General features: G+C 31.3%; 1 protein-coding gene and 1 non-coding gene across 2 annotated transcripts; both read left to right on the top strand.

Moving 5' to 3' along the window:
* The first annotated feature begins 110,423 nt into the window (after positions 1 to 110,423).
* LOC142330377 (uncharacterized) lies at positions 110,424 to 572,825 on the top strand. Its single transcript, XM_075375602.1, has 5 exons — positions 110,424 to 110,646; positions 340,620 to 340,737; positions 427,271 to 427,395; positions 561,844 to 562,022; positions 572,007 to 572,825. The coding sequence occupies exons 1-5, from the start codon at positions 110,424 to 110,426 to the stop codon at positions 572,823 to 572,825; spliced, it is 1,464 nt and encodes a 487-aa protein (XP_075231717.1).
* TRNAE-CUC (transfer RNA glutamic acid (anticodon CUC)) lies at positions 309,772 to 309,843 on the top strand. The gene has a single exon. It is a non-coding gene; the product is annotated as a tRNA-Glu (tRNA).
* Positions 572,826 to 576,716: the final 3,891 nt, after the last annotated feature.

Raw genomic sequence — 576,716 nt, 5'->3', positions numbered from 1 at the left:
TTTGATTTTCAAAAAATAATATTACTCTTTCTTGGTTTAAACGTCCTTTAAATTAAAAGAAAATTCACTACACACAGTGTTAAGAGACAACGTATTTTTTGTTTATATTCAATAACCGCGAAAACTACTAAATCAATGATTACAAAATTTTAATTGTAGCTTATTACTTATTACCACTGTTAAAACTTCACTTATCTCACTGCTATATAAATCATAAATAAAAAAAACTTGTAAATAAATAACCTATAACTTTTCTTACTAAATTAAATATTGTTGTCTATATCCATCATCTATGTAAATGTCGGCTACTTCAGAGAGTTTTTATGCGATTTTCTATAAAAGATGTTTGTATTATTATCGTAATATACGTAAAAACTAATTAGCTTGGTAATAAAATTAAAAGAAATAACTATTTGGTTATTTAACAAAGTTTTGACTGTTTGAGGAATATTGAATTTCGAAATCCAACTTCGTAGAAATTTATTAAGTGTTTTACTAAATTTAATATCATTGTCTAATTTGACGATGAACGGTGAGAACACATCCTGACGAAAATAAAGTAGCAAGTAGTTCCACTAGGGTATGCCATACAAATAATTGGTATAGATTCAAATTTAATTTGGAATTAATATTTCATAACGCCTAAGTCAATCAGTTCACAAATATAGGAAGAAGGACATCCTAGGCTACTAGAATTTATAATCGTAGGCAACGTAAATTTAGGTCAGTTCCCAAAAATTTGGAAGAGCAACTTGTACGCCCGGCTAAAATTCCACTTCAAGAAAGATGTAGGTCTGAAATCAGTTTTTGATTATCATCCAGAAATTTATTATCTAATTTTTAATGGTATGTAAATAGGTAACATGATTAAAATATGTGGAACAACGTCAAAAAATGGAACGATGAAACTCATGAACTTTGCTTTCCTGGGGGACAAGTAGTTTTTGATCGACTTCCAATATCCTGCTGATTTTATTTTATTCGGTTAGTTTTGAGTAGCTATAACGCTTCGATTAACAGCCAAAGCATAATTGCTAAAAAACTATTTAAAAGTTTTGTAATTCTATACGCATATAGCGCAGGCGAAGCTGTGACGGGAGATGCTAGTACAATGTATTTTATAAAGCTCCTTTCCTTCTTTTTGTAAAAAAAAATATGACCCGAGGAAAAGGATGAAATTGCCTATACTGCTAGTTTATTAAGTTATCTAATTTATTATTAGTGTGCTTATAATGCAAAAATAAAATAATAAATATTTTATTAAGCGAAATAGTAACATATTCTTCGGCTTGTCATTAAAAAGGACTTCAATTAGTCTCTTCCAAGATTAAATTACCATCTATAAAGAAGGATGATATATTAATAGATTTTGAATATTTATAATATGACATAAAACATTCTTTGTTTTCATACCGGTATATTTTATTCCGTGAAACATAAAGTAAATTTACCCTTATAATAGCTTTCATTAAGAGTAAATATAATCTTAATTTGATATGGCTCTATTATAGATGGAAATATTCCTTCAGAATTTTCCTTACTTCTTCAGTTAACCGCTTCCTCGGGGTCCCCTTAAAAAAAGATTTTTTCATTTCATAAATATTTAGAAAGAAGTTATTTCTATTCCTTATATTTGATAAAGTAGATATAACCTAAGTGGATGACAAAATATTATTTATAATATTATATTATAATTTTTGTACCTCGTTTGATTTAATTATGTTATGAACATGAATAACATCTTGGGAAATTATACTTAAATATAACTTGTTTAATTTAATCTATATATAACTTTAAAGTATTCAAATACATATTCCTCCAGTTAATTTTAACATTATTTTCATAGTAATAGCTAAGTCTGAGTTTAATCTACAATTAATTGTAGATTAACAAAAGTATACTCGTATAAATACATTTAAAATATTTTTTCTTCTTTTTTTTATAAGCTCAAATGCTGTCTTATGGTCCTTTTTTTTTGATGCCCAGATTGGGGGTAGTCAATAGCAATTATTTTTAGGATTTTTTGTAATTACTTTCCCGTATAGATAACGCTGTAATACAGTTATATTATTGGACAACGGTCCAATAATATAACTGTATTACAGCGCTATCATAAATAAATATACGATAATAATATAATAACCGAATTGTGGTGAGATTACGTCTATGCTTGGGGCACTGATGCTATTAAATTTTCAAATTAAAAGGCCAGGGTATCAGGCTGTAGAGAAAGGTCACCACCCTAAGTATATCGATATTTCGCCTAATTAAGGTCATATTTTTCTTATACACATTTGTTAACACTTAAAAAATAACAAACAATATTTGCGAAAAAAAAGTTTTGCAAAATCGCATCTCCCATCAAAAAATATTCTCTAACTAAATAGGCTTTCTGCGTCAATATTACCCGTTTTAACCACAGGGAGCACTAGCGTAGCATGACGTACAGCTGTTGAAGTCGTCTGCTATGTTTTGATATCACTGATGACCGGTAGAATTTAAAAAATGAATAATATTTAAATGTAAATAAATAAATACTTCTCCGGGTAAGGATCGAACTTGACCAACCGGTTGAATCGGTATGTGGTACATTAAACCTTGGGGATACACCTTTCTGCGACCGTATAAGAAAAATTTGTTCTATGTAAGTAGTAAAGTTACATTAGTTTAGTTAGTGCCGACCGTCGCGATTAAAATACTGTATACCCGCGCGCGCTTTAGTTAGAATGATTAAATTAAATTGACAAAAAAATATTATATTTATATAAAATGATAAATATTTTAAATTAAGTTGCGTGGTAAGTCATGAATCAGAAAAAACCGACAGTTGTACTACTTTCCCGAAAAGCGACTTTAGAGCTTGACGGGAAAGCCTAACAACTGTGTTGTCAGATTTTTTTTCAAACTGGTGTAAATTCAATTGATGTTAAAAATAGTATCTTATTTAAATTTTTCTTCAGTTTTTTGTAATTACAAATTTTGGAGAAGATAAATTTAGGTAATTAAAAGAAAATTTGACTAATAAAATATGAGTTTTTAAGTTTAATTGACTAAGATGCAACGCATGACAATAGTCGTATTAAATTTTGAATAATATTTATATATATATGTTTTACGTTAATAATGAAAACATTAATTTTTTTCTTTCTTTCTAGTATTTTAATACTATTACTAGTTGCAGAGGCGACTATTCTTCTAAATAGAATTTAGAATTCACGGTTTGACCTGTTAGTACAGTTTGATCAGTTGCGCGCGCACTTTCGCAACGTTTTCATCGTAAACAGCTGTTGACGACCTCCCACTTCGTTTGTTGTCATCCAACGACTCTCTACCGTCTTTAAATCGCTTTCAACAAGTGCATGTTGTTGTATAAGATGCGGCTTCATCACCAAATGCTTACTGTATCATAGAATAAGTTTCAACGAAAGGTTTTTGAAGTAGAACACAAAATTTTATTGCTCTTCTCTGTTCCATGTCGTGAGCTCGCACAAGGTCACATGAACACAACATATGCGGCCGAATATAACTCGAAACTGGAGAGACGAAACGTGATGAAATTTTGTACAGACACATGTCAGACACCGTACTACGTAGTTCCTTGGTTGTTCAAAAGATAGCGCTACTTGTATATGCTACAGAAATTTAGTTCGGGAACTTTTCAGACATAATGTGTATTTTCTATGAATGTAGTATACAACTAGTGTACATTATTAAGGTAATTGTATTGTATAATCATATACATTGTCCCCCTGTATCTGGGGGAATATTAAATATAATTATTATTATTACATTATGATTTTAAAAAAAAATCTTGCATTATAATATTGTAAATTGCAAATATTATTCATTGCAGTCTCCGTTTTAGGGTAACATAAACTGTTGTTTAATTGTATTATTATTTTATTACATTGTATTTTTTTTACTGTACCGATATGTATTTTATATATTAGAAGAGGTTTCAATATTTATATCCATTACTCAATATTATGTATGAATGTAGTATAAGATTGGTATACTAAATGGGTGATTGTATTACATATTCGCATACATTGTGGCATGTATATAACGCATTATGATATTTTATATTGTACAGGGATGATTGTATAATTATGTATATATTACAGTATCATTTTGGCGTAGAACAGCCGTTCTTTAATAGGATTGTGTTATATTATTACTTTTATTACGTTGTATTATTGTATTTTGAATATTGTTTTGAGGTTATATATTGTACTTTTGTTGCTGAATACTATGTATGAATGTGGTGTACGAATGTGTGTACGGGCCATCTCCCCCTACCTCATGGAATGCTTATTAGCTGTGCCACGAAGGTGGATAGCCAGGGGTGAAGGTTTAGTCGGTAGTGTGCAGGTTTTTCTTGAAACCTAGCGGGATCTATTAGCGACCCCGATACTGCTTCCGCGTCTGTAAAATGGATTCCCCACCACTATAAAAAAAAAATAAATAAATAAATGCAGAGTGAAAAAATAAATCATATATACGATTATAAATAAATAATCGATAGTATTTTCAGGGTCGGTTTCTTTTTATCGAGAATAGTTGTGTTTTAAGATCTGCTATGATATTGAATGAATGAATTACAGTAGTAAAATTTATTTTATAATAATTATTATTACTGTTTTTATTTATGGTTTATAAACATTTAAGAAAAAATCCTATGATTTTTTTCTACGGGCAGATGTTCAATCATGTAAGCGTGTTCTTTATTTTTGCTCTTATTTGTTGGTGTTGCTTCTTCTTACTTATTCTTTATAAACATTTAAAAAAAAAAAAAATCGTATTTTTTTATCATGAAAGTATGTTCTCAGCTAAGAGGAACGGACAAGGTGGCCTCCGTAGCGCGAGTGGTATCGTCTCGGCCTTTCATTAGGTGGTCCCATGTTCAATTCCGGTCAGACATGGCATTTTTCATATGCTACAAAAATTGCCATCCATCTCATCTTCTGAAACAATACCTGAACGTTGGTCCTGGAGGTTAAAAACAGGGGGACGGACACACATACACAAGAACAAATACACATACAAATGCACTTTAGTAGGGTAGGATGAATAATAATAGCGTTTTTATGAGTATTAACCAGATTTTAAGTAGATTTAAATTTATTTAAATTTGTATTTTAATTGTAATTGTATGTTCAGTGAAAGATGGTATTTTATAATAATAAAAACTTAATGCGAAAACTAATCAAATTATTAATAATTAAAAAAATATATTTGAGCGACAGAAAAATAATTAAAAAATTGTTCAGAAAACGTCCCTAAAAATAAAGGATGAACAGCTTGAGTGATTTGACCCAGGAAGAAGAGTCAAATACGGATGCTACCTTTCTCAAACCTTTTCTTTTTATTTAACAACATGTGAAATTTATGACCGATAAAACTTTAGATTGTTTACATCTAAAACTTGTTTACATCAAAAATTAATTTAAATGTCAGGAAAAGATTTTTGAAAGTATATATTTGGAGTGTCGCTTTATATGGAAGTGAAACTTGGACGATCAGAGTATCTGAGAAGAAAAGAATAGAAGCTTTTGAAATGCGGTGATATAGGAGAATGTTAAAAGTCAGACGGGTGGATAAAGTGACAAATGAAGAGGTATTGCGGCAAACAGATGAAGAAAGAAGCATTTGGAAAAATATAGTTAAAAGAAGAGACTGACTTATAAGCCACATACTAAGGCGTCCTGGAATAGTCGCTTTAATATTGGAAGGACAGGTAGAAGGAAAAAAATTGTGTAGGCAGGCCAGGTTTGGAATACGTAAAACAAATTGTTAGGGATGTAGGATGTAGGGGGTATACTGAAATGAAACGACTAGCACTAGATAGGGAATCTTGGAGAGCTGCATGAAACCAGTCAAATGACTGAAGAAAAAAAAACTTTAGAATGAGATGCGCAGATCGGCCTTGGAAGATGGATAGTAAATATAGAGGAAATCAGATAATTTTAGGATATTAAGCCCAGCATATCAGTGAATGATTTCAAAATTCGAAGATGTTATGTCTCCGTGTAATTTTAAAGGTACAACAATAGTAGATAATAATGGTAGATTCCATTTAAAACTAAAAAATATTCAAATATTATTTATTAATTTATTTTTGCGTAAGGTACACGGGAGCAGCTACGATATTATATGTTCGATTACTAAGTATAAACCTGGGGTTTATAACTTTAATAATATCAGTGTTACAAAGGTACCATTGTTATATCGCATAAGGGATGTTATGCAAATGTTTATCTAGTACTGTTTGACATACTTTGATTAAGTAGAACTGTAGGGAATGGCCTTTCTCTAATCGATATTTATAATATACCGACTAGCAAAGCAAGTAAACTAAATTACTTCGCATTGAAAAAAGGCAATGTTTTATAATCATTTTCAAAAAATATCGCATAAAATTTTGAAAAGTTGTATTTATCTTATTCTTTTAAAATAGTAGAAATTTTTTTCACAATCAAACCGTTTTCGAGAAATTATATGTCAAATCCAAGCTTATTTCTAATTTATAAAAAAACACATAACCTAGTACAAGAATAATGTAATTTTCGTTGTTTATAATACTCATTTACGGTTTTTATTACTTATTGTTGTATTTTCCATTATAGTTTTGAAAAAAATATTCTTGTTTACACACTGAAAAAGATTTTTAATTTAAAACACTGAGAATAGAACACTCGGTATTCGTGCCTGTCATACGACAGTAGTAGGTTTTGCATTTGATATAAGCTAGTTTATTATTTTAAACACGATTCTTTTCATAAATCTAATACTTTCATTTGCGACGAGTCTCAGTATTTTATAAAAATCTCTACATATGCGCTTACTTTTACTAGACTTTTATAGACTCCGGAACATGGACATTTACATTCACTTAAATTTTTAATTTTTATAAGATTATTTTATTAAAATATCTACGTTAATTTTTTACTATATTATTATGATGCAAATTATTAAACTGCAAAGACATAATAAATGAAACATATCAAATTGGAGCTGACTTGTATATACATAATTCGATTACGATGCAAACTCCTAAGAATTCAACTAAAAAACCTGCTTGCTTTCAGTGATTAAAGCCGCTTAACGGAAAAATTTTTTTATAATTTTTTGTTTAAGATGCAATTGCTATTGTTATTTCATATAATCTATGTATTAACCTTCAGTTTATACTCGTATAAGTAGAAATTAAAATACGTATTACAATTAAGAAAAGTCTTCAGTTCTACCGTAAACTCACAAAAATTTTACGGCGGTAATCATGAATGCATTTTAGCTAAATGTTTTCTTTTAAATGTAATATAAAGTCTGGTGGTTTTCTGCAGTTATAGCTGCAAAAAATAAATAAAAATAAAAATAAATTAATAAAAAATAAATAAATAATCCGGTAAAACGGTTTTCTGATTTAGCCATTTTATATTCATGAAGAATTCACGAATATTAATCTACCGGTTATATTAAATTAAAGCTAGATTTTAATCTTGCTCGTTTTTAATGTAACCAAAACCGGGTATAAATGTAACAGAAAAATCCGGTTACTAAATGACTATTTTATTTTAACAGCTGTATTGTTTAATGGATATGGAAATATTGAAATAAAATTATTGAATATTGATATTTTTATTTATAAACAGAACACTTATTTTTAGTACAATGATTCAGACAGATTATGTCATATGCGGAATCAATAATATCTGTGATATTTGACGCGACTGCAGGGAGAGAATAAAAGAAATTGGAAGTGATGTTCTATCGTCTGGCTGTCAAACAAATATATTTGAAGATGAAAGAAAAGGAAGAAAAGATCAAGAAGGTGAGATAGATTGAGAAAAATTGATGTAATACCGATCGTACGTTTTTCTTTTTAAAGTTTCCGGAAAAAAGTTACAGTTGCTTTTTATTTAAAAACCAAAATTTTAAAACAGGCATAATTTTTTTTTTTATTTAAAAATATTTTACCTGTACAAAATAAATGAAAATTATATTAATGTAATTTAATATTTAAAAAAATTATATTACGGTTGAGTTTTAATTTATTAAAGTAATTTATTCTTAAAACTCGTATTGTAGGGGTACAATAAAAATTAAATCACGAGATGTTTATTTTTCTTTCTGTAGTTTGTCCGTAGGTAAAAAAATAATTTTTTAAGTCGTGTAAGATATCAAATTATAAGAATGCCAGATATAAGTTCCTTATATCTAAGTTAAGGGAAAAGTTACTAAAATAAAGCAAAAAAAGATGTGAAGATGTTACTTCCAAAAATATTGGATTTTGTAGACTAATTTTACTTAAAATAAATTTATTTCTAATTAAAATACTATTAAATGATTAATTTATATATTAACTGAAAAACTTGTTCTTAGGTATACGATATGGACTTCTAACCGGTTAAATAGTGGAAAGAATGATGGAGATCCGACCTAGTACCTTGCTAATTAAAGAAAAAGATGCTTTCTCTCCGCCTCGGTAGTCAGCTTATAATTTATAATAAATATATGATATTATTTAGTAAAATATAGATAAATGGAAGATAAAATAGCTATTTAAAAAAATGATCAAGTGTAAAAAAGTATGCCTTTATTAAATCAAGCTTTAATAATTATTATTCATACTTAGTCGATTAAAAAAAAAATTCATTAAGTAAATAATAGTTTAAAAAATATATTACTAGCCGGCCCGTCTGGCCAGAACCTAGACACTCAGGGATCTACTCTAGGGCCGCAGAGCTCACATAGCTAACCATTCCCGTATTGCAGGAGGACAGCTCCTTGGACACCTTCGGAAGCCATCCCCATTTACTCAGAGGGCTCCGCCTTCTGGATACCGGCACTCTTTGTTATCCTCAGATTGTAAGAATGATACTGATAAATAACGATTAAAGTATTCAGATTTTATAGAAACCTGAAAAAGAAACCAGATTACAACACAGAATAAAATTAGATATGTTACCTAACGTACACACAACTTTGACGACGAAAAAATTCATAACTTATTTTTTGACGTGGAGGCAGAAATGTAACAATGAAGTAAAAGAATTAATCCTTTTTTACCTAAATAAATGTCTTTAATTTACAACTTCACCCTACTTGGGAGGCGAAGAAATAATGAGTATTTTTTTAATACTTTAACCTTCAAAGGAGCCAGGGCCTCGGTCTGTAGGCTGAAACCTTCCGTGATATAATACGAATATATCCTCGAAATTTGAAAGCAATCGATCGGTTGGTTCTTCGAGATTTTTCAAAGATAAAATATATCTAAAAACTTTTTAAATTATGCCAAGATCGCACTTATCGCAATTTAGTTGCGATTGATCGAGTAATTTTTTTGTTTATCCCGAAGAAATAAAAACCCTCTTCGTCTATATAATAGTATAGATTAATTTTAATCGTCGAATATGATCGGTCACAAAATGAATGGTTCTTTATTGCTAATCATATCCGTTAATTTTTTTTTTCTGTTTTGTGTAATGTATCTAATTCACCAAAAAAACTTATAAAGAAGCTTGTATTTGGGTTTATGAAAATAAAAGTTTGTCGCGAATGAAAAGTTCCCGACTGCGATTTGAACCCGGGATCTCCGAATGAGATTCTACCGCTCTATCTCGGAGAACGGCAAAATATTACTTATTTATTAAATACTTTAATACAAAAATTAGATTCATTATTAGTTGTATCAAAATCCTTTATCTCTAGCTATTACTAACAATTTGTCGTTGAAAATATTTTTTGAAGACACTAACGCACATCCCAAAACAAAATAAAACAGTTTTTTTGCCTACTTTTCGAAGAAATGTACGGTATTATTTTCGATTGCTGGTATGAGTGTGGAAGAGAATGAATTTTCTTTACATTTAGAGATATGAGTACGAAAATACCATTCGTTTAAAATATTATTTCCTTACATATTTGTATATAAAAAGAAATCCCTGTAAACATGGAACAACTGAAAATAATAAAATTTAGATCGTGAAAAAAAAGGGCCCTCGAAGAGAATTAATATCGAAAATAATGCGTGTAAAAATTTAAAAATAATAAAGTCAAGTATATTAAAATGAATACATATTCAAATTTTCAAATCATCGTTCTCCACACCTAGAATCATTTTACACCACTATTATTTCTAATTTTTTCTATCCTTCGAAAAGTTTCTAATCAATATAACAGCACCCACCATAACAATTCAATTATTTAATAAATCCACTTTCACATTTCTTAAGTTATAACTTAAGTTCTTAAGTTATAACTCCCATACAGGATTTTCTCAAGACTCAAGAGTTACAATCAAAAAATTGTAATCTATCAAGAATAATTCAGGTAATTTGCTTTTTGCTTTCATTGCTATTATAACAGTAGTATATATATTATTATATAAGTATACGAGTATATCCATATTTTTTTTTTTTGGTCTCAATAACAATTATAAGTTTCTTGACAAAAGCACGTGGTAAGAGGGTCCTTAAGGAACCCTCAAAATAAATAATACACAGTAGAAAAGTCCAATATGAAATTTCAAACTCAGTCATAAATTACAATAGATTAATTTCAGCACCATATAGTCCACAAGAACAAGCGTTAATAATAAAAATAAAAATAAAAAAGCAAAACAAGAGTAAAAAGAATGAGAAGTAACAAAGAAATTAAATACGACACCACTAAACATGATGGTATTAATTCCAAACTTTTACGCAAATCCTAAGTCGAGTTCATGGACACGTCTCAATCGTCGGACGTCCATGATGTTATCGAGTTGATTAATTGCAAAGTGGTTTACATGATTTTCAAGTCTCTGTAGGTATTTGACACTGCACTGCCGTGCAATCTCACGAACCGACGGGAGCTCCAGATAATCGTAAAATTCATCATTCTGCATAAACCATGACGCTTCGGCAATCACCCTCGCTATTTTTTTCTGGAATCGTTGTGTCAAACAACGATATGTGATAACAACGAAATGTGATTTCCACATTACTAGTATTAGCTGTTCTGTACAATTCTACACCGTACCTCCAGATTGGACGCAGGATAGCCTTAAATTAAGATCTTGTTAGAATACGTGAGGCGCCTGAGTTCCTACGTAGCAGCCAATGAAGTTGCGTTCCAATGAAGTACCTTGCGTTCAGCTGTTTCCTCTTCATCCTCACGTGACGCTTCCGAATCAAACACTGATCCAGGTGAAGTCCCAGGTACCACACGGTCTACGTTTGCGGGATCAAGACACCATCGAAGAACACACCGTGACAGTCACTCCACCGCATGGCAAATATGACGTGCTTCAACTCACCTTGATTAACCTTAACCCTCCACTTTTTCTGCCACGCGCAGACACGGTCTAACACCACTTGTAGGTCCTGCGAGGCTAGGCCAGGGTCTTCGTGAACGGCCAGGATAGCAGTGTCATCCAGGGCCGGAATATCTGCAGCGAATATGGAATAAAATACAGGGGCCAGCACAGAGCCCTTGGAGACACCCGACCCAATCTTAAAGAAGCTTGAAAACTCGTCATTACCTTTCATACCTTATTAAAGGCCTGTTGGATCTCTAAGAACGCTGCCGAGCAGAATTTCCTTTCCTCCTCCAGAGGATTATTCAATTGCGGTATGGCCACACCTGAACTCAAACTGGTGGTTCGGAATTATTCCCTTACTCTCCAATACCGGTCGAAGTCTGTGCAGTAGTAGCTTCTCAAAAAATTTAGATAAGACCGGCAGTAGGCTAATTGGTTTATAAGAAGAAACTTCCCGTGTAGACTTCCCTGGTTTTAAAATGTTCACTTCCTGCGGCATCTTCCATTCCGCTGGGAAGTAAGACATCCGCAGAACAGCGTTAAAAAGATTCCTAATATACTCGATATCATAAAGGAGTAGCATGACAAGCATTTTGATCGTCACAAATCAATGTCCGAGGCCTTCCTTGGTTGACTAGTTTCACTACTTCCCTTATAGAGATCGATTTAATCGTGAAGCCGATTGCCATCGGTTTCTAAAGGAAGTCGTTAACATCCACATCACCGGGGTTCTCTTCATCGTGGGGTCGGAACGTTACCTCTAGCTGTGAAGCAAATAGATCGGCCTTCTCCTTGTCAGTCCTCGCCTATGTTTTAGTACGCCTTTGTAGGGCGAGGAGTGTTATGGTTCCTTCCTTAAGGAGTATCCGTCCCCATCCAGGTAAGAAGATTTCCTATGTACTCCTTGAATTTCTCATCCCTGATAGTCCTCAACAACCTCTTCAGCCTCCGCGCCGTCCTAATAATAAGAGTCCTGTCTTCTGGCCTACTGAAACGCTGCCAATTCCGACGATGACGCCGCTTCGTGACAATTAGTTCTGTCACTTCACTCGGATAGTTATTATCTCTGGTTGAGTGCAAATCTTCAGGTGTAGATCTCCATCCCTCCTGCATGACCAAATCTAGAAATATTTTTCAAAAATCACAAACTGAAGGTAAATTAAAAGAAGTAACTTATCGAATAAGTAAATTTGTTTGGAAAATTATACTGAATTTAATTGTATAAAAAAAAATTAAATTGCAAATAAAATTAATAATTAGCTGTTAATAATTAAAATATTAATTTTATATTCATTAATGGACCGAGCAGGGACAGATTTTATAAAGCATTATTTCTCAACAGAAGGAATACATTTATTTGTTACATTATCTTTCAGATTGTCATAATTTATGTAATGCACTTTTAATCTCAAGAGTGACAAGCATTCTGTTTTACGGTTACAGATAGTGAAATATGACAAATATTATATAAAATAAAACGGGAGTATAAAACATGTTTCCATACTTGAATGAGACATGTACGAGTATATTATACATTTATCCCATAGATAAAGTTTCACAAATTTATTTTTATGGATTATATGTTCCATTTTTTCTTATGGTTTTGACACACACATATATATATGTACACATTACTAATCAGAATTGCTTTCTTTTTCAGTAATGGTGTTCATTATACATTCAGTCACCTAACCTGTTACTTATATGACGCTCTATCACTTGTATTTTCGAGGGGTGCATGTTTTACAAAATACCTAATGAAGTATACCATGAGTTGCATGTTATTCTTGAGAAAGCCAGATTATGTCACGTAACATACAAAAGTATGAAAGTGCAAAAAGTACGGCTGCAAAAACATAATTTGACTGAAAAATACAAATAATAGTTAACTTTATCTATAATTTTATTTATTCATGAAATAAATCCCTTTCAGAACAATAAGTTTTATTTTATGAGTCTCAAGCCTCTTATGATCATGAATAATAAATAATCACTACTTAAATTTTTACTCATATCAGTCTAGTTATTTCAGTGAAATCTATGTTGAACCGTTTTTTTCTTTAATATCTATTATATAACCCTTTTGTAAATAAAAAATCTTAAATTTATATTTAAGGGTGGGTTTTATTAATTATATTTTAATATGTTTGAAGTGTAGATGAAAATTAAATGTACGTGAAAATGAAAATAAAAAAAAGAAATGTAGGTTCTAGCTACAATATTATTTTGTTTTCATCGAAAAGATTAATTACTGCTTTTGAAAGATAGGAGTATGAGGGTTTTTGTAACATTTTTCTTTGTACTAATTTTTAACGATGAAACTGTCAGATTAATTACCCTTTTATTTTAATTTTTCTTTTTTTTTAAGTTAATGAAGGTTAATTTTTACATCTTGCATGTACGGGCATATTTTTTTTATGATTACTTTTTTTTAATAAAGATGGTCTAGAAAGAAAAAAATTATTTAGAAATATACGTTTTGTACAAGAGGGTTATCATATAATATTAGTTCTTTATATCTCCACCAGAGTATTCAATATTGGAAAATGCGCGGGCGCAAAGTTAGATATCTCTTTACCTTGTAGTTACTGTTAGATGATCAGTTGCCGTCTCTCGGCCGATCTGAACGGATATTAATAGTTAATTGTAATTAATTGAAAGTAATTTCGTATTTCATCTTATTTTAATATTTTATTAATTATATATTATAATATTGTGATTCAATCGAAGGAAAATATATACTTGTTCTAATCAAAAAAATCGGTAATTATATAAAAATTTATTAATATAATTTTTATTTTATGTAATTAAATATTTCGTAGTCTATGGTAGAAATACTTATACTTTTAAGTTTATAAAGAACTACTCATCAACAAGTGATGAAACAGAAGACTTATGAAAACGTTTTTTTTCATTCATATATAAAATTATAATGAAATGCAATCTAAATAGTAATCTTCAGTTAATAGAAAAAAATTGTAATTTATTTATTTCTTACTGACTTCAGTGAACAAAATTAAAATTCTGGGTTCGATTCCTAGGGATTTAAAATTTGTCGGTGATATAAAAATCTATTTCTACATGATCCGTAGTTAATACGATTGAAAACAACCTTTAAACTTAATTTAAAAAAGAAAAATTGAATAAAAATACATAATTTAGACCTTATTAGTTTATTATAAACCTGTAGGATAGAGATTTAATGTAAACTTTTTTTATAAAGAAATTTTCTAATTAAAAGAAGTGAGTTAATATAATTCTTTATTTTTAAAACGCCAAGGAATTACATGAAGGATTTTTAAATAAATAAAAAAGTCATTTAGATAATTATTTTACTCAAATATTGGTTTAATTTTCAAATTGTTTAACACATTTTTTTATATAACTAGATTGTTTTTTAAGGCACATCTACAAATATAAATTTATTTATACCTGTGTATAAGGATATATGGTAAGTTATAAATAATCTCAATTTTTATAATAATCGTATCAAATTTGACAAAGATTTCTTTTCCTTGTACAATTCATCAGTTTTTATCTTTCAAATATTTATATTACTCGATTATTAATTAAATATTCCTAACCTTATTTTGCTTTGTATTAGTTTAACTTTAATGTTTAACTTTCTTCAACATTGAGTTACATTATGAAGTACTTTACCTATAGCCATCTTATAATAAAAGTTTTTAGTGTGCATGTTTAAATTTTTTTATTTCTTAAAATAAATTATTTCTACTTAAAAAAACAACAAAACAATCAATATCTGACTGGTTAATTACTTTACTTCAATTTTTTTGTTAAAATTAAATTGTATTAAAATTACTTTTCTCTAATAATTAAAATATTTCAGGTAATAAAATTTTAATAAATTATTATTAAATTTATAGGTTTAATAATTGTTTTATTATTTTTTTTTATTTATTGTTGTATCAACAATTAATGTCGCTATCGATTTATCAGTGTAATGTAACTGTACCAGTAAACGTGTAGTCTTGAAGAAACTCAGGCCGATCATTCCTGATACTTAATTGAAACCGAACTAACAAAAAACATCGTTATCCATGATTGAACCGATCGTTATCCACGATCTACTATTCAAATCTAAATAGAAGCAACTATCTTTATTAGAATTTGAATCTGAGAACTCTCGACTTCGAAATCAGATGATTTACGTCAAGTTTACCACTACACCAATTTAGCGGGTTTCTTAATATTTAATTAATATAATAAATTAATAATGTTATGTAAATTAAATTAAATTAAATAAAAAAACAGTTAAAATCAATGGATGATTAATATTGTTTCTTATGCTTTATGAAGTCGAGATTACAAACTAGGGAAAATTTAACATAATTATTTCAAAAATAAATATTAATAAAAGGTTTGCGATTCACATAAGTTTATATTTTACCTTATAGACAACATTATTGAGCGTTTTCAAAAAAAAATTAAGTATTTTTATTAACCTAACCTCGTTTGGAATTATATCCATTTGGAATTATAAAATTGAACTTATTGAATAATCGACGAATCTAACGAAAATCTTAATGAAATTGACGAATCTAATTATATACTTCAAATAAGAATAATAATTACTTATGAATAATATTCTATCATTATCTATAATATGTAATTTTAAATTACCGTACGCCTTGTTTGCACTCGTGAATATCATGAATTATATCGGATAATATTTTTATATAAAATTACTTTAAAAAAACACTGAAGATAAATTTAAAGAAATACTTAAAAGGAAATTCTTCGGAAATTTTTTTCTTAATTTAAAGGAACAAAAAGCACAAACGATTTGAACCTTAGAACTTTCGACTTCGAAATCAGCTGATTTACGATGACAGGTTTACCATTAGACCAACCTAGTGAGTTAAAAAATTCTTTTTTTTTTAAACATTAGTAAAAATGTGTAATACTCGAATTATTTAGTTTTTGTAAAGTCCCTTTATGTCTATTATTCAACTTAGAAAATCCTACAATGAGAAATCATGATTGTTGTATTTCTACTAATAATTTTTTTTATAAGTACCATAATTATCATAATCACTATTATAGAATTGATTACCGGTTACGCTAAGCCGTGCCAGTACCAAGAACTGAAAAGAGAAATATTAAGAAAATAATACATTTGTCAATAAAAAGTTTTTAGATATAAGGTTTAAGAAAATTAAATCATATTACTACTACTACTATTACTATTATCATTTATTTATTTTTTAATAAAGTAACATTCACTCAAGAAAAGTATGATGAAGAAGATAGCGTACTTTGAAAGACCATAGAAAAAACCCCATTTTTTTATTTTTATTTTTTTATTATTCAATTTTTTTTTTTGTAACGATGAATTAATAATTAATTCGCCATAGAAGCATTTAGAACGTTTACGCGGGAATATAAAAATTAAATTTTTTAGCGTAAGAAAAAATGCCATGCCTGACCGGGATTCGAATCTGGGATCCCCCGATGAAAGATCGAGACGCTACCACTTCACTACAGAGATAGGAAAATTTTTGTATCGAATCCAATAAAAGCAAATTTCTGTTAATCCGTTAAAAACGTGAAAAATTGGGGAAATAAGCCCCAGCCAACAGAATTCTTCTATCTATATATAAATATGGAATACATTTTTAAATGATATTTGAAAATGTTAGGCCAAACCAAACTCATTTTTTATATATTCGGGAATGTGTGGATGCTGGTTTATATTTAGTTACAGTCCGAGCATTGCCTGTAATAATATATATAGGCTAACCACAGTAAACCTATTTCAGGGAACCTGGTCATTTGCGATTGGAATAGACCTATCGCTGACTAGTATGTACAATAAATGCAATATTTATGACACGATAAAATTAGGTTTAATTAAAAAGTAAAATTAACTTCAATTTGAATTTAACAAAACTTTATTTTGTTTTGAATTTTTACTAATACTTTATTTTAATATTATTTAACATAAATAAAAGATAGAATAGTTCAGTTCAAACCACGTTTATTTTTTAACGTTTGTTCAATTCAACTCTAATTCAAATTTATAAATTGAACTGATTTTTATGATCCTTTTTGTTATATTTCTATAATAGTTTCCTTCGTAATTTCTGTTGTAATTTTTTCCCTGATAATTAAGTGAGAAATTTTTAATGAAAAATTATATTTTTTATTAAGATGATTTTTTCAACTATATCTTGTACACCTTTTACAACCTTGTCAAAAAAAAAAAATATATATATATATTAAATAAAAATACTTTTGAAGAATGAAACTAAAATATACCAAAGCAATTTTAAATAAAATTACAGAAAAAAAAATCGTCGATTATATACATTTCAACTTCTAAATCGGCTCCAAATTGAGGATATCAGTTATTGCCAACTGAATAATCTTAATTTTCAATAACTGGACTATATAACTTGGCATCTCTGAAACAAGGAATTGAAAAAAACATTTGTTATTCCTAATAATAGGAATGGAAGTCCATAATTTAGAATGAATATTACGCTTCTTAATTTTTTATTTATTTTAATATTTGTACCTCAGTAATGTATACAATTTATGTATATTTTTTTACGCATATATATTTTAATGAGAAAGAGAAGGTGAATGGAATGATAGGTAACAAAATTACAGACCCTTCTGATTCTCAAGAAAAAATCTAAACCAAATCATTAATACAATGAAAATAAAGTTTACGGGCTGAGTTACTAACTTGTATCTCCTTAATATATGAGATATTAACATTTTAGTAAAATATATTACGTGATATTAATATCACCCATCCTGACCACCGTAGGGGAAGTCACCCGCCTAGTAACGATCCCACCACCCCCTCCATTCGAAGTCCAGATGGGCTTTACCGCCGGAGGTCGTCTTTTAGATCCTGTAAACTTGCTAACACAACACAGTCATCAGTTTGACCGCTGTCAGGATACCGCTGATGCAAATACCTCGGCAGACACTTCCATCACTGTATTTCCACAATCTACTATCGCCTCTTATCAAATTCACCGATTCGCGGAAGCGCAATCCCCGCACCTTCCTCTAACTTGGAAAGTTTCACACAAAAACTGTTTTTATAACTAACTTCCACTAGATTATTCGCTCAGATCATTACTTGATAAATTAAGTATTTAAACACCAAAAATTCTCATAGAAATAAAACAAGTCTTGATGGCAACATCGTTCTTTTCCTGTTCCTACGGAACCACCGTAAGGTATTACATATATGGAGGAAGAATTAGGATAATATGTATGAGTGTAAATGAAGTGTAGTCTTGTACAGTCTCAGGACGAAAATTCCTGAGATGTGTGATTAATTGAAACCCAACCGCAAAAGAATAACCGGTATACACGATCTAGTATTCAAATCCCTATAAAAGTACGAGTAACTGCCCTTACTAGGATTTGAATCTCGACTTCAAAGTCAGCCGATTTACGATGACGAGTTCACCACTAGACCAACCCGGTGGGTTTATTGATCTCAACAACGACAATTTTGTTCTACAATTCAATTTACTCAAAGTAATCTTGATTTATTTAAAAACACGAAAGTGATTCATAAATTTAATAAGCCTGTAAAAGAAACATATCCAATTTTTCTCTGCTCTGTTCCGCTTTCGGAATCTTAGTTACCTAACTCCTTTCTGTTTTATTTAGGGTGATAATAAATGAACTTTATAGCATGCGAAAAAATGGCAAATCTGATCGCAATTTGAATCAAGAACCTCGGTTGAGTATCAGGGACGCTAACACACCATTACGGCGGTTCGCGAGTTTAAGTAATTTAAAATATTTTAAAACCTACGTATATATATATATATATATATATACTCCTGAAGAATTTAAAACGAATCAGTTCTTAGTTTTAATGACATTTATCAGTTTTGTGATTTAAAAATCTATAAATGAGAAGGGCTCTAAATTAACACTGTTATAATAATTACTTTGGCGAATCTACTTACAAAACTATGTGTAGGTTTTCTATTTTTCCGAATAGCCCGTGTATGTAATATTTTACATGAATATTTCGTGATGGAAATTTGTAGACAAAACATTTCGTCTGTCAATCTTAAATCCTTCCAGTTATTATTTATAAGATTTCTTATAAATCTTGTAGTCTTTTTAAGACTCTTACCTCTATAAACGATTTCATTTAATAACGAATAATCATCATAAGAATTGTATTATTTCTGTAAATGTTATATTATTACATATAAATGAAATCGATCGACCGGTAAGAGTTTTGTAATAAATTTTTCTATTTTTTACTTATATGGAACGTTTAAACATTGTTTATCTATTGTCTATTACATATATTTAACGTGTATTTTTTTAAACAAAATTCTAAATTAATAAAAAATTTTAATTAAAATTTGTTAAAAATAGTTTTATTTATTTTACAGAAATTTTTGTTTTTTGAGCGGAAGAAATATCTGCGGGACTCTTACCGTACGGTTTACAATTTCATTCTAATTCTTTTGAATATCACTGCGTTTTGTTAGATTATTCTTTTATTTTTATTTATTTTTTTTTATGAATTACTGATTGTTATCTTATAGATTTATTATTAAAATAAATTGTCTTTCTAGAACAACAAATATACATTTTTTGATTGAATCTGACGGCCAATATATTTTGTTGATAGTCATATCATTCACTTCATACCGTATTTTTCTTTTTTAATTAAACTAGTGTTCACGAATCAAAGCGTTCACCTTCACGAATCAAAGATCTGTTTTGTAATATTGCACTTATTACTGTGTAAGTGTAACCCTCGATTTTTATCATATTGGACGCATTTTTTTATACTATTACTAAATGAACTCTTTTATTTTTCTTTCGGTTAGTTCAAATAGTACTAATTGTATAATACAAATTTTACCGATTGAATTGATTCTGTTTTATTTATTTCTTTTTTAACGAAACTGGTGTAAGCTCTTGTAACCTAATACTTTTATTTTTTTTTTAAAGAAATGATGAGAATTAAAAAAAAAGTGTTTCATCTTCAGTACTTTCATTTACGTAAGAGCATTTACTATAAAAACAAATTATAGTATAATCTTTTTTTTAAGTTATTATTTCAAGTACACTCTCAAGTTTTTGTACGCTACCTAATAAACCTAGTATTTTAAGCTAGTAGTATTTTCTATCAAATACTACTAGCGGTGCGATTCGTAAAGAAACCTTTAAAAAAATAAAAATGAGATATTCGAGTCCCGTGGTTCATCAAATGAGGAAAATACGTTGTCTAACAAAATTGACGCTTTTTTTTTAAAGTATTCTTTATTACAAATCTAATTGAACTGAAATATAATGTTTTCGTGCTTATTTTTTAATTTTTCCCCATGTTCATTTCACTTTTAGGTTAGATCATGTTTAGAACTGTAAACATAGTCGCTGACTTTCCCGTGCCGTCCAGTTCTGCGGACTATTAGCAGCGAAGTTCTAATGAAAATCGTGATATATTCATTCCACGATTTAAAAAAAAAATATTTGAGAAATTTCAAAAACATACTTGTTATATTTAAAAAACAAATCCTTTACTGAAAATAGTTAATCTAAATTGCTTAATTTCAAAAAGTTTATTATTCATATATTTTTACAGCCATAAATGTGAGTATGTATTTTTTTCGTAGTTTTTTTTTTATACACTTAATTAAAATTCTCTCATAAGGTTCCGTATCATATTATGTTTTATAAACTTTAAGATTTTCATTTTATATTCCTGCAGAACTGTTTTAATTTGTATCTTATAATTAAAATTGTAAATTTCATTCATTATTAATCCGTTTATCAATTTTAAAGGAACGTTTTTTCCGTTTATCCGTATAATCATTTTTCTCAGATGGAAAAATTAAAATTGTTTAAATAAAACTTATAATTATACTATAATTCGTAATAATTAATTATCAAATAAAAAAAAAATGTATATTTCATTAATACAAGCACTTAGATTATCAGTTTTATTGAATATAAACCACTGAAAACTGTACGATAAATAATTTATTCATTTAAACCTTCTTTCTTTACCTGTTTAGCCTCCGGTAACTACCGTTCAGATAATACTTCAGAGGATGAATGAGAATGATATGTATGAGTGTAAATGAAGTGTTGTCTTGTACATTCTCAGTTCGACCGTTCCTGAGATGTGTGGTTAATTGAAACCCGACCACCAAAGATCACCGGTATCCGCGATCTAGTATTCAAATCCGTGTAAAAATAACTGGCTTTACTATATTTAACTGGCTTTATTCATTTAAACCTATATCTGTGTTTCATACTGTAATTTTAAATCAGTCGTAAAGGTTTTTATATAAATTACGTATAAAATTATATAGGTCATTTTCTAAGGAATAATTGATACATATAAATGTTTGGTCTTCATTTGAAAATTGTCATCAAAATTGTTTCATACTTGATTTTTTCTGGAGTCTGAAACTTTTACTTATTTTTTATTAATTTTTAACCGTAATTAAGACTTATCTGATTATAGAAGTTATTTCAAAATTTTTTTAACAGATTTCAAAAAAGAAAGCGAGTTGTAATTTGACTTGAAGGTAATTTTTTATTTATGTTTAAATTTTAATTCCACTAAATTAATCGATTTTGTAACTTCTTTTTTTATTTTATTTTACGATCCTACTTACAGGTAGACATCTATATACTATGAAAGATTAATTTTGCAACGTATGAAAAAATTCCAAGCCTAACTGAGAATCGAACGCAAAACCTTGTGGAGGAAAGGCAGAAATGCTACCACACCACCCACAGATATCGACAGATTTTGGAATTATTTTCTGATATTAGTGGGGGTCACTCAAAACATCTTCTCGAAAAAAAATCATAGAATGATTATTTAAATGTATAATTTTCAAGGTCATTGAATAACTTGAAGATTTTTTATCCTAATAATTATTTAGTTGTAGAGTTTTATGACTTAATTGTAAGTAGTCTGAATTTAACATGTATTTTAAATATTTTTATGCGAAATTTATAAAATATTATTTTTTAAAATTGGTAATTAAAAATCTATTCTCGCCATTTCAGAAGCCACTCCTTTCCTCACTATGAGTCGTATAGTTATCTTTATTTTTCTGTACATATTATTAATCTCTACCAAGATCCTACTTTCTTGTATCTTGAATTAATGGACTTTTTTTATAGATGCGCTGATTATTTTGTAGATCTACTCTTATAGTAACTAAAAATAAATTCTTTTTAATAAAAAAAAAACTTAAGAAAAGACTTCAAAAAATATAAATATATTAAAAAATAATACTATTAATTTTTTTTTTAAATTTCAACTTTTTGAAATGGATGCCAATAAGGGTATTTTAAAATACCCTTATTGGGTAAAATAATAAAATTTTAGAAAAAATTAATTTCTATTATACATTTTGCTTATTTTGCAGCATAGCTCTCTAACGAAGGAAAATATTCAGTCAAAAAAAAGAAAAGTTTTTGAGGAAGTGGGGAAAAAAAAATTCAAAACCCCTAAAAATCGTGTTTGTAACTTGGTTAAAAATTTACTTCACTTATTGTTAGTTAATAAAAAATTGCAATAATAAAAAATTTCAATCAGTATAGGGTATGGGTTTTTTTTTGCATTTTTGGACGTTTCATGACCTAGGAACCCCGAAAAAAAGGAGGGAGATAATGTTTCTACATAAACACGTTTACGTATGTTGGCATGTTAAAAGCTTAATAACTTTTGATTAGATAACCAATTCTGATTACATTTTGTACAGAAACTAGTGTGCGAGTATATGGAGACATTCGTTGGTAAAATCTTGGGGTCAATATTTGTAGGGTGGTAGTAAGATAGTTATTTTGGATCAATTTTTTCAAAATTTTGCAAATGTTTCACCGCTTTATATTAAGCTCAGTACGTGTTTGCATGCTTATATTACCATTTTTTTTTTTTTTAATTTGCTACAATCCTCTTTCGCAAGAATAGAAAAAAATCAATTATATTTTTTATTGCATATTTTTTAAACCGAATATTTATTGTCTTCCTAGTCATAGTAATAGTGCAAGTAACAAAAAAAATCTTTGGAGACAATAAATAGAGTGGGAGAGTCGATCTATATTTAATTTTTTTTTGAATCTTTTAAGCTGTTTTTAGTTTAACTTTTAATAAAACTGTTACATTAAAATTTCATCGTAATTAACATGCTACTTCAAAAAAAGAAATATTAAGTAACTTTTTACTGGTTAATAAAAATGTATGATTAGCTTTTCTTATTTTCTTCCATTTAACATAGTACATGAAGAAAAATAAAAAATACTGATTTTTGAATTTTATAAACTTTGTTTTGTTTGTTTAAACATATAATGATAATTTTACTATAAAATCATGTCATAAATTACCCCCCCCCCCCTCCAACTACCACAAAGAAATAAATCTTAGGTTACTCTTTATTACATTCTATCATTATTATTATTCTATTTTATTTATATATATCATTATATGAAAATAAATAATCAATGTCAGGAAAGTATTATAATTTTGTTGTCAGCTTTTAAATTAAACTTTTTACTAGTTTTATTTCTTAAAAAGTTTTATTATATTATAATTAAAATAAGTTTGGAATTTGAAGTATTTTTTTATTAGCAATTTTACAATCTTACTTCTTTAAAATATGCTATTTGATGTAATAATATACTTTAAATGTAGCTGTAATCATTTCACAGTATTTTGTCATCATACATGATGTTTTTTTTTTTAATTTAATATCATTTAAATTTAACATTTGTAATCCATTAATTTTGACTCAACTGTCTACCCTTTAAAAAATCTTATTAGGTAATATCGTATGGAAAATTCAAAATTCGAAAAATGTTTGTTTGTAATTTGATTAAAAATTTACTTGTCATATTGTTAGCAATCAAAATATATGATCCCCATTTATTTATATTTTTCAACTTTTAGAGGTACTAACGTTTTTATACTATCCAGTAACTTTGTATCTAAGTATATATATATATATATATACTTAGATTTTCATTCATATATAAATATATATTCGAATATCTATATAATAGAAAACATATACGAATAGAATATATAAATAAGGTAGATGTGAAGGGCGTTTATATTTTATAATTTTTAGATTTAAAAATTGTAATTTTAAAAACGAAATATATTTATTTAAATTTTAAAAATTACCCTGTTTTTGGTTTTTAAATTAACATTTTATGATAGAATGTATTGAGATCCTGATATCACATGATTTCATTTGTAAGTTTTGTTATAAAAAAGTATTCTGGAAAAAAATTTAATTTAATTTTAATGATAAAGTAGACTAACTCAAAAAAGAAAACATTTATGGTAATAAGGCTGATAAAAATATTTAATTTTATTAATGGAAAAGAATTAAATTTTGTGCTCTATACATATTCCGAAAGTGTTTAAAACTACCGTTGGCAGATTTCTTCGTTGAAATGTTTATTTCACGTAATGCAATGATTAAAATGAATTCTCGTCAAGGATTTTACAATTTCTGTTTTATAAAAACTTAGTAAACTTTTTAATATAATCTGGTAAATTAAGATATATTTTGTTTACAGATTTTATGTAAAATATGGAAATAGTAATGTCAGAATATTGTAAAAAGCTTTTAAAATGTTGTGCTGAAAGTTAAAGTTTTTAGGAGCTTTTGTTGTTATCTATACAATTTTTCTCGTACAACTATACTACATCACGCAGTCTCAAGGACAGCGACACCATTAAAACTCAAGTACTGTACCAATCAAGAAAAGTTTGAATGAAATGTTCAGTTAAGAGTAATAAAGCGGTGTTTGTACAGAATTCAGTCGGTAATTTAGTACACTTTATGTTTGTAATCATATCCAGATTAAAAAAATTTCTTCATTTTATCTTACAACGAAAATTATGTTTTCCTCTCAGTTATCCATTTATCATAGACAGTATTTATTATTTCCTTCTGTAAAATCATCCGCTAGCAAAACTAAGAAGATAGTACTGATTAAATACAATATTTTATATTAACATTCATATTAATAATTATTGAATCTACATAAATTTATGTCATGCAATTTTATTTTATTTATTTACAAACTATCCGGTTCTTATAGTTCATAGTGAAAAAGGAACTGACCACGTCATAGATATTGGAAAACTACATATTAACAATTTTTAAAATAACAGTTACAAAAGCTGGGCATCACTTTTCAAATTCTATTATTTTAAGCTCTGTTTGTATATTTATGATAAAATAATTCCTTTTTATTAAAAAACAATAACCAGAATTATGAAATATGTATTTTTTACATTTTTACGTAAAAATATTTATTTCTAATTTTATGACTTTTTTCTAATTTTAAAATTTGGGACTCTCCTATCTGGTGAGGGATATTAAGATAATAATTTTAGTGCCTTTATTATTTAAAAATATAACGAGTGCGTCGGGCGTCGGTGCATGGAAAAACGACGGAGCGAAGCTTCTTACACAATATTATTAGTGATGCAAAATAGCTTATACGCAATATACAAAAATTATAAAATTTTTTATTAATAAGAAATGTGAACAATGATAGCCGCGAATAACAACGAGAGAGAGAGAGAGAGATTGGGAGAACGAATGAATGAATATTAAAGAAACTTTTTTGGTGATTTGTGATCTTTATAAAAAACTCAATTTTTATAGGGAAACGTTTTTGCGGATCCCAGTAAATATTTGAAATTTTATTTCGGCCAAAACACCAACATTCTTTCCTCTGGAACTGCCTACAATGTTTGAAGAAAACTTGGTCAACGGGTTCCAAATTTATAAGATCAAATACAAGCCAACTTACAAACAAATGTACTTAAAACGTAAAAACGCCGTTCTGACGAAAATAAACTTTTTGAACTTGGGAGCATTGGAATAAACCTTTTTCGCAGATTTACAATTTTTTTAAATACGTTATTGTTTTTGTTAAAAACTGTTTTAATATCTCATGAGGCACAAAACTTAAAACCAATTGTTTTAGATTTTTTTTTTTCATACATTTATATACTTTCCCGTTATAACTGCCACAGAGCATGTATTTTTGTAGCCGGGAAAGTAAAAGTAACGCTAATAAGAATTATTTTCCAAGTATGATTAATCAAATCAGTTAAATGAAGTTTTCAACTTCTTAAAATAGTGTTGTTTCTTTTTTTTTTACTTGATATTGCCACAGAAACTTGAAGCTTGAGCGTGGGATATGGAAATGGAATGTTATAGCGCGTGAAAAATGCCATGACTGACCGGGATTCGAATTCGGGATCTTCGGGTAAATAACCGAGATATGCTACTACTCCAGGGAGATCGGTGGAGTGGTAAATTATTAGTCGAGAATAAAAGCCGGGATCTGTTTAGCAGGCACACCAGCTTTCATATATGCTATCAAAAAGATTTATATTTTAAAATATTTTTTAATACATTACATCTCCATTGATCGTTAATATCAAATCTAACAGAATAAATTTATATAATAGAAAAGATATGTTTTGTTAACGATAATTGTTGAACTTTTGTACAAAAATTCATTTAGCCAATTTTTTTTAATTTTTCTTAATTTACTGGGCTTAAATGACGTATTTACACATTAATTACTTTAAAAAAATGTCTGTCAGCCTGTGTTGAGAAAACTATTCTTATTAAAATTTAATGAGTTTTGTTTTTTCTTTCGATAACAAATCATAACACAACGAAGTCTGCATTAACATGATTGGAATGTTAGCTTGAGCGCAGTCGTTTGTAATTAAGCTCTGTGCTTTGACATAATAACGTTCAAGCTTTTAATCGTTTTCTCTGCGCTATGACAGACGTTCAACACATGTTCAGTGAAACGACAATTTCTTTGCAGAGTAACTACCAAGTATCTCAATACCTGAACTTCAGCAATGTTATTACCTTCTATATATATATCCACTGGTTCCAACACCTGCCTTATCCTTTACCTCATCGATTGTTTTGGCCTGAATGAGTACTGCCAAGTCGTCAGCGTAAGCCAAAAGCTGAACCCCTTCAGGGTATGTCTGCTGGTGGACTCCATCAAAGGCCAAGACCCATAACAATGGACCGAGCACTGAGCCTTGTGGCACACCACCGCACATGCTAAAAAATACCTCTTCTTCTTGTGCACTGACTGCACACCTTCGATCTTTGAGATATCTCTGTCTCCGCAAGTATGGACTAATTCCTTTCTCTACCATTTATATGTTTCCATGTGATGGATCCAAACGCATTCTTCACATCGAGAGAAACAAGTAGAGGAATACTTCTCGTCCGCCTAGTGCCGCTTCTAGCTTCATCATCCCAGTTCACTACTCTGTTGATAGCATGTACGGTGGATCTACCTCTCCAAAAACCATATTGATTTGCACTAATTCCAGCAACCTCCTAAGAGGTATGTATATGTTTCTGTGTGGGAATTGTTTTACGAATAATTTATGTTAAATAGTTTTTTGTAAATCAAGAAAATTACATGAAAAAATTAATTGAAATAAATTGTAAATTGTAAATTAAAAAAAAAAGAAGTAAAATACAGATTAATAGATAATAAACAATTTAACTTGAATTAAAAAAATAGATAAATTAATTTAACGTAATTATTTAAAAAAAAAAGTATTTTGAATAATGGAATATTGATATTCCATACAAATTATTTTAAGTTTTTATGAATAAGATTAGAAAAAAATTGGATTTTTCAGATTATTTTAAAATAACAGTTTGTTACGTTAATTTGGTTTAATAACGATCGATCCTAATATGCAGATTTTTCTAGTACAGAGTTTAATATTCTATTCATTTATATTCGGTTCATAAAAATTAATTGGAAGTAATGTTACATCTCATTAGTTTTAGATCGCAATCTAATTTTCTGTTATAGATTAAAAGAAAAATAAACAGATACTTTATGTTGAAAATATAGAATAAAAAAATGAAAACAGAGAAAAATTTTGTAAAAAATAAACGAATAATAAATATAGTTAAATACTCGGTAACCGAACTAGAATTATGAAATATTTTTCCGAGATTTATATTTTCACCGAAAATAACTAGCACAGAAACTAAACTAAGAGTTATTTTGCGTTAACCTAATATGTTATATAAATTCATATTTTATACATATATATCTACACTATTTTATATTATAGACAAACTTATCAGAAACGCGAACGAATTATTTTTATTATGAAAGATATACAGTACAATTAGAAAAAAATTGGCGTACTACTAACTTCAAAAAAAAAAGATAAAACCTTTCACAAACTGTTCGTTACCCTTCTTGTAAGAAGTAGTGAAAACTCCCACCAAATTGAGTCACGGATTAGCAAGGAGGAATGGAAATCATTTAAAACTTGCTTGTTTTTAGTACAGTTGAACTTCTATTACAACGAAATCGAAAATACCGGAAAAAATTCGTTAAATAGAGGTTTTTATCCACGAAGACCGACTGACTTAATCTCAGGAAAATTACTGATGAACCGTATGTATGCACTGAACAATAGAGGAAGCATTTGTTAATTTTTTCTAAGAATTCTATTTGTTATGTCTACGTACTGTAGATAAATATCTCATTTAGATAAATGAATAAAAGTTTGCACAGTAATTTTAGAGCTCTGCATTAGTTAATGCTTTTTGGGAAATTTCGCTATTTTAAAGTATAGCCAGACAGTAACTGCAGAAAAGTGTTTAAATCTTTTATTAGAATTTTATTGTTAACGAGTTATAAGATAATGTTGGAAATTTTTGCTTTACCAGTTCAATAAAAATAACCTGTCATTCTTGACTCAAGAATACTTTGTGTTTGTATACAGGTACAATTTATGTACGGAAATCAAAAGAACTACCTTAAACTCAAAGAGATGTCCAAAATTTAATGTCATTAGTTTAAAAAAAAATTTCGTAAAAATTATTATATGTTACTTCATACTGTATTATTTTAATATGCAGTCACCGTTTCGTTATATAGATGTATCGATACATTAAGTAAAGGTAAATTTATACGTACTTTTAATAAAATGTCACGGTGCAGCAAAAATTTGTAAAATCGAGGTTTTCGTACAATCAAGGTTCGTTATATAGAGAGAGTCGACTGTATTTTTTAAATATCATAAAAACTATGCATTTTCCCACAAACACTACTGCGTACCTAAAAATAAAATTACACATTTTTTTTTTCTTAAATCAACCGTTGTGGAGGTATGGAGTGGATTAAAGTCAACGGTTCTGAAAATATGGAGGAAATAAACATTCATTCAATATCCATGTGCTGTTAGTCTCTTACTACTGTTAGAAGAACATGTTATGTTCTTCTTTTGGATTCTAGAACACTACACTATCCACTCACAGACGATTGCCATACCATACCGAAACATAGTGCACCAATACGCCCGCAGTAGACCGACTAATCGATAAATTTAAAATTGTACATGTGTGTACTCTTTCTATATGTGACCATTGCAGTGACTCATCACTTATACTATACCCATAACGAGAAAGGAACTACTAAGCGATACCAGTCGCATCGTAGACCTAATTACGGCGAGTCTAATAGCTCACCAACTCTATGATATAGCTCTACGAGCATGTTAGTGTGCGGGAATTATAGCCACATACGTCAGAGAAGTGAACCATTTATAGACCAATTAACGAATCGTAAGAACCGTCAATTTGACCTAGAAATACATCCACTCAAATCTGCATAAATCACATCGAGCTTCCACCATGACGACGGGAACATGTTATCACATTCGACCGTCCCCAAGTGTCACAGAATGCAATTTACTTATTCTAAAAGGATCAATCTTATAAAAGCATAGAGTAAGATATGGAATTTTACCTACGAAGGACGGAACAGAACAGAACATGGAAGTGGTTAGAAAACAAAAAAGGAACGGGTTGAAAGTTATATCAGTGCTACACTCATACCAATCGAAATTATGTTTTACGCAACATACAAATTCAGACCTGCATCCAAATAATTCGACCGATTAAGATCACCTAACAAGGGGTACGTAACCTTATTCCGCCGCGCAGGAGCCGGGGACAAATCCTTCACCACCACCCGGTCCCATCATCGAGTCACCGGCAGCATTTCCAAGTCACAAGCAGGACCGCCGCCGGTGGAACGAAACCACGTCCCCGGTCGCTCGGGCTACAATACTCGATATGGAATTTTACCTAAGTAGGACGGAACAGAACAGAACACGGAAGTGGAAAAATTGAAATAACATATAAATTGAAAAAAATAATAATACATATAAATCAGCAAAAGCGATTTTACGCGGCAAAAAGTCTACTACTAGAAAACCTTGAATATCAGATGATATATTGGATTGATGAATGGACGCTGAAAATGTGAGAATGCTACTGATGATGAAAGTAAAAGGAACTCTCGACAATTAAGAAATAATATAAACAGGAAGTGCAAACTAGTGAAAGAAGAGCGGATTAAAGAAAATTTTTCACATGTCGAATGGAAAATAAATGAACATTGGCAAAATAGGCGGAACATATAGCATAATTAAGGAAAGCTTTTTGTTACATAATTTAAAATCTAATAATATGTTGATTGTTTAAGCAGAGTTTGATATAAAACGTTACCTACGTTGACGGGGTGACTCGTCTGTCTTATTATTCAAATATAGATAAAAAAAACTTGAGTAACATTCTTTTACATCTTAGTAATACGTTACTACAATATGTTTTACTTCCTTTCATTACTACCGTGATTTTTCCGTTTTGACCGCATTTATTGCTTACAATTTCGAAGCCATTGGTTCAGACGTATTTAATCAAGCTTTTTATAAAGGCTTGTGGTACTGATATTTATTTTTTAGTATCAAAATATTTAATCGTAATATTAGTTAAATGTTTTCGATCCTAAATTACTTCTTGCAATAAATTTTGAAAATGCCCGTAGTACATTTATCAATATATTGCTTAAATAAAATTTCAGCGTCTGGTTGGTTAGTTGATAAATCTTTACAACTATAACTAAAAACCTCTTCTGTTACGCAAAGAAAAATTGGTAAAAATTTGATTGTGATTGATCGACTGGTATTTTTTATTTATCCCGAACAAAAAAAAAACCCCCTGGAACCCATGAGGTTGGTGTAATGGTAAATTCGTCATCGTAAATCAGCTGATTTCGGAATTGAGGTTCTTAGGTTCAAATTCGGATTTGCGTAGTAGATCGTGTGTACCGGTGTTCTTTGGTGGTTGTGTTTCAATTCACCACACGTCTCAAGAGTAGTCGATCTGAACTTGTTCAAGACTATAAATTCACCGGTACAGTCACATTACACTGATAAGTCGCTGATGACTAATTGTTGATCGTCTATATAAAAAAAACCCTCTTCTTCTTTACATAATAGTAGAGATTTTATTTAACGTAAATTTAATTCTATTATTTTTGTAATATTATTCGTTCGATTGATTCGAATCATCAACTGAAACCCAGCTCACACAGTGACAGAACTCTAAGTACGCAGTTCATTAATTCAATTAATTAAAGTGTGTGCTTTAACCGGCAAATCTGTACTACTACATATTTTTTCGAGAATAATATATAAGATAAAACTCGACTATAAGCAGTCATTACTGAATTTATAATTTAAACAATTAAAATATTACTGTTAATTAATCGTGATTAGCGAGCGAAGCTTGCGTAGGTTGTGTTTGGTTAGATTTTGTTGGTTTCGTATATTGACTAATGGTACGTATATAATTATAACCTAGCCAAACATAGCCTACTCTCGCTTCGCTCACTAATCTCATCTATTAAATATACATATTACTTATGTTTTTTCAATATATTTACTAAAATCTCCAACATCGAAGGCGACATATTAACCGGTAATAATCCGTAATCACTGTATTAATCAAATTTACCGTAATATATTCATTAGATGAAAAAGGCGCATTGACAAACAGATATGAGCACATATAGGCACTTAATATTTATTTAAACATTACAATAATGAAAAACATTACCGTACAAAAATCGCCATCATCGAAATATTAAAAATTAACTTCATGTAAAAACAAAAGAGTCAAAATTATGAAATATATAAAACAAAGACGTTAAAATAAAACGAACAAACGTTTGCAAAAAACCTTAACAGTAAATCTTGCTGGTACTATAATAAAAAAAAGCGATCGTGTCTTAGGAAAGGATCCGCAGAAATTAAAAATACTCAGATGTAAGTAAAGATTGCTGAATGATCGTATGACGTAAGGTCTGAAATGTTGTCTGGTTTGTCAGAAAAATTAACAGTTTAATATTATGTCCAGTTTACTGTAAAAATATTCTTATTTTCCTTTATTCCTCTTTTACTTTTTCTTCTTCTTCTATACTTTATCCAATATCCTGCGTTTAGTGATAAATTATAACCGTCCACGGCATTTTACCCCCTGTTCTATTTCAGTGTAATTGAAATTACATCGATCAAATTATACGAAGAAGAAAACGAAATGTAGAAATTTTTCTTGATTATTTTATTAAAACAATTTTAGAATATTAATTCATACATCAGATTAAAGCAAAGGTAAAAGAATATGAATTATATTTATTACTAGTGTCATTATTTACTTTTAAATTACATTTTCCGTAATTTTTTTCGACATATTTTCTGATTCCCATTACCACCAATCTAGTATATACACCGACTCGCATTTTACAAATAGAAATTTTTAATTATATTATCAACATTTTTCCTTTATAGTCTCAATAAAAATTTTCGCAGATCTCGATTTATAGTTCAATTTTTGCATACCTACAGTTTTTACCTTAAATGAGAAATTTCATATTTCTTATGTTTTATAATATATCGTTAAAAAAGTCAGACAAAAAGCTAAAAAATATTTTGTATATATAATTAAAATATTTACCACGTGTAAAGTCAAAAACCCTTTACAAAGCGGAACGCTAAAGGCCAGTCTGTTCGAGAATAAGAAAAGGTATTAACAAACGTGAACGAAGTCGACCATGAAACTGTTATAATTAATCCTATTTGGAGCATGTATAATGCACACCAACAATTCACAAGCTTAGAAGATTATTCCTTACTAATGTTTTTCTACTATTCTCAAAACCGTGCAGTGCAAACAACGTGTGCGATAGTTATTAATTTCTAATTATTATTTTAATTAATTATTTAAAAATATATGCTCAGCCAATTAAAAGTATTTATACATCTATTAAATAGTTTGTAATTTTTAAATATTTATAAATTAAAAATTAATACTTACATACACATTCGAAGAAGTTGTTTTATGGAGGCGAAACGTTTTTTTTTTTGTACCATTCAGCTGATCGAATACATTTTGTTGGAACAATTTTTTACCGTTAAGACTATTCTTATAATTTACATCACTTTGCATGAAAAAAACCTTTTCATTTTTCTTGTTCATCAATATGTATAAAATAAACAAAATTCATCAAAACCAAAAGGAAGTAGACATGAGGCATGGAGATCTTAGTTGACATTTTTATAAGTCCATTTTGATTAATCTACTGGACACCGTTTGTGAAATTTAAATATTTGTAACTTTACGAGGGACATTCTGAATAAGTCACATCTCTTAAAAACCCCACATCCCAATAAATAAACCCGGTCTATCTTAAATTGAATTATCTTCCAAGAATTTAATCGGAATTCTCTGTAAGAAATCAAAGTACTAGACTTTGGAAAGCTTTGGCAGTAAGAAAAAATTACCGGTGAGATTGTCACACGTAAGACAACACAAAGCATTAATCGAAAAGATATATTAGAAATGGGTTATGTGAATTTTCTCTACCCAAGTGAAAATGTTGAAAACTGCCGACTACATTTTCTTGTGAAACTCGATTCATTAGTAAGCAGAAAATTAATGAGGAAATTATAATTGAGAAAAGATTTTTTAAAATAACAATAGGTTTTTGCGTTTATTACGATCTAGCATCTATATTGCATTCGCGTTATTTGGAGTAGAAAATTGTTTCTCAAATAATGGTAGTCCCACAGGTGTTTATAGTAGGACATGATTGTACAGAATGGAGGTTTTCTTCTTCAATAATTTTATTTCATCTGTTGAACTACTAGGATAACAGTAGTATCGGAATATTTGTTACTTTAAGAGATCTCTACACCTTAAAATGTTTTACAATTTGAAATTCTTCGATCTGGATGTTATTCACTGTATTCTCAAACTGCAGCCTATTATTTAATTTACCATAAATTAACCGCAAAGTCTTCTTCCCTCAAAATCTGTAGAAATTCCTTATTATTAACAAGAAAGAAGAACGAAGATTGGTCTGAAATAAGTAGCACGATTTTCGTATAGTGTAGTCAAAAGATGATTTTAAAATATTTTTTTAATTTATACGAGTAAGAAAGATTCATATATTTACCGCATATCTTAGTAATATGATCTCTCTTCTGTAACGCAGTGGCATTATCCCGGCTTCTGACATTAGACTAGTCGCCGGACTTGTACGGAAAGCACCTGTGGCATATCCTTCTTCCGCTGTTATGTACTACGTCTAACTTCCGTAAATGCGACCTTCTAGCGGATGAATATACAATACATCCGTAGTTGAGTTTCGATTGAACTAATGATTTATTCAGCCTCATAGTGTTTCTCTATCTGAGTCCCATTTGATATTGGATAAACATTTAATAATTTTTAGGGCTTTTTTGCATCTATCACTCAAGTCCTGTATATGTAATCCCCATGTAAGGGATTTCTCTAGTAGTAAACCTAAAAAAACGCGCATTATCCTTGTATTCTATTGGATTGTCGTCGATAGTCAAAACAGGACTTCCGTGTGGAATTATCTTCTTACAGAAGTGTATACAACGCATTTTCTCTGGTGAAAATTTGAAACCATTATTACTTGCAACTTAGTTAAAAGCGTGTGTAGCACATTGCAAGTTGTACTTCACCTTAGCTGTCGTATTGCTGGCATGTACAATTGCCAGATCATCGATGATGATGTCTATGTCGATGATCTAAAAAGTGTCTACTTTTGCTGATTTCTGCTGGAATAGCTAATATCAGTTTATTAATGGTCATAGTGAAAAAGGTACCGCTCAACGGCGAATTTTTTGGTTTGCCATTTTTCAGCCTTTTTCTGATGAGTATCCGTTGTTAACACGTACTTGAAAAATACTGTCGTTCGGATAGTAATATCGACAGATTGCCGCGAATGCCCCATTAATGTAATTCCATAAATGGGGCATTCTAATTTATGTAATGCCCCATTTAAGACTATTCCATAACGCCATGACATATAGACTTCCTTCTGCAGGTCAAAAAGAATGCGATACAATGTTTTCTTGTGATGAAGCTGTGTTGTATTTTATTGTATAAATTAATAATTTGGTCATTAGTTGAGTGATATTGCCTGAAACCTGCTTGATGTGAGATTTTCTTTTTCTAAAATCCAAACGAGTCGATTATTTATCATTTAAAATAATGGTAAATTATTTTTTATACTGCTATTTAACTCTAATACAATTTTCATTTTTAATTCGGGTTTAGATTTTAAGAAACTAATACTAAAATTATAGAATAATTTAAAGTGAAATATACAGAGCTATGAAGAATTTAATAAACTTTCACGACATGTTCTAGTAGTGAAAATAAAGAAAACATTTCACATGTATATATATATACATGTGTATATATATTTGAAACACTTCGTTTGCGAGTGACGGATGGCGAAAGATTTCACCCTGATTTCTTTGCCATCAGTAAAATAAAACCAGGCTGTAATTCTTCGATCTAATAAGGGATTAATTTTGTATAAACGATGTAGAAAATACCAAACATGTATTATAATAAAAGTCCTTATAGAAATGAAATGAAGAATGCCTTTTAGATAGCCCTTTGAACGAAGGACTCCTTTTAAAAAGGCTATAATTTTAACAGGAAAAGTTATGTTCGGTTAAAAATTTGAACAATCATAAAAAATTAATTAGTTAATTTTTATTGATAAATGAACCTCTATTTCTAAAATTACTCAAGAACACGAGTTTTCAATACTGTTACATTTTTTCTCTATTTTTAAATTACCACAGGAAACGAATTAGTTTTAGAAATCTTCTGTAGTGATAAGAATAGTAATTCTTAGTATAATTGCGTTGTTAAATTATCAAGAACGTTAGGATAGTACCTAAAGCTTAGTTCTGATTGCGGTTTTCTTATCCCGGAATAGAACAAAATCTCTTCTTAATGGAACTACAGGTGAAGTTACATAAATAAAGAAGAAGCAAATACTCTTGGGTTTAGCAAACAGCTTTTAGATAGAAGAAATAAAGAAAATTTTCTTTTCTTTTATTACAAAGCAAATATTTTTTAGTTTGTTGATAGAATTACATCTTAAATTAATTAATATTTTAACTACTTTAATACAAAATCGGTTTATTAAAATAATTTTTAAAAAAATATTTTGTCAATCTGTTAAATATTTGCCAATCAACCTCTTTCAATCAAAAAAAATGAAAAGAAAAAAATAATCTGTAAGAATTTTAATTTTTACATTTCCTTTACTTTTCCCGTCATTTTCAATAATATCCCTTCTGTAGTAAGGCTAACCGTCGGGGTACAACCCCACTCCAGGGCTAACCTGCTCTGGAGGTCCGGTCCAGTACTCCGGTGGAACCGGCTGTCTTGGCAGAGAGCGGATGCGCAGTCTACGCTCTGACTCCAGGCCCCTACACACTGAAGTTTTTAGGGCTCCCATGCGCCGACATACTTGGGCATCGGAATGGCCTCGGTTACATCTGCAGTCACTTCAACCGTAGCCGCCTCATCGCCAGCTCTAAAAGTGGTGTGAATCTATTTCCTTAATCGTTACATTTTTCCATATCTGCAGGTGGCCAAAAATTCATTCCTTGTATTACGGCCTCTAGGTGGATTTAGGACGAAAAAAGTTCCATCTCCGAGGGAAAAAACTCAGAGCCCCGTTAGCCAGCACTACGAATAGTACATATGTACAGCTGTTTCCGCCCTGGACGTGGAACGCAGATGTTATGTTCCGGACGTGGGGATTATCTACCACAGGGCCATATATGTTATTAATTAAGAAATGAATATAAACTACAAAATAAAGGAAAACTATGAGGTTTACGTGATAATATTTTTTTATTGTAGTAATTTCAACTCTTATTATTGTGTAATCTGAAGTCTCAAACATTTATACTGAAATTTTACTAAAAAAAAATAATCGAGTGAATTTTATTTCTACATTCGTTTTTGCAATTCTAATCTTAAAAATTTTGTTTTATTTTCTTTCGCTTTTTCAAATTAAAAGAAATTAAACATCTTAAATTTGGTTACATATTCAACAAATCTTAATCTCTTATTATACATTAGAGATAAAATGAAGATATTCCACTCTTTTTGATTTTGATTTTTAAATATTGATTTTTTTGAAATTTTAAAATAATCTTATCGAAACAATAATCACAGGATTAATGTAATCACATGTTAAAGGCGATCTACTCAAGTATCCAGAATCTATAAACGATACGTTTAAATTCAGAAACATGCTAATTTTCCCGTAATTTCTGGTTATTGTTAAAAGATATGTATTTTAAGACAGCTAAGGAAAATATGATTTATTTTATATTTACTTCAGCCAATAAGTTTATTATGAATCTTATAGACAAGAAAGATATTCCTTGAACGGTTCACTCAACACCAATGAAACAGAATCAAATTTATACCCGTAAAAACAAAAAACGTTTGTGGGTAGTTTCTGATGAACGGCTTACACATCTAAACACGCACAACTTAAATTAAAATATTTATCATTTTATTTAAATATGATATATTTTATTAAATTCTAAATAAATCGCGCGTATTTGTTTAAAGTTGTTTATGTAAATTATTAAATAAAACGCGCGCTCATACTGTATTTTATTCGCGGGGGTATGGTGAAAGCGGCGGCGGTCGGCAATAACTAAAATAATGTAATTTCAACTTGCATAGAACAAATTTTCCCCTGAACGGTCGGCAGACTGCTGTAGCCGCGACCAAATATGTCCCGCGATAAAATATGACCTTAGGCGAAATTTCTAGATACTGAGGGTGACCTTACTCTACACCTTCACTCCCTTGACCTTTTAATTTGAAAATTTAACGGCATCAGTATCCATTTACAAAAGTAATCTGACCAAGTTTGGTCAAAATCAGTCTAGTAGTTCTGAAGATATAAGGTGATTAAGAGGCCATCACCAAACACACACGTACATTCGAACATTAATATCCGGAAAATTTCCATCCGGGTTTTTGGGTTTCTTAGGTGTCAAAACATCAAGTTCCGGTGAAAACCTCGTATGCCCAGATCGGACCGATTATAATAATTTCGCTGCTACAGATCTAGCTATAGCATCTATTACGGGAAAGTAAAAGACAATTTACCCTCAGAATAATCACAGTATGAGATAATGACACTACTCGTTTGTAACAAAAGTCTCTTTTCCGACAGTTATCCAGGCCTATCTTGCTGTTAATCCTTCGTGAGTTTGGGAAAGCTCTACTCAGATATCAGAAGCAAATTACTGATTTGCAATTTTGACTAATATAAATGAATGCTGAAAAAAACGTTTTTTTCCTTAAGTTAAAGATCGATCCAAGAAATACTAAAAAAAAAAACAAATTCGCCAATAACAGAAATTGTGTGGCATGTAAAGGTATCCGACCAAATTATAACCCATTGTGCGAGAATATAAATAAAAGTTAAAGAAAATGGCTAATAAATTTGGATGTGTAACAACAAATTTGTAGGTTGACATATGAATTTAAAAATGACTTAGTTGACTGAAGAAAGAATAATTTTATTTTTATACTCAAATTTATTTATTATAAAATGTTGCATTAAGAAAATAGTTGATATATACAAATGTTAAATCTGTGGAATAACCAAAAATTTTGCTCAAAACATTTTAGAGTAGGTTTGATTTCAACTATTAAAAGTTTTTAGTAAACTAACTTAATTTTCTTCCTTAGATTTCTTGTGGTTTCTTTTTCTTTTCTCCCGATCTTCTTTCATTCTTTCCGTTTGATTGGTATTTCTTTCTTCCAACCGTTTCCCTTTAATTTAATTTTTTCCTACTTCCTCGTTTCAAACTCAACTTCGTGCATTTTTCTCTGAATAGCTTTCCGTCTTTCATTTCCTTTTCTTGGATCCCTAGATTTTGTAATTCTTTCTTCATTTGTTGTAGCTATCCGTGGTTGCTCTTTTTTCCCAGAGCTTAATGAATATTTGTGTGCTTAATCTCTGTTTACCCGTTCTGTACACATGTCTTAGGAATCTCAATCTTCTTCATTGGATATCCTTTATTCCTTCATACATTTTTTGCTGGATTTCATTCTGTATCCTTCTGTTGTTTTCTTGGAGCCTAGAACTGTTTTAAGCGTTATTTTTTCTATTTTATTTAACGTTTACTGGTCGGGAAGGTATAGCTTTTCACTTCCATATAGTACCACTGGTTTTTCCAGTGTGGTCTTATGTCTGAGTTTCGCCCTCATTGAGAGATTATTTTTATTATATAGATATCTTTGGTCAGGAAATGCAATTTATCCAATGCGTTTTTTCTCTCTTCTATTGCCGCTCTATTCAACTGTTGTATTTTATTATTTTCTCCAGATATTTGAAACTAAACTCCACTTTAAGATTTCCGTATTCTGGACTAATTTTTTTTTTTGGGGGTGGTTTTTGATGCTGGGCGTTATTTTGACCTTACTAAGGATATCTATAGTCTACTTACTCAGCCATCTGTTTTAAATCCTCTAGCTGTTTAATCGCTTCTTTCTTAGTTTCTGCTAGTAAAGCCAGGTCACCTGGGTTTGGGTCCTGCTCTTTGTTATTCCCTATCCTTATTCCTTTTTTGTTCTTTTCTCAAAAATGAATTCATTTAGAACAAGATTGTTAATAGAACCTAATTTAATATAAAATTTGTAAATTTTAAAGGAAATCAAAAATTTAAAATTATGAGCGATTTAAAAAAAAAATATTTTTGTAAGTTTGTTTTTATTTTTTTCATTAAGTAGCCTTTAGAACGGGCATTCTGTTGCAAAAATAACGCCTATTCTGCTACTTTTCTCTAATAAAATACTGATATAAAAGATGTAAAAAAAGGTAAATAAAAAAGAAACAAATAAGCCTGCACCTATTTATACTTATACATTAATGCATATGTATAAATAAATGTTTTTAGCTTCCGAAGCAACCTATTTTTAATTAAAAAAAGACTTCTTTATTTTTTTATTTAATTTATATACGAGTATTAATTAAAATATATGAAAAGTAAAAATTGAATTTTCCTGTATTTTTCAAATATTTTTTCTTATCAGTTGTTTTATTTTTTCACCTGATATTTTTTATTTTGTAATCATATTTTCACATTTACTTCTAAATTATATTATCTTTTTTTATATATTTCATTCACTTTATTATTGCTTTTTTCCTTGCAAGTTTAATTTTCTTCCACTTTATTCGCTTATACAAAGTTATTTAATACTACAACTGCTTTATGATTTTTTTTTAAATATAAATTATTGTACTACATAATATCTCACAGCGTAATATTTCTTGTGATAAAACATGAGTTAAAATGTATTTATCATAAGGAATGGCCTATAATGTTCCTTTCTATCTGTTGTATGACCCATATAGAACCGCATCGTGACTATGTACCACAGAGCAGCTGTCTCTTTCTTCCTCGTACACTCCGTCAAATTCTCTCCCTTCTTCTCTATCAACCCTCAAACTTTATTAATAGTGCATCTCTCTAACTCTACCGCATCTCTTCTCCACAAAAACCCCAACTACGGGGACTACAGAGTCCCGAAGGCAAAGTAAATAACGTTGCAGTGATATAATGACTTTCATACCATCTATAAATGAAATATATTATTTAATGTTACAGCCGCGTAAAATAATCTAGTAACTTATTAAAAATCTTTTTATAATTAATTTGAAAAAAAATAAAATTTTTAAATATATATTTTTCCTTTTTTTAATTATAATTCACCGTATATGAGAATAATTAAATTAAATTCATAGAGATATATTTGAATTCATATTACTGATATTTTTACTCTCCTTAGACTGTCTCTTGAGAAATCAAAGGAAAATTAATTAAAAAATATGAAAGAAATATTTTTAAAAATCATTTTCTCAGCATAATGTAAAAAAGTAACTATAAATAATACTAAGAGAACTGAATTTATAAAGAACCGAATTAATCTTATGATTTATAAAGAACTGAATTTATCTTCTTTTTAACTAATTATTATTTTTTTAATAGCAGTTTATTCGTTCACGGATTATTAAAAGAGAGATATTTTTAATCTTGCATTTTTCTTATAATTTTTTTTAAGTATTTGATTAAATACCATAATAGTTTATTAAAAAAATCAGAATTACAGAAACTCATCAAGCGATATCTAACATAAAAATAAAGTGTATATATATATATATATATATGTATATATATATATAGTTAAACGGTAGCATCATCTAAATTGACTTTTGAAATCAATAGAGTTTGAATTAGGAACATTTTTACTTTGGTTTATTTATAAAATCACAATAATGTATAATGTGTTCCTTGCATTTTCCGATTATTAAAATGAACTCCTCAAAACATATTATTTCATGTACTAAAACAGTTTTTTCTAAATAGTAAAAAAACTTAATTCACTAAAATTGTTCAATCGCTTTGGAAAAAATAATTAGAGAATAAAATACGAAAATCAATATCTTCCAGAGTTACAACTACTTGAAGTTCTAATGGACGGGTAGACCTGAAACATTTAAAATTATCACGTCAAAAATGCTTCACGACAATGTCAGTCGTTTTATATACAAGGTTAAGCATGAAAGGGCATAGGGTGGTTATGCGTCATGTATCAACAACACTCCACGCGCCAAAGGAATAGATGTGCGGATAACTGGCTCGAGTGACAATGATTTTCATATTTGTAATAGTAATAATATAATGATAAAAATAATACTGACTTCGTTAATAGGCTGGATATTTCTGGTCCTACCTACGTTGAACGAGTTAAGATGAGTTGTTTCTATGGTCAGCAACTAGTGATAACTAGTGATAACAATTTTACAATTTTCACAATTTTTATGGGCTCATGCATATCGTAGACCATATGCTACAACGATTTGAACGAAAGATTGGAATTATGACGGACAGGATGTTCGGACATTTCCGAACTTAAAATTTAACATTTTAATGTTCTCTAATAGGTTTTTATTTTTAGGAAAAGGAGCTCAACACATGAATTCTACAGTTTAATTTTTGTCGTTTTAAGCTACTTAGATTAAAAAAATTTAAACTTTTGTATGTGTTTGTGTGTGTGTATATATATATACATATATATATATATATATATATATATATATATATATATATATTATGCTACCATAAAAAGCATACAGCTTCTTATATTAGATTCATTTTTGTAAAACGAGTATATTAGGAAATATTTCATCTAAAATCATTTAGTGCGATAACTTATGAATTAGCGGAAGTAAATAAATTAAATTTTGTAAAGAAGTTTCGTAAGAAACAGGAAGACATTGAATGACTGCTGTAATTCAAAGGGAGTAGAAGTACAAAAGATCTTACGCAGGATTTTTTTTTAGGTCACAAAAAATAATATTTTTGGAACTGTTATTAGTAATATTTAAAAATAATTTTTAATGTATTTTTTTATACAGAAAAGTTAACTTTAAAAATTTGGTTTAAAGTTAACTTTTATTTATTTACTAGCTATACCCGCCACGCTTCGCTGTGGCACATTGTGGTTGCATGGATGAGAAATGAGAAACAAAACAAAGCATACGTTTCATAGAAGTTTAATTTTGCAATACTTGTGGATATACAATATTTTTTTTTGTTTTTCCACTGTCTGCGTAGATATAAAGGCTATCTGGTTTGCCGACTCGGGAACGCGCAACATACAGTTGCCCATGTGAGAAGCAATCCGCATCTAAATCTAAACCACACGATTCTAAAGATTGACCTTGAGCTTTATTGATTGTGATTGCAAATGCCAATCGAATTGGGACTTGCAATCTTTTAAATTAAAATAGCGTATCGGTCGGGATTATGAGTATTCGAGGAATGAGGTCATCTTCACCTTTGAAAGGCCCCGTTAAAATCGTTGCTTCCACTGCGTTATTCATCAATTTCTTAACTGCAAGTCGCGTGCCGTTGCAGAGTTTTGGCTGATTAATATTCCGCAACAGGATAATTGGCATTTTTTGATCGAACCGTTGCTAGAATCAATCTAATGAGGAATGTTTTCCCAGTTCCTCCTGGCGCATCCAAAAAGAAGGTCCCCCCAACTCCGTCATCGTTCATTTATCATTTGCATTATGCGACCATAAATGCCTTTCTGTTCACGCATTAATTTGGGAATGTTTGATTAGACATATGACGGAAGATCACTAATGTTATAACTCTGTTCACGGCATAAATGCACATCAAATGAAACAATCGCAGCTCGGGTGGGTGCTGGCATTCCCGATTGACTAAGAACTTTATTTGCAATAGCTAAGCACTTGTTTTCAATATTTATCAATGCTTCGTTGTAAATGCCTTCTGTAAATTCCATGGTCATATTGGTATTTTCTAGGCGTACTCTATGCAAAATATCCTCAGCCATATGCGATCGATATCTTTCCCATAGCTCTGTGGGAGATGAAGGGAAGCAAGCGGTCAATATAATTGCGAATAATGCGCGAATTTGGATTGGATGTGCAGTGTTGCACGCGTCATTAATACATATATCCCACTGTTGGTCGTTTTCTAATAAATTCAGAGCTTGGTGAAAGGCGCAGCTCAATCACGACACGATCACACAAAAGTATCTCAATTAAAGTGAATATTTAATTCAGATTCTATAATAATCTGAATCAGATGCAAGTGGATACGTTTTTTTTTTTTGTTAATAAACAATGTAATTGGGAACAGGTATTGTTTCACATGTGCCTGCGGTTGTCGTTAGCTAGTATGGCGGGTGTTCCCCTCGCTTCCGGCAGATGGCGCGGTCACTGGTACACAGCTGACCGTTAAAAAAACTGTTTTCTCGCGGTCGCGAGTATGTGACTGAAAAATAGATAAAAACAATCTTTGATGCGTGTTATATATCGTGCTAAAATTTGAGCTCAATCGGTGCTGAAAATTTTGAGTTTTTGAAGCGAACACAAACGAACTTAACATTTTTAAATATAAAGAAGATTTGTGGGCTGTAAAAAAAGCCCTTAAGTCGTGCGAAAAAACACATCATTTTAAATGCTTACAAAAGCAGAGTAATGCTTACAAATTACAGAATAATCAAACGGCGTTGATTTCAGATGTTAATAAACTGCTAACGTAAGTAGAAGTTGTGCTGCTTCGGTGTACAACGTAATTTTCGAGTATGAATCTGCTAATGAATTACGGTCTCCAAAGAAAACAAAACCCCGCAGGTCAATTGAGAAAAAGGTGAGATTTTGATAAAAACGTGATTCGTAAAAAAATTACACGAATTTGAATTATTTAGAAATAGTTTAGCGGTGTATTATGTCCTTTGGAAAAGAATTCGGTTATTGTCTTCGACAACGCTTCTTATCATTAAACGAAAAGAATTCCAGCCGTGTTATAGAAAAACAATATCAAAATGTGGCTTAGTTCAAAAGGAATAATTTTTGAAGAGGTTTAAGTTCAATCATTGTTTAATCATTGCAAAGGGTTTTGCGTATTAAAAGTAATTATAGTCCGTATAAAATTGGTTTGACACACAACGCCATATTGGTAAGTCGTGTTTTTATTCGGCTCCTAACGAATATGTTTGCCGGCCTCCGTGACGCGAGTGGTAACGTCTCCGACTTTAATCCGGTGGTTCCGAGTTGGAATCCCGGTCAGGCATGGCATTTTCATACGCTATAAATCATTCATATGATCATCTGAAGCAATGCATAACGGTGGTTTCGGAGGTTAGAAAAAACAAAAAAAAAACGAATACTTAGTTGTGTGGTTTCAGTGTTACTATTTGTGAATTTTGTTCTTTGCTTTTACATAGCAAAGAACGCTAAATGATCAAAAAACGATTGTTTCGTCATATATATGTTTAAAAATATCCTAAAAAAGGATTTTTTGGTCATTATGTAGGGATATTATTTTCTGTGTATTTGGTTATTTCGATTATTTTTGTTTGCATAGTCTTAAGTCTATCTGGGCTATAAGAAAGTTGGGTGTTTTAATTTATTTACTATAAGTCATCCTTCTTGGTGGCTTTTCATTTTGTTTTGGTTTTTTTTTTTTAATAAAATACAGATATTTTAGCTGTTAAATAGAATTCAAAGAAATTTGTGATTTTGTTTACATTGGCAACGGCCATACGGGCTCTTTGTGATTGGTCGTTGTGTTTGATGCAATCAGATCAATGCAAGATGCGGATCAATGCGGCGTTATACGCGGCGCTGGTTTGGGCTGATGCAATCAGGATACAAAGAAACAAGGATAAACTGCGAAAAATGCACAGAACGGCATTGTTGGGAGTGGAGGCAGGGTATCGTACTCTGTCATATGAAGCTATATGTGTACTTGCGTCGGTCCCGCCGATAAAACTTCAGATCAAGAGCAGGAAAGCGAGAGCGGAAGGGTGTAGAGCTGAGACCAAGGCGATGACCCGACAGTGGTGGAAGGAAGTATGGGCAGAGACTAACTGCGGCTTTTACCAGAAGGTTAATAAGTGATTTGGACGCATGGCTGGATCGCCAACATGGCGAGGTGAACTTTTACATAACACAGATGATTCGGTTCATGGATGTTTTGGTTACTATTTAAAAAGATTCGGCAAGAGAGACACACCCAACTGCGACTACTGCCAGGAGGTGGACGACGCAGAGCATACGATGTTCGAATGCCGAAGATAGGCACAATACAGACAATTCATAGCAGTCAATAACCTGAACGCGAATAACATAGTAGAGTGGTCGCTAAGGAGGGAGCAGAACTGGAACGTTTTTAACAATTTCGCCGGTACGGTTCTTCGCACTAAGGAAGAGGAGGCGCGACGAAGGAATCGTTAGGGTCAATCGTTAATAGGGATAGGTGGACAGCCCCGTCTCTGTATGCCCTGGCGTGCAGGTTTCGGCGAGGGGACGGGGACTCCGGGGAGATTTCGCGGGGATAAAATTAAAAGACCTAGACCCGGCCGGCGTGGCTGGTTTTGGGGGTGCGCGCGCTCCTTGTGCTGGTCGCGCTGATTTGAGGCAAATGGCATAAAGGCCGAGACCCGGTTTCTGTCGGCGGGGGTGGGGAACGGCATAGCCGGGCTTTGCCCTCGTCGGCGGGAATTCGAGGCAGGCAAGCAAAGATCTAGTACCGGGGCGGTTGACCTGCCGTGCCGGGTGTAAAACCGGTGGGCGGGAAGACCGCCTTAGAGTCAAAAGACACGTCTCTGGGCCGAGTATACTTAATTGGATGTCCGGCCCAGGGATGTAGGGGGAAAAAAAAAGAAAAAGAAAAAGATCAATGCAAGATGACAGCGGCCATCTTGCATTGATCTGATTGGTTTTCCTTTGTTTACAATTCCATCTGATTTATTAGCCTCTTATTTATTAAAAAACTGTACAAATTAAAAACAGATAGATAGATTTATTAAAACATAGATGAAAACACTCTTTGATGCGGGTTATATATCGTGCTAAAATTTGAGCTCAATCGGTGCAGAACATTTTGAGTTTTTGAAGCCGTACACAAACGAACTTAAAATTTTTATATATATATTTATTATAGATTATTTATTATATTAATTTTCCTAATTCTACGTCATTTTAAGTTGTAATTTTTATAATAATTAAAATTACTTTTCAATTTATGGGGCTCTATCAAGGTTGAAAGAACTGTGTATCCTTATTAGAGGGATGAAACGTAAAAATGAATACTGTATACTTTCTTTAATCAGCGAATTAATTTTTTCCCTTAAATGAAAGGTGATTAAAATGGGAACAGCTATGAATATTTAGCAGGAGTAATAAACCCTCAACTTTAGAAAAAGATTTCTATAAATTCTTTTAACATATAGATGAGTATAATTTTCCCCTTATGTATTTTTTAAAAATTCTTTTATTATAAATTATCACACTATTTGCTAGGAAAATAATTTCTAACTTTTACTATAGAGATAATTTTTTAAATTATAAAAATAATGATTCTTTACTAAAATAGTTCAAATAATTTTAATTTTCGATTTGTTAAACTATGTTTTATAATATCTTAAGGCAGAATACGTTAGGAAAGGATTATAGCAATTCTAAGTTTTATAATTTTCTTTATACGATTACTTTGTATATCAAAGGACGGTCAATTTTATTAGTTTATAAGTTTGGTTTAATAAGTTTAAATTTGATCAAAGATCTGTTTGTTCAAGCTAGATTTATTTATTTACCACCACCATTAATTAGTTAATGAAATTGCTTTAACTTTCTGTTAAATTAGGTTGAAAAAATACCTTAGGGTAATATTAATCTTCTATCTTCTTGGATGAGGTGTATTAAAACGTTTCGAAGGTAGGAACATACGTGGTTACTAGTTTTTAGTTTGTGTGATCATTTAGTATTGAATTATGTATATATACCGGTACATATATATACCGGTGTATGTATATGCATACCGGTACATATATATACTCGCTTCCCGTTACAGCTTCCCTCGCTTTATACGGATACTTGCATTAACAGTCGCGGTCAGGGGATGTTTGGCCGGTTATGTTTTCCCGTCTAGCCACGGATCCCACTGTTACCATTAAACACATGTTCATGAGAATAATAACCTATATAAATAAAAATTTAAATGTTCGTTTGTTCAAAATCTTAAATCTCCAAAAGTTCTTCACCGATTGCATTGAAATTTTGACACAACGTTGCATTCGAATACGCGCGGGTTTTTATATACCTAAACTGTCTCACCTCTGACAGGTAAAAACATACTTTTTTTAAAAACAGCGCTGTCTGTTGATTGGACGTAAAAACAACACACGCTATACTAAATATTTTACGATTCCATTTCAGTGTTTCTGATATGTGTGTCCGCTATAAACTAAAAAACGACTGAACCGATTTACGCGCGGGGAAAAAGAGAGAAAGGGAAAAATCGGAAAACGTAAAAGGAAAGAGGGGGAAAGTAAAAACGGAAAGTAAAAAAAGGAAATGGAAAGAGAAAAAAGAAAAGGGAAAAGGGAAAAGAGGAAAAGGGAAAGGCAAGTGGAAATTGGTAAAAGGAATGGGGAAAACGGGGAAAGGAAAAGTGAATATGGTAAAATAAAAATGGGAAAAAGGAAAATTGTGCAAAGGAAAACGTAAAGGGAGAAAAGATAAAGGGAAAAAGGGAAAGGTTAAATTTTTTGAAGTTCTGTATTTCATTTAGTTAATGTTTTATCAAACTTTCAATTGTGTTCATTTAATCTCTCTCTCTCTCTCTTTCTCTCTCTCTCTCTCTCTCTCTATATATATATATATATATATATATATATATATATATCATTTTATAATTTTATATACGGTATTTTATAAAATGTTCAATAATTTTTCAATATAATATTAAAAAAAATGAATTTTATCTAATTATTTTTGACTAACCAAGAGAGACTGAAACTCATTACATTATTATAACCTGATATATTATAGAGACTTTTTTCTTATTTCTTAGGTTTAAAGTGCTGTGCTTTCAAAATATAATAAAAACGCACATCGGATCGCATTAACAAAAAAAACAAAAAAAATAAAACAGCAGAAATTTGCCATCAAATATGAAACCAGAAGCTGCGGTAGTTGAGTTATACTGATCAATTTATTTTCGTTGGAGCTACTGAAATGAACCGCTAGTCTAATGTACAGTAATTACTCTTTATCGATTTAATTAAAGCTGGGTTTACATTAATTAAGTGTAGTTAAACTGAATTAACGAAGCGTTCATTTCTGTTTCAACAGTTGTTTTTTAAGTAGTATTTTTCACTTTAAAATGAATGGTAATTTATAAACTACCTGCTTTTAAATTAAGTTGCATAATTATACAAAACAACAAATCTTAGTAGTGTTGATTTAAGACTTGATTTAATTACCATTATTTCTTCAGCGGTTGTTATTTTTGATTTTTAAATACTCGTTAATTTATGTACTTAATTCTTTTTAATTCATTCTTTGATGTTTTAGTCAGTTACTCTTTACTATTATTATTCGGGATTTTATAAAATATATAACAATATAAATGGTTAAATTACATTACATTGATACATAATTTTGAAATAATAAATTATTAAATAACTCGTATATTTAAATAGGAAAAACAAGAAATTACACAAAAATCATTTACTAAATAATTAATTCGATTAAAAACGAGATGCCAATTTTGATTGTTAAATAATCACCATCAGTAGATAACGAAGGATGAGTTGATAATAATTAAATAATTGTAGAAAATCTAATTATAAATCAATAATAACTAATTAACAAGTCTACAATACTTACAAAACAGTATAAACCGAAAATTTCTATTACTATTTATAAAAAAAAAAAAATAGAAACAATATTGGTATAAAGTTTGTTTCCCTCTTAAATGTTTAAAGAACTATTACTGTACATAAGCGTTACAAAAGGAGAAGTCTATTCGTGAAAAGTTACATCGAAATAAAAGGTTTTTTCGAATAGCGGTTTTCAATATTGTTATCGTAAAAAATTGCTTGGCTTTCAATAAATGTAGATACTCACATTTTTTCATAATTTCAGATATCAACAGAGGGAAGAAAGGAATGACAAAAAAATATTTTACAGTAAAACAGGTTGAGATTTTTCCTGTTTATTAAATAGAAGTACATTTGCTTCACATTATATCAAACAGGGTCAAATTTGGATAAATTTTACTGTATTTTACACTTTCATGTAGTGAATTCAATCTCTTCAGTCAGTAAAGATTACTATCAATTTAAAAGGAAATTCATGAAGGGGTTGGTGGTACTATGAACGACTTTTGTAAGGTCCTTCATAGTACAAAAAAAGGTCAGAAAGATAAAAAAAGTAAAAACCGAATAAAAACAAAAAGCGAATCAAATTCATATTGCGGTATTACTAAACAAAAATTAGATAATTAGAAAACTCAGTTGGTACGTAGAGGGGATGGATTGCTGGATCTACAGGGAGGTACAAAGAACATCAATGCAAACGCGTACACATGAGTTTACAATATAGTGTTTATAAAGGTGCGTTCTACACAAAAACTTTGTTTCACATGATAACGACCTAAAAACTTAACATATGTATCACTGAAATGATTGTAGAAACATTTATAGAAAAGTCAAAATTGATGGTGAGGAATGTGTGTACAGTTATGATGCAGAAAATAGAGCACATCATTGTTGAGATAAAAAAATCATGACCTCAAGCAAAAATTATTGCATCAGTCACTCCAAGTCCGATATCATGTTACCTTATTTCTTTGTTCAATGATACAACGGCAAAAAAAGTCTCATTTATAAGTAATGCAGAGTGTGATGTAGGCGATAAGATAGAAATTAATGGGAGTGTAGTTTACCTGATCATGTGCTCTTCTTAATTAATAAATTTTTTGCCATATTACTCCACAATTGTTATTCATCAACCCTCCCACTCGACATAATTTGCTTCTGCAAATTTTTCTTTTAGACTAAGATCAATCTCGAATGCCTGGCATTTCAAATAAAATCTTAAAGATTAAAGAATATCGCTACGAAAACTATGTTTTATATCAGTAAGAAATTACAGGAAAAAATTTCTGGGAGAAGTTTATTAATATTACAAGGAAGTACTTTGAAGACATAAGCCAAAATATTTTAATTATTAAATAAATTTTTTTTTTTTAAATAAAGTTTGGTTTTTGTTTTCAGAGCCACAATCAGAGTAAAAGCAATACAGAGATAGAAACAGAGAAAGTTTTGGGAACGTGTAAATGTAGTATATATGTTGAGATTAATGGGTTATTTTAGAATAGAGAGGAGAATAGCGTTAAATCAGGTTAAATGACAAATGGCCTAAAAAAAGGATGTTTAACATGTTTATAAAAACTTGTGAATAAATACAACAAAAATATTTTGTTTTTTAAATTAGCATATCTTCATTTGTTTTAACAGCTAAAAACAAAAATTCTAAAAAAATTACTGTGATTAACAAAATTTATGAAGATAAAACTAAATTGTATGGTGAGATTAATAACCGTACTGGATTCCATTAGGGTGAGCCATTCCATTAGGTGGGATACTTTTTTTTCAATCGCTTCACACCAGAAAAGTTGCTTTTCGCCTAGCTAAGCAAAATGAAAAAAAGGTTTTTCAAATTTAAAAGTATCTTCCTTTCGCGCATCGCACTCAAAATTTTTAAATATGGCGAAATATTGAAAATTTTTTATACGAGTAATTACTTAACTCGCTACTGTTGAAATTCTGGAGGTTCTAATACGCAGTTTAGGTTACGAAACCTGTGAAATTGAAAACCTGTATTCAAAATATTTATTGTTTGCGCAAAAAACTAAAAAAACACAGATTTTCAATCGCAACTCGATTACAAGAATTTGATTGGCTTTATCAAAATGACAGTTTATTGAAATCGTGTACTCACAAAAATTTGTAATATTTTGCAAGTGCAGGCCACGACAATAGAACAGTTACACGCTGCTACATCGAAAAACACAGCAGATTCACGTTTGAAGTGGTATATATTTTTTTGAATACGGTTTTGTTTATATCGCCGTGGTATGATTCTTTATTTTGTTGTACCTAACATGATTCTTATTAATCAGCTGTACTATTCTCCACTCGGATTCCGCAGGAATAGAAACTTTTTCATACAAATACTAATTTTACTAACCACTGTTGAGGCAATTTCATAAAAACTCGCCTTTTTTTTTTTGTAGCGAACCGACATTTCAAATCGTTCTTCAAAGCAGCACGTTAAGATATCTTCGTAATTTCGACCCCTTATTCGGAAAAAATCTCTTGGATTAAAGAATATGGAGCATTTAAAATCTTTTTTGTAATGATTTTCTTAGAGTTAGCCATTTTTACCTCAATTCTCCAATCAGAAAGCAGATGAAATTCACGTCCAAGAAATTCACTCTTGGTGAATTCACCGATTGTTGGTGATTGATTGAGAAACAAAACAAGTTGGTGAATTGACGGAGGAACGTCAATACGTTAACGTCAATAGCAACGTGAATGAGTTTCCGGTGTGAAATGAAGAGCCCATTAAAACTGTAAAAAGAAGTCGGTGTGTAGATGAAATAAGAAGTACATACCTGTGTACTGGCATTGTAAATTTTCAAAATCATACTGTTTATATTATTTATACTGTAAATAATAATAATTATTATTACTAATACTGGTATCTGTGAACTGGTCATTTTAAAATGTATATCGTACAATTTAGTCATGTACTCGTTTATTATTTGAATATATAAACAAATTTTATACGTAAAAACAATTAAGTTACTTTTCTTTATGAACATAAAATTTTACAAAAAAATAATATCGTTTTTTTCTAAGTACATTTCTTACAAAATAATGTTATGTAATTATGATAATGTTATATATATAATGCATTCATCATTAGTTGCAGTATCTCCAAGGAATACAATTAATTTCGGGTTAGATTCAATGTTTCAACTCCTGAACACTTGACTTTACAAAACGCTCGTAGACATTAAATTTATGTTGAAAGATCAAGTTGTCTGCTTGGTTCCGTAGGAGATAAATGATTATTCAAACAATTTCTGCAGTCTTGAATACTTATATGGTGTGATTTGTAGCTATATTTTGTTAAAAAAATTCTGCTGAATGAGAAGCCAGTATAAGAAATGAAATGGTAACCGACTAGTGAACAGTATCTTAACTCTATCCTTCTAAACCGTTGGCCCAATATTTCTTGAGCAACATAATTGAAAGTTTGATAAAACGTTAACAAAATGAACATTACGGAACTTCACAAAATTTAACCTTTCCCTTTCACCCTTTTCCCGTTCCCACCTTTGCTTTTTCCCTTTTCCTTTTTCCTTTTCCACCTTTCGATATTTCCTTTCCCATTTTCAGTTTTACCATATTCCCTTTCTCTTTTCCGTTTACCCTTTCCTTTTCCCCCGCTTTCCCCTTTTACACCCTTTTCCTTTCCTTCTCCCACTTCTCTTTCCCTTATTTCCTTTCTCCCCTCCTCTTTCTTCTATACCTTTTTTCTTTTTTCTCTTTACCCCTTTCCATTTCCTTTTCCCCGTTTTCCCTTTTTTTCTTTTTTTAATTTTTCCCTTCTTCCTTTTACCTTTTCCGATTTTTCCTTTTCTCCCTTTTTCCCTCAGCATAAATCGGTCTAGTAGTTTTTTAGTCTATAGCGGACATATATATCAGAAACAGTGAATCGTAAAACAAACATTCAATCGTAACATATTTATTATAGCGTATGTTACTTTTACTTCTAACAGATAGCGCTGTTTTAAGCAAAAAAAACTTATTTTTACCTGTAACAGGTGTGACATCTTCGGTATATAAATAGTAGGTATATATTATATACACGCGCGTATTTGAGTGCAACGTTGTGTCAAAATTTCAAAGCAATCGGTGAAGAACTTTCGGAGATTTAAGATTTTGAACAAACGAACATTTACATTTTTATTTATATAGATAGATGATAATTTATTTAACTTTTTTATATTTTTTTTAAATTTAAAAATATTAAGATGAAATTATTTAAGTAGATTTACAAACGGTTGTAAATGATAAATACTTTATGTTACTAAAATATCTTTGTTAATTATTAAACTTTTTTAACTTAGTAGTATGACATTCCTGAGGTTTCTGGTTCGGAACCTCGATATTGTTGCATCTTTTATTTGCATTTTGATCAAACATGTACCAGAATGTCTAATTAATTAGATGAATATTATACAATTTTACACGATTGAAAGTATCAAGGAAAGCTTAATGTATAGCAGAATGTATCTAAAATTACATAGCTAAGAAAAAAATATGATAATATACTTGAAAATATATATAAATATTGCAACGAAACGTATAGTGCAGTAAAAGATACGGGCTAATATAACGAACTCTGCTTTTACTTTATTCAGCATTCACATCGTGGTGATGGCCTTAGGGGATTGATAGCAGAAAAAATTAATGTCCTGTCACTAAAAGAAATACAGAGGATTTACTATTTTAAACAAGTATAAAAAGAACATGGTATTTTATTTACTCTTATATTTCCCAATTCTATCACAAAAATAAAATGAAATGAGTATCGAACGTGACAGATCACTGTGCATTTTTTTACATTTTAGTCAGAAATTTTTTCTCTTTCAAACCGTGAAATACGGAAAATGTAATCCTAAAAATGAGTATGAATGACATAGGCTACAATTCTTTCAGAACTATTACTAGTGACAAATAGTATACTAAAAAAAACATGGTTAAATATTGCAATAGCCTGGAGGAAACTTACCAGAATTTCTTGCCTTGTTTTTTCCCGTTATATTTTTTTTAAATGTTTATATAATACATTATTGATAAACAGAGATCTTATGTTTTATTTTCTTATAGTAATAGCTATTTTCTTATGTTGGTCTCTGAAGTAGTTTGGTAGCGTCTACGCCTTTCGAGGTTCGAATACGAGTTATTTTTTTTAATTTTTCGATTTCTAGAAAACACATCTCTAATAACCGTTAGCATAAAGTTGCTAAAGAATAAATAATTAAATGTAAAATATTATAAAATAACTTTTATTACTTCCTTGTACGAAGTAAAGGAAGTATTGTGATCGCGAAAAATTTCGGTTTTCATTAGTAAAACCATTATAATTAACTTACGCGGCCTTCTTAAAAATAGGGGGCGTTGTCTAAACGCTATATAAAGATTAACGCGTCAACGTGTGATAAAAAAATGAAGCTGCGAAAGGAAAACCAGTACTCAACATAGAAACTCTAGTAATCTTTGCAGAAAAGGTAATAGTAAAAATTATTTTAATATCGACATTTTGATCGGAAGATACATGTTAATACTGCAAAGTCGAGTCGTGTGACGTTTACAGTGAGGAGGATGGTTTGCCCACGAGTCTGCCTAAATGGAATTCACACCCCTAAAATTCGGCCAACATACGACACCTAGGACTTCGTTTGGACCGCCGCCTAACATAGAAAGAATTTAATATTTAATTTAAACAATTAAATATCAATTAAAAATACAATTAATATCAGAGGAAACAATTAAATATCAAGCTTAGACGGTGGAACTGGTTATTAGGAAGAAGGTCTCTGCTATCGTTATAAATAACTGTTGTTGTACAAGGCTTTATAACGCGAATATGAGTCTACGGGATAGGACTTTGAGTTACGGCAAGCGATAGCAGTAAGAACATCATCCAAAGATTCGAAAACAAAGTCCTTAGGAACATATCACAAGCACTACGGTTTGCGAGGAGTTCAAGGAGATTCACGATTACCTAGGGAAGTCATATATTCGTGAAGAAATTACCGGGTAAGTTCAAAGTTTGCACTTAAGCTTAACGCGCACGAAAACCAATCTTTTGGATAACAGTGAAGACGTGAGATGCTTGAAGAGGCAGCACGTATAGGATCTAGAGACTACTGTGCGTTGAATATCATCCTTTTCTTACTGAAATTTTGCCGATACTATTAATGAATTATTTTAATTTAGTAATATGAATTCTATCGTTTTGCTCCTTATGAATTATGATTTGTTTAAGTTTCGACTTTTGTTTCATATATGTGACCGGTGTTAATTTCTTAAATGTCCTTTATTACAATATTACTGCGTACAAGAAAGTCGTGTGGTGTCCCCATCAGATTTTTTTTCTCTAATTTTCCTATAAATATAATGTCCTCCTTTCGTACCGTCGGTAAGAAATTATAAAAAAAAAATAATTCTACTTTTTAATTGTTTAAGAACTAATAATTTATCTGCCATTTAAATATTAAAGATAAAGATGGTTGATTTAATAAGGAAATTTTTTAAAGAATTTTCTATTTCGGCTATCGATAAACGTAACAAACTTTGTCTTATAATTTAGAGTGTTTCGGCTCATGGTAATTATATAAATAAATAGAAAAATTAAAAAAATTTATTTATTTTATAAACTTCGGTAAAATAAAAAAAAATTTCACTTTCTTTGTTAACGAAGCGATTTTTAATCCAATGTAATAAGGTCATTAAGCTACGCGTATTAAAATGACTAATTTAGAAAAAAAAAGTATGTATATATTTAAAATATATTAAAATAAATAATAATATATACATTAATAATATATTTATTACAATTTAAAACACATTTTTTTTTTTTTAATAAACAAATTTACTAAAACGTAATTAAATAAAATTTACGTGAATACCAAGAGTGTTTTACCGTATAACCAATTTTTATGCTGGATTTATGTCATAAGTTCGAAGCTTGTACACAGGAATATCGTGGAAGAAACTTTTTGTGTAAAAAACGTCACTACTAAATGGTATTCAATTCTAGGACCTTTCGAATGAAACTGAGAAATTTGGCAATGTTAAATATTTACTGGAATAAATCGCAAAACAAATAAATACATGCGTACATACAAATCTTTCTAACAAAAACATGTATTTGTTTTTTTGGAAAAAGAAACTTCAAAAGTCGAGAAATAATAAAATCTGTGAGGAAAAAATTGTTTTATAAGCCATACTTTCACACTATTTTTTAGCTCAAAACAATCAGAAAAGTAATAAATTATTTTTTTTGTCTTCAGTGATTTGACTGGTTTGATGCAGCTCTCCAAGATTCACTATCTAGTGCCAGTCGTTTCATTTCAGTATACCCTCTACATCCTACATCTCTAACAATTTGTTTTAGATATTCCAAACGTGGACTGCCTACACAATTTTTCCCTTCTACCTGTCCCTCCAATATTAAAGCGACTATTCCAGTATGTGCCCTATAAGTCTGTCTCTTCTTTTAACTATATTTTTCCAAATGCTTCTTTCTTCATCTATTTGCCGGAATACCTCTTCATTTGTCACTTTATCCACCCGTCTGATTTTTAACATTCTCCTATAGCACCGCATTTCAAAAGCTTCTAATCTTTTCTTCTCAGATACTCCGATCGTCCAAGTTTCACTTCCATATAACAAAATTCTTCTACCTCCATAATCTTTTCTCCTCCTATTTTCACATTCAGCGGTCCATCTTTGTTATTTCTACTACATTTCATTACTTTTGTTTTGTTCTTGTTTATTTTCACGCGATAGTTCTTGCGTAGGACTTCATCTATGCCGTTCATTGTTTCTTCTAAATCCTTTTTACTCTCGGCTAGAATTACTATTATCATCGGCAAATCGTAGCATCTTTATCTTTTCACCTTGTACTGTTACTCCGAATCTAAATTGTTCTTTAACATCATTTACTGCTAGATCCATGTAAAGATTAAAAAGTATCGGAGATAGGGAACATCCTTGTCGGACTCCCTTTCTTATAACGGCTTCTTTCTTATGTTCTTCGATTGTTACTGTTGCTGTTTGGTTCCTGTACATGTTAGCAATTTTTCTTCTATCTCTGTATTTGAACTCTAATTTTTTTAAAATGCTGAACATTTTATTCTAGTCTACGTTATCGAATGCCTTTTCTAGGTCTATAAACGCCAAGTATGTCGGTTTGTTTTTCTTTAATCTTCCTTCTACTATTAATCTGAGGCCTAAAATTGCTTCCCTTGTCCCTATACTTTTCCTGAATCCCAATTGATCTTCTCCTAACACTTCCTCCACTTTCCTCTCAATTCTTCTGTATAGAATTCTAGTTAAGATTTTTGATGCATGACTAGTTAAACTAACTTCTCTGTATTCTTCACATTTATCTGCCCCTGCTTTCTTTAGTATCATTACTATAATAGTAATAAATTATTATTTTTTTTATTTAAATTGATAAGGAAAACTTTTATATTTTATGAATAACTTTACCTCTTGATGTTTATTATGCTGGTAAATGGTATATTCTTATGCTACCGATAAAAAAAAGTTTCCCTCCACGGAACTGTTGTATTTCTTAACGATTAAAAAAAAATAATGCCATTTTTTAATAGAAAAAGTTCTATTATTCAGATAAAAAAGTGCTACAATCTTGAGCGAAGATTTAATCAAAAATCATGAAAGAAAGTTGGTATTTAAGGTATTAAGATGTTTTTAAAATAAATCAACTATCCGAATTTTTAAAAAGCTTTTATGAGCATATGAAAAGGGAAATATAAAATAATGCTGAGATGGACTTAATTAAAATTCAACTTGTGGATTTTATCGAAAAATAATACCATCGAACATAACCAATGGAAATAATAATAACAATGGTATAACTAAAGCATTTTTTAATCGACCTGAAAATTGTGTATTACTTTTCTATAAACGAGGAATTAAATCCAATCTCAGAGGTATGTACGACAAGTTTCAGCGTTATAGTATTTCATTTTTATTTAATTTAAAATAATCCCACATATCCTCGGGTGATACGTTCCACCTATTGTGGATAGCAGCGAATCCTGTTTACCTACCTACAAAATATTCATATACCTCATGAAAGTCGTTTTCAGTTTAAAAACACATATGTACAACAAAAATGTATTGAATGAATTGTTTATTTCTGGAATTTTTATTTAATATTTTAAAAGTGATGTAAACAGCAATATGGAAATTTTTCAACATTTATTCATTACTTTACAAAGGGAATATAAATTAGTTTTTATTATTTAATTTTGTGAAAATACTAAACGAGCAATACTGCTATTCGTAAATAAAAGTTTAATCAAAATTTTGAGTCTATAAATAACACTCTTTTCATAGAATTAATTTTACGTAATAAATATAGCAATAATCATTTCTAAACTATATTTAGAAATTTTACATACTGTGATTCAATTTTGTAAATAATAATTTATGAAAATATTTCTCTGTTTTTTCTCTCAAATATAGCATATATATATATATATATTTTTTTTTTCTATAAAAATATACACTTAGTGAGAAGTGGTTTTTGTATATCAATTTTACTTCAACCAACGCGTAAAATTATGAAAATGGATATTTACTTTTTAAATGGTTATTCGCTTGCATCATTAAAGCGTATAGTATTCAGTTTACCTGAAAAATAACTGTTTATATACAAAACAATGTTTTCACCTTAGATTTGTTTAGAACATAGAAGAATCAATACTATTCAGTCTTTTTAGCGGATTTCCAAAGTATTAGTAGAAATCGCTGCTGCGCCCGGTTTTTTATAGTGAGTCGGAGGAAGGGGAATCGACTTTTCCTTACGTTTAGGAGTCCCTGAGCAGGATTCTGCAATGTTTATATGTATAAATCTTTTCGTCTGTCCAACCAGACGCTAATCTTAACCGATATTAATGTAAGTTAATGAGGTAATCTTAATCTACTTGGAATAGAGCCTTATTGATTAGTGAATCGGTTCAAAGGAACCGGTGTTACAGCCAAATAACGGGAATTAGGTTTATTTTCGTGGTTTTTTTTCGTTCTACTGGGCGCTATTTTTAACCGATTTCGATGAAACTTGTTAGGATGATGTAAGCCAAGCAGAAGTAGAAGCCTATACAAGCAAATCGGTTCACGGGAATCGTAGTTCCGTTTCAGAAAAACCGAAACAAAGACCTGTGGTTTTGGGTACGTTTTCAAAGGTTTGTACGTTGTTACTTGAAGAGTGACATCTTAAAAAGTCAAAATTAGATTTTTGCGAGCACGTGCTCGCAAGCGCGAGCAAGTTTCGCTGTAATATTTTTGTTTCCAAAAATCCAAATTATGATTTGGTATAAAGGGAAGAGGTTGGAGTCCAAAAAATCAGTTTTGAAATTTTAATCATTTTGGGCCAGTTTTAACCCCTTTTTTTATGAGTACGGCTGAAAAATTACATAAATTATGGGTAACAGTATCAAAGTGGGCTGTTAGCAAGTACTTTAAGGAATTGATGCTGTCACTACTCAGAAACTATATGAAAAGTAGTAAGCAAAAAAATACAAATATACAAGTTTAATCCGTTTACTGGAACAGTACACAGTACTACACAGTAATATAAAAGAAAATATATACAAATATAAAATGAAGTACAAAAACACACCGAAAGCTAGCTAAAACGTTGAAAGCAAAATTAACTTTAAAAAGGATAACAGCAGAGCAATATACTTTTTTCTTAACTAAAACCAGAATCCCGATCTTCTGACGCACTTACTGCGACAGAGTATTTTAGGCCTGCACCTATTACTTTTGAAAAAAGCAAAACGTTTTGCTTTTTTGTTAGATTTGTTAATAAGAAATGACTGTAGGTTTACAATCTACATTTTCTCAGGAATATGAACTGTGAAATATTTTTTATGAGCGATACATAATTTTTTGCTGATACAATATAGATCAGCAAAATATATTGTGGTCTCAAGCTTGTTAACTGGTTACCACACATTGGGTGGAAGGAGGTAAGGAAGATGGATGACTGGAGAGATGGTGAAAGATTACAAGTCAGGGGTTTGAACTGAAAGTTGAGTTCACTAAGGGAACTAGGAATAAATTCCGTTATTCCGAACAAATGTTTTAGTGGTATGTTGTTTATTTAGTTGCTTCAATATTATAACACATTTACACACAATTGGCTCTATAAAGTGTAGAACTAGGCGCGGGGTTCGTGCTTCCGCGAACTCGGTTAGCTAGTTCAGAGGGCAACAAAGTAGGACAGTCAAGGTGTCCGAAAGAAGCTTACAGCGAAGGAAAAAGCTGAGTTATACATAACTGACGTAAATGTCTACCGAGCCATTTACATCGGTGGCATCCCAACGAGGCCTGGTTTATTAATATGAGACGTAAAAATTTAGAGGTCAAATGACGACTCCCATTAAAGTCCATCATGGCTATGATGGGGGGGGGGGTGTCTTCCCCTACAGGATTGCGATGGTGAAAGATTTCGCCCTGATTTCTGGGCTTTGATAAAATTAAGCAAGACTATAATTCTTTGTACCCAAATTAAGGGCTAAATTCAGTGTTTTGTATGAAATATGAACTTATAAATTGAAAAAATAGGTCTTTTTTGTTTCTTGATTGATGAAATGCACAACAGAAACTCGAAACTTGTGCGTAAGAAAATGAAATTTAGTTTTTGTAGCGTATGAAAAATGCCGTATCTAACCGGGATTCGAACCCGGGAACTCCGGATAAAAGACCAAGACGCTATTACTCGCCCCACGGATAGAACTGTATTTGTAGTCTTTGTTAAAAATCTGTAGTAAGTATAAAAGATTGGAGTTAAAAAGATACTATTTATATTGGGCATAAAATACCATTGTTAAACGAGTAATAAAATTTGTAAAATATTTTATTTTGAGTAAAATCGTGTGAATAGATCCCACATAAACTAAATAAAGAGGTAAGAAATGTGGCTGATTTTTAACTAGGTATTAAACGAAACAAATAATCGCTGATGATTCAAATTCTTCTTGAATCACCTCCTGTATAAATACAGATGATATCACATAACACTGAAACCGTTCGGATGTTTAGATTTATATCGTTATTTTCAATCAAATCTTAGAATTCTTCATATATCCCATTGAATTAGTTTTATGCGTAGTTTTTCATATATTCCACATACTTTTTCTAAATTACTCGTAAATTACATGAGTAAAACAAAAAATATAAAAACATTAAAATGCTGTAAAAAACTAAAATTTTCCCCCAATTAGTGGTTCAGGAAATATTTATAAAAATATTCATTTTTATATTAGTCTGTAATAAAGGATATAATTAATACATAATAATTATTTGATATTAAATTTCATTCTAAAAATAAAATTTATAGAATATTATGAATTCAATAGAAATCTAAATTTTTTTTTTTTAAATCTATCAAAATTTAATTTCAAAATCTCATTAATGTAGAATTTTTTTTAATTTTTGATTAAAGATTATTATTTTATTTAAATAAGTTAGTAATGTTTTTAAAAAAAAATTATTTATTAATTGAATTTATAAAAGATTGGAAGTACAAATTTTAACGGATACGAAACAGAATTACTTGGTTGAATATGAAATTAGATGAACCGAGAATAAAAGGAAATTATAGGTCGTATCTTGTACATTTCTGTAAGCGGGTTGAAAGTTTAACATAGCAATTCAAATACTGCACATGAATTGTCGTTCATTCTCCAGAGTCCGTAGAATCACTTGTAAAGCATTATATATAATACTAAAGTGCATTCTATTTTATAAAATTTATATTATTTTTTAATTATAAATTAGCTATTACATTTTTTTTTTACTATTTCTAAGAATATTATCTCAGGGGTTATGCTAATATTATGAGATTATTAACTTTAAATGCAATATAAAATGTAATCTTAATGGTTATTAAGAATGATTGTTTAATTAAGAAGCAATTAATTTCTCATTATTTAATAGTTATTTATGACTGAAGGGGTAAAAATGAAATAATTATATTAAGAAAATGAATTTAAATGTGGCAAATCTCACTAGACACTAATATACTCGTAGTAGTAGTAGTAGTAATAGTAGTAGCAGCAGCAATAGTAGTAGTAGTAATAGTGGGAAAAAGGGGAGTAAGCACAAATTCAGGGTCATTCGTCAACACCGGGTGAGGTGCGGTATGTGTGAAACTATAGTTTATAAGTTTGTAGGGTTAATTAAATTTTTATAATCACAATGTTAACAAAAAGCATAACGCTTTCTCAGAGATTACACCTTCACGATTTAATTTAATTTATAAATAATTCTTTCAGAACTGTCAGAACATTATAACAACAGTTTGGTATGCAATATCCTTTTTCTTGGTAGGCACTATGTCTTGGTAGAGACTTTTACCTATGTTAGATAACCTATTTGTATTGTTATAAACTACAATGCACTACTGGTGCATTCTTATTACATGCCCTAGTTATGATAGATCTTGCGTTAGGCAGCTATGTTGGATTACACTACACACCATACAAATCTGAGGTTTGGTGAAAATTTAAGTTAGCTAAGTTTAAGTTAATGCAACCTTGTTTGCATTACCTTGTTTTAGATATTTTAGGAACAATTTTATGTAAACCAGTTAAAATTGTGAAGAATGACCCATTCTTGTATATTAGTAAAATACTTCTCCAGTTTTGGATAAAGGTTAACAAGTTTTTCAAGATATTATGGATGGGATAGATCTCTACTACTTGAGACTACTTGAGAAAGAGACCGTTGAAGAATTAAATTATTTTTTTTCCATTTTATTATTATGACTTACTCTTAATTTCAAAAAGTAGAATTAATCTTTTTGTTTCAAAATCTAAAAAAGACATGTGGATAATTAAAGAAGATAAGATTTTGGCTGATAAACAATGTTTCAGAAAAGGCTTCGTGATGTTTGTTCATTTCTGCGAAAAATTTTGGAACAATTTTCAATACTTATTTATAAAAAAGAAGATAAGAGGCAGTAACTTCAACGGGTGAAAGCATAATGGAAAGACCCACCGGGTTAGTATTGCGGTGAACTCGTCATCGCAAATCAGCTGATTTCGAAGTCGAGAGTTCTAAGCTACATATCCTAGTAAAAACGTATTTACTGATTACTGTATAAAAGCAGTAAAACTTGTGTTTTACTTTTATTTGAGTACTAATCGTGGATCCGGTACTTTGATGGTTGGGTTTTAATTAAATATACATCTCATCAATGAGACTGTACAAGACGACATACACCTCGTTTGCATTTACACATATCATCCTCTGAAGTAATACCTTGCGGTGATAGCCAGTGCGTATGAAATACTAGCAGTGGCTATGTTAGTTGAGCCGTAGCATCGTACACCGACGTCCCTTAAACAGTCGAGATTCAAAAAATCCCGTTGAGTATTCTGAAGAGTATTTGCAAGCCTAAATGTACTAAATATATATCGTTTAGTATAATCTGAATGGCCAATATTTGCTATCATTGTTCAAATATTTTTACCTTCACCCTTTAAAAAGGTAGAATGTCAGAAAATCTTGAAATTTGTCTAGATATTCCCTTGAAGATTACAGACCACTTTTTTTTTTTTTTGTCTTCAATCATTTGACTGGTTTGATGCAGCTCTCCAAGGTTCCCTATCTAGTGCCAGTCGTTTCATTTCAGTATACTCTCTACATCCTACATCCCTAAGAATTTGTTTTACATATTCCAAACGTGGCCTGCCTACACAATTTTTTCCTTCTACCTGTCCTTCCAATATTAAAGCGACTATTCCAGGATGCCTTAGTATGTGGCCTATAAGTCTGTCTCTTCTTTTAACTATATTTTTCCAAACGCTTCTTTCTTCATCTATTTGCCGCAATACCTCTTCGTTTGTCACTTTATCCACCCATCTGATTTTTAACATTCTCCTATAGCACCGCATTTCAAAAGCTTCTAATCTTTTCTTCTCAGATAATCCGATCGTCCAAGTTTCACTTCCATATAAAGCGACACTCCAAACATACACTTTCAAAAATCTTTTCCTGACGTTTAAATTAATTTTTGTTGTAAAAAAATTATATTTCTTACTGAAGGCTCGTTTACCTTGTGCTATTCGGCATTTTATATCGCTCCTGCTTCGTACAGACCACAAAAATCAAATTTATATCTACATTTGTTACCGAAATTACAAAAAAAAAAATAGTATATTTATTATTACTCCATTTTACCCCTTTTCACTCGGAATTTCAAAAAAATCATTTCTTAGTATGCTTTATACAGTAAGAAATATATGTATACAAATTTTCATCAATTTATCATCAGTAACTTTTTTTCCCAGCTACTAAGAGGGCATGGGGAGTTCGAAGGATACCTGAGTCGATTTGAAAAGCGTGCTACCTCTGCCTGCAGGTATTGCGAGTTACCAGATACACCCGAGCATTCCATCTATAAATGTTACAGATGAGATGGTGTGAGACAGTAGCTTGGATTAGTCTGGCTTACTCCGGAGAGGACCATAGAATACATGTCCTGGGATGTTGTTGAGAAGCTTGCTTCAAGAATACTGATGACAAAAACCCGTGATGCTTGGAAGTAGGATCGTGAATAGCTGTGGCTTCATGACGTGTGTGGATGTGGCCGGTGAAGATTAGCCTCTTATGGAGTCGCCGTCCGTCCGGGCTTGCTTGGGTGGTCGGTGGCGAAGAAGTGTGGGGACATTGGAGTCTTCCTGCTAAGTAGCGAATTTTTGAGGTTGCATTTAGATTTACACCGGTGGGTCATTCTGCAATGGCTGTTCTTACTGCAGTAGGTAAATCAAATTACAGTAAATCCAACCGGCTGATCTACCATGCTGGAAGGGGGGGAGGGCCGTTTGAGTTAAAGGACGCGCCCCTTCGTAGTGAAATACTTTGCTGTTGGTTCCGCGCAGTGTAGGAAAAAATTATAGAAACCATTGATGATAGTAGTTCGGATATTTAGTAGTTCTGGAGTATTTTTTTTTTTTTTTAACTGATTGAGTGTAAATTTTATTAAAACTTTTTTCATTTTGGAAAGCTTTTCCACATTGTACTGAATCGATCCACATGTTTTCATTTCATTTAACGAACCGTTTTAATTCAGTAAAATTTTCATCGATATTAATATCTTAGCGTACACAATAATACGCTATGTAAAGGAATAATTAATAAGAACAACATTGGAGTATTTCTATAAGAAATATTATTAATACAGCTATTTATATTCTTGTAATGAAGAATAACGATTTAAAAAAAAAATGTTCGTATGATATGATTTATTTATTTGTCATTGTTAACACTTTATTTCTATTCAAATTCAAGGATAAAAGCCCACTATAATTCGGAAAAAATTAATTTGAAATTCATCGATCTCCTTGTGTACTGTAATACCGTAGTACAGTACCATTAATCATATTTTTAAAAAATCATTTATTGTTCGTTTCCTTTTTAAATAATGTATCAATTTATTATTGTTATTATCATCTTTTTTTTCTTTTACACATTATTATTTCTACATTTAATCATACTTTTCATAATAATAATAATAATAAAAAAAAAAACACTGCTTCCCTATTTTATACAGAATTTAATGTTTCGCTTCATTCATAATGTATATTTTCCAGTTTTTCTCAGCATAACAAAACAAATTACTTGTTTCATTTTTATTTATGACACTTATTTTATAAGAAGAAATACAATTCTTAAAAATCTCTTTCCCCTGTCGGCCTAACATTTATTTTGTTTTTACAGACCGACTTTATTTATTTACTTATCTTCCCTTTACTGATTTTTTTTATTATTATTTTTACACGTTCTTAATATTAAATAATAAATAAATAAATATTTTACACGACTTTCTTTAATATTAAATAGTTTTTCTTTTAAAACATTATTTTATAAGAAAATGTTCGTTAATACTTTGTCTAACTTACTCGTTTGTAATAATATACTGCTTGTTGTTTACATATGTAAAATAACATGTCGTGAGTAATCCATAATTAGCGCCCAGCAAAAAATTACTGAAGATAAATTGATATGTAAAGACCTTCTTACGGTGTAATGGCAATGTAAAAAGGATTTTTTTTTAAATTCAGAGTGTAAGTTTTTTAAGTTTTTTAAGGGTTAAAATGTAATAACAATGAAATTTAGTATCTTTATTTTTTCTTCTAGGTAACGAATGAAGATATCAACTTTATTTTTAGTGTGTAATCTTCGTGTAATATCCAAAAACATATTATGATATTTTCTGACCTTGAAAAGGATGAAGAAAGGTAAAACAATTTTGAATAGTGATTGCAAATTTCCCCCATTTCCGACAATAATGAATGATATAGTCAGGTAGATTTAGGCTTGCAAATACTTTTCACATAAATATCTAAAAACGACATTCATTTTTTTTGTAATTTCGATTTTTTAAGAATGTGACAGTGTTCAGAGCGGCGGCTCAACCACACATCCATTGTTACTGTATGTTCGATGCGACTGGCTTCGCCAGTTTCCGGATACTTGACAAAAATCAAAGAATAAAAAAATTGTCCGCGACGGGAAACGCAATTTTCCAGCAAGATACAGAACGGGAGAAACAACGATGAAGATGCTGATATACATATATTTTCAAGCAATTTAATTTTCTTATTAAAATACTAGCATAATATGACCAAATTGTTCTACTAATATAATAAAACATATATATTAAGAAAGGATAAATTTTAAGAGTTTGGTTGTAATAATTTGTATGTATATATATATATATATATATATATATATATATATAAAACGGCTCTAATGGTTGTACGCAACTAATTATAGTATTAATCTGTAAATATTACAACAATGGATTTTTTTTGTAGCGGCCTAAGGTAATGGATAAACTCTTATTTTCAGTGATGTAGGGAATTTAACCCGGTATAACTCTATTGATCCCTTAAGTTTGTTTCTTTGCTAACACTTATTGTGGATTGCTAAAAAACAAAACATATTCTCGTCGGGCGAGGATATAAAGAGTAACATTACTTTACGTATAAAATCATTTCAGGCACAAAGGACTTCAACAAGCCTTTTACTTGCTAAAAGGAAAATCTACTAGAAGCCGCTCTTTTCATCAAATCATACACAGCTGGACTGTAAGTTCTAACTTATACAATACGGGTCAAATCGATATTTGCCTACTGCGGAAATGGAAAGAACGTATAGAGAATAAGGTAAATGGTAAAAGAAAACAAGATAAGGACGTCTTCCGACTGAAAAACTACTCCATATGGCAAATAACTACATCCAACGGACGATCAAATCTTTTCCAGGTAACTGGAGCCTAAGGAAATTTTAACTATAATGGAAATTATAACTGACATTATAGTCTTTCAGTTGACTTGTTTAAATGTACATACAACTAAAAAGTTTAGTTTCGTCTAAAATTTAAACAGCGCCAGAGGTCAATTGAGCTTCTTAAGAAAACATTTCTTCCGCCAACAGAACTAACTGATGTTTGAAAGCATTCAAACGGGTATTATTAAAAGTTCAGGCAGTCACTATGGCAGGATACAATATATATATATATATATATTGTAAATTAATAATGTAGAATTTCATTCTATCTTCCAAGAATTTCGATTCTTATTTTTTTCTCGAAATATGTAAAACATTTTATTTTGACATTTTTTTAGGAAGCGTTTGTATTCTCATGTTTGTGAGAATATTAAAGTATACAGATATTCATTAAAGAAAATAAATATTGGAGTGTAAAGAATATTTTTCTGAACATTTTGGTGTTTTTATATTTAACATAGGCTTAAGGAGTGAGTAGATGTAGAATTTAATATTTTTTGATAGAAATATAACATTAAACGCTGGCCGTATTGATAACAGGGAGTTGGCTTGGGAACGCTGTCTTCTTCATCTTGTGTGTGTTCGTATGAGGTTGCGTTAGTTGCTGGGCCTACTGCTATTGGTGCAGAGCGAATCAAATGGTGCGCAGGACGGCTGCGCGCAGCCGACTCTCTCCCGGACCTCTCCTAGTCGTTATTTCCCGAAGTCCGTTGTAACATACTTTTAAATAATCTGTTAAATAAAGAATCCTTTTTTTACTGTTAAATATTAACTCTTTTTTCTTATTGATAAGTTTGAATAACAATTATATAAATAATTAATTTAAATATTAATAATAATCGTTATCTTTGATTTAAATTTAATAATAAACTGTAAATATTTATTATACAGTTGTTAATTCAATTTTTCCCCGCTAGATGGTAACGCTTCATTCAAAATAAAAATGTGAGCACATGTAACAAACAAACCAACGCACCATGCTTTTTTATACAATTATTATAAATTAACACATTTCATAAAATACTCTTAATAATTTATTATTTCATTTAAATATAACCAGTTATTAATGAAAATGGTTTAGTAATATTTTCCCGAATAAACATTCTTATTGTTGTACATTAAGGTTACGTAAGTCTTTAAAGGATTACTTTTATGTTTTAACGTTTTTTTTAAGGTCACGTGGATATTATTTGTCGCTGATCAAATCATTACTCACATATTATATTAATCGTAATTTATATCGTTTTGACAGTGGTTCCTTTTCAGAATCTGTTTCAATTAAAGTTACATTTTTTTTTATTTAATTTTTTTTTTTTTAATCTGTAGATGCCACAAATTAATCTTGTTAACAAGATTGATCTTTTTATGGTTTTAATAAATTTCTATCGGGATCCTACAAACGATAAGTTAATATAATTTATTTATCTCGTGTTTAGGAGGTTTTATGACATTTTTTCAATTATTAAAAAATTAGTTTTTCCGCAATTTTGTGCTCTTATACTTGATTTACAATATTTATATGAATATATATTATATATACTATTATATATATACTATTATTATATAATTTATATTTATTTGTATATTTTATGCTTTTCAGTAAAACTTACATTAGAGCGTTTGAACCTACTTGATAGCCTACATCGTTATTGCGTAATGATTAGTACAAAATTTTTATTTTTGCGACCATTATGAAGTGAACCCGACGGCCGATCGAGGCCTTTCGTTTAACAATAATAATAATGATAATAATAATAATTATTATTATTATTCAAAAGTATTATAAAACAACCGTAAATTTAAAGATATGGTGTTTAATACACGTACTACAAGGTGATATTTTTTGAATTCATTTTGACAAAATTTTATTTGTATCCCTCAAATTATATTGAAAATATCCGTATGCAAATATATATATATTTTAATGTAATCCTACGCCTAAGTATAATATAGGTGTGTCTATGTGAATTTCTCCAGTATTCAAAGTCTGAGTTATATATGTATAGGCATTTTAATAAAGCAAAACTTTCTGTTACTAAATAAAAAAGTACGATTTTTTTTGGCTATATTCCATGTAGCGAAGTACTTTTCTGGTTATATCTTCCTTTTCAATGGAGCTCATAATTTACATTTTTACGCAACTCTTAAATTTAAGAGCTGAGGATGCAAATATCATCCTTTTGTACAGTAAGAAGTTACTCTTTCCTACTCAATATATATACTCGTTCATATGCAAGTGTGTTTGTATGTGTGTCTTGGTGTTTTCGTATCTTGCATGTGTGTGTATATATATATATATATATATATATATATATATATATATATATAAGCTACGTATATACGTGAACACATTACACACTTTCCATTAATGCAGAACTCTGTGTATTATATCATGGTAACATTTTACATTAACATCATCTTCTCCATTAAACATTTTTATCGGTCTTCCCCTTTCCACGTTTTCATATTTCACATTATGCTCTTTATTTATGAAGTCAAAATAGTACGTACATACACACACACACACACACACACACAAATTAAGGACCAAAAATGTTTTGCTTACTTTCAAAAATGCAGAATTTTTTCATAAAAATTTATAGATATTTAAAAATAAATTTTATCAGTTAAATGTTACTGCTACAAGTACATTACTGTTTTTAACAATTTAATATTGGAAAATTAAGTAATAGAAAGCAGTTCAATTATATAAACATTAGCTTTAAAGAATTAAATTAGCTTTGAAGAATAGATTTACTCTTTTGATTTTAATGTCATAAGGGACGAAACTAAATTTTGAATATTACATTACACGATTTGGTCTATCTAAGTTATTTAATCCTCCGTAAATATGGGGTGTTTCGTTTTATAAAAAAAAGCTGATAATATTTTTTATTAACGATGGGATATTGAATATTACATTAATGACGTATGATTCCCAGAAAATTTATGAAGGTTCAATTCTTTGTCCCCTAAATAAGGAATTTCTGCAATTTCCTATTTGAAAATATTCAAATAAATTTAGTATATCGCTTTGAATAAATATTAATAATAATAAATTTACGAGCGGGTTATCGATCGATCGTTTTACAGTTTTGATATCATTTACGAGTATATTACATATTCCTCTGATTAGCTTCCTTTTGCAAATTTCATCCTCTGTACAACTCTTTTTTTTTATGAGTTATGTAAACCTTGACGTCTTAATATACGACCCACAATCCGGTAACAAAAACCATAATCATAACTCACCAAGATCTAACAAGATTTTGCCACAATATTTTCTCTTTTCCTATTTTTCTTTAAATATTTTAATATTTCAAAGGAATACCTTCCTGTAAGGTAAATACTATATTTCTTTTGTATTTTTACCTACCGTGTTTTGTTCCTGTAAAATACACTGCTTCATACACATAAATTCAATTTTTTTTCAAATTTCAATGATCTGTATTTAATATTCCCAGATATCTTTTCTGTACGAAAATTTATTATTTGTGTCCATTTGCTTTTGATATTTATCTTATTTAATAAAACTTTTTTAATTCTAAAACTTCGTACAAACAATGTTTTCCTAATTTAATTGTTAATATTTCTTCTTTTTGTCATCTTTCATTATGTTATGTATTTTTATTAGTTTCTAAATTAAATTTCTCTCGCACCAATGAACACGAGCAATTTAATATTTTTCATAACTCATTTTTAATTTTCTACGGAAGAAAAATGACATCAGTGAAATTTAACTCCATTGTATTTTTGGTTTCTTTGTTTTTTTTTTAATTTTTACTTTGATCTCAAATTTCTCCGTCAATTCCACGGATGGACTGAAATCTTTTAATTTTCTATACAATAATTTATTTCTCTTTTCTACTTTACAATTTCCTATTACATATACACAAAAATAGCATTTTTATCTTTGTATATTTCAAACTGATCTTCCTTAAAATTTTAAACATTTTATTTACAAATAAAATTTAGTAATAATAAAAAAGATCTTTTACAAAGTAAATAAATATGATAAAAGTGCATCAAAGAAATTAGAAAGAAAAAATGAATGTAATTAAAAGTTGTGCTATTCTTTCTTTAAAAAAAAAAAAAAAAAACAATAAAACAGAAATACTAAATTTTGCATCATTTACATATACTCTCAAAGAAGAGGTAAAAAAATTGAACAACTTTGAAGTAAAAATACCATTGTACTAATATTGAATTGTTTTTCTCTTTGTTTAAACATTAATCTGCTCTATTCTATTTAGAATAGAGCAGTTCTTAATGTAATAGATTCAGCTCGTTTCTGTTTATTAAAATTTTACGTTTTTTTATACCTGTCTGATTTATTAAATTTTTACGTTCCTTGACAGCTTTCAAATTATTATTCTAAATGTGTTTTTCTTCATTTTCTATTGATAGATCCAAAAATAGCAATGGTAAAACAAAATATATATTTCAATTAGAGAATTGGAATATATTTTTTCTTTTGCTATGGCAGGCGGCCGAACGTTTATACTGTGTGAATATATAGTAAGTTAATACAATAAAAAAGGACAACTTTATTTTTTGAGTAACACCTATGTATGAATGTATTCTATTTAATGTAATTAAACTCGCATTTAATTACTATATGTATTATGTATTATACGAATAATTATAATTTGTATTTGATTTATTCCATTTTGTAAAGTTATTCAGGTTGTACAAATATACGTTATTATTATTATTATACTGACCTTACACTTTCAGAGAGGTAGCATCTCTGCCTTTCATCTAGAACTTCTTGGGTTCATATCCCAGTTTATCACTCTCTACGAAAAATCTCATTGTTGACTGTGGCTGATTGGTCAATTTGTAATTGTTTAAAAAAATAAATAATTATTGATTGTGTAAGTAAGGAATTTAATTTTTCATTTAAGACAAATTCCATTTATCTGAAACAAAATTTAATTAGTACTTTATTTTTATCTCAAATCATATTTTTAAACAGTTTTCCAGATAAAAACCATAAGAAAATTTCATTACAATAAGCAAGTGTAAAGAAGTTTCCTTGAAACTAATACATTCTATTAAAATCAATAATAAATGAAATACAGCATTTGTAATAAAGTCAACACAACTAAGTATTAGAATCCATAAAAATTTCAGTAATACGAATAAAACCACGATGTAAAAAAAAAGTAACATAAGAATAAATGACACCAGACACAAACAATCCTAAAAATTTACAAAATTCTCCTCAAGAATAGAAGCCTCTTTCCTATTATTACTATTAGGTTTCTAGGTCTAAAACATATTGCCGCTTTAACCGTTTATCATCTTCGTCATTTTCCAAGAAGTTAACAGCTGAATGTTCCACGTGGTTGTTTTATTTCGTACTTGGTTACAGATTAATTGACTTCATCGTGAACATACGGTAACCGTAATTACTCATGGAATTCTGCTTTTCTAAGGATCATGGCGGCTGCGTTGTGAATCTCGTAAATTTTTCTGGAAAAGGTGAATAATCTCTGTAGGGCTGGTATTTCCCGTACACCAAAGTTCGATTCCTTATGTAAATATTGATTTTATGATCATTTTGTACAATAGTAGCTTACATCTACTTAAATTTGATACCTATCTGCTTCCTTTTTTCTTTAATATGAACCTTCCACGTTAGACGACGGTCAAGGTAAATACCTAAATACCGCAAAATTTCACTCTTTGAATGTAACTCCCAGTTAAATGGATTTCTGGGCAGTCACCTATTTCATTGAGAAAGTTATAGGAGTCGACTTCGCTTGATTCATGTATATTTTCCATTTCCTCGACCACTCGGCTATAAGGTCTAATACCGGCTCCAACCTAGCTGAGGCTTGAGTTGGATCATCATCGACGGTCATGATTGCCGTGTCATCGAAAATGATCCAATAGTGATATCGTCCGTAATAAGAATGTTCGCAGTGAAAACGGAGAAAAGGAAAGGCCACATGAATGAATCCTGGGGAACACCCGAGGTGGTATGGCAGACCAGGTAGCCACTCACACCTTATCGAACCTTTACTGGGTATCTAGAAAAGCAGCAAAACAAAATGTTCTCTCCTTTAAGCATTTGTGACAACACGAATGATCATGTGTATCCATTGAACGGTAGAATGACCACTGCAGAACCCGAAACGGAAGGTAGAAATAATTTGTCCCTGCTCTAAAACTGGGCAAAATCTTTGAAGGAATATCTTTTCTAATACCTTGGACATAATAGGCAACAGGTTTATTGGCTAGCTCACCTTATGAGCTGACTTTCCCGGCCTAGAGACCATCACTATTTCGAGTACGTTCCATTCTGGCGGGAAGTACGTTGTTCGAAAGATAACATTAAACAGATTAGTCATACAAATTGCTGACCGAAGAATGCATCTCTCCCGAGATGCTTCTTCGTTCAAATCAGGTCTATTATCTCCCACGGATAGTCCGTTTCATCTTGCCCCTCATACTTGTCTTCAGGTGTTGAGCGCCAGGTTGTCTCCTGCAACACCGAAGTCAGGTGTTACATAGTCTATATCAGCCAAACATTTCAACTCGATGGGTACGACCAGTTCATCCTCGATCCAGCTCCTGTAAGATTCTCAAACTGTCCTGTTATTGTGTAGAATCGGGTTTCTTTTTCTTAAATATCACCGTGCTTATAGTGTGTAGGACCGGCGAATGATCAGACGTTGAGTCATAGCTAACCCCCATAGAAATGTTTACAGACGATACACCGGAAGTAACATAAAAGTCTAAATAGATCCAGTAACTTATTCAAATTTTATGGCCAATTTGTCGGTTGTAATCTGGAGATCACATCGAGCTGCATGTCCATAATGGAACCCATTAAAGCTTTTTCTCCTTGTTAAAGTCGTGATTTCCAAGGAACATATCTAGCATTGCAGTCCCCACCTTTAATGAAACGCGGGAGCATTTTTTTCGAAACTTTCAGAGAATCATTCATACGAGAATTAAAAGAATCTGTCATAGATCGCGAAATTGAGACAATATACAACTGTAATAAGATCGGTAATCTTATGCGGTACTGAAATCGTACTGACCTCAAAAATTGCTCAAGATCAAAAAAGATTACTGTGGAAAATCCGTTTTCCAAATGTAACAGAGGAAGAACACAGATTGAAATCTAAATCAAGAGACTAGAAACAAGAAAAAGGTTAAATTTCTTGAGGCTTATGATCAGGATCGACCCAAACTAATTAAATAAACAAATATTTGACAAACTGTGGAACATAAAAAGCAAATCAAACCCCCTGAAACTGATGGAGAGACCTATAATGATAGGCTTGAAAGAAGGAGTTTGTGCAATAAAGATGATTTCGAAGAATAATTTACTGTATAAAATTTCTTGTGGCAGAAAAGAGAACAAGTAGAAAGTAGACAAATTAACAAAAAAAGACATGTCGAATGTTTTGTTTTGTAATATTGAAAATTTGTTTTGTTTAATACCTAGTTAAAATTAGCCAAATTTTGATGTTTGTTGTTTTTTATAAACTTTGACCATTTTATATAGAAATCAAGTTTATTAAAGAATTCTGCACTTATTTAAGAAATTTAGTTTACATAAAAAAATAAGATAGATGTTTTCGAACCCAATTCTCTCTTATTGTCTTTTAAACAAAATTAAGGGGATTAAGGCGTAAAGTTAGTGGTTTTACGTAAAACCACTTATTTTAATTTTACCCCTTAATCTTTGTCCCAAGAATTACAATCTGGCTTAATTTTAACTAATACGCATAAATGAGGGCGAAATCAGCTGACAGTCGCTAAAATAGAGTTTCCGAATCGACGTTTATACAAACTCTTTTCTTTATTCTCATCAGTAGAGGTTGTCCTGAACGTTTATTACAATCTTTGTGAATCACTCTGTATATAATAATCAGAAATTTTACAATAAATACCACTTAAAAAAATTCTAATTAGAAATTCTAGGTAAAACTACAAAGTTCATATAATAAGAGATTACTTAAATAACAAGAAATACATTGATGAACCTTGCACGCGCATACACGGGTTAATCTTTTGTAATATGCTCATGCTTTTCTTCTGTTATAATTTCACATTACAACTGACATTCCTATCTGTTTGCGGTTAAGCTTTCAGCTCGTTTACAATTATGTTGCGTAGGGGTTTTAGTAAAGTACTTAATGCCCATTTCACCGTTTTAGTTCGGCAAATGAAGGTTGTGTATTATACTTAAACATACCACAAAATGAATACAATTCCCCATAAAACTCGTATTACATAATTAACTTAAACAGTACAATTGTTTATTTATGTAAATTCCGATTAATTATTCTATCTCAATGATTTACTAGGTTTTCAAGCATTCTATTCCATATTAATTTTAAAAGGTTAATAATTAAATTAATATAAATTCATTAATTTATTACTTTTTTTATTTTATTTTAAATTATAAATTATGAGTTAGGATCGGAAATATTGAATTAAAATTTATTTATTTATTTTTTTTTTTTGAAAGAGTTTACATAACAAAATAAATATTTCCCAGTATTATATAATTCTCCTGCTGATATTTTTCAAATCAATTTAAAAAAGTAAAGTCAATTCAGATAAAATGGTTAAATATACCGATTAAACATAAAGAAATCGTGTAATTTTTTATTATTTGTAACTGAAATAATATTAAATGTTACCTTTTGGATCCATAATTATTCTTTTAATCCCAGAAATGAGATAACTGTAGACTTTTTTTCACTTTTAGAAGAAGTAGGTTTTCCGTTGTGTAATCTAGTCATTCCTTTATACTGTTGGCAATTTCCTTTCATAATTTCTCACCAGCATTTTCTGTACAACAAAGCGTTAGAATATTTTCCTTCAGTTCTATTTATGTCTGAAAAATTTTCCCTGGGAATTCAATGAAAACAACAAAATTTATACTGCCATAACCTTTTCTGTTTGGAGAATTTCCAATAATAAATTTAAATATATTGTTTAAAATGAAATTGTGGACTAGCTGAAATTATAGGTTTAAATTATACTAACATTCGTGGTGAAGTGGTAGCATCTGTGCTTTTCATCCAGAAAATTCTTGGTTCAGATAATGAAATCAGATTTGTTATTCATATCGTACAGCATTTTATGCATAAAAAAAGAGTAATGTAATCAGACCAATTTGGTTTCAGGAAAAGTATAGGAACAAGGGAAGCAATTTTAGGCCTCAGATTAATAGTAGAAGGAAGATTAAAGAAAAACAAACCGACATACTTGGCGTTTATAGACCTAGAAAAGGCATTCGATAACGTAGACTGGAATAAAATGTTCAGCATTTTAAAAAAGTTAGGGTTCAAATACAGAGATAGAAGAACAATTGCTAACATGTACAGGAACCAAACAGCAACAGTAATAATCGAAGAACATAAGAAAGAAGCCGTTATAAGAAAGGGAGTCCGACGAGGATGTTCCCTATCTCCGATACTTTTTAATCTTTACATGGATCTAACAGTAAATGATGTTAAAGAACAATTTAGATTCGGAGTAACAGTACAAGGTGAAAAGATAAAGATGCTACGATTTGCCGATGATATAGTAATTCTAGCCGAGAGTAAAAAGGATTTAGAAGAAACAATGAACGGCATAGATGAAGTCCTACGCAAGAACTATCGCATGAAAATAAACAAGAAGAAAACAAAAGTAATGAAATGTAGTAGAAATAACAAAGACGAACCACTGAATGTGAAAATAGGAGGAGAAAAGATTATGGAGATAGAAGAATTTTGTTATTTGGGAAGTAGAATTACTAAAGATGGACGAAGCAGGAGCGATATAAAATGCCGAATAGCACAAGCTAAACGAGCCTTCAGTAAGAAATATAATTTGTTTACATCAAAAATTAATTTAAATGTCAGGAAAAGATTTTTGAAAGTGTGTGTTTGGAGTGTCGCTTTATATGGAAGTGAAACTTGGACGATCAGAGTATCTGAGAAGAAAAGATTAGAAGCTTTTGAAATGCGGTGTTATAGGAGAATGTTAAAAATCAGACGGGTGGATAAAGTGACAAATGAAGAGGTAATGCGGCAAATAGATGAAGAAAGAAGCATTTGGAAAAATATAGTTAAAAGAAGAGACAGACTTATAGGCCACATACTAAGGCATCCTGGAATAGTCGCTTTAATATTGGAAGGACAGGTAGAAGGGAAAAATTCTATAGGCAGGCCACGTTTGGTATATGTAAAACAAATTGTTAGGGATATAGGATGTAGAGGGTATACTGAAATGAAACGACTAGCACTAAATAGGAAATCTTGGAGAGTTGCATCAAACCAGTCAAATGACTGAAGACAAAAAAAAAGTAATCAGGCGTTAGCCTGTTTTTGTACGAGTAAATAAATAAATTCTAACCTAAAATTTATTTATTATTTCTAACATTCTGCATGCGAAGAAGTCTTTCTAAAAAAACAAAACAAAAACTCTTGGATCGTTGCTTCTGACATATTTATTTTATTATTTGTTAGTTTAACATTTTTAGCTTATTATGGAATACCTAATAAGTACCATGCATAATAAAAAGTTTTTTATTTCCTGTTTAGCATTATATCTTCCCACTGATTGTTTTCAATATCTTAGCATTATATCTTCCGTTAAGAATATTCAATAATAGTTCAAGGTCACCGCTCTTTTATTCACTAGAACATTACCTGAACAGTCGTTAACTCAAGGAATGAAACTTTTATTGAAAACACCTAGATTATATATTAGAGAGGAATTTTTGTTTTGTTTTTTAGAAGGAATTTCTTCCCAACCAGGATGTTAAAACTAATAAAACTCTGGAAAAGATCTAATGTGGACACCATATGACTTCCTTGTACGCCTATTAAATTAAATATACACATATTTTTTTTTTTAAATGAAAAGTTCGTAAAAGGTTGTTTCATTAACAACTTATTTTTTCATATATTTTTATTTGATTGTTATTATTGAATTATTATTTATTGTAAAAACGTTTTTACAACGAGAGATTAATAAATATTAATAAATCAGTATATTTAAATTAAAAATAAAGTTAAAAAATAAAAGGAAAAGAAGTCTGATTCGTACCGATGTGCCTTCTTCTTATAAGATCTAAATATTTCATTAATTATGATCTTATTTAGCTATAAATCTAGAACCAATGAAAATAAGTTCCACTTATGATACATCGTTGAAGAGCTTATTGACATCGCGCCAATAAGGGCTTATTACTGCAGTTAAGAAACAGTCAAAAATTCAAATATTTTTTTTTTTATTTTGGGCTTTTGTTGGACACTTTTGGTTCAGTCGATTGCTATCAAAAGGGCAGTTGCACAACTAGATGTTACAACAGTTCTAAATCCAAAGTTTCAACATCTTACGGCTAATCGTTTTTGAGTTATTCGAGGTACGTACATACACACATATGTACAGACGTCACGCCAAAACTAGTCAATATGGCTTCAGGGATGGTCAAAATGGATGTTTCCGTTGAAATCTAAAAACCGAAATTTTTTGCCATCACAATACTTCCTTTACTTCGTACTAGGAAGTAAAAAGAGTTAACCTCAATCTTGATTTTACCTATTCTTAAGCGTGTAAATTTATTTATTTATTGAAATAATAGGTAAGTAATTTTAATTATTAAATTAAATAATAGGTAAAACTAAATAATTTCTGATAGTAGGATTTTCTCCCCTGATAGCTGTTATACTAATTCAAAAAATTGTTAAAGTATAATTAAGTTTTTATTTTAATTAAAATGTGTTTATTATCCTCATAATGAACAGTAATGAATGATTATTGAAACTTTATTAACACTCGCACGTTGACTACTACACCCAAAGCAGCAGTACTTAACTACACTGATGCAAAAATATACCGCGTTGTTTTTGATCAATCTTAACTTTTCTATAAAAAACTTAAACTCTGTACAATTATAATGAAAAAAGGGAAATATATTTGGGCCTCACAGCATTTCATTGATTGAGGACACAAATTGGTGTATCAAAAAAAAAAAGAAGATAAATTCAGGGAATAAGAAATAAATGGGGGGCCTCATAATTACAATATTTTATAATATTTTTTTATTTATCATTTTCTAATAACATAATTCAAAATGAAATTCGACGTGGAAAAAATAAAATATTTCTAATGAAAGTAACAGTTTTTAAAAATATATAAAAGAATTTATTTACACTATTTACAAGTTTTTTATGTATAATTATTTCGATGTAATAGTGATTTAGAAAAAAAACCCAATCCGGGCATATGTGCATAGTAACATTCCCGACACTGGATCTTAATTTTATCAAATTAAGTTTATTTTGTAAAAATCAGCTTTTCATTTAAAACAATATGTAAAATTTATCATTTTTGGGAAATAGCTTAGTAATTTTTTAATGAAGCAATGGAAACAAAGATAAATCTGTTCTATTATTACAGTACAAGATTTTTATCTTAAAAATGTTACGCAATAAAAACCCTTAGCGGTTGGAAATCACTATTATTTTTGTTTTACCTTGTTTCTCTACACTCCTGGATTGGATTCACCGTGAAGCATAGCGTAGGGATTGTCTACTGTAACCGATCGTTTCAGTGCCTGCCTCTAACCCCTAGGGCAAGGCATCCAGGTCCGACTGTTCGTTCCTGAGCTTCATCCTAGGGGCCGAGACTCGGTCTTGATGCCTTGCCTCCAATGTGAGTATCCCAACGAAGGGGGCCCACACCGAGTCGAAGTCATTCAACGCCTCTAACCAGCTCCCAGGAGGAGGCTCCAGCCGGCTCTCAGTCTTAACAGCTCGAGGGTGACGGAGTAGTCGTGTCTTATCGTCGCCGCCCATCCCGGCAAATCCGAATGAACGACGACTCCACAGGAGGCTGTCCATCATTTCCTCGCTACCTAGTCGTCAGTACCTTTGTGCTGTAATATCGTTGTTATACATTCTGACACGCCCTGAATCTGTCGACTCCAGATAGCATTGTCGGTACTATCGCGTCTACATCGACGGGTCCAGTTAGTTGTTCGTAGATCCCTCTTTCGACCATCCACCGTCGATCTCTGAACACAACATGTTCAGGGGAGTTATAGTCTCGGCAATATAGGCACTCGGAAGTAATAGCCCTTCTCCTCCCGAAAAGATATGACCTGAAGACGCCGTGCCCGTTAAGAACTGGGTTAGCCAGAAATTGAGTTGGCCAAATTTGCGGTCAATCCATGGAAAAAGTGGTCAATCCAGTGGTAAATAGTAATTTTCATGGAAATTATTATTAACTGTGATATCAACACGAATCTTGTAGCTTAACTGTACATATAACTAAAACCCAACCGGTTTTCATAACAGTTCACCTGTTAATGAAAATTCGTAATTGTTGAAAGCGTTCAGGTTAATATTTAAATCATAATTATTACTTTTAATTTACGAATATAACATGTAACATTTTTAAACGAATTTAAAAATAAAAAAAAGAAGAGTTCAAGCCTTTATTTTTACCAAAATTATCAAGCAAGCATACTCCTGATTGAAGTTTTACATTTGAAAAGATTTTTCTCTCGCTCAATGGTAGTAAAATTGAAATTTATTTAACAAAAACATGAGTTAGTTAAAAATAAGTAATTATGTTAAAGTTTAAAACAGAATAATGCAAATAATACTATTAACCTTTTTAGACGCATTTCGCTGTGATAATTTTTTCATAAAAGTTAGTGAAGAAATCTATTCATTCAACATAACTAATCCATCGAATTTTGACTAAAACATATTATCAGTATTTTCTACAAGAATCGCAGATATTTAAACGGAAATAGCTGTGAAACATTAAACCTGTGGTCACTAAGCCTTTTTTTATAACGTCATACTATTTATTCTTTAACAGTTTGAATTATTCATTAGTACGAGTATAAACAATTTTACTTGTAAAATGATAAGATGTAAAGGAATGTTTTTCAAATAAATTTTTTTTTGGAATTCCAAAGTTTGAAAATATTTTAATGTGCCCAGAAATCTGAATATTTTGTGTTAGGATTTATCATACAGGTAGGATTTAAGATAACTTTGCACGTCTGCTTATTCTCACACGACGTACTTCCGACAAATATTTGTTTCTAATTTTAAAATTAAAATAAAGTTGTTTTATTTTAGTAGCAATCAGTATATTACCAAGTGAGTCTTAATCTTTCATAGTCTAAGTGGCATCTACGTTCAATATAATAGTGTTATTTTACATTAAAGGACAATTGTGCGTGCTTAGAATAAAGGTTATTTGTGCCAAACTATCCTCATTTACTATGGTTTCTCATTTTTCCACAAAATTAACTTTTAACAAATATTAAGCTTTCTAGAAAGCAACAATTGGATCTACTGACATATTATTCTATAATTTGTAAGTATTATTAGTTATTTATGGAATAATAAATAAATATCACGCATAAAGAACAATAAAATTCCAACGACATTGGTATTTTATACATGTACAGCCAACGAATGAGATTTTTATCTAACATCAACAACATATTAACATAAATAATAAATTTAACTAAAATAACAGTTTTATCCTGAAGCTTGATTAGAAAGAATTCAATAACTATTACTTTCCTGTCATCATAGATCTAGAGATTTGCTGAAAGAATGAAAGTAAGTAGTCAGTCAAAAATGGGGTATGGATTTTTTTTTAATTTTTCAACGTTTCATGACTCATGGGCTCCAAAAAACAAAAAAAAATGGAGGGGTAATGTTCGTACGTATATTCATATGTAAGGGTGTTGGTGTGTTTGAAGCTTAATAACTTTTGACAGAATAAACAGTTTTTGATGAAATTTTGTACAGTGTATATAAGGCAATTTTTTGAGTCAATATCTTCAGGGAGTGCGGTAAATAGTTTTTGGGCTCAATTTTCTCAAAATTTTTCAAACATAGCTCACTTTATATTAAGTTCAGTATATGCGCGCACGTTTATCTTACTATTTAAAACAATCTTGCGTCAAAATTGAAAAAAAAAATCTTTTATTTATTGCATATTTTGTTAACCGAATATTTTTTAATGTTTTCTTAGGCTTAATAGTAGTGCAACTAAAAAAAAAAAAAATACTTCGGAGTAATATTGGGGTTAGGAAAGCCAATCAAAGTCTAAAAAAATATAATTTTTGAATTTTTTAAAACGGTTTTTGGTTTATTTTCATATATAATTATTTTCCCTTTTTATAAGAATAAATAAGAAATGCCAGGAAAGTATTTTTTTGTTAGCTCTTTTTTTATTCGGTTTATAAAACTTTTAAATGAAAAATTCATTAATTTGTTTGCTAATTTAAAGTTTTGCTTAGGTCTGGGGAAGGTAACTGTTCCTTTGTGATCTGAAAATAAATATACTCCAGATACCTTCGGTTTATTGGGCTGAAAGCTGAGTGCGAGTTGTTCATCTTCGTTTATCGTACGTTCTATCTGAGGATGGCTTTGAAAGTACTTACGGTTCACTTCATAGAGCACTTTTTACGTTGTTGATAAACTCTACATCGTTTGTAACTAACGGGATGACTTTTGTTACGGTAAACACGCTTAGCAGCTACTTGTTGTGTTTTATTGCTATAATTTGTTGCCCTAAAACTCCTCCACACTAAACGGACCTGTAACTCTGGTTACATTGATAATGTCACCAAAACGCCAACACTATAAGTTTTCAAGTTTTTCCCCTACTCTGATACGGTATCTCAAATTTAAATAGGTGATAATAAATATATTTTTATTATTAAATTTTGGTTTAAATTAATATAAATCAAATGTAATCGCTCATTCGAAGATATATGAACAATATTCGCTAAACTTAAAGTGTATAATTTTAAATTCCGTTTTAATTTTATATATTCCCGTAGCGATGAATTCATCTCAATACAACCCTGTTTGTTGATCTGTTGTACGTGTAATTTTTTATCTTAAACGTATCTTAAACGTATTCAATTTTTACCCATTTCCCCCTTTCCCCTTTCCATTTCATTCCCAGATGTCTCTCCCGTTGTTTCCCTTTCCCCTTTCATCTTTTCCCTCTTCCTTTTCCTTTTTTCTCCTTTCCACTTTCCATTTTCTTTTCCCCGTTTTCTCCTTTTTTCCATTTTCCCCTTCTTCTTTTTTCAGATTTTTCCTTTTTTTCCCGGCGCGTAAATCAGTCCAGCAGTTTTTTAGTCTACAGCGGACACTCAAATCGGAAACTATAAAATGGAATCGTAAAATATTTAGTATAGCATTTGTTGTTTTTACATCCAAAAGATAGCGCTGTTTTTCAAAAAAAGAATGTTTTATCTGTCACAGGTGTGACATCTCAGGTATATAAAAACACGCGCGTATTCGAATGCAACTTTGTGTCAAAATTTCAAAGCAATCGGCGAAGAACTTTCGGAGATTTTAAGATTTTGAACAAACGAACATTTACATTTTTATTTATATAGATTAACCGCTTGCCGTCTATAATTAATTGTGTTTAAATATAATCGAATTTAAGTACATTAAATATATGTTGTTATGTAAAATGCTAATGTGTTTTTTCTTTCAGAAATGTTTGCAGAACCTTTTTTACAAACGATTGTTTTATTTACGTTCTGTTCAAAAAAAACTATAAAATGTATGGATTTGAATGGTTCGTTTTTTAATTTTATCTTAGAATTTCCTCTGATGATCTCATATGTACAAAGTTTCTTTCGTTAAATTCTACTAGAAACTAAAAAAAAAAATTATATGGTCTAGCTACGTAATATAAAGATAACTGTATCGTATCATCAAGCTTATAAACCTCTACTACATACTGTATAATGTACATGAGTAAAAACCGTAGATCGAAAGCTTGAACTTGTTTTTATAGAAAAATGCCTTCGGTTAAATTAATTTAATACCCGGTTGGGAAGCGACTGCATCTTTCGGTATTTCTTTTTTTAACCTCCGGCACTAAGGTTTCATTCAACGATCAAACAGCATCAACGGTATTCTACAGACCGATTCGATAATCTCTTGTATAATAAACTAATGAGAACTCGCTCCGCAGTTTCATTTGAAAACTTTTGTGAATCATTGAGAAACGATTAGAATGTTTGTAAATTAATAAATAATTAGACTGTTGAGAAAAAATTCCCTCAACTCCAACATAATCTAGATGTAAGAAATCATGCAGTGTTATTTTCATCAACCCTTATTTCTATATAAAATTTCCATCCAAACTCTTTCTCTTTCTTTAATTAACATGGAATTACCCTTTGTATAGCTCTATTTATAACTTAGAAATTAATCCCTTAATTCCAAAGTGTTTCATACTATACCGATGATAATTCCATTATATTTCTTCCCTGAATTCCTAATTGTTCGTCTTTATTAAGTAGAAGATATCTCGGCCTTTTTTGTTTTTTGTCATAAAAATTCTTTTCTTAAGAATAACATTTATTGTAGCTGTACTTTCCCTTCTAGATAGCGCTATAGCAGAGCTGTAGCTCTAGAAAGGAAAGTATTGTAATCGGTCCAATTTGGACAAATGCGGTTTTCACCGGATTTTGACGTTTTGACTCGCTAAACAACTAAAACAACTGGATGGAAATATTCCGGGTACTAATATTCGAATATATGTTCGGCGTTTGCCTCTAAATCACCTTATATCTCCAGAAATACTGAATCTATTTTGACAATACTTGGTCAGATTACGCCTATATATGGGAAATTGATGTCATTAAATTTTCAACATAAAAGGTCAAGGGAATAAGGCTGTGAAACAAGGTCATCCTCACTATCTCGAGATTTCTCCTGATTAAGGACGTATTTTTCTTAGGCACATTTGTTAACAATTAAAAAACAACAATATTTGCCAAAGCCTTTTGCAAAATCGCACCCCCACCGCAATAAATGCTCTAAACTAGTGTCTAAGTGGGCAGACTGCGTTAATAGTACCCCTTGTCACCACAAAAAGCAGTAGTATTGCAGTCCGCCATCTTTGAATTTCCTTTTTCTCTGTGGGAAATTCCTTTTTCCCTCATCCTCTTGAGATGGAAATTTGAAATCCCACATTGTTGCCAACCAAATTATTTTGTATAATTTCAATATTAATTATTTATTTTAAAGGTAATTATTTATTTAATATTTCAAAGGTAAGTAGAATACAGCTGTTGTAGTCGGCTCTTATCTCCATCTTTCTCTTTTTCTGTTTAGCCTTCGGAACCGCTGTAAGGTATTACTTCAGAGGATGATATGTATGAATGTAAATAAAGTGTAGTCTTGTACAGGTCTCAGTGTAGTTTCAGGTCGACCATTCCTGAGATGTGTATGGTTAATCGAAACCCAAACACCAAAGAACAACGGTATTCACGATCTAGTATTTAAATCCGTGTAAAAGTAACTGCCTTTACTAGTATTTAAACCGTAGAACTCTCGACTTCGAAATTGGTTGATTTGCGATGACGAGTAGTCATTTTGTAGTCGTCTGCTATGTTGTGACGTCACAGGTGAGCGTAAAATTAAACAAATTAATAATATTTAAAATAAGTAACTCGGTCTGGCCGGGTCTCAAACTCGATTGTTCCGTTTGACTCGGTACCTGGTGTATTAAGCCTCGCGGCTACACCGGTATGCTGATTGTTCAAGTGAATTCGTTCTATGTAAGTTGTGATATTACATTATTTTAGTTAGTGCCGACCGTCGCCGCTAGTACCGTCTTACCCGCGTGAAGTAAAAATGGTTTGCGCACGCGCTTTAGTTAGCATTGTTCAATTAAATAAACGAAAAAATATTATATTTAATTACAATGATAAATATTTTTAATTAAGTTGTGTGTGTATGTGTGAATTCTAAGCTTCTTTTCATTCGAGATTACATAATATTTATTATATTTTGAAGCTACTTCTTCAAAATGTAAAGGGTTTTAATTTTTGAATTTGAAAAAAGAAAACGTATCTTGTTTACGGTTATTAATTTTAATTTGACACCGATTTAAAATCAGAATCGATAATTAAAATACGGGAAATTGAAGTTACTTTTTTATTGGTTATTTTTTCTTAAAAGTGTAATTACTAATTTTGCGATACTTTTCTTAAAATGCATTGATTTAATTTAAATTTATTTTCAGTTAGTTTTTCAAATTAATTAATATATACTTAATGGCGATTACATTTTATTAATACAATTTTTATTAAAGTTTAAGGAATTATTTTAATCCGTAATTTTTGTATGAAGCTCTATAGTATAATATGTTTATATTTTAATACCACCTTTTCAAGCTTTTTATCCGATACCCGCTTCTTAAGTTTTAAATAAGATCGACGTTTTAATTTTTAAAAAGTGCTGTTTACTATCTTTCATTTTATTCTCTCCAATTAATTTTAACATACTATGTACCGCTCACGAGATATAGTCCAATCATTTAATTAATATTTCATAGAAATCGGTTCAACCATTTAAGAGTTACGGATACCACCTTAAAAAACAAAACCTTTTCATGGTAAAAACTTTTTTATGTTATTAAATAAAATTATAAAAATGTAAAACGGGTAATTCAAGTCTTTCTTTTTAAGAATAATTTTTTATAGAGTAGCTTTAATTAAAGTCAAATAATTAGTAAATTAATTTTTATTTTTAATGATAATGACAACCTTTATATTAAACGCTGTAAACTTTGTTTTGAAATTAAGGCGATTTCTTTGCATGAATTTATCGTAAGAGGTCTTACATTGATTTACTTCACAAAAGATGTAGTAGTGGACAATATTCAGTATTCTCTAAAACTATTCGGCAACAATCTACCATAGGATTTGGGGAATTAATAGATTTGCAGTGAGACTTAGTATAACTACAGTGAGAGTTAACCAATGATGTATCTTTAGTTAATTCTAATTGTACCCATCGGAGGCTACTTCGGTACTTAACTTTACGAATTAAGAGAAACAAATATAGGGTAACAAACCGCAAATTACTGTAAACTAAAACCGCATTACCCAATGTTTCACTGTAAGTCTTTGTTGCAAAATATTTGAACTGGAAATTTCACTTAATTTTTTTACAACCGATCATAACGAAACTGTAATATAAAATAGTAATTATTAATGAATTTTATACCGAATTTCTGCTTCATATTCTTGCGAAGATTAAACTTTTCTCGCAAAAAGTTTCTGTTTAAAGAGTTATACTAATAAATTTCATTTTCTATACATACACTTTGTAGATTAAGTATATTAAAGAAAACCAATTCTTGAAAGAAATTCTGTAAATGAATTAAACAATGGAAAATTTTTTTCATATTTAAAATAATTATTGGATTTTTTTTCTAACTGTATGATATCTGTTAAAAGAAAAAACAAAAACAATAGTTCTTTGTTAACCGTTCTTTATAAATACTAACCGCTGATCGTAACTGAAGATACCAGTGCAAAAAGGGGGGAAACTTCATTTTTTGTCAAAGCAAATTTTCTTTCTTGCAACTTATATACATAAAGAAAGAAATTCATACCGTTGACACAAAAATAAAAGGCGCAACATTCTTTGTAAGTGAAAAAAAGAACATTCAGGAAATATTCCTTCTACATTTTATTTACTACAAAACGGAGTTCAACTCCTGGTGCTTCTTCGTTTTAACAAACATTAATCGTTCGGATGAAATAGCTCAATTTGAAATTCTGCTTGTTCATTATTGCCGTTGTTAGTTTTATAACGTAATATTACCTTAAGATCGTTAATTGTTAAATATTTATCCGGTTATAATTTATTCGAAGTGCTGAAAAATGTTTTTAACGTAATAGATTCTCTTAAAAATCTATTGTTTAGGATATGATAGTCAGGTTTTTTAAAAAGGCATTCATAAACCAAAATAATTATTTAAAACCATTACTTATAAAATGGTTTCTTAAATTACTGCAATGTAGGTGAATGAATTTTTCAAATAACGTCAGGCCGTTATTGAATATTAAATCTATTATTCGTTGATGATGTTGATTGGGCTGAAGAAGCGGTCATAATTTTCACGGGTATTTTTATTTTTTTTATACCCTGTTTAACGGAAAAGAAAATTGTGCGTAAAAAAAATTTATGAAAATTTACAAGTATATATGCCGTATACGTGCGAATAGGAAATCTTAAAACTAAAACATTGAATATTGAGTTACGCAGTCCATTACTGAAGGAAAACCCCAGTTGCTCTCTCTATTCGTGCTACGTACCGTTCTAAAAATATTGTATTAAAGTGAGGCAGAGATTTATCGCCTCTATTTCTTTATACCTTGCCTACCGAGTCAGAAATATAACAACTAATATAAAACATACATTTGGTCATCACGGAATGAAGTTTTCTACGAGGTCCGAATCAAGCAAAGCTGTCGTAGGTAACAGGAGATTTCCAGAATATCAAATCAATCAATTACAATATAAAACCTGACTTAGTGGTAAGACTATTAATGAAGTTACAGTCTAAACGCCGTTTCACTGAAATATTTAAGCCTATGATTTGCTGGGTTGACTTTATATTATTTCATTTTGTTGTTAAACTAAGTTGCGTTTCTTGTGTTTTTATTCCGAATTCAGTGTTGTCTGTTTTGTTGCAGAGGAATTTATTCTTGGCGTTCTTTATAATGCTATATTTTTGGAAAGAAACCTTTCCCATTTTATCACTACTAGTTCAATACGTAAACGTAGATAATGTTTGACGTATTCATTTTACGAGTCATTATAATAAAAAAGATCTTATTAAACTCTGATCTTATTAAAGTCTGAAATGAAATATTAAATGTACATGAAAAAAATTGTAAATAATCCTCAAAATTTGCATAATTATATTCAACAATATAGCTAGCTATAAATTTCTGGCAATATTTGTATTATGTACATGGGCTTAGTAAGGTTAAAAATATTTCCTGATCAGCATTCCAAAAAGATTTCGTCGTGCAGGGAAAGGCATAGCTTAGTTTTTGTGTTGAAACTAACACATTTAAATTTTCTCTCTGCTACATCTTTAAGGTGGAAAAAAATCTTAATATAGTTTATCGTAATCGATGAATTGACTTTCATATAGAAAAAAATAATATCCCTAACCGCTAAATAGTAGCTTAGTAGTTACTTGTATGGTAAACTATGTTTCCTTTACACCCCATTACAATTTATCTATTAAATAGAGACTAGCGATAGATTAGTAGGATAAATAGATATTAGTAATGAAATACGTGTTCGGATTTCATTCCAGAAATCGCCATTTCTAACCCATTGCATATGTTATACAATGGGTTAGAAATGGCGTACTGACTTTGTTTTCTCTAATTATTGATATTGATAAAATTAATAAAGCTGACCGTAAAATTATAATCCTTTACTGGGATTTTTATTTATTCGTATATAGCGGAAAAATAAAAAAATACATGAAAATAAACGAAAACGTTCTTTGAATTAAAAAAATATGGATTTCTTAAACTTTGATCAACTCTCTCACCCTCAATATTGTCCCCAAAGTATATTTTTGTGTGTCATTTGCATAACTAATGTGCCTAGGAATAGATAAAAAATTTGGATTAGAAAAGTGTGCTAAATAAAAGGAAAGTTTTTTCGATTATTGAGGGAGAAATTTTGGGCAAACGTTTTAAAAAAAATACTTAGATAAACATGTGAACTTAATATTATGTGAGCTGAGCTTAATATAAATTGATGTTATGTTAACAAAATTTTGAGAAAATTGACCCTCAAAAAAACCCTCATACTCTGGAGTTATTGATACCAAAACTTTAACAACTAATCGCCACACATACCTGAGTCTGTACAAAATTTCATCAAAATCGGTTAATCTAGTTAAACGTTATTAAGCTTTAAACACCCCAACACACGTGCATACGAACGTACGAACATTACTAGCTCCCGCTTTATTTATTTTTTTTGTTTCTTTTGGGTCCGTAGGTCATGAAATTTTGAGAAATGCCAAAAAAAACCATACTCCATTTTTTTACTGATTACTACTTCCTTCTTACAGCATAGCTGTAGAACTGTGATGCCAAGAAATTAAAAACAAAAAAGGAAATTATTTTTATAATTTTCAACTCTTAAGGCGAAAATATTATTTTATTTCTAATTTTCTTGGATAAAAATAATTAATAGAATAATTAATAATAGAATGTAATATATTATTTCAATAAAGTGACCCTACTGATTTTAATTAGAAATTAGTAAAAGAATTTTTTTTTTAATTTTAAATGATTTTATTATATTGATTAATTCGTATGGAATCTATTTATTGAAATTATAAAATTGGCTTCTATATTCAGTAGTATCATAATTGGTTTCGTGTACATGAATGTTTCAAATTTATAATTCACTAACGTTGATTATAATTGACATTTTAATAGGCTATACCGTTTAAAACATTAAGCTAAATACGTAATTGATAAGGGCAAAATTGAAAGCTTGGCTTATTTTATCCAGTAACTATTTTAGAATAATTTTGCATTAAATTATTAAATAACTTAAAGCAATTACCTGTTGTAATTTTGTTTTACTGTTAAAAGGTAGAGGTGTTGTTATAATTACAATTAACATTTGTTCCTTTTTTGTATTGCTGAAATAATTTTTTTTTACTCGTTAGATAGATAAATAATAATTACATTGAATATAATATAATATATAAATAATTTTTACGATATAAAAAAATTAATCGTACAATAAAATACAGTGAAACATCGGTAATTTATAAAAAAGTGTTTTCGAAATATGATTTTTATGTAATTCTATTGTACTTAATACGAGTTACAGCTTAATAATCTTAACTAAGCTTCTGTATTCCAAATAATCTAAGAATCTAAAATAGCAATATTACATTAATTCTCACAGTAGAAATCTGGTACAATTGTTCATAGTATACTTGGATGCCAACCCGTGCGTTAAAAAACCTGTAATGGTCGAGGAATCGTATATTTATTTTCCGGAAAGGAAAAATTTTAAATTATGACAAAATAAACCGTGATAAATTTAAACTAAACACAAACCCGTTGGTCAGTAATGTTCCGCTTCCACCTGGGTAAAAATCCCCTTAAAAAATTACTTGTCATAATAGGATTAAATTAACATTTTCTTGGTAAGGTTTACATTTATATTTTCTTGTGCTGATATATTAATGATAAAAATATATCGCTTCCTTTCACCATTTACGCATGGTGAAAGGAAGGTATAGAGTTTTTCTTTCGGCAGGAACTTAGATATAATTAAATATAAATATTTTTGCGGAGAGTTAAAGTAAACAGTCGTTACAACGGAATCTGGCTAACAATTGATCTGTTGTTGTCATTTCTCTTCTCAGTGCACCTACGGAAAGTAGGTTGAAGAAACGAAGGGCAAAAATAATTTATCTTCATCGCTTTCTGAAAATTTTTTGTATTTCCGTTGAACTTCACCTAGATAGCTTCTTAATAAATTTCTTACTTTTGCGCTAACCGTACCATGTCGCTTCCCTAATTTGAGCGACCATTAGTAAAATAAACTGTCTCACCTCAGCATAAGAGTGTATTTACTTTTATTGTTCGTATTTTTATAAAATTTTCACTATTATACTTTTACTTTCCTGCTATCGTAGCTCTATAGCTATCTCTGAAGAAGGAAACTATGGTAATGAGTCAAATAATAAGCTATAGTTGTTTTCATACCTCGACGTTTCATGATCCAGACCCCAAAATACAAAATATAAAATGTGGAAGGTAATGTTCGAACGTATGTATAGTGCATACAATGAAAATAAAAGCTTGTGGTGGAGAAGGCTGAGACTGTACATTACTACTGAACCTGAAAACATTTACAACCATCTAATAGAACAAAAATAATAAAATCTACGTATTTTATTTACGCACGTTTAGTTACCCTTTTCATGTTTTATTACGTTGTTATAATTTATTATACGTAATTAGTACTAATAATTCAAGAAATGAAGATTGTAAAAAAAAATTTTAATTTAGGTGTCTTTTTAAACTAAAAAATATGTTTAGTGCTCGAAAGTATATTGGATCAAAAGTTTCCTATTATTATCAGTTTTAGACCACTCAAACCCTAACTGTTATAGGATAGCTGCTGTTCTTCAACCTTTATATTGAATACATTTTTTTTAGTTCTTCACGTAATTTTTTACTGCAGCAACTTCCTTATGTTTTGTGTGAAATTCGTTAACTGTACACCTTACAACGTTGTGATCAAAACTGTCTAATCCACTAACCGGTTTTGAACGTTGTTTATACCTTTTTGGTGTGTTGAATGATTACGACTGCGATTTAGATTTAAGAAGATCCTACTTTTATTTACGGAGTTTATGAACTTGTGATCTTGAAATCCCACAGACTGCAGCTCCAGCTGTTCTTTCTTTAAATTTTTGAATGCGTATTAAATGTTTGTCATCTATTTATCTAACTTTATAGCTGCTTTCTTTATAAAATCGTACATATTAACTATTTCACGAGATTTACTATGGAACTTTATATTTTCTTCATAAACAACGCGTACAATAAATATTATCTTAAATCTATTCAGGGCTTCCTCCCACCAACACTCAAAAAAAAATATCACCTGCCACACTAACCGCTCACCATCACTTTATTCGTATAATATGGGTCTTCATTCTATAACTTGCTTGATGGAAGGAGTGTATTATTCATTTATTAATGAAAGTATTAACAACTTTTGTTTTTGTACTGTGTACAGAAAGAAATTTTTGTAAGTTCGCTAAATATTTTTAAAGAATTATTATCTAAAATTCAACAAAATAATAATAAATTTTAATTGTGAAAAAGAATCTTTGCTATTTATGAAAATTCTTTAACATACTATATTGTAGAATTACTCGGTTTCTGAATGAGCCTAATGTTACGAGAAAAGGGAATTATAACAATGCCCTGCAGAGCAACTGTCAACCTCGGGCAAGCAAACTTTTATGCAAAATGCATATTTTCTTTTCTAAGTTATGTTTATTTTAATAATTTTATTTATATATTTTTGTAATGTTATTACACTTTTTTTTAGGATTGATTATGTGGATTTGAACTGTACCACAAGCGTCTTTTAATTCACCGTATATACGTGTAAAAATAATAAAAATTATTAATTGTGTAATATAAGCTTAATTGCACTCAACTTAAATTTTATCGTACGATTATAAAAAAGATATCATTAAAACCACCTGAACTCTTTAGATAATGATTTTTAATTAGAATTCACAAAAATCAACTATAATAATATCCAAATATTATAGATAACAATAAATTTTGTTTAAACACAACCTAGCTCAAATAGTTATTTGGGTAGAAAACAGTATCTTTGTTATTAGATTATAACTAAAACCAAGTGTATATAGACCGCAGGTATATCTGTCTACCTAATTAAGAACATATATAAGTTACTGAACCGTAAATAACATTTCAGAATAGGGAGAAGTGATTTTAGATTCAGAACCAACCTTTACCATCCGTATTAAGTTTGTAGCATATCCTTTAAATGCTACGAATGTAACTCGCCTGAATTTGGCAACCACGATTCCGCAAATGTAAATGAAATCTGTGCAAATTTAATAAATTAGCTATACGGATACCTTTTACTCATTAACAGTAATGAAGCAGTTTATACTATTTTCTATATACAGTAGTATTATATACTATAAAATTAATTGAGGGGGGACATATTCGTGGGCAAGATGTAAAATAAGTGATTGTATAAAGAAGTTATTTATCGATTTATGAAGGTTTACTCGTTACCGAATCATTTTTTTAATTATTTTAAATATACGAGGTCTGTAAATAAAGTAATGAAGACTAGTTTTTTTTTGAGAGCCAAGATGGCAACATTGTAAAGTTACTAGTAAACATATGGTTACATGAACACCTAATTCATATTAGGTATAATATTTTAGTCTATTTTTGCCACGTGAGACGTAAACAAACTTTTCGTGAAACTAGTTTTTGTTGTGCGTTTTAAAAATCAGGGATAATAATTATGAGCAACGTTGTGCGATCAAGTTTTGTGTTAAACTCGGTAAGAATGCTACTAAAATTTTTTCAAAATTGAAAAGGGAAAATGGCGATGATGATCTGTCACGAGCTCAAGTTTTTAGATAGTTTAAAGCATTTTCAGATGGCCGAGAATCGATTGTGGACAATCCATGTCTGGGAAATCGTTAACGTACGTCAAAAAGTGACGACATTGTTGAGCGAATCAGAGACTTGATACGGTACGACCGGCGATTAACTGTCAGAATTATTGCAGAACAATTGAATTTGAACTGCGGAAAAAAATTCTTGAAAGACTGTGAAAAAGAGTTGCCTGCGTGAGACCAGCCGTCAAAGATAACTGGATGCTGCATCATGACAATGCACTCACAATTACACAATTAATGAGTTTTTGGCAAAGAAAAATATTCCTGTTGTTCCTCAACCACCTTATTCACCTGACTTGAATCTCTGAGACTTTTTCCTGTTCCCGACTTTAAAAAAAACATCTCAAAAGACGTCATTTTGTGGCAGTAGAAAACATAAAAAAAAATGTAACCAACCACCTGAAGGATATTCCGGTTTCTGAGATCTGCATATGAAGAGTGGGAAAACCGTTTGTAGTGTTTCATGGCTTCCCAAGGGAACTATTTCGAAGGTGAGTCCATGTATAACTGGATTGTAAATAAAATTATTTTCTGAACCGGTCTCATTACTTTATTTACAGATCTCGAAAGTACATGTATATATGTTTATTCAAAAAAGAATAAATGTGGGCTGAGTAAAATTTTCGTACGTTTTAAAAGTTAGCTAATGTACAGTAAACAAAATTCACGGGGGATTAAAATTAAATTTTTAGGCTTGCAAAATTTTTAAGCCTATTTCGTACTAGTAACCGGAAAGGATAATTTGAAAAATTTCGAAAACTATGTTTTTTACTTCCTTGTATGAAGTAAAGGAAGTATCGCGAAAACTTTCGGTTTTCCGATTTCAACGGAAATTCCATTTTGACCATCCCTGAATCCATTTTGACTAGTTTCGGCCTGACGACTGTACGTAAGTATGTTGCATAACGATTAGCCGTAGGATGTTGAAATTTTTGAATTAGGACTGTTTTAACATCTAGTTGTGCACCTCCCCTTTTGATTGTAATCGACTGAATCAAAAGTGGCCAATAAAGCCCAAAAACCTAAAACAAATTTAGATTTTGGACTTTTTCATAACTGCAGTAATAAGTCCTCATTGAGAGCTTTTCAACTATATCATAAGTGGTACTTAGTTTTTGGTTCCACAGTTATAGCTAAATAAAATTTTAATTAATGAAATATTTGGATCCTAGGGAAAGAGTTATTTAACTCTTTTTTTTTAAATTTAAATATATAGATTTATTAACCTCTCACTGTAAAAACATTTTTACGATAAATAACAATTCAATAATAACGAAACAAAAGAAAAATGAAAAAATATCAGAAGTTATTAAGGAAATAAAATTTTATGTACTTTTCGTTTTAAATGAATATGTATATGTAATTTAATAGGCGTACAAGTAAATCATGTGGTGTCCGCAGATGTTTTTTTTTTTTTTTGATAAGATATTTTCATATATATTTCATTTAAGTTTATTTTTGGTAATTAAGTAATTTAGTATTTAGTAATTAAGTCTATTCTAAGTAATATTTCTGACTTTAAAAAAGAGGTTTTCAAGTACATTCACATGCCCTTTTATGCATATTCCAATCTCACAATCCCCAAATTAACTAATTTCAATGACCTTTCCATTTCATATTCTCATACGTAAGCTTCGCCCTTATATGGTTGAATTATTCATCCAAAAAACCTTTTTTTACGTTTTATTAAGAAAGTTCTTCTAGTGATTTTGCAGAAATTTGTTTCCAAATAACTCGAGAAGAGTTTTTAAATTAAAACTTACATCTAAACAGAATCGATTTTGAAATATATTTCTGTGCTTTTTTTTCAACATCAGTATTGTAGTGGATTGTTGTAATAGTTTTATTTACAGAATAATTCCCGAAGAATATAAAATATTTTCGGAACATTTACTACTGGTAAAAATAAAGAAGAAAATTCACATTACCACAGGTTTACAAACGCTTGAAAAGTTATGAAATAAATTATTTCTCACAAATTTAGAAAATAATTAGTTTTTAATTACCTTTGATGTGTAATAAACACATAAAGATGTGTAATAAACTTCTCTTACTTTTGTATTTTATATCTGTGAACTTTATTCATACCATTTTACTCAGAATCAAGTTTTCTACAACATTTGTTTAACCCAAAGACAAAATAGTATGTTTTATGTCATCAATCTTTGTTGTTTACCTCAGATTTCTCAAAACTACTAAAAGTAAGTTCTGAAAGCTTTTATTTTCAATTTTTCAGATTAGGTTTCGTATAAAACCACTAAATTTACACCACCGGCCTTTCTTTCTTTTCTTGTTTAGCCTCCGGGAATTACCTTTCAGGTATTACTTCAGAGGATGAATGAGGATGAAATGTATGAGTGTAAATGAAATATAATCTTGTACAGTCTCAGTCTGACTTAATTTTATCGAAGGCACAGAAATCAAGACGAAATCTTTCGCCAGCAGACACTTGATAACGAAGCGTATCCGAATCTATGTTTATATGAACTTTCTTCTTTATTTTCACTAGTTGAGCACGTTCTGAAAATCTGTTTCACTCTTCGTTAATCACTATGAATACATCAAAATTTTATATTCATGTACTTAGAAATTCATCTGAAAATTCAAGAAAATAAGTCGTAAAACTTAAGGTAAAATAATAAAAAATCTCTACATGATTTTTAATACTCTTTTTATCTTATTAAAATTGTTTTCTGTTTTTGAATTTCTTGCAAACGCCTTGATTTTTTTTTTTATGCTATTACAGTTTTTTTATCCAATTCATATTTTAAATAAAATTTAAACTTAAAAATTAAGTAGACAAAAACAACCGCATTATAAAATCAAAAATAATTATTTTTAATTTCTTATTTCATTTTCAACTATTTTAGAATCAGCACCAAATTAAGGATTAGTTAGTCGTGGTTGTATATTTGTAATTTGGTATCAGCTTAAAAAAAATCGAAATCAAAGAAATAGGAAATTGTATTTTACTATTTGGTGTAATTGCTTTTAATGCCAGTAAGTTTTTAAAGTTATTTTATTTTCTTCTTATTAATATACAATAAAATAATCACGTATATTTTCCTCAAAATATAAAACTTTTTCCCTTTTTCCAAAGATAAAATTGAATAAATTAAAAAATTCTTCTTCTCAAATCAAACTCCATCAAAATCACTCATAAAGTCGACTTTTTTTTTTTATTTTACATCAAAACTGTAAGAAGTAAGTTAGTTCATTAGTTACCACGTAGAAGTAGAATATTCGCATAATTAGAAAAATTAAATAAAGAAGTTTGTCGTATTTTAGATGCTTTTATAAATTTATCTTTAATTACCTAGATAATATACGTTTCTATTTATCTTACATTAAAAAAAATGTAATAATTGATGAAATAAGAAATTTGTAATATTTTTATGAAAAAGATAATTTTTATTATACGAACTAATTGTTTAAACAAAGATAGACATTGCTGCTAAAAGTAGTTTAGTTTATTTCAGAGGTTAATAACTTAAGATTTTAAACAAAGGGGTTTTCAAACAATTATTACAATTATAGCTTTAAAAATAGTAACTGAACGGGTATAAATTAGAGAAAAACAAATAATAAAGTAATTTTAAAGTATAAGACTTTTATATTTTTTGTTCAGATCTCGTTACATACTTTAAAGCATAAAAGATGTTTTAAATCGGTGTATTATTTCATTTCAAGTGACAACCATAAGGATACTTATACTCAAAAAGCCGACTTAAAAAGGTACATATGCAAGAAAACGTGTTGATTTTCACTTTAGTGTTTTTTAATTTTTAACAAAATTCATATTTAAAAAGTTTTCAATTTTATCTTTATTTTAAAGGCTTACAACAAACTGTCTGTATGAGAAATCCGCTTGAATGAAATGCAAACGAGAGAAACCGTTATATCAATGAAAAATAAGATTGCAGAGAAACGAGGTAAATAGGCTGCCATCAATTGTATGAAATATCCATTAGAATTCAGGGAAATTTATTTATAAACTGAATTTTTGGATTGTTATTGAGTTTTCTGCAAACATGATATTTTAAACATTATAATGATTTAACGGTATACAACGTTACGTATTAATAATCTAGTACGAAACGTGAAAGACGAAATTATAAAAAAATTAATTTAAAAATCCATGGTCTGTATAGATTTTTAAATAATTTTTAATAAAAAAGTTTTTATGAGACCACAATAGGTTAAGTAAGTTCAAAGAAAAAAATCTCAATTATGGTTTGTTTGCTGAAGAGTACGAATTGATTAATTATTCATAAAAAACATACATATATACATATTTAAAAAGGAACCTAATTTCAAAGAAAAAAAAAGAGATCAAAAATTTGAAGTCTTAATTATTTATACTTTCTTATCCTTACCACACTAAAAAAACTCATTTTTTTAAATGAATGACTAAAACTGAGATTAAAAAATAAATTATAAATGAATTCACATTTAAGAAACACATGGCAAATAAACTACTTTATCATGTTAAAGTCCATTAAGTCTTTTCACACCACAATGATCCCTTAGGATGTTAAAAAGAGGCTTTACCAGTCCGTTGGGAGCAGTGTTGTCTTTTAAACAGAAACAGCCTCTGCTAAAAGATTTCCGGAATTTTTAAAAATGAGGGATTTATTATTTTTTTAAGTTTCTAAGATTTTCTCTAATTGTACAACTAAATACGAAATATTTAAAGTTAAAATTAAAATGTACTTGTTAAATTATTTAATAAAGCTGAAATAAAAATTTATCAAACTATAAATTTTCGATTTTCCATTTAATAATTTTATTGATGTCAGAGTATAAAACTAAACAACAATATTATTTTTATTGTTAAAGAAAAGTGTTTTTAGATCATTTTTATTCGAAACTGTTATTTTCATTATGAATAATGCATAAAGTATTACACTTTATATACGTTATTGAGTAGATAAATGTATATCGTGTTATTTTAACTGTCTTGCGTTTCAAGAATTTATACTAAAACGTTTTAAAACGATGCGTCTTTTATAATGTTCACATTACATAGACTCTAAAATGAAATACATTATATCTATGCGAAAAAGGCAGTAGGGGTGGTGGTATATATTGATATACTGATAGCAGTGGGTTGAAGTTTAGGGTGCGGAATGCGTGTTATTGCCAACCCAATACAACCCAGAGTATAATATTCATGAGATCGATTGTATAGAAAGGGTTTTAGGGAGGCTGTTAGATGGATTCTTCCCCTCCTCATCCTACTTCAAGATCCAAAACGACGGGGTGGAATGCCGATGTAATTGGTAGAGAAAGTGGCATGCTATAGAAACAAAGTGTTTTGCTATTTTTCGATAGACTCTACTTTCAAGCTATTTTGTTGTGAGCTCTTTGATATCGTTTTCGAAGTTAATCGATAGTATTAAAGAAGGATATTTTATTTTAAACGATTATAATTTTATTTTATTAATTATTAAAACAGTAATATCTATAGTTTATATATTTTCACATTAATATATTTGGTTTGTTTATCAATTAGAACTCAGATAGGCTCTTAGCCACTTTTTACCCCGCCTCCCAGAGCCGGACCCATATTTAAGTATAAACGCAGCTCTAGGAGGTGCCTTCGCCTCATGCCGCCCGGGTAGCAACATTAGGCCCGGCTATGTCGTTCCCAACGGCACTGGTCTTCCACTGCCTGTCTCTAGTAAAGGATCCCCACGGGGATCCTCCAGCGGGACAACGGAATTGACTTTCCCCCTGTAGCTCCTTAAGGAGTCCCCGTCCATCATCGATAGTGAGACGCCGGAGCATACCACCCCTGCTGGACGACGCTGTCTCATTCCGGAACCACCAACACAGGTCCATTGCCCGCCCCAGCGATTATCGGTGAATTGTAAGTACTTCATTTTGTGAAAACACACCACTCGCCCTCCTGAATCCACCATACCACGTATCACGCATAAAGCGGGCTCTTTGCAATCAGTCCGCCGGTGTCCCGTTTCCCGCAGTTGAAGCAGAGCTGCGATCCCCGATCAGTTAGCAGAGAAGTGCCCTGTGGCCCAGCACCTGTCCTCGTGCTCCCGGATGACCGCGTTACATTGAACCCACCCTATCTTTATTCGCTCTTCTGCCAAACGCTTAGCCGCGGGATACGTAGTTATAACCGTGAGATTCTTGGTTTCACCTTAGGCTGGACGGATGGACGTTATTCTGAAGCCATCGGTCACTCCAATCACTGTCGACAAGGTGTCGTGAATTTCTTGATCGGACGTATCCATGTCAATATCCTTGACATGCACCACGGTTCACATAGTACCCCTAGACTTTATGTCCACCTGCAGGCCCGATGCTTGAACACGCAGGGCCGCAGTTAGCTCCTCTGCTTTGTTGGCTCCCTTAACCCGCATACACAGTTCCTCCGAAGCGCCTCTCCCACTTCCTCCTGTGTCACCAGCCTCTTAACAGCCTTAAGGAGATCTACATACGTTATACCTATCGCCCTCACTCTAATAACACCGCTATCTCCGACAGCCGGGGTGGATCTTGAGACTCCCAGTGCTTTACGGCTGGTGATCTTAGCTTCCGCGTGAGGGTTGTAAACTCGAACCAGTTCCTCCCGTTCGCGATGTATGTAAGCCAGTACATTCTTGACTTGATGTCCTAGTCTACCACCAGGTAGCACAAAGACAGCCGAGGACGAGTCCACACTTATCCTCCTTTTCGCAACGAGAATCGCAATCAACATCTCCTCATCGGCGTCCACAGATTGTTAAAAAACAGTTAACCTGCTCTTTTTAGAAGCGGGAGCATCTCTGTTCACCATGAACTCGTCTCTAACGACATCTGCCGGTTTCACTTCCCTAAAGCGCGAGGATACCTCAGCCGAACTCAGGTCACCGGTCAAATCGTGGGAACTGGACCACCTCCCCCGCGCCGTAAGTGAGCTCTTTGAGCTGTGTAACGGACCTGGTAGCCTCAGCGGGACTTCTCCTAACCACTATTCTCATAATTCATCAGTCAATGACTCTTTGATTACGTTCTTGAGGTTGTGACGTAATCTCTCCGGTTAGAGGTCACGTTGCCGGGTCCTCTCAACAATGTCTTCTTGGCCTTATTCGCCAGATCAGCTACCTCCCTCCAAGCATTGCGTAGGTCTTCTACCCGCGTTGCAGTCAGGTTCCTGGCACTGCGTATTTATTTCTACTTTCGTGTTCACATTCTGGGAGACTAGGAATTCTAAGCGTGTAATATAATATAACACATCAAGCAGTTCATCGACAAACTCCTCCCTATGGCACCGCATCACGCGCTTCTCTTCCCGTTATCCTTCCCCTTTCTCCTTCATTTGAATCACATCGTTCTGTGACACTGTTGGCCCGCAACTTATTCTTTTCACCTTCCCCCGGTGGCCGGGGGGGGGGAGCCGCAGCTGCCGCTTCGCCACACGTCCTCACTGGACATTTTCGACAGCGGTGGGAAATCCCTCCCTAATCCGCCAGCATCCCCAATGTCTTCACTGATGCAAAGACGTGGTAGCTGACGATCATCGTAGCCTACTTAATTTATCCAAAAATTTGTCCTCTTTCCGCTTGACCTCCAAGCGGAAAGACAAATTTACGTCCTTCCGAGGTAAGCGTCCCGATCTCCACCTACGTGACACTCTTTTTCCAGTCGGGGCGGAAAATCCATCACGAAGGGTTGGGCTTACCCTGCGTCCATCCGGGATTAGAGGTAACAGTAAACAGTAAAAATGACGGCAAAAATCAAAAAGTCAAAATGTAAACAAAGAATGATCGGGAACTTGGCTACGAAGTAAATCACCTGTAGCAACCACCTTAGCAACAGTACGAAGTTTATTATTCTGTAATATAAATATAAATTCGCACTGAATGGTATAAGAAAGGTAACTTACCATCCAGAACGCACTACAAATACTCGAAATGATATGAAAACACAAAAGAGTCTTAAAAATTAAAAAAATTAAAATAAATTTTTCCACTAAAACTAATTGTTTACAGTTATTGTAAACAAACAAAAAAGCCCGACACCACAACCAAATGTCAATAATTCACAATTAAATATTCCGAAGGAGAATCGCTAAAATAAGCAGTTCCCCGACCAGAATTCATAGTATCACAGTAAAAATCCGAGGATATAACAAAAACGCGGATAAAGCTAAAAATAATACAAAAGTTCAAATTCTTGATTACTAGGCAGCCGTTATTTACAGCACCCAAACAACAGATAATCCAAATAAATAAAGCTGACACATATAACTTCCGATAAACAAAAGAAAAGTCTACACTAGTCTTTTAATAAAATAATAAAAGTCTTTATTAATTACAAAAAGGAAAAGAACGATTAAAATGTCTACGACGATATTTTATACTAGAGCCTGCGCAGCCAAGATGGCCGCCTAACAGGCTAAGTCCCTAAACATATTAATAAACAAAAAAATAAACAACACAGAACTCACAATAACGTCGAAAACAACTAATCAAAACGAATACAATAACGAACCAAACAAAAGAAACACAAAAGTAAATGTTACAAGGGAATCTCGATCCAGGAGCGTGTAACACAACCACACGCTGTCGCAGTCAAAGACCAACTCGCTCTATTTTTGTTTTTCATTTTTTCGTTATTTATTTCCTTGTACAAAGTAAAGAAGTATTGTGATCGCGAAAAATTTCGGTTTTCAGATTTCAACGGAAATATCCATTTTGACTATCCCTAAATCCATTTTGACTAGTTTCGGCGTGATGTCTGTACGTACGTACGTATGTATGTATGTACGTACGTATGTATCTCGAATCACTCAAGAACCATTAGCCGTAGGATGTTGAAATTTTACATTTAGGACTGCTGTAACATCTACTTGCGCACCTCCCGGTTTGATTGCAATCGACAGAACCAGAAATGTCCAAAAAGCCCGAAATCCAAAAAAAATTTTAGACTTTTTCTTAACTGCAGTTATAAGCCCTCACTGAAATCTTTTCAACGATATATCATAAGTGGTATTTATTTTCGTCGGTTCCAGGGTTATAGCCAAATAAAACTTTGATTAATAACATATTTTGATTTTGGGAGAAGGCACATCGGTTCGATCAGAATTCATCTTCTTTTTTTAACTTTTTTTTAATTTGAATATATTGATTTATTAATAATTATTAAGTGTAAAAAAACTTTTACGATGAATTCAATAATAACTAAAAAACAAAAAAGTATGAAAAAATAACAGAAATTTTTAATGATATAAAATTTTATATACTTTTCATTTTGTGTAAATGTAATTTAATAGGCCTACAAGGAAGTCATATTTTGTCCACATCAGATTTCTAAACAAAATTTTGCTAAAATTAATTTGTTAGTAATATGAAAAAAAAAACTTTTTTTATTAGAAATGCTTCAATCGCCGTTTAACTTGGAGGGATCCTGTGAAAGAGTAAAGGAGGTTGCTTGACATTAACTTTAAAAGAATGTACTAAATACTGGGTAAAGAATCTCAACTTTCTTTATCCTAAAAAATTCTGCTTTTCAAGGCTTTTTTAAAGCCGGTATGGACTTACGAAATTGAACTGTAGGCACAACAACAGCAATGTAGAAATCATTCAAAGGTTGCAAAATAAAATATGGAACATAACGGAGGTTCGTCAGGAATTCTGAGATCCACGATTACGTAAGCATTCCATACACGTTTAAAATGAACGCCTAGTTTCGATATATATGCCCAGGTTGAAAAACATGATAATTATCTATCTGTGAATTTACTTGACAACAGTGAAGACGTTAGGTTTAAAAAACTCCATTTGTTTGATGGATCGTTAAGATAATTCGGTTTATTGGAGATAACACTTCCTATAATTATTTTTGTTTTATTTTCGGTTATATAAATTTATTGATGCTTACGTTTATTATTTATCTATGGTTATCTAAAAGATAATATTTCATTTATTGATGTTATATCTGAAGTTTTCTATTTACATACCCTTCCTACCTACGGGAGCCACCGGGAATCACAGTCAGATATTACTTCAAAGGAAGAATGAGTGTTAGTGAAATGTAGTCTTGTAAAGTCTCATGTCAACCATTTCTGAGATGTTTGGTTAATTGCAACCCAACCACCAAAGAACACCAGTATCCACGATCTAGTATTCAAATTCGTATAAAGCCTTTACTAGGACTTGAACGCTGGAACTCTCTACTTCCAAATCAGCTGATTTGGGAAGATCCGTTCACCATTTGACCAACCCGGTGGGTTCAAGTGATAGTCTGTCATACTACTTACAAAAAAAAAAGTTTTATACCACTTTAACTTTTTCTAAACCTTAACTGGACAGAATTTGTACACCACTGTTTCCATGTCTTAATCTTCAAAAACAAATAGAAAAACATTTAAAATTTGCTAAAAAAGAAAATAATAATAATTCCTATCGATTAGATGTGTCCATAACATTCACGAACGATTTTAACCGATCGTCGATTGACGTCAACCAGCTATAATTACAGTTGTATATTACTGCGAAAGTAAATAAAATCAAATAATAAAAAGATAAATGTTAAAAACTGGTAATAATTATTTTTCTGTAACATTCACGTAATTCAAATAGAACTAAAAAGTAAAACTTCTCTTGTAATAAATAATCTTTGATAAACTTTATTTTGAAATGGTAAAATACCATAAGGTATAAACTCCACAATAATAAGATATAAAGTACCACAATAATCTTAGGGTATCAAAACAAGTTTAAAAAAAATTAATATTTCAATATTTTGAGCTAGTTGAATAAAATAAAATGGTTTAAAGAATTTTTTGTTTAATTTTCCCTCTACACTTGTGATTATGTTTAACAATTAATCTATTCTAATAAGGCATTTAGACATTATGAGGCCTCATTATCATGGAAAAATACAAACATTAAAAAAAAGAATTTTTAATCTGTATTTAAAAAAAAAGTGCAGCAATTTTTTGAATTAATGGAATACTGCTGATTTTTATACAGTTAATAATCTGATAAGTTTTTAAAAAAGTCTTTTTAATTATTTATTTTGAAATAAAAATATTTTGTAGTTTGTAAAAATGGAAAGCTTAACTGGTACCATCAAGATCAAAACAACACAAAACATCTAATTTATGTTTTTTTATCTTAATATAAACCCATTTAAAGAAACTAATAAAATAAAAATAAAGTCATCTATTAGAAATTAAAACGTTGAAAAATAATTCTTTAATCTAGTAGGGTAATAGAAAGAGTTTTTGTAACACATTTCAAAGTTTTTCCAATATTATTTTTAGAATTATGATTTTATAAGTAAAACAAAATCTTTTAAAACAAATAATATTAAAAAAAAAATATTATATATATATATATATATATATATATATATATATAATAAATTCCTGTAATACTCCACCTACATCAGATTTTGTGATACTGTGTTGCACTCAGTCGTTCCTCAGATGTAAATAAGAATGTAAGTCGTCAACAACACACACATATACAGTATTTAAACGTGAAGAGTTTCAATGATGTTTGACCCTAGGGACCTCAATACGAAAATTCTGAAGGGAGTAACAGTTATTTATAGAAACTCGAGTACTTCCTTAAGTTAAGTTGAAATTAAGAACTTCAACGGCTGATAAATTATTTCATTTAATTTTATTATCGATATAATCATTAATACAAAAATTTATATTAATAATTGTATCGATAATATCGATACATTATTATTATTATCAATATAAAACATTAATCGTTATAATTTATAACAATTTTAAATTAAACAGTATAAAAATAACAATTTAGTGTGCTAACAGTATTTAACACTTTATATTAAAACAGTTTAAAGTTTCTGTATAAATATTGTACAGCGTTGCACGAGTAAATATAAAGTTGTGGTAAAAGTGTCTGTCTAGTATAGAATACTGCAGAAGTGAACAAGTAAGGGTTAGTTTAAATTTTGACGCAAAATATTCGTATTCTACCAGATGTGTAGAGGCCTGTGACATAATGAGCTAATATTAGTTTAACAAGTTTGCTGACTGTAATTGCTCTGGGTATAACAAAATTATTCTACGTACGAATGAGCAATGTTTCTGTTCGTGTTGTATGTATACTATAGGGTGTGTTTATGTGTTTGAGTTTGTTCATCACTTATATTAAATAAACTTCCGTGAACGTGTTTGCTAACGTACTTGTCGACATGATGATGAATTTTTTCTTTATTTTTATTTTTGCAATTTACGTATCACCCCATTAAGTAATTTCTTTTTTGTTTTTGTATTCGTTTACTGTTACGTACATTTCTTTACATCGTTATTTAGAAGAGTTATAATAATAAAAGTAATATTTTTCCCTACTGAATGGAGGCATTACAAATGTGTTGTTTCTTACAGAAAGAAAAACATTAATTTAGATTGTTACCTTATACCATATTCTCTAGTCTTTATTACGGCCGACTACATTTAAAGAAGCTGAAGTACAAACGGCTTCCATTAAACCTGCTTTCCCTGAAAAATATTATGTTCATTAAACAGCCAGAAAGCACGATGAACAGAATAAATATGTTAAATATAGAACAAAATATCACATGTATTTTGCCGAGTCAGATAAGATGATATTCAATGGTATATTCAGTTCAGGGAAGAAGGCATTGAGTACTCTATACATGGCATGGGATGTTTGTTATTCTACGGATTTGCTACGCTATTTCTCTGTGCGATTTGTTTCTGATAAAAGTTCGCCTTAAGGTAACCGCATTAAAAATGAACAATATTATTAATTAATAATATTTTTTTGCTGGTTAAAGGAGATTCGTCGAATGAGATCGAATTCAGGGCAGCCCAGATCTCAAGATACTCCAGTTTTTTTTCTTGTTTAACTTCCAGGACCACCGGTAGATATTGCTTCAGAGGATACATGAATGATTTGTAGTGTGTGTGAAAAATGCCATACCTGACTGGGATTCGAACCCGGGACCTCCGGATTAAAGGCCGAGACACTACCACTAGCGCCACGGAGGCAAGCCAAGGTACTCCAGTTTGCAACATTCGATGGTGTTTAAGAGCACCTTCGGTGTTAAGAGGAAGGTGCGGAGATCGTGCTTCTACGAATCGATTAATTTGATAGGTGCGTATTGTAAGTTATGTTAGGTGTTCGTGATTGGAGGGGGTCATACGAAGGCGATAGCAGGTTGTGTAAATACACTGATGGAAATGTCTGCAGAGTCATTTGTATCGGTGGTATCCTAATAGAGGCCAAACTGATGACTGTGTCGTGTTATCTAGTTTAGAGGGTTTAAAAAACGACCTGTACGGTAAAGCCCATCACGGCTATGAACGAGAAGGGGGTGGTATGGTGACCGGGATCGTCACAAGACGGTGTCTTCCCCTACGGGGGTTAGGATGATTATGTTACTTTAATTGATGATGATGATTATATCTTTAACTGTAAAATCTAAAATAAATAAATTAAATTAGCAGGTAAATGAAATTTATAAAAATCAGTTTGTTGCTCATGCCTATTGATATATAAAATATGATTAACATTTTTACTATAATCTATTCATATTTGTTATCAGACTGTCCGTGTAGATTTTTGAAACGATGTTTAATTAAAACTTAAGTATCAATAGACCTAACTGTACTATTATTTTACCAATTTGTTTTTTTTACTAATCTTTGATACATATTAGACTAAATTTATCCAGATAAGCATATTGTTGGATGAGTTGTAAATCTTCTATAATGACTATATCTTATATTACAGTATAATATTTCGTATAATAATATTTTGAATCGCTAGGTAGATCATTTTACCTAGAAGAAGATAGGTACGAGAACGTAAAAATTATAGTAAAAAAAAACTGGATTTTATTATTATATTTATGTATTAAAATCAAATAAACTGTTCTTAAGTTATTATGAACATGTTCAGGGAACATTTTATTGAGACACATTTCATAGGTAAATGATAGATGACAAATTTCGTTGTAAGTTCTAATTTATAATTTAAATCAGGGGTAATTATTTTAATTAATAAACTTTAGACTTTAATAGAACTAAAATTATGTCTGTAAATTGGTATGATTCGTTTTAATTTCAGATTAATTTATTGTTTCAAAAAATGAAAGCAAAACAGGTTGTACAATAATGGCTTTATTTATTTTAATTTCATTTCATACTCAAAATGTGTTATTTTTTTCTGCTTGTATTAATATATTTACCAATGAGGTCATCTTTTCTATATGATAATCATACATTTTTTTGAATTTATTCGATCAAGATGTATTTTACAAAAAAAAAGTATTAGGACAACTTTTAAATTCATTCTCATTTTACTCAAAATGCATTTTAGTAAAGTACTTTAAACGGTAAAAATTAAAGTAACTACAACGTTCTTTAACTTTTACGTGTACTTTGTTTCCAAAAAAACTATTAAATCAAATCCTCCCTTCACTCTTCAGGGAGGTTATTTTGTTTAAACGTTGTAGATGAATTTTGCATTTACATTTTTTTAAATAAACAACGAAATTTACAAACAAATTTTTTTTTTACGAAATTTCTCTGAGATTTTTCATACCGATAACAAATACGATCTCAAATAACGTCTCGAGAATCATGTGGCAGTTTATTGCAAAAAGGGAATTTAAATATTTTTTCAGAGTACCAAAACTCTCTTTTTTATTAACTAAATACTTTAGCTACCGGTTACCATCACAGTAGTAGAATAACAATGATGCTCAACGTTAGGTACCACACTCTTGACTGTATTATTTACGTAATATTCCCTTCTATATTGTAGAAATAAGAGAGATTAAATTAGATTTTTAGATAAATTAGACTTTCCGTCCCTTCAAGGTGAACGTAATTTCAGAGTTAAAAATCTGCATCTACAATAGAATTAATTATTTAGACGACTTTAATTTCCTAATTATTCAGATCAGTTTTATTACTGCTTATCATAAACCACATTTTCGTCAATTATAATATCAAAAAATCAATTTTAATTTTAGAAAAAGCCGTAAATAAGCTGGATTTAACCAATAAACATAAACTAGTGATTAACCGATAGGATTATAAAATAATTAATTTTTGTTTGTTTCTTTTTGTTTTCAGGAAATGCATAAAGGAAAACGGGAATAAAGTTTTAACGAGGTACCACAAAAAGGGGACCGAGTCAAAACGGGGTAAAATAGGAATGTGTTGCAGTAGCTCCAGTGGCTCTCTCTCCCGTTTGGGTGTTTTCTTCGGTTTGGTATCATTTGTAACATTACTTACAGCTTTTGTTAGCAACGTTTGGCTATTTACACGTGAGCCTGTTCATCTACCTGCTCCACAAAATCATATATCAACAACAATAACATTCAAAATTGGACTTTGGCGTGTTTGTCCTAGTCTTAAAAGACCGAACAGTTCATTCCGTAAGTAATTTTTCAATGTTTCTTTTATAAATAAGGTGTTAATAATTAAAATGATTTTTATTTAAATATGTATATAATAAAATTTGAAATCAGAAACGTAGCACTAGAAATATGATTTATTCTACAGCGTACTGTATTTACTTAAAATGTTAAAAAAATGAAATGCTTAGATGGGACTTGTTCACTCAGAAGCCATTAAAGTAGTAAGTAAACAAAATGTTGGTCATTTAACCAACCCTCTTTTACTTTAAGAAACACTTTAATCACTCTTCCCTTGACTTTTATAAGATTTTTTCATCTATTATTATCCTTGGTATTCAAAAGCCTTACTTAAAAATTTGTAACATTTTTATGTAAAACAGCAAGTTAATTTAATTTTGTTTTTTTCTATGTAAGAGTTTTCCATTACAAAATACAAAAAATTAATGATGAAAAAGCATTCTTAGATTTCATTAATCTTTTAAAATTTTCCTATTTTATAGTCAGGAATAGACTTTTCATTAAACAAAAATCCATTTCAACAAGTCGGAAGGCGGACGTAGATTTACCGACGCTAAGTAGGGGATTAAAAATATTCCCACCTTAAAGTTAAGAAAAACTTCAAATTTACTCAATACGACAATGGTTGCACGTGAAAAAATATTTCACATGTTTAGCATACGACAAACCCCGTCTTCTTACAATTCCAGCAATATTTTTATCATCCCTTGCCGTAAGAGTTGGTCATATGAAAAATTGCTTCAGACAAAAGTTTTAGATAATGTTTAGAGAATTACGACCACTTTCAACCGATTCCTTACTGAGCCTGTTAAGGGAGGTATATTTTTTGTCTTCAAAACTTCATTTTTCCCATCCCCTGGGCCAATGGTTGGTGATATCAAAAACCTTAACGTAGATAAGTTTTAGGCCCTTATCCAAAGAATAGTAGGAACTTTAAACGAATTCGATATTTTACATAATAAGAAAGTTATAGCGATATTTTGTTTTTTCGGAAAAAGTCCTCCCAATTTCCACCCCCCTGGTCTGATTTTGCTCATTAACGAACTCGACCAAGATTTTGGCTCGTTATATTATATGTATCAATTTAAAAGTAGTTTGCGCAAATTTACGACAGTAATTGTCCACCACAAGAAAGTGAAATTATATATGTGTATACATAAACGTTTAAACTGACGGTGGTTTTGAGGTCTGAGGGATGTGAAATGCGAAGATGTGTTGAAATTTTTCGACACATGATATTTGTTGGGAAACAAATGAATCCCACTTTAGTTCAATTGTATATACACTTTACTGAAAACATCTTAACTTAATTGAATTCTAACTTAGTTGAACTGAATTTTGTATTGTATTAACTATTTTAACCTCATTATGTATTATGTTCACTATGTGAATTCCACATCTGAACTTGGGCTTCATCTGTACATGTTATTTCATCAATTGACCGCAGAACAGCACTCAACAACACAACAGTACTCATTACAATAGGTAGTAGCTTTCTTATGAAATATACCTAAAATTCAGGTAGTACTATATCTCTCAACTTAATGAAAAAAGTTGCATATCGTTTATGAATATTAATTATAAATACAGAATAAATATTTCTTTATATATTTACGGAGATTAAAGATTAAAGAAAAACAAATCAACATACTTGGCGTTTATAGACCTAGAAAAGGCATTCGATAACGTAGACTGGAATAAAATGTTCAGCATTTTAAAAAAATTAGGGTTCAAATACAGAGATAGAAGAACAATTGCTAACACGTACAGGAACCAAACAGCAACAGTAACGATTGAAGAACATAAGAAGGAAGCCGTAATAAGAAAGGGAGTCCGACAAGGATGTTCCCTATCTCCGTTACTTTTAATCTTTACATGGATCTAGCAATAATGATGTTAAAGAACAATTTAGATTCGGAGTAACAGTACAAGGTGAAAAGATAAAGATGCTACGATTTGCTGATGATATAGTAATTCTAGCCGAGAGTACAAAGGATTTAGAAGAAACAATGAACGGCATAGATGAAGTCCTACGCAAGAACTATCGCGTGAAAATAAACAAGAACAAAACAAAAGTAATGAAATGTAGTAGAAATAACAAAGATGGACCGCTGAATGTGAAAATAGGAGGAGAAAAGATTATGGAGGTAGAAGAATTTTGTTATTTGGGAAGTAGAATTACTAAAGATGGACGAAGCAGGAGCGATATAAAATGCCGAATAGCACAAGCTAAACGAGCCTTCAGTAAGAAATATAATTTGTTTACATCAAAAATTAATTTAAATGTCAGGAAAAGATTTTTGAAAGTGTATGTTTGGAGTGTCGCTTTATATGGAAGTGAAACTTGGACGATCGGAGTATCTGAGAAGAAAAGATTAGAAGCATTTGAAATGCGGTGCTATAGGATAATGTTAAAAACCAGATGGGTGGATAAAGTGACAAATGAAGAGGTAATGCGGCAAATAGATGAAGAAAGAAGCATTTGGAAAAATATAGTTAAAAGAAGAGACAGACTTATAGGCCACATACTAAGGCATCCTTGAATAGTCGCTTTGATATTGGAAGGACAGGTAGAAGGGAAAAATAGTGTAGGAAGGCCACGTTTGGAGTATGTAAAACAAATTGTTGGGGATGTAGGATGTAGAGGGTATACTGAAATGAAACGACTAGCACTAGATAGGGAATCTTGGAGAGCTGCATCAAACCAGTCAAATGACTGAACACAAAAAAAAAGAAAAATATTTACGGAAGCAGTATTAATATTTTATCTTTTCATATTTTTTTTTATCTTTATTTATTTATTTATTTTATTTTGTTATATATTACGAAACTACATTTAGACAGCTCGATTTGTCAGGAAATAGTAAATATTGTACTTATGGATCAACCATAACTGTCGCGTTAGTCAGGCTACATGACATTTATTGGATTCCTCGAAGTTTAAGTTATTTCATAAGTCCCATAAATTTAATGATTTTTTTATAATTGTTTTACTTTTTAATATAACATGATCATTGCAGGATAATATGCATACAGACACTGTAAATGTGTCGTAAGATAAAACAGTTGTAGTTACAAATCTTTTGTCTCATTTGACCCCCGTGAAAAAAAAATAATAAAATGTCAGAAATAAAGTCCCCCCCGCTTTTTTTTTTTTTTAAATTCTCATTATCGTCTAGAGTGATACTGTATACTGCTGGATTTTCAATCTTGATTTTACGTAAAAAATATTGATATATTAAGGACGGATCCTTGATTTTAGAGGTCTATAAGTTTATTTATTGAAGTAAATATTTAATTCAATAAGTTCCCACTTTTGTGCAGTGTTATTCAACAAGGCTAAAATTTGTAGTTTACTTAAAACAAATTTGGGTACCATGATCATCTCTTGTCCGATAGGTTTGAAAATTAGAATTAAGTTTGGTTGTATTTAACTAAATATTTATCCAATTTTTTTTTTTTTTTATTTTGTTGGTGTATGAATATACATGAATATAAGGTAAAATCGTTAAGAAGTAAAATTAAATATCCTACTCCTAAATTGACTTTAAAATTTGTAATTTTAAATCGCTTAGCAGTTATTTTCATTGTACTACAGCTTAGTTTTCTAACAGTAAAATCCACTATACGGATAGTAAAGAAATCAAACATTGTGAAAAGTATTCCTCATCCTCTTTTATTTTAGTCCAAAATTTAATGCCAAATCAAAAAAAAAGAGAAAATATAACTTTGAGAATACAATTTTGAAATCTATATGAATAAACATCGAATAATATTACTAAACACCCGTAATCCATTTGGTGTATATAAAATATTAATAAAAACAAAAATAAATTTACTATATCAAACATATATAAATTAACAAAAGCTGAAGCGCTTTATGTGTTCCGCTATTATCAGGGGGAATGATAAAAAATTAAAAATTATTTATGTTTTGTCGAACGTTTTATCTGTTTCCATCAAGCTATTAGACGTATACATTATTCAGTTTTAACATAAAACATAACATAAAAAAATAAAAATATACACAAAAACCGAATTCATAAATACACTCTATATATAATTATATTAAAAACTACTATTTTACCATTTCCTAATTAACTTTCAAGTCATTAAACTGGTGTAAATTAAGTATTGTGAAGTAAAATAAATTAGTTTTCAGATTTCAACGGAAATTTCCATTTTGACCATCCCTGAATCCACTTTGACTAGTTTAAGCGTAACGTATGTACGTATCTCGCGTAACTCAAAAATTATTAGCCGTAGGATGTTGAAATTTTGGGTTTACGATTGTTGTACATGTCTAGTTGTGCACCTCTCCTTTTAATTGTAATCGAAAACCAAAAGTGTAAAAAATCCCAAAATCCAAACAAAATTTTGAGTTTTGACTTTTTCTTAACTGCACTAAATAAGTCCCTATTTGAGAGCTTTTCAACGATATATCATAAGTGGTACTTATTTTTATCGGTTCCAAAGTTACAGCTAATTAATGAAATATTTGGATCTTACGAGGGGAAGGCTGAATGTAATAAAATGTTACGTTCTTTTCATTTAAATAATGTGTATATATAATTTAATAGGCGTACAAAGAAAGTCATTTGATATCATTAGATTTTTTTGATTTAGTTTTAATTTAATTTTATTTTTTATTATTTAAAATATTTGTAATCCGACAATTAAGCTGCACATATATTCATTGCACAATTATATTAAAAATTTTTATTTAATTTTTTTACAGCTTCTAAACAGTAAATTAATTTTGAAAAAAGAAACGAAAAATTCTAGTATATATGTATGTGCTAACGTATCTAAATATGTGTTGCACTGATTTTGGCTTTATATCTCGAGTTTGATATAATTCTTTAAGAGGCTGGTGGCATGTCGCGAAGAAAATAATATCGATTTTCTTCAGAAATATTTAAAAAAAGTCTTTATTAAAGCGATTTTATTATGTACTTTGCATGTACATATATATGCAAAAAAGATTTTTCAAAATATCAACCACCATCTTAAAATTGAAATATATGCGCTTAAATATTTCCCTTTGGTTTAAATATTCAAAAATCTTTTGAAAGTTATATTCATAAACTATAGAGCTATCAAGAAATATCTACTGTATTTTAAAATTATACACCTAAAATACAAAACAAAATTTGCAGTAAAAAAGATGTGAAAAGTATTTATTTTACGATTTGATCGCCGTTGCCGGAAATTTTGTTTTGATATCTATATAATTTATTAAAATTATATAAATTATTTTCGAGATATCAGATAATAAGTTTCGTTAATTCTTTTTTCGGTAGGCCTGTAACGTAACTTTTCGTAGAGTGCACTGTTTATAAGTTGAATTAATTATTAAAATTCTATCTATAAGTTACTAATTATTATTTGTTTTTATTTTATCTCTTTCATAATACTAAAACAATTAAGTTAAAGCCTATAATTATGTAACTTACTCAATCTCCTCGGAGTAGTCGTTCATCGATCTCCCCCTGGGGACGCCTTCCGGTCATCCGGATTCGGATAGTAGAGTGCCTGGGGATCATGTAGAGGCTGTACATACCATATGGCTTAAATCCGGCCCCTGCATGATAAGAGGGCAGGTTTGTTAGCGGGTAAGAGCCCCACACTGCCGTCAGTACGGGCCTGTCGGCGGCTGGCAGAGCTTTTTCCTCCCCCAACGGGGGAAAAAAAAAAACTTTATCGGTTTGTTTTTATTTTTGTATAGAGATACAGATGAATGGAAAAATTTATCTAAACGAAAATTGTTGAATTAATGTGTTGTGACAATATACAGTAATTTACTCGATTGGAATCTTACCTATAATGTTTAAAATCACGAGATGTCTTAAGAATTATCTGAACAACTTTGATATTGAGTAAATTATTTATTTATTAAGATACAAAAACGGGTAGTAAGAATTTGTACACTAAAACTGAAAGTTTAGTTTTTACCTGTAATCAAAGACATTCAATTTGTGACCCATAAGTAATTCGCTAATCATTCAACCGCTTCATCAATCAGTCTTGTGCTATGATCGTTGTAACATATCCATATATTTGAGTTCGAATGCGGGATCAATATTCACTACCCGAGTTTTGTATACATTATCCTTGATGAAACCCTACACCAAAAAATCACATGGAGTTATATCCGGTGATCGAGGTGACCAAGCAATCGGTCAATCACGTCAATCCAGCGTTTTGAGAATGTATTGTTGAGGGATTCACCCGCTAATAAACTTCAATATGGCGGCGTTCCATCTTGTTGGAATATGGTTTCGAGTTGTAAATCTTCAACCTGAGAGTAAAGAAACTAAAGAAACCCTTCTAACAATTCCAAATAGATGTTCGAGTTAACTGCCGTTTCCGCCAAGAAAAAAAGGTCCAATCACACTATCGTGAAGCAGTCCGCACCAAACATTAATTTTTACGTTATCTCTAATACGGTCAAGTGTAACAGGTGGGTTCTCTGATATCCATATTCAAACGTACTGTGTGTTCACTTTTCCAGACATGTGAAATTTAGCCTCGTTTGAGAACATAACTGTTTTAAGGTAATAATCATCATTTTAAATTCTTTCATTTCCACAGCAAATCTTTTCTAGCAGTGTGATCTTGTGGTGTAATATGCTACAATATTTGTAATTTATAAGGAGCAATTTTAATTGTACCTTCAAAACATTGGGATTGGTTGATTGCGGAAGATTTAACTCGTGCACTGCTCTAAGATTTGACATCCTCTGGCTGTGAACAAAAGACTAACGAATGATCCTTATTTTTTTCATCTGATATTCAAGGCCTGCCTAGTCCCTTCTTATGTTAAAAACTGTCAGTTTCTTTAAATTTATCATACCGTGAACGAATACTTGTTCTAAAGGGTGACTTTACGGAGTTCTAAAATTGTGTCGAATTTGTGTGTCTGATTTTGTTTCAATAAACCACTCTACGCTTTGTGTTTTAATCTGTGGATTAATGGCGACGACATATGCGTTTACGTATGCAATTACAGCGCTGTTTAGTATTTGTCGAGGGAGACTATGATTTACCTGTTAAAGAGAAACCGACATTCATTTCTAGGATTATTACTTATTTTCTAATAAGCCATCGGAATTGTTCAGATAATTCTCAGACACTCGATATATTTACCGTTAGTTGGCCTGCATGAAGCGAAATTGATTTTTGTTATTTATTAGTATTTCTTATTTTAATGTACTTCACCCCCAGAAAATAAAATAATATGACAAAAATAAAAATCTTTCCGTTTTTTAAGAATATTTTTTTTTCTCTGAATGTATTTTAATAATAGATTTCAACAAACGAAAATATAATTTGATTTAACATGTTTTTGCATTTAGATTGAGAAATAACTCTTAATTTTTGATACAAAAATTTCATGACATATCAGCTTAGAATATACTGTAATTTAGCTTAATAAATATTTTAAAAAATCAAATTTCAAAGAATAGTTAAAGAATTATTTCGGAAACCTTAATCCAAGTTCTTTCCATTATCTTTCTGAAATGGCTTTGTTATTTACTCAGTGGGGAAATAGTTTAATCTACGATTCCAACGGAAACTAGAATTAAGGCAAATATATTTTGTAATAGTTTTCATAAAATTATTTGTTTGACATTTTAATAAAGGGTTTACTTTTCGGTGATGGATACCAATTAGTATATTATCCGGGAAGAACGAGTAATTTTAATTTTTTTATAAAATCCCACAGTATTTGTCTTATTTATTCTAGTATTAGTCAAGACTATTTATTTATTTATTACTTTTCTTATGTTACGTTTTGTATATTAAGATAATTAGGTTTAGTTAGTTCTATTACTGAGGACTGTATAGTGGATAAAATTTTGAAAAACACGCAAAATATACAAAGGAGATAGTTGAGGATGTAGAATAAAATAAATATTTCAGGGTATGAAGTATTGCCCAGGAAAAAAAGGGTTAAGAATAGCATTAAACAACCTCCAAATAACTGACGAATAAAAATTAGATTATAGATCTGATATCTAGTTGTTAAATTCAAATTTCCTTTAAAAGCTATATTCATTCTCAAACTAGTCATTCGTAATATTCTTCCAGTAATTGAACACAAATTATCAAAGTACATTTTATAATGTTATTCAAATTTCAGTACAATTAGTTACATTTTTAATGGATTTTTGATATTAATCTTTGTTTTTTTACTTCCTTGTACGAAATAATGGAAGTTTTGTGATCGCCAAACATTTCGGTTTTCAGATTTCAACGGAAATATCCATTTGACCATCTCTGAATCCATTTTGACTAGTTTCGGCGTGATGTCCAGGCGTACGTACGTATATGTACGTATGTATCTCGCATAACTCAAAATAATTAGCCGTAGGATGTTGAAATTTTGGATGTAGAACTGTTGTAACATCTAGTTCTGCACTTCCGTTTCTGATTCCAATCGACTGGACCAAAAGTGTCCAAAAAAGTCCAAAATCCAAAAACAATTTGGGTATTGGACGTTTTCTTAACTGCAGTAATAAGCCCTTATTGAGAGCTTTTCAACGCTGTATCAAAAGTGGTACTTATTTTCATTATTTTCAGTTTTAGCCAAATAAAATTTTAATTAATGAAATATTTGGATCTTACAAGGAGAAGGGACATCGATTTGAATTAGACTTCATCTCCTTTTTTTTTAATTTAAATATATTGATTTATTAATAATTATTACCTCTGATTGTAAAAAAAAGTTTTACAATAAATAATAATTCAATAACAATTGAAAAAGTAAAAAATTAGAAGTTATTAATTAAATAAAATTTTATGTACTTTTCATTTAAAAAATGTGTATATGTAATTTAATAGGTGTACAAGGAAGTCATCTGATGTTCACATCAGATTTTGTTACTTTGTAAGGATTTAATTAACGATGCTGTCACAGGAATCTCAACCTGTGACTGAAGAAGAATAATGTAAAACAGTGGTTTACAGGTATTTTATTAAAAATCATACCACAAAATAAGAGAAAACTGTAATAATAAATATAATATTTTGCACACACCTTTGTAAGTTTTAGGCAATTAATGTACTGATACAGATTTAGAGTTCAATAACAAGTTAAATTAAATGGATATTTAAGTTAAAAATTATACTGTGTTAGAAAAATTAAATGAAAATAAGAGTTACCCAAAACATGAAAGATGAATTATAGCCGATTATTAGATTGTTTTATGAAAAGAGGATGCGAGTAACACAAGTAGTTACTATGGGCTTTATTACCAAAAGCGGGCGTGCGTAATTAGATTTGTCTTCAGAATCCCTTATAGACCTACTTGACTCGGTCTTTGAATTATCAACCTTAGCGTGCTCTTATCTTGCTATATGCTTTATATAGGGTTCTCTCTCTCTCTCGCTCACTCTCACTCTCTCTCTCTCTCTCTCTCTCTCTCTCTCGGTATATATATTATTTTGCTAATAAAAGATAATTATACAGATGCTAATTATATCTGTAATATTTTCTATATGAAAAATTTTACGTTTTAATAATTGATGTAACAAAAATATTCATTGTAGTATTTTTATGGGTATTCTTATCTTATTTTTTCATAAAAAAAGTTTTATTTAAATCCATTTTCAGCTTATTAACCGTAATATAAAAAAAATAAAAAGTTAAAAAAGTTAGCGGACTACAAATTGAAATTATGAATTATTTTCCATGAAGAATGTTTAAAATTTATTATCAATTTCATTACATTTTATCATTATATATTTTTTTCTTTTATGTATTTTATTACATTTTTATCCTTTAATTTTGTTTTCCGAGATTAATAAACCATAAAATATTATTTCACAACAGGATGTAACAGTCAGTCATCTTGCAGAATTTTTTTTACTACAAACTCGAAGCTTATCCGTGGAAATATGGAATCCAAATTTTGTAGCATATGAAGTAGCTTACTAGAATTATAAAATAATTACATTTTAAAATTAAATATAAAAATTTTATAAATTATTCGTTTTAACTGTATAATAAATAAAAAAATTAATAGTTTTCAGTAGTTTTTACGAATGTATGTATGTACAAAAAGGGATGGAATTTAGATTTTTTAAAAATAAGAAAACTATTACTTTGTTGTAACGGTCGATCTTGATAAAATATCGAAAATAACTAATAATGAAATGTTTTCGAACTTTCTAGCGGCTGTTACATTCTGTATTACATTGAAAACTTAGAACTAAATTGTTGAAACTTCCTTAATTTGTCTTTCTCAAAACAAAAACAGTAAAGTAAACAGTCGAGGTATTAATAAAATATTAAACTTTAATGAATTGTAAAGAAAACTTTTCACTTAAAGTATATTTCATAAAAAACTGCTGTTTAAAAATTTTTCTTTAAATAATATATTCCAGTTTTTATTAACGAATTTTATCGTACTGTTTACTTATTAAAATTACTTAATTATTATAAAACTATAAAGTTTTGATTACACACACAAGTTGATATAATTTTATACAAATGTAAATATAATTGTTTTTTCGATTTGTTTAATAAGTTTTCATTGAAAAAATCTTTTTAATTTTTTCACGTAGTGATAAAGAAAGATTAAACTGATTTCTATATTCTCTTCAAATATAAAAAAAACATATAACATAAAACAGAATAAACATAAGTGTTTTATTACAAAAAATAACTTTTCCGGAATTATTATTTTTTAAATAGTATATTACATTCTTCAATAATCATTCAAGCGGTTATTTTCAATAAATATGTTTTTCATTATATAATGAAAAACATATTTATTTAAGACAGAGAAAAAAATTCAATTTAAAATAAAAATTACAAAAAGTTTTCAATTATTTTTATTTTTTGGTATATTAAATTTTTCTTTTTTCTCATTAAATCAATTAAAAACTCATCTCATTAACAAAATATTGATGTAGTGAGAAAGAAGTTTACGTTTTTATTATTCCCTCTTAAAAGAAAGAATAATAAATTCTGGTACGAGTGAAATAAGAAAATACCAAAACTAATCGTGAAAAATATATCCAGGCAATAACAGAGAGTAACCGTAAATCAACTTGCCAAGTAAAATCATTCTGTATTCATCGAAACGTAAAATTAGCTAATGTTACATATTTCAGTTACAAATTATTTAAAAAAATATATAAAAGTTGTAGTCTTTTATACTCAACCTTTTTAACTTGCCATTAGATGAATTAAATGAAAATATTGTAAAAAGAATATTTAGTTGGAAGCTTTATAATATATAAGTTTATCTAATATATAAATGCGAAATTTGTTTGCAACAGCATCACGCCAGAACCAACCGATGGATCGCTTTCAAATTTTCAGGATATTATCCAGGGAAGGTTTTAAGCCATAGATTTAGGTCCTAGCCCCTTCTAGGTGAAGTTATGAATTAAAAATATTTATTAAAGAAAGAAAAATTATCATTTTACATCGTTATATTTCCGTCAACATGGGATTAGAAATATAATGAAGGAAAATGAGAATTCTTTTTTCTGTAATAGAATATCTGTAAAATATTTAAAATTCTCACAACCATGCGGATAACGAACGCATTGGGGGTCTAGACGGTTTCAGATGGTATCTGGCTAGGCGGTCGGGTGAGCGAAGCAAGCCCTAACCAGCTAGTGATATATATAAAATCGAAATAAGTAGGTCCTTTTTTTATTTCTTTACACCGAAACCCCTACTTAACCGGTTTCGGTTAGTTTTGAATCCACTATTTTGATTAGCGTTTTTTACAATTATGAACAGTAACACAATGAGTAATATTTTTATAAAGATGCGTGGGTATTCGATCCTGTTATCTTGAAAAATATTTTACTTTCCCGGCGAATATAGATAGAATACCTGCAAAAATATTAAGAAGTATGGTGATCATGTAAAAAATTAGGTGTGGAATTTATTGGAAAACATTATCTTTTAGTATTTACCTAGTTCATCTAATAAAAAAAAACATATGTACGTATTTTCCCACTGCTGTTTGGCCTTATATCTCAGGATTGATGAAACCGATTTTTTATCATCAGCCTATTAACGTCCCATTGTTGTGGATAATCTTTAAAAAGTAATAAATAGAATTAGAAATTTTAAAAAACCCACGACGAAAAAACCTTAAAAAACGTGAAATAATTAAGTAACTGTATTTTTATCCTATAATCCTCTGTGACATTGTGATACTGTTTTTAAGACAAAAAAAAATTAAGATTTTGGTTGACCGTCATGCGTGACCCGTAGGCTTTATAAGCTTTAGTTATTATCACAGTTATTTAAGTATAATCATCGTAGTTATTTAATCATAATTGTGATTATAAGATAAAAATACAGTTATTTAATTATTTAACCTTTTTTTTGAAGGCTTTATACATTTTTAATTTTATCTTAAAATTTAGCTCAAATATTTTTATTTATCATACGTTGTTCTTATTCATTTTTTCAAATGTCTTTAAGGGAGTGGGGAGATATCACGTTAAACCAATTTCGATTTTCTTCAGAGATATTTTAAAGAAAGCTTAATTAAAACAAATTTGTTACTTACAATGCTCGTAATAAATATTTTTAAAAAAATGTTTTTCAATCAATCCTCTCCTCTTAAAATTAAAATATATGTTTTTTATCTACCATCCTTCCATCTAAATATTCCTCAAAGATTTTTTTGAAATTTTCGTACGTCACTTCCACATGTTTACAATTGATACTAGAAACGTTTATTTTAACCAGAAATGTTTACAACTTTTTAAAATTTTATAGACCCCAGATTTAGAACACGAAAAATCTTTGAAAGTTTTCTTTTTCTTATTTTAGTCTCCATTGAAGAGGAGGTGTTTGATTGAGAGAAAACTTTACTTAAAATTTTCCTTAAAATTCATTCCCCATTTCTAAAAAACATATATTTTGGTTTTTCGTTTTTTTTTAGTTTTAACTCTTTAATTAATATACCCAGCAACATTCGTGATATCTTGTGTAATGATGGCGGGATTTTGGAACGGATGTTTCTCTTTTTACATGGCACTGGGTTACTGCAAAGGATTTAATATGCTCATATATGTTTTTCTGTAAAGAGAGTTTTTTTAATTATTTTAACCTTTATTTTCGATTTGATTTTTTAGTTCTATGTGTATAAATTTTCTGTCCGGGGAGGGGATTTTTGCACAACCCATCGGAGTTGGGTAAGTTTTCATTCTTTCTTTATTCTATTATTTTAGCTTTTATATTATATCAACTTTGTCTGTGGTATTAGTTTTGGGTTTTGTTTTGCTTTCTTGGCTTGTTTTAGTAAATTTTTATTATACGGTTAATATTACGTTTACATCCTGTATGGTTTATCATTTTGAAGTTATTTTACCCTTTTAATAATAACTACCGGGCGATGATAACGCCCAGGCGTTTTTCGCCCACAAACAAAAAAAACAAAAAAAACTCTTTAATTTGTATTATTAATAGCCAGGAATGTCTTGCAATATTTTACCAGATTTTTTGTAATAAAATTTTGTAGATGAATGTGCAGTTAGCAAGAAATATCAATTTTTTCTTTTTTTTGACCGAGTGTATTTTTACTTTTATATTTTGTTATAACGATAGTTTAGAATTTTTAGAAACATTTTATCGGTAAATTTTTGTTTTTATTCGTCATGTAACATTATTGCTAATAAAAATATCGCCTTTTTACTTCTCACCTACTTTATAATTTTTTAATATTCCTATAGCTAAGTATTAAGTCATGTATCTAAGTATTATTGTAACTAAGTAAATGTTATTAAATATTTATAGAATATATACTACACTAAAAAAAATAAAGCGTTTCATTCAAATTTAATTCCTTTAACTCTAAATTAAGAACATACCATCTTCAAAATTTGAATAAATTTGTTCGTTCGCGAACGATTATTAATCTGTTGGCGTATAGTTTAATTTCTCGTATAAATACATGTGTAAGCCATAATCGACCGTATGATACAAAAATAAAATACTTTTAAAGTCTTATACAAGACATTAGTGATCATCCAGTAAAGGCATATTATTCAATATGCCTTTACTAAAAGGTGTATAAAAAGACGTATTAAAGATGTTTATTCAAAGGCGTATTACACTGATCAATAAGAGGCATTCGATAACAGTATTACTAAGGAAAAACTATTTTCACAGCATTTACTTTACTTTAAATATCAGTATACCAAGCTCACATAAATTTAGCTCATTAAATTCTCTTACGGCTCTCATTTGATAACTTCAGACTGTTTAATAAAGGGAACATTATTAATTTCAGAGAAATCAAATTTGATGAACTCTTAGTTTCTTTGTATTAAAAACAAAAAAAAATTAATGTTTCTTTTTTATCTTGAAAATGTAATGTATTACTAAAATCTTCTCGGTAGGAGAAATAGTTCTAAACATGTACATTTGAAATAAGCAAGTTATTCATTTACGATAAATTATTCTTATCTTCAAATGTAAAAAATCTTAATTACGATATTAAGTTTATTTTAAAAATAAAATAGTTTTAATAACAGCTGTACTGTTTTGAAGTCGCGTCATTTATTTATGGTTTCTTTTTAATAAAAAAAAAGGCTATAGATGAAATTACTGTTTTCGTAACATTAATTACCTAATAATATTTACTTGTTATAATATTTGTAATTTACTTACAAAATATATTGCATTCCATAAACTAGTTTAATATTGATATATGAAGTAAAATGTTATAAATTAATTACAATATTGATGTTTCATCATCAATAAATTGCTAAATATCTTTATTAACATGTAAGTCAATTAACAACGTTAAAATTGATTGGAAAATAGGGTTGGAATTGATACAGTACTCATTTTACAAGTAAACTAAATTTAGCGGGTTACGAAAGTTAAATATCATCAAGTCTAATTTAATTTATTAATTAATGCAGTTACGCAGTTTATTAACGTTAAAAGTTCCACAAATTTTAGTATTTTCTTTATTTTTTCCACGTGTTTATTAACTAATCTTGCTTAGATTTCACTTCCTATTCTACCTTCAACGTAAATAAAAATATTTCTAAAATAAAGTCCCTACAATAAAATACAGAAAAAAAGGAAAACCACACAAACACATTGAAAAAAACGTAAAACATATGGGAATTGCTCAATTAAACACCCTAAAAAATGAATATCTTAATTGCCAAAAAAACAATAAATAATAAATCTAGAACATAAAACGAAGATAATTAAAAATAGCATAAATTAATAAACGATACAGAACAAGGTATTAAAGAACCCAAACAAAAGATCCTTTTTTTTTTGTTCCGGACCGACTTGATGGTATTACGCCACCCAGGGGAGTGTCCGTTACTCTAATTAGCCCTCCCCACCTACCGGCAATATACCGGCATGGCAGGTCGGGCTAACCGGTGGCTCTTTTGAGGTTTATTTCATTTTTGTCCTTTATGGCACCACACCGTACCTCAATGCCGTGGTGCGGCCCATGGATCATTTGATATTTTTTATTCCTACCAAACACACCCAAGGAGTCCTCAGCAGATCATTGAAACTAGCACACCTCAGCATGCTGGCTCTCACTGCTGAGGCTGTCCACCCCGCCTAAAAAACTAGTACCCCGTATTTCTTTCATCTGTATTCTTTTGCTTTAAAACTGTTCTGATGTAATCAGCAACCTTTTTCCATTTTACCTTACTATCAAGCACACAGTCGACTGTTTCCTTCGGCGTTTTCCCTCTAATACCTGCATACTGCCTTAACTCCTGCCATTTGTGGCACCTCAAAATGGTATGCTCAACATCATCTTGTTCTACACAGTACATACACATAGGCTGATCTCTTTTGGCAATTTTATGAAGATATGCGTTGAAACAACCGTGCTCTGTTAAAAACATAATAATCCATTTCACCGTGACGCCTACTTGTCCATATTAATATGTCAGGTATTAATAATCTAGTCCGATTAGCTACCCCTGCATCCAGCCATCTTTGCTGCCATAAGTTATATATCTCTTCTTTTACTTGATTGTCTGTTCTGCCTAAGTATTTCTCAACTCTGTATTTAGCGATAAGATCTATAGGGAAAACTCCAGAAAGGACACGGAGGGCTTCATAAGAGACCGTTCTGTAGGCCGATACAACTCCTAAGACTACCCCTCTATGTATCTTCTTCATTCTATCTCTATTCCTTCCAATATTGAATGCTGACCACCGTGCTGGAACGGCATACAACATTGCAGAAGTCACTGTCGACGCAAGAAGTCTTCTCTTCGAAGCCCTTGCTGCTCTCTTGTTTGACATTAACGCATTCAAACTTATCATTCTTTCTGCACTATCACATATTTTTAAAACATGTTCTGTAAAACGACAGTTCTTCTGCAATGTGACTCCCAAATATTTTAGCATCTGTACTTCCTCTATTCTGTGACCATCGATGTGTATATCGCTCTAGTACCCTACGTCCGGTGAACTTAACATATTTACACTTATTCACAGATAATTGTAACCCTCTTGTACGCAACCATCTCGCTACTATTTCTAGTGACAGGTTTGTCCTATCTTTAACTTCTTCCATTGTTTTACCTTGTACGAGCACAGCTAAATCATCAGCATAAGCAATAAGCTGTACCCCTTCTGGATACCTTAAACTAAGTACGCCATCAAAGACCAGAACCCATAGTAACGGGCCCAGAACTGAACCTTGTGGCACACCGCCTAACATATTGAAGTGTACTTTATCTTCTTGTGTACTAATCTTACACCTTCTTTCATTGAGATATTCCTCAATTTGTCTCCGCAGGTACGAGCTGATTCTCTTCTCTTCCACGGCCATATTTATTTGTCTCCATGCTATTGTACCGAATGCATTCTTCACGTCAAGTGATACGATTAATGGAATCTGTCTAGTTCGCCAAGTACCTCTTCTAGACTCCTCGGCCCAAAACAAAAGATCCTAATTCTCTTAAAGTTGAAAAAGTAATATTTCATTAAATCATTTTCAACGCACGCAGCAAATCCAGATAAATTTATGGATCAATTTTATGGTGTCTATGTTTTACAAAATCTTTCATACCATAGGTTGGTACGTTGTTTTTTTTTTTTAAATTCACAAATGTTTGATTCTTACTTAGATGCTTCTGGCTTCAGAAAAAAAAATTAATTCAGGTTTAAAATTGTAGTAATTATTATAGCTCGACAATCTGTTCCTATATTATTGTAATAATTTCTAGTTGGATACCAGATAAAAAATTCATTACAGTTAGTTTCCAGATGAATGCGGAAAAGCTGTTTCACAGTAAATGTTTATTTGCAACAGCGATTTTTATAATTTACAGATGTCATTTCGTTATGGATCTCTACCAATGTGTAGGATACCGTGATATTGATCTAAGAAACAGTTTTTTTGTAGATGTTATCAATTCCACAAGTTTACAAAATAAATTTCTGATAGTTTATTATGAATCAGAAAAAAATATGTTTTCAACAGTATTCAACAAACTGTTAGTGGCCGATGAAACCTAACAATATTTTTGTCGTTCTCAGCGATTTCAGATCCTCTGAATCAAAACATTAAAATTCTAACTATAAGACTTTGTATTTATACAATTTCCTGTGCGCACAGGAAATATATTATATATTTGGGCCTCTATTTATTGATAAAAATGACGTTTAAACGGATGAAATTTTCTTTTGTTTTATCTAAAAAATTGTTTAATCCATGACCATAAAAATTATTTATACAGCTTGTATGTTAGGTTTTATAATTTTTTCTAATAGCTTATTTTTTTAAAGCACTGATCTGAATATTATTTTTCTTTTAATTGCGCCGTTACTAGAGTGAGAACAGTTATAAAACGTTATCAGAAATCGATTATCTAATGAATCGAAGACCAGTTCATATAATGCATTCTTTCCCATAGACATTAGTATATTAATTTTGCTGTTAAATATTATCTTTTTTAGTATATTTTACATATGTGACCCATGTAAACTTACTGAGATACATGCCAATCAGAGTGCTTACATACTAATCAGAGTGCTTTCTTTGAGATTAATGATGTTCATTGTACCGATAATTTCTGTGGTGAATATTGTGAACATTGTAGGGATAAATATTAGTCGTGTTTTATAAGGATTCACATGTTGATAAACAATGTATTTAGCTCTGTAAGAAAGGTTTTGGGAAACCACTTCACTCCTCACTTTCTAAAGTAAATCCCTAGCTGTAATGGTTGTTACTCTTGAGAATTGACATACTATTTTTTTGTGAAAAATATAATTCTCACATTAAGTAATCTACAACCTATATATATACATATATATGTATTAAAGGGTTAGGGACTAATGAATACCTTATCCTCTCCTTAAACAATTATACTAATATTTTTATTTTTTTTTAAGTTTGTGCTTACAAACTTATCAGTTTGAAGTATTTATTACTTTTTTCAGATCGAGTATTTGGAAATAGCTTTCAATCAATTTTGATATTTACTATTTTATTCAAAAAGATAATATGAGCTACTTTTGATTTAGCTAATGATAATATGCAATACGATCTTTATAATACTTTGATGTAAAGTACCTTACCACAGGATTTAATGTGCACTAATATTTACAAAATTTTACTGATTTGGCAAATTATTCTGGAAGAATTTTAATTACATTTCTTTGTGCAACAAAACAATTAATCAAATAACTTCGCAGTAATAATAATAATAATAATAATAATAATAATAATGCCCTGAGGTAGGTAATCCCCACGTCCGGAACACAACATCTACGTTCCACGTCCAGGGCGGTAACAGCCGTACTTATGTAAAATACATATAGCTGGCTAACGGGGCTCCGAGTAAATTCCTCGGATATGCTTTTCTTTTGACCTGTTTCCACCTTCAGGTCCCCTCATGGATTGGATTTTTTGGCTACCTGCAGGATATGAACAATTTATGGATTAGGAAGTGGACATATACCAAACTTAGAGCTGGCGATGTGGCGGCCACGGTCGAAGTTATTTGCAGGTGTAACGGAGACCTTTTGTTGTCCACATGCCCCCCGCGATGGCAAGCATGTAGTTAAGGTGCCCATGTTGTTCGGAGCATGGGAGCCCTGAAAGCCTCGGTGTGTAAGGGCCTGGAGTCAGTGCAGAGACTGCGCATCCGCTCTCTGCCAGGACATATGCCGGTTCCACCGGAGTACCGGAACGGACCTCCAGGGTTGGTAGCCCTGGAGTGGGGGTGTACCCCGGCGGCTAGCCTTACTACAGAAGGGATTTATTGTTCATGCAAATTGAACAATTAAACGTGGCAGAGGGTTCACGCAAACACCCTCGTTTAGAACCAGCCGTTTCGCCTGAGGCAAAACGGAGAAAAAGTGTGGAAACTAGATAGAGATTGAGGCTAGAAAAAGCTTACAAAAAGCATTTTTCAAGAGCAATAATGCACCGAAACCTAAATATTTGGTTATTACCAAGGAGGATGGAAATTTTTCGAAGGTGAGTCCTTTTCTCATCGCTGGGGAGATAACCAAATGCGCTGGTGGCCCTGTAAAAGAAATAAGGAAGACCTTCATGGGACTTCATGTTGAGACTGTAAATGATGTCCAGTCTCAAAAGATTTTAGGGCTTAAAAAGATTGGAGAACTGGCTGTGCATGTTGATCCCCACGGTACGCTCAACACCTCAAGAGGTGTGGTCGTCTGTCGGGACCTTCTAAATTGTACGGAACAAGAAATTGTTGAGGAGTTGTCAACGCAGGGAGTCATAGAGTGTCGCCGATTGAACATGAGGAGGAATGGCGAGGTCCTACCTTCAGCCTCTCATGTTCTCACATTTAACCGGCCTACCTTGCCGGAGAAGATTAGAGCGGGGATACATCGATTGGATGTGCGGGCATTTATCCCGCAACCAATGCGATGCTTCAAGTGCCAACGTTTTGGCCACACCGCCATCAAATGTGAGAGAACGCAAATATGCGTGTGCGGCGAAGAGGTGCATGAGGGAGAGCCGTGTAAAGAGCCCCCTACATGCATCAATTGCAAGGGACAGCATTCATGTAGATCCAGGAATTGTCCTGTCTACAAAGAAGAAGTAGCTGTGCAGGAAGTTAAAACTCTGCAGAAAGTCAGCCACATCGAAGCCAAAAAGTTTGTTAACGCCCGCAAACCCAGAGCTACAACATCTTATGCTCAAGCTGCGGCTACTCTTCCTGCTCCTGCTCCAATTGCTGTAGATGAAAGTCAGCTCATCAGTAAACTTGCTCCGAACTTGGCTAACATGATTGAAAGAATTATTGACAATAAAATGAAATCTTTCAATATTAAAGATCCAATAAAGCCAAAGATATTAGTACAGCCTCCTCCCGAAGATAAAACAGCGAAATCTGCTCTCGCGCTGAAGAAAACGGACGCCAAAGCAGAATGCCAAGTCCGTCTTAGTGAGATTCTTGATGACAAGAAAACGATAATACCTACAGAGACTGTTATGGAGGCTCCCAAGCCTCCTGCAACTGTAGTGGCCTCTAAGCCTCAGAGGCCACAAAAAATCACACAGGGGGGGCGAGTGACCCCCTCCCACAGGCGGTGACCGGTGCTATCCCCGTGTCGGGGAGTGGCCAGGTTGCCGCCTCTCAATCGGCGCCTGAAACCGGCGCCGATCCATGTCCGTCGTCGTCGGCGGCTTCGGTGGTCTCCGACACGGAGACCGGAAGCCTTACAGGCGACGACCTTCTCCGCGAGCATGCTGCTGTTCGCAACATGGAGAAGAAACGAAAAAAAGGATGGCCGAAAGGTAAACCCAGACAATAATTTAATTAAAAATTAGTGAGTCGATAGTACAGTGGAACATCATTGGATGTTTTTCAAACATCCATGAGCTCCAACGCTTGGTACATGATGTAGACCCGATCTGTATATGTCTGCAAGAGACACATTTCCGCCGAAATGAAAATTTTAAATTAAAAGGATTCAATATATTTCGGCGAGATCAACCGCCAAATATAAGAGTTAGAGGTGGAGTAGCTATATTAACATCGACTAGAGCTACCACCGAAGCGGTTGTTCTAAACACAAACCTACAAGCGGTCGCCGTTAGAATGAAGCGTCCGCTCCAGGTCACTGTCTGCAGCATATACTTGCCGTATTTTGATTGGAATAAGGATGACATAGCAAGACTAATTTCCGAGCTTCCCCCACCTGTTTTACTGGTGGGTGACTTTAATGCTCATAATTCTCTTTGGGGATCAGATCGAGTAGATCCCCGTGGAAGAGAACTGGAAGGGTTCCTGATGAATTCAGAACTTATTATTTTAAACGACGGATCAGGAACCTTTTTCAATGCCAGAGATGGATCGACGTCCTGTATAGATCTTGCACTTATAAGCAGATCGATAGCACCAAGGTACAGCTTCCATGTCATAGATGATCTGCATGGAAGCGATCATTTCCCGGTGCAAATTGTAACTGATGTTACAAGAACAATATATCCCATCCCTAAAAGATGGTTATTTGAGAAGGCAGACTGGACGAGCTTCACAGCTAGAACGATACTCCCAGAAACAACTGGAGTTATCGGAGACGATGTCGACGCCATAACAAATGCAATAATTGAATCTGCATCGAGATATATTCCCAAAACATCTGGGAAACTTACGAAAAAACCCGTTCCATGGTGGAACGATGAAATAAGTGAAGCTATAAAAAGAAAGAAAAGGGCGTATAACGCCTTTAAGAAGCGTCCTAGTATAGAAAATCTTGTTGCCTTTAAGAAATACAGGGCGTATGCAAAACGTCTTATGATAGATTCGAAAAAACGATCCTGGCAGCAATACGTGTCATCCATCGACAAAACTACTACTGCATCAGATGTTTGGAGGAAAGTGAAGGCGATTTGTGGGCGTAATGATTTTGCTCCCATAACTAGCCTTCAAGATGAAGATGAAATAAAAGACACTCCATATGAAATTGCAGAGCTGTTATCCAATCATTTCGAAAAGGCCAGCAAAACGGCCAACTACGAGGAAGGTTTTCGAACCAAAAAAGAAGAACTCGAAGGTCTACTAAATTTTAGAACTGAGTATAATTACTCATATAATGTACCATTTAAAATGGAAGAATTCGCGAAAGCGTTGGAAAAAGCAGGTAACACAGCTGCTGGTCCGGATGAAATCCACTATAATATGATCAGGCAGCTGAATACCACTGCAAAGTGTAGATTATTAGAACTTTATAATAAAATATGGCGGGATGGAACGTACCCGCAGCAGTGGAAAAAAGCTCATGTTGTTCCAGTACCAAAGAAAAATAAAAATTTAACAGACCCCAATAGCTACCGTCCTATTTCTTTGACGTGTGCTATGGGGAAAATATTGGAAAAAATGATTAATAATCGACTCGTCTGGGTTTTGGAAAAAGAAAACCTGATATCACCGTATCAAGCAGGTTTTCGACAATACCATTCTACCACTGATCAAATGATCAGCTTAGAGGACATTATATATAACAGCTTTATTACAAGGAAACATTGTGTTGGAGTCTTCTTTGATCTTCAGAAGGCTTTCGATATGACCTGGCGTCATGGTATAATGCTCCAGTTACATGAATGGGGCATTCGTGGCAATCTGCCTATACACCTCAGCAACTACATGAATGACCGTACCTTCCAAGTACGCGTCAAAAATTAATATTCATGTGAAAGAATATTGGAAAATGGCAAGGTACCGCTCAACGGCGAACGCCGTTGAGCGGTACCTTGTTTACCATTGCCATTAATAAATTGATATTAGCCATTCCAGTAGAAATCAGCAAAAGCGTCTATGTTGATGATCTGGCAATCGTATATGCCAGCAACAAGACTGCTATGGTGAGGTACAAATTGCAACGAGCGATCAATGCTATAAATGAAGTTGCAAGGAATAACGGATTCCAATTCTCACCAGAAAAAACGTGCTGTGTACACTTTTGTAGGAAGAGAATTCCTCATCAAAGTCCGGCGTTGACAATTGATGATAATCCAATACAATATAAAGACAGCGTAAAGTATTTAGGACTAGTATTGGATAAATCCCTTACATGGGGATTACATATACAGGACTTGAGTGATAGATGCAAAAGAGCCCTAAACATTATAAAATGTTTATCGAACTTAAATTGGGGCTCAGAAAAAGAGACATTATTGAGACTGTATAAAGCATTGGTTCAATTTAAACTAGACTACGGATGTATCGTATATTCATCCGCTAGAAAGTCGCACTTAAGAAAGTTAGACGTAGTTCATGATAGCGGAATCAGATATGCAACAGGTGCTTTCCGCACAAGTCCGGCGGCTAGTCTGATGTCTGAAGCCGGAATAATGCCACTACATTATAGAAGAGACATCCTCTTGTTAAGATATGCAGCAAATATATGGGCTTTCCCTGCTCATATAAATAATAAATTGTTTACGATTCATCCCATGGCTGTATTATACAAACGTCGTGCTACCTATTCCGGACCAGCCGAAATTAGGTACCGCGAATTAAGAAGAAAATATGAAATTGCTATACCAGAGACTCTAGCAATTTCTACTAGAGAAATACCGCCATGGCTCTTGCCAGCGGTAAATACAAGTTTGGATCTCTATCAAGGAGAAATAAAAAAAAAACCAGCAGTGATCATCCAGCAGGAATTTTTAGCAACCGTCAGTAGTTACGAAGAACATATTAGAATTTATACTGACGGTTCTAAAACCGAACATGGTGTTGGATGCTCGATATATGTAAATGAAGAAGCCCACTTTTGGAGACTGCCAGATGTGGCCAGTGTCTACACGGCAGAACTCACTGCAATTCAGCAAGCTCTTCGCTACACTGAACACTATTGCGAAGAGAGAGTGCTAATATGTTCCGAATCATTAAGTGCACTCGTCGCAATTCGGAACAAGAACATTAAGGATGTCCTAATTGCAAACATCCTGTCCATTTTATACGTACTAAAACAACGAGGACAGCGATGCGTTTTTGTATGGACTCCGGGGCATGCTGGTATTACAGGTAATGAAATCGCAGACGAAGCTGCCAGAAAGGCAACAGTCTGCGATGATTTGGATGCATTTCCTGTAAGAGTGGCAGATGTTAAAAACCGTCTAACAAACATAGTAAAAAACAAGTGGATAATGGAAATGAAAATATAGTTGCATTTTTACACGCCAGTGGACTTCTTAAAAGTCTATAAAATGGAAGTTTAAAGCTGTGGTAAGATATACTCTAAGCGGTAGTTTTATATATACATATAAGGGAGTCTCGAAGCGTGGCACGTATAGTGACGGGAGGTAGCCCTCTTGCCTAGGCCATTTTGGCTCACCTGCATTCAAGAGCAGTGAGTCGGGGTGTGTCCGATGATGGCATGGGGGACCCTCAAGGGTGGATTGAGGGCGCGAGGCTATGGGTGTACGCCGTGCATGCCTATGGCCTGATATAAGAAGGATTCAACTGCCACGGCACCCTGGCACGACTGATATACTGCTCAACGGCGGTTCTGGTCGCCCCGAGGGTGCTTAAACAAACTATAAATGAGACTTCGTAGAAGAAAGAAAGAAAGATATGGTATTGATAAGATTAATTTTAATTTTAATTTCATGGTCTTTTGAGAACCTATCTCAAATTTTAATATTGGGGCCCTTTACACCCCGTAAGTGTTTGTGATTGTCCTTGTCTTTTATGTTTTAATGTTTATTGTGAAGTTTGTGTTTTTTAAATAAAATGTAAGGGCCCTTTACACCCTTACATATGACGATCCTGATGGAGATAATAATTTCTTTTAAAGAATGTGACGAGGGCTAATGACCTTAGCAGTCGATGCCCGTAAAAATTCAGATAATAAAAAATAATAATAATAATAACAACAACAACGCATAATGAGGTGAAATTTTATCTTATCCAGTTTCTCAAGGAGGGTACAGCTACTTCTGCAAGTACCTCCAGAGTTAGTACCTCCCATCAGTGCTGATACAGCAAGAGCGAAGATGCACGTTACACCTTTTTTGGCTGTGTCCATTATCCCCACAGCGAAGAGCCCTCTATTTGTCATTGGGGGAGGTCTATCCTGATAACACTGTTCGGTAACGTTGATGGATATGGAGGCTTGGAACTTGGTAACGGCTTATGTCAAATGATTCCCGAGACGGATCCCTAAATGGCTAGGAAGTTAGTACGAACAGGAGGGTTGTTCTTACGCAACAGACAGCAGAACCCCGGACTGAAATAATGCGAAAGAGGGTGAAAGAAGTTTATAGCGGGTAAGAATCCCACACGACCAGGCATTACCACCCAAGCCTCGTGCCTTTAGAAAATTTCTCTTTTCCCAAAATAATTTTTTTTTTTAAATTCCAACCTTTAAACTGGGTAAGAGATAAATTTTAGGTTTTCAATACATTTAACACGGTTGCCAGTTTTTCCAAGTTTTATAATATAAAATAATCTATTTTTGCAATTTCATTGATATTGAGATACTAGCAGCTTTATGCAAGAGAAAAAAAATTTATTAATAAAGATGGTGACGATGAAATGTGGAATTGCATTTATTGACGAGATGATGTAACTATCAGTTACTGTTTCATTCTACGTATTTCTTCGATTCTCTTGTTTCTTATATCTTTGTTTAGATTAAATAAATTTTCATTAATGGTAATGATTTTTCTGAGGATTATTTCATAATCATGTGAAGAAAAAACTGCTATGACTGAAAACTTGCTTGAGCCAATTGAATTACGATGTAAATTTTTAATTTTTTTTTCATAATTAACCAGTATGTAGTCTTTGATGATCTGATAATTGAATTAACCTTGGAGTTATATATGGAGATTATATTATTTACTTTTTTATATAAAATTATAATATATTGTATTTTAATAATATATTTCAGTTGTTTGTTCCGTAGTAGTTGAACAACAATTTATCTTTAGTCCTTTCCGGCGATTTTTTTTTTTTTTTTTTTTAATATATTATAAAGTATGTAAGGGAATTTTAAACGCTATAATAATAACAATAAAAATTCGTTTAGGTTTTCATCCTAAGGAAGATCCTTTTTTTCAAAAATATCCATCTCATATACAAAATGTAGAGTATATTTTCTCTTTTTTTCTCTCCTTTGTAAAATGCTAAAGTCGGATCGAGGATAAAAAATATTTTATACATTTCTAGTAACAGCCTGAATATTCCTAGTGGTTTCTTATTGTGGTTAGTCATAGGCTATGCAAGTACGACCAAGGCCCAATGTTATGCTTCTCATCCATTTATTATTAGACCTTATTTCTGGAAACGTTTTTATTTATCCTACGCTTTTACATTCTTCCTTTAAGCTCATATTATTTTACTGAAATATTTTGATTAGTTTATTACAGAAAAATAAATAGTTAAAATATAATCTTATTACTGAATAAATGAAATAAAAATTATAAAATATAAACCAAATGGATAGAAATTATTAACACAATATTTTTTTGTTTTATACTAAGGAGAATTTATATTTATTTGAAGTACTATTTGTAAATGAAACTAATATAGAATCATATCAGTTATTGTTTTCTTTAAACTTACAAACATGTCATTAAATAAACCATCATCATTTAAAATAATATATATTTTATTTATTTAATGTTTGTATAAAAAAAAGTTGCATCTTATCAGTATATTAATTAATTAAAAATTTATCATTTATAGTTTTTTGTTTTGTTTTTCTCCAATCTAGTACTTTCGCAAAAGTCTATGCTTCCTTAGAACAATTTTCTCAACAAAATACTAGAAATACAGTTCTAAGAACTACGTTTTCCAATTTTTCAAGTTAGATTTCATAAAACAAAACACTAACTTTACGGCATAATTTGGGTTTCACGAATTACGGTCTGGTTAATTTTACTGAAGTCGCAGAAATAAGGCCGAAATCTTTCGCCAGCTGACTCTCACCGTGGAAGTGTTTACGTACCTACTATTATTTGATCTTTCTTCTTTATTTTACCAAAGAACATGACCTGTAAGTTTATTACAGTCTTCATGAATCACTCTGTGTACATTTTAAAATTATTTTACTATATATGAACTAGCTAATTATTTAATCTAAATTCAAAATTAACAAAATATGTGCTGTACTAATAAAGACAAGAACATATTTACTTTTTTAATTATGGATAGTATTAAATTAATTAATAGCAATGAAAATGTATTAAAGCGATGTACATAACGATAGAATTTAGATTTCATTAAGTATATTAAATTATTTTGTTTTCATATCTTATACGCGTATAATAAATACACTTCATTTATAGGGACAGACTCCTTTGTTTCTTAAAATAAAATCTAGATCCTAAAACCAAAGTCATATATAGAATAATGTTCATCAAAGAAAAAGGATATTAGACAGCCTAGGTAATAAAATACATGGCTTAGCTTATCGAATTAGTTGGAAAATAGGAATACATGTTTCCCCTTGAAAATAACAGAGATAATTTCATTAAATCTTGTTTAATTGGTTCCAAGGGAGTCGAAATATTGCTTGGATTTGAATAATTTGGATGTTCGTTATTCCTCCTTGCTTCTACTTTATAATTTATATTTATTTTTCCCTGTCAGCCGAAATAACTTATTATCCTTTAACTTCCCAAGTGAAATAAATCAGCTAAAATAGGCTTCTTTATTTTATGAAAAAAAAAATTGAACTTTAATTCATCTTTACGCTGTAAATCATATTGTAAAAAAAAAGAAATTCTCATTTCAATTACAAACAGAACACAGTTAGTTTGTATTGTATAATATATATTTGATGTGAAAATCTATAAAATAAATAAGAGAGAAATATCAATAATTAAAAAACACGACTGACAATAAAAACATTGTTCTTTAATATAGGATAATTAAGGATCGTGTGGGTGACTTGTATATAGTATAATTTTCAAATTTTAAAAATTTATTTGAATACATACATATATACATATTATATAGCTTGTGAAACTCCCGGTAATGTAACTATTCCAACACGGAGTCATACATCTGAATCGGTTTAGCCGGTGAGTTGGTATAGTGAAAAAACATAATACGAGGGTTATTTTTGTTTCAAGGTCCGATCGGTCACGAAATTAAAACCACAGTGAGAATAAAACATTTTCTATTTGTAATAAGTACTTACATAGTTACGCTATTTCTCTAGATAGTCGCCAATCCGATTTAGATATTTGTCGTAGCGTGGTACCAACTTTCCAATACCATCATCATAGAACGGAGCCGCCTGTATTTTCAACCATGTTTCTACACGGTCTGCAGCTCGATGTCTGTGCCAAAATGTTGTCCTAGCCAGCGTTTCATCCTCCGCTTATTCTTATTCAAATAAGAATAAGCGGAGAGGAATGTTACAATCCTCGGCGCACACTGCAGCTGTAACAAAGAAGCTCCTGCAGCGTTTTCGTTGGGAAGTGTTTGATCACTCACCGTACAGCACGGATTTGGTTCCATCCGATTTTCACCTCTTTGCTCACATGAAACGTTGGCTAGAAGGACAACATTTTGGCACAGACATCAAGTTGCAGACCGCGTAGAAACATGGCTGAAAACAGGTGACTCCATTCTATTACGAGGGTGTTGGAAAGTTGGTACCACCCTACAATTTGGAAAATAACAATTTGTTATTTCTAACGAGTACTTACATAATTACGCGTACAAATCTGTTATTTCTTTTTCTTTTCACTTTTACTTTTTCAGTATCGACATACTTGAACGTTACCAAATAAAAACACTGCGGAAAATGCACAACATACTCTAGTACATAAGTAATAGCCTTATATATAATGATGTTGTTGCGTACCGTTTGGCAAGAAATCTCTCTGGTCAGCCTACGGTTACCAAAATCGTTTGGATCTGCACCCAGATTATTTGGCGGTCAATTTATTAGATAACACGATCAGTGATTTTTCAAGATTGCTGAGGAACAATATTCTTGATTTGCCTTATCGTTTCAATTAAGTGACTTTATTGTCTGGCTGTACGGAGTGCTCTTCTACTTCATTATTAAGTCACAAGCCGGTGGGTCTGTGGCGACTTAATATTAGTTCAAATACATCTTATTTACTTATTGTTCAATTATCTTGCTGAACACACTGTGAAGTCTCTGTGTCGTTATAATAAAATAAATAACTTTTTTAATAAATTATTTTTCAAGTACAATGAATATATGCAATTTTCTAGACATTTTCTAAAGGTTTATTTTAATATTAAACGCACTGATTAGAGCAAATGAAAAAAAATTGAAATTTTTATTTTATTTCAACTGAAAACTATACTTTCTGAAATACTATTGATACTTTATTCCGTTAAAAAGTAATAAATTGGTTTACTTATTCTTTAAAGGGATATATATTTAATAAAGATTTTTTTGGGTAATTTTCAAGAAAAAATTCTATAATTTAAATTCTATTCAAAACTAATAGTATTATTATAAGGTTGATTTGTTTCAATATATTTCTTAACTGCTGTAAATAAATAAATTTAAAATGAATTATTTTACTCCTTAGCAGTTAATTCTGGAACGAAAACCTCTTTTTATAATTCAAAAGAGTAAAAAAATAAAAACAATAACTTGTAAAAAAGCTAATTATCTAATTACTGTACATAACTTTTAACAATGCGACAATCTTTTTCCGAAAAATATACTCAATAGTTAAATAATATAAAAAATGTTGTAAATTAATAAAATATAGATCTTTAGCTAAATTTTCCTAATGGATTTGCTAATTTGTTGAGAACTAGGATGTGAAGCTAAACTTTATATAAAAAAAATTATTAAGTATATGTTTCATAATATAATCCCACAAATACAACTACCGATTATGAATAAACAGTAGTTTTTATATAATTATTAGTACTAAATTTTACCCACAAAATATTATAAACTGAACATTACAAAAAATACAAATTATACTTGAATTTAAAGTTTTAGTATTAATTTAAAAGAAAAATTGAAATTATTGTTTAACAAATAAATGTATGTCGGTGTAAGCCTCCCTCGCAGGACGAAGAAAGTTTGAACTTCAGCCAGATCAATTATATTTTCACTTCTACGGATTCTCATGACTGCCTAACAGCACCGTCTTATTGTCGGGTTGTAATTGATAACGCATCTTGTGACCCTGCAGTCTAAAGGTGAAACAAGCAACAGGTACACTCAATAGATGAATAAGGAACGTAACTTCCTCCTGGCTTCCAATCGATAAGCTTTGTTAAATATAGGAGACTTTCACAACTTTATACAAATTAATCGATCAAAAAATTAATTTATTTTGAAAACAATTTGAAGTTAGAATTTGAAAATTTTCCTTTAAGTATTACACAACCGAAATTAGGATAAAATAAGGAACCTTTTAACGCTGATTTTTATAAATCTATTCCTTTGTCAGCTGGTACTAAAATAATTTGTATTCTTTATTCAAGAAATAAATAAAGGTTTTCTGGATATTAGAAAAATAGTACAAGTCAATAAAGCTCTGATAATGTTTAATTTAATTTTTAAATAGTTTTACTATGAATAAACTTTATAAAAACCATCAACCTAATTGGTATAACCTAATGGTAGCAAATAAAAATTTACTCACCTACATAAATAAAAAAGTAAATATTCGTTTGTTCAAAATCTTAAATCTCCAAAAGTTCTTCACCGATTGCTTTGAAATTTTACATAACATTGCATTCGAATACGCGCGTGATTTTATATACCTACTATTATATAGATGTCACACTTGTGACAAGTAAAAACATGCTCTTTTAAAAAAAAAAAACAGCGTTATCGTTGTACGTAAAAGCAACACGCGCTATACTAAATATTTACGATTCCATTTCAGTGTTTCCGATATGTATGTCTGCTATATACTAAAAAAACTACTGGACCGATTTACGCGCGAGGAAAAATAGGAAAAGGGAAAATCGAAAAAGGTAAAAGGGAATATGTAAAAATTAAAATGGGGAAAACGAAACTGTGGAAGGGAAATACGGAAAGCTTAAATTTTGTAAAGTTCCGTAATGTTAATTTTGTTAATGTTTTATCAAACTTTCAATTGTGTTCATTTAATCTACATATGTACTCAAATCTAGCAATAGCAAAGCATTGTCGGATCTGCTAGTTTAATAAATAAATAAAAAAGTAAATACATTCATAAAATACGACAAAATGTTCGTTCCTCTTCTACTGTTTAGTAGTAATACTGATTTAGTAAATGAATTTTAAATATCAGTAAAACAGAAGGAACTAAAATTGAAGCTCTGTTAAGTCACAAAAATTGGAATCAGCATACAGTTATGTGCGTGTCATATTTTTCAGTAACCAGTCTATTCGCTGGATATTTCTTATTAAAATCAAAATCCTACATTGGTCAACATATTTTAGATTAAAAAAGTAAAAGAAAAAAATAATTAATATTTTTTTTTTTTTTTTAATGAAAGCTATAATTTCTTTACAAATATTTACCAATATAGCACGTTGATGATTCAATGACGTATGCAAAACGAAGTTTTCTGCATGGGAAGCGCTGTACATTTATTGAAATAATCTTTTCTAGGTAGTGTTATTTATTTAGATTTTTAGTTTTTTTTTTTCAACTTAGACAGTGTTTCTGATTTATCTGTCGAAGTTTTAGTCTAGAAATTCCTTAATCCTTTTTTTGCAAATTAACCGTTAAAAAAAATTCTATATCATGTGGTTCTTTCTGGTAATAATAAATATAAAAACCATACTCATTTCGAGGAATCTTTATATACTTCTCCTAATCTTTCATTACCTATTATTTTCTGTTTGGGGAGCAGAAAAAGTTGTTGCATAGATTATGTTCAGAAAATCTATAACTGAAAGTTATATTTCTAATAACGTTTCCGTTACCGTATAAACGCCATAAAATACCTTTGGAAGTATTACATAAATAGTGACGTATTCAATAACAAATTCATTTGATTTGTCGAATATTATGCGAAACATGGGAAATACGTTTAACATATAATGAATTTCTTTAGGATTTTCTACCTCTTTTAACAAGCAAAACGGTACATATACACTTGCTACGAAGGAAATCTTATCGTAACGAATACTTGCGGTAATTACAAATTTTATTAGTTAAATTAAGTAATATTAAACACAATTTTTTAATTATTTTATATTAGCCGACTCCGGGCTGAATAGATGGCGCCTCGGCATTTCGTGCGGAGGTCCCGGGATCGATCCCTTTCAGGCAAGGAATTTTTTCAAACGATTCCAATTTCCACCGGGCTAATGACTAGATCTATTGATGACCGCTTTTTCAATAACAAACTTATATTAAAAGAAATATTAAAACAAACAAAAAGAAAATATTTGTAATTTATTTCATTTTCAAGATTCTGTATGTACTTTATACTTACTAGATGATGAGGAAGATAAGGCATTTAAATAATGATACTAGGTAAGTGCTAAAATAAACGCAAGTAATATCTTTTTGTATATTCTCACAACGGGGTGGTTTGTAAATTCACGCTTGAAAATAATGAATAGTTCATTACCGGTACGACTATTTACATTTAAGATGAGTACTTTATAATATTGGTCACATAAAATTGGAGATCTCTCGCTATAAAAAAGTGAGCTTTTGAAAAAAAAAGTTTTACTTTTAAAACTTCTTTAGGATATTTTACAATAAACTCTTGAGTATGTTCTCCTAACTTATACTTCTGAAAATAAAGCCGATAATAGAGTTAAATGTTAAAAACAGAAAAAAATTATATGGCTATTTTTTTTTATTTTTAAATTTTTGTAGTGCGAAAATTATTCGCAAGTATTATAATAGTCAACATTACAAAATAATATGTTAAAACTTTCATCAAAATCGTAGAAAATCTCTTTGAGCAATATTTTTTTTTTAAATTATTTAATATTATATCTATCATCAAAATTTAATAATTTCTAATTCAGATTAGAATAGTTTTTGAAATATTCATTGTTGTAACGAGTAAATCTAAAACGATCGATGAAGCCACTAGAATGTGCAATATTAAAGAACCGACTACTCCGTTCACTTATATTTGAGTTAAAGTTAGTTTTTTCATCTTTGACACTTATTACTTCGATGTAATCGTAGTGTTGCAATTCCACCTTATTTCATTCTTGTAGGTTTATTAGTTTTAATTAAAATTAAAGTTATCGCGAATATAATCAAAAATAATTCTTTTATATCTAAATTGTATTAATTTTATATATAGTCTTTTGCATAAATTTGTATTTTTCACTGGAAGTGAATGTAATAATTTTTAATTATAATGTACATAAATTTTAAACTAAGTGTGTGTTGCTGTATTTGTGATCTGTGGTCTATTTCTATTGATTCACAAATGCTTCCAATCAATATAGTGGATTTGTATTTTGATTGTTTCTTTGTGTAAAGCTTCTATGTCGTGTTTATCAAAATTAGTGTACTGTGTACGTTTAAAGTTGTTTACATACCTCTGGTGAATCATTAGTTTTTGTTCAGAGAACCTGTTTTGCGTTTTGTTTCACTGTTTGTTTTTAAACAAATTTGTTTTTTTGTTTTTAACTATTAGGAGCAACTATTTTAAAAATATTTTTTAATAAAAAATTGTTATAAAAGGTTCAGGAAATGGCTCTATATACGTATATACGGGATAAATTAAACGTATATAAATATGTACTCGTATAAATTAAGCGATCAGGAAATTGCTTGTATCTAAATGTTGATATATTTAAATATCAAATATATATATAGATGTATATTTATATATCTAAATGTCGATATAAAAATATATCAACGTTTAGAAAATATACCTAGGGATTATTCAGTTTATGTAACCCAAAATTTTTAGATTTATATTTCGTTTTTCTTTAATCTATTCTTTTTTCTAAAAAGACAAAGTAATTACTCTTGTTATTTCGTAGGCATAATATTGAATCCAAATTTGATAGGCATTTGATACACATAATTATTTAAAAGCAGTCCATCAAGGAAAAAATATTAATCAAATTTTTTAAATAGTGTCAAATTAAAAATTTTAAAGCTAAATTTCTTAAAAATAAAGTATTTAAAAATAAAATAAAAATTAACTTCTATTGCTTAAAGATATGATACCGCATATAATATGATAGATCAAAATGTTTTTATAATATGAAAATTATTATTCAACCTATCGTATTCTGTGCTTAATTGAAGCAGTTTTCTTAAGCTGTAATGCTTGTAAAGTTACTGAATTACAAGATACACTGTAGCTTTCTCTGATAGTAATGATGTTTACCATTAAGACAGTCTCCGTGGTAAACAAAACGAAAGTTTCTATTAAATAAATGAATATCTTCATCACTTCTATAGGGTTTCGCATCATGATATACGTATCTATATTTCAATCGATGATAAACCAAAGGGAAATTACTTTATAACCTTAGATATCCTAGTAAACCTGGAATGAGATGATTTTTATGATTTGAAAATAGCTTTAAATTTTTCTTAAGTAACTTGTAATTCATGTTAGATCAACTATTATAATTTTAGTGTATATTGATAATATTTTCTGAAATAAAATATTAATTGTTTTTCATTTTCAGATATTTTTCTAAGAGAAAATAATATTTTTTCAATTTGAATTTCTTTGTTTTACGCTGGGTAAACTGGTATAAAGATCATTCATAAAATAGGTGCGAAATTTGTATTATTATCTAAGTGAATAAAGTATTAATTATTTTTTCTACTAAGACACTACATTTCTGAATCTATTTTATTGGCCGCCTTTCCCCTTCGGTATGAGATGTTCTGTCATTCCTGTAAATTAAAAATATATATTTAACAGTCAGTATAATGTGTTAAACGTATTTGGTTTTATTAATTATTTTTGGTTATGTTTATATGTTAGTCAGCGAATACTCAAGCATAATGGTTACTAATTTTCAACGAACGAACAGTTCGTTGTTGAATTCAATATATCATTTGTACGAATACTTTTTGTCACGGATTTTGATTTTGATTTCGGTTTCGAATTGAGCATCGTTAGAGGATTACAAAAATAAAATACACGAATGGTCGTGATCAGCCATCGGATTCGTTTAAAAATAACCGTCAAAATTAAATTGTTTTTAATAATCATAACGCGTTAAAGGTTTAAGCTATCAAATTGGTTCAAACACACTAATATAAGGTTTACTAAAATGCATAAAATACATAAATATAAAACTGGTAAATCAAATGTAAGACCTCAAAATGACGGAAAACTAACTTTTTAATTATTAAAAAGTGTGCCATAAAACCCCGAAACACAAGATAAATAAATTATCTTAACTTAGCGTATGTAGGACCACAATAACGATCTGTTAAAACCATAATAAAATCACTTGCGCTACCTGCAAATTTTTAAAACAATTTTTTAAATTTAAAATTAGAAAAATTTGTAATTTTTTTAATGTTTACAGATACTGAAAAGAAACCAGCGACATACAAAGACTATAGATTATGATTAACATAATATGTGAGTACTGATTTGATGGGGCACTAAATAATGATCAAGTGACTTAAGGGAAATTTAAAAATTAAAAATAATCCTTTAAAGTATCTTAATATACAATAATGACATTGTTCAGCTAATTATATTATAATGACATAAATATTAAATATTATATATAATATTTGCTTATATTACACATATACTCAGATACATACGTATAAATAGCAACTGCATTAAATGAAACAATAATACTCAAATATACTATAAAAGCATGTTATATTTAATAATCTGAGTTAAGTTGAAAACGCAGATAATAACTTTGTTAGAAATGAATTAATGATAATTGAGAATACGGCAATAAAATGTTTCTTCCGGAACGTCTTAACTAGACGGCTTTATATTGAGTTTTCTGTAACTTCTAGCAGTTATATCGATAATTACTTTATATTGAATTTTCTATATGTTCTTTTAGTAATTAGGAAGTTATATCGAATAGCCTACAAATCACCCTTTTACTAGCTTAATTTTTATTTGAGAATGGTGCTTAGAGACGAATTATATATTTTTTTATTATTGTTTACATTTTAACAAAATTAATTCTATATGAAAACCTTTTTTTTAAATAATAATAATTTATCAAAATATTATATTTTAGTCAAATTTATTATTTTTTATAAATAAAAAATTAATTTAACTAATTATTTTGTTTAATTTGTTACTTGTAAAACAAACAAAAATTTAAGTTCAACATGTAAGTCAAGTAGTAATCCATCTGCTCTCTTGCTTTAATTGAGTAAAAGAATGATTCTTTAATCTAATTGACCACAGGATAACATGTTCATCCCCTACCCTCCTTTTCGCTAACAACACTAACTTTTATTTCTCTCTCTCTTTTCAAAAACAACTAACTATACATCGTGTTCGTTGTAGGTCGTCTCGTAGAAAAAAAGGAACGGGTTAGGGTTAACTTCCACCATTTTAACCCCTTTAACGTTGAGTGGTTCAATACACTAATGGACCATACCAAAATACAATTTTATACCATTAAATGTACTATCCAGTAAAACATCTTTTTTCATTACTTTTATACAATTTATTCGTTCGTATTAGAAATGTTATATTTCTACATTGTTAAATATAAAATATTTTAAAGTAATTTTGTTTTTAATTTATTAATTTTTAAACATATAATATTTGGTTATTCTTTACTTTTCATAAAATTTTATTTCGCTATTTATTCGATTAAATTAAATATGTTGCTAATAAATAATTTTTTTTTAATTTTCTAACGATTATACCATATTTGGTCGATGTTAGTCGCTGTAATTTTAATTTCTAGTATTTTCCCTTTTTACTACTCGATTATCTCAAATCCTACAACCTGCTAATACAAAATTTTGTTAATCTTTTGTGGCATTTCCAGCCGGAAACAACTTTAAGATATTATTTCAGCCAGTAACTTATTATTTTATTATTCGGTAGTAGATGGTGAACTGTCCCTTGATTTTGAAGTCACTTCATACTTACGTAAGAAATAATTCAATGAATCTCTAAATTATGTTTAACATCTTTTTTATTGTAATAAGTATAATCTCCTACACGTACATTTCACTCCACGAATGATAAATTTAAACTAAAACAGCATAAGAAATTAATAATAAGTAAAATAAATAAATGTCAACCGGTGACTGAATTGTAACAACTTCATATATTAAGGAGTAAGAAGAAGGAAGTTCATTTAATTAATAAAGAAGAAATGATTTGAATCTGAACAGTAGATATTGAAAGTGTTGTACAATAGATAATATATATTTTATTGGTAAAAAATATTCAAAGGAAATTTAAAAGATTTAGTTCTGCTGTAATTGAAAAATCAAACATTAATGAACTAAACTTATAACTTTTTGAATTAAATTATTTTCAGAATTTAATAAAATTTTGAAATTCCTTTTTTGAAATTGGCGGCGCTAAATGAATATTTTTGTTATTTTCTACGGTATAACAGTCAATTTTTGTTTGAATTTTCGCAGAAGTAATTGATTATATCGATATTCAAATAGCTTGTTTTGTCCTCCATCTATGAATTCTATTATTTCACATCGGTTTGGTAAATGACATAGGTAGTTTTTGGTGGAATGGCGATTAAATTGTCGGCCGATAATTCAGTAGGATCTTTTAAAACTTTTTTTCAGGTTGTTTGTCCTTAATTTTAGAATTCTTTTATTCAGTCTCGATATGTGTCAATCAAAATTTATCCAAAGACATTTAATGGTAGCTCTTAATAAAAGTACTGTATATTTTTAATTATTATAACGTAATATAAGACTAGCATTTGAATTCTTTCCATTTTTTTTTAATTTTCTGTAATATCTCTTCCTATATGATAAAAGTAATTTACTTCCTGTTTCGATCGATGTTTATATAATTTAGAAAAAAATCGGTCGTAATATGCAGTTTTCCAAGGAATATTCTTTGAGTAATTTCACTGATTAAAATTCACGTAAACATTGGTCCAGAAACGCTTTGTTTTCCAGCCAAAATCGAAAAAATTGATCCTGATTTTTCCTCTTGGGGTAATATATACCTAAATTCCTGGGAAAAATTATTAGCAAAATATGTGGCCTGATATTTACTATTTTTTTTTTTTTTAATTTCGAGTAGATTTACCTTCATTAAATTGCAAACGAATAGCAAATAAGTAAAAATTAAGTTTTAGAGAATTTAATTCTAAGTACACTGTTAAATAAAATCAACCGAAAACAAATAAATATTTTAAAAAATTAACTTTTATTTGAAACAGAACGCACCAAAAAATTGCAGAAAAATGCTGTTTTATAAACCAAATAAAAATACTATTTTTAATTATTAAAGCCCACTGGTCCGGTCTGATAGTTAACTCATCGTCCGTCACAAATCATTTGCTTAAGTGATGATTTTTGAAGGCGAATGTTTTGAGGTTCGTTCCTAGTAAACGTTAGTTATTTATACGGATTTGAATACTTTGCAATATATACCCGTGTACTTCGACGGTTGTTTTTTGCGTAGGAAAGGAAAAAGCTCTGCCAGCTGCCGCCAGGCCCGCTCTGACGGCAAATGCGGGGGTCTTACTCGCTAAAAAACCTCCCCGTCTGGCCCCATCATATGGGGCCAGACATAATCCACATGATATGAACGCAGCCCCTGCGGAATCACCCGAGTGCTCTTGTCACCGAATTAGAATAGCCAGAACGACGTCCTAAGGGGATCATCGGTGAATGACGAATCCTACGCGACTTACTTCGATGGTTGGGGTTCAATTAACTACACATTTCAGAAACGGTTGACCTGAGTCTGTACAAGACTATACCTCGTTTACGTATCATCTTCATCTCATTGTTTATTGTTCATTAATTGAACAATTTGCAGCGTACATGATGGAAAATAATATAAATAAAAATATTTATAAATATGTAAATAAAACAGTAATTTTCTTTGTTAATCTGTATTATCATACATTTTTAACACCGATACAACTTTATTTAAATAAAGTTGTAGTTTTCCAGTAACCAACTGCTACGTTGAGTTATAAAAAAAACAACATTAAACAAGCATAAATAATCATATTCTTATTATGCAATTTTATGTCTTTTGTTTTATTTAAACTTTTCCAAGTCGGCGCAAATTTAAAACAACTACCGATGAGTTACAAACGTTTAACTTGACACCGAATTCAAAAAGTTAAATTAGAAAAACATTTAAAAATTATGTTTTTTATATTGTGTATTAATTATTACTATTTAATTTCTAAAAAAATATTTTTAATCGCTTTTTACAAATGTTATTTTTTTTACATTATTTTGTTTTATTTTTATTAAATTATACATAAGTATTTTAAAATACAGGCCATATAAAAACAGACCTACCACAACAATGCCGGCCATATAAAAATTAAGTGAAATAACTAGCTGTTCAGCCAGGTATCGCTTCGCTCTACTCTTCAGGGCGTAAAAGGAAATTCAGTTTTTGAAAACAGATTTACTTACATATTCGTGTAAACATACATAACTTTAATTATAAAATTCACAAACATGTTACAAAATAATTGTAACTGTTTTCCAGACAACCTATGAGGGGCGGCTAAATGTAGGTTTTTTTGTAGTCTTGAACATTTTTTCAAGACGCCATTCATTTTTGCCTGCCTCACATTAACTGCGTATCACAAAAAATTACTGTAATTAAAAGAGTTTTACTATCTTTTCCCCGGTACTTTAATTATTCATTTCGATTTCTTATTTCTATTTCATAATTTTAACGTTAGCCTTTGTAAATTTCGGAAAAATAACGGATAACCGAATGATCCAACGTACATCTTTTTCTATGTAAACGTTAGCACCCGATATGGTAAAAACTTAATCGTTTGAATTTTTTAAATTGGTCATACCGTCTCGTAACTTAATTTCGGAATAAGTTAATGTCCGGATAACCGGAACACCGGATAATCGAGAGTATACAAGAAAAAGATGAAAGCCACCCTTTCAATAAATAGAAACTTTTAGCCGAATTATATTTTTTTGTATACCTATGGGGTCCTTAATCTTGCATTTCAAAGAAATCGACTCCTTTTTATATACATATATTGTAGTGATTATTTTTTTTATAAAAAGATTGTTTAGTAGCAAGTATGACAATCTACGAAGAACTCTACTGACAATACTATCTTCAACTCTATGTAAAAAATGAAATCAAAACACATTCTGTCAAGCTTAAATTTTCGTTCGATTATTTCCTACTACGAGAAGAAGTACTTTCATGTACTACTACTTTTGAAGTAGTAGTAACTTCATGTACTTTCATACATGAAGTTTCTTTTATTTCAATATTTCTACACAGAACTCTGTGCCTAAACATATTTGTGTTGAGCTAATGCTTTTGGAAACCATTTATATATTAAATATCAACAAAAGAGATGCGATGAACAAAACGTATCGCATTTTATTTTTTGACAGTATTCTTTAAAGGTAAGGCCAAACTCTACGAAGTGATTCTACTTAATATACGGAAGAAAAGATGTCCAGTGACCATAGATCCGAAAACGCACTTTTTTCTGTCTGTCCGCCATTTTGTGTTAAAAAAAAATACTTTGGATGAACGGTTGGAGATAATACAATAAAATTTTGTACTTTATTTTAAATTAACATTTTTTAATAGGGGAAAAAAGCGATACTCATCGTTGACAAACTTCAAAATGGCGGTAGTTTCTATTTTTCAATCTTAAATATCTTGGGAATTATTAGATTTATCAAATGTGTTGTATTATAAAAATTATGAAGAAAAATATGCGTTTTCGGACCCGTGTTCACCGGACATATTTTCTTCAATATGTTAAGATGTGATCACTTCAAAGAGTTTGGGCTCACCTTTAAAGGACACTCTGTATAGTATTCTTAATAGTGTTTCATATCTTAGTGAATGCATCCTGTAGAAATCTTTGTAGGGTAAAAACAAAAAATTTCGTATAACAATGGGATCCCTATAGAAAAAAGCAATCAACCAAGTAACCCCCTTCGTTAATCGGTTTATTTTCAATCGAAAACACACGGGACTTTGACCGTACTTGACCGATCTTAGATTTTATTCGGCCAAGTATACACCTAATCACCGCCAGACAAGTACTAATAAATCGGGATTTTTCTGCTAGTGATCGGTACATTCCGGTGTCTACATTTTGGTTATAATTCATTATTATATGTTGAAAAATAACCAAATAAATAAAAAATATATATCATTAATATATATATATATATATATATATATATATATATATCGTTTAAAGAAATAAATATACATTACAAGTATAAATAATAAGTACAAGTAATAATATAAATATGTATAATATAATAATAATATAAATATAATATATGTAATAATATAACAAGTATAACACCTGACCACCACGAGAATCGGGATTTTCCGCTAGTGAACGGTACATTCTGTTTCAAATCGATTTTTGCGTAAATATTATTTTGACTGTCTGAATGAAAACTGACTATACATAATTACACCATAAATAAGACAAAAAAATGCTCAAGTTACAGTATTTATATAGACAATAAAATACTTTCTAAAATCTCCATTAGAAAGAAACTACAACGGAACTCTCAAAGGAGCAATATCCATAAAATAAAAAATATCATCGAATTCGGTATTTGCTGAAGAATAAGACGTAAATAAATTATTTAAAAAATCAACAAGATTTTTGTTTCTTGAAGTCGTTAAAAAAGTAGAGAAGACTTAATTAAATATATAAAGAATTAAGAAAGCTGTGAGCTGTAATACAAATTTAAAGAATTTTATTCTCTTCACCGAACATTATTGTCTTGACAAATGTGTTTTTATGCCTAAGCAAACATAGTATCCTGCCTCTTAAGTAAATCTTTAAGGTAGTTTTTATTTCGTTACTTTTAAACGTATATCAGTAACTGTATTCTAAAAGATAAGTTCTCAGCTTTTAATAGGTGCTATAAAATCCTTCTAAATTAGCGTTTTATTTTTATTTATTTAATACTAGTTATATATAAAGGGTGATTTAATATCAATTAAATTCCTTTCGTTTCTTATTTTCTTTAAAACCTAAGAAGTTTTTATCACTAATATGTTATAACGCTAAAATAATTGCAATAACTTCTACTCAATATATATACCTTTTCTTGAAACCATAAATTATATATCTTTATTATAACATTAAAAAGTTATAACATTTTTCTTTTCGTACAAAATAATAACAATGTATAAGCACTTTTAAATTATGTGATGGGGTTTAAAACTAAAGAAAAAACCCTAATATTTTCTGCAGGATTATAAAAGTTTTATGTCCACAATATAATGGTTACATACTTTTATGGATTAAATTAATGAAATTTTATTAATTAAATTTGTTTATATCTATATATATATATATATACATATATAAAAATTGTTTATACTTTAATAATCACCATATAGATATACATATAAAAAATAATAAGATTGATCTCACCTTCAAGTGTTAACATTTTTTTCTTATTCGAGAAGCCTTTTCCGACCCGCTGGATCCATCATTAGTTGTCAAAATAACATAATTAATAAAACATTAATAAAACAAGGTATTTGGTCACTAAGGTAAAACTAATTAAAATCGTAATCAGATTTTAAAAATAGATGTCAATGTACAGCTGTTATAGTCAACTTAAATAGATCGTAGTTTTCAAAATATGTATGATGGTTTACTAAATTGAAGTTCGTATATTTATAAATGTAATATTTTTCTAAATTCTTTCGTTTATTCTTAACGTTACAAACTTGTAATATCTAAAGATTATCTGCAAAGCTTGTAATTTTGTATCTATTCGAAATCAAGTGATCCGCCATCTTTGAAAAACATTCCTTCTTATTCTTGAATTCCCTCTGATGTTCTAAGAATCATATCTTGAACGATCTATCAATTTTCCAACATATGTGGCGTCACAGTCTATGCACCTAATACTATACGAGGTCTGTAAATAAAGTAATGAGACTGGTTCAGAAAAATTTTTTATTTACAGCCTAATTAGAGGTGGACTCTATCATCTCAGTTTCAGAGGTGGACTCTGTCATCTTCGAAATAGTTCCCTTGGAAAGCCCCGAAACACTTTATAAGATTTTCACACTTTTCATAGCAGTGACAGAACTCAGAAATTTGGATATCTTTCAGATGGTCGGTTATATATTTTTTTTTAATGTTTTCTACTGTTCCAAAATGGTGTCGTTTGAGGTGTTTTTTAATCTCGGGAACAGGAAAAAGTCGAAAGGACTCAAGTCAGATGAATAAGATGGTTGAGGAACTACAGCAATGTTTTTCTTTGCCAAAAACTCTTATCAATTGAGTGTACAGTATGACAAGGTGCATTTTTATAATGCAGCATCCATTTGTGTTTGATGGCTGGTCTCACGTGGGCAACTCATTTCCGCAGTCTTTCAAGAATTTTTCGGTAAACTTATTGATTTACAATTTGTCCTGTAGGCAAAACTTCCTTATTGACAATGCCATTATTATGGAAGAAACAAATTAGCGTGGTTTTGATTTGCTCATTTTTACTTTTTTGGGACGTGGTGAGTTTGAAGTGTGCCACTTCTTGCTCTGGCGTTTTGTTTCTGGGTCGTACTCAAATACCCAAGATTTATCATCAGTAATAACAATTTTTTTAGAAAATCAGGATCAGTTTCAATTCTCCCTAGAAGATCGTGGCACATTTCCACCCTGTTCTTTTTCTGATCAGCAATGAGGATTTTGGGACAATTTTACACAAATTGTTTCATGTCCAATTCGTTCGTAAAAATGTGATGGACTGTGATATGGTTGAAATTCAATTGTTCTGCAATCATTCTGACAGTTAATCGCCGGTCGTACCGTATCAAGTCTCTGATTTTTTTTTTCCCCTACTCTCCCCAACCGGATATCCATTTAAGTATAGTCAGTCGGGGAGAGTGTCCTTCTACTCAAAGGGGGCGTCCCGCACCCACCGGCTTTACATCCGGCACGGCAGGTTGGCCCCCCCGGTCTTGGATCTTTTGTTTTATTTTTTGCCTGCCTCTAATTCCCCGCGTTAGGGCCAAGGCCCGGCGATGCCGTCCACCAGCCCCTCCGCAGGGAACCGGGTCTCGGTCTTTACGCCTATGCCTCTAACCGACGGTACCCACCCCACAAAGCGCCTAGACGCCCGCAGGGAGAAACTACCGCCGGCCGGGACTCGGTCTTTTCTTTTATTCCCATCTCCCCTGGAGTTCTCCCCCTTCGCAGGAACCCACATACCAGGGCATACGGGCCCTCCACGGAGAGACTGTCCACCCTTCCCTACTTAACTTAATCACAGTCTACCGCCCTCTTCTTCCTTAGTTCTCAGTTCTCATTTCGCTGTTATAATGACCTTCAGTCTGAGTGGTCTGATTACTTGTCTCCGCTTTCTCTTCACACAGTCTTTGTAAGTCTTCATATATTTCTTTAAGTTCCCTTTCATGGGCTTTGATTGCCGTTTGACTCCCCTTGCCAGTCATGCGTCTCAGTTGTATGATTGCATTACCTAATTTGTTGGTAATTTCCTCAAGAGTAGGAGGGGTTTCTTCCTCCTCCGAAGAACCCGCTCTAGGTCTTTTGGCTGCTCTGCCCTCGGTTTCTTTACATTTATTCTTTTCCTGGGTGCTCACCGTAGTATCCATACCTTCAGTGTCCACTGTGCCATTCTCTCTCCTTCCAGTTGCTCCCTTCAAGGGTCCAGCCCCTTGTGAGGCTGTATCCTCAGATGGGAGGGAGCTACGACGTCGCATGTCTCGAAATTGTACTTAGGGGACAATTCCGCATCCGTTGATACCAAAAAAAATAAAATATTTATATATATATATAAATGATAGCTTGATAAACTAAGCTACAACAGTCTATCTTATCAAGAGATAACAACAACCGAAATTAATTCCAATATCAAAAGTTTATCACTTGAAGAATAATAAACAATATTATCAGTCGATGCCAGTTACAATTGTCTATGCCATCCACTACAGATAAGCTACACCCTAAACAACTCAAGGTACACCACTACTAACTCACACTAACCACTGCGACCAGCAGTCAACTATGAACATTATTGCCAATAGCAATAAGGCTACTCAGATAAAAAAATTCAATAAAAAGGTCAGTCCGCAACCAAAAATCACCAAATTATATTAAAACACTTCCGAAAATTTTCCACCGTCGATTCCCAATTCCAAAAATCAGATATAAAGCCGTTGATCCGAAAAAAAAACAGTATAAGGCAGAGCGCACAACAATACGTCCGACCGCAACACAAGCTTCCACTCGACATCAAGTCTCTGATTTGCTCAACATTATCCTCACTTTTTGACGGGTCTTCCAGAGCGTTGCTCGTCCATAACTGACTCCTGGCCATCTGAAAATGCTTTAAACCACCTAAAAACTTCGGACTCGAGGCAGAGCGTCATCTCCATACGCCCTTTTCAATTTTTAAAACGTTTTACTAGCATTCTCACTGAGTTTAACACAAAACTTGACTGTACAACGTTGCTCATAATTAGTATCACTCATTTTTATAGCGTACAACAAAAACTCGTTTTACGAAAGTTGACGAGTTTTTCCTTCATTCGTCTCACAAAATTATTAGCAGCACTTTACCCATAATTATCTTTTTACCTTTTATGCTTTTATTTGTAAAGAGCAGACCCGGTAATGCTTCGTTATTACTCCATTTGAGTATATGTATAGATTAAATGAACACAATTGAAAGTTTCATAAAACATTAACAAAATGAACATTAAGGAAATTTACAAAATTTAAACTTTCCATTTTACCCTTTCTCCCTTTTCCCCTTTTCACCATGTTCATTTCCCATATTCCCATATTTTACCATATTCCCTTTCCCACATCTTTCTCTTTCCCATATTTTCCCCTTTTCCTTCTCCTTCCATTTCCTTCCCCTGTTCGCCTTCCCTTACTTCTCTTTTCCCTTCCTCTTTCCCGCATTTCCCCTTTATTTTAATCCTTTCCGTTTCCTTTTCCCGTTTCCATCTTTTTTTTATTTTTCCCCTTCTTCCCTTTTATCTTTTTTTGATTTTTCCCTTTTCCAATTTTTCCCTTTCTCCCTGCTTCCCCGCGCGTAAATCAGTCAAGTAGTTTTATAGTCTACAGTGGACACATATATTGGAAATGTTAAAATGGAATCGTAAAATATTTAGTATAGCGTGTGTTGCTTTTACGTCCAACAGATAGCTGTGTTTTACAAAAATAAAATATGTTTTTACCTGTCAGGTGTGACATCTTAAGTATATAAAAAGTAGTTATTAAAAAACACGCGCGTAATCAAATGCAAAATTGTATCAAAATTTCAAAGCAATCGGTGAAGAACTTTCGGAGATTTAAGATTTTGAACAAACGAACAGTTACATTTTTTTTTTTTTAACACTTAAGGCCGCAAAAGACCACTTTAGTTAGAATAATTCAAGTCTTTTTTCCGATCTTTTGGCCTTTAAGTTCTTAGCTTTTACTTTCTCCCAATATTTAGTCATTCTTAATGATCTTGCTTTACCATCCTCTTCTGAATAAACCTTTTTTGTATAATTAAAAGTTCTTACTTTAAAGTTGGTATTCGGATCTTTAATAACAAATTTTAATTTTTCGGATTTATTAAGTAAATCTTCGTAAGTCAAATTTTATTATTAAATGGCTTCTTAATTTATTTGATCCATAATGACCGATTTTTTAAAGACCAAAATCGATCGATAATTCTCTTAGTAATCCTGCGGTAATCTTAACAAGTGTGCGCAGAAAGAAATTCGCTTCTTTTTCATAGTATTAATTAAGGATTCCAAGTTTTCGTACAGAAATTTATTAGGCAATATTCTGTACTGATTTTCGTGTTTGTATTATTTGTTTATGCAGATTCTAAGAATCCTGCGTTCAACTTTAAGCAAAGGTTCAGTCCTATTTTTCTGATTTAATCTAAATAAAGTCTCGCTTGCGTAAGTAATTAGTGGTTTAACCACAGTTTTGTAACGTCTAATTTTAGTGTTAATCGAGAGCGATTTTTTGTTGTAAGTATTTTTGGTTACTTGTAGCACTTTAAATAATTCATTAAGTCTTTCAGTCCAATTTTGTTTTTAGTTACATTTACAAGTAATGATCTCTCCAAGATATTTAAATTTTCTACAAGTTCTACTTTGTTTCCATTAATATTCACAGAATTAATAACTAAAGGATCTATAGCCATCATTTTAGTCTATTCGTAAGAAATTTTAAGTCCAATTTTATTCGCAAGTTCTTCTATACTTGTTATTTGTATTCTGGCTTCTGCGATACTATTAGCTAATAAAGCTAAGTCGTCGGCAAATCCTAGGGAATTTAAATTTAAGTTCTCTCTTTTGTATCCTACGTAAATATTTGTTGGATTAATTTTAAACCATTCGCGTATCAGAAATTCTAGTGCACAATTAAATAATAAAGGTGAAAGTCCGTCGCCTTGTCTCAGTCCGGTTTCAAAATCTAAACTTCAGTTTAGATTTTGTGTTTGTCACTGTTAAACCGATCATATTTACCAATTTAGGATCCGATCCGAGATTTCTCAGAATTTTTAACATCGAAGACCTGTGTATGCAATCGTACGCTTTTTTGAAATCAATAAAAGAAATAATCATCTGTTTTTGCTTTCTATTATAAATATCTATAAGTAATTTATATTTTTATTTATATAGATTATTTTTGTTTAACAGAAAGTTATCTCGGTTTTATATTTTATTTCTTTCTATATTTTTTACTAACAGAAAGTTGAATTTATAACATTTGGAGTTTTTTTTTCTTAACTAGTTTTGAACAAGCTTTCTGTTGTATAGTACTTAATACATACAAGTACTCCTGTAAAGAAAGTTTTGTATAACACCTGTTTGCACTTCTCAGGTATTTTCTTGTCCCATTAACTCTTACACTTTATATTATTATAAATTTGTATACGCATGACTACGTCACGTTCAGTTTTAAAGATGCTAAAAAAATACGTTGTGTAAATTTTATTTATTTTATATATATATAAAATGTTTAAATTGTGAATCTCTATCTCTCTCTCTCTCTCTCTCTCTCTCTATATATATATATATATATATATATATATATATATATATATATTTCTCTTTTTAGGAGATAAGTAAAAAGATAAAATGCATTATTCAAATAAACAATTTTTATGAAAAATATTTAATGCCTAATTTAACATAAAATAATATCATAAATAGCGTGAAGTTTTATTTCATAAACATACTGAATTTTTATCACGAAGAATGTATATCACATTATAAAAATGTATTTAATAATATTAGATTTATTATATTTTTAGCCTTCTTATATGAATAAAATGACAGTAAATCTATACTCATTAATTTGTATACACATAGATAACTTATATATATATATATATATATATATATATATATATATATAATTACAAATAATAATTAATTAAATGTCGTCATAGTATGGCTGTTCACATGGTGGTTTAAGAGTCATTGATTTCTATTAGTTTTCTGATTTCTAGGTTCTGGTAAAACCTAGGTATCATTATTTTTAAACAAGTAGTCAAACGTGATTTTATTTCGTTGCGCCTATTAAATATTAGTTAATTTACATCTTTCACTAATCTTTCCACTATATTACTTTCATTATTACGTTATTACTTTCTCGGTAAATATAACTAGAATAGTAGTTTTATTAAAGCGGAAAGGTGAATGAGGTATAGCGTTTTTTTGCAAACCATCACGTTTTAGAGTCCAACTAGTTCATCTAAACTAAAAAAGTCCCTTTTGGCATGCCGGAAGATGGAGGTAGATTTCACCGGTGTTAAGTAGGTGATAAAATAATTTCCGCTTTAAAGTTAAGAAAAACTTCAACTTTACTCAATACGACAGTGGTTACATGTGAAAAATGTTTCACATGTATAGCATACAACAAGCCCCATCTTCTTAGAATTCCAGCAATATTTTGGTCATCCTTTTCCGTAAGGGTTGGTCATATCAAAAATTGTTTCAGACAAAAGTTTTAGGTAATATTTAGAAGACTAAGGACTACTTTAAATTGATTCAATACTGTACCTATTAAGGGAGGCATGATTGTTTTGTCGTCAAAACCCATTTTGTTCACCCCCTGGGCCAATTGTTGGTGATATTTAAAACTTTATTTAGAAAGGTTTTAGGCTCTTATCCAAAGAATAGTAGGAACTTTAACGAATTCAATATTTTAATTAATAAGAAAGTTATAGCGATATTTTATCCAGTTCGTAAAAGCACCCACATGATCTGATTTTGCCCACTAACAAATTCGACCGAGATTTTGGGTCGTTATATTTTATGTATCAATTTGAAAGTGATTTTCGTAAAATTACGGCAGTTATCGTGTCTACAAGAAAGTGAAATATATATATATATATATATATATGTGTGTGTGTGTGTGTGTAAACTTTTGAACTGACGGGGTTTTTGGGGTATGGGGGATGTAAAACGCGAAGATATGTCGAAATTTTCCGGAAGTCGAATCATGGTACCCATTAAAATAGGTAGCTAGGTTTCTTATGTCCGTAAGTACATGCGTCGCACTACTTTTAGCTTTATGTAGTATCACGGGCTGACCAAACCGTGTTTCTTAAAATTTGGCTCAATTATTTGTATATTTGGGTAATTGATCGTAGTATTTTTTTTCGAAACTCGTAAAGATGTGGAGGTATCGCGAATAAACTATTTTGGTTTTTCTTCATTGTTATTTTAGAGAAAGCTTCATTAAACCATATCTGTTACTTACAATGCGTATACAAATAATTCTAAAATTTTTTTTTCAAAAAATCAATCCCCACCTCTTAAAATTTGAATACATCTTTTTTGTTCTAACTCCCTTCGGTTGAAATATTTTTCAAATATTTTTTGAAAGTTTATACTTCCTTAAATTGTCACAGTATAAAATCCGAATATATAAAAAGAAAGAACTTTTTCTTATCAAAAAAATATAATAAGTAACTTTATAATTAGATAAGCAGAAAACCTGAATGCACGATATAGAGGTAAAGTTAAGATATTTTAAAGTTAAAGTTAACAGCGTTATAAGCTCTATATAATTGTAGCTTTATATATAGAGCTTATACATAAAGCTACTTCATATATAAGTTTGTGGTGGTTTCAGAAATTTCCACAGATTTTTTTAGATTATAAAGCCCGGACTAAAATGCAGGTTGTTTTTGAAAATCCTCTTTTTCTTATTTTATAATTTAATGAAGGGGTTGTTAGACTTAGAGAAAACTTTATTTAAGAAAATTTGTTTAAACTTATCTATAGAAGAATATTTTTAGAAACCTTTTCTTGTAATTTCCGCACTTCTAATAAATATATATGATGTTTTTTTTTTTTTTTTTTTTTTTTTTTTTGTATCTTTCCGCATCAATTATAAAATTAAAGTAGCTTTGACAATTATATTATATTCCGACCCAAAATGAGAAGGACTTTTTTAATTGCTTTCATAAAAATTATACTTCATTTTTTTCAATATTTTTAAACAATTCTCTTTAAATTAATACTGTTTGTTAGGAATCACATCTTTATAAATAAATTTTAATTAAATTTTTCCCAAAAATAAGTAATCCCCTAAAATCAAAATTTTTTATTTGAGATTTAGGAATCTTTATGCTTAAATCTTATTTTGGTAAACATGACTTAGGCGAGAAAGTGACACAATATTTTTCCAGCTTTTCCATTTACTATTCCTACGCCTATATCTGATGTATGTATTCTCAATGGGATGATTTTTCAGTATTCTTATAACTGTTCTATATTATCCATCAGAAAAATAAAAACAATTGTTTAACTTGTGGTAACAGTGTCTTTATTATTTATAACTTGTTCGGGAAGCAGAAGAACGATGTAATATTGTGCTTCAAGTACCCACTAATCACACAGTAGGTTTGCCTTTGTAAATTTCCTTATTTTTTAAAATATATGAGAAATGGATGTACTGTCGCATAAGTTTTTGACTAGTGATATCACTGGATTTCATCCTGTATCACAAAAGTTCACATGAAGAAGATTTATGCAAACGTGGCAATCGTCCTAGGCTCGATCAAATATGCTGAACACAAGTGGAAAATTTGCGGCCATCAAAAAGTCATCCTTGTACTCGTAGGTATGCAACTGAGGTCCACTAAATACTGCTGCTTCTTATTTATGTGAAACAGTAGGGACATTATATTGCAGCAGACTGGCCTGTAAGAAATCTTAACTCTAGGGAGAAAAATGTAATTTCCGAGCCTCTCGTGGACCCAAAAAATGTTCTTCTCCCACCCCTTCATATAAAGCTGGGTTTGATAAAACTTTTTGTCAAAAGTATGAACCGAGAAGGACAGGCTTTTAAGTACTTAAGAGACAAATTTCCTACATTATGTGATGCAAAAGTGAACGAAGATATTTTTGTCGAGCTACAAATTCGACAACTTGTAAAAGATCCTGCGTTTGACCGAATTTTGGAAGGAAAAGAAAAGGAAACTTGGAATTCTCAAAGGGAGACATTCATAGATTTTTAGGCGACAAAATAGATGAAAACTACAGTTGATTGGTGACACTACTTCTCCAGAAATATCATCAACTCGGATGCAACATGTCCCTTAAAATCCATTTTATCCACTCACACCAGAACTTTTTTCCTCCTAGTTGTCAAGTTGTCAGTGATGAACAAGGAGTAAGATTCCATCAGGATATTTCTGTAACGGGACAAAGATATCAGAGCCGTTGGAATGAAATGCTTGACGATTACTGCCGGTCTGTATGTAGGGATGCTCCGGATCTCACTTACAAGAGAAAATGCAAAAGACAACGATCTCATGAAGCCGCTACGTGATTCTCTTCAGACCTCCAACTACCAGATATTCTTCCATCGATTAAGAACTCTTAGAATGTAATTGTCTTTAAAAAAATGTCAAACGATCTTTCTATGTTGTCGGTTTATGAAATTAAAATGTATCGTTTTCTCTTAATCCGTTAAAATAAAATACCCCCACCTATTGTATATCACAGAAACTTGAGCTAATAAAAATTTTTCTTTGTCACGAGTCAAGATTTGACTCGTGAAGCGAAGGAAATATTAAAAAAAGAATTTTTTGTTTAGCAGTGATTACCATTCTTTCCTTCTGGCAGCTTACTCTACAGATATGATGCTAGGAAAGTAAAAGTAGCTCAATTTTTATTCGAACATTTGCGAGCCTTCTAGTTGTCGGTCATCCTCTTTCCGTTTTTAGTCTCTCTTCATACTCTTATATGATAGTTTAGCCTTTTGGTTTTCTAGTACCCTTTATTTTTTCATGTATCGATACTAATTTAGTATTTTCCATTCTATTGTTCTAGGTACAGTTTCTACAACTAGTTTTATTCTATTCATATTATTTCTTTGATTACTTTTATCTCCGGTCTAATCTTTCCTAGTACCCTTTTCAATAGACATACTTCTTCTTTAGAATTCACAAAAAATAAACTTAAATTTTCTTATAATTGTTTTTAATTTTCAGAAGTATTCTACTTATTTTGTGTTTAATTAAGATGTTAAATTAAATATAAAAATTTATGAGTTTTTAAACAGGCTTATCTATGAGAAACTAGGTAAGACCATTGTTTCATTTAATATACTGGTAAATTAAAAAATATTCTCATTTCAGACTTTAAAGCACAAACGAAATATAAACATAAATTGTTATTAATATTATTATTACTATTATGATTGTTTAATTTAAAACAAGGTAAAGTTCTCACAAACAGGATTTTAGTTTGACAAGGGTTCAAAGGGGTCAGTTGTATGAGGAGAAGGTTCCGAACTACCCACACTTCAGTTAGATGGAGCTGCAACAAGAGAGAACACTATACCGTTACAAAGGATGATAATTGGTATAGACAACGGCCATCGGCAGCTCTGCGGTCAACTAACCCTCACCTGTATAACCCTTTTAACTGTCCCCTCTTGTTCTACAACATTCTGTACATCATCCCTAACCAAACCTACCCTTACACATTATTTTATAACAATTCAAGTAATGGAAATTCTATCACACATATGTGGAAAATGTGAAATAAAAAAACATAACGTCGAGATATATTAAAGGTTTAGAACAATAAAAATTGTAACTAAATCTGCTTCGGTTGCAATCCAGTTTCTTTTTTTTTCTGTTTAAGGACAATTGAATAAAATAAAGGAAAATTTTATTTTATATAGTGCTGTCTTGTAAATAAATATTAATGGAATACAAAATATTTTTAAAATATTTTCACAGTACAGTTGTAAACTATGATAAGTAAACGTAAAAAATACTACTTCACAAATTTTATTTGTACTAATAGAAATTTGTACTAGGAAAAACAAAATTTGTACAAATATTAGGAGGAAAAATATTTTTATCGATCACATAAAATTTTATACCTAGTTATTTTACGTATTGAATATTTTATATATTTATTGTTAAAACGATTTAAACAACGGCAGTAAGTTTTAAAACTGCTTGCTTGCACATTGTTTTTTTTTTGTTTAACCTCCGGGTCCGCAGTTAAACATTACTGCAGAGGATGAGATGAATTATTTGTAGCGTGTGTGAAAAATGTCATGCCTGACCGGGATTCGAATCAGGAACCTCCGGGTGAAAGGCCGAGACGCTACCACTCGCGCCACGGAGGCCGGAAATGTGCATTTTATGAATACATTTTATTGTACTTTTACTCCAAAGAAACCCGTAGCTGGGTGCAGGAATCACATCCAGAAAGGCTAACAAGACATCAAGCCTATTCATTTTTTAGATAAAGATATTCTGTAATTCATTCTGTAATTTATTATTATTTATCCTCAGCACATAATTAATAAAAAAATTGATTTTTATTATAATTTTCTTCCACTTTTAATTACCATATTCTTTTTTACATGTGATAAAGAAATAATTTATATTGTTAAAAATTAAATAAAAATTTCTGTATAGTCATAGTTTTTTTTTATGCGAGGTAGTAATAATGATGCTTTCAACAAAAATTATAATTTTTTTTTTTAAATGTAAGGTTAAATATTTTGGTCTTCAGATTACCTGACTTATTTCCTCTGAACTGCTCTCTCTGGGACCCCTAAAATCATATTTATACGAATAATGTGTAACATAAAAGAAAAATTACTTTTTAGAATTTTTATTGCATTGCAATTAATAAAAAAACAACCTTTTTGAAATAAAAAAAGCCACGAAAAACATTTTTTGTCGGGTAAAATGTAGTATTCCCTGTGGTGGAGAAGATTTTCAGCACTTTATTTAATTATTTATAAGTTGGTTTTATTGTAACTGTTTGTATTTGTTATTTTTCTAAAATATTCAAATCATTGGTTTTATACAATAACAAATTTTGTTTCGTTTAATACCTAATTAAAATCTGCCAAATTTTAATACAACTTATTTTTTTAATAAACTTTAAAATTCCTAGGTTTATATTTAATTTCTGTAACTTTATTCATACCATTTTACTCAAAATCAAATTCTCTACTAGCCTCTTTTAAAACATCTGTTTGTTTGTTACCGTTGTAACAAAGTTATTTTACGTCAAACATAAAATTTCGACTCCAATCATTTGTCTTTTACCCTAGATTTCTCGGTAACTACTAAAAATGCGAGTTTGAGTATTTTTTTTTTCAAATTTTCAGGTCCGATTTCACATAAAAATCATTAAATTTACTATCTCTTTAATTAGGTTCCCTAGAATTACATTCTGGCTTAATTTTACTGAATGCGTTAAAATGCGGGGAAAATCTTTCGCTAGTCTACAGTCACTAACGAAACATTTCCAAATCTATCTTTATATGAATTTTCTTCTTTAATTCCACCAACATCTCCTTAAAGTTTTTTACTTTCTTCTTGAATCACTTTATATAAAGTGATGTGGATTATGTAGTTATTATGGTTGAAACAGAATAAAGAATCGGAATGCCGCTCTGATTTAACATGATATTAGTACATAATTTTAATGATGACGAAATTTAACGATTTAAAAGATTATTGCTTCCCATAGAAAAAATATCGTCTGGAAAATTTTTGAGGTAACCTTGTGATCGGAAAAATGCATCTTACCAAGAGCGGTAGGTATCTGCATTTCATCGCGAAACTTCTGAATTTGAATCCCGATCAGACTTAATATATTTTTTCATACGTAGAAAAATTATCCAAAAAAAGAAAGTATTATTGTAATTGTGCATAAGATTGTTGTTACCGGGAAGAGAGATACAGTATGGGAGTGTAAAACAACATCGGATAGAGTGATCACAGTTATTTTAAAATTAAATTATTTGAGCATTTTGATATTGTGTCATTTATATTAACGTGATATTGATGTTAAAAAAAATTATATTATTTCCTAAATGTTTGTCTCGTTCAAAATAATAAAAACAAATACACTTATAATTTAGCCTATATAGTTTTTTTGTTTAATTATATAGTTTTTAAATATGCTCAAATATGAAAACAAGAAAAAACAATTACAATTATAAAATTTACAAATAAAAAATGGTTATAAAGAAAAGAAAGGTTAAATACCTATTCGGACAAGATAATTTTTTTTAATAAATACTCGTATTTCATTAGGAAATCAAATTCAAAAAAAAAAAATTAAGAAGTGTGGAAAGTAGGAGGGAATTTTAAGATTAATAACACCATCGATTTTTCCAAAATTAAATGTTAAAATTAACAGTCAATTTAAATATAAAAAATAAAATAAAATTTTGTAAAACTAAATCAAACAAATTAAAAAAGATTTTATAATAAGAGGATGTAATAAAATAACATCATATATTTAATTAATAACTGAATAATTTTTTTTAACAATAATTTAATAAATAGGTTTAATGTAAGCAATACAAACAATGTAATTTCATTTTGCACAGTTTCAGTTACTGGTATCCAAAATTATTAATTATGTGCATCCCATAATCACCACTGTAATTAAATTCTGCTTGTCTAATCTCTGCTAAACTATCCAAATCCAACTCAAATTCTACTTAACAAAGATAGGTTTTGTCTGTATATCAACTTCGCGTGTACTTAGTAGTGAAAAAAAATTTGTTCTCTTTCTAACAAAAAATGTATTCTCATTTTTTTCTATATATTGCTCAAGACGCGGATTTAAAGAAGTCAACTTTTTTTATTATTAAATAAATTGAAAAGTGCTTAGTTTTTACAGTTATTAAACATGAAATTAAATAAATTGTTAAACTTATGTTGCCGGTTAATATGTTTCTATTAATTTTAGCATAATCTCTGTGTTAGTGTATTTCATATATTTATATATTATCTCTTAATAGATAATTTATTTGTGCAAAGTTATTCTTTTTCATGATATAGCCACATAAGCTTGAAGATTGTGCGTGGGATATGGAAATGGAATTTTGTAGCGAGTGAAAAATGCTATGCATGACTGGGATTCAAACCCGGGACCACCGGATGAAAAGCCAAGACGCTACCACTTCGCTATGGAGATCGGTAAGATAAGATAAATTCTTATTAGATAAGAAAAAACAAACCTTAATATCAAATTGATATATACTGTACTAAGTTTTAAGCGGTATTTTATTACATGCAACATTTCTGAAAATTTAGCTTTTTCACACATTATACATTATTAAACAAATAATAATAGTAATAATAATACCGGCCTCCGTGGTGCGAATGGTAGCGTCTCGACCTTTCATCTGGAGTTCCCGGGGTCGAATCCCGGTCAGGCGTAGCATTTTCACACGCTACAAAAATTTCCATTCATTTCATTCTCTGAAGTAATACCTAACGGTGATCCCGGAGGTAAAAAAAATAAAATAAAAAAACCGCGTGAGTATTTTTTGTAGTCCCACCCCTCCTGGGGTGGGACTACCTACATAAAATTGATAAATGAGAGTAATCGACATGTATGTTTTGTGAGGAGGAAGACTGTGTGGAACACACAGTCTACAGATGTCGACGATGGGACGCACTGCGGAATAAGGCTGGAATTGGTCAGTGTTCACCAGACGATCTGGTGGACTTCATGTAAAACAGTGAAGGTCAATGGAGGAGAGTAGATGCATACGCTAAGGAAATGCAAAAACGCAAAGATCAAGAGGAGCGGCGCGTGGGCTATTAGCGTAGGGTAGGGAGGATAGCCCCAGAGGCGAGGGCTGGCACGCCTAGGTGTGACAGCACCAATGAGCCTCTGGGGACTCCAGGGGATGGTAGGCGCAGTAAAAGAGAAAACACCCGGCGCTGTATTTTGGGCAGATATGTCCGGACATGGCGTCAAGAAAGGGCATAAAGATCAAAAGAGTTGACCGGTAAACCGACCTACCATGCCGGATATACAGCCGGTAGATGGGAAGACTCATTAGAGTAACCAGACACTCCTTCAGGTGGAGTTATACCTACCAGTTTGGTCCGACCTGGAGCAGCAGAGAAAAAAAAAGTAGGGGTTGGAGGCACAGGTGTCCTACTTTCGATGATTGGACGGGGACTCCAAAGTAAAGTAAGACCATAGTTCCGGTGGGGGATCCCTCTGGGGTTCCCCATTAGAGGCGTGGTGTCAAGATCGGAGTCCCGATACGGGAATTCCCTTGGATCACCTAATTAGAAGCATGGCGAATGATTAAAGACCGAGTCCCGGCTACCTGGGAGGGGAACCTTAATTCCTTCTGAGGTAGTTTGAGGCGATGGGATTGTTTGGATACAGTTTTCAGTCTCCTTCAAGACCATTCATTCATTCTCTGCCCTCCATATTGCTTATTTATTGTGATACTTATCATGAAACGGTAAAAGGTGTCGTTTAGAAAGGATAAATAATCCAATCAAGTGTTATTCCTTCCATATCCTGATGGTATAATCACGTCTTATAATTTAATTATTTTATAGTTTTATTTGCAGCTAATCTCTATATTTACAAATTCTTCTCTAATCACCATCTCCGATAACTTCTGGTTGCTGAGGTTTATTATCAAATAGTAACTTTTGAAATGTTGATGTATTACTTTAAACTATTAAACATTTAGTTAGCTTGATAAAGAATGAAATAAAGAGAATTATATACGAATTGGAGAATAAAAAAATTTGTTACAGATTCTTATAAAAAAAAATTGGCAAGCCTTATTGTTAAATGAATTTATTTCTAGAAATAAATAAAGAAAAAAACAGTAAAAAAGAAAACGTTTTGAATATATTATACACATAATAAGACCGCTTGGATGTAAGTTGTATTTTGAGACTAATAGAATAGAATAGAAAGGAATGAAAAAACCAACTACACCAAAAAAACATAAAGACAGCCATGTTTTGTGTATAAATAGTTTTAACTTTTGAATACTCTCTTATGAAATTTTCTATTGTATTGACCACAAGTAAATTTATAATATTGGGTATAACAAGGCCAGAATTAAATTTTGTTAAAAAGAATGTATATATATTACCGTAAATTTGATTAATCCGGTGATTATGCATTATTACCGGTGAATTTGATGAATCGCCTCCAATGTTGGAGAATTTAATAAATATATAGCAATTTATTAAATAAACCGGTCATTTTACATATTCTTTATATTAACATATTTTACATATTAAAAAAACAACTCGAATATAAGCAGTAATTACTGAATTTATTATTTAATTAATCAAACCATTACTGTAGCGAGCGAAGCAAGCGTAGATTATTTTTGGTTAATCATAACCTTTCTTTTAAAAGAGGTGGGGAATCCTATTTACGGACGCCTAAGCAGTGTCGGGCTGGCTAACAGGTGCCGCAAGATGTTATTAATATGCGTATGTAAACCTGCGCACTACCGACTAAACCGCCCTCCACCTGGCTACACCCTTCCTGGAACCGCTAGCGAAGCATTCCTTCTGGAAGAAGAGTTACACGCCCACTCACACACTCATACGTCATAATGCAATCGCATCATAATAGGAACATCAACAAAAACAGATCGATCACAGCAAACAAGATACATCACCGTACATCAAGATACAGAAAACAGATTATGAAACTACATACAAAGAAAAAAGTCACACAATATATACATATACACGGGAAGAAAAACTCAAGAAAACAACAATATAAACATCATATTAAAAAAATCATCAAAACCAATACAGCAAGAACATAAAATTACGCCTAAAAAGAGACATTCATTAATATTACACGATCAGTGCAACAATACAACACTAAAAATGCATACATCGGACAACAAAAAAATCTGCAGCCAAACATCTAATCCTCACGGAATGCAGTAAATACAAAATACTACATACTACAATAAGGCCCCAAAAATCAGGGAATTAGCTCAAACGGTTAATCATAACCTAACCAAACAAAACATACGCTCGCTAGGTTTATGATCGCATAAAACCTAGTGACTGTGGTAATTAGGCTTAATCGTCAGATTAATAAAATTTATCATAAGGTATATATATTTACAGAAAAAATATCGTTTATTAGAAATTTCAGGCTTTTTTTTTGGGGGGGGGGGCGTAATCTAAGTGAGGCCCACTGAATAACCAATATTTCTATATCTGATAATTTACAGGATACGAGAGTCACTGATACTTCTCATTGTCACTTTTTCTAATTAAATTTTTTGACCTTTAATTATTGTTATAATAGTTCTGATAAATAAATAGGATTAGTAATTGAATAGAACAGGATAAAACTATGTCGTAATACAGTGGTTTGGAGTAAAATCCATCTGTTCGAAAGGATTAATAAACCTTTGACTGAGTAACCGTTTTTGATTTTTGCATTTAAAATCATGTTACTTATCACTGTGAATATTTCATCAATATTCATAACGTATAAAAATGATACTGCCGTATTGCCTGTCGTCATAACGACATCGATTAGGAATAGTCGTTATCCCTAGCGACCAATATCCGGACTACTTAAAGTTTAAATTTCTTAAACATTTTTTTGCCAAAGAATAAGAACATTACTTAACTGTTATCCCAACTTTAAATTTTTGTCATTGGAGGAGGTTTTCTCTCCGATTTGTTATATATATATATATATATATATATATATGTGCTGTCTTTATCTTTCTTGATGAGATAGCTTTTATCTATCCAATCTGTAAAAGATACGTCCATGAAGTCGAGATAGGTAGTCCGGATTTAAGGCTGAAATGATTTAAATATTTTTTAATTAATATTTTTTTCTATTAGGATTCTCTAAAATCTTAATATAAATCGTAAATTATTCTATGATTTTTTTCATTCTTATACTAAAAAAGTTTAGTTTAAAATAATTTTTTTGTATTACCTCGTAAGTATTGTTTATTGTCAAGTTATGTAGTATATGATTTTTTAATTCATTGTAGAAAGTGCAAAGAAGTATTGTAATCTCGAAAAATTTCGGTTTTCAGATTTCAACGGAAATATACATTTTTACCATCCCTGAATCCATTTTGACCAATTTCGGGGTGACGACTGTACGTACTTACGTATGTATTTCGCTTAACTCAAAAACGATTAGCCGTAGGATGTTGAAATTTTGGATTTAGAACTTTTGTAACATCTAGTTGTGTACCTCCCCTTTTGATTGCAATCGACTGGACCAAAAGTCTCCAAAAAAGCCCAAAATCACCAAAAATTTGGATTTTGGACTTTTTCCTAACTGCAGTAATAAGCCCTCATCGAAAGCTTTTTAACAATATATAGTACCACATAAGTGGTACTTATTTTCATTGTGTCCAGAGTTATAGCCAAATAAAATTTTAATTAATGAAATATTTGGATCTTACAAGGAGGAAGGCACAACGGTTCGAATCAGACTTCTTCTCCTTTTTTAAGCTTTTTTTTTTAATTTAAATATATTTATTTATTAATAATTTTTAACATCTGATTGTAAAAAAATTTACGATGAATAATAATTCAATAATAACCAAAAAAATAATAGAAATTATTAATGAAATAATATTTTATGTACTTTCCATTTTAAAAAAAATGTGTGCATGTGTACATGTAATTTAATAGGCGTACAAGAAAGTCATGTGGTGTCACATAAGATTTTTGGTTTGTTTTACTTATTTTTTATATATATAATTTTTCCATATCGTCTTCTACGATAATTGTTAAACAATCTAAACGACCTTCTACGCTTAGACTTAAGTAAAGTTTTTCGTTAAAGGTTTTTTAGTGTAATCATTTTTTCCTACAAAATTTTAATTACTGCAAATATTGTGATCTTTTTACTTTTGTTTCAAACTTTGATTTATAATCCACGATAATGAAGCTGTTATAAACGCGAACAGAATTATAAATTTTTTAATTAAATTTTAATCAGAACATATAACGAGATTTTAGTTTTTCCTTACCTTACAGAGTTTCTGTTACATTGCGACAAAGTTATTAAATATACTACATACAATGTAGCGGAGCAGAGAATGTATGTATATAGTTTAAGGACATCTCTAAAACCATATTAAGGGTTAGCTATAGAGAGTAGGATTTATGAGGTAATAGTGTGGCAATTTCATTTTTGTGAACTCCAAAAGCGCTAGAATTGAGATCAGGTGAGATTGGGTTCGGCAATTGTATGTTCTTCTCACGTACGCCATTTTCTACAATGTTCTTCTTCTTTTCCTTCTTCCTATTTTTCTCCTCCTCCAGACCCAACGATTTCTCCCTCATCCCTATTCTTTTTATTTCTTAGCAGTAATAATAGAAGAAAGAACGAATAACTTCTCCTTGGGGACCTTCATGTCGCTTAGACCGTACTTACAAATGGAAAAATAATGGGATAAATATTCCCTCGTGGGATTTTTTTTTCTCGGTTAGAAATGGTAAGAACGTTTGCGCGCTATTGTTTTGCCAAGTATAAATCACTGAATGGAACCAAACTGTTCCCTTTATCCAACTACCGTTTTTGAGCTCGCAACTCTAATGAGAAGCAGGAACTTCGTCATTATTTTGTCTCATTCTGTTTTTATTATGACCTTATTTACACTTCTACATCGTTTAAATTAAAATGTGAAACAATTTGCATTTTTATTGTTAATATTTCCATCTTCCACTACATATATTTGCTCTCACCTACATACGTATGCAAGCATATAATATACATACATACATATATAAATATATATATATACAAATATTACGTTTCCTGTGTGAATATATGTATATATATATATATATATTCACATAGAACGTAAATAAATTTCATTATTGTGTTAGGTGATCAAAGAGTTTACCGACATTTTGAAGAATAGTATACGGTATTACTTTCAGTCACATGATGGAACTGGGGTGTTCCAAAACACTCCGTAAAGAGACTGAATTTTCTTTAAGTTGTGGGATATGAGGAGTACGAAAACACCATTTATGTAAATTGGGGTTTCTTTAAATTTAAATTTATTATAGGCCTTTGCGTAAAATTTTGTAGTTCGTAAATCTCCAACATTCCAAATCTTCAAATTCCATCAGTAGTATATCTGAAGTTGTGAATCGGAAAATTGGTTGAGTCGTTCTTGAGTTACGCTTAATTTAAGATCGTAAAATTTGAGAGAGGCAAATGAACTTTAATGTTTCTTTATTTATAATATTTATTATTAGCATTATTAAACCAAATTAAATTAACGGAACGTCGGTTTTCTTGCGCAGAATTAAAACTATTGGAAAAGTAAGAAACATAAATATTTACAACCTTTTCTTTTTACCTCTTACTTTGTATATTTTACTAATAATCTGTTCCAATTTTTTTCTACATATTTCTTCAACCGTCTTTGTCTGAAAAATTGGTATTAATTCGTTAAATATTCTTAAAAGATTACGTGGTAATTTGCATTTAATTGACTGCATAATTTAAAAATTTTCAATCAATTTTCTGCTGACTAAAATGTTTTGTTATAGATACAGTTATGTATATCAGTAAAGAAATGAATAAGTTTCTGTAACAATATTAGAATATATACGTAAAACATACTGTAATTTGTACTATAATAAAAATGACTTTCTTTCTATTTAATTAGTGTTTTATTAATTATTTCTAATTTACAAATGATTATTATTTTCTTTTAGGTAGATTTCTTAAGAAAGCTACCTACTGTAATGGGTATCATGATATGATTCCGGAAAATTTCACATATCTTCGCATTTTACATCCTTCAGACCCCAAAACTACCATCAGTTACTATACCTGCCATAATTTTCCGGCAATCAATTTCAAATTGATACATAAAATATAACGACCCAAAATCTCGGTTGAGTTCGTTAAGGGGCAAAACCGGACCATGGGGGTGGAAATGGGGGATTTTTAGAAAAGAAATACCGCTATAACTTTCTTATTAAGTAAAATATCGAATTCATTTAAAGTTCCTACTATTCTTTGAATAAGGGCCTAAAACATATCTACGTAAAGTTTTTGAATATCATCAACCATTGGCCCAGGGGGTGTGGAAAAAATGGAATTTCGAAGACAAAAAAAATTCTGTCACCCTCACCTCAATAGGCGCAGTATCGAATCGGTTTAAAGTGGTCGTTAGTTCTCTAAAAATTATCTAAAACTTCTCAAATAATTTTTGATATGATCAACCCTTACGACAAGGGATGATCAAAATATTGCTGCAATCGTAAGATAGGGCTTGTCGTATGCTAAACACGTGAAACTTTTATTCACTTGCAACCATTGTCGTATTGAGTAAATTTGAAGTTTTTCTTAACTTTAAGGTGGAAATCTTTTTTATCCTCTACTTTTTTTTCCCCCCTACTCCCTCGGGCCGGTTATCCATTTACGTATACGCAGCCCGAGGAAGTGTCCTTTTACTCAAAGGAGGCCTCCCCACCCACCGACTGTATGTCCGGCACGGTAGGTCAGCCCCCCCGGTCGGATCTTTTCTTTTTGTTTTCTCTACATTGCCTGCCTCAAATCCCCAGGGCAGGAACCGAGTCCGACTATGCCGTCCCCAGCCCCAGCCCCGGGAACCGGGTCTCGGTCTTTTGGTGTTGCCTGCCTCTAACCCCGCAGAAGGTAGGCTATGTCGACTATGTCGACCTGACTATGTCGTTCCCAACCACCAACTACGAAGCCGGGTCTCGGTCTTTACATTCCCAGGCCGATCTCGTAACGCCTACTCGCGGTCGTAGGTTTCATAAAGAGACAATACTCATGAATATCCTAGTTCTACAATTACTTCAGTCTTTATTAGTACCCCATACGTCTTTCAGTAACATTTTTCTTTTTTAAAACTAAAAAGGAGAATTTTTCAAAATTATTCCAATTTTGTCTAGAACTCAATATGAAGCCGATTAGTTCCTCGGGTGTGAGATTCTGTATTCCCGTGCGAAACCTATGTGTTGTCCATTTATCGCATTCAAATATTGTATGCTCAGCTGTGTCATCGCGTTCACAGTACCGACAACGTGGAGAGCTTCTTTTGCCAAAGAATAAATATTGCTCGAAATTACCATGTCCAGAGAACATCTGAGAGACATAGTAGCTGACCTTGCCGTGCTTTCGTTTGACCCATTGGCTAATGTCTGAGATCAACCTTTTTGTCCACATAGCCCCCTCATGTTGACTCCATCTACGCTGCCGTGCCTGCATAACCACTTCAGAAGCATCATCCCGTTCCATGCCCTGAAAGCGAAGCCAGCGTTCCAAGACCTGGAGTTCTATGGGTTTTGTGGACGCCAGAACGCACGCCTTCTCATAAGATATTGTGCGGTATCCGAACATCACCCCAACTAGAGCCTGTCTATGTAGACTCCTCAATCGTTTAGCATTCCTTTGCGTGAATATGGCTCTATACCAAACAGGTGCAGCATACAATAAAGCCGAGGTGCATGCGGAGACTAAAACCCTACGTTTAGATGATCTTGGGGCATCTCGGCCAGTTAATAGCCTTATGAGGGCTTGTAGTAATCCATCGACTCTCTCGCATATATATACTATATGAGCACTAAAACTCAAGGTTTTATCAATTATCACTCCCAGATATTTAGCCTGATTGACACGTTCAAGCTATGTTCCCCTATCTTAAGTTCAAGATCTCGCAGCCGTCTCCTTCCCGCCAACATAATATATTGACTTTTATCTACTGAAAGTGTTAATCCTTTGTCGGTTAGCCAGTTATTTACGATCTCTAGAGTATCATTGCTCCTTTGTTCGAGGACATCTTCTGATCTCGCAGAGGTGAGTATCGCTAAATCATCAGCATAGGCCACTATTTCCGTCTCTTCAGGTAGCTGTAGTCGTAATACATCGTCAATGACCAGTAGCCAAAGTAACGGTCCCAGTACTGACCCCTGGGGGACACCACCATGAACTTGGTATCGTATGTCACCATCAAGCGTGCTAACTGTCCATCTTTCAGACAGGTATTCGGAGATCTGTCTCCTAATGTAAGGGCTTATTCGCCTTCTGACTAAAGCCGCCATGATGGAGTCCCACTGGACGGTCCCAAAAGCATTTCTAATGTCGAGCATAACCAGTAAAGGAATCTTCCTGGTGCGCCATGTTCCAGCCTTGACTGTTATAGCCCAGCTAGTTATCTTTTCAATCGCCTGAAGCGTCGATTTGCCACGCCTGAACCCATACCGGTTGTTATGAATACCCCCGCCTGTCTCTAACTCAAACAGTAACCTTTCTGCGATCAATCTCTCAGCCACTTTCCCTATATTGTTTATCAGGCTCAACGGGCGGTAACCAACTACTTCTGCATTAGCAGTCTTCTTGGGCAAGAACACAGTGCGTGACTCCCTCCAACAATTAGGGAAGGTCCTGTTCTGCAAGCAATAACTTGCCACATCTGTCATTTCCCAAGGGGCTTTCATCATAAGTCCCTTGAGGATCGCAGCAGGAATACAGTCTAGATACCGCCAAGGTGACTTCATATTGTGTGAATCGACCTGCATCGCATTCAACCAGCTCCGATAGACCCGATTCGGCCACCGGAAAAAGTGTTCTCAATTGTATACCAGCAGACTCAGCTGTAAGGACAGGCAAACGTCTACCCAGTCTTCCCATGACGATCTGAAAAGGACGTCCCCACGGGTCCGAGTCCAGCTCCAAGCATAATTCCTTCCAACGTGCTCTCTTGCTAGATTTTATTAGGTAATTTAGTAGCCGCCTGGCATCAGCAAACATATTTACAGCATGCTCATGCACAGCACCGCCTCTTCTACGGAGTCTAAATTTTCTCCTTCGCCAGTACTGCAAAATCCGTCTTTGTCCGCAATCTCCGCAGTCCACCAGTAAGCGGGTTGATACCCCCTGATATTTTGGGGAATCCTCGCCATCTCTGTGACTATTAATTCCTGCAGAACAAAAGGCGTAACCTCTCTGCCATCCATGAGCTTGCGGGCAACTTTGTCAACCACTACTTCTACCTGTCTTTTAGTCAATCTCAGCGGCTTTGATGTTCTCCCGATCACCGGTCGTATACCGTCAAAAGAAAATAACGTGGCAAAGTGATCACTACCAGTTTCTGACCTCAAAACTCTCCATCGATAGAGCGAAGGATCCCAACTATTGTCAACCAATGTCAGGTCTAATACAGATCTATGACCTCTGGCTTCAAATGTATAAGAGTCGTCATTTAGACAGATCATATCAGTCGCCATCATCATTTCTGTAAAGATTTGCCCTCTTCTGTTAGAATAACTGCTACCAGCAATCGTGGCCTTGCAGTTAATATCACCCATAACCACGGCTCTTTTCGGTGACTGTAAGATGACCCGTTGTATTTCGTCAATGTAACGTTCATACTCAGCAATTCCAATATTAGGACTCCCGTATCCAGCCACAAGGACAAAATTCGGCAAAATAATCGCTAAAATCCCCTCTCCTCTGTGATGCAACTGCCATCCGATCCTATTACTGATGTTTGTTATAGCGACATCACCAACAGCATCAGCCAGCCAGTCATGACGAGCAGCAGTACCCAAGTTCGGCTCAGTAGTAATCACGATGTCAACATTCAATTCCCTGGCGGTCTCTCCGACTAAATCATGGGACAGAATACTCCTATTGGCATTGGACAATATTATACTAATAATTTCTGGCTTTGCCGCACTTTACGCCTCCGGTGCGATGGTCAGTCCCATTACAATCGAGGCATTTGGACGCCGCTTTACAATCACGTATAAAGTGGCCTGTACCCCCACAGTTGTAGCACAAAGCCGACCTATCAGGACCTCTGCACTCAAAACTGGTGTGTCCCAGCGCCCAACACCTCCGCCTCCGCTACCTCCGCCTTCCGGCGTGCCGAAAGGGGTTTTTTGTACTATAATTTTAAGTTATATTTAAAATTACTTTCTTTATATTTAATTAGTTCTTTATTAATCTTTTCTAATTTACAAAGTAATTATTATTATTATTTTCTTTATTTAAGCCTTTTAGTCACTAGAGAAAAAATTTCTCCTGTTACTGCATTCCCTCTGAATGTAAATTTAATTTGGTTAATACAAATTTTATAATATCATTTTATAGCTTTTGAAACTTAAAAAAAAATCTAACCTTCTTAAAATATTTATAATTAAGTGATTCACGATTACCTAGACAACATCGACAAACAATTTTTAAATGTAATATTCCCTTAAACACAGTCTCATTTAGCATACCGTTTTTTTGTAATTAGTAGCCATTAAGCCTTCTTTACGAGCAGTTGTTTAATTATTAAATGTTGTACAAAACCTCGGTTCGTAATATCGTAATGAATCTATTACGTTGCGGCTTATTTGCTTACAACAGGCAATGTTAGCTGGCAGATATATTCGTTGTAATTTTTGCATATTCATTAGATTAAATCTAAGTAAATACAATATTTACGTATACAGTAATCGCCTGCTGTACATAGTTTATTTTAATTTTATCATGGATATTTTTTGAATAATTTAACTTAAAATGTATTTTCATATCTACTTTTTTTTTAAATCTATATTCACATTTAAATCAAGATTTAAAACTTTACCGTGTTTTCTGCTTCTATGAAAAATATAAAAATCTGATATGAACACCACATTACTTCCTTGTACGCCTATTGCATTACATATATTTTTTATTACATTTTTCTGTTATTGAATTATTATGTATTGTAAAACTTTTAATACAATCAGAGGTTAATGATTAATAATAAATCAATATATTTAAATTAAAAAAAGGAGATGAAAACTGATTCGAACCGTTGTTCCTTCTCCCTTGTAAGATCCAAATATTTCATTAATTAAAAATTTATTTGGCTATAACTCTGAAACCATTGAAAATAAATACCACTTATGATAATATATCGTTGAAAAGCTCTCAATGAAGGCTTATTACTGCAGTTAGGAAAAAGTCCAAAATCCAAATTTGTTTGGATTTTGGGTTTTTTGGACACTTTTGATCCAGTCGATTGCAAACAAAAGGGGAGGTGCACAACTAATGTTACAACAGTCCTAAATCCAAAATTTCAACATCCTACGACTAATTTTTTTTTTAGCTGTGTGAGATTCATATGTAACCTACGGACATCATGCCGAAACTAGTCAAAATGTATTCAGAGAAGGTCAAAATGGATATTTCCGTTAAAATCTGAAATTTTTCGGGATTACAGTACTTCCTTGTACTTAAAAACCATTGTATCAGATTAATAAGAATATTTTCAATTCAATATACGTTATTATTTTTCAAAAATTATTATTATACTCATAATTTTTAATCTATTTTTTGCGTAATTTTTTTTATATAACGTTTTGTTGGGTGTTTAAAGAAACTGAGTTTAGTACTGTTATATTTATTTAATTTTATTCCTCTTTTGTAGCCATTAAATATTGGATTAATTTCACAGCTAAATAATTATATTTAATGAGATTACACCATAGTTTTATGCTTTGTCTCCTTTTGAATTAGAATATATCTTATATAATATAATATTATTACAAAAGGATCCAAAGATTAATTAAATAAAAGTCAAAAGGTTAATTAATAATCTTTTGTCCGTTCTTTACCTATACAATATTCATCTTGTAATACATAACTAATTATATTCCTTTTATAAAAATTATTTTTTTATACTAGTCTTTGAAGCTAACAATCTTATTCTTTATTACGTTTTAAACGGTTGTTATTTGTGATTAAAATGTATAATTCATTAAAGAGTAATATTTAAAGCAACGGTTTTGAGAGATTTTATGTTACTTTTCTAATTTTATTTATTTCTTTTTTGTTTTCTATCTTAAAAAAACTTTATTTACCAATTTATAAAATATTTTTATAATAATACCAAGTTTTTCTCACTAAACGCGTTAAAATTATTTAGAAATATATTATTTAAAATGCTACGTCTTGGAAACCGTTTTTCCACTATCCAAGACGTCTGATATTTGGGTAACAATACATGAATTTAACTCAATACGTTTTAGTAGGGCACGTGTCGGTGCGATGTAACTGGTATGAAAACAGTTTTTTTGATTTATAGTTTTGCACCAACAAATTGATTAAATAGTTTTACCGAGTGAACAGTAATAGTAACAAATTATAATTCTGAAATAAAATTTCGAATGTAATTAAAGATAGATTCAAAATTTTTCGTTATAGATTTTTGGTGAAGGTAAAGCCGTTATGATGAAAACGGAGGAGTTGAGTATAATGGTTAATTATTGGGATTGTTCCTTATATATCCGTGAACTGTCTGTGTATGTGCGTGTTGAACGCACGCTTATGTACTATAAATGCTTAATTGGTGAAGCGATTGATGAATAAATCAAAAAATCAAAGTTATATAGTAGTAACTCTAAAGTTATATAGTAGTAGTTATATTATAAAGTAGTAGTTATATTATAAAGTTATATAGTAGTAGTAGTAACTTTGCTATTTGGTTTGACTAAAAATTTTAAACCATTTTAATTTTAAACACTTTATAATAATAATAACAGTAACCATAAATCCTTCAGCGTCAGAGACTGAAGGATTTGCACTAGCCGTACAAGGTAAAGTAGTAGCCACGAAAAACTACAGAAAATATATTATGAAAGAGAACATAGAAACAGATACGTGCAGGAAATGCCTACAATTCAAAGAAACTATCAGATATATAACAGGAGGTTGTAAAATACTCGCTGGAACGGACTACACTGAAAGACACAACACAGCAGGGAAAATAATTCACCAAGAACTTGCAATTGTATGTCACAACACATATGCCGTACTACAAGTACACAGCTGAAAATATACTAGAGAACGCAAACTAAAAATTATACTAGACAGATCGATACTCACACAGAAAACAATTATATGCCAAAGATCAGATATTAATCAAGATTAATAAACGTATGAATCAAGAAATCAGAACATATGTACATAATAGATTTTGTTATACCGAATAACGATTTAATATTAGAAGAAAGAGAGAAAATAGAAAAATATGCTCCTCATATAATAGAGCTGAAAGAAATTTGTTAATAGAACATGATAGCAATATTAGCCATCGTAATATCAGTCACAGCCGTAACAGCAAAAACACTGACACGATACCAGAAGATGTTAGATCTCCCAATCGTATTTACCAAAATTCAGAAAGTCATATTTCCAAAAAGAACTGCAATAGTCAGGAAGTTCGTATAATAGAAGAACATGTGATTGGTACATTCCCGTTACATGATCTGAATTACCAGAACGGTGAGAAACCTCAAGATAATAATAATTTATTTATGTAAAAGTATGTCATTCAATATTAAAATAAAATTAAATGTATCCTTCGAGGTAGATATTCCCATAAATACATTTTTCTTATCACAAAAAGGAAATACTTCGTACTAATATAATCTCAAAAACACCCCAAATTTGAGACATGAGCTATAAAAGATCCCTCCTAAAAATCTATTACGGATGAAGGTTTCAAAATCAAACTATCTCTGTAGACTCCAATTACTGAGCAAAATTTGAGGTTCCGAACTACAATCCAACTTGAAAAACCAAAATATTGAATTTTAAAACTGCAATACCACGACTATCTGATAATACCTTTAATAAAACTTAACAAATAAATACCAAATCGCTAATAAATTTTAAAAAACTATAACTTCGTTGAAGAAAATTTATTTAATTTTTTCTAGTTTTAATTTAATGAAAATTAGTTTTAAATGTAAGATTTTAATCGTATGATTAGATTCATTGAAAAATTCATTGAGTTTGTTTACAATTTTACTTATGTTTGATTTAATATAGATATGGATAGAATAATAAACTAATTACTAAGCTTCGTGTAAGAGAAAATAACAAATATAATAGAGGAATTCTCAACTACTTTTAGTAGTATATCCTTAAGCCTTGACGACAGAAGTCTACGGTTATACCGTGTTGTTTTTAGTGTAATTTTATTGCCACCTGCACGAAAGTTTATGTAGGCTATACTTCATAAGTGCTAATAGCGTTGCGACAATAACATGGTAATTTTACATAATCCTGTAAAATAAATAAATGTCATAACATACGTAAATTCTAATTGTATCTTGTGTATTTATATATGATTTGATGAATTTTATAAACTATTTAGTGACTTGAATAACTCAGGACACACTAAAAACATAGAAAAAAGTAAAATCTGGAATTTCAAAATCGAGTTACTTTTATGTTTTTTTTTAATTTTTGGGTTTTTTGTAATGACCATGGGTATATATTTTCTCCCTGTCATCGAGTAAGCAAGTATAACTAAAAAGTGTTATAAGAATTTGAAAATATGAAATGAATAAGAAAGGTTGGATCTTCTGAAATTATTTTTAACCAGTTAAGTTAAGCCAAATAGCTAAAAAAAAAACTCTGTCGCGGTGAGTGCGTCAGAAGACGGATTTCCGGTTTTAGTTAACTTTTGAAACGTACCGAAAACCTTGTATTTTGCCGTTAACTCCAGTTCCTTCGGGCCGAATCGCTAGAAAATCAATAAGATTCTATTTCTATTCGGGTTATATTATTTTACAAGTCTCTTCAAAATTGGTCAAGATTTTCATCTGGTAGAGCGAACTAAAATGCCTTATACATACATATACATATGTATATAAACATTGCAGAATCGTGTTCAGGAAATTGCAAAAAATAAAGAAAAATTGATCCCTCTCACCCTCCACAAAATCTTATAAAATCTGACGGAGTATAATAGCAGTATTTACAAATTCTTTGGAAATCTACCAAAAAAATATTTATTGTATTATTGTTTGAATATTTTAATTTCTCGGTTAGAATATCAAAAATGAAAAAAAAAATTTTAATGGCATATAATTAAAAATTTAATTTAGCATATATTATAATTTAAAAAAAAAATAAAACCTATAACAGTATAATTAAAAGTATTTTTTATGTTTCACTAGTGCTACATTGATACATTGATACATGATACCAAAGAAAGCAGGAGCAGATAAATGTGAAGAATACGGAACAATTAGTTTAACTAGTCATGCATCAAAAATCTTAACTAGAATTCTACACAGAAGAATTGAGAGGAGAGTGGAGGAAGTGTTAGGAGAAGACCAATTTGGTTTCAGGAAAAGTATAGGGACAAGGGAAGCAATTTTAGGCCTCAGATTAACAGTAGAAGGAAGATTAAAGAAAAACAAACCGACATACTTGGCGTTTATAGACCTAGAAAAGGCATTCGATAACGTAGACTGGAATAAAATGTTCAGCATTTTAAAAAGTTAGGGTTCAAATACAGATATAGAAGAACATTGCTAACATGTACAGGAACCAAACAGCAACAATAACAATTGAAGAACATAAGAAAGAAGCCGTAATAAGAAAGGGAGTCCGACAAGGATGTTCCCTATCTCCGTTACTTTTTAACCTTTACATGGAACTAGCAGTTAATGATGTTAAAGAACAATTTAGATTCGGAGTAACAGTACAAGGTGAAAAGATAAAGATGCTACGATTTGCCGATGATATAGTAATTCTAGCCGAGAGTAAAAAGGATTTAGAAGAAACAATGAACGGCATAGATGAAGTCCTACGCAAGAACTATCGCGTGAAAATAAACAAGAACAAAACAAAAGTAATGAAATGTATTAGAAATAGCAAAGATGGACCACTGAATGTGAAAATAGGAGGAGAAAAGATTACGGTGGTAGAAGAATTTTGTTATTTGGGAGGTAGAATTACTAAAGATGGACGAAGCAGGAGCGATATAAAATGCCGAATAGCACAAGCTAAACGAGCCTTCAGTAAGAAATATAATTTGTTTACATCAAAAATTAATTTAAATGTCAGGAAAAGATTTTTGAAAGTGTATGTTTGGAGTGTCGCTTTATATGGAAGTGAAACTTGGACGATCGGAGTATCTGAGAAGAAAAGATTAGAAGCTTTTGAAATGCGGTGCTATAGGAGAATGTTAAAAATCAGACGGGTGGATAAAGTGACAAATGATGAGGTATTGCCGCAAATAGATGAAGAAAGAAGCATTTGGAAAAATATAGTTAAAAGAAGGGACAGACTTATAGGCCACATACTAAGGCATCCTGGAATAGTCGCTTTAATATTGGAAGGACAGGTAGAAGGAAAAAATTGTGTAGGCAGGCCACGTTTGGAATATGTAAAACAAATTGTTAGGGATGTAGGATGTAGAGGGTATACTGAAATGAATCGACTGGCACTAGATAGGGAATCTTGGAGAGCTGCATCAAACCAGTCAAATGACTGAAGACAAAAAAAAAAGTGCTACATTGACTTTGTATGGATCAGTTGATAAGTATCAGACCAGTCTTATCTCTTAAAATAATTTATTCTTAAAAAATAAAAGAAAACTTTAAAAAATGCACCCAGTAGAACGAAAAAAGCTAAACATTTACCCCAAAACCCCGTTTCATGTCTCTAACTATGGTTCCTTTGACCCGATTCGCTTGAAAATCAATAGGATTCTATTTATACTAGGGTTACATGACCCCATCAAGTTTCTTAAAACTCGATTAAAATTTGCGTCCTGTAAAGCGGACGAAAAAATCTTAAACATACATACAGAAATATGTATATTTGTACAAGAATGGCTGGATGAAGTAACAACTTCCAAATCTTTGGACATCCGCTAAAAATAGATTTAGTTTACACTTTGTCGTGGTAAGTGACATCTTACTGCTTTGCCTAATTAAAAAAAGTAAAAAAAATTCATGTTTGAGCCTTTTTTTTTTTGGGCCCTTTACTGTTTTGGTCATTAACCCCTGTTTGAGTCTTGCTTTAAATATAATGGATTTTTTCTTTAGGTTTTTTCATAAAATAATAATGTGTTAATTAATTAAGTTTGTTCTTTGTAGACAGAAGATTACTATAAACATTAATGCTGGCTGAATTTTTTAATTATTTTAGTAATTTTATCTTTAAAAACATAGGAAACTGGAGTGTCATAATAATTTTATTAGATTTTATTCCACGAAAATAAAATATAAAAGTAAAAAAGGCGTTGTTATAATATGAAATAAAATCTAAAGAAAAATAGACTTCATATCGTGGTTTTTATTGACTCATATATTTACAGGTGGTTCATTTTTTAGTCAAACACTCGTAAATGTGTACAGTTTAATCTTTTTTAGCCGATATATTATTTTTATTATTTTATTATAATTTAAATTTTTATAATAAAACGTTTTGATCGAACTTATTGTATGGTAAAATATATTAACTACAGTATTTTAATTTATATTTTTTATTTTTATATTGTTTTTATTATTACTTTATTATTATAATATTATTTTTATATACATATTTTTTTTTAATGTAGTGACTTAATTATCCTATCAATATTGTAAACTTCATTGTTTCAAAGTTACAATGTTCACTTTACAACTTCAATGTTTTTAAATTGTAATTTCTAAATTTATGTTTTGTAGAAAAATTCGTAATCCCCTTATATCTCAGGCAAATTTATGGAAATTAAAACACTCCGCGACCTCTGTGACAAGTAGTAGTAGCGTCTCGGCTTATTATCCTGAAGGTCTGGTAACTAGTATTAGTATTATATTAGTTTGATACCACACAACATTTCAATTCATTATTCCCACGAAAAAAACTGCTAGCTTATATCGTGATTTATTAAAAAAAATTAAAAAAATACATGTATCGGCCGGGAATTGAACCCGGGTCGCCCGCGTGGCAGGCGAGCATTCTACCACTGAACCAATGATGCTTACGATAATGAAGATTCTTTATTAAATATAAAACATAACATTAAGTCAAGAGTTATCGTTAATCGTTCGTAATTTTCACTTTAATAAACGTGACCAAACATATACGTAAAGAAGACAATACAACTACTTTAAAGATACCAATTCTTCTGTTCTTTATCTTACATCTACGAATAAAAAGGTTTTTTTATTCATCAAAATAAAATTTACATATAAATGTTATATTTAAATAGCAATTGCAACTTGTACATAAAGCATTGTGTTGTATGGATAACACTACATCTATCTTAGTCAAGAGTAGCTTGCTTTTGGAAAATAAGTACCCCATGTCTAAATTGCCTAAAACAAGAACATTGTTTTTCGAATTTTCGTTGAGGGGGGAGAACAATAAAATTAGTATTTTATAAGAATTATATTTAATTTCAGATAAATCAAATTCTACTTTAAAATAATTTTAAACCTAGAATTTTGAAAAGGACAAACCCATATTTTTTTGAAAATTAACCGTTTAATTTTTCATGAAAACAAAATTATTTAAATATTTAAATAAAAAAACATATTTAAAAACAATCTATCAAATTTATTCTAAATGAAATAAAAACGGGTAATATTCGATTACGAATCTTAATTGAGTATGTTTAGTACTTTCTTTCTATATATCTAAATAACATTTGATTGACAGCTTGGAAATTAAATATTTTCCAAATAATTTATTGTAAATAAAATTACACTTCTTTTATGTGACTATTCACATTCCCTACGTTTAAAAACGTCCAATATATTTCAAATTATTATCATTTTAATACCGTTTCTATTGTTTTTGATAAAACATTCATTTGTTTGTTAAATAAATAAAACATTATTCTCTACACACACACACACCCGCGCGCGCGCGCGCGCGCGTGTCTTTATAAGGGAGATAAAGGTGTGTGTTTTTAAAAGGAAGATAATAGCTTAATATTTTTTTAAAATTTTTTAGTGTAATAATATTTTACTTTAATGAGTAAAAAATCCATTAATGAAATTATAGTTATAGTTTAGTCTTCTAAATCAAGGTTTGTAAAACTTACTTAAATTAAATTGAGAACAATTATATCAAACTGTATTATAAGAATTTGATAAGATGCACGTTTGAAATTTAACAATACAATAACACCTGAATTAATAAAATACTACAAAAAAAAATTATTTTTATTACCAGAGTACATTCTGACCCCATGAGGAAAGACACCCTCCATTTGACGGTTTCAGTCGCCACACTACCAGAGGTTTACATCAATCTATAAATAACAATTTCTGATCTTTCATAAATATAAAAGAATAGGTTGTAAGTCATTCATAATCAACGCCTAGCAAGAACTATTGAAGTATAAATTGATAAAAAATTTTATGCCAGCTCCTCTTACAGTTTAAATGCATAACAAGAAGGATTTTTTGAAATTCCAAGTTTAAAGAGTTAAATGGCTTAACATTAAGTTTTATGATTATGTTAATAATTCCTCTGTAATAAATGAAGATATCTACTTGATTTTTGGTTGTGTAATTTTCATTTAAATATCTAAAAAGTAATTTCTAGATTTTTCGAAATTCGAGCTTCAAAGAGATGAAGAAAAGTAAAAAATTTGAACAATGATTGCAAATTTTTCTTTTTTTAATATAGACTCCGGATTTAAAATGCAGAATATCTTTTTTAAAACTTTTAACCTGTATTGAAGAGGGTGTTTGATTTAGATAAAACTTTACTTAACAAAATTTGTTAAGCTTAAGCTTAACCTATAAATGAATATTTTTAGAAAACTTTTCTTAAAATTTATTCCCTACTTCTAATAAATATATATTCTTTTTTTTTTTACTCAACTAAATTTTTATTAATTTTTTTCTTCATAATTTAAAGGGTTAATAAAATTAAAGTAGCTTTGCTACATATATTATATTCCAGATCCAAAATGATAAGCAATTTTTTTCATTACTTTCATAAAAATTATGCTTTGTTTTTTCAATATTTTTAAATAACTTTCTTTTAAATTATTTTTTTTTAATATGAATCACTTCTTCAAAAATAAGTTTTTCTTGAATTTTCCCCACAGAGTATACAACCCCTAAAATAAATTTTTTTTACTTGCAATTTGGGAATTTTAATGCTTAAATCTTACATTGTTATTCTTGACTTGATCGGCTATGTCAGTCAGTTCATGAATTTTTATGAACTCAATTCAGTCATTTTTATTTCTTGGTAATTTACAAATTTCAAACACTAAATTTTAGTTTTTTTTTAATTTTAATTCTTTTTTGGATTTAAATTTTTATCGCTTTATACCAAAATTTACCGACTCATTAAATATTTCAAAATTAATTAATTTTGGTTGTTTTGTTACGTACCCAAACAATCTCATTTGTTTATTTGTAAAATGTTTTCATAGATTTTTATCATCTTTTACATTTCTTAAAACTTTTACATTTTGAATTTTATCAAGCAACTTAATCTTCAACATCATCCTTAATTTCAGATTTCAAATGGTTTTATTCTTTTTCTTTTTTCTTTTTTTCTTTTACCAATAGTTTGCTACTATAAAGCACTAAAGCTTCACAAAAATAATTTTATAATCCTTAGGTATATGTATTTGATATTATCAGATGTCTTTGTCATGCAAATTTTCGTTGATCCGGTATAATTTTGATCTCTAAATAATAATTACTTCAACTTATAAGAAATATTTTGCATTCAGAATAATATTTAATTCCTCATTATCCTGATTTATGAACTATTTATCATCACTTAATTGGTTTAACAATTAAATAATTAATTTACTCTTATTTACAAAATAAATATAAACGTATTATAAAAATTAAAAAAAAATACGTAATGCATCGTAAAATTTAAAAAAAGTTAATTAAACAATACCGTTTATGTGAATATTCGTTGGAAAGCAATAAACAAGTTTTTAATTTTCATAAAACAAACAGTTTTCTTAATCCTATGAAAGGAGATTTGGATCTGAGGAAAACTTAATTATTTTTACCCATGACGGAACGGAGACGGTATATGCGTTTCGGGTAAGAGGTTTGTGCGTGTACGCGTGCGCGTATAATGTGTGTTACCATTTTCCTCAAAAACTACCGGACCAATTTTTTGCATTACATAGGTATCGCCTCAGAGCAGGTTCTTAGATTACTTTTACGGTTATACGCCGCTAGGGGGCGCTGCAGTAGATATGTTTCCTCAAAACGGTTTTTGAATGTTTCTAAGTCTTTCTAATTAATATTTTAATATTTAATTATATTCTTTAATTATCCAATTTAATTTCGTCTTGAGAGGTTTTAAAATGTTTAATGTTATTTACATATAAAAAAAAAAAAAAAAACATTGCACAGCTTTTTGAAGTACTTTTATAATCATTGCTTGTTCACAAAACTTCAGTCAGCCTAACCGTAATATTTTCTACTTTCATTATTTTAAAATAGACATTTTTTTATTGTTTTGGTAAGTACATTGGTCTTTATTATAAGACCTATATGTATTCTATGTTCTCTTTAGTATACTACTGATTTAGTGTGTATATGCTAGGTAGTACAATCGAAAAGGTTGTTACTATCTGACATGGATTACAAATCGCTCTTGAAATTGGCAAAGCTATTCTCAATGTTATCAAGCACTCCATTCCAGAATTTCTGAGTAAAATAAGTACTAAAATAAATTTCCATTGCCTTTTTCACTACGCTTATCCTACTGCTGCATTTTGGCACGTCAAGCTCACCGATATGCAGAGGAAGTTCATTCATACATCGGTACGTTTGCTCTGTATAGCGAACATCAGTTTTAGAGAAAACAAGTTTTTCTTAATTTGCTGTACGAGTGTTATAACCATGAGAAATACTGGAACAACCGCAGTATAAAGAAACAAATTAATATATCTCTTTTATTAAGAAACAATGCGTTATATACATTACGTCTACTCGGCAGGGTACATACCTATAACGAAAGGTAATATCAAAAAACTTTTAGAATAATCGTACGGAGAAGGTCAACATCATTTGCATATTTTAAAATCCTATGTGTTACACAGGATTGTGTAATACACAAAACTGACCTCAAACAGATGGACAGATTTTTATTTATATTTAAACAATAATAATATAATTCAACAGAAGGTAGACAAAAACTAATAAATGTGAAACAAATAAAACCAAAATGTGGCTGTGAATTACAGTGCCAGTGCTTTTGCAAGACATAACAATGAGAGATATAGTCTCTTGTTGAGTAGTAGAGACTGTATATAGTATATAGTATAGTGAATGGTGGCAAAGCCGTGATTTTCCACGGAAACTGGGATATTGGTAGGTTAATTTCATGAAACCTAACCAAAAATTAGGAATTTATCGCACCACCTTCCAAGTTTATTCACACAATAGCAGAAAGACCATCGTGCAGCGTGGTCTGTCAAAAATTTTTGAACGATCAAATAAATGATTGGTTTGCTTGGAATTTTTCCCGCCACCCTTAGGTCGCCCTAAAACATAAGACCGAATGTCTGTGCCACAAACGGCAACTAAGCCTCGAACGTTTTAAACCTTTCAACGTAGTCGAAAGTTTTGCGACTAGTATCCTAAATAGCTCCTAGAACTTACCTAACAGCATGAGCGGACTAAGCGCAGTGCTATACACCGGCTTACTGGTCCCAACTGCTCACTGTCATGTTATTTGCTAAAGTGGATAGGCGCACCCGTCAACTATTAAAAATATGTACGACGTCCATAAATTAAAATTTATTTCGTTCGTGGTAGTCAGCTACCATGTTCAAATGATGATGATGATGAAACCTTGTCGAAGATAATAACCGGCGATGAAATATGGATGTATGGGTATTATGTGGAAAAAACCTCAGTCATCGCGTTGTGTCGGAAAGTCGTCACTAAGACTAAAAAAGCACGCATATATAATTCACAGATACAAATGTAATGTTAATGGTTTATTTTTTATTTTTCCTTTTATTACCACATCACATTTTCATCAGTATTTTTTGACTATAACAATAGATTATTCACTATGATTTTCTACCTACAAGAGCAGATAGGCAGCCGTTACTTCTTACAGGAAATCTCTCCGAAAATGTTACGAAGAAGAGATCAGAACTTTTGCAAAAACTCATTTTCCTTCACCTACAATTCCAGACAATCACACAATATCACTTACAATTCCGGAATATTTTGAAAAAAATTCGCTTAGCGTCGTCCGTTACCCGTTGTTCATTACACGAGGTGAAAGTTTTTCCCTTGCCATCTGCTGTGTCTAGTATACTAGGCATTATTGTATTAGTCCGTTGTGTTTTCATTTAATTTAAAAATTTGTCATGTTATTAATAATCTGATAATGTCATCTAAATAGATAGTACAACAAACCACGGTCGTCACTGCCGCCTAAGCCAGCCGACAGTTGATAAAGACAGGGGAAAACCTTCAGTTCACTTAAGGTACTCACTCTATCTAGCCGCTGCTGATTTTGTTTTAATTTCAAAAATTATAATTGCCGTAAAAACACAGCGATTTGACACAATAGAGTTCTAAAGAAAATTTTTTGAAAGTCTTGAAACTATTTCAAAAAGTGCGTTTCAGAGTTGGAACGTTAGGAAAAGTACGTACAATGGAAAGGTGAGTAACCCACCGGGTTGGTCTAGTGGTTAACGCGTCTTCCCAAATCAGCTAATTTGGAAGTCGAGAGTTCCAGTGTTCAAGTCCTAGTAAAGGCAGTTATTTTTACATGGATTTGATTACTAGATCGTGGATACCGGTGTTCTTTGGTGGTCGGGTTTCAATTAACCACACATCTCAGGAATGTTCGAACTGAGACTCTACAAGACTACACTTCATTTACACTCATACATATCCTCCTCATTCATTCTCTGAAGTATTCCTGACCACCAAAAAACACCGATATTCACACGAACTAGTATTCAAATCCGTGTAAAAATAACTAACTTTTCTAGGACTTGAACGCTGGAACTCTCGACTTCCAAATCAGCTGATTTGGGAAGACGTATTCACCGCTAGACCAACCTGATGGGTTATAGGTCAGCAGCTGCTTCAATTTAATTCTTCTTTCCCGTCTAGATAGCGCTATAGCACTACAAGAATAATTGTTGTAATCGGTCCAATTTTGGCATACACGTATGCGGTTTTCACCAAATCTTGATATTTTGAACCTAAGAAACCCAAAAAACCGGATGGAAATTTTCCGTATGTTAATGTTCGTTCGTATGTACGTGTGTTCGTTGTGGGTCTCTAAATTACCTTACATCTCCAAACCTATTGGACCAAACCTATTTTGACCAAACTTAGTCAAATTATTTCTATGTATAGGGCATCGATCGATTCCATTAAATTTTCAAACTAAAAGATCAAAGGGATGAGGCTGCACAGCAAAGTCACACTCAGCATCTCGAGATTTCGCCGAATTAAGGTCATATGTTTCTTACTCACATTTGTTAACAATTAAAATACAATATATATTTGCAAAAAAGGTTTTGCCTAATCTCACCTCTACCCCAAAAAAATCCTGTCAACCACTGCTATTTTATCACGTCACAGGTGAGTAGTAGATTTAAATAAATCTATAATATTTAACGTGTAAAAACGTAACTCGATCTGGCTGGGTCTCGAACGCTATCGGTCGGTTGACTCGGTACCTGGTACGTTAAGCCTCGAGGCTACAGTCTGCCAACCATACAAACGAAATTTGTTCTATTTATGTTGTAAAATTACATTAATTAGTATCGACCGTCGCCGCTAGTACCGCCACACTCGCGCGAGTTAAATGCGGTATGCGCGGGCGCTTTAGTTAGAATAATTTAATTAAGTAATCGAAAAAATATTACATTTAAATAAAAATATAAATATTTCAAATTAAGTTGTGTATGTATGTGTGCGTAAGCCGTTTATCAGACACAACCCACAGTTTTAAGTTTCCCAGAACGCGGCTTTAGCCCCGTAACGGGAAAGTCTTATAAGCTTTTTTTTTCTAAATTTATCTTTTATACGTTGTAAATTTTCATTTATAATTGTTTCATCACCGGTAGAAGGTATCATTGAGCCCGTTTATTGTTAAAATATAAATTATTCAGGCCGGAAATAAAACTTTTGTACCATCCGCACGAAAAGCAAGCGTTAACTTTCTACACAGATATAAAATATACGATTTGAATTCGGAAATATAAATTTCTAATAAACCTTTTAATAGAGTTTTATGAAAAAAGAGGAGGGCGTAGCTAACGGTTAAAATGAATATATTTCTATAATTCCTTACTTATTTTGTATTTTAAGTAGATTTTTTTTTTAAATCAGTGAAAACAGTGATTTTTTAATAATATAATAATGAAAATATGTTATTTTGTTGTTTTCATCCGCTGAATAATGTAATAAATGATACAAAGTGGAATGGTGAAATCGATTTTATTAGTAATAGTAATTTGTGAACTGGAATGTACTCATTTTCAAATTGAAAAATCATCAGCATTTGAATACTATTATATCAACAGCAAATAATTTCCGAACATAAATATGAAAATAATTTGATGCTAGATTAAAATGGTTACAAATTTAAACGTCCAGTTACCTGGAAGTGTTAATAATGCCAGGATTTGATAATATTTGTCAATATTTGACTAATTTAAAAGTATTTTCTGTTTGTTTGGAGACGATTTTTAAAAGTATTTTTTATTTATTGTCGCATGAACAATTAAATTCATTAGCGATTCATCAATATCTATGTTAATGTACCGGTAAACAGATAGTTTTCATAGATTCAGGACGACCAATCCTCAGACGTGTGGTTAATTGAAACCTAACCGCCAATGAACACCGGCATCCACAATCTAATATTGAAATCCGAATAAAAGCACCGACCTTTTTTAGGATTTGAAAATTAGATCTCTCGACTTCGAAATCAACTGATTACAATGACGAGTTTTACCATTTGATCAAGCCGGTGGGTTTGTATTTATTTAATTTATTTTTACATGCTTATATCACTAGTATTACATATTTTTAAATGAACTTGCTGAATTTCTTTATTTACTTTCAATCAGCTGCTACATAATAACGGGCCATCAACAAATTCAAATACTTGGAGCCTTTTTAGCCATCTAATATCCTCGCTGTTGTCTAGCAAATTCAAAGCTAGATGATCAATATGCTTATCCAACCTGGACACACACCTTGAAATCAGACATCCAACTTCCTCTCGAACGGAATACCTACGAAATCGTGGATTTCAGCATTTCCTGGAAACCACGGCGCGTGGGTTATGTTCCGTAGAAGCTTGTTCTGAAACCGTTGAATAACCTCCAAGATGCTGTTACTGGCCGTTCCCCAGAGTTCAATCCCCTACGTCCATATCGGTTTCATGAAATCCTTGTAAAGCAGAACCTTGTTGGACAAAGAAAGTTATGATTTCTTAGCCAACACCCGGTACATCTTCTTAAGCTTAATTTCAAGCAACTTCCTCTTCTTTCTAACAAGATCCCCCTCCACGTCAAGGCGATCAAGGTAAAAGTCCAGGTACTTTGCTGAACTGACTTGAGATATCCTGAGACCGTTTAACCGAAATGCAGATCTTCCCTTCTCATCGTGAATGTCACGTGGCTGGACTTCGCCGGATTAATCTTTATCCTCCATGTTAGCAACCAAACACTGATGGCATCCATTGCAGATTGCAATTTCTCCGAGGCAGAAGCCGGACTATCATCAACCGCCAAGATCACCGTGTCAACCGCGTACGACGCAACCATGACATTGGCTGGAGTAGACAAATCAGAAATGTAAATCAGGAACAGAATCGGCCCCAAAACTGAGCCCTGCGAAACCCTCGAATTGTTATTGAAAAACGCAGATATCTCTTGACTGTATTTAACGCGTGACCGTCTATGTAGCTGTGTAGAATTAAAAAGTACGTTTATGGTAGGCACGATTTCGATTTGAAAAGAAAACTTGATATCCAAACCTTGTCAAATGCTTGTTCTATATCCAAAAAGGCTGCCGAACAATACTGTTTCTATTCCAGACACCTGACGATAACATCAGTAATTTTATAGGCTTGTTCCACCGTCGAGTGACCACTCCTAAAACTGAATTGATGGTCGTGTATCACTCCTTCACTTTTCAACACACAATCTGCGCAGGAACAGCTTCTCAAAGATCTTGGGTAATACTGGTAGCAGACTTATAGGCCTACACGAAGACACCTCCTGCAAAGGCTTCGCGACCATCGTTATTTGCAACACCTTCTATTCCGAAAGTGGGTTGTCCTAAGGATCGCATTAAATAGATCTCGGATATAAGAAACAGCCTGAGACTGTAGTGAAGATATCATCTATGCGTAATGCAGTCAAACCCTGGAGCCTTCCGTACGCACCCCATCCTCTTCATCTCTTGTGCTATATCCACAAGAGAGGGCCTCAAAGGGAGGCAGAAAGGAACTGAGCTAATTAAGAACTCACTAACTTCCTCCTCGATACCACCGTGTATCTCATGCGGTCGAAACACCTTCCCAAAGTGTTCAGCGAACAAATCTCCTTTTGGCTGTTGTCACAGGTCCACCCATCTCTTCAACGGTGGGAAAGAGAATGGTGGCCGCTTGAATTTCCTTGTTACCCTCTACAAAGAATGATCGTCTCTCCTCAGAGGAGATAAGACTCGTTAAACGACTAATTCTTGTGTATACGCAGTAGTAGTTTCAATCCACGGGCCATCTGTTTATCGCCGTTCTGTCCCCAGGCCTCCTGAACTGCTGCCATCTCCTTCTAAACGTTCTATTTTTTCTAGCCAAGTCCATAACCTCCCTGAGATAGTCCGTAGCTCGTTGTATTCCATCCACCTCCAACGGAGTAGAGCCCCACGCCGCCTCCTGCATGACCGCGGTTAAACACCTGGAGCTACGTCAACGTCATCAGCGCTCGTCTGCAACATACCGAAAGGTAGCTTGTCCTCAATCAAAATCCTATACGACTCCCAGTCCGTTCGAATGTTGTGAAAGAACAGTGATCCTTTCTTTCCTCGCGATCGTCAGAAGAACAGGCGAGTGATATATGTATATAGCACTAATCGGCGGTGTACTCCTATCTACTTTTTGGCAATCGGCGGTCCTGTGTCTCCCTGCACACTTAATACGATATGACATCATGAAATTATTATTAGTGTGACCGTACTGTTACTTCATACACTTCAGCAACCCTGAAGTTCACTTTGGTGTTTCAAACCAAAACAACAGTTTTCTACGTACTTTATCCCGAAAACCTTCTTATTATTATCCTGAGATTCTAGATTTACGAAAAAAGACGCCAACGGCTGCTTCGTTACTCGGTGGCATGCGTTTACGATGCTCCGGGCCTTGTGCCCCTGACTCTAAATCTTCTGCTATATAGCTGCAAGTGGAATCGAATTGTAAAGATTCTTAAGCACCACCGGAAACGCCCTCTTATCACCCCTCGTGAAGGTGCGCCCTATTCGGTTATTTTCATGAACTCGAATAATTTTTCTGTAGCTCACAATACCCTTTGACAGCAGCCGAAGTTTACTGTTTACTGTTTATTATTCTGACGGTGCGTTCCGCCTTGTTTAATACCGATTCCAAAAACTCATACACCTTCGTGATATCTTAAATACTATCGGAGACGGCTTAACCTCTTCATTTTGTAGAACAGCTCAGTTTTTCTACACCGACAGACCATCAAATCTATTCGAGAGAGATATGTCAATCCTAGGAGTCGTGTCAGGTACCGGCAACGTGCGTAAAACCAGCACCGTTTGCCATGGCTGAGAGACTGGAATCGAGTCCGTAATATTAGAGTCATTGCTATTATCCGAAGAACCACTCATATTTTCAACGATCTCACCCGTTGTTACTTTCCTCCGCGATTACTTCCGTGGATATCAGTTGGAGTAATTGAATGAGCCACGTTTTCTATTCACCTGCGTGTTGTTGTTTACCGTTCGCTGAGTGGTTCCTATGCCTGGTAGCTGGAAAGTGGTACATAGCAACACCGCGACCGCTAGGTTATGTACCCTTCCCTAGGCCTATAACTAAATAAAAACAAAATCTTAATATCTAACGGAAATTATATTTAAAAAGCAATTACCACTGCAAACATGACACAATTTTTACGATTCACTTTGTAGTTTATAAATTCTCTTAAAAATACGAATATAACTTTTAATTATAACCAATAAATATATCACAGGAAACAGCTGATATACTCAAAAACATAATTTTTAATAATTATTTACTAATTTTGGGTATTTTAAATGCAGCTCTATTAAAGTATTCCAGCGATTTTCTTTAATCGTTCCAGGTAAAGGACAGAACAACTGATTTTAATCCTAGGAGTACCTCATAAATCAATATGTTTTTTTTTTAATAAAAAAAATTCTGTCGAATGAATTTAATTCGCTTTTATGATAATACGTAATTATTTTAGTGGTAATTAAAATAACATTAATGATTACCATATTTTAATTTTGCCATTATAAAAAATTCAGGAATAGTTTAGTTTTAAGTACTCTATTTTGAGAGTAACTAAATGATTAATGGAGGTTAAAAAGTTAGTCGAATATTAAGTTTTAGTAGTTTACTAACATAAAGTTTATTTAGGCTACACCTGCGGCCAATTTATCATAATTTAATGTTTTAGTAACTTGTGGTTTTCTATGTTTTATCGTTAAATTTAATTATTGCATATTGTATTTATGTTTAAAAACTTGAATTTTATTTATTTATTATTTTTTTATTTGATTACGGTGTACATATAAATGTTATATCTTTATAATTATAAAACGTATACAAAACTTTTTTTTTTTAAATAAATGTTATGTATGGTAGCAATATCTTGAAGATAAGCGTTAAAATCCTGTTTGATAAATTTATATTTAAAAAACATAGGTAGTACTGAAGAAGTGTATTACTTCCATAATAATTATAATTCAACTTAAAATTTTAAGTTGAATTATAATTGAGCCCTCCAGAAAATTATTATATTCTATCAAGTATATATCCTATTCAAAATGCCATTTTCACGTATTTTAGTGATTCTTTTTCTTATTCTCTTTGTAGATTAGGCCAAACCGGTCTGTTCCGGCGTTCTCTTCGTCCTCTTATTTATAATACCAAATTAGTAGCGACAAAAAATACGGAGGTGTTTTCTAAAATTATTGAAACCTTTGTTTTTATTTGTTTGATGATACCACTAATTTGGGAGTAGCATAGTTCCTCCCGATAATTTATAATCATTTAAACGGGTTTTTCTAGAACAGTTCTTCAAAACTTATAAAATGCTCATTTCAGCTGTTCAGATTCGATACTCGTCTTTTCTATTTGTTATCTATATTTTGTAACATTAACTTATCAAATTTTGATCTCTTCTGTTTTTTTTTTGTTTTAGATTTTAAATTTCTATGGATAATTTCATGGAGCATGATAAATTTTCTTAATTTATTACCATTGTGATCTCGATCAAAAGAGATGTCACAATCCAAATATTTAAATCTGTTTACCTGCCATGTAAACAGATTTACTTACTGTTTACTCCAGGTAAACAGAATTATTTTATGTAAAATAATTTTAGAACTACTAGCCGTTTGACGTTTGACTTTAAATACCGTGATTTGGAATCAACATACTGAAGTCTAGATTGACTGAATTGCTCTCTACAATTTCTTCTCGCTGTGTAGTATGAGCATTGTGTCATCTGCATACAAAAGGGAGGTTAGTGTGTTTTTAGAATTTTTCCCACAATTTTATCGATCTTCTTGAACAGAAATATGCGAATCATACTAAAATAATGTATTTTTTAAATAACTAATATACATCATTATTTCTAATGACATAAAAAAAATATCAGAATGTTCTTAATTCTACATTACTTATTTTTTCCACGTTCGACTTTATTTTTACTCTTTTTTTAATTAGAAGACACTTGTCATATGTTTAATTACGTGTTATAAGAATCTAATTGTATGTATAGTATATTATATCAAATGTATATTTTGTGTTTGTAATAATTTTATTTTTTTTATAATTTTATAATTTTCTTTGTATCCCTGAGGTAATTTATAAACTATTTTTATAATATATAGTAAGAATCAGTGTAGAGACAAGAAGAATAAATTTGGAGGTGACATGATACTTTTAGAAGTTGACGTACACGATATTCAACAAAATTATTTCAAAATTTATTAAAAGATACAAACAAAAGAAATGGAAATGGCTTTTAAAAAAATTAAAGTGAAGAGCGTAAGAGACGATCAACAAAGATTTCCACAAAAATTAGAAGAATTGAACAACTAAAACAGTACAGAAATATAACTACTTTTTTTTTTTGTTTTCAGTCATTTGACTGGTTTGATGCAGCTCTCCAAGATTCCCTATCTAGTGCTAGTCGTTTCATTCCAATATACACATACTACATCCTACATCCCTAACAATTTATTTTACATATTCCAAACGTGGCCTGCCAACACAATTTTGTCCTTCTACCTGTCCTTCCAATATTAAAGCGACTATTCCAGGATGCCTTAATATGTGGCCTATAAGTCTGTCCCTACTTTTAACTATATTTTTCCAAATGCTTCTTTCTTCATCTATTTGCCGCAATACCTCTTCATTTGTCACTTTATCCACCCATCTGATTTTTAACATTCTCCTATAGCACCGCATTTCAAAAGCTTCTAATCTTTTCTTCTCAGATACTCCGATCGTCCAAGTTTCACTTCCATATAAAGCGACACTCCAAACATACACTTTCGAAAATCTTTTCCTGACATTTAAATTAATTTTTGATGTAAACAAATTATATTTCTTACTGAAGGCTCGTTTCGCTTGTGCTATTCGACATTTTATATCGCTCCTGCTTCGTCCATCTTTAGTAATTCTACTTCCCAAATAACAAAATTCTTCTACCTCCATAATCTTTTCTCCTCCTATTTTCACATTCAGCGGTCCATCTTTGTTATTTCTACTACATTTCATTACTTTTGTTTTGTTCTTGTTTATTTTCACGCGATAGTTCTTGCGTACGACTTCATCTATGCCGTTCATTGTTTCTTCTAAATCCTTTTTATTCTCGGCTAGAATTACTATATCATCAGCAGATCGTAGCATCTTTATCTTTTCACCTTGTACTGTTACTCCGAATCTAAATTGTTCTTTAATATCATTAACTGCTAGATCCATGTAAAGATTAAAAAGTAACGGAGATAGGGAACATCCTTGTCGGACTCCCTTTCTTATTACGGCTTCTTTCGTATGTTCTTCAATTGTTACTGTTGCTGTTTGGTTCCTGTACATGTTAGCAATTGTTCTTCTATCTCTGTATTTGAACCCTAACTTTTTTAAATGCTGAACATTTTATTCCAGTCTACGTTATCGAATGCGTTTTCTAGGTCTATAAACGCCAAGTATGTCGGTTTGTTTTTCTTTAATCTTCCTTCTACTAAGGCCTAAAATTGCTACTACATATAACTACTATGTTAATAAAAGAAGAAAAAAGTGAAAGTTAAATAAAATCAAGAATAACAATAAATAACGAAGTATTTTCCAAAAAAAAAATCTACACGTAGAAAGAAATTAAGACTTAAAAATTTTTTTTTTGAAATGTTAAACGTGAAGTATAATTTTATATTGGATGTCAAATAAAGATACTAAAAAAAATAGAAAATAAAGGCTAGGAGTTTGAAATGTGAGCACGAAGGAGATCGGAGAAGATTTAATGGGCAGACAAAAGTGAGAAATAAAAATATAATAAAGATAGTTCAGAAAATTCACATCAGGAAAGGTTGGGACATATTATGAAAGAAAAAAGATTGATAAAATCAATTCTAGAAGAATCAGTATAAGTTGTAGAAACAAAATAAATAAATAAAAATTATAAGAATATAAAGGGAAATAAGGGGTAGCAGGATCTTAAAATTTAGCTGGAAATAGAATGGAAACGGTAATGGGGTTAAGGGACCAATTTCCATTTTTTTTTTGCTTTGTTACTTCACATAGGGGCCGGATCTGCTTTAATATGAACACAGCCCAAAGGGAAACTTCAAGGGGGAATTCTTCACACTTGCACTTTTTTCACCATCGTCGGACGGATAATCTTCACCAATATCGCGAACACCGTGTGCACATCCGTTCGATTCGTGTTATGTTATCTGCGGAAAGCAAGTCGAATTTCCACAAGCATGAACCGCAGGAACCTATCATTCATGGACACCTATGTTCTGCGATGTACTTCTTCCCGTAACGTACACGCTCACAGGTATGTTTTGAAATACTCGTAATCGATAAGGAACCGGTCAACTCGTACTCCAATTCCCCCTGGTAGGGGTCCAGGCATCTCTGGAGGTCCGGAATCATCTACCCCTTTTGTCGACTGATCGAAGCGAGAGACATGCCTCAGAGTAACGGTCGGTTTAAATAATTGTTTTTCTTTTCCAATACATAAGATTAACTTTGATCATTCGTATGTATGTGTACAGATAGATACGCATATACATATGTGTTTGTGTGATGAGTCTACGTAGATTAATAAATTGGGATTTGCTGGACAAAAAATAATCATGAATTATATATATATATATATTTACTATTAAATTTAAAATCGGTATCTCTAAGATTATGTTACTGCTGGATAAGATGGACGATTTATTTTCTGTTTCATGGTAGATATTGATCAACAGGTTAATTTTTAATTTATTGGCTGTAATATAATGTAGTATATATTTTAACAAGAGAGGAAACATCTTTTTATTTTTTACCAAATGTGGATCAGTAGTTCTGAATGTATAAAATTAAATGAAAGGAAAAATTTTAATTTTATGTTATTATATACAAATAAATAAAAAAAAAAAAAAATATATATATATATATATATAAAACAACATAAAATTAAGTATTATATGTATACAGTCAAACCTCTCTAAGTCGAATCTTATGGGACCAATATTTTTTTTTTGATTTAGAGAGTTTTCTATTACGGAGGTAAAGTAATGAAACTCAAAATTTGTAAGAAAAATTTCAGAATTTAATAAAAATTTATGTTAAATCAATAATATAATGTACTATAGTATTAAATTACGTTAGAAAAGAAAAAAAATGTCTATAGTATTATGTAAAAATTAAAAAAAGAAATACAGTTTGATAGTGTTAATTATTTCTTAAAAAAACACTAGCATTTACACCGCTAACTTTATAGAACGCCATTTCCATTTCTTTTTTGAAATTTTCCTGACTACCCGTTGTTCGCTTTAAATTCTTTACGCCCAACGCCTCTGCAAACATCTGTGCTTTTTTTACGATTGGACCCTCTAAACCGACAGTATTATCTCTACATTTTTTGAACCGTTTCATCACGCATTCATTAATAACGGTGAATTCTATCTCTCAATCTTTTTCTTCCACATTCGAAGAATATTCTTGTGAAAGGATCGAATTTTCATTTTTTTAGATTGCCGATAAAGTACTTGACGGAATTCCAAATTCGTGAGCGAATTTTGTAATCTCTTTTATAATCTCTATTTTATCACGGATAGATAATGCTTTATGATTCCGCTGTACGTTCATTATAAAACGCGGCTATTAAAAACGTACAGTAGGCCTACATATCAAAGTTTAAACACAAAAAGGAGCGAGAAGATAAAAAAATGTATGTAACCGAATCGTAAATTTTTAATTAAAATAAAACTTTAATTCCGTGAGAAAAAACTAGTGCTATCAGTAAAATGTAAATTGTAAAATACAACTAGTAACAAAAATTTTAAAGGTAACTACGTAAAATCAAAACGCATACTGTAGTAAAATCTGACTCATACGTTATGCATAGTATGCTGTAAGGAATAAGACCGGATATTACTCATCATACAGAGGCACCTTGCACGTAGCTTTGTTATCGACTACTCCAGCGACCGGCGACGGAAATAAACAAGTCGGAAGTTGATTAACATTAGGCATACAGTACCAGACAAAATTCAGTCTACACACTATTAAACTGAATTTTCTACTATCTATGCTTCTTTGGAAATCGTGCACAGTATGTAAATTCTTTATTGAAAACGTTTAAATAACATTTTTATCAAAGAAATAATATGTATATCAAGACCTCAAAATTTTCGAATAAAGAAGGTGATTTAATTAGATTTAAAGAGAATTTTTCAAAGGGACAAAGTAAATATTCGATTTAGGGAGTTATTGAAATAAAGGTGGTTCGATTTAGGAAGGTTTGATTGTATAACATAAATTATATTTAAATATAAAAATTTTCATTATTTAATAATTTTAAATTGTTGCTAAATGTAAGAGAAATATTTATTATTATGTTTTTTGAAAAATATTTATATAATAATTTTAACACTGAGGTAATTTAATTCGAATCATTGTTTTAATTTCATCTTAACTATATTTTCACATTTAACTACATTAAACAAAAACGATTTCTAAGAAGTAATTATATCTAACAGTATATCACTGACGACCAGTGTGTTTACTTGTATGTAGACGGCTTTTATGTTAACGTACGTGCCTTGCAATAGTCTTACATGTAGCATGTTCCGAGCGTTTCCGACAATTACCGACAGTTACCGATTAACACAGAAGTACTTCCATCGCTGCCAGTGGAAGATCTATACTGTTATTTATGTGTGTTGTGTCTTTTGTGTGTGTAAACGTAAATGTACAGTTACATGTGTGGATTCTAATTACTGTAAGTTCTACTAATTTTTCATTTTCTTATTTAATGTTTTAATTAATAAGTACAGAAAATTATTAAATTTAATATTGCTTAATTTTATTTATTGTGTTAACTACGTACGCCATTACTATTTTAAAAACATGTAAGACATAATTAAAACATTTAACTGGTTTTGTCTACAGAATTGATGAGCAACCATTAACAGATTTGAGTTTACATATGTATCCCGTTTGCAATAATACACAATCATTCTCTTATTTGTTTAAACGTTAATTAAAATAACTATAATTACAATTATTAAGATCGTGGATAGCGGTGCGATGTTGTTTGGTGATTGGGTTTCAATTATCCACACATCTTCGACTTTAGATTATACAAGACTACAGTTCATTACATTCATACATATCCTCATTCGTTCTCTGAAGTAATACCTTAAACTGGTTACGGAGGCTAAACAGAAAAAGAAAGAAGTAGAATTATTTAATTATTCTTTAGTATAATGTAAACTAGCCGGTCATTCCCGTCTAGCTAGAGAGTTCCGCCTCGTGGATTCCTACGTTTTCGTTATTTTCGTGGTTGTGAGAATAATACTGATAAATAACGATTAAAGCCTGAAAAACTCTCAATCCTCAAACGTTTCCCTCATTCGTGATTAGAAGCACTGTTACTCCCCCGTACTTGTTCCCTAAGAAAGCTAGGGCCTTGATCTATGGCTTAATACCTTCCCTTAAAAATATATATCCTAAAAATTTAAAAGCAATTGCTCTATTGAATCTCAACTGATGTTCCCTTTCATACCCACCGCGATTATTTTGAAAAATATCAAGTTTGGTGTAAAGTGCAGACTGGTGTGATCAGGTGATTATTGGTATTCTGTTAGAATATAAAATAAATACGCTAATACGGATTAGCGTTTTACATACTCGCGCGCGCACATACACATACACACACATATTTCTTTTTATAGTGTACATTTAATTACTTTTAGATTTCATTAGGAGAAATTTTTTTATAATAATGTTTATTTGAAAGCTATTACAATACAAGTAAAAAATAGGGTTTTGATGTATAAATAGTATTTAAAAACTAAAAGATTTCTAAGAAAAGCGTGATTACAAACAACAAAAAAACAAATAATAAAATTAAATGTACTTAATATTTTCGTTGAATCTATTCACAAAAATGTTATAAATTTACGAATTATTATAATGGGACCTTTCATAAATAGTTTAACATAAAATTAAAAAGTATTGTGTGCAAGATTTAATTAAAATTTTGATTAATTTGATTTCGATTGATTTTGGAATGATCAGTAGAAAATATCGTATACGTTTAAACATAGTAAATATAGTCAATGTAATTAATTTGATACTATCTTTTTTAATTATATTTCAACAAAATAACCATATTTCATTCAACAAGAAGGTGCTTTATTTCTTCTTGCATACCCAGATAAATTTGGATGCATAGGACAACAATGGGAAAAACTTTTACTAGAAATCACTTTTCCACATTATTTTTTAGTTTTGTGCTTTTATAAAGTCATCAAAAGTAGAAAAATGCCAAAAAGGGACAAATTATGTTTGGTTTTGTATGTATGTGTTTTTTTTTTCTTTCTTATACTGATATGATATATGTAAATATGATATATATGATATATATATATATCTGTACTTGGGAGGCATAAGACACCATGTGCCAAACATGAAATTTTTCAGGACAACTAATCAAAGTTTGTTTATTTCTTCTTCTCTTGTTAGTGTTCTCAAATTAATTTTTTCCACCACTATGATTATGTTTTTAGATTATTACAATACTACATTTTAACATACGAAACAATTTTTTACCTCAACCATTTTCTTTAATTAAAAAATTGTACATATTTTTTTATGTCTCTAAGGAAAAGTTACTAATTTTTCTTTATTCTTGATACTTTCTCCAGGAAAAATAAAAATGCAGCAAGTTTAACATTTTAAAACATCTATTTATTTGACTTACGGTATATAAAATGAAACATTAGTATATTAAAAAAAGTTTATACTTAAAGTTAACACATAAAAAGTTATACTTTAAAGTTGTACTTAAATCTTACATTTTAAGTGTAACATAAGTATTTATTTGACCTAGGGTATCTAAAATTAATTATAAGTACAAGTATATTAGTCACAAAAAGTGTAAGAGATAACAGACCTACATGATAGCACAGTTTTAGGAAGTTACCAAGCAAACATAAAACGTAAATTAGAATAGTAATATTGTTTGGCCTTTCAGTAAAAACATACTATTACAACAATAAAAAAAATAACTAACTATTGCTCAATATTCTTGAATCAGTCATGTAATCTCATTATAACCTACTGTAGAAATTGAAATAGTGAACAAAATTAAAAAAAATTAAAATTATAAGATATCTTCCTCAACTTCACTTCGCAGGGTAGTTGCTACTTGTATTTTCATGATTCAGGTTTCTGTAGAATGTATGATATTCTGATGGTATAAAAGGTAACAGTGACATAATATCATTAAACTTATTAGTAGAAATGGGTTTTGAATAATTAGGATGTTTTCTAAAGCGGATGGTAATTCAATATTCTTTGGTCTTTTTTTCTCCTAAGATTTAATTTTGTGATTGCTTTCATTGAATGATGTTTTGAAATACAAAATACCTATGTCTTCCTTCCGAACTTGCAAATGAACACTCTGTGAAAGTAATACTGGTTGTTTATTTTTATTATATTTCTGCATACAAGAGGTGTGTCCTTATTTTGTAAAGCGATTTGAAGTCCTTAAAATATGAAAATTCCATATTAAGTACTGTAAATGAACTGCAAAATATCCATATAAACTGCTGCCAATCCCATGGTGTTGAAATCGTCATAGATTTAAGTTTTTTTTATTATCTTTCAATAATGCCACACACAGTGTCAGCCTCTTTTTGGGTATGCCCCTTAAGTAAAAATATTTGATTTATGCTTTTAATCTGTGGGTATTTACTTAAAATTAAAAGAAAAACATCAGTACAGCTAAATTCTTCTTCTGCCCATAACAGCGGTCAGACCATGTGGTTATATCTTCAACTGATAAACATGGAATGACAGTCAGCCCATCTTTTCCTCCTTTGGTCTCATCCCACATTGTACAGTAAGAGGATCCATCAGAACAATCATATGCTGTATAATTCAGAGTCAAAAGTTTTCATTTGTAGAAATTAAACTTGTTAGTTAATAGTGGTGTCAGAAGACACTTCTGATTGCATGTGAATACCCTATGTTTTATTATTTTTCTTTAGACTGTGTTGTGTCCTCTATTTAAATTATACCTCAATTTTGATTCCTGAAGATGTAAAGTGTGTTCTTCCTGAATTTTGATTTTCTCTTACTCAAATTGCATTTCATGCGATGTGAGAATGCAGCACATATGTCTGTCTCGGGTGTTTTGAAATATAACTTGAACCTAGTTTTAAATACATGACGATAAGTCAACTCAGATGCTATAAGTTGGGACGATACATTTTTATCAAAACAGAATTCCAATTTGACATTTTAGCAAATGTAAGTTCTGGTCCCAGTTAATTTTTACCAGTACTCTCTCTGGTGTAGTGGCTTTAGTGGTGTAAGCTGGAAGAGATGAAATGTGATTGACCACATGTTCAACTACCTCCTCTGGAGTTTTATTCCAGAGGAATAGTTTACCTCCTCATTGGGCTACGCCCATTGGGGTATGTTTACCTCTCATGTCTGATATGACAAACTCTCTTTGGTGGATATTTTTAACAGTATTGACAACAATGGTGTTCGAAATTGCCAGAGTATTCAAAAACATTACACTACACACCCTTACTTTTCTATTACTTATTTTAAAATTGTAAAATATTGAATTTTCTTTTGGTTTAATAGTCTACTTTCCTTGAATGAGCAGTATGTCTGCTTTCTATACATTTAGTTCATGCATAGAAAGCAGATATACTGCCTTCTTATGTCATTAGATTTTTCCCCATCCCAGTATGAACTAAAAATTTGTTCCCAATCATTTTGAGTTATTTTTAAACCGCATTGCATCCTGCATGTGCATGCAGGTTTGATAATCCTGGCCACTACTTGCTTTCCTTTCTTGCTGATGTACTCTTTTCCTCCTGCATAACTTTGTTTACGTTTAGTGTTTAGCCATTGATCACAGTGTCAGTGTGGAGTTTTGGTTTTTACCCTCCTATTAGATTTATTATTACTATCGATGCTATCATCTGCAACATTCACCGTGTCTGCAGGTATAGAGTTCAGGTTATACATTACCTCATTGTCTGAATCGCTAAGGGAAATTTCACAAGCAGAAGATACATAATTTTCATCGACATCAGTATCATCATAAACATCACCATAATCATTGCTTAAAATCAAATAACTTTTTAATACTTCTAAATTTGATTGGTCATTACCAGTATAGCTGCAACTAGCCTTAGTTACATATAAAACTTCTACTATTTGACTAGGCCCACAATTAATTTCAAATTCATCACATTTAGATCCTGTGGAAGAAATAAAATTTAATAGAAAAATGACTTGGTAAAGCAAAATGATCATTTAGTTTTTAAATCTGACATAAATCAGACTGCTATATCACATTAAAAAATTATTTTTAAAATAAAAAATTAGGCATTTCAGGGGAATGCTATAACCATTTTAAAGTAACCGGATGTGTTAATAAATTTTCGGATTCTAAAATTTGTTCAATTCCCAGACCTTTTGAGTTTCAGAAAAATACTATATTAAATGCTCTCATAAAAAAGGTTTGATTCCCCTAACAGGCGAGTTAACAGTTTCAAATTGTTTAAAGTATATTCTTAATATTCAAAAATATAACAATTTTTACATATTATTGCTGCATGCTAGGAGTGTTTTATTAGGAAAAATTCATATCACATATATCAATTTTTTTTAATATTAAAAGGAGCATAATACATCAAAATAATATAACCATCGTTAAAAAAGGCAATTTTGTCATATTGGTGGTTGTCGGAAACAAAGAAATGTTAAAGACTGAAAGTTCTGTGATGCAAAGTAAAAATTAGCTGTTATTTATTTATATTTATTATGCTTTTACGGCCAACATGGGACCACTTAAGTCAATTTTAGTTGGATCTTTTCTGAGAAAAGCGTGTTATTTTACTCTTTCGAGCTGCCCAGTATTTCTTCATCCGTTCAGATCTTGCTTTCTTTTCTTCATCCGTAAACACCCTCTTCGTTGTATTTTGTCGTTTGTCTGTCTTTTGTTTAAATCTAATGCTTTTATCTTTTAGCTTTGTAATTTTTCCAGTTTTATTCTGTAGGTCAGTCAGGGAAATTCCCAATTCTTTCATATCTTCTCTAATTTCTTTGATCCATCCTACTTCTAGCTTTTGGAACCAGAGCTTTTCAATGATATTTCTTGACAGTCTTGTTTGCGGTGTCCTTATGAGATGACCGAAGAAAGAGATTCTTTTTTTCCGCATAGTATCAGTAACAGGCTCTATTTCTCGATACACCACCTCATTTGGCACGATCCACCATTGGCCTTCTTTTTGGTGTTTTTTATTGATACACGTTCTGACAATTCTCCTCTCTATTTTCAGAATTTTTTCAATTCGGTTTTTCTGAGTGATTTTGAAAAGGGTCTCGCTTCCGTAGGTGACTTCTGGCTGTACTACAGTTTTATAATGTTTAAGTTTTGTTTTAGCAGAAAGGCATTTTTTGTTATATGTTGACCAAGTTAATTTTTGGGATTTAATCATTTTATTTGTCCTGTTTTGCCATGTCACTTTTTCATTTAAGTTATAAGTTATTATTTCCCCTAGATATTTAAATTGTTTTACTATTTTAATTTTCTGATTGTTTACCGTAATGCGCTCTATTACCAGAGGATCTATGGCCATTAGTTCAGTTTTTTCGAAAGAGATATGAAGCCCTATCTTTTGTGCTAGGTTTTGAAGGCTCATGATTTGTGTTTTGGCTTCTTGAATATTATTTGCTAAAAGAGCGAGGTCATCTGCAAATCCTAGGCAATTTAGTGTGATGGAGTTTTTCTTAGTACCCATTTTTATATTTTTGGGATTTATTTCATACCATTTTCTCATGACAAATTCAAGGGCGCAGTTAAAAAGGAGTGGTGAGAGGCCGTCTCCTTGCCTCAATCCAGTTTTTATGTAGAAGGGTTGAGAGAGTTCACCTCTGAATTTCACTCTGGACTGGGTATTGGTTAAAGTTAATTTTATCAAAAATTAGCTGTATTATGTAAAAAAAAAAAAGAAAAGAAGATAGACTTAATCTTGAGAATCTGTATACATTACATTATCACAAGCAAATAAAAATACATCAATAATATTTTAAAGCTTTACACACGTAGGCTACAATATGAAAATATCATATATTATTCAGCTAATTGTATATGATACATGGCTGCATCCATCTACAATTTGTTTCATATTGAGACATAATGATGTATATACACTAGTGAAAAATTACAGGCATTGCATGTTCATCTGCCCTTACTGAAATTATATTATCTAAAACTCGTTGATAAATTCAAAAGACCTCCCTCCAAATATTATACTGGGTTATTTAGATAAAAATTTGAACTAGGTAGCATTTTTTGTAATTGACAATGTTTGATTAAAATATATTAGTTTAATTTTAAAAACAGTATCAGTTGTAATGCGATTGCTAAGTGGCATGGAGGTCTTTTGATTGTTGTCATAACCAGAAAATAATAGATTTCACTTACCTTCACTTTCAGTTGTTTCCAGAAGTAATTAATACATTCATAATGTTTTCTTCCCAAGATTTTTGAACATTGATATTTTCTAGATAATAAATATTTGAAATAATATTATTAACACAATGAACAAAATATTCTCTAATAACTCATAACCATAGCACAAATTTACATTAACAATTTTATGAAGTTGTTTACAAATGACTGACAGAAACAGTACATCATGTCCAGTGGTTACAGAACAATCCATGAGAGTTCATTTGAGGCAGACAACAGCATGTGGAGATAGTTTTACCAGCATAAATAACTTTTGAGAGGCATAAAATTCTATGTCCAAATGGTGTTGTATGCCTCTCAGGAAGAAAGCACATGATCTTTTTCAATAATGTCAACACTTAGAATGTAGTGTCGTCTCCCTCTAAAAAGGGAAACACAGTAGGTATAAATAGTGTAAAAATCTCATTTTCACTAAAATTGACATGGAGTATCCCTCCCAGGTTCAGATATATATATATATATATATATATATATATATATATATATATATATATATCTATATATATATCATTATAATATATATAATCATTAATATATATAATAATCATTATATATAATAATCATTATATATATATAATCATAATCATTATATATATATATATATATATATATATATATATAATGATTACTATTAAAATTTTTAAATGATGTCTCAACAAGGATAGATTGATAAAGGTCAGAAGTCATACCTCGGTTCATTTTCCAGTAAAATTTAGCAATGCTGTTTATTTTTGTATTTGTAGTTAATATTTCACTAATGTCTATTTGAAAATTAATTAAGAAAAAGCTGTGAAAATATGATTAAAACGAAGAATAAGATGATCTACATCCAATTGACAATTTATAAGTACTTTTGAATTGTTTGCATATCATTGGCATGTATGACATACTGGATTGTTATAATTTCATTTTAAATAGCCTGATATTTTAATATATATAATAAACTTATTCAAAATTTGGTGCTTACCTATTAACGCTACCGCAGCTACAGCTTTATTCAAAAACAAAGTAGTCAATCGGATTTTGGTGGAAAATGGGCCGATATAGAGTTTAACATAAATAAATAAATACTTATTTTATAAATATAATTTAACCAAACTTAACCTACACTAGCTTCGCTCGCTAACCTTGACTAAGTAACACCGTAATTTTTTGAGTATTTATTTAATAAATTCAGTAATTATTGCAATTATTTATTATTTAAATAATCAAATTATTTTATTCTATTTGCAATAATTACCGAATTTATTAAATAAATACTCAAAAAATTACGGTGTTAATTAGTCAAGGTTAGCGAGCGTAGGTTAAGTTTGGTTAAATTATATTTATAAAATAAATAAATATAAATAACCATTTATATTCTGTTTTGAATCTGTTTCGGCCCATTTTCCACCGAAATCCGATTGACTACTTTGTTTTTAAATAAAGCTGTAGCTGCGGTGGCCTTAATACGTAAGTACCCAAAATGTAATATAAATTGGGAAAACTTTTATTTACAATCTATCCGCTGCCTTTAAACTCTTAGAGTTAAAGTATGAACAATAAAAAACATATATTTTAAGTCAGAACTCATAAAAACATCCACAACTAACTAACCGTAAAAGTCATCTTCAGAAGATTTGGCTGTTGCTGATGCCCAAAACCGTTGTAAAGCTGTCCTATTGCTATTAGTAGGGGGTGGGTTTATGATTTATAATCAGGATTGAGTCGATGAAATATGAATTCGGCCAGATGGCCAACAAAATGTTGCGTGCTTTCGTTTACCATATCTAGGTACATTTGCCAAAACTTCTCACGCCGTTCTTTCTATCATTTTCGTATGACCCACAATATACAGATCGACAAACTTTACCGAGTGGTTTACTCTTTTGAATTGCAAATTTTCGAATTGCAAAGAATTTTTTTTTTGTCTTCAGTCATTTGACTGGTTTGATGCAGCTCTCCATGATTCCCTATCTAGTGCTAGTCGTTTCATTTCAGTATACCCTCTACATCCTACATCCCTAACAATTTGTTTTACATATTCCAAACGTGGTTATATATATATATATATATATATATTATATTATATTATATTTAGGCCTATTATATTTTAGTACTTGTATTTTTATTTAAATGTTTGTTGTAAGGTATATTCCTTAATTTGTTCTGTACGCAAGTTTCTGGAAAATCAACTAATGAATTTCCCTTAAATTTCTCTCTTTGTTTATTCATTTTCATAATTTTCCACGCTATTTTCTTAACTTTCTACTTTCATTCTTCCTTGCAAAAAGCTCATTGTTTATTTTATACTCCTTGTACTTTTATTCTTAAATGATTTTTGTAAAATCTCCTTGCTATCTCTCACCTCATTTATGAAAGTAAATTTACTTTTTAACTGTATTACCTATGTATTTTATTAAAAATTAACCTTACATTTTTTTCCTTTTTACTATAAATCGTTTTTTCAATTACAATTATTGAGTTTTTGGTATATATCTTTTATTTAATTAATTTTTGTGTGATTTTTTATTATTTTTAATGAATATATAAAAACACTAATTTAAGGGATATATTTATTACTAAAATTCTTAAAATTTAGAAACAGACGTGACTACCATTTTGAAGTTTATAAATAAAATATCTTTATATACTCATATCTATGAATTTCGAATTAATAATTTTATTTTAATATCTGTCTATTTTGAGGTATGATTTTCTGAAGCAAAATAAAAAAAAAATCAGACCAGCCAGTGTTTTTAATTTATTATTTTTCACTGGTGTGTTATTTAAAATTTACTTTAATATAAAGGAGGGAAAAGCCGAAATTCTGTTGTCTACGTCACTAAAACAATATACGAATTATTTTATTTGAACTTTAAAATATTTTCAGTATTTTATATTTTTATTTTAATTAGTATTTTATACAGTACATTCGGAAAGTTCTGTGCGCTGGAATTACGGAAATGCAATGACGAAACTTTCTTAATTATTACTATTATTTTTATTTCATTATTTTATAGAAACTGATATTACAATAACTGGGTAAGTTTATAAAAGATATCGAAAATGACCTCCTCCAATATCAGTACAACTGTACTTGTTTCAGTTTGTTTTCATACACTTCAACCAGCTGGTGTACTGAAATGTCTCGTATGAATGCCGTTATTGGGGTTTTTATTAGATTTATATTTAATTTTTACTACTTACATATTTTATATAAATAAAAAAAATATTATATTATTCAATTCTGTGTAAATATTATATATTATATTGCATATTGATATTAATTTATATTTAATTAACATTTAAGTTTGTTGTTTAATTTTAATAATAATTAGATTGCTACATTTCCTTATAAATTTAGAATGAATTAAACTAAAATATTCTTCTGTTAAAACATATTAATTATAAATAACTTGACAAATGTTGCTTTGATTGACAAGGTAATTGTTTTAAAATACGGTTACAAATATGCTATTCTATTAAAATACACTTTAAATAATTTGCACATTTTACCATTGTAAATAATTTGAAAAAGAATAAAATCTTTTTTCTAATGAAGATCACAAAAAAAAATGTCGAATTTTATATAACAGGAACAATTTTTTTTTTTGTAATTTGAATACAATTTGATCAGAATTTTTCATAGTGAAATATTTTATAGTAGACGGATACAGAAAGTAAACGTTTGAATTAAATGATCTACCTTAAATAAAATTAAAACGAATATTTGAAACCAAATTGAAAAATATAAAATCATAAAAAAGCCTCAAAATATAATTAAATAAAAAGGGTAATTAAAAAATTAAACAACTGAAATTATCATCTTTGAAATTCCTGTTAAATTTATTACAAATTATATAATAATGTTAAGTATGAAATATAGGCATATTTATTTAATCTGTTTGTGATGTAATTTTTTTATTTTTAACGGGTTTTTGGTTTTAAAACCTTCAAAAATATTATTTTCTTAAAAAAAATAAAATCTGAAGAAACAATAAAATTTATTTTTACAGCCTTCGATGAAAAGATAATATTGTAACTTCATTCTAACGTAGTAAATAAAAATGTATGTGAAAAGAAGCGTTTAAAATTTCATCACAAAATGTTTCTCGATTTTTAAAGAAAAGTAGAAAATCGTTCTTAAATTCTGAAAAGAATTTCATGTAAAAGATAGGAAATTTCCTTGTCGTCTGTTTACCGTAAATAACTTTATAAATTATTTATTCTGAACGTGAATATATATATATATATATATATATATATATATATATATATATATAAACAGCTTATTTGTGCTACTTGTAAAAAAAAAGAGGAATTTCACTTTCTCTTTAGCTATGTATTGTTGTAAAAACACCTTACAAAACTTATTGGTTTACATACTATTTATTTAAAGTTTTCGATGATGCCTCTATCCCTTGATCTTTTTTATTGATGAAAACCCATTCTCCTTATATCATTTCATTTAATATTTTTTATTCCTTTACTGGCCTTTAGTTTTAATTATTTGAATTTATTTCTTTCATCTAATTATGTCAAAGTTTTTAAATTTTAATATTAGAAAAAAATTTTTTTTTGTGGAAGATTAATAACTTTTATTATTATTTTAATATTTTAATTTTTTTTTTTTGTCTTCAGTCATTTGACTGGTTTGATGCAGCTCTCCAAGATTCCCTATCTAATGCTAGTCGTTTCATTTCAGTATACCCTCTACATCCTACATCCCTAACAATTTGTTTTACATATTCCAAACGTGGCCTGCCTACACAATTTTTTCCGTTCAGTAGTATATAGAACAGGATTATAGTAGTAGCACATATATTATAGTTCTGAAATTTGAAGTCAGCCGGACAATATTAGTATATATAGATTGATTCAGGAAGAAAGGGAAATAATTTGTAAACTGATACGATAAGGAAAAAGGTTCACACAAAAATTTGTCAGAAAATATTTTGTTATCGAGTTACGTCTAGCAAAAAATTTCGCCGGAATTTTAGCTCCCTAGAAGAAATGAAGTCATACTGAGATTTTTAAGGCGATATAGAAGGGGTAAACTGATGCTTTTTTTCTATGTTTTTGACCTGAAAAGTCAAATAAAGAGCTCAGAGCTGAATGTCTCGTATTTTTCATGATATCCAACGTATAACAGAAAACGTTGGCGACGAATACGCATTAATTTGTTATTTAACAAACCTTTTATACTTCAACCAAAATAAACGTGTTTTTCGACACCGAATTTTTATATTTAACGTTGGATGTCATGAAAATTACGGGAGGTATTGTTCTGGGATTTATTTCTATTCTGTTTTTAGGTCAAAAGTATACGAAACCATAAAATTACTCTTTATGCAACGCCTTAAAAATTTCATTATGTCCTCATATTACCGAGGAAATTTCATGTTTCTATGAAATTTTTCTTCAAGCTTTAAAATCAGTTCTCAAATTATATCCTTTACTCCTGAATCATTCTATATATATATTTTTTTTTAAATTCCATCCGTACGAACGGCGTTTCTATTCAATTTTTTCTGCATTTTATTAAAACTATCAAGATTTTTAAGAAGAAAATTCTAGCACTTTAATATCTACACATATATTTATGTAAAGAAATAAGTAATTCATTGATAAAAATTATGTTTACATAAAATACTGCATTTTTACACAATTATTTTGCTTTTATTTTCTTACATACATTATTATAAACCTGGATACGTGTTTGATATTAGAACGTAAAAACATACCTTTTAGAAAAATCTAAATCTTCTGCTGGAACATCTAATAAATTTGATTTTAAACGATTTAATACTAATGTTTTGGGTCACAAATTATTAAAAATATTTTAAAAAAAGTTTTTTTTATATAATTTCTATTAATTTGGGTCAAGGTTAATTTGACAAATTAAATTTTTTTGGCGTCTGAAAATGTCTTTTATTTAGCGCTAACAGATCATAGATGACTGAATATTTTGAGTCATATGAATACACAATTAACTACGAGTTTTTCAATATAAAAACAAATTGAAAACTATCAAAAATGAACAAATAATTGTAATAGAATTAAAAAGCTAAGGTAAGTAATATTTACATAATTAATAGAAGAATTTAATCGGTTACCAAACAGTATTAAGTTCCTATTATGATGTATATATGTTAGTTCAAGTTGAATGAGAAATTAATTGCTATTTTAATTACTACGAGGGAAAACTCATCTACTGAATAATATTGTTTTTCCATTGAAAACCGTTGTAGTTGCTATCGTGGAAGTAACCTATTCAATAGTTAAGTTAGTTATTATAAACGATTTGTTGGTAATTAAAACCGGTAAAATAGAAACATAGTGTACTGTATAGTTATTTATTTTTATTTTTACTTTCCCGGCAATAGCTATAGATACTACAACTGCAGCTATAAGGGAAGTACGATGATCGTTTAAAATTTTTGGTGTGCGATTTTTTGCAAAAACGTTTCATGACCCTCTAACCTAAACCATAAAAAACCAATGGAAAATTCAAAAAGAATATACCACCGGATTACCTATGTATAAAAAACTGAAATTTGACTCAAATATTATATATACTGTGCATTGATTCCATTAAATTTTGAATTTAGTCAAACAAATGATTGGGACTTTTACAGCGTTTTTGAAATTCCAACTTTTTGTGGAGGCATCTTAAGAATTTAAATTTCGGTATATTGCATGTAATGTTCAGTAGTATATAGAACAGGATTATAGTAGTAGCACATATATTACAGTACTGAAATTTGAAGTCAGCCGGACAGAAATGAAAATATAATTAATAAACTTTAACAAAATTTTTAAACCAAAAAATTCTAAAATATTACTCCAAATGATATTACGTATTGAATTTTACTTTCCTGGCATCATAGCTCTAGAGCTATGCTGCAAGAATCCACACCCCAAAAATAAGGTGTGGATTTTTCGGGTCGTTTCATGACCCAGGGACCCTAAAAAAATAAAAAAGTGAAGGTAATGTTTGTACGTACATTATGTACGAATATTGGTGTGTTTAAAAGTTTAATAACTTTTGAATGGATTAATTGATTTTGATGAAATTTTTTATGTATACTCAAAACATTAGAGAATTTGTTAGTAAAATTTTGGGGTCAAATTTCAGGAAGCGTTTGGGATCAATTTTCTCAAACTTTTGCCTACTTAATCCCACTTTATATTAAACTTAGTTCATGCGTGTATGCTTATCTTACCATTTTTTTTTTAATTGTACCTTCAAATTTCCCCTTCCCCAATTATCAAAAAACTCTCTTTTTACTAATTGCATATTTTTTTACCGCATTTTTTAAATTTCTTCCTAGGGATTGTAGTAGTGAAAGCAACCAAAAAAATATATATATACTTTGGTACAATATTGGGTGGTGGGAAGGCGATCAAAGTTTAAAAATATCGATTTTTTTTTTTAATTTAAAAACTTTTTTGGGTTTATTAAATTTTTTGATTGTATTAAAGTTTAATAACTATTTAGTAATAATATTGCAATAAGATCTTATCATAATCTACCGCACGTAGAAAAATCAAATGTAGAAAAATCAAAAACATTTCTTAGAAGGTGATTTTGGAGGGGAAGCAAAAATAAAATTAAAAATACGAATTTTTGGAATTTTAAAACATTTTGGATTTATTTTAAAAAAATTATGATAATTTCATATAAACATTATACATTACTTCACAAATAAAGAAATCTTAGATAATTTTTCCACGTAAGAATAAATAACCAATGCAGCAAAGTATTATGTATATATATTTTTAATATTCTTTAATCTGTTCAAATACCGGTTAAAAGTTCCAAGTAAATGCTTTCCGTTCCTTTGAAGAATTTTTAATTTTAATTGCAAACATACATTTTTTTCTTTTTTAAATAATCATAATTGCCCGGTAATAAAAAGGTGTAAAATATTGCAATCTACAAATGTTGGTATTACAATAAAATCAAAATAGTTTTTCAATAAAATTTATTTAATTTTCCCCAAATGTTTAGATATGAATCGGTTTTAATTTTTAATAATGTAGATGATTTGAAATTACGTGTGATTTTTTTAGGAATATCTATTTTAATACATAATAACAAATATTTAACACGATTATAAAAATATAACCTATGTGTTACAACGAACTAAAGAATTTATTAAAATAATGGAAAATTCCTGTAAAGCAGTAAAGAGCTGTATAATCTATTAAATAAATTATTTGTACCGTGTACTAATTTTCTTTAGTACGTTACGTATGAGCATATCTGTTCAAAAGAGGTCTGTACTCAATGACCTAGCTACAACAGTCAGCTGTGGTTTATTGGTTTACGCTGGCATTTCAGTTAACCATATAGGGGCGTGGGAAACCGCAATTGTAACCTCACAGTATTTTCAGCTCAACGATTCAAAGTAATATCTATGTTGAATCGCAATAAAATGTATAAAACGGCTCTGTAATAAAAGGTTTTAAGTTATCTATATATGTTCGTTAACGTTAAAATTCTTTTGGAAAAAAGAAACGTATCGCTTTCGTCGTTTTATTTTGCTGTAAAAAATAAACAAATAAATAACGAGTGTAATTGAATATTGAGAATAAAATGTGGAAAAATATATATAATTTATTAGTTAAATTAGTACATAATTAGTAAATTAATACTCATAAAAAGAGTATTATTTTTAAACTTAATTTAAAATGAATTTCAAAAAGCAATTTTAATCTGGATATAAATTGCCACCATCTGTACTACCACCAAAGCATGTGCATCAATGGGGCAGGCATTTTTTTACTAGAATTCGTTTTAATTGGTTTTTTATACTCCTTATTGTTCTCAGTATTCTTCTTTTTCATAAATTTCCTCATTCCTTGACCAAATTGATTTTTATCAGATTTTCTGACAGAACTCAAACGCTTAAAAAAATATTTTTATTTTTTTCTGAACGTTCACATTTACGCTCTTTACTGGTCTTTCCCTTAAATTTAACTTTCTATTAAAATTGTAATCAAAATTTTGTGTTTATCACAACAGTAATCGCAGTCTCTATATGTGGTATAAACTGAAACTTATGTCTTTTACAGTCATAGTTCTTGTGTATTCTAACTGTTTATCTACTAAACTGTCTCAAGTTAAGAAGTATTAAGCACAAAGTTAATATTATCGATTGATAACTTATTTTTTTTTATTTCCATAACCAATCTCAGTACAACAAAAATAATATACTTATTTACCGTTCATTCTATTTTATTCATTTTTTAAAAAGGGAACGTTATAATAATAAAAATAAATATAATTATTATTTTGCAGTGTACGTTGTTGAATCGTACAACAGGGTGAAGATAAATTCAGATAATACACCTATGTTGAATTCTAATATTCTAAACAGATCCAGGAACTTTTCATTTACTTTTTCTTTATTCTCTACTCTACAAATTCCTTCACTCACTTGTTCCGGAATATCTCTTGATAGATGATAAGAAAAGTTGACAACACAGTTGCGGGACTTTCCGGGAAAGTCCTACAACTGTGGGTTGTTTCTGATGTATGGCATACACAGACAACTTAATTGAAAATATTTATCATTTTATTTAAGTATAATATTTTTTCGTTTATTTAATTCGATGATTTTAAATAAAACGCGCGCGAAGCGTATTTAATTCATGTAGATATAGCGGTACTAGCAGCTACGCTCGGCACTAACTAAACTAATGTAATTTCACGACTTACAAGAAATGTAGCTTGTACGGTCGGCATACTGGTGTAGCTGCGAGACTCAACGCACCAGATACCGAGTCAACCGGGCGATCGAGTTTCAAGACCAACCCAGATCGAGTTTACTTTTTTAAACATTAAATATTATTCATTTATTTAATTCTACCACTCACCTGTGACGTCACAACATAGTAGCAGCTTAGAGCACTTTTTTACGGCGGGGATGCGATTGTGCCAAAGTTTTTTTTTTTGCAGATATTGTTATTTTTAATTTTAAACAAATGTACTAAGAAAAATATGATCTTAATTTGGCGAAATCTCGAGATACTGAGGTGACCTTGTTTTACAGCCTCAACCTCTTGACCTTTTAAGTTGAAAATTTAATGGCATCAATTTCCCATATATAAAGTAATCTTTTAAAGTTTGGTGAAAATCGGTGGAGTAGTTTTGGAGAGATAAAAAGGTGATTTAGAGGCAAGTACCAAACACACACACGCACATAAAAAGATTAACATCCGGAAAATTTTTTGGGTTCCTTAGATGTCAAAACGTCAATATCCAGTGAAAACCGCATATTCCCAAATTGGATCGATTGCGATACTTTCCCTTCTAGGGCTGTAGCACTGCTATAACGCTATCTAGGTGGGAAAGTAAAAAAATGAGGAAAAATTAAAAAAGCCTCCTTAACTTATTTCTTATATTGCAACACTAAAATTAGATAAATTTTATCTACAAGCTGATCACAATATTTTTAATCATATCAATAAAAATGTCATATTTTACATTGTATTTGAAGATACAATAATAAATAAATATAAATGTTACATAAGTATAATTATTGCTGTAAAATAGAAGAAAATCTAATTACAATTGTAATGCATACATAAATATCTAAATTATATTACTATTATTATTCTACTGTTGTATAGTTTTAGTTCAGTTAATTAAAACTACAATTTCATTAGATCTACGTATTTTGCTACAAAATGAATTGTGGGAAATTTACTGGTCAATGAGAAACATTAATTCTCTGAAAAGCTTTTGCAAGATAAAAGGGGTAACGTAGTAGCTATGACTAGAAACTCTTAAATAATAAAATGATACAGTTCGATTAATTTCAGTAGTATAAACTCTTATATGCGTGAATATAAATATATTCACATATAGATATTTATGTATAACTATATAATTCAATTAAGTGCTAATAGTGTTAGGTGTTTATATTACGAAATCTAAATTCTGTTTCTATTGCTCTATACATTTGGATTCCGTTATAATCTAACGTCGTAGTAATAGCTTATTATTCGTAATATAAACTTATTTTATTAATTTAAAACAATATTTTTAGAATTTTCATTTAACCCTAGTTCTTCCAGTTTTCTTTTTAAATTTATTTGAATTTTTGTGAATACGGTTTATTATTAACTTCTATGTATAGAATTATTTATTTTAAGTTAATAAATGTATCATCTATTGTTATTAGTTAATTGTTTGGATTACAAAATAAATTATAAAAATTAAAAATAACTTTGAAATATGTTTAATTAAATAGGTTGTTCAAAAAAAGTATATCGGTGTTTTTAATTTGTTATTTTAATATCTCTTAAATGAAGTGTACATTAAAGATTTAAGTCTACAATCAAAGAACAGTTTTAATTTCGAGCATGGTCGTAGATCGATCGCCTTTTACCCGCTTGACATCGCCACTAGCAAAGATGGCAACTTCTTAAGAAAGAGCCTTTTACGTTCTCTAATGCTAAATATGAATCTGTAGTAACAGTTTAACTTGCGTTCCTTAGAAAGTTTAATTTTGATCATCCAAGTGACATCAACATTCTTTGACGGCATAATCGGTTTGAAATGACCGGTTGTCTATGTAAAGGGAGGAGTACGGAACGACTAAGTCGTCTGAAGAAAATACCAAACGAATCGGGAGTCCTTTTTCCATAGTCTTAAAAGATCATTAGAAAGGCTAGCCGCAAACTAGCATTACTGTAAGCGACAGAGTGGAATGTTTAAAAGAAACGCTTTTATATACGTTCAAAGAGTTTACAAATGTTTGCGGCTTTGAAGCTTACCGACAAAGATGCCGTCTTCGTTATCGAAATTTTTTAACACGAAGAAGATGAGTTTTTTGAGCCTATTTTTTAATATGATCTTTAATATGCTTTTTTTAATATAGTGACGCGTCAATATTTCATCTCGAAGGAAACGTTAACATTAACAAACATAATATCCAATCTAGAGATTCAAAAAATCTCCATTAAATTTTATAATGTTAAATGTACTTACAAAATTAAATGTTTCCTGTGCAATATCCCGACGATAAGTATACGGGCTTTTCTTTTTAGTTGAAACAAGGGTAACAGGAGTTATTTATTTTGATATGCTGAATGCACGGCTCTTTTCTCAACTGCAAGATAGACCAAAAACTTTAATTTGTAACAAGACGGTGCACCTACTCAGGGACTGGTGAAATGAGGTTTTTCTCGACAGCTGAGTCGGTCTACCTCTGAATCTGATGATGGTCTCAAGGTCAACTGATTACACCCCATGTGATTTTTTTTTCTTGGAGTTTTATGTAGGAGCTTGTATATGTGTATCCAGTACCTACTACTAATCTACCAGATTTGAGGCCCAGAATTTAAGCAGTTGTCGCTTACATTACTCCAGTCGGACAAACTCTCCTATCGGTTGAACTCTCCTATCCCTGTACCCAAAAAAACAAATGTTGTTATACGGTTCTAATTAACAATACATCTTAACCTAGCAATCCAGGGATGTAACAAACAATATACTCACTGCATGAATAAGGGATACAGCTGGGTTAAGGCCTTAATTCAGCAAAACGGTTGATTTTCTAAATGACCCGAAATAATCAAGGATAAATAACACAATTTTTCTGACTTTTCCTATTTGCTATTGACGTTTATTGTTTTGGTTAATCACTCGCTAGCATTATTATTTTTTTTTTTTTTGTTTTCTTAACCAGAACTTCACTACTCTTATTCAAAATAACGATGTCAAAGGTGAAGGAAAATCCAGTAATTTGATTGATCGGTAAAAATTATTTCTTGTATAAATTACATTTCCACTTATCAACAATTTAAAAAGATACAACTATTAGATAATAGTCGCAAACATATTACATGACGTTACTGTCTTATTGACGAACGAATTAATTTTATTCTTGACGACTGACTATTACAAACATAACTGTTTAATTTTAAAAACGATTATCGATTTGAATTTAAATTAACTTCCATGAAAATCCCTGAACATAGAGTAACAGCTACGAAAGTACTAGGATTTACAATTTTTTAAATTGTTGGTAAGTGGAAATTTATTTTATACAGCTGTATTAATACCGACGGTGCCAAACGGTTAGTAAATTAAATCTAAAAAATTATTACGTTTAAAAGTTGAGCAAACAATTTTGCTATTTTATATTTTACGCCACATTATGTATAATTTTATTTTTAAATATACATATTCATCAATTTTAAATGTTAATAAATTTAAAAAAAAATTTTTGTATAAATTAAAATTTGATTTTTTAATTTGAAATTTTAAATCTTAGGTTTTTTCTTATTCCGTACGTGTTTTAATGATTCATTTGTTTGCATTGTATATTGACTGATAATAAATCGTATTAAAAAGAACAAATATTATATTTGTTTATTTATTTGAAGATGAAATCTATGTCTACACAACTCTAAAAAAAAAAGTAGTGCTTTCTTATGGAAGAATGAGTATAGTAGCAAATAAAAAAGAAAAAAATATTCTGAGTGAAAATCAGAGTAAGAAAAAGAAAGTGTAATATAAAGGAGAGAGAGAGAGAGAGAGAGAAAGAGCGAGCGAGTGGGTGAATGAGATGAAAATAAAAAATAAGAAAAAATGTTGAAGAGTGCGATAGTGTGAAGCAATATACGTGAAGAGAGTTGAGAAACCATCTAGCATCGTGTCTGTTCAAGTACATTCCAAAGAGTAAGCGTGAATTCCTCTCGAGATGATTCTTTATTTCCTTCTTCACCTTCTTTTTTGTTCACTATTCTTCTTTCTATAACCAATTTTAGAGGTGTCAACAAACTACGATAACAATTATAAACTAATATCTTACACAGATTTTTTTAATTTGTATAATTTAATGAAAAAAACTGTACAAAAAAGAAAGAATTATATATTTAACTGCTAGATAAATACGGGTATTATTTGTTATATTATTTTATTTATATTAAGCCAAATATTATGAAATCGGTAATTAAAAATTAGCTATTACGTTTCGAAAGCTTATAAAATTGTTATTATAAAATATTGTTTGTTTTAATATAAATTAATTTTTATTAAAAAACCCAAGTGTAACTGATATAATTAACAGATATAACTTCATTTGTTATTTTTTTATTAAAATTGCTAATTTTTCATCAGTTGTTTGTGATCGGTTCACATCCATTAAGGCGTTTTCTAATATCATAGTTATTTACTAAATGAAAAAGATGTTGCATTTATCCAAATGACTGCAAATTTTCACAGTAAAATTGTTCTATAGTGTATTCTTCAGCGAAGGTAAAATACGATTAAATAGCCTTTTTGTATATAATGAAGTCGGATTCTATTTTTAAATATATCATGTTAATTTGTCAATTTTATATTTAACTATACGTGAAAATAAATAATAATAATTATTTATATAGTAAAAAAACAGGCTTATGCCCGCTTACAATTATTTATGGATGATACTGAATTTTGTACCGTGTGAATAATGTCATGGTTGACCGGGATTCGAATCGGGTACCTTTGCATAAAAGACCGAGACGATACCACTCCGCCATGGAGTTCGGCATAATAACAATATTTATTTTTACTTGAAAAAAATGTATAATTAAATATACTTTTCTAAGGTTTCATTTCTGTTTCGATAATGTTATATCTATGACTAATTACGTTATATTATTTCCTAAAAGTTTGAATCGTAATAATTCGCTTCATACAAAGGTAAAAAACCGCAGGAAGCTTTTTATTCTCCATTCGCTCTTGACATAGGAAATTTCATTTTACAATTGAAATTTGTTTTGGATGAAAATATTACTTTTGACTACTTTGTAATTAAACATGACTATGGCTGTATGAAACACGTGAAAAAAGTTTTAAATGTGTGATTATTGACTACCATTAACTTGTAATATTTTCTGATAGTCCTTACGAAATTTGGAATTTTTGGTTTTCCAGTCGTCAATAATTTTTTAAGTAGTTACTGTAATAAAAATTTCTATCTAAGTAGATTTAAAAAAAATGACATTACAAATTTTTAACCTTTGTGTTAAAGCGAGTTACTGCGGTTAAAAATCATTGGTAAAAATATAGTACGATGATATCTGAGGTCCAGTGAAGGACGTATAGGAAAGCTGAAAGTCAATCGAATTAAACCCAAGATTTTACGTTCGAAAAGGCACGTTCTTTATTAAATTTCTACAATATGCCGGCCTCCTGTAGCGAGTTCTAGATCAGTTAAGAGATTACGTGATTAAAAATTGATTTAGTTTATATATACGCTTACAGCTGCATATGTAGCTTTAAAAATGTTAAGATTTAATTTTTTATTCATATAAAATTCGTTTAAATAAGGGACTCATTTTTTTAACGTAGGTGTCTTTAATTACATCGTTAAAAATAGTTTTACTATAATCCAAGTATTATTGTAGCTGAGTGGGAAGTAATTAACGTTAAACTGATGAGATATTTGTTGAGAACTGAATAAAATATTTTTTGAGGAGTTTTTCGTAGTAATGGTATTCATTGTAGTACGGTTTTATATACTTTTATTAATTTCATTTATTTTTTTTTCTGTTATCCGTTTTTAATGTTTTAGTTTAAGTTTTTTATTTTTATTTTTTTGTATTTCATATTTTTATTTGTTTTAATTTATTTTTTACATTTCTATTGTATGTTTTGCATTTTTTCCGAGCTATGATAACGTACAATCGTTTTTCGCCCCTAAAAAATATATAAAGATAAAAAAAAGTTTAAATTTGGTTTATAAATATATTTTTACTATTTGAAATGAAATAAATACTCGTACATAATAGAATGAAAAATGGCATTACTACCCGCATTTACCGAATTTTACCTTTAATTATATCACTAGGGATAAAATTTGAAGAAGGGTTACATCTCCCTTGTGCAATTACTGAAGCAGTAGACAGAATAAAACTACGTTTAAAATTGATGGCTAAGATACCCTATTGATCTGCATGCTGTTTTATTGAAACAGTTTTCCCTGCCACGCTCACCCATGTGAATTGGAATGTAGGTTGAATTTTAGCAAGAAAAGTATCCATATAACCAACCACAAATGATTATATATATATATATATATATATATATATATATATATATATATATATAAATATAATATAATACACTGGATGATATTATAGTATGGAAACGGCTTCATATTTCGAAACTGATAAATACTAAAATATAGAATCAGTGGGGAAATTATTACTTTATGGTATATTTAAAATTTTTGTCCGACATCTTGGATCCACCATATTGCATAAACTTTCTATTTTAAATACACTAGGAAGGTAAACATGTAACATATGATTTTAATGTAAACTTTTACGAGAAAAACGTTGGTGAAAACCTTTTTTCGATAAATGCCTTAGGTTTTGAGTTATAAACACTCAAATCTCCAAAACGGGAAAATTCATGGGAGTAATAAAACGAGGTAAAACTCTCCGTTGTAACATTTTTATTTCGTATTACCTTCCGAAATATATCCAATAAATGTTAATATTTCAATTAATGGTCAAAATACAAGAAATAATGCGCAATAACTAATAATTTGCAACTCTGTTATAATTTAAATGGTAGGTTAATACATTTTTTTTTTTTTTTGTCTAAAAGCAATATTTACAATCGTTTACACTATTACAGAACCATAAGTAAATATGATCGAATACAATCACACGTAGCGAGGCTTCCATCGAAGCTCTTCAAAAATGATTTATTGATATTCCTGTACAGAATATTTAATGTAAGTACACGCATAAAATTAGATCAGAGAACAATGCCATTGGTAGTTCAACACAAAACAAAAACAATCAGAAGAATTCATAAGCGAGAGAAAACAATAAAAATAAAAAAAATTATAATTAATAATGAAAGAATAGTCACTAAAATTGAACAAATTGAAATAATGAGTTGATGGGTAACATTCAGTTGATGGACCTCCAACTCGAATATCAAGGTTCAAAACGTGGAGTCATTTTTGCGTTCTAACACCTTTACCTTTTCTCTAGAAGGTTAATAGTTAAATCGATCGCGTGGTTCCTTAGCTACAATTTATATTTTGTACCAAATCGCTGTATTTATTCACGAACATACGGTAAATGGTAGATATACTGTTTCTTATAATCAAGGCATCTCTGTGACACTCCTCAATAATTTTTTTTGGAATCGTTGTATAATCTCGACGTTGCCATTGCTTCCTCTAGCCCAAAGCTGGATCGCATAGTTAAAAACCGATTTCAGAATCGTCGGTACAATAATTGTAATAAGAAATTTTGAAAAATAAAATTTAAATATTTTTTAAATGTATTACAAATTTAGAGAAGTAAATCAGCTGATAATTTACTATAATGCAAGTTATTGTCTTCTCATTTTGTCTATTAAATAATTTATAATCGAAAACAAATAGATTGTCTTAAATTACTTAATAGAAGCCAAAATGTGAAGAATTGTTAATTAAATTTTGTAATTAAAGTAAATAATATCAGTTGATCTAGGCTATTAATTTATAATACTGTTGCAAATTATTAGTTATCGTACATTATTATTATTTGTTATTATCAGACCCGGGAATGCTTCGCTATTGCTAGATTTGAAAATATATATATATATGTAGATTAAATGAACACAATTGAAAGTTTGATAAAACATTAACAAAATTAACATAAAGGAACTTTACAAATTTTAACCTTTCCATTTTAACCTTTCTCCCTTTTCCCTTTCCCTTTTCATTTTTCTCCTTTTCCCATTTACATTTTTCTCATTATTCCATTTTCACATTTTCCCTTTCCTCCTCCTTTCCATTTTCCACCCCCCATTCCTTTTTCCGTTTCTCCTTCCTCTTTCCCCATTTACCCTTTTCTTTTTTCTACTTTCCCCTAAGCACTTCCTTTTCCTGTTTACATTTTCCCCTTTTTCTTTTTTCATTTTCCCCTTCTTTCCTTTTACGTTTTCCGATTTTTCCCTTTCTCTCTTTCCCCGCGCGTAAATCGGTTCAGTCGTTTTTTAGTTTATAGCGGACACACACATCAGAAACATTGAAATGGAATCGTAAAACATTTTTTATAGCGTGTAATGTTTTTACGTCCAACAGATAGCGCTGTTTTTAAAAAAAGCATGTTTTTACCTGTCACAGGTGTGACATCTTAGGTATATAAATACACCGGCTTTTTCGAATGCAGTTGTGTCAAAATTTCAAAGCAATCTGTGAAAAACTTTTGGATATTTAAGATTTTGAACAAACGAACATTTCCTTTTTTATTTATATAGATTGCGAAGGCTGTTATTACTAGTATTTGGGCAATTAATTCCAATATTAACTATTTAAAGTTTGTTATTAGATGTAATTCTGATGGTTATACGAAATAAAAAATTACTACGGGGAGTTTTACCTTGTATTAATATTACTACCGGATTTAAAATTTTTCCGATTTTACAACGTTGATTGCTTATTACTCAAAAACTAAGGTATTTATAAAAAAACGGTTTTCGCCATCGTTTTTCTCATAAAGGTTTACATTAAATGATGAATCAGATGTCCATTATCTTCCTATAAAAAAAAAAAGGTTTGATCAATACGGTGTATCCAAGATGGCGGACAGAAATTTCAAACAATCATAAAGTAACAATTTTGTAACTATGTAGATCCGCTTTTGTTTCTAGTTCCTGGTATACCTCAGTTTTTAAATATGAAGCTGTTTCCATATTTCCATTCTTTATTATCATTCTGCGTATAAACGATAAGTGAATAAAAAAAATGTTTTAATATGCATTTAAATTGAAAAATTACAACTGGATAAGAAAAAAAAAGTTATTCGATTGAGTTATATGATTAAACAATATCTATACTGTTAAAAAAATCTTATGCAATAAAAGGTAGAAAACACGCGCAAGAAAGGTTTCCTTTTTCACCCTCTTCATTTCAGCATTCATGCGATGTTAACCTTTAAAATAAACGCACAGGAAACATCCTTTTTCCTTTTCCGTCCATTGACTTTCATTATAGAATCCAGTAATTTGTATAAATATATATATATACGGACTTTCGTCAACATACCCAATGCATATTGTATTGAGTGTGCTGAAAAAAGATTGATATAATACTTCGAAAGGAAATAACTTAAATTTGAGAGAAAGTCAACTTTTCCTACAAATCCAAATACATCATGGAATACAAAAATATACATATAAAGACATATATACAAAGGCGCGCGCGCACACACCCACACACATACACCTACTTACTATTTTCTCATTCTCTCCCAAGAATGTAACTTAGTTTTTTTCACGAGTCATTAGAGATCACAGTTATACTGTATAGTTTTCCAAATCTTATCTGCACTCCGCACTCCTTTGTCATTACTCTTTACGTTTTATATAATACTGGTGTGAGTTAATCCATTATTTTCTTATTAGTTACATAAAAAAAAAATATTTTCTCAACCGATTACAATGAAATTTTAAAGATTACTGTTAATGAAATGTTATCTATGTCTTATCTTTACAGATAAATAAATTCCATGAACAAACAAAAAATAATTTTAATTTTCCATTTTTTAACTTCCATTTTTTAAAGTAATTTAGTAATATATTTAGACAGATCAAATCAAAGAATAAAATAGCAACAATGTTTTTTACTTCCTTGTACCGTACAAGGAAGTATTATAATTTCGAAAAATTTCGGTTTTCAGATTTCAACGGAAATATCCATTTTGTGTAGTTTCGGCGTGACGTTTGTACGTACGTATGTAAATGTACTTTAATTTGGATGTTGGATTTTTCTTAACTGCAGTAATAAGCCCTCTTGGAGAATTTTCAACGATATGTCATAAGTCGTACTTATTTTCATTGGTTCCAGAGTTATAGCCAAGTAATAAAACTTTAATTAATGAAATATTTGTTCTTAGGGGAGGAACAGCGATTCGAATCAGACTTCATCTCCTTTTTGTTTACTTTTTTTTAAATTTAAATATATTGATTTATTAATAACCTCTCATTGTAAAAAAAATGCCTGTCATCTGGAGGTGCCGGGTTTGAATCTCGCTCAAGCATGGCATTTTCACACGCTACAAAAATTGTCATTCATCTGATCCTCTGAAGTAATACCTAACGGTGGTCCCGGAAGTTAAAAAAAGAGGAAGTCATGTAGGGTCAACAGATTTTTCTTTGATTTTTACTTTAGCAGCTATAACGGGAAAGTATATAGATCTGTAAAAAAGAATCTAAAAAAATTTACATTTTTTGAGCTTTTTGCCTGAAGGAGATTTTTTTTTTGAAAATTAATAAAAAATAATTTAAATAATTAGAAATAATCTGTAAAAAAAAAAAACATTTATTCCAATGCTTCCAAATTCATGGCATTCGTTTGTGCGTATGTACTTAACGTTTCTCTGTTGGCCTGTATGTGATTTTTTAAGTGTGACTCCACTGACCGATTTTTTTTAGACTTGGTAGACAGATATACTCGTACTTCAGGGGGAAAAAATATTAAAGATTTGATAAAAATTGGAAAAAGAGTTGGAAGTGATTTACCCGAAATAAAATTTCAACTATTTGCCGGGGCATTTTAGAAAAAATATGTTCTTACAAAAGTTGAACTTTTTTTTAAAGTTCACAAATTATCAAGAAATATTTAATATTCACCTCCTTCCCCAATAAATGACATTATATATTTATTTTGTTTTTAGCTACATCTTGCTTCAGAAAATGAGATAATGGAAGTTATTTGTTCTACAATTTAACAATAATCGGTCTTCAAACCATTATAAATTTTTTTTTTAATATCCCACTCCAACGGTCTGTTGAAACAAAAAAAAATTATTTTTAATAAACTGTTTTAAGATTATGTTAGATTTAAATCCATTTCGCAAGTTACTCATTGTATATAAATTGTAAAAATTTTAATTTTTTGATAGCTCTTACTCTTTAGTATTTCTTGCCAAAATAATTAGCCAAAAATTTTCTACCCCTTACTAGGAAATTGAAACTTAACCTATTTAGAATTATGTTTGTACCTTTATATTTTTTTTAAAATTTGGTAATATTTTTTTAAATTTATTATCACCACTTAGGAAGTATTTTCTATAAATCTTTTAAATCTGAAATGTTTTCACTCCCGGAAAAATGGCTAATTTAATTTTCAGAAGTTAAAAGGATCAAAATTAAATGAATAAATGTAGAAAAAAAATAAATAAGATTTAAAATAAGACTCCGTTGACTCAGTTTTTATTAAAAAATTAAATCAAATGGAGACTCTATTACTAACTTAAAAAGAAGAATGATATCTCCGTTACTTGAGCTTATACTATTTGAAAACTTGAATTGTACATGGACGAAGAGAAAATAAATAATTTTGAAGAAATGACAAAACTGAGCAAATCCTTAGATGAATTACAAGAGTTGATACGAGTAGGTATCAAGCATAGGATAAAACTGACTGACATATCAACAAATTTTGTTGTCATTTTGTTTTCACTTGCTGTACTTTTAGTCATAGTATAAAGAACAAGAACACAAAACTATAATCCATTCGTTCAACTTAAATTCAGAAGTATAGAAATAATCAGATATTGTATTTATTTAATTATCATAAAATTTTAATTAAATATTTTTACATAAAAATGTGGGCAAACTTTGGTTGTTGTTTTTTAATAAAAATAAATTATATTAAATGTCATAAGATACAATCAAAGCTTAAAATGATTTAACTGAAAAATTACAAAACTTGATCGGCGTGACCGGAATCTTTTGTTTTTTACGATTAATTCACCATATAAGCTTCCATGAAATGGAAAATTTTAGCCTATGAAAGATTCCATGCCTAATCGAGATTTGAATCGGGGATCTCCGGCTTAAAGACCGAGACACTACCACTCCGCCACTGAGATCGGCTTTTTCATAGTCGATTTTTTCTCGAGTTAATTCTCTGTACCCGTTTGACAAGATAAAACTGTAATTTATTTCTTGAGGATAATATTTGAAATAATGATTTAAAAAATATATTGTTTAATTTCAAACGGGTATTTTCCCCTTTATAACCGTATTACTGTTAATTAAATTATAAGGGTACATTTTAAGTGTACTGTTTTAGAAAATGTAAACTATAAAATCATACTTGGAACGGATTTCCAAAGAAAACAGTTTCATAATTTTGAACGGAATATCCACTTTTAAAGGAAAATTTTTATTTTGCTAAACTTTTTTTAAAGAAAAAGACTTAAAATTATATGTATATTAATCCACTTTCACTTCAAAATTTTTCGGAATTTTAATATGGCGGAAACAAATTGGCCTAATTTATTTATCAAGAATGAGTCATATTAACTAATGATTACAATTTAGCAATAATTAAAACAACTCGTTTGGAGTAGTATTTTACCTACTTTTCGAAGAAAAAAGGGTATTACGATTGCATGGTACTAGGGGGGATGAAAATTAATTTTCTTTACGTTTTATGGTACGAGGCGTACGAAAGTACCACTCACTTAAATTGTGATTTCCTTATATATATATATATATATATATATATACAGGTTATCATAAAAGAATGGTGCGGTTTTGAACATGATTTAAATTAAAACAGAATTACTTACAGTTTATGTTTTTTTATTTTTCAAATTTGTCATCTCAAACATTTTTTTACATAATTAATAAATTTCATTATATGAGCCCTTAGTCGCTCGACAAATGTCCAAACGACACTCGACTTCTCTCCAAACATCAGTTAACATTTATTCGTTAATGGTTGTCATCGCTTCATTAATCCTGTTTTTTAAGCGGTTTAGGTCGCGAATTTTTTGTGTATAAACAACGCTTTTGATGTACCCCCACAAGAAAAAATCGCAAGGTGTCAGGTCTGGACTCCTTGGAGGCCAAAGTATGGGTCCTTGCCGGCCTATCCATTGATCTCCAAATTTTTCGTTCAAAGCGTCCGTGACCGATGCATTGAAGTGCGGGAGAGCTCCATCTTGTTGGAAATGAAGTCGATAAATGTTTTCGAGTTCATCCGGCTGAGGAAAGCAATAATCGGTTAACATGTCAAGATACACAACTTTATTAATTGTTTTTCCAGCAAAGAAGAAAGGCCCTATTACACGGTTTTCATCACACCACACCAAACATTAACTTTAGGCGAATCGCGTTGTTTATCAATAATTGCGTGTGGGTTTTCAGAGCCTCATATTCGTGAATTGTGTTGTTAACACATCCATTCACATGGAATGTAGCTTCGTCTGTAAAAATTACCATCTAAAAACGATTCGTTTTCACTTATTCTGTCCAACATTTCAACAGCGAAATTGTAACATTTTACACCATCATCGGGTTTCAATTCCTGGAGTATCTGGATTTTATAAGCGTGTAATTTCAGTTTTTTATGTAAAACTTTGCGAACTATTGATTTTGGAATACCTTATTCGACGCTTCGACGGGGGATGGACTTCTCAGGACTTCTAATTGCCGATCGTCTAATTAGTTCAACCGTTTCGTCTGGTACACTTGGTTTGCCGGTTGATTTCTGTTTCTTAACTGATCCAGTTTCTTCGAATCGTTTGAACCAACGTGTTATGTTATTTTTGTGCGGTGGATCTCCTCCGAATTCACGTCGAAACGCACGTTGAACTAAAATTACGGATTTTAATTCGGCCATCAATAAAACACACTTTGCTTTGTCTTTATCCGAGAACATAGTAACTCACTAAACTCACCGCAACAATACAAGAACTGACGTTGTGGTTACAACTGCTGATAAACAAACTTTTGGGTTGGAGGCTTTCAGGGATACCAATATAACATCTAGAAATTTCACTACAAACTTCCTATGAATTACTAAAACCGCACCATTCTTTTATGATAACCCTGTATATATATATATATATATATATATATATAGATTAGTTGAGATTTTCTTCTTGAGTTAAGTCAATTTAATATCGAAAAAAAAGCGGGGCAAATTAGAAGCAATAGTTCGTTATGAAGCTACAAGCTGGAACATTGTCCTTCATTTGTATGCGGTTTTTTTTGTTAGCAATGTCGTTATTGTGATTTAATTAATTTTTTGTTTTATTTATTATTATTATTATTATTATTTGTTATTTATTTTTTGTTGTGTAACTATTTTTTTTTTTTTTTATCAAAGGTTTGTAAAATTTGTTATTAGATTGAGCTGATACTTTTTCAAAAGGAAACAAATTAAAATAGCAAAAAGTTTCTTTTTTTTTAACTAATCTTTTAATTACTTGAGATTTAAATGTTGAATTAATTTTTTTTTCATTCTATTAATCAAATAGAAAACGCTTCACTGTTACTTTGTATAGCATAATTCCTGAACGGGAAAATTTACAATGCAAATTTTAACACGTATTTATTTTATCTTGCAGGATGAGTTAACTTTGTATAAATTATTAAAATTACATAGATTTCTGAGAAATTACTTTCATTAAAATGTTTCTTGTAATTCGTAAAAGTTCTTAAAATATTCTCGAATAGTTTTTTATTATACATTTAAAATGGTAAAAGTTGAATATGTTTTTTTTTAAATTTAATTTAAAACAAATGTATTTCTATGTTTGAAGTTTCTTGAAACAAAATCATATTTTATAAAAGGGGAAAGGAATTGAGTGCAACGATCAGTTAAGTGCAAAGTTTAAGTGAGAAACGTTTAAATTTTAAGTCAATCTTTTTCTTTAATTGGAATTGCAGTTATATTATTCATTTCTAATCTTCAGTTTTTTTATTACAAATACAACTTTTGTCGTATGTGGTAGATATTTAAGTTTGTTAATTATAATTAATTAATTCTAATTGTTTATCTTTTTCTTTTTTATCTCTAACAATAAATAATTTCTTTATATATATTTTGTTTTTAATAAAACTTTTTGAGGGGTTTCTTTATGGTAGTTTTGTCTTTGTACTATTATTTTTATTAAATGTCAGCAAAAAGATAAACTTTTCTTCTCGTATTATCACTTATATTAACCTCTTAAAAACATCCGTTCTTCTGCCATTATCATTTTGCTATTATAAATCGACAATCTTCTTATCTGTAGTACAGTCGAGTAGTTTTAAATCGACGTAGTGAATTTTTGAACAACATTTTTATGATAAGGTCGCATTAAAAAAAAATATTTATCTATGTTTACGAGCTGGTTTTATTTTTTGAAAAAATATATAAATATTTAAATTTATAAATCGCTTCCTACAGCTGTAATGATCTCATTTATAAATTTAATAATATTTCTAAAGATTTTAAGTTTTATGAAATAATTTTTATTTCCTAAGTTTAGTTTTAATAATGTATTTGTTTGAATGTAAAACTTTTACTCTAATGTAACCTAAAAGTGTTTAAAATATATATCACTTCTTATAGTTTAAGTATGTGTAGGTTGCAGCTTAAGTTAATGTGAACTTCAGTGAATGCATGTGTGTGTGTATGCTTGCGGGCGTGTGTGAATTCACCCGCGCGTGTGTATATGAACATTTATGAGGTTTTATAAGTTGTTTACGACGTCGTTTTATTTCATGTTACAAGTTTATAGGATTTCCTGCATCGTTAAAAGAGATAAACTTTCAATACACTTTAATGGAATTTATGAAGAAAAATATCGCTTCTTTAAAAACAAAAAAAAAGATGTACTGAAAGTTTTAAACTTTAAATAGTCAGTATAAAAATCAAAAGAGATATTTTTTTTAGCGCATATATTTTTTAGAGATATATTTTTAGCGCGCGCGCACACACACACACACACACACACACACACACACACACACACACACACACACACACACACACACACACACACACACATGCATACACACACCTGTGCGTGTGTGATCAAGATATACTTGTGAATATAAATTTTCAAGAGTTCGAAGTTCATGCATATTCTCTTTTCTGAGTCAAAAAATAATTTGATTTTCATTTTTGAAAATTCGCTCAATTTTGATTAATTATATAGATAAATATATTGATTTATTAATATTATTAAACTCTCATTGTAAAAAAATCTTTACGTTGAATAATATGTCAGTAACAATAATAAAAATTTTAAAAAAGTCAGAAAAAATATCGGATTTTTTTTTTTACCACATCAGATTTTGTTAAAAATTACAGAATAATGTCACTTTTTTTTGAGGATTTTGAGGTCACAGTGGACTACTTTAATCAACTCTGGTTCATCTTTTATTTTTATTTTTTTATTGCTTCCCAACACTTCTTCATTCTGTCAGATCTTACTTTTCTGAGTACTGCTGAACAAATCCTTGTTGTTTTCTTTTCATTAGTTTTAAATCTGGAGTTTTCTTCTTTTAGTATTTTTATATTGTCAGTTTTGTTTCGTAAATCTTCTATTGTGATTTCTAGTTAATTTCGGTTATCCAGGTCGGTGTTTTGGGCATTTTCCAGTATTTCTCGACTAGTTTTTTGACAACCCTGTTCGGTTCTGTTCGTATTATGTGTCCAAAGAAGGAGATTCTTTTCTTTCTAAAGTAGTTTAGAGCTGGTTCTACGTCTTTATGTACTTCTTGGTTTGTTACGAGTCTCCATACTCCTCATCAGTAAGTCTTTTTATTGATGCATCTTCTTAGAATTTTTCTTTCAATTCTTTGCATCTTTGCTGAGTAGGAAATGTTGGATTTTAGTTTGAAGAATGTTTCGCTTCCATATGATATCATAGGTCTGATTACAGTGTTGTAATGTCTAAGTTTGGTATTTATCGTATATTGTTTTGGTGGTATTTTGTGCATAATTGAGTTTTTGTAATCTTTCTTTCCAGTATTTTACTTGAGGTTATGTGTGATATTTTCTTCTAAATATTTAAATCTTTCAACTAGCTCGAATTTATATCCGTCTATGATTACGTGGTTCAATACAAGGGGATTTATGGCCATTATTCTAGTCTTTTCATGATATTCTTAGGCTTATTTTCCCTGCTAGTTCTTCGAATGAAGTTACTTGGATATTAGCTTTTCCGTTGTTTTTGGCTAGAAACGCTAGGTCATCTACAAATCCTAGACAGTTTACTTTGATATGGTTTACATGTTTCTTTTCTTCAATTGTTACGTGTGATGGGTCTTTTTTGTACCACTCTCATTACATATTCTAGGCTGTAGTTGAAGAGCAGAGAGGATAGTTTATCTCCTTGTCTTAAACCAAGTTTTGATAAGGAATGGTTCTAATATTTCTCCTCGGTTAAGTTCTATCAATTTTACTAGTTTCGGGTGTAATCCTAGGTTTCTTAGTATTTTCAGCATTGATGGTCTTTGAATACTGTCTCAGGCTTTTTGGAAATCTATGAATTATATTACTAGTTGTCTTAGTTTCTTCTTGTGTACATCCATTATTAATTTGAGAGTGATTATTTGCTCAGGACAGCTTCTCCACGATCTAAATCCGTCCTGGTATTCTCCCAGTTCATTTTCAAGTTGATCTTTTATTTTATTCAGTATTATTCTTAAGAGTATTTTATATGTGCAATCTAATAGGGAAATTACTCTGTAGTTTTCGGGGTTGGTTTTGTCCCCTTTCTTATATAGTGGTTGTATGAGTGCATTAGTCCAGTGTTTAGGTAATTTTTCTTCTTTTCAGATTTTTTTGGAGATTTTTCTAGAAGTGACTGTTTAGTCTCCTTGGAGGAGTATTTCCAAAGTTCTATCACTGTCTTTCTTCTCCGATTGTTTTCATTTCTTTTAATGCTTGGTTTAGTTCTTTTAGTGTAGGTGGGTTTATTTGGTTTCGGTTTGATTTGATAAGTATGTTTGTGTCAATTTGGAAGAGTTCTGTGGGTTATTCATAATTTAGTAGTTTTTTGAACGGTTCAGCTAATATTTCTGCGTTTTGTTTATTATTGTGTGAAGGTATCTTCATATTTTAGGATTAGAGTTGGTGGTTCATATTTTTGTATTTGTGTTTTAAACGTTCTATAATATTCCCTTGTATTATTTTTGTCGTTTTCAGTTTCGATTCGTTTTGTTTCGATTTCACTCTTTTTGGAATTGTCTTTTGGTGTACCTTATTGTTTTGTGGGTTTCTTTTCTTTGTTTTGTTAGATGCAAGTGAGACTTTTCTGACCGGTCACATTGGTGTTTGATTCAACTTTAGTGCCTTTTCTCAACTGCGATATCACAATCTTTATTCCACCATAGGTGCGTCCACCTTATATAACGTCACTTTTAATACATAGATGATTACCATCTTAGCTGGAGTACAAGATTGTTTAATTTTAGTGGGGTTCAAATGAACATTTTTTTTTGCAGTTGCGTGTACAGCTACATTCACTTTAGACGATCGAACACAAATTAATGAATATGACAGTTATGGTCAAACATGAAGCCAAAACGGAAACGGAACAATTAAAATTAATATTTCCTGTTCGATATATCAAAGCACCATCGTTTACTGCTGGAATGAATAGCATGTATTTCAGTGTAAAAACGTTGAAATATAAGGGGGTCTATATTTATTCTTTACTGTACGAAACCTGTTTATTCAATTACTTATCTTTGCCGTTAGTAATTTACTTACAGAGATTTACGTAATTATTCTCTCTATTTTTTTTTATTTTTATTTAATTTTGTGATTTAAATTTTTCATGCGAACATTTTTGTACCTCTTGCAAAATCCATTTCTGTAGCGGATAGATTTTGTGTCTGCAAATGAAATCTAGACTATTTCATTGTAGTTTTTTATTAACAAAAGTAAAGCTAATTTTGTATATTAAACTTGAATTTAGGCAATAAGAACAGTACTAATTAAAAGAAAAAAAAACTGATTCTACAAGTATCGTCACGAGATCGTTAAAATATGTTTAGATTTGATTGTGAAGGAATATTTTAAATACTTAAATTTTTAGCTGTTCTCGCATTCTAATAAACTACATTTTTTATTTTATTCTGTTACCTTTTTGGGATACTACAAATCATTCAGATTAAAATCCACTTTCTTTTTTAGAATGGGGAATATTAATCAACGTTTGTGCTGTTTATCGCTATAAAATTTATAGTATTTGAAACTATGTTCAAATCTTTAACATTCTTCGACACCGAATTTAACTGTTTTACGTTGGATATCATGAAAACTTAAGGTACAGTTTCAGGATCAATTTCAGGTTTTATTCGACTTTTTCAGGACAAAAAACAGAAGAAACCATGTACTTCACCCCTTATGTAACACCTTAAAAATTTCAGTATGACCTCATTTCACCGGTAAAACTGAAATACGAAGAAAGTTTTTGCTAGTCGTAACTCGATAACAAAACTTTTCGGGAATATGTTCTAAGAATTTTTTCCTTACTTCAAACTCTAGAATCAGTTTCCAAATTATTTCCCTTTCCTCCTGAATCATCCTGATATATTCAAGGTAACATTGCTCGTTGCATTAATTATGATTCTGGATAAACTAACATATCTTTAAAGCATCTTCAAGTGTCTGTTGCTCCATTTTCAGTTACCTCTTACGACAGCAAAAAAGGTCAACGCAGGTCATTATATAAACATTTATACAAGTCATTTATACAAAAAAGGTCATTATACAAACGTCTCCCTCGTAAAGTGATTATAATCTTTTTTTTCAGTTTCTATTACTAATTGTTTGTTCATTTATCAATGTTTTGTCTGTAACCAAAAAACTGTTATTTAATATTTAAATCACTTCTATTTTAATTATTGATAGAGTTAATTAAATTTGTTAAATATTTACTGTTACCCCAGTAGACAATACGATTGATTAACAGCTACTATATTAAAAAAATCATAAATAAGAAACAGGAAGATTCAGAAGATAAGAATCAACAGAAAAATAGAACTAATTCAAAAACAATTCGCTGAAGTCAAAGAAAATTGAAGTCTTCATTCAAGAGGAAGTTAACCAAAACTTAATAAACACAAAAATTTTACGAATAAGAAACAAAGAAAGATAATTTAAAAATAAAAAATAATAAAAGTATTTATAAAAAGTAGATTAACTTTATAAGAATATTAATAATTATAACAAGAAGAAAAATGGTTGAACCGTAACGATATGGTGGCGTTTGAATAGTAGTGACGTGGGGTGGAGGCCCCCATCTCATTTTTTTCTCTTTGAGAGGAACTTTCTTTTAGACAAAGGAAATATTTCTCTGCTTAAATTTGTTGATATATTTATAAAAGATGAAGGAAACGAATTCTTTCAGTTAAAAAAAAAATAATTCGTTCAATCTAAAGAATCAATCTTGTTTTTTAAATTAAAAAGTAAATTCAGATTTGATAAAATTGATCTATATATACATGTTATATTTAATTGTGTAATGCAAAATTGTGTGCCGTCTCCTGACTCATTTGTTGTGGAAAAAACATTGCGATTATAGAAATGGAGAATCTTGTTGAATACAAACACATGATGAATACGAAGTAAAAATGTATGCATGCATCATCATTATTACTACGAGTCGCGAGATGCGGTATCTTTTTTTATGGCAAAGAGAATAAAGGCTGGAATATAACCTTTTAAATTGACATAATGTAAATTTTTATTCAAATGGTATTGAATTTTTTACTTAATGAAGAGAAGAAATCTCTGTGGTGTTTATTACAAATTATTTTTCACTTATTTCGATAAATATTTTATATTGACTTAATTTATCATATACTTACCGATAGTTGTAAATTAATGAAAACGTTAATAGAAAAATGAATTTCGATTATTAAAATTATAAACTTTAATGTGTAAAAATAAATATATATAATTAATACGTTTTTGTAAATTTTAAAATAATTATTTTTATATTACAATTTTTTTTTAACCACCGGGACCACCGTTAGGTATTGCTTCAGAGGACGAGATGAATGACAAGTAGCGTGTAAAAATGCCATGCCTGACCGGGGGATTCGAACCCGGGACCTCCGGAAAAAAGACCGAGCCGCTATCATTCCGTCACAGACATCGGCGGATATTGATTTCGTATTTTTAGTGGTTTTTTTTAAATTGATAATTGCAAATAGTAGTGATTTAAAGATAGTCAAGGTACATAAGAATTTTTCAAGAAAATCTGGTATATCCTGTTTATGCAGATTGGTTCTAGTCCTTTATAAATTACAAGAACCTTCTTTCACTTTTTCCGGTTGCTTTGATACGAAATCAGAATTAACCCCATTGGGGGCAAGATCCTAGAAGCAATTATTATGTTTATGACGCAAACCGACTGACCGAAACGTTTCTCTACGAAACTAAGAGAATGTTATATCGATGTTATCCTGATAGCAGGTAGCATAAGTGCAAAACCTGTAACTGGATCCAAGGCTATTTTTAATGATCATCCGCTAATAATCTTTGAAATATCTGGTTTACTTATTTCTTTATCTTAGGTGAGCGTAACGAATCGGGACTCTTTTTCCACAAAGTATTATGCGCTAAGGTTGAAAATAAAGAAAGTTTGTTGAGTATGACCGATAGCTGCAACGGGCTGGTATAGATCTTGGTGTTCAAGCTTCAGGTGAACGAGTTAGCAACCTCGATCTCGCACCTGTCATTTTTCTTAGCCTTCGCATTCTCGGTAGGGTGATTTGGACCTTTAATTAAAAAAAGAAGTAATGAAAAACCAGATCTATCTTCCAAAACAATAACAGAGGAAGTGAAGGTTACTCTGTATTTTCAAAACGTTCCGGGCGTAATGATACCGCCCATAAGCTAATTTGTACGTAATTTTAATAAAATATAATTACTTTATAATAAAATAAAGAACAATAATAATAATTTAATCAAATTTTAAAGGTATTTCATACTACCTATTTATTCGAATTCAGATGATGGAAATTTGTTTATTTCTGATATATTAACATTGCTCTATACAACATCACATTGATAACATTTATGTTGGAGATTTAATTCAGCTTTGACAAAATACAAGAAAATAATGGTAATATAGTATGCCAAGAATGGATAAATCTGGAGTAGGAACATATAATGTTTTTTTTTTTTTTTGTCTTCAGTCATTTGTCTGGTTTGATGCAGCTCTCCAAGATTCCCTATCTAGTGCTAGTCGTTTCATTTCAGTATACCCTCTACATCCTACATCCCCAACAATTTGTTTTACATACTCCAAACGTGGCCTGCCTACACAATTTTTCCCTTCTACCTGTCCTTCCAATATTAAAGCGACTATTCCAGGATGTGGCCTATAAGTCTGTCTCTTTTTTTAACTATATTTTTCCAAATGCTTCTTTCTTCATCTATTTGCCGCAATACCTCTTCATTTGTCGCTTTATCCACCCGTCTGATTTTAAACATTCTCCTATAGCACCGCATTTCAAAAGCTTCTAATCTTTTCTTCTCAGATACTCCGATCGTCCAAGTTTCACTTCCATATAAAGCGACACTCCAAACATACACTTTCAAAAATCTTTTCCTGACATTTAAATTAATTTTTGATGTAAACAAATTATATTTCTTACTGAAGGCTCGTTTAGCTTGTGCTATTCGGCATTTTATATCGCTCCTGCTTCGTCCATCTTTAGTAATTTTACTTCCCAAATAACAAAATTCATCAACCTCCATTACCTTTTCTCCTCCTACTTTCACATTCAGCGATCGATCTTTGTTATTTCTACTACATTTGATTACTTTTGTTTTGTTCTTGTTTATTTTCATGCGATAGTTCTTGCGTAGGACTTCATCTATGCCGTTCATTGTTTCTTCTAAATCCTTTTTACTCTCGGCTAGAATTACTATATCATCAGCAAATCGTAGCATCTTTATCTTTTCACCTTGTACTGTTACTCCGAAACTAAATTGTTCTTTAACATCATTAACTGCTAGTTCCATGTAACGATTAAAAAGTAACGGAGATAGGGAACATCCTTGTCGGACTCCCTTTCTTATTAGGGCTTCTTTCTTATGTTCTTCAATTGTTATTGTTGCTGTTTGGTTCCTGTACATGTTAGCAATTGTTCTTCTATCTCTGTATTTGAACCCTAATTTTTTTAAAATGCTGAACATTTTATTCCAGTCTACGTTATCGAAAGCCTTTTCTAGGTCTATAAACGCCAAGTATGTTGGTTTGTTTTTCTTTAATCTTCCTTCTACTATTAATCTGAGGCCTAAAATTGCTTCCCTTGTCCCTATACTTTTCCTGAAACCAAATTGGTTTTCTCATAACACTTCCTCCACTCTCCTCTCAATTCTTCTGTATAAAATTCTAGTTAAGATTTTTGATGTATGACTAGTTAAACTAATTGTTCTGTATTCTTCACATTTATCTGCCCCTGCTTTGTTTGGTATCATAACTATAACACTTTTTTTGAAGTCTGATGGAAATTCCCCATTTTCATAAATATTACACACCAGTTTGTATAATCTATCGATCGCTTCCTCACCTGCACTGCGCAGTAATTCTACAGTTATTCTGTCTATTCAAGGAGCCTTTCTGCCATTTAAATCTTTTAATGCTCTCTTAAATTCAGATCTCAGTATTGTTTCTCCCATTTCATCCTCCTCAACTTCCTCTTCTTCCTCTATAACACCATTTTCTAATTCATTTCCTCCGTATAACTCTTCAATATATTCCACCCATCTATCGACTTTACCTTTCGTATTATATATTGGTGTACCATCTTTGTTTAACACATTATTACATTTTAATTTATGTACCCCAAAGTTTTCCTTAACTTTCCTGTATGCTCCGTCTATTTTACCAATGTTCATTTCTCTTTCCACTTCTGAACACTTTTCTTTAATCCACTCTTCTTTCGACAGTTTGCACTTCCTGTTTATAGCATTTCTTAATTGCCGATAGTTCCTTTTACTTTCTTCATCACTAGCATTCTTATATTTTCTACGTTCATCCATCAGCTGCAATATATCGTCTGAAACCCAAGGTTTTCTACCGGTTCTCTTTATTCCGCCTAAGTTTGCTTCTGCTGATTTAAGAATTTCCTTTTTAACATTCTCCCATTCTTCTTCTACATTTTCTACCTTATCTTTTTTACTCAGACCTCTTGCAATGTCCTCCTCAAAAATCTTCTTTACCTCCTCTTCCTCAAGCTTCTCTAAATTCCACCGATTCATCTGAAACCTTTTCTTCAGGTTTTTAAACCCCAATCTACATTTCATTATCACCAAATTATGGTCGCTATCAATGTCTGCTCCAGGGTAAGTTTTGCAGTCAACGAGTTGATTTCTAAATCTTTGCTTAACCATGATATAATCTATCTGATACCTTGCAGTATCGCCTGGCTTTTTCCAAGTGTATATTCTTCTATTATGATTTTTAAATTGGGTGTTGGCAATTACTAAATTATACTTCGTGCAAAATTCTATAAGTCGGTCCCCTCTTTCATTCCTTTTGCCCAGCCCGTATTCACCCACTATATTTCCTTCCTTGCCTTTTCCAATGCTTGCATTCCAATCTCCAACTATTATTAAATTTTCATCTCCTTTTACGTGTTTAATTGCTTCATCAATCTCTTCGTATACACACTCTACCTCATCATCATAATGGGCGCTTGTAGGCATATAGACGTTAACAATCGTTGTCGGTTTAGGTTTTGATTTTATCCTTATTACAATGATTCTATCGCTATGCGTTTTGAAATACTCCACTCTCCTCCCTATCTTCTTGTTCATCACGAAACCTACTCCTGCCTGCCCATTATTTGACGCTGAGTTAATTACTCTAAAATCACCTGACCACAAGTCGCTTTCCTCTTCCCACCGAACCTCACTAATTCCTACTATATCCACATTTGTCCTACCCATTTCCCTTTTTAAATTTTCTAGCCTACCAACCTTTTTCAAGCTTGTAACATTCCACGCTCCGACTCGTAGAATGTTATTTTTTAATTTTCTGGTGACCCCTTCCTTAGTAGTCCCCACCCGGAGATCCGAACGGGGGACTATTTTACCTCCGGAATATTTTACCAAGGAAGGCGCCTCCATTATTGCTATGTGAAAATGCAGAGAGCCACATTTTCTTGGAAAAAATGCAGCTGTAGTTTTCCATTGCTTTCAGCTGCGCAGTACTCAGAGGACTGAGTGATGTTGATACGGCCGTTTAAGTCGTCCTGACTCACGCCCCTAACAACTACTGAAAGAGCTGCTGCCCTCTTTCACGAATCATTCCTTAGTCTGGCTCTCAACAGATACCTCTCCGATATGGTTGCACCTTCGGTACAGCTACTCTGTATCCCTGAGCACTCAAGCCCCCTCACCAACGGCAAGGTCTCATGATTCATAGAGGAGGCATATAATGTTAGGAATAATAAATTGTAGGAATGGATAAATGATTAATGAATTATATTTATTTTAGCTAATATAACTCACGAAAGAAATAGCTTGTCTTTAAAGAATTACAATTTAAAATTGCTTGATGGGAAAAATTCAGTTTTATACCCTATTATTAATAATCATTTTTTTCTGTGATCGTGTTAATTTAAATTTATTTCAAATAAAACTTCGGAACTTTTGCTTAATTATTATTCTTTTTTCCGGTAATGAGATTTTAATAGGAGTTAATTTATTTATATGAGTATACAAAAAATAAACGAAGTATATTTCAATAACGATTTTTATATATATTTTCAAGTATTTTAAAAATACTTCAATTTAATATAAATACAATATCATTATTTCCTTTTTTAATTTTTTTTTCACAGTAAAAACAGGATATTTTTGCACTAAAACATTCATTTTAATAATATTGTTTTCACAGAAATACTTAAGGATTTTCAATGGTTCAGGTAAAAATCAAAAATTAAATTTCGTTGTTTTGAAAACGTTGTTTTTTTATTCACAGACAATATATAATTTTATAATGAAGAAATACCGTTCAACAAAACTATATAAAATAAAAACGATTGTATCAGTGAGTGAGATATATGTCATTTCAGTAGTTTGATATTCATCGATTTCTTTTATCTAACCTCCATAAAAAGGGTGAAAGAGTATTCAGACCCTATTCCGACACTATCAATTTATTTTATTTAAGTTTATATAGTTTTATAATTTCAATGTACAACGGGATGGAAAATAAACTGAGTAAGAAATACAATTTCCTTTAAAAATTCATAGAATCTAGTTCATCTAGAAAAGAAAAAAGTACAGTTTCTTCACTTAAGTGTAAAATGTAGTACCAATTTTGTATAGTTTTTTGTCGCTACGTAACGATGTGAATTGACTGGACTCGTATTCAAGTCGGAACAGGCCGAAAGCTAAAGTTATATATTTAAAAATGTTTAAATTGGCCATATAAAATGTTTATTTTTATTTTTAATAAAAAATTATTTTACGCAACAAGATTTTTAAACTTTAATGTAATTTTTATTATATTTTTTGTTTTTTTTAATTCCTTATAATTAATTAAGAAACCATTAAAAAAAAACCAACATAATAAAGTCTGTTAAGTGTGTAATAAAATCTGTAATATGTACATTAGAGAATACGTAGTAAAAAGTAAGGGCAAAATATTTGTGCTAACAAATATCATTTAAATATATCGTGTGTTTGAAAATTATTATCGAGGTTTTAATGCTAGTACATAATATTTGTTAAGTTTCACGTACATTTGTTAATTATATGTGAAATGAAAGAACAACTCAAACAGTTTTAGCTGTGCGCAAGTTCTAAGTCTACAGATTGTGGTTTGCGTGCTAGCTTCCCAAGTGAAATGATGCACGAGACGATGAAGACTTTCTTTATCGTGTCGTATTCAATGACGAATCAACATTCATATTAATGGAAAAATAAATACTCATAATGTCCATATCTGGGAATCAGAAAATTCTCATGAAATATTGTAGTGTGAACGGGACTCCCCAACACTGAACGTTCTTTGTACCGTATCCCGACGGAGAATTTACGGGCTGTTCTTTTTCTCGGAAACAAATGTGTCTGGAATTAACTACCTTGATATGCTACAATTATGGCTCTTTCTTCAACTGCAATACGAATCACAAAAGTTTATTTGGCAACAAGATGGTGCTCCTCCTCTCACTAGCATAACGCTGTACGTGACCGGTTGAATGAAATTCTCACTGACCGCTGGATTGGTCGCCGGGCATCATATTACAAGACTTGTTTACGCCACATTTTCCCGATCTGACCCCGTGCGATTCTTTCCTTTGGGATTTATAAAGAATCAAGTGTATGTGCCACTGATTGACCTACCCGACTTGAGACCCAGGATTGAAGCAGCTGTCACATTAATTACTCCAAACTTGCTGATTAAAGTATGGGATGAAATCTCCTATTGGCTAGATGCGTGCCATGTGACGGATGGTGTTCACATTGTATACTTATAAGAAAGACTGTTTGAGTAGCTCTTTCATTCATGTATAATTTATCAATATAAGAGGAAACGGACTGTGGAACCTGTAGATATAGACCGATGGTTTCTCAAATGGCGCTGAGAAAGGCACCGGGGATTGACCAACTTGACGCGGATGTTTTCTATCATCTGCTGCCTGTCATAAGAGAGACGCTTGGCAGACTGTTCCCGGGATGCCTAAAGTGGGGTTGCTTTCCGACTTGTTGGAAGGTGGCTTTGGTGAGGGTGCTCTTAAAAACAGGAAAGGATCCTAGTGAGGTCAGCAGTTATCGACCCATCAGCCTCTTGCCGGTAATCGGCAAGTTGCTTGAAAGGCTGGTTGTGGAACGGCTCTGAGAAAGCATCGATATGAACTCATTTCTAATTCGAGGTCAGTATGGCTTCATGAAAGGGGCACAGAGAATTGCATCTTAAATGCTCTTGCCAAGGTGGAAAACGCCGACTGTAAATATGTTTTGGCAGTTTTTATTGACATAGAGGCCTTCCTTGTGTTGGAGTTCTGTCCTCTATGAGTTGGAACGCCGCAATGTTCCTGCAGGCCGTAGAACGTGACTAATTGTCGGATCGCACGGCTAATTTTAAGAATGCACACCTAGTTGAGGAAAAATCCGTCACCAGGGAAAGCCCGCAGGGCTCTGTTCTCGATCCCTTGATGTGGAACCTAGAATTCGACGGATTTTTAGGACTAACATTTCCGGAAGGGGTCACGGCCCAAGCTTTCGCCGATGACTGTTTCCTGTCAGTTCGTGGTAATTCACGACCGCAGCTAGAAGACGGAGCGCAGTCGGCTTTGTTAACCGCAGAGGGCTGGATGGACATTAAAAATTTAAGGATTTCTGTGCCCAAGGCGAAGTTTATGCTTTTCAAGAATGCGGACAAATTATCATACAGTCGTAACCCCCGTATTAAGTAAAAAGGCTGCGTAATCAGTCGAATTCGAGTGCATAAGTACCTAGGTGTTTCTGTGTGTGTTAGCCGTCTCTGTGATGCACAAGCTAAGGAGGATTGCTCGAAAGGATTACGGACTGTCGGGGCGTCATTTGTGCATGGTGTACCGAGATGTCTTCGAAAGTATGACCTCTTACGCGGCGTTCGTCTCGGCGCATAGGTTAGAATGAAATCGAGCACTTATTCATAATTTAAGAAGTGCCCGGCGCAAAGACAATTGTATGCACTGGTGTTTTTAAAACAACCTCCTACGAGGCTATCACTATGTAGGGAAAGGCTCTCCCAAAAATCGATTTAAAGGTGAACGTTCCGGCGGCCATGTGGAAATCGCGAAGAGGCCGAGGTATTTGGGATGCGATTTCGAGCCGAGCGTTTAGCGGAGCGGAACGGTGATCTCAATGCACCGGTTATAAATTTCAAACAATTGCCCATCTCCCGCCTGCGGAGGAGGCTTTACAGCCTCGCAATGGAAGCATGACAGCATGAATGGCACACCACGGGGAAGGTCCTTGTATAGATTTATACAGGATCTTTGGGGGAAGGTATGCCTCTCCTTCGTTTTTAAGCGCAACGGGAACCCGATTGATCTCCAACCGTGTAAATTTAAACCAATATTTGTTTCAGTTCCACCTGGCAGCTGATGAGCTGTGCGTCTGCGGGCAGGTCCAATCGAACGAATACATGATGTTCGATTGCCCTGCTCTTAGAGGGGGCCAGAAGTCAGGCCACCCTGGAACTTAGAGGTCAAGGGGAAAATTGGCCACTAACAAGCGCCGAGTCAATGTGGCGAGAGCCGCATTGTCGTACCATGTGGGAGGGAGTTCCTTGATGCGGTTGCTTTGTTCAACCGACATCAGTAGCCTACCTAAGAGAAAAGACTCCCTTAGGGTATTATAGGAAGCTAACCGAGAGATATGGCTGGCTACCAGCCAGATTAAGACTCCGCGCGCGCGCGCAAGCGCTTTAATGGTGGACAGGTACTTGCTGGTATTGAGCGGCCTAGGCGTGGCAGCGAGTTGCTGTCTTTGACGAGATAAATTAATTATTGATAGTCTAATTATTTATCGATACGTTTTAGCAGTTGTTGGGGTTCGCCTACCCATTTTAGTGATGTATGACAAGTGAGCGGTGGGACACGCAAGCGAGTGATGTTTGGTACCACGCTTATTCCGCTCACGCTTTTAGGTTAGCTCTAGGAGCCGGTTAGGACACTAGTCGCTAAACTTCAGTAGCCGTTTGTGGCACAGACATTCGGTCTTATAAAGGGCACCACCCCATTCGGTCAATCTTGAATATACGAGGAAGTAAATCGAATAAATATTACGTAACTTTAAAACCCCAATATTAATTTTAATTTAAATTAAAAATTTTAATTTTTAAATGGAAATTATATATTTAAATATTCTTTTAATTTTTTCTTAATTATAACGAAGAATTAGATAAGTTTTCTTTATAAAATACAGTGTAATAATACGAAAAATTATTGATATTATTCGAATAGTGATATCACTTTTACTACAGGTAATATTTTTTGACTTTAAAATATCATCGTATATATATACTTAAAACTGAAATGTTCTGTTATTATTATAAGTTAATTTATATTATTGCCTTACTAATGGCAATATAATACGTCTTCTTGTAGTCTTTTAGGTAAAAATAATATTATTTTAAGTTATAAATGTGTCAGATACTATATGTAGAGCGAAAAGTTATATCAGATCTTACGAGTTTTATTACTAATATTAGTGCAATTTTCAGTAGATGAAAAAAAAAGAACTGAAATTGTTCTGACCTCAATCCGAGTCCAGATTACTATATTACAGTTTATATTAAATGGTTTCCTTCAAATGGACATTTTTATTGCCTTACTTTTCTTCAATATTGGTTCAGAAACCGCCAACTTACAACATGATTCTAATTTTCTGTTTTTTGTCTGTTTGTACTTCTGCAATTCTTTTTACCTTTATTTTTATAACGAAACTAAAACGATCGAAAAAGTATTTGAAACTGATTTTATATTATAAAAAGTAAAGAATTATGAGAAAACATCTCCTATTAACGTTACGTTTTAGTATCCAGGGTCCTGGTGTCATTGTAACCTTCCTTCTGAGTTATGTTAGCAATATCCGTCAGGAAGCAGTTTAAATGCGCTATGGGGTCCCTTAATTTCTCTCTTGGTACTGACATTACTCCTAGACACTTTAAATGAAATATTTAACGTATTACGACGTGACTATATTTTTAATTGATAAAATATTCTCATTCCATGAATAATTTTAAAATATCCGGTATAAAATTATGTTAAATAAGTACCGTTAAGACTAAAATTAATATTTCTTTAATGTATTTTTAAAATCATCTAATATATTAATGATTGTTAATATATATATATATATATATATATATATATATATATATAAAAAAATAATATTATACTATTTTATGTATATCTAGAAGTAATTAAGTAATATTTTGTGAATAGTATTTTAATATATTTAAATACTTATTTTATTTTTTATGTGAGAAATTGAGGCGTTAAATTATTAATCTACCGGGAGTATTACGTACAAGTAAATCGTCAATATTAGAGACAGATAGAGAGAGCTTTAATGTTTCCTGTGAGATTACTTGATTAGTGTCTGTGTTGTTCAAAGGGTTGCCTATTAATTAGCTCACCAGTCGGACTCCTCCAGTTTTATGTGTATAACGATAAAATATCATTATTATTTTTGTATATCTGTCGGACGCCAATTATACGCCAATCTTCCGGACGTTCAAGTATCCTGTTTGCTGTATGGTGTAGACAGATTTTTATAGAATTAATAGACTAGTTAAAAAAACAAAAAAAAATTATTCAAGTAAAAGGTTTACTTCAACAGGACATGCAATTTTATCGATGTTTATTTTTACAAACTTTTTTAATTGTTTTTTTTTTCAATTCGTATAGCACAAAACATATGTAAATTTAGGCTTATTTTAAACTAATTATACGATTAAAACTAACTTCCGAAAAGATTTATGAAAATACATTAATCGGTCAGTATGAACTACGATAATTATTTTGCTGTGCATTTAGAATAAGTCAAAACAAATGAAATCATTACGGCATTTATGGCTTTGTACGTTTAATAATTTTACGCAGGATAGGTTGCGTAATTTTCATGATGATATCAGAAAACTTTACTTACTGGGATATTTTAAACCTACACCGTTAAACTTTTATAAATTTACTGATCTTAAGAAATTAACTCTAATGCTGCCGAAATACATGTCGATATCGTTAGGGTTTGTTAACATCATGTACGTAAAAAAAACGAAAATGATTTGTAATATCGGTGTCAGAAAAAGTAAAAATCTTAGAGAAATTTAAAAAATGGTATTTCGGGTAAATCATTAGCAGACGAATATGGCGTAAGAACAAAATATTTCAGGTATTAAAAAAATGGACACAATTACTGAGTTATGTATTGCTACTCGAAAAAAAGAACACAAAGGGTTTCCTTGAATTCAATGAAGGATGCATCAAACGAAGTAGATCGAATTTTTTTGGTGGTTTGTTCAAAAACGATCCCTTGGTGAGTTTTCCATTTATCCGGATTTCTGATTATCTGGATTCAGCCTTGTAAAAACAATCCGAATAATCGACCTTCCGTTGTATCTGCTTCGTTACTCCCAAAAGTCTTAGAAAATTAAGGAATCAACATAAGATAACATTACTATTTTGAATCGTTCTGCACGCTTATAATTCCGATATAATCTGCGCTAAATTTGAAATTTATAACTCGATTTATTTAATCTGGTTGAAGTTCCCAATCGACGATTTATATCGAATTTTTAAAGTCATCAATAAAATAATGTAACTGCAAGGAATAAGATATTCACTTTGAATTTTTTTATACTTACACTTTACGTTTTGTACCCAAAACACATTTAGCAAGTTGAAGGCATTGCCTTCTTATCTATCTACTTACCCCGATATTTTTTTTTTGTTGAAATACTGTCGAATAGAACGTTGAAGTAAGGAGAAATGTAGACAAATGGCTGAAATGTCTGAAAAGCAATAGTAGAAACAACAGCAGTTTAGAATTTCCTTCCCTTAATAATAATTTATTTTCTGACCGAACCTGGAACTGACAGTAGGTGTATTACTTAAGCAGGAGCTGTCGCGTCATTGCAACATCAACTTTATTCACACCTTTTCTGCAAGTAGTGTACCATTTTAACCCCGCCTACTTTCATTACTCTTCTTTTTTGTTTGACTGATTACAGAAATTGTTAATCTGTACCCTATACAACAACCCCTCTAATTACTTCTGAACTCATCTCTTTCTCTTCAATAAGTAAAACCCGTGTCCAGTCCCCGTATCGAGTAAGATTCTACTGAACATAAAGGGATGTGATTTAATGCAACCAATAACTTTGAGTTCAACAAATAATCAACCTGTACTTAAGCGCAATAAAAATCTCTAAAAAATGTACAAGTAGGAAAGGGTCTCACAATATACTTTTATAAAACTAATGCAGATTTTACACGCAAACATGCAAATTATAAAATTTATAGCGCAGCTAAACCACACTATCCGCTCACAGACCATCGACACACCATACCGAAACATAGTGCACCAATACGCCCGCAGTAGACCGACTAATCGATAAATTTCAAATTGTACATGTGTGTACTCTTTCTATATGTGACCATTGCAGTGACTCATCACTTATACTATACCCATAACGAGAAAGGAACTACTAAGCGATACCAGTCGCATCGTAGACCTAATTACGGCAAGTCCTTCAACGACCCACCAACTCTATGATATAGCTCTACGAGCATGTTAGTGTGCGGAAATTGTAGCCACATACGTCAGAGAAGTGAACCATTTATAGACCAAATAACGAATCGTAAGAAACGACAATTTGACCTATAAATACATCCACTCAAATCTGCGTAAATCACATCCAGCTTCCACCATGACGACAGGAACATGTTACCACATTCGACCGTCCCCAAGTGTCACAGAATGCAATTTACTTATCCTAAAAGGATCAATCTTATAAAAGCATATAGTAAGATATGAAATGTTACCTACGTAGGAGGAAACAGAATATGGCAGTGGTAAAATTATATGAACATGTAAATTGGATTATAATAATACAACATATAAATCAGCAAAAGTGAAATTAGGCGGAACAATGAAAACTGGAAGCAAACCTTGGATATCAAGGGGATATATTTTAGGTGATGTATGAACGTAGAGAAAATAAGAATCCTAGTAATGAAGAAAGTAAAAGAAACTAACGATAATTAAGGAATGTATAAACAGTAAGTGCAGACTACCCAAAAATGTGTGGATTAAAGAAGAGTGTTCAGAAGTGGAAAGAGAAATGATCATTAGTAAAATAGACGGATCATACAGGAAAGTTAACGAATCTTTTTTGGTACAAAAATTAAAATCGAATAACGTGTTAAACAAAGACAGCACATCGACTTATAATTCGAAAGGAATGGTCGGAGGTTGGTTAGAATACATTTAATAGTTACACAGAGGTAATGAATTAGGAAATGGTGTTATAGAGGAAGAAGAAGAAGAAGTCAAAAGACGATGAAATGGAAGAAACAATACTGAGCTCTATTTTAAAGAGCACTAAAAGATTTCAGTGGAAGGAAGGCTCCTGGAATAGACGGAATATCTGTAGAATTACCGCGCAATGCAGGTGAGGAAGGGATAGATAGGTTATACAAGATATGAAATATTACCTACTTATGATGAAGGGGGACCGTATCACATTATTTGAAATGCGTTTTATGAAAAACACCGTAAGTAAATTCGGTTTATAACTTACTAATAAATTACTACAAGGTGTTGTACTTAGTTTCATTACGATCGTTATTTTCTGTTTTTGCAACATTTATTGCTTACAATAAAGAAATTTTATTATAATAAATAAATGTGATAATTGCAAATTTCAGTTATATAAAGAACATTCAACATTTTTTTACAAAATGTCTGCGGTGAAGAGTTGTGGTGAATTGGCCAGTTGCTTTCTCCTTTAAAAGCGTAAAAATGATTACAGATATGCTTGCAGATAAAAATTATTAATTTTGTCATTAATTTTAAAAACTACATAAAGCATAAACTATTGTAATTGATGTATACTTAGCTGTTTTTCGTTTTGTAGTGCTGAAATTTACGTTACCGTAATGAATCGAAAAACTCATAATATAATAAAATTAATGTAAATAATTTTTAGAAGTGATTATAATCGTTTCTTCCATAAATAATTTTGTTTTTATTAATATTTACATTCAGTAAAGCTTAAAAATTCTTTACTACGAATATTCTTTTATTATATTTTTGTAGTAGGAAACCTCACACAAAACCGGGTCCATCGCAGACTGAATATTTAAACAAAATATACGTTACTAAGATACTATATTAATACAATAAAATTTATGAATAGTTTTTTTTTTATGTTTTACTATTCAGTTAATTTTGCAAACTGTTGGCGCAAGATCAGGGATATACGGGAGAAGACGCATCAATTCCCGACCAACCTCGAATAATTTTCCATGAGTTGCCAAAGATGAGTGAGGTCTTGAATCGTATTGGTGGAACACGATTCTTTTGCGATTTACCAATTCTGACCGTTTTCTTCGACTGTTTCCTCCAGTTTTATTAGTGTTCGACATTTGAATTGATCGTTTGGTTCCTTGAAACCAACTCAAATTATATAACCCACCGGGTTTGTCTAGTGGTTAACGCACGCGTCTTCCCAAATCAGCTGATTTGGAAAGTCGAGAGTTACATCGTTCAAGTCCTAGTAAAGCCAGTTATTTTTACACGGATTTGAATACTAGATCGTGGATACCGGTGTTCTTTGGTGGTTTTTTTTCTCTACTCCCCTGGGACGGACCGACTTGATGGTACTACGCCGCCCAGAGGAGTGTCCGTTACTCTAATAGGCCCTCCCCGCCTACCGGCTATATACCGGCATGGCAGGTCAGGTCCTCTATGGAACCACATCATACCTACAAGTCGTGATGTGACCCCCGGATCTTTTATAATACTCTCTTGTCCCTACAGCACACCCCAAGGAGTCCTCAGCGGATCATTGAAACCAGCACACCTAAGCATGCTGGCTCTCACCGCTGAGGCTGTCCACCCGACCTAACATACTAGAAACCCATACTTCTTTCATCTTCATTCTTCTGTTTTAGTACTGTCTTTATATAATCAGCGACCTTCCTCCAGTTCTCCTTACTGCTGAGCATGAAATCCATTGTCTCCTTCGGCGTTTTTCCAAGAATACCCGCGTCGTGTCTTAGTCTTATCCATTTATTACATACTAAATACGTATGCTCAGAATCATCGTCCTGTTCGCAGTACATGCACGTGGGTTCATTCCTTCCTCCCACCTTATGGAGATAACCATTGAAACACCCATGTCCCGTCAGGAACTGGGTGATCCAATAGTCAGTTTCTCCATGCCGCCTGTTAATTCTGGAATTAAGGTTCTTGTCCATCCAGCCACTCCAGTCTCTGCCCATCTATCCTGCCAGATTCTATGTATGTTTTCCCTGACTTCATTTTCTGCTCTCCCTAAAATCCTGTCAGTTCTATATCTGGCGATAAGGTCAATCGGTAACATTCCCGAGAGCACACAGAGGGCCTCGTAAGAAACAGTTCTATAGGCAGATACTACTCCCAGTAGTATCCCTCTGTGTGCGTGTGCTCTCTTCAACCTGTCTCTATTTCTGCTAATAGTGAGAGCACAACTCCATGCCGGCACGACATACATCATTGTTGACACTACGGTTGTCGCTAAAACTCTTCTTTTTGATGCCCGAGGAGCGCTCTGCTTTGACAAAATTATATTTAGGCATTTAGTCAGTTTCTCCGTACTCTGACAGACACTTAGTACCTGCTCAGTAAATCTGCAGTTTTTCTGTAAGATGACTCCAACATATTTTAATACTGTTACTTCCTCAATATTATAGTCTCCAATTCGTATATCTATTGGCTGCAATACACGTTTTCCAGTGAATTTAATGTATTTACATTTTTCAATCGAAAGCTGCAATCCCCTATCAATGAGCCATCTACCGACAGTCTCTAATGCAGCGTTTGCCTTGTTTTTAACTTCATCGATCGTTCTGGCCTGCACAAGGATTGCCAGATCATCTGCGTATGCTATAATTTGTACACCCTCAGGAAATATTAGCCGAAGCACACCATCAAAGGCAATGACCCATAAAAGTGGTCGAAGGACTGAGCCCTGCGGTACTCCGGCGTTCATACTAAAGGATATCTCTTGCTCTTGCGCCTTGACTATACAGCTGCGACTTTTGAGGTATTCCTCTACTTGCCTTCTCAAGTACGGGCTAATTCCCTTTTCAACCATGGCCGCATTAATATGTTTCCATGGAATCGACCCGAAACCATTCTTCACGTCTAAAGAGACAAGCAAAGGAATGTTTCTTGTCCGCCAAGTACCTCTTCTAGTTTCGTTAGCCCAACTAATCACCTTACTAAGTTCCTGAACTGTTGACCTGCCTTTCCAAAAACCAAACTGATTAGCACTTATTTTCGCACCATCTTCCACCTCCTGCACTATGCGGCCAGCCAACATTTTTTCAACCACTTTTCCCATCGTGTTGAGGAGGCTCAACGGTCTATATGTCAATTGTCCTGTATCATTTGTGCCTTTAGGCAAAATATAACTTTTGCCTCCTTCCAACACTCCGGGAAAGTCTTGTGAATCAGGCTGTAGCTGGCCACCTCGAGTATCTCCCAAGGTGCTTTCTTGATGAGATTCTTAATTAATGCAGCTGGTATTTGGTCCGGTACGGGGCTTTTCTCAGTCGCCAGCACATTGCAATTCGCATAAGGCAAATCTTCTGCTATCGCATTCAGTGGGGTTGCGCTCCTCAACAATTATATGCGGGAAAAGACTAGATACTTGTGTTTCAGCCCAATCCTTGGAGTATCGGAAGCCTTCTGCCAAACCTCTTTGTAACTATTTTAAAAGCCATGCCCCATGGGTCACTGTCTAGTTCAGCACACAACCTGGACCAGTGTATTCTCTTCTCTTTCTTTATAGCTTTATTGAGAGCTCTTCTAGCCTCTTTATAGTTGCTAACTGCCTCCTGATATCTCGAGTCACCCGCGGGTCTGAGCCTTTGCATTACACGTGTCCTGGTTCGTAGCGTCTGTCTAAGGAGCGCTATTTCACTTGTCCACCAATAGACCGTGTGTTTCCTGAGGCCATTGCGCGATTCTCTATCCATCTCTTGCATAATAATATTGGTCAAAGTATCTGGCGTAAGATGTTCAGCCGCCTCTAGTCTTGTAGCCACTCTATTGGTAATTACTTCTATTCGGTACGCAGAAAATCTAATCGACGAGGGTTGTTCATTCGTCTTAAAACTGATCTCGTTCAATGATATCATCGTGGCATAATGGTCGCTAGCTGTATCATGTGGTATCACCTCCCAATGCCACTGCTGACGCCTCCATCTATTGTCAATTATGGTGAGGTCCAGGATAGAGGTATGTCCCCTGGCCTCGAATGTAGGCGTCTCATCATTAACGCAATGGCAGCCAACGGTCTCCATCAAGTCTGTTAATAATTTACCTCTCTTATTCGTACATCGACCGCCAGCCGCCACTAGCCTACTGTTGAAATCTCCTACCATGATGATCTTCTTATCCGTGTTACTAATTAGCTCTTGTATCGTATCAAGGGTGCTAGTGAATTCACTAAGAGCCACATTGGAAGATATATATACGCCAATTATCAATGTTTTGGACGTTTCTAGCGCCACTGTGCCTTTGCTTCTAAAATTTAATCTACTTACCACTCTATTACTGACATCTTTAATCACTACGTCACCCTCAGTGTCTGCATACCAACCAGACCTAGCTGCCTCATAAATATTTGGCTCGGTAATAACCAATATGTCAACTTTCTGCTGTACAACCAATCTAGATACCATGCTGTGTGATAGCGTGCTCCTGTTTACATTTGCTTGTAATACTCTAATCATTTTTATTAATATCGCATTGCCATGCACCAGTCCTATGCTCATGGCTGTTACACGTCAGACATTTCTTGGCCTCCTGACAATTCGCAATAACGTGGCCTTTGCCCCCGCAATTAAAACACAATTCAGATCTGTCAGGACCTTTACAATCCTGACGACTGTGACCCGTACCCCAGCAGCTGTAACATTTTTCACCATCTTCTCGTATGAATGCTCGGCAGTTCACCCAGCCGATACGTAAACGCTGCTCCACCATCCTACAGGCTGCCCTATAGGATGTGATCACCGTAACATTCCTGGTCTCCGCGAATCCGGGTCTTATTGAAGAGATCCTGACATCTTCCGTATCACCAACTGTTGCCGTTATAGCCGCTAAGATTTCTTCTTCAGTGGTGTCTCCTTCGACGTCTCTAATATGTACAATAGTGCGACGCCCGGCTCTTGTTTTAAGATCCACTTTTAGGTCAGCAACTTTATTTTTTAGAATACTCGTAAATTCTTCAGCGCTTTTGGAACCCTGTATTCTTACCAGTACCTCCTCATTTCTTCCTTTTTTCAGTGAAATTACATATTTAGCATCATCTTTTGCAACCGCCGTCTTCATGGCACCCAGAAGCTCAGCGTATGTTTTGCCCGCAGCTTTGACGACTAACGTTGTACTATCCTTCACAGGAGGAGTTGACTTCTTAATACGCATTTGCCCAGGCCTAACCTGAGAGTCTGCACCGTCCGTATCTAGAGTCAGAACTTTAATAGCTTCTTCTCTTTCCCTATAGAGGTACGACAATATCTTTTTAGTGTAATTTCCTATACTATTGTTCGGCAGTATATATGCTAATTCATTAGTATTTCCTTTAATTCTGCTCAGAGCTTTCAGTATAGTAAGCATAGTGTTCTTCTCTTCCACGCTAGAGTCGTAGAAAATTTTATACTTCCTCCGCTTCACTTCTGTCTCCTCTCCGAAGACAGTTTGCTCATCCCTCATAATATCTCCCGCCTTATATTTGGGGCTCCTTGTGTTGTCATCTTCACTCACGCGGATTCTGCAAACATCTCTCAGGCTACAAGTATCTCCTACTCCAGCGGGCAATTCAGAAACCATACTCAATTTAGCCCTAAGCACGTTCGGCCATCTCTTATGTAGTAACTCAATAAGTTCTTCATCTTCCAGCTCTTTTGTGAGTATTTGTTCTATATCATCATCTCTATAGGTGGACATCGTCTGTGTGGCCTGCGTGATTAAAGTCACAGGCGCCGACAGCTCGGTCAAAGAATTTAAGCCTTCATAAATCTTCTTGAGTTCCATTTCATGGGTGCCTATATACTTAGGCAAGCCGGGTCCTTAATTTTGCTTAAGTGCCGCCATCGTGAGTCCTAGTTGGTGAACCAGACTACCCGATGTCTCTGGCAAAGGATCCTCTTCATCTGTGGACCCTTGCCGCGCCCTCTTTTTTCCCTTAACGTCAGTTTTCTTAACGTGAGGTAACTTTTGTGCACTAGTGCTTTGCGTGGCTGTAGCTTCCAGCGGGAATCCCCGTCTTCTCATGATGTGTCACTGAGTGATTAATAAAAAAATAAAAAAAAATTAACAGTTACTACAGTAATTAATAAAATTAATTTCAAACAGCGCTTGTCAGTCTAAGCTATATAGTTCCCTATCCACAATTGCAATTGATAACAGCTGTAACAATACTATAAAGATAATTCCCCGAGCAGTAAACAAATTAATCCCGATATTAAATTACCCCGATATTTGCATTAGAATATCAAAACGTTCATAAATATAGATCTTTGATTATTCCCATAACAGCATACAATGTTTTGTATACAATATATATTTGTTTTACAATACATGATATTGTTAATTCATTTTTAATGTCGAACGTAAGAAAGCTTGTTTAATGTTAAGAAAAAAATTAATATCAAGTATAAAACTGTTTTTTATTAAGAGCTGATATTCATAATCGATACATACATGATAAAATATGTTATTTAGTAATCAGATAGGGTTTTCAGCAATCATGAAAAGATTCTTAATGTAAATGAGGAGCCCCGTGCAATAAAGATGAGCTCCACAAAACAAACTTTAAAAGAAAAATTAGTTTTAAATATTAAGCAACAATAGAATACCAAAGGCGAACAGGTTTTATTCTGGGTTTATCAAAGATGATCTCCATTAGTGAAAATAATAATTATCTTTATTCCACAAAATAAAAAGATTACGAGTGAAAATAAAATTATTTAGTTAGAAATTATTAATACATAACCTTAATAGACATACAACCAAAGAGTATAAAATAATAAAAGTAAACAACTCTTACATAATCGTTTGGAACTAGGTACCCCCTTACTAATAACTACATTAAAGGTTACAATCCAATTATTTTCAGTGAGTAAAATAATAAACTAATCATTTATTGAATAATGGTCAAGTGTGGATTTCCAATTTGGATTTCAAAATTAATTACACGATACAAGTCTTGCAGTACTAAAATTTCAGCTAGTGTCAAGATTATAAATACATACATGCAGATTAAATAATTCAGAACCGTAAATACAATACCAGAATACAGTGTTAAAATTGAAAATAAATTAATCGTAGATAAAATTGAAAGAAAAATAATGATAACAAAAATAAAGTTAATAAAAATATGATACTTTAAGGTCATCGATTCCACCCAGAATCCACAGGCCAATCAATTAAAAAACCCCTCTACATCTTCAGTTGACAACAACCAATTATAAAGTGATAGTGAAAACCTTTTAGAGTCTTCTATGGATTTAAGTTCCCTTAGTAACTGATTAAATACTTTTAGACCTAAGTATGAATAAACAGGTTTAAATAACTCATTTCTTGGCCTAGGAGGAACTACTCTATGTTTGCCGCAAAGGCCTCGTAACCAAAATATCAAGGATTCCATCCTGTTTACAGCCTTCATAATACGTCATTAATATTCTATACGACGCAGTGGCAAGATCTTAAGGCTTCTTAATAATGGAAAGGATTCACGTCGTCTACTTTTACTCAATATTATACGTACTACATGCTTCAGAGCAATATACACAGATCTAAAAACACTGAAGTAAGCTCTACCCAATATATCACCCCATACTTTAAACTTCTCTACAAAACATAACACAGCGATTTAAAAACTCTAATAGGTTAATATTTTTTAAAAAAATAATATAATTTATTTATACAAACACGTAATTGTTTTTTGACATAAGTAATATGAACATTTCAGGCTAGTCTACTGTTCAAAGTAATGCCCAAGAATTTCACAGATGTAGCATGGAAAATGTCCTCACATGAACAACCAGTATTCACCTTACATCCCAACGAATAATATTTAATACTTCCAACATTTTCTGCCATACTTTGGAAAATTGATGTTCATGTTATTTGTCTTATTTACATTTAATGAAATTACATTCATCACAAGCAACCATCTTATGATCCTCAGATCAGTCCCATGTCATTTTTTATTCCAGACCGAGAGGATGACACGTAACGAAAAGCTGTATCATCTGCAAAGGTGGTCATATGCTTTTGATAGGAGCCTTGACATAAATCACTAATATATACAAGAGCACTGACCCAAGTACAGATACTTGGGGAACCCCATAAATTACTTGGACCCCTCATCTCGATTTCCCCCTCCTCACGAGGGGAGAAGATCCCGCCTCGTGTCAGATCGCTACACCACCCCCTCCGTTCCTAGCCAGTAGTGGCTTTAACGGAGGACATCTTCTCGCCTTCAAACTGATTGCACACCACAGCGTTCAGTTCAGGCTGTTGTAGATGCCCCGAGGGTTATCTCATCGGTAAATTCACCTCGATAGAAGATTTTAGATTTATGCCTTTTTAAGAAGACAACTGACACCTAAAGCTACCACGTCGCCCTCAGGAACTAAGCTAGAAACATAACCGCGGAAGACTCCGCGCCTAATTCTAACAATTAATGAGCCAACTTCGTGAATGTCTCAAATTCGAAGCAATATAACAAAAACTTCCCCACTAAAGTATTGATCGCAACGAAATTTAGACCTATTTCACTTAATAATCCAGCTATATTAACTTGGACCCCTCACTAAAAATATTATTGACTCTTAAGTTGTTGATATCTACCACTCAATTACGATTTAAATGGACGCGCCTCTAATTCCAGCCGCCCAAAGCTTTTCCAATAACTTCTTCCTTCAATTACATCAAATGCCTTTCTAAAATCCAGGAATAAACCTGCTGTCCTGCTGCCATCGTCTAAGCCCAAACTGATTCCCACTAAAAAAATTTATTTTTTCTAAATAGTTTACTAACCGTTTTTTTCTTCAAATAATTTTAAAAGGACTGTCAACAACGCAACACGTCTTTAGTTACCTAAAATTTTCCTACCATTACTTTTAAAAGTGGGCACTACTATAGCTTTTTTCATTTGAGAAGGGAATACTCCTGATTCCATACTTAAATTAAATGTATAGACCAAAGGATGACATACTATATCCGCCACATTTTTTATTGTATTTACTGCCTACCCATATATTCCAGCCGATTTCTTATTTTTCATAGATCTTATGATCTTATCAGTTAGATAAAAAAACGTAGAATTCTTAGGAGAGTGCTCCCTAAAAAATTTATTGAAGTCACTTCCGCCAGAATCATTTACTTTGTCTTGCTCCGCTTTAATTTTGTGTGATATTTCTAGAAAATACTTATTAAAACACTGTGCATTCAAAAAATTATGACTTACAATACACCCCCTCATCAGATATTATATCGCTTATATCCTTACATTTATCAAGCTTACTGACTACATTCCACTGGGACTTGAATCCTTTCAACTATCTAGCATTTCATTAAAATACGTCTGTTTAGACTTTTTTAACTGCTCACCTAAAAATTTAGTGTATTTAATATAATATTGAAGCAACCTATTATTCCCAGGTTCATTCCTCACCTTCCTATAAAGAATATTCCTTTTTTTCTATTTTTCTAATTAAGTTAACATTTATCCAAGGTTTCAAAATTTTATATTTATTAGATCTATGATAAAAAGTAGTCGCCTTAGAAACAATTAGAAAGATTAAGTGTAAAAAAAAATCATATGCAGCGTCAAATTTGTATACTATATAAATTATTCCAGTCTGTATTCTGCAACCCACCGGATTCATCTAGTGGTAAACGCGTCTTCCCAGATCAGCCGATTTGGAAGTCAAGAGTTTCAGCGTTCAAGTTCTAGTAAAGGCAGTTACTTTTATTCGGATTTGAATATCAGATCGTGGATACCGGTGTTGTTTGGTGGTTGGGTTTTCAATTAACCACACATCTCAGAACGGTCCAACTGAAACTGAACAAGACTAAACTTCATTTACACTCATACATATCATTCTCATTTACCCTCTGAAGTTAATACCTGACAGTAATTTCCGGAGGCTAAACAGGAAAAAGAAAGAAAAGCCTTTGTATTACCGCAATGGAACTTGCACTGCACGTACTTCAATTGTATGAACTGTTAAATAATATTTTGCTCACCCTTCAAACCTGACTTGAAGAAGCCTAAGATAAAATGTCAAAATCTTTATGTAAAAATCGTAAATGTTTTTTTTTTTGTCTTCAGTCATTTGACTGGTTTGACGCAGCTCTCCAAGATTCCCTATCTAGAGCTAGTCGTTTCATTTCAATATACCCTCTACATACTACATCCCTAACAATTTGTTTTACATATTCCAAACGTGGCCTGCCTACACAATTTTTTCGTTCTACCTGTCCTTCCAATATTAAAGCGACTATTCCAGGATGCGTTAGTATGTGGCCTATAAGTCTGTATCTTCTTTTAACTACATTTTTCCAAATGCTTCTTTCTTCATCTATTTGCCGCAATACCTCTTCATTTGTCACTTTATCCACCCATCTGATTTTTAACATTCTCCTATAGCACCGAATTTCAAAAGCTTCTAATCTTTTCTTCTCAGATACTCTGGATACTCTCAGATCGTCCAAGTTTCACTTTCATATAAAGCGACATATACTCGAAACATATACTTTCAAAAATCTTTTCCTGACATTTAAATTAATTTTTGATGTAAACAAATTATATTTCCTACTTAAGGCTCTTTTCGCTTGTGCTATTCGGCATTTTATATCGCTCCTGCTTCGTCCATCTTTAGTAATTCTACTTCCCAAATAACAAAATTCTTCTACCTCCTCCTATTTTCACATTCAGTGGTCCATCTTTGTTATTTCTAATACGTTTCATTACTTTTGTTTTGTTCTTGTTTATATTCATGCGATAGTTCTTGCGTAGCACTTCATCTTACCGTTCATTGTTTCTTCTAAATCCTTTTTACTCTCGGCTAGAATTACTATATCATCAGCAAATCGTAGCATCTTTATCTTTTCACCTTGTACTGTTACTCCGAATCTAAATTGTTCTTTAACATCGTTAACTGCTAGCTCCATGTAAAGATTAAAAATTAACGGAGATAGGGAACATCCTTGTCGGACTCCCTTTCTTATTACGGCTTCTTTCTTATGTTCTTCAATTGTTACTGTTGCTGTTTGGTTCCTGTACATGTTAGCAATTGTTCTTCTATCTCTGTATTTGAACACTAATTTTTTAAAAATGCTGAACATTTTATTCCAGTCTACGTTATCGAATGCCTTTTCTAGGTCTATAAACGCCAAGTATGTCGGTTTGTTTTTCTTTAATCTTCCTTCTACTATTAATCTGAGGCCTAAAATTGCTTCCCTTGTCCCTATACTTTACCTGAAACAAAAATGGTCTTCTCCTAACACTTCCTCCACTCTCCTCTCAATTCTTCTGTATAGAATTCTAGTTAAGATTTTTGATGCATGACTAGTTAAATGTATATTTCGTTAATAAAGAAATGGAAATTCCCTTGCGTCGAGATTATTTGGTTGTTATTTTAACTTTTTTTATGAATTGCAGTATTTAAAAAAAATACAAATTCTCGTTATAACTAAGTTTATGATGCGTCGAACCTTGTTAAAACAGGTAAATTGATCATTAATGAGATAGAAAGCTAAACAAATCCCGGAAACTTGGTCGTTACAAATAATTCGTTACAAGCGAGTTCGTTATTTGCGGGTTCTACTGTATTACATGTTGAAAACAATTGTAAAATATTGCTTATGACAGTTATCAATAATTTTATAAACATTATATATATATATATATATATATATATATATATATATATATATATATATATCACATTAGTAGACCTCTAATCACGAGTGACAATAGAGTAGATGTCGCTGTCAACAAGTTTATCATTGTGATTGACAACGAGAGATTAATACAGTATCTTCAAACTTTGAGGCAGATTGAATAATCCAAATTTAATCTCACAAGCCGATACACGTACATATTCGTCGACAACATAAGTAAAGTTGCCTGTAGGGGGTCCTCCCGTAATATGTAATGCAGTGTTTGTGCTGTCATTGCCACTCTCAAACGAACGTGATAGGAAATCCTAATTTTCACAACACTATGATATACCAAACATAAATTTATACTCTTCAAATGTCTGTAGAAAGCAACAGATTAAACCGGATTAATTTATAATATTATTAATAATGCAATTATCCTATTGAAATTCCATTTTGGAATTTATTTTTTGGATAATTAAGATAAAATAACATTTGTCCTTTTTTTTACAAAACTTTATTTTAATTTTCTAGTTGTTTAATTGTAATCACTACTAGTCAAACTTTTTTTTTTTTGTAGTTCATAAATTAAAATTATCTTTGTTCACATTCAAAGGTGTTTACTTATAATCTTTTAATTAAACATTTTGAATAACGATAAGAAAAATGTAACTTTATTCTACCGATAAAAAAATTAAGTCGCAAATTGTCTAAGACCTATTTAAATTCCTTAGTTATTAGCATGGAATCAAAGATTAAATTTTCTCGGAAAATGTTTGCTAACTACCAGAAAATAGAGGGTGGCATAGGATTTGGATACACGCCACGCATTATTTAATTAGTAAACTACACGACGTCTGTGGTCAAGGAAAAGTTTATTACTACCACAATCTTATTAACTGACACCGGAATGTGATCTTCTCCTACTTTGGGACAATATGCAAGAGTTTTCTCAAACTTGGCTGAAATCCAAAGAAAGCCTCTCACGGGGCTATTTATTATAAATTTAATAATAAGAATTTAAAATGTTATTACAGAATAAAATTAAAATTTGGCAAACAAAAGACTACCACTTGAAGCAAATTGTCAGTTTTGGATATCGTGTATAGAAGCAAATGGGTAAACTCTTATATGTATGTAACTTGTCTTATATTTTCTTGTTTTTTTGTATCTAAATAAGTGAATATTTTATTAAATCAAATTATAAGGTGTTATGGAGAATTCTTTCGTAGTATTTTATTTGTACACCTTGATTGGAGATGAAGAAATTCCAGCTTTATTTTTTCTAATTATTTAAAAACTATTCAACTGTGTAATTTTTTTTTTGTAAAATAAATCTATTTTCATTTAAATAGATTGAAGGAAAGATCTGTTAAATATATCGCATCGGTAAACCACAATAATAATAGCTACGGAACATAATGATTAGGCCCTTTATAGTACGCCAAAGAACTGTGTTGAATAACGTGAAAGAGCATCGAGTGGTTTTATAGAAGACGGAATATGTTTATAGTACGAGCCTTTACATGCAATTCTTTAATTTACAATGATTCAACTGCGTCCATAAATCTTGCAACCCTAATTAAAATCATTTAACGATAAGTCGACATAAGTCGGGTGACCCATACAATAATTCCACTGTTAATTTCATATGCTTCTATATATATATATATATATATATATATATAAAATACAAAAGAAATATCTTGAGAAAGGACTTGAATCGATAAGATGTAGCTGCTATCGATCCAATTTCGACTATCGATTCAGTATGAGAGTAGATCAGGTGGCTGTTAAGCGGATTTTAATACATCTTGTGTAAATTTCCCTTCTAAAATTTATATGTACGCTAATCATTTGATTTAATTATAAATAAATAACAGATATCATTTATAATAATGGAAATTAATTCTCCAGATTATAATAAAGAATAAAACTGCATATAAATATCTCTTTGTTTGCTAAAAAAAATTAAAAACAACAAAAACTGGCGGACTTACAAAGTAATTTTCCTATGAGTAAAAGTTACTCAAGTAATGAATGAAGATATTTTGAGGCATTCTCAACGGAGACTCAAGTTTGAGGTCCGATAACGCTTGATAACATATCTGTCGGTCACATTCCGATCAACAGAATAAAAAAAAAAAAATTAGCCCGGTTCATAAAGTAGAACGCCCTGATGACCGGAAATAGGTTTTCAGCACAATTCTTTTAATATATAATAAAATGTAATAATTATATCAGATTTTAATGATTTAAATACGTCAAACGATAAAATAGATTAAATTAGAGCCAAATATATTCTATTTATATTATTTAAGAATTAACTACTTAAATAAGTGAAACGAGAATACAAATAATTTCTGGTAGATTTTATTACCATCAAATAAAAGATAAAATTATAAAAATGATTAAAAATAACTCACCGGGTCGGTCTAGTGGTAAAACTTATTGTCGTAGATCAGCTGATTTCGAAGTCGAAAGTTCTACGGTTCAAATCCAGATAAAGATTTTGCCTTTATTTGGACTTGAATATTAGATCGTCTATACCGTTGTCCTTGGTGGTTGGGTTTCAATTAACGATACGTCTCAGGAATGGTCGGCCTGAGTCTGTTCAAAACTATACGTTAGCGGTATAGTTACATTGATAAGACGCCAACGACATTAATTTTTGATACGACTCTAAATAAAAATATTTAAAACAATCAATAAAAAAATAATAAAACTTAGAAATATTTATGTAATAGAAAACAAAAAAATTTTTAGTAAATTTAGTGTTTTCTTGATAAAATTGTAATTTGAGAGCTCAGTTTTGTAAGCTGAGAGCTTTTGTTCACTTTTTAAGATGTTCCAGAATAAAATCTTACAGTTTAGGTATAATAATTATTATAAATATTCGTAATTATTAAAAAAAATTGTCTGTTATTAATGCGCTTCAAATATACAGAGTGTCCTTTAAAGGTGAGGCCAAACTCTAGGAAGTGATTCTATTTAACATACTGAAAAAAATATGTCAAGTGAGCATAGGTCCGAAAACACATATTTTTCTGTCTGCTATTTTACGGTTTTTAAGAAAAAAATTATTTTACAAGAACTGTTGGAGATAACGAAATAAAATTTTGTGCTTTATGTTAAACTAAATTTTTAATAGGAACAAAAATGTCACTCTTCACTGACAAATTTAAAAACGGTGGTCGTTTCAATTTTTCAATCTTAAATATCTTAGGGATTAGATTTATCAAATTGTGTCGCATTATAAAAATTATGAAGCATTTTTTTGTGAACAAAACGAGACCTTATTCGTAAAAATCCGACGAAAAAGAACAGAATTATTGCAAAACGTAGGCCTAAACCGATGTGACGGCTATTTAATTTTTTTTACATCGTCTCTCACTCGGTAACTAAAGCAAATTTTACCAAGTGATAGCATCTCGGCCTTCATCTGGAGGTCACGGATTCGAATCCCGGTCAGGGATGGCTTTTCACAGACGCTACAATCATTCATTTCATCTTCTGAAGAATGTCTAACTGTGGAACCGGAGGAAAAAAAAAAATCTGGTTAAAGTTGCCAAAATTAGCAATTTTAATCAGAAACCACGATAATAAATCACAATAATAAAAAAAATATGACTGCGATTTTCGATTTGGGCCTACTTTTGGCAATAATTCTGTTGTTTTTAGTAGGATTTTTACGAATAAGATGTCATTTTGTTCACAAAAAAATGCTTCGTAATTTTTGTAATATAACACAATTTGATAAATCTAATAATTCCTAAGATATTTAAGATTGAGTAATTGAAACTACCTACCGCCATTTTGAAATTTGTCAACGAAGAATATCGTTATTTTTTTTTCTATTAAAAATTGTTAGTTTAAAATAAAGTATAAAATTTTATTGCGTTACCTCTAATCGTTCTTGAAAAATTGTTTTTTTCTTTAAAAAAAAACAAAATGGCGGACAGACAGAAAAATATGCGTTTTCGGACTTATGTTCACTGAACATTTTTTCTTCAGTTTGTTAAGTAGAATCAGTTCTTAAAGTTTGGCCTCACCTTTAATGGACACTGTTTATTTTTTTTATTTGATCCTTATGATGAAGAAATTTCACTTTTCAGTTAAATTTATCTCCTAACATATATACATAAAATTTCATTAATACATAAAATCTTTGTTTAATTAACATTACCCGTCATATGAATACTCATTTTTACTTTCTTGGCACCATAGGTGTAGAGAACTATGCAGCAAGAAGGAATCGGTCAACGATTGGGTTTTTTCCATTCTCAACGTTTCATGGCCCGTGAACCCCCCAAAAAACACATTAAAAAAATGGGGTGTAATGGTCGTACGTATGTATATGCGTTGACATGTTTCAAAGCTTTATGACTTTTGAATGGATAAACCGATACGATACATTAAAAAAACTCATATAAATATGTATCCTTTTAAACCTTGTATATCGTGAAAAATATTTCCAGGTGAGAGGGTTTTTTTGGTGGTCAATTTTCTAAAAATTTTGCAAACATAACCCCACTTTATATTAAGCGCAGTACGTGAGTGCGTGCTTATCTTGTCATTTCCTTTTTAAATTTTGCCCCAAAATTTCCCATTACCCAAAATACACGAACGATTTGTAGCATATTTTGTAACATAATTTTTTTTACTGTCTCCTACGCAAAGTAGTAATCAAAAAAAAATTAGGGCAATATTTTGGGTGGGAGGAGCCGATCAAAATTTAATAATATAATTTTTTTGAATTTTTCAAAAATTTTCATAGTTTATTTAAACTTTTAATATTATTAAAACTTTTAAATTTAATTAAAATTTATAAGATTTTAATTTATTTAAGTTTTTATAACTTTTTTGATTTCTTTTTAACTTATGATAATTTTACAATAAAACTTCATCATAAATTATCACCATTCCAAAAAAAGAAATCTTAGGCGACTTTTTCTTGTATAATTCTCTTTTCACTATATAAAAATAAATAACCGATGCCAGGAAAGTATTACAACTTTGTTGTCAGATTTTCTGACTGTTGTAGAATTTTGTGGTATTGTATATTATATCGTATATTATTTGATATATACAATACTTGCAAAATTCTTCTAATGTGCGCACTAATTTCCTTGCAGGCTGACGAGTGGTGAGACTACGAATAAAAATTATATGACAATATGTATATTTTTAATAGCAATGATAGAAAGGATGTTATAAAATTAAAAAATATCGTTATATCAACTGATATGAAGGAAGTTGCTCAACCTTCTTATAAAACGCACCGTTTAACTGAAAATAATAAGAAATGCCTTTCTATTATTTGGCTTTTTTGATAGTAAACAGAGTACAATAATCTTTATTTTTAAATAAACAGGAAATACGAGTATATTAGAAACATTAGAAATAAAAATTAATCTATAAATTTCTTTTAATCCTGTTTTTTTCTTATTGTTATTTCGGCGATAGGATTAAATGTTGGTTGGAACTTCAAAAAAAGCGTAGGAAGATAAAAAGTAATTTCATTTTTTAAATTAAAAAGGTTTCTTTCATCGGTAGTATGACTGACTTTTTACTTTTTTTGAAATTTTTATTTAATTACATAATATAATACTCTAAACCTACACATTTTAGATAATAATATTATCTGTTTTCTCTGTAATAGATATTTTTTTTATTTAATTTTAACTTGATTTATTAAAAGACCTGGTGAGCTGCTGGTTTTTTAATAAAATACAGTTACAACTGTTTGTATCACTTTTTTTTGAAGTTAAATATAAAGACGTAGTTAAACGCTTCTTGTTAAAACTCTTTTAATATTATTTAATAACAGTGTTCGCAAAAAAAAAAATTTTGAAATTTATTATATTTAAAATAATTTTTGCCTGAATTTAGACTACCTAAATGCGGGTAAGTTTCACTTGGTATTGCATTATCTGGGTTTATATTTCGATATATGGTTAAAACTGTAAAAATAAGCCGGTTTTCCGCTTTTAACAATTGATACAGATTTAAACAATTTACTGATTTTGACTTTGCTAATTGAAATCAATTATGTCCTCTACATCCTTTACATTTATTTTGATAAGTTTGATGCTGTTGTAGATAATTATTTAACGAATGTTTTAAGAAAACCTATTCACGTTTATTCACAAATATAATATTTTAATGCGCTGATCTACGGTTTAAAGAAAAATTATCAGATCTCTTAATTTAATAAATATACTTTCAGCATAATAGATTTTATTCCATTCTCTGAAATGTAATATGATGGTTAAACTCTCTGTAATTAAACACCAACAAAAGCAGTGTCTCACTTTTCCTGCCACGAATTCAACATTTCCTGTTTTACCACTCCCAATTAATATACTGTTCTGAAATATTTTCATTGTAAATACCCTTTCAAAACGGTATTCAAATCAATCGGAGCATATCCTCGCTAAATGTACAGCACATCATTATACGGTTTGACTTTTGAAACGAAATAATATTTAGCTTTTGCGTACGAAGTAAAATGCTAATACGAGTTGCAAAATTCACTCTGAAGGCCTATACGGGTACAATAATGAGGGCTCACAAACGTTTTAATATAATGAAGGTTTTGTTTTTAACAAACTAATTAAAATCCTATTAAACCTATTAAAATTCTTAAAAATTCCAGTTTTAATTCAGCAGTCTTAAGAAAACTATCTGTAAATAGATTTACAAAATTTTGTTAAAATACTTTTGTCGTTGAACATATTTTGATTATAAAATTTAACTTACGGATGTCTCAATTGAGATTATGATGAAAAAACGCCCCGTTTCTTTATATCCTTGTCGTCTCATTTTCACAAAATTATTTAACTTCCTATAAAGAATCGCTCTTAATTATAATTTCTACGCAGAAATAATTAAAAAACCTATCTAATGTAATATTACATTATAATACCCGTCGAATATTTATATCTAATAATCGCTAAATGCCACAATGATTCGCAACAATAAATATTCTGTTATTATTGTTAATAATCTTTTTGATATTGAAGTTATATTTCGCTGTCGTATATTTATTTCCAGAATTCAGGTTTGTTTTACTGTTGGCATGATTGCTTGAAATGTTTTGCAATCATTAATCAGATGACACTACATGAATTCAGTAAAGTAATTGTCCAGATAGTATTTGAGGAGTCCTGCAATGCTTTTTATCGTACCATTTTGCAAATCTGTCTGATGATGTAGAAAATTGTGTTAGTTGGTCACGACCAAATAATCAAACCCGGTTACTTTAATTTTGTTTGTAAACACCGATTAAAACAATTTCCCTTCTTAAGGATTTTCTAATCCTTTTACCAGGTGAAAAACTTGATCTTGATAATTTTTCCCCTGCTCACGACTTTTCTTTCCTGTCACACGGCGGTACTATAAAACTAGGATACGTATTTTTTCAATTCTTTTACACAGCCTTTCACATATTCAGTTCGTGATGTCCAAATCTAAATAAATCAGACCGCAGCAACAAATATCAACTTTGAATGAGTGAACTAATTACGAGCTTACATTGAAATTTTTAGAGCAACAAGAATGTTTTTTTGGTCATGTTAAGGCTAATTTCACGTGCGTTTCTTTAAATATATCTAAATGAAAGTTTCCCCGAACGAGTATGCTGTAACTCGTTATCATATCTTTTATATTGTGTTACGTAACTGATCGATGATAAAGCATTTAGAAAGTAAATATAAACGTACTGTCAAAAAAGCAATGTAATAGATAAATGGCTATTAAATCAGGAGAGCTGGAGAAAAATATGAAATTTAATCCTGGTGCTTCGCAAATGTGCAAGCAATGTCTTAAAAATGCTGCAGGTGATAACTTAACGTCGGTGAAACATTTACGTTTATGAATTTTGATAAACTTTTATTAACGATTATTTCAGACAAATAAAAGCTGAAACAAATTTGTAATTCTCTCTGGCATCAGTTATTTATTCTTATATTGTGGAAAAATACATAAAAAGGTACGTGAAAAAAAGTTACCTTAAATTTACTTTTTGGATGGGGATAATTTACGATGACGTTTTATTGTAAAACTATCATTAATTGTTTAAATAAACAAAATAGTTTTAAAAATTCAAAAAATCAGAACTAATATTTTTGCGCTCACCCACCTCCGAAAACACATTCCAAGAATATTTTTTAAATTTTTCTCCATTTACTATGTTAAATGGAAGAAAGTAAAATGTACAACCGATACAAAATTACCTAAGATTTTTTTTTTTTTGTGGTGTGGGTAAATTATGATGAAATTTTATTGTAATATTGTTGTTAAAAGTTTATTATTTAAACATTTGATAATATTTGAAGTTTAAATAAACTAAAAAATTTTAAAGGATGTAACAATTCAATATTTTTAAACTTTGTTCGGCTCCTCCAAAACCAATATTGCCACAAAATATTTTTTTTGTGGCAATATTTTTACTACCAAGGAAGACATTAAAAAGATAGATTTTTTACTTTTTGGAAAAGGGGAAATTTCGGAGAAAATTTTTAAAAAATGTTTAGATTAAGCATACACGCAGCATGCGTGCATGCTTATCTTGGCAAGCTTAATCTTAATCTTATCTTTTTTAAACTTAATAAAGATAAGCTCTTAATCTTATCTTTTTTAAACTTAATAAAGATTAGGGTTATGTTTGCAAAATTTGGAGATAATTGACCCCTATAAAACCCCACCTCACCATCTGGAAATATTATACCCAAATTTTCCCCAACAATTTGCTAAATATAGACCAGCCTCTGCAAAAAATTTCATACATAGTCGGTTTATCTAGTCATAAATTATTAAGTTTCAAACACGCCAATAGACGTACATACTTATGCACGAACATTACCCCCTTTTTTCTTTTTTTGGGGTTCTTGGGTCATGAAACGTCAATAAATGCAAAAGCAAAAATGCATAACTTATTTTTTGATTGATTACCGTGCTTTCCTTCTTGCATCATAGCTTTAGATGTTTGATGCCAGAAACGTAAAAATGATTATCGGTTACGGATGTTTTTGTAATTCATATAAGCGTGTGTGTTTTTTTAATTTCTATACGTGTGTAATTAATGTTTAAAGTCCATTATTACTTTTCAAATATTTGTTGTTAATGAAACTGTCTTGTTACATTTGTTAACATTATTAAGTACATTGCAGATGACATCAAAAATTTATATCCTTGGGACTTTTATTCTGTAAAACAGAAATAAGGCGTTATAAATTATATTTATGATAATTTCAGATAAAAAATGTAAACTATTTTTTATGAAAATTTTTACTTTTTTCTTTTCTCTTCTTTAAATATTTTACACGTGAAAAAAATGTATAAAGAAAAAGTTACATTGGACTCCGTAGTGCATAATTATGACACTAGAATACCACAGAGAGCTGTTTAATACTCGGTGCTTTGCTAACGACCCTCTAATTAGAGGAGCTCTGTTATTTACTTATTTTTTTCCCTTTTTCATTTATTCTTCCACATATTATTGGGGTTAAAAGATGCGGTAGTATAAAATATCTTTTAACATTTTGAATAAAAAATTAATGATTTTTTTTACCTAATTTTTTACATTTTAGTACAAATATATTATTTATTAAAAATTATATCTAATTATTTATAGTATTATTGTATAATTTTATTTATTAATCTTCTTTATTTTTTTACCGACTTTTCATAGAAAAAATTGATATTACTTTAGGTCGCACGGAAGGATTGAAGAGTAAAATTTAATTTTCTCTACTTTTTGAGGTTTTGCAGAATTTTTCCGAACGTAGTGCGTTCTGAAAGTTGCTGTGCACTGGAATTATGAAGGTGTATTGATGAAATTTTCTTAGTAAATAATTTGAATTTTATTTCATAATTTTATAGACACGGATATTACAATAACTGGAATAGTTTATAAAAGGTGCTGAAAATGACCTCAATACAATACTGCCCAGTACACCAATACAATCAGTACAACATCAATACGATACAATCACAATCATCAATACAATAGTGCCCGCGTTTCAATTTGTATTCAAACACTATAACCAGCTGATGTACAGGAATGTCTCGAACGTAAGCATTTATTGAGGTTTTTAGTTCATCAGTCGTCTGTGGTCTGTTGCGTTATTCTGCTTGTTTCTCTGCCTCCATAAATAGTAATCTGGGAGAGCGAGATCGGGTGATCGTGTAGACCACAAACCCCTCGAAAAGATTCGTTCACCAAAGACATTTCGTAAAAAGGTCATTGACATGTTAGCTGGTGGCGCCATCTTGTTGGAATCATCCTGTGATTGATTTCCACTTCTGTTACCCGAGTAATAAAGTTTGTTAAAACTAACAAACGATCACTAACTAATAACGATCACTATTAACTGTATTTTCAAAAAAGAATGGACTCACAATACGCGTTCTATTCGCACAACCCAGACTCCAATTTTTGCTTCGTGTAAAGATTGTTCGTATAATTTAGCGGGGTTAGTTGTCAACCAAAGTCATGTATTTTGTAAATTAACATACCCTCCCAGATAAAACCACGCTTCATCTGTAAAAATCGTAATTTCGAGAATACCTTCGAAAGTTTGGTCAATAAACGTTTAAACCGTTACCAATAATTCAGTCTTTTGGCATGATCTGTAGGTTTCAGTTCTTGAACACACATTACTTTGTAGGGCAAAAGTCTCAGTTCTTTTCTTACAGCTTTATGTACGACAGCAAGTCTGGTACCTTGCTGCTGGGCTACGTATTGACTTTGATGAACATTCGGCCATAGCATTTGAAATATCAAGCAGCTTATGTTCGTTTAGTTTAGATGGTCTTCTACTTCGATCAGCATCCTCAACAGAGCCTATTGTCAAAACTTTTTCGATAAGAGTTTGAACTGCACTGCGGTAAGGAACAGGAATATTTGAAAATCTTTCAGAAAACTTGTGCGTCACTAAATCAGAATACTTGTCATCTTAACGAAAAACATTGTCAACGAGAAAAATGCGTTCACTTACCAAAAGAACCGTTACATATCTCTCAATTATTGATTCTGATAAACGAAACATCACGAAACGAAGCATGTTCAATCACAACTCAGTAACGACGTGTTGATTTACTACTAAGCAACGCCTAACGAACTCGCTTCCCTATTTTTACTATTTTGCCTCTGGGAATTACCGTCAGGTATAACTTCAGAGGATGAATGAGGATGATATGTATGAATGTAAGTGAAGTGTATTCTTGTACAGTCTCAGTTCGACCATTCCTGAGATGTGTATTTAATTTAAAACCCACCACCAAAGAACACCGGTATCCACGATCTAGAATTCAAATCCGTGTAAAAATAACTGCCTTTACTAGGACATAAACGCTGGAATAGTCGACTTCCAAATCAGCTGATTTGCCAAGACGCGTTCACCACTAGATCAAACCCGGTGGGTTAAACGCACCCACAGGGCACCAACCTCATGCCCAAAGAATACACCACGTAATTTTGAGGTATATTGCATAGCGACTATCCGAAAGCACTAAACCATTCACGTCGAAAACCATTCACTAAACCATTCACGTGGCTCAAAACACAGGCGGCTCCGTTCTATGACGAAGGTATCAGAAAGTTGGTACCACGCTACGACAAGTGTCTAAATCGGAGTGGCGACTATGTAGAGAAATAACGTAACTATATCAGTACTTGTTACAAATAAAAAAAATTTTATTTTCACTGTCGTTTTAATATCGTGACCGATCGGACCTTGAAAAAAAATAACCCTCCTAATTCTTATCATCACCGGGCAAAAAAGTTTCAACCAATTGTATTCTTTGTTTTTTAACCAATCATAGGTGAGACTAATTATTATCATTATCAGGCACTAAATTCCAACCAATCGAATTCGTTGTTTTTTAACCAATCATAAGGTGAGAGTTATTCTTATCATTATCAGGCATGATATTCCAACCAATCGAATTCTTTGTTTATTAACCAATCATAAGGTGAGAGTAATTCTTATCATTATCAGACATAAAATTCCAACCAATCGTATTCTTTGTTTTTTAACTAATCATAAGGTGAGAAAACGAGGGTTACTTTTTTCAAGGTCCGATCGGTCACGAAATTAAAACGACAGTGAAAATATTTTTTTTTTTATTTGTAACAAGTATAGTTACGCTATTTCCTCTACATAGTCGCCACTCCGATTTAGACATTTGTCGTAGGGTGGTACAAAATTGTCCATACCCTCGTCATATAATGGAGCCACCTGTGTTTTCAGCCACGTTTCTACGCTGGTCTACAACTCGATGTCTGTGCCAAAATGTTATCCTCCTAGCCAACGTTTCATGTGTGCAAAAGGTGAAAATCGGATACAGGAGCTTCTGTGTTACAGCTGTAGTGTGCGGCCGTGTATTATCATGGAGAAAGACAATGCCTGATGGCAACATTCCTATTTGAACAAGGATAACCGGAGGATGAAACACTGGCTAGGAGGACAACATTTTGGCACAGACATCGAGTTGCAGACCAGCGTAGAAACATGGCTGAAAACACAGGCGGCTCCGTTCTATGACGAGGGTATTGGAAAGTTGGTACCACGCTACGACAAATGTCTAAATCGGGGTGGTGACTATGTAGAGAAATACCGTAAGTATGTATGTACTTGTTACAAATAAAAACGTTTTTACTTTGTCTGTGGTTTTAATTTCGTGAGAGATCGGACCTTGAGAAAAAATCGTACTTGGTTAATTTCTTTGAATTTAAGATATGCTGCAGTAGTGTATCTGAAGTTGTATTCTGAAAATTTGATGAAAACTGGTAAAAGTCGTTTTTGAGTTACGATCAATTTAAGAAAAGTCTCATGTAGGTACCACATGATTTCCTTGTACGCCTATTAAATTACATATACACTTTTTTTTTTTAAATACAAAGTACATAAAATTTTATTTCATTAATAACTAATGATATTTTTTCACATTACTATTATTGAATTAATATTTATCGTAAAAATGTTTTTACAATCATAGGTTAAATCATGTTGCCACTATTCAATCTGATTTTTGTCTCACAAGTACCAATAGGTGTACTTAATGCAGTTTTTATCCTGTTTTCAAATATGTATTCCGAATTTCTCAATCACCCACAGGTTTTTTGTTATTATCATTTTTTTAAATATTTTAAAACATTTTTTCATCCATTTGTCCATTGTCAAGTAAAAAATGCCCTAGAGCATTGTAGATATGATGGAACCAAATCAGCTAACTCAAGGGGTAACGTTTCTACTGTTATGCAGGTTCAGATGATTGTAGACATATACAAACTTGTATGTTTGTAGCACACATTCATCAGAACGATGCCAGTTGTGGGATAGTAGTGAACCAGTAAACATGTCATTGTGAAAGCTTTGCGTTTCTGAATTATTGTGTATTACATATTTCCAATTTTATTTATTTTAATTAGTTGTTAGTTACAAAATGCCTAGAGTTTCATTCTAACTATTTTTGTTGTGTATTTAGTGAAGTGACTCTCAAGTCCCAAAGGCGAAACCTTACTTCATTAATATAAAAGTGTTATGAACTTTATGGTTCTGCAGCTGGTCTGCAGCTTGGTTACACAAAGTACTGTTAGGTTTTATGTGAATGGAGTAGGAAACGCGAATCACTCATTCCTGAACAGAAAAATGTGAAATATGACCCATTATGTAATCCTGAAAATGTGTATCTACCTCCCAAACTATTCATTCATAAACAAAAAAGTCCTTGGATAATTTAATGATAAGGCGAACGGTATTGTGATTACGGATTATATCGGACTGAGATCGAAGTTTTACACGTCCGTACCGCTAATGTTAAGGTAATGAAAAAGAAAGGTGTCAAGAAGAACGTGTTAAAAAATGAAATCATATTCACCGATTACAGAGCCTGCTTGAATGATGCTAACCTTGAACTTCACAGGTCCATGCATCTCCTTAAATCAAGAAAACACTACCCCATCCCAACCCCGCAGGGGGAAGACACCCACCTCGTGACGTTACCGGTCGCCACACCACCCCCTCCGTTCAAAGCCCAGAGGGGCTTTAGACCCTCTAACTGATTACTTCTCACAGTCATCAGGCAGGTCTCGGTCGGGATGCCACCGATGTAAATGCCTCGCAGACATTTGCATCAGTAAAATATAAATCAGATTTCGCCTTCACATAGGCCTAAAACAGACATTTCCACATCTAACCTATCATGATTCCCTCAAACTAACTGACCGAAATCGCGGAAGCGCAAACCTCGAACCTATTCCATATTTGACAAATTCGTGACTGTGAATGCCTCAGAAAACCAACGAGTTCAGTTAAATCAGTGTTACACTCATACCAATCAAAATTATGTCTTACGCCACATAGAAATTCAGACCTAAATCCAAATAAGTCGACCAATTAAGGTCACCTAACAAGGGGAACGTAACGTCATTCCGGTACACGCAGGAGCCTGGGACAAACCCCGCATCGCCACCCGGTCCAATCATAGTGTCTCGTGTGGCATTACCAAGTCACGATGAAGACCGTTACCGGCGGAGGGAAGCCACGCCCACGGGTTACCATACCCCGGAGGCGCGACCACCTCCACCAGCAGGAGCCCTAAATCGAATCACAAACAGTACCAATATAACCGTGGCACGATGCCAATGCTCCTACCTCCAACCAATCCAATGCCTAAGCCAGAACCCTAGCCATCCGGGATCTTACCACAATCGAGTACCTCGCTTAAACTCCCTCTGCAGACCTACACACCGAAAGGGTTTGAAGAAAAAAAGCTACTACAGACCACTCCTCGTGGATCATCCAGTTAGGACGGAGATCTAGGAAGAAATGTATTCTCTCAAGTTTCCTAACAGCTCGTGAACGTTAAAACATTACGTCAACACTATAGTGACGAACAAGCGATTTGTGGTGAACTACGAATACAAAAGACTGGTTATATATAATGTGATCATTTTAGCGTGGGGCCATCGCAATACACCCTTAGACTTCGTACGGCTGTTTTCCCTGTGAATGTTGTATATATTTTTTATGACTTTATATAGATATTTCTAATTTTTTTTTTTGTCTTCAGTCATTTGACTGGTTTGATGCAGCTCTCCAAGATTCCCTACCTAGTGCTAGTCGTTTCATTTCAGTATACCCTCTACATCCTACATCCCTAACAATTTGTTTTACATATTCCAAACGTGGCCTGCCTACACAATTTTTCCCTTCTACCTGTCCTTCCAATATTAAAGCGACTATTCCAGGATGCCTTAGTATGTGGCCTATAAGTCTGTCTGTTCTTTTAACTATATTTTTCCAAATGCTTCTTTCATCTATTTGCCGGAATACCTCTTCATTTGTCACTTTATCCACCCATCTGATTTTTAACATTCTCCTATAGCACCGCATTTCAAAAGCTTCTGATCTTTTCTTCTCAGATACTCCGATCGTCCAAGTTTCACTTCCATATAAAGCGACATATACTCGAAACATATACTTTCAAAAATCGTTTCCTGACATTTAAATTAATTTTTGATGTAAACAAATTATATTTCTTACTGAAGGCTCGTTTACCTTGTGCTATTCGGCATTTTATATCGCTCCTGCTTCGTCCATCTTTAGTAATTGTACTTCCCAAATAACAAAATTCTTCTACCTCCATAATCTTTTCTCCTCCTATTTTCACATTCAGCGGTCCATCTTTGTTATTTCTACTACATTTCATTACTTTTGTTTTGTTCTTGTTTATTTTCACGCGATAGTTCTTGCGTAGGACTTCATCTATGCCGTTCATTGTTTCTTCTAAATCCTTTTTACTCTCGGCTAGAATTACTATATCGTCAGCAAATCGTAGCATCTTTATCTTTTCACCTTGTACTGTTACTCCGAATCTAAATTGTTCTTTAACATCATTAACTGCTAGTTCCATGTAAAGATTAAAAAGTAACGGAGACAGGGAACATCCTTGTCTGACTCCCTTTTTAATTATTCATTACATTGAAATTATTCATTTCTAATTATAGAAATGAATATACCTATTAATTATATAGATATGAACTTTAAAAACTGGAAATAGTCTTTTTGTAATTGTTTGTGGTCTGTTGCTATTAGAGTTTTTGATATTCTCAACTTACCAGTTAAATAAATTAATTTGGATGAATAACACCTTTTCAATGGTTAAGATGTAAATATTTGTCATTTCCTTTAATTCTGTTGTCAACTAGTTTGTTTTTATGTAAATGATAAAAGTAATAAATATTCATATTTTATAGACAATATTATTAAATTTAGTTAATCACATAACTGTGTCTATATTTAAGTAGACAATGATCTATCTAGACAACGATATAAATGATTGAAACCCAACCACCAAAGAACACCGGTATCCACGAACATGGATTTGAATACTAGATCGTGGATACCGGTGTTCTTTGGTAGTTGGGTTTCAATTAACCACACATCTCAGGAACGGTCGAACTGAGACTGTACAAGACTAACACTTCATTTACACTCATACATATCATCTTCATTCATCCTCTGAAGAATTATCTAAACGGTAGTTACCGGAGGTTAAACAGGAAAAAGAAAGAAAGGATGACAATGATATAAAATTTACTAAAATAAGTTCCAGGTTATTTATTTATACTTTTTTTAAATTTATTTTTCATTTATACTGTAAAGAGGTTGGTGAGGTTGAAACAGTCACAAACATTCCGGAGATTATAAGCAAGGTACAAATTTCTTAATGATCTGTTCGGTAGTTTTTGCGGTAATCGGGAACAAACAAAAATGACGTCTCTTTATACAGTAGTGAGATATCAAACACTAGCCCATTTACCATTCTACAATATTAAATATAAAAATAAATGTTAATTATCTTTTATACGTCTATGTATTCAACAAATCTTTTCGTTTTAAAAATCATACACTTAAATTATATGGAAAAAAATTACAGCGAAATCTCCAGAGAGATTTCTCTACAAAATAGAATGTAAACATTGAGATCGGTTCGTTTGGCAAAGAGTAAGACTGTAGAGTGTATTTAAAGAAATACATACAAATAGAGTTAAAAACCATCTCCTTTTTTGAAGTAGGTAAAAAATAAACACTTATTCATTTTTTTTTTTTAATTTATTTACCTTTAACTTGGTAATTAAGAGTAAAAAATTACGTGTTACCTTAATTTACGTCAGTGTGAGTTTGTTAATTGCTTGAAAATTTTACTCGAGAGGAATCATTTGCTCTTATTCATTTAAAAAAACCCTAGGGAAAACGTTTAGATTTAAAAAAAAGTGGATAAAATTATTCCGAACCGTACAAGCTTATTTTTTTTTTTAAATAGAATGGCTTCACTCACCGACGGGTTTTGTTTACAATTTCTTTGTTTACAATTCCCACTGCTTTTTAATATAAAAATTCTCTATAGATATAAAGAAAAAATTAATTATTAACCTCTGGATTTAATTCTATTGTTAGAAACCTAATGAGATTGCGTTAACTTTTTTAATAGTGCATTCTTTGTGGATAAAACTTGATTTAATTTTATCCATTTACGACAAGTAATTTTTTATATTATGTTCATATATTTTTTATTTTCCCTTTAACTCTATTGTAAATTTAGTGATTTTCATGAAATAAGTATCAAACTATTCGTCTGTGTTACTCAAGTATTAAAGAGATAAACAATTTTAAAAAGAACAATGTGGTAGAAGGTAAACTATTTTTCCTCTAAGCTAAAAATTAAAATTGTTTATCACTTATCTAATAGGGAGTAAAATAAAAAAAAGCCTTGAGAAAAAGAAAAAAAATCGTATTGTAGAATTCCGTAACAATTCGCAAAGATAATAAAAAAAGTAAAAAAATCTATAAATATATAAAAGGTGGAATTAGTAGGTGTGTCCGCTATAGATTAAAAAACTACTGGACCGATTTACGCGCGGTTTATTGAAAAATGGTCCACCTTGTTCGGAGAAGGTTTAAAATTGTTGAAATCCTCGATGAGATTAGTAGAAAGAAAGTTAAAGGTGTTTTGAACTGATTACTGTGTTTAGAGTGTAGTTTGGATTAAATCCGATAGATAACGCTGTTGTGTTGACAATTGAATTTATTTACATTCTGACTTTTTATAAAGTGAAAGGTTAAATTTTTTGAAGTTCCGTAACGTTCAATTTTTTAATGTTTCATTAAATTTTCAATTGTGTTCATTTAATCTATATATAATCAAATGTAACAATAGCGAAACATTGCCAGATAAGCTATTAATTAATAAAAATATGAATATTACCTCGGTAGATCAGTAGGTAGCGTCTTGGTATCTCGTGCAGAGGTTCGAATCCCGGTATGGTGTCTTTTCTTATGCCGGGCTAATGACTATAGGTGTTGATAACACCAAATCTTTCATAAAACAGAAAAAAAATTAATATTTAATAATTCCTTAATATGTAAAAACAACCTCTTAGTTCTACATAAAATATAAGCGTAAAAAATTTTTATTTTGTAAGAACAAAAATGAGATCAAATATGTAATAAAACTTTAAAAAAAAATTACTTATTTTTTGACGTCACCTGCTATTACATTGTTAGAATTTTTATATTTTTCTACATACGCTATACGTGAAATAAAATAAGACGTCTTATTAAAAAGTTTATTAAAATTACATGAAGAATCAAGTATAGTGGAAACAATAAAAAAATGCAGCCTTCCACCAGAAAAGGATAGTATTTTGGATGATTGACTCGAGCAAAAAAAAAAAAAAATGTTTGTTCTAAAGTGTAGGTCCCGGAATTGTTTTAAGACGAATTATGATGATGTAAAATTAGATTCTATATTTTATTTGATCTGATAATCATAAAAAAAGGTTCTCAGAACGATACCTCTTATTTTATTGTTATTGAGAAAATCACATAAACTTAAAAAGAAAACAAATCAGAAATACAATTTTTTTTAGGTATGACTTAAAATAACTTTATGAAAAATAGGTAATAAATAAATGCTTAAAAATTGTTCAGAAATAAAGTTATTTAATAAATTTTGAAGAGTTATTTTTTAAAATAAATAAATACCAAATAAAATAAAATAAGTCAGTTGCAAAAATCTGACTTAAAGCAAAATGAGTTAGAAATTAAGATCGATTTTCTTTTTATAACTAAAAAAAAATAAAAAATTTTCAACATTCAAGGTAACAAAAACTGAACTTATTTACCATAGAGATCCTGTTAAAAATAAAATACATTAAATTTTATTAGCTTATATATGAGTTAATTATGTTGGTATTATTTACATTTGTTATAACGTAAGATTTATAAAAATGTATTCGGCAATTTAGATATGATTTGATAAAAAAGGAAATAAATTCTCAACTGTTTTCTAGAACATCATTTACACTGGTATTTTTACTTCCTTATACAAAGTACATTAAACTATCATAATCGCTAAAAATTTCGGTTTTCAAATGTCCACGGAAATATCCATTTTGACCATCCCTGAATTCACTTTGTCTAGTTTCGGCGTGACGTCTGTATATACGTACGAGTATGTATGTACGTATGTATCTCGCATAAGTCAAAAACAATTAGCCGTAGGATATTGAAATTTTGGAATTAGGTCTGTTGTAACATATAGTTGTGTACCTCCTCTTTTGATTGCAATCGACTGGACCAAAAGTGTCCAAAAAAGCCTAAAATTAAAAAAAATAGGATATTTGACTTTTTTTTAACTGCAATAGTAAGTCCTTGATGAGAGCTTTTCAACGATGTATGATAAATGGTAATTATTTTCATTGGTTCCAGAGTTATAGCCCAATAAAACTTTAATTAATGAGATATTTTGATCTTATAAGGGGAAGGCACATCGGTTCGAATCCGACTTAATTTCCTTTTTTTTTAATGATTCAATAATAATAAAAAAAAATGTATGAAAAACATATGTAATAAAAAATTTAAATATGTTAAAAATACATGTAATCTAATAGGCGTACAAGGAAGTCATGTGGTGTCCACATTATATTTTAGTTTTTTAAATATTATATATTTTATATATTAACAAAAAAAAATGTTATTCAATATTTTTGAAATTATATATAGCGTGGTTAAGGAAGAATATAACAAAGTTTCATGTATTTCTGTGCGTATATCTAACAATGCCAAATAAATTTTCCAACGAAGAATACGCCGACATCCTTTTTGTTAACGGGTACTGCAATGAAAACATGAGCTGCACATTCTGCATATTGTATTTCCGAACTGGATTCTTCGACATAGAACTTTGCTTCGGTAAAATATCGAAATGGTACTTAAATGGTACATAGTCACCAAACTTAAGTTAGTAGTGCTTAAATACTACTTGTTCTTATGTTTGTATTTAGATTCTCTGGACTTTATTGAAAACACTTTACTTAGAATTAAATTCTCTAAAAGGTTTTTTTTTTAGACTTTTATTGTTTATAAACCATTTAGCAAAGTTATTTTACTGCAAACATAAAATAGGGTGTTTTTGACTCCAATCTTTTATCTTTTACTTAAGATTTCTCGAAAAATATTAAAAATACAGTTTTGGTGCCTATTTTTTAATTTTTAAGGTCGGAGTGTATTTAAACCGCTAAATTTACTTCTTAATTTGGGTCCCAAGAATTACCAAAGCTGACTGGTTTAAATTTACCAAAGGAGCAAAAATCAGGACGAAATCTTTTGCCACCCGACACTCTCCGAGAAGCGTATACGAACCCCATGTTTATATGAATTTTGTTTTTAATTTTCACTAGTAGAAATTTTATCCTGAATTGTTTTTATATTCTTCATGATTACTCTGCACATATTTTAATTGATATTAATAAAATTTACGAATACATTTTTATTTATAATTTATTTTCCCCATCGAGAAAATAAATTTTTACTACCTCTGCGTAGAAAATAACTTGATACGGGATTCTATTCAACAGAAAAATTCAGAAATGAGGTAAGAGAATACTTTCTCGCTTTTGATGTTTGTTCCTCAAAATAGAAAAAATAAAATAAAAAAGAAACCGTAAATGTATGTATAAACAGAAAATCATAAAAAAAACTTTTATATCGTTGATCAATCCTAAAAAGAAAGTTTTTACAAACAGTATTTTAGTTAAGTTAGTTTATAAAACTTATGCTTGTTTAGAAATTCTCTTTTTGAATTCTCTTGACAGAATATAAAATTCTACTAGTGGTATATATAAATTTCAAGAAAATTTGATTCCTACTTGACGTGTTATTTCCCTTGTGTGGTGATCATATTTTTATATTTCTTTTTATGTTTTCGCTTGAAAATTTTTCATTATTTTAAGAAAATTTTTACATCGCGTACCTTCTTACATATGTTATTATTATATCTAGTATGCACACCGATAAACTTTTACATGCATACCCGTATATTCACTCGTTCGTGCTTATATTATTCATATTTATCTCTGTAATGGATAAACCATGTATGGACTTATAACTCGAAAACAATACATTAGTTTTATAAAGTTTTTTGGCTTTTAAGAAGGGAATACGATATTATTATTTTTTGTTCTTTTAGAAACAAATTTGCAGGGTCATTTCAAATTAAATTAAAAAAAAAATTAAATACATATTCTATTTGTTAGATTATTGTTTTACGATAAAATAATTTTACTTTTTTTAGTATTTAATTTTCTATGACTTATTGAAAAGAAAATTAAGTAACTATATTGAGTAGTGAAATCAATTTGGATATATATGCGTTCTTATATGTACGTATAAGTTTAAATGTATTTATAAACGTTTATGAGTGCGTAAGCTAACAAACAATTTAAATAAGAAATCACTGTTCGTTAATAATAAATAAATATCTCGTGGATTAAGTACTATAACCGTTAATATATATATATATATATATTTTTTTTTGTTTTTTTAATTCATAACAAATTTTAAATTAATCAGTTGAAATAAACTTATATGAAATACAAATTACAGGACTGTCTATATAATGAACTTCATTACTGTCAGAGAAAGCAAGTGTGATGTGACTAGTACCTCTGTGATTTTCATCCATTTTACATGCATCATAACCATAAGGAAGACTCGTATAAATATTTAAAAAAAAGATTAGTTCACCCATTTTTGTCAGTAAACAGTACATATATAAAAAAAAAAATAAATAAAAGATTTAATTCGTTGTTGATTAGAAAGTAAGTAAATTCCAACAATGAATTAATTTTTATTGTATTTGATTTGTTAATTTTAACAATATCTAACAATATTTTATTTATTTATTTATCTCTAAAGATATAAAACAGAATTGAATGAAAATTCTATTTTTTTCACACTTTTTCTTCCTCTAACCTTAGCTTCACTTTTGATTTCTTCTCTTTATAATTTCCTTCGTTATTAAATTCAGTTACGTCTTTATCTTCTGTTTTTTCTCCATTTGTCTTTCCTTTAATTTCTTTAAATTCAACTTCCTCCTCTATAAATAAAAAGGTGAATACATTTTACATTGGAATTAGCTATATACAATCTACGATCAATATTACGAGCCGCCGTACCACAATAACAATTGTAAAATTTGCTATGACAGTAACAAACTTGTTACAATACTTTCATCTTTGCAATAATTAATTTCTGAAAGATTTTGTTTTGTAATTTAATTTCACTCTCATCCTATCAATGATAACTTAAATTTCTGTGTACACTTTCTTCTGCAGTATATAAAAAAAGCTTACATTTTTTTTAAGGCAATAACGATTGCTGACTGAAATAATGGTTTTTTTTTTAAACATAACTACTAAACCTTTGCTCATGTAAACGACCAATGGAAAAAGATAAGCTATGAATATAATTCTCCTACACGTAAAATATTTTTTATTCATTTCCCGGCGAGTGTAAAATTGGATTAGTTTTTTAAAGTTCTTAATTTCTACTTTTTTTTAAATGTGGGAAATGAAATCGGGTAAAGAAACTAGTTAAGGTTTAAAGAAACTAGTAATTGTCTGTTTTTTCGTATTATATGTAATATACATTTCTTCTTTGTTTGTATTAATTAAACACGTGTACATTAGTAATTTTTACTTTTCCAGCTAAAACGATATATGTTGCAATATGTAACAGTTATAACGGGAAGTTTATAAATCGGTAAAAAAAAAGAATCTAAAAAATTTGTCTTTTGTAATTTTTGTGCTTTAAACAGACATTCAAAAAATTCAAACAAAAAATAAATAGATATAAATAAATTGTAAAAAATCTGCGAAAAATCTCTTATTCCAATGCTGTTAAATCAAAAAATATTTGAGATACGGACATCTGGGCGTATGTATGTTCCATACGTACGTAGTATGTATATCGGCCTGTATTTGGTATTATAACTGTGGATCCTGTTGACCGATCTTTTTCAAACTTTGTAGACAGGTACTATCTTTGGGACAAGAATATATTAAAGTTTTGTAAAAATTTGAAAAAGAGATAGGGGTGTTTTATAAAAATAAAATTTCAAATCATTACTGGCGCATTTTGGCAAAAAAAATTTATTGAATAATTTGAACTTTTTTTTATTAAATTACAAATTAGCAAAAAAATGTATCAATGGTCATCGCCCAAAAGAAATTATTGTATATATTTTTCTTTTTTTAGTTATATGTTACTTCAGAAAAGGAGTTACTGGGAGTTGTTTGCATCTATATTTTTTATATCAATAGCCTTCAATCACATTAAAAAACTTTTACCCATCCACTCCAATGGTCTGTGTCAACAAAAATATATTTTTAATTATTATTTTTTTTAATTTATATTAAATTTAATGCATTTTGCAAGTTAACCATTGCTTTTAAAATGCAAAAATCGTAAGTTTTATAGCTCTTAATTTTAATATTTCTTGAGAAAAACTATTCAAAATTTTCACTCCCATCATCGAAAATTACAGCTTTTTTACTTGGAATTGCTATTGTATTTTAGGTAGATTTCATAAGAAAGCTACCTATTATAATCAGTACCATGATTTGACTTCCGGAAAATTTCGACATCTTCACGTTTCACACCCATCCCCCAGACACCAAAACCACCGTCAGCTCAAAAGTTTATATATAAATTTATAGATTTATCTATATATTTAACTTTCTTATGGTCACAATAACTGCCGTAATTTTGCGCCAATCAATTTCAAATATTTCCTTAAAAATAACTCGTCCCAAAATCTCAGTCGAGTTCGTTACGGCCAAAATCGGACCATGGGAGTGGAAATGGGGGAGGGATTTTACGAAAAAATAAAATAAGCTTTTCTGTGTTATTAAGTAAAATATCGAATTCGTTTAAAGTTCCTACTATTCTTTAGATAAGGGCCTAAAACGTATGTAAGTAAAATGTTTTGTATCGCTAATCATTGGCTCAATGCGTTGGAAAAAATGGGGTTTTGAAGACAAAAAAAAGATCGTACCTCCCTTAATAGGCACAGTATAGAATCGGTTTAAAGTGATCGTTAGTCCTCTAAACATTATCTAAAACGTTTGTCTGAAACAACTTTTTATATGACCAACCTTACGGCAAGGGATGACCAAAACAAAAAACAAGATATCACTATAACTTTCTTATTAAGTAAAATATCGAATTCGTACTATTCTAAAGTTTAAAGTTCGTACTATTCTTTAGATATGGGCCTAAAACTTATGTAAGTAAAATGTTTTGTATCACTAACCATTGGATAGGAAAAAAGGGGTTTCGAAGAAAAAAAGAATCATACATCCCTTAATAGAACCATTATCGAATCGGTTTAAGGTGGTCGTTAGTCCTCCAAATATTACCTAAAACTTTTGTCTGAAACAATTTTTGATATGACCAACCATTACGGCAAGGGATGACCAAAATATTGCTGGAATTATAAGAAGATTCAAAAAAACTTTTTTTTGACGTTTTTCTTAACTTAAAGATAGAAATCTTTTTTATCCCCCACTTAGCACCGGTGAAATCTACCTCCGCCTTCCGACGTGCAGAAAGGGATATTTTTTTTATTTTTAAACAATTTTAAATAAAGTCCATTTCCTTTAAACGTTAATCACCAGTTGGGGATTACAATTTCTTTTCGCAATTTCAAATTTTTAATGATCAAAAGGTATTTTTGTGAACATAAATTCATTAAAATAATTTAATACCTCTCCCCTGATAGGAGAGCTCCGAAATTAAAAAAAAATTCGAAAAACCTTTCTTTTTAGATTTCTACTCTAAATGAATTGCATAATTTCAGTGCAATTCATTGCAGGTATTTTTTTATAAGCACTTTATTCCATCTACTTTCCTTCGAACTAACATATCAAAACATTCAAAATATATATATTTACAACATAAATAATATCTCTATAACGATTGAGTTTCATGCATATGCAAATGCATAGAATTAGTAACCAGGAATATCAGAGAACTACAGTAGAATTTCCGGATATTGTAAGATGAATCAAAATACATGTGCCTGGAGGTAAACGAGGGAAAGATTAAGTATATGAGGATGACAGGAACGAGGATGGGTCAACGGTATGTTGAAGTACGAATCGATGCCGTAACTTTGAGAGGGATTTGTATTTTACATATCTTGATGCAGAACTCACCTGGGACATCAAAATGTCCCAAAATATTAAAAAACGAATAATACTGCATAATAAAGCATATTTTGCAAGTACGAAGTGTTAAAAATTTAAATAGGTCTCCCGTAACATTAAAATGAGAATGTATAAATCACGACCCGTGGTAATTTATCGTAACAAGGCATGGACGCTGAATGCAGTAGACATAAAATTACTGATAGTCTTTAAAAGGAAATTAAGGAGAATAAATGGTCTTATCAAAGAGGATTGAACATAAAGATAATGAAGAAATAGAAACTACATAAAAAAAAAAAATGTGCAAGCTGTATGAAATGCAGTACAATTTGTTGGTTGGCATTAACAAAAAATGCTAGAATATCGACAATAGACACAAATCTTGGATGAAGAAATGAAGGTATCAAGAAGAAGAAGTAGACCCGGAACTCGATGGGTGAAGGATATGATAGAGGATTTGAGGAGCAATGGGTGTTGTGAAGTGGTGGGAGCGGACGCAGATTAGAGACGAATTGTAGGTGGCCAGAATCTACGTCAGACTGTAAATCCGTAAATTAAATAAATGTTTTCATTTATAAACATAATTGCCTGGAAATGTGTATTAAATTATCATAAAGTATGCTGCAAGTTGTATACAGATATGCTATAAATATATTTTGCAGTTACGTAAACATAATAACAAGGAAAATTTTTTATTTTTAAAAGCTTTTTTTTACATATTTACAAACATATAAAATTATATTATTTATGTTTTGTGGAAAACCTTACTTTTTATCTTATTTTATCGCCAAAGAATTGTCAACATCCACTTATCTTTTTACAGTTTAATATATTTCTTTCTATTCATTTATCTATCTTACTTTGTTATTTACCTAATTTTACTACGTTACTTATTAGATTTAATTTTAATTTGAAATATCTTCTTTAAACAAGTTTTCCACTTTTAATGTTTTCCTTTCTTCAGTTATCTCTTCTATAATTGTAAATGAAAAATTCATCTACTTAATTATAACATTTCCTTATGTTAATATCTTTTTCATCAGAAATTAAAAAAAAAATCTGCTGTAGTTTTATCTTACTGTAATTTATTTTCAAACTAAAGGAAACGCTCTCCTTTCTACAGAATTATATTAATATTCTATAAATCCTTCATTTATTTTAGTTTTAGTCAAATAATTACGATTTTATTCTTTATTTTCTTATTTAATTTTTTGAATTTATTTTTGTTTCTTCTGAGTAATCCTATATTATATTTCATTTCCTTTTTGTACTGTACTTATTACATTTAAACTGTAGCTGCTTTAATAAGTAAGTAAATAAATAAGACTGCTTATTTCTGTGGGTATTAATGCTATTTTATGGGAAATTTAAATTTCATATTCCATTTTGTATCAAATGAATTTTTTATCAAGATAAACAAATTTTTTGGTGGCTTTTTTAAATCAAGAGTATTTTTTAAGAAGGCTTATTTTCGCTTTAAGCTTTACCTCTATATTAAATAAAAATTAAAAAAATATTTTTTTTTCGTGTTACAAGCAATTTTCTTCATATTTCATTACATATTTCAGAACACTGTTGTATTAGATTGATTACTTGTCTTAATGAGTAATATCATGTTCCTTGTATGTAATTATTCAAAAAGCAATAATTATATAGCAAGAAATTGTTCTTAGATATCAAAGAAGCGTTAGTAATTTAACTCTTCAATTTAATACTAAACTAAATTAATTATAAAATTATCATGTTCAGTCTTGTAATATTATATATTAAGTCTTTTGTGAAATGATACTCACTTATAATCTTCGATTATACGTAATAGGTGGAAATTTATAGAACATATAATTAGTGTAGTAATGACATAACTGCTATTATATATTAAATATCTGTTGCCACTTCAAATATATATGTATATATATATATTTTTTTTTTTTTATTTAGGACCACCGTTGGGTATATTACTTTAGAGTATGAGGTGAATGCTTTGTAGCGTGTGTGAATACCATGCCTGACCGGGATTCGAACCCGGGACCACCGGATGAAAGGCCGAGACGCTACCACTCGCGCCACGAAGGCCGGTCCCACTACAAACATTAGATATTTTTATCCACACGCAATATTTATGCTAATTGCATGAAGAAATTTGCTTAAAATATAATTAAATTAAAAAAATTTAGGATTTTTTTACTTTATTCCCTAATCACTTTAACGAAAAGCCAATAATTTTTATAAAAAAAAATTTAAAACCAATTTTTTAATAAATTATTAAAAAATAATTTATTAAATCAACGCCTGCCAAAGACAGTAAAAGTCTTCAATAAATGTTATTAATTTTTCAATAACTTATTAAGTTATTCGATGAGAGAAAACATTTCTTTCATTGTCCTACCCAAATTTGAGTTTTTTAACGAAATATTTTCCGGTTGTAGTAATTTTTACTCGACTACTCAAAAAGAAATGTAACATATTTAGAGTGTATGTATGCATGTTTGTTCCATTGCAGCTGCTCAACGGATGAACCGATTTATATGTATGACCCCGCGTTGGAATCCTTACCTTACCGGGAGTGTCGTAACTATATTAAAAAAAACAAAAAAAAAACTGTCAAATCTGTAACTGATAAACATGGTGGTATTCTTTTTAACGTGTTTTATCATATTTCTATTTCTGTTTAAATTCTTTACGTTTTTTTTTTTTTATGAACTGAAGATGATTTTATACAAGAATTTCTCTGGTTCCATTGTGGAGGCCGCTCTAGGTAATATTGGGGATAAGAAAGACTGCCATGTAAGCATTAACATCGACAAACTTTCAGGGTTTCTTCGATAGTAACTTAACATCTTCCTCTAAAATGAACGTACAGATCAAAATTTTTTTTTTTAATTATGAATGTTTTACAGTGAATAGAAAAAAATATTCAGTACCAAACATGCTAATTAATTAATTCATGGACCACTTAATATAAAAATAGGACGAGAAAAGACTACGGAGGTAGAAGAACTTTGTTATTTTGGAAGTAGAATTAAAAATGCCGGACGAAACAGGTGTGGTATAAAATGCAGAACAGCACAGGTGAAACGAGCTTTCAGTCAGAAATATAATTTTCTTGCATAAAAAATTAATTTAAACATAAGGAACTTATTAATGAAAGTGTTTGGAGCGTAGCTTTATATGGAAGTGAAACATGGACGATCGGAGTACTTGAGAAGAAAATTAGAAGCTTTTGAAATGCGTTGCTGTAGGAGAATGTTAAAAATTAGATGGATGGATATAGTGACAAATGAAGAGGAGTTGCGGAAAATCGAGAAGAAAGAAGCATTTGGAAAATATAGTTTAAAGAAGAGACAGAGTTATAAACAACATCTTAAGGCATCCTTGAATAGTCGCTTTGATATTGGAGGGACAGGTAGATGGGAAAAATTGTGCAGACAGGCAAATGCATTATGTAAAACAAATTTTTAGGTATGTAGGATGTACGCGGAGGTATACCGAAATGAAACGACTGGCACTAAATAGTGATTGTTGGAGAGTGCATCAAACCAGTCAGATGACTGAAAACAAAAAAATTAAAAATATAAGCGTAAATATGAAACACCATATTTTTTTTTGTAAAAATTATGTCCGTCAGTAACGTTAGGAGTACATCTTAACTGCTAGAACTATGTTTTATACTCGTATATCCTATGTTAGTAATTAATTATATTAAAGAGCAACATTTGTCGGCAATGTTTTTTTTTTTTGGCAGTTGTGATTTTTAATAATTTCTTATTAATTGTTAGTAACAATCTTAACGGTTATATTTAATTATTAAGTAAAAAATATTACGTACATTAATAAAAGGCGTTTTTTTTTAATTTTATTTTTATTAAATTCGATTTATTTATTTTTTCGTTAAGTACACACACACACACACTCACACACACATACGCGCGTGTATTTTATTTCACAGATAAAATTATATTTTTAATAGAAATATGTATTATTAATTTGACTACTTTGTCCAAATATTTTTCATTATAAAAATTATTCATTTATCGATACAATTTAAAGAACATTGAATGCAGTAAAATGTTTTGTTTTTTTAGATCATGACGTTATATTATAAAAAATCGATTAATTAAATTATGTAAAAGCTTTATGTTAAAAATACTATAAATATACACTCTTATATGGTTTCTTAGACTTGACAAAATAATTTTATTTTTTAAGCAAAATTTAATTTTATTAATAATAAAATTTTTCCCTACACAAGTTTGCCAGACTGGACGTAGAACGATAAAATAAAAATTATCCAAAAAAAAACTGTTGGCAATACAAATCGTTTTTTTTCTTCATATGTTCAATTAGTATATTAATTCCTACGCTATAATATATACTCAAATTCTCTATATATAAAATCTCCTTATAAAGGCAAAGGCTATCCAATTTCGATTTCAGCTTTTCTCTTTATAGATGTTTGTTAAAATGACTCGTGAAATACGTAATGTCCAATCTCTCTTTAATTTAACAGGTATGTTTTCATGCTGTTTGGGTCAGCAGTAAATCTTTTCAGATTGGGAAAGTTAGTTCTCTCTTTATTCACAGCTCGGAAAGAGCATTTTAAAAGTTATTCTGTGCACAGTTATTTTCTTTTTATTCACATTTCTCAAACTTTATTCTTCTCTCTCTTTGTGTGTCTCTCAAACACATCTCTCTCACACAAACTCTACCTACCTCTCTAAATATCTCAATTTTATTCTTTAATCTTAATATTCAAGCAGTACTCATTATTCTTCGTCAGTTCCACCTGTCAAAAATTTTAAAACGTTTTTCTTTCGGTTTACCCGTCATAGTTCCACACGATTGAATTTACGTAGACCATATATTGCATTATTTGGTTAAATTTATATTTATTTTAAGCCATTTATTTTTATTGATTTAAAAGCTATAAATAAGATCTTGGTTAATTATATTTATTTTATATAAACTTAAAATAATTTTTAACGTATTCTCAGCTCACAATATTATAATTTGAAAACTGGAGCTCTGATCATAAATAACACATTCTTTAACATAATTTCCTATTTCTTGTAGACAGAAAATGGGTTCTTATCGTTTAATTATCCATTGGTATTTTCAGAAACTATAGATATACAAATGATGGGTCCAAGAAGTACTGCTGGAAGTAGGGGATAATTTTTCACAAGAGTTGTATATTTACACTATTTTAACTCTACGTACGAAAGATACTCTAAAGTAAAGACCGCTGGGAAATTTCTCTCCTTAAATTTGGTGAACCTGTATCGTTCATGGCCAGATTAGTAATGTACACATTGCATTGTCGTCTGTAAGTTGTCGTGTTGCAGTATCTTTGATTACGTGTGAGTTATTACGTTATGAAATGAATAGGAAAATCGATGACTGTGAAATACGTAGTCATACGTTTTTTAAACCGTCAAAACGTCTGCTGAAATTCATAGGCAGCTAGTTTCTGTGTACGGTGATAGTGTAATGAATGAAAAAAATAACTGTAAGAATGGTGTGAAAGGTTTATAAAAAACAGAATTAACGTGCATAATGAAGAACGTTCCGGGAGACCCTCGATAATCACCGAGGACTTGTTGAAACGCGTCGATGATGAGTCAGAAAAGATCATCACTCGATGATTTCAGACCTGGCCCTTCTATTTCCTGATGTTTCAAGAGCTGTTATCGGTAGCATTCTTCATGACCATTTAGGCTTCAGAAAGGTTTGTGAACGCTGGCTGCCGCACATCTAAACGGAACGTCAGAAAAAAATCCAAATGGGATCTGCTTTGGAAGTTTTAATGCGCTACATAGAAAAAGGCGATGAGTTCCGTAATTCAATTATTACCGGCGATGAAACAAGCCAGAATTAAAACGGCAATCGAGTGAATGGCGTCATCCTCAATCACTAATCTGCCCAACAAAGGTCAAGCCATAGCCATTTGGACGCAAACTGATGACCACAGTCTTTTTGGATCGGTTTGGCATACTCTCTCTCTTTTTTCCTGTTTAGCCTCCGGTAACTACCGTTTAGATAATTCTTCAGAGGATGAATGAGGATGATGATGTATATGTATGAGTGTAAATGAAGTGTGGTCTTGTACATTCTCAGTTCGACCGTTCCTGAGATGTGTGGTTAATTGAAACCCAACCGCCAAAGAACACCGGTATCCACGATCTAGTATTCAAATCTGTGTAAAAATAACTGGCTTTACTAGGACTTGAACGCTGTAACTCTCGTCTTCCAAATCAGCTGATTTGGGAAGACGCGTTACCCACTAGACCAACCCGGTGGGTCTGGTTTGGCATACTGCTGATCGATTTCGTGCCACGTGGAACGACTGTAAATGCAGAAGCCTACTGCGAACTACGTAAGTTACGGCCCGCCATTCAACATCGACACGGGGCGGCTGATCGACGGCATCGTCTGCTGCACGATGATGCACGTCCACGTGTTGCGGGTCCGACACGTGATTTGCTGAGAACATTTAGATGGGAAATTTACGGTCACCCACCATATAGTCCGGACTTAGCTCCTTCTGATTACCATTTTTTTTTTGGGAAATTGAAAAAAGTTTTGAGGGGTAAGCAATTCGCGGGTGACGATGAACTTAAAAATGCTGTTAATCAGTGGATAAATGGACTGGCGGCAGAAGAATTCGACGAGAGTAAATTGAAGCTGGTGTATCGCTACGACAAATGTCTTAATTCATGTGGCGATTGTATAGTGAAGTACTGTTAGGTATATAATTTAAGAGAAATAAAAAATTTTTAAAGTTTTCAGAATAATTTTTTTTTACAATAAACGGTCTTTACTTTAGGGATAACCTCTCGTATGAGCTTCGTTAGTAGACTTCAGCTCTTTGTAATTTGTCATCAGTGGAACATCTAGGTTTATATTTAGAATGCTTTTTCATCTTTTGCTATATTTTTTGGCTTGAAATTTCTTTAAGTTGAACAATTATTAAGTAATAACTTTACATTTAATTTTTTTCTTCAATAATTTATTAAAACAACTTAGTTAATCAACTTATAGTAATTTATCATTTAACTATTTTAAAATTTTAAGTTAGTTATTGAAGTAAAAAAAGCTTAATACCTTTGTAAATAATATTTATGCTGAAATTATTGATAAAAGATAATTGTTTTTAATTGTTTTATGCATCCTTATTGTAATATTTTTATTGTATCATTTCAAAACCAAGTTGAAGGAAAAATTAATTATTATATATATATATATATATATATATATATATATATATATATTTTTTTTTTTACTTCATATAATATTAATATCAGTAAAATTTGGACACTAACATCATCGTACTTAAATTTGTGCTATGTTTTATTTTTATTTTTATGAACGAATTTCACTTGAGTATACTCAAAAAAAATTCAACGAAAATTGTTTCAGCGTTAAAGAGCTGCAACAGTATCTTCAAAGAGTATTCCTTCCTTTGATCGTTTCAACAAGAGCGCTTGACTTTTTCCCCTAAAAACTACTAACATTACTTTTTATTGAGATAAAATTTTAAAGATTGTAATGTTTTAAAAGATTTCTCAAGTATGTATATCTTTTTTTTTTTTTAAAGAAACAGGAATATTTCACAAACTTATCATTTTTATCAGACTTCTCATAAAAATGTTTGTACATTTATATTAAGTCGGAAAGTTCTTTGATGTAAAGATAATAGTTAAAGTACAGATTTTATTTTTCATGCATAATTTAAAATCCATTCTCATTTAATTTAGAAGGATCTACGTAAAGCTATATCTAAAATATTAGTTTTTTTTTCATTTCATTACTGTAGAATTCTCATTAATACTATTTATAACACTTGTATCCAAATTTAATTTAAATATTCATATCTTTGAAACATTACTTTTTTTTATAACTGAACATTTTTACATGAAGTTAATTTAAGAGAAAATTCTATAACGTAAACCTTTTTTATTAGTATTTACAAAAAGGTATCAGAACTGACTAGTTATTTATATAAATTAATTTACGTCTTTTAAATAACATGTTTTTCATATTTCATACGAAAAAACCAAAATTATGGTGAGAGACCCATAAACAATAATGACATAGAACTCGTAGAAAACTTTATATGTTTGGGGGAAAACATCACGCACAACCTCCAAGAAAATCCAAACTGGAATGAAAGAATAAATAAACTCATCAAAGCCACAATAAAAACACAAAACATCTATAACAAAAAATGCTTGTCCGTAAACACAAAAATAAGACATTATAACTCAGTTATCCAACCAGAAATACTTTACGGATGCGAAACCATATTTGGACCGTACTAGACAAGGTTTACCGACAAACGGGAAAAGATTGATAGACAGATTCTACAATGATGCGTCGGGAAAAACATTAAAAAAGACGGAATTTGGAGAATTTTCCAAACGAAGAGATTTACAAAACGATCATTCCGATAACTAATAAATTTAGAAAGAAGAGAATTTCCTTTCTAGGAGATATTTTCAGAACGGAAGACACCAGACTTATCAGACGGATAATCGAACTTTTCTGAAATAAGAAAAGCAGACCGAACCGGTTATACGAAGTACAGAAAGACATGGAGGAATTAGACATAACCCGTAAAAACCTAAAAACGGAAACCGGAAACTATGAGAAATTAAAAAATAAAGAAACAAGATTCCTATCAAAACCCAAGAAAACAAAAAGCCGGGTGACCTCTGAACAAGAAGATCTGAAAACCTTAGAAATTACTAGCAAAAAAGAAAAGCTGAAAAACAACAAATCAGCAAAAAAAGAAAGAACTTGCCAAAAAAATGAACTAAAGTGATCCATTATGGTCTTAAAAGTAAAAAAAAAAAAAAGAAGCTTTTTTATTAGTATTTACAAAAAGGTATCAAAATTGTCTAGTTATTTATATAAATTAATTTACGTGTTATTATTAATTAGAGTAGCATCCCCGACGCGGCTTCGCAGGCGTAATATGGATACTTGCGTTTCCCGTCGCGGTCAGAGAATATTTACCCGACAGGTCTCGCTTCACTCGCCTTTTCCGTCTTGCAGGGGATTCAGTTTATAACAACTATCAGTATATTGTAATTTCCTCAAAGCAAAACTTTGTTCAGTACACGATCCACTAATTGGTTTTTAGATTTCTCGTTGCGGATTTGCTCGCGAAGTTCATAATCAGAATTACAAACATAAATTGTCATTACAATGTTACCAAATACCATCAAGATTGATTCAATAGCAATAAAATAAAATGGAAAAATGCAAAAAAAAAAATTTATATTAAAATAAAGAAGCGGTAAACAATTTACCCGTTGAAATATTAAAGTTAAATAACCCAAAAACAATTTTTAGATATTTATCTTAAGAGTATATGCTAGCTCAAATCTTGTGATTATTGTTATCTCGTTTAGTATAGTCGAAAATAGAGAAAATTTACAATCATTGTTTGATTTTTTTTACTTTTTTCACCCTTCCAAGGTCGAATTTCAAAAATCTAGTAATTGGTTTTTAGATGTTTTTTTTTTGTCTTCAGTCATTTGACTGGTTTGATGCAGCTCTCCAAGATTCCCTATCTAGTGCTAGTCGTTTCATTTCAGTATACCCTCTACATCCTACATCCCCAACAATTTGTTTTACATACTCCAAACGTGGCCTGCCTACACAATTTTTCCCTTCTACCTGTCCTTCCAATATTAAAGCGACTATTCCAGGATGCCTTAGTATGTGGCCTATAAGTCTGTCTCTTCTTTTAACTATATTTTTCCAAATGCTTCTTTCTTCATCTATTTGCCGCAATACCTCTTTATTTGTCGCTTTATCCACCCATCTGATTTTTAACATTCTCCTATAGCACCGCATTTCAAAAGCTTCTAATCTTTTCTTCGCAGATACTCCGATCGTCCAAGTTTCACCTCCATATAAAGCGACACTCCAAACATACACATTCGAAAATCTTTTCCTGACATTTAAATTAATTTTTGATGTAAACAAATTATATTTCTTACTGAAGGCTCGTTTAGCTTGTGCTATTCGGCATTTTATATCGCTCCTGCTTTCTTCCATCTTTAGTAATTCTACTTCCCAAATAACAAAATTCTTCTACCTCCATAATCTTTTCTCCTCCTATTTTCACATTCAGTGGTCCATCTTTGTTATTTCTAATACGTTTCATTACTTTTGTTTTGTTCTTGTTTATATTCACGCGATAGTTTTTGCGTAGGACTTCATCTATGCCGTTCATTGTTTCTTCTAAATCCTTTTTACTCTCGGCTAGAAATACTATACCATCAGCAAATCGTAGCATCTTTATCTTTTCACCTTGTACTGTTACTCCGAATCTAAATTGTTCTTTAACATCAATAACTGCTAGTTCCATGTAAAGATTGAAAAGTAACGGAGATAGGAACATCCTTGTCGGACTCCCTTTCTTATTACGGCTTCTTTCTTATGTTCTTCAATTGTTACTGTTGCTGTTTGGTTCCTGTACATGTTAGCAATTGTTCTTCTTTCTTTGTATTTGAAACCTAATTTTTTTAAAATGCTGAACATTTTATTCCAGTCTACGTTATCGAATGCCTTTTCTTGGTCTATAAAAGCCAAGTATGTCGGTTTGTTTTTCTTTAATCTTTCTTCTACTATTAATCTGAGGCCTAAAATTGCTTCCCTTGTCCCTATACTTTTCCTGAAACCAAATTGGTCTTCTTCTAACACTTCTTCCACTCTCCTCCCAATTCTTCTGTATAGAATTCTAGTTAAGATTTTTGATGCATGACTAGTTAAACTAATTGTTCTGTATTCTTCACATTTATCTGCACCTGATTTCTTTGGTATCATGACTATAATTTAGATGTTTACATGAAGACTATACTTATTAATAATAAAGCTGATACGTTTATTTGCTGCATAGAAATTCAAAGAATAATCGTATTTAAAAAAAAAAAAACATTCTAAATCTATTTTAACCCTATAAAATCGGAGTTTCACAAAATATAGAAATTGGTTTTCAGATATTCATATGAAGATAACACACTCCAAAAATCAAGTTTATATCTTCATTTCTTACCGAGAAATTAAAAAAAAAGTATATTTCTAAAAATCCATTCTTATTGTGCACTTAAATTGTAAGAACAATGTGTATAAAAAACTTTCATCAATTTATTTTCTATAGTTTTTGCTGGGCTTTGATTGTGAATGACTCACGATATTTTCGTTTATATATTTGTAACTGGTGGATCCGGTAATGTTTCGCTATTACTAAATTTGAGTATGTGATTTAAAAGAATTTTGTATTATATTTGACAAATGATATTGCGAAAATAATAAAATATACAATATCAATTCAATATTAATTGTATTTCAATTAAATAAATCAAAATTATTGCAATGCTCTGGGACATACGATGTTTTGATGATTCCATTTGGGGCATATATAAATAAATCGCTAGGTTTTCGTACACGGACAGTGATGAATAATCTGTATTTATTAAGAAACCCCAAGTAGCCCAACGTATAACTAACCATGAAAAAACATGGATTTTACGAATTTATCTACTTGCAACGATCGGCCTTATAATAAATTTATAATTATTGCAAAACCAGTTTAATTGCAAATTGCAATCGTTTAAATTAGTTGCAATCTATATTCAATTTCAGAATTATAGTGAAATTCAATACCGATCAAGTGTTACTAACTAATACAACTGATCATTTTCACGTTGTTTTGATGATCCTATAGCATGTAATTGAAATATATCTATCTATTTCATTTCGTTGTGCTGTTTCTTCTTCTGTTTTGTTTCTTCTTTATTCTCTCATTCTATTGGCTAAAATTGTGTGTGAACCAATATTTTGTCGTTTTTGACGCATTGTTATTTTTAAATTATAAAAATTTTATCTTCTATATAAATATTACGTTTTTTTTAACATTTTTTTACCTTACGAAAACGGACAATATTACGAAGACAATAAATTGTACAGTATTAATTCGCAATTAAATTTCTTTCTTTCTTCGGCGATTCAAAATATATTGAGCTCGATTGAAAAAAATGGTCTGTGTTTTTAAATTTTAAATGAATCTCTTTCAATAGGTCTACAACATATGGAACGAATAACATGTAGACAAACCCGGAAATAATAATCCTATATTGTGAAATTTTCAGAGAAATTGGTTAAGTAGTTTTTGAATTATTAGGGACATACAAAATGAAGATAGTATTTTATTTATATAGATTACCACCCGAATAAAATGAATGTTGCAATGATGCGTCTGTTTGTCAACCTCATAATTTTTAACACTGATTTCTCTTTAACTAGTATATTATATGATTCTACATTATTATAACATGTGTTGGTACTAAAGTATGTTGTGTGTTAAATTATGATTCGTTACTTTTTTTTTACTCTCAAGTTTTGTTTCTAAAGGTTTACGTAAATGATATATAAAATAAAGTAGCTGTAGGGTGATCTATGCCTGAAGTTTTTTTGAATTAAGTAGGATGTTACTTGTTAACCCACCGGGTTGGTCTAGTGGTGAACGCGTCTTCCCAAATCAACTGATTTGGAAGTCGAGAGTTCCAGCGTTCAAGTCCTAGTAAAGTCAGTTATTTTTACACGGATTTGAATACTAGATCGTGGATACCGTTGTTCTTTGGCGGTTGGGTTTCAATTAACCACACATCTCAAGTAATGGTCGACCTGAAACTGTACAAGACTACACTTCATTTACACTCATACATATCATCCTCAGTCATCCTCTGAAGTATTTTATCCGAACGGTAATTCCCGGAGGCTAACAGGAAAAAGAAAGAAAGGATGTTACTTGTAGAGGGCGGACTAATGAATAATCTGTATTAACAAACCCGGCACCATGCCGATATTTGTTTTCCCGTTGACTTCCCTACTGTAATAATGAATGTGTTATTATGTAATCTTACTTTACGTTATAGCAAAAAAACTTTATTCTTTATTTTCTTCAAAAAATTTACAAATAGGCTGAATTCATAAAAATCTATTCGGATAAGATTGCCATTTTTAACCGTGTACGATCACTTATAAATGAACTGTCCACTGGCGACAAGGTGTTTATTTTTACCCTTATGAATATTTTTTACGTTCGAGTTAATGAAGATGTAGCGATAGGTTTTCTAAAATATCATAAAACCAACCGGCAAAATGATAGTTGTAGTAACGGGCAAAATACCGTATTACATAAAATAGACGATATTGTTTAGCGGTACAATAAAAGAACATGTTAGAATGTAAATATGTCTAAACTATAGCATGTGGTTTTAAACTTCCAAACTCTCATTTGTTACTGTAGTCTGGTTGCAGTACTTTTGGGCTTTCAAACTGATGTCTGCATTGTAGTATAAATGAAATTTATCTATATTCCTTTCTACGACTGTCGATCGAGTTACATGCAAAACCGGGCAAGAGGCAAAATTGTTGGAGAAGCGGAAATTGTTGAGACAAAAGTATGTGTTGTCAATATACTCACATAAATCATGCTAGCCGCATCTCTCCTCAGCAAACTCCTCGGCTCAAAGGAGAACGTAGGAAAAGGAATAAGTGTTGTTAAACCTGTCTCAAACGGATCATTTACAGTATTTTTTGAAGTTTATTAAAAAAAATATTTATGAAGGTAATACTTTGAATTCGAATTCTTGGCGCTTACATTTAACAACAGATCTCGAACACGAGGAATATTTTTTTAATTTCAAAAGAACCACGTCTAACTTGATCGACTTCACACAAACGAGTGGCCGTAGGGATATATAAAATTCATCATGGAACAGTTTACCATTGTCTGGAATCCTTCTTCTGCGATTTTATGTAATCCCTTAATACTTCCGATAAAAACCAGTTCTAAATAAAGGAGTATTGACTGCTGCCGACAATAGGTGTATGAATGCGTGAACCGCATAACGTGACATCATCACTATTTCATGTAATGAAATAGTTAATAATATTTCATGTAAATAAATAGCAATTTGCTACAAATAATAGTCAATTTGTTTTTAACCTTTAGTATTGTTACTAGTAAAAAAATCGGGGAGCCTCCGTTTTTCTTAAGTACCGAATAATCTCTTCATTCATAAAGTAATGTTTTGCCTTCAATTATATTACATTTTATTATAAACGAATAGTTCAGTAACAATAAAAATTAATTTATCGTTGACTACAGATCACGTATGGCCGTACCTATCGTGAACTGCATTATTGTAACCCGGAATGAAATTTTACTTACGTTATTTATTAAGACAAAAAAGCGCTCCGTTATGGAAGAAAATTACAAAACGCGCACGCGCGCACACACACATTATTATTATTATTAGTTGGGAAGAACATTTAATAACAATTTTAAGGAAATAAGCGTTTAAAAAGAATTATAACTATAACATGAAATTTTGTCTCATAGACGTTTCGGAAGACATCAATATTTTTCTAAAATATATATATATATCACAAAATGAACATTAAAAAACTTCTATGAGCATAAGAATTTTTAACGATTTTTACTTGTAAAGTCGTTCGGTAGAATGACGCCGGCGAGAATTTATCCACACCGAAAGACTTATTTAATCTGACCAACCTCGCAAATCGACATTTCAACATTTTTAAAATTGTTTAAAATAAAAAAAAAATAAAACTAATTTTGATGAAATAAAGCATCGCAGAAAGAGATGTTTTAAATGAACATAGGTTGTTTTCGATAAATATGTGATAATATTCGTAATTTCACGTTTTTTAATTTGAAAATGTGAAATTTTTGTCCTGACTGATTTTTTTCTCCTAAGCCGTTTACTAATCGCGCCGCTAGATATCAGTATTGATAGTACTAGCTAGGGTATAGAAACTTGATAATGTACTTCCCGAAATAATAAAATTTAAAAGAAAATATACTACAGCTTGTTTTAATAGTAAATGTAAGTACCGAAGATGAAACAATTTTTTTCAAGTCCCATCACTTTGTTAAACAAAAATAAAAGTATTAGTTTACAAAAGATTATACTAGTTTTATTAAAAAATAAATAAATAAAATAGAAATAAATTGGTAAAATTTGATTCTACAGTTAGAACTATTGGTGGCGCTGGGGTCGTGATATTTCCAAAAGTTATATTTACGGTCCGATTTAGCTCACACTCAGAATATATATTAGCTACGTGAAAATACATATTTTTGCAAAAAAATGGACCCGCTAGGTGACGCTGGGGTCGTAATATTTCGAAAAATTGTATTTGGTTGTATTTGGCTGATTTGGTTCATATTCAGAATATATATTAGTTATTAATATTGTTATTAGTTATAATTTATTGATCTTGAGGAATAAAATTCCCTATTTTATTTATTTTTTAAGATTTAGTTGAATGTAATTTCAAACTGTTATATATTGAAATATTCAATTGTATTATTATTTATTTAAGAAATATGCTTAATTACTGTTTGAAATACTAATTACAGATTATGTTTTTCATGAGTTTTTTAATTACTTTATTATACAGTTGTTGAATACTGTTAATATTATATCAAAAATGAATTTAAATACAATTTCTACTAATCGTAAAAATCAATAATCTAATTATATCCATGTATGTAACTTATTTGTAATTTCTAATTATATTATTGCCTGTATAAATTTCATTTGCAATGTTAAACTAAAAAAAAAAAAAATCATATGATTTTTGGCGGGCAGTTATGTTAACACTTTGGTTTCGTTTCATGTTCTTTAAATTTTATTAATAAGGGATTTTAATTTCTATTTAAAGAAGTACTTTTCAATTTTATACGTCCTTCGGACAGCTGCACACAGCTCCGGGCGGGTGCACTCGGCCGCCTCCACGCTAAAAGCAAAACTTTACTTTACGCTGGCTCTGATCAGAATATTCAGTCTTCTGCCAGCCGTCAATAACTTAAGATGTGTTAATAATATATTATTGGATTATTGGTGTATAATGTTATTACAAGTTCAAATATTATAATTAAATTAATGTACAATATAAAATAATAAAGACTATTATTTTTTTAATTGAACCGGCAAAACAAAAATTTAGAATGATTAAACCTAACCTAGGTACTAAACCAAGGCGGCAATTAATTATAAATGTTATACGAGTAACCTCTCTTTTGTGGGCAGTTACGCATGTAAAAATTTGAAGATTGGTTGAGTCGCTCTTTAGTTACGATCAGTTTAAAGTCGAAAAAATATTGACTGTGTAGTGGTGTATTTTTCATACGCGCTTATACATGAGTCACATTAGTGAATGAGTTAAAAGTTTTTTTTTTTTATTATTTTATTGTAGTGGTTTTTAACAGTAACTATTTTTATGGATCAAATTTTTTTTATATAATGTTAGATGAGAATGACTTAATGATGTACATTTTTTTACAAAAGAAAACAAAAAAAAAATGATGATAATAACGAAAAGTTGGTCTTGTCCAAGACTTTTTTTTTATAAGTATCAATTTTGAAATATTTGTAAAAAAGAAGAATTTCCATATATTGAATTTGAATTTATTTAAACTACTCGTAAATGATTATTTTGAATAGCGTAATTCAGTTTGATTTTTATTAAAGATTTTCAAACCTGATATTGCTTTAGAACAATGTTAATGTTAATGTGTGTGTGTGTGTGTGTGTGTGTGTGTGTGTGTGTGTGTGTGTGTGTGTGTGTGTGTGTGTGTGTGTGTGTGTGTGTGTATGTGTGTATGTGTATGTGCGTTTATGTGTGTGAGTGAGAGAGTGGGGCATGTATTTATTCTGCTTACAGAATAAATACATGCCCCATTTTTTATTAATCTTTTTCATATAATAATTTAAAAAAATTAATCATAATTTTTCAATTGTCGTTAAGTTTTACTTATTTTAAGTTGGTACTAAACTGCCTTTTTTAATTTTAATTCCGTTATTTTTATCGCATTATGTTTTTAGCTGTATACTCTTTTCTATTTATTTTCTTACGTTACATTTGTTGTTTTTCTTAAATTGCAGCCCTAGGGATTTTAATAAAAGCTGCTTTAATTTTCCTTCAATAATCGTACTACAATGACTGTCGGAAAATCATTAAAAAATAATTCATTTTGTACCATTTATCAGTGGAAAGTGCTCGTAAGACTTTCCCGAACGAACATTCTTATTATTATTAATTTTATCTCAATTATTAATTATTTTCTAACAATGTTATTCTCTTTAGCTTTTATTTAACTCAGACTATTAAGTAGTCGGATTTGAATACTAGATCGTGGATACCGGTGTTCTTTGGTGGTTGGGTTTTAATTAACCACACATCTCAGGAATGATCGAACTGAGCATGTACAAGACTTACACTTCATTTACACTCGTACATATCATCCTCATTCATCCTCTGAAGTATTATCTAAACGGTAGTTACCGGGAGGCTAAACAGGAAAAAGAAAAGACTATTAAGTAGTATATTTGAGATTTATTGTGTGATTTATCGCAATTGATAATTATAGATTTTATATGTATGTATGTATGTGTAGTATATTTGAATATTTGTTTTATTTAACACTTCAATTTCCGTATAATAGGAATTTTATATATATGAATAGAATATTTAAAAAAATTTCTCTAATTTTAAATTAATTTTTTTTTTTTTAAATCTGCTGATGGTGTTAATGTGTGGTTTGTTATGGTTTTAACAAATCTCTCTTGGAGGGGGGTCCTACATACGTTAATAAAATTTATTGATCCTTGTTTTATGGCATAGTTAATTTTTTCATTTATTAAAAAGCCAGCCCCGCCATCTGAAGTTCTTAACACTTGATTTACAAAATTTATATTTATAATTTAGAAACCTTACATCAGTACTTTTGAAACAGCTTGACAGCTTACACCGTTATTGAGTAATGATTATTATAAAATTTTAATTTTGGTCACCATTTTGAGGTGAACCCGACGGCCGATCGCAGCCATTTTTATAAACCTCTGAAGATGTTTAATCTGAATCCGAGATAAAAAGGATTCAAACACATACATATTCAATAAAAAACTGTTCATTCATTGAAAATAACAGTTACTGTACTATTTGACTTTAAATAAAACTGATTTTTAACTTTCAATACTATAACATACAATTAGAGAAGTTATTAAAATTAAAAATAACCTTATATTTATATTCCAGAAAAGTAAAAGATTCGATATTTTATTAATTACTTAAATAATATTAATCAAAAGTAAAATTTAATTATTTTAAAAATTATTTGACATTTAAAAAAATGTTTCTTCAAAAAATTTGATTTCATAAGTTTTTATGAAATTAAATTTTGTACATGGATAGTCGTTTATTCTATTTATAAACATAAATATATATTTTTGGAATCTTATGTAGTTAATTTGATTTAACTGTTAGGAAAAAATCTCATTAAAAATTGATTAATTTAGGAGTAACTCATTACGCACTTAAGTATAAGAAAATAATGAAGGTTATGTTTTGTATTTAATAAGTTATTTTTGAACTTGGGGGTATATTCCGGTATGGTCTAGTGGCTAGGATACCTGGCTCTCACCCAGGAGGCTCGGGTTCGATTCCCGGTACCGGAAATTTTTTTTTTACATGTACTTTTTTTTTTAATTTTATAAATGTTATTGTTCAACAAAATATCTTTTAATACATTAAACATATAATATGTAATTCTTAATAATAGTTTTAATAATAAAACATTACTAATTATAAAGGAATAATAATTTGAAGAATTTATTCCTTTAAATTATTATTATCCTTTTTATTAAGCTTCAACGATCATCATGATGAGATATTCTGCCCAGTGGCAGAATCTTGACACCACTGACGGCTCCAGGCGTCGCAGGCCAGCACTTTGGTATCATTGAAATTTTCGTTCTTTATGTCATCTATCATCTTCAGTCTTCTTCCTTTTCTCCTTTCCCCATTCACAGTACCCACAGACACGGTTGTTAATATACCTTTTTCTCTTAATTTATACGACCAATCCAGATGCTCATTCTGCTTTAAATTGTTCCCAACAGTGTTCTTTCTTCCTTTGATTTTCAATAGGTTCTCGTTACTAACTCTTTTTACCCACTTAATCCTCTCCATTCTCCTCTATACTTACATTTCCATAGTTTGGATCTTCAAGGTGGAATTTCAACAAATTTATAAATTAGATTTTAGATATTCACATGAAGATTACACCACGAAAAATCGAGTTACCAAAGATTCCACCAAAAATCAACACCTAGGAATTAAAAAAAGGTAGTAAAGTTCACTCTTATTCCATTTTAACCCTTTATCTCAGAATTTCTTAGGGTGCACTTCCACCGTAAGAGGATTGAGAGAGAGAGAGAGAAATCAATAATTATGGACTTTAATTCTATCTATTTTTTATTTTAATTATGATCAGAGTTTTCGCACAGTTTCCCCAGATCCTTCCAGGCAAGTACTTTGAGAGTTCCTATTTTAATCAATAGAGTAGCTTTACAGCTATTCCTGATTCGTTCTGATAATAATAATTGTATTATAATTTATAATTATTATGTATTATTATACACCTATAAAAATAAAAGATTCAATTATTTATTTAATCATTTTATCGTAGAAGACCTTTCCTTTTTTCCTGTTTACCTTCCAGGAATTACCATTCAGGTATTACTTCAGAGGATGATATGTATGAGTGTAAATGAAGTGTAGTCTTGTACAGTCTCAGTTCGACCTTTCCTGATATGTGTGGTTAATTGAAACCCAACCACCTAAGCCTTCAGTCAGAAAAATATAATTTTTTTACATCAAAAATTAATTTAAATGTCAGGAAAAGATTTTCGAATGTGTATGTTTGGAATGTCGCTTTATATGGAGGTGAAACTTGGACGATCGAAGTACTTGAGAAGAAAAGATTAGAAGCTTTTGAAATGTGCTGCTACAGGAGAATGTTAAAAATCAGCTGGGTGGATAAAGTGACAAATGAATAGGTGTTGCGGCAAATAGATGAAGAAAGAAGCATTTGAAAAAATATAGGTAAAAGAAGAAACAGACTTATAGGCCACATATTAAGGCATCCTGGAATAGTCGCTTTAATATTGGAGGGACAGGTAGAAGAAAAAAATTGTGTTGGCAGGTAACGTTTGGAATTTGTAAAACAAATTCTTAGGGATATAGGATGTAGAGGGTATACCGAAACGAAACGACTAGCACTAGATAGGGAATCTTGGAGAGCTGCATAAAACCAGTCAAATGACTGAAGACAAAAAAAAAAGTATATTAATGTATGAAAGTTATCTTTCATGACTTCAGTATCCAACTGTTAGCTGTCAGAACGTGATTATTGTTGGCATAACATATATATTTACAATACACGTGCAAATAGTTGTAAATATATGATTAGAATTGTGTGTTCCATAGTAAAATACCTGAAATTCATGTTACGCTGAAATATATTTGAATAATAAACGTTGTTAAATCTTGACTGTCATATACAACATTTTATCTAGCTAATGAAAACAAGAGTGAACGGTACGGAATATTCACGGCTTTATGTTATCGGTTAGAGTTTAATTCGCGCTTGTCTGCATAGTTCTACAAGTGTGATAAGTCGCACTCATTATATAACATCGATTATGCAATTATGGTTTTATGCAACTATACCACAAATCATATACACATACGTATATTCAATTCATTTCAATACTCGTATTCAGCTTGTACTGCAACAGATTACGTACATTAAACTCTATCTGCCGTTTCAAATCCATGTAAATTCAAACCATTCATAACAGAGATAATATCATTAATCTAATCACACGGCGTTTAATTATTCTAAAAATGTCAATATTTAATTGTTTATGAATTTATTTTTATTATAACGCGCTTATGGATTATCTGAAAACAATTTAAATAAAAATTTAAATAATAAACGGAGTAAAGGGAAAATATATGAATCCGCCAAAATTTTAAGTATCAGAATTTTACAAAATGTGACATTTAAATACCATCTTAGTCCTTAGAACACAAAAAAATTGTACAAATTTCTGAAAGATATATTTTATACGTACGTGTTTATGATATGATTCGATACATTTACGGTTTAATTATATCAGTAATTCATTTTATTTAAACTTAATGCGCTAAAATCTTTTATTAATCGTACCTTTATTAACGAAATATGTTTTACATACATTATTATTATATTGTAAATTCGGCCAAGTTACACGCATACTTAAATAAGGAAGATTAGGTACGTAAAATCATTTATGAAAATGTCATGCATGACAGGAATCGAAAATGGAACTAACTCAGAAGGGTGCTAAGCAAACTGTTGACCTGTTAGTAGGTACAAGTAAGCTTAAATTGTTACGCTGTACAATGTTTAGGCTACATAAAATGTTGCCTCATCCGTGACTACATTTGTGTGTCTTTCAAAGCGCATTTTTTTTTAATTTTCCGAAAACCAAAGATAAGTAATTATTATAAAAAATAAATTTTACTTATCAAAGTTTAGAAAGCGCAAGGTGAGGGTGGTTTACTGGACTGGTAAGGAATGTCAACAGAAACAAACACATACAACAAAGTGACTCTATTGCTGAAGATCATCCTCTCCAATGCTACTACCAACAATACTTGAGATGCCCATGTAGATTTATTGTACATCTGTTTATTGAATTTTTTTATATTTTTACGAAGTAAAATGTTGCTGTTATACTGTTATTATTAGCAAAATTTACAGTCTAATAGGATATAATGAGAGGAAATTTCTACCTGTTATCAAACAGAATAACTGAAAATTTCAGTCGTTTCAAAGTATTTTGAAATAGTTACGTTATTACGTTATTGTGAATAACTTCATCAAAAAGACTGATAGAATGCTTCAATTAAATATCATAAAATTCTTTTTTGAACCCAGATTATACCTATTGAAAATAATTGATCCATCGTTAACATTGAAAAAAAATTTAGACAAGTAACTTTGAAAATAAGATTATATGAGCACATTAAAGTATATTAGCGTTGAAAAATAATGATAAATGAGTATTTTTGTGGATATGGAGATTATTCGAATACTAAATAAACGATAAATGTTAGAAAATAAATTTTCAACAATGTTAGAAATAATATCCAGTAGAATTAATTTAAAAAAACTTTTTGCTTTTGAAAATTATATGTTTAAGCTTTCCCCAACAATTTTATTTTATTATTACTCTTTTTTAGAATATGAATACTTATTTACTCATCAAAAGAGAGAAGAGAGTGAACATCAGTCAAAAATTTGAAAAAAAATTTGAAACTCGCTTTTTAAATACAGTATAAAAAATTACTTTTCTTGGTTATAACAATTTCGATTGAAATTAGTCATAAAATGACAGAAAATTGTGTTTTACTTAAAAGAAAATCTCTATTCCTTTTCTTTTTTTTAAATTCTGTACAATCTTCCTGATAATCTTACCGACGGTGAAGTTTTTCTTTCATGGTGAACCGTTAGGTAAGATATAGTATAACAAAAAAAAAAAATAAATAAATAACAAGAATTCTAGAAATGAAAATTATTTCTAACGTTATAAGATTTTAAAAGGAACTTTTAAAAACTCTGGCAGACTTCAATGTACAGACAAACTTCAGTTATATTAATATTTATTAACCTTATACGTAAAATTTATACATCATGACAGACATCATTATCGTATGAATAGGAAGGTAAAGTGGTTTAAACTGTATTAAATCTAGATTTTCACTATCGACTTGTACTGTCTGAAACGTCATTCTATAATTTTATAGTTGGTATGTATATATGTATGTATTATTATTATTATTATTATTTAAATCTTAAAAACATTCTGTGTAAAGATTCGAAAGTATCTATGTAAATACTCGAAAATATAAAATAATCCAATTTTTTCAAAATTTTACATTTTGGCTAATTATCTTTCATATTTCTGATTATGATTGAATCGAAACGCTCTTTTATTTTTTTTTGTAATTTTCTCTTGTCTATTTTGTACGAGAAATATTGGTAATTTTAATGTACTTTCCATTTTTTTCATTTATTATTCTTACTGTAAAGAAAAAACACGGAATAACTAAACTTCCGTTAGCTTAAGCTTATTGTGCTACATGAGGTTTTCCTGCTTAAGTTTAGTTAATATTATTTTAAAAATATGTTTTTAAATTATGAGAAATAAAAAAAAACAAATGAGAAATTTAGCGCGTGAAATTAAAAAAAAAAAACTTAGCTAATATTCACCAAAATTTTATTAATTTCATTTAATTTTGTTTCAGTCGAGAATTTAGGATGAAACTCAAAATAATATTACTTGTATTTTTTACTGTAGCGTTGAATAAATAGCAAGCAATATAGTATGTCGTAGTTTCTAAAAAATGTTTTGAAATATTAAAAAGAAATGGTAATAACATAAATATTGTGTTAACGTGAGTTTTGAAAGAGCGAATTAAATATGTATCATAAAAAATATTAATACATGAACCGAAATATTTTTCCTTAATTGTATTCTATACATCAGAAATGACTGTGTAGGGTCTTGGCAAATTAAAATTTTTTTTTTCAATTTTTATCAATTCTTCATGTATTATTTTAAAGCAAATAATTTGACACCTTATTTACAAAAATTAGTGCAGCCGTAATTATCGAAAGACAATAGTGAAGGCTTATACTTTAAAAAAATACTATTGTCTAAAATCATATATTTTCTTTTTACAATAATGAGTATTTTTATTGGAATGTAATAAATGACAATTTCATTGATATGCTGGAACGAAATTAATATTAACCTTATAATATAAAATAAAAAATCACAACACCTATCGTCTTTTAGCAAATGTTTTACCGACTTCTCTCCAAGACAAACCGAGAAGCAGTAGTATACACAGATGGATCAAAAGAAAATGATACCGTTGGGTGTGCATCTGTTGTTAATGACAGAACTTATGTGTTTGGTCTTTCTTTCTTTCTTTCTTTCTTTTTCCTGTTTAGCCTCCGGTAACTACCGTTTAGATAATTCTTCAGTGGATGAATGAGAATGATTTGTATGAGTGTAAATGAAGTGTTAGTCTTGTACATTCTCAGTTCGACCGTTCCTGAGATGTGTGGTTAATTGAAACCCAACCACCAAAGAACACCGGTATCCACGATCTAGTATTCAGACCCGTTGTGTTTGGTCTATCTAATATTATGTGTCCTCACTGCTGAATTGTACGCCATCAATAAGACTTTTAATATCGTCAACCCAAATTACCGTCATATCTTTATCTACAGCGACTCGTGCAGTGCTCTACAAGCTTTAGAAGAGTTGTTTTCTAAATATCCTATCGTCACCGAGATCTATAATTCAACCGCCGATTTCATTAATGCAACACACAATTGAGTTTCTGTTGGATCCCTAGCCACGTGGGAATTCCGGGTAACGTACGTGTAGATTCCGCTGCTAAAGGCGAATGTAGTTCGCCTAACCATCTTTAACCATCCTTCATCTCTCGTAATACGAAATCTGACTTTATTAATTACGTAAAAAAACACACTATTCATCCAAACTGACAAGGTGACTAGACTGCTACATTAGATAGTAAACTCCGACATGTTAAAGATACTGTGTTGCCATGCGAGTATTCATGCAGAAAAGTTCTCCAAGAAGAAATGGTCCTCTGCCGATTGTGGTTAGGATATATGAGAGCAACCCACGGGAATCTAATTTCAATAGAAAATGCACCACGATGCATACGATGTGATTATCGTTTGACTGTGCACCACATCCTTGTGGATTGCATACGTTATGCGACATTACGTAGCAAATTCATATTACCAAAGACAATTCGCCATTTGCTAGGTAATGGATTATCGAGAAAATTCATATTTTCTTGTAAGGGAAGATCCCTGTACAAGTTTATACGGGATCTGAGGGAATGGTATGCTTCGAGTCGTTTTTAAGGGCAACGGGTGCCCTTAAAAACATGTGCTCACCAAAGATGTTAATTTGAACCAATATCTGTTTCATTTCCTCCTGGCAGCTGATGAGCTGTACGTCTTCGGGGAGGTCCAGTCAAATGAACACCTGTTGTTTGACTGCCCTACTCTTGGGGGGACCAGAGACCAGGCCACCCTGGAACTTAGAGGTCAAGGGGAAAATTAGCCACTCAAAAGCGATGAGTCAATGTGGCGAAAGCCGCATTGTCGGACCGTGTGGTAGTTCCTTGATGCGGTTGCTTTGTTCAACCGACTACAGTAGTTTACTTAAGGTAAAGACTCCTATCGCACTGCTGTGGGAAGCTAACCTAGAGATGGATGGCTGACCACCAGCTAATTAAGGTTCCAAGCGCTTTAATATGATGGAAAGGTACTTGCTGGCATTCAGCGATCTAGGCGTGGCAGCGTATTGCTATCTAGACGAAGTAAATTTTAATTTATGGATTTCATATATATCTTTAGTAGTTTTTGGGGGGCGCCTACCCATTTTTGTAACCCATTTTTTAGGACCTTTACACTCCTTTCGGACTTCGTTAAATTTTATTTATGTATAGTTAAATTTTACATTTTTTTGTTTACGTTTATTTTGAATTTTATGATTACGACTGTGATATTAATTTTAGGAGATAAAATAGTTCCAAGTATTTTTCTACGTAACTTTTTAGTCTTTAGAATAGTTTTAGTATTTTTTGTTTTTTTCTTATATTTTTATTCTGGGCGATGATAACACGAGAGTTTTTTTGCCTCTTCAAAAAAAAAAAATCGTAATTAGTAATTTATATATGATGAAAACAAATAATTTTTAGATCTGTATAGGTTTTTCACTCGTACACTGTTTATCTCTATTCAGTACATTCATAACAATAATTAGTTATTGTTAGAAGGATAGATTTTAGTTACGTAGTGGAATGACAGGGTAAGATAAACTTTCTCACAGAGAAGAATAAATGTGTTTCATCGCTCATCTATTAAGTTCCTTGTAATTTTAGGTACAATAATAACTGAATATTATGATTTATACTTTGTCTCTAACTATTTCAGTATACTTCAGTTCCTTAAATGTTCGTGAGTTACTAAACTTTCTCTTTTCCAAGTACTGTTTTCACTCAATTTTAGCTCGTTTCATTGAATTTAATATAAGTACACCGGTTCTTTTCACATTAGATCTCTGAGTAAGAGTTTTAGTATTTATATTCATTTTGATTTTAGGTATTTAAGTAATCTCATCCTCAATGTTCTAAATATATTATAACAATATTTTTTTGAAAATGATGTACGGAAAACACTACTCAGTGATAAAGATTTTTTCAATTACCTATAAATGTGGGCTAATTTCGCTACAGTACTTTAGTTTCGTAATAATCCAAAATTTGACTGTTATAAAGGAAAGGGGCTGGTGTCTAAAAAGTCAGTTTTGAAGTTTTATTATTTTGAGTCAATTTAAAACTTTTCTTTTTTATGAGAATGACTCCAAAATTACACAATATGAGTAACAATATCAGAGTGGGTTGTTAGAAAGAAGCATTGTTAAGCAATTGATGCAGTCACAATTCAACAACTATGTGAAATGGAGAAAGAAAAAAACACAAATACATACAGTTTAATGTATTTATTGGAACAATACCCAGTTCTTCGCAGTTTTATAAAAGAACACATGATGCTACATAACATGAATTAAAAAAATTAATAAATAAATAAAAAACCGAAAGAAATATTATTTTCAAAAATCATACAGCAGTGCAACATTCTTTCTTAACTTAAACCGGAAATACAGGATTTACTGCGACAGAGTTTTTTTATTATTATTTTTTATCATAAAAACCTCTTTTTCATTACCGATTAAACCATGTTATTTTATTATATTTTCACGGATTAGAGGACGATGATAACTTTTAAATAGTTACTTCCGTTAATTTTATAATTAATTTAAAATTTTCGGTATGATTTTAAGTAAACTTCATTGATGTAAACCATACATCATTACGAAAAATGTGTGGGAGACGTAGGTTGGTGCATACATATATACATACTAAGTGTCCCAGGTGGTGTTGACTAAATTTAAGGGACTAATTCTGGACACCAAAATTAACAAGTACTTTCATGTCGACATCACGAATGTGTGACATCATAAATTATTGTCTCGCTTTATTTTTCTTTTGTCCACTATTTTGAGTTTTTATAATAAAACTTTATATTTTAAGAACAGATTGAATGGTTTCCATGAAATTTATCTAACTAACAAAAACTACCATAATATAATAAATACTTTGAAAATTTTATTATGGCAGTGATTTAAATTTATTAATCATTAATAGCTGCGTAAATATAAGTTTTTATCGAATTATCTTTCATTAAATAAAATTTTAAGCCTTTTATTGTGAACTAAAAGACACTTGAGTTATTCAAATCGGTTGATAAACAGCTGAGAAATGACTGAAAGTTTTTTAGTCAGACGATTTTATGCAAGGAGTACAGGACGAAAAGTAATTAGATGATATAAATTTTGCGATCCACTTTAACAGCTTCAACCATATATAAGCTGTTTATTATATACATCATATATCATATATATATCATAATCATATATAACCGATTTGAACAAATTACATGTTTTTTTTTGTTCATATTACAAGACATAACATTTTATATAATTGAACATAATTCCGTAGAAATAATATTTTTAGAGCTATTAATAATTAACAAATTTAAATTTCCATCACTTTGGCACTTACAAATTTATTTATTTTGTAGAAGATGTTTTTTAGTTTTTTCTTTTCTTAAAAAAAAGCAACAAAAAACAAAGAATAATGAAATCAGGTAGGCACTTGTTCACTTGAACGGTTGTTGTTAATATTTTGATGCCGTGAATCAGTCAAATAAGTTTGGCCAACTATTCCTGGGGCATCTTATTATTTAAATCTCATCTATCAAACATATTCAAATGACACATGATTTTTCTTCTTCTTTTGTTGACAATCCTACTAGGATTGATTTGCAGATGATCTCCGGGTAATCTATTTTCAGAAAAGCTCTTTAATTCTCTACAGATACCCAGATCCCATGAATTTCATAATCTGTTCGATATACTTGAGCCTCGGTCTTCCTCAAGACCATTCTTCGGCTTCTATTACCCCTTTTAATATCGTTTTAGACAACCCATCTTAATAAATGACCAACCCTATTAGCCCTTCTTTATTTTAACATGATCAACAGGCAAAGATTATCAATTCCAATCATCCTTAATACTTTCTCATTAGTTGCTTTGTATTGAACTTAACTGAGAAACAAATCGACCGATCTTCGTCAAAGTTTTACATGCAGAACTTCAGATAAACTACCTCAGCATATCTAAATTTCATTGAAATTAATTTAATAGTTTTGGAGATTTTCTAACTAAAAAATTTTCAATTATTTTTTGAGAAAATTGAGCGTAACACAAGAACGACTCGACCAAACTCATCAAATTCTCACATGCACAACTTCAGATATAATAGTTACGTCACATCAAATTTCAATTAATTGATTTAAACGTTTTGGAGATTTTCAAGCCACATATTTTATACATAGGCCTATATATATATATATATATATATATATATATATATATATATATATATATAAGGAAATTATATTATTTTTAAGTCGATGTTTTGAGGAGTATTTTCATACTCCTCATACCTCAAAATTTAAAAAAAATTCAATTTCACCCCCCAATTCGAAAGTAATACTGTATTTTTCTACAGAATTTTTGTAAAAGATAATCATCAAAATCAGTCTATCTACAAAAAAGAAAGGGTTAAGAATAAAAAAATACGATATTTCAAAACCTTTTTCTAAGAAAGAATAGTTTTTTCATTTTTTGTTCGAAGAGAGATGAGATTGCTATTTTATTTATTTAATTCTGGACAAGATAAACAATTTATTCTAAATAGTATCTTTACTTGGCTGCATAATTAATATGTATTAAACAAATCTTGAAAATTATTTGCAAATTGTTTTATTTTCATAAATAAATAAATTAGGTTATAATATAGGTATATGAAACGATTTATGAATTTTAGCAGCTAAAATATAATTAGTCCTAAATTGATATGAAAAATTAAATTATTCTCAACACTAAATTACACGTAATAATAATTTATTTAGGTCTTTTATAACATGATCTTTGTCTATATAAAACAAAATTCAAGCATAGATTACTTATAAAATATTTAATAGAATTTATGACTGTAAATCTTTTTCATTAAAACAATATTCCGTGTTTATATTTAGAGATTAATTTCTGTAATCTGAGTGTGTGTGTGTGTGTTTTATTTACGAAAATGAGTTATAGCATATAAGAACAGAAGAGGGCAAGAGATAGAAAGTTGAGATTCTAGTGTATTTTGGGAACAATAAATTTACTTGCTAAATATTGCGACAGTTCATGCGGGAATGAATCGTCAGATAGCTGTGTATCAGAGGGTGTTTGTACGTGTAAGTGTAAGCTAAGGGTTGTTTTCTACGCTGAGTATACTGCAATAAACCCATATAAAATGAGAAGAGAGTACATTTAAACAAAGACAGAATGAAAAGGCGATATGAGTAATTCAATTTACTACCGCATAAGTCATTACCTTCTGAATAGCATCAAATCCTTTATACGAACAATCTTAAATTAAGTTATCGAGATATGAATTCGTTGGTTGTCTAACCTTTATATTATTCTACAATATGATTTATTTATGTCTATCTGTTGAGTGTGTTAACGATATAACGGTCTTTTGTATAATTTAATAATTTTCATTGTTTACTTCACGGTGTAGAACAAACGTATTGAAACATTTTTAACAACAACCAAAGGGACACAACTAACACAGATTTTGTCACTTTTGAATTATACAATTGATAACTAATTCCTTTTTTTTATAATTTATAAAAGTTTACTATGCTTAACATTGGTGTTACAATTTGTCAAAAAATACATAAATTTATAAAATGAAACCGCTTGTATATCATAAATATTTTTCAAAAATTTTGTCAAAACACTATGTTAATTATTCCCTACAGATTAGAGACCGTTCATTGTTTCTGAATTTGAAGTTTTACATTATATGCTAGAATATTTTCTAATTATAATAATGCGTGTAAAGAATATTAAATACAAATTGTAAAATCAGAGTCGTTATCTCTAAGATTAATGATGTTCATTATTGTGGTGAGCAAGTGAAGCCGTGTAAATTTTAATATTATTGAAATTTTGGTGTCGTTTTTATTTTTAAATGCAGTTTCGCGTATTCAGTAAGTTTTACATACTAATTTTTACGAGTATTTGTGTCTTGATTAGGAAGACGAAGAACGTTTTCCGTAAACTACAATTTTAAGGATTCCATCTTTTTTTTGGTTGAAAATCCTATTACTTATTAGGAAAATTCTATTTTTTTCCCTTTTTGAAGTTGAAAATAAATTCCTTTTTCACATTTAAAACTCACCCACCGACACACAAGTATATGGGCGCATACAACATTAAATAAAATTAAGGGTTTATGAAATTTGAGCTGGAATTTGTAATAATCCACTGGAGCGAGAATTTTGCACCCAATAATCAATCCAGAATGTAACTCCGACTTGCTACCAGCTATTATGTGTTATTTTATGAATTTTGTGCGCAAAAAGAACATATCTAAAGAGATTTCTTGCATATTAATCCCGCCAGAGCAGTACGATTTATTATTAACGTTGTTACCTCGATTTCACATAACTGTTTGTTAAATGAATTATAATTGTAAAATAAGTAAACTCACGGGCAGTTGTTTATCATTTCGCACTTTCTTGACATTTCAATTACGTATCAAAAAGAAAATCGAGCTAAATTCCTTTTAATAAGCCCTAAAAATTGAAACAGAATGTTATAAAATTGAAAGAGAGGGAAACCATTAACATATTCAGGGTAATTCAAAAGAAAAGGGAAGTAAGTAATTTGAAACTGATTTTACACCTTGAAATAAGGGAAAAAGTTGATAGAAATTTATGTCCCAAAATGCTTTGTTATCGAGTTACGGCTAGCGAAAAACTGTGCTCGAACTTCAATTCCCTCATTAAAATGAGGTCATATTGAAATTTTTACGGCGTTATATAAGGAGTAAACTTCATGGTTTCTTATGTTTATTGACCTGAAAAAAATTGAATAAAATAAGTCCCAAAACTGTGATTTTATGATATCAAACGTAAAACAGAAAAATTCGGTGACGATAAACACGTTTTTTTAAGGTGTGAAGTACAATAGCTTTAATAAATGACAAATATATGCGTAAATTTTATTATAAAATTGTTAAAAGGTTAATTCTAAGAAAATCGATGCGATGAATTTTAAGAAAAATAAAAAAAAATCAACTTTTATTGTTAAAAACTTAACAGGAAAACTTAAACGAAAAATTTATGAATTTATAAAAAATTATAAATAGCTGGTTTTAGTTCAATAAATTTAGACCTTTGAAAAATGAGGTTGGCAATACTAACTTTATGCTTCGAAATTAATTTGAATACTACTCATTGTTGTCATAGAATTGTGGTTACGTGTTAATAATAAACGTTAGGCGATTTAGTCGTTTTTGATGTAACTTTGATTGTATTTTAATTGTTTTTGAGAATTAAGTTATTTAGTGATTTTGTGTTTGTTTTACTCTAAACTGTACATTTTTCCAAATGAATCTGAATTTAAAGAAGTGAAATTTCGTTTTTAATTCTTTTTTTTTTAAATTTCAATGGGTTAACAATAATTACCACTTAATTTCGTCGAAACTATTTTTGTATGATGTTACATTTACTCGTAGTGGTATAAACAAGACGCGGAATTCACGTCGGTAATCTGAAGAAAACCGTCATGCTGTAGTCGAATGAAATCTTCAGCAGCGATTTTCAGTAAACGTTTGGTATGGCATGATCGACAACCAATTAATAGGCCCTTTCACGTTAGAACAACTTGTCACGGGAAGAAATTATCTGGAATTTTTAAACGGTAAATTTGTTTCAGTGCTTGACAATTTTTCATTGGTGAAACAAATTGAAATGTACAACCAACTTGATGGAGTACTAATACGTTTCCGAACGAAGTAAGAAAATTCTTAGGGGAAAAATTTACTGGTAAATGAATTGGAGATAGAAGGCCGGTAAATTGATCACCTAGATCACGGGACCTTATTCGCATAGATTAGTACCGTTTAAGGGAATGGATGAAATGTGAGGTATACAAGCAAAACGTAGCTTGCATTCTCAGTGCTGCTGCCTTCATAATGATCACGAAGGTATCATTAAGTTGGTGATAGAAATATAACGAAACGAGTTGAAAAGTGCACTGATGTCAATGGTGGAATTTTCGAAAATTAATTTTAAATCAATACTGTTATTTTTAAAGTTAATTAAAAGCATTTTAATTTTTCGAAAGTCTAAATTTATTGAAGTACAAAAAACGTTTTTAATTTTTTACAAATCCATAACACTTTTCTATTAAGTTTTCTTCTGTTTTGCTTTTAGTAATAAAAATTGATTTTTTTATTGTTTTTCATAGAGTTTATTACATCAATTTTCTCAGAATTAATTCCTTCAAAATTTTGAAAAAAATTTAAACTTTATTAATCATTTAGCAATGTTACTGATTACGTACCCTAAAAATAAAGTTAATATCTTCATTTATTTTTACCAAGAAATTAAAAAAATAGCCGGATTTCAAGAAAAATTTAAAAAACCCATTTTAATTTTTTTAACTTTTCGGAATTTCAGAATACCTAAAAACCGGTTTTAGAATTTACATGAAGATTAAACACAACAAAAATTAAATTGATATCTTCATTTGTTACTGAGAAATTAAAAAATAGTAAATTTCATTGTGATTCCATTTTAACCTTTTAAATTCAGAATTTAAAAAAATCCTCTTAGAGGATTCAAAATAATTTACACCGAAAGAACATATATACAAATTTTCATCAATTTATCTTCAATAGTTTTTGCGCTACAGCACTAACGGCGTTGATTATGAATCAGTCAAAACATGTTTTATATATATATACATATATAAAAATAACCTAAATATATAGAACGGAAGAATTTTTTTTTAGAATAAAAGACTCGCAAAATAGGGAGGATATCACTATTGCTTCAAACTGTTCACATTAAGAGCAATAGAAAAGAAGTTATTTTACGTCGTTTATTATAATACTTTTTTTTATTAAAATAGATGTATTTTAAAAAAATTACATTGTTTCTTATTAATTTTCTTTTATATTTTAGTAATAATTTAGACGTCATAATAAATTATTATATTAACAAAAGAAAATAGGGTGAGCCGTTGCGTTAATGAGGCAAAAGGGAAAGAGTAAGAGGAAATACGGAATGCGGGTAGGAGTACGAAGCGGAGAGAGACATGAGGTGAAGGTATAGTAGCTGGAATGGTTAGATCAAAAGCTTTCTGGAATAAATTACGCTTCAGGGACTGAAACGGTAGTGTCCTTTTTACCTTCAATTAAAGGGAATGAGAGAAAGTTTTTAGAGAACCTGATAGAGACGGTCCATAAAGGGTTTCAGTTTTCGTAGACTATTTAATGATATTTTCCGCAGTATGACTTTTGTGAGCGATTTTAATTTTGAACTGTAAAGGAAATATTAATAGTACTTATTTAATGCAGCCCTAATCAATATTTACTTTATTTAGATTAATTTATCTTTCTTTTTTTTTTTGTTTATTCATTTTCGCACCAGACATATATTTATTTTCCTATTTTTTTTCTTTTGAATATACATTAACACCCATCATATTTACATACATATTTTTTGAAAAAAAAAAAATATATATATATATATATTGGTTCATAATTAATTAAGCATTTTATGGTTCAGATAAGGATTGAATGCATATACACACGCCTCTATAGAAATATAAATATTGAAGATTCTAATTAAATGAACTGAATAAATATAATTTACGATATAAATGATATTAATGGACATTATTTGAGGACACTTAATTTGATCACATTAAACAGACACGCAGAAAATATTGTTCATTTCTAAAAAATTAACATCCTAATTATTCAGCTATAAAATAATATAGTGGGTCTGTTAATCTTTTTAAGGTAGATTTCATAAGAAAGCTTCTTATTGTAATGGGTTCCATGATTCGACTTCCGGAAAATTTAGACATATCCTTCAGGTTTCACATACCTCAGACCCCAAAACCCGTCAGTTCAAAAGTTAATATATATATATTTCACTTTCTTGTGGACACGATAACTGCCGTAATTTTCCGCCAATCACTTTCAAATTTGTACATTAAATATAACGACCCAAAATCTCAGTCAAGTTCGTTAATGGGCAAAATCGGACGATGGGGGTATTAACGGGAGGGGGGTTATCTAAAAACAAAATATTGCTATTCAAAGTTCCTACTATTATTTGGATAAGGGCCTAAAACTTATCTAAGTAAAGTTTTTTGATATCACCAACCATTGGCCCAGAGCGTGGAAAAAATGGGCTGTTAAAAGGTGGTCTATTAAGGGAGATATGATATTTTTTGAAGACAAAAAATATCATACAATATCGAATCGGGTTGAAGTGATCATCAGTCCTCTAAACGTTACCTAAAACTTTTGTCTGAAACAATTTTTGATTTGACCAACCCTTACGGCAAGGGATGACCAAAATATTGCTGGAATTGTAAGATGAGGCTTGTCGTATACTAAACATGTGAAACTTTTTTTCACATGCAACCATTGTCGTATTGAGTAAATTTGAAGTTTTTCTCAACTTTAAGGTGGAAATCTTTTTTATCCCCTACCTAACACCGGTAAAATCTACGTCCGCCTTCCGATGTGCAGAAAGGGATTTTTTTTAATTTTTATTTTAAGTAAATCGGTGGATAAATCTTTTAAAAACTTGGAGTAGAGTTAGAACAATTTCGAGAAATTATGACGGTTCTCCGTCTACATACAATTACTTAATCACTGTTTTTTACTACTGTTACTAGTAACAAGCAAATAATTGTGAAAAAATTTATTCGATTCTTAAAAAAAATTTTGTAAAAATTGTAAATTGTACTTAACTCATTGTAACCCACAAAAATAAAATTGTACATTGTAATTTATAGGAGATGTGGGCTCCATAATGATTGTTCTTTGGCACCCCTTCACCAGTCGTTGTAACCAAATTAAATACCGGCCTCCGTGGCGCGAGTGGTAGCGTCTCGGCGTTTCATGCCGGAGGTCCCCGGATCGAATCCCGGTCAGGCATGGCATTTTCACACACTCTACAAATCATTCATCTCGCCCTGTGAAGCAATACCTAACGGTGGTCCCGCAGGTTAAACAAACAGACAAAAAATTAAATTATCAGCTACTCATAAAAAATTTCGTAAAACTCGGATAATCTTTCTCAAGATATGAAACAAAACTGTAAATGACAAAAAAATAAAAATAAAAAGCCCAGAATTAAATCATAATAATAAATATAAAATTGTAATAACAATAGTTTTATTTTGTTCTTTTACAAAATTACGTTGTAACTTAATAACGATTCTTGCAAACAAAAAATAAAACATCCTTATGTAGACAAGCAAAATTAACACAGCTATATGGATAGGTACATGTTTAATAATATATATATATATATATATATATATATATAGTATTGTAATAATAATAATGAAAATTACTTAACATCTTGATATATTATAACTTTTAGATCGTAACTAAATACTTCCAAGGAAATCATATGGGATATCTTCTTCATAACTTAACAGATGTGAAAATTAGAATTATGAAAAAATTGAAATGTTTACGCAGTGTAATAATACACTTATAATGATAAAAATGCGCTTGTAATAATATACCACTTTTCAAAAAGATAGAAAAAAAGCAGAAAAAATTGTGATGTAAAATTATTCATGGTGTGGAGTATGATGATTTGGAATTCTGAATATTTATTTAGTTATTCATTTTAATGTAATTGACTTTATTATACGTACCTTATTTAAAATTACTTTACTTATAGATAATTAATTATCTATTTATCCTTATAATACTGTTAATTCTTCCATATATGTTTATTTATGAAAAAAACTTTCGATGTAATCCTCTTTGAGTACCTAATTTTTTTTTAATGCCGGTTTAAGCTTTGTTATTATTCTTAGTTGTTACATGACATCAGAGATTTTATTGAAATTTCGAGATGCGATAAAAAGATAAAATCTACGGAAAATCTCTCAGTTTGGTTTGGGCGGTTTAATTCTGTAAGTTAGCATGATATAAGCAGTGCAATGTAATTTTGTTGGTGTTGGCTCCATTTTATACCGGATGTCCTTAAAAAGTGATGCCAAACTCCAGGAAGTTATTCTACTTAACATACTGAAGAAAAGATGTCCAATGAACTTTAGATGTCCAATTAAAGGTCCGAAAACGCATATTTTTTTGTCTGTCCGATATTTCGTGTTTTTTAAGAAAAATATTATTTTTCAAGAACGGTTGTAGATAACGCAATAAAATTTTGTACTTTATTTTAAACCAACATTTTTTATTAAGAAAAAACGATACTCTTCGTCGATAATTTCAAAATGACGATCATTTCAATTTTTCAATCTTAAATTTCTCAGGAATTATTAGATTTATCATATTGTGCGGTATTATAAAAATTAAGAAGCATCTTTTTTTAACAAAATGACACTTTAGTCGTAAAAGTCCGACAACAATAACAGAATTATTGCAGAAAATAGGTCTCAACCGATATGGCGGCCATTTTGTTTTTGTTATTATCGTGGCTCACTTGATAACTAAATCAAATTTTCTGATCAAGTATCAATTACGAAGATATATGAATTACAATAAAAAATCAATGTCCTACTTTTTTTTTATTTTACCAATCGGTGTTTATTGTATACACTATCACTACTCGGCTATATTACCTTGAAATACGTATATCTGTTGTTTCCTCCGTGATATTTTCTTTTTTAATTTAAATGCTTTCACACGTAATTGATAAAGAAGCAGAATATATTTCTTTCGATAATCGTATCTTGATCAGGCCATGATAAATGCATTAAAATATTCTTACAATAAATGCGGGATAGATAGATTTGGGCTTTTTCCCTCACTAGTTACATCACTGCCATCATCATCATCATCATCATGTCATCTAACACCCTCTCCGTTAAATTTAGCTCATAGACGGGGATAAAGATACCACTACATTATTGTGTGGATTATTAAATAATTTTCACCGGTCAAGTATATTAAACTTTCATCATCGTCAGCCTATAAACGCCCCACTGTTGGGTACAGACCTACTAATCATTATAAAGTAATAAATAAAAAATTAAATTAAAATTTTTAAAAAACCCAAGATGAAAAAACGTAAAATAATTAAATAACTGTGTTTTTACCTTATAATCTTCTTTGATATTGTGATGTTGATTTAAGAGAATAAAATTTAAGATTTTGATTGACCGTCGTGCGTGACCCGTAAGCTACATATATAAGCTTTTTTTTTCCTGTTTAGTCTCCGGGAGTCATCTTCATGTATTACTTCAGAGGATGATATGTATGAGTGAAAGTGAAGTATAGTATTGTACAGTCTCAGGTCGACCGTTTCTGAGATGTGTGGTTAATTGAAATCCAACCCAAGCATAGATAAGCTTTAGTTATCATCGTAGTCATGCACGACGGTTAATCAAAATATTAAATTTTATTGTCTTAAAAACAATATCGCATTGTCACAGAGAATTATAAGGTAAAAATACAGTTATTTAATTATTTCACTTTTTTAAAGGTTTTTTGGTCGTGGTTTTTTTTTCATTTTTTATTTTATTTTTTTGTTTGGATTTTGCGACATTATGGGGTTAATTATCTAGTTTAAGATTATCGAACCAGGTAATCGGTATACAAAAATTTGTGTAAATTTATAATTATAGTAGAACTTTTGAGAGGAATTGCAACACATTTTTACTTTCTCAGTTGTAGTTCTAATGTTGCGGTTTCATAGATATACGAATCAGCGTTGACATTTAAATATGTTCTTAGTCCTTACAACACAAAAAAATTGTATAAATTTCTGAAAGATATATTTTATACGTACGTGTTTGCCTTATATGTTGATTTACATCATCGGAATTCGACAAAATTTTCAAAAATTTTATATATATGGCGATGATGTCAAAAATATAAAAAATATTTATAATTCACATATTCTTATCTTTTTTTGCTTTACAAATTAAATGTTCGCATTATATTTTGTAATAAATTTCAAATTGCTTAATAATTAGATTCCAGCCAAATTCATGTTATAAATCAATTAAAAATTTTATTAACTATTTGAAGTTAATATACAGTCAAAATACATATTAAAAAATATGTATCTTTTTTTCTTTATTTAACCTTAGGGTCCACCGTTAGGTATTGCTTCAGAGGACGAGATGAATGATTTATAGCGTGTGTGAAAATGCTATGCCTGACCGGGTTCGAACCCGGGACCTCCGGATGAAAGCCCGAGACGCTACCACACGCGCCACGGAGGCCGGAAAAAAATATGTATCTATCTTAATAATAATTATGAACGATCATAAGTTGAATATCTTTTAATGAAATTATCTCTTTTCCTATACTGAAAAAATGTAATTTATTTTTAAAGTGTTTTTTCTAAAGTTGTAATTTCTTTCTTTAAATTTTGTTGGTAATTTATGAAAGAAGAAAATAAAAGAATTTAAGAAAAATCGATATTGACAAAATAATTAACTGAAACAAAAGAGCAGTATTACAAAAGGTAATTAATTATAAGAAAGATTAAACTTTTTTTTTTTTTTAATTTTAAATAAATTTTATTACAGAAGACTATCGGCTTATAAAGAACAGAACAAAATAATGTATGCACATAAATTTAAGAATAGCTTTTTGACTTTAAAGTTACTTAAACCAATTACGTATTATTTTATACCTAACTTCTTAAATTTATTTTATCATAAAGACTTCTGGATACATTTACAATTAGAATGAAGATATTCATTGTACCTGTGTATTTGCACACTTTTTTTGTTAATTCAAATACAAGAAAGAATAATTATAAATTATTGGTGTTTTGTATTAACGAGATTTTTAACATTAGATTAAACCTGTACATTTTATTTTGATCGGTTTTTTTTAAATTTCTACCAGAGCCTAATAATGCTACTATTCTCAAAACCTGATAATTTTTTTGTATTTATCTGTATTAAGGACCATCCGATGACTTGTCACAAGCTATATCGTCTCCATTAAAAAAAAAGTTGTCAACCCTTGAAAATCTAGAAAACATTTAAGGGCGAAATTTTGTGTTGGTAATTTAAAAATAATTTTCACAGTTTTACCCGCAGATTGTGATTATTTAAAATGGTTTAAGAAGTAATATCACTCAATTTTATAATTATTTTTGTTGACTGAAATTAAAAAAGTACTACCGCAAATGGTTTTATTACACTCCTACCGATCGAAGGAAAAAAAATTTTAATTTTTTTTCACCAAAATTTATTATTTTTGTCGGGTTGTCAAATAATGTAATTAAATGCTACCATTGATATTTTTAATTTTTAGTTGAGGTTGGTGTAGCGGAGTAAAATATTTTTAAAATGATTCCCCCCGAGAATAGTATACATTCCTCCAATCAGCTTCTCGGCCTCTGGCCCCGTGCTGTAAAACTTGTGTTCTGCAACCGGTTGCAATTTGATTCTGCAGGTACAGCGTTCTACGTTCTCGTCGTCGGGGTTGACAACGATCAGCAGCGGTTAGTCAACCTACGTTGCTGTGAGAAGTTTAACCGAGCGGCGGCGTAGTGTGTTGCAGGAGTGCTGCTGTCGGCCAAATAAGGACGTTTCCTTTGAATACAACGTGTCCCCGTTTTCGTAGTTGGTGAGGCCAGGATTTTTTCAGATCCTCTGGCAGGTTCGAGAAGCGGTTCTCCGCTCCAACCTAGCCGGTGGTAGGAGTGTTTCATTCTTCGACTCCTCGATTGGGCTGCCGAACAGACGGTCCGTCGGGGTATAAGAGGTTTGACGCTCACCAGGACTTGTGATAGGTGATAGTTTCAAACAAACTGTGGTTGTAGTGTCTGGCACCACAGTTGGTGTATTGCTAGATTCTGCGATGGAGCAATCCGGGGGAGGTTGCATGGATGACTTGGTCGGTTTGGCCAAGGACCTGGTCTCCGGTGACCCCTTCTTGCCGAGGAGGTCACTCGGCAGGTCGCCGCCGAGGCCCCGGTCCTCCGATAAGGAGGTCACGGAAGCCCCTCGGATAGTGGAGCATCCGAGTGCTGCGGCATTGCAGGAAATCCTGCCTGAAACCGCGGTTCCGAGCTGTCCGGTGAAGGCGAAAGCCGGGCCCGTCCAGCGAGGACCAGGCAAAGAGGGGGGCGCCAAGTCAGAAGTGCGGCGCCCTACGAAGTCTGGGAAGGAGGTAAGCGGAGGCGCTACATCCGTTCCTGCGCCCAAGGCACCGGAGGTTAAGCCTGTCGAAAGGCGGGAGGCCTCGGGGGCTGGAAGTGTGGGGCGGATTGAGGAGATGAGGGCTGAGTGGGCCAAGATCTCCTCAAAAAAGGAATCTAGAGTCGCGGTGGAGTTGCGCCACTTAGTCGACTCTTATTTGAGTGAATGTACGTTGTTGGTGACCGGGCTGGCGTTGAAGTGTGAAGGCCTCCAGGGTGCAAACCTTGCGCTGGATTCAGTCGTCAGTCGACTATCCGGCAAGGTGGACCAGGTTGTGGAAGGAGTCCGAAGTTTCAAGCCGGTAACGGGTGAGGCTTTGGGCGAGCTCCACAAATCAATTAAGAGAGTGGAGGAGAAGGTAAAGAAGCCTGTCTCCTTCGCCTCCGTAACAGCCGCGCCTGCGCCTAAGCGGGTAGGTCCGCCGCCGCCAGCACAGGCGCCGGCCAAAATTAAGCGGGCCACTGTAAAGGTGGTCCCTATCAAACCTGGTCAGGGGGCTTCGTCGGCAATGACGGAGCTAACCCTAAAGAAGATCCTGGACCCGAGGAAGGAAAAGTTCCAGATTTCCCGGGTCACGAAAACCAGAGATCATGGTGTAGTTCTGGAGGTTGTAAATGAGCGGCAGGCGAAACAACTGCTGGAGGCAGAAGTTCTGGTAAAGAACGGGCTGAAGGCTCAGCTGTTAGCCGAGCGGAGGCCTCAGATATTGGTTTATGATATGCCAAGGGCAACGCGGGTAGAGGAGCCTGAAATCCTCACAGCAATCCACGGTCAAAATCCAATGTTGGATATGACCGTCGAGGACTTCCTTAGGGAAACTAAGGTGATCAGGCAGCTGGGGAGAAAGGAATCCCTGAAGAGTCACTGGGTACTCGAGACCTCGCCGAAGATCCGGCAGGTTTTAGTGGCCAGTGGAAGATTGTTTTTTGGGTGGACGGCCTGTAGAGTTGTCGACCATGTTCAAGTAGCCCGATGCTTTAAGTGTCAGGGATTTGGGCACACCGCTCTCCGTTGCCGAGCGCAAAAGGAGATGTGTGGCCACTGTGCCGCTCCGGGGCACAGGGCAACCAACTGCCCTGCCAAATCGTCGCCACCCAAGTGCGCCGCCTGCTGCCAGGTGAAAGGCAGCAATGCCGGACACAGGGTAGGGGGTCGGCTGTGTAAGGCGTACGATATAGCACGGGCTCGAGCTGTTAACAACACAGCTTATGGCGACGCTTGAACGGTCAGAAGCCCTTGGGGACATCTTTCACTTCGAACGCATACGCCTGGGGCAGATTAATCTGCATCATTCCCGGGCAGCCACGTCCGAGGCCATGAGGCTCCTTGAGGAGTACAACCTTGAGGTCCTCTTGGTCCAGGAGCCGTACGCAGTCGCGGATAGGGTGGTCGGCTTCCACGGGGTGAAAGTTATTCATTCTCGTGGGGGACGGCCGCTCTCTGCGATTGTGGTTGGCTCTGACGATTTGGGTGTGTTCTGGATGCCCCAGTGGTCAGATGAGCAATTCACCGTCGTGCGGATCACGAGGGGTACGCTCGATGTTGTACTCGTGTCGGGATACTTCCAGCTTGGATGGAGTATCGATGACTTGCTGGCGAAGTTGGGCGGGATTCTGGACAGTCTCCCGGGCACCAGAGTGCTGGTTGCCCTGGATGCTAACGCCAAATCTACCGCCTGGGGTTCACCACTCACAGACCCCAGAGGCGCTGGTCTCGAACAGTTCGCAGAAGCCAGGAACCTCTACCTGATTAATGATGCGGAGCAACCACCAACTTTCTCCAGCGAACTGGGAGAGAGTTATATAGACGTCACCTTGGTGACGGGTGGTTTGCTTCGAAGGATAGGTAGTTGGACTGTCTGGCCCGAGGCCAGTGTGAGCGATCATAGGCTTATAACCTATGAAATCGCTTACGGAGGCGGTCCAAGGGCACCAAATCCAGGTCGCTACAACCTAAGGGGCCTGGATCGACACAGGCTTAGGCGGGTGTGCGATGCTGCATTGCAGGGGTTGCGGTGGAGCATGGAGTCGAGGGAGGAGGTGGAATTGATGGCGGAGCTAATCGGCCGGGCCATCAAGACTGGTTGCGACGTGGTCCTACGGCGGCCTAGGCCAATGGACGGACCCGTCACAAGCAGCCAGTCCGCTGATCTTAGCGTGCCTGGAGCCGTCATGACCCCATTTTCCGGGGGGTCGTCTGTGGAAGGCAGACGGAGGCCCGGCAAGAAATGGTGGTCCTCTGACCTTAGTGTGCTGCGCGCAAGAGTGAGGTCCGCTCGGGCAAGATACCAGCGTTGCCCCCTAACGGGGATCACTGTCAACGACGTGCGCGCTGAGCGTCTGCGGGCCTTCCGGCGCGCCCGTAACGAATATGTTCACGCCATCAAGGAAGCCAAACTCAAGTTTTGGAAAGACTCCATGCGGGAATTGCAGCGCGATCCCTGGCAGCTCGCGAAGGCTTGTTACCGACCGAAGCCATTGCACGTGTTGTCCAGTGTCCGGTGCGGGTTAGGTGGTCGTGACCACACATTAACATCTGTGGCGACTTACCGGGCGTTCCTGGATACTCTGTTTCCAGATGCTCCGGAGGGGGAAGCGGAAATCGGCGTTAGGGCGGGTGAAACACCATTCCCTGGCGTTCGGACCGTGGAACCCGAAGATATAGACCGAGTGGTTTCTCGAATGGCACTAGGGAAGGCACCGGGGATTGACCAACTTGACCCGGATATTTTCCATCATTTATTGCCTGTCATAAGAGAGCCACTGGGCAGACTGTTCACGGGATGCCTAAACTGGGGCTGCTTTCCGGCTTGCTGGAAGGTGGCTTTGGTGAGGGTAATCCTGAAACCTGGAAAGGATCCTGGTGAGGTCGGCAGTTATCGACCCATCAGCCTCTCTTGCCGGTTCTCGGCAAGTTGCTGGAAAGGCTGGTTGTGGAACGGCTCGAGGAGTGCATCGATATGAGCTGTATTCTAAATCGAGGCCAATATGGCTTCATGAAAGGGGTTGGCACCGAGGATTGCATCTTAAATGCTCTTACCGAGGTGGAAAGCGCCGACTGCAAATATGTTTTGGCTATTTTTATTGATATAGAGGCAGCATTTCCTTCTCTGTGTTGGAGTTCTGTCCTCTATGCTTTGGAACGCCGCGATGTTCCCGAAGCCATACAGGCCGTGGTACGAGACTATTTGTCTAACCGTACGGCCCTGTTTAAAGATGCGCACCTAGTTGTGGAAAAATCCGTCACCAGGGGAAGCCCGCAGGGTTCCGTTCTCGGTCCCCTGCTGTGGAACCTGGTGTTCGATGGATTTCTGGGGTTGACATTCCCAGAAGGAGTCACGGCCCAGGCTTTCGCCGATGACTGTCTCCTTTTAGTTCGTGGAAATTCACGACCACAGCTGGAAAGTAGAGCGCAGGCGGCCTTGTCAACCGCCGAAGGCTGGATGGACATGCAAAATTTAAAGATTTCTGTGCCCAAGACGAAGTTTATGCTTCTAAAGGGCGCAGACAAATTATCATGCAGTCGAAACCCCCACATTAAGTATAAAGGCTGTGTAATCAGCCGAGTAAGGGTTCATAAGTACCTAGGTGTTTTGTTTGATGATAAGTTGCTTTTTAGCAACCACATTAGACAAGTTGCGGCGGACGCCGTCTCTGTGATGCACAAACTTAGAAGGATTGCTCGGAAAGACTACGGGCTTTCTGGTCGCCAAATGTACTTAGTGTACCGAGGTGTCTTCGAGTCTATGATTGCATACGCGGCGCCAGTTTGGGCGCATAGGTTGGATAGAAATAGAGCACTGCTTCTAAATTTAAGGAGTGCCCAGCGCAGAGCCTTAATTGTATGCACTGGTGTTTTTAAAACAACCTCCTACGAGGCTACTACCGTATTGGGAAAGGCTCTCCCAATCGATTTAGTGGTGAAAGTTCGAGCAGCCATGTGGAAGTTGCGAAGAGGTCGGGAAACTGAGGTATTTGGGATACGGTTTCGGGCCGGGCTAGAACCGGAACGGAACGGTGATCACAATGCACCGGGTCTAAATTTCGAACAGTTGCCCATTTCCCGCCTGCGGAAGAGGCTTTGGGGCCTCGCGATGGAGGCATGGCAGCATGAATGGCACACCACGCCTAAGGGAAGATCTTTGTATAGATTTATACAGGATCTGGGGGGATGGTATGCCTCAGGTTCATTTTTAAGGGCGGCGGGTGCCCAAGTGCTCACCAACCACGTGAATTTGATGCAATATCTGTTCAGGTTTCGCCTAGCGGCTGATGAGTTGTGCGTCTGCGGGGAGGTCCAGTCGAACGAACACCTAATGTTCGACTGCCCTGCTCTTGGGGGGGCCAGAGACCGGGCCACCCTGGAACTTAGAGGTCAGGGGGAAAACTGGCCGCTCATAAACGGCGAGTCAATGTGGCGTGAGCCGCATTGTCGGACCGTGTGGGAGTTCCTCGATGAGGTTGCGATGTTCAACCGTCATCGGTAATTTAATTAATTTTAATGGGGAATTATTGATTCCTGTAGCGTGTCGGTGAAAACCTTCCCGGAAACAATGGCTGCCATCAGCCAATAAAGCTCCAAGCGCTTAAATGGTGGACAGACACTAGCTGGCAAACAGCGACCGAGGCGTGGCGGCTTAAATTGCCGTCTTTTTAACTTATAACTTTTTTAGTTTTAAATTGTAACAAGGGGTGCGCCTCCCCGATTTAGTTTTAGTGTGACAAGTGAGCGGTAGGGACACATAGGCGGGTGCTGTATGGCGCCCAGCTTAACCGCTCACGCATGATAGGAGCTCATTAGGAGCAATTAGGAAACGAGGTCGCAAATCTGTTTCGAGGCACAGTAGCCGTTTATTGGCACAGTACATTTGGTCTATGCTCTAGGGCGACCGAATGGGGTGGTGGCGGGAGAAATGCTAGCTAACCAAATTCCTCCAATCAGAAATACGATGAAACTGATAGCTGTTGAGTAATAAATGTGGTAGTTTTTCAAATGATCACACAGTATATTTTCCAATAAAGCATCCATTAACAAATCTTCACATTTCAAACATACAAAAACTTGTATGTTTATTGATACTTTCCAGAGTATTTCAATATATATTCTTACGCGGTAATTTATAATAATTTCTATAAGCTAGGAGTAAAATACTTTAATGCCTAATAAGAAAATGATAATGCAGACAGTTTTGGTTGTACAGGCTGATTGATTTAGTGTTACCGGCGCTTTCTGAGCTCATTCATCTGGCGAAAATTATGAAAATGGTTCATATAAACATGGGTCTTAAAACGGTCTGTTAGGGAGTTACGGTTAGCGAAAGATTTTGTCCTTGATTCCTGAGAAAAAAATGAAATAACCCATACTGAAATTACTCAAATTAAAGAGTAAATTTGATGGTTTTTTTATGGTTTTTGACCTGACAAATTGATTAAAACCATACCTCCAATTATTTGTATAATATCCGACGTAAAACAGAAAAATTTGTTATCTAAAAATACGTTTTCTACGTTTGTAATACAATAACATTGTTAAATTATAATAAAACATTGTTAAATTATTTGTGGTTAGTTCATTATAAAAAAAAAATTAAAATAGTTCATCATTTATAGTTTGGCTGCATGATTGGTGCGTAAGATAGGCTCCTATTATAATTTTTACTTTGACTAAAGGTAACTGAAAAACCTTAATTTCGTGATATTACGGTTTGGTATGAATCGACCCGATTACATCACCGATTATTATTTTGTCTATTCAGTATATCTCAAAATTCTATTAAAAAGAAAGTTTCACTCTCATTTCCACCAGAAATTTAACCTGTACTTTACAGGGAAGCCTGCTAATTTTCAAGGCTCCAAACAAATTTTTGTTTGAAAATAGTGATAAGGTAGTAGAAATTATAAAAGAAAACAAGAATATTGCAAACTTTTGAAGTACTACAATCCACTCTGCGCATGTTATACCAGATAGCATGTGCGCACGTTTGAGTAAAGATATAAAAAGCTGAACTTTTGGGATAAAGTTGTAAGGTTAAAATTTATTACATAAACGTGCAAAAATCTCATTTCGTATTCATGAAAAATTAGTTTCTCAAAACTTTGCTAAAAAAACTGATATTGTGTTTTTTTTTTAGCAATCTTAATATTAAAATTATGGAAATCTTGTAAAGCTAAGTAGTTGATAAGATTCATCAAATAGGGAATAATTAAACATTGTGTAAAGAAAAAAAAAACAGTTGTGATTTTCTGTATATAAGGAAAAAATTTCCAAATAAAGAAAAAATAAGAAAGGAGTATTTATTAGTTTTCAAATACGGCCGAAAATTAAATAATTAACTCTCTCCTGACTGGAGAGTAATTAAAGGTACATAAAATGGTTTTATATTTATCAAAAAATTAAAAAAATTATTAAGATATTTTGGGTATATTTATTCATTTATTCAGAGTAAGGGCATGTAAATCTACTCTAAGGGTTGAGAACCTAGCTGTGAATATCGGTGCTCATTCCCGGGTTGCGGATACGGGAAGTGCTGCCAAATACGGTATTGGTTGGAACTACAGATATTCTAAGCGTTAACGACTGAGACGTGGTGCAGTTTTAACAAGGGGGATGGACAGTCCACGTATAAAATTCCATAATTTAAATAAAACACTGTTATATGGCGAGTAGTGGCCGCCAGTAAATAAACCCACAGATCCCTCACGCGTAACAGGAAGACTAGTCAAAGCAACGTTAACGCGCAGGAATTCAAAGTAAGGCAACGGAAAACCACCTCCATTGTTTCCCAAGAGAACCGTACTGTGGTCCGCAACATTCATTAGTGGATTCTCATACAAAGAAGAATGGTATGTATTATGTAGCTTTTTTTTTGTTTAACCTCCGGTACCACCGTTAGGTATTATTTCAGAGGATGAAATGAATGATTTGTAGCGTGTGTGAAAATGCCATGCCTGACCGGGATTCGAACCCGGGTCCTCAGGATGAAAGGACGAGATGCTACCATTCGCGCCATGGAGGCCGGCTATATAATTATGTAGCTAAAAATAATTATTTTCTTACATTCGGCATTTCTTTCTAAAAAATCGTGGTGGTGATTGTTTTTAACAAAATATTTCGATGATTGAAAACTATTCAAAATAAATCAAACGTTAATTACACTAAATACAAAAAAAAAAATTATATAAGTATTATACTTAGATTATTCTACTAAGACTTTTAGAAATAAATTTAATTTATTTATGATATTTTTTCTTGCTTGTTTCGTTAAGTTTTGTTATATGCACATTGTTTTATATATTTGTTTTATTAAATAATAACGTCGATCGATTTGGAAATTGTTTCATTTCTTATTGCAAAAGATAATCTAAACAGTCCTTAATTTTATTGAACTCAAATTTTGTTTACGTATAAAAAGCACGCATTTTATTTCATTTTTCCCAGTAATCTCCACTTTTAATCCTTTCAGTCAGCTACCTTAAGAACCGTTTTAAATTTACTTATTAACTTTTTGGGGAAATAAAAACTGGGATTATAATTATCTGTTTAGCTTTATTTTTAAGCTATTATATTTGTATAAATATAACTACTTAAACTGAAAATCGTGCTGGGTTTATTGCGTATATCAATTTCTGATCTAGTTAATGAGATAAAGTAGAAGTTACATTTCAGTACTAGTTAACTTAGGACCGGTTAACTCAAACTTTACCTTATAACTGTTAGGTAAGCTGTAGGAGCTATTTGGGGTACCGGTCGCTAAACTGTTTCGAGGCTCAGTAGCAATTTGTGGCGCAGACATTCGATCTTATGCTTTAGGGCGACCGAATGTTGTGCTGGCGGGAGAAATGCCAAGCAATCCGATCTAGTTATAACTGGTTAGTCTGTTGCTGAGCACGATTACCTCTCAGGTTACGGTTAGGTTAAATCACGATGTCAACAACTTCAGCTTTCATTTGTTAAGTTAATGAGTAATGTTTTTTTTTTTAATAATTGTATCATCGCTGTAAAAAAGCAATCCAAACCGGACTCCCGCATCAAGAAAAAGATTTCTTTTCAGAATTCATAATAAGCTGATACAATAGTATTATCTTAGTTGGAGATTATATTCAAAAGTGAAAAAAATTACCGTTTTAGCTTCAGAGTAATTTTTGTCTCTTAATTATTGAATGAAACTTGTACATGTCCATTTAGATTTTATACTACTGGTCTTTTATCCACCCTCAAAAAAAGAGTCGGTTTAATCAATAAATAGCGAGGGGAAGGGATACTCTCGTATTATTTGGATAAACAGTAACCTTTATTATTATCAGTTTCTTTTTTTTTTTTGTAAAGAATGATAACTCTAAACAACAATATAATTAAATATTAGTTCCGTTTCACTTTTTGTTCAGAACAGTATTTTTATTAAACTATACATTCGTTTGTATTTTTATGTTTTTTTCCCTCTTGTTTACTAATTTTAGAATTATCTGTGTAACTAAAAATTCATTTGTTTATCCGAGTTTCTGAAAATTTTTGTAACATTTATTATTTGTTGTATTCTCTTGATATCCAGTTGTGTATTTCTACATTTCCCAGCGGGAAATTCGTTAATATTTTGCATAAAAATGTTCTGTATTATTTTGTAAATAAAAGATTAAATAAACTTTACAGGATAAACATTTATTTTAAACAGATTTTATCAGTTTGTGGTGTGCGGTTTGTGATTATATCAGTTTAAAAAAAAACACAGATTAGGGTGGATATATTTTTATTAGCGTTGATTGATTTTTACTTCAAGTAGATTTATAAAATACACATTTTTACCTCGTCTATTTATGTTTTTTATACTAAAATGTACATGCTATAACTCAAACATAACCGTAGTTGGCTTAACCAGACAAATTTAAAACGACTAATCCGATTGTTTTTATATCCGTTTTTTTTTTCAGATATGCCATCTCCTGCATGTTCCTTAATCAAATACTCGACTTGGGATGAAGTAAAACATTCTGATTTAGGTGTTTGGACTCCTTTGGAATTTACACCGACATTTATTTCAAGAATGAGGTAAGTTTAGAAATTTATTTAGTATCATTTATTTTAGTTTACTATTAGTTCTAGCTTTGTTTTAATGTTGTTTATTCGAATGGATTAAAACGGTGGTACCAAAATATATTTTCAAAATAGGTAACAAATGTTATAAAAAATTTAGTTATGTGTACGGCTTACATATATATAAATTTATTTATCTATAACAGAAAAATGAGAATGCATATAACCTGAATTATATTTTGAGGGGTCAAGTGTGTACTTTTAAACTTGAAGGTGGAAAGTAATTTATCTGATTCATGATAAACTGCTTGCTCATTCATAAAATTAGCGATATTTTCACTTTTTCTTTCTCTCTTCCTATTTATGATAAAATTAAAATTCCATTTTAAAAATTATTCCTTTTTATTAATATTAATTTCTTCAACACTGTAAACAAATATTAATACCAAAATAAATAATTTAAAAAAAATAAGAATTAAAAACTACAAAAATTTATTTCAATCTCGCCTAGCTGTATTATTTATATATATTTTTTTTGAAATAATATTACGGGATTAAAAATATAATTAAATGGGATTTTTAAAATTTATTTCTAATAACTGCGCCTACTATATATTATATACAATTATTTCAGCGCCTGCTCTAATATATATATATATATATATATATATTAAATAAAGGCACATATTTTTTTTTTTCAATAAAAATCAAACTTTTTTTTGTCTTCAGTCATTTGACTGGTTTGATGCAGCTCTCCAAGATTCCCTATCTAGTGCTAGAGTCATTTCATTTCGGTACACCCCCTTACATCCTTATTCCCTAAAAATTTGTTTTACATATTCCAAACGTTGCCTGCCTACATAATTTTCATTTGAAGCCGAGTTAATTATTCTAAAATCACCCGACCAAAAGTCGTTTTCCTCTTCCCACCGAACCTCACTAATTCCTACTGCATCTACATTTATCCTATCCATTTCCCTCTTTAAATTTTCTAACCTACCAACCTTTTTTAAGCTTCTAACAATCCACGCTCCGACTTGTAGAATGTTCTTTTTTAATTTTCTGGTGACCCCTTCCTTAGTAGTCCCCACCCGGAGATCCGAACGGGGGACTAGTTTACCTCCGGAATATTTTACCGAGGAAGGCGCCTCCATCATTGCTATATGAAAATGCAGAGAGCTACATTTTCTTGGAAAAAAAAGCAGCTGTAGTTTTCCATTGCTTTCAGCTGCGCAGTACTCAGAGGACTGAGTGATGTTGATATGGCCGTTTATGTCGTCCTGACCTACGCCCTTAACAACTATTAAAAGAGCTACTGCCCTCTTTCAGGAATCATTCCTTAGTCTGGCTCTCAAAAGATACCTCTCCGATATGGTTGCACCTTCGGTCCAGCTACTCTGTATCACTGAGCACTCAAGCCCCCTCACCAACGGTAAGGTCTCATGATTCATAGAGGGGAAAAAATCAAACATATTATTTAAATTTTAATAAAAGCATATATTTCTAAAGAAACATGTAACATAACGTAATATTGATAATCAAGCCGTACAAAACTAGAAATTAATTAAGAAATATCTGTACTTAGCCACAAATTGTTAACCATATAATTTTTTACATTTTTAAATGCTATTAAAAACGTGTATTATTGCACAAACAATCAAAATACCATTATTTAAAAAATAAAACAAGGTTAACATCAACTACGCTAAAATCACAGAAAACGTTTTTTCTCACTTTCAGTTCTGCAAACATTTTTATTACAACTTTTAAATTTACTTGATCAGAAATTTCATGCTCAATTACCAAAATGGCCAATCCATTATGACAATTTTTTGTAGTAGTCGAACGTAAAAAGTTCTTAATTAATTTTAACTTTCGCCACTTTCTACAGTTATTGGTATCGTTAGCAATATTCTTAAAGCAATAGTAAGGTTTGGGAAAAAATTTAACTTTATAATTAAAGTCAGTACATTTCTTAGGCTTTCTTTTTTGCTCAAAAGCGAAGATTCTGCTGAAATTTCCTCTGCTAATTTTACCCAATTTACGACAACAGAATCACCGTCAGTTAAAATACATTCTAAATTCTTACAATATTTTAGTAACATTTCTTTGGACATGGTATTTAAATCGTATATATTTTATAAGAATTGAAAATAGTTACTATGAATACTAAGTTGTTCAAATCCAGCGTCGAGTGCATTCAGTGCTTGATATTTTGTAAAATAAATAAAAAATCTATTTTATCTTTTTCTTTTGGATCTTCGGTGGGTTCATTTCGTGCTTCGTATGAGAAGTTCCTTTTTCTTCTTACGCGGTGTCGTGTTATTGTTGATCCAAAATTAGCCTCCACGTCAATTTCGGTAGCAAGTTCTTTTCCATCAATAATAGTTTCATCGACGGACGAATCCGATCGAAAATTCTTGAAAAATATTTTGCAGTTTTGTAAAAGATCAAGTGCAAAGGCTAGATCAAAATCTTTATTGGATTAATGGAATTTAGTATTTTAATTAGCTATTATTTAGTGTTAATTAGTTATTTGACTAATTAACACAAAAACTTAAATTATTTAATACAATTTAATAAACCTGAGGGCTCGTTTCTTATTAAATGTTCAATTTGTTGGTTTTCGTAAATGCTTAGCAAGGCGTCGTATACCTTTCTCACCAAATGGAATCTCAAAGGCTTTAAAGCCTCTATCCTATTCTCCCATAGTGTCACTCAATAGTTTCAAAGTTAAACGTTTAATAATTTCGTTTATTCTAAATGTAAAGTATAAATTCTAGATTCCTAAAATCAATTTTTAATTCATTCATTGTATTGAATTCCATTAGTTTACATTATTTTTTTTTCACTTCATTTTTTTTCGTTAAAAAATATTATATTAAAATATATTAGATTATAACCGACGGGAGTTTTAGTTTAGGTTTGCAAAATATTATTACGACTTATTTGTTCGTATTTTTTTTTTTTTAATACCAACTGTTTTTAATGCCAAATAATCTACCAGTTCAGTTCGGGTGAATCCAGACTATTGGTCCACTGGTTTTCAGGCCTGATTCAGGTTTTCCATCAAAAATTAGGGGGAAGTCTATAGGGAAATTTTGATTGAAATCGGGGGATCTAAAAAGAGGATTGAAATTTAAAAATTGCATATTTAACGCTGAAAATACGTATAAGAATGTTTGTAACAGGGCTACAGTTTTTTCTATTCAGTCAACTTGAGAAAGAGAAAGCTGAGTGAGAGTGAAGTAAAAAAAGGGAGAGGTGATAGATAGGTAGATAAAAATAGGCCCGTCTGAATTGGTAAAAGACTCCATTGCTCATCCACTTGATTACTATAATTAGACAAATTGTTTTAGGAAAATATGAACATTTTTTCAGTTACGGTTCAATGAAATGAATGTCCAGATCAAAGAAGGGTTATACGAGAATGTAATATTCGTATAATCCTATTATAAATTTAAATTTAAGTATCTTATTTATTTTAAATGCTGTAATTCAGTATGGTAAACGCACGCTTTGAAGTAATAACTTTTTAACTTTTATGTGCTGAGAAAGAATAACAGATATATTTTAAGGAATGTTACCGTCAAGCTATCATTATTTATAGGCTGGAGCAAGACAGTCAATCGATGATGCTTTTAATTAAAATTCAGAAATAATTAACTTATTGATTAACGGGAATTACAGCAATAAAAAATAAATATCTTGTACTAATATAAAGATCATTTGAAGGATTAATAACGAAAAAAAGAGAGAAACGTTTTAATAGTAAGGACATATCCGGGGTCTTTTCTAGGGGGGGGGGGGGATTACTCATTTTTTCATAAACATGTTGAATTATTGTAAGATTAATTTTTCAAAATATTAATTAACGTCTGAGTAACTTTTAGATCATTCTATATTTTAAGAACATTATTCAGGTGCATATTTCATTACAGTATTAAATTATGTACTTTTATTTATATCTATGATTTTTAAACATTTTGTATTATATTTTCATAATAAAATGATATAATACTTAATTTGTTTTCATAAAAGTGAATAAATTGTTTGGTATAACAAAAAGTCTATTATTAAATAGATTTCCGGACAATAAAAAAAGCTATGCTTAACAGTTAACCCAAATTTTAAAGCGTGTGCTTTAGAAGTCGTAAAGTTAAAAGAACATTGAAGAAAAAATATGACGCAGTTGGGTTTGACGTTTGTATTTATGCTATATATACCTAGGGATTCGTAGTCCAGTACTTTTTATTCACTCATATTATTAGCGTATATAAATCAGTAAGATATCTATTTTCTTTTTATTACACAGATATATATTATATTTAAAAATTAAAATTTAATTATATATTTTTTTTTACATATTTAGATGATATTTTCATCTTCATTCATGTATTTGTTTCTTTAACTCGTTACAGGGCAATAACTATTTACATTTACGTAGTTTTTATGTCCCTACCATCTCTCATACGGCTTCAATTATTTTTTATTTAATATTCCAGATGCTTATTTTCCTTACTTTAAAAACAAAAATCAAAGCATCATCTTATACATTATCATTTTTTTTGTTGAGTGAATTGAAATCGTTGAAATCAGATTTTTGTTTTCAAATATTTTTTGGTAATTTAACCAGTCCACCTTATTATCCTCATTGCATCTTGTATACAAATATTTTTGGTACTTATTGGTTATACGGGACCCCTATTGAAATCCAATTGTTTTTTTTACGTTTTACTTGTTCTAGTAAATTTGCATCATTTATCTATTAAATTATTATTTATGACATGAATTTAGAAGTATAAGGTAATAATTATACATAATCTTTGTCCGCAACTCGACACGATAAAACTTATGTACGTAAAAATTATTGTATATAATTTTTATTTTTAACGTTAATCAGACGAAATTAGCGAGCGTATGTTAGGTTTGATTAGATTATTTTGATTCTGTATAAGGATTAATCGCGCAAGTATATCAGCATAACCTTTCTTTTTCTTTTTCCTGTTTAGCCTCCGGTAATTAACTTTCTGATAATGCTTCTGAGGATGATATGTAAGAATGTAAATGAAGTGTAGTGTAGTACAGTCTCAGTTCGATCATCTCTTAGATGTATGGTTTATTGAAACTCAACCGCAAAAGAATACCGGTGTCCACGATCTAATATTCAAATCCGTATAAAAATAACTGACTTTACTAGGATTTTAACCTTAGAACTCTCGACTTCCAAATCAGCTGATTTAGGAAGACGCGTTCGCTACTAGACCAACCCGGTGGGTTATCGACATAACATAAGTAAACATAACCTACGCTCGGTAATCTCTTCTAAATAATGATAAATACACAAATTATATATATTTTACCTATTTAGGTGGCCACTAGTCATGAATTTCGTATAAGAATGCCTCAAAAATACGCAGTAGAAATCTCTTATAACCGATAAGTACACAAAATCTTTTTACCGATTTCGTAAAAAAATTATTAGAAGTTATCAAGAAGGCTTTGTTTAATATTACGGGAGGAATCTATGAGAAAAATAGAGGATTTGGGAGGTCCTAAAAGAAATTTACAAACAATATTGGTGTTTAAATATCTACTACTGTTTTGTTGAATTTCTACCTGTGATGACGCAAGCATATGAAACATTAATACAATTATGTTAATTGATATATTAGGTTCAAATCCTAGTAAAAGTTAATTGCTTCTATATAGATTTGAATACTTGACAGTGAATACCGGTGTACTTTGGTGGTTGGGCTTCAGTTAACCATACATCTCATTAATGGTCGACCTGAATCTGTACAAGACTACACCTTATTTACATGTCTTACATATCATTCTCATCTCAGTCGCTTACTGAACAGATACTTATTGCGTATTTGCTTATTGCTATTCACTAATTCAACAAATTGCAACATGCAGATCAGGAAAAAATACGTGTATTAGGTTATAATTTTTATTTATTTTTTTCATTTAATCCTTAGTTAAGAAGGGATGTTTAAAGCTGGTAAAATGGATTCGGATGTCTAGGAGAAGCAGCATGAGTATCTATCATTTCCTGGAAAGGTTTTAGCAAAAGATACAAAAAATATACGAGTAGATACGCAGAAATGTCTTCTAAAAGAAGGAAGAAACAAATAAGTGAATTATTAAATTGAAAAAAATTTAAAAAAACGAAATAAGAATAGTAATCGATAAGGAAGCATTTAACAGAAAGAAACAGTCATTACTCGGAAACAGGGAGTTGAAGAAGTGTACGGAGGTGAAACATGAATACTAAAAAAATGGAAGGTATTTGAAATGTAAGTTTTGAGAAGGTTGGAAAAAATTAAAATTTAAAGACAAAGTGAAAATTAAAGAAGTAATGGTTGTAGTTAACAAGAAATGTAACCTTAATCAGAAATGTTCAAAATAGAAAAGATAATTAACTAGGACATACCGTGATAAAAGATGAATTGATTAAAACGGAAAGATCGTTTGAAGGTGCAATAAAAGGGCCGGACAAAAGTCAAGATTACGGTTGATCTGAAACCAAGCGGAAGCTATCAAGAACTTGAAGTTTTAATTGGGAGGAGAATGGAGTCGGACATGGTGCAAAGGAACTACCTCAGGGCAGGTTACCGTTAGATGATGAAGAATAAATTAAAACTTCTTTCATGGATGTGAGTATATTAGATTTTTTTTTAACCTGAAAAGATTCTGTTTTCATAAACCAAATATATCATAAAGCTCGCTATTACCGAATAATATATTTTTAGTAAACCATCTTTTTTTTCAACATTGTATAAATTATAGTGCACGAAAATTAGGTTAGGTTAGGTTAAAATCATAAGGTTTACAATTATCTGAAATCGGTAAACGGTTTTAGAAAATATTCTTGTTCTAAATGAAATTCATGAATTAACATAGATACAATTGTAGTATTAAAAATGTTACAAGTAGTTACAGAAAATATTATATTGAAAATTAAAAAGAAAGATGGACGAAAAGGTGAATATCCGGATATAAATCAGAAATATTTTGCTAATAAATATATATATAATAAATAAAATAATAAATAATTCTGAAAATTTTGTCGTTTTATTTACTACGAATTAAAATTATCTATTTTTATATTCCTTTAAAAAAAGAAATTCACTTGTTTTTGTATGAAGCTCAAAATTATCCAACATTTGAAGCTAACTTAATACTGCAATCATACCTTATTGGAATAATGAAATCCTTTAAATAAAAATAATCTTTATTTCAAATTTTGTCCTGTAAAGTTATTTTAACTAATAATACTAATAATAAAAAGTAGCGTCTTGGCATTTCGTGCAGAGGTTCCGGGTTCGAATTCCAGTCAGGCATAGCATATTTTCATATAATTCCAATTTCCACCGGGTTAATGACCATAGCTGTTGATTTCTGCTATTTCATAACAAAAACATAATAACGAAGCGTATAAGGGGAAAAAAGGCAACTTCAAAAGTTCAAAAACTTTTCTAACACTCCCGTCTGTTGCCTATGTGTTGTATTTTATGTGTTAGCAGTTGTATAAGGAAATAGATATGTTAGTCACAAAAATATGGAGCGATTCAAAAATGACATCACAAAATTTAAAAGCATATAAAAATTTATTGAGATAACCTACAGATTCTGTTTAGGTCTCATTTCATAAAAAAACACATGAACTTTGTCCCCAATGGAAGCCAGTATGGCTTCCATTTGGTGACAAACTTATGTCTTAATGGAACTTAATGGAAGCCATACTGGCTTCCATTTGGAGTGCATCATACATCCCATCTGAAGTCGATTTCATTCCAAACTGTAACCAGCAAGTCGGGCGTTACTTCTGCAGCTGTAGCGTTAATTCGAAGTCTTAGCTCAACAAAATCAGCAGGCAAAGACGGAACATTTTCAACGCCGTTCAAATACATTGCTACATCAACCAGAAGCCGAAAAAGAATATTTTTTGCTACCCTGTAGTGTATCATCGAAAATGGTTGTAGTAATTTAAAAATATAGTATTTCAAAACTGTTAGAGATAATCAAGAGTGTTCTTTAAAAAAAAACTTCACAAATCAAAAAGTTTTTTATTACCTTAAAATGTTTCAATATGAGTCCCTTTGGTCGCTCTGCAAACATCTAGTCAATAATTGACTTCCTCTCAGGTCCTCTGGATCATCGCAGGCGTAATTGTGGCAATAGCAGCGGTGATCCGTTGTCTTAAATGTTGTACATCCCTAATTTTTCACTGTAGACAATGCTTTTAAGTATCCCAATAGAAAAAGTAATAGGGCTGGTCATATCTGGGATTCTCGCAGATCAAAGCACAGGACTGGCCCTATCAATCCAACGATTAGGAGGGAATCTTTCATTGAGAGCGCGTCGAACGTCTATGCTAAAATATGGGGGCGAATTGGTAAAACAATTCAGCAACATTACGTTCTTGTTCAATTTGGTTACGTGAGGGAAAACGTACAGTTGTTGCATATCTAAATAAACATTCCTTCTGATAGTAAGCTGATGAAAAAATGATAGGCCAATCACACGTTCGGACATCAAATCGCGTCAAACGTAATTTTTTGGGGTATCTCCGACACACTCATTAATTTCATTGGGTTGTTGAGATCCCCATATCCTAATGTTATGCCTAATCACCGCTATTATTGCTAAAAGTTACACCTGCGATGATTCAGCAGACCTGATTAGAAGTCGCGGCTGGATGTTTGCAGAGCGACCAATGGAGCTTATGTTGAAACATTTTAAGGTATGCTAAAAAACTTTTTGAGTTGGTGAATTTTTAAAACAAATACTCGTTTAATTATCTCTAGTACGATTTTTTAACCTGCTGCAACCTTTTTCCATGACTCTCTCTCTCTCTCTATATATATATATATAAATATACATATATATATAATATATATATATATATATATATATATATATATATATATATATTTTATTTTTTTTTTTTATTAATTTTAATAATTAAAGAATCATTTATTGTTTCATATTTTTTTTATTATATATTATTATTCCTAATGTGTGCTAATTCATTGCAATTTGCTAAACTAGTTAAAAATAAGCAACCCCCTCCCATGACTCAATTAGATGAGAATAATATGTATGAGGTGTAGTTAGGCTGACCATTCCTGAGACGTGTAGTTAATTGAACCTCAACCACCAGACTACACCGGGTTCCATTGTCTAGTATTCAAATTCATATAAAAGTAACAAAATTTTACTAGGATTTGAACCTCGGAATGTACGACTTCGAAAATCAACTGATTTGCGACGAGTTTTACCACTAGACCAGCCCGGAGGGTTTTCATATTTTGTGTGTTCATATATTTTAATTAAAAACATTCATATTAATGTAATGTCAACATAAAGAAAATATAGTGAGGAAATTATAAAACATATTTATATATATATATACACATTAATTATTCAGCTTTTTGTGTTACGTTAAATATAAATTGTTATTACAAATGGTTTGTTGCATGTAACAACGAAAACGTAATAATGTCTACATTATCTTCCGGTTATGGTTTGCGGGTGTAATTTATATAACACAAGCAAATATTTTACTTTTCTATCTTGATTATCTGTTAATTACACCATTATACTCTAAACTGTTGAATTTATATATACGTATAACGATAATGACTAAATGTATAAACCATTCATATATAGCCTGCACACTTAATTTGTAATTATACATTATAATAATTCAGTTAAATACATATTTTTATGATATGTTTATAAAGATTATATTTTTTTTTTTTTTTAACTGAATTTTTTTTTACGGGCATCGACTGCTAAGGTCATTAGCCCTCGTCACTTCTTTAAAAGAAATTATTATCTCCATCAGGATCGTCATATGTAAGGGTGTAAAGGGCCCTTACATTTTATTTAAAAACACAAACTTCACAATAAACATTAAAACATGAAAGACAAGGACAATCACAAACACTTACGGGGTGTAAAGGGCCCCAATATTAAAATATGAGATAGGTTCTCAAAAGACCATGAACTTAAAATTAAAATTAAACTAATCATACCATATCTTTCTTTCTTCTACGAAGTCTCATTTATAGTTTGCTTAAGCACCCTCGGGGCGACCAGAACCGCCGTTAAGCAGTATGGCATGGGGGACCCTTGAGGGTCCCCCATGCCATCATAGGACACACCCCGACTCACTGCTCTTGAATGCAGGTGAGCCAAAATGGCCTAGGCAAGAGGGCTACCTCCCGTCACTATACGTGCCACGCTTCGAGACTCCCTTATATGTATATATAAAACTACCGCTTAGAGTATCTTTTACCACAGCTTTAAACTTCCATTTTATAGACTTTTAAGAAGTCCACTGGCGTGTAAAAATGCAACTATATTTTCTTCATTTCAATTATCCACTTGTTTTTTACTATGTTTGTTAGACGGTTTTTAACATCTGCCACTCTTACAGGAAATGCATCCAAATCATCGCAGACTGTTGCCTTTCTGGCAGCTTCGTCTGCGATTTCATTACCTGTAATACCAGCATGCCCCGGAGTCCATACAAAAACGCATCGCTGTCCTCGTTGTTTTAGTACGTATAAAATGGACAGGATGTTTGCAATTAGGACATCCTTAATGTTCTTGTTCCGAATTGCGACGAGTGCACTTAATGAATCGGAACATATTAGCACTCTCTCTTCGCAATAGTGTTCAGTGTAGCGAAGAGCTTGCTGAATTGCAGTGAGTTCTGCCGTGTAGACACTGGCCACATCTGGCAGTCTCCAAGAGTGGGCTTCTTCATTTACATATATCGAGCATCCAACACCATGTTCGGTTTTAGAACCGTCAGTATAAATTCTAATATGTTTTTCGTAACTACTGACGGTTGCTAAAAATTCCTGCTGGATGATCACTGCTGGTTTCTTTTTTATTTCTCCTTGAGAGAGATCTAAACTTGTATTTACCGCTGGCAAGAGCCATGGCGGTATTTCTCTAGTAGAAATTGCTAGTGTCTCTGGTATAGCAATTTCATATTTTCTTCTTAATTCGTGGTACCTAATTCCGGTTGGTCTGGAATAGGTAGCACGATGTTCATATACTGCAGCCATAGGATGATTCGTAAACAATTTATTATTTATATGAGCGGGGAAAGCCCATACATTTGCTGCATATCTTAACAAAAGGATCTCTCTTCTATAATGTAGTGGCATTATTCCGGCTTCAGACATTAGACTAGCCGCCGGACTTGTGCGGAAAGCGCCTGTTGCATATCTTATTCCGCTATTATGAACTACGTCTAACTTTCTTAAGTGCGACTTTCTAGCGGATGAATATACGATACATCCGTAGTCTAGTTTAGATTGAACCAATGCTTTATACAATCTCAATAATGTCTCTTTGTCTGAGCCCCAATTTAAATTCGATAAACATTTTATAATGTTTAGGGCTCTTTTGCATCTATCACTCAAGTCCTGTATATGTAATCCCCATGTAAGGGATTTATCCAATACTAAAATTTAGTAGACCTTCGAGTTCTTCTTTTTTGGTTCGAAAACCTTCCTCGTAGTTGGCCGTTCTGCTGGCCTTTTCGAAGTGATTGGATAACAGCTCTGCAATTTCATATGGAGTGTCTTTTATTTCATCTTCATCTTGAAGGCTAGTTATGGGAGCAAAATCATTACGCCCACAAATCGCCTTCACTTTCCTCCAAACATCTGATGCAGTAGTAGTTTTGTCGACGGATGACACGTATTGCTGCCAGGATCGTTCTTTCGAGTCTATCATAAGACGTTTGCATACGCCCTGTATTTCTTAAAGGCAACAAGATTTTCTATACTAGGACGCTTCTTAAAGGCGTTATACGCCCTTTTCTTTGTTTTTATAGCTTTACTTATTTCATCGTTCCACCATGGAACGGGTTTTTTCGTAAGTTTCCCAGATGTTTTGGGAATATATCTCGATGCCGATTCAATTATTGCATTTGTTATGGCGTCGACATCGTCTCCGATAACTCCAGTTGTTTCTGGGAGTATCGTTCTAGCTGTGAAGCTCGTCCAGTCTGCCTTCTCAAATAACCATCTTTTAGGGATGGGATATATTGTTCTTGTAACATCAGTTACAATTTGCACCGGGAAATGATCGCTTCCATGCAGATCATCTATGACATGGAAGCTGTACCTTGGTGCTATCGATCCGCTTATAAGTGCAAGATCTATACAGGACGTCGATCCATCTCTGGCATTGAAAAAGGTTCCTGATCCGTCGTTTAAAATAATAAGTTCTGAATTCATCAGGAACCCTTCAAGTTCTCTTCCACGGGGATCTACTCGATCTGATCCCCAAAGAGAATTATGAGCATTAAAGTCACCCACCAGTAAAACAGGTGGGGGAAGCTCGGAAATTAGTCTTGCTATGTCATCCTTATTCCAATCAAAATACGGCAAGTATATGCTGCAGACAGTGACCTGGAGCGGACGCTTCATTCTAACGGCGACCGCTTGTAGGTTTGTGTTTAGAACAACTGCTTCGGTGGTAGCTCTAGTCGATGTTAATATTGCTACTCCACCTCTAACTCTTACATTTGGCGGTTGATCTCGCCGAAATATATTGAATCCTTTTAATTTAAAATTTTCATTTCGGCGGAAATGCGTTTCTTGCAGACATATACAAATCGGGTCTACGTCATGTACTAAGCGTTGGAGCTCATGGATGTTTGAAAAACATCCATTGATGTTCCATTGTTCCATTATCGACTCGCTAATTTTTAATTAAATTATTGTCTGGGTTTTCCTTTCGGCCATCCCTTTTTCCTTTTCTTCTCCATCCTACGAACAGCATCGTGTTCGCGGAGAAGGTCGTCGCCTGTAAGGCTTCCGGTCTCCGTATCGGAGACCACCGAAGCCGCCGACGACGACGGGCATGGATCGGCGCCGGTTTCAGGCGCCGATTGAGAGGCGGCAACCTGGCCGCTCCCCAACACGGGGGTCGCACCGGTCACCGCCTGTGGGAGGGGGGACACTCGCCCCCCCTGTGTGATTTTTTGTGGCCTCTGAGGCTTTGAGGCCACTTCAGTTACAGGAGGCTTGGGAGCCTCCATAACAGTCTCTGTAGGTATCACCTTTTTCTTTTCATCAAGAATCTCGCTGAGACGGACTTGACATTCTGGTTTGGTGTCCGTTTTCTTTTCTGGAGGAGCAACTTTCACTTTTATCGACTTATCTTCAGCAGGCTGTACCACTATCTTTGGCTTAACAAATTCTTTATTGCCAAAAGGTTTCATCTTGTTTTCGATGATCCTCTCAATCATGTTAGCCAAAGTAGGCGCAAGTTTATTTATAATTTGAGCCTCATCTACAGCAATCGGAGCAGGAGCAGGAACAGTAGCCGCAGCCTGAGCATAAGATGTTGTTGCTCTTGGTTTGCGGGCGTTAACAATCTTTTTGGCTTCGATGTAGCTGACTTTCTGCAGGGTTTTAACTTCCTGCACAGCTACTTCTTCTTTGTAGACAGGACAATTCCTGGATCTACATGAATGCTGTCCCTTGCAATTGATGCATGTAGGGGGCTCTTTACACGGCTCTCCCTCATGCACCTCTTCGCCGCACACGCATATTTGCGTTCTCTCACATTTGATAGCGGTGTGGCCAAAACGTTGGCACTTGAAGCATCGCATAGGTTGCGGGATAAATGCCCGCACATCCAATCGATGTATCCCCGCTCTAATCTTCTCCGGCAAGGTAGGCCGGTTAAATGTGAGAACATGAGAGGCTGAAGGTAGGACTTCGCCATTCCTCCTCATGTTCAATCGGCGACACTCAATTACTCCCTGTGATGACAACTCCTCAACAATTTCTTGCTCCGTGCAATTTAGAAGATCCCGACAGACGACCACACCTCTTGATGTGTTGAGCGTACTGTGGGGATCGACATGTACAGCCAGTTCTCCAATCTTTTTAAGCCCCAAAATCTTTTGAGACTTCATTTACAGTCTCAACATGAAGTCCCATGAAGGTCTTCCTTATTTCTTTTACAGGTCCACCAGCGCATTTGGTTATCTCCCGACCGATGAGAAAAGGACTCACCCTCGAGAAATTTCCATCTTCCTTTGTAATGACCAAATATTTGGGTTTCGGTACATTACTACTTTTAAAAAAAGCTTTTTGTAAGCTTTTTCTAGCCTCAATCTCAATCCTTTTAGTTTCCACACTTTTTCTCCGTTTTGCTTCAGGCGAAACGGCCGGTTCTAAACGAGGGTGTTTGCGTGAACCCTCTGCCACGTTTAGTTGTTCAGTTTCCATGAACAAATAATCCCTTCTGTAGTAAGGCTAGCCGCCGGGGTACACCCCTACTCCAGGGCTACCAACCCTGGAGGTCCGTTCCGGTACTCCGGTGGAACCGGCATATGTCCTGGCAGAGAGCGGATGCGCAGTCTCTGCACTGACTCCAGGCCCCTACACACCGAAGCTTTCAGGGCTCCCATGCTCCGAACATGGGCACCTTAACTACATGCTTGCCATCGCGGGGGGGCATGTGGACGACGAAAGGTCTCCGTTACACCTGCAAATAACTTTGACCGTGGCCGCCACATCGCCAGCTCTAAGTTTGGTATATGTCCACATCCTAATCAACAAATTGTTCATATCCTGCAGGTAGCCGAAAAATCCAATCCATGAGGGGACCTGAAGGTGGAAACAGGTCAAAAGAAAAGCATATCCGAGGAATTTACTCGGATCCCCGTTAGCCAGCTATATGTATTGTACATAAGTACGGCTGTTACCGCCCTGGACGTGGAACGTAGATGTTGTGTTCCGGACGTGGGGATTAGCTACCTCAGGGCAAGATTATATTTTATAGTGCACTGAAAAGTTGCATTAGTATTTTATAAATCAATAAATACTACTCAATAATATTATAATACTCTTTTCGTTATTAGTACTATTATTTTAACGTTAGGTTTGAATATCAATTCTGAAAGAATATGTATACAGATGGTTTTTACATGTATCTTGTGATATCGTTATTAATTGTTAAAAAAGAAACAAATAATTTAAGCTGTATTTAATCATTTTATTATTGTTCTTCTAGTACAGCTAATTATCTGATAATATTAAATAACTAGTCTTAAAAATAAGAATATTTACTCTGAGTATATTAAAAAAGCTGGTATATTACATGACTTTCGGGCTATTAACAATAAAAATCAAAAGTTGAAGTAAAAAAAAAAAAAACAAGAAATAGAATATATATTTTTGGAGAGAATAATAAGTTTAAAAAAAAAATTCTTCTAAAAATACTCATTTATAAGCTTAACAAATTTACTTGTAATATTTTTCTCTAAATCAAATCCCACCTACATACAATAAAAGCTAAAATAAGAAAGAGAAAAATATTCAAAAAAGATTTCTACATTTTAGTTCTTTAATTAAAAAAAAAATGTAGGAATCTCTTGGTAGCTCTATATATGAAGTATAAAGTTCAAGAAATTTTTGAAAAAATATTTAAACCGAAGGGAGATAGAGCACAAGAACAAAAAAAATATATTTTAATTTTAAGAAGTGGGGTTGATTTTTTTATTTGTTGCTAACAAATTTGCTTTTTATAAAATTTTATCTAAAATGCTTCTGAAAGAAATCGAAATTTTGTCTTTTTCACGATAAAAACAAAAAGAAAAATTAACGAATTTTGAAAAAATATCACGATCAATTCTCCATTTATAGAGATATTTCAGCCAAATTTGAAGAAAATCTGTTTGGTCAGTCCTGAGATAGAAGGTTAAAAGCAATGGGACGTATTTTTTTTTTTGGTCTAAATGTAGTTGGACTCTAAAAGCTAAAGATTTGCAAAATACCCGGTAACCCATTTTTGATATGATCATCATATTTTCCCCTTTAATGATCTAGTAATTAAACTAACTAACTAGTATATTTTAACTAGTATATTCGCCGGAATAGTAACATAAAAAAAATATATAAGTATTATTTTTTACTCCCTCTTAAAAAAATTTTTGATGCGTAAATTTTTTAAACATATCTTGCAAAAGAAATATTCTTGTACTTTAAAACAAAATTATTCTGATTACTTTTTCTACGACAAAAAAACTGTTTTTATAATATAAATAACTATGTACATTGCTGTTTTACCGACTAACAAACAGAGATTGATGGGAAATGAGTAAAAAGTATGTAATTTTGTCTTGTCAACACATCCGTTATATAGTCTGTAAGCAAATATTTACTCCATTTTTGGTTTGTTATTGTTATAAAAAAATGATGACGAATATTTATTGAACGACCACAGAAAAATTGGACAAGTATGTTCTTAGGCCCGAACATATACAGTATATTTGTTACCGCCAACCGGCCCAAATATGGTAAATAATAAACGGTAGAATGTGCAGAAAGTAGATACTGAAACTGTAGAATGTATAGATGTACATAGAAAGTAGAATGGAATTACAAAAATTTAATTAAAATAAATATTAGTGTAATATTAGATATAATACATACTATTAGTGATGTATATATTATTAATATACAGTAAAAAAATCTATACAGTTTGAAATATTTCAGTTATTCCGCAAGAAGTAACTTGTAATGGTAGAATCATTAAAAATACAATTTTATTGTAAAATATGAAATAAAAATGTAAAATTAAATTTCGAAACTCCTTGGGATACTGTAAGTAAAGTCCACGTACGTGCGTACTTATCTTCTTTTCTTTTTTATTTACGAACAGATCATCAAAGGGGATCACACAAATATCACTTTCTGATTCTTTTTCCCTAAAATTTCTTCATTGTTTAATTTTTTTACCTTTGTTTCTTCTTCAGTTCACTTCTACTTGAGATATTTTTGTGCTGCTCCACAGGTATTTTTAGATTGTATAACTTTCTAAATTCATTTCTATTTGAAAAATTAAATTCATCTCATTATGAAATCCGTTCACTAATATTTATAAAATGTCATCCAACAACATAAAGTACTTTAAACTGGAAAACTGATGTTGTACAAAAATTAAATTCTGCAAAAATTATCTGTAAATTTTATAAATTTGTACTAAATAGTATTACAAATAAGAAAATGTTTTTAAAGTTTTAACAAAAGATCAATCTACAAAATTCTTTTCATTTCCTATGTAGAAACCAAACTATGAATAAAAACCAGCAAGCTAGCTTTTTCTTTAATTATTGAGTGATTGTCTCGGTTGATTTCATAAAGGCCAATGATACCTTCCTCCAAAGTAACAAAAAGTTATTCATCCAGAGATTTTTTTAAACTACTTTTTAGTTGTTTCCATTTTCATAATCATCTCCCAAAAGAGGATAGATTTCAATGTAATAAATTCCAGATAGTAATTCTAAGAGACTGATGCAAACCGTTAAACTTTATATATATTAATATATAAATATTGTTCTTAACCTAGATTTTAATTTAATGAGGTCACTTTTTAATGTAACCTCAAAATTTCCAAGAATAGATCGTAAGCTAATTTTTTTTTAAATTATAAATTATATTTGAAGTGATTGAGAATATTTATTTTGTTTAATTTTTATTTTATTTGATCGACTTGATATTATCATATTTTCTGAAAGAACCGTAATTAATAAGTATTCTTGTAATTAAGAATTTAGCAAAAATTATTTACAAATTAAAACTTAACGTAGAAAAAAACTGGTAGAAATATTATCATTGTTTTGACATAATCTCCTGATCATGTGTATAGTAGCCTAGAACTAGAATCAAAGAACAAAAGGATAGTTTTAGTTATTTTTATACTTTAAATTTTTCTCTTTTTAATTAAAAAAAAAAAAGTTAATCAGTCCAGCCAAATTACACTTAAAAAAAATTTACCTGGTCTTTTATAAGTGGAAATGGTAAAGGGGCTTAAACTTAAAAAAATAAATGCACGAGCGGTGGTGTTGGAGGGATGATTTGGTGGTCGGGAGTGGAAAAAAATGACCGATACAAAAGTTTTAGATCCTGTAGAAATATACAACTTTTGTTGAGGTCACTTTCTAACATAACCTCAAAATTTCCAAGAAAAATGCGAAAAATCATATTTTTTCCGTTTTTTATTTTCCATTTCCGCAAAAATAATTTAATTTTGACGAAACTTTGTATACCTTTTTGTTACTTAAATAACCAAAAATTTTAATGACGTCAAATTTCACCGGAAATCGCAATAATACCATTTTTCACCCCTTTTCAACCCCCCAAATCAACTCTCCACCGCCCCCGCTGACGCATTTATTTTTTTACGTTTATTATAAGCCCCTTTACCATTTCCACTTATAAAAGTCCAGGTAACAATTTTTTCCCCTCTAAATGATTTATTTCCATCGATCTAGATGTTAAAATCCGAAAATAAAACATAATCCGAGTACGGTCGATTTTTGTTAAATTATGTTACATTCTCAGTTATGAACACTTAATCAAAGATTAAATATTTTTTTCCATTACAAATATGCAAACTATATGATTAAAAGCAAAAATGTATGGTTATTGAAGGATTCTCTATCCTTAAATAGATATAGCTACTTCACACTATTAAACTACATATTTGCAATTAATATTTTACTTTCCAGCTAATATAGCTAGAATAGCAGCTATATTAAAGAGGCAAGTATGATGTTCATTTAAAATTGGGGTATCGGATTTTCGCAAATCATTACGTTTTAAAATCCTACCAGTTCATCTAGACAAAAAAAAAATCATATATTACGTATGTCGCATTGTTTTGGCCTTGTATCTCAGTATTAAAGAAAACTATAATAAAGCAAATTTTTTACCTACAATGTATACATAAATTATGTAAAAAACCTTTTTTCAAAACAACCCCCATATCTTAAAATTGAAATATATTAAATAAATTAAAATATAGCCCCATACATCTCAGGATTACCTAACCTATTTTCTTCAGATACGGCTCAAATATTTCTACATATAGAACATGGAGCATATTAATTATTTTCTTCAGAATTCCTTAAGGGAGGGGGATATCGAAAAAAAATTTCGTTTTCTGTCGGTTACATTTTAGAGAAAACTTATTTAAAATTTGTTACCTATAATACATATATAGATTAGCCAAAAAGATTTTTTTTTAAAAATCAAATCTCACCTCTTTAAAGGCTCTAACTCCTTGTTAGAAACCTTTCATTTTTTGGTTCTAAATCTTAATTTTTGTTATTAATAGCCGGGAATTTTTTTTTGTCTTCAGTCATTTGACTGGTTTCATGAAGCTCTCCAAGATTCCCTATCTACTGCTAGTCGTTTCATTTCAGTATACCCTCTACATCCTACATCCCTAACAATTTGTTTTACATATTCCAATGCCTACACAATTTTTCCCTTCTACCTGTCCTTCCAATATTAAAGCGACTATAAGTCTGTCTCTTCTTTTAACTATATTTTTCCAAACGCTTCTTTCTTCATCTATTTGTCGCAATACCTCTTCATTTGTCACTTTATCCACCCATCTGATTTTTAACATTCTCCTATAGCACCGCATTTCAAAAGCTTCTAATCTTTTCTTCTCATATACTCTGATGGTCCAAGTTTCACTTCCATATAGAGCGCCACTCCAAACACTTTCAAAAATCTTTTCCTGACATTTAAATTAATTTAATTTAGCATTCAAATCCATATAAAAGCAGCAGCCTTTACTAGGAGTCGAACCTTAGAATTCTCGACATCGAAAATCAGCTGTAAACCCTAGACTTCGAAAATTTGTTGTAATATGCTGTAATAGTGTATCTGAATTTCTTCATGAGAAAATTCGATGAAAATTGGTTGAATTGTTCTTCAATTACGCTCAATTTAAGGTCGACAACAGACAAATTAACTTCTATTTAGGTTATATTGACTTTGTATGTTGTATTCTTCAAACGCGCTTTATGCAGTTAGTCACAGTGGTGAGCGAGTTTAAAATTGATGCTTGTGTAGGGTCTACTCGTTATTTTTAATTATTTCATAAAATTCTAATAATTTAATTTTCTTACAAACAGAATTTATTTTAATATTAAATTTTAAAAAATATATACTTTTTTTAATTTTCACTTTGAATTTATGGTTTGTATATTTCTTGCGCAAAAAATTATACAGAAATAGTTAAAGAAAAATCGGTTTTCTTTCGCAGAATTTGCGTAAGATTTTTTTTAATTTTAGGATTGAAAATAGGGATGTTAGAGAAAGACAAAAATCATTTTATACTAAATAAAGAGACATAAAACGAAATACTTATGGTAATTTTTACGAGTGTTAACTCGAGGAAAATTCGTGATCTTTTTAAAACTTACTGAACTAATAATAGAAACTTGGTGACAAGGTAACTGGTAATTATAGACAATTATTTTTTTATCTGAAATTAGGTTAATTTTTAATTTAAAAAGAAAAATTTTATTTTAAATATTTGTGTTTCAGATCACTCCTCAATTTAATCAAAGTTGGATTGATTGAAATTAATTTATATTAATTAATTTAATGTACATTATTTATTTATACAGTTCCTTCTACCTGTCCTTCCAATATTAAAGCGACTATTCCAGGATGCCTTAGTATGTGGCCTATAAGTCTGTCTCTTCTTTTAACTATATTTTTCCAAATGCTTCTTTCTTCATCTATTCCTCTTCATCTAGCCGGGAATATCATGCAATAATTTTCCAGCTTTTATATATATAGTAGTAGTAGTAATAATAATAATGTAAAGATTAATTTTTGGTAGCAAATGATTATAACAGAGAATTTTTGCATGAATTAATAAAATTTACATAGATTTATATGTTAACAACTTCAGTATATTTTGATAAAATATATAATCCAATTAACTTATTTAATAAATGTGTTTCATTTATTTATTTAAACGTATACCCGTTTGTATAATTAATCATTTTTCAAATAAAATAACAGACGAATACGATATTATAAATTAAAGAGAAAAGTTAGAAATAATAAGTATTACTGAAAGAAGTATGTTATTATTAAACTAACATTACCCTCACATATAAATAATTCTCATATAACCTTTTAAAAATTATTGTTTTGTAAAAACCTAATTGATGCGTGTTACGTTTTGATATAGAATACAAATAATTAAGATAAAATTATGTTCATATAATAAGAGAGTTGGAAAATGTATTTTAGGAAGGATAAATAGGTGAGAGAAAGATAGAGATAATTGTAGTGAATGAAAGAGGAAGAAGCCTGCGTATGAGTTGACGTATAGTTCATTTTATACCACAATTAGGCGCTAACGCTGTTCATACCAAGTGAGAAGAGTGCACTCCATTATGTCAGCATATTACACACTGTTCTATACTAGTTGTCAACAATGTCAGTACTACAATTTACACATATCGCATTAGTACAGACAAATAACTATCTTTGCTTGTCAGTCAAATTAAATTATATTCCTTATTTAATTATAAATATTGTCAAAGTTATTTATGTAATTCATTAATTTTTTATCGGTTAGTAATTAATTTCTATTTTTTTTTATACATTACAATATAATTTTGAATGATTTCAATTACGATGATTTAAATATCATTTCTTTTTACCTAAAGCAGGTCCCTTGCGCTAACTTATCTCAATTGTACTTTATTTCCAATTTTCTCGTAAACTTTGAGATCCTAATTCCTCCCGTTTCCTTTTAGGTCGTCTACAATATTTACTCTATCGAGACAATTTTTGGAGGAAATGTTACTAATTCTTTTAACGTTGGACTGTGTTATTAAATCCTTCTGCTTTTAAAGCGAACCCGAAAAAATTAGCTTTTCTATCCTGAATAATTCTATTTTTATTATCTTCGTTTTCTTAATTTCCTAATTCTTTTCATCATCACCATTTAATCTTCTTCATACCTACATTTCAAATGTTTCTTTGTTTCCTTTTTTTCTTATTACTCGTATATGAGAAATAATTTAAAGAAAGTTTCATTTAGCAAAGATCTAGAGCTTGTATTATTTTGATTTAAATTACATAACTGGAGACAATGTGAAGCAAACAAGAAAGAACAACAAAAAAGCGAATAAAAACATTTTCTTCTAGTTGATAAAAATTCGAAGTATAATTAACATTTACGTGACAACGAGAAACTCCTATAACTGTAGGTTGTTTCTATTGCATGGCCTACACACACATACAAATACAACTTTATTTAAAATATTTATCGTTTCATTTAAATATATCTTTTCGTTTATTTAATTCAATGATTCTAAATAAAGCGCGCTCACATACCGTATTTAATTTGCGCGGGTGTGGCGGTACTACGGTGACGGTCTTCGCTAACTAAACTAATGTGATTTCACAACTTACATAGAACGCATTTCACTTGTACGGTCGGCAGACCGGTGTAGTCGCGAAGCTTAACGCACGAGGTACCGAGTCAACCGGACGATCGAGTTAGAGACCCAGCTAGACCGAGTAACTTTTTTTACACTTAGAATATTATTCATTTATTTAATTCTACCCTGTGACGTCACAACATAGTACATGACTGCGACAGATGTACGTCAGTGCTACCAAACTTTGAAATATTAATAAATTAAATTAAATAAATAATTAATATTTAACGTGTAAAAAATGATTTGGTTGGCAATCCTGTAAAAATTCAAATTTCCCGGTCCAAGAGGACGAGGGAAAAGGAAATTTCCTTAGAAAAAATAAGGAAATTCCAAGATGACAGACTGTGACATTCCTTGTGGTGGACAGGGTGTTCTATTGGCACAGTATGCCCACTTAGCCACTTCTGTAGAGAATTTTTTGGGGTGGGGGTGCGATTTTTCAAAACATATTTTTTGCAAATATTGTTATTTTTTAATCGTTAACAAACATGTTTAAAAAATATATGACCTTAGGCAAAATCACTGAGGGGGTTACCTTGCTCGCTCTACACCCTCATCTCCTTGCCTTTTAAGTCGAAAATTTTATCAATGCACCATATATAGAAGTAGTCTGTTCAAATTTGGTCAAAATCGGTCCAGTAGTTTTGGAGATATAAGGTGATTTAGAGGCCAACACCGAAGGCGCATACGTACATACGAACATTAACATTCGTAAAATATTCATCCCGTTTTGGGTTTTCTTTGTTCGTTAGCTGTCAAAACGTCAAGATCCCGTGAAATCCGCTTAGATCTATAGCTGTGCTATAACGCTGTCTAGACGGGTAAGAAAAAGTATAACAAGTTGATTGTTATTAAAAATAACTAATTTCGTTACGAAGTTGTAAAAAAAACTTTATCGTAATAATCGTAAACAATGTCATTAGTATTGTTATTATTCACTAACGTGTATTACACGTATTAATTATTTTACTGATATAAATAAATGGAAGAGACATTTTTGGTAGAGGCGAATCAAAATTGTAATATCTTGCACGATAATTTTTGTTTCATGATTAGTGAAAAGTAACTTCATATTTTTAAATCTGTAAATGTTTGAAATGTACACGGATATTTTAGTGAGTTTTATATCGCTTTAAAATTTCATATATACCATTTATTTACGTTTTAGTCGTACGCTATTCTAGGAAGTTATTTTTTGTAGAAGATATCCTCAGTCTGGTTAAATTTTATGAAAGGTACTTGCATACCACGATGATTATTTATAGGCGTTTAAATACATTATTTGGAATAAAAAGCATTTCTTTCATTAAAGGCCATCATTGTTTTCGGTAATCACCATAAGAGTCACTTTGGCTAACGATTCAAAGGAGTGTCGTCTTATGCAAGTCATTACTCCCTTCCATTTTGCCGTGATTGTTAGGAATTGGCCGTTGTTCACTTTAAAGAACGTTGGATATTTCTATAGGCCGGTTCATTTTTGTTAGGGTACAAACTAATCATTTTATCATAAAGTTTTATCGCATCTTAATTGCCACTTTTATAAAATTCATTTTTTCTCTAAATGTAACAGCCCTTAAAAGCCGCATCTAAAACCTATTCCGAGTACCGAAGAGCTTTTTATTTCATACTCAAAACTGATATCTTGGTTTTTACGAGTCCAGACTATGTAATTGGAAGATTCACATTAACGTTCTTGAAACCTAAAAATGGTTTTACTTAAAATCAAAAGGATTTATACGGAAATTTATTAATTGACTAAATATTATTTTACATTCATTAAAATGTTAACATTTTGTACGAACTTGTTTTAAATGATTTATTTATTTTTATGTTTGTCTTAAAAGATAAAGATGCTACGATTTGCTGATGATATAGTAATTCTAGCCGAGAGTAAAAAGGATTTAGAAGAAACAATGAACGGCATAGATGAAGTCCTACGCAAGAACTATCGCGTGAAAATAAACAAGAACAAACCAAAAGTAATGAAACGTAGTAGAAATAACAAAGATGGACCGCCGAACGTGAAAATAGGAGGAAAATATTATGGAGGTAGAAGAATTTTGTTATTTGGGAAGTAGAATTACTAAAGATGGACGAAGCAGGAGCGATATAAAATGCCGAATAGCACAAGCTAAACGAGTCTTCAGTAAGAAATATAATTTGTTTACATCAAAAATTAATTTAAACGTCAGGAAAAGATTTTTGAAAGTGTATGTTTGGAGTGTCGCTTTATATGGAAGTGAAACTTGGACGATCGGAGTGTCTGAGAAGAAAAGATTAGAAGCTTTTGAAATGCGGTGCTATAGGAGAATGTTAAAAATCAGATGGGTGGATAAAGTGACAAATGAAGAGGTATTGCGGCAAATAGATGAAGAAAGAATCATTTGGAAAAATATTGTTAAAAGAAGATACAGACTTATAGGCCACATACTTAGGCATCCTGGAATAGTCGCTTTGATATTGGAAGGACAGGTAGAAGGGAAAAATTGTGTAGGCAGGCCACGTTTGGAATATGTAAAATAAATTGTTAGGGATGTAGAATGTAGAGGGTATACTGAAATGAAACGACTAGCACTAGATAGGGAATCTTGGAGAGCTGCATCAAACCAGTCAAATGAATGAAGTCAAAAAAAAAAAATGTTTGTCTTGTTTCAGTGTACTTTATTCATACCATTTCTACTTAAAATAAAATTTTGTCTAAGTTTTCTTTAAATTTTTCTTTTTATGAACATTTAACATAGTTATAGTACATAAAACATAAAATAGTGGGTTGTTCGATCAAAATTTTTGTCTTTTACCTTTAATTTCTCAAAAAATACTGAAAATTCAATTTTGAGACCTAGTGTTTCAGTTTTAAAGTCAGATTTCATTTAAAACATCTAAATTTACCTCTTAATTTGGGTCCCAAAAAATTAGAGGCTGGATTAATTTTACCTAAGGCGAAGAAATCAGGGCGAAATCTTTTCGCCAGCCGACACTCGCTTATGAAGTGTTTCCAAATTTATGTTTTCATGAAATTTCTTCTTTATTTTTACCAGTAGAACAATTCTTGAACTTTGTTATATTCTGTGTGGATTACCTGTATCTATATTATATTAATATTAATAAAAAACATTACTATACTTCAAATATTTGTAAAAAAATATGTTTTTCGAAATTTACGAAGAAATGAAATAGCTGTAGCAAGGGATTCACATGAATAACTATTAATGTACAAGAGAATACGTATTAACGTGGGGTATTCCACGTTATTGAGTATTTAACCGCACATTAGTTAATTGTGTCATATTACTCGCTGAACGGCTGGCTAATTATATAAATCGTAAACATTGACTGAAACAATAGATTCCGCATGTTCGTTGAGTATAAAACTGATAACCAAATAAATAATTCTAATTATTTGCTTTCGTAAGTACTAAGCACCTTTTTCCTAAAATACTCAAGTAAGTAGATCGTAGGATTAATTAAAAGTACTATCATTTAATAAACGTGAGACAGAATGAATGTATTAATCGTTGTTATTTCACATGTTTCTTCGTAAATAATATACGTAATCTTTTTAGTAAATATTAGGAGGCTTTATGCGTATATACTTTTCTGTTTTTATGTGGAGAATAATATACAGCTTTATAATAATTTTTACATTAACCAAAAAATCCGTCACGGGTAGATATATATATTCTACAGATTTAATGTATTTTGCTCCATTTTTTATATAGTTACATATATAATGCAGAGTAGTCCAAAAGTCGCAGTATAGCCTATTATTTCTGAAGTTGTAAAGAAAATGAAACGTTTGGTTACACCAACATAAATTAGGTACGAGGGCCCACCTTTGGGGTAAAACACAACAGTGGCAATTGTTGTCTTTTTGAAATCCGCTATTTTGAATCGCCGTCCATTTATTCAATTTATTTAAATGGAAGGGGGTCATGTGACGGGTCAAAACAGATTGAAATTTTACCACGAATTCATTAAGAGTTATGGGAAATCTGATTGCAGAAATTAATTCCTGGTAAAATTTCAATCCGTTTTGATACGTCACATGACCTCCTTCCTATTTAAATAAATTAAACAAATGGTCGACGATTCAAAATAGCGGATTCAACATATACCGGCGAAGGTGTGTATGTAAAAAATATAAGCAAATATTTCGTTTTTGCATCGACGTATTTGGTATGCGTTGACATTCACGGGAGAATAATTACATTCTCTAATTTGGGTCATTCATGGTAACATATATATTATATGTAAATTTTAATACACAATACCATTTTTGCTTATAATTTTCTATTCCCCAGTCGCTTCTAGGTTTACTTACGAAAATACTTGTGTTAATCGTCTTAAATAAAATAAAATATTAAAAATATGGCAGAATTATTTTTATAAGAAACTAGCTGACCCGGCTATGCTTTGCCATTGCTAAATTTGAGTGTATATATATATATATATTAAATGAACAGAAATGAAAGTTTGATAAAACTAAACATTACGGAACTTCAAAAAATATAACCTTTTCTTTTTCCCTTCTTCCCTTCTTCCCATCTTCCCTTTATCCCTTTCTCTCTGTTTCCCTTTTTCCATTTTTCGCAAAATTATTAATTTTCACTTAACTAACATATATTCTGAATATGAGCAAAATCGGACCATAAATACAATTTTTCGAAATATCTCCACTTCAGCGCCACCTAGCGAGTCCAAACTAATTCAGAAACCTTCGTGGGCGGCGCACAACAAGTACCGAAGTTTCATCGCAATCGGATGAATGGTATAGGAACGCAAGCGGGGCAAACAGACGTTCATTTTATATATTTTTATGTATATAATTGTTATAATTTTTTGTTCTGTTTTGGAATCTCATGTAAATAAAAGAAATGTAAAATTTAAAACATATGCATTTAACAACCTTTTATATTGTACGAACAATAAATATATTTTTACGAAGATATAATATAAATATTTTTAAAAATTAGACTTTGAAAAACCATTTAAAATTTGAAGTAGAAACAGAGTTTTCAGTAAATTTAAAATGACATGTCATAAGGTACTTTGTATGTTGACTTTGTAACTTTTTATTATATTTTTATATTTAATTTTTTCTTTTTTTCTAAAAAAAGTAGTTAAATAATTTTCAAGTCTTTTTTTTTTTTTAATTTTACTCTCTAAAACTCTTAAGTTCAATTATATCTCACCAGTTACTTTTATCTTGTTATAGGCTAATTTTTTTTGTATATACTTCTGAGGTTATCTGCAGCCGGTAGTTAGAAAAAATTATGCAATCATGATAAATTAAAAAGACGCCGAATCGTCATTTTTGTATTTTCAAAGAACAATTTCTGAAATTTTTTTAGAATTTATAATAAATAAATGAATTATTTTTTACTTCACTGCAGGCTAATAAAAATTTATTTCTTAATTTTTCTTTTACTAAAAGAAAATTAAAACTAATTAAAATATATATACCACTATTTTATTATTTATTAAGGTAACTTTTCTTGTTGTTTACTTAATTAAATTGAAAGTTGTTAAGCTTTTGAAAATTTTATCATGAGAGAAAATTTACAGTCAACTAAACTTTACGGGTTACGTCATGAATTTTCCATACCTTCACTCATGTACATGGACAAGTACAGTTTAATTATATGTACTTTACAATTAATTACACGTGTTAATGTTTAGTTTATATACATATAAAGAGATGGTTTGTAGGAGTATTTAATTATGGTGCTTATTTGTAAACAGAAACATGAAAGCAAGTATGCCTGTGTGTGTGTGTGTGTTCCGCGTGCGCGCGCTTACACAAACTTTATGCGTATTGGTGTTCCTACTGGGTATTTAGCTATCACTTTATAAATGACTGCTTTTCAATTATCACACTCACATGTACGTAAATAATAAATTAATTCGTTTTATGAATAGTGTAAAAAGAGAAAAAAAGGAATAATAACTACAAAAGTAAATTTATTTAATTTTCAAACAGTTGACAAAATGTAATTAAAATATATAATTTTTTTTATTTAAATAACTGGAAAAAATTGGTTTAGCAAATTTCTTTTATATAATGTTTGTTTATGTGTATATCCAATAAAATAGTTGATTATTATCTAATTTTTTTCCGAGTCCAATTTTAAGCGAACTCTAGCTTGTGGAATTGTTAGAAAGTTTTTCTATGTATTGTAATTAACCAATAAGAACTTTAGGGGAATTTGGATAAATTTTACAAAACACAAGATTATACTCTTTAAAGTTAATTACAGATTATATTTTTTAGAAAAAATACTCAACTTGAAAAAATAACAAGTTTTAGTTTTTTTTTCGCTGCCTTCTTATCTTGTTTTACTGTTATTGATCATGTTGTGTGCCATAATAAACAATTAATATGAAACAGTAATCAATATCAATTGCAAAAATTGCATAGCCATTCTCACGATTAACAAGCGTGTGGGCTAAATAAGTCAGGAGGTACTTTTCAACCCTCCTAGATATAAATTATCATGCATATGAATTTTCATGTATTTTTTCTCTTATCTTTTTTTTATAGGCTTCAGTATTAAGTAAACAAAATCCTCACTTTCATACTTAAACAAAAAAATTTCAAAAAGTATAAAATAATAATTATTCTTATTGTTCACTAAATTTTTTCTCGATGAGTAGATGCTATTCCCTTTGGTATCAAACATGTTTTATATTTTATTACTTTAGACGTCGCGTCGTCGGTTTAATGTTGCTGAGTAAGAGTAATATCGTTCACGACCGTATGTTAGATGTAATTATAAAAACAATTCCTTTCGGCACGCCAGAAGTGGGAGGTAGATTTCACCGGTGCTAAGTAGGGGATAAAAAAGATTTCCACCTTAACGTTAAGAAAACTTCAAATTTACTCAATACGACAATGTTTGCACGAGAAAAAAAGTTTCACATGATTAGTATAAGACAAGCTCCACCTTCTTACATTTCCAGCAATATATTGGTCGTATCAAATCTAATATCTTGCCGTAACGGTTAGTCATATCAAAAATTGTTTCAGACAAAAGTTTTAGGGAATGTATAGAGGACTAACGATCACTTTAATCCTATTCGAGATTGTGCCTATTAAGGGAAATATGATTTTTTTTTGTTTTTAAAACCCCATTTTTTCCACCCTCTGGGCCAATGGTTTGTGATATTAAAGACTTTACTTGAATAAGTTTTAGGCCCTTATCCAAAGAATAGTAAGAATTTTAAATGAATTCCATATTTTACTTAATAAGAAAGTTATAGCGATATATTTTTTTTCGAAAAAGCTCCCCCATTTCCACCCCCATAGTCCGATTTTGGCCGTTAACAAACTCGACTAAGATTTTTGGACGAGTTACTTTTAAGGAACTATTTGAAAGTGATTGGAGCAAAATTACGATAATTATCGTGTCCAAAATAAAGTGAAATAAATATATATAAACTTTGAACTGACGGTGGTCTTGGGGTCTGGGGGATGCGAAGTCATGTAGAAATTTTCCCGAAGTCAAATCATGGTACCCATTAAATAGGCAGCTTTCTTATAAAATCTACCTAATAGAGAGTAAATTTACATCCTGAATTTATTATAAAATCAAAGAGGATATGTGATGTAAATATTAGCAAATTATTAAGAATAATTCTAAATTGAACGTAGGTATGGCTGTAAAATTTGAATGTACCCTGTTTCTGTCTTATGGATCTACATATATAAAAGAACATGACCTGAATGACTAACTGATCCATCAATGCCCAGCAAACACCACTGAAGATAAATTGATGAAAATTTGAATACGTGTTCTTCTTACGTTTTAAGTGCACACTAAGAAATGATTTTTTGAAATTCCGAGTTTAAAGGATTAAGATGAAGTAGCAATAAAATTAATTTTTTTCTTTTTTTTAAATTTCTCTGTAACAAATGAAAATATCAACTTTTTTGCTGTGCCTAATCTTCATGTGAATTTCTAAGAACAAATTTCTAGATTTTTTGAAATTGAATTTTGTAAGAGATGAATTTCTTCACGCCTTTCATTGCAAAATTGAACAACTCTTGTAAATTTTTCTCATTTCCCACTATTTTAATCGAGATGTTCACTAGATTGGAGCTTGTAAATACTCTGCATGTAAATATCTAAAAACATTATTCCGGTTTTTTTTAATTTCAATTTGAGGGTGCGACGTTGTTGTTGTATGTACGACGCGACTGGGTGCATCTCTCTCGGGTAACTCAACTAAAAAACATAAAGTAATTAAAAAAAAGAAAAGAGATACGAAGTTCAGTCATTTCCTAGTGATGTTTATCGGGTAAAAATAAGAACCGGGCAGATTGCATTTTACCCATACGAAGTACGGGTAACCAGTTATAACTAATATTTTTAAGATGGAAGCAGCCTGTTTTGAAACTCACATTCTTTTAAGTTAAACTGACTTAAGTTAAGGCCTGTACTGATCAAACTGCTGCCGGGAAGAAATTATAATACACTGTTAGTTTTTATATATTGAACAGGCTTTAATTTTTATTTATTATTATTCTTGCAAGCATGAGCTTAATGAACACAGGGGAGTCGAAGGATCAGAGCCTCCTGGATAGACGCGAAGAATGAGTGAAGTGAGCCGGCTAAACACCTCCTGACCGCTACTGGAAACGCAAGTAACCATAGAGCGAGGGCGAAGCCACGACGGGGTATATGATGTATGCGTCGGAATGGCAGCGTCTCGGCCTTTCATTTGGAGGTTCCAGGTTCGAATTCCGGTCAGGCATAGCATATTTCATACGCTACAAAATCCATTTCCATATCCCATGCGTAAACTTCAAGCTTATGTAACAATACCTTCAAGAAAAAAGAAAAACCATTGTAATATCAGCGAACGTAATATCTTAATCGGGATTCAAATCCGGGACATCCGGATAAAAGGCCGATGCGCTACCACTCCTCCACGGAGATCGGCATAAGTTAAATTATTTCATTGTTAAATTAAAATTATTCTTGCGTACTCTTTGAAACAAGTGAATCTCTTATACCAGTATAAGAATTTGAACATTTATTTCATACGATTCTGTAAATTAAGAAATTTTTAAAAATCTGACAAAGGATAATTGATAACGCGTTTAGGTTGCGTACATACTACTCTATGTTTACTTATTTTTATATCCAAGTTTAAATGTTCATTTTACTCAAGGACTTCCGAAAGTCGAGCAATAAAAAAATTTATTTGGGTAATATTTTTTACTCAAAATAATTCATTTATCTTTCTACCTACTACTCATAAACAAAAGTAAAAGTAACTTTGTTTTGAAGCAACTATTTGAGTACTTACCAAAATCAATATCCATATGTAAAATAATGTGCAAGTTTAAATAAATCTCTATAAAAAAAATATATAAAGTAGTTTTAAAATTACAATCTTCGTGTGATTTTTATTTTATTATTTTTCGATGTTTTTATTAAGTAATATTTTAATTAGACTCAGATCATTGTTTAACCCTCATAATTATGAGTCATATTAACAATTAAATTTGTTAAATATAGCTAAATATTTATTTTTATTATGTGTAGTCTGTAATAAAATGAATGACTTGTTCTTAAAAGATAATAAAATTAACGTTTAGCAATCAACCATGCATTTCAGAAACGGGTTTTTTTGTGGGAAGTTGTTTTATATTTGGCACTAAGTCAGTAAGATTAATTTATATGATATTTTATGAATTAATTAATTTAGTGTAATATTGTTTTGTGCATTTAATCTTTATAGTAAAGCAATTTCCACGGTCGGTCAGATTAGTGGTTATTTGGGGAAATACAATGAAGTTAGCATTAAGTTATGCCAATGAATGAAGAGTAGGGAGAGTACTGCCGTAGGGTTTGAAGAGTTGTCTATGCAAAATAGACTAAAGGGTGAGATAGGGTATTTCGAATATATAGCGACTGGGGGTATGAGTTGTGACAAGGGGTTTTCAGATTCGTAAGAGAACAACATTTATGGTTACTACCCGTTCGGTTGACCGCAGGCATGGCTCCAGCTTACCCTTCTTACAAGTGTTCTGTGCCCAGAAAATTCTCACCCCTCCCCCGTCTTTTCATCTTAAAGCTTCTTCGATCTTCCATTTCTGTTCCTAAGGCGATTCAGTAGATCTCAGTTGATGTTCTTTTTTATTTCTTTTTTGTCGCCAATAAAATCTTTAAAACCGATATATTATTCATTATTTAAATTTTCAATAAAAATACTTTATCTAGATACAAAACTTTTTAAGTTTTTCTTATTCAAACAAATATTTTTCAGGTCTTATATCTACGCTTATTGATTTATACTAACCTTTATTATAAACTAATATTTTGCTTTACTTGTAGACTTTTGTAAATTGGTTTTGCTTTTTTGTTTAATTACTACAGGCTTTGTGATACCCGGCATCATTTAGTCGTGGATTAATTAAATGATAGAAAATTAATAGTTAATTAAAAATTAAATGAAATTGTAATAATAAGGTGATATTTATTTATAAAGAAGACGTAAATTAATTTACATACTTTGTCCTTTTACTTCACCACCCGACAGATAGTAGATTTCAACAAATATTTTATGACCTATACGTTCATCTATGCCTAAATGTGTATCTATAAGTTTACTTTTCATTGCAGTTGTGCACTATACTTCATCAAGTAATTTTTTTCATTAAATAACATGAACATTTGGGAATTTTTTTTTGTAACAAAAGAACGTGGTTGTATTTTTACAGGAGGCGGATATTCTTTCAAATGGAGAAAAATATGAAAATGATCATAACATGATTTCATAACAGTGCGATTCAAGAAGAATTTAACAAACTTTCAGGAGTGTTCTATTAGTGAAAATAAAGAAGAAAGTTCATTTCAAACTAGGTTCGGAAACGTTTCATCAAGGATTGTCGGCTAGCGAAAAAATTTTCCCTGATTTCTGCCCCTTCGGTAAAATTCAGCCACTGTAATTATTAGAACCCAAATCAAGGGATATATTTACTGATTTTATATGAAATTTGCCCAGAAAGTTAAAAAAAAGTAGGTTCTAGACCTATATTTTTAGTAGTTTTTGAGAAATCTGTGATAAATATAGAGTGCCCCACATAAAACGCAACCTATCTATGTCAGTAGGTATATCTAAATAAAATAGACATTTGTAAGTTATTAAATTAAATATTTTATTTCAAAATTTTCAATATCTTAGATTCTAATGTAAAAGCTGGAAGTGGCCGCCATCTTCATGAATACACGCTTCCATCCTTTTCACACTGTGTTTCTTACAACTGTTTTCAGAATTCGTGGGTTGATATCTAACCAGCTTGCTCGATTTTAACCTTCGTTATTCAAGTGTTCGTGGTTGTTGCTATAGGTTTTTTCTTTGAGGTAACTTCAAAGAAAAGACCTGGCGTTGTCAAATCTGGAGATTTTGATGATCATAGTACACGACCAATAACGCGATTACCAAAGAATTCGTTAACGAAATCAGAATTGAATGTGCGAAGTGTGATGTTACACCGTCATGTTGGAATCTGCTGCACCGATCTTTCTCTTCCAAGAGTGCAATGAATTCCTATAAAATATTATAATATCGTTCTGCAGTATTTGTGTACTCGAAGAAAAGTGGACCGATAATTTTTTCGTGGCATCGCTCATCTTCTGCGGGTGCAATTGTTTTTCATGATACGCATGAGCATTTGCAGCACACAAAATCCTACTATTATGGCTGTTTACGTAGCTGTCCAGATAAATTCACGCCTCGTCTGTTAAAAAATCGTTTCCGTAAGATGAAACGCTAACGCGCGAATCGACGAAACCAGTGAAAATATTCTAGCCGTTTTTCTTGTTCTAGATCAAGAAGTTTATGAACTGTTTGAATTTGATATGGTCGTAAGATTAATTTTTTTTTTTGTCGTCCCATAAAAGGTTAATTATGGTAAATTTAATTTCAGTTGACAAGCATCTAACTGATTTTTTTTTTTTTGGCGAAGAAGTTAATCAGTTTAATGGCGAGGTATTTATTTCACCGACTGTGTTTGCATTAAACACTTTCATCGATCTTTTGTGTTCCTTATTATTAATAGAACCTGTCTCTCTAAATTTAGCCGCTAACCTCAAAACTGATGTTTTATTAGTTGCCGGTTTATCATGATATTTACGGCAAAAAAATTCTTTCACTGCAACCACTGATCGCGTGCTAAAGTACAATTCAATAATAAAAACACGTTCGTCTTGTGAAAACATAATCTTTCTTGTAATGCACTGAACGTTATGATTTCTTTCTTATGTCTATTAGTAGGAGTCTACTGCGTCAGCGCGATGTTCAATTGTTTTACGAGTCCATTCCAGTAAAATGTAGGGGAGTTGGGCAGTCAATTAAAATATTATAGAAAACTGATGGTGGGTTGCGCTTTAAATAGGTCTCTGTGTACATAGAACTGGGTTCAAAAAACATACTATGTATATTTAGCGTAAATTAGCTTTGTTAAATGGGTAACAGACACGTAAACATTTTAATTAAGACTTGTAGAGAATTTAATTCTGCGTATGATATGTATAATGGTCACACAGAAACCAAATACAAACATAAGAAATTCGATGTTTACCATAGAAAAATTTCAGATATCAACAAAATATTAAATGAAACAAAATTTTCAATATAATAAAAAATGTAATATTTTGGAAAAATAATAAAATACAATCGCAAACAATAATACCAACTTATAAACAATTAAAATAAAATGCTGGCAATGTCCTCTGTCATGTGGATACAGCACTCTGCCCGATGAGCATTGTTTTACATGGCTATCCGTATTTCAATGAGATTATTTTGTATTAGTTGTTCCCTACTGAGAACTTCTCTTACATTATCCTTTTGTGTTTACATATACTGGATATGAAGTGGTCCCACAGCTCGTAGGCCAAAGATGTTAAGTCAGGTGACCTTCAAGGCCAGTTTATAAGTCCCCCACGTGTTCTACTGGTTTAAAAAAAAATCGCTTTTAAGTGTTATCGCTAGAGAAAAGTGTGAAGTCGCCTCACCGTGTTGGAAAATCATCTACTTTCTTGTTATCGGAGAATATTTAATACAGCTGCAAATTATTCTACACAGTTATTTGCAAAAGTAGGACCTATTTTTTTTTCCAATTATTTAGCTGAGATTCCATGTAAAACCACTAAATTTACCTCTAATTTAGATCGGAAGAATTACAGTCTGGCTTAATTTCACCGAAGGCGCATAATTCAGGACGAAATCTTTTGTCAGTCGGCACTCATTAACGAAGCGTTTCCGAACCTATGTTTACATTAACTTTATTCTTTATTTCCACCTGCAGAACATCTGAAGGTTTGTTAATATTTTGCGAATCACCCTGTGTGTGCGCGCGCGTATATTATATATATATATATTATGTAACTGAGATTATATATGTAATTAAATGTATATTATGATATTATATGTAATTAAAATTTGGTTTCATTCTGTTCAGTTTTTCTATTTCATTCGTTTTCTTTTTTAGTCGGGTTAGTATAATAAATACCTAACCAAGATTAAAAATGACTAAATTTTAATGGCGTCCTTATTAATAGAAAAGGACCGTTAATTTTTAAGGGTATTTCCTTGCTGTTTTTTCACTGATAATGTATAACAATCGAAATCTGCAGATTTAGTTACCGATTTTTATTTTAAATTAACTTTTATAAATACATTTACCAGTTATTTTATTTCAATAACATTTCAACATAGTTCCTTCATACTATATACCAACAAGTGTAATACTCTTTACCTTCCCGTAATCAATGGGAAAATGTCAGAATATTTCAAAAGAAGTCGTTTTCATTATAAAACGACCATTATAAAGAATTAAAAAAACGTATATTGAAGAAATTCATCACTATAATGTCACCTACCCAAACTACTTCTGGAGCTTCCTTAAGTAAGATTCTGGTTTATTTTGAATTTAAGCTTACGTAATCCTAGCACAGAATGAAGAGATTAATTATTCTATACACAATCACGGCACGCTTGTTGTTTTAAGCGTATATAATAAAATGTTTAAACAAATCACCATCGCTATCTCGTTGGTGCCTTAAGATAGTTATCTATTGATACTTAATATAGTTACTGGTGCCGTACTTGTCCATGTCATCGATGTCACAATGACTCCTGCACCTGCCAACCGTCAACAAATTTCTGGAAATTATTGACACAATAATGTTCATATTCTGTATCTGCTCAACACCGGTTTATTTTTATTTAACGAAACTACAGATGGGAATGAGCTAAGATTTTGAGAAACTAGAATATACTATTATTACGCATATAATAACATAATAAAATATGATATATAATTTTTTCTAGGTTTTCAAAATAATTTCCTTTTTTAAATTTTACACAATAATTCTTCGAATTTCAGCACGATATTAGTTTATCTAATATTATGTTATAAAAATTCAGTAATCTTCAAATCACTTACGAAGGCAATTCAGTTTTTTTAATGGTCCACTTAAGTAAGCTAAACTTTATAATGGAACAATCAGAATAATTTTCTAGTAGTAATACTTTTCTGGCTTAGGTTATTTATTCTTATATAGTGGAAAAATTTTCTTTTTTGTAACCTCCTGGACCACCGTTAGGTATTGCTTCAGAGGATAAGCTGTCATTCATCTCATGCAATGCCATGCCTGACCGGGATTCGAACCCGGATGAAAGGCCGAGATGCTACCACTCGCGCCACGGGAGGCCGACAAAAAAAAATTGGAAAATAATTGTACTTGACAAACGTTAATGAAGAAATTTTTTTGGAAAGGGTAATTTATGATTCTTATAGTAAAACCATCATTATACGTTTAATTAAATTTTAAAAAAATGTTAAGATTCAAAAATTCGGTATTTTTTTTTTGTTCCCCCATCTCCAAAATCATCTTCCAAGAAAATTGTTTGATTTTTTTATGTTAAATGGAAGAAACTAAAAAAAATGTCACTAAAATATGTTACCCAACAAAAAGGTACCTAAAATTTCTTTGTTGGTGATGGAGGGTGAATTGCGATGAAATTTTATTTTATTATTTAATCTTTTAATAATAGTAAAAGTTTACATAAATTAAAGGAAGTTTTAGAAAACTAAAAAAAATGATTTTTTTTTTAACTCTGATTGACTCCCTCACTACTAGTATTGCTCCAAAGTATTCTTTTTGAGGTCGCTTGCATTACTATTTCTACTATGCCTAGGAAGACATTAAAAAAGATTTGGTTAAAAAATATGCAATAGTAAAAAGATACCTTTTTCGATATTTGTGGGAAGGGGGAATTTAAGTGGCAATTTCTTTATAAAATATAGTAAGATAAGAATGCAGGAATGTACTCAGCTTATATAAACTTAGGTAACCTTTCCAAAATTTAAAAAATTGACCCCAAAAACCCCTCTCACCCGCTGGAAATAATGACTCCAAACTTTTACACAAATTAGCCCATTAGCACGAGCCTTTCTGTACAAGAGTTTCCATCAGGTACATTAGCCCCTCCTTTTTTTGTTTTTTTTTTGGGGGGGTTCCAGAATCATGAAACGAGGAGAAATGCAAAAAAACCATACGCCATTTAATGATTAATTACCATACATTACTTCTTGCAGCAAAGCTTTAGAGCTATGATGCCAAGAAAGTATAAAGTATTACCCAAGTCGGTCCTTTTGATGAATAGTAATTTTTATGATATTCTGAAAGCTCCCACCTAGTGGAAGCTTATAATTGTCTATACAATTATAATGTAACTGTGTAACGTTTTACATCCGTGGATTTTCATCACGCTAGCATAAATTGGTAATTACAATCCAACTACCGAATAATGGGTCAGGATTGTACGGTGGAGCTGTTAGCGTTAAAATACAATCGGTTCGGCCAGGCCACAAATTATCAACATTCCGCTATTGTTTAACCATTTTCACCATTCTGACAAATAAATAAGTGTTAACCCAAATTTAAAAAAATCATAAGAGTAGAACATAGAATCTTCCTTTTTGAATTCGCTTAAGATTAATTATTTTTATCACGAATAATGAGGAAATTTGGTACAAAAAATATATGTAAGGAAAAAATTATTTAAAAGATTTTCTGAAATTTCAATCGCTTTACCTAGTTCTGCTTAAAAGAAGCAGACTTAGTTAATAAAATTGAAATTAAAATTCGTTAATAATATGAAATTAATATTTAAACCACCAAATTAACACTTATTTATCTAAATAAATCAAATATTCTTTGATTTAAAAATTTTTTAAATTATAAGTTTTGAAATATTTTTCTAAACCTGATAGATTTATGCTAATTTTAAATTTCTTATTCGCTTTTATTAGATGGCCTTTTAATTTATTTTTATGAATAGTCTTACGATAATTCCTAATAAATTGTTTAAATTCTATTTTAGTAAAATATTATTTGTAAATAATATTGTTAAATAATTCTGCAATATATACCATCTTATAATTCTCTTTTCATTTAATTTTAGTTGATACGTCAATTGTGTAATTTAGAGATCTTCATTTTTTCAAATTTGTTTATCGATAATAATTTTTTTTTAAATTATCATGTGTCCTTTTATTTTAATGATTGAATAGTATAATTTGATATTTATTTTTTTGAAAATCAGTGCTGATCTTATAGAATTACAGTGTACAATTAATCGGTACATTAATAAGTGAACTAATAAAAAAATTAAATTTATTTAAAATTTAATTGAGTAAAACATATATAAATTGTATTAATTAGACACACATTTTACATAAAACGCACGACAATTTAAAATAAAAATATGAAGAGGTTATTTGATTTTTCTCTTTTGCTAAACTTGTTATTAAAATGCCTCTGCTTTACTCATTGTCAATTATTTAAACCTAATTGTTATGAATGGACTATTTTTTTATCGGGTAAAGTTTCGATTATGATTAATGGCTATAGTTAATAAAATAAGGTACTTTTTCTGCTTTTCTTTCTCCCAAAGCTATTTACTTAACATTTTAAAGTTATTAGTGAACTTCTACTGCGGGGAGAATGGACCCGCTAAAAGCAGTAGTCGAAATATACAAGTTCTGAAGCAAGAGAAAAGCAAGGAGGAGCGTTATGCCTCCAGCAAAACCCACTACACAACCTATTACCCCTTTTCATCTGACTCTCCCCCGCCGTTAACCCACCTTCACCACAAACACGTAAAGACCAACTCCCAGTTCAACCTTCCCTTCACCTCTACGCTGTACTTCCGAACCGCGATGCCTCCTTCCATATTTCCTCATCCGGGATAAAAGTTCTCATCCTAACGATTTTTCATCATATACTACTATCTCCTGTTCATCTTTCATACAAACCTACGAAGGTCTTCCCATGTGCCAAATTACAAAACACTGATATATAGTCAATGTCAGGTTAACGTGCACATTCCATTTACGACTTTATGAATTTTATGTTCAATCTTTTTGTAATGTAACGATTCATTTAAAAAAAATTTGACATCACTCTTTTCCTTTTTCCTTTGGTTTTCCTCAACAGAAAAACTTAACAATACGTTGTTGAATATTTTCGATATTTGAATAAAGCTTAAAACTATAAAATTTCTAGATATTTTGAAATTAATTAATTAAATTATTATTTCTTTATAACTACATTACATAACGTGTTTTTAAATTGCATTTTTAACAAAATAAAAATAGACCAGTTTTCCAATGATTTGTTAAACTGCTGAAATTCTATAAGTGTTGTATCAATTTTATTTTTAGTTAAATATTTATTAAACGTGAAATATATATTATACAGAATAATAGAAAACTGCATAAAAAATTGTTTTTATAATATATAAAAAATTTTTTTATTAAAAATAATTTTTTATACAACAAAAAACTTTTGAAAAAGCTTCATTTTCCGTAAATTGACATTTTTATTTTGAACAGAATTTATGTGTAAAATAATATGAATTGAAAAATTTTAATAAATTCATTATTTATGTTTAATCCAACATTTTCTATGACGTAAATAAATCTGTTTTTTTTTTTTTTTATTAAATCAAAATGGTATTGAGTTTAATTAATTTTTCAGTAACTTTAGGAGTCATAATAAATTTTAGCTACTAGTAGTGACGATAAGAAATATATTCTTGTATTATATGAAAAATACTAACCCTGACCGCGATTTGAAGTCAGAACCTTCCACATAAAAAGTAAAGATAATACAACGAACTGTTTTAATTAAATTATGTTTTAAATTAATTAAAATTTAAAGTATTTTAAATAAATTATGCCTCCTATATTCAAATTAACAGTTAAATCATTACACTATAGTGGAAAAAAGTTAAAATTGAATTACATTTTGAAAATTAATCAATTTTTCTCTTCCATACCGCAGTATGTTTTCTTGTTTTTTGTTCTTGGATTTTTAATTTGTGTAAGTGCTAAAAATAATAATTTTTAAAATAATTATTTATTTAAATTTGAATATCAAATTAATTTCACTAATATATAAAGAAACGTCTTATTTTGCTCCTGATAATCGCGAAAACTACTGAACCAATCATTTCGAAATTTTAACTGTAGCTTACTTATGACCCCCGGAATATTTACTTACCATAAATCAAACTTCACTAATCTCATTACTACACAAGTTATTAAGAAAACTGACAACAAAGTTGTTATACGTTTCTGTCATTGGTTATTTATTCTTATAAGGGTCATTCACGGGAACCGGATGTTTTTGAAGTGGGTTGTACTCGTCCGTTCGCAACGCCTGTACGCGTACGACAGTTTTGTGCGAAATGACGAATCCGTAACTGCTGTTCAGCGAGATTTTCGCCGTCAGTTTAATATCCATCGTAATGCAAGTGTCCCTTCTCGTAACACAATATTGCGGTGGGTAAACAACCTTCGAACAAGCGGTTCAATATTGAAGAAAAAACCACCGGGCCCCCGACGAACTGCTGTTCTCCGTAACTTGTTTCCGAGACGGATCGTTTCCAGATTCGGCGACATTCCTTGGCCCACTCGGTCCCCCGACTTGAGTAGTTGTGATTTTTTTCTGTGGGGGTTTCTGAAATCGCGTGTGTACGGCAATAAACCGCGTACATTGGAGGACCTAAAGATCGCAATTCGTCATCACGTCACCCAGATTGATGTAGACAAGCTGCAAAGAATTGAAGCCAGTTACCGTGAATGGCTACAACAATGTATTGCCCAAAATGGACATCACTTGCCGGACATATTTTTTCGTTCATGAGTAAGTAACAAATGCTTTGATTTAACAAGTGTTTCAGTACCAATAAAACTTTTTTAAAGTAAATATTCAATTTTTTATGATTATTTTAAAAACATCCGGTTCCCGTGAATGACCCTGTTAGAAAAATAATAATACATGAAAACTGTTTAAAGAATAAAAACAATCGATATTTTTTTACTCTGATCGGCTTCCCCACCCACAATATTGCCTTAAAGTATTGATTTTTCGGGACACTTGAACTACTACTATGCTTAGGAAACATAAAAAAAATTCTGTTAAAATTCAAGCAATAAATAAAAACATCGTTTTTTTCCGATTTTTGAGGAAGGGAGAATTTGGGAGCAAAACTTCTTTAATGGAAAATAACCCCGGTTATAATGAGCTTTATATAAAATGGGGTTATATTTGCAAAGTTTTGGAGAAAACGACCGTAAAAAAACTATCTACCTCACCTCTGGAGATATTGAACCCAGACTTTAAACCAACAAATTAACCCATACATACCTTTCTCTCTTTTTTCTGTTTAGCCTCCGGGAATTACCATTCAGCAATTACTTAGAGAATGATATGTATGATGTAGTCTTGCACAGTCTGTTCGATCATTCCTGAGATGTGTGGTTAATTGAAACCCAACCACCAAAGAACACCGATATCAACGATCTCGTATTCAAATCCGTATAAATGTAACTGTCTTAAATATGGCTTGAACGCACGCCTTCCAAAACAATTGATTTGGGAAGACGCGTTCACCATTAGACCAACCTAGTTGGGGTTATCCCATACATACCAGTCGTTGTGCCAAATTTCATCAAAATCGGTTTATTCAGTCAGAAGTTATTAAGCTTTAAACACGCCAACTCATGTACCTACGAACATTATCCCCCACTTTATTCTTTGTTTTGGTCCCTGGGTCATAAAACGTTGAAAATACAAAAAACTCATACACTATTTTTTGACCTATTATCTGATTGTTAAAACGTTTCCTGAAGCTCCATACTACATACAGAAACGGGATTTGATGAATTATATTTCTTTTCGATGTAAAAATTACTGTTTTCTCTACCAGTTAATTATAAAACCTTGATTAAACTACTTCTTTTACTTATTTCGTATACATTACACGATACGGGTTTAAATTTATGAATAAAGAATCTTATAGCACGTTGTGTATTTAACCTGCAAAAATTGTTGTAGTAATATCCGTACAGTTTTTTTTTAGACTTAGGACTACAGATTGTTCTTTCAGCTATAGTCTCTGAAATTCTTGTAATTTTGTTTATAAATTTTTAACTGATCTTGTTGCACGCTATTTTAAACCAATTCTTTTATGGTACTCTTTGATGGGGTGTTGACATTAGGAAACATATTAGGAAATATTTTACCCGTTTCTTTAAAGAATCTTGTTTATTTGAGGCAAGTGGAAAGTAGAAGTCTAAATTTTGGTTTTACTGCATTTGTGTTAAATATTCGTCCTGTTTGTCCAATGTAAAACTTTTTATTCTCAGATTTTTTAAGAAAAGTCTTTGAACATATATTTTTAACTATTCTAGCGTTCGTACATTCTATTTTAGCCTTTCTTGTTTTCTTCATTTACGTTTAAATAGTACTTTTATCAAGAATTTTTCATTATCTCATCTTAAGCAAACCGCAATCACCTTCAAAAAATTCTTCGTAGTTAAGTAAACAAGATTCCTAAACGAAATTTCGTCTTCTTTTCTAATTTGGTCATTCCTTTCTTTTTTTTTCACTTATTTAATGTTGCCATAATTTATGCCTTTTATTAAATTTTTGAATTTTGCTAACTTTAGTGTTTTTAATCCTATCATTGTACTTTATACCCGCATTCATAATTAAGTATTATTTTGTTTGAAGAGTAGTTAGTAATATTTAATTTATTTATCTCTCTGTAGAATCAATAGATTTTCCTTTTATTACATAACTTTATAATTCAATAATTTTTCATAATTTTAAGGCTAACATAATTTTTCAGGCTGCTGTTATTTTGTTGTTAAATATTGTACTTTTTTAAGAGACATATTTTTTCACGTAATTCTACAATTTTTTGTTATTCCCTGCTGAAAAGTAAATAGGATTTCAATTATTTTAGTTTTAACTTATCTATTAATTACTTTTGACATAATTTTCAAACTTTTTTCTTTTTTCAGCGAAAATTCTAATTTTTTTGTAAATACTTATACACATATATATGTATATTTTAATTTTGAAAAACCGTTGTTAAAATTAAAATGAAAATTAAATGCTTATCCCATTAAAAAAATATGTTGTTTAGAAGTACGATAAAAGTGATTTTTTTTTTTATAATATAGGAACTTATATTTTTGTTTGCTATGTTTTACCCTTACAGTATTAAAAAGAATGAACCGATTTCAAACATATATTTCATATTTTCTTTTCAATTTTTCATTTTTTTTCTTTTCATTTCAAATTTTCTTACAATTAATTTCAAGACAAATTACGTACTATTCAAAATAAAGTTCTAAATTTCTCTTACCGTGTTACAAACTTTTTATATGTTCTTTTTATCTGCTACACGGATAACATCAATACGATAGCTGAATTCTTCCGTAACGCGTTGGAGACAGTCTTCTTTGGAGAAATTACTGCAGGTGTGAATATCGTTTTCAGCTCATTCAAATCAGTAGATAATGGTGAAACATAAACACTTTGTTCTACATATCCCTACAAGAAAAAGTCACAAGGTGGAGATGAAATATGAATTTTTCAGTGTTCAGTCGTGAAAAACACCAGTACTCCAGCATTTCAATAGAAGAATGCCCTGTTACTACGTTTCCTACAAAAAAGAAAGGGCCATAATTTTTGTAAAAGAACCCGCACAAAATTGGAACCCTCATTATTTTTTGGTGAATCTCTTTCCAATGCACAATCTAGTGTGGATTTTCAAGTCCGCATACACGAATATTGTGACGTGAAACTTTACCTCTTAAATGAAATGTTGCTTCATCACTAAAAGTTAACCACGATAAGAAAATATCGTCTTCCTTATCAATTAAGACCGCATCACAAAAATATTTACCTTTTTTTATCATTTACTTGAAGAGCTTGTACCAGTTGCAATCGGTATAGCATGAAATGCAAGCGTCATCTTAACATATGCAAAACAGTCATTTGATTGATTGCACGTTCTCAGTTAGCGCGGCAAATGAACTTTTCGAGCTTCACTGACAAGCCTGTTGAATTATTGTAAATTTTTCTCTGAAGTCCGTGGTCCCTCTGAACTCTTTTCCTTACTTCAACACCCTGATTCTTCAAATTTCTTATACCGGCGATGAAAATTCTTAGCCAGTCGTGTGGATCAATCTTGAAACGCTGTCAAAACGTACAACGATCCATTATTACAGATTCGTCTTGCTAAATCTTAAAACACAAAACGCCTTCTGATGTGTAGACGCCATGTTGTATACGATTGAGGTTTGCGTACGTTTGAGTGGAGGCCAGTATTTGAAACTCTTGGACGCGCACTTTCAAATGGCGTAAATTTCATTCACTGATCATGCGTGGTTGCACAGGTTTATGGTTTTGAAATCGGATCATTTTGATAAATGCTGTACATCTTCAAGAACAATATGGCTATGTTAATATAACATTTCTTTAATACCAGGAATTATTAATTTTTGTTATAAATACAAGATATAGAATACAGAATTGGCCTTAAGTACATATATGTTATCGTGAAAGATTGATATTTGCCAGATGTTGATATTCTCTGGTGAATGTCGACATATAACATATACGTCGGGGAAAGACCGAAATATTTGCTTATTCGGATCTTCCCTGGTATATGTTGACAAACACAGATAAGCTCTGGTGGGGGTTGAAACGATAACTAGAATTTTTTTTAAAAATCGCCCAGTACCTATCTCTAAGATAAATAAATTATGAAAAACTCTGAAAAAACTGAAGTTTAAATTAAAGTCAAACATAACCTACGCTAGCTTCGCTCGCTAACCTCGTCTAGTTAACGTTAAATACACAAATTATATATGTTATTATCCAACATTGGAGCCGATTAATCAAATTCACAGTATTTATAAAAATATATAACCAAAGTTTTCAGCATTATATGAATTGAAAGGGTCAGTCAGAATGTTCAGAATATGTAACTACATGGATGAACGATAACGATACAAATAAATGGTCAGATGGTTTGCCCTTTGTTCAGTTTTCTTGTAAAAATATTTTTATTCTTCTTCACCATCAGTGCTTGCTGAATGCGGCGAATTTGATTAATCGCTTCCAATGTTGTACTTAGAATAACATATACGATTATAATTTGTATATTTAATGTTAATTAGACAGTTAGCGAGCGTAGGTAATGTTTGGACTAAATTTAAACTTCCTTTTTATAGGGTTTCTCGTAATCTATTTAAATTAGAGATTGGTATAAGGTGTTTTTTTGTTTAATTATTAGTTATCGTTTCAACACCCACAAGAGTTTATCTGTGTTTGTCAGCATATACTGGCGAAGGACTGAATGTATAAGCAAATATTTCGGTGTTTCAACGACGTATTTGGTATGTGTCAACATTCACCGGAGAATATTGACATTCTCTAATTTAGGTGTTTCACGGCAACTTATATATACATATATATATATATATAGAATAATTAAATAAGATTTTCGGTACAATTTAACTAGAAATATGTTTATCGATTATTATGTTATTATTTTTAATTAGAAAAGGAAAAGTATTATATAATTCACACATCATGTTACTTCACTTTGATGTTAAAACTTTATATAACAAAATATGTAACAATAACAGATAATGAAACTTGCAGCCTTTATTTCAATTCATTCTGTTTACTGCTTATTATATCGTTGCAATAATTTTATTTTTAAAATAAATAATCTTTCCTCATTTATGAAATAAAAACAATTTGATTTTTTTTTTTATATTACCACAATCAATCAAATAATAGCCTGATATATTAAATTAATTAATGGGAAAAAATTTTCTACGTACTGAACAATAAAATGAAAATCAATTAGTTATTTAATTGCCGGGAGGTACTATCATTTTCATTACAAAACATTACAAAACCCTTTTATATTTCCCTTTGTAAAGCAAGCTAAAATATAACAGCATTATCCTGTACCAGCGCCGTTGCATTAGTGCTATAAGCAAGTGCTGTATACGTTTTAATTTAGGCCAATAAATTTGAAGGTAGAGTAAGGGTGATAACATTCTCGCATACGTTTGTGCGTGTGTTTGTGTGTTTTATACGTGAATGTAGAGTATTTGAGTGTGAAGAGCAAGTACGTTATATGGCAGCGTGAATGAAAGAAGAGACGGAACGCTGTACTTTAGCTAAGGAAAGGAATATACTATTTTAGAAGGATTCATTCTAAGTTGTATCCTATTATGAATAATTTTCTTAGTAGGTAAGGATTAAGATGGAATAGATACTTACTATTCAAAAAATAATAATAATAAAATGAAACCTTGAATGAGTTTTAGATGATATATTTTTAATAAATTTTTAATTTATTACCTCCAGTATGATTTATTTATGTATATTTTACATTAATTATAAATTTAGTTTACGATCTAATTATTTATTGTAAGAATAAGGGTTTATATTTTCATTTTAATACCAGTAGAAAAAGGAAAAGAAAATTTATTGCTACATCATAATGAACCGAAAAAAGGACTTGCGTAGATTATATAAAACAATATATGTATGCGCATATGAAAGCAATACCGGGAAGTATCTATGTGAAATATCATTTCAGTAAAAAGAAATGTTACTCTATACATTTATGTTTATATTTATCCCGCGTTTAAATTGATAATTTATTAAATGTAATTATATCATGCAATTTTTATCCAATCTATGTAGCAGTTTGAAGAAATCAGTTTGGTAAGAATGAGTCTTATTTTTGTTGTCGGTTTGTAGATCATAACATATAGGTTTAGGTTTGGAAAAGTATAACAGCTTTATAAATAAATGAAAAATAAATTCAGAAAAGTTCATTCAGAGGTTTTAGCAGTTTCTGTACCCATTCCTGCTTCAAGGAATTTTATTCTATTCCTTGAGATAAGTATTCAATTTCTTGAGTAATTCCTTGTATTCAATTCAGTAAAGTTAATAAATTCTTGTTAATAGAACCGTACTAAACCTTGCTAAATTTAATTTGACGAGTACCCAGTTTATTTATATTTGAAGACAAAAAAAGATCAAATTTAAGTAGGAGAATTTTTTTTAAATTTTGTCCGGTATGTTATCGTTTCAGACATTACAAATTAGTAAAATATTCTCAAACGTAAATATGTATTATTGAATAATTATTATATTATTTAATATAATATTAATTTATTGAAATAAATAAATAAAATATTTTGAATAAAATTTTAACAAATTAATTTGACGCTTGTATGCGCGCGCCCGCACACGCACACATACTTCAGTGTGATGAAATGGATTCAAGGTAATAAAACCGTCGATTACATATTGCGTGGTGCGGATGAGTGGCGGACTGTTGAGGAGCAAGCGACTGGGATCCTGAAGTTGAAGGAGGAGTATCGTGGTTGGGAAGCAGATTGGGGAACTACTGGTAGGGAAAGGGCGGGTAGCCCTAATCAGAAGATGGCGGCTCGCTGAGGTGGACCGCACGCTATTAGTGATTGGGGACCCCGGGGCTCTCGGGAATGGAGCCTGTAGCTTAGCCGGGCTGCCTAGGAGTGGAAAGTTAAGACCGTGTCCCGGTGGTGGGTCCCTTTGGGGATTCACCACCTGAGGCAAGGCGTAAGGACCATATCCTGAAGGGGATCCCCTGGGGGGGTCCCTATTAGAGCCACGGCAACGGCAGACCATAGTCCCGGTAGGGAGCCCCTTTTGGGGTTCCCTCACTTGTGGCGAGGTGTAGAAGACTCAGTCCCGACCGCTTGGGTTGCTCTGGCGGTGGACGCCAAAACTGACCGCGCCGGCGGGGGGGGGGGGGGGGGGGTCCTGAGTGGTTAGAGGCGAGACTGCGTGATGCTTGATTGCAGGTCCAGTCCTGAGAGGATAGGAAAAAAATTATTAAACCCGTAATGAAGGTATATATGCGTAAGTCAACGTAGAACATTTTTAAGGTTGAATTTTTATTTATTTTTAACGGATTTCATGCCTCTACAATTTATAAATAAGAAATTGTCTTAACTTTTAAATCGCAAAAAGTTTTAAGTTTTTTGAAAATTTTGTAATTCTTTGAAAAGTATTTAATTTCGTGTAATCCGAAACCTTACTAAAATATACGATACTTAGGTACATTAATTAATTGAAATAAACGAGTAGTAAATTGGAATCTATGAATAAATTTTTAGTACATTTCTATTATGCAATAATAAATTAAATATTATTATAAATTTCATAAACATTAATTAACGCTCATTGAATTTGTTATATCCTAGTGTGTATTGCTAGTAACAAAGAAAATAATGGGTATCCATTTTTAACCAATATCTTATTTTAAACTAACAATTAATCATAAAAATTATCAGCAAATGTCACAAAAACTTTCTTGGTTGTGATTGTTTGACATTTCTTTTGTTCACATTTGTATGTGTCTTATTATTGTCTCAAATATAAAAAATGGTTTTCTCTTTGTTCGAAAAAGTTTTACTATGAACATGTCACAGATCGAACACTTTTTGACAATTTTCCAAGCCAGAAGGAAATAAAACTGTCCAATTTATATAAGCTCAAGTATAAATTGTATTCCCAGTTTTTTTTATAATATATAAATTTAAACATTCCTTCAGTTGATTATTAAAAATTGTTTCCTCAATGAAAGAAGATTTATAACCTTTATTCAGATTCATAATTAACATTTCAAAAACATTTATGTTTTGGAAATAATATAAATAGTAGTTCTGAGTTTTAATTTATTTTAATTATAATGGCCATTCCACCGTAGTATAAAGGAAATTTCTGTTTTTGATGTAGATATAAAAAATTACTGTTAAATATACATTTTTTTTATATCATTTTAACTACCGAGAAGAAACTCAAACCTCACATTGTGTAATATAATTCTGATATATAAAGTTGTCTTATAACCAGTCTGGATTTACGATGTGGGGTTATGGGGAACAAGTAAAAGTCGACCTCTTACAACGTTTCCAAAACAAGGAAACGAGGACAATTCGGAGTCACCATGGTCCAAACGGAACGATGAGATTCACGAATACCTAGAGCTGTCTGTTTATGAGGTTGTGAAACAGTGCAGCGTTTAATACCAACAGCGTTTAGAAAATCACAATTCGTCAATCGATCTTTTTTGTAAACATCGAAAACGTCCGAAGATTGAAATGTCTCCACGTACTAAACTTGAGGAATACTGCTGGATGTCAGATTGCAACTACTGTCACCGATACTGTTATTATTTTTGTTTACTTCTTTACTCTGATATTAATTGTTACTTGTTATATTGGTCTTGTTACTATCTATATTGATTTGTATCTAATGTCTCTAACTAATGACATTTGTTGAGGTTACGCGTGTACGTAGGTGTTTACTTTTATCGATTATCTATTTGTTTATTGATTATTTATATTTTTTTATATCTTGGAACACTGAAGAGGATATATTCTTGTACTTAAGAAGTCTACAACTTTACTACTGATAATTAGTTGTTTTTTTTTATCCTTGAGAATTTATTGAATTATTATGAGAGTTCATGAACTTCCATAAAGTGGGAGTATAATGGAATACATTATCACATATATATCATTTGATTATTATTATTATACGAATTACTTATGGTTCTACTATGGGAACCGATTGTAAATAAAATAGTGTGGAAAAGAAATAATAATACAAAAGATGAAAAGTAAAGTCAATAAATGAAAATGCAGAAAATTTAACAATAATAATATAGAGCTTACATGTCTACTGAATATTACGGCCATATTCAGCAATGACATCCAGATGCACTTTTGGTGTAACCTGCTTTTTCGGGAAGTGATCACACTTCCCGACTAAGAAGATTATAAGAGAAGTAATTGGGGAAGTTCCAAGAGCCTACAGTTTGCCGGGAAATGGAGAGATATGACCCTAAACGCAGAGGACACGTACAAATACCTTGGTTTCAACAGACCCTCGTAATAAATTGTAAGTCAAGCAAAAAAGAGTTGGAGATGGTTTCAGAGAAAGACTCCCTAGAATCCTGGAGACAGACTCAACTTAAAAAACAAAATTAAAGCCATTAACTCTTGGTGTGTGCCAGTTCTCACATACTCGTTTGGAGTTGTTCATTGGTCTCAGACAGATCTTGAAAACCTGAACATCTTGGTACGCAAAACATTGACAAAATACTGGACGCATCACCCTAAATACGCAGTGGAAGGTTTGTATATCTCTCGGGAATAAGGTGGTAGAGGCCTCCTCGACCTGAAGTCACTTTATAACAGACCGAATTGCTTCAATGAAGAGGTATTTTTTATCCAGATTTGAAATATCATTGCACAAAGCAATAGTTGAATCTGACAATGGTTACTCCCCTCTAAAGCTGAATGATGACAATTTCTATCCCAATATCGTTACAACTAGTGATAGGATCGAAGCATAGAAATCTAAGGCACTCCACGGTAGATTTCCCCATTTTCTCGAAAATGCTAATACGGGCGCATTTACGCGTTGGCTAAGGGATGGGTTTCTATTTGGAGAAACTGAAGGGTTTATCCGTGCCGTTCAGAACCAGGTGGTTGCGACGAACAATTACAAGAAGTTTATAGATAATCAGGACATCAATGATGAGTGCAGGATGTGCCAACAATCATCGGAAACAATTGATCGTTTGATAATTGGGTGCTCCAGTTTGACTGATACTGAATATCTGCGTCACCACGATCTTACAGTAAACACTGTTCATCAGGCGTTGGCGTTGAAATTAGGACTCGTAGATTACAGGGAACAGTGTCCTTATTATGAATATAAGACCAAATCTGTATTGGAAAATGAGCACTATAGATTGTATTGTGATCTTCCTATACATGCTGCGAATAGGCCGGACATGGTTCTCGATAACATTAGAGAAAAGACTGCTCTTCTCATTGATGTCACTTGCTCATCTAATCACAATATTAATAGGCTGCAGCAGATAAAATAATCAAATACAGCCGTCTGGTAATACAGTATAAAGAAATTTACAGACTGAACTCAATAGAAGTCATTACTGTTGTGATAACAGCAAATAGATTAATTAACAAAAATTTTAATTAAAGAAATACATAGAAAAGGTTGGCCTGGATCCTAAAATGACACTTCCAAAGCCCAAAAATCAGTAATTCTGAAGACGTACAGGATTGTACGAACTGCACAATCCTGCACCATAGCACTGAATGAGGTGTGCCCCAAAGGCCCATCATACTGAAATTCCGGATGTGAAACATCTCCGAGACATTTTAATGATAATAATAATAATAAAACTAAATAAAATAAATATTAAAATAATTTAATTTTTGACATAGACTACAGGACTTTTATAAACATAAAATAATTTTATAAATATTTAAGCTAATGGTTGTACAGTAAGTAACTTTTCATTATACAAACCACAAATACACATATTATTTCACTTAAATTTTTTTATTTTACTGTGTATACCTTTTTTTAAAATAATTTCGCCCAGTACTTTCGTAGAGTTTTTTACTTTTTTAGTAAAAAAATTTTATTAGCAATTAATTATAAACATTTTAAAATTGTAAATTATAGTAAATTTTGAACTGTATATATAAACACACACACACAGATTTTAATGTCAAGAAACGCTTAAAATTATTATTAGTTAGTACATAGATTGAGTTTCTGTTACAATTCAGTTGTATATAAACGCTTAAAAACAACACGTTTCGTTATTTCGCAATAAAAACCTATTATTTGATATAATAAACAAATCCTCTTTTTTAAGTGTGTGTGTGTGTGTGTGTGTGTGTGTGTGTGTGTGTGCGCGCGCACGTGCGTGTGTGTGTCTGTAGAGTTTTTAAAAGGGAGACAACTGATAATAATAAATTATTATAATTATTTTGCTAAGATTTTTAATGTAATAATATTTCACCTTAATGACTAAAAATCCATTAATGAAATTATAATTATAGTTTAGTTTTCTAAATCAAAGTTTGTGAAACTTACTTAAATTAAATTGTGAAGAATTATATTAAACTGCGTTATAAGAATTTGATAAGATGCAGGTTTGAAATTTAACAATACAATAATACTTGAATTAATAAAATACTACAAAAAAAAATTATTTTTATACCAGAGTACATTCTGATTCCATGAGGAAAGACACCCACCATTTGACGGTTTCAGTCACCACACCACAAGAGGTTTACAACAATCTATAAATAACAATTTCTGATCGTTCATAAATATAAAAGAATAGGCTGTAAGTGATTAAGAATCAATGGCCAGGAACAAATATCGAAGATAAATTGATGAAAATATGTATACATATTTCTCCTACGATTTAAGTGCGCACTAAGAAAATAATTTTTGAAATCCGGAATTTAAACGAAATGGATTTTTGAATTTTTTTTAAATCAGATTATTTTTCTAATTTCTGAGTAACAAATGAAAATATCGACTTAATTTTGGTGTGTGTAGTCTTCCAGATTATGGAGAACTAGATGACATATACCATGTAATCTACGAATGCGCAAAGTACGAACTTATGCGCACGAAGACTATTCGTCAGCTCGACATTAGATCTCCGTGACAATTGGAAAAACCGGGCCGAATGGGTAATCGTTGATTTTTTCATCGGGTACCTGACAAGAGAAGAGATTGCTGAGGAAATTTATCGTTCGGCCTGGTTTTTCCTGTGTTTTGGTTTTGTTGATCTTGTTAAGTGTACTGTTTACAGTAGACTTGATATTTTTGTAGTGTTTGGTTTATTTAGTTTTATTTTTATTTTTTGTTCTGTGTTATGTTTTAGTAGCGTGTTGAACTCAACTTCTAACCTACCGAGTAGGTAGTTGCGTTTTTAATTTCAGGTTCCTTCATGTCACTCAGAATTTTAAATACTCGACATAGATGTGTTTTGTTTTATAGAGTTCATTTCCTAGTAGGACACCGATGGGAATATTACATGTAGTATTCGCATCGGTAGCATCCTGACTGAGGCTGAAAGATGCCTTTTGCCGAGATTCTGAAGTGGACCTCTGGTAAAGCCCATAAAGGTTAGGTAGGGACGGGGTGGCGTGGCGACTGTAACTGCCACATGGATGGTGTCTTCCTCTATGGGGTCAAGATGTGTGTAATCTTCATTAACTATAAATGTTCAGATTTTTCTAAATTCGACCTTTTAAGGGGTGATGAAAAGTAAAATAATTTGAACAATGATTGCAAATTTCCGACTGTACTAAACGAGATATTCATTAGATATGGGCTTGCAGATACTCTTCGGATAAATATCTAAAAACCGTTTTCGAGTATTTTTTTTTTGAATTTTGATTTTTTGATTAGTGCGACGATGCACGGCGCGGCGTATCAACCAACACAGCTACTGCAGCTATTACTGTACTGTATTGTATGTAAGATGCGACTGGCTGCACCTGCCTCCGGTTACTTGACTAGAAAACATAAAATAGAAAAAAAATTGACCGCTGCAGGAAACGCAAGTAATCAAATAGCGCATAGCGCGGGCGAAGCCGAGACGATGATGTTAGTATATATATATATATATATTTAATTTTAAAATAAAAACTATTTTTATTTTCTTGTCATAAATATTATATATTCAATCAAAAAACCGTAACTAATTTTACACAATATAATTGCGCAAGTAGGATCAAAATAATCAAATGAAATAAATTATTTTCCTAAAGAAGGAAAAGATGTGCTTAGAAGAGGAGTCGCATTTAAACGTTTTCCTCTTCTCTATCTCAATATTATATAATTGATGTATTGTTTATTATAATATATATTGTATGTTTTATTTTAAATTACGTGGGACATTGTATTTTATATTATTAGCGTATTCTTACATTGTTATTATTATAATATAATTTACCTGTCATATCCAAATGACCTCTAAACAAAATAGCAAAAGTTGTATTTTGCTTCAAATATACTTTGTTCGTAAGTTAAATTAAATTTTGCATAATTGATTAAAGAAAGGCTTTATGACAAAGAGTTTACATAACTACTCGTATTTTTCCCTAAATAGTCTAACTGGGTGCTGAGCAGATTCGAATTTTTTCAGTTTCAATAATAAATCAGAAGAAATTCTTACGGTTTTCCCATAAACAGAGTAAATCAGATGTCTCATATTAAAGATATTATTTTTACCGATTAGATTTTTTATATACTGTTAATATTATGTACTCCTCCGCTGAAATAAGGAACCAAAAGGCTACATCATTGGCTTAAAAAAAAATTATTCCTTAAAACCGGTATTGAATCAGTGGATCTAAATTGATTAAAATACTGCAGTGTACCCTATTAAACTAAATTCTATCACCGACTGAAATAAGAAAATATAAGTATAAAACTTGAAGGGAAAGGCGACCTCTTTAACCGTACCACGTAGTATAGAGTATATTAAACACTGTTAATATTATAATACGTATTATTTTTATGTGTATTTACATACTGTATTTAAAGTATACTGGCTGCACCTGCCTCCAGCTACTTGATTAAAAAACAAAGTAAAAAGGACCGGAAAAGGCAAGTAACCATACAGAACGGGCGAAGCCGTGACAGAATACCATCCGGTGTTTTTGGTGGTTGAAACCGTACCACCAAAGAACACCGGTATCCACGATCTAGTATTCAGATCTGTGTAAAAATAACTGACTTGACTAGGACTTGAACGCTAGAACTCTCAACTTCCAGATCAGCTGATTTGGGAAGACGCGTTCACTACTAGACCAACCCGGTGGGTTATTTGTTAAAGTATAATGTAACGAAACTTTACCTAAGCTCGCTAACCTTATAAGTAACAATAATGTTTTGAATATTTAAATAATAAATTCACTAATTATCGCAATTACTTATTATTTAAATAATCAAAACATTACTGGTACTTAGTTGAGGTTAGCGAGCGTAGGTTAAGTTTGGTTAGATTAATAATTTCAGTAATTATTGCAATTATTTTTTATTTAAATAATCAAAACATTACTGATAGTTAATCGAGGTTAACGATCGATGCGAGCGTAGCTTAAGTTCCTGCTATTTTGAAACATGCACATTCACACCTAATATTAAAGATACATCGATTTTTGGCCATCGGTTAAAAAATAGTGATTTTTTTTGGAGGGGGAATACCGAAAAAGATCCGTAATTTTTTATTATGAAATTTGTTTTTAAATATTTAACCGTTTACATAAAATTGAATTACTGTTACGTAAAAATAATACGAGAACAAAATTTATTAAAATATTTTAAACGAAATTATTAAAAAATACTACTTACATTGTAACACAGTGATCATATAATATGAATTGTTTTGGAATACGGGAAAAGAAAATTCACTGTATTGTATCAATTTATTAATCATTATAATATATTTGTTTCATTTTCCTAATAAAAGGATCGATTGATAAATTATTGAATCGTTATTATTAAACAGCTAGGAATGATATAAGGAAATTAATTATACTCGTATTAGAAAAATGAAAAAGTAAGATATAATGGTATAGATGGCTGAGGATCTCAAACTTAGCGATATCTAACAACTATGTTTCGATTAGAATGAAGTAGGTGAAGACAGTATATTACAATTTTTGATTAAAAAGTACATTAATTTTTCGCTTTTTTTTATATGTAAGTTTAAAACTCAACGAGTTTTGTTTTTAAAAAACATAAACTTTATTTATACAGTTAATGTTTTACAATTTGTATACATGTAATGCAAATAATTAATTGTTAACATAATTACTGAGTGCATGCTAAATGATGAATTTTAATAGGACGATGCAATATCGAACGAGTCCCAGTGTAGAACATTACATCATGAGAGTCTGTGTCATTAACGCAGATTAAAATGACCTAATTTATTAACATTAATTTTGTTTGGTGAATAAAAATCCTGTAATTTGTCATCGATTACTTCTTCTAAATTAATATTTTCTGTTAAAAAGGTAGTTTCAAATTTTTCATCTGATTCGTCAAATACATTGACTTCATTATTTATTATAATAAATTTGTTTCGCAGATTAAACTAACCTATCTCATTATCAAAATTACACTTGATGAATAAATATGATTAATTTCAAATTCTTCGTCTGATTCCTTATCATTACTATCGGGGTTAATTCTACTTATTTTTTCTAAGATGTAACAATTTTTTGTTTTTAATTTTATTTCTTGTTATTTGATTTAATTTTAATTGTTTATTATTATTATTATTATTAATCATTATTATTACTGTTTACTAAATTAACTTTAGCCGTTTGTCTAGTAATATTATTGTAAGGTTCTTTTTAATTGTCATTGCTGGTCTTATTACTTGCCAGCCGATACAATTTTAGCTGTTTATTTGGGGTTCTATCGAATTTTAAGTAATTAGGATTTAGGTTATTGATTAGGATTTTTTGGTGTTTGGTATTTAAAATTATTTGGGTTTCGGATCAGAGCAGCTTTTATTTTACATTTTGACTACTGTTATTAATATTATTTACAAAATTAATTTCATTTGTTGTACTTTAAAAGTAGTTGGTAGGCATATTCAACGCTTTTGTTGAATAATAGTTTAATAAAATTTGGTTTAAGTTATTCCGTTCATTAACAATAACCTATCATTAATTTTCAATCTGGTACTTGAATTTTTTATAAAATTCTAAAAATTAGATATTCATTTTGGAAAGAATCAGGTTTTTCCTTAACATAAAATTTAGCTAATAATTCATTGCATAAAATGATAAATTAGTTCAATTAGATAAACAGATATCCAGTAAAATCAGGAACCGCGTCAAAATCTTCTTCTAATATTGGTGTTGCCATTTTAAATCTTAATATATAATTCTTATATTACACATACACAAATTATATATATTTCACAAAATTATCAAAATATTTCTATTAAATATTTTTCTTACCACTTTTAATATTATATACGTGGTGATCAGTTTGCCTTCGATGACTGAGTTGTCTTTGTCGATCGGATTGCCTTTGATTGATCTAGTTGCCTTTGTTGATTGGGTTGTCTTTGTTGATTGTTGGCTTCGTCGATTGGTTGTGCCTTTGATGAGTGGTTAGTCGATCAGAATTATGTTCGCTAATTCTGCCGACTGGAACAGCTAGTAGAGATGTGCTCTCTTCCACGTCGCTGCAATTCGAAGATTGAATCGATCTGGTAGCTCCCCACTCTACTGTCGATTGCTGACTTCGATGTGAACTCCGACGAATAATATTCTCTTATTCTTGTCGTCTGATGCACTTCTTTAATGATACGATGATCGAAGAAATTATATTCATTAACTTGTAGAGATGACTTTTATTTTAAATAGTTTCCTTTATTAATTATTGAAATCGAAATTGATGTCATATGCGTTGATACAATTTGAAGGGTTCTACCGACTGCGTCAGTTAAGTTTAAAACTCAACGAGTTGTGTTTTTAAAAACGTGAACTTTATACGGTTACTGTTATTACAATTGGTACGCATGTAATCGTAAATAATTAACCGTCAACATCATTATTGCGGACATGCTAAAGGATGAATTGAATAGGACGATGGAGTATCGACCAGTCTCAGAATAGAATTTTACGTAATGAGAGTCGGTGTGGAAACCACTACCGAACTGAATAATTATTCTGTACACTTGGTACAAGATGCAAGCAGCATGCACCTACATTGTATTTCATCACACGGTCGATTTCTTAATATTAAGTGATAAGAAGCACATGTGGCCTATGGAATTCAATCAGTCAGAAGTTGTGATTACTTCATTATCAGCAGTTAAAATTAAAATTTACACGTGAAATGTATCTGCAGTTAGTGCTTTGTCCTTTTAAAATTAAAATGTCTTTCCCGTACCACGGCATGATAGTGAATGATAATTCCTATTGAAATATTAGATTATAATGACTTTTGTATAAATTTAAATAACGAACCATCGTATTCTGTCTGTTTATTTATTATTTTATATTTATATTTTAAACTTACCGACATAATATCTCTCAATAATATTCATTTCCGTATTACTTTAATTTATTTCTACTATTTTCAAATTATTGTGTATATCAGTAACTGTATGCTTATGCTTTATTAAGTGATATCTTACATTTGAAAATTTATTATTACCCGTTTTATAATTAATGAAGTGCATCGATAACTTTTTAATGAATATTTGGTGGTTTTTCCTAAATGTATGATCACATCCCAACCCCGTACGGGGAAGACACCTACTTTGTGATGTTACCGGTCGCCACACCACCCCCTCCGTTACGAGCCACGAGGGGCTTTACCGGAGGTCGTCTTTAGACTCTCTAACTAATTACATCTCAGAGTCAGCAGCCAGGCCTCGGTCGGGATGCCACCGATGTAAATGCCTCGCTTCAAATTTTGCCTTCACTTAGGCCTCAAACGGACATCTTCGCATCCAACCTAACACGATTCCCTCAAAGTAACTGACCGAACTCGCGGAAGCGCGAACCACGCACCTAGTCCATATTTGACAGGACCATTCGTGACTGTGGATCCCTTAGAAAACGAATGAGTTGAAAGGTTAATTAGTGCTACTCTCGTACCGATCAAAATGATGTCTTACGCAAGATAGAAATTCAAACCTACACCCAAGTAAGTCGACCGATTTAGGTCACCTAACAAGGGGAACGTAACATCATTCCGGCCCGCGCAGGAGCCGGGGATAAACCCAGCAACCCCACCCGGTCCCATCATGGAGTCCCGCGTGCCATTACAAAGACACGATCAGGACCGCCACCGGCGGAACGAAGCCTCGCCCTTGGTCGAACGAGCTACCATACCCCGGTGACGCGGCCACCCCCACCAGCGGGAGCCCCAAATTGAATCACAAACAACACCAATATAACCGTGGCCTGATGCTAATAGACCTACCTCCAACCAATCCAGTGCCCAGACCGGAACTCTAGACACCCGGAGTCCTACCTCGATTAAACACCCTCTGCATACCTACACACCGCAAGGGTGCGAAGAAAACCAGCCGCTATAAACCACTCCTCGCGAATCATCCATTTAATACGGAGATTCAGAAAGGAATGTATTTAACAGCTTTTGAACGTTCGATTTCGTATCGGGGACAGACGTAGAGGACGTGGTCCACTGTATGATCAGTCCCACAATCCGGTCATTGACTCGAATCCACCAAACAAAACCTAGCCAAACTCGCCCGTAAGGCATCATGCCCGGAGAGAAACTGTGTGATATACCGTTTGGGGGAAACCCATCCAATCGCACTTAAATCAGACACTATAAGATATACACCATGCTTGTAGCGACCTGTGAGGGATTTGTACCACCTGACCTGCTAAGACACAAGGCCCCGGTCTTCAATTTCCTGCTTTCGTTCTGACGTCAATAGGTTATTTACCTTGGAAATGTAGGGTTCCCTACGCTCATTTGCCAAGATATAATATATTTGTTTGACTCCGGCTATAACTATATGATCACACTCATTAAATCTAATTTTATATTTGCCATAAAATTCAAATTACTTTATTTTGAATAATATATTTTATAGGTTTAGATGAAGATTTATTTTACGTATAATTTTTAATTTTAACTGCCGATGATGAAATAATCACTTAGAAAGTGCTAAAGTTAGTCGGTAAATGTCTCTTACATTTAATGTAATGTACTTGGTTGTTTTTATTTTATAATTCCATAATTGATTAAATTATATATACAGTATATATTTTATACTATTTACACATATACTTAAGATGACTGTGTCCGTTTTAGTCGTATAAATCTACATACTTAGCGGAAAAAAGTTGATATTTTAATTTCTGAAACATTTTAATATTTAAAATTCAGGGGGAGTTTAACAAAATTTAAAAACTTTCAATTCCTATTTTGACTTTCCCGGTTATTAGTAACAGAAATTTAAAAAAAAGTTAAAGACAAGAAACAAAAACAGAATATCTATTTTTAGAGATTGAGAATAAATTTTAAGAAAAACTTTTCTAATGTTTATATATAGGTTAAGCTTAACAAATTTGCTTAAGTAAAGTTTTCTCTAAATCTAACACCTCCTCTAATAAAGGCTAAAATAAAAAACTTAAATTTTCACAAAACCTTTTCTTTATTTTAGCTTTATAATTTTAAAAAACTTATTGATATTTCTTGAGAACTTATATATGAAGTATAAACTCAAAAACTTTTGAAAAATATTTAAAACAAAGGAAGTTAGAGGAAAAGAACAAAAAACATATATTTAAATTTTAAGAAGTAGGGTAGAATTTTGGAACTTTTTTTGGGGATTATTTATACATTCATTGTAGATAACAAATTTTCTTGAATAAAGTTTTCTCTAAAATGCCTGTAAAGAAAATAGAAGTTGGGGTTTTCGGGATATCCCCCGACCTCTTAACGAATTTAAAAAAAGAGTAATATGATCAATGCCCCTTGTTTTATTACATTTGAGCTAAATTTGAAGAAAATAGCGGTTTGATCAACCCTGAGATACCCCATTTTTAATATGATCACCGTACTTACCTCTGATTTAATATATATTTAATTAATGGCAATAATTTTAGTTATATTCACCGGGAAAGTAAAATTATATTTAATTCTGCAACTTCAAAATTCCACTTTATTAGATCTAATTTTTATTTTATTTATTATTATTTTTTTTTATATGGGTATCGAGTTTTACGGTCATTAGCCCTCGTCATATGCTATAAAATAGGGATTAAATCACCATATAGTTCTTCATATTTAAGGGTGTAAAGGGTTATTACATTTCATTTAAAAATACCAAAAAACAAATTCAAAATATTTAAACACTCTTATATATTAGTACACTGATAACACTTACAGGGTGTAAAGAGCCTTGATACTAAAATTAGAACAATAAATAAACACAAAAAACAGAAAGAAAAACAAAAGTCTTGACGATACCAATATTATTAAAAGTGTGTCATATTCGTAGAAAAACTACTTCACTAAGAGAAAAACTTCAAACACAACAAATTGAATTGACTTATAGACTTGTTAATGGTGTAGATAATAAATTATTATATTTCTTTTTTCCATTTTCCAGATCAACAGCAATATCATTTGTTAGACCGAACCTCTTTCTGAGGCCCTCATATATATATATTACACTCTTCCATTAGATGGTTGACTGCAAGCACTTTATTATAAACACCTCATATTGGTCTTTCTTTGCCGGTTAACAAATATGAATTTGTTATTTGTGTGTGATCGATTCTAAGTCTGGTCACCCCACTAGTTCTCGGCGAGTCAGTTTCACGTCGGTCTTCCATTTATATGGAGAAGTTTTAACTGCGTTTAGTTTCGTATTTAATCTCCATTCATTACTCCACCTGTTTCTTGTTGTGTTAGACGAGTTTTAACATCTGCCACTCGAACAGGAATCATATCCAAGTTATCACAACTGTTGCGTTTCTGGCAGCTTCGTTTGTGCTTTCGTTTCCTGCTATACCAGCATGCCCTGAAATCCATACAAATATACATCGCTGTGCTTGTCTATTTCCATCGTTCAAAATGAACAGGATCTATGCAATAAGGACGTCCTTAATATTCTCGTTCCGAATTGCAGTAAGTGCACTTAACGAATCGGAACATATAAGTATTCTCTCTTCGCAGAAATGTTCGGATTAGCCAAAAGTTTGCTGTATAGCAATCAGTTCTGCCGTTTAAGTACTTGCCATATCTGGCAGTTTCCAATAATGGGCTTCTCCATTTACATACGGAGCATCCAACACCGTGTTCGGTTTTAGAACCGTCAGTATTCTTCATAACTACTGACGGTTGATAAAAATTCCTGATGCATGATTTCTGCTGGCTTCTCCTTTATTTTTTCACGGAAGAGATCAAATTTTGTGTTTAGCGCTGGTAAGAGCCATGACAGTATTCCTCTTGTAGAAATTGCTACTGTCTCTGGTAAAGAAATTTCATATTTTTTTGTCAATTCATGGTACCATATTCAGCTGGTCTGGAATAGGTAGGACGAGGTTCGTTGTATAATGCAGCCACAAAGGATCATTGTTAAAAGTTTTATCATATATATGGGTCGGAATGGCCCGTATATTTACCGTATTTCTTAGCAATAGGATCTCTCTTCTCTAATGTTGTGGCATTATTCCGGCTTCCGACATTAGACTAGTCGCCGGATTGTACGGAAATTGCCTGTGACATATTTTCTTCCGCTATTATGTATTACCTCTGACGGACGTATGAATAGGGATTCATAGCTTTAGATGTAAAAAATGCATTCGGTTTTATCAAGTGGGAATCAATAAATAGGGCATTAGTGGAAAAAGGTATCAGTCCTTATTTAAGAAGGCAGATAGGGGAATACCTCTCAAATAGAGAACGCTTGGTGGAGACGCAGAGTGAGTGCCTACGTTTCAATATTTATGGCGGTGTGCCACAGGGGTCTGTACTGGGACCCTTACTCTGGATACTGGCCTTCGATGGGATATTAAGACTAGACTATTAGGATGGGGTACAAGAAATTGCCTATGCCGATAACCTGGCGATACTCATCAAGGGTAAAACAACTGTCGATGTACAAGAGAGTGCTAACAACACGTTACGGACGATAGATAATCGGTTGAAAGAGAGGAGATTCCAGCTGGCAATAGAGAAATGTAAATATATTATGTTCACAGGGAAGAGGATTTTAGACCGTCCGGCCATCCAAATTGGAAACCAACAAATAACAGAGGTCGAAAAGATTAAATACCTGGGTGTGACTTACGAGAGGAATTGCCGGTTCACCCGGCATATAATAGACATATGTAGCAAAGGTGAACAGATGACTAAGAATTTGAATATAATAATGTCTTCGCAGAGAGCTCCAAGACCCTCTAAGCGAAGGGCGATAGCGTCCACAGTGACATCCATGATGTTATATGCAGTACCAGTGTGGTGGCACTCAGTCAGGGTTAAAAGAAATTTGAACAGACTGGTTAGTACTCATAGGAGGCTGTTGCTGGGGGTTGTTTCAGCTTACAGGACGGTCTCCTATGAGGCGTTGTGAGTGTTGTCTGGGGTGCCACCAATAGACTTAATGGCCCTAATTAAAGTCGAGAGGGCGCAACGCCTCGAAGCAAATGAAGCAAAAGATAGACTTAGACATAGATGGCAGGAGGATGGACCAGCCAGACGCACGAAGGAGCTGATTCGAGATCTTGCACTACGGTTAGACAGGGAACATGGTGAGTTAAATTATCATATCACGCAGTTTTTTTACAGGTCATGGCAATTTCAACGAGTAACTCCATCGTGTTGGAAGAAGGCCAGGTCCAGAATGTATGTACTGTGAGAGAATTGGAAATGCAGAACACACATTTTTCTGCTGCGAGAGGTGGGCAATTAAAAGGAGGAACTGTGGCATAATAGGTATGAGCCCAGCAGAGGTCCTACAGCACATGTTGAGGAGCGAAATAAACTGGAAGAAGGTTACGGAATTTATAGTAACAGTATTAACAGAGAAGGATATAGATGAAAGGCGACTAGGTTACTAGTGTAGAATAGGGTAGGGTGGACAGCCTCAGTGGTGAGAGACGGCACGCTGAGGTGTGTCGTTCTCAATGATCCACTGAGGACTCCAAGGGTTTAGATAGGTTCTGATGAAGAAGAAGAGTAAGAAAAGACCCGGTGCCACGTTACGGCTAGTGGAGGTATGTAGTGGTTTCCAAATGGGCAAACAGAAAATCACTCAAAAGAGCTGACACCGGCGAGCCGACCTGCCATGCCGGACGTTCAGCCGGTAGGCGGAGAGGCTCGTTAGAGTTTACCAGACACTCCCCTGGGTGGCGCAATACCAACCAGTCGGACCGGCCCAGGGAAAAAAAAGAAAAAAAGGGCATAATTATTATTATTTGAATTTATATAATACCGACTAATTTTATTAATAACTTTATGTTAAATAAAGTTAAAATATTTTGTTGCGTAAATTAATTATAAAAATGATAATCTTTAATAATAATAATTTCAGTTTATTATTACTATTAATTACTCACTTTTAATTAACCCTGCCAAAGGTCTTTTTGAAGTAATTAGTAGAGCCCTCTTCAGTGGCGTTACCGGAAGGGCCACTGTTAATGGCATCTCTCTCTAAAAGATTAGAAAAATTGTAGAGTAACAAATCTTTTGTTTTTTTTACTAACGTTTTAAAGTCCTATATCATTAATAACAGCGCTAATAGTAACGCAATTTTTAGAGGAGGTGGTTCTAATTAGCTCCAAAATGTCCTTTAATAGTTTCGTGAATATGAATCTTAGGTAGTTATAATTTTAAAGCGTAGTCAGTTTTTCAACGCTATTAAATGAAACGATTAAAAATAATTCAAAACTTAAAGGAAAGATGATTTATGATTTTGGTGCGGTTCTAGGAACGTACACCGCATGCTAAGTTTTTAGTCGTTCTATTAATCTAAAACTTAATAGCTTATGTTATTAAAATACACTAAATTTTATTTTTAAATATTCCATAAAAGCTCTACTTAATACTGTTCTCTATTTTATTTTTAACATGTACTTTTATAAACAAACAATATCAGTTATATCCGTAGTTCTACAAGAAGAGTGGTAATGACAGATTGTCATTCGTAAGTTAGGAGTGACAGTACCAAAGGTTTTCCGTTGCTTGCTGCTGGGTAATGCACGCCTATAACTTGTCAATTTGCTGTCAGCTCGCTCTCAACCGTTCAGACTAATGTCGCTGTTTTGCAAGTTTCACTCAAAATGTCATAGTTACACTCCATAATGTCGCATATATATTTTAATATCAAAAATATATTTTTTTAATAAAAATAATCACACGGGTGCATGTTCAACAAGTACGTAACTACGTATTTCTATTTTATTAATATGACCACTACAGGGAATTTTAATGTTATTTAATTTAATTTTTTTATTAAATAAAGAACGTACATTTAAACTAATATTGAAACCGGAAAATTTGTTTTAACACAAAATATATATAATTTATAATGCGTATATTATGTTAATTACGTGAATAGTTAAAAAAAAAAAATAAATGTAAATATGTTCGTATGGCTGTTTACTCATTAATTCTTGAAAAACTCATTTTAAAAGAAATATAACATATATTTTATCTCAAAATCAAAGATAAATAAATACTCTTAGAAATTTTCAATGTATAAGAAAGTATTTTGATTTTCTATTGACAATGAGTATTTTGAATATCGTATGTGACCTATTTTTGAATAACGAAATTTTTAACCACTTATATCATTCAATAAACAGTTACTTTTATTCTCCGAGTAATTTTTCGCAAACCTTTTGCGAAAAATCTTATACTGGTACTTAAAATAACATTTTTACAAAAATAAGTTTAGTAAAATTTATAAGAATCATGATTAAAATTTTAATAATAGACTTTAATTAAATATTTTTTAAATATTTTAAAATTTAATATTTTTAAGAGATTCATATAAAATGTATTAAATTTGCTTACGAATAATCTTTTTTTTTTGTAAAATAATACAATTTAAAAAAAACTTGAAACTAACTTTAAAAAAAGCATTAAGCGGTAAAGTTCAATTCTTTTATTTTCCTGTCGAATATAGGTGAATAGGCTGTATTGAAATAGCCTTTTTCAAACTGAGATAGATCTGTATTAAAGAGAAAGTATGATTATCATGTCAAAAATGGAGTACGGGTTTATTTTTCGATAAATCTTTACGTTGTAGGGTCGAACTAGTTATCTCTCTCCTTTTCTGTTTAGTTTCCGGAACCACCGTAAGCTATAACTTCAGAGGATGAGTGAGGATGATATGTACGAAGTGTATTATTGTATTATTGCCTCAGGTCGATCGTTTGTGAGATGTGTGGTTAATTTAATTGAAACCCAACTACCAAAGAATACCGGTATCCACGACCTAGCATGCAAATCCGTATAAAAGTAACTAACTGCCTTTACTAGGATTTGAACCTTAAAACTTTCCCGACTAGTTCATCTAGATCTAGACCAAAAAAAGCATATGTATGTATGTATGTATGTATGTGTGTCGCACTGCGTTTGGCATATATCTAAGGATTGACAAAGCTGATTTTCTTAAAATTGGCTCAAATATTTCTATATATGGGGAATTGATATATTAATTTTTTTCATTTGTGAAAAATTAAAAGGTGGGGGTGTATGGCAAAAAACTAATTTCCGTTTTTTTCAAAGGCATTTTAGAGAAAACATTATTAAAGCAAGCTACCTAAAATGCATTTATGAATAATCCAAAAAAAGTTTCTCAAAAAATCAACCTCCCCCTCTTAAAATTGAAATGTAATTTCTTGTTCCTTTGCTCTACCTCCTTCAGTTTAATTTTTTTTTTTTAAGTTTATACTTCATGTAGAGAACTGTCAAGAAATGTCTACATTTTTTTAATTTATAGACCCCGGACGTCAGATGGAGAAAAATAATTTTACCGTGACATATTTATGCGAGGTAATATATGACTTGCGATACTTTGCAAGCTTTTATTTAATTCCTTAAACTATTTTATTTTTTGATATCGGGGAAAATTTTAAAACTAACTAGTAATAACTCTTTTAAAAATTTCCTGAAGTATTTCAGTTTTCTTTTTTCTCCTGGGCGTAAATAGCGCCTGAACACAATATTTACATAGTAAAAAATTTAATTTAAAAAGATTAATCTAAAAATTAAACGATAGTAATATATATAAACGCAGCGTATATGTAGAATTCCTATGGAGTATGCTAAAAGCGAAATAAAATTACAATTGAATTCAGTAATTAAAGTTCAACTCAAAAGAACAAAAATACCATCTAGCATAAATAGACGAAAAGATTGTATTATTAATTTTTTTATTCCAGATGTATAAGTTTGAAGTAGGTCTGTTTCAAATTTTATTTATTACTTTTAAGGTTTTTTACGTCTGTTAAATTTTTATTGTTTAGTTTTCTTGTAAAAATCTCCACTCATATGAATAAAAAATTGTTTGCATGAAATGCAATAAGCAAAACGCTTGTATCTTTATATATATATATATATATATATATATATATATATATATATATATATATATATAAGAAGAGGTACGCACAGAATGAACTTAAAGAGATGATTATTGCTGCCCATGAGAAATGAATCCTCTTTGATATTCGTGAGTATGAATAATTTTTTTATCTTAAATTTCTTACAATTTTTTTTTCTTTTCGTGTGTAATAGATTGAATACATAGAATGACATCAGGTTATTTATATTTTTCCATTACAACTCTTAATTTGTGTTAACAAAAAAAAAAAATATTAATAAATAAAGAACATACTACTTTACGTATAAAAAAGTAGTATAAAAATAAACTATTTTGTACGTATTCGTTTTTATTGATCTTGAATTTTTCAAGATCAATAAAAACCACAAATCAATCAAAAACAAATCAAATTTTGATTTATTTCTTTTACTGATCCTGAAATTTTCAGGATTTAAAAAATTACTAATTAATTAAATTTTCTAGAAGATATTTCCCACGGGACCACCACAGGAAGTTTTAAATAGAAAAAAACAAAAATAATCGAAAATTAAAAAAAAAATCATCGTGTTAAAATTAAAGCTTGATATACAGAGTGAATCCAAATTGAACTGCAATCTCTCGGGAGGTTGTTTAATAGCCAAAAGAAAAAATGTCATATAAACATGTTCATTCAGAAAACTGTTCATTAACGAGTTTCGGTTCGCGAAGCATTTAGCCCTGCTTTCTGTTCCCTCTTTGAAATTAAACCGTACTAAAATTATCGGGGTACAAATCAACAGGTAAATTAGGTACTTCATTATGGTTATTAATCTAAGAAATTGAATAGAAGTGATCCTAGATCTCTCTACCTTAGTTAGGCTAAAAGAAAACCAGGAATAAAACGATAATGTTTTGTCGGAATATACACTGTTTTTTTTTTTGTTTTTTTAACCTCCGGATCCACCGTTAGGCATTCTTCAGAGGATTAGACGAATGATTTGTAGCGTGTATGAAAATGCCATGCCTGACCGGGATTCGAACCCGGAACCTCCGGATGAAAGGCCGGGACGCTACCACTCACGCCACGGAGGCCGGTGGTGGCCTCCGTGACGTGTAATTCAATTTGCCTCCGTGGCAAATAAAATAATGGTTGTTTTGTGAAGCCACACTTTTTTAGGTTGAAATAAAATAACCGTTAATTTATCAGTAAATAAACAAAAATTTCTTATTAATTTTGGAGAGAACTCAATTCTAAAAAATTTATTAAAATAAGTCGTCTATTAAACGTATACACAAATTTGAAAAGTTCAACCACTTACTTTTTAATTTTTTCTAAAAATTATTAAGTATCAAATTGGTTACTCGATGAAGCTGCAAACATTTCTTCAAAGCAGTTGCTCAGTGTGGCCGCACACGTCTAACAGCATCATTATTGTTCCTGATAGTAGCTTCAGCTCCAATACGAGCGGAATAGACTAACGACATCATCTAACACGAATGGGAAAAGTCCGCTAGCGTGAGATAGGGAGAACGAGAAAGCCATTTTACTGGTCCGTTTCGACCAACCCGCTGCTTAATAAATGTGTTATTTAAACGATTCATCATATCACGACAATAGCGAGTAGATGCGTCATCATTGAAAAACCACATCTGCACTTTATCTGCAAATGGAATATCTTTCACCAGTTTCATCAAATTTGTTTGCAAAAAAATGCAGGTAACGTTTTCCATTATCCTTCGCGAAAATAAAAAAGGACCTATGAGATTATCATGAAGAAGACTACACCACACATTAAATATAAAAGTGCGTTGGAAACGACTTGTAGCAGTCTCACGCCGACTTTCTTCTGCCCAAGTGTGAGTATTTCGATAACTTATAATGTCATTTCTTGTTGTGATCTTAGGATACCTGTTTCTGAAACTCGCTTCTCCAAAACCTCAAATGTTTTACGATCCGGTACTCTTCGAGCTGGATTTTCCCGGTATTTAATTACAGCAACCGTTCCATTTTTATTTACTTTAACGCAAATTAACAACATGTCCGTCAACTCTCCAAGTGAATGAAAATTTGTGGTATCACCCGTTGTGAATGACCGAATGATTGAACGAAAATTAATGTCTTTCAAATATATTTTTAGCATTTTTATGTAAATCGTTCTGTTTAAATTAGTAATATGCTTCCGAACCTGTATATGTGTTTTGTTTTGTATTAGACAAAACTTCTAAAAGTCTTGTTTAGTTTTAATAGATCAATTTTCTCAAAATTAAATTTTCTGCAAAGGTAACTAGAAATTTTTATTTTTTTATCGGTAAATAAACGAAATTTTTTATTTCTAATCTAAAAGGGCGTATTTTCGAACAAAAGATTTTCGTGTTTTTCTAAGTAAAATAAAGATATGAAATCACTTTTATTCAATTTCTTAGAGCAAAACCTATAAAGAAACTCCAAATTTACCCCTCGATATGTAACCCAAGAATTTTAGTACGTTTTAATTTCACATAGAGAGCAGAAAGCAGGGCTAAATATTTTGTGAGCTGAAACTCTCTAACGAACTATTTTCTGACCTATGTTTATACGATTTTTTTTATTTTTGGCTATAGAATCATCTCTCGAGAGATTGTCGTGATCGAATCACTCTATGTACTCATATACAAAATATAAAGATCTGAAACATACTGATTACCTTTTACTTTTCTCGACCAAGTAGTAATGTATGTTATATAAAAATAAAGATTAAAATTTCATAAAAATGATATGAGCCGTACAATTTTTAAACAGTTGTAAATTTTTCTGATTTTTATGTTCGACAAGGATGTCTTATCATCTTTAGTTAAATAGAAAAATTTTAAAGTTTATTTTTGGGTGATATTCTACCTCCTTTATAAGTGATGCTCAATGGAGAGAATACTTTTTATGATCGTGTTTGTGGTATTGTAAGGAAATAGTTTAAAAATATTTTGAAACATTTTTAATGTTTTTTCTTTGTTTTGTAAAGAATTTATCCTATTGATTTTAAATTCATTTGATTAGCATTTCTGAAATTTTTGGTGCTAATAAGATAATTTCTAAAAAATACTTAATTTTTTATTTATTTAAATACATGATACTCATAGATGGATATGTTGAAACACATATTTTCTTTTTTTTTAATTTAGAATTTTTATTTGAAAATAAAAAATAAAATTATTCATATTTCATTGATACAAAATAACATAATAATAATAAACTTATTTTCTTAGAAAGAAACATTTTTGGTAAAAGCGTTAATCCGTGAAATTTGATGATCTATAAATTTATCTAACATTTTTACCTATTCAGCTAATCAACTACGAACTTTTCTATTAATTTATCTTTTTAGTGGATATGTTACCAGGGCGGAAATAACTTCAAAATTCACAGAATATCACATAAGAGTAGGCAATTAATTTACATATTTTTCAGTATTTGTTTAAGCAAATTAAAAAATATTATTGTAAAACATACCGTCTTTGTTATGTTGAAGGAATTTACAGTTCATTGAATCACAATATAATGAAATATATTAATTGGTTGTTTTACACTGACATTCTATATCGCGACAAGAACATACGTAGATGCCAGAGGTTAAAAGGCGAGAGATACAATAATTTGAATTGCTTTCTCTGAGAGTAATAATACTTACTGTACACCGCTATAAAACCGGTCTTTCTTGAGAACAAAATGAAGCTTGTAGAACTGACTTATCAACTACATTCTGATTCGCTTAGCCAATCACGTATTTGAGTCGGTAAAGAAACCAACCTCACTCCTCAAGTTTCCTTACTAAGCACGGCATATGATGCTTATTACTCTTGATATTTCACTTACGGGAATGATTTATGACTCGTATTATGTTACCGGCAATCAACATCGTTATGGTATTTAACATTAGTGAAAAGATTGAACTAATTAATGTTTCAGGGTAATGATTTTTCAATTTTATTTTTAAAAGAAGGGTTAAAAAGCAAATTTTCCACTTAAATTTAAAATCATTGTATAACTGTTTTCTTTTTTACTAAGATTTACCGTTTTATGATAGTAAATATCCGAAGATCCTTTTAAAATATTTTCATTTCAGAATTTTACCAACAGTTGGTGGTAAACGACATTTTTTATCGCTGCATTGTTCAAGATTCACATACATTAATTAATTATATACAAAATGAAAGAGCAACTAAACCATTTTTAAGTGTGCGCAAGCTACATATTCTACAGATTATGGTTTGTGTGCTAGCTTCGCAAATGTAATGATGTCGTGTATTCAGTGACGAATCAACATTTCGTGTTAATAAAAGAGTAAACATTCATGATATGCGTATCTGGGGTATTAGAAAATCCCCAAAATTGTATATTTTCTGTGCCGTAACCCAACGGCAAGTTTACGAGCCGTTCTTTTCGCGGAAACAAGTATGCCTGAAATGAACTATCCTGATATCCTAGTAATATAGCTCTTTCATCAGCTGCAATATGAACCACAGAACTTTATTTGCTAAAAAGATGGTGAATCTCCTCACCGGCATAACGCTGTATGTGATTGGTTGAATGAAATTCTCCCCGATCGTTGGAGTGTCGCCGTAGACCAGATGACAAAATTTGACGTGGTCTCCAGGTTCACCCGTCCTGACCCCTGTGCGTTTTTTTGGGGGGGGAATTTATAAAGGATCAAGTCTATGTGTCCGTTACCAGCTGATCTACCCGACTTGAGATATAGCATTGAAGCAGCTGTCACATCAATTATTCCGGACTTTCTGATTAAAGTGTGAGATGAACTCTCCTATCGTCTGGATGTGTGCCGTGTGAATGGTGCTTACACTAAATTATACAAAATACTGTTTGAGTTTCTCTTTCGTTTCGTTTTAAACTTATTTAACATTACATAACTTTAAAACCTCGATATTCATTTTGAAACACGTGGTATCGGTATTATTAAGTTAACGAAATTTATATATATAATAATATGATACATATATATATATATATATATATATATATATATGTATATTTTTATATTATATTTTTAGATATACATTTTTGATTCATTATATATAAATAAGGTTTTTTAAATCATTTCCATGAAAACGTACAAAGAAAGGAGAGAAAAACTAACGTTTAAAAATAAGGAGAATGTTAAAAAATGTTATTGCTAGTTTTTTATTTTATAATCTCTGTAAAATTAAAAATATATTTGAAAAATTAAGCTCTGTAAATATTCCTTACAGTTTATTAAGAGATTTCATCCAAAATAGATTTTAATTCTTCTCTTTCTTTGACCTAATTGAAAATTTAAATAAATAAAAAAGTTTTTCTTTTCGAAATAGTTAATATTCATAATTTAATTGAATGAAACATAAATAATTTCATTTAAAATTCATCAACGGATGTTTATGGATTCCCTATAATATAAATTTTTAATTGGAAATTTTAATGGTTTTTAAATAAAGGAAAAAAGAAAAACTTTTCGTTTTCTTTCTACAAAAAAAGGTCAGCTCTTTTTAAATAATTGAGAGGAAAAATGAAAAAAAACAGTAAAGAAGAAAATATTTTTTCAAAGTGTAGTATTATTATTTATATAAATAATAAAAGGAATGGTTTGAATGATTAAATTAATGAACGCTGGAATTCTTTAATCTGTATTTCAGACATTATTACTTCTTGAATTTTACTCGTATTTTTATATCTCATTTACAAATACTCGTACGTACAGTAAATTTAAAATTAAAAACATGCTTTTTGTCCTACATTTTTATAATTACTCCGTTCTTTGACACTTTAAGGTCTTGTTAGATAACCAATCAAAACCATATATCGAAAGAAAATTTCGGAAGAAAGGAAAGTACGGGTAAAAATTGAATGAAATGGTAAAACGCTTTGTAATTTAGAGAAAGAATGATTTTTTATGAATAAATGAGCTGTTATATACGTATTTAGTCTTCCTTTTTATGTGCAGTTTTTTTATAATTAAACATTCTGTTAGAAATTGGAAATGAAAAAATAACATATTTATTTTAATTTATTTATAAAATGAAGTTATTCAGCGCTTCTAAATAAACAGTCGTATTTGTTTTTTACTGATTAATAAGCATATATTTAAAAAATAATAATATTATAAGTTTCATTAGAAATAGAGAAAATTAATTAAAGAATAATACATGAGAAAATCTGCAGCAATGAAAATAAATAAAAATATGACTGACTGGGTAAGTCTAGTTAGGGTTTTAGACGAGGATACTGTTTATCACTAACTCTATTCAACATTTACATTTAAAATATGATGAAGAAATTATATTAAAATAAAAAGACAAAGGAATAAGTATAGCAGGAAGAAAAATAAAATGCGTAAGGTTTACCGATGATGTAGTAATTGTAGCTGATGGCACAAACGTGCTTCAAAGATTGTTAACAGTCCTGGAGGAAGAAATTAAAGAATATAAAAAGAAAATAATTATAGAAAAAATTAAAGTAATGCAAGTAAAAATCAAAGAGGATTTAGCGGTAAAGTGAAAAAAAAAAAGAAATAGAAAAAATTTTACATTACACATATTTGGGAATTATAGTGAAAGACTAGAAGAGCGCAATAGAAATATAAGGAAGGTTAGTGGTGGCAAAGGAAACCTTTAGTAAGAAGATGGAAAATTATTATGTATTAAAAGTTTGAATTTAGAGTTAAGGAAATAAAATAATTAAAATTAAAAGATTAGACAAACGCTTTGAATGGAGTTTCTTTGTGTACTGAAAAGGATGCAAGATGAGGAATAGGGAGAGGAACTGGATTAAGACTTTTGAGATGCGGTTATTGAGAAGGATGGAGAAAGTATGATAGTCGAATAAAATGAGAAATCTAGAAATCGTGAACAGGATTAAAGAAGAAAGATCGCTTGTGCGAAAAGTACACAAAAGAAAAGGAAACTGGTCAGGACATGTGATTAGAGGAAATAGAATCTTGACAACTGCATTAAAAGGTTCAGTAGAAGTAGAAAGAAGTGAAGAAGAAGAAGGGTGAAGTTAATAGATGACAGAAGATCTAAAACTACGAGGGGAATATGGATGGAACAGGACTATGAGGAATACAAAGGGGAAGCAATATACATGGGAGTACGCTTGGGAAAGAAATGGATGGAGTCAGCGCTGCCAGGCAGATAATCATCTCTACATTTCTTTAAAATATTCTGATGCTTTATTTTTCAATTATCATTGATCCAATTTTTATTTTGAATATCACTAAAACATGGTTATGCTCCTTTTCAAAATTGTATGTTTCTGAACTGTTATGGTTTTATCGATTAGCTAAATAAATGTAATATATGGACTTTTGAAGATACGGAACGTTTGTAAAAACGGTTGTTTTTCGGATACGATTTTTTTTTAATCTCGAGTCGGGGTGTGGTTAAACGGTTAAAAGTTCAGTTGAATATTTTCATTTGCCAAAATAATTTCAGGGGCGGGCAACATACGTCCTTTTGGAAACATGTAGCCATTTCTCCGGTGACTCTTTGATCTTAGAGGGAGGAAATCTATTTCAGTATACACTACAACTGATCAGCGCAAAACCATTGATCAGTAATGTAATGCTCCTTCACGGATAAAAAGTTTTCGATCTTTCATGAGAGGGTCTTTTTTCAACACCTTTTTCCTTAATCCTTAAAATCCTTAACCATTCTTTTTCATTATCCTTTCTCTATACATCGATTATAATTCCTCCTAAAATATAAATTCACTTGTTTATATACAAAAAATGAAATTAGTTTGTACAAATCTTATTTTCTTTCTTTATAATATTTTAATGAAAATATCAAGATTTTGTAACAATTATTTATTTTTATTTTTTTTTAAGTAACTTACATTTATGCTTTTGTATACGAATAATTTACAAATTTACTGTAGAGGTAAGCAGTACAGCAACTTCTGCCCTGCATTGCAGCGCAGTGTAACAGATTTTTCCCTGTTTAATTATTTATTCACAATCTATTATAATTCTTTTTATAATAATTTAAGGTTTGTACTGGATAACTTTTTTTTAACTCTAGATTTTATCGATACAACATAAGAAAACAGATACCTGTTTAAAAAGAGAAGACTGTAAAGGAAATAGGAAAAATAACAGAAAGAAAAGCAGAAAATAAAAAGAACGCGGAGAAAGAGGTGCAGATGAAAGGAATAAAGAAATTAAGATGATAAACAAGGAGACAAAGAACTACATATATATTTCTCTCCTTTTACTTTCATTGTTGGCCAATTAAAGTTGCACTATCAGCAAATGTAGAGAAAAAAGCTAATGATTTATTATGTAATAGAATCCAAGAAGTTACAAGCAATCATAATGTACGAGTAGAAACACAAAAATTACTGCTATTATCTCAGTGTAAAGATAATACAATATTTTCAGACTCATGAGCAAACAAATGTTACATCTGATACTATTAATTTTTATATCATTTCTGTTCCAAATGTTTCTTCAGTACTAGAGAAAAGTTTTCTTAAGATAAAAGAACTGAATTTATAGTTCAACAAAATTTATTTTTTGAACGTCTGTAGTTTGTGTTTTCTAATGAGATTATAAAATTCTATTAAATGTATTTTTTTCTTATTCATCATAAGAATGAAGTATGTTCTAAGGAATAATTAAATTATTTAAGAAAAAAAAAGAGTTAATACAAAGAGCATTACGGGAAATTTGTGTCATTATAGAATTTTAATACAGAATGGTAATTTTTGTAGTATATTTATTTGTTTATTTCTCTGTAATTTGAGAAAAACTGCACTGATTTCATGAAAAAGGGCGGGCAATAAGTGAAATTTATTACAACCGTATGAGCAACAGTTAGTTGTTGGTACATGAAGATATGAAAAAATGAAAACAGCCGTTGGTGGACGTCATTATTTTTCAACTGTAAAACCAAACGTCTTGAAACTCAGAAATGGGGTATTAAATTTAAGAATTTAAAAAATATTTATATGACTTCAACGTGTAAATTTTTGACAAATGTATATATAATTTATTCAAAAAATTAAAAATATAAAATATTTAGATAAAATAATATCAGAAATATTGATACAAATAATTAAAAATTATTAGAACTAGCTCTACCCGCCATGCTTCGCTGTGGCACATTGTGGTTGCATGGATGAGAAATGAGAAAAAAACAAAGCATACGTTTCATAGAAATTTAATTTTGCAATACTTGTGGATATACAATATTTTTTTGTTTTTCCACTGTCTGCGTATATATAAAGGCTATCTATCTGGTTTGCCGACTCGGGAACACGCAACATACAGTTGCCCGTGTGAGAAGCAATCCGCATCTAAATCTAAACCACACGATTCTAAAGATTGACCTTGAGCTTTATTGATTGTGATTGCAAATGCCAATCGAATCGGGAATTGCAATCTTTTAAATTAAAATGGTGTATCGGTCGGGATTATGGGTATTCGAGGAATGATGACATCTTCACCTTTGAAAGGCCCCGTTAAAATCGTTGCTTCCACTACGTTATTCATCAATTTCTTAACTGCAAGTCGCGTGCCGTTGCAGAATTTTGGCTGATTAATATTCCGCAACAGGATAATTGTAATTTTTTGATCGAACCGTTGCTAGAATCAATCTAATGAGGAATGTTTTTTCCCAGTTCCTCCTGGCGCATCCAAGAAGAAGGTCCTCCCAACTCCGTCATTTATCATTTGCATTATGCGATCATAAATGCCTTTCTGTTCACGCGTTAATTTGGGAATGTTTGATTGGACATATGACTGAAGATCACCAATGTTGTAACTCTGTTCACGGCGTAAATCCACATCAAATAAAGCAATCGCAGCTCGGGTGGGTGCTGGCATTCCCAATTGACTAAGAACTTTATTTGCTATAGCTAAGCACTTGTCTTCAATATTTATCAACGCTTCGTTGTAAATGGCTTCTGTAAATCCCATAGTCATATTGGTATTTTCTAGGCGTACTCTATGCAAAGATTCTCAGCCATATGCAATCGATATCTTTCCCATAACTCTCTGGGAGATGAAGGGAAGCAAGCAGTCAATATAATTGCGAATAATTCGCGGTTTTTTTTGGATGTGCAGTGTTGCACGCGTCATTAATACATATATCCCACTGTTGGTGGTTTTCTAATAAATTAAGTGCTTGGTGAAAGGCGCAGCTCAATCACGACACGATCACACAAAAGTACCTCGATTAAAGTGAATATTTAATTCAGATTGTATAATAATCTGAATCAGATGCAAGTGGATACGTTTTTTTTTGTTAATAAACAATGTAATTGGGAACAGGTATTGTTTCACAAGTGACTGCGGTTGTCGTTAGCTAGTATGGCGAGTCTTCCCCTCGCTCCCGGCATATGGCGCGGTCACTGGTACACAGCTGACCGTTAAAAAAACTGTTTTCTCGCGGTCGCGGGTGTGTGACTGATGCGAAAAATAGATAAAAACAATCTTTGATGCGGGTTATTCAACATTTTTATAATTAAAGATTTGTGGGCTGCGAAAAAAAACCTTAAGTCGTGCGAAAAACACATCATTTTAAATGCAGAGTAATGCTTACAAATTACAGAATAATCAAACGGCGTTGATTTCAGATGTTAATAATCTGCTAATGTAAGCAGAAGTTATGCTGCTTCAGTGTACAACGTGATTCTCGAGTATGAATCTACTAATGAATTACGTTCTACAAAGAAAACAAAACCCCGCAGGTCAATTGATAAAAAGGTGAGATTTTGATAAAACCGCGATTCGTAAAAAAAATTCCACGAATTTGAATTATTTAAAAATAGTTTAGCTGTGTTTTATGTCCTTTGGAAAAGAATTCGGTTATTGTCTTCGACAACGCTTCTTATCATTAAACGAAAAGAATTCCAGCCGTGTTATAGAAAAACAATGATATCAAAATGTGACTTAGCTCAAAAGGAATAATTTTTGAAGAGGTTTAAGTTAATGTTCAATCATTGCAAAGGGTTTCGCGTATTAAAAGTAATTATAGTCCGTATAAAATTGGTTTGACACACAACGCCATATTGGTAAGTCGTGTTTTTATTCGGCTCCTAACGAATATGTTTGCCGGCCTCCGTGGCGCGAGTGGTAACGTCTCGGATTTTAATCCGGTGGTTCCGAGTTGCAATCCCGGTCAGGCATGGCATTTTCATACGCTATAAATCATTCATATCATCATCTGAAGCAAAGCATAACGGTGGTTTCGGAGGTTAGAAAAAACAAAAAAAAAGAACGAATACTTAGTTGTGTGGTTTCAGTGTTACTATTTGTGAATTTTGTTCTTTGCTTTTACATAACAAAGAACGCTAAATGACCAAAAAACGATTTTTTGGTCATATATATGTAAAAAAATAACCTAACAAAGGATTTTTTACTCATTATGTAGGGATATTATTTTCTGTGTATTTGGTTATTTCGACTTTTATTGTTTGCATAGTCTTAAGTCTATGTGGGCTATAAGAAAGTTGGTCGTTTTAATTTGTTTACTGTAAGTCATCCTTCTTGGTGGCTTTTCTTTTTGTTTTGGTGTTTTTTTTTGTTTTTTTTTAATAAAATACGGATGTTTTAGCTGTTAAATATAACTCAAAGAAATTTGTTACTTAATCAGTTGTGATTTTGCTTACATTAACAACGGCCATACGGGCTCTTTGTGATTTGGTCGTTGTGTTTGACAGCGGCCATCTTGCATTGATCAGATTGGTTTTCCTTTGTTTACATTTCCATCTGATTTATTAGCCTTTTATTTATGAAAAAACTGTACAAATTAAAAATAGATAGATAGATTTATTAAAAATAGATGAAAACAATCTTTAATGCGGGTTATATGCTTATCGTGCTAAAATTTGAGCTCAATCGGTGCAGAATATTTTGGGTTTTTGAAACCGTACACAAACGAACTTAACATTTTTATATATATAGATTACATGAAAATATAACTTAAATTACGTCACTGGAAATTTAAAAATAAGACTAAACAATACTGAAAGAGAAAATATGGAACATTTAAAAAAATAAAAAATACAGTGTAAATTGTAGTTTACATTAGTCCTACACTCCGCTTATCTGCGTGGCAGTGAGCAGCTTCGGATTTTCACCCAAAAATCTCGTGTTTGAATCCCGGTTAGTCACGGAATTTTATATACACTACAAAATTCCACGATTTCCATACCCCACGGATATGGGAAATATCCGTGGTTAAATCCACGGATATTAAATCAACCGTGATTAAATCGTCAAACAAAATATAGAACAAAGTATTTGATAAACAATAGAAAAAAATATAAACTAATTCGACAGATTCTTGTGTGATTCTTAGAAAGCACATGATCTTTGAACCCTGAATGAGGAAGAAGGGTACGGGAAAAAGGATAATCTACCCTTTGTATTGATCATTACAATATAAATTATATTTATTCATGAACTGAACAATGACTTATTTATTAGAAATATGAACCGGCGAATTAAGATATAGAATAACTACACCCAACTGAGATATTATACCAAGGCTATTATACCAAGGTTAGCTATTCGAACACATTTTATTTTGGCCCTCCGGGCGGAATTTGAACCAGCGATCTCTGGTAGCTCAGTTGTTGGAGTGTGAACTGTACAAGTGTGGTCACTGGTTCAAATCCGGCTTGGAGGACCAAAATAAACAATATGCTCTAATAACTAACCCACCTTGGTATAATACGTTAGTGTATTATTCCGCCGGTTCATATTTTTATTAAATAAATGTAATGATCAATTACGTCTTTAATATTTATTTTAGTTTTATTTTATGTGAGTATTACATTGTGGATGAAATATGAATTGCTGAGAGTGCGTAATGACAGGATGAAGTGTAAAACTAGGCTGAACATTATGTTAATAATTAAAAAATAATTAATATAAAATATCAGCTGGTAAGAAGAAAGGGAGAAATGATTCTTAACACCCTTAAAGAAATCCTGGCACAAAATCATAAACTCAAGTAGATAAGAGATGTAAGACTTCCTACAGTCCGTGAGTACTTTTTTCGGATAGTGACGAATTATTTTCTGTTGATCTGCTTAAATATATTAATGATTTCCTTCAAAAAATTAATCAAATAACCGGACATAGGACCAGATTATCTAAAGACATACCCTTCCCGGAATTATGTGGCATACTTTGTTTAAATCGATCAGCCAAACTTCCAAAATTATTTTAAAACTTTAAAAAATTATTAAAATTATTGTAGGTAAAATTATTTTGATTCTTGTTTAACATTTTTTTTTTTTTAATTTATAGTGCAGTACTTAATTTTATATAAGTACATATCGCAGATGTGCGTTTGTAAAACATGCATATACAGATTTGAATTGCCAAATTTTCTCTTTTAGAAGTTAGCTTTTATATTTTTAGAGATGTAGAGGATTTCTTACTTGTTGTATTTTCTTTCCCTTTTTTAACTAACAAAGTTTAAATGAAAAGAAGTAATTTTTGCGTTTTTCTCAATTTATTGTTGTTTCCCTGTATTTTTTATATTTAAAAGTTTAAAAATGTGCATCTGTGAAAACTTTTAGTACGGTTAACTTTTTTCTGTTTTTGTTAAAAACAGTTTTGTATTCTATATGTATTTTGCATTTCTAAGAAGTAAAAAAAAAGAGTGTAAAAGAAAAAACCAAGAAGAATCGAAGGAAGCGTGTTTGATAATAGTTCTGGGGTTGTGGGAGATCCTTCCTCGTTAAGAATCGTGTATGTATTCTGTTGAACGAGGAAACAGTGTTACAGAAGAGGCAAGCAACCCTGTAGGCGAGAATTGAAGTTGAAATCGTTGCTACTACTACCCTTACCCGCATTGTACCGGATGCAAATAGGGGATGAGAGTTAAAGTTAGGTGGTAGGGTGACTCTCAAAGTTCTGAAATGGTTTTCGAAGAGCGTCTACTAAAACAAAGTTTATATTCTTTGATCTTTCCCTAGAGTGAACTTTTCCGTGAGATACCGCTATTTTATAGTGTTAATCTCCTTCGAAGAAAACACTTTTAGAAAATGTAACTGTAGATTTGAATTAGAATTTGACTGATATATATATATATATTTTTTTTCTTATACATGCATCAAAACTTTTATTTAGTCATATTTTATAAACACTACTTTGAGGGTTTTAAAATGAAGTAAAACATTATAATTTTGTAAAGAAGATTAGGTAAAATTAAATAAAGCAATGCAAAAACAAGTTTAAATGACTGTAGTACAGTGTTATACTATATTTCTTCATATTATGCGGTTTATTCAGTTTGAATGAAGAATTATTATTTATTGTTTGCTGAAAAGCTTTTTTGTACTGATAGTCTGACTAGAATTAAGTTAAACCAATCATATTTGGTATTCCTGTCAAAGCAGATTTCTCAGTAATTTTTAACTTGTTTTTTTTTTTTTTTAATGAAATGAAATCGTTGCGTGATGATTGATTTAAAATCTATATTTATGTTCTAAATTCCTTTCATTTTCCATCACTACTGTTTCAAATTCTTTTTTGTTTTCTTTTTCTTATTCTTTCATCATTTTTTTCATTAGATATACTTCTCGATTTCTTTTGTGTTTATTTTAATTTCAGTAGATTTGTTATAAAATTCTATATTATCTCATTTAAGAATTTACCTTTTACTATTTCTTTCATTATAAAATAATTAAATACTAAAAGTAATAAGTCTAAATACGTAGTTCTGTAAATAATATTTACATTTTTCAGAATTTAACATCAGCATTTTTTTCCAGTTTGTGTGTTTTTTTTACTTATTAATTAATTCACGACAGAAACTAACAAAAAAGCTTATGCAGGTGGGAATGTGAATGAATGGAAACGTGTATCTTATGAAAAATGCCATGTCTAACCGGGATTCGAATCCGAGACCTCCGGATGAAAGGCTGAGACGTGATCACTCGGACACTGAGATGGGGATTTAATTTTTTTTCATTCCTATTTTATCAACCTATCTCATTTTCAATACTTTTTCTTTTGCGACTACATTTAACCATCGCTGGTAAATCCTTGTATAGATCACTTGAACACTTTACACACTATACAATTTCGTAAATTGTTTCTTTCATGAAATCTAAATTTTTTATTAGACTAGGAAGGCTCTTTATCTTATGAAGGTAAAACAAAGTTTGCTCCACCGTATAATTAGGCTGTTCAATACAGTTTGTTTTAATAATTAATAATATAATATATCACGATGATACGGCATTAACATTTCCTGAAATTTTTTCCTAAAGAACGGAAGCTGGATGGGAATCAATATATGAATGCGGTGCAAGGCCATTGTTATACGCTTTTATTTAACTTGCTCTGCGTTCTGTGTCGCACGGCGAGATGGTCAAATTTTTTTCAGAAATATGTAATAAATAATTAAAATATAAACCCACTTACCAACAATCTATATATATTTTACATACTTTACACAATAATTCTACTTATGTCGACAAAGTTTTAGTTAATAATAAAAAAAATTAAGTTCCTAAAGATGGAATTCATTTCCGAAAGCGCTACGACGCATTAAAAGATTGTTGGTAAGTAGGTTTATATTTTAATTATTTATTGTATAATCATACTAACGGGTCATGTTTGATAAAATTATAAGAAATATTTAACCTTCTTCCAGATGAGATAAAAGGCTTAAACTTTTTCACACATGATGGTTGTCGTTGACAATGTGATAACAAAATTTCCATAAAAAAATTTATTTTCATAGAAAACTTTTGTTTGCAAGTAACAGTAATTAAAAAAATCGCGCGTGTGTACGAAAGACTTGGACGCAGAGTGCCAGTGAGCAGTGTTTTTTGTTTCGTAAGAAAATGAACAACCTACAATGTAAAGAAAGGTTATAGGGACCTATAAAAAAAGGATGGTTTTGAAATGGGTGTAACAGATCAGAAATTGACCGTGAAAAAAATGTTATTAATAGATTTGAAACATTTAAGTTAAATTCTAAAGTATATTTTGTTTTAAATGTCCGATAAGTGATGACCACAGTTCCGCATACACTCCTGTAAACTTACCTGTAATTTTTCCATTGCCTTCACTATCATTTTGGTATTGCAACTATTTCATTGCGAATAGCTAACTTCAGTTCTGCAGTTGTTTGTGGCCTTCCAACATACACGTTTGTCTTCAAATATCCTCATAGAAAATAATCACAATGAAGTTTTTTCTCTGGTTTTAAATACACCACTCCTGGAGCCGGACCAGCAATTAAGCATAACTCAGCTCCGGGATATGTCATCGCCAACTCAACCTAACCAAAACCAAGACCCTCCCGGGTCTTGATCGTAACAGTTGCCTGCCTCTATCCGGGTACCCCGAGGGTACCCAGCCGGGTTTCGGTCTTAACAACTCGAGGGCGACGGAGTCCTCGTGTTTTATCATCATCGCCCAACCCTGCAAGCCCGGACAAACGACGACACCTCAGAAGGCTGTCCATTACCTCCTCGCTACCTCGTCCTCCCTGCCTTTATTCCTCCTGAAGGTTACGAGGATTTTCTGCCGCTCAGTACCGAAAATTTTGTCTGTTCACTCTATCAGAAAGGTTAAAGTGGACCTCATTTGACATTATGATTGCGTCGTTAGTAAGAATGTTCACAATTGAATCGGCACAATCTTTTCTGTTTTGACAATCACGTTCGCTTAATTCTTGAACTGCTAAAATTTTATATGGATGATATGAAGATCCATATGTAGCATTTTACGTACACCCCGATCTGGTACACCCAGCACAGCGGCGTGTTGAGTGGAAGACCGGCGTGAACTCCTGATTATTAGTTGCCGGAAAGCTCAGATCTGTAAGGGAATACGAACTGTATGTGGGCGCCTATGGGAGTTTCCTTTTTAAAGATGTAGCCGTTTCTCTAAAATTATTAACCCAACGCATTATTGCATTGACTAGAAATAATAGCACTAAACTTTATACAACAGTCTCTGAGTTTTGATTTCAGAATAGCCCGAAGTAACATATGTGCCTATAACGAATGCACGATGTTGTTCGTACCAGAAATTGCTACTGAAATGGCATTGAACGAGATGTACAATGTCATTAATCCGGAATTCCCCTCTTAAATAAGTCTGATTCATAACCACTCGGTTTTTCTGCCGGACCTGTATATGAACAGCTGTCAACTAGTGTCAGTGAATCATTGATCTTAGATTTATGCACAAATCTGTTTGAATCGGTTATTCGTTTTGCTGCATAATTATACTTCAGAAGAAATCCATCTACGATTGCATACAAATGTGTAGAGTTACGTAATCATTTAAGCAATATGTTTAAACGTGATTAACACATTTCCATTTTCATATAGAAAACACATTTTAACAAAGAAATTATCAATCAAATGATTATAAAATATAATGTAATACAGTGAAAAGCGCCCCACGCTTTTATTATTCGTGATATAAAATGTAAAGGAATTTTGTTAATAAATTCATTCAATATGTAGGGTTATTATTATAATTGAATGTAGCTGAGAGATCTAATAAATAAATGTTCACGTAAAGTTACATTCACTACTGTGAATAGAATATAGATTTATAGATCAACATTATCAGTGTAAAATGTTATTTGAATTTAGCACAAACATTAATTTTGATTTAATATAAAAGTGAAATTATTTTTCTTGTTTTAGTGCATCTTTAAATATTTAGAAAACTTTTTCAAGCAATTTATACTTAATTCAATAACTTTAAAACAGTGAAATTTCGGTACTTTTTTGTAATTTTTTTCATTAGTTAAACAAAAGCGTATTTAAATATTTTTTTTAAATTCTAGTCTTAGTCTTGAATTCCGTTCCTTCTTTAGGTAAAATTGTCCTTTTAATCTTCTTCATTCCTTTTCCTTATCTTTAGTCTCTCATTTTTTTCATAATTTAGGTAATGTCGGTTTGAACTGGGTCATAACGTCCTGCGGTGTTCCCGCTGCATATCTACGAATTTGTCTGATAGGTGAATGATAAATATTTTATTCTATTATTATTTAATCCTTATCAAAAACCAGAAGATCATTATTTAAAATAGATATCTGTATTTTCATTAATATAATTGCTTTCTTTCTTTAATTATTAAATGCGATATATTCATAAAAGAAGACATTAAACTCATTGCATACCTAATGAACTCTTTAAATTCTTAGATTCATAATTTTTCAGTTAAACAGCATAATTTAGCAACATTTGGCATATTACATTCTGTTATCTTTACATTTATCTTATCATTATCTTCCTTTCTGATCCATTATCAATTTTAACTAAAAGAAAAAAAAAATTCCACAAAATTTTATATTAGTTTTAATTATACATGAAAATTTATTCTTTAGTTTCTACTTTCCTCATTAAAATAAGTAATAAATTATAAATAAACTTGCAGGAAAAACAATCATTCATTTCATTAATATAACTAAACCTCATACCACTCTAAGTTGTGTATACGGGAGGTCCCGGAATCGAATTCCGGTCAGGCATGCCATTTTTCATTCGCTGCAAAATTTTTATGCCGTATTTCTACGACAAGTTTCGAGCTTATGTCGAGAACTGTTCGTCAAAAAAATCTCATACGCTTTGTTTGTAGGCATGTTGAATCCTACAAATAATGGTATAGTTACATTCGAAAAAGGCATCGATGTAATTTAGAAAATAGGAAAATATTCTAAAATAATATAACTTTAGTTATATGTAACTCCTTTACGTTTGTAAAAAAGATTAATTTTTTTTTCTAAATTTATGAATAATTTCAGTAAACCTTTAAATATTTAAATAAAGTTATTAATTTATTTTTACATTATTTAAATTTAATTTTCAATCTATTTATTTGTTTACGTTTTCAGATTATCAACACCATTTGAAGCAGTGAGTGTAGTCTTAATGTTATTTGCCACAATGTTTGCACTTATTGGTCATTGCAATGCTGATCACAAGACACTTGTTGCTTGCGGCTTATATACCCTTGGTGGTAAGTATACATTTCAATGCTTATTTAACAAATTACCTCAAAGATTGTCTATTTGTTGTTACATTAATGAAATTTTCATCGATGATTTTGTCATGATAAATTTATCATTATTTATAAACTGTCAAAAATGATATTTTCTTTAATTAAAAATAATTTCTTGGCTTCAGTTTGTAAATTCAGTTGTTATAATTCTTTGTTACAATATCATGAAAAAAACACAAGCGTTTTGCGTCAATTTTCTCGTCGATCTACCACTTCTGCTTCTAGCCCACTGGAATTTATTAAAGTTTACATTTCGTAAGTTCATCCTGCTTGATCCTTAAATAATACCGTTTATTTAACTTGACTGACCAAATTATATTATTAATAAGAAATACAAAACTAAATGTATCTTATGTAAACAAAATTCACTGAATCTTGAAGTTTTTGTTATCCTTCGTTATACTGAAATATTATGTGTAATATTATTTTTTTTGAGTTGTACTGAATAAAGTGTAAATTCCTAATTATATACTTAGGGACACGGCTTTATCCTGTAACTAGTTCATTCCCAGGTTGTGCTGTGTCTATAGGCGCATAGGTGAATATTACAAAATTTTTAGAAACCATCTTAGGCGGAGTTTATCTGACCCGACTATTGGAATTCCAAGTACATAAGAATATTATATACTTATATTCCACAGCGAATATTATATTCTTAGCGCAGCGAATTTCTACCTAGCGTGACAAAATAAAAACATCAAGAATGAAAGGGACAGTATACGCGGTAAATAAAGAAAAATGAATGATGTACCCACAAAGAGATCCCAAATAGAAAAGCCGTAAACTTATCCAAGATCATTGCATTAGGAACCAATCCAGGCTGTAGGTAAGCATCATCAGTTGCACAACTTCTAGTGAAAATAGTATGTATTATTTAAGGTAGTGTGGGTCATCATATTACTGATCGAATTTTTCTCGTCGACGTCAGTTAAACACTATCAATTTTTTTTTTCTTGATGAAATAATATTTAAAAAACTAATAAATAAATAAATATTATTAATAATAATAATACTAATACTAACAATATTACTAATAAATATTATTAATAAACTAATAGTATTTAAAACTTTATTTAAACTAATATTTAGAAATGAAATAATATTTAAAACTTCTAGATGAGTAATATGGGTATGAACTATGTAGCATATGAAAAATCTCTGACTGAGTCAAAGCCGCGACCGCCAAATTAAAGGCCGGACGATATCAATATCGAAAAAGTTTCTCTTTAAGGTAATAAAAAAAACCTACTTCAGAATATGTTCATCTTCCTTAATGAAAGCTATTTATAATTCCTAAAATTTAGTGTACACAAATAATCGGTTGTGCTTCCTACTTAATATAGGAAGGTATGTAGATATTTCAGCGTATTAAAAAATAGATTAAATTTTTTAAATCTCCGATGATTTAGTTTTTTTTTTTATGGCAATGATTAAAATATTTATCATCAACATGCCTATTTTAGTTTTACGTTTTTTTGTATCTATAAAAAATTTAATTTTTTTTTCACATTTTTGGATACATTTATTAAAAGATTTCCAAAATTTTAGATTTCATTTTACTTATTTATTTATCAACAGATCGATAACCAGTAATAGTTAATAAGCTTGACAGATGTGAAGTAATGAAAAACTGTTTGTCTTTTGCTTATGAATGCTTTATTTTTTTTAATATAATAACTATTGAAAAACAAAAACCGACTACTAGTTGAACACAAAATATAATTGTACATCTACCTAGAATAATTATGAAAAACGAATAGAAAGTAGTTTTTAAACAAGTTTTTCTTACAGACGTTTTTTCAAGATACAGTAACTTAGTCAACGATACGAAATTTTCGACAGTTTATGGTACATTCGCGGGTGTGTATTAGTCTTAACAAAGTGTAGGCCATAAAGTCACCTTCTCATAACCTACACAGCCACCCAACAACAACATAAAATGTAGAAGTGATATTTAATTTATCATCATTGATTAACTATATCCTGAAAAAAAAACCGGTAAGAATAGAAAGAAAAAATTGTATAACTATTTTTTCTACATTTATTATAATTATTGCAGGTAGATGTGTACGATTAGTAATCCAGTTTTTTTGTTTTTAAACCGGCATTTCTTTTCTTTCTTTTTTCTGTTTACCCTCTGGTAATTACCTTTCAGTTAATACGTTAGAGGATGATATGTATGAGTGAAATTGAAGTGTAGTCGTGTACAGTCTCAGTTCGGCTATTCCTGAGATTTGTAGTTAATTGAAACCAGACCGCCAAAGAACACCGGTATCCACGATCTACTATTCAAATCCGTATAAAAATAACTGCCTTTACTAGGACTTGAACGCTGGAACTCTTGACTTTCAAATTAGCTGATTTCGAAGACGCATTCACCGCTAGATCAACCCGGCGGGTGAACGCTCCGCTCATCGTTCGATTTTTCTCTTCCGTAATTATTGTCAATTTTACGCAAATAAGTATTTTTTATTGTTCGTTATTACTAATTAATGATACAAATTTAATTTTCTGATATTTACTATTTAATAACTATTATTTAAATACGTAAAAGATGTATTTTATTCGGGTTGCTTCTGGAGAATTTAGATATACTTATCATCGTATTTGCATAACACTAGTAATTTATTCTAGCACCTATCTTTATTTATTAACCAAAAAAATTTACTTACGTATTAACGCCACCGCAGCTACACAGCTTTATTTAAAAACAAAGTAGTCAAAATGAACAGTCTATTAATTTTAATAAATTATTATTTTATAAATAAAATTTAACCAAACTTAACCTACGCTCGCTTCGCTCGCTAACCTTAACTAATTAACACCGTAATTTTTTGAGTATTTATTTAATAAATTCAGTAATTATTGCAATTATTTATTATTTAAATAATCAAAACACTCCTGTTAATTAGTCAAGGTTAGCGAGCGTAGGTTAAGTTTGGTTAAATTATATTTATAAAATAAATAAATATAAATAACCATTTATTAAAATTAATAAAGAGACTGTTTTGAATCTATGTTAAACTCTATATCGGCTGATTTTCCACCGAAATCCGATTGACTACTTTGTTTTTAAATAAAGCTGTAGCTGCGGTGGCGTTAATACGTAAGTGTCCAAAAAAATATGTTTCCATTTTGAAAATTAAAAGATAATAGTCAAATCAAAAACTGTTACAAATTAAAAGAAAATTGTTTTACACTACCATTAACTAATTTATATGAAAATAGAGTATTCACTTAACAACAATTGTGAGTATTGACTATCCAAGCGCTTTTAGATTATTCCTTCATCATCAGGGATTACTGATTAATTATGAATTTTATAATTGTACATATAAATTTTTATAACTGGGAATTAAAATGAAAATAAAATCTATAATTATTATGTTCATAACAGTTGAGTTCATAAGAGTTGATTGTTAATAGTTAAAATAAGTCAATAGTTAAATAGTTAATAGTTAAAAGAAAAATGTCTTGTCAGTAAGATGTTTACAACTGTTATGATAATAGTTGTAAACATCTTACTGACAAGACGTTTAACTTTTAACGTTAAACTTATTTTAACTCGATTTATGGAATACCATCATTAAAATTTTTAAATATGGTTCTTCACTGTAGCGCCAGGATTTTCGCACAGGTTCTAACCTGTTGTATAATGATAATAGGCACAGATATCGCGTACAGTTTCTGATCTGTCATACTCGATCGCTAACACCGATGCAACATACAGCGCGCAGGCGGGAGCTAACTGCGATGCATTCTTACTTCCTTTTGCCGAGTACATTTTTCGCGTTAATCTTGTGAACAATGTAAAAATGTATTTTTTTATTGTTTTATGCAATACTACTATTAAAATCTGAAACAGCGTAATTTTTAATTTTGTTCCCCAGTTTAGCCCCCCTTCCCGTTTTTGGATAAGACAATTTCAGATAGCCTATATTATTTCAAGACAGAAGACCTATTATTACTCAAAAGTTGGTTGCAATCGGTCGGATTTGTGAAGCCGCAAAAGGGAACAAACAAACATACATAACGGTTGAAGACATTATTTATCACTACTCATATGTACTATGTTTAAAATGTTAATTGATTTTTAGATTGAACGCTGGATTTGCAGAATACCAAATTTTAAATTTTTCAAGAAGACTTCCAAACTATTTTTTTACATCAAAAATTAATTTAAATGTCAAGAAAAGATTTTTGAAAGTATATGTTTGGAGTGTCGCTTTATATGGAAGTGAAACTTGGACGATCGGAGTACCTGAGAAGAAAAGATTAGAAGCTTTTGAAATGCGGTGTTATAGGAGAATGTTAAAAATCAGACGGGTGGATAAAGTGACAAATGAAGAGGTATTGCGGCAAATAGATGAAGAAAGAAGCATTTAGAAAAACATAGTTAAAAGAAGAGACAGACTTATAGGCCACATACTAAGGCATCCTGGAATAGTCGCTTTAATATTGGAAGGACAGGTAGAAGGAAAAAATTGTGTAGGCAGGTCACGTTTGGAATATGTAAAAGAAATTGTTAGGGATGTAGGATGTAGAGGGTATACTGAAATGAAACGACTAGCACTAGATAGGGAATTTTGGACAGCTGCATCAAACCAGTCAAATGACTGAAGACAAAAAAAAAACAAAAAAACAAGAGCAAGTGACCTCTGTAACTACTAAAAGGCACTTTTCTTTCTTTACTTCATATATAATATTTAAATGATAGAAGGTACTTTTTTCTTGGCTTCTAATTTCTCCGATTTCCTTTCATATTTCCTTACTTCTACGCGTCGGTAAATTTTATTACATGTATGGGCTTCATTACTTGCTTCTTCCTACAACAATCTTCATTAAGGATTGATTTGCTCTATTCTATTTTCCAATTACGTTATTCTTTACCTTTGGATATAAATGAAATCCACATTTTTATAATAATCAGAGCAGTTGGATTTGTATCTTTTTTTTTTAATAGTATATACTTTTTTTATGTTTCAATTTATTTTTATATTTGCAGTTATTACCCTAAAAAATATCTGAATGTAGAAGATTCTATCCAAGAATACAATAATTTATTATTTTCTATAATATTCTAATATAAAACAATTCTAAAATGTCATTATCATACTAATAATAGTAATAAAAAAAATTTGCAAAATCATTTTTTTATTACACAAAATCATTCTGTGCTTTGTTTCTCCCGTTGTTTTCAAACAATGTGTGTAAAGTAAGTCTTTCTTTTTATTTTGAATATTATCCATTTATTTACTCTGTATTTACGGTATCCTACAAAACAATATTTAAAAAAAAAAATAAAGTGGGGTTAGTTTACATAAAAAAAAATTATTAAATTTATGCACTCTTATTTTTTAAATTAATAAATTTAACAGTTTATAATGTTAAAGAACAAAAATATTTAAATTCAAAAAAATAATATCTCTTCTTATATGTAAATAATAAAAAAAAACCTTTTATATATAATTGAAAAAAGATAAATGTAAAGCTGTGGGTAGTTCTTCTTAGTAATATTATTTGCACGTTCTAAATAATTCAGTTTTTTAACTATTTATATTTTTATATTAAATATATAACATTCAGGAAAAATAATCGGCATATAAAAACTTAAAAATAAACCGGAAATTTTTCAAAACTTTGAAATCAAATTAATTTTCATTTAAAAATTTATTTTTTTTAAATCTCCTGATCTTTTGATTTTCATTTCTGATCTATTGTTTTAATTTCCGGTTATATCTTGTGTAGATTTTATAAATTTAATATTCCCTTATTAGATTCGTCGTGGCTGCCGACGAATCGGGCCATACTCTTCCAGCTGCTCAGGTTACGGAGCATCATCGCAACCACGTTGTGGGGGCTCAGTGCTCCGAGATCCGCCTCTAGTGTCCCTCGATCTGCCGCCCACCTAGCACATTTGAAAAAGATGTGCTCGGCGTCGTCCCATACACTGGGGCAATAGAGGCAGTCGAGGGACGGCGCTTTCCCTATAACATGAAGATAAACACGGAAGTACCCGTGACCCGTTAAAAAATGGGTTACGTAGTACTCCACCTTTCCATGCTGCTGTTCTGTCTACGGTCTGACAGACGGGTCCATCATTCACTGGTCTCGTGGTCTCATGTCATGTGAAAAACGTGCGAGTCCGTTCCTCTTTGGCGATATAATATATATATATATATATATATATATATATATCAAAACATAACATATATATATAACATAAATATAATAATAATGATGCAGATCTCCGTGGCGGAGTGGTAGCATCTTACTCTTCCATCCGGAGGACCTGAGTTCGAATCCCGGTTAGGCATGGCATTTGTCATATATTATAAATTTCCATTCTCATAGGGCAAAATGACCAAAGCAGTCAAAGCTCATCATCTCAATAAAAAAAACAAGTTATTATATTTATTTATTCCCATCAATTTTACAATATTGAGTCCCGCTAGTAAATATTATCAACAGATTCCTGTATTAGCATAATTTGAATACAAGTTATTCACGCCACAAAAAAAAATACTATAAAAAATATACTTATAAACGTAAATAATAATTTAAATTTTATCAAATATTTAATTAAGTTGGCATCAGAAATTAATGAAAAAGTAAATAAACATTAATTTAAGTAAATAAAAATTAATTTTTGAAATTAAATAAATGTCTATAAAAAAATTAAAGTAAGTTTAAGTAAAGGTAATTTTTAATATATGCATACATTTAAAGTAGGCTGATCTTGCAAGTTACTGCTTACTTATTATAATACACAAAATACAAAAGAGGGGAAAAAAGAACTGACAACACAGTTGTTTCTGATGCACGGCTTACACACGTACCCACTCAATTTAAAATATTTATCATTTTATTTAAATATATTTTTCGTTTATTTAAATGATTTTACTACTAAAGCGCACGCACATACCGTATGAATTCGAGTGAGTGTGGCGGTACTAGCGGCGAGGATCTGCACTAACTAAAGTAATAAAGTCTCACAACTTACATACAACAAATTTCGTTTGTACGATCGGCAGCTGGTGTAGCCGCGAGGCTTAATGCACTGTTAGGTATCGAATCAATCGGGCGATCGAATTCGAGACCCAGCCAGACCGAGTTACTTTTTTTACATTTTAGATATTATTTATTTATTTAATTCTACTACTCACCTGTGACGTCACAATACACAATATGGCAGACACCAATTTTTGGGTTTGGATACGATTTTGCAAAAATATTTATTTTTGAAAATACTTTTATTTTTTAAAATGTGCCTATGACTTAATTAGGCGAAATATAGAGGTACTGAAGATGACCTTGGTCTACTACCTCACCCCCTTGATCTTTTAAGTTGAAAATTTAATGACATCAACGCTCAATATATAGAAGTAATCTGACCAAGTTTGTTCAAAATCGGTCTAGTAGTTCTGGATATAAAAGGTGATTTAAAGTCCAACCTTGAACACACACACGTAATAAAATTCGGAAAATTTCCATTCGATTTGTTGGGTTCCTTCGGTGTGAAAACGTCAAGATCCGTTGAAAACCGCAAATCCCCAAATTGGACCGACTACAATATTTTTCCTTCTGCTGCTGTAGCTGTGCTACAGTGCAGTTTAGACGGGAAAGTAAATGATAATAATTCGTAGATCATCATATATTTTATAATAAAAAGGAAAATAACGATTATAATGTGCAAAAAATAAGCAATAATTAATATATAGTGAAAAAAAAAAACAGTTTATAATAAAAAGAAAAATAACTATTAAGAAATTGCCGTTGATAAATAATTAAAAACGTCTTTTTGAAGTAACTTCTATTTATGTATTTGAAAAATATATGAAGCACTTTATTAAATTGCCATATTACATTAATTATTACTATATTTTAATAATAACAATGATAAATGTTTTTGATATTTGTACAAGCGTAAATGAATATAACTGAATAATGGAGTGCAATGTACAATGATATGTTGCATATTTTATGATGTTTGGTATAAAGTGATACAATGAAGTTTGAACAGAATTCAGATTATTTCAGTACAATCTACTTTACATTACGAAACTCAGTGTTACCGGGTAGGTATTTTGTAGTAACTACTTAGTAGACTTCACTTCACCGGTACGTCACAACTTGTTCTATGTATATCTCTCTCATACCTTTAAACCCCTTTACTCGTTCCGTCTTCTTCTACCTTTCTCGTACTTAGTTACCCGCAGTACCACCAATTTCTATCATGTACCTTCTCTACTACTTATAAGTTACAAGTTAAGTTTCAACGTGAACTAATTGAAAATCAAGCTAGTGCTTAAAGGACTTTAGTCTAGAATTGAAGTAAAACCTCCCGTCAGACTTTAAAGTTATCATTACAAAATGGTAAACCATGATTTTCTATAATTTTATAAGTTTTGTATAATATTCATGCATATTTACCTTAATACATTTAGAATTTGAGTATATTAATTTAAAGTATATTGGGCAGTTCCGTTCTGTTACTTTTTTTCACAATAAGTTTCCAAAAAATTTTGACAAAAACATTAATGAATGTCCTTATTTTTAAAAGGAATTGTGGAAAAAATTATTCTATACTAAAAAAGTAATATAAAATAGTAGTGTATTACAGTTAAATTCAGATTTTTTTTCATTCGTAAATTATAATTTTGGTTTAACTAATGATTTGTTGTATTTATATTTTTAAAGGATTTATGTTTTTTCTGTATATGAAGCTTTTATTTTAAAACAAAAATCAAACATTAAAAAATTTGTTAATAAAAAAGATTGAATGTTAAAATTAACATAAAAAAAGGAAAACCTCAAACAAGCTTGATCATTACCAGTTTTATCGACTGCTTTAAGAGAAAATTTAGGGTTGGGATTATCTTCTTTTTAATTGTTGATATCAACTATTAAAAATTTCATAAATTAGGAACAAAATCCTTTATCTACATCATATAAGAGTTAGTTGCTACGTGTTGATCTGAACAAAAGGTAAACAGTTGGCTAAGTATTGCATGATTTTCCCGGCTGCGTCGCGCTGGTCAAGTCATGCAATACTCTGCTTACCATTTTCTTACACATTCTTTTTCTGGGGAAGCCGGAATTTTTGCAGTTTCAGCATTAAGGGTCGGATTTTTATTTATTTACTTTTTTTTTTAATCTATTTTTTTTTTTTTTTTTTTTTTTTGCTTTTACGGCCTTTTTGGATCACTGTACTCAATCTGGTCTTTGATTTTTACTTAACTTTGGAAGTTTCCTTAATTCCAATACTTTTTCATGCAACTTTTCTTCTAGTAGGATGAAAAAGCATCCTGATCGTTCTGCCTCTGATAAAACCCTCCTGATCAATCCTGATTTATTTATCTTTAGTTGAGAAATAAGATTTCAACTAAACATAAATAAATCTTTTTTTCAATTTCTCTTTTAAAACCTCTTATGTCAGATCCAATAAAATAATTTCATCTTTTTATAAAACAATAAAAAAATATTCTGACGATTAGAGAAATCTTTTTGTAACAAAATATTTTAATGGTTTTAATAAAACATTACAACCGGAGAGCACAAAATGACCACAGCAGTCGATACATGTCATCTAAAAAAAAATACATTAAAATGTTAGATATAATATTACAAATTAAAAGTAGGAAAATACAGATCACCTGGCGCACCACCGCCTCAGTGATCTCAGAAGATTGTAAGTCGGTCTCGAAAATCGACTTCCCGCCTGACACGCCGGTGGTATGAAACCTCACCCACCATTGTGTCATCCGGCAGCAAATCATTCAGCAAAATATTAAGGACACGGTCCTTATTAATTACCACACCCTCGCGGGTTGACAAAGCTGACAAGAGGATATCTTCCCTGGGCTTATGTCCAAGGGCTCTATACACAACGCCCGAAGGGTCTCTATTCCATTACTCCTGAATGAAGGAGCCCCAGGAATTACGCTTGGAGTACCTAATGCTATGAAAGTACCTAGACCTCCTTCTGCGGTAATCCGCAGTTAGGGCCGCACGCCGATCGAGATTACTCTCTCGTTGCCCAGCAACGATTTCTGAGTCGATTCTCAGACTGCTTCAATGCTGTCAGATTCCGAGACCACCCAACCAGATTTACGTTCCCGGCCAGTGCCTCTAGGAATGGTGACTTCAGCCGCCGCCACCATCGCAGAAGTGAAGTTTTCTGCCAGGACATCTAATGGGAGAAAACTTCACTTCTGTGGTGGTGGCGGAATAGGAAAATACCAAAAAAAAGTGATTATTGTTAAAAGAGGCCAAAATCCGTTATATGCCCACGACGCTTCTGTAGTTAGTTAGTTCTTAGATTGCGCCACTGATATTTTATCCTTCTCAAATGCGCTCATGCATTTTAGAGCGCTAGGTTAAGTTTGTTTATTAGGGGTTGGGTGGATAGCCCCTTTCAGGAGGCGTGGGATGCTGAGGTATCTCACGGCTGATGAGTGAAAGGGAACTCCAGGGGATTTGGTAGGGGGTTAAAATGAAAAGACCAGAATCGCGGGTGGAGGGTCCTCTATGGGGCTCTCCACTTAGAGGCAAGGCATAAAGGAAGACCAGAGTACCGGGTGGAGGTCCCTCTAGGAGGACTTCCGCTTAGAGGTAAGGCATTAGAAAAGACCCAGTCCCGGCCGACCGGATGGTACCCCGTACTGGGAACGGCATAGCCGGGTACAGCATGGTCACTCGGGAGGTTAGAGGTAAAGGCACCCTTGGGATTGAGTCGTGCTTCGCCGGTCTAGGTCCGATCCCAAGGGGAAGGGAATGAAAAAAAAACGGTTAAGTTTGATTGCCGGTCTCCGAGGCACGAGTGGTAGCGTCTCGACTTTTTATCTGGAGGTCCCGGGTTCGATCCCGGTCAGACATAGCATTTTCACACGCTACACATCATTCACCTCATCCTCTGAAGCAATACCTGACGATGGTTCTGGAGGTTAAAGAAACAAAATACAGCTTAAATTTGGTTTATTTACATTTATAATCTTATTTATTTATTTATTTTCTTATTTCAATATAGCGCTTCAATGGCGCCATCTTAGAACTAACTAACTAACTAACGGAAGCATTGTGAGCATATAACGGATTTTGATCTTAAAAAAAGTTTAGAACCATTCACAAAATAAAACAGAATATTTATTTTTTAGTGGTGGGAAACAAATTTTAAGGAAAGATTTCCTGATAATATTCATATTTACGTTAAGCTCAACAGATAAGAACCGGTTACTTATCTAACACTTCCTTCAATAGAGACTAAAATACGAAGACAAAAATTGTCCCCATTTTAGGATCGGGTTCTATAATTTAAAAAAAAAAATTGTAAAATCTATTGATACCTCTTTATATGAAGTAGAAACCTGCAAAAAAGTTTGATAAATATTTAAACCGAAAGGAGAGAGTAAAAAACATGTATTTCAATTTTTAAAAGGCGAGGGTGGATTTTATAAGATTTTTTTTAGATTATTTGTATGTGCATCGTAGGAAACAAATATGCTTTATTAAAATTTTCTCTAAAATGCCTCTAAAAAAAATCGAAATAAAATTTTTCGCGAAATCCCCCACCTCCTTAATGTATTTAAAAAAAAAGTTAATATGATCATTGCTCCATATAAAGAAATATTTGAGCCAAATCTGAAGAAAATCGGTTTGATCAATCCTGACATATAAGGCCAAAAGTAGTGCGACCCACATACATACGTTTTTGGACTATATCAACTAGTTGGACCCTATAATGTAAAGATCTTCAAAAAAAACCCTATACACCATTTTTGACATGATTGTCGTACCTTTTACCTTTAATATTTTCCATAGAAAATAAAATTTTTAAATACGTAGTTTAATACTGTGAAATACCTATACTTATTTAACGGTAGAGAATCCTCCAGTAATAAACCGTATATTTTTGCTCTTAATCATATGTTTTGCATATTTATAATGAAAAAATATATTTACTCTTTGATTATATATTTACTCTTTGTTCAAAATTGAGAATGTGACATAGTTTAATAAAAATGGACTGTTCGCGGATTACGCTTTATTTTCGTACTTTTGACATCCTACTTGTTACGGATTAAGTAATATTTTTCATTTTTAATATTACGTAACTGTTCTGAACGCATTTCGTTATAATACAATTATAATAGTATCTATAAAATTTACACATTTTTTAAATTTCAGTTTAGTGAAAAAATTTGTTTGATTCAAACATAGAGTTTTGCTTTTATTCTTTGAAGAGAATAGCTACTATTTTACCGTCTGTCACTTTCACTTTATCGAATATATATACTTTATCATTATATGTACCGCCACTCGCGTGATTGAAAGTAATCGATTTATACCCGTTCATGAAAATCGGCTTAGCCTTTTGAATGTACTGTGTTACAAACAAACAAATAAACGAACCAAACATGTTACCCTTCTCTTGCCGTAGTCAAGTAAAGCACTAATTTTTCCAGTACGTATTTTAAGCTCTTAACTATGATTTCCAACAATTAAAAAAAAATAAAAATACTTTTCCGCTCTAACGCGCTTCATATTACCGACTACTATTTAGAAATTAAGTCTACATATTAGATAATTAATTAAGTAAAAGTAAAATGAATTTAAATAGGATAATTATAATAAAGTGAAGCGCATTAAAACCCCTTTAAACCCTAGGCGCCGATACATTGTCGCCGAAGTATTCTGAGTCGCCGTCGCCGAGGTATTTCTGCTTTAAAACTGATTATTTTTATATTTTTTTGTAAATAGTACATGTTATTTTTATTCCATATCATTCTCAATACGTTAGTAATCGTTACGAAATATTTTATTACTCTTAAAAGCGCTATAACAGAATAAATATGTATACTGTATGGAGCCGACGTCTAGTATCAGCTGTTGTTTTGTTAACTGCATAGTTTGCAAGTAGCACGTTCGTTTTTTGCCGTCTTTGTTTACTAAAGTTGCCGGTACGTGTGTTATTATTTTCACACTAGTGCTCCTGTTTTATTTTGATGTGTATAATGATTTTTATTTGAATCTTTTTTGTGTATAGTTTTAATGTGTTTTATGTTTATAATTTAACTGAACTATGGCCGAAAATATAGCCGACAGATTGAGTAAAATTGACACCGACAGCTCGATGACATTTACAGACAATTATGATGGAGCATTGACCTCAAAAATTTCAAACCTTTTTGATGATACCGACGCGGACCCCACATATATTCCTGAAAATGATACAGAGTCAGATATTAGAGATATTTTGTTTACCGATATAGATCTTATGATTGACAAGCCTTCTACTTCAACATTTACAAGTATAGTGAACTTATTTTTTTACTTGGGTTATACTTTTTTTTTGTACATTATAAACTGTTTAAATGAAATAAAATAGTTCCCCTCAGAAAAATTCTTTCTTGTTTTTTAGATAAAAATTTTTAAAATAACGTTTTATTTTTATAATTTACATTTATTTCTTATTTTTAAACTTTTAAAATAAATTATAATACTTTTGCTAACCACGGCCCGTTGGTATAAGTATACACTTATAGTTAATAAACAAAGAACCGCTTACCGACAATTGAATTCGAAGCTTTCAAGCGCTTTCGGAATTAAATTTCATCTTCAGGAACTCTCACATTCGTCCCACTTATAATATTAATTAAAACTTCACATGTAAAATTATAAAAAAATCGTGATATTTGCTTAAAACATAACATTTGGTTGTCATATAAGAGTTGACACAACCAAATTAACAGGACGTTTACGGTGACGTAATTTAAAAACATATGTTGACCAACTGTTATGTTTTAAGCAAATATTACGATTTTTATAATTTTACATCAGAAGTTTAAACTAATTTTATAAGTAGGACGAATATGAGAATTTAATGAAGACGGAATTTATTTAATCCCGAAAGCGCTTGAACGCTTCAAATTCAATTGTTGGAAAGAGGTTTTCTGTATATTAACTATAATTATAAAATAAAATTTAATATATTTTTATAACTTCTTACATGTAGAGAATTTTATTCTTAACATTTTGGCACCTCAACAATAGAACTTATTGAAGATGAGAAATTAATTTTTTTACCAATCCCCTACAGTTTCGATGGTTGAAGCACAGGTATTTTTAAGAATACCTCCTTAAAAAAGTGTAGGTAAAAAATTTTAATCGTCAAAATTTTGGCCCGGGGATCAAAGGGTTAACAATAGCGCGTGCGATGAAAATAAAAGGTTCCTTGCACAAGGCAGACAGTCGTGCAAGGCAGGGCATTATATTACTCTTTTCTCTTAACATTAGACTTATAAAGAAACCGAGTATTCTGCAGTAAAGTGTGTTTAAAAGTTCTTTCTAAATTTAAATTTATTACCATTTTTTTTTTTTAATTCAGACAATAATTTCTTTAAAATTATTTAGTGTACTTATAAATAATTGTTACTATTTACAGTACAAAAACGAATAGTTTATTCTTGTATTAACAAATTATTATTACTCTTCCTCCATCAAGAGAGCTATAAAATGAATAACCACTTTATACTAATAAAGGCTATCAAAATATTTCATTTCAGTTATATTAACATGCATTTGTTGTAAAGCATATTAATATCGATGATGATGTTTATAGTAATAAATATCATCTTTAAATAATAGGCCTGTACCTACAAATTCAATAATTTATTAATAGCTTAGTCGTTTTATACGTATTCATAGAATAGCTAAGTAATTTTTGTATCGCATTGTTGATCAATATTCAATACTAATATTAACTCTTCATTTTCAATAAACTAATTTAGTTCAACTCTTGGCGTGTCCCTGCACGAATGTTATAACTGTTTCCTTCTGCAATATGTAGCGTATTAGTTAATGTTTTTGTAGCAAATTTTTTGTTTTCGTATTAATGAATTCATATGTTTTTTGTAAAAGTGAATTTGCTTTTTTTTGTTTTTTTGCTATGGCAGAATTAAAATCTGCCTAAGCATCACGTTATGATATTCAATACACGTTCAAAAACGTGATGGAAGAACCCCGCTGCCGCTGCATATGTATGATATTTGGTTTATTGTAATTTTTTTATTCGGGTTGTCGGATGGTGTTTCTTCTCGGCGCAGAACGAGATGTCGTTATCAGCGCCCGGGCACAAAATCAATATACTACGTGGTTAAAAATTAACGGTTAAAATTTACCTTAAAAATTAAAACGAAGTAAAGCGTCTATGCGGTATGTTAAGTGTGAAAGAAAACCAAAATAAAAACAATATTAAAAATCTAACGTAAAACAACAGAGTTGCCGTATCTCAAACGGGAAAACATATTAGTTTTAATGAAATATTTGAATCCTAGATGCATGGCCTTAAGTAGTCGTAAGACGTTAGATGACATCGATACAATTGTGCCCGAGCTATTTCGGATTTTAGCCCTTAAATTAACGCAATGCCGCATAACAGACACACCCATATGAGTATGGTGAACCGTTAGTTGGCAATCGCAGCAGACGGGTGCATTTGTTTGATTCATGAGTTGTCAGCGAGTACGTTTAGTGTGCCCTATTCGTTAACGGCAATGACCCTACTATCGACGGTTATTCCTGCACGAGTAGTTAGACGATAAGGGAGTGTTCTTAACCGGGCGAAGTTTATTGTTGATGGTAGAATTTCATTCATTTTGCCGCTCATCACCCAACCCACCCTCTTCAGAAAACCGACTAGTCGTTCGAGACAACGCGATTAGTTAAAAGAGGCTGCAAAAAAGCCCAGCACGGTCATCGCCTAAAATTCCAATATGACTGGGTATCCAGAAGAAACTTACGGTTGTCTTATTCTGAGTCATTTCAGAGATAACAGACGATATATCACAGACAAAAGGGTATCTGTAGTTCATGTCACTAATCGCCTGCAAGGCCCTCACGGAATCTGAACAGATTACGTATCGTAATGTTGGGCTAAGTATAATTGAAGTCGAGTTTGGATACTCATACTGTGAGGACGTCTTATTATTGCTCCGGTTTTGTCGCTTTTTTGATAGGTTTTTCGGTATTTTCATTGATTTGTTAATCGGATGTTAAAGTGTTATGGTTAATGGACTAGATCTGAAAATTTCAAGAGTTATGGACACGGAATTACTTTTTTATTAGTGTTTTTTAGTTTTCAAACTATTCAGTGAATTTTTAGTGAATTAAAATAGCTATAATTTACTTTTTATAAGGTGTTGAAGTGATTTAAGTTATCGATAGTGAAGAAGTATAAACTGAGTTTACATACGATTCAGAAGAGTGAGTAGAAGATACTTTTTTGTGTTTCATTATATACTATTGAGGTTATAATAGTATAATATTTCTTAGCGAAATTTTTCTAAGTTAATATACAGGCTCATACAGGCGTGTTTATTGTAGTAAACAAGGACTTGTAATTATTCTCTCGTATTACCGTCGTACTAGTAGAGATTTTTTTCTAAGTCCTCAGAGCTGTTTTAATAGGGAATTACATTTCTACTAATATCTCGAGCACTACCCACTCGATTTCCTTCCTACCTGGACATAAATTCGTCCCAAAACCTTCCCTAACCCCTACCACCACCACCCCCTCCAAATCTTTTGACCCCATTTTCGGTCACATACATTTTTCTTACCCCCTCAACTCCACCCCTACCAAAATTTTTGTTTTGGGGCTCCTCCCCCGAGTGAGTACTCGTAGAACTTAGGACGGCCCCCTGAGTACAGTACTATATCATGCGAAGACGCGGTTCACTCCCTATGGATGGGACATCCGCCCAAAGTAGCAGCGGCATGACAAAATCGGCGACGGTCAAGAAAACCGATCTAAAAGGGAAGAAGAGGCTCCGTCAAGGATCTTCCGAGGAGGAAGAAGAGGCACCCGATACAGTGAGCAGTCTAGCATACCGATTGGGTCTGATACTGATATCGTTGAAACAGCATTTAGGTCCAGGTTTGAATAAGTACATTGCGACCCGTGAACAGGATCTAAGGCGAGTATACGAGGGACTGAATGCGCTTTCCGAGCTGTCCTCTCCAGACACAAAGACTTCCCAAGCTCCCCAAACGAACCCTATTGCGGGTGACGTTTACATGGAGTATATTTTGACCAGCGATTTGAGTGATGAAGAACTCATTGAGCACCTCCCTAAAAGGTGGCCTAACTCACTTAGGGGCAAGCTAAAGTTGGTTACTGACCTTCCACCTGAAGTCAAAGACACTTGTACTCTTAGAGATTTAAGGAGAGTAGGTGAGCAGGATATAGGTAACAAGCTCGCCGCTGGTGACATCATAAAAGACGAAATAACTCTAATAGAAGACCAAACCGTTGAAGAAAAGAAGAAGAAATTTAAGATACATTATGACTCGGGAGCCCCGGAAAAGGAAACCCTTTCTTGTTTATTGAAGGCGTTCAAAAAAATAGCTATACAGTCACCAAATTCAGCGTACATACTGCCTTCGGGCAATATGGGAAATTTTGCCAAGAAGATCATATCCTATATCTTCAGAGCAAGGGAAACACCTGTATATGTGTTAACTCTCCAAGGGGATGGTGGGACCAGGCACATCGGTAATAATCAAATCCCGATAAAGAAGGCTACTCCACCGGCGGAGCAAAGCCCTACAGTGATTGTTAAGGCGGAAGGAAAAACGTACGCGGAGCTCCTCCGGTCCATGAAGGGTGCTGTCACCAGCGAGGAGGCAAATAACGTCATCTCATTGCGAAAGGGCCGTAACAAGGAGCTCCACGTTAGGATACAGGGTGCAGAGAAAGCGGAACAATTTACATCTATCCTGAGGGACAAGGCTGCCGACGTTCACGTTGATATAAAAAGCAGAGCTGGAAGGAGAACTGTTGTGCACATCCGAGATGTCGAGCATGACACAACAGAGCAAGAGATTATGGCTGCCATTTTAAAACGCGTGGGTTCTAGCGAGGAAGTCAAGATAACATCCATGAGGAAAGGTTTTGGCGAGACACAAAATATTACGGTCATGACCTCTTATAGAGCGGCATGCAAACTGGTCGAGGAAAGAATAAGAATCGGATGGATTAGTTGCCAGGCGTACATCCGGGAAGATGAAGACAGGTGCTATCGTTGTTGGGGCACGGGCCATAGAAGGCACGAATGTAAGGGCCCAGATAGGCTCGATTTGTGCTTCAACTGCGGTAGCAGAGGTCACAAGATAGCGGATTGCCTTGAACCTAAGCAATGCCTCAATTGTAAGTGCGGTGAACACAGGACTGGAGCATGGCAATGTAAGAAAAAAATTGCATGATTAGGACTATGTTAGCGAATGCCAATAGGAGTATTCTCGCTCACGACTTAATTAGTTGTGTTGTTGCAGACAAGAACGTAGACCTCCTTGTGGTCACCGAACCCAATAAATATGAAGCTGCCAAACTTGGATGGACTGTTGATATGTCGGGAGATGTTGCCATTATGGATGTAAGTCATAGTATACAATGGAATTTCAAGTTTAGAGGTAGTGGCGTGGTGTCTGTTGAGACCGAAACAACTCTATTCGTGGGTGTGTACATTTCGCCCAACATTGCGATCGCGGACTTTACTAACTTCATCGACACTTTACAAGGTGTGATTACCAATTCAACCAAGAGGATCGTAATGTTGGGTGATTTTAACAGCAAAATGGTGGCGGCTGGCAGTCGATACACCAACAGGAGGGGACAGATCCTTGCCGATCTCCTGGAAACTGCCGGCTGCATCTGCATTAATGACGATACGCCCACGTACGTAGCGAGAGGTCATCGGTCGGTGCTTGACCTCACCATCCTGGACTGTAGGTGGAGGAGGAATCAGTACCAGTGGATGGTTCTCTCAGAAGATATAGCGAGCGATCACCGCGCCACTATCTTGGATCTGAAAGACGTAGATTTCAGGCGTGAAGTGCACTCCCCCCCCCCCCACCGAGATTCTCATCAGTACAAATAGAGCAAATCGTCAACAGGACTGCAAGTAGACTGTCTGATAGACATCAACAATCACCTGAGGCTTTATCTAATATAATAAAGCAGGAAATGGACAGAATGGCAGCTAACAATACAAGGAGGCGCTCCGTATATTGGTGGACTGCTGAAATTGAAGCAATGAGACAAGAGCTCCAGTCCCTTAGGAGAAGGAAACAACGTATTCTTAGAAATAACAGAGAAGGGTACCAGGAAATAGCCAATAGATACCTCGAGGCAAGAAGAACGCTCAATAAGGCTATTAAGAGACGTAAAAAGGATTGCTGGATCAGGCTCTGCGAAGAGCTTGACAGCAATCCCTGGAGCCAGGCATATCGTATTGTGACCAAAAAGTTCGGGAGACGTATGCCTATCCTCAATAAGACCAGTGTTGCAAGGGAGGTAGCCAGGTTGTTCCCGCATACAGTGCCTGATATCGTGAGATCCACACCTTGCGACGATAGAAGATTCACCATGGAAGAGCTACAACTTGCGGCAAGGAGTTTGGCAACCAAAAAGAGCCCTGGCCCGGACAAGATTCCCGCGGCAGTGATCAAGGGTCTGGTTCAGAAGGCTCCCTGGGAGATGCTCGAGATTGCCAGCCATGGCATGGAGAACGGAGACTTCCCCGACTGCTTGAAGGAGGCCAGAGTGGTATTCCTACCTAAAGGCACCTCTTCGGAGGAAGATATAACCTATAGACCCCTGAGCCTCCTTAACATGATGGGGAAGCTAGTAGAAAAGATGCTGGCTCGCCGCATCATTAAAGAACTAGAAGAGGGAGCCGGAATCAGTCCTAACCAGTACGGGTTTATGCGGGGGCGATCCACCGTGCAGGCTATCTGCCGAATTTCGGGATGGGCCGACGAGGTGAAGAGAGGCACTTGGCGAACCAGGAGAATTCCACTGATGCTATCACTAGACATAAAAAACGCGTTCGTGGCTATTGGTTGGGGTCATATTAATGACGCAATTGCGGCTAGGGGCCTCAGCCCGTACCTGCGTAGGCAAATTGAATATTACTTGTCCAACAGAGGATGTCTGGTGGAAGCACAGGAAGAAACAGTACATTTTCAAATGCACGGTGGAGTTCCGCAGGGCTCTGTTCTGGGGCCGTTGTTGTGGCTGGTGATTATAGATGAACTCCTTCAGAAGGAGTTTCCTGTCGGCGTTCAGGTGCTGGCTTATGCAGATGACCTTGCAGTCCTCGTAGAGGGAAGGACGGTCTTGGAGGTGCGGGAGAGGGTGTATGCGGCCATCGACACTATACAGGAGTGGTTGAGGTCCAGGGGTCTGCAACTGTCTACGGAAAAATGTCGGTGTATTGCCTTTACGGGTAGAAGAGTGCTAGAACCGTTCAATATTTCCATCAACGGTCATGCTACAGAGGAAGCGAATAACATCAAGTACTTAGGAGTTATCCTCCAGAAAAACGGTAGATACACCGAGCACATAGTCAATGTATGCAACAAGGCAGAAAGGATGATAAAAAGTCTAAACATCATTATGTCATCGCAGAATGCCCCTCGGGCCTCTAAGCGCCGTTTACTGGCGACCACCGTCGTGTCTTCGCTTATGTATGCCGTTCCGGCCTGGTGGTGCTCTATCGCCATCAGGCGCAACAAAGAGAGACTGGCGAGGACGCACAGATGTGTGCTCCTAGGTGTTGTGTCCGCATACAGGACAGTGTCCTATGCCGCCCTGTGCGTGTTATCGGGTACACCTCCTATTGACCTAATCGCAAAAAAGAGGGTGGAGAGGGCACAAGGCAAGCCAGAACAAGAGGTCAGGGATGCCGTTTATAATATCTGGCAGGAAAGATGGTCGCAGGAAGCTGGGGGTCGATGGACGAGAACCCTCATCCCCAACATCAAGCCATGGTTGTCGAGAAGATTTGGTGAGGTTGATCATCACCTATCGCAGTTTTTTACAGGACATGGTTCCTTCAATAACTACCTGCACAAAATAGCCAAGAGAGAAGAGCCAATTTGCAACTACAGCAACGAGATAGATGATGCTGAGCACACCTTTTTTGAGTGCAATAGGTGGGACACACTTAGACATAGTAAGACACTCACAGGTATAACTCCAGAGACAACAATAGACTACATGCTAAGAAGCGAGTCAAACTGGAATAATTTTGCTAGTTTTGTTAGACAAGTTGTTCTACAGAAATACTCCGATGAGAGAAGACAAGGTGTTGGCTAGAATAGGACCGGGTGGACAGCCTTGCTGGTGAGGTCCAGCATGCTGCGGTGTGTTGGCACTGATGAGCCACCAAGGACTCCACGGGTAACAGTCAGGCAAGAGCACACTGAATACTGAAGGGACCCGGTACCGCGTCGCGGCGAACTGGGTCTGGCGTGGTGTATTAGTATTGCCCTTTTGGGTCCCCAAGGGGCCAATATTGATAAAGAACTCTCAAAAAGAGCTAACCGGTAGGCCGACCTGCCTTGCCGGTATATAGCCGGTAGGTGGGGAGGCCTATTTGAGTTTAAAGACACTCCCCTGGGCGGCGTAATACCAACAAGTCGGTCCGGCCCAGGGGAGCTGAGAAAAAAAAAAAGTATAATTCAGGCCTTGTTAATAGCATACAACTTCACGACGAAAACACTGGAGATATTGGGAAGAACAAACGTATGTGTTCTTTTGGCAACCACAAAAGTATCCAAAAGAATTATCGTTATTATCAGAATTATCGTCTAGAGCATTGTGTATAAACTATAGCATCAGAATTCACGCTATTTACAATTTTTTTTTTCTCATACGTAGGAGGGTGAACCAGCTAATCCATTGCACACCCTCAGAGGTTGCCTTTACCTCTTTACCTCTTTACTGAGACCCTGCGGGACCCGGCTATGCCGTTCCCCGCAGGATTCGTTCACCCAGTAGGCCGGGACAGTCTTTTATATGCCTGCCTCTAACTGTACCTTCTCCCTAGGGAGGGATCCAGCCGGGTCTCGGTCTTTTTTTATTACCCACGAACTTAGGGGGTCTCCGGTCAGTCATCAAGAGTGGTCCACCTTAACGAACCATCCTTTCATGAACAGAGCTGCCCCTGTAATACCCTACTTCCAGGTTACACCCTTTCACTCAACAGCGTCTCGTTCCTTAGTCTTTATAATATTCGTGACTAAGGTTGCTACGGCGTTCCATTCACGATGTCTCTTTACTATTAACAAACTTTTCTGGTAAGATAACCTCATTCGTGTTCCTTTCTTGATGTCAACCAGGACTAAAGCAATAATTTACGTGTTAAGACCGCCAAGTTAATAATAATTAATAGTTCAATCAACAATGAAAGCAATCGTACAAAAAAAATCTGAACATTCTAAGTAATAAAGAACCTCTAAACCTTTTACAAAAGAGAATTGCACAATAATAATTATACATCTTATTTAATTTAATTTTGGATACAATATACATTCAAGCACTAGTTAAGATTTTTATTTTTTTTTATTTTAAAAACCCGTCTAAATTAAAATTTATGTTTTTGCAATGTTTATTTACTGAAGTATTAATGGTAATTACATAATAATGTCTTATATAAATAATAATAAAACATGAAAAAGATAATTAATTAAGCGTAAATAAATAAAAGTACAATGATTATTATTGTTGTCCTGTTAGATGACTGTAAATGTTTTCAGATTCGATAGTACTGTAGCTCGACCTTCTCCAACAAGCTTTTGTTTTTACTATATTCAATAACTAAATACAAATTAAGAATTTCATGTCATCTCATCATCGCACTCCACACCTTGAATCATTTTACACCACTATGATTTTTCCTTTTTTATATCTTTTGAAAAAATTTCATATTTATGTAATAGCAACAAGCGTAAATAATTCAGTTATTTAATAAATCTACTTTTCACATTTTTTAAGTTCTAAAGATGGTAACTATCATACAACATTTTCTCAGGAGTTACGATCTAATAATTTTAATATATCAAGAATACATCAGGTAATTTTCTTTCGTTGTTATTATAACTGTACTATATATATCATTATACTAGTATATATTCACACTATATACAGCTGTGTATATTTCATTCATGTTTATTTAGGTATGTTTATTTTAATTTAAGTTTGCAAGAATTGGTACTAAGTTACAACGTAATTTCGTAAGAAATATGTGCTTTGTAAACGATGAAAATAAAACTATTATTTTTAATTATTAATAGTGAAGGAGAACTCCATAATAAGTAGTTTTTTTTTTGTTTTATTTTACCTCACGAAACAATTCAAAATTGAAGTCAAATGAACTAATTACATACGGATTACCAGTTATAATTCACGACTCTATAGATAATATTTTATTAAAAAAAAATTGCTAACATATTAGTAATAAAATCAACCGCTTATAAAAAAAATCTAAAATAACTCAAGCGCTTTCGGTTTTCAATCATCATCAGGATCATATATTAAAAGGTAATTGAAAATGATTCTTTTTCATTGTAAAACGTTATTAAACTCTGGAATTAAAAATTTTAACTGAGAAAAAAACGTCTGACCACGATAACATAAATCTCTTTCTATTACGATTTTATATATGTTCCAGATGAAGATGTAAAAGTTGAAAAGGGCTGAAAATGTATTTTAGATTTTTTTGATAAAAGTTTAATTTTTCTTTATATCAATATTTTGTATTATTAAATTATTTTATTTATACATAGATCAATTATTTTTTTCAGTAGATAACGCTGCATTCTACAAAATAGTTATTTTTCTATATTTTATAAATGTATACTTGAAACGTCCATATTGCCATTCATCTCTAAACTCAGTCGATTAGAATTGAAAATTAGACTTCATAAATATTTAGCACATCGGGATGGTCTAGTGGTTAACTTGTCACCGCAGATCAGTTGTTTAACAGCTGACTTTTGAAGTCCAAGATTTTGATGTTCAGATCCTAGTAAAATTTAGTTGCTTTTATATGGATTTAAATACTATATAGTGGATACAGGTTTACTTTTGGCCATGAGGAAGTTGCTTATTTTTAGCAAGGTGAATAGATTGCAACGAACACATTATGAAAATTGATAACAAATAATATATATATTTACCGATTAACAATCTTCCATAAAAAAAAAAATAAATAAAAATGGATTCATAAAGTTTTTATTAATCACAGGCTCACGCCCGTATTACTTAATCTATTTATTTTAAGGAAATTTTTAAATACTAAATTGTTATTTCCAATACATACAGTCCTATTTTATTTTTTACCAGTGCGTCGTTGTACTAAAGTTTTGCTTAATTATTTAAACCTTTTATTTAGATGATTTCGTCCATTTTAATCTTTATAAGACATAACCTGCTGTAGATTAACAATTCATATTTTATCGACTTTAAACGGTTAAGGTAATTTCTATATTATTTATAAGACAAATAATATAATAAAACTGAAATTATAACAACATATTCCGTGGAAAACCGTGCAGTATGCAGCTAATTTTGTACATAAATAATACAAAATAGAGGCCGGTTAAACGGGATAATGTGTTCCAATTACTGTTCTGGAATTGTTTTCTAATACAAAGGGTGTCTAAAACGCTGCTGCCTTGTTGGAAAAGGCAATAACCGTATCGCATATCATAACAAACACACTCACATACACATATAAATTGGAAAGTGCACGCAACATTCATGTAAATGCCGGAGAAGTTATAGATAGTTAAATTTCTATAAGCTGTTAGTTAAACGTAAATGTAATAATTGTTTTAATAAACTTTCAAACTTTTTTTTAACGTAAACAAATATTCGATTTTTGAAATAGTTTACGTTTATGATTACATTTAATAGTGAATGAATAGTTTGAAGACAATAGAAATAAAGTTGTTCTTCAAATTTCAGATAAAATTAAAAGTTTTTTCCTCTCAAATAAGGGCTAAAGTAAAATAGAAAGTAATTTATTTATTTAGATCAACATCTGTTTGTGTGTACGCGTAAATAAATCCACATAGTATTTCTGTTGCCTACGTCAAACGAACTTACAATTTTCACCGCCATTTAAGAAAATAAACACAGATGTTTTATTCAAGCATTTTTTTTAAAGATTCGCCATATTATACAAATAGTAAACGTCGCCTAATACAAAAAATACTTGACATAGAATTATAAAATACTTCATCGGATTTTTATTGATTTTGTAATTATAGGGTGAATCCTAATTAAAAATTGCTTTAATTTTAGTGGTAGTAACAAAAGAACTACTATTCTTAATTTGAGTAAACGTAGAAAGATATTGATAAAAAAATTGATAACAAAAAATATTATCAATACATGTTTTGTTTCATTACTCTAGCCTACATGATTATATAATCGACTAATTTTAGACGTAAATAAGCGAATATGTCGATTATCCACGAGCTTAAAATATTTCATCGTACTGCTTTATCATCAGGCCATTACAACGACTCTAGGCACTTTATTTCATGTTTATACAGAGTAGAATAGCTTACAATCTGAATATTCGTTGTATCTTTTGAACTAGTTAAATGCTTTAAAAAATAAGTATAAATTTATGATAGCTAAATAAAACTTCGTTTGTGAATTTTTCTGGTCAAACTAGTTGTCAACTGTAGATTGTGAAATCGTCAACAAAACAACGTCTTTTATTAGTCACTCAAAATGTAACTTTTTGGTGAAGTCGAACCGCAGAACACCAAAACGATCATATAAATTTATTCAGTGTTAATTTATGCTAAGAAACATTTTACTTATTGTTTATTTTCTTGTCAGTAACCAATACTTAAATTAGTGATGACATGTAAGTGACTGTGTTAGAAATACCTTCTAACACCTTCTTCCTAATAAACAGTTCAATCTTCTAAACTTGATATTTAATTGTTTATTTTTTTCTCACAAGTGATTTTTCCATGCTAGGTGGTAGTCCCAATGATATGCTATGTATCGTACGTTGTCCGAATGAGGGATGTGAACTCCATCTAACTAGACGTGTGGGCAAACTCTCCTCCTCAACGCAAACGTCGCGACTTGACTTTGCAGTATTAACATGTACCTTCCATTTGACTAGCCATTAACTGAGGATCCAAGTCAGATTGCATTTTTTCCAATGATATTATTGGGTTAACGTCAATATCGCAAATTTAAATAATTATTCTAATTTAAACTGTTCTATGTAATATTAAATCAGTTTAACGAATGATTTTTCTATTACATCCTAATAACATAAGAAATATTAGTTTCTATTCGTAGGCATCCATCAATCTTTAAAATTCTTTGAAATTTTCTTGTCACAACTTAAAAATAATTCTATTCTTCAGCCTTTTGGGAGTAGTTAATTTTAAACTGCTAACCTTTTTTTGTAATAATTATATTTCCTATATTTTGTCCTCTAAGTGTCCTCTTAATTGGTTTCATTTATTCTACATCTAATTAGCTTATGAATTACAATACATTAAACACCGGTATTAATTATCCGCTTTTAACTAGTAATATTTTATTGTAGATTATTATTAAATATAATAATATAATATATAATATTTTATTTATTATTATACGACATTTATCTAAGTGACACATATAAAACATTTAAAGGTTCCACAATTTTGACTTCCTTGTACGAAGTAAAGAAAGTATTGTGATCGAGAAAAATTTCGGTTTTCGATTTCAACGGAAATATCCATTTTTACTGGTTTCGGCGTGACGTCTGTACGCACGTATGAATCTGGCATAAATAAAAAACGATTAGCCGTAGGATGTTGAAATTTTGGATTTAGGACTGTTGTAACATCTACTTGTGCAAATAATAATTCTAAAATAAAATAAAATAAATCTGATGTGGACATCACATGACTTCCATACACCTATTAAATTAAATTTATTTTTACCTGTTATTACATTTTTTTTTTTTTTTTTTGTTATTGGATTATTATTTATTGTAATTTTTTTTTACTATCACAGGTTAATAATTATTAATAAATCAATATATTTAAATTAAAAAAAAATAATTTAAAAAAAAGGAAGTGAAATCGGATTCTCGCCAATGTTCTTTACCCTTGTATGATCAAAATATTTCATTAGTTAAAGTTTTATTGAGCTAAAACTCTGAAACCATTGAAAATAAGTAACACTTATGATATATCATTGAATAGCTCTCAATGAGGGCTTATTACTGCTGTTAAGAAGAAGTTAAAAATCCAATTTTTGGGGATTTTGGGGTGTTTTGGTGCAGTCAATTGTAATTAAAAGAGGAGGTGCACAACTAGATGTTACAACAGTGCTAAATCCAAAATTTCAACATTCTACGGCTTATCATTATTTAGTTATGAGAGATACGTACGTACGTACATACGTCACGCCGAAACTAGTCAAAATGGATTCAAGGATGGTCGAAATTGATATTTCCGTTGAAATCTGAAAACCGAAATTTTTCGCGATTACAATACTTTCTTTTACATTACAAGGAAGTAAAAAAAAAAAATGAAAAACTATTATAAGTTAATGAAATAAAATTTTATGTACTTCATTTGAAAAAAAAAAATGTGTACATGTAATTTAATAGGTGTGCAAGATGTCTACATCAGGTTTTTATTTTAAATAGTTAAAATTGTGACTGGCTAGATTATACGTTTAATCCTATACTAATATAATGAACCATATCCAACGTAAAATAATGAATCATATTCAACATAAAGTAAGTGGCATATTAAAAATTAACAAACAATCCTACGCCTACAAAATCTCACATTAAAGTCATCTTCACTTATTTATATCAAAGTTTTTTTGGAAAGAGTAATAAATAATTTTTACTATGAAACAAGAACCATATTTTAATTTTTGATGTTGAAATTCTCCAGCTCAAAACCGGTTAGAAAAAGCGGGATTCATAAGGCTAAATATTATTTAATAAGATAAAAGGTTTTTTTTTAAACTGTCTTTGCTACCGACATTAGTTAGGAAGTGTCATCTCTTAGCATTGCTGTCATCTTTATACACAAGAGATAGTCTGAAAGTTAGCCGCATTTATCCAGATCTAGATACCCGTCACACATGCGAACCATACTGTGGTTTCGTGACCATTGCACATAAGACGGAAATTTTACAACAGCTTACAAAAAGCTTATGGTACGCTACGACATAAGTTTAAATAAACTTTGTGATTATATAGAAAAGTAGTTCTTTAATTTTAATATTTAAATTAATATTTATTTGTAGTTTTTGTTTTTATGCCAATTAATTAACTTTTTGACCGTACCCCAAATAAATCAGTAAATCGGTCATAAATGAGTATTTTTATCTTTATAATGACGTTCACTTAAAATTCAAGAACTGCTTGGCAGATCTGTATAATACTCATTAAAATTTGACAGTCCTAAAAATAAATTATTCCAGATAAATCCACCTTTTGATGGGTATTAAGAATTAAACAAAGAGCATAAATTTTACAGCGTTGTTAATCATATTTTGAGTTGCTGTTTAATCACTTTTTTACGAGATACAATTGTTTCTATAAATGAAGTTAGAAAATGAACGTAAGATTTTATTTATAAAAATCAAAAAAACTGTTAGTTATAATAATAATCAAATAGAATGTTTTACGAGGACAGCGATTTAATTTAAAATTTCATGAATTCACCTTCTTTTAGAAGGCTGAGGTCGAACATTGATGTACATACTTTTCATCCAATTAAACATACTTTTTATCCAATTAAACATCTTATCTCTAAATTTTATATAAGTTTTATTTTCGGCTTATCTTAGCGTTTTTTAACAAAAAATAAAATAAAAGACTTTTACTTCAGCTGCTTCATTTTTTTTATATTCTATTTCTTCTCAATATTTCTAAATATTACGTTTTACAGTTTATACGAGTAGCATTGCTTATTTTAAAGAAAATTGCAAAAAGAAATTATTTTAACGTAGTAAAACAATTAAAAAAAAACAAAAAAACTAAATTAGTTAAAAGTAAAAGGTTTGCCCGACTTTATCAACCGAACTATCGGCTGGCTTCGAGGGACTGGCGAGCGGGGTTTCTTGTACTATCTAACCAGATGACATCATCCGAATAGTAATAACATGACACATTTGAATATAAAATGCAAACACAATAGACTAGTACAATACAGTGACTAGTACACTAGACGCAGCAGTTAGCAGGGGGCAAACTTTCAGCTTACTTATTTTACCGATAAAAATGTTGTGAATGTCATCAGGTTTTTCTTCATTTAATAAATGTTTAGCGAAGGCTCACCTTTGTGTTTTAGAAAATATATCGGCATTGGTCTCTCGTTAGCATCTTTCTATACGATCAAAGAAGGATGTTCTTCTTTTGCTAAAGGCGGATGAATGATTTTCTAATGAAGGTATTAGAAAAAAGAAACTGTTGTGTAAGTCGTTTTTAAAGATTTCATGGGCCTACGGGGTATAACTTGTGGTACGGCAAGCAATAGCAATATCGACATCATCCCAAGGTACCAGAATAAAGTGCTGAGGAACATTTCGGGGGCGTCATGTTTGGATATAACAAGAAGATCCACAATTACCTATGGATGCCATCTATTCGTGAAGGAATTCGCTGGTTAAGTAAGGCGCCCGAAAACCATCTAGCTATTACCTTTTGGATAATAGTGAAGATGTGAGACGACTGAAGAGGCTGCATGTATTGGATCTAGAGACTGGTGTGCGTTGAATATTTTTTATATCTTTTGTTACCGAAATTTTCCTGATACTATTTATGAATTATTTTTATTTAGTACATGAATTCTTTTGTTTCGTTTTTTATAAATTATAAATTATTTAACTTTCGTGTTTTCGATTTTGTTTCTTATATGTGACCAGTGTTAATTTTTTGTCTTCTATGTTTTTCATACATGACTTGTACAATTTTTTATATACTCAAATGCTTGCTCTGTTTTGTTAAACATTTAACGTTACTCTTCTCTATACCTATGTTAAGTTATGTTACCGTTTAACTTTTTTTGTTCTAACAGTTAATTGTCAAATCGTGAGTACTTTATTATGCTTAGATACATTTTTATTCGTTTTACTTTTATTATATTGTACTTTGTTTAAACCTTTATGTCGTCTTTGGAGGTATCACTGGATGACTCGTTTTCACGTCATTATTACTCTGTACAATTTGCTTATAGTTTCATTTAAAGGAAAATAAAGCAATACACAAAAAAATTGGTTTCCACCGTAATTCTTTTAAATTTAAAATCAGATTTTTTCTTTTTCTTTTAGCTTTTATAAATAAGTTGTTAACGGTAATATTTTGTTAACAAAAAAAAAACTCGTGTCTAAATTCCTCAATTTTATTTATTTCTTCGCTTTTATTCATAGTTTTTTTTTATTTATTTTTTTTTTTTTTAGTTTCTTATTTAGAATTAACTTAGTATTTTTTTCTAAGTGAAATTATTCAAGCCCTTTAAAATTTATGAATAAATTACGTTTATAAGCTTTTTCTTCAACGTTATTTTTCACAGTTATTGTAAAACTCCTTTCAATTCCCAGTTGAATAGAATCATCTTTACATGTACTCTGCAAATTTTTCATTTGTTTTTTTAAAATGTTATTATTATTATTTTTTTTGTTGTTGTAATATATCGAATACTTTTTGCAGTTTACTGTAAAATTAAATACAGAAATATAAATATTTTAAATTATAAAGATGTTTCTTAAAACTAAATAAATAAAAATTAAAATCTTAATTTAAATTCAACTTTCAACTGTTGCTAAACTTTCCCTCATTACTGTAGAATTGAAAATTTAACCATTTTTTAAGTACTTTGTTTTTTACTATTTCGAGACTATTTATTCTCCTGTTATTTAATTATTAATCTAAAAATAAAATATTCTACATGAACTGATTAATAAATCCATCAAAACCTATAAACATGTACGCGATACACCATAAATGATGCGGTTGTAGGTTCATATAATATGTATTAATTAAAAAAAATGACACTTCAATTCTCAAGAATAATTAGCTTCTCATGTCGATATTAATAACGAGAAGAAAGAGTAACATGGTATTTTTATTGATTTCTTCTTCATTGAACCAAATATACTGTAATAAATTAACAAATCGAGCCTATTAAAATGTAGTAAATAATATTTAACTTTACACATGACGCTTTTAATTTTCTTCAATAGCTGTGCACTGGCATCATCCCTTAAGAAAATACTCTAAGCAGTGCTGATTATATATGAAACGGTTAACATGCATCGTAGATAAAACAGAGGTAGGAAAAATAGTGTAAAAACGATAAATTAATATTCATTTTACTGAGGAAACAACGCGGTTATTGATTGCCTTCTCGTAACATCGGAAAAGTTTTTAAAAATTTGTAAAAATTCTACTCGGTGCTAAAATTTGTTATATTTAGCTCGTGTACAACAAGTAGAGTGCAGTAGTACATTATAATTTACATTCATTTTACAATCAACATAAATACTGTTAAAAATACCCCCCCTCCCATACATATATACTTACATACACACACGCGCACTCCAATACTCACATATAGATTTTATGTATGGTATTTCCCATAAATAATTTCAACTATTAACTTTTTTTTATGAAATTTTATGAAACATACTATTTTTTACATGTTTTAATAATATAGGTACGGAATTTTCTGTTTATATTCTTTTAATCAGATATTTAATTTTAACTCTATGCTTACTTATTACGACACTGAATCGGTTATTATTTAATTTAAGCTTTTTTTCTTTTATAAAATTAAGCTTGAAAGAAATTATGATAAAATTTGAATATATATAAACCGATACAAAATTATTTTCTTTAGTTGAATTATTTTTATCGTTTATCAGAATTTATCTGCAATTTAATTACATTTTTAGTAATAGTGACCGTCTGAAATTTAAGTATCACTAAAATTTCATTATTGAAGGAAGTAAAAAAAAATGCTTTTAAACTTTATTTTTAAGCTAATAGAAAATAAAAATTTATAAAGCAAGCAGAAAAAATAGAGGGATATTATGGCATTTGCTATGTATCTTGAAAAGAGGTAGTGTAAGGTAGAACACGGTTTTGCAATCAAGGCATTTTTAAGTAAAGAATGAAAATTCTTCTTTCGCTCAGGCAGTTTCTTAACCTTCTTTTTTACTTATGATATACAATGTTTATAGAAAAATTAATTTCTATAGAAATAAATAAATATAATGTTATTTTTTTTAAACGCATCATTCGATGTCTTATAAAAAAATCAATGTAATGAAAAACAACAAAGTTGTTATTACACTTTAAACTTACCTTAAAAGAAATAATACAATTTTTAATTTAAAGTTATCTGTTTAAATAAAAATTGTGTTTTACGATTACAATTTCACTTTTATATGAGTAAAGAACGGTCCAGTTTTTAAATTTAGAAAAATCTCCTTTTAAGATAAATTACGTAAAACTTTAATTATAATATTAATGATAAATACAATTTTTAAATATTCAATTTAAAACTTGAAATAAGTAAAAATTAATAATTTCAGCCCGTCCATACAAAATCAAATAAAAAACTATTTACAAAATATTTTCATAACTGTTATTCTTGAAACAAGAACTAAAACCGAGTCTTATGTACGAATATTATATTTTTATATTTTACTAATAATAAAAAATTTTTATTTTTTGATAATAATCTGATTAAGAAATTTAGTTTTATGGCTTGAGAGAAAACTGTGTTAACTTTGCAAAAGTTAAAAGTGTAACTTTTAACGTAACAAAAACTATCAAATTTTTTTATATACTATAGTCGACAATGTGGAGTTCATATTTGTGGAGGAGCACTGCATTATTGTTTTGTTTGGTATAGAAAGTGATAGAGATGTAATACAACAATACAGCGTGGATTGTTCTACTGAACTCTAGTGACGTTCTAAACAAGAATGTTACCTGTTTAAAATAAATCTGCATTTTATTTGTTTTTATTAGTCTATTAATTACGTAACGCTTATAACTACACGCCTATTTTAAACTTTTAACCCATAATTCTCTAACTCATGCGTAAATATCATTACTTTAAAAAAACTATGTATCATACTTTAAAAAACTATGTATCATAACTTTAAAAAAATTATGTATAAAAAAACCGATATTTTATTATTAAACATTGAAATTAAAATGACATCGATTCATAATATTAATAAAGGCTAATAAATAATATAACGTTATATAACACAATCGTGATATGCGTCCTCCGTCCATACGCACAGACAGTATTTCAAATAGCAACCTAAACTCACGGCTAAAGCACAGTTACTTTACTAGTACCACTGGACGTGATGTAGACAACAGCAGTTTGTAAACTGTCCGAATATGAATTTCGCATAGTCGATTTGTACTTTTTTAAGTTAAGAAATTAATTTATTTATCGATTCGTAAATTAATTATTTTATTTATTGATACGCTGTATGGTTCCTACCCGTTGATTAGAACAGTATACAAGTGAACTTCATATAGTATTTACCAAAGATTCGGAACTGTGTATTACTATTCACGACTAAAATTTTTGTTTAATTCTGTTAAATGATATAAAACAGTCGTATATTTGAATTAAAATTTTTACTTTCCTGGTAATAGCTGAATTTTTGTTGTATGCAGTTACATTATAGAGATAAAGAAAAAATAAAAATAAAAAAATTATCATCTGTCCAAAATTTCGATGATGTAAATTTCGCAAATGTTTGCAAACATTGTCATTTTTCGACCCCCTGAGTTAAAAAAAAAAAAAAAAAAACAAAAAAAACGTAAAATCATAGAAATTTACGAAATATATAAGTTTTTACGTGAGTTGGCCTGTGTTTTTATTAATATCTCCGGATTGACTCAACATTTATTCTTTAAAAATGCCTCAAAAAATTTCCAAATATGGGTCATTCACATAATTTAGGTATATAATATAATAAACATAATATAGGTAACACTATATTTCTGCAAACATTAAGTCAGAGCAGGAGTAATTTTTCCTATTTCAATTTTTACTTTTTTATATCGTGGTCGTATAAAATTAAGTTTTACTACGATTAAAGTACGTATTATATTATTTAAATTCCAGTTGTAAAGTCAGTTGGAATTAGAGATGAGGATATTACTTATATTATTTCTATACATTTACTTCGTATGTCAAAAACCCTTTGACTAAAATAGTTGAATTTTAGTTACATGAGTGAGTGTGTTAAGAAAATGCTGACACACTTTGGACTGTCATGGGATATATATTTTTCTACTTACAAGGTTAAATTTCGAAAGAAGTAAGGCTACAGTCCAATTTGAAAAATAAGTGTACTTTCTGGTCGCACTGAATATTCCAAATGTTGGTTAAAGAAAACGTTCAAAATGGTGGCCTTCAGCATCGATACATTTCTGAGAACGAGTCATAACTGATTCCATAGCTCGCACCGAAGTGTCCAACGTGATTTCTGCGCACATCGCTTGAAACTCATCCCAAAGTGTGTCCAGGTTACGTGGTTTACGACGTTACACTTCACCTTTTACTGTGCCCCATAAGAAAAAATCGGGTGGCTTAAAGTCTGGAAAGCGTGCAGGAAACTCGATTGATCCCCTGCGTCCTATCCACTGACCTGGAACATTTTGGTCCAGGTATGCTCCTACATCCTTACGATAGTGTGGCTGGGCGCCATCTTGTTGGTAATAAAACATTCCATTACCGTAAATGGAAGTGAAAATGAAATCAGCAAGCATTATTACATACTTTTCTCCAGTCACAGTGCCTTCAAAACAAAAAAGTCCAATGACTCCCCTAGGAGACAAACCTCACCACACATTCGTACTAGTCAAATTCACAGCCTTTTCAACAGTAATGTGGCGATTATCTTCAGCCCAGTACACACAATTGCGCCTGTTCAATTAATTTTTAATTGCGCTTCATCAGACCAAACAATGCTACCCAGAAGTCCCGGTTCACGTGTAACCATCCTCTGAACCTACTCACAAACCTATACCCTGCGATCTGGATCATCGTCACTTAGCTGTTGCACCAACCTTGAATGTTTACACGCAGTTTGTCTTTCTCCAGAATGTGTGAATGTGTCGCACACTACTAGAACTTAAACCACTCTCACGCGACCCTTGCCTTAAAAGTTTTTGTGGTGAACACTGAAACACTTCCAGCACCCCACCTTAGGATTCATCACTTGTAGCCGTGCGAGGTCACCCTGATCGGGTTTTCTCCACATCACACCCTGTTCCATGGACCTCGAATTTGTCTCGTAGACGTGAAATTGTTAACTTTGAAGATGTGATCAGTCCCATACTCTCGTCTCCAGTGTTTTTGAACCGCACAACATTCTCAAACTTCCAGTACTATTTAATAACCGGCTTCCGCTTTTCAAAGCTCAAACGTACGTCCGTCTTGTTGATGTTACTCCCTTGTCACTAACTGGGTTGCCTAGCTATTAAGTAGATGGACGAGTCTACTGCCATTTTTAAGGAAACGTAACATTACGTTTTCGCAGAAATTTAACCTTGTAAGTATAAAAATGAATTTTCTATGACAGTTTAAAAAATAAAACGGTGTACGTCAAAAAACTAGTCGTGATACGTATCCAGGAATATATCGATGCTGAATGCCACCATTTTTAACATTTACTTAACCACCATTTAGAACATTCAGTTTGACCAGAAAGTACACTTATTTTTCAGATTGGAGTGTAGCCTTACTTTTCCCAGAAATTTAACCTTGTAGGTGGGAGAATAAATTTTTTTACGACAGTTCAAATTGTGTATACATTTTTTTGACATACTTAATATTCTAGTTTTTGCCTAATCTTCGACCCCACCGGAAAGGGGACGTCACGGAACCATAATTTTTTCTTGACAGTATTTCCCGGGAGTTGTTAATCAGATTTAAAGGTTTGATTCAGGATAGCAAGGTAAAAAAAAATCACGCAGATAAATACCCAATCTCGTTTTACTTTCCCTCAGTTTACCATTTTGTGTTTTTTCAGTAAAAAATTATATCATAAGAACGAATAGAGATATTTTATTGAGATTTGTTATATATGTACCCCACACCATTTTCTACAAAATAGATAAGTTGAAAATTTCAAAATGGCGGCTATTAGAATTTTTTATTCCTTAATTACTCCGTAAATATTATTTTTATCGAGTAAAGATTTATTAGTTAAAACATAGAATTTTATTGTGAATAAATGTCATTTAATTACTCAAATCAATTTATAAACATTATTATGCGATATGACTGAAACTGTTAAAGCAGAAACCAAATATTATTCGTGAAAACGGGCATAAAATTGTTGATTGGATAATTTCCAGTCAGCACCCCTGTAGACAATATCATTAAACAGATTACATATTTACGATTTAATTAAAATATTTCCTTATAAGGGATATATACAATGGCTTATTAGTTTTTACCTTAACTAATTTTGCTACAATCGAAACCAGTTAGTGAAATATTGCCAGAACCTGTAACAGTCTGTAAGAAACTAATTTCTAAGATTTTTTAATCTGAAATCAATTTCAAAAATCGTTTTGTATTTATATTTAACAATTTAATTATTCGATTTTAAGTAAAACTAATAAAGCTGTTAATATATAACATCCAAATTGTTTATTTAAAATAAAATTGTGTTTTTTAAATATTTCCCAACTCCCGGGAAATTCTGACAAGAAATGGTTTCGTGATGCCCCTTTATCCGATGGGGTCGAAGATTAGGCCAAAACTAGAAAGTGTGTCAAAAAAATGTATACACACTTTGAACTGTCGAATAAATTTTATTTTCTTACATCCAAATTTGTGTAAGGACAATTCCGGAAAAGTTATGCGTCCTTTTGCCGGTTTTTTTATATTTATAAATTTATTTTTTTTTTTTACTTTTTTTTTAGTAGAATCCATAATTTTTGTTGTGCACATGTTTATTTTATTGAATGTTTGGATGTTAAAATTAACTTCCTACTTAGAAAACTCCTTAAAATGGATTTTATTTTTATCTACATCCGTTGAATTTTTTTTTTTTTTGTCTCGGTATAATAGTTATTAGTATAACTAATAACTAAATATCTAAATGATATTTTAGATATTTAGATTTTTTTTTTTTTTAATTTTTCAAGACCACTTTCATTTTACTGGATAATTTCTGAAATCATATTTTAATGAAACGTTGCTTCGAAGAGTATTTAAACAAATTTAATGTAAGTAATATTTACCAAAGAAGTATCTCATATAACTGAAAACCAATCCATTTGTAGGATTTGGATTTAAATTAGTTACTATTATATATTATAAGACAGTTATTTAAAATCTAATAGTGTCTGTAAATTTAAATGAATAGTTAACGTCTGGAAAAGTAATCGGGTGTCGTTTATTTCGTTATTCTAAATACTAAGAGGAAAGCAATTTTTATGTTGTTAAAGTCATTTAATGTCTTAAGAATAATAAAATAGAATAATAATTATTTCTCTTGAATTCATTAACTTTTCTAAATTAAAATACTGTAATATTAAAAAAAAATGGTACTTAAGTTTATTGTTTGTATTTTATGAGAAGTAATACATTTAAAAAAATATTATTTGGTATCTAAAACCATTTTCTATAAAATTAGTTCATAAAAAATGATATTCTACTTTTGCATCTATCAGTTTTACAGTACAGTATAAAGACAAATATGGGAATGAGTCAAAATGTTGTGTATCTCGTTTTTTACCGACTTTTCAAAGAAACGTACGGTATTACTTTTGATCACATGGTTAGATAAGGGGGTGAAAATGAATTTTCTTTACGTTTTGAGATATGAGGATTACCGAAAATACCATTAAAGTATAAAATTTTGTGGCTCGAAAATCTCTTCAAACTGGTAAGATCAATAACACAGAAATTTAGATATGCTTCAGTTACCTATCTGAAGCTGTAAATGTGAGAATTTGATTAATATTGGTTGAATCGTTCTTCAGTTGCACTCAATTTAAAGTCAACAACAAGTTGACTAGTCTAGACAGGATCTAATCCCAGATTTATTTAGATGGTTGGATAGAAGATCGGGAGAGGTCGACTTCTATCTTACTCTGTTCTTTACAGGTCACGGAAATTTTAACGAGTACTTGTGTAGAATTGGAAGAAGGCCGGATCCGGGCTGCATGTATTGTGGGATAGAAGACAGTGCCGAACACACCTTTTTTGAGTGTGGTAAATGGAGAACACTCAGGGCCACCTCAGGAATCGATGAGAAAAGCCCCGTAGAAGTATTTAGATATATGACGGTCAACGAGAATAATTGGAGGAAGGTGGCGGACTTCGCGAGGAGGGTTATATCACAGAAGGATGCGGATGAGAGGACACTAGGTTTTTAGGGACAGCGATAGGGAAGGGCGGACAGCCCCAGTGGTGAGGGTCGGCATGCTGAGGTGTGCCGGCTTCAAGGATCCACTTCAAAAGACCCGACACCACGTCAAGGCAAATCATGGTATGGCGGGGTGTCAGAAAAGAGGGCAAAAATAAAATAAGTACTCAAAAGATCTGACCGGCGAGCCGACCTGCCATGCCGGACATACAGCCGGTAGGCGGAAAGGCTCGTTAGAGTATAGTAGACACTCTCCTGGGAGGCGTAATACCAACCAGTCGGACCGGGTCAGGGGAATAGAGTATAAAAAAAAAAAAAAGTTGACGTCTTATTTTTTCATATGCGCTTATGCACTTATTCACGGTGGTGAGTGAGTTTAAACTGATGGGATCAACTAGTTAATCGAACGTATGTTGTGCGTTGTACTCTGAAAATCAATGCGTTTTTGACTGCGAAATAGTGAGAACTTCGGAAACGAAAATTCGGTCATCTTGCGCAGAACTGAGCAAGAGCTTTTATTTTTCTCAACGCTTTTATGTCACGTAAATCCACCAAATGTAAAAATAAAACTAGGGAGTATACGTGTTATGCATTTTTATTGTATACGCGCGTACATACGTACGCGCACGGGCGCGTTTATATGTATTTTTTTTTTTATTTAGTTTACTTAACATCTTTGAATGGACTGAAATGCTAGTCCTCGATATAATACAATAAATCTTGTACATGGCATGTTAATTTTAATATAAATTGGGTATAGGAGGTCGTATATTTATCGGGGTTACCCAATGAGATGGATCAGTTTGGGTATAAATGCAACCGAAAATGTTTTACTACCACGTTATCCACATCATTCACTTTACAGATCTTTACCTGCTATTATTTTAACAATATTCATTACAGGGAATGAATATCGATATAGTGAGACCTCATTAAAAAAAATTATTGTAAAATGATTAAAGTTCACTAAAATGATCCATTTAAAAAAAGAAACCAAATTAAAATTCAATCTTTGGTAATCCATAAGTTATAAGGTGCTTTTATCTGTTACAAAACAATTATGCTGATTAAGAGTAAAGTTTAGAGATTTTTTATGAAAATATTAATTTTTTGTTTGATTAATCAACAGGGAATTAAGATTGAAAGAGAATTTTTATCTGTAAACATATTCATTCAAACCTAATATTTAGAAAAAAATATTCAAAACCTTAAATAAATATTTTTTTTCATTAATTTAAAAAATGTTTCATAACGTTATATAATGTATTCAGTTATTTTACAAGAAAGAAACCTAAATATGTGATGTAATGTTTATGTTATTGTTCTCCTCTTACATTAATTACAAGAAAAACATAAGTTGCGATTTGTAAGTAATATCTTTGTAAATCCTTTAGTAAATCTATTATAAATATTTGATAGAAAACACTTAATTTCTATTTGAAAATTTTTTAAATTCTATTGAAAGTAACAACGTTAGTGTGCTTAGTATTTTACGATAGATTTGGAGAAATAGGTTTTATCCGATAATAACTTAAGCCATTAGCCTTCTCGAATAACTTCTGGACCGGAAATAAAACCCCTGATTACTCCACCGGCAGACCAGACCTCCTCACCTTATCGTATCGCAGATGAATTGGGTTCTCCTGGTACTAGATTCCTTAGCATGTGATTAGTAGTATGGGATATTTAACCGCAGATTATAAACTAGGAAAGGAATCGCATATAAAGAAAAAGCGTTGGTAATAAAAAAAGGATCATATACCACTGGATAAACAGGGCACTACATAACAAAAATTCCTATCCAGAAGAAATTCGAAAGCTTTTTTTAAAAAGTATATATAAAGATGAAAGCTATTTACAAGTTATAAATTTATGAAATGACGCACCGAAATAAATTTTATGATATACAACGTTTTTAATAGCTCACTTCAAAATATTTTAGGCACTCTAGCGACTATTTCAGTTACGACTACTGATGTTTCTACATTATTATCAGTTGTTACTGTAGGTGTATAGGCAGACAAGTAATTAGAATGCGGTTGAAAAGTGTGTGGGAAATGAATTGTATTTGTTCTTTTAGATTATGGTAGTTGGAAAATTTTTGTTTATTTATTACATATCCTTCAAATGAGTCTAGATGTGATCTTTGATGTATGTGCGTGTATACAATATGAAGATCGTTCTATATCGATGATGATATGTGTTTTATTTGTTTCTTTGAGATTTTTAAAAGTTGGATACAATGTGGCCTTCAGGACAACAAATAAAATAAATCATTATTCACAAACTACAATTACGAAATAAACCCTGTAAGATAAATAGTTAGCATTTTTCTTGACAAAATTTTCGGCTTTCGTTTTTGATATTATGTTCAATATTCATTCTCGACATTCTAATTTTATCCGGTATAACTTTTAAGGCTTTTCATGAAAATTTTCTCTTAAAACTTTTGTATATTATTATAAAATATACAAACCGTATATGGTATAAGGCGTATATCGAAATGCAGGAAGTTGTTCGGTGAGTTATTGGTAAACAGTAGTAAAAGTAACTGTATTATATTCATTCATATTGTTGGGTAGTTATGTTAGTAATATATTTTCAGAAGCTGAATTGTCTTTTATAGTGTTAACTTGTGTTGTTAATGAGATATTAGTTATTAATGTTAGCGGTCATTATAATGTTTTAAAATTGGACTCTATGCTGGTTTTTATAATTTAACTGCCTTTAAAAAAATCTGTCGTTATTTATTTATTTATTTTCCATGTATTTAGAGTAATGAACTGTATTTATAAGAAATCTTTTGTTTCTTAGTCTCTCAATATCCTGGTCGAGCCGAGAACATGCGACAATACAAATGGATTGATTTTATAAATCGAAACGCCGTAATTTTGGGTTACCAGTATAATAATTTTGTCACCAATAATTTACTTACTTTTTAACAACACTTACTTTTTAATAATAATTTTAGTACTCCTTCAGTATTTGACATATTGTGAGGGATAATCACATTTTCATTTCGTAAATGTGTATTATCCACTGAGAATGTTAGGAAAGTAATTTTACCATTTTGTTTTTTTTTTTCAATTGGATAAAGATGATCTTTTTCAATTGGATTGGATTTCTGAATAATTTCTCAATTTTACCGATCCTGTTTATTTATAAATACTGTCGTCGAATGGCTTCGAAGGCACGTGGCACTTACTAACCTTATGGTGGTCCTGTAAGGGCCGTTTTTGTCGTCGATTGGCTTCGACAGCTCGTTCAAATTGCTAACCTTATGGTATCTCTGGAGGGCCTGTTGTCGAATCGTTTTGACGGTTCGTATTTCATAATCATGTGGTGGCCCTGAAAAAGGGCCGTTTTTTGCGCTAGCTCTGGGAAGAGCTGTTGGGTCCGGAAGCTGGTCTTCGGCGAAGTCGGGGAGTTGCTGCTCGTCCATTGAAGTCCGACCGGGCTTTCCCTCAGCGGCAGTTGGGTCCCCGCTACAGCGTGGCAGTGGTGGCCCCCAGAGCCCCGCAGTGTCGGTCGTCCGACACTTCGCCGGCGCGGCCGAGACAGTTCTCCCCGAGTGATCCCACGCTGGGCCGGCTCCTGTAGCTGAGTCCGCCAGCAACAGGCGGACTCAATAGTCCGGCTTCTATCGCCGGGCTTCAATCGCTCGGCGAGCTAGAGCTGGAGTGGGAAGGTAGCGCCCGCGTCCAGCGAATCCCTCGGTGGGCCGGCCAGGGAACTTCTCCTGTCTTCTTCCATCTTCTTCTTTTTCTTCTTCTTCTTGGTCTTCTCCAGATGGTGGTCGACGATGAATTGCCAATTCACTCTCGTGCCCTCTCTTTTATTGGAATTTGAGAGTGGTGGGGCCGCAGCGACGCTTTGTTGGGAGAACTGCGCCGTCATCTGCGCGTTCTTATACTGTGCGCCAGTTCACATCTGAGTTGGTATACCGGGTTCGGTCGCCGATATTAACTTAGGCATATGTGTAGTAACAATAATGAAGAATTTTGTAGAAATAACAAAACAATGTAACATCGGATAATAGAGTGCGGGCCGATAATTTTTCTTTCAACAAAAATGACCTGTTAATGTATTAAAATTTCTAAACTTGTTCTTGTACAAAAAAAACATTTTTCACCTTTTCTAGAATTTTGGATCGGTTCTTTCTTTGTCGTAATTTTTATTATTTAAAAGTATCTATTAAATCTTCTAGTTTATTTAAGCCAAATATTCTAACTTAAAATAAATAATGATTTCAATATACGTATAAAATTATAAAAGCGACGAAAAACTGTGGTATACTTCCAAAAACTCGAACCAACGATCAATCAATTCGTCTTAGTTGTTTTGAATCTTAACCTGAATAGCCAGATGGTGTAGAATGTTTCAAATATTTTTCTGTACTTCTCCGTTTTAAACATCAAAAGTTATAAAATTTTCATAAAACTTTCAAAAAGTTATTCCTTAAAATTAATATCGTACAGTACTAGCCGTACCGACACTAGAAAAGCTTTTTTCAGTTTGTTTCCTTTACATTACAATTCAGTACAAATAAGTGCATGATAAATGCATATTCATTCACATATAAAAACACCCTTTCAAAAATTTCAAAATTAAAAAGAAAAACGTAAAGTATAAGGATAAGAAAATCAAAACAGAGAGAGGATTTTATGCATAGAGAAATGGGAGAAAAATAGAAGTAGATTATTTTTCTTTTTTTAAATATAGCTTACGTATTTTATCAACCAAAAACAAAAAGAAATAAATGAAGTACGTAATCTTCATTGAACGTAAAAAACGGTAAGCTACTCTACGTTAAACAAAATGTAAAGGATTAATATAAATATTACATACGTCAAATGTTACGCATAAAATGACTCTATAATGTTTTTTCTTTGTTACGTTCCAGCAAGCCACAGCTGGTATGAACGAAACAGGTTCCCACGGGATCGTAAAGGCCGCAAAGCCAGAATCAATCTTCGTTCTTTATTCTATTATGACAATACGACTGTATATTCCTAAGGGAATTTCTTTCCCGTAACATAATTCTTATTTATTGTTTATTTGAGGAAGTTTTTTCACCGAAATAATGTCGCTTAGAAGAAAAAAATTATATATAGTAGAATAAATTCAGTAAATATCAACTCCCCTTCTTCAGTTTTATTATTAATATTGTTATTGTTTTATTTTAAATATAATCTGCTATATTATTCTTATTTAATTTATTTATGATTTCATTTTACTGTTTGTACATTTAATTTATTAGTACTTGGATTTATCTATAGTATATATATGTATATTTTATATTATATGTTTTGGATAATTTTTAATTTTTTATGAAATTCTACGCGGTACTTGTTTTTTCTATAAATAATTATCGATAGGATTGCTGTCGATAAATTTAATTTTAAAAAAAAATCGCTAATCGCTTTCAAATTGATGTATAAAATAAAACGATTCAAAACTTGATCAAATGCGTTAACGGGAAAAAATCGGCCCATGGGGTGGAAATGGGAGCGCTTTTTCGAAAAAATAAAAATCGCTATAACTTTCCTGTTAAGTAAAATATCGAATTCGTTTAAAGTTGCTATTATTCTTTTGTTTTTTGATATCACCAACCATTTACCTACGGAGTTGGAAGAAAAATGGGGTTTCGAAGACAAAAATATCATACCTTCCTTAATAGGCACAGCATCGAATCGGTTTAAAGTGGTCATTAGCCCTCAATTAACATTACTTAAAAGTTTTGTCTGAAACAATTTTTTATATGACCAACCCTTAAAGCAAGAAATGAGCAAAATATTGATGGAATTGGAAGAAGATGGGGATTTTCGTATGCTAAACATGTCAAACTTTTATTCGCATGAAACCATTGTCATATTGAGTAAATTTGAAATTTTTCTTAACTTTAAGGTGGAAATATTTTTATCCCCTACTTAGCACCGGTGAAATCTACCTCCGCCTTCCGGCGTATCGAAAGGGATTTTTTATAATTTGAAGGAGATAATGACAAATACATAATATCCGGGTTTTAATCGGCACCAATAGATTTTGCTTCAAGACTCAGAGTTTGATTAAAGTTTTCGTTATCGACTGATTGTAAACGTTGAATTTCGTAGATCACTCGTCGACTATATTGCTCTTAAGTTATTTATCAGCTGCAAGCTAGTTGCTTGCATATTTCGTCGTGCTTTAATGTAAGAAATTCATAACTTTTTCAAGATTTTATACATTCTCCTTCATATTAAAAAGAGTATCTCTTTTACTGTTTAAAATTTTTAAATATTTACTAACATCAGTATTCGGAAAGCCGGTATCATCATCAGATAACCAAAACTGATTGCATTTCTATTGATTTTTACTTTTAGATACAGCTTTATTAGTTTAGGTACTTACAGAACAGCCATAATGATAATAACTTTACATCAACAACAAAACAACAGTGACACCATCGACAGTAACAGTTTGGTTACTCGACGAAATAATTTTAGGTTAGATTACAATCAAGCTGGAGCCCAAGCCAAGCATATAAATACGTCTTCTCTTTTCAGACGCCACGACAATAATAATAATAATTATAATTAAGAGATTAGAATCGGGAATAATAAGAAAATATTCGTGCTTTTATTTGTAAAAGCCGTATAAGAATAATTCATTTCTTCATAATTCTGAAATTTAGTTTAATTTTAGACACTTAAGTTTTACTCAACTGTTACTGTATTTCCACGGTATCTGAATAGTAAGTTTATTAAATTCATTCATTGACTATGGTCTCGTTTAAAATTTTACTCTGATTGAAAAAAAGGAGGTTGTTTTATATTCAAACGTTTCAGATTATAAATGGTATTCAGTTCCAATAAAAACCGTGAGAGATGAATAATTTGATTCTGGAAATTCTTTCGATACAGTCAAATAAAATAATTAAAATAGAAAATTTTCATGTACGAATGTCATTTATTTTTTATTTATTTTAACTGGAAACTGTTATTTAAATATATTTTATTATAGTATAGAAAAGCTTTATAAAATCTATGACTTACTGGAATTCAGAGATTAATAGAATAAAAAAAGTGGATGTAATAAGGACATTATTCTTTTGTTTGTCATATTTAGTTTTTGCATTCAGATTTAGGATAATCCCAAAATTAAAGTAGTTTCTATTCTTTAAAATTATATTCTTCAACACAAAGAACAAAGGTTCAGGGGTAAGAAGGGTTTTTCCAAATATTTCAAAAACTATTTGTCAATGAAGAAAAAAATGATGACTTCTTTAAATCTTACTAAATCGTTTGGAATTTAGTCTTTTTAAATTAGTATCTGTATAAAATTTTATCAAAATTTTTAATATTAAAATTTTTGATATTTTGAATTTATTTTTACGGAATTGCTTAATTTAAATTTTAAAATTAATCTTTTTTATTCTAAGAAATCATTAGTTTTTGATATACTGAGTATATAATTCGGAGAGTTGTGCAGATATAATAAATTAAGAAAAATTAAACTGCAAAGTAGTTAATGCCTTTAAAACTTATCTCTCATTCGTTTGGTTATTTATTTTTCATGTAAAATGAGCGATCTACGGAAATCAACAAAATTGTAATAATTAAAAACGTCATAACTAAATTAATTTTCATCGTAGAGAATAGATGATAGAACTAAATCACAGGGAATTTAGTAAGTTTTAAAAAAGGTTTAAAAATATTCAGTTACTAAAATCAATTATTTTTTATATATCTGCAGAAACCATTTTTAACCACTTTCATCGCCCACCCAACCCTTTACAGAAAAACCCAATTTCGTAAGACTCTCTGGAGCCTAATAAATAAGTAAAACTAAATTTACTAATAAGTAAAAATGAACAATTCAAACAAAACTAATATTCTTGAATTGTTTAATTATTCTACAACTATTTTTACAGTAGTATAAAGAATTCCCAGTAATTTAATAATACATATAAGTGTTTAATCTTACTAAATTTAATTTTTTTTTTAAACTTTTTAAACAGAATTCGTGTGTATATTGTAAAATTAAAAAATTAAAATTGCATCTTTTTTTGTGAAACATTTTTTCGAATTTTCAGAATTGCAGTCTAAGCCAAGTTTTTTAAATATTTCATTTCCTTCTTATCAGTATGGTATTTTTCTGAAGATATGGACTATTTGATTATTTCGACAATGGATTTAGTTTTCAAAGAAAAACACGTAGATATTGTTTTAGAAATTTTTGTTCTTATTTTTTCTCCGTGTCCTTCAGGTTCTTGTTTATTTTGTTATTCTCGTTCTTGATAGTATGGTCTTTGCTCTTCTGTTTTTTTTTCTGATTATTTTTCTTGTTCCTTGTTTTCTGTTATTCATTTTTTCTTCTTCTATCTTTTATCCTTCTAACATCATCGTCTTTATTTTATTTTTTTCATTTCCATATTCTTTCATTATTTTAGTCAGGAATGGTTGTTTCCATTTATAAAAAATAGATATTATAATGTTTATCACTACATCTGTATTTTATTTATTTTTTTTTAATTTATATTTTTTGTAATTCATCCTCATATTAAATTAAATGAAATTTCTTATTAAGCTTGTATTCCTTATAAAGAAATCCAGATTTATAATACTAATTATAATTCTAAAGGTCGATACAAAAAAGGACTTTACAACTTTAAAAGCATATAAAAATTTATTAAGATAACTTACAAATTTGGTTCAGGTTTCGTTTCGTAGAAAAATACATCAAATTTGTTACTCATCATTTACATGTTACATTTTCAAATTTGCTTTTATGTTTTTTAAAAATTAGGTTTTTTTTATATTAATCTAATTAATATCCCTATATTATTAAATAATAAATGTTTTAACGATTGATATTCGCATTCAGATTTATATTTTTGTTTTTTAAACAGTTCTTTATCGACTAATTGGAAAATTAAAATTAATGACTTAGTATTAATAACAATTGTACAAAATAATTGTGTTGTTTGGGCTTCACTTTTATTTTTGAGGGTGTAAAATATAATTTGTTTTACTTATTTTTATGCGATTCTGCATATTCACATCCAACTTGAAAGTTTAAATATATTTCGGTTTCTTGATTTCATTAGGTTTTACGTTAAAAAGTACAAATGTTTCAGTGATTTCTGTTTTAATTCAAAATTTATTACTAAGTTACAGAACACCTGATAATCTTCGTAAGAAAAGTATCATATTCTATTAAATGAACAGAAGTGACACTATATTCATCTAATACAACTTACGATTAGAGTTGATGCAAGCAATATTCCTGGTATTACATTCGTTTATTTTTTTTTTTTGTCAGCAGAATTGATTTTTATTAGATATTTATACTAAGGTGAAATAAACGTAATGTTAAAAACGTTGTATGTATATATATATATATATACATACAACGTTATATATATATATATATATATATATATATCCAACGTTTATGTGTGTTTGTGGGTGTATATACGTAATATTTTGTATTTTATGTAGTAGTATATAAAAACTGATTTATTTGGCATAACATAGTAAACAGTATATTGTACGGGGTGTAGGCTTCGGGTAGAGAAACGGATATGATAGAATACAAGTAAGGATTCTCAGTAAAGTCCGCCTAAATGGGGTAATATCGTCTCTTACTCCAACACTCCGACCTTTTTAGCTTCCCGTCAACATTCTCATAGCGGTTGGTCCTTATACTCGCAATTTTTTCTCTTCGTTCCATCTTTTCTCCCTTTCTCTCTCGCATCCCCGTTTTTCCTCTCTTTCTGTTTCATAAGAGTTACTCATATGCACCAATAACAAGGAAACAGGAATACTAGGATGAGGGAACATATTGTTTCTAACACACAATGAATACTGTATGTTTGCTCTGGAGATTAAATCCTACTTCTAACCCTCTTCGATGTAGCTGCACAAGTACGTGATATTAACCTTTAAGGTAAATTTAGAGAAGACTAGGGAAACGTTCTGAAACTCTCCTACATACATAACCTTATTCTGTTTCATCCAAATATTATCTAATAATAGTTATTGGACGATACATAATTTAATTAAATTATAATTTTTAATTAAATGGCAATATGTTATACTCTTATTAAATTATAATAATATTTTTTATCTTTAAATTATTATAATTTAAGTCCGGTGGTGTTTTGAAATGTATAAAAAATAATTGTGAAAATTAATTATTGATAAAGATTATTATGACGAAGATTAAGTTTTTGTTTTGTTTTTTTTTTTTAATCATATTATTTCGAAAGTATATTGCTTAAGTATAATTTTAGCCATCTGATTGGTTTAAGAGTATGGGTTTCATCACATTACGTAAAATAATCTTATAACATATACCGCATATTATTTATATATAAAACTTTAATTCTTAACCAGTTTTATCTTTTTTAAAAAATTAAAAAAATATAATTAATAATAATAATGATTACAATATAATTCTCCGTATCTGGATATTTCATTACAAATATTTTACTACGTTTTTTTATATAGACCTTACTTGTATAAATTTTTAAAATTTAAATTATATTTTATATAAAAAACACTATTTAGCTACTTCAATTGCAATGGAATCATCTTCAGTAGTATAACATAAACAAAATAAAAATTTTTAACATTAATAAATTTTCAGTATTTTTAAAATATAGAAAAGAGAATATATATGTAGCTTCTGCGAAGATCTACGTGCTACAGAATAACATACAAATCCTCGCAGAAGTCGAGTTCTGGACGGCACTGAGTACAGACGTGTGTTCTTAGCTCTGCGTTTTTATGCTTTTTGACTGGTATTTTTGGATATTTTATTGGATTTGGGCATTGGAATCTTTAGTGGTATGGTTAACGGACATGTGTGAAATATTTTGAGTTTTGGTCACGGATTAATTAAGTTATTAGACTTTTTTCTTAAAAAACAAAGTTTTGAGAATAGTGAAGTGATTTTACAGTGCTGTAGAATTTTTGGATAACAGCGAAGGACGGTAGTGCAGTGGAATTGCTGGTAAGAGTAATAACAAGTCAATTCATACTTGTAGAGGTTAAAAAACATTCTAAATAAGTTTTTTTTAGTGTTTTAAGTCTACATATATTAGCTTATATAGAGTGAAAATTTTATAAGTGGAACGACAAGCTTTGTCTTGCTCGTTACGTCATTGGCAAGCTAGTAAACAAGGACTTGGAGAATTTTCTCAAACTTTATAGTATACTGTCAGAATTTTTCTAAGTGTTTGGAAGCACTTTATACGGGCAATTCCTTTTCCTCTATATCTCCTACAGTTTATACAATAGAAGAAAAATTCCTTAACTTCTTTCCGAACCCAAAGATTTCCTACCCTTTGACCCAACCCCCCCAAAACTGACCCCCCCAAATTTTTGGACCTCAGATTTCGACAGATACATTTTACTTCCCCCCCCAAAAAAAAATTATTTTTGGGGGCACCTGCCCGTGTGGGATGTCGTTGGATTCGGAATCGTCCCCTGATTCTGAATCCATACAATGAGAAGACGTAGCTCATTTCCCGTGGAAGATACAGCCTCCCAAGTGGCTGGGCACTCGCGGGGAAGTTCTGGAAGGAGGGAAAGCGTTACTGAGGGTACAGAAGACATGGAGACCACAACACTCAGCCAAGACAAGGCCAAATGGAAGACAATAGAGGGTAGAGGTGCCAAGAGAGCAAGAGTGGGATCGTCCGAAGAAGAGGAGGCCCCTCCTAATCTAAAAGACGTCACCTATAGATTGGCAAATGCACTGTTGCAACTAAGACATTTGACCGGCAAGGCAAGTGCCACAGCGATAAAGGCCCATGAGAGAGAACTTACAGAGATTTACAAGGAACTACAAAGGATAAGTGAGGAAGCACCTGACACGAATTCCCAGGGTACACAAACTGAGGGCTATCATAGGAATGAGATGTCGGATATATTGGATGTTGATTTATCAGACGAACAGTTAATAGAAAGACTGCCCACGCGATGGTCAACTTGGGTGATGAATCGACTCACCCAAGAAAATACTTTGAAACCGGGAGATGATAACTGCATCTTCGTAGACTTGAATGGACTGAGGCCGAACAGCCAGTATGCTGGGACTACACCGGGAGCAATGGTGTTACAAGAATCTACGATCCTTGAGGAAGAGAAAATTACTACTAATGCTACAAAATATGTGGTGATTTACGACTCCAGCGAGGGTGAGAAGGCTATGGCCTCTCACATCATAAAAGCTCTTCGAAGAGTGGTGGGAAGGACTGAGTCAGCGGTTTTCGTCGTGCCCACTGGCCCGTCGGTTATTCTGGTTAGAAAAATTCTTATATACCTTATGAGGAAAAGTAAGACACTACCTAGAATGATACTCCCTAATCTGGGAGATCACGGAAGAGCGAGGTCCAGGTCTGCTTCAGCGAGAAGGGGAACCCCACCGGTTATAGAAAGTAAAACCGTGATAGTTAAGGCTCCGGGAAAATCTTATGCTGACCTCCTGAAGACAATGAAAGAGAAGGTCAAGGCGGAGGAAGCTGGTGAAATATTGTCTATCAAGAAGGGTAGAGGTCAGCAGCTTGAAATCAGAATAAATGGATCGCAGAAAGCGGGGGAATTTTCCTCCCTACTAAAAAATAGAGCAGAGGACCTACAAGTTAATATTAGAACAAAGGGGGACCGCAGAACGGTGGTTCATGTAAAGGATATGCTGTGCGACACCAAGGAATGGGAGGTCAAGGAGGCAGTAGAAAAAGTATTGGGTACGGGGGAAAGTTTTCAGATTACATCCCTCAGGGAAGCGTATGGAAACACAATGAACGCCACGGTGGTTACCACACAAAAGAATGCAGTAAAACTTATTGCATCAAGGCTAAGAGTAGGATGGGTGTGTTGCCGGACATACATCCGGACAGAAATCGAGAGGTGTTACCGCTGCTGGGGTACCGGGCATAGTAGAAGAGAATGTCGAGGTCCAGACCGCTCGGACCTATGCTTTAACTGTGGGAAACCTGGCCATGAAATCAGAGACTGTAAGGAGGCAACACGATGCCTGGAATGTAATAGTACGTTGCACAGGACTGGCAGTACGAGTTGTGATAAAAGTCATGAATAGAGTGATCCTAATTAATAATAATAGAAGTCGCTTGTCGTGTGATCTGTCTGAGGAGATTGCAACAAGGTACGATGCCGACTTCTTGGTGGCCACGGAACCAAATGTGTACTTGGCGGCCAGGGGACATTGGGTGACTGACAGGAATGGGGATGTGGCCATCAGGAGGATTGCTGGCAGTGTGGACTACAACCTGTATCATAGGGGTGATGGTATGGTAGCCGTAGAGTTAAGCAATATAATAATAATAATAATAATAGGAATTTACATTAGTCCTAATTGTACTACGGAAGCCTTTGTAAATAGACTTTTTGACTTACAGCAAGTCATGACGCGCTCCTGTAAGAGAACGCTTGTCCTAGGCGATTTCAATTGTAAGACAGCGCTAGCTGGTGCGACCTACACGAATATTAGAGGAAGAATACTAGAGGAACTGTTGAGGCTAATGGCGCGAATTGTGTTAACGACGGGACCGCCACTTATAGCGCAAGACGACATAATTCGATAATTGATTTGGTTATAATCGACAGTAGGATCCGTACTGACTCAATCGACTTTGAGGTCCTTAACGAAGAAACTGCTAGTGACAATAGGGCCATTTTAGTCACCCTTAGAGAGTACCCACCAGGAAGAAGACAGTTAAACATCTTCAGTAGAATGACAGAACAACAGATTCACCGCGTTACCAACAACGCAGCAAACAGAATCAAAAATTGTCCACAAATAACTCCTGAGGCGTTCCAGGATATAATTAAAGAGGAGATATCTAAAATACCGCCAAGTAATAATAAATATCACCCGGTTTATTGGTGGTCTGCAGAGATAGATGAGCAGAGAAGAATCATGCAACGATACAAAAGAGCAGCTCAGAGATTACGCGCTAGAAACAGAACGGAAGAAGAAGGTCGCCTTGCGATAGAGCAATACAGACAAGCTAGGAAAATACTCAACTTCCTTATCAAACAAGCTAAAAAAAAGAAATGGCTGGAGGTGTGTGAAGAGCTTAACGTAGATCCCTGGGGAAAGGCATTTAGGATAGTGACCAAACGCCTGGGAAAATACGTGCCGACATTGAGTGCTGAAATGTCGGCACGACAGGTTAAATTGCTATTTCCCAGAATAGAAGATCTCAATAGAGAGGTAATTGAGTGTCAGGCTGGCAGGTTCACTCAAAAGGAGGTTTTGGAAGCCATCATGAAATTAAAAAATAAAAAAAGTCCAGGACCGGATGGCATACCTGCCGCCATCATTAAAGACCTTGCCAGGATCATACCCTGGGAATTAGTAGATGTTGCAAGTTATGGCTTACAAAACCGTAACTTCCCCAATAGTTGGAAAGAAGCCAGAACTGTTTTCATTCCTAAAATAGGACCAAATCAAGAACAAATAGGATACAAACCAATCACACTAATAAATAACATGGGTAAGGTAGTCGAAAGATTACTAGAAACCCGACTCAGAGACGAAATCGAGGAAAAAGGTTGTTTACATGAGGAGCAATATGGTTTTAGAAAAGGCCGGTCTACGATAAACGCGATCGACAAAGTTAAGACCTGGGCATTAAATAGTAGAAACGGCACGTGGAGAACGAGGAAAATCCCACTTATTATAATGTTGGATATAGAAAATGCTTTTGGATCTGTTCCTTGGAAAGCCATTATCGCAGCATTACAAGCCATGAATATAAGTGATTATCTAGTCAACCAGATTAATCAATACCTTTACCATAGATTCATTGAGGTTAAAACGTTAGAAGGAAAATCCACATTTGAGATATTTGGAGGAGTTCCACAAGGATCAGTCCTTGGGCGTATACTGTGGAATATTTTTTATGACAAAATTTTTAGATTGGATTATCCCGAGGGGGTTTTTGTTGTTGGATATGCTGATGACATTGCTATCCTAGTAGAAGACAGAGAAGTTAATAACCTAGAGGATAAAGCAAATCAGGCGTTACGAATAATTGATGAATGGCTGGTAGGAAGCATGCTACAGATATCCCCTAACAAATCCTGTTGTTTGGTGTTTTCAGGTAGAAGACCTATTAGAAACCTCAATATAAACATTAGAGGAGAGAGAATTAAGGAGGTCAAAGAAGCAAAGTATTTAGGGGTTCTTTTGGATAAAAGCCTAAGATTTAGCAAACACGTAGAGATGATTTGTAAGAAGGTCACTCCTTTGATTAAGGCATTGAGGACTCTTTTCCAGAACCATGGTACACCGAAAATGGTAATAAGGAGACTGATAACTGCGGCTACCACGTCAGCAATTTTATATGCGGCCCCGATATGGGGAGATACAATGAATATTCAGAGAAACAAAACAAAATTAAAAAGAGTACACAGGCTTGCTTTACTGCGTGTAGCCGCGAGATACAGAACAGTGTCATACGACGCGTTGTGTATATTAACGAAGGTTCTACCCATTGATTTACAAATTAAAGGAAGAACATTTAGATATAGGGGTATGTCTAAAGATGAGGTTGAACGGCTAATTGATCAAGAGTGGCAGGATACATGGACACACTCTTGAGTTGGGGATTGGACCAGGCGACTAATCCCCAACATAAATATGTGGACTAGTAATAGAATAGGTAATGTAGATTTTTATACGACACAATTGTTGACGGGGCATGGCTCGTTCAGCCATTATCTGTTTAGAATTGGAAAAAGACCTACCTCACAATGTGTGTACTGCCCAGAGACGATGATGCGGAACACACTGTGTTTGTATGCCCAAGATGGGCTCCAAATAGAAGAGAAATTTCGGACAACGGACTTACACCTGAAAACCTCTTAAATTGGATGGTCTATAGTGACGATAACTGGGATTGGTTCCGTGGGTTTGCCGGGGAAATCTTACGCACCAAGGAAGAAGAGGACAGAAGAAGGGGTTTGTGAAATTAGGGTAGGGAGGACAGTCCCCCCGTGGAGGGCCCGTACGCCGTGGTGTGCGGGTTCCTGAGAAGGGGGGGAACTCCTGGGGAGTGTGGGACAAATAAAAGACAGAGTCCCGGTTGGCGGTGCCGCTCCTGCGGGTGCCTCGGCGCTTAGTGGGGGCGGTACCGCTGATTAGAGGCAAAGGCATAATGACCGAGACCCGGTTCCCTGCTGAGGGGATGGGAGGTGGCGTAGCCATACCCCGTCTCCGAGGCGGGGGATTAGAGGCAGGCGAATAAAATGAAATTAAAGATCCGAGACCGGGGGAGCTGACCTGCCGTGCCGGGTGTACAACCGGTGGGCGGGGGACACTCCCTTAGAGTAAAAGGACACTCTCCCCGACTGAGTATACTTAAATGGATATCCGGTCGGGGAGAGTAGGGAAAAAAAAAAGATCCTCGCAGAAACCCACCGGCTTGGCATAGTGGTGAACGCGTCTTCCCAAATCAGCTGATTTGGAAGTCGAGAGTTCCAGCGTTCAAGTACTAGTAAAGCCAGTTATTTTTACACGGATTTGAATACTAAATCGTAGTAGATACCAGGTGTTCTTTGGTTGTTGGGTTTCAATTAACCACACGTCTCAGGAATGGTCGAACTGAGGCTGTTCAAGACTACACTTCATTTACACTCATACATATCATCCTCTGAAGTATTATCTGAAAGGTAATTACCGGAGGCTAAACAGGAAAAAAGATCTTCGCAGAGTTCTCCTTTCCGTACTTCAAAAATGCTCATAGTTTAATGATGTCAAATGTTTAATGATAATCAAATCAGGAGAAAATTTAAAAACTGCGTTTATCCAAGATCCATTATTTTGATGATATTTGGTTAGGCCAGCTCAAATCTACGTACGAGAAATTTTAAAATTCTTACTATTATCTCAAAATGAAGTGAACTAGTAAAATGGTATGCTAATAAAACAACCGTATTTAAAAAATGATTATCTTTGTTTCCAATAAGCTGGAGTGCCAGTACGTTTCAAAAATTTATTCGCAAGTCATTTAAATGTAGTTTATTTCTTTATAAAATGCCATATTAATGAATACATGTAACATGTAAATAAGTAGGACAATTATATATTAACTGTAAATAAATGTAGCAAATGGAAATATAAAGAAAATTTGTTAGTACATTTAATTATTATATAATGATAATTTAATTAATTTTATTTTGTCTTCAGTCATTTGACTGGTTTGATGCAGCTCTACAAGGTTCCCTATCTAGTGCTAGTCGTTTCATTTCAGTAAACCCTCTACATCCCTATCAATTTGTTTTACATATTCCAAACGTGGCCTGCCTACACAATTTTTTCCTTCTACCTGTCCTTCCAATCTTAAAGCGACTATTCCAGGATGCCTTAGTATGTGGCCTATAAGTCTGTCTCTTCTTTTAACTATATTTTTCCAAATGCTTCTTTCTTCATCTTTTTGCCGCAATACCTCTTCATTTGTCATTTTATCCACCCGTCTGATTTTTAACATTCTCCTATAGCACCGCATTTCAAAACCTTCTAATCTTTTCTTCTCAGATACTCCGATTGTCCAAGTTTCACTTCCATATAAAGCGACATTCCAAACATATACTTACAAAAATCTTTTCCTGACCTTTAAATTAATTTTTGATGTAAACAAATTATATTTCTGACTGCAGGCTCGTTTCGCTTGTGCTGTTCGGCATTTTATATCGCTCCTGCTTCGTCCATCTTTAGTAATTCTACTTCCCAAATAACAAAATTCTTCTACCTCCATAATCTATTCTCCTCCTATTTTCACATTCAGCGGTCCATCGTTGTTATTTCTACTGCAATTCATTACTTTTGTTTTCTTCTTGTTTATATTCACGCGATAGTTCTTGCGTAGGACTCCATCTATGCCGTTCATTGTTTCTTCTAAATCCTTTTTACTCTCGGCTAGAATTACTATATCATCAGCAAATCGTAGCATCTTTATCGTTTCACATTGTACTGTTACTCCGAATCTAAATTGTTCTTTAACATCATTAACTGCTAGTTCCATGTAAAGATTAAAAAGTAACGGAGATAGGGAACATACTTGTCGGACTCCCTTTCTTATAACGGCTTCTTTCTTATGTTCTTCAATTGTTACTGTTGCTGTTTGGTTCCTGTACATGTTAGCAATTGTTCTTCTATCTCTGTATTTGAACCCTAATTTTTTTTAAATGCTGAACATTTTATTCCAGTCTACGTTATCGAATGCCTTTTCTAGGTTTATAAACGCCAAGTATGTCGGTTTGTTTTTCTTTAATCTTCCTTCTACTATTAATCTGAGGCCTAAAATTGCTTCCCTTGTCCCTATACTTTTTCTGAAACCAAATTGGTCTTCTCCTAACACTTCTTCCACTCTCCTCTCAATTCTTCTGTATAGAATTCTAGTTAAGATTTTTGATGCATGACTAGTTAAACTAATTGTTCTGTATTCTTCACATTTATCTGCCCCTGCTTTCTTTGGTATCATGACTATAACACTTTTTTTGAAGTCTGACGGAAATTCCCCTTTTTCATAAATATTACACATCAGTTTGTATAATCTATCAATCGCTTTAATATTTAATTAATAATTAAAATATATTTTTCAATTAATTACCATATCAAAAAAATTTATGAAATTTTAATAAAATTCCACCTGTTCAGTTTAGGTCAGAATTAGGCTTACGTAAAAAAAAAATAACAAAAATTAAATTAGTGAATGAGAGTAAACTCAGGAGGTTCATATTTCTAAAGTTTTTACTGCCTGCTTAACTTGCTTGTATGAGAGTAGATTAAAAAGATCGAAAAGACTGTATGAACATTCTTATCCACTCAAATACAGAAAATAATACCGTCTTGTTAATAAGTTAAGGTACTCTACGATTTATATTTTTTTATACAAGTTGCAGCAGATATTTAAATGAAAGATTATTAAATCAATGACATGGTCCAATATAGATTTATTTTCGTTTTACCGTTAAACAGTAATCTCTACTTATAATAAAATAACTAGGGTCGTCAACCGCTTGTATCACGCAAAAACTACTGAACAGATTTTAATAAAACCTTTCATTATTTTCATTTTCCTAATATGTACGTTGCAATCTTTTGTATTAGTGAGCAATAAGAACCCACCCATACAGTCAATGAGATAAAAATGATATGCAAATGAACTGTAGTCTTGAACGGACTCAGGCCAACCATTCCTGAGAAGTATGGTTAATTGAAACCGATCGCCAAACAACACCGGTATCCACTGTCTGCTACTCAAATCCGTATAATAACTAACTTTTACTAGAATTTGAACCTCAGAATCTTCGACTTCGAAAATCAGCTGTCAAACAATTGATTCGCGACGATGAATTAACTACTAGATCAGCCCGGTTTAGCCTGGTGGGCTAAAGCCCATAATATATAAAACTTGGAATACTTATATCTTAGAGGCTTGGCCATTATCTCAAATTAAAATTATCACGATATTCCTAATGGGGGTTAAGCTATTCATTGAAGAAAAAAAATTAATCGTTTTACTCTTCATTACATTTCTGTTATCACGGTAAGAAAAGATCCTGAGTTCAGATCTACATTCTAATCTTACACCTATTCTGTCAAATATTTAATATTTTATTAATTCATTATCTTTATTATTATTATTATTAGTATTGTAATTATCTTAATTTTTAGCGAAAACGTTTAGCGAACTTTTATTGGTTTTGATTATTTATTTTGGCTGTTGATATGTCATTGACAAAAGTTAAAAAAAAGTATGCCTCCAAGAAAGAGAAGTAACCTTTCTTATTATTCAAAATCCGCTAAAAGAGTGAGAGTATGTCGATCCACTGAAATAGCTGAAGTGTTTGGTTCTCGGTTAGCTGCTGACCGAGTTCGCTTCTGCCAGACTCGAAGCTGTAGCTTCCTCTACAGCAGGAGCATATCAGCGCTTCTACCTCAGGAACGAGGGAAACACTGGAGAAAGGGAGCTTTTTAGGCTTTGTTGTTTATCAATATTATTCACACAAACATGAGGAAAATGAATATAGCAGGGTCCAAAGGGCGGAATCTGACCGGCTAGTAAAATAATAATTTTGAAAAATTTATTGTAAGATAATGGGGTAAGTTAATTGTAACAGAGTAAGATAATGATTAGCTTCCTTTTGCATATAGATAGTCAACCATAATTTAATTTTGACATTTGGTTTCTAATTGTCAAGAAATGTTGATCTATTATATAGAAGTGTCATTTTTACTATTTTTTGCTGGTAAAAGAGCTGTACCATATGGCCCGATTATCATCAGGTATCGATTAAATTTGCAGAAAACTATTTACAGTATATACGAAGCTTGTTTTTAACGTAAGGGACGTTTTGAAATAAAAACAGAATTAAAAAATATAACAAACTTTATTATTTAGACGTATAAACTACATTTATATACGAGTTTCTTACATACTTGCATTCTACAAATTTTTTTCCATTGATTGCTGCTTTGTTTCGACGTTCTAATAAGAAATTCAGGTTTCATCTCCGATATCAGTATAATCAAAAGATTCATTACCTTCATTTTCGTAACGTCGCAAAAATTCACGCGCTGCAGCAAGACGTTTTTCCATGCGTCCGCCTGTTAACATCTCGCCTCTCACTTGGCTTGCATGCTTTAACAACCAAATTTTTCAGTAAAAATTTCATAAATAAAATTTTATTTATTTATTTTTTAGTGAAATATCAAAGGCAGTTGTGATAGGTGAAGGGCCGGCTTTCCCGAACTTTTTCGTCACCTTTTTTAATCAAATCATCGGTTTGCCCTTCTCGAATGAACGGGACCACTCTACTCATAATATTTGGGTTATAAATTTCAGCGTCAAAATTTTTATTTTTTTACAATCGAAACTGATTACTTTTCATTCTTCACACGTCGTGGATCACAAATTTCTTAAGATTAATACAATATACTTCTGGAAAATATATATATATATATTTTTTTACAATTTTTCAGGTAATTTTTTTTCACATAACACCACTAAATTTACTCCTTAACTTGCGTCCCAAGAATTACAGCCTGGTTTAATTTTACGAAGGTGCAGAAATCAGGGCGAAATTTTTGTCCAGCCGACACTCGTTAATGAAGCGTTTACGGAACTTTCTTCTGTATTTTCATCCACCAACAGAACATGTCCTAGATGTTCGTTACATTCAGGTAGTCAATCAAGATAAAGTAATGTTAATAAGTTAGGTATACTATAAATTTGTCGTATTATTCCTATAAAAAATAAATCGGTAATTAATTAATCTTTTTTTTTGTGATTGTAAAAAACTATTATAAAATTAACATATATATTAAAACTTTAAAAAATATAGCGTAATAAAAATTCCTTAAAGAAAAAAATTTAATAACTTTCATCTGCTGATTGCATCAGCAGTAACTATTAAGAGTAAGATTATATGTATGATGTTGACATAGCCTACTTAAGAGAGTCATAGTACGGAATTAACTTTAAAATATAGAATAATATTTCTTTTTTATCTGTAATGTTCGTATTGTTAGAATAAATTTCTTGGCTTTCATCCAAGTTATATTATATAGAAATTTTTTCCCTTCAATTATTTACAAAAAGAGGAACTTAAGTATTTGTTCGTTAAAAAAAATATATAAATATGGATTTCAAGTGAAAAGAATATCTTCATTTTAAAGAATCCTAAAATATAAAAGTAGTCAGCGAAACATAAATTCAGTCTATTTTGTGTAGTATAATGATATATTTCATTCATTACACGTTTTTCATTGACAATATTTAACGATGACATAGTTATTAAATAACGATTTTCATAAAACAAAAAAAATATATATATAAGGGGATGTTTAATAATCAATGTTTTATTTAAAATAAGCATTTCATTTTCATTATTATAACGCTGTTTATTTTTCTCGAAATCGATAAATTCTTATTTTATTCGAAGAAAACTGAATGGATTCTTTAAATTGTGATCTGATCGCATTCTATATTTGAATTTATAAACTGGAAAAAAACTATAATAATATTCAAACCTTTTAAATGAAAAATGTTTAAGTTTATTTTACACACTAAATAATGTTTCAAACTGGAATGTAATTAATGAAAACGTAATAATTCGGAACATTTAAAATACGGTTAAATATTTTACGAGAGAAACATCTTAAGATTTATTATTATTTCAGGTTGATTGGCCTCAATTAGCCTCAAGTAGTCGCTGTTCGATTACAATTGGTTCCATTAGATATATATATATATATATATATATATATATATATATATATTAAATAAGATATTGTAAATTATGTTTACTTTACCGTTTTATGGAATGAGACAATGACGTAGTATTTTTAATTTAAATTTAGAAAAACTAAAACAATTTTAATGAAAAGTAATAGTTAAAGAACAGAATTTCCATTTTCAAATTCAGTAGTATGATAATATTTATTAAATTTACTAGAAGTTTTGAATGAAATGAGTGGAAGGATTCGTAACTGAAAGTCGACAAAAGTATTATAAACAATGATGAAATGCCTACAAAAAGAAGTATAATGAAACATTAGGAAAAGAGAACGTAATGTATGATTGTAACATAATCTTGTTATTAAATAGTGATTGAAAAGGATACATAAAATAAAAAACATATCAAAAGCAGATTACAGAAATCCAGTAGAAATTTTCTGCAACAAAGAAATTGACATTCATTGAAGAATTAGGAAGATATTTATATAGATGTGCCAGAGAAATATAATCAAAAGGAAAGAGAGCAAAAATAAAGATTTATTGTTAGGGTTTTGTGATTTCCCGTTTTAAAATAACAAATATTTTCCTATATTCAAATAATGAAGAAAAATAAAATTATTTATAAAATAAATCACAAAATATATTACAATTTACATACAGCCCAACCTCCGTAGCTGAGTAGGTAGCGTTTAGGCATTTTGTGCGGAGGTCCCGGGTTCGAATCACAATCAGGGATGTCATTTTCCTATATGCTACCAATTTCCACCTGGCTAATTACCATAGCTTTTGACACCCGTTCTTTCATAATAATAAAAAAAAATACAATTTTACAAAGAGAGAGTTCATTCTCCATATTCGAACTGGATAACCGTCCATAATACAGCTTTGAATAAGATAAAAGTTTATCTCAAGATAGTGTGCAAATCTTGCCGCAGTATTAGACTGCGTGAGCTAATCGTCGTACAGAAGTCGGTTCCGTTAAATAAAATAAACACATTTTATCGGATATTGATCATTTTAATATTATGAAGATATATTTCATCTATTACGAGAAATCCTTGGCCCTTGTCACTTTCACATATAACATTAATAGAATTATAAAACCTAAAGTTTTAAATACAACGAATGCGAGTTAACCTTTTAATAGCACTTAATAAAGATAAAATTAATAACCGATATATTTAAACAATTCAAGAATTGAAAATTAATAATGATAGAATCTCAATAGCAAAGAAATTAAGTTATTAGTTTAATTTTATGTATTGCTGTTAGAAAATAAATAAGAAATGATACTGATACATCTATAGAGAGATAGCATGGACTTATCTAATCTACTTCTTATCCTTTTTTTCTTTTTTTTTTTTAATTCTCTGGGATCACCGGTAAGTTTTCCTTCAGAGGATGAGATGAAACGGCAATTTTGTAGCGTGTGAAAATGTAATGCCTGACTGGGATTCAACACCGGATCAACGAATGAAAGGCCGAGACGTTACCATTCGTGCCACGGAGATCGGCACTTCTGTCTACCTACACACGTAACACAATTTTCATAATGAACCGATATCAACTCATTGCTTCGCTCGTCAGCTTCCTGTTTTCATTACTTTTTGTAGCTCATCATAGTCTCATTGACTTCAAATATTTTAATATCTTGGTTTACCCCACTTTACTAATCTGGGTTTTTCTAACTATCGTATTTCATCTGGTTCCTCCACATCAGTAAATTTTTGTGATTATTTATTGAATGATTGAAAAATTGTTCTGTTCCTAAATTAAGTCCTGGCCATTAAAAGTTTTGCTGATTATTATTTCTATAATGATATCCGCTTCAAAAATAATCAATGAATTCAACATATTTCCTCATTTTTTCTTCCCTTTTATTTACTCTACCGAGAACAATTGCTCAGGATTTTATTCCAATAAAAATTAGGTTATTTTTCTTTTTTCTTTCCTTTTTTCTTTGTCATCAACTGTCTGTTCCCTAATCTATCTCCAATATAGATGTTTTATAATCTCTCATACTCTTTCTTGAAAGTATCTAAAAATAGCATCCCTAAATAAACTTTATCCCGCCAACATTTTCTGGTTATGATATTATTCTAGTCCACTGCTCTTCCCAAATATCAAAACAAACGTTTTTCAACACTAGTAACTAAATAATAGATAATAGATCACCTTTTTGTCTATCTTTTGACAATCGGTTTTATATTTTAAATTGCTTTATATAATTTATTTTCTTGGAATAATGTGACAACCTTAAAGGATTAATTTATTTATAGACCTTTTATTCGGGTACAATTGAAAAGGTAAATTCTTTATTATTTTTATCTAGAACAATCATTAAAATCATTATGTTTGACGTTACTACTAATTATACTTCTAATCGGTTCAGACTTTGGTTGCATGCAACCATAGTATGGTAATAAATAGTGTTGGTGTGTGGTTTCGTAGTTTGAAATAAAAGTCAATTTTTTCTATACAAATAATCAACTTTCATTTGTATATATTTTCGATTTTTTCTAGTAACCTTTTGCCATCTTTCTGGCAACTTCATGATTCCGCGCTCGTAGAACTCCTGGTCCTTATCAGAAAATAACTGAACCGATTGACATTTTAGGTCTTCATCATTAGTGAAAGTTTTAGCATTCAGTGAGTTTTGCAAACTTCCAGATAAATGGTAATCTGATGGTGCAAGATCGGGGATGTACGGGTGATGAGGCATCAATTCCCGACCAAGCTCCAATAATTTTCCAGGAACCAAAGACATGTGAGACCTTGAATCGGTATCGTTTGAAAACGATTTTTTTACGATTTGCCAATTCTGGCCGTTTTCTTTGACTTCCTCCTGTTTTATTAGCGGTCGACTTTCAATTGATCCTTTGGTTCCTTGAAAACAACTCAAATTATACAAAGCCCACCGGGCTGGTCTGGTGGTTAACTCGTCATCGCAAATCAGTTGATTTGAAAGTCGAGAGTTCTAAGGTTCAAATCATAGTAAAGGCAGTTACTTTTATGCGGATTTGAATAGTAGATCCTGGGTACCGGTATTCTTTGGTGGTTGGATTGGTTTCAATTAACTACACACCTCAGGAACAGTCGCCCTGAGACTATACAAGACTACACTTCATTTACATTCAAACAATCATCCTCATTCATATTCTGAAGTAATACCATACGTTGGTTCCGGAGGCTAAACAGAAAAAAAAAATAAATAGGCGTCGAGAATTTGAATTTTTTTTCGGAGGGGGCTTACAGAAAAAAACGAAAAATAAGAAGAAAAGGATAAGTTACGAAATCATATATATATAATTTAAATGTATTTGTAAATATATAAATATAAAAGAAATTTATTAGTAAGCATACAAAAAAAACCTTGAGGGAATTCTTTTATTATATTTAAAAACTTTTCTTTTCAATAAAAAAAAATCACTGTTCCACTTCTCAGTTTATCTCTATGCTCTGAAGACAATTTCACTTTCATTCCACTCCATGTTTTTACTCTTGGTAACGCAACAAATAACTGTCCATGCTCAAAAACTTTCCTTCTCAAATCGATACCAACCAATTAACAAAATTAAAAAATCGCAGAGGAAACTGAAGTCTCTTCAATGAAAATCCTTTTTTTACTCTCATCTATCAAAGATATTCTTGGAGTACAGGCCGCTTCTCCTTGCTTATCTTCAGTCAAAATTTTCCGCTTTAAAACATTCACCATTCCTCTAGCAATAAGTCTCGTTTCATGACATAAACCATCTTTATGCTCAGATTTCTTAAACACATGAAATCAAATTTTTCTTTAACTGCGAAATATAAATTAAAAAATAGTAACATATTCGCATATACATCGATTAAGTAAATAAATTTATACTACAAGTATAAGTAATAACAATTACAGGTAGAGTTATAAATATACTAATATTGTTATGTTACTATATCGTACAATTATACTATTATTATATGTTCAGGTGTATACTTGTTAGTAAAAACCTAACCACCACAAGACTTGTAATAAATCGGGATTTTCCGTTAGTGATCGGTACATTCGGGTACCTTTTATCTGAGCAAATTATTATTAGTGCTGCACTGAATAACATCATTCGAACTACTTGGGTTTTATGTACTAAGCTAAGGGGGACAGACATACACACACACACACACAAATGCCCTTAAGTAGGGTAGGATTAACATTGTTAAAACTATAAAAGTATTTTTTTTTTTCAAAATGAAAGTAATAAAAAAATAATTAGCTAATATAATCTAAAAATCTTCTTTCCAAAATACCATAATTAAATAATTAACTTTTATTTTCATAATAACATAAATAATTTTCAAAATAAAAATAATTACAACTATTGTTTAAAAAATTAATCAAAGAAGATATTCGTTCACCATTTCTAAAGTAATAATTGTTTAAAGCTTTCGTCTAAATCTTACAAACATAAGATTTTAATAACAAAGTTCAGAAATTAAAAAAAAAAGTACCTATTACGAACAAATAACAGCGTTTACATTCAACACAGGCTGGTTTTCAATGTAGCTGATATGGGGACACAATAAATGAATATTGTTAATATCGGACACCGTAAAGTCAGCGGACAAAGAGTTGATGCATTGTGTGTTACATTTAGGAAGTTACAATTTAACCGAAGCAACAAATAATAGTATTTGAAAGTGGTAGTCGGGGTAAAGATCGAGTGAGAAGAAATGAATCTTAACTGACAGTAGGACAAGGCATTATCAGCCAGTCAGCTAGTTAGTCATTCGGTATTAAGCCAACTTAAAATTTGAAATACTGTTGAATAGAACGTTGAATTAAGGAGAAATGTAGACAAATGGCTGAAATGTCTGAAAAGCAACAGTACAAACAACAGCAGTTTAGAATTTCCTTCCCTTAATCATAATTTATTTTCTGACTGAACCTGGAACTGACACTAAGCGATACCAGTCGCATCGTAGACCTAATTACGGCAAGTCCTTCAATGACACACCAACTCTATGATATAGCTCTACGAGCATGTTAGTGTGCGGAAATTGTAGCCACATACGTCAGAGAAGTGAACCATTTATAGACCAAATAACGAATCGTAAGAAACGACAATTTGACCTATAAATACATCCACTCAAATCTGCGTAAATCACATCCAGCTTCCACCATGACGACAGGAACATGTTACCACATTCGACCGTCCCCAAGTGTCACAGAATGCAATTTACTTATCCTAAAAGGATCAATCTTATAAAAGCATATGGTAAGATATGAAATGTTACCTACGTAGGAGGAAACAGAATATGGCAGTGGTAAAATTATATGAACATGTAAATTGGATTATAATAATAAAACATATAAATCAGCAAAAGTGAAATTAGGCGGAACAATGAAAACTGGAAGCAAACCTTGGATATCAAGGGGATATATTTTAGGTGATGTATGAACGTAGAGAAAATAAAAATCCTAGTGATGAAGAAAGTAAAAGGAACTAACGATAATTAAGGAATGTATAAACAGTAAGTGCAGACTACCCAAAAATGTGTGGATTAAAGAGGAGTGTTCAGAAGTGGAAAGAGAAATGATCATTAGTAAAATAGACGGATCATACAGGAAAGTTAAGGAATCTTTTTTGGTACAAAAATTAAAATCGAATAACGTGTTAAACAAAGACAGCACATCGACTTATAATTCGAAAGGAATGGTCGGAGGTTGGTTAGAATACATTTAATAGTTACACAGAGGAAATGAATTAGGAAATGGTGTTATAGAGGAAGAAGAAGAAGTCAAAAGACGATGAAATGGGAGAAACAATACTGAGCTCTATTTTAAAGAGCATTAAAATATTTCAGTGGAAGGATGGCTCCTGGAATATACGGAATATCTGTAGAATTACCGCGCAATGCAGGTGAGGAAGAGATAGATAGGTTATACAAGATATGAAATATTACCTACTTATGATGAAGAGGGACCGTATCACATTATTTGAAATGCGTTTTATGAAAAACACCGTAAGTAAATTCGGTTTATAACTTACTAATAAATTACTACAAGGTGTTGTACTTAGTTTCATTACGATCGTTATTTTCTGTTTTTGCAACATTTATTGCTTACAATAAAGAAATTTTATTATAATAAATAAATGTGATAATTGCAAATTTCAGTTATATAAAGAACATTCAACATTTTTTTTACAAAATGTCTGCGGTGAAGAGTTGTGGTGAATTGGCCAGTTGCTTTCTCCTTTAAAAGCGTAAAAATGATTGCAGATATGCTTGCAGATAAAAATTTTTAATTTTGTCATTAATTTTAAAAACTACATAAAGCATAAAGTATTGTAATTGATGTATACTTAGCTGTTTTTCGTTTTGTAGTGCTGAAATTTACGTTACTGTAAATGAATCGAAAAAACTCATAATATAATAAAATTAATGTAAATAATTTTTAGAAGTGATTATAATCGTTTCTTCCATAAATAATTTTGTTTTTATTAATATTTACATTCAGTAAAGCTTAAAAATTCTTTACTACGAATATTCTTTTATTATATTTTTGTGGTAGGAAACCTCACACAAAACCGGGTCCATCGCAGACTGAATATTTAAACAAAATATACGTTACTAAGATACTATATTAATACAATAAAATTTATGAATAGTTTTTTTTTTATGTTTTACTATTCAGTTAATTTTGCAAACTGTTGGCGCAAGATCAGGGATATACGGGAGAAGACGCATCAATTCCCGACCAAGCTCGAATAATTTTCCATGAGTTACCAAAGATGAGTGAGGTCTTGAATCGTATTGGTGGAACACGATTCTTTTGCGATTTGCCAATTCTGACCGTTTTCTTCGACTGTTTCCTCCAGTTTTATTAGTGTCGTCATTTGAATTGATCGTTTGGTTCCTTGAAAGCAACTCAAATTATATAACCCACCGGGTTGGTCTAGTGGTTAACGCACGCGTCTTCCCAAATCAGCTGATTTAAATACGGATTTGAATACTAGATCTTGGATACCGGTGTTCTTTGGTGGTTGGGTTTCAATTAAACACACATCTCACGAATGGTCGAACTGAGAATGTACAAGAATACACTTCATTTACACTCCTACATATAATCCTCATTCATCCTCTGAAGAATTATCTAAACGGTAGTTACCGAAGGCTACACAGGAAAAGAGAACTCAAATTATATAAAACCCACCTGACTGGTCTAGTGGTTAACTCGCCATTGAAAATCAGTTGATTTCGAAGTCGAGGGTTCTAAGGTTCATATCCTAGTAATAAATTCGGATAAAAGTTACTTCTATGCGGATTTGAATAGTAGATCGTGGATACCGGTGTTCTTTGGTGGTCGGGTTTCAATTAACTACACAGCTCAGGAACGGTCGGCCCTAGACTGTACAAGACTACACACTTCATATACATTCATACAATCATCCCCATTCATGCTCTGAAGTAATACCTTACTGTGGTTCCGTAGCCTAAATAAAATAATTAAAAAAACTCAAATTTTACAACAACGTTTAACTGCCATTGAATTCACAGCACAACCTTTTTGTGGTGTGATTCAGCTTTCGGTGTGGCTTGTGCCGGTTCATCACGTTAGAATCACGATCGATTTTGATCGATGTTATTGTAGACGATCTATTTTTCATCACCAGTGATGATTCGTTTCAAAAAAAGGTCGGCTTCATCGCATGTGAAATGCTTATCGCTAATATTGATTGGTTGTTTTAGAAAATCTTTTTTGGTTCAAGCGAAACTCAAACATCTTGCTTTTTAACGATTTTAAGATACTTGATGTGATTTTCAATCGTTGTATGTGATATATATTTAACCACTCTGCAGTTTTTCGCACGGTTATTTGACGATCCGATTCAATATTTGTTTGATTTTTTTGGGTTTATATCAATTTTTTTGGTTTATAAGTAGGTTGACCAGAACATTGTTCACATTAGAGTTAAAAATTTCCCGAACAGAATTTATTAAACCCATTCTGACATGTTTGTTTTCCTAGGCTAACACCATAATTTTCACATATTTCTTTGCGAGCCTCAGCTGCTTTCTTGTCTTTACGCAAATAAAAAAAATAAAATAAGTCGAAAATCTTCATTTTTGTACTCCATATTAAATTGACCATAAACTAACAGGTGTAAAGAAAATTAAGTACAATTTCCTTCTAAAATATGCTAAAAGTAACAACTCTTCAAATGCCAAAGAAATTATATTATTGATAATAGTTCTTAAAAAAAAAAAAAAACAATTATTTCTTGCCTACCCATATTATAACTCAACACTAAATATGATTCTAATGTATACGTAAGTTAAACGCTCTTGTAAACCGTGGTAAATATTTTATAGATAAAATCATGCGCTGAAAAATATTTTTTAAACACCAGCAGTTTACTAGCATATCAAATGCACAAACAGTTTTTTCACAATCGTAAGATTGATTATCCGATCCCTTATTCTATACGCAGCTATTAAACGAAACTGGATCAGAAACCTATACAATAATAGTTTATTAATCACACAACTAAATGTAAATACTTTTTGAAAACTATAACTATTTTATAACTATAATATTATATTTATTAATCATCTTACATGTGAATATTACTAATTCCCAGTATTTGTCATTCAACCAATTCATTTTAAATAACTATGTCGGTTGTCTTATATATCCTCTAATTTGTTAATTTTGTTAATACATTGTAATTAATATATAATGTATAATATACAGTAAAAAATGAATAAATAAAATTTTCAATTTTCAATAATGGAGGATTCTAAATGTAAAAATACATATATAAATTTTTGTTTTTGTGCATCCAATACGTTTGTTTTTCTTTGTCTGTTCTCAATATTTGAAATTGTCTATATTGAGAAGAACAATATTTTCTTGCGAGATTTATTCTGTTTTCTTAACCTTATTTTAGACTATGCAGATGCTTGTTTTAGTTAAAATCAATACAGCGTTCTTGAAGATATTGTCGAGAACCTATAAAAATTTTGTTGCTTGTAATATTAGAATTTTTTCTATGCGCTTACACTAAAAGAAAAAGATACATATATATATATATATATATATATATATATATATATATATATATATATATATATATATATATATAATCCTGAAGATTACGTTGATCTTATTTTTTGATCGGATGTGTTAAACGAAATCGTATGCGGTAGGAACTGAATATTCATTTAAGTTATGAAAGAGATAATTTTAAAATATTGATAAAGACTGAAAAAAAAAGAAAGAAAAAAGTTTTTAATTAGTGTTTTTTTATTTTGTTTAAAATATGGAAGTTCTAAAAATGTACAGGAATCGGTAAAATTTGTTAAATTAAACAGTAAAAATATTATGAAAGTTTTCTTTAAAAAAAAAAAGTAAAGATAACATACATCAGTTTTCACTGATGGTTTTGACTCTTTTTTAACACCGCTCAGAAATCAAAATAACAGAATTTAAATTAAAATGTTTAAATAGAGAACTTATCTTCATATTACCTCAAATAGAAGAAAGGCTTCTGGTAGAGAATCATTTGACATTTATTTTAGAGTCGGAGGCCAACTGGAGGAAGTTTGAGACCTTCGCGACCGAAGTCCTCACCGCTAGGGTGCACAAGAAAGGAGGAGAGGGTTCTATATGATGTCAGAATAGGGAAGGGTGAACAGCCCCATCCGTGAGTGGTCGCATGCTTAGGTGTGCGGCCTACAATGATGGGGTGGTGACTCCAGGGGCCAGTAGGTGGGGAAAAAGTTAAGAACCGAGACCCGTCTCCCGACTGCGGGGGGGGGTGTAGGGAACGGCATAGTCGGGCCTGGTTACCGTCCGCTGGGGATTTGAGGCAGGCAACAGAAGATCCAACCGGGGGGGGGGGGCCGACCTGCCTTGCGGAATTTTTAGCCGATGGATGGGGAGGCCTCCTTTGAGTTGAGTTGAGTTGAGAAGGACACGCCCCCGGGCCGAGTGTACTTCATTTCCTGTCCGACCCGGGGATGTAGGGATATAAAAAACATCTGTATACTACCCACAAGTTCTAAGTGTGCAAAATTTAGAATAGTTATTATTCTGCTAGGCATTTCAACACAAATTTTCATATTAATTTAATCAATAATAAATGAATAATGGTTGCCAATAAGGCTCGTAAGATTTATAAATATTCTTTTTCAAAAATAATAAAAAAAGGCAAGTTCTGCTTATAGGAATTTTAAATTTAATTTGGGTCATGTCTTTACAAATTTTAAATAAAAATAAATATATTTCTAAGGTAGTAAAATTAATTATAATGAAATTTTCTTAAAAGTTTTTCTCGAAAAGAATTACAGTATTTAAAATCTGCTTCCAAGGAAGAATAGCTATCATTATTAACTTAGTAAAAATGAAATATAATAATGATACTTGTTACCCGGTTACTGTAATGATAAACTCAAAATAATTACTGTTTGGTTAAGTTAAATTAATTTTTATTCCTCCAAACGTTTTTTATCGATATGAAGAATTTTTTTTGCGCTGAAACGTTACTATTAATTAAAAATGGTGTGGAAAATATTTAGGAGGAGTATTAATTTCAACCATTTTATAAAAGGAAAAGTGCAGTTGTAAAATTAGTAGTGAGAGAAAAAAATAAGTGACGTATTGATTTATTGTATAATTTAACGTCATATTTTGTCTCCTACCCTCCCACCAAAAGTAACACGAAATTAATCGCTTTTATTTTATTTATATATGTTGTATGTATGATGTGTGGGGGGAGTTTAAAATCCTAATTATCCATGGTAAGACTATTATTTCCATAGTTATTTCTTAGCTCTTTCAGATATGTATAAAATACTATGAATTTTATATACAGGTAAGCAATTAGTCCATAATACTGTTACATCAATTCGATTTTCCATTTTATAATTGTAGAAAATTTAAATCGTTTTACTTAGAAAAAAAAATTGGCTTTTCCTAAACCTGGATTACTAGTATAACCGAATAATAAAATCGTTAATTAACGAATAAAATCGTAATTTATAAAGAAATGAAGCAACTTCGCTTGTAAAGTAGAAAAAAAGAGAAAAAATAATGATAAGACTGCAAAAATAGTTTTCGTTTTTCATGGTTTTATTTTGTTTAACTTTGAATTTTTACATTTCGACACTAGTTATTTTAAGAATTACTCTTTATAAATGCATAAAATAATAGTAAAACAGAAAACAGTTTTGTCTTTCATTAGTTCTCATCAATTAACCTCATAAAACATGTTTTCAAGAAAATTTTTTTATATAACTCTCGATATCGTTTTTTTTAGAGATGGGGGAGGGTGAGAAACGCTTTCGCTTTACCAATGCTCGGAACAATATATCTCCCTCAAAGAACTTAATGATTAATTTTAAAAAGAAGTTGATGTGGACATCACATGACTTCCTTGTACGCCTATTAAATTACATATACACATTTTTTTTTTAAAATGAAAAGTACATAACATTTTATTTCATTAATAACTTTGATATTTTGTCATATTTCTTTTTTTTATTGTTATTATTAAATTATTATTTATCGCAAAGATTTTTTTACAATCAAAGTTTAAAAATTATTAATAAATCAGAATATTATTTAAATTTAAAAAAAAAAGTAGATTCCAACCGATGTGCCTTCCCCGTGTAAGACCAAATATTTCATTGATTAAATGGCTAAAACTCTGGAACCGAAATTTTTCGCGATCACAATACTTCCTTTACTTCGTACAAAGAAGTAAAAAAGAAACAATTATCAATGAAAAGTCTAGTAAGACTTTCTCGAACGAATATTTTTTTAAATTTAAAATTAAAATATTTTTTTTTAAATCTGCAGATGGCGCTAACAAATTTGTTATGATTTTAATAAATTATACTTTAAATTCATATAATGAATTTATTTCTGTTTTGACGATTTTTCAATGATTAAAAAGTTAGGTTTTCCGCCATTTTCGGGTCTTACACTTAATTTTAAAACAATTATTTTTATATTTTATTCGTTTTAGAAAATCTTACATTAGTGCGTTTGAATCAACTTTATAGCTTACGCAGTTATTGCGTAATCATTACTACAAAATCTTTATTTTGGCGGCCATTTTGAGATGAACCCGACGGCCGATCGTGGCCATTTTGTATTTCTGTAACTTTTTAACGTTGCTTAATCCGAATCCGAAATTAAAATCAAAATCCTTGACGAGAAGTATTTCCACAATACATTTATTGAATTCAATAACGAACTGTTCGTTTGTTGAATGTAAGTAATTAATTTCTTGAATGACCAAAACATATTATTTAGTAATTAGCAACTACTTCAATTAACTTTTTACACAATTACATACTGAAGTTTTTGAAACAAAGATTAATTTGATGATTTCAATTGTTTTTTGACTTGAAAAATTGAATAAAATATGTCCCAAAACTGTGCATTTTGAGTAATTCTTTAGAAAAATTCATTTTTGATTGATTCTAAAATAACAGTACTCGAAATTAAGAAGCTGTAAGTGAAGACGAGTATAGCAAATGACGGCTTTGGTGAAGTTTTTGAAATTTAGTTTTGCTTTTAGAAGTTTAATAAACTGGTTTTGGAGCTCATTTCCTTTTTTTCATTAGATTCGTTATAATACCTGTGGAGCCCTGAGGTGTAAACGGACAGTTTTTGTTTAAGTGAGCCGTAGGGTTCTGGAGGTGTTGTTGGGGTGACTTGGATTTAACATTGTTCACGGTGTTTGTAGTGCGTATTTGCGAATTGGGTGAGATGCCTGAATTCTTTTCTGATGTTATTGATTTTATTTTCAATTATTCCTTGCCATCTGGACTTTGGTTTTGTGATTTTAGGGTTTTTTTGATCTTTGTGAGTTTCTGTTTGTTCCGAGTGAGTGTGGTGATTGCCGCTGCATATAATATCATGTGGATGTCTTGTATGGTACTTGAATCTGTTACGTGCAGGGGTGTTAAGTGGATGCTGATTGTGTTGAGTATTTTGCTTGAAGGTAATTGGGGGATGGGCGTTCTTAATGTGGGGTCAATGTTATATATGTCAGTTGTATTTCCATTATTCTTGTGGCTGCTTGTGTAAGAGATGATTGAGTATAGTGTTTTAACTGTGTGATGGGAAGTATTGAGTAGATGGTAGTTATGTCTAGGATATCTTTTTTTTGGGGGGGGCGTTTTTTCTTTGTTGTGTGTTCGTTTTGAGTGCTATGCTTCTTCTATTGGGGGATGAGCTTGATTGTGTTTGAGTGATTTTTTTTTGCGCGTAATCGGTTCGCCGGTTGTTTGTTAACACTGGTCATTCTGTTGAGCTGTGTTTATTTCAGTGGCTACTGTGTTTTTGATGGTTTGAAGTTCAGGATTTGTAAGGTGGTTGTTCTCTTTTAGTTTACTAATCTCTCTGTTCTGTGACGACTTGTTGGAGGTGTGGGTTTTGGCTAAAAATAGTTTGTGTAATTCATGCTGTAGCCTGAGAAGATTTCACGATCGGTAGCAAAAGCGCATTACAGCATTATTCATGTTATCAGTCCGTTGCAAGCTGAAAGACAAAGACAAGCTTTGGTGGTTGCCGGTTATAGGATTTGGTGCAGACGGTTATGGTTGTGCAAGCTTGATGTGCTCGGTATGTTTGGTGTTGTTTTAGGTTAGTTTAAGCCACGTGCCGTAAACAGTCATCGGTTATTTTGGTTATCTGAATCGTTCTCCGTATTCCCAAGAGTAACTATGGAAAGAGTCGGCCAGCGCAGTGCCTCGGAGTTCACTGTTAAGGCTATAATTAAACTGGGAGTTGTGGGGTATCCTAAGTTCCATAGCACTGATACACATTGACTCCTATATATTCATTCTCTCAGCTTGTATATCATACCTTAGAATTGCGATCATCCCATTAGTAGCCTTTTGTGACAGGCAGAGAGAGCGCTACGGTTGTATCCTTGACCGCGCGGGGTTATTATTTCAAAATTAGGCCTTCTCAGCATATCAAATTCTTGTTGCATAAAAATTAATATTTCTGCAAAATATTAGGTGCTGTAATTTACCTTTTTCATCTATAAAATTTACTATCTTATAACTGTAAAAAGATAACGGTGATAAATGATTGTAGAGTCAGTAGAAAGACCCCCAGCAGGTTAGTACTTTTCTATTAATATATTTTAAAGTTTCGTACTATTAGCCTGTTTATAGATTTTCTAACATGTTTTATATTAACACAGTTGAAATGTAAAATAATTTATCAACTCTTTCTATAATGAGAACAAAGGAGACAATATAATAGATAAATAAATTTCTTTAAATATGACAATTGTTAAACAACAATGAATTTATGTAGATGTGGTAATAAATAATAGTTGATTCAGAAGTTTTATTTAAGTCGATATATAAAATCTAAGTAACTTACATTAAGTAACATTATCGCTTTGTTACTTAACGATGATAATAGTATTATTTATGATAATATACATGCAATAATAATAATAATTTCCTATTGTATAGTAAAGTAATTTTATGTATTATGTAATTTTATGTATTAATTCATTCCGTTTGAAATTATAAAAGATTTCCCAAATGATTTTCGTTTCTACTGTACAGTACATATTTCTGTTTAATCTTTAATAAATCTACATTGTGCACATTTATTTATGTATTTTGCTTTAATTTAATCGTTTCATCGTATAAGTAATAATTATAAATAAGTTTACTTGCGCTAATAAATAATTATTATCATTGAATGTGATAAGAAAATTAAAAACAATTTTATGCAGTCTGATTATTTTTTCAAGAATTTCCGCATTATATAATACTATAAATGACTAATAAAATTTGTACGTCCAGTTTCAATAGAGAGTTTGTTATAAATTGTTATCAGAATGTGTGAAAATCGTAAAATGTATTGAGATATATTTTTAATCGTTAAAGATATAATTTTCTGAATATATCAAATTTGAAAGGGCTTGTCGAAACGGCCACTTATTTCTTTCTCCATCACTACCATCTTCAAGCAGATGTACAACGCGAAATAGCTCCTTCTCATGTTCCTGAAATATACAGCTCTGGGATGTACTCTTGATCCTTACTACTTCAAATACATTTTTTTTTTTTTTTTGAATTGATTATACCGTTAATACATTACCCGTAAATTTTGTTTTTCTTTGACCAATCAATTTTTCTGGCGATCTGCCTTCATTCACTTCTATAATTTCCTTTCCGTTTCCGGAGGGTTGAGATCTCACATACGTATGTCAAAATACTTCGTACAAATATTTTAGCGAATTTTTTTCTGACCTCCTATCTATATTATTATTTATTAATAAATTTATTTTATTTTGGGACGCCTTTTTAGCTACTTTTTTTTATTCTTTTATTACGGACACACAGAAAGTAAAAAAAAATAATTTTTTTATTTTTGTCGTTTTTCGCGCCATATGAAAATTTTCGTATAGATTTATGAGTATACGAAGATTATTTAAATAATTAAAAAAATTTTAATAATTTACTAAGTCAGGACTGATTTCTATTCAAACGCATCATATGTTGATATTTCTCAACTTCTGTAATATATGGGGGAGAATTGTAACTTGTATTAGTAACAAGCAACAATTGCTTGTTTTAGCAAAGATATATGAACATATGGTGTTGTTTTCATTTACGTGTGTGGTTATATTTATGTTTTAATCACTGTTGTACATTACATAGGTTTCAAGTCTTTTGTAATAAAGACTTCTGTAATCTGTAGTGAGTCGTTTATTGTATTTGTTATCGGTTATTTTCGTGTAGTAAATATGAGACCAAATACAGGTAAAGTTTTCAAAAAACGAAAGAAGGTACGAAACCGAAAGAACATTCACAAGTACAGACTCCTTCAACTTAATCTTGTAAACATGTTAATATTGACCCTAAGAAGGCAGCAACATCTTTTACCTCCTCACAAAAGTTATCTGCTTCTGATTTTAGCGAGTTTGTTTGTAATGTAGGTAATTTAGGTAATAAAAAAAAAACTGAGGAGAAAGCTCCTGGAAAAGTCAGAAGATGATCCTTATTATGCACCAGAGATGTTCTCAGAATAGGTAGGAAAATTTGGTTTTTACATTGATTTTTGAAAAATGCTATTTTTTAATATATTATGCACCTTTTCTCAAAAACTACTGGACCGATTCTCTTGAAATTTTTCAGGATTATTCCACTTACTAGGGGCTTTACTTTTAACTCATGAATTTCTCAAACAAGTAAAGATTTTAAAAAGAAAAATATAATGAAATTTAACATTTTCTGTTTTGAAACTTCAAAAATTGTTTCTCTTTGATAATTCATTATTTAATCATATCCCTGTGTTAAAGTATTGCAGACATATGTAAGAATACCTAGTAAAAATTTCAACAAGATTGGTTTAGTAGTTGTCGAGAAAAGGTGCATAACGTGTTAAAATTGCGTACGAGAGATAGACTTTCCGTATACTCTTATCACTCCCCCACAATTATTTTCATTAGTAATGATGCTTCCTAAACGGCAAAACTTTTAACCGATCCATGATTATACTGTCAAGTTTTTAATTTTCTTTCTTCTTTTCTATCATCATCGTTTTTGTTTTCCTAATCTTCAATTTAAGTTCTTCTATGATTTTATACAGTATTTGTTGCATTTTTTTCACTTATTTTGCAGAATTTACTGTTATCACTATATCATCAACAAAGCATAAGAATAAGTCTTCCTTCCAATAATTTCAATGCTTTTAGGCCTTTATTCACCCTTATCACTGCCTGTTCTATAAACAAGTTAAACGAGGGTAGGTGATAAATATGACAGTCTTGTCTTTCCCTCTTTTCTAAATTCTCGCTACCTCCTTCACCGACAATAAAAAGTACTAAAATCCATTACTTTTCAAAGAAAATAGTATTTTCTTTACGCAATGATTTATTCTTTTTTTCTTTATTAGTTTTTTCCTAAAAGCTATCTGCTTATGATACGAATTTTATTTTATATTTCTTGTTAATAACATTTCCAATTAAAGTTTTAACATATATAAACAACTAATAGCAATTTCTAGGTTTTGATCACATAAATTTCCGCCTTTAAAGTTTTTTTTTTTCAACTTTACGAGCTCTGTATAATTGGAGGGAATGTGAATGTATTATTTCAACAAAAAATATCCGTTAGCTTTTAAAATAAATAAGATGTAATGAAATAATTTTGAAACCGTCAGAATATTTTTAAAATTTTATTTTTTTGTTTTTAAAAGAAATAAATACCTCGTATATTCGTAAACTCAAAATAACGTATACTCGAAATAAATACTTGTATATTCTGTTTTTGATTATACCTTTCTCCGCCGTTGCATATGATTCAGAGGTCAGCCTCAAAAAATACACTACACTGGATTTATAACTGATAGTTTATCAGATTATATTTCTATTTATCTACTATGGGCGTATCATTAAATAATAATTCTCTCTTTCTTAATTCTTTAAATATATTTTGTAATATTCCTTTTATTTTTTTGTAAATATTATTTTCATGAAGTTAAATATTTTAATTAAAGAAATTTTTTGTATTGCAAATTTTATTATGACAGAATAAAAAAGATATTTTATATATGACTAGGAGTTTTTTAACGAAGTATAAGAAATTGGAATTGCTAATTACATATAAGAGTTTGTTGATGAAGAGAAAAATATGTGAATAATTATTAACTATTTTGATGGATTTAAATATTTTGAAATGGCATTCATATGTGATCGGAGAGATTAAATGAACACTTCCAAGAAGGTTAATATGATAAAAGAATTATAAGAAAGTTACATTCAGCCATGTAGAATAATTTAATTTTTAAAAGGAATACAAACATCATATTTTTAAATCTTTATAAAGTAGTGTTGCATATGGGTCAGATGTTTAAACTGAATGTCAGATTAAAAAGAAATTGAACGTTACACAAATGATGTATTAGCGGAAATGCTGCTTGATAAAATTTCTACTTAGAAATGAGAAAAGAGTGGATATTAAGATTCGCTTACAACAATATCTTTATGAAACGTCCATTGTGGTAAATTTATGGTTGCATTCGTTTATAGAAATTACCAAATCAAAATTCCGAGTGACATCAATCTAACACAATGATAGAAAATCGCGGAGTGTTTGGAGAATGGGTACGTTAGAGATCAAAGAAGAACGTGATGTACAAGACAAAACGATAAAAACCAAGAAGGTTGAAGATTAGAATGCAGGGAATGGCCTTAACAATTGTAGAAACGATCAAAATATTAACATTAGTGATGGAAATTTTATATTTATATATATATATATATATATATATATATATATATATATATACATACATACTGTATTTATATATTTTTTCAATCTTTTCATAAAAGTGAAATTTCCTAATTTTGTAATTACAATATCATATGCATTTGTTATTGATTGATTATTATAATCCAAATAAACATTATATTAAATTATAAACCTGGCATAGGGTACTAGTTATTCTTTAAATCCTAGTCGTAATTGTTTAAAATTTTAAATATCTTAAAAATCGTATATTAAAATATACTGTAAAATTACCTATAAGAAAAATATTCGGTATCTCAGTTAGGGATAAAGAAAATCACAATTTTTAATAAGATAAAAAAATTAACTTTCACTTCATCGATTACTATTCATTTTAATATTTCTTCTAAAAATGATTCAAGATGATATTTCTACTTCTCAATTTCAATATGTAGCTTTACACTGTAATAAATTAAAATTTTAAAATGAATTCGAATTCTCTGACAGATTTGAATAGATGATTATCAATGAATCGTTTTTCGTATTTTGTAAAAAGTTTAATCTTTCAGCTTCTATTGTAGCGTACGTAACACTTTTCTTTTAATTTTCTAAGCCAGTGGCGCGAAAACCTTTTTTTTATAACTTTGTCTTTTATGATGATACATTTTACAGCCTCCTCTTTCAATTGTGTTTTTTTTGTAGTGTGTGTGTGTATGTATGTATGTATATATATATATATATATATATATATATATATATATATATATATAGTTAATGTTTTCCAATTTAATAAAAAAAAATATTTCCTAGTCTACAGATTTTTCATTATGTTCAGTTTTTTGTTTGGTGCTGGTTTTCTTGTTTTTTTTTGTTGTTTTTTTTTTTTTAAATTACTGATTAGAATTATTCGTGATCATATTTCTTTTTAACTTGATCATTTGGCCGCAAACGCTTGAAGCTAGTACACGTGGGAAAATGAAATGGAATTTTGTAGTATATTACCGGGATTTGAACGCAGGACCTCCGGATGAAAGGCTGAGACGTTACCACTCCGCCATGAAGATCGGTGAAGAAATTTATATATTGATTTTTGTAAAATTTATATAATTATTTATATCAGCAAAATAATATCTTAATTTTTTTTTACATAATATTAAATTATGACGTAATTAATTCTAAAGATCCTTTTTTACTTCCTTGTACAAAGTGAATAAAGTATTGCGATCGCGAAAAATTTAGGTTTTACTGATATCTTGAAAAACTATAATAATTACAATCATTTTTCGATCATATTCCGTTATAAAATAAATATACATGCATATTACGATCGCAAGTTCGGTTTAAATAAACATCAATAACCGGTATCGTATTTCCCTAGCTCTTAATAACTGACAAAAAAAAATTGTTTACATAATTTTTTCTAACAAAATAATTATAAAAACAAAGTATAATTAATAAGCAGTATTAATTTTAATATTTTGGCCAACTCGTTTATGACTATTCTCTTATTTTTGCTTTTTACTTTCTTATACGTACAAGGAAGTATTGTTAATCGCGAAAAATTTCGGTTTTCAGAATTCAACGAAAATATCCATTTTGACCATCTCTAAATCCATTTTGACTAGTTTCGGTGTAACGTCTGTACGTACGTATGTATGTATCTCGCATAACTCAAAAATTATTAGCCGAAGGATGTTGAAATTTGGATTTAGGACTGTTGTAACATCTAGTTGGGCACCTTCTCTTTTGTTTCCCATCAACTAACAAAAAGTGTCCAAAAAGCCCAAAATCCAGAAAATTTGGATTTTGAACTTTTCCTTAACTACACTAATAAGTCCTCATTGAAAGCTTTTCAACGATATATTTCTCTGTGGTACTTACTTCATTAGTTCCACAGTTACAGCCAAATAAAGTTTTAATTAATGAAATAATTGGATCTTAGGGGAAGGCACATCGGTTCGAATCAGACTTCATCTCCTGTTTTTTTAACGTTTTTTTTTTTTTAATTTGAATATATATATATATATATGCATTTATTAATAATTATTAACCTCTCATTGTAAAACAAAAAATTTACGATCACTAATAATTCAATAGTCAACAAAAAAAAAACTCAAAAAAATATCAGAAGTTTTTAATCAAATAAAATTTTATTTACATTATTTTTTAAAAAAAGAGTAAATGTAATTTAATAGGCGTACAAGGAAGTTATGTGTTGTACACATCAGATTTGTTTAATCCGTTCACGTATCTACAATGAAGTTGATTTACTCCAAGATACGCTTCGTGTATATTATAAAACAAAAAGTTGACTAATAAATTGATTTGAAAAACTTAAAACAATTTTAATATGGATTGAAAAGTAACCTAATCGTAGGTTTTAACTTGTGGGGACTCCTGTAACAGTTAATGATTCATTTGTGTATTTCCAAAAACGTATATTTCTGGGAATTTTAGAGTAATATTTTTAGGGAAGCCTGAGTTTATTTTTTGATGGATTTTTACTATTTCCAGGAAAAACATTTTTTGTTACATATATTTGAGATAATAAACGCAAAAAGTTAACACTAATGTAATGCTGACTTTCCTGGTAAACATATTTCAATTATCTTTGTAATTTTTAGTAAGATTGATCCTAATGTTTGGAGGAAGCCTTAGGAAACTCCTTTGGATTAGATTGTTCGTTCCTTTCTTCCACTTTTGGGTATGTAAGGGCTTTGAGATTCATCTTACCTTTTTCCCTTGTGGTGTTAGGCTTTTTACTTGATCCACGCTAAGAGTTTGAGAATATTTTGTAATGTGTGTTCTTCTTATATATGCGATTTGTGGATGTGTCGGTATCGCCTCTAAAACAATCTCAGAACTTTCGTTCCTTTCTGGTAGGCGTATAAAAGACTACTCTGATAAAGGTGAGCCTCCTATGCCCTGCTTAAATAATTTATTTCAATCAAAGAAAGGCAGCAATAACGGAAAACTGGCTTTATAAACGAAATCGGGAGTAATATTTAGCTAGTTTTACGATGGTTTACGAGTAAGCATACAATATTCAGACCAGCAAAAATGAAACTTTTTTAAATAGTTGATAATATGTTATGTGTTATTTGCGTATGGATATATTCTCGTTGCAATTTATTCATTTATAAGTATGTATAATTTATTGTACATAAATTCTAGCACATATTCCATCTTAGCAGAGGAATGTATTTATTTAAAAAAAATTAATTGTCGCTCACTTACAGCTTACTACTTAATAATAAACTTAAACGGGTCGCGCGTGTTACATGGTTGTTTTTAAGATATTTATTTATTATTATCTTTGAAGTGTAATATTAATTTTGACTAACTACCGACACAAAATAAATTAAAAGGTAGTTTAAAAAATACTAAAAATAAACATTTACGAAAACTACTTATGAAAAATAATAAATTAAGAAAACGGATAAAAAAGAAAAACTCGTAAAAATATTTAAAATTATATTTTTAATAACATTATTCTATAAATAAAAAATTCTTACTTCAACACGTATAAAAAACCAATAAAAAATACACACACACATATATATATAAATATACATATACAATTTTCAACACCAAGAAAGAAGAGTAACAGTGGTTCACCAAATCAAGACAATCGACCAGTACAGTCTTCGTCTAAGATCAGTCCAAAGGAAAATTTCCTATAAGATATTATAAAATAGTCCGTAAAAAACAAATGCATAATATTAATATGCATTATATATTTAAATATTTATGTATAAAATGTAGTCAAGTGTATAAGCCGGTGATTCTATACAATGTCCACATGTTCTATAAAATGTTTGATGCTGTTAATCCTCTTGTTTAAAAAAACGTTCTTTAGTTTCATATGTGGTTTAGACACTTTATAAAATGTCTAGACATTATTCACAATGCCGAAGGCTATTTAAGTTAAATATAACATTGTGGCATGTTTCAAGTTGATTTTTTCTTTTAAAAAATGTACTTTACGGCGAATATTTTTTTTTTCAAATTGAATAAGTAAATGATAAACAACTGTAATATAATTATTATTTTTATTTTTAAATTTACGACAAAAATGAAAAGAAAACGTTACGTAATAAAATAAATACAATAATAAAAATAGTACACAAATAGAAATTTGTAGTAGATTCATTAATATTTTATATGTAATAGCTGAATAATAATAATAATAAAATATATATATTCCGTTATAAAATATGTAGTATTTAGGTCTAATTAAAAAAGTAAAATACAATATAATTTTTTTTTTTTAATTACATCGTGCTTTTAGTAATATTCAAATAATTTTTTTATATCTTTCTGGTTCTCTTAGTACTAAAACCTAATGATATTTATAAATTATTATTACTGTTCAATCAAACTTATAAAATAATTACATTATAGTTAATTTTTTTTTTTAAATTATAGTTCATGCGAAAGACTTATTTTAAAGATTAAAAAAAAAAAATATTAAAAATAATAATTTATTTCAGACATGGTTTAAAGATATTCGCAGAATTTCTGTTGCGAAATGAATTTTATTTTGCACCTGGGAGTGATATTCAGACATTCTGGAGAATTACCGATTGTAAACAGGGGTACGACATACACAGAGTGTATCTTAAATGGTAGGCTGGTATACATACGGCCATACATACGATATTTACGTCATTCTACGTGTAAAAATGAACAAAAGGTGACCTATAGAAAAATGTCGGTTTCTCCTTCGTTTTTTCTTCTCTCCGCCATTTTGTATTTATTAATGATAAATTTATATATGAAAATCGGATTCAGAAGTCAACAACAATATTTATTACACACATTTACAAACACATTATCTGATAAATAAAATATTTCATTGTATGTATGTTAATGGCGACCGTGTCAATTTTTCAATTCTTTATATCTCTGTAATTATCATATTTATTATATTACGTGTTTTAGGAAAATGTTAAGAATTTTATTAGAACAAAATGTCTTCACCTTAGTTTGAAAAACCAACTTACGGCAGAAAATGAATGAATATTTTCTGCCAGATTTCATCTCCTTCTTTACTAAATCGGGTTCTTTATTTATTATGTATGCTATTTATTGATTTAATTATTTTATTATTAGCTTCTTCTGACGTGCATATGGCATGCCCTCCGAAGCTAGGCCCTCCGGGCCTAGCTCCGGCGTTTGGGAATCAGACTATTAGGTGTCCAAAATTGATTACCTTTCCTGTAAAAATGTTTTGTTTTTTTTTTTTTGAATGATGAAAATCGATCAAGGAAAAGCGAAAAAATATCAGTAAATCTTCCCAATTAAAACCGGTCTATATCGGTTCCTATTGAAGGCAGTTACATTTATTCGGATTTTAATCCTAGATCGTGAGTACCGGTGTTCTTTAACGGTTGGGTTTCAATTAACCACAAATATCAGGAATGGTCGACTTGAGACTTTACAATACTACACTTCATAGGCGTCGGGTGTTTGACTGGAAGGGTCTCATGAAAAAAGAAAGGAAAAATAAGTGATAAAGGATAAGTTACGAAATGATATATTGTACAATTTAAATTTATTATAAATATATAAATATAAAAACATATATAAATATAAAATAAATTTATTAATAAGCAATAAAAAACCTTGAGGCGATTGTTTTATTACATTTAAAAAACTTTCTCTTCAATTAACAAAAATCTCCAAGATTTCTCTAAAAAACATTTTTCACTCGTTTAACTTTATGCTCTGAAGACAATTTCACTTTCATTCTACTCCATGATTTTATTCTTGATAACGCAACAAACAAATGTCCATGTCCAAAAATTTCTCTTCAAAAATCAATACCAACCAATTCAAAATTTTGCCCTTGAAACTTATTGTCATACAACGAGCTAATCGCACAGGCAACTGAAGTCTCTTCAATGACACTTTTGTACTTTCATCAGTCAAAGTTATTCTTGGAATATACACTGTTTCTCGTTGCTTATCTCCAATCAAAATTTTGCACGTTAAAACATTATTCTCCATTCCTCTAACAATAAGTTTCGTTCCATTGCACAAACCAACTTATTTCTTTCCAACTAATTTCTTAAACACATGATAATCGAATTCTTTAACTGCAAAACAATTTAAAAAAGCATAAATAATAACAAGTACAAGTAATAAACTATGTAACAAGTAAATACCAGACTACCACGGAACATGTACACTAACGAATCGGGATTTTCCGCTAGTGAACGGTTACATTCCAGTAACTTTTACCTGAGAACATTATTACTTGTTCTACAGAATGACATCACTCGGACTACAGGTGTTTTATGTGCTAAGCAAAGGGGGACAGATACACAACAGATTGGCACACATACAAATGTCCTGTAATAGTGTAGCATTAACATTGTTAATATTATAAAAATATGCTTTTTTGCAAAATAAGAGTAATAAAAAAATAATTACCTACGGTAATCCAAAAATTTTATTTTCAAAATAACATAATCAAATAATTAATTTTCAAAATAACAATAACTATTATTGTTTTAAAAATTAATCAATGATATTCGTTCAACATTTCTGAAGTAATAATTATTTAAAGACTTCCTCTAATCTTACAAAAATAAGATTTTAATAATTTAGTTCAGCAAATTAATAAAGTGGTAGTACCTATTACGAACAAATAAGAGCGTTTACATTCAACACAGGCTGGTTTGAAATTTAGGTAACATGGGAACACATTATAATGAACAGTATTAATATCGGATACCGTAACATCAGCGGACAAACAGTTGATACATTGTATACATAAAGGAAGTTAGTCGGTATAGCCAACTTAAAATTTGAAATACGGTCGAATAGAACGTTGAAGTAAGGAGAAGAGTAGAGAAATGGCTGAAACGTCTGAAAAGCAACAGTAGAAACAACATCAGTTTAGAATTTCCTTCCCTTAATAATGTTAATATAGATCCTGACCTAATCTGGAACTGACAGTTGGTGTGTTACTTAAGAAAGAGCGTCCGCGTCAGTTCCATCGTCTCATCTCCTTTATTCACACCTCGTCTACAAGTAGTGTACCATTTTAACCCCGCCTACTTTCATTACACTTCTTGTTTCACTGATTACAGACATTGTTAATCTGTACCCTCTACAACAACCCCTCTAATTACCCCTGAACTCATCTCTTTCTCTTTAATTTTGAGTTTCATTTATTTTTTCATATGACAACACATTTCAAATCATGTTAAAATATTTCTATTTAATTATTAAAATGAAATGCTACCAATATTAGAAAAAAAATAAATAAGTAAATGAAAAGACAATAAATTTACACATTCAATTTTACACATTCCTTCTCTAGTTGTAAAACTGAAAGAAAATTATTTGTAAAATATAGTTATTTCTTCAGAATCGAAATATATTAAAAAAATATATTGTATGTATTGTAATAGAAAACTAAATATAAATTTAGCTGTTTCATTCGTTTAAACTATTATTTGCTAATTAAGCAGCGTAAACAATATTAAATGAAGTACTGAGTTTGAGTCAAATTTACAAAAGAAAAAAATGATTAGAATTGAAATATTTTTGTCTTATCAACAAGTAACTATTCTTCAATGAGTCCTTTAATAAACATTGGCTGGGTTGTATTGCGAGTACCAGTACATGCGTTGTCTCTATCATAAGATAACATAATTAATTACAAATTAGATAAATATAATTAGCATGAAATCAATGTATTAAAAACATACAGCAGGTAATTTGCCAATAACAATTTCAACGGATGTAACACAATACTAAATATTTACAATTCTTAAATTACAATATTTTCTATACCAAAAATTTTACCTTATTCTATAATACTCTGTTAATTTATGCAGAGTGACATTAAAATATGTAAACGGCTTCATATTTCAACACTGAGGGATGCTGAAAAGTATAAAAAAGGACGGATCTACATAATTACAAAACTGCTAACATACGGTTGAAATTCACTAATTTTTTTTTGAAATTATACCCGCTATTGGTTCAAACATATTAAGTTAAAATTTTACAAAACGCTGGGTGTACTGGTATTTGTTTTAATTAACAGAATAATTAATTTTAAACTTACTTAAACATTTTCGGCCCCAAATCACACCATAAAATAAATTTTGAACACATTTCATACCACAAGAAATGTTGAAAATGATTGACGTTAAAAGACTAAGGCAGTGCGCTAAACTCGAAACAACATATAAAATAAAGTGAGGATATGATAAACTAAGAGTTGAATTCCATGTAAGCTGGTCTAGATAAAAAAAAAATTAAAACAACATTAAGCCTCGGGTAACTCCACCAATGAAAAATAAACCGGATTACATTCGCCTTATGGAGTAAGGTTCTACTGAACCTTACGGGATGATTTAATGCTAGCAATAATTTTGAGTTCGGAAATGAATAATCATGAGCTGCTTAAGCGGAATAAAAATCTCTAAAAAATTACGGGCAGGAAAAGTTCTCACAATATACTTTTATAAAACTAATGCAGATTTTACACGCAAACATGCAAATTATAAAATTTATAGCGCAGCTAAACCACGCTATCCACTCACAGACCATCGACACACCACACCGAAACATAGTGCACCAATACGCCCGCAGTAGACCGACTAATCGATAAATTTCAAATTGTACATGTGTGTACTCTTTCTATATGTGACCATTGCAGTGTCTCATCACTTATACTATACCCATAACGAGAAAGGAACTACTAAGCGATACCAGTCGCATCGTAGACCTAATTACGGCAAGTCCTTCAATGACCCACCAACTCTATGATATAGCTCTACGAGCATGTTAGTGTGCGGAAATTGTAGCCACATACGTCAGAGAAGTGAACCATTAATAGACCAAATAACGAATCGTAAGAAACGACAATTTGACCTATAAATACATCCACTCAAATCTGCGTAAATCACATCCAGCTTCCACCATGACGACAGGAACATGTTACTACATTCGACCGTCCCCAAGTGTCACAGAATGTAATTTACTTATCCTAAAAGGATCAATCTTATAAAAGCATATAGTAAGATATGAAATGTTTCCTACGTAGGACGAAACAGAATATGGTAGTGGTAAAATTATATGAACATGTAAATGAAATAATAATAATAAAACATATAAATCAGCAAACGTGAAGTTAGGCGGAACAATGAAAACTGGTAGCAAACCTTGGATATCAGGGGGATATATTTCAGGTGATGTATGAACGTAGAAAAAATAAGAATCCTAGCAATGAAGAAAGTAAAAGGAGCTAACGACAATTAAGGAATGTATAAACAGTAAGTGCAAACTACCCAAAAAAGGGTGGATATAAAGAAAAGTGTTCAGAAGTGGAAAGAGAAATGATCATTAGTAAAATAGACGTATCATACAGGAAAGTTAAGAAAACGTATTTTGTACATAAATTAAAATCTAGTAATGTGTAAACAAAGACGGTACACCGATTAATACGAAAGGAAAGGTCGATAGGTGTGTGAAATATTTTCTGAAATAGACCTGTAGAATTACTGCGCAGTGCTGGTGAGGAAGCGATAGATAGATTATACAAACAGTTTATAAGCTGGTCATGATAAAAAACATTAATACACCTTTACGTCCCGGGTAACTTCACCAATGAAATTTAAACTCGTGTCCAGTCCGTCTATCAAGTAGGATTGTACTGAATATACAGTGATGTGAGATAATGGCTACAAGTATTTTTGAATTCACGAAACGTTTGGGGAGACCCCGTCGCTTTATTTCAATTGGTTTTTAAGTAAAACACTTTAAGTAAAATCCGTTTATAGCTTACTACCAAATTAATACCGAGTGTTTTACTTTTTTGCTTTATATTTTGATACCAAGCCAATTGGCTCTTTATCAATTGACATTTTAAATCAAATTTTTTACAAGGTTACATGTACTATTATTTGTGTTAATGATTAAAATATTTAATTTTAAACTTAAATTTTTTCGGTGCTTAATTCCTTCCTACAATATATTTTTAAAATTTCCATTGTAAATCTTTGAATATATTGTTTTTAATATCTCTGTTTTTAGTTGATAGTTTAACAACACTTAAACTTGGGCTTCACCAGTTTATATGAAATCATTTTACACCTTTTAGTTGATCCACATTAATTAATACTGATATTTGAATTTTATGACATATATATGTCATAAAATAAATTTTATATATATATATAAAATATATATGTCCTGTCCTTCCAATATTAAAGCGACTATTCCAGGATGCCTTAGTATGTGGCCTATAAGTCTGCCTCTTCTTTTTAGTATATTTTTTCCAAATGCTTCTTTCTTCATCTATTTGCCGCAATACCTCTTCATTTGTAACTTATCCACCCATCTGATTTTTAAAATTTTCCTATAGCACCCCATTTCAAAAGCGTCTAATCTTTTCTTCTCAGATACTCCGATTGTCCAAGTTAAGTTTCACTTCCATATAAAGCGACACTCCAAACATACACTTTCAAAAATCTTTTCCTGACATTTAAATTAATTTTTGATGTAAACAAATTATATTTCCTACTTAAGGCTCTTTTCGCTTGCGCTATTCGGCGTTTTATATCGCTCCTGCTTCGTCCATCTTTAGTAATTCTATTTCCCAAATAACAAAATTCTTCTCCTCCTATTTTCACATTCAGCGGTCCATCTTTGTTATTTCTACTACATTTCATTACTTTTGTTTTGTTCTTGTTTATTTTCATGCGATAGTTCTTGCGTAGGACTTCATCTATGCCGTCCATTGTTTCTTCTAAGTCTTTTTTACTCTCGGCTAGAATTACTATATCATCAGCAAATCGTAGCATCTTTATCTTTTCACCTTGTACTGTTACTCTGAATCTAAATTGTTCTTTAACATCATTAACTGCTAGTTCCATGTAAAGATTAAAAAGTAACGGATATAGGGAACATCCTTGTAGGACTCCCTTTCTTATTACGGCTTCTTTCTTATCTTCTTCAATTGTTACTGTTGCTGTTTGGTTCCTGTACATGTTAGCAATTGTTTTTCTATTTCTGTATTTGAATCCTAATTTTTTTTAAATGCTGAACATTTTATTCCAGTCTACGTTATCGAATGCCTTTGCTAGGTCTATAAACGCCAAGTATGTCGGTTTGTTTTTCTTTAGTCTTCCTTCTACTATTAATCTGAGGCCTAAAATTGCTTCCGTTGTCCCTATACTTTTCCTGAAACCAAATTGGTCTTCTCCTAACACTTCTTCCACTCTACTCTCAATTCTTATGTATAGAATTCTAGTTAAGATTTTTGACGCATGACTAGTTAAACTAATTGTTCTGTATTCTTCACATTTATCTGCCCCTGCTTTCTTTGGTATCATGACTACAACACTTTTTTTGAAGTCTGACGGAAATTCCCCTTTTTCATAAATATTACACACCAGTTTGTATAATCTATCAATAGCTTCCTCACCTGCACCGCGCAGTAATTCTACAGGTATTCCGTCTATTCCAGGAGCCTTTCTGCCATTTAAATCGTTTAATGCTCTGTTAAATTCAGATCTCAGTATTGTTTCTCTCATTTCATCCTCCTCAACTTCCTCTTCTTCCTCTATAAAACCATTTTCTAATTCATTTCCTCCGTATAACTCTTCAATATATTCCACCCATCTATCGACTTTACCTTTCGTATTATATATAGGTGTACCATCTTTGTTTAACACATTATTAGATTTTAATTTATGTTCCCCAAAATTTTCCTTAACTTTCCTGTATGCTCCGTCTATTTTACCAATGTTTTCTTTAATCCACTCTTCATTCGCCAGTTTGCACTTCCTGTTTATAGCATTTCTTAATTGCCGGTAGTTCCTTTTACTTTCTTCATCACTAGCATTCTTATATTTTCTATATATTATAGAATATATATATATATATATATATTTTCTATAATTCTTTTCCCTTTTTTTTTTTTAAATTGCTATCTTCTAAAAAATCTTTCCAAATGATATAAATTCCCATACCTGTAACTATAATTACCAACGTTTGTTATATAAAGAACAAGCAGCATTTGATAAAATGTCTTCGGTCAAGAGGTGTGAGAAATTGGCCAGTTCCTTTTTCCTTTAAAAGCATAGAAAATACTTTAATATTTAAGAAGATGCTCTTACAGATACAACCACTTAATTTTAAAACCTACATAGAGTATAAACTATTGTAATTGATGTATAATACTTATCAGTCTATCATTTTGTAGTCCTAAAATTTATGTTACTATAAAGTATTCGAAGAAACTGATATTTCAATAAAATGAATGCAAAGAATTTTTAGAATTATTATAATCCTCTTCTTCTAAAAGTAATTTTATTGTGATTTTATCAATATATAGATTCAGTAAAGCTTAAAAATTCTGTACTCCAAATATTCTTTTATTGTGTGTTTGACGTAGGGATATTTCACGCAAACCCGCTTTATCGCGGACTGAATTTTTAAACAAATTATACGTTACTAAGGTACTATATTAATAATATATAATTTTATTTTAAAAAATAAATAAATTTTATATTATTAATATAAAATTTATGAATAGCTTTTTATTTATTTTTTAATTAAATTTCACTAGGATACATTAAACATTTAACAACTAAAACATTTTACAGTAGATTAGTATTTTTACAAAATGTATTTCAGAATATAATTTTAAACATTTTAGAAACTTTATGACTGCTGATAATCACACTATAAAAATAATCTCTCTTAAGAATGTATTTTTCTTTTAAAAAAGGTTTACAATGTTTCAACGTAATTTCTATATTTAGAGAAATTAAAAATTATTAATACTACATCTAAAAACCTCCTCTCTTATGCGAAGAAATATGGGTAAACATTTGATTGCAATTGATAGAGCAGATTTTTTTATTTGTTCCGAACAAAACAAACCCTCTAACCCACAGGGTTGGTCTGGTGGTGGACTCGACGTAAATCAACTGATTTCGAAGTTTAAACTCTCAGCTTCAAATTCGGATTTGAGTAGTAGATCGTGGATACCGTGTTCTTCGATTGTTGGGCTTCAATTCATCACATCACAGGAGTAGTGGATCTGTGGTTGTTCAAGACTACAAATTTACCTGTATAGTTCATTACAGTAAGTAACTGTAGTACATGTAACTGCTAACTGATTATATTTTACATTAAGTCTCTAATGACTAATTGTTGATCGACTATATAAAAAAAAACCCTCTTCTTCTATACAGAATAGTATAGATTTTATTTGACGTAAATTTAATTCTATTATTTTTGTAATATTATTCATTCGATTGATTCGAATCGTTCAATTGAAACCCAGCTCACAAAGTGACAGAACTCCTCAGTTCGTAGTTCATTACTTCAATTCATTAAAGTTTGTGCTTCAACCGGCAAATCTCTACTACTTGGTTTTGGTTACGATGGATCGAGTAAAATAACTCGACTATAAGCAGTCATTACTGAATTTATAATTTAAATAATTAATCAAAATATTGCTGTTAATTAATCGTGATTAGCGAGCAAAGTTTGCGTAGGTTTTGTTTGGTTAGATTATGTTGATTTCGTACATTGACCGGTGGTACGTATATCACCATAACCTTTTTTTCAGACCTTTTTTAACCACTCAAGGGCTACCGGTAATCGCATAAAAGACGCTGCTTCGGTCGGTCCTGAGTGATGTGGCTGTAGATTAACCCACCCTGTGCTTGCAGCTAACATCGCTGTCCTGCCCGTCGGAGTCTCTCCTCGTTCATTGAGACATCATGACCACCGCTTCTGGTTGCCATGACGCCCCTCCTCAGAAAGGCTACTCTTCCCGACCCTATATCCTAATCAGGGTCCGGGTAAGCACCCCACGCATACCCCCCCCCCCCCCCCCCGAATTCCGCGCCAGCATCACATACCTTGAGGATCCTCAGTGCTTCATCGGAGCACCCCAGTCCAACCACTCTTGCGTGTGGATGAACTATAAATGCCCTCAGCATTGAGGACTCCATTGTCCATACACATGTCCACGATTCGATCCCTGGCAACCTCATTATTTTTCGCCAGTCCCTTTTTTTTTACATGCTCATTTATAACATTTATTCCCATTCCCCAGGCAATAACCCGTTTGCGTACTCCTAGTATTATAGTAGAGCCTAAAGTCCTATAGGGAAGTAACAAAATATAAAACTAGACATAATTATGACAAAGACTTCACTGAGCAATAGCTCTCACAAGTCAAAGAATCATAATAACGATTTACGGTATTGGCATACTAATCGAAAAAACTGACTAAAAGGCCAACAAGTCCTTTATAAACAATTGATATAGCAGTAAGTCCATGCTTAATGTGGAGGTAAATACAAGACGGCCCGTGAAAAACATTTCAATAGACATTTCCTAACCTAACATATAGAACAATATAAAATACGCATATACAAAATCATTATTTACACTCGGTACAAGAAAATCAAAAGACCTAACACTGCTTAAATGCGAGTCCAAAAAAGGACTCTTGTGTAACACATTGCTCACAGAAAGACAGGCCTCAACAAGAAGGGCGCGATACCAATAAGTATAAGCAAGAACCCCAACAGCGTACGTCACCATAAGTTAATCAAACATAAACTTCTCTCGCTTCGCTCGCTGACCTCGTCTATTTAAAAATATGCAAATTATATGTGTTTTTTGCAACATATTTACTAAATTCTCCAACATTGAAGGCGATTATACATTTTAACCGGTAATTATCCGTAATCACCGTATTAATCAAATTTACCGTAACATATACTCTGGATGAAAAAGGCGCATTGTAAAACAGATACAAACACATATAGACATTTAATATTTATTTAAACATCACAATAATGAAATGCATTACCATACAAAAACCACCATCACCGAAATATTAAAAAAGTAACTACAGGTAAAAACAAAAAAATTAAAAATTATGAAATGATGAAATATATAAAACCAAGATCAATATACTAAGTTACCGAACGTTTATTAAAATAAAACGAACAAGTTTGCAGAAAGCGTTAGCAGTAAATTTTGCTGGTACTATAAAACAAAAAAGCGATGGTATCTTAGGAAAGGATCCGCATAATCTTAAAGTACTCGGATATAAGTAAAGATTACTGAATGATTAAGGTCTCAGATGTTGCCTGGTTTGTCAACAGTTTAATATTATGTCCACTTTACTGTAAAAATATTCTTCTAATTTTCCTCTTTTACTTCTTCTTCACTTTATCCAATATCCTGTTTTTAGTGATAAGTTACAATTGTCCATGACATTTTTACCTCCTGTTCAATTTTAATGTAATTGAAATGACATGGATCCAATTGTACGAAGGGAAAAAAACGAAATGTAGAAATTTTTTTGATTTTACTGAAATTACATCATAATATTAATTAATACATCAGATGAAACCGAAAGTTAAAATAATATGAATTATGTTTATTAACTTTTTTTTTAATAGATTTATTATTTGTGTCATTATTTACTTTAAAATTTTTGCGTAATCTTTTTTGACATATTTTCTGATTTCCATTACCGCTAATCTACTACATACACCAACCCGCAATTTAGACATTTTCATTTATATTATCAACATTTTTTTTTTATAGTCTCAATAAAATTTTTCTCAGGTCTCGATTAATAGTTCACTTTTTGCATACTTACAATTTTTACATTAAATTAGAAATTTCATATTTCTTATATTTTATAATACGTGGTTAAAAAAAAATCACACAAACAGTTAAATAAAAATTGTATATATATTAAAATATTTACCATGTGAATAAACTCAAAAACCGTTTAGAAAGCGGAACGCTAAATACCAGTCCGTTCAAGAATAAGAAAAGTTATTAACAAATACGAACGAAGTTAATCATGACACTGTTATAATTAATGCTACTTGGATAATGTACAGTGTACACAAGCAATACAAAAGCTTAGAAGATTATTCCTTATTTAGTAATGTTATTCTACTATTCTCAAAACCATACGGTACAAATAACGTGCGCGATAGTAATTAATTTCTAATTATTATTTTAATTAATTATCTCAAAATAGATGCTCAGCTAATTATAATTACTTATACATCTATAAAACTATTTGTAATTTTTTAATATTTATATATTAATAACTGTTATCTCAATATTATTCATTACCGGAATATTTATAATACAGTGTACTTATAATATACATTCGAAGAAACGTTTTTTAATATGCCATTCAGTAGATCGAATACATACTGATGGAACTATTTTTTACCGTTAAGACTATTCTTATAATTTGCATCAGTTTGCATGAAGAAATTTTTTAATTTTTCTTGTTCGGCAATGCCTATACAATAAACACAGTACATCAAACCAAAAGGAAATAAACATGAGGTATGGAGATCTAAGTTGATATTTTATTGGTCCATTTTGATTAATCCACTGGACACCGTTTGTGAAATTGAAATATTTCCAAACTTTCCGAGAGACACCATGAATAAATCACATCCCTTAAAAACCCCCACACCTAAATAAACCCTAAATCTATCTTAAATTGAATTGTTTTCCAAGAATTCAATCGGAATTGTCCGTAATAAATCGAAGTATTATACTTCGGAAAGATTTGGCAGTAAGAAAAAGTTACCGATGAAATTATCACCCGTAAGACAACTCACGTATTAATAAAAATATATATTAGAAATTCGTTTATGGGTTTTCTCTACCCAAGTGAAAATATTGAAAACTGCCAACTACATTTTTTGTGAAACTCGATTTCAATTAGAAAATAAATTAGGAAATTATGATTCAGAAAATATTTTATAAATAAAAATAATTTTCTACGTTTATTTCTATCTCGTAGCTGCAACATGTATCGCATTCGCGTTATTTGGAATAGATAAATTGTTTCTTTAATAATGGTCGTCCCACAGGTGCTTGTAGGAGGACATAATTATAGAAATAGAGAGGTTTTCTTCAATTATTTTATTTCTTCTATTGAACTACTAGCATAATAATAGTATCGGAATATTTGTTACTTTAAGAGATATCTATACCTTAAACTGTTTTACGATTTGAAATTCTTCGATCTGGATGTTAGTCACTGTATTCTCGAACTGCAGCCTATTATTATTTGCTTTACCATTAATCGCAAGATCTTCATCTCAAAATCTGTAGAAATTCCTTATTATTAACAATAAGGAAGAAAGAAGATTGATTCTGGCTTTGCTCCCTTTACTATCCCTTGGGAATCTGTTCGCTCATACCGTCTCGCTGATACGAAATCAGCAGTCTTTTAGACTGATAATTGATTCGATTCTAGTGAAAGCATATGTTAGGTTTTCATCGTTTTAATGCTATTACTTTATGCGTATATTAATTTTTATATATATTAACTAGAAGATTTAGTTGAAATAATTACGATTAATTAACAGTAACTTATTTGCGGTAATTTTCTTGATTTTAATCAATAAAAGTTGTGAATAATATTTTTGTGTATCGTTCTTGTTCTCTGACAGATACAGCTTTAATAGTGTGTCCTACGTTAATGAAATCAGCCTACTGAATGACATATCTCGTCGTATTAATTTGTCCGATTAGCGATATAATTTTTGTTCGTGCCGCCTAAATTGGATTTACTTCTTACATTTATTGGAATCTCACTACAAAGTTATCGTGGAACTCCAGCATTTAATCAGTTCTGTACTGTTTCACGAGTGATTTATTTTATTTTATTATTTGGTGGAATATTATTTTTGGTAATTTTTCAAAGAGCTTTACGTGAAATTTGCAATGTCTTTTCTAGCATTCACCATAATTAATGTTTTCTTCCATATTTTTATACATACACACACTCCATTGGTTTTATGAATGTAAACGGTGCTCTATGTTAATAACATGCATGAGTAAGTGTACTCATGAGGGTTTTGTTGAACGTGAAAGTTTTCTTGGAAGACTTTATAACTAATAAAAATATTTTAAAGTAGACATGAAATCAGGGACGCTACAAAATGGGTGGGGATGAGTGAGAGTTCCTTTTTATAAGTTCCTTTTTAAGTTGCATCTCTCAGCAACTGCCCAGTAGTACGAAGTTTTCAAAGTTCCAGAATAAATAGTTAACAAATTATTATCCCTTTTTAACTTTTATAAAATCAATTAAATGTATAATAAATTCACAGAAACCCTATTATAGTAAAACTACATAAAGTCTGTATTTGTACGCATATATTTATGATTTCTAGTTAAAAAGGCTGATAAGTAATGGACCTGTTTACATTCCCACACTTGTTACCCGTGTCAGGTCCATACTTTTCTACACTTCTTCCATATCAGGTCAAATTTTTAATCAGTCATAACTAAATAAGTTGAAAACCTAAATCTTATAAATAAATTTACAAAAAAATGTAACAATAAAAAATAGGTAAATAAGAAAAGTTTGGTTTATCTTTTAATTTCTCAAATTAAAAAAAAAATTGCTCTTTTGCCACGGAAGAAGATTTAATTCGAGATATAGGGCAGGTGCTTCCTTGAACGAAGTAAAGGAATATTGTGATCGCGAAAAATTTCGGTTTTCAGATTTCAACGGACATATCCATTTTGACTATCCCTTAATTCATTTTGACTAGTTTCGGCGTGACGTCTGTACGTATCTCGCGTAACTCAAAAACGATTACCGTAGGATGTTGAAATTTTGGATTTAGTACTGTTTAATATCTAGTTGTGCACCTCCCCTTTTGAATTGCAATCGACTAAACCAAAAGTGTCCAAAAAAGCCCAAAATTTCGAAAAATTTGGATTTTGGATCTTTTCTTAACTGCAGTAATAAGCCCTAATTGAGATCTTTTCAATGATATTGGTAAGTGGTACTTATTTTCATTTCATTGGTTCCAGAGTTATAGCGAAATAAAATTTTAATTAATAAAATATTTAGATCTTACAAGGGAAGGCACATCGGTTTGAATCAGCTTTTTTTTATGTAGTTTTTTATTTAAATGTAAATACATTGATTTACAAGAAATCAATGTATTTAATTTTTTTACAAGAAATAATAATTCAATAACAACAATAAAAATTAAAAAAATACGAAAAAAATCTGAAGTTATTAGTGAAATAAAATTTTATGTATTTTTAAAACTGTTTGTATGTAATTTAATAGGCATTATTATAAATGTATATATGTAATTGATTTGCATCTTATTATTTAATATTAATTGAAAATTATAATTTAGAATCGTATTATTTTTGGATTTTCTAGTTTAATTTCTATTTAATTTTATCTGAATTTAAAGTTAACTACAGACTGACTAAAAAATTGACTTTCACAAGAGCAACATATACTCTGAGGCAAACGTGCGCGATCTTTAATAAATTGCAAAAATGTTTTATCAATTAATTTATTACTCCTTTGATATTGTCGGACAATATTCTCCAAAGTCGGAGTTGATCATTTTTATTTGTTTTTTATTGCCAATCATTTAATCGCTCTTTGGTTTGATGTACTAAATTTGCGTACAAGTTCTGTAGTTATCAAATTCTCTCTCTCTCTCTCTCTCTATATATATATATATATATATATATATATATATATATATATATATATTCATCATCCTCTCTAAATCTGTTTATTCTTTCCTTGGTCTTAACGTTTTCTTCCTCTATGAATGTATCATCTTCTCTTAATCTTTTATTCTTTCTTTGGTTTTAACATTTTCTTTCTCTTTATATTTATCACCTTCTCTTAATGTTTTATACAGAAGTTCACTAACCGGAATAGTTTAATTATTATTAACTTTTATTTATACGACACACTAGAAATCTAAAATTTTTGTTAATCAGCAACTCAGGAAGATTCGAATAATACTGAACTAGTTATACGAGTAATAAAGGTACTTTTACTTTATCCTAATACTTCATGTTAGATTGTTGAATTAATAATTGTATAAATATTTGATAACAAAAACTAATATTTCAGCAATTATGTAACTGTCCACTTTAGTAAAGAATTAGGGGATCGTATCTCATTTTCAAATGAAAAAGTTTAAATGAAGCGCAGGAAAAAATGTGTATATGTAATTTAATAGGGGTACAAGGAAGTCATGTGGTGTTCAGATCAGTTTTTTTGTTATGACATCGGATTATTTCTGCACTAATTAATAGTATTTTATTCGGTTTTTTTTTTTGTTGAAGAAGTAATCATATTTTGAAAGTTTTTCTTTCACATAAAATACACACACATTACGTCTCTTGACGAATGTCAAATAACATAGACGTGACCTCATATGGGATTAAATGTGGTAGAAGAGTTGTATGGGAATGTAAATAGGTCCGTCAGGTTTTCAGCAGGCATGATTTCAAATCAGAACAAATACACCCTTAATTTATTTTCAGCTTCGTTGTCCATTGAAGTGATAAATGAGAATGGAATATAAAATCCTTTTCATGAGCAGGAATGACCGTACATATTACATATATTCTTTTCCACTGCGCAAAGAATTTTTACTTTTTTTTTCATTAAAATGTTTTCTCTATTAATGTGCGACACAGACAAAGATTATTTTAATTGTTATTAAATTTTGAAAAACAAATAGAAAATCACCTGATTCTGAAAATCAATACAAAAAATAAAAAAGGAGATTTTGAATGCAGAATTATTTATATTCAAGAAAATAGGTCCTATAGAAAATTCCATTGGATACTTTCGGGTTTTAATGAGAAAGGGTTGAAAAATTATTTTTTAATTTTTTATAGAAGTTTTACTGGCTAAATTACCAACCCTATCGTTCCTCTATTATTTATTTTTAATTATACGAGTACAGCATCTACAAATTGTATCATCTCTTTCAGCAGAAGTATTAAATGCGTTATTAAAGTTAATTATCAAATAGCTTTATACTTTTCAATCAACAGTTATTTTTATTTTATAATTACATGTAGAATTACTTTTTTTTCGCTGAGGGTGAATTTTACTTTCCTGGCATCATAGCTCTAAAGCTGTTGCTACAAGAAGGAAAGTATGGTAATCAGTAAAAAAGAGCTATTTAAAAAATGAGTTTTTTTTGCATTTTTCGATGTTTCGTGACCCAGGGCACCCCCAACAAAAGGGATTACTCTTTTGTTATTCGTACGTACGAACGAAAAAGAGGTATTATGTATGTGTGGTTAGCACGTTTTGAGCTCATTAAATTTTAACTGGATAAACCTATTTTGATGAAATCTTGTACAGACTCGTGTGTAAAGAGTAATTTATTATTACAATTTTGGAATCAATATCTCTAGGGGATAGGGTAGTTAGTTTAACGAGATCAATTTTCTCAAAATTTTGCAAACATAACTCCATTTTATATTAAGCCCAGTACATGATCTACTATTTTACTTCTTTTTTTTAAATTGCCCCAAAATTCCCTTATTTTCCTCCCAAAATCGAGAAATTTATTTTTTTATCTATTGTATATTTTTAATCATATTTTTTAATTTCATTATAGTCATAGTAGTATTGCAAGTGACCCCCCAAAAAAATGTACTTTTGGAACAATATTAGGGGTTAGGGAGTAGATCAAAGTTTAAAAATATCAATTTTGAATTTTTTTAAACTTTTTTTGGTTTATTTTTATGTATCATTTTTCCATTGTACAAGAATAAATAACCAGTGCCAGGAAAGTATTACAACTTTGTTCTTAGTTAATTTTTTATTGTACTTTTTTTTTTGTTTACTTTATTATTATTTTTTATTTATATTTATTTTTACTTCACATTTTATTACTAAACTAATATTTTTTGCTTACGATTTTGTTATAATTATGGTGATATTGTCACTGAGAATCAAAGATTGAACTGACAATCAAATGACATAGTTACCAGTATGATAGTCATCGTTCAAAATTTTTAGAAAAATTCCGATATACAATGCATGTAAACCGAGTTGATGGTATACTATTGATATTATAACCAATACGTAATCTTCCCATTACAGTAGATATATTACAGTAGAAATTTTGTGTAATATTGTGAATTAACAGTAGAATTTACCAACGCGGTACCCAAATTATTAAATTATTGTTGTACAATTTCCTGGATGAAGCATCGATAGATTATCAATTATACTGAGCAATAGCTTTCCTAATCACGGAAACTAGTAATCTAATCACAATCCTATTTACATTAGCTGTAGCAAAATCATTAAATAATATATTAATGTAAATATACTTCGTAGTTTTGACAGCTACTTGGTGATTACTGTTTCATATCATATTAAAAAAAAATTTTATTCTACAAATGTTTAAATTATTGTAGAAAGCAAAATTTTATTCCTTGATATTTTTAAGATGTCAGAAATATTGAATTCTCTTCTATATTATATAGACTAAAAATCTGCTGTAGCGATACAAATCAAAAATTAAAGTTCAGATTTTATCGGCTACTTAATGTAAATAGAAAAACTTTTTTATCGATATTAAAGAATAAGTACTGAAATTTGAATGTAAAAAAAAAAATACTTTAACGTTCCGTCCAATTACCGGATGGCTTACAGAAAAACCATTCCAAAGATCTACCGATTAAGTCTCTCTATCGTTTTACAAATCAAAACTGAGTAATCAGGAAACGATATAAAAGAGATTTAAATAATCAGTTCATGGAGGAGAAAAAAGAATAAAAATTCCCGTATTGGATAATTGTATTACAAAAGTTTATCATTATTAAAAGTATAGTAAACATAATTTTTACAAATTTTCTTTTTCTCTAAAATTTCATAAACAAATAGTGTGAATAATTTAATTAGAAATATTATTAAAAAAAAAAATTAAAGGAATTTTTTTAATACACTTGATTTACGAAATGCGAAATTTTGGAAATTAATTTCTTACGAAAAAAAAATTTTGTAATATTTAAATACATAAAAGACCATTTCATTTATGAATACATACACAAAATGTATTTTCTGGACATCACATCTTGCAGGTAATTTCCGTCTCTGCGTAGATATATTTGCGATCTCATACTGAAACTCTACGTGGTTCCAGGCAATATGTCAATAAGAATTTTAGCAATTGCTTTTCGGATCTTACCTTTAGTTTCTCTATCGTAGCAGGTCGACTACTATGCACTTTTCTTTTAAGATGATTCCCACAAGAAAAATCCCACACTGTCAAAGGAGTCATGAGATGTTATCATTTTTTTCGAAATTACACAGTTACCAAACAGCTGGCGTACAGCACCCATCGATATTCGTGTTGTGTATGACTGTATGTGACCCATATTTTTGAAACTGAGTATTGTCGTTAATTTGTGAAAATTTCTACATTTTTTGCCCAACAAAGGGTTATCGATCTGATGTGATTGTAATCGTCATTCAGTATTTAAAAACATAAAGGTCCTACTATAGCATACGATAACACAGCATAGCAAACGGTAATCTTGTTGCTATGTAGGATGCTTTTTTCCCAAAGAAAATGTTTTGTTTATTAAAAAATCCTTTAAGGTGGAAATTGGCTTCGTATGACGTCCACAGTTTGTTAAAAAAGTCTTCGTTTATCTTAACAATGATTCATTCACAGAATTGATAGCCCATTATGTGATTGTGTACTTTCAGTTTCTAAACGATCTGCAACTTGTAGGGATGGTAAATTAAGTCCTGGCAACAGTATTCTTCGAAGATTAAACTATATGACTGTAAAATACTGCATGATTACGAATTGAACGGTGTAGGCTTTGACTGACAGCACGTCGAGCAGCCTCTATATTATCTGAAGTACGAACAATCAGCACAATACCTGGAGGTTTCTTTTTTCATTGCTAAGTATGTTTCCTCAAAATTACTTATTTGGGTTAATTGCAAGTGATGATTGTACACGATCCTAAATAAAACTTGCGGCGAAGTTCTCTACACACACCCTTCAAACTGTCATTATGTTTATAAAAAGCGTTAATTTCGAAAGAACATTACCTACCACTCAAAGTATCCATGATAACTACATGGCAATATGACAAGAGCTGGTTTCTATAAGTTATTCAGTGCTTATATATATATATATATGTGTGTGTGTGTGTGTGTGTGTGTGTGTGTGTGTGTGTGTGTGTGTGTGTGTGTGGGTGTGTGTGGGTGTGTGTGTGGGTGTGTGTGTGTGTGTGTGTGTGTGTCCGCAGTCGAAATTCCCCAAAAATAAAATTATTTTACCATAATTTATTTTATTTATGTATTTTTTAAAGATATTTTTACTAAAATAAAAATACTATTTTTTATAAATATTTATTAAAATAAATTCTGTAGATGTTTTTCTTGTTGAAATTTTACATAAATTTTCGTTCCATAAATAATAATAATAATGTTTTCTAAATATTATTTAGATTTAATTTTGTATTAAATAATATGAATGATGTCTTAGTGTGTTAATTACAGAAATAAAAAATATTGATAGAACATTAACATCATATTTATTTTAATTATGAAAAGTTTATCATGTTAAAAGAAATATATATTTTTTTAACATATGTGTAGTCTGATTTCACCCGTATCCTTCAAAAGAATACAAGTCTTTACCAAGGGTTATGATAATACTAAGCGGAAATTCAAAGCCTTTTTAAATTTACCTTTAGCAAGATTACACCTTATTTATACATCATCCTATCTCACTGGCCCGTGGGAAGTTGCTTATTGTTAAGCAGTTGAACAGATTGCAATGTATACATTAGGAATTATAAAAAAAAATTGTAAAAATTAATGCATTAACATATTTTAACATTAATACGATTACGTCATTTCAAATTAATAATTTCTAAAGAAGAAGTATTCATTTGAAGGAAAAGCGCTTTTAAAAAGGAAAGGATTGTTGAGAGTAAGAAAAATTGTAATTGAACAAAGAAAGAGGTTTTCTAGAAATAAAATTAGAAAAAATTATTAAAAAAAAATTAATTAGATATTAGAAATGAAATAGAAATTTTTCTTCTCGTAGAAATGTTATATCGTTTTTAAATAGCATTTATTTTTTGACACCCTTCATAGGACATGAGATCTAATAGAATTCATCTCTGGAGTAATGGCTCGCCTCAAATCTTGTCCGTAATTGGGTTCACTCGTTATATGAAAGTCCTTTCAAAAAACCTCAGAGAAAGAAAACGACGATAAGTCAGGGGAATGTGGGAGTCATAGACCTCTAGAGATCATGCGATCACCGAACATTTCTTCTAAACTTTCCATGGTGTTTTTGGATGTATGGCAGACTGTCCCCCCTTGTTGCATTTAACACGCATTCACCAGGCTGAAAAAGAGCTACCAAGCGAATAATTATGTGCTGGTGTGCCGGACTGTCAAGGGTTTTGTAAATAAAAAGTAGGGCCCACACCACACGTTCTGTAATCACAAAGATCTATATGGTCTTTGTGATTAGATCACAAAGACCAATAATCACAAAGACGCAATAATCGTCTTTATGCGTACATAAAGACGATTATTGCATACTGCACGCTGATGCCACCTTTTTTCCCCTCCACTGATCCGGACCAACAGCTAAGTATAACTCAGCCCAGAAGAGTTTCCTTTTATTCTAACGAGCCTTCCCGCCCACCAACTGTACGTACAGCAAGCTAGGTCGGCCCGTAGGTTGGATCCTTTTTATTGTGCCAGCCTCTAACCCTCAGCGAGGAGACTCCAGATCCAGCTAAGTTCCAACTTTTATCTTTACGCCGACGGCTGGGTCTCGGTCTTGTCTGTGCCTTATGCCTCAAATGAGTGGTCCCCAAGAGAATCCCCCACCGGGACTCTGGTCAAATTGCCCCCCTATTGAATTTCGGGTTGTGAAGAGCTTCATCACAAGAGGGATGTCATAGCGGTACACGTTATGTACGGAGTCACACTGATCAACGGAGAGCTGACACACCAAGGTGTACCAGTCCTCACAGCTAAGGCTGTGCTGCACCTCCAGCTAGAAGCCCCTTCTCCGCTCATCATCATTAGCTTGACGAACCGCCCAGGAAAAGAGGCTGAACGCATCCCAACGAGCTGCAGAAGCAATTATGTGAGTCAGTACGCTGATGCCACCTACCGGTAGGTTCCTAGCCAACAGCTTTCTTTTTCTGTTTAGCCTCCGGAACTACCGTAAGGTATTACGTCAGAGCGTGAATGAGAATGATATGTATGAATCTAAATAAAATGTAGTCTTGTACAGTCTCAGGTCGACCATTTCTGAGATGTGTGGTTAACTGAAACCCAACCACCAAAGAACATCGATATCCACGATGTATTCAAATTCGTTTAAAAGTAAATGTCTTTACTAGGATTTGAACCTTAGAATTCTCGACTTCGAAATCAGCTGATTGGTGATAAAGAGTTCACCACACGACGAACCCGGCGGGTTACGCAGGCAATATCAAGATAAACATCAACTAACTTTCAAAAATTACCTTACGTGGTTACTCTGTGTTAGCGAGAAGTAAATAATAAAAGTAAGAAAAATAATAATAATAAAAGTAAATAGAAGTTAATATTTTAAAAGCGAGATGGGTGACTAAAGGATTATTTGTTTTTGCTCAATGATCTCGGTACTTTGTTGTAATAAAAAATAGTAGAGTTATATATAGACTAGAAATAAATGCTATCCCTTATTGGGATCAGTAATATACATGTAAAATTATTACTACTATTACTAGTACTTAGTAGTACAAATAAAATTTGGGTTTGATTTCCGGTAAAGGTTTGACATTTTTTCAATTCCTGTTTTATCTCATAATCTTGTTAAAATACGTTTTACAATCTCCAAATTGATAATATATATATATATATATATATATATATATATGATATGTATATATTTCATCGTAATTTACTCTGTATATATATATACACGAGTGAATTACGATGAATTTAGCAAACGTTTAGTTTCAAACAACTTTGTTTTGTTACACCTAGTTAAAATCTGTCACAGCTTGATATGTTATGTTTTGCATAAGCTTGGAAATTCTTACATTTATAGATGTTGTAAGTTAGTTTTCTGAAGACTTTATTCATACGATTTTACTCAGAATCAAATTCTCTACAAGGTTGTAAAAAAATTTTTACGCCTTTATTGCCTGTTTAATATAGTTATTTTATGCGAATCATAAAGTAGTTTGTTTTTCAACCCCAATCACTTTTCTTTTACACAAGCTTTCTCGTAAACTACAGTTCTGGGATAAATATTTTTCAATTTTTCAGATTAGACTTTATATAAAGTCGCTAAATTTATGTTAAAATCTCGGTCCCAGTCTGGCTTGATTTTCCGAAAACACAGAAATTAGGGTGAAATCTTTTTCCTGGCGACACTTAACGAAGCTTTTCCGAATCTATGTTTTTATGAACTTCCTTCTTTATTTTCACTAGTAGAATATGTCTTGAAACTTTGTTACATTCTTTGTTATTCACTCCTATATAAATTAGAGCACGCGCGCACACATTCACACACATCTTTTTAACATTGTTTGTTTATATAAGTTTTTTTTTAATCATCAACCATTTCGCTGGGTTTTTGCTATTTTCTGAACTTTTTTTCTGCGTTAAGTTTAGTTATTACAATCTACATTCTAAGTTTTATATATAATATGCGGATAACAGACCCTTATTTCTTTTCAAAATTCTTCCACAAATTTTCTATATTCTCTCCTATTCGTTCTGAAATCTTTGATTTCGTGCTTCAATCCAGCCAGTTTTATACGTTATCTTTTAACCAAACATTTTTAAATAAATACGCAAACTTAATCCGAATGAGATTGTATGCTTAAGAAATAGAATTTTTTGATAAGATAATAGCACATTTGAAATTTTTCAGTTTTTGGTCATGATTTCTTTACTTATTTCAGATATTAATCAATAACGTGAAATTATATGTCTGCAGGGAATTACATTAACTAATTTTAAGCAAAAGGTACCTGGTGTCACTAAATTACTTCAACCCAAGTTACATGAGTAAATTTTACTTTCGCACTTCAAATTTTACAATAAACACTTGTAAAATTCAATGATAATTATATAATTCTTTAAATATATTTAATAAAACAATATAAATAATCAAAGGATTCATATTTTTGTACGAAATGCTCATATAAATAAAAAAAGATAATAATCATAATTTTTTACGGTAAGGTCACAGAATTCCTGGATCTGTTAAAAATTTGTACAAGCTGAATGTTGTAGTTTTATTACAACTTTTTATTATCGCCTGCTGTTGTCAGAATGTAGGGACCACTGCGTTATACTAAGCCACATAGTAGACGAAAAGAGATGAAAAGAAAAGATAAATGTTCAAATAAATCCCGATTTCAGATTTTCATGCCTCATCCTTTATTTAAAATATCCTCTTTTAACTCTTTAACCAACTCGCAAATCCATATAAAGAAAGAACTAAAAATAATATCGAGCTATATGGGAACTGTTGCTTGGCTTGAAATAAACGAATGAATATTTGCATACCTTTCATATTTCAGTGTTACCAACCGTACTTTTTTTAATCTTCATTCATATCGCTTTCTCCACACAATTCATTACTCTGCTTGTTGAGGTTTTTTTTTATATTAATTAATCTTTCATTCCAGTTTAGAAAATTCCGGTGATTCTGTTGATGCAATCATGTAATATAATCATTATTAAATACTGACTGAAAGTTATTCAATTATAAAATAAAAATTAATTGAATGAATTCTTACAAAATTTTGAATATTGTTTAATTTAATTGTTTTAATTTTATACTCTCAATCAGCTATTATACCATCTGTACGTATAAGATATTAATAAATATTATATATTATTATTATTATTATTATATTATATATTATATATTATTATTATATATTATTATATATATATATATATATATAGTATAATCTCACATATATATATGATATTATGATATTTTTTTATGATATTATGATATTATTTTATTTATTCCTATTGCAGGAATGTGTTCCAGTAAATGTATTAATTCTAATAATTGTTACTATATTTAAACCTTTGTCTTTGGTGCAAATTTTCTTTATTCGTAGACTCCCATCGTTACAATGCACATGGAATAAAAGTCTCTTTATAGCAGTTAACCCGATAGCATGTATGCTTTAACGTAGTATATAAATTTTATTGGAAGGCATATCTAACAATAATTAATATTAATTTTATAGAATGCATATCTATTTTATAAAATTTCTACGTATAATAAATTAAAATCTTTGTTTTAAAAAAAAATTCATCGTTAAGGATATTACACTAATAATTATTGATAAGGTAACAGCAGGAGGAGAAATATCCCTTTCTTTTTCTGTTTAGCCACCTGAACCACTTTAAGGTATTACTTGAGAGGATGAATGAGGATGATATGTATGAATGTAAATGACGTGTAGTCTTGTCTAGTCTCAGGTCGACCATTCCTGAGATGTGTGATTAATTGAAACCCAACCACCAAAGAACATCGGTATCCCCGATCTAGTATTCAAATCCGTATAAAAGTAACTGACTTTACTAGGATTTAAACTTTAGAACTCGCGATTTCGAAATCAGCTGATTTGCGATAACGAATTAATCACTAGACCAGCCCAGTGAGCTAGGAGAAATATCCCTATTACCATACAAAATACGAGATATATCCAGGACCCAGGACACTACTCCTATCAACAAGTATTTATCCGCAAATTACATAGAAGACTTTTAAATATGTTTAAAACACCTTCAATTTGTATCTTGATTATACTCATGGTACATCTAAAACTACTGAAAGTGGTGTAAACATTACTACGATAAGGTATTTTTTCCGATAATAGTTTGAGAAAAGTGGAAATAAGTAGTAGAAGTTTGATTCATGTAGATGAGATGGCTAGTTGTAAGATTTATATGATTAACAACATAACGGTAACTGTAGGAAGCCATTTTATTCTTCTACCAAGATTTCACCTGTTAATTTTTTTCATTTCATTTTAATATTATATTTCAAACAGTGAATTCTTTAGGTTCACCTTTGTTTATTCTTTTATTGTAGGCTTGAGACTCCCTTGCAACCCGTTTAGCAATGTTTTATTTTACGGCATTTGATGTTACCGTTTGCAAAATTTTCAAAGTTTACCCAAAATTAAATATTTTAGTTTGTTTAAATATGTTGCTATATATATTTTTGTATACTTCATTAAAAGAAGCTAATGACCGTCATGTAGACATTCTTTGTTAAGGTTAAAGTTCAATCATCACGGCTAATTATTTAAAGAAAAATCTTAATCTTAATACAAAAGCTAATCCATGCATATTTTATTAATGATTTTCAAACGTTTGCTAATTTAACAACGTAAATGGTTATTAATTTTAGTTGTCTTTAGGCCATTATAAATACATATTTTAACTATATACTATAAGTTTTATAAAAGGATTAAATATAATACCAAAAAGAAAATAATGAATGAATTTTAATTTTAAATTAATACTTTTTTGATATAGAATTCAAATTTAATATTACTAGTTTTTAATAAAACACAAACAAATAATATAATCGGTAATGATATAAATGATATACGGTAGGAAGGTATTTAGTAAGAAAGAACAAAGACCTTTTAAACTTTGTTTTCTAACATCCTTTCATCCATCTCACGCTATGAAAGTAACTATAGGAGATAGAGAGAGATAAAGAAAGTAACTACGAGAAAAAAGAACGATAAACAAAGAGAGTTTTAAAAAGAGATAGAGAAATAGAATGTAAGCGTTGACTGAAGTAAAAAAAGAGGTATGGGATAATCCGAAAACCACAAAAAGCAATCAAAAACTTAAGACGTAAATGGCGCAACGTAAGTCTCCGACAACTATAACTTCTTTTCCTCGATGAATCAAGACTGCCAAGATTTGTTTCACCGAGTACATTATTACTTGTCAACTTCGACCGGTTATGTCATCTCCCTTCTTCTTCTTTTTCTGATTAATACGGAAATATCTTCTTTCCGAACGGAATTACATGAACCAAACTTCTTGGCATTATTAAGAAATGTTTTCGCTAACTTTTCTTATTCAGAATCTTTTAATATAAATGTATTGCTATATAAAATTTGATTTGCATTACTTTTAAGAGACAATAGTCTCTCGAATGTAATTTTTCTATAAATAATAATTAGTTTATTTAATTTTTGCTGAATATAAATATTTAAAGGAACTGAAAACGAATAATAAAAAACTTTTTAAAATTGTATTTATTTGTATATATTTTCGTGTACTATTATTATTATATCATATGAATTTATAATACACATGAATGCGATAAAATATATATATATTTTTTTTAACCTCCTGGTCCATCATTGGGTATTGCTTCAGAGAATGAGGTGAACGATTTGTTGCGTCTATGAAAAAACGATGCCTGACCGGGATCGAACCCGGGACCTCCGGATGAAAGGCCGAGACGCTACCACTCCCTCCACGGAAGCCGGCGTGTGATAAAAAAAATTACAAATTATTTTAAAATCGTTTTTTTATTTTGTTTTTAATACGATAAAGTATTAAAAGATTTCAAATAGGTATCTCGATTACGTTTCATTGAAATAAATTGTCTAGTTAAATAATATTCTACTAATAGAGTAATCGAGCGTTACATGTAAAATTATTGTTAAAAATTATTATTTGTAAAATCAATAAATTTTAATACATCTTGAATAAAAAAAATAATAAATAAATTATTACAAAACACAAGAATCATTTCAAAACATTTTTCTTTTTCATTAATATAATTATGTTATTGGTGTCTTTAATTTATTAAATGTATATTTTGGAGTGTTTTATATATCAATTTAACCTTCCAGGTTAGTCTAGTGGTAAAACTCGCCTTCGCAAAAATCAGCTGATTTTCGAAATCGAATGTTCTAAGGTATGAATGCTTGTAAAGGCAGTTGCTTCTATATTTGAATGCTAGACTGTGGGTACCGGTGTTCTTTGGTGGTTGGGTTTCAATTAACCACACGTCTTAGGAGTGGTTGGCCTGAATTTATTCGACTACACATTTACCGGTAGATTTACAATTACACGTCAGATTGCGCACAGATGTCTTAACATCTGTTTAAAGTACTGTTTACATCAATATCACTGTGCTGTTGTTACTCTGTAACCTGGTATACGTAAATAAATAAATTATTAATTTTAAATATAAACATGTCGCTCATTTTTTACCATGGATATCCACTATATTTTTTTATTTTTATTTGGGATGCGGTTTCGAGCCGGGCCAGAACCGGAGCGGAACGGTGATCACAATGCACCGGAAGAAAATTTCGTACAGTTGCCCATCTCCCGTCTGCGGAAGATGCTATGGAGCCTCGCGATGGAGACATGGCAGCTTGAATGGCACACCACGACTAAGGGAAGATCCTTGTATAGATTTATACAGGATCTGGGGGGATGGTATGCCTCGAGTTCGTTTTTAAGGGCGTCGGGTGCCCAGGTGCTCACCAACCATGTAAACCTGAACCAATATCTGTTTCGGTTTCGCCTGGTGGCTGATGAGTTGTGTGTCTGCGGGGAGGTCCAGTCGAACGTGCATATGATGTTACGACTGCCCTGCTCTTGGGGGGGCAAGAGATCGGGCCACCCTGGAATTTAGTGGTCGGGGGGAAACATGGCCGCTCACAAACGGCGAATCAATGTGGCGAGAGCCGCATTGTCGGACCGTGTGGGAGTTCCTCGATGAGGTTGCTATGTTCAACCGTCATCGTTATTTTTAAGGGTTGTGTAATGTAATAATGACTCCTAAGCTCTGTTGTAGGAATCCTTCCTTGAGGTAATGGCTGGCCACCAGCCAAACTAGCTCCAAGCGCTGTTAAATGGTGGACAGGTACTAGGTGGCATACAGCGACCGAGGCGTGGCAGCCTAAATTGCTGCCTTTTAGATATAAGAACTTCAATAGTTTTAATTGCAACAAGGGGTGCGCCTTCCCGATTTAGTTTTATTGTTGACAAGTGAGCGACTGGGACACTTAAGCGGGTGCTGCACGGCACTCTGCTTAATTCGCTCACGCAAGTTAGGTAGCTCATTAGGAGCAGATAGGATCGAGGTCGCTATACCGTTTTTTAGAGGCACAGTAGCCGTTTTTTGGCACGGAACATTTGGTCTATGCTCTAGGGCGACCGAATGGGGTGGTGGTGGGAGAAATGTCAGCTAACCAATCCACTATATTTTTAAATTTTAATTAGCATTTACATATTTTTATTAAATGTACTAAGGTTGTATTTGTTCCTGAAACATTATTTCGTGTTTATTTATTTTTTTTATTTTTTTATAACGTTAAGTGTTTTGATAGTTTTGATACGTTTAATAAGAAATGGTTTACGGTTTTAAGTGGCAAGGGCCTTTTACACCCTTGTTATTTTGTGTTTATTTCTGGGGTTCTAATAGCCTTTTGACAACTCTATTTTAGGTAGTTTGCTTAGTGAATTAAGGAAAGAAATATTTTCTTCCTTTTGGGAACCACCCATGTAGAAAAGGGAAAAACGAAATTAAAAAATAAAAATTGTGAATTAATAACTCGAGTAGGCTGTTTCACTGTTGCACTTGGTGAGTTGTTATATTCTATTAATTCATAATCCTAAGAATTCAAAATATAAGCCATGTTTTTTACACTTTTAAACAAAATCCCGTTGTTAAAAGTTAAAATCCTTTATTTTATCCACAAAATAATTGGAAAACGCTCAAAAACAATTTAAAAAATTACATTCTCTTATATTGAAAACATTGTTAGAAATACTTGTTTTAGAACGTTTCGTATATATTCTTTCTAAATGTTTCTGAACGTTTCCTTTTATTCAATTTATTTCAATAACTATCTAGCATATAATTATTTAGGTATTTCTTTGAAATTACTTGTTATTGATTAAGTATTAACAAAAAACGTATTTCTGTGTTAACCTTTTCGGCAGCTTGTGGTGTTACTGATTATTCATTTTTTTTTAGCCCTGACTTCCAGTTAAGCATGAACACGGTTCCGAGAGGTGCTTTTGCCTCTAGCCGCCAGATAAGGAAAACGCGAGGCCCGGCTATGCCGTTCTCGGCCTCCATCACCCAGCATCCCGGGACTCAGTCCTCGGTCTTTTGTGCTTCGCCTCTAAAGGAGACACCCCCAAAGGGACGGCCCCGCCGAGATTAAGTTTTTTAGCTCAGGGGCTCGAGAGTCCCCGCATTTCATCACTACCGCCCACCCACGCAAGCACGGGCGAACGGCAGCTCCGTACGGAGCTGTCCCTCACCCCCACGCTTCCCGTTATTTCATTTGCAGTAATCCCGACAGAAAACCCGTCACAGTGTCGAAGTCCACCGAACTGCGTAACATCGTTCCAACGATGGTCCCCACTTCGAAATGCCAAGTTACGGAAGTAGAGTCGAGCCGTTCATCGTCCCACCGTGGGCACTGTAATATCACGTGTTCCGGCGTGTCTAACTCCCGTCAGTAGGGGCAGAAGAGGTCTTCAACTCTTCTTCGTCCACACGGGTATGAACGGAAGACCCCGTGGCCGGTCAGGAATTGTGTCAACCAGAATCCCAGTTCGCCAAACTTCCTCCCGGCCCATTATTATTATTCATTTGATACTTTTTCGTTTTACGCCCCTTCAATTTTATCGCATTTTTTCACATAAAAATGACATAACATAGCATTTTGTAAAAGAATTGAAAAAATAAAAAAAATATGTGTAGTAACCCTATAACTCAGTAAAAATAACCCACTTATACGTAAGAAAAACACACTAACAGGCTGTTTTATACCGGTCATTTTAAACATTCTCCATATTAACATATTTTACATATTAAAAATATAAGCATTACTGCTTATAAGTATAAGTTATAAATATAATTTAACCAAACTTAAAATACGCACACTAACCTTGACTAATTACTACTAGTAAATTTTGTTTATTTAAATAATTACAATAATTACTGAATTTATTATTTTAATATTCAGAACATAACTGTTAATTAGCCAATGTTAGCGAGCAAAGCGAGCGTACGTTAACTTTGGTTAGATTATATTTATAATTTTTCTGCAAACATCTCCAAATACTCACTGATTTGGAAGAATTTTATCTTTATTTTACTTTTTTTTTTGAAAACGAAGACTCGTCTATTTCTACAATCATTCCTGAACCACCTACCATTTTGAGTTTTTTAATAAATGATTAGCACACATACCTCTCTGGGGTACATTTACCAGTCCGTTATTGCTTCACTTACCATTAACCTACGCTTGCTAAATTTGACTATATGTTTAAAATGGCCAGTATAAAACAACATGTTAGTGTGTTTTCTCTGATGTTTTAAACATAAATAAATTATTATTATACATGCTATACTATGTAATTTTTATGTGAAAAAATGGGACAAAAAGTGGGTGGGGTAAAGCGAATAGGTACCCAGATTGCAAGATTGCTGATGAATCAAACTTTACTTTTTTTATATGCCAAATATTTATTTATATCGTACAACCGACAATAAGAATTCAAAACTTCATGTGGTGAAATGATCGAAAAGATTTTTTTATATTTTATACAAAACAACATACTACAATTTTATAGAGATTAGAGGATCAATTTTTGAAAAATTCAAATAAGATTTTTTATATTTTGAGTTAGCAGTATGGATTTTACTTTTGCTGAATAATTTTTGATTGTAAAAATTACATTTCTGATCGCTTTTTTCTTTACAAATTTGCCGTATTGGGACCACATATCAGTCATTTCTCTCTTTTTTGCTGTTTTATCTTTCCCCTGTACCTCATTCTTTCCGCATAATCTCTTTATTCTTCCGACAATTTTATTTTCATGTTTTCTTAATCTTTTGTTCTGTGAAACCCTCTAACATCATAATTTTTAAATGCGTTTATCTTTTAAGGGATCTAATATTTTTATTATTTTTCTTTTTCCTTCTTTTCTATGTTTTCCACACTTAAGTTCATGTTTAAGCACTCACACCCATATAAACCCTCTGGATTTATTGTTTTTTAGAATGTATGATTTTAAGGTTTTTTAATAAGCATTTTTATTGTACGTATTTTTTTATCATTCTATCTTGATAATTTTCTACTCTAAACAAATGATCAACGAATAAATAACGGATACAATGAAAAGCAAAAATTGATCTTGTTTGATCACCTTAACAGAATTAGTAAAAACTAGTAAACTAAGTAAATTTTTGATTTCTTATTCTCGTATAGTAAAAAAACAGAAATAAATTGGATTAAAAAGTTAAAAAAGACTTAAAATTTTAAGAGTAGAAATATTAAAGTAAAAATAGATAAATATTAAAGTCAAAATTATATGTTAGAAGGTTAAATTTATTAAAAATTATTATTTATTATTTAAAATATTATTTATTAAAAATTATAAATTTTTTATAAAATATCAGCTTTTATTAAAAACTAAATTTAATGGTCCAAATTCCTACGAAAAAACTGTTTTATGTATTGACAATTTAAGAATTAACTTTCCTAAATATAAATATTTAAAATAACGGTCGAACTTACTACGCAAAGGTTGCATCTTTTGATTTCGGTTTAGTTTGTTGATATGTAAATACTGCTTTTATAAAAAAAAAGTATTTAAGTAAACACAAAATACTGTAATACCCTGTTTTTCTTTTATTTAAAATTATTAGTTTGTTTTCTTTATCGTGCTCTTTTTGAATTTACTATAAGCTTTAAAGATATGAAATAAGAAGTAAAGGGGATGAAGATTTTCCATTACGTTCCAAGTCATCTAGTTAATAAATCTTGTATCCGTTGGTGCAGATCATTTAACAGCAGCAGTGGTTTCAGTAGCAGGAAATAATTTGTATTTATTGTGTTTTTTTTTCCTTTGAACCAAAGAGTATATCAGTTTTATATTATTAAACCTTTTCAAATTAATTAGGTAAAAAAAAGAGTATTATTTTTAACATATTTTTCCTTTTATCAGTTATCACTTATTTTTTAATTAATGCAAAATATTTTTAATTATTTATGAAAATGTAATTTGGATACTACAAGTAGAACGAGTAGTATATTTCAATTACTAAATAAAATTTTTATAAAAGAAATATTAATGAAATAAATTTTCATTTATAAACCGTAAATAATAAAGTTGGTTGAGAATAAAAGAAGATAATTTACCAAAAAAATCAAAGTTAGAATTATCTTCGTTTAGAATGGAGATGGAATAGAAAAATATGAAAAACAAAATACATAATCCCTATTATGTAGTCTTCATTTTTCAAATTCCTTTTCCAATATATCCACATATCGGAAATCTACTACGTTTAGGCAATAAATTTAATGTAAACTATAAGGGACCATAAAACTGTAAAATACTAACCACCGTTATACCGTAAACATTAAATATATATATATAACGACTATGTTTTTAGTCTTTGGTATTTAATTAAAATGTTTAGAGTTTTCGAGAAAAAATCGAGTCTTCTTAAATATTTTCTTTACTTATAACGAGGAGAAGATTATCACAAAGACTTGTAATGGTTTTATGTAGTTTTTAGTAATACTTCATAATTCTCTGTCCTCAAAAAATAGTCTATTAAAAAATATAGATTAGTTAATTTAAGAAATAATATTTTGTAATGACGGCAATTTTTTTTCAAACATGTAGCCTACTTTTAAATTCTCAGATGGTATAGTGACCATCCCGAAGATTATTGAAAAGATTAATCGTTCAATATTAGTTGCTGTATAAATTCTACGGGATCCTGAAGAAACTTGATAAGAAATGAATTTTTCTTAAATTCAACTTTCAGTAAATGTATGCGTACATCTGGGCGCATACCCGTTTCTGTAAATATATTTTACGGTTTAAATATTCATCTTATGTATTCCTTATGAAAAAAAAACTTTATTTTTACCTCCTCCCATAACCGGACCCACAATTAAATATAATGCAGCCCATGGGAGTGTCCGTTACTCTAACGGGCCTTCCCGCCTACCGGCATGGCAGGTCGGCCTGCCAGTTAGATCTATTATTTGCGCGTGCCTCTAAACCCCAATGTAGAGACGCCAGATTCGGCTATGCCGACCTTGACATCCCCATACCAGAGACCGGATCTCGGTCTTTTATGTGCCTTGGCTTCTAATGGTAAACCGCACCTGTCGCTCAAGGCCCTTGAGTATCGCCGCTGGTATCACAACTGATCCGAGACTGCGATTATTTTTGAGTAGATGTATAGTAGTGACCACCTCGAACAGCATATTAAAAAAAAATCAGCGTGTAAAAAAGGAGCAGGCGTTCCCCAAAATCTGCAGGACTCTATAACGTCTGTTCGTGCAGGAGAGAAGCCTGGCTATCACGAATTTTGCCTGCTCCTCGGTTAGGACCGGCAGGTGTCTTCCAAGATTCTTCAATACTAGCTGATAAGCTTGACCCGAATCGTTATCGAGGTCGGCGCAAAGTTCGAGCCATTTTTTTTCTTAACTCGTTTAATTTCAAATCCTAGATCTCTCCTCTTCTCTCAGTACCTTTGGGCAGGCAAATCATAGGCCTCCCCGCCAGGTCGTCTAACCCATTGGATATACCTTCTGCTGCGCTGAAGGTTACCTCTCATCATTTAAACAGTAGAAGTCCACCAATAGGCAGACCGATGATACCGACGTCCAACCCCGACGTCCAGTTTCAACGGCTTTACAATTAAATTCACCCAAGAGGACAACCTTCTTGCTGGTCCCATTGATCACCATCAGAAGTCACCTCGTGAATTCCTCATAGACATTTAAATCACAACCGGGAGTGATGTAGGCTCCCACAACCACCGCCTCAGCTAATTCAATGGATATAATACCATATCCCCTCAGAAGCGGCTGCCAGCCGAGCCTTCCGCTGATGTCACGCACTGCAACATCAGCCCTATGTCTGCATACCAATTGTTTCGAACCAACGGCTTCGAACTTGTTGGGTTCGGTTATTACAAGAAAGTCCACCTGATGTCGTGTGGCCAACTCCCCCACGAGATCACGGAAGAGCGAAGTTCTGTTTGCATTAAATAGTAATAGCCTTAAAACACCGAATAGTCTTAACATACCCCCTTACTACCGCTGATTTTGTGTCTACTACGTTCAAAATTACAGCAAAGAGGCAATCGATTAGGCCCACGGCACTCCTTCCTTTTATAGCCAGCATCCCAACATCTATAGCACTTACTGTCATCTGTCATCAGCTCCATTCTGTTATAGTGCCAGCTAATCTTTATCCGTCCCTTATCAGCAAGTTTTTTCGCCTCCCTCTGGGGAAGCCGGACAAGGGCTGTGAGGGTGTCCCCATACGCCGGCCGCAGAGAAGAATCCGTAGCGGGACTTCAGAGCCTACTTCCTTTCGGATGGCCTCTTCGACTTCTTCCTGAGACGTATCCAGACCCAGATATTTTACGCACAAAGACAGTAAGCGTGGTTCCCTACATCAGTCGCCTATCGTCACTCCTTGTATATCCGACCCAAGCCGCCACTTAATGTCTTCCTGCTTGGAGTCAGTATCCCGAATTCTGATCTTCACACTGTCTGCACGACCCTTTCTAACTGATAAAATATCGTCAGGTAGGTCATCACCAATTCAACCTTTTACCTGTTTCAGTAGATCTGTATGACTAACTCCTCGGATAACAGTGACAACCGCCGTCTTTGGGCCTCTAGGTAACGTCACCTTTGGTGTTTCTACATTAATGGAGGAGCAGCCTATTTGGGGACTTTGTCTCTTGACCCAAAATTCCATGATCATCTGGAAGCGGTCATCCCAATCCCGTAGGGTGAAGACACCCACCTTGTGACATTACCGGTCGCCACACCACCCAATATAATTATAAAGCGGTCACCAGTAGTATTATTCGGCGCAAAATATTTGAGTCTACCACTCTCCGCCCTCTTAATCTGCGTTAGTTCTTAGGACGTCAAGAGTCCTAGTTGTCTAGGTAAAAAAGTCTGTACTCTGACAGTCTCGCATCACTGTCCCACTGTCTTGGAATTAATGCTCCTGCATTCACCGGGTCACATTCGTAAACCATAGATGCATAAGTTTTCTTTTTTAGCTATACCCTGGTTAAGGCGGAAGACATAGCATTCATCAAAGCTCTCCTCAGGAAGGCCTCGTCTAATATCTACTTTAGTATAAGATTCCTTGGACCAGCGAGAGCCAGTAACTTCCCCCAGTTCCTGAACATGGCCAAATTCTAGAACCCTCTCAAGCCCATCTTGAGTCACCCTAGTTGTCTGGGTCTCTTGATCCTGTCTGTTCATCTCGACGTTAACCAGCTGTTGACTGGTATCCATAAATCTCTGGGCCATGTTCTTCATATACTGAGCCAGACGGTACATCGCCCTGGTTGGCGCCTTGTTCTTTAAACCTTCTGAAACGAGGTTATCAATGGTATCCAGTAGCTTAGCGACTTCCTCCGCGACCTGTAAACCAGTACGTGCGGAATTGTCAATAAATACCTTCCGCTTCTTAACTGGCCCTTCAGACCAGCATTTCCACGCCGCTCACCTGCTGATCTGTAGCTCGCGAGGTTTCAATAGCTCGCTTGTTAGTAGCCGCGGCTAAGTCTATCTGTTACCGGCTTCCTCAATCGGAGCTGCAGTCATCGTACAGTTATCATAAATGTTATCAGTCTCATCCTAAGTATCACGCACCGTCCTGGAGGCTTTGGCTTTACGCCATAGACTTCCTTGTCCTGGTGTCTCTGGAGGAACCACCAGATTTTTAACGTCATGATCCGAAATAGAGTGTGACATAACGAAAATATGTAATATTACCCTAATTCAAGAAAAATAATGTAAATTAATCAACCAAAAACCACTCGGGGGAAAAGTAAATAAATAACAGCTGATGTATAAACAAAAGCTAGGCAATCCAAAGAAATTTAATTATATTATAAATATGTAATATTATATCAAATAAGTCGGCAAGAGTTAGAATAAGTCACTTACCATTCAAAAGAAAAAGAATAAATACAAACAAAGAGTGGAAAATTAAATATCACACTCAAAATATCAAAAACTTCGTAATCAGCTTCCGTATATTGCGCAATGAATCAAACGTTTTATACCTTAGTTCAAAATATAAATATTAATGAAAAGAAAAACCTATTGCAACCAAAAATTACATTTTTTTTACAACTACACATTCCAGTTGTGAAAATGGGCTACACACCCAAATCACACCCCTTTACAACTACACATCCCAATCTTGATCGACGATCAAGATTAAAAAATATTTGGCCAAATACTTTCCTATTTATATTAGTACTAAAGTCGGTGTACCTTTATTAATTTGTCCTGAACCAAATTCTATAACTCCTTTCTAACCAAGGGAATTTTAACAGTTTTCAAGACTGGGTTGTGTAGCTGTAAAAGAAAAAAGAAAATAAATTTAAAAAAAAATTAATTTTGATTGCAATAGCTTTCTCCTTTCATAAGGAATACACCTGAAGAATAGTTGAAGCTATTCAGAATAATGTATCTATATTTTAAAAAATATTTATTTACAGAAACGGGTGAGCACCCAGATGTATGCACACATTTACAGAAAGTTGGATTTAAAAAGAAAAAAACACTAACGTATCACATAAATCATTAACAAAATATAAAGTGTCTTTTAAAATAATTTCTCTTTTTTTTAATAAAATGTTACTCTATCTGTCATATATTTATTAAAAAAAAACAACTTAATATGTTTTTTTTTTAATTTCAACTGAATATTTATTAATTTCATATATTTAGACGATGTTTTAAACCAAATATTTAGACGATTAATTTTATTTTCCATTACATTATCCCTATTATTATTTCTATATTTCAGTTTTAATCTGATTATTTAACCCTGTGACCAAGATGTATGACCAAAGAAATCTTCTGAAAAACACTGAACTGTACTGTAATAAAAACTTTGTTACACAGGCCAGTTAACAAAAACAATTGTGGAGTTAAGTGGGACAGATACAACTAGTAAATCCGGCTTGCACAAAAAACAAACAAGTATTTGTACAAAGAATGCTGACATTGTTTAATAGGAAAAGATAAATACTGTCAAAAGAGGAAAATAAAATGAAATTTAGTGCATTGCATAATTGCTTCGCGATACTTGATGATGGTATTGTAAATAACTAACTTTTACAATATTTAGAAAAAAAATTTTTTAATTATTTTTAAATATATTCAAAGTAAAAAATACATAATCGTTGTAATAGCACTAATCGATCTCCGTGGCGAAGTGGTAGCGTGTCTGCCTTTCCTCCAGAAGCTCTGCGTTTGAATTACGGTTAATCATTGCATATTTTTACCCGTTACAAAAATATTAATTTCATTATCATCTATCGGCCGGTCTTGCAACGTTCCAGCCAGAATCAAAGGGAATATAGGGGAGTTAATTGCTGTTGGCCTTTCTCAAGTCAATTATAGACATTCAAACACGTATTCATTGTTCTGAGGAAACAAGAACTTCTCCTCTACTAATAACAATTTATTACTTATGATCGATGAATTATAAAAAAATGAAACCAAGTTACATAATTAATGAACTTTATAAGAAAAAATGTATAGAATTTTTAAGAGTGTTTTGTTTGTTGATGCTTTACCAACAGTAGATGAAGTGAAAACAGTGATAAAACAACTCAAAAACAACAAAGCGCCTGCGATTGATGGATTAACAGCTGAAACGCTAAAAGCAGCCATATTCTTGTCAATTACATACAAACCCTACTACAGCTAATATGGCGTACAGAGAAAATTCCTTCAACGTGGAAACAAGTGATTTTTATATCGATAATAAAGACGGGTGACATTCGCGAATGCAAAAACTACGGTGGTATAAGCCTTCTATCGATAGTCGGAATGATTTTTATGTGTATCATCCAAGCTCAACTACAGAAACATCGGGAGCAACTGTCTAGAGAAGAAAAGGCTGGTTTCGCGCAAATAGTGCGATCAGATCTTCACTCTAAGACAAATGTTGGAAGATCGAATGCGCTGAGAGAAGCGAAAAATCATTGTATTCCAATAACTCAAGGCGGCATTTGACAGCGTTCACTGGCCAGCAGTATGGGCGGCATTCAAGTCTGAACTTATGCTTGCCAAAACCATCCAACTATTCCCAGAAAGTACAATGGCTCTAGCAGCCGTATACACATCCGTGATGAGCTGTTTGATGAATTTCAAATGCAAACCGGTATAAGACAGAGCATTAGAACCGGATGCAGCCTATACAGAATAAATCAGTTTTATAAAAATACCTTAACTTCGTTCCTATCGATAATATGAACAGGATGTTAATAATTAAGGATGTATTCTGTATAAGCGGCATCCGGTATTGATAAATGAAAGCCTAATGTAACTTATATTTAGGTGATTGAATTTAGGTACTTCTATCAAAATGTTTACTTTACATAAATTATCCTGGCTAAATTTCAAGTAAGGCATTTCAAGGCTACGTTTCAAGTAAGCCCCGCACCCTTATTTTTTCCCTGCAATTCCAAGAAAAAAAGTGCGGTGCGTACTCGAATAAATAACTAATAGGTATAACTAGTAGTATTTAACTAATAGGTCAATAAAAAATTATTGTTCAGTAATGTAATAACTAAAAATTTCTCATCTTCCAAGTTATTGAAGTGATTTGAGGAGCAGATACCTGCTATCAGAAGAAGACCTAAAGCTTTCTTCTGGATAGATTTCTTTATCTTGTACTACGGTTCATCTACAGATCATATTTTTTACCAGAAGCCTCAATTCCTAATTTTTGATTCGTCCTTCCGTTGCGATATAATTTTTCATTTGTGTGGATATAAATTTAATCCTAACAAGTCCATCGTACTGAGATTATGTTAGTCTGCCGGCTAGTCCACCTTTGATACGAACGGTTAAACTTTCCCATCACAGGAGGATTTTGTCATCTTTTCCGGTACCTTCATAATAAGCCTAATGGATGAAGTGCTTATTAATTGATGTTTTTTCGACCGATCGCATGTAAAATACAAATCAAAGTTGAACAAATCTTGTAAATATCCACTAGTAACTTAACGATTGATTTAAGGAAATGTAAAGGCAAAATTATTTTAAAACTTATAATTTTTAATAATTTCTATTCATTTGAGAAAATTCAAGTTGATGCTGTTATAATCTTCCATGATTTTTACTTTGTAAAAAGGTTTGCGGATTTTTAGTGGAAGAATTACGTAAGTCCATTAATTTATTTTTAAGCTCGACCAAAAGTTCTTGTTTTAAAATAGGTAACGTTTTTTGACATGTAATTTTCTTTTAGTACATAAAATAAAATATATTTTTCTTTTTTTATTTAATTCAGTCCAAGAATTTATTCGTCGGTCCAATTTCTGTTGCATCATATAAAATTCACTGACGTATTCTAGTCCATTCTGAGCTCGATAAAAACGAATAAAGTTTCAGATAAAAATACAGCTCCATTAAGAAAATATATTTCATATACTGATGAATAAACACATTTACGTACACAAAATCAAAGAAACTCATTAAATTTTAAACAAAACAAAATTTTTTAACATGTAAAGTTCTTATATAATGATACTTATCATATTGAAATTGTGACTTTTTGATAATTTTATATCAAAGTTCATCAAATTTCTTCAGATCGAGGAAGAAAAATATACATTTACTTTTCTTTTGTTTTAACCTAGAACGAAAAATTTTAATGATTATTTTTCAAAAGAATCACTGTCGAACGTACGTATAAAGTTTGGATGCGTGTGTGCGCGCAATAGTAGAATGAATATATAGTAATCATTATCGTACAAGCGATGCTTATTGACCGTGTAACGCACAACGTTAACGACTTCATCCGACTTTACACCCGCTTTAAAGAAAAACTATCAATAAATTATTAATCTGATTATTCGTAAATTTACTTTCTGTAAGCAGAATAAATAATTACTCTATCGGAAAATTACTCTATGCTACTCTATCGCTAAAATTTTATTTTGTTTAAAAATAAAAATTATTTAAAAAAAAAAATTTACGGCGTTAAAAACGAAATAAAATAATAATTTAATAGTAAATGAAATAACATTATGTATAAATGAACTTTTATTTTTACAAATTAATTTAAATTACTGAAAATGTTACTAAATGTTAGAAGAAAATTTGTTAGGAAATTAATTTTCCTAAGAATTTCCTTTAAAAACCTATGTATTTTTATATTATTAACATTGTTTAACAAGAATGCCGAATTTCATGGCGGTAGTAGTACTGTCTATTTCTTTCATTCGAAAGAGTCTTGGTTCAATTCCCAGCAAGGCTTTATTTTTACACGCTGCAAAAAAACTATGTTAGCAGTATTAGTTCGTACGTAGATCTGTAGTTAGGACAGAATAAATCAATAAATACTTGAAAAGTATTTCTATTCCATTTTTTACCGTTTAAAATATTTCATGTAAATTATAATTTATTTTTTATTAATGTAATTTATTTATTTGCGGGGAAAACCAGGCCTAAAAATATTATCACGAATGAATTTAATACTTCTAAGATGCAGAACAAAATAAACTTATATTACAAAAGAGGTAATTATTAATTATTTCGTTCTATATTAATTATAATGCAAATCATATTCTGTAAACCTATTCGAATTTACATATATATGCATGCACATACACTCATCCATATACAAATACACGGCCATAAATGGTGCGCGTGCATCTTACTAGTTTCAAATTTCAAGGAAACATTTTTTCAAGTTGTCTAAAATCTTCATTTCAGAACTGTTGTCGATGACTTTCTTCAACATATTTTATAAGCTGTATTATTAATTATATATAAACGCAAAATTTTTATATAATGTACACTTCAGAAAAAGGTTCATCAGATAAACTCAAACGTACTCGTATAATTATTCTCAAATTCCGCCATAAATATTGTTGTATTATTCACTATTAAATAATTTATTTTTTATTCTTTAACATAAAACATTAAAATAAAAACTTCCCGGACAATTTTTTCTTAAAAGCATAAATTATTAACAGTAATAATAAATAAAAAGCAGAATAAAAATATTGCATTACTATTGCTTAATCAAAAATTGTTAAACTTTAAAAATAAAATTCTTCGCTAACAAATTTGTTAAGAATTAGACGACTTATATTTTCCTTCTAAAAGTGTAAAGGAAGATAATCATCTTAAAGATGCATAAAAAACTAAGCAAACTATATCATTAATATTTTCACCTAAGTAAAAATAAGAGAAAAATAATTTTTTTTTTTTTAAATTGAACATATTTTATAAAAAGGTATAGCAATAAAAGTTTATTGATTTTTTTAAAATAGATTTGTTGCGAACATAATCTCTAAATTGTAGTTTTTGTGTAAAATTCCAATAACACAAAATGCAAAAAGTAAAATTGAGAATTACTGAAGTGCTAGTCGAAAACTTACCTTTTTATCGTTATTCTATTAATTAATCGGAAATTAAAATATGGTAACAAAAAAATAGCATTACTTTTTCATTTTGAAAATGTCCCATTTTTTCAATGTTTAACCATATACATTTCGTCTTTTTTTACCTACTTTTGAAGAAAAGTACGGTATTACTTTTGATCGCACGGTCGGATTGGGGGATAAGAAAATAAATTTTCTTTACTTTTTGAGAAATTAGGAGTACGAAAATAACTATTCATGAACCAAATTTTGTGGCACAAAAATCTCAGAAATTATATTCATATATAGTTTTGGGGCTCGAAAATCTCTAAAACTACTAGATCAGTTTATTGAAATTTAGATATTTTATTTTTATGCATACCAAGTTACAGAGTAACAGTACAGTGACATGATGTAAACAATATTCTGCAGAGATACTCTGCATTTGTGCGCAGACTGATTTGTAATTGTCTAAATCGGTAAATCTTGAACAAACTTAGGCCGACCACTCCTGAGACGTGTGGTTAATTGAAACCCAACCACCAAAGAACATCGGTATCCACAGTTTAGCATTCTTCTTTTTGTTTTGTCTTCAGTCATTTGACTGGTTTGATGCAGCTCTCCAAGATTCCCTTTCTAGTGCTAGTCGTTTCATTTCAGTATACCCTCTACATCCTACATCCCTAACAATTTGTTATACATATTCCAAACGTGGTCTGCCTACACAATTTTTCCCTTCTACCTGTCCTTCCAATATTAAAGCGACTATAAGTCTGTCTCTTCTTTTAACTATATCTTTCCAAACGCTTCTTTCTTCATCTATTTGTCGCAATACCTCTTCATTTGTCACTCTATCCACCCATCTGATTTTTAACATTCTCCTATAGCACCGCATTTCAAAAGCTTCTAATCTTTTCTTCTCAGATACTCTGATGGTCCAAGTTTCACTTCCATATAAAGCGACACTCCAAACACTTTCAAAAATCTTTTCCTGACATTTAAATTAATTTAATTTAGCTATCAAATCCATATAAAAGCAGCAGCCTGTACTAGGACTCGAACCTTAGAATTCTCGACATCGAAAATCAGCTGTAAACCCTAGACTTGGAAAATTTGTTGTAATATGCTGTAATAGTGTATCTGAATTTCTTCATGAGAAAATTCGATGAAAATTGGTTGAATTGTTCTTCAATTACGCTCAATTTAAGGTCGAAACAGACAAATTAACTTCTATTTAGGTTATATTGACTTTTTATGTTGTATTCTTCAAACGCGCTTTATGCAGTTAGTCACAGTGGTGAGCGAGTTTAAAATTGATGCTTGTGTAGGGTCTACTCGTTATTTTTAATTATTTCATCAAATTCTAATAATTTAATTTTCTTACAAACAGAATTTATTTTAATATTAAATTTTAAAAAATATATACTTTTTTTAATTTTCTCTTTGAATTTATGGTTTGTATATTTCTTGCGCAAAAAATTATACAGAATTAGATAAAGAAAAATCGGTTTTCTTTCGCAGAATTTGCGTAAGATTTTTTTTAATTTTAGGATTGAAAATAGGGATGTTAGAGAAAGACGAAAATCATTTTATACTAAATAAATAGACATAAAACGTAAAACTTCTGGTAATTTTTACGATTGTTAACTCGAGGAAAATTCGTGATCTTTTTAAAACTTACTGAACTAATAATAGAAACTTGGTGACAAGGTAACTGGTAATTATAGACAATTATTTTTTTTTTCTGAAATTAGGTTAGTTTTTGATTTAAAAAGAAAAATTTTATTTTAAATATTTGTGTTTTAGATCACTCTTCAATTTAATCAAAGTTGGATTGATTGTAATTAATTTATATTAATTAATTTAATGTACATTATTTATTTATACAGTTCCAAAAAAATAAAAATTTTCGGAAAAACTACATTTTTTAGAACCTATCGATATTTCATTACATTGGCCTTTATTGTTATAGTTAGTTAGATCTTTAAATTAGGGCCACAAAGTCAGTGTAGCACAGAGTTTACTTTGATTACACTTTTGATTGGTTTTACGTAAAAAGACAAATCCAGACTAAGTTTAATCAATTTCGTTCAGTTTATCTTAATGACTGTCTAGTTTCTAAATAACAGATCTAGTATAAGGAAAAATCATTTTAACCGGATTGTAATAAGAAAGTGTCAGAATAAACAAAAATAAATTTCTTAACAATCTTTACATTCTATTTTTACTCGTATTTTTAGATGTTACTCGCAAAAGAAAAATATGTATAATAAAACAAAAAACGAAAAATAGATAAACTGTAGTAATAATGTCAACTTAGAAATTGTAATTTCACAAATATTTGAGAAGTATTTTCACTGTACCTTTAAATAATTACATTTTTTTAAAAATAATAACTTACGTTAGTTAAATTTCTTTAACATGAACATTACATCTTATACATATAGTGATTCAAGAAGAATGTATCAGATTTCAGTAAATTTTCTACTGGTTAAAATAAAGAAGATAGTACATATAAACATAAGCTCGGAAACTCTTCGTTATAGAGTATCAGCTAGCGAAAAAGTTTTCCCTGATTTCTGCGCCTTCGGTAAAATTAAGTCAGACTGTAATTCTTGGAAACCAAATTAAGATGTAAATTTAGTGGTTTTATATGAAATTTGATATTAAAAATTGAAGAAAACAACATTTGTCCCAGAACTGTATTTTTAGTCTGTTTTGAGAAATCTCGGGTAAAAGACACAAGTCGGGGTCGAAAAACACAATTCTATGTTTGGCGTAAAATAATTTTGATAAATAGGTAATAAACACATAAAGGGTTTAAGTAAAACTTATAGAGAATTTAATTCTGAGTAAAATAATATGAATAAAGTCACACAAACGTAAGAATTTCGAAGTTTACTAAAAACATAATACTCGTATATTAAAATGCGGCAGGTAATGTCAAGGTGTCAGGGCAGAAGTCGTCACTCATAAAACGCTAAGATTTTTATAAAATAATATCTGTTTTCCTTTTCTCTGCTGCACCTTACCTGGACGGTTAAGCACTCAAGCATTACTCGTTCCAAGTGAAGAGAGTGTCCTTTTGAGTCTAATGGGCCTCCCCACCTACACATCTTGCCTGCTACTTTTCCTCACATTTTGTCAGCCTCTAACTATGGGGCAGGGATAGCCTGACCCAGCTATGCTGTTCCGGCCCCCCGACGGCTGGGACTCGTTTTTTTTTTTGACCCGGAGAATTGCGAGTCCCCGTGCGTCCTCACCTCCACCCATCCCTGCCAGCAACAACGAACGTCGGCTCAGCAGAGGGCTGTCCCTCCTCCTCATGTCATGGGCCCGATAGTGCTCCCCATTCAGTATATTCTTCGCTCTTCTTTTTTAGTACCTCAGTGATGAAACTCTCCATCATTTTCCAATTCTCTGCAGCCCTGAGCACATGAATTCAATTGTAATATCCGGGGGTCAAGGCCTTCACATGAAATCTACTCTTCTCCTCATTACACCTTGGATAAATGTAGAAAGTGCGGTAAGAGGAATCAAGTTCCCCACAATACACACAATTGGGGAAGCACTTCCTTTTAAATCTTCACAAATAGTCTCCAAATTCCCCATGACCAGAGAGAAATTGGGACATGTAATAATTTACATCCCCGTGCCGCCTCTCCAGCCTCGGTATTAGGTTACGGGTCCACGCTCCTTTCTGTATTCTCCCCCAAGCCTCCTGCCATTCTTGCAGTAGAAGCCTAGCTGCGTCTCTTCTTGACATCCTCCTCGTACACTCGTTTGCAATGTTCAGCCAGAAGGTAAATTGGGGATACATTCCCCAATAAATTGGCCAACACTCCCGCCGCGTGTTACCGTTCTATATGCTGAGGATATCCTCAGCACCCTCACCATCCTGATGATATCCCCAGTCTTTCGCGGTAATTTTAACGATTTTTGTGTTTGTCGAAACTTAAATATATTTCTTAGAAAATACTTTAAGTGACTTTTTTATCAAAAACAGACATTCTGCCTAACTTCTTAACCGTTGGCGATATCAAACTTGGACACTTTTTATCGATTTCTTGACCTAGAAAATTTTTTTGTTTCAAAAAGAGAAGTCCGTAAAGTTTTTGCAGATTTTCTTAAAAGATTATTTAAGTTAATTATGCCAAATAATTTCTTTATCCTGTTTACAAAATTAAATGTCTAGTAAATTTTATGCATCTGCTACTTCCTTTCTTTCTTTTTCCTGTTTAGCCTCCGATAATTACCTTTCAGATAATATTTCAGAGGATGAATGAGGATGATATGTATGAGTGTAAATGAAGTGTAGTCTTGTACAGTCTCAGTTCGACCGTTCCTGAGATGTGTGGTTAATTGAAACCCAACCACCAAAGAACACCGGTATCCACGATCTAGTATTCAAATCCGTGTAAAAATAACTGACTTTACTAGGACTTGATCGCTGGAACTCTCGACTTCCAAATCGGCTGATTTGGTAAGACGCGTTTTCCACTAGACGAAGCCGGTGGGTCACATCTACTACTTCCTAAATTAATCAGACCTTACCATTTTAATTGAAGTTTGTAATCCGCGAGGCCAATGTTAGATTATAAGTAAAGCTATATATTTGTTCATTTAATTCCACTACACTGAATAAAATATAAAAAACTCTTGCTCAGTTCTGCGTAAAAAGACCAACTTTTCGTTTCTGACAGTAATTATTTTGCAGTAAGAAACACACTGATTTACAGAGTACAATGCACTGGATACGTCTGATTAACAAGTAGACCCTACATACTAGCATCAAGTTTCAACTGTCTTACCAATATGACTCACTCTATAAGCGCGTAAGAAAAATACACCGCTACACAGTCAAACTTACTACGAGTATATTTTCTGTTGTCGACCTCAAACTGAGCGTAACCCAAAAACAACTCGACCAATCATTATCAAATTTTTACATGCACAACTTCAGATAAACTACTACAGCATGTCTAAATTTCAATGACATTGATTTTGTAGTTTTGGAGATTTTCGAGCCGCAAGATATTATACTCTTACATGAATGGTATTTTCGTAATCTGCATACCTCAAAACGTAAAGAAAATTAAAATTCATCCCTCAGTCCCACCGTGCGACTAAAATTAATACCGAACTTTTCTTCGAAAAGTCGGTAAAAAAAAAAATATTTACAAAGATATCATTCGACTTGTATGGTTGATTTATAAACAAATATGTAAATACTCGGATAAAAATACTGAAAAGGTGAAAATTAAAGTATTTACGTAAGAAAATTCCTGATCTTTACTGCCAACAAACTTTTTAGTACTAACGAAATCAATGGTTTTTAGTAATCGTTATACAAAATTCTTGTACTTGCATTTACTTTTCACCTTGTATTTGAAGATGTTTGCAGAAATATCTTCCTATCGTATTACTTTAAATAACTCGTCGATCATCAGACGAATCAGACAAGATTATATTTGCTAGGAAAAACTTACGTTATTGTTCGGTTTATACAGATAAGATGAAACATTATCCAGCACTAGAAGTAATTTTTCTGATAAATTTTTATCTTTAGGTTCATTTTTACCATGAGAAACGAGCCACTTTTTGTTTCATATATATTCAGCTAATTAAAGGTAATGAAATTTAAATGTTCTATTATATTTGAATTATTATAGCTCTTAGTCAGTGGTACTAGTAAGAAATTTTGATTTATTTATCTTTATTCGTTCATCTTTTTCAAATTAATTATGAAAAAAGGATAATAAAACATATTTTGCACATATATATATATATATCTTTAAATATGTGCTCAATTTTTCTTCTGAAAATACGAACACTTCTGTAGTTAATAACAGTATTTTTTTTAAATTCTAAACGTTACTTTGAAACATTTTTTTCTGTTACAGAAACTTTTTATTTGTTATACAAATAAACGCTTCTACATTCTAAATTTTATTGAAAAAATTGATACAATTTTCTGGAGCACGTTTTAGTTTTTTATAAAAATGTTCATTGTTTCTAGTTTAATTACAAACAGGAATGATTACTATAGGAAGATTGGATAACTCTTCATTGTATCCTGAATTCCACGAATTTTCTAATACTTCAAAAGCAAAAATTTCTGCTGTATTTTCCCTATTTCAGCACAGAAAAAGATACTTTAACTTGGTACAGAAGAGAGAAAATATTTTAATAAGATATTTTATTAAAATAAACATCTGTTTACGAAATGTATGTATAAAAATTATTTTAAAACGTAAAATAAATGTTATATTACATAACATTTGTTGAAATAAATTTATTCAAGCTTAGAAATTTTAGATGTACGTAACTCTACATATAATATATATATTGAGAGCAATGAATTCTTTGAACCGTAACCCTTCTTTTCTAAGAAGAGATCCGTAAAAAAAGATACGCTGGCTGCAAGTATCAGCCTTTCCGGTCTCTTTTGGTGCACATAGATACTTTTGAAAGGTTCTACAGAGATCCCACAGGAGATGAGAGTCACAGACCCGGGATTTGATAAGACTGTCCTCTTCATTCTATGTACTTCTTTTTTCTTATTAAATCTCTTTCTACTTATTCGAACATATATAACTAGATTAAGATAACCTATATTGGTTTGGCATTCAATTTTTTTTTAAAGAAGTGTACCGTTTACAATAGAAAATTGAATATGTATTCGAAAGGTTACTTTTTACTAAATTATATATATATATATAATATATATATATATATATATATATATATATATATATATATATATATATATATAATATTATAATATAATATTTTTTATTAAAAAAATATTATCATGATAATATTTTTATTCTATACGGAAGATACTAGGTTCGATTCCCGGCTAGAGCCTGGAAAATTATAATTACAAGTTAACCCTAAAGTAGTCGTTAATGACTTTCGTCATTTTCATAATTAATGCAATTTAAAAAAGCGCATCATTCAGAAAATCTATGACATCCTTTCAAGAGTATTCGTACGGGTTCCGGGCCATTGGGCATCCTCGAAAACCAACGGGCTGATGAGGCTGCCAAGAGAGCGGCAACAAATGGCCTCCGATTAGAATTAACATGCGAGAGAGACTTCATCAAAACAGTCCGTGTCAAACTACGTACTCGATGGAATAAGTTCTGACCGCTGAGTATTCCCACAGTCTTACATGGCATCCGAGAGAACGTCTTCCAGAAACCTTTTATCCCAAACAGCAGAAGAGACCCAAGTCATCCTAACTTTGCTGAGGATTGGGCACATAATAAATGGGCGTGCTTACCCACGCCCATCTATTTCGCTCTTCTCAACAGAACTGTGACTCGTGCAGTCTAAAATTTACTCATAGACTACCGACGACAGGTTCAGGTCTACTGACGACAATTAAACCTGAGTTCAGATGTGAAGGGTTTACACAACCGGAAGATATACATCAAAAGAATGTTGCGGTTTCTCTGTGATAGTGGAATGAAGAACTTAATTTAGCGGTTTTGCTTACGTTGAGAGCCCCCCTTACGGAATACTGTGTGCGCAATGAAAATAGTCTAGTTGTGATGTTCAATTATTTTTTATTCATGTTCCAGTTTGTTATCCAACGTTTGGTTTCTATTGTCTAATTATTTTTGATCATTTAGTTTTCTTTAAGTCACAATGCAACTTAAAAAAAAAAACGATGCAAAGGAAGATTTTACAAAGAATAAATTATTTTAAACCAATTTTGTTTTTTGTTTTTTTTTTTTAAATAACTAATACATTTACTCTGTAAATGTGAAGTAAGTGTATGATGTCAGTATTAAAAAAAAGATTTTAAAGGTAAGAAAATTCCTCTAACGTGAAAGAATTCCTGAATAAGTTATTAATACATTTATCATACAGTCTTATTTGAAATCTTTTTAAAGACTAAACCTGTTTCTCATCAAATTAATCAAGATTTTACTTCGTTCCGTCATTAGTTTATTGTGTAATCTACCATTTTTTTTTATATTAGTTTTGAAATGTACCTCTGTTCTACATCTTCAGTTTATCTTCTTTATGTATTTTAATCGTTATTTTACTTTACAATTTTCATTCTACACACTTCCGTTCAATACTAATTAAAACGAATTCTAGATTCCTTAAAATACGAGTATATTTAGAAACTTATAATTCTTTTTAAAAAAATTGTCTTAAATTTCATTTCTTTTACATTTTATCTTTTTTTTTTTTAATATCTTCTAGTCGCATAAAAAATTACTCATTTGCGACTAGTAACAGTAAATACACCGGAAAACGTGTAGTATTGAATAGACTCAAACCGGATCATCCCTGAGACATGATTGAACCTCAACCAGCAATGAAAATCGATTTCCACGATCTGGTATTCAAATCCGAATAAAAGCAATAAAACCTTTACAAGGATTTGAACCTAAGAGCCCTATAGTATGAAATCAGCTGATTTATGATGATGAGCTTTACCACTAGACCAACACGATGAGTTACATGTTATATCTTATATCTACTAATTTTAATCTTTATATAAAAATTTAATAGCTAAAATTTTTCTAATATCACATTTAAGTAATCTGGTGCATGTTCTTTTCTGGTTATCGAACTATTCAAGATTTGTAGCTAAAACGTCCTTGACTCGTATGTGTATGTGTATGTATGTGTGTGTGTGTGTGTGTGTGTGTGTGTGTGTGTGTGTTGCGCGCGCGCGCTCTTTTAATTGGTTTAATTATTGATTTAAATATTGAATTATGTACACCCAGTGTTTTATGATTTACTATTTGAATAAAAAAATAATTCTTTCAAGTGTTCACATATATTTACCTTTTACTTCTTTAATATTAATCATAAAACCCTTTTTTCAGTCATGTTTTATTACAGTACTTTCGTTTTTTTTACACTTTAATCGATTTCCTCTCTTAGCAATAGACTGTGTAATTCATTTCTTTTATTAGCTTTTTTTTTAATCAATGTTCTGAAATCATTTAACGTTATTAACTTTATTTCTTGCAATTTTTTTTTTTTTTTTTTAATAGTAGCCTCTCCTTTTCAACTTAGGTCTTATCAGTGTTTTGATCTAATTGATGATTTTTATTAAAAATGACAAATAATTTGGAGTAAACGAGTTATTTGCCATTTAAGACAAACTAACAACTAACAACAATAAGAGAAATTTAATAATTTTTTTTTATCGAGTGTTTTATAATGACTAATAGTACTAAAATATTTTTTTTTTAACATACTAAGTTGTTGCTTATTGAGTCTTATCTTATTAATGTATATTCTTTTATTTTCAGGGTTATCTTTGGGAGGTGGACTTGTTATATTTGCATCAGTTCTCAGTGATGCTTATATGGATAGACCAAGACGTCCACTCACTGCTCCTGGTAGTTCACAACTGTTATTTGACTACAGATATGGCTGGTCATTTTTTGCTGCTGGTGCTGCTTTTATTATGGCTGAATTTGCTGCACTGGTGAGAAAATAAGCTAAGCTAATAATTATCATATAAATATCACTATACTTCTGTTTATTTATAATAATTATTGTGTTAATTTTTCATATCTATCTTTAAATATTTTTTTTAATTATAATTTGTTTTACTACTTCCCAAATTTGTATTATTTGTACTAATCTCCATTTCACATTTCCACGTTATTCAATTATAATTATAATATTTCGTTTGTGTGAAGGATGATAAACAACGATCTTTTTCATGGATGAACTTCATTATTATTTTCACAATAGAAAATTTTATTAACTAGTGTTTTTCACAAATTCATTTAGATAAACCAGTGTAAAGCAATATTATTAAATAATAAAATCATTACATACCAAAGTAAAATATCGTATACTGTTTATCCAAGAGAATTCCATTAATTAATTAATATATACGTACAGCATTACACATCATTCGCGATTTATTTTCTGTTTTTTTTTTTTAATTTTTAAATTGATGTTTGTTTATTATTTATATTTTTTATTACTAATTTCATTTAAATTAATGAACTGTGAAAAATGATAGTTAATTACAATAGTTAATTTTTCATAATTCTAGACAGGATAAGTTTTATAAAAAAACTAATTTGTTATTTATTATCAAAAAATAAATAAATTATTAATAATAATATACCAAATTTCATGAAGTATGAAGGATGCTTTCCAATCTAAAGTATTTTTTTTTTTTTTTTGTATAACCAAACTGTTAATTTCTACATGAAATTTTTTACTGGATAATGCCAATTATTCTGTAACTTGGTATTTTATTTTTATATCAAAATAGGGTATTATTGACATAGTCTAATTAGTTAAAACTATCAGATAAATTCATTCACAATTTAACAGTTCATTGAAAAAAAAAATATATATTATACTGAATAGGTTTTACTACTCGGTATCGAAAACTTATTGTAGATCTTTAACATTAATATTTATCGATAGATTAATCTGAACTTATCAAATTTTTGTTTAATATTTTCCTAAATATGTACCCAAATATTTTTAAAGTAACTCCTTCAAATTTTTATATTTTATCTACCGATTTTATCTGTTTCCTTAACGTAATTATTATTTATTTTATATAAATTTTATGTATAAATGCGAAAGTTTGTTGATCTGTCAGTTTGCAACAGAATAACGCAAAAACCAACCGACCGATTTCTTTCAAATTTTCATGATACATTTGTATTATTCCAGAGAAGATTTTAAGCTATAGATCAAGTCCTTAGTCCCCTTGGGGGTTAAGATATTAAAGATATTCATTAAGGATACAAAAAAGATTAATCCTTTTACTTCATTAAATTTCTGTCACATATGGCAACAGAAATATAATAAAGTAAAATGACAAATTATTTTTTATTTAATAAAAAAATAAAAAATTTAAATAATAAAAAAAAATTTAAATATTTAATATTCTCGCAACCATAAGGATAACGAACCCGTCTAGCCAGGATGTTTCGTCCACTGGCCAGACGATCGGGCGAGTGAAGCGAGCCCTGACCGGCTAGTGTGTGTGTGTATATATATATATATATATATACTTTGTCGGCAAGTATAGCTAGAATAGCTATATTAAAGGGGAACTTATAGTGAGTGATCGTATCAAAACTGGGATTTCAGGTTTTTTGCAAACCTTTACTTTTTGTTCCAACTAGTTTTATCTTGACCAAAAAAACATACGTACGTGTGTTGCACTGCTTTTTGCCTTTTATCTATTTTAAGTGAGTAGTTGTAAAAATTTGTCTTATTAATATATGAATATTCCTGTGGATCGATGAAGGTCAGAAAGCGCTAGAATATATTTAAACAATTAATCGATCTTCACTTTGGTACTCGTATGGCAGTCTTCCTTGACCATAACAGAAAAGGGGTTTTTGTTCAGAGATGATGATGGGTTTGATGTTAATGTGGATAGAAAATGGCGTTGGATAAATGGTTTTGGCTCGTTAGGAGTCAAATAAGCATCAAAATGCCACCAAGCTCTAAATCTTAACCGTTTGACTTTATAATCCTCAGTTCCAAAATTCTGAAATAATTGGCCATTAAAAATGACTTCAAAGACAATTTATAGATTTTTCCAGCAGCTGTCAAAAGACCAACATAAATTGTAGGTGAATCATAATGAAGATATAAACTTTTTCATCCGTATAACTGTCATGCGACTTTAATTGAAACTCTTCATTCTAATTAACATGGACGTACTACACAATACGTGCTCGACATTTTAAACCTCCGCATCTGGTTACAATAGAAAAGATATGAATCGAACAGGCAACTTTATCGCTTAGGATGTGGAACAGTTTATGAGGAACCATATTCCCATCAATCTCTAATATCTCGACAAACATTTTTATTTCGAGTGAAATTTAGGCAGATGATTTAAAAATTTAAGGTAACAATATTAGAAATATTTTTTTAAAGAAAAGTAATCATTTTATTTCAGTATATTTCTGTTACCGTGGTAACTGTAAGAGAATTAATAATCCTGCCTCTAGGGGATGTAACAGCTTTTCACTGGAGGATAAATTGAGTCGATTCAAAATGATAGACTCAGTTTCGTAACTATTACAATTTAAGAAATAATGAGAAATGTGAAGTAAATTTCATCTAATAATCCAATAAGGTTGGATTATTATTGAATTGTATTTATGAATACAATTCATAAATGTTCAATATGACCTCTCTGGCTGCACAGCACACATCTAAGCGGTAGCTAAATTCGTCCCCCACGCGAGGAATCATACCTTGTGTTACTGAGTTCACTGTAGTAGTGATATAGTGCAGGTCGGCCAGATTTTTTGGTAGAGGCGGTAGGTACATAAACTGCATCTTTCACAAACTTCCACAAGAGAACGTCACATGGCGTGAGATCAGGTGATCTTGGAGGCCAGAACTGAATCGCCAGGTCTTCATTCCCGATACGTCCTATCCATCGTTGAGGTAGAAATTCATTCAGACGCATCGAACATCTAGGTGCCAATGGGGAGGAGCTCCATCCTGTTGAAAAATGAAGTCTTGTGAACCTTCATTTATGTAAAGAAAGAGCCAGTTTTCCAGCATGCCCTGATACGTAACCGTGTGTTCCGCAAAAAATAATGGTCCATAAATTTTGGTTTGAAATAGAGAGAACATAATAACCCTGGGGGAGTCTCTCTCATGTTGCAGTGTGTCATGGGGATCTTGTACGAACATTGTGCCTATCCAGTTTTCCACCGAGAAGTAACTTCATTTCTTCCCTAGAAATTAAACGCGGTAGAATAGTGTCATTCTCCATATTATCAAACATTTGATCACAAAATTCAACATGCTTTGGTTTTTATCTTCCGCGTAAAGTTTTTAGGCGGTATGGTTTGAAAAATAAACGACGCCTCAAAACGCGCCAGACAATTGGTTGAGGTATTCAAAGTTTTCCACTCGCTAGTTACGGGTTAGTTTCTCGGGCTTCGTACAAAACTTTCTTCAATTCGTCTCACGTTTTCCTGTGCCACTGGCGATCAGCCCGTATTCTTGCCTTTACAGAGACACCCTGTTTTTTCAAACTTGTGAAACCAGTGCCATATTCTCTTCCTTGGTGGAAGGTCAGTGTTAAATCGGAATCGAAACGCTGCACTGCAGTTGCTGACTGAGATTTGCCGTACTCAAGAACACAGAAAACCCTTTATTGCACTGTAACCATCTCGCTCACAACTGGCACGTAATGGCGTAAAGGTTTTGCAATCAAAATCCGGTAAGGGATTGTATGACTTCCCCGGCTACGCCGGTCAAGTCATACAATTTTTGCCGGCCTCTGTGGCACGAGTGGTAGTGTTTCGGCCTTTCACCCGGAGGTCCCGGATTCGAATATCGGTCAGGCATGGCATTTTCCCACAGGCAACAAATAATTCATCTCGTTCTCTAAAGCAATACTTATATGGGAGCCCGGAAGTTAAAAAAATCCATTTTTATTTATTTATTATTCCCATTTAAAAATGTAAGTACATGTAAGTTTAATGTAAATCTACGTCAAAATAAATTTTGAGCGTTCATATGACTCGGTGTAACTAAATGTATTTTCTTCTTATATACTAAAAAAGTTAAATTATAAAAAATAATATTATAAGAATTAATGATAACGTTAAAATAATAAACATAATGAGATGCAATAGTAAAATGACAAAAAATAATAGTAATAACAGCAGGTACATTCATTAATATTTTTACCACTAGTAAGTTTATTAAAATGATATATATAAGATAGTATATGTAAATATATAATAATGATAACATATAATCTATAGTAATTAAATTATACGTAATCACTCGCGCGCACACAAGTATAATTGTACATATGTTATTATATATATTTTACAATAATCAAATTATAAACTTCATTCAGTCGTATGATAAATAAAAAATTATACAACGTAATATAAATACTATTTTATAATACTTTATCCCTTAATACCTTATATATATATATATATATATATGGTAAAATTACATTTTATAATTTATTACGTTTTTATGTGTCGTAAATCTGTACATACGTTACATGATTAGAGCCTGTAGCATCAGGACGCGATACGCTGAACGAATTTTATTTTCGATATAGTTCCTAGCAATCGTTAAACATCTATTGAACTATTTTATTTTTATAGGAGTTTTGTTTTTTTAGATTTCCTAACAAAATCATAAATGGGTTTATGCACTGTAAACTTAATTAGTTTTTTTATGTATTGGACTGATACATGCAGTTTATAATAGTGTAAAATAAATAGTTTGTTTTTTAATTTATTTAATAAACCATGCCACACTGTCTTACAACTTGTACAATATAATAATGATGTAATCAGCACAATAATTCACTAAATCTTAAAATTTAACAAACTTTATAAAACAATCAAAAATTTAATAAGATAAAATAGATATAACTAAATCAAAATTAGCTAAAAAAAATAAAAGTCTTTTTTTTACTAAAACATATACACTTAAAGTAATAAGGCACTGATAGCAAAGCAAAAAGATTGTGGCTAGCAGAGAATACAATTCAGCCAAAGTACGTAAAAGAAGTCTCTACAAATAAAATAACGTAAAATAAAAGTAAAGTATACAATACTAAAAAATAAATTTTAAAATATCGTTGAATAAATTAATTATAAAAACGGTATGATGATACCACTAAGTCAACATTAAAAAAAAAACGCATAAGATAGGTGATCACAAGCGCATTACAAGATGACCTAAATACTGACATATTTAAGCCCTGTCAGTATTTTTTTGTAATTTTGTAATTGTTATCGTGAGGTTCGTAACATATCTTGTATTATACGTGTGAGTTAATGGAGAAAAATTTTTTAAAATGTTAATTGAAGTTATTAGAAATAAACAGTCATACAATTGTAGTATGTCTAACATTTTAGAGGTGTCAAAGAGTAGATAAATCTACATAGGCTTTTCTCACCAAATCATTTTTAATATTGCTTTTTACATTAAAACTAAAGCCTCAGTGGTCGATATATACTTCTCAATGCAGCTACGAATAATGGGTGATAGTTTGGAAATATGTACAATAAACTTCCTTCAGATTCTATCAAAAAACGAGATGATACTATTAATGTGAACAATTATTCTGATAAAAGATGAAAAAAATCAAATCAAAAAGAGAAGTGACAGTAAAAAAAAAAAAAAAAACATATTGGAAAAACCAAGTTTACGCCAATTTATCTTCAATAATCATTAAATCTAACAGATATCTTACGGATAAAACACACTAGTAACTGTAAACACACTTCAGTAACTGTCATCATAATAACTACGTGTACATCCAAATTGAATAGCTACTTTCACACAGATATCTAGACCTTTGCCCTTTGAGAGCCGTATGAAACTGTCAATACTCAAACTTATAATAGACTAAATAAATATAATATTTTAAGATATCATCTTGTAATAAAACACACTGAAGTGTGTTTTATCCGTAAGATTTTTTTTTTTGTCTTCAGTCATTTGACTGGTTTGATGCAGCTCTCCAAGATTCCCTATCTAGTGCTAGTCGTTTCATTTCAGTATACCCTCTACATCCTACATCCCCAACAATCTGTTTTACATACTCCAAACGTGGCCTGCCTACACAATTTTTCCCTTCTACCTGTCCTTCCAATATTAAAGCGACTATTCCAGGATGCCTTATTATGTGGCCTATAAGTCTGTCTCTTCTTTTAACTATATTTTTCCAAATGCTTCTTTCTTCATCTATTTGCCGCAGTACCTCTTCATTTGTCACTTTATCCACCCATCTGATTTTTAACATTCTCCTATAGCACCGCATTTCAAAAGCTTCTAATCTTTTCTTCTCAGATACTCCGATCGTCCAAGTTTCACTTCCATATAAAGCGACACTCCAAACATACACTTTCAAAAATCTTTTCCTGACATTTAAATTAATTTTTGATGTAAACAAATTATATTTCTTACTGAAGGCTCGTTTAGCTTGTGCTATTCGGCATTTTATATCGCTCCTGCTTCGTCCATCTTTAGTAATTTTACTTCCCAAATAACAAAATTCTTCTACCTCCATAATCTTTTCTCCTCCTATTTTCACATTCAGCGGTCCATCTTTGTTATTTCTACTACATTTCATTACTTTTGTTTTGTTCTTGTTTATTTTCATGCGATAGTTCTTGCGTAGGACTTCATCTATGCCGTTCATTGTTTCTTCTAAATCCTTTTTACTCTCGGCTAGAATTACTATATCATCAGCAAATCGTAGCATCTTTATCTTTTCACCTTGTACTGTTACTCCGAATCTAAATTGTTCTTTAACATCATTAACTGCTAGTTCCATGTAAAGATTAAAAAGTAACGGAGATAGGGAACATCCTTGTCGGACTCCCTTTCTTATTAGGGCTTCTTTCTTATGTTCTTCAATTGTTATTGTTGCTGTTTGGTTCCTGTACATATTAGCAATTGTTCTTCTATCTCTGTATTTGAACCCTAATTTTTTTAAAATGCTGAACATTTTATTCCAGTCTACGTTATCGAAAGCCTTTGCTAGGTCTATAAACGCCAAGTATGTTGGTTTGTTTTTCTTTAATCTTCCTTCTACTATTAATCTGAGGCCTAAAATTGCTTCCCTTGTCCCTATACTTTTCCTGAAACCAAATTGGTCTTCTCCTAACACTTCTTCCACTCTCCTCTCAATTCTTCTGTATAAAATTCTAGTTAAGATTTTTGATGCACGACTAGTTAAACTAATTGTTCTGTATTCTTCACATTTATCTGCCCCTGCTTTCTTTGGTATCATAACTATAACACTTTTTTTGAAGTCTGATGGAAATTCCCCATTTTCATAAATATTACACACCAGTTTGTATAATCTATCAATCGCTTCCTCACCTGGACTGCGCAGTAATTCTACAGGTATTCCGTCTATTCCAGGAGCTTTTCTGCCATTTAAATCTTTTAATGCTCTCTTAAATTCAGATCTCAGTATTGTTTCTCCCATTTCATCCTCCTCAACTTCCTCTTCTTCCTCTATAACACCATTTTCTAATTCATTTCCTCCGTATAACTCTTCAATATATTCCACCCATCTATCGACTTTACCTTTCGTATTATATATTGGTGTACCATCTTTGTTTAACACATTATTAGATTTTAATTTATGTACCCCAAAATTTTCCTTAACTTTCCTGTATGCTCCGTCTATTTTACCAATGTTCATTTCTCTTTCCACTTCTGAACACTTTTCTTTAATCCACTCTTCTTTCACCAGTTTGCACTTCCTGTTTATAGCATTTCTTAATTTCCGATAGTTCCTTTTACTTTCTTCATCACTAGCATTCTTATATTTTCTACGTTCATCCATCAGCTGCAATATATCGTCTGAAACCCAAGGTTTTCTACCAGTTCTCTTTATTCCGCCTAAGTTTGCTTCTGCTGATTTAAGAATTTCCTTTTTAACATTCTCCCATTCTTCTTCTACATTTTCTACCTTATCTTTTTTACTCAGACCTCTTGCGATGTCCTCCTCAAAAATCTTCTTTACCTCCTCTTCCTCAAGCTTCTCTAAATTCCACCGATTCATCTGACACCTTTTCTTCAGGTTTTTAAACCCCAATCTACATTTCATTATCACCAAATTATGGTCGCTATCAATGTCTGCTCCAGGGTAAGTTTTGCAGTCAACGAGTTGATTTCTAAATCTTTGCTTAACCATGATATAATCTATCTGATACCTTCCAGTATCGCCTGGCTTTTTCCAAGTGTATATTCTTCTATTATGATTTTTAAATCGGGTGTTGGCAATTACTAAATTATACTTCGTGCAAAATTCTATAAGTCGGTCCCCTCTTTCATTCCTTTTGCCCAGCCCGTATTCACCCACTATATTTCCTTCCTTGCCTTTTCCAATGCTTGCATTCCAATCTCCAACTATTATTAAATTTTCATCTCCTTTTACGTGTTTAATTGCTTCATCAATCTCTTCGTATACACACTCTACCTCATCATCATCATGGGCGCTTGTAGGCATATAGACGTTAACAATCGTTGTCGGTTTAGGTTTTGATTTTATCCTTATTACAATGACTCTATCGCTATGCGTTTTGAAATACTCCACTGTCCTCCCTATCTTCTTGTTCATCACGAAACCTACTCCTGCCTGCCCATTGTTTGACGCTGAGTTAATTACTCTAAAATCACCTGACCAAAAGTCGCCTTCCTCTTCCCACCGAACCTCACTAATTCCTACTATATCCACATTTGTCCTACCCATTTCCCTTTTTGAATTTTCTAGCCTACCAACCTTTTTCAAGCTTCTAACATTCCACGCTCCGACTCGTAGAATGTTATTTTTTAATTTTCTGGTGACCCCTTCCTTAGTAGTCCCCACCCGTAGATCCGAACGGGGGACTATTTTACCTCCGGAATATTTTACTAAGGAAGGCGCCTCCATTATTGCTATGTGAAAATGCAGAGAGCCACATTTTCTTGGAAAAAAGCAGCTGTAGTTTTCCATTGCTTTCAGCTGCGCAGTACTCAGAGGACTGAGCGATGTTGATACGGCCGTTTAAGTCGTCCTGACTCACGCCCCTAACAACTACTGAAAGAGCTGCTGCCCTCTTTCAGGAATCATTCCTTAGTCTGGCTCTCAACAGATACCTCTCCGATATGGTTGCACCTTCGGTCCAGCTACTCTGTATCCCTGAGCACTCAAGCCCCCTCACCGACGGCAAGGTCTCATGATTCATAGAGAAGGGATCCGTAAGATATCTGTCAGATTTAATGATTATTGAAGATAAATTGGCGTAAACTTGGTTTTTTCAATATGTCTTTTTTTGTTTTACTGTCACTGCTCTTTTTGATTTGATTTTTTTCATCTTTTATCAGAATAATTGTTCACATTAATAAATAGGTAGTCGCTATTCAGTAATGATAATTTTAGGCGTTAATTTTAAATGTGCATTTTTTAGTGAATTTTATCATCGTGTTTTCTCTGTTATGATGTGTACTTGATTTTCTCTCACACAAATAAGAAACTTAAAATTTATTACAAAAACGTTTTTGTTGTTTTCCAATTTTAAAATGACATTTAATTTAATTAATAATAATTAAATATTATTTTAAACTGTTTTTTATTGATACAAAATTGTTTTGGTAAAATATCTCGTAAAAGGATATCATTTTAAAAACAAAATTGTATTTTAGTAGATATCTTTCCCAAACAATACGATATCAAATTAAATTTTTATTATTTTTAGATTTTCTTTATATAGAATGACTAAATAAATAAATATATTTTGATTTTAAATACAATCAATCGAATATAACTGCAAAGCGAGTTCTCAAACTGTTGTTTCATCGATGGTTCTTTTAAAGAAGGTCGACGTAATTTCTGAATATTTCACTGTTGTCTACAACTAGCGTGAAGTATAAAATATAAATAAATTTAATAATTTTCTTTTTCTCTTGTTTTATACAGGTGTCAATTACGGCTTATCTAAGAAGGTTTCCTACAGTTGAAGATATGGTTAGAGTTATGGTACCAGGAGCTGATAGAAGATTACGTGCACATCATCAACAAAATGAATTTCTTGTTCGAAGACAAGGAGGATATACAAATAAACAAGACCCGCAAAATAAAAATAAAGGTGAAACGTTAATACCGAGTGATTTAGAAGGCGTTGACGGTCCATTGTTAACAAGTAAAACACCGCCTGATATTTGCACAACGCCTGGTACAAATGTACCGACTGGTGTCGAACTAAATTGTGAAGAAGATATATTAAATATTAATTATAGGAGATCCTCGGCACAACACCATCATCATAATCATTTAGCAGGTACAACTGTTCCGATAAAATTAATGCATCAACAGTGTACTGGTGGTGGAGTAACCGTCGGTGGAATTGCGGGTAGTAAATTGGCATCGAATTACCATAATCCTCATCATCATGTTCATCATCAAGAATATCATCAAAGGTATGCGACGATCGGTAGCTGTACATTAGTACATCAAGGTATGTTAGGCGTATCTGAAGGTGTACCCGGCACATCATCATCATCAGGTTCTTCGGCATCGTCCGGTGGTATGGTTACATCAACCGGAAGTTCAATAAGTAGTAAAAGTTTTCAACACGTACCAAGACAACGTAAAGCGATTACAACTACTGCTTCATCGACTACATCATCTATTGTCAATAAACCGAATACCGTTTTTACACCGTTAGAAACATTGGAACATAAAAGCCCAACGTCTGTTTCTTCCAGCCAAGGTTACTGTTCTGGTAGTACTGTATGACAACACATTATTATCCATTCTGATGAAGAAATTGTTTAGCCTTTTATGAAAAAAAGAAAACAATAATAAATTTCTTTCATCATTTTGGATAATAAAACTCATATTATTATATTTATGTAAAGACACTTTATTTATATAATATTAATAATTATAATTATTAACATTGCTATTAATAATAATAAATTTGTTTATGTTTGACATATTTATATACTTAAAATGAATGTGAAGTGTCTTTAATAAGGTTTTGTATATTTGAATACGGTAGAATTAGTTTATACAATATGGATAAATACAATCATGTTTGTTTTAATCATGATAATTGGTGAATAATTTCATAATTAATTAATTTTCATAATTAATTGGTAAATAAGAGAATAAATTACTGATCGAAAACGAACACGAATGACTTGACTGAGATATTACTAAACGCTTTACTGGCATTACTCTCGGCCGTTTTGGATGATGGTAATAATATTTTCATAATTTCCATATTAAAAATAAATAAAGATATTAACCGCATAGAAAATAATAAACTAAAAAAATATAAAAATTCATTTTTTTTAATGTATAAAGTAGACAATTAAGAAAATAAGAAAAGTCTGTAAGTACTGGTCATGAACCAGTAATAAAAATTGTTGGCTTTTTTATTACTAGATGAATGACGATTAATGCAACAAATACTTCATAAATAATTTTGTGTGTGTGTGTGTGTGTGTGTCTGTGTGTTTAAATACTTTACACATGAATGGTGATAAAGTACAGAAACGGCTTCATATTTCAAAACTGACGTATACTAGGAGATAGAAATAAATGTCGGTCTACGTAATTACAAAATTATTACTAGTGTGTTATATATAATAATGATAGCAATAATAATAATAATAATAATAATACATAATAACTAATAACAATAATAACTGAAAATTTAATGGCTAGGTTATCTGATGTTATTTACTTATTACAATATTTAATTTTAAAATTTAGTTAAATGTTCGGTCCTGCATTACTTAATACAAACAATTTTGAAAACTTTTTAACAATTTAAAAGTTTTGAAAGTTAAAATACGTATAACAAATTTACAGTATTGTTACTTTATAACAGTGCAATTTCTATAACGTTAAAATAATGCAAGATATATAATTAAATAATGTGATAGTTGTTTGTTTCTACCTTAACTGATAGTATCTCTCAGTTTTGAAATATAAAGGTATACTTCTATATTTTAATATCTTATTTATATATATATATATGCATTACGGAACTAATGAAAAAACTTAAGAGCGTACCCGAAACAAAGATTTGATTACAAATTCAACTAACATTAATTCAGAACTTTATTATTTCTGTAATAACTTTTAATGAGAAGTGGATATTTATTTCAGTAGTAATCAAAAATATACCATAAATTTTACATTTATAAAATCAATAAACGTCATATTTATAAATAAAACAATTTGTTATTTAAATTATTTTTTTTGGATAACTAAATACATTTAAAAGAATGAATCATCGTAAATAATGAGTTTTAATTTCTTGTATAAAGATATACAAATGCTTGGTAAGAATATTCTAAATACGTCTTACTCAGCTTGTTTGAAAATTTATACAGTAAATTATATTTTTAATTCTTTAAACATTAAACCTCTGGAAAGTAGATAATTAATTTTATTACACTAAAGAGAATACACTCATATACACACTAAAAAGTCTAGGTCTCAGTTAGTGTTATCCGGTAGCTACAGTTTTAACTTCACAAGGCTATCAGAATGAGAAAGTGGGGGACGTCATTTCTGTTCGTTGTCGATCAGTACAATATTACCTATTATATAACATGATAGTAGTCAAACACCATTAACCATATAAAGAAGACCTACTTGTTTTAAGAATCTAAAATCTGTGCTGACAATTTATTTTTATTACTTATAAATCTTACCTAACCCACCAGATTAGCTAGCGGTTAAACTCGTCATCATAAAATCAGTTGGTTTTCGAAGTCCAGTGTTCTAAGGTTCGAGTCTTTCTTATAAAGGTAGTTGCTTTTACATGTATTTGAATGCTAGGAAACCTGAGATTGTTCCAGATTACATATTTGCCGGTACATTTACATTGCATTTTGCGCTACATCTGCAGCTACGATAGACCTGTTAATCTGGTAACAGTAACTGAATTTACACACACACACACACACACACACACACACACACACACACACACACACACACACACCCATACCTGGCAATAGCTGGTAAACTGGTTGGAGAAAACTAGTTACTTACTTATTAGTTATAAATTTAGTCTCAAACCTTTCTTCTACTTCTACTAGGTACTGAAACCTGTCTTCTACAAATTCAGTAATAAACAAAAATAGTATGGCAATTTTCCCTCATCTTATTTTGATAATAATTTAATAATTAAAACGACTTGCCACGTAAGACATGGTCAGCTTTAAACAGAATACAAATTCAGCATGGTAGGTGCTCCTATTTCCTATGTAATGGGGTAAAACACCGATGCCCCTTTGCGAGTATGGTAAAAAATCACTGTTAAACACATCACAGAAGTTTGCCCTAGGACAGCATATGAAGGGACTCCTGAAGAGTTCCTGATGGCAATTCCAGAATCAGTAGCTTATATTAATTTATTGTTAGGTGTTTGTAATTTTTTACTGTAATTGTTGTTGTATCTTGGTGCCATACGCTAAATAAATAAATTAAAATATAATTTGATGGTTACTTCTTCATATGAAGCAAATCTGAGGTTTATTAATACCAATTTAAATACGTAGATATTCCAAGAAAATAATGATTAAAATTCTATCTTTGTGTCACCATCTCATATTAACGCTAATGCTGAAAAAATATAAAACATGAGTTTAATACGAATTGAAATTTTTTGGCTGATAATGTCCCTGTTTCGTTTTAACATATATTTTTTTTCAGATTCAAGGTAACCATTAATGAAACAGTTAAAATGTCGTTATTAACCCTAACGATTAAGTTTTTTCTGTAGACCAGTTAGAGGTTATGTGATATAAAAAGCTATAAATTATAACGTAATAAAATATTTGACAAGGTGTAAAGAAGAAACTTTTTTCCAATGCATTGGTTAGTAATCCACAAGCACGCGTGATCTTGTTTCTTTGCTGTTTCCTATAATTACACTTCATCGGTGAATTTACAGTGAGTATGTGGCACTTTGATTGCTAAATGAAATATGAGTTTAATTAGGTATATTATGGAATTAGATTGCACCAATTGACTATATGGTCCACACTTCCTCGTCGTTAATTTTTATTTCCTCAATTAATTGTTTATACACAATTTTTAGTGGTTTTATTTATTTTCTGTCATTCGTTTAAAAACGCAAACAGGAATAAAGTTATCGTCATAGTTTATCGAGTAAAAAATTCTTTATATTTCCATTAAAATGAAAATTCAAAAATAAGTATAAGCAGTATTTTTGTATATAAGTATACAAAAATAAGTATAAGCGTGGGATTAAAATTAGGAAAACTTCTGTAGAAAAATACCAATACACTTAACCCCTCTAAGGTCATTTGGTAAAGACTCGGATACAAACTAACTTCCTTATTAGTACTAGTTCAACTCATAATAGCTCTATCCAACAATTCATGATGCAACCCACAACAATGAATGATTGAAACCCAACCAGTATTTAAAATAGGTTCTCCTGTTCAGAGAGCTCTTGAAAGCAAAAACCTCAACGAAAAATCATTCAAACGATTTCGTATCATATTGCATGAATGCAGTGTGTATTATTGCCCATCAGTTCTTGTACTAAACGGCATTTTTAGTGGTTTCAAAATTTCATTAATCTTTCAGAAAATCTATCATTTTTTTGTTATTTAACCATATAAAATTCATTTTAAT

The sequence above is a fragment of the Lycorma delicatula genome, chromosome 9 (genome assembly GCF_047948215.1).
Source record: "Lycorma delicatula isolate Av1 chromosome 9, ASM4794821v1, whole genome shotgun sequence".
In the NCBI taxonomy this organism is placed as follows: domain Eukaryota; kingdom Metazoa; phylum Arthropoda; class Insecta; order Hemiptera; family Fulgoridae; genus Lycorma; species Lycorma delicatula.
Note: the sequence above shows the minus strand (reverse complement) of the source record. Positions and strands in the feature narration are given on the sequence as shown.

Coding starts and splice junctions, on each gene's coding strand:
- LOC142330377 (XM_075375602.1), top strand. CDS start 110,424: ATGTGTTGCAGTAGCTCCAGTGGCTCTCTCTCCCGTTTGGGTGTTTTC. Junction 110,647..340,619: donor AAGACCGAACAGTTCATTCC/GTAAGTAATTTT, acceptor TTTTTTTTTCAG/ATATGCCATCTCCTGCATGT. Junction 562,023..572,006: donor TGGCTGAATTTGCTGCACTG/GTGAGAAAATAA, acceptor TGTTTTATACAG/GTGTCAATTACGGCTTATCT.